Below are 466394 nucleotides of genomic sequence, written 5' to 3'. Positions count from 1 at the left end.
TCATGCACTTGTATAGATGGCTCTGGAGCATCAAGAAAGTCTTTAGGGTGAGGCCTTAGCATCTTAAGTTCTGTGCTGCACTAGAATACTTGTGCATTGGTGCTTTGCTGCATTTGGGTAGGGCGGTTCTTCCTAGTGGCTTTGACCTGGCTGCTGCGACATTGCAGAATCTCTGTGCTGGTTCCGAGGGCTGTGGCGAGGTCTGAGGCGAGGTCTGAGTCCAGTCCAAGGTCGAGGGTGCGGTATGGAAGCGTCCATCAAAGCTGAAGCTGGGTCCAAGGCAGGGAGTCGGGTGAGGTCAGGAACTCTGGCAGAAGAGCAGGACAGGGTGCTGGCAGGAACAGGCTACCAACAATGTTGCTCCCGCAACCTGGGACTGGGGCTGGCTGGCTTTTATCTGCCCCGAGGCATAGGGCAGCCCCGGTCCATAGGTGACTCGCCTCTCCTGGCCTGGAGGCGAGCATTCCTCCTGCGGGAACTTAGTTCCCTCCGCCTCTCTGCCCTGAGCCTCTGCAGCTCAGGAGAGGCTGGAGGGTTACCGGACCCAGAGGCAGCCTCATCTTCCCCTGACGGGGCTGAGAGTGGAGCACCTGCAGGCAATGGGTCCTCCATCACCTCAGGGGCCAGAGCAGACTCAGCTGGTGCCTGCACCTGAGGGTCCAGCACAGGTGAGAACCCTTCAGGCTCAAGCCCCAGCCCCGGCTCAGCTGGTTCTGGAGGCGGGGACTCCTGTGCAGGCTGTGATTCCTCAGGTTCAGCCTCCGAGTCCGAATCCCAGGCCATCACATCCTCACATCTGCTCATGGCACAAGTGCAGTAAAATGGAGAATGCAGGACCAATTGCATAGCACACTAGACTTGGGATCGAATTGTCAAGACCGTACCAAGGAAGATTAGTGGAAGACATCTGGATTTTTGTTGCTCTGACTGCATCCTAATAGGGAGCGTATTAAACGCTCATGAGCAAAGTTCTAGATAGAAAGGGGATCTTCACTTTCGGTTAGCTGCTATTTATAATGATTATAATAATTAAACGTCCAGTTCCTTGACAGACCACATTTTCTAGCTCATACAATTTATGACATGTAATTGTTTCCTATTATTTTAGTTGTATCTCATTCTGGTTTCCATCTCTCTCCTCCCCGCTGCCCCCGCTAAGTGCTACACATTTTTGTTTTGTCATCAGCCTGCATAAGTGGGAATGTAAAAGGAGGTGAATTTATAGCCCGTCTGTTCCTGGTTACATCATTTGACTTTAAGATACGTTGGAATGTATTCAGATGCAGCGATGCACACATATCCCTCTGCAGATGAACTGTCACTGACCCAGCCATTGCTATGCTTTATGTAAATTCCACTGTGTTAACATAAGGCCGATTTTTAGAGATCCAGAAATGCCAAAAAAATGGAGATGGTGTTGCACTAATTTATTTAATTGTGCACAGGATGTCTTCGCTACAATGTGAAGTTGTCTAGAAGAATAGTCATTGTTGACTCTTATTCCGTAAGGAACATCTTGAAATATTCATACAATGTTCATTCGGTCAAAGATATTCGTAGAACTTTTCTCTCTCCTTTAAAAACCAAAATAAAGTCCTGCTTTTTTTTGTTTCACATCCTTAGTTGGGGTTACTGGTGATTATTGCATTTGTTTATTAAATACTTTCTCTCCACCACCACCCTCCCCGTGTCAAATGCCTTGAAAGATCATTCCAACCTGGAGCCAAAGTTTTCTAGAGACAAAGATGGCCTTTGGGGAATGGCTATAGCTCAGTGCTGTTGCCCAGGCATCAGCAAGGTCCCAATCCAATCCTCATATTCTGGAAGAGACCTCTGCTTGAAACCCTGGATAGCTGCTCCCAGCCAGTGTAGGCAATACTGAACTAGATGGTCCAACAGTCTGACTCATATATATATAAGGCAGCATTTTGTGTTCCTTTGCTTCCCAGCCTGCATCACCTTGTTAGACTGGTTGGAGCATTCTTTTACTTTCAACCCACTCTAATTGTCGAAGCAAATGACCACTGAGAAAACTATATACAGTGGTACCTCGGGTTAAGTAACTTAATTCATTCTGGAGGTCCATACTTAGCCTGAAAGTGTTCTTAACCTGAAGCACCACTTTAGCTAATGGGGCCTCCTGCTGCTGCCGTGCCGCCGGAGCAAGATTTATGTTCTCATCCTGAAGCAAAGTTCTTAACCTGAATCACTATTTTTGGGTTAGTGAGTCTGTAACCTGAAGCGTATGTAACCTGAAGCGTATGTAACCCGAGGTACCACTGTATATAAAACTGTATTCTAAAAGATTTGTGTATACCATTTTGCATCACACGTGACCCCCTGAAATATACTTGAGTGTGGGTTTCATTCTCTTTATTCAGCTCATATTAGTGAGGAATGGATGTTCCCCCAAAATATCTGCTTTATATACATTATTTACACAGTGGGCCGCACGTGATTGGCTAATTCTGGGATTCTCCCGTGGGCCAATCAGGTTGCGGATTCACTTCCTCCTGGAGCTGGATTGGGTGGCTCCTGCGGACCAATCATACTGCTGCATTCTGAATCCTATTGTTCTAGGACCAATCAAACTGCTGCCTTTTGGATCCTATTCAACTCAGTACATAACACCCCGCAGAACAGTTTCCATGCAACAAGCAAATCAATAATAATAGTAAAAACACTTTATAAGTTAAGAGCATAAAAAGAGCATGCTGGATCAGGCCAATGGCCCATCTAGTCCAGCATCCTGCTCTCACAGTGGCCAACCAGATACCTGTGAGAAACCAGCAAGCAGGATTCAAGCACAAGAGTACATTTTGCTTCTGTGGTTTCTAGCAACTGTTATTCAGGAGCCTTGCTGCCTCTAACAGAAGGCAGAGCATAGCCATCATGGCTAGTAGCCATTGCTAGTCCTCTGTTCCTTGAATGTGTCTAATGGGTTGCCATACGTCCGGATTTCCCAAGACATAGAATCATAGAATCATAGAGTTGGAAGAGACCACAAGGGCCATCGAGTCCAACCCCCTGCCAAACAGGAAACACAATCAAAGCACTCCTGACATATGGTTGTCAAGCCTCTGCTTAAAGACCTCCAAAGAAGGAGACTCCACCACACTCCTTGGCAGCAAATTCCACTGTCGAACAGCTCTTACATACGTGGAATACTGAAGTTGGCAGCAGTGTCCAGGCAGAAATCAGGAAAATGGAAAAAATACAGATGTATGGCAGCCCATGTCGGCAATGCCGTTTTTGCTGTTTTCCCATAAAAAAGCATTTTTTTGTGATTTCCCCAAGAAGCTCAACAACTTTGGGCTGGGCAAAACTACAAAAACTTCAGCCAAATAAAGCTCAACAACTTCTCTGTCCAGATTTTCACTGTTTCAAATATGGCAACCCAAGTAATCCTCTTTTAAAGCTATCCAAGTTACAATTAAAATGTTAGTATCAACGATAAAAGCAAACAATGGAAATAGAGACTAGTGGCTAACTGAACTGAACTTTCAAAAGCACGAGAAAACAAAAATGTATTCACCATATGACAGGATCCCATAAATATTGTCACTATCTTAGAAGGCAGAGCCCCAAAGCTACAAAGAAGGCCCTTTTCCATGTCCTCATCAGATGAGCTACGCTCATGGATGGGACTCCAAGCAGCCCCCTGCCAGCTTTATGGTTCAGGCTGGTATAAGTGGAATGGCTTCTTCAAATATCGAAGTTCCAAGTCATCCAGGGTTTGGGAATAAGTTACAGTGGGATTTACTTCTGAATAGACATGTATAGGTTTGCACTATACAAAACGTATCTCTCATGCTGAATTCCATAGAGGTTTTATTCTCTTGGATCACAGAGGACAGAATCATAGAATCATAGAGTTGGAAGAGACCACAAGGGCCATCGAGTCCAACCCCCTGCCAAGCAGGAAACACCATCAGAGCACTCCTGACATATGGTTGTCAAGCCTCTGCTGAAAGACCTCCAAAGAAGAAGACTCCACCACACTCCTTGGCAGCAAATTCCACTGTCGAACAGCTCTTACTGTCGGGAAGTTCTTCCTAATGTTTAGATGGAATCTTCTTTCTTGTAGTTTGGATCCATTGCTCCATGTCCGCTTCTCTGGAGCAGCAGAAAACAACCTTTCTCCCTCCTCTATGTGACATCCTTTTATATATTTGAACATGGCTATCATATCACCCCTTAACCTCCTCTTCTCCAGGCTAAACATGCCCAGCTCCCTTAGCCGTTCCTCATAAGGCATCGTTTCCAGGCCTTTGACCATTTTGGTTGCCCTCCTCTGGACACATTCCAGTTTGTCAGTGTCCTTCTTGAACTGTGGTGCCCAGAACTGGACACAGTACTCCAGGTGAGGTCTGACCAGAGCAGAATACAGTGGCACTATTACTTCCCTTGATCTAGATGCTATACTCCTATTGATGCAGCCCAGGATTTAAATGTGTGTGCAATTAAATATTTTGGCTCATATCCGACGTAACTTTTGCACAGAGTAAATCCACTGAAAGTCATGGACTTGAATTAGTAGTGGTTCATTCATTTCAATGGGTAGAACTGATATTGGCTCAACCCCCTCATCCCATACTATTCTGTTTGAAGAAACACAATAAGCCTAAGAGGTTCTGCAAAGTGGCTACAATTGGCAGTGTCATTTCAGTTGCTTCTCAAAGAAAGAACATCGCGTCCCACAAGACTGGTAAGTTTCCACATAAGGAATGGCTCTGTTAATGTTCTTTAAATGGCTGACTTCTGCTAAGTCATATGATCCAGCTAAACTTTGGACAGAATTTCACATTAGATAATAGTTTAAAATAACAGCCTGAACCAACCTTCAGAGACCTTTCTGTTTTATGCACCATTATATAGTTTTTTTATAGGCATGAGGGAAAACCTTCCCAACAGAAAGAATTAATATTACAGTTCAAACACTTAAGGGGCTAATCTAGCCTTGATATGTGCACTTTTAACTCTCCATAATACTAACAGCAATTACGTGCCAGTTTTACAAAAGGAAGGGAAGGAAAAATCTGTCGGATAAAACTGTTTGTGTCAGGAAGCTATACCCGAATAATATGAAATTGAATCTAGCAGATAAAACTGCCAGATTCTAGATGGACCTGGAGATTTCTAGTGCTTGGATATGGCGGTATCTTTTCCACAAGGAAGGCAGATTAATGCAATTAATTCTTCTTTATACTCCTGGGTAGGTTAGCAGAGCCACCAGAAGTGCAAGCCCATGAACTATGCTCCACGCCATGTAACCTCATGGATCAATAACTGGTTATTAAAACAAAGAGCAGAGTGTAGGAATAAATGGATAGTTTTCACACTGGATGTAAGTAAGCAGGAATCCTTCTCAAGGGACTGGTGCTAGGTTTTTCAAAAATGGCATGGAGTTAGCCAGAGTTGTGGCGAGCACCAAATTATTCATAATGTCTGGAATGACATCTCCAAACTAGGTGGAAAGGAAAGGAAATGGGAAATGAAATTCTATATAATTGCTGTATAATAATAAAAAACATATTGTTAGGTGTGAACTGGCAAGGATCATCCAGGGAAAGGATCTTGGGCTCATGGCGAGAAGGTCACTGAAAATTCACTGCGTCGTCCTATAAATGTCTAATTAGCAACTTGAATGGTATGGAGATAAGTAGGTCTCATAATACTCAAACGACAGTCTTCCAGTTAAATAGGTTTTCAGGAGTTTCCGAATGGACAAAAGGAAAGAGTGTTTCACAAAACACGCAGTTAACTCTCATAACTGTCATCCTGTGGCGGTAATTCACCATCCAAGGATGTGAAAATGACCACTGACTTAGATTGCTTTTAAGAAGAGGTTAGACAAATTCATAGAGGGCAGATCTGTCAACAGCTAATGGCCATGATAGCAAAGTGGAACTTGGGGGGTGGAAAGCAGGTTTTCTTTATAGCTTACCGGAGATCTCTGACCTGTGGTGGTGAAAACTTGATGCTGGATTAGATGGGCTGATAGAACAGGGCTGATAGAACAGGGCTGGATTAGATGGGCTGATAGAACAGGGTTCTTTTTATGCTCTTGCAGGGACTGCTACTGCAAGCAACTTCTAAGTCTAGAACTGTCCAGTCCCGTGAGTGCTGAAGACTCAAGGTGGAAGCAGACAGTGACAAGTCAGGTCTAAGCAGAAGGCAGATAAAAACAAGACCTTGGACAGCTCCAAAGCGGCCTTACTGGCACACTGGAACCTTATGCAGCTGATAAGACTTGGAGTATGCTAAAGCCTGGGACGCGGGTGGCACTGTGGGTTAAACCACAGAGCCTAGTACTTGCCGATCAGAAGGTCAGCGGTTCGAATCCCCACAACGGGGTAAGCTCCCGTTGCTCGGTCCCTGCTCCTGCCAACCTAGCAGTTCGAAAGCACCTCAAAGTGCAAGTAGATAAATTGGTACCGCTCCGGCGGGAAGGTACATACAGCACAACCAGGAGGGCCCTGAATAATGTACCAATGGCTCCCCACCACAGGAAGCTGCCTATACACCATCAGAGTCCCCTGCCGTACACTGCCTGGTACTTGAGTCATAGGTTACGGGTCATCTGTTGTGCTGGTGCATTGGCAGAAATCCTTTGTTTGGCACAGTCATAAGCAGAGTGAAGGTTTAGGAATCAAGGGGCTAAGAGGAATGCTTAAAATGACAACAAGGCTGAGTTCCTCAGAAGGAGAAGAGGACAAACTATGGGTTTCAAAGAGATGAGAGGGATTCAAGGGTGGCTGAAGAAGGAAGGTAGGCCAGGAAGTCATCTCAAGTCTGAAAGGGGGTCTGTTCCCTTAGGAGTTGTGTATCACAGAATGGCATATCAGACACAGCTTGCAACCACATCACTGTGGATGAAAGTGGCTAGTTCTGTCAGGAATTAGCAACCACAACACTGTGGGGTGAAGGTGCTTTTTCTAGCTAGGCACAAAGCAGCCACCTCACAGGTCTGAACTGTGAAACTAAGCAAAGTGCCATACAGAACAATGGCACTATAAAATAAACAGATATATAACCACCTATCTGCACACTGAGCAACCTGTTTTTGCCAGGTTAGAAAAGTATTCCTCTTGCTTTTATTTAGTGAGTTTTAGCACCAGATTTTTATTCTTATTTTTTTTGCTCCTCACGGTACGCGCCGGGAGAACAGCCGATTTATAAGCAAACACGCCTGTTGTTTGCTTACCCTTTAAATTAAGCAACCCTCAAAGTAATCTACTGTAGTGGCAAAATCAATGTAAAATACATTAATCTAAGTCCCAGTGTAGTAAAAGTAGAGCTCTTTGAAACAACACTTGCATTCCAGATGACGACGTTCTGCTTCCAGACCTCTGCAAGGCACTGAGTTGACTAGGATTTACTCCCAGGTAAGTGTGCCTAGGGTTATTAGGGGAAAGTTGGAAATTTATACTGTCAGTATCATAATGCAAGTTACAGGTACATAGCCACGTTGGTCTGCCGTAGTCAAAACAAAATAAAAAAGTTCCTTACAGCAGCACCTTAAAGACCAGCTAAGTTTGTTATTGGTATGAGCTTTTGTGTGCATGCACACTTCTTTCAGATACCTTAAAATATCATCATGCAGTTGTAGAAAAGGATGGTTCAGCAGCATTTGAAATAGCGTGTAGTTTCGGCCACTCCATCCGCCAGAAAAGGATATCATACAAGGAGAATAGGCAGAGTGGAGAGAGCTGTAGCCAATGCGGTGCAAACGGAGTTCTGATAACACAATGAGAATTCTCCTTCCACTCCCAAAAGCTGCTCCAGAGGGACCCCCAGCCCTATGGAACAGATTTTAGGGATGCACAGGAGGAAGGTGAAGACCTATTGCACAAACTGTTGTGTGAGTGAAGCACTTGATAAAACCCACATTAACTAAGTTTACCAGGATGTTTGAGCACCTTCCATGATGAAAGGCTGGAGGATAGTTCTCATTCTTTGAAAACAGTCCCTCGATCAGTGCTTTTTTTTCTAGAAAAAAGGTGCTGGTGCTCATCATGATCCTTTTCTCTCCCTTTTCTCTCTCTCACGCACTCTCTCTCCTGTCTCCTTTCAATTAATTGTGGGTTTTTTAAAATTCTCTTTTATTTTATTTTACAGATCTAAATTTATAACAAAACCAAATACATATCCATAGAGAGAGATTACTCTGAATCTCGAGACTTCCCCTCATCCACTCCATGGGTCCTATTGTCAACGTTTTCAACTGCATATTATTTCATAATCTATCCATATTGTCCATAGTATTTGTTAAATCAATTCCTGCTAATTAAAATCCCGCTAATGGTTTCATCTACAGTGGTACCTCGGGTTACAGACACTTCAGGTTACAGATGCTTCAGGTTACAGAAATAGTACCTCAGGTTAAGAACTTTGCTTCAGAATGAGAACAGAAATCGCACAGCAGTGGCACGGTGGCAGCGGGAGACCCCATTAGCTAAAGTGGTGCTTCAGGTTAAGAACAGTTTCAGGTTAAGAACAGACCTCCAGAATGGATTAAGTTCTTAACCCGAGGTACCACTGTACTTACAGTGGTCTCCATTCTTTCTTGAAGTTATTGTCTTCTTGGTCCCTGAGCTTTCCGGTCAGTTTTGCCATTTCAGCATAGTCTAACACAGGCTTCCTCAACCTCGGCCCTCCAGATGTTTTTGGCCTACAACTCCCATGATCCCTAGCTAGCAGTACCAGCAGTCAGGGATGATGGGAATCATAGTCCCAAAACATCTGGAGGGCTGAGGTTGAGGAAGTGGAAGCCTGGTCTAACAGCTTGGTTAGACCCTTTCAATTAATTAAAGTCCCACTATGTGTGCCCCCCTTCTTCAACCTCCTCCCCCCACCTTGCCCTGTCTGTTATTTGCGACCAGCCATCATCCTGCCAAACCCTTTCTCCCTCTCCTCCCTTCCTCCAGCCCCCAGCTGCATGATTGCCTCTACTGCTTGCCCCACGGAAGGGAGGGCGGCAGTGCTAGCAGCAGAGGCACTTGCCTCCTCCGTCTCCGCTGCCCCACAGACAAGGAAAAGATGAGCAGAGTTAAAAGGGAACCAGTCTTCACGTTTGACAGGCTGCTCATGGTGCAGTGAGTCAGTGGCATAGGAGCACGTCCGGGGGGGGGGGGAGCCACGCATTGAGGGGCAGTCGAGGGGGGAAGAGTGCAACCTGTTGACTGAGAGCGGGAGTTACAGCCTCTAATTTTCCTCGCCGCCAACGCCTCAGTCTCCTGACTTTTGCAACTCCCCTTTTAGCCAAGGTTGCTTGCTTGCCCACTCTCCATTTCCCCTAACACAAGATTTGAAGGGGGGGAGGTGCCAGTATGGTGTACCATCGCCTTTGACTGGACTTAACCATCCAGGGGTCCTTACCATCGAGTAGCACCAGGAAAAAAGCACTGCCCCTGGAGATCAAAAAGCATTAGCAAACCCATTTAGAACATTTGGGCCAACTTAAAGATTTCAAAGGGACGTGGGTGGCGCTGTGGGTTAAACCACAGAGCCTAGGACTTGCCGATCAGAAGGTTGGCAGTTCAAATCCCCACGACGGGGTGAGCTCCCGGTGCTTGGTCCCTGCCAACCTACCAGTTCAACCTACCAGTTCAAAAGCACGTCAAAGTGCAAGTAGATAAATAGGTACCACTCCGGCGGGAAGGTAAGCGGCATTTCTGTGCGCTGCTCTGGTTTGCCAGAAGCGGCTTAGTCATGCTGGCCACATGACCAGGAAGCTGTACGCTGGCTCCCTCAGCCAGTAAAGCGAGATGAGCGCTGCAACCCCAGAGTCGGTCACGACTGGACCTAATGGTCAGGGGTCCCTTTACCCTTTACCTTTAAAGGTTTCAAAAGGATATTTTAAATGGATCACTTGTCCCCATAAGCTCTTTTTGATTGCTCAAAACCTCTAGGCTTTAATATGCCTCTAGGTTTTTTAAATAAAAAAACCCAGATCTTGTATTTTTGAGGAGTGATTAAGGTGCACCGTGTCCTGCTAAACTGACAGGTCTGTGCAAACAACTGCTGTTGGATGAGCTGCTAATCCTGCTCTCTGTGTTTAAAGGCTGCTTTTAAAAAATATGACCATTCAGATATAAAATAGCTCCCTCCCACCTCTGGACTGCAGCTCTTCCATGTCCCATTCCTAGACATCATGTTTGCCTTAATTCTGTATCCTCTAGTTCCGAGCTTTGTAGCTGGTTATTTCCATTGCGTCTTTACGAGTCAACAAAGGAAGGGTTGGGTTTACTATTGACAGACTCTCCAGTAAGGAATGAGCTGGTGTTTTTTAAGCTCTCTAGAAAGCCTCGCCCAGCAGGCAGTTGTCAGCACAACTGTTTGCTTCAAAGCAATGCTGCTGCTGCTGCTAAACACTCTTTGACTTTTTTAGTAGCACACCAGGCATGCCAAAACTCCTCCAAAGCCATTATCCAGCTTCAAATCAGAAACCAAAACAGCGGGATACAATAGCACAGGGCAGGTTTCCTTTTAGCGATGTTATGGCAAGGCAAGTGCTTTTTGTGATTCTGTTGATCAAATTTTTATTTTGCATAGCAATTCATGTCTATAATATTCAAGACTTACTTTACAGTTATATTGAGACATAGATCAAGGCTATGTCATTATCTAGCATTAAAATGCAACAAACCAAAATTCAGAGGAGGAGAAAATTATCAGGCACCCAGAATTTTTTTAAAAATGGCAGTCAACTAAAGAATTACGGTAAGCTGAAAGCTACAATTTTTACAAAGGCATATTTTGCTTCTTTTAGCTGATTCCGTTTCTACAGTAGATACAGAACCAGCAGCTGAGGAGAAAACAGCTGTATTATAAGAGGAAAATTCAGCTGCAAAGTGATCTGGGCTTTCCCCGATCTTAACAATTTGAATGATGGACATACATATCAATGACTCTAACTGGTTTGACTTTTGGTTTTTCCCCTCCTTCAAGTTTCAGAAGGCTAATCACTGTAGAATTTGTTAAAAAGTGTCACATATATGCTCTCCTCATTATTTGCCTCAATAGTTTTCTTCAGAGACCTTCTTGGTGGCATCATTGATACCAGCCAATCTGTCCAGAACTGGTTTCTATGGCAAATTTGCAGAACTGGATTTCCCAGTGCTTGGCTAATGCAGAGTAAGGGTGTTGCGTGGCAAGTTCCCGCCTCCCCCAGTGGAAATAACGACACATGACACAATTATTTAGGTTAATGGGCTAAAATGGCCACAACTTTATTGGTTACAGGTAATAAGCGGTATTGGCTTAGGCATTGGTCCTAACCAACTATCCAGCTTCAGCCTGTCTGCTTGAAGTCCGGGAAGGGTTAACCACCAGTAGGGGGAGTCCTGCTGATGCACATCAACTAGGAACTCCCCTGGGGTCACTGCTCGGGGGCGTGCCTTAGGCCCTCACCTCCATAAGCTTCGGACAGGGCCACGCCCCCTGGAATCCTTCATCAGACTACCCTTCAATATGTGGGGGAGGTGATGGCGCATCCCCCCTCCATCTACATAACAATACCCATACTAATGCCTAACCGCCAATGCCGAGGAAGTTGTGATGATTTGCTATGAGGTAGACGAAAAACCAAGTGGCTGGTGCCAATTTGCCAAGTAGAAAAAATTCCTACCAGGCCCCTTAACGGCGACCAACTGAGATCCATAGCAAGGTCAAAAGGAAAACCTTAAAGGGCAGGAGGGTGGGAAACCAGAGCAGCTGAGGCAGTCAAAAGAAGGAGATCCTCAGCTGCGCCAGCACTAAATAGCGCAGGCCACACCCCCCAGGCCAGCCAATTGGCTGGCCAGGGGATGACATGGCTGGGAATTCCCTCAATCGCGCGGAGGCTGAGAGGGCTGAGAAGCCCGCAACCCCACTTCCTCTCAAGCTCGGAAGTGGCTTTTTCGGACTGAGGTCGTTGAACTTACAAATTTGCTCCCATACTCTACAATGTTGATCTTCACCGTGAATTCAGCTGGCACCTGGGGCAGGGGAAATTGATGGAGACACAAAGGGGGTAAATTGCATGCCTAGAGGGAGGTGAGCTTCATCCCATATTTTAGATTTATGAAAGAAAAATGGCAGTGTATTTCACAATAAAACTCCATCCTAAAAAAATAATTAAAAAATTCTCTGAAGCCTTAGTCATTTTGGTGTATTCTCATTAAGAAGCAACATTCTGAGAAAATATAGTCCCCCAGTAACGTTGCTAAGTTCATTTTACAGAATGCATGTCATGTATGTTGTTGAATGTCACGTATTTGGCTCGAGAGGAGAGAATCCGCTAGAAAGGCAGTATTTTATTTTTTAACAAACTCTGACTTTTCAAAGCAGGAAAAGTTAGGTCTGGCTACACATGTTTGCAAGTAAATAATGGTCTTCTAATGAGCTAACTTATTACTTTCATCTACAGTTAAGATGGAGTACTTAGATTACAGCCAGTTATAGTAACAATTGAATTTTGGACAACTAAAGGTCATGTTTTTGAACAGCAGGTCTACAGATCAGCCTGACTGTCAATATTTCATTATAATTAGATTTTTTTAAAGCATAGCATACGGTCCAACATTTGATGGAGGAAAACAAGTGCACTTGCTTTTTTGTGCTTTTTTAAAAAAGAGTTAACACGGAATTATTTTTATTACACCAAGCAAGCCGGAAAATGGATTAATTCATTCATGGTAATCTCCAAGAAAGTGCTGGGCTGATGGACCCTTATTGAAATTGTATGTTGCTGCCATTTATATTGAACTGTACATTGGTGCTATTATATGAACCTGGAGTGTAGCGGCTATGAAAAAAGGGGGTAGGGAATTCATGTAAGGGATCATTAGGAATGGGATTGAAAGTTAAATTGCCAGTGTCAGGATGCTGTTATACAAATCTATGGTGCAACTACACTTGGCATCTACAAAAGGCAGCATCCCCTGTATGCTAGGAATTTCCCTGCCCACTTCTGATATGGTGGTGGAGGAGACAAAAACTATTGCCATTGGGGTAGCGACAAAATTTCAAAGTTTTCTTGGTAGGAAATGCTAACTTCAAAATGCTTCTGACCCAGGGATGAAGAACCGACAGCCCTCTAGGTCAGGCATCCCCACCTGCGGCCCTCCCAATGTTTTGGCCTACAACTCCCATGATCCCTAGCTAATAGGACCAGTGGTCAGGGATGATGAGAATTGTAGTCCAAAACATCTAGAGGGCCGAAGAAGAAGAGTTTGGATTTGATATCCCACTTTATCACTATCCTGAGGAGTCTCAAAGCGGCTAACAATCTCCTTTCCCTTCATCCCCCACAACAAACACTCTGTGAGGTGAGTGGGGCTGAGAGACTTCACAGAAGTGTGACTGGCCCAAGGTCACCCACTCAGCTGCATGTGGAGGAGCGGGGACGTGAACCCGGTTCACCAGATTACGAATCTACCACTCTTAACCACCTGCTCTAGGTGTTGCTGAGCCAGAGTTCCCATCAGCCTTTGCTCTTGGGAGTTAGTGGGGCTTTGGGAGATTAGGAGAGGAATGTGACAAGACCCTCCCTATGTACAGTGAGGGAAGTGTAGATTGAAGAAGAGATTCTAATACGTGCATATTCTAGTGTGTGAAGGTATTCAACAAATCATGATTTTGATAATGATTCTCCATGGTCAACAAAAGTCTGTTTCCTGTATGCATATGCATGTGTATGTGTGTGTGTGCGTGTCTGTAAAAAAATTGTGTGCAACAGGATATTTCAGCTCTGTAAACTCTAATGGTTCAAGTGACCAACAGCAAAGGCTAATCTGATCCCTTGACACGGAATGCAAAGATGACAGATGTGCTGTCAAAATGCAACACTGTCAACTACATCATACAAAGCTATCTACTGATGCTTTCCAGGAGATTAGAGGGGAAACAAGCATATTAACTCACAGAGTAACCTTGTAAACAGGAACTTTTAACAAGAGGCTGAGGTTAATAATTTATAATTTGCAAGAGCACTGCACAAGCAGACTATTGTCTGGAGATTCCCCCTCCCTCCATATTACAGTTAAACAGTTTCCAACTCCCGACACATTAAAAACAGCTTCTGACAAACCAAAAAATATTAAAATCATTCAGGTGTGCAACAACACACCTGAAAATCACAACAGCAGCAGACAGCAATGATGTCATGTGACTAAAATAGCAGATGGTAGAAATATCATATTAACGGTGCTATCCTATGCATGACTACTCAGAAGTAGGAATGTATAGGATTGCAGTCGAAAAGGCCAACGACAGAAAAATACCAACAGAAATATCAATACTAAGTGGTTGGGGGGTTGGTGGGTTGGGAAAGAAGTCTTCAAGAGCCATTTAAAGGTCATCAATGTAAAGAAAAAAGGAGCGTAAGACCATTAAATTTGGAGTCTAAAATTACCTAGCAGAGCAATTCTAATTACATGAAGCTGGCATGACTTATCCTTATTCCAAAATATCTTCAGGAGCCTCTGGGAGGGGCTACTGTCAGCTGAGCTGGGCCTGAGTTTTGAGGATTGGGCCCTAGGTCACATGGCCAACCTGAAAAGGTTTTGGAATATGTCTAAATCTCTTCTTCTCCCATTCCATGCCACCCTGCCCTTCCACACACCCTTTGCTTTCCTTACACTGGCTTATGTTATGCCAGCAGACCTGGGCTCAGCTGTGGTGAGCGATTTAGGCCAGCATGGCCCTAGAATGTCTAAGATCTGTCAAATCCAAACTCTCGCATCCCAGCATCTTAGGTTTGTTTTGCAATGTAACTGGCAACTTGACCAAGTGTTGCCCCATGCACCCAAATTAACAGGGAAGCCTTTTTCCATTGTGTTCTTTATACCAGCCTAAGACTCCAAATTAGAGCTACTGGACTGGGGTAGCTGACTTTGTTTAAAAAGAACAATACAAAAGTGAATAGAACACTTGCTGTTGCTTTAAAGCTGCAATTACAGCAGAGAAGCTCAGACTATCTTATAAATGGTTGTTGTTATGCATTTGTAACCCATTCTTTATTGAGTATTTCAATCCCGGAATGAGGAATAAAACAGCACTAAAAAGATACAGAAAAAGGATAAAAAAAATAATTGCAGAAATTACAGAATCCATAAAAACCAAGTTAAACAAAACTAAACAGCAGTGAGGACAAAAGCTGGCATTTCCAATTTAAATTAAATACTATCCAACTGGATAGAACAAGCAAATGGTCTTAGCAACGGTTCCCATTCCACTTATCACCTGGGGCAGCCCAATCCCTTCCTCCAAGTATCACACCTGAGGACCACACTCTCACCTCCATGGAGATATTACATGTTCTTTCCTCATGTGGAGACTCTAAAGCAGCCAAGGGTCAGCAGAACATTACCATTAAAATTTGAGAAGCATTGGATCCCTCACAACTTTCAATGATGGTATAAGAACTGATGAAGAATTTCCAGGAAATACGCGCTGTCCCATAATTTCCCATTTCAGAAATAGACTGCTTTGATCATTGTACCTTTATTAAGAGTTCAGATAAAAGCTCTGCTTTTTTTTTTTTAAAAAGCAAACCCCTAGATATCCAACTGGCTTGGTCCTGACTTCAAGTGCTTTGCTTTTATCATTCATTCCCCCCCACTTCCCCTATACCTCTACAAACTCCTAAGCCGGGGCATGAATAGCCTCGCTGCTTTTCCCAATGACTGTCAAATGCGGCAGAATCCACTTAATTCAACTGATCAAGGAAGTGAAGATCTAGGGAACGAGAAGCCTTTGAACACAGCTCTGGAGTATTGCTGAGCAATTGTGAAAAATATGTTAGAATCTGCTTTTGCCAATCAATGTGGTTCATTAGCCGAATTTATGTGAAGAATGCACACAATAGACAGCCATTCATGACAGAGGCAGATGTTGAATAATGATGTTGAATAATAAATCAGCTACAGCTCAACAGTATTTCTGCATCTGGTTGCATTTCCAGTGCCAGTGCAGCCCGTTTATTCTAAACAACAACAGCAATATAGGGAGCAATCCTATATCACACAAGAAGCTGTCGCAAAGCATGCTGGTGTAAGACCAGTTTAAAGTTGCACCAGATCCAAACCCCATTCAGCAGAGGGTCTGTTGCTCTGCCTAAGCCTTGCCAAGGGAAAACAAGCCTTTAAAATCCAGTTCTTTGCTGGTTTGCCAGGTCACATGAATGAGATGAATGGGCTTAGGATCCAGCCTAAGTCCCCCCTCTCCAGACCCAACCCTCCTCACCCCTAGAACACCGCTTTGGGGGACTTTCAGCTGAGCAAGTGATGCTGGTGTATCTCCAGCTGAGTGATGGCAATGGCAATTTAACACTGGATGAGCCATGAATCAGCTGGCTGAGCTGGAGATCCATTGCATCCTAAGCTGTTCATCCTAGCAGATCTCGGCATAGGATTGTCCTCAGAAGTACGCAAAATAATAATACAGTGGTACCTCGGGTTACAAACACCTCGGGTTACAAACACTTCAGGTTACAGACTCTGCTAACCCGGAAGTTGTCACGGCTAAAATGGCCGCTGTTTCTTTAATGCTTAAAAAAGCTGGGTCAGCATGAGTCAGCGGCCTGCACCGGGTTGTGTATATAGAGTGAAAGATGTTAGTTTGTTGTTGGTTGGGTTGGTTGGTTGGTTAGTTGGTTAGTGAAAGCTGGTAGTGTTGATGTGTATAGTTGGTCAGTCGCTTTTGCACAGACTTTTAAGAATAAAAGCAGAAAACACTCTGCAAGGATATTCTTGTGGACTCTTTTATGCCGACAAGGGTCTGAGGACCAGGCTGAGGAGACAAAGGGAGGTCAAAACCCTTTCCTTTTTTTTTTTTTTTTTTTACAAACACTGACAGAAGTAGTACCTCAGGTTAAGAACTTTACCTCAGGATGAGAACAGAAATTGCATGGCGATAGCGGGAGGCCCTATTAGCTAAAGTGGTACCTCAGGTTAAGAACGATTTCAGGTTATGAACGGATCTCCGGAATGAATTAAGTTGTAACCAGAGGTACCACTGCAATTCAAAAACCCCATCAACTCTACCACCACAAAGGTAAGTCATGTTCCGACTGCAAGTAAATCGTCAAAATGATGTCCCCATGCCTTCACTTTGGGTTGCAGTTCATTAGGGTTGCCATATGTCTGGGAATTCCCGAACATGTCCTCTTTTGGGGGTTGTATATGTCCATCTGGGGGGAATTCTACACTTTAAAGCAAATGCCCTGGATTTGGGGTTTTTTTGGCGTGGGCGGCTTGGGCTCGGCGATTGCCCTAAGAAAGCTCAACCACTTTTCTGGATTTTTACCTCTTGAAATATGCCAGCCCCACAGTTCGTTGAAGGCAGGACAATTGCTTCATACTGGATCAGGGCCAGGCCGTTCCTGGAATTATAAAAGCTATAGACATCACCAGGTGCTTTCCTTCCAATGTTTCCCCCTCCTTGGCAACCCAAGATCAAAATTCTAGTGGATGGCTCTGCAAATCTTAACTAGTTCTCAAGCATCAGTAAGCGTCTTTATGTCTATTAGTGACATGAGGATTTAATCACCGATATGAGATTGTGTCACAGGGTCATGGTTGCAGGGGCCATTTCTGTTGGAAATAATTACCCTGAGCTGCAATATATTGTGTTAATAAAATTGCTTTAACCAGGCAAGCCACCCTATTAACATTTGCCACTGCTCTACATATATCTAGCTGTTTCATTACCAACTTAGTTATCATTGTTCTGAGGCAGTTCAGAGCTACAGGCAGACTTGGCACATGCCATTTGGCTCCAACCCGGACATTGATCTCCAGCCTTTAGATTTATCCAATGGAAAAGATGAGGGACGCAAAGCATTGCCTGATTCAGAGATAATGCTCTATAACCAGTTTAGCTGCAGCCTAAGCATATGGTCATTTAGACCCCTTTTCAGTTTTGGGAAATACTTACAAATGAGAGTGAGCACACAGGTTGCAGTTACCACTCCAGCGACTAGAAGGTATGTTACGGCTATGTGCAATCGCATGCCCTGCAAGTGTCCTGGAAAAACTGGGACATCATGTTTCTTCTTGTGAGAGAAAGGTGGCCATTTTGGATGCCACAATATTTTGCACCAAGATTTTTCTTGAATGAAATCTTTTTTCAGAGCCACAATCTCGTTTTTTGTGTGAATTTGTCAGCAAATTTCTAAAATGAAAACTTTGGGCTCTACGTCTGTCTGAATATCACACTGACTGACTCCACATCCTCCCCCAAATCTGGAAGATCGTCACCATAATCTCAGACATGAGAAGATTATGATTACTCCTTGGTGTGATGCACACTGCACATGAGCAGAGATTATTACAGTTGTATCTTGGTTCTCAAACGCCTTGGTACTCAAATGTTTTGGCTCCTGAACGCTGCAATCTCAGAAGTGAGTGTTCTGGTTTGCAAATGTTTTTTGGAAGCCGAATGTCCGACGTGGCTTCCGATTGAGTGCAGGAAGCTCCTGCAGCCAACTGGAAGCTGCACCTTGGTTTTCAAACAGTTTCGGGAGTCAAACGGATTCCCAGAACGGATTAAGTTCGACAACCGAGGTGTGACTGTGCTTCATATTTTCAGGACAGAGCCATGCATTGCGAATTTGTTTTGCTGTGCTCTGCTGTGCCATGGTTCAAACGAAAGAAGCATTCTTTTGGCTTGTTGATTAGAATACTTTGTTCTTTTAATTTAGAGAAAGAAGTGTTTTAGATCATGAAAAGTTACAGTGACTTTCCACATGAAACCACATGTTCCTCATACTGTGTGAGTTTGGTTTTCTGAGAATATATGAATTCTAAAACTTAAGTCATGTGGAATGGCGTAATTTCTAAATAAGAGGTGCAGAGTTTATCTGAGGCGTGCATAAAAATGCATTGCATCGATGAAAACAACTTATGAAGATACATTATATTGAGGAAATTTCCTCACAAAAGTGTATATAATAGTTAAATTACAGATTACAGAGGAATTACAGAGGAAGTATCTATTGTAAGAGATTCATACTCAAATGCTGATGGATGTTCATGAGGACTTTAAGAAAGAAAAGAATTTGCAAACAGATGTGGAAATGAGGAGAACTGAACTCAGAAGTGGGAAACTTGAAGCTGTGAAAAATGGAAATTGACAGCTTTGCGCATCTCTACATGAGAGTAGTACATATATTATGGAAGCAAGACTGAGCAGAAACCGCTGTGGGTGGCAGCCGTACAGTCTGCTGAGCCACGAAGTGGGCCTGCATGAAGCACTTGTAGCTGAGTTGTTATTTTCTCCACCAGCCGCTTCAGAAGCCTATTCTGCAACGAGAGCTATCACCCCCCTTGAAAAGCATGAATCTCATTTAATTAAATATGAAGCAATTATACAAAGCATTATAGCTATAATTTGATATTCCCGCAGTACTTTGGTTTTATAATTAGCTTGTTGGCATGAAAATCATTAGCCGATAACATCGAGGAATATTGAGAATTTTTTTTTTTTGTCAACGCTGACTACCCAGAGCCATGGCCGCTGTGGTTTTCCATTACCGCAAACAGCTTACTTAGTCCTATCAACAGTGCAAATTAGAGTAAACTTCACAGGCAATTGAGATCGGCTCCTTTCATTGTTCCACATTTAATTCCAGAGGTTTTTATTTATACAGTCATAAATGCCAGAGCCGGGTCTGGCACGATGTGGGCCTCTGACTGCAAAAAGAGCCGCAATGATAGCGCACCGGCCTTAGCGGGCGCACCTCATAAGCTTTAACGGAAACATTCTGCGCACCTGTGTGATAGGTGATGGATTGTGCTTGAATTAAAAACGACACGCTCTGAAGGTTGCCACCGCGTTTTCTTTGCCCCCAACATTAGGGCAATAGGAACAGCAAATATCTGAGCTGAAACGACGACAAAAACATCGGTTGCTGCTGAGTGGCAATGATTACGTTTCGTCTGAGATCGCCAGTCCCTAGGTTTACGAGATTATAGGGAAGAGGCCTGACCCTGGTGCTCTTGCCGTGAGAATGTTTAAATTAAAATTGCCGGCTCTCTGAGAAAGGGAGCTGTCACGGCTTAATTAAAAGCCCCTTTCCTCTCTCCTCTGCCTTGACTTCTAATTCCAACGTGATGTGGGGGATGCAGCGCTTTGTCTTCCCAGCTTGTAATTAGACTTGGTAATGTGGCCGTCCTGTTTACAGTGCAAATCCCACTAATGATGAATGGAGTAGGCTTATGAAGCGCCCCCGACAGCACTTCAGGCGAGCCAAGTGGATGGGCTTCACAAACATAGCTGCGGTGCGGCAGGTAAATCATTACCTATTAATGACTCCATGGCAGCCGGGGAAGGTCACAGCCTGCACTCCCAACAGGAAGCGGGAACCACGCTACATCAGGATTTCAGGATACCGCTTTTAAATACATGTCATCTGCTGCTGCTGCTTTTAAATGGCTGTCTGCGGCCGGTTTTGATTTCTCTTCATTACCGTTGTTTTACAGTGCAGAAGCTGCCGCGGCAACGTGTTTGGAAAGGCAGGGGGGTAGAAACGCAGGGAATAAACAAATAAAAATGGCAGGCAGGCAGGTCTAAAATGTCATGGTGAATATCTTAAAGAGCTGGTCAGCAACAGGGCGGCAAAGTCGAGAGGCACAAAGGCAAGGAATCAAATGGAGCTGAAAGCAAAACACCAAAAGGAAGATGGGGGGAGAGATAGCTTTGGTGAGCTGTGGCATTAATGGTTTCCCCAAGCCTCTCCTCCTTGATCCAGTTGCCCCACTTTCTTTGAGGAAGGAGGGAGGGTGATGGACAAAGCCTGCCAGCCCCATTTTTGTTGTCTACTAAAGTGGACTGCAAGCAGTTCTCAACAGTTCCTTCCACATCTGTCAATTGATATGGCACCGGCCACTCAGAAGCCTCATAGTGTGTTAGTGGGGTCTGCAGTCTTAAATATGGAATTATCAAGCATTCAGAAGAACCAGCCTTGCTGTAGCAGAACCAGCCTTGCTTCTGCAAGGATAAGGCCTGTCTCCATAACCTTTAGGAGTACTTTGGGAATGTCAAAAAGCACACACATAGATATAGGGGATGCAGTTGACAGAGGACGTAAGAGGAAGAAAGAAAGCCTTTCAAGAAAATCCCTCACCCAAGACTCCTGAGTATGTTTATCATGGGATATGAGGTTATCCTATGATCCTCTTCTGGATCAGTGACTGGCTAAGGAACAGGGGGAAGAACAAGATGGTTCTCTTAATGAAGGGATGCAGAAAGTGTCTACCGTCAGTGTCGGAGACAGTATGCCCCTGTAAACCAGCTGCTCCCCCACAAATGGGGAGAGTGCTGTTGTACTTGGCTCCTTTTCTTAGGCATCTGATTGGCAAATATGATAACTGGCTGCTGCGGTAAATGGGCCATTGGTCCGATAGCAGCAGGGCTCCTGTGTTCTTATGTGATGAGAGCCACAACACATTGTTGTGTGCTTATTTTTGGATGCAATTTGGGAAACATCCTTCACAACATAGGGCCCTATCCAATGCTACAGCTCCACTGGCAAAACAGACTTCTGCGTGCACAAGAAATCTTCATCATCTTCTCCTGTCCCCTCCAGTCAGGCAGCTCTGGACTGTTGAGGGAACCCCCAGAGCAGATCATGGGGGGGGGGGCATGCAGGGGAAGGAGAGGAAATAGAAGTCCTGTTCTGGAACCCCATTGGTGCAGCACTGGATACACAGTTTCCTATTAATTGGCTTATCATTAACAGAATAAGAACATTTAAAACGAATATATAAAACAGCAACTTCTCCCCATAACAGCAACATGCGATACAATTGTCTTTTGTTGTTGTTAGTGGCAAATGTTGGAGGGCAAAGTAGAGACTGTGACTGTGTCAAGATCTATCAAGTCCTGGCTGATAATCCCACTTCAACCATGTTACATGCCCAGTTCTCACTGCCCTGGTAAACAAGGATCTGAAGGGCACCAGTTTCAGGCTGCACATCATCCAAAAATTCCCTCCAGGTAGAAACCCAAAGGAGTCTAGCCTAACCTTCTTCGGCTCAAGTCCAGAGATTCGTTGATTATTTGTACAGGAGTATCCCATCAAGCGACCTCCAGTCCAAAGCAGTGTTGCCCGGACACACACATGTATCATCTCAGAGGGCCCATCCACAATTCTGTTTGCCCCGCCACTTCTGCCCAGGAAAAACTGTGGTGTACCACTGAATCAGACCAAAAAGCAAGCAAGTTTTCTACAGGTGGCCATTTGTTCTGATTCAGCAGTAAATAGTGTGTTTTCCTGGGGAAAGCTGTGGGGCAAACGCAAAACTGCTCGGACCCGTGTCTAGAAAGCTTGGGACGAGCAGAAAACCTTTTGGACCTATTCTTTCTAGGCATGGCACAAACATGTGTGGAAGAGCCCAGAGAGAGAACAGACTCCGTTGCGAAAGGCATTATCTGACAGTGAATAACTCATGAGAACTTCAGTTACGGGGTAGTTGAAAAAAACACTGTTTGAGCTGGGATGAGGCAATAGGAAGGCTCTGCTTGTGGCGTTTGATCTGTGATGTATGTATGAGTCATTGCATATCAAGGGGATGGAACAACTCCCCTATGAGGAAAAGTTATAATATTTGGGGATTTTCAGTTCAGAGAAAAGGCGAGTGAGAGGAGAGACATGATAGAAGTGGATGAAAAAGTGGAAAGTTTTTCTCCCTCTCTCAGAACACCAGAAACGCAGGTCCGCCGAAGGAAGCTGAATGTTGGAAGATTCAGGGCAGGCAAAGAAATTATTCACACAGCACATAAACCATGGAATTTGTTCCCTCCGGATGCAGTGATGATCACCAGCTCAGGTGGCTTTTAAAAAGGATTTGACAAATGCATGGAGGAGATGGCTATTAGTGGCTGCTAATCTTGATGCTTATGTTCTACCTCCACTGTTCAAGGCAGCATTGGAAGCTGCAAGCAGGGAGACGGCTGTTGTGCCCAGGTCCTGTCTGTGGGCTTCCCAAAGGCTATTTGGCCACTGTGAGAACAGGATGGTGGACTAGGTGAGCTATTGGCCTGATCCAGCAGGCTCTTATGTTCTTACAAGATATCATGAAGGACACTGATACGTCAATTAAAAAAGCGCTCATCTCGCTTTATTGGCCGAGGGAGCCGGCGTACAGCTTCCGGGTCATGTGGCCAGCATGAGTAAGCCACTTCTAGCGAACCAGAGCAGCACACGGAAACGCCGTTTACCTTCCCGCCGGAGCAGTACCTATTTATCTACTTGCACTTTGAGGTGCTTTTGAACTGCTAGGTTGGCAGGACCGAGCAATGGGAGCTCCCCCCGTTGCAGGGATTCAAACCGCCGACCTTCTGATCGGCAAGTCCTAGGCTCTGTGGTTTAACCCACAGCGCCACCCACGTCCCTGATACGTCAACTAATCCTTCATTAAATCAATATTAAGCATCTCGTGAAATATTCTTGTACTGTACTAATGGGGCTCATACTTTTAGAGAGCTAAAGGGATGCATGATTCTTACAACCTTTCCACATATATAGACAATGATTTATCATAGTGTTTTAAGCAAAGGGATTGGTTGTAGCGATGGGTAAAGAGTCCCTCTGAAGGATGCTTCTTGACCTGGTTGCTTGAATGGTATGCAGCGTAAGACAGATTAACCGTGTCAAAGTGTCCCAACACAAAACAGATTTATGATCTCATTCACTTAACTCCTGATCTCATCATTATTCTCGATTTACCAACATTAGCCTTTGGATCAGCTGCAGGTCAAATGACCAAAGAATCGCAATGCTTGGATAACTCAACAACACCTCTGCACAAGACTTGGTACCTTCTACCTTACAGGCAGAAGCTGTTTCACAATGTGTTTATATAAGAATCGGTTTCCTGACTGCAATTTTACACACTGAAATGCTGAAAATAAACCTCCTTGCACACAGAAAATTATTATTTCCGGAGAATGGCTCCTGCTTAAGTTGATGGAACACATTACTTTTCTATGTGAAGAGTGATTTTGGGCAAGGGGAAATTAATTTTTTTCAAACACAAGTGGGGTCTGCAACAAACTGTTGCAGCACAGAGTGTTCCTGTTAAGTTTCTTCTATTTTCCTTTCCTCCAGGTTGTCTGTTTTCTGTCATTTCATGGCCACTAAGCATGCTCAGCTTTCATTGGACATTTTTGGTGTCTTTGGTCTGGGGAGCTAGCACAGCTATGCAAAGCCAAACTTTAACAACAAAAATCTAACATATAAAAATAATTATCAACCAATACCATGACTCAGGCCAGGTAGCACATCTGTGGAAGAGGCTGGATAACTGAACTTTTGTCCATTTGGCTCATTGCAGGGGCACAAAACAAAGGGAACTGGAGAAATAAAGTGGTACATGTGGATTTATGGAGTTGGTTACATGACAATGGGTTTCCCCCTCAAGGTCACCCTGCATAAAATGTATGCTTACAGTGACTCTATAGACGAGTATGCTATAAAAACAATAAAATGTGCAGCAGACAGAGGAGATGTCAGGTGGATTATTACTTTGACACTCTCCTGAGACTCCCAGTACAGGTGCAGCCTAACAGCAACAGATAAAATAAATGCTGACAGCCAGCCAATGCTCCCCAAGAGTAAGAATGGTAATACTCTGAGGAGACCCCTCCGTGAGCACACACCATCGGTGCACGCGTGGAAATTGCCAACGGCAACTTGGCTGTAGGAAAAGGTTTATAAGGTTGCAGGTGTAATAAAACAGAATACTGTTTAGAAACAGTTTTAATGGCCTCTTGCTCTCGCTCTCTCCCACCTTTTGTCAAACCTCTTTTCACAACCCATCCGCACTATACATTTAAAGCAGTATAATATCAGTTTAAACAGTCATGGCTCCCCCAATGAATCTTGGGGAAAGTTTTTTTGTTTAGGGTGCCTAGAGATGTTAGGGGGACCCCTTTTCCCCTCACAGAGCTACAGTTTGCAGAGTGGTTTAACAACCAATCCATCTTCCCAGAATTCTCTCCTGGAATTGCAGCTCTGTGAGTGAAATGGGGGGTGGTCAGTGCCTTTCACAAACTACAGTTCCCATGATTCTTTGGTGGAACTCATGACTGTCTAAAGTGGTACTGTACTGCTTTAAATGTGCAAAACCTATTTCTTTAGCTAGGCATTTCCTGGTCTATTTTACAAACATTTCCTGGCTCTTCCACTGCCGTTTGGCGTAGAAAAACAGGAAGCTCATAGTGAGTTAGGCCATGGATTCCTCTCGTTCCCTACTGTCTGCGCTGGCTAAAAGTGCCTCTCCAGGTTTTTGTACAGCAGTCTTTCCAATGCCTACACTGAGATGCCAGGAATTGGGGTTTCTCTCTCTCAAACATATTTATACTGATTTTAGATGTACAAAAAAACCCCATGCAAGGTAACATTAATTAACAAACAAAAGTCAGGTCCCCAATGTTCACATTTGGCAGTAGCATCAGTGGGGAGGGGGACTAGGCTGACCCAGCTGCTGACGTCTAACACAGGCCTCTCCGGAAGCTGGCAGGAAGCACATTGGAAAAAGAACCATATCTCTGTTCTTAATGTGGAACGGTTTGTTAGCGAGTATGCGAGTATGCTACAAAAGGCAAGAAGGGAGCCATTCTTCTTTCCAGAGATGTTCCTTGCAGAATTATGGCTACTGAAATACATCCTAAGTGCAGATTTATTTTTATTAAAGCTTCCTTCAGCCGCTCTGTTAACTATTTACTCATTATATGCCCTAGATTCTAATCAATGTACATTCATTCAGGCTACTTTGCAAAAAAAGAAAAACCACACAACAACAAAACACACTGAAACCTCTGGTGAAGACACTTTGCTAATTGGTGGAGATTTTAATTCTGTTATAAATCAGTCCACTGACTGATTTATAACGGAGCTAAAGTCTAAGATACCAGAGACTTGGGGGGGGGGGGCATGAGGTGTCTCTCTTTAGCATGCTATTTAAAAAGCTACAACTTGGTGGATGTATTTTTCTCCATCCACTGTAGGAAAAAGATTGCACTTTCCTTCTTGATGTTCAGCGTTCTCGTTTCCATATTGATCATCTTCTTGCTTCCTCTCTTCCCCCTGGCTAGAGCCAAATTTATAATGGTGCAATTGTGCCAGAGCTCATGCCTGAAACAGGGTCCAGATTCTGAGGTCTTGAGTTTTTTATTTCTGGCACAATTTCTGGAAAGCTGTCTGTGGACAAACGCCGGCTCCCTCGGCCTGAAAGCGAGTTGAGAGCCGCAACCCCATAGTCGTCTTTGACTGGACTTAACCACCCAGGGCTCCTTTACCTTTTTTTACCTTTTACATGCTACTCATTTTGCAGTTATAATAAATTGATCTTTTGTTGTTGCAGAGTCTACAGTTTGGAATTCCCTGCCTATTGACATCAGTCAGGCGCCTTCGCTGAACTCTTTTTGGCACCTTTTTAAGGACGCCTATCCAGACATCGGGACACGGGTGGCGCTGTGGGTTAAACCACAGAGCCTAGGACTTGCTGATCAGAAGGTCGGCGGTTCGAATTCCTGCGACGGGGTGAGCTCCTGTTGCTTGGTCCCTGCTCCTGCCAACCTAGCAGTTCAACAGCACCTCAAAGTGCAAGTAGATAAATAGGTACCGCTCCGGCGGGAAGGTAAACGGCATTTCCATGTGATGCTCTGGTTCGCCAGAAGTGGCTTAGTCATGCTGGCCACATGACCCGGAAGCTGTATGCCGGCTCCCTCAGCCAGTAAAGCGAGATGAGCACCGCAACCCCAGAGTCGGTCACGACAGGACCTTTACCCAGACATCAACATCTACATGTTAAGGAAGCCTATCCAGACATGTAGACGTTGATAGGCTTGCTTAAAAAAATGTTTGATGCATGGACTGTGGAGTAAGGTTAGAGCAAGACATAGCACCTGACAGATTTATGGTATATCTGTTCACAGGGCAAATGAATTAGTGTACAGGCAACTCTGATTTGCATGGGAGTTGCATCCTGGGTCATTGTGCATGTCGGTGGTGCACACATAAGCAGCAGCGGAGTAAGCCGATTGGGCACCTGGGGCAGTGCGCGTGCCCTGCTTCCAGGAGCGGGGCCAGCTGCCCACAGGGGTGGGGCCAGCTGCCAGAACCTGCGTTGGACCGAGCTACTCCTTCTCTGGTCGAGTCCTTCCAAATCGCCTCTGACGATGATTAACGACCTGAGCCTTTGATAAGGCTCCAAGCATGTTCCCATTACGCAGAGTATCAAAGCAGCAGAAGTGATGAGATTTGTGAGCTACAGCGCAAGGTTTTATTTTCTAGTTACAAAGACAGAAAAGAAATACATCCTCTCTCTGTGAAAGCAAAGAGCAATTGAAACAAAGGAACAGGAAACCAGTAAACATCACCTCCATCTCCCGTCTTCGGTGAGACTTCCAACAGTCTGGAATCCCTGGAATGTAAACAGAGTCCTGTGACTCCAAGCAGCTGCACAGTGGCAACACACACAAACCAACACCAGCTGGGGCAGGATGCTTCACAGGGCATCCAAGGAGTCTGCCTGCTTCCTCACACTCAGTTACCCTACAGCTGAGGGGGAGACAGCGGGCGGACCGTTTAGAGCAGCGTGGAGCCTGCGGGTGCCCAAGCCACCGTGTCACTCCCAGGAGAGACACGTGGCTCGGGCACACTGCAGACCCCATAGTGAATGTCGCCTGGCATTTTGCCACCCCCCTCAGTGGTGACACCCAGAGCAGACTGCCCCCACCACACTGCCGCTGTGCATAAGCTCACTCCATTCTATTACATCTCCTCCCCACTGTGATAGGAATTTTATGGTCTTAGATATATGGTAATGTTCATAAGTGTACCAACCAAGCACGTACATAGATCAGCACTGGAAGACCCACCTGGAACCATTTTGATTCCTAAACTGAGCAAATGTTTTCTCTGCAAGGTCAAAGTGGGAAACCTCCCATTGTCTCTTTCCTCACAAATCCTGTCTTAAGGGCACATTTAAGATATGAATAGGGTGTGAGCCTGTGACCTGGCCCAGGAACTAAGTATTTATCATTACAAAAGACTGGCCAGGCTCCCCAGGCAATCCAATCAAGTAACTTGCCAGACAGGAGATAAACAATGACAGGAGAAAAACAACATTCAAATTTCTGTTTTACACCGCCTTTTCTGTGATGTAGGAATGATGTATCTCAGGGGTGGTCTTGGGTTATACCCCTTCTGTGATGTATGCATGATATTTATGGGGGTGGTCTTGATCTACAGGGTGGCAATTTCAAAAGCCTTTATAAGGCCTTGTGTGCCATTATTCTGGGTTCCTCTCCCTCTCCTGCGAGTGAGGGGAGCACCCTGTTGCAACAGTTCAATAAAGATCAAGCTTACTAGCTGCTTTGCTTCTCAATATTCTCTGATTGGCCTCTGTTAGTTTCTCCTACCAATAGGGAACCTATGTAAGGACTCTATATGGGCTCTTGGATACCCTATAAGGGAAAAGGGCAATTTTTGTTTACAACACCACCCCATCCCACCCTGCTCTGCCCCCTTATCTGGCCATTTCCCTGTTACCGCAGTCACATGTCAATTAGACACTCATTGTCACCTGTAGTTTTGTAGAAAGCAAAAGAGGAGACTAGAGATAGTTGCTGAAATAGTCACCCTAGAAACTAGACATGTGAAGTAATCATTTTTTTTAAAAAAATATACGTTACAGATTATTATTTTCTAAAGGTAAATGGCTTTTGATTTAAAGTCTCAGTGCTATAACTCACCAGTCATTTTCCAGGCAGAAAAAAAGAAAACAAATTTAAGTTACTGGAAATAAACACAGAAGAGCCTGTTTCTTTTCTGAAATCAGAGAGATCATAAGAAAACAGGCAGCTGATAACCTCTCCTGGCTAAAAGCCTCTCTTGGAAAATCGATATGGGAATGATTCCCATAATTAAAAAGCTCAAAAGATACTTACCTGACCAAATCCTCAGAACTAGATGAAGCATCTGCTAATTAATATGCAACCTTGCCTACTTTCCAGAGGCCAGCAACTGCTGACATTACAGAGTTTTTGCAAACTAATTTACCTAATACTATCACATCAGAGCAAACTGTTTTCCTTGAACTACAAGTTGCACCTAGAGAGGTCCAAGACATCAGGCTAAAAACACAATAAAATTCCTGGCAGGGATGGACTCCCTGCTGAGTTTAATTCTTCTTTTTTCAAAAGTGTGATCTATTGGTTCAACCACTTCTTTTACTTTCTCTATTGAGCCATCAGGAATAATGCAGAGATCAAAGAGATTTGAAATGATAATGTACATCACAAGGCCAGGCTCTGCAAACACCCGTTCTTCATTTATCTGAAACTGAAATTTCTCCTCCCCCTATGCACCAACTAGCTGAGCAGTACAAAAATCAATTACATGCCTGGAATCTTGTCATTTAACACCCCTACTCAAAATGAAGGAACTGAATTCAATTTCATTCAAACAGGGTGACATCATCTTCACATATGATCTAATTCAAGTGACCAGGGCTGAATCCACAGCAGACATTTAAAGCACTGCAATACTGTAGCACCCTGCTTGTGGTTAACGCTTAGCTGGAATGAAATATTCAACGCAGCAATAGAGAAATTAAAATAATAATTTATTTGTCAGACAAATAAATGATTGGCACAGTGGTATATTTACCAAAAGCTCTGCACACCCCAGCCCTGGTGGCCAGCACTTATATTCCCTCAGCCCAGCCTCCTTACTCCTCCTTTGGCTGCCTCTGTCCAATCAGCCTGGTTGAAATTCCTATTGGCTGTTTGCTAGAACCAATCATAAAAGATACACCCATTTCCTATTACCTTTTATGGGAGACAAAGAGCTATATTTCCTTCTATCAATATCTTACATTTGCCTTGACAAGGCATCTTAAATATCAAATCACCCTTTGCTCTTTGCTCTTCTGCTCTTTGCTCTTCTGCCCTTGGCAACAGGGGCAAATGGCTAAAACAGATGGCTCATGGTTTCAAATTTTGTCATATAAACAGAGGTCTTGGATTCACCTTCTCACACACCATCAATGAAATAAGAATCTAACATAAGAATCTAACATTTCTTACTTTCTACATTCTTTTGTATAGTTACATTAAAGTCAGTACATATATATAGATTGATTTTTAGAAGGGAAGAACTTACTAAAAATCAAGTTTCTAAAGTGACCAAAAACAACCTCAGAGCAGTTTCTCTTCCTCACCAGGCAGCAGCTGTTGTTTTTAGCTCTTTGCCTTTTAACCTTCTCAGGATACCTTAAACCTTGAGAAGATGTTTGATGGGAGGCATTATTTACCAACTCTAATTAATGTTTTTGCAGCTTGGATTGTATTCTGTAAATTGTATGACCTTTGTTCCCAGCTTTTGCTCCTTTTTACAACTTTGAGGTACTGCAACAAATCAATGAGGGGCCCTTGTTCAGGAGAATAAACAAAAAGACTCTCAGCCAGCTGGTTTCTGCCTGGCCTGGAGCAAGCATTTGGAGCAAGCATCTACAAATATATTTTTAAGCTTATTTTAAAATACAGATCTTTGATCAGATGCCTCAATACCACTTCGACAGTCATGGCTTTCCCCCAAAAATCCTGGGGAATGTAGTTTGTTAAGGGTGCTGAGAGTTTTAGGAGACTCCTATTCTTCTTACAGAACTTCACTTCCCAGAGTTCCCTGGGAAGAAGGATTGATTGTTAAACCACTCTGAAGATTGTAGCTCTCTGAAGGGAAGCTAACAATTTAACAAGCACCCTTAGCAAACTACAGGTTCCAAGAAGTTTAGGAAACAAGTGAAGAAATATCAGTGAGAAACTTGATTTACATCAGTCTTTCTTCTTGTCAATTGAAATCGCTGGTTTAAATTGCCTTGCTCAGTCGACCCTGGTAGAAAGTAGGCCTGCTATGGCAGTGGAAAAGACGACAAGTAGGGTTGCTAGCCCTCAAGAGGTGATCAGAAGTCTCCAGGTTTGCCTGCCCCTCTCCAGCTGGCTGGGGGAGGAATTGAATTTCCAGGTGGGCTAGCTAGAGTGCCTTGTTTGTTTGTTTGTTTGTTTGTTTGTGTACGACTGCAACTTGCAAGCTTCAGCCCAGCAGAAACTGGCTGCAAATTGCTGCATAGACTCTCTAGGGGGAGTGATTTGCTTTCCTCCCCTCTCCCAATTAACCTCCATCTCCAGAGTTTAGTGGTGGAATGGACTGTAGAGGAAGGATCGCCAGAACCTGCCTTCGTGACATCCCTAGGTGACATCTCCTAGGTCTCAGGTTTGGGCATGAAATCTCATAGTCTGGGATGCTCCTGACCTGCCAACCCCCATGACAAGCAAAACCACTCATGGCTGTCAACATACAGAGGGGTCGGGAGGCCAGCTGGCAAGCCCAACTTGGACGTCTTCTTCCATTGGCCTGTGCTCCAAAATAAAGCAGCGACCTGGACTTTAGAAGCCAGGGCATGCAATTAGCAGAGTGTACTGCGCACACAGAAGTAGGCGTGAGGCATATGAAGTCATGCTACAGCTACAGATTTATTAAACATAAATCAGAACAAAGAAACATGTCGTCTCTCTCTCTCATGTCGTCTCGGAGAGAACAGCAAAAGCTATACACAAACGGAAGTTCCCAGCATACTGTGCTGGAGTGTAAACAGACATATGACATGCAACAATCTCATGCCTGTTCCTTAAGGTGGAGTGGAAATGTCAACAATGGCAGCATGCAGCTTAATTGACACACTTGGTATCTGTGGTTCTTTCCACTCCTCATTTGGGCTCTATGAAGGATGGATAATGCCGCTAATCCATAATCTACCTGCTCCCTCTGCATCTATAGGAGTGTCACTGAAACCTCCTAATAGCAGTTATGAGCAAGCATACATTATATGTACTAGGAAAATGCACATAGTTAACATTTTCAAGGCCTGACAGCCATCTCTCCCCCTTGCTGTTCCTTAACAACAAATAATGATGCTGCAGCAACTGGCTTTCTTTTCTCAGAAGAAAGATGCGAGGTGTCTGTGCCTGTAGGATCAGGGTGTTTTCCTTTTCTAGGTTAGAACAGGGACTTTCCCACCCACGTGTCCCATAAAAGTGAAATACAGGCGGCAAAATTTTGTTTCCCACCTGAGCACGATAAAACAGGAGCCGGGGAGCGTGTGGGGCTGCAAGCTGCTTCCCTCGCTAGTCATGACAAATAGAAGCCTCTGAGAAAACGCTGGGGTTTGTCAAAAAGGAAAGGAAAGAAAAACACCGCCCCGAGTCATTTCCTGTGCATGCGTAATTGCTAAGAGGCAGGGTTTAGAGACAGAGAGAATTAGGTTGCTTCCTAATTTGATGGCATGAACTTCAAAAAGCGAATCCCCTCCCCCCATCTTGAATCCTCTGAAAGAACTAATTAGCTAGAAATGTAGCAGCCAGGAATAAATCCTGGATAAAGCTGTTTCAAAAACATATCCTTTCAGAAGGGCCTGAGTCACATTCGGCTCCATTTGGCAAGCATTGGATAAAGAGGCTTCTCGCTCCAGTCTGGAGCTCCACATAGGCTGAAAGGTGGACGTGGAGCACCTATGAGAGTGGGCTGGCCTGTTATGGAGAGAGACTTATCTCCATGTTGCTTCCAACATGACATGCCCTGTGCTGGATAGTGTTTCCTCGACAATAAAATGATTATTTGCTAACATACCTTGCTTTTCCATCCTGGAGAAGCTACAGGCGACTACCGTGAAGCTATAAAACAACAAAAACAGTAATAACCTTCATTCCCTGAATAGCAAGACTAAATTCACACCAGGTAAATCTGCTTGCTATTTGCTGCTGGTTTAATTGCTCTTGCTCTGTTTAATTGCTTTGTGCTGATATTTTCTGTCATTGTACAAGCTTTTATTGAACCATGGGTGTTCCAAATTAATTTTATTTACTTGTTGAATGTATATACCAGCTTTCCTCATAAGATCTCAGGGCAGTTACTGCTTTATGTTACAGTGGTACCTTGGGTTACAGATTCTTCAGGTTACAGACACTTCAGCTTACAGACTCCACTAACCCAGAAATAGTTGTTGTTGTTGTTGTTTAGTTGTTTAGTCGTGTCTGACTCTTCGTGACCCCATGGACCAGAGCACGCCAGGCACGCCTGTCTTCTACTGCCTCCCGCAGTTTGGTCAGGCTCATGTTTGTAACTTCGAGAACACTGTCCAACCATCTCATCCTCTGTTGTCCCCTTCTCCTTGTGCCCTCCATCTTTCCCAACATCAGGGTCTTTTCCAGGGAGTCTTCTCTTCTCACGAGGTGGCCAAAGTATTGGAGCCTCAACTTCATGATCTGTCCTTCCAGTGAGCACTCAGGGCTGATTTCCTTAAGAATGGATACGTTTGATCTACTTGCAGTCCATGGGACTCTCAAGAGTCTCCTCCAGCACCATAATTCAAAAGCATCAATTCTTCGGCGATCAGCCTTCTTGATGGTCCAGCTCTCACTTCCATACATCACTACTGGGAAAACCATGGCTTTAACTATACGGACCTTTGTTGGCAAGGTGATGTCTCTGCTTTTTAAGATGCTGTCTAGGCTTGCCATCGCCTTTCTGTCAAGTAGCAGGCGTCTTTTAATTTCGTGACTGCTGTCACCATCTGCAGTTATCATGGACCCCAAAAAAGTAAAATCTCTCACTGCCTCCATTTCTTCCCCTTCTATTTGCCAGGAAGTGATGGGACCAGTGGCCATGATCTTCGTTTTTTTGATGTTGAGCTTCAGACCATATTTTGCGCTCTCTTCTTTCACCCTCATTAAAAGGTTCTTTAATTCCTCCTCACTTTCTGCCATCAAGGTTGTGTCATCTGCATATCTGAGGTTGTTGATATTTCTTCCGGCGATCTTAATTCCGGCTTGGGATTCATCCAGCCCAGCCTTTCGCATGATGAATTCTGCATATAAGTTAAATAAGCAGGGAGACAATATACAGCCTTGCCGTACTCCTTTCCCAATTTTGAACCAATCAGTTGTTCCATATCCAGTTCTAACTGTAGCTTCTTGTCCCACATAGAGATTTCTCAGGAGACAGATGAGGTGATCAGGCACTCCCATTTCTTTAAGAACTTGCCATAGTTTGCTGTGGTCGACACAGTCAAAGGCTTTTGCATAGTCAATGAAGCAGAAGTAGATGTCTTTCTGGAACTCTCTAGCTTTCTCCATAATCCAGCGCATGTTTGCAATTTGGTCTCTGGTTCCTCTCCCCCTTCGAAATCCAGCTTGCACTTCTGGGAGTTCTCGGTCCACATACTGCTTAAGCCTGCCTTGTAGAATTTTAAGCATAACCTTGCTAGCGTGTGAAATAAGTGCAATTGTGCGGTAGCTGGAGCATTCTTTGGCACTGCCCTTCTTAGGGATTGGGATGTAGACTGATCTTCTCCAATCCTCTGGCCACTGCTGCGTTTTCCAAATTTGCTGGCATATTGAGTGTAGCACCTTGACAGCTTCATCGTTTAAAATTTTAAATAGTTCAGCTGGAATATTATCACTTCCACTGGCCTTGTTATTAGCAGTGCTTTCTAAGGCCCATTTGACTTCATTCTCCAGGATGTCTGGCTCAAGGTCAGCAACCACACTACCTGGGGTGTACGAGACATCTATTTCTTTCTGGTATAACTCCTCTGTGTATTCTTGCCACCTCTTCTTGATGTCTTCTGCTTCTGTTAGGTCCTTTCCACTTTTGTCTTTTATTATGGTAATCTTTGTACGCAATGTTCCTTTCATATCTCCAATTTTCTTGAACAGATCTCTGGCTTTTCCCATTCTATTGTTTTCCTCTATTTCTTTGCATTGCTCGTTTAAGAAGGCCTTCTTGTCTCTCCTTGCTATTTTTTGGAAATCTGAATTCAATTTCCTGTATCTTTCACTATCTCCCTCACATTTTGCTTGCCTTCTATCCCCCACTATTTGTAAGGCCTCGTTGGACAGCCACTTTGCTTTCTTGCATATCCTTTTCATTGGGATGGTTTTAGTTGCTGCCTCCTGTATAATGTTACGAGCCTCCATCCATAGTTCTTCAGGCACTCTGTTCACCAAATCTAAATCCTTAAACCGGTTCCTCACTTCCACTGTGTATTCATAAGGGATTGTATCTTACTGGCCCAGTGGTTTTTCCTACTTTCTCCAGTTTAAGCTTGAATTTGGCTATAAGAAGCTGATGATCTGAGCCACAGTCAGCTCCAGGTCTTGTTTTTGCTGACTGTATAGAGCTTCTCCATCTTTGGCTGCAGAGAATATAATCAATCTGATTTCGATGCTGCCCATCTGGTGATGTCCATGTGTAGAGTCGTCTCTTGTGTTGTTGGAAAAGAGTGTTTGTGATGACCAGCTTGTTCTCTTGGCAGAACTCTATTAGCCTTTGCCCTGCTTCGTTTTGAATTCCAAGGCCAAACTTGCCAGTTGTTCCTTTTATGTCTTGACTCCCTACTTTAGCATTCCAATCCCTTATAATGAGAAGAACATCCTTCTTTGGTGTCATTTCTATAAGGTGTTGTAAGTCTTCATAGAATTGGTCAATTTCAGTTTCTTCAGCACCAGTGGTTGGTGCATAAACTTGGATTACTGTGATGTTAAAAGGTCTGCCTTGGATTTGGATTGAGATCATTCTATCATTTTTGAGATTGCATCCCAGTACAGCTTTCGCCACTCTTTTGTTGACTATGAGGGCCACTCCATTTCTTTTACGGGATTCTTGCCCACAGTAGTAGATATGATGGTCATCCAAACTGAATTCGCCCATTCCCGTCCATTTTAGTTCACTGATACCCAGGATGTCAATATTTATTCTTGCCATCTCATTTTTGACCACATCCAACTTACCCAGGTTCATGATTCTTACATTCCAGGTTCCTATGCAATATTTTACTTTACAGCATTGGACCTTCCTTTCACTTCCAGGCATATCCGCAACTGAGCGTCCTTTCGGCTTTGGCCCAGCCGCTTCATCAGCTCTGGATCTACTTGTACTTGTCCTCCACTCTTCCTCAGTAGCATGTTGGACGCCTTCCGACCTGAGGGGCTCATCTTCCAGCGTCATAACTTTTATATGCCTGTTGCCTTTGTCCATGGAGTTTTCTTGGCAGGGATACTGGCGTGGCTTGCCGGTTCCTGCTCCAGGTGGATCACGTTTGGTCAAAACTCTCCACTATGTCCTGTCCATCTTGGGTGGCCCTGCATGGCATAGCTCATAGCTTCTCTGAGTTATTCAAGCCCCTTCGCCACAGCAAGGCAGTGATCCATGAAGGGTACCAGAAATAGTACCTCGGGTTAAGAACTTTGCTTCAGGATGAGAACAGAAATTGTGCTCTGGTGGCACGGCGGCAGTGGGAGCCCCATTAACTTAACTGGTACCTCAGGTTAAGAACAATTTCAGGTTAAGAAGAGACCTCCAGAACGAATTAAGTTCTTAACCCGAGGTACCATTGTACTGGCAAGTGCTCTGCAACATCAATGTTTTAAATGGACACCATAAGGCACACACAGAGGGAACAAAGGTGTTTCTGGATTTGTCCTGATTAGTTTGCAGAGATTAGACAACATTGGCTACTTCATGGGCATTTGTTCCAGTTTGTTTGTGGGGAGGTTAGACGATGGCGTGACAAAGCAAGTCTTATTCCACTCATTTCACTGAATTCTCCCATCACTTTCCTCATTGCAAAACCTTGATTATTTCCCATTTTCCACGCAATCTCCACTTCCACCCCCAATTTCTTATTCTCCAAAACAGCACTGGAATTCACATCAACATTTCTTCCCCTTTCCCCCGTATCTTGACAATTACACCATAATATTCCACAGCAGTTTTTAATCTCTTCATTTGCATCCCCAAAATCTATACCATTTAACTAAACAGTTCTGTACAGATCAACCCCCAATTTCCTGCATGTACTCTTTGCAACAATTTACACTTGCATATTCCCTTCCAGACCCCACGCTCAATGGGCACCAATTTTCTAACCTCCGCCTGCGTGGCTCTTAAGGGATTTCAGTAGAATAAAACTGGCAATTTTTCTTAAATTGGATCCATCATAATTAAGGAATTGCCCACAGAGAGGTAAATGTGGAGGTAATGCATGGAAAATGCAGAAGTCCTTCTGAGTCAAAGAGAAAATTAGCCAATTCTTGCCAGCGAACCTCGAGGTCAGTACGTCCAAATGTTCATCTAATTTGCCAAGGTGTTGGGATATTTCTGAGATTTTCCTTTGCAAACAGTCCCAAAGCAGCAGGAGAAGTGCAGGAAATGGCAAACTTGTAATTTGCAGTTTGAAGGACAGAGCGCTGCAATCACAATACAAATATAACAAATAATATCAGATACACAAGCTCTGATTCCCCACCCCCTGCTAATTAACCATGCCTATGCACACTTCCAATTCACTTTTTCCAAGGGGATAAGAATCCAGAAATATATAACCCTCCAGCAGAGCAAGCCGACTCAGTGCCTCCACTTCTAGGCTCCCCCCGTCCATGCTTCTGCATCAGGCATAGGAAAACTCGGCCCTCCAGATATTTTGAGACTACAATTCCCACCATCCCTGACCACTGGTCCTGTTAGCTGGGGATGATGGGAGTTGTGGTCCCAAAACATCTGGTGGGCCGAGTTTGCCTATGCCTGTTTTGCATCCTGCAGGCTTGAGGAGTCTCTGATCCTGGTGGGCTATGAATGGGATCCACGACTTTGAGAATATTCCATAGTTAAGATTCTGACCTTGAAATTCCTTGGCAACTGCTGGGCCAGTTTGCTTTCATGTCATAGATGCAGCTGCAGAAGTCAGGAGAAAGAAACTGTCTCTCTTTTATCCATTGATACAGATGGCTAGGGTTTCGACCGCCATTTTGATGGGAGTGCATTCTGCATTAAATATAACACCTGCTTCACTGTTTCCACTTAGCGAGAGGTGTTTGCTTTTGAGATCTGGGGATCTTTGTATTTCATGTTTTGAAAAGACCATGTATCTTTTCATAGAGAAATCTCTCAAGGCAAAACCACAGCAGCCAAACTTTATGGATCTGATATGAGGGCACTGGAGAAATGGCTTCCTCTCAAATATTTGTACAGCATATATTAGAAAGGGAGGTGTAGACACACACACAGAGGGGCTTGGCTATCTCACTGTCTGCCCTTGAAACAATGTTAGATAGTTTGTGAACGATGAGGATGTTAGCTTAAATGTACTGTTTCAGGAAAGACTGTGCTTGAATAGTAAAAGGTAAAGGTACCCCTGCCCATACGGGCCAGTCGTGTCCGACTCTAGGGTTGTGCGCCCATCTCACTTAAGAGGCCAGGGGCCAGCGCTGTCCGGAGACACTTCCGGGTCATGTGGCCAGCGTGACGAAGCTGCTCTGGCGAGCCAGCACTAGCGCAGCACACGGAAACGCTGTTTTACCTTCCCGCTATAAAGCGGTACCTATTTATCTACTTGCACTTAGGGGTGCTTTCGAACTGCTAGGTGGGCAGGAGCTGGGACCGAAGACGGAAGCTCACCCCGCCGCGGGGATTCGAACCGCCAACCTTGCGATCAGCAAGTCCTAGGCACTGAGGTTTTACCCACAGCGCCACCTGCGTCCCTTGAATAGAGCTAAAGGTAAAAGCAAAGGTAAAGGTAAAGGGACCCCTGACCATTAGGTCCAGTCATGGCCGACTCTGGGGTTGTGGCGCTCATCTCGCTTTACTAGCTGAGGGAGCCGGCGTACAGCTTCCGGGTCATGTGGCCAGCATGACTAAGCTGCTTCTGGCGAACCAGAGCAGTGCACGGAAACGCCGTTTACCTTCCCACTGGAGCGGTACCTATTTATCTACTTGCACTTTGACGTGCTTTTGAACTGCTAGGTGGGCAGGAGCTGGGACAGAACAGCCGGAGTTTACCCCGTCGCGGGGATTTGAACCACCGACCTTCTGATTGGCAAGTCCTAGGCTCTGTGGTTTAACCCACAGTGCCACCCGCGTCCCCTGAACAGGGCTAGTTTATGTTAAATTATGCTAAATATTATAGGAGCTCAAGAGCACTTCTACAGTTAAGGTGTGTAGCAAAAACAAGGTTCCCTCCTTATAAGCCCCAATATTCTTATAGTTTATAAAGCTGACATCTGTTGGACTAAGAACTTGAAACTTGGCATATACAATCTGATCTAGTGAAGTGGATCCAGCCAGCAGGCTCACTGCTGATATATCTGATGAGGGCTATGAAAATGTGAAATTTTGAAATGATCCAGTAAAAATTGCCGAAAACAGACACTTTGGCTGTGCATGAACCATATATTTAAAGCACGTTACTTCCCCCAAAGGATCCTGGGAAGTGTCGTTTGTTGCAGCTGCTGGGAACTGTAGCTCTGGGAGGTGTAAAATACAGTTCCCAGGATTCTTTGCAGTAAGCCATATGCTGAAAACATATGGTGCGTACACGACTTTCGATAGCTTAATCGGTAGAGCACGAGACTCTGAATCTCAGGGTTGTGAGTTTGAGCCCCTTGTTGGGCCAAAGGTTCCTGCCTCTTCAGGCGATCGGACCAGATAACCCTCATGGTCCCTTCCAGCTCTATGAATCTATGACTCATTTCTCCTTGATTTTTAAGAACACATACCGTATTTCTTCCCAATTTTGGTGGAAAACACTGACACACTTTATTGAGGCTCTTCCATCCCTGGGTCAGTCTTCCACATTTGAAGCATGAACAACTGCATATCCTATGCATGGGGCCAAGACCTCTGCACTGTTGGGACACTGTTGTCCCACTGTTGGGACAGTTGCATATAGCCCAGGCATAGGCAAACTCGACCCTCCAGATGTTTCAGGACTACAACTCCCATCATCCCTAGCTAACAGGACCAGTGGTCAGGGATGATGGGAGTTGTAGTCCCAAAACATCGGTGGGGCCGAGTTTGCCTATGCCTGATATAGTCCCTCATGGGAGCAGATGCTACCCTGTGGGTGTTCCTTTGCAGATGTCCATGCTCAACACGCAGATGTCAGAAGTCAGGAAATGCACCCCTGCCCTATTCATGCCTTGGCACACGCGGCGATTACTGTGTGGCTGGATCTCATGAATCTTTGTGGTGGCATTTCAATTCAAAATCGATGCATCAGAGAAAAGGAACGACTGTGCATCGTTTCCCATTCCCTTTGCCTCTTTACGATGACAAAGACTGAATTTAAATCGAGTCTTTCCGAAACCTTGTGGATTATAGCTAAGGTGGAAATTGGGCCTGGATGGCTTTCCTTGCTTATACATGTGCCACACCCACCAGCATTAGTTTGCATTTCATTTTTGCTTTTCTGCGGCTTTGATATGACATGTGCAATTTATTTAAAGAGGGAAGGGGTTCTTCCCATCATTTTGCTCTTGATTGATGCGATTTTTCTTTAAGAACAACTTTATAGGGTAATTTGGCATACATGCACGGCAAACCTAAATGGAATGCTTATCAAAATAGCCGGGTTATCGCTTATCATGAGCAATAAATGCCTAAATCTTTCTTTAAGGTGAATTTAGCTTGGAGATAGATAATAATTCCCCACCTCTCGTGAGTCTGAAGGTGGTCTGCAAGTGGAATTAGGGTGAGTGATGAGTATAGTGGTACCTCGGGTTAAGAACTTAATTCGTTCTGGAGGTCTGTTCTTAACCTGAAACTGTTCTTAACCTGAAGCACCACTTTAGCTAATGGGGCCTCCTCCTGCTGCCATGCCTCCGGAGCACAATTTCTGCTCTCATCCTGAAGCAAAGTTCTTAACCCAAGGTACTATTTCTGGGTTAGCAGAGTCTGTAACCTGAAGCGTCTGTAACCTGAAGCGTCTGTAACCCAAGGTACCACTGTACTAGTACAGCTGCCATTTTAAAAGGAGGAGGGTTGGAATTTCCCCATGCTTCTTGCAGACATTGTTCCTTCTGCAGCCTACCCAGTACCTTTTTTGAAACTTGAAGGTGCTTTTTCAGGCTACGGTCCCAGACAATCAGTGAATATCATATCTTTACCAAACAACTCAGATTAAGCTACGTGATGACATGGCAGAGGGCAGACAAAACCCTTGCGTTGCCCTCATTCTGAGTGCGTGCATGTCAGGACTTCAATCTAGCTTGAGGTTTGAGTAGCTGCTGCAAGATGTGAATGGGGATGCGCACTTGAATGCATGACCCGTTGAAATAAACACACTGTCTCAGCATTGGTATTCAAATGCATGCTCCTATCTGCATGCTACCCCTGATAAATGATACTCAAACAAATACATTCTACTGGATCAACACACAAAAAAGGACAAGCCCACTTGCTCTGGCAATGGGGACACATTCTTTCCCCCTCAACACATGTCCCCTTTAAACCATTCTGCAGGCTTTATCAAATACTGGCAAAAATGGGGCGAGGCATATTCTGTGCAGGAAGAGAATGTTCAGGAAATCCACACATACACCCCCATTTCAAGCTGTGCAAGCTCCAGGGGTGGGGGTGGGGCCTGTGGCTCTCCAGATTTGACTGAACTACAACTCCCATCATCACTGACCACTGATGCTGCTTGATGGGGCTGATGGGAGTTGGAGTCCCAGCAACGTCTGCAGAGCTGCGGGCTCCCCACACCTGGTGCATACTCACCCAGCTTTTGCCTCTGTGAAGCAGATTTTACAGGACGTTCTGAGTTTTCAACAACCTGTTTGAACCAGATGCAAGAGAAATACACACAGAGAGCTCAAGGAAGCCTTGGATCACCTTCTGTTTGCAACAATTTCTCTCCATTTGTATTTACTCTGAGAGCAAAATACAGTGGTACCTCAGATTACAGATGCTTCAGGTTACAGACGCTTCAGGTTACAGACACCGCTAACCCAGAAATAGTACCTCGGGTGAAGAACTTTGCTTCAGGATGAGAACAGAAATTGCACAGTGGTGGCACGGCGGCAGCGGGAGGCGCCATTAGCTAAAGTGGTTAAGAACAGTTTCAGGTTAAGAACGGACCTCAGGAATGAATTAAGTTCTTAACCCGAGGTACCACTGTATTGGCAAAACTGGGCTCCTCTCTCACCTCTGCCTTTTTATAGCCTAATTGAAAGGCCAGCTCAGGTGTCACATCCACAAAATCTAGTGTGATATTCCCCCTGATCTGATCCTGCAACCCTTTTCTTGCAGAAGTAGCCCTTCCCCATAGCTGCATAGATTTTGCCTACCTGGGCAGCAGAAGTTGTGTGTGCCAAAAATTGAGGCTCAAGTCCCAATGTGGCAAAGAAATGGAGTGAAATTTGTCTCCCCCCTCTTTTTTATAGCAAAACCTCAAGGGGAGCGTATTTCATACAATTCTCCACCTCAGATTATTTACTGGGAGAGCCCAGGACTCATTCATCATTAGTGCAGAAAAACAAAAACTACCTGCTATTGATTTGTGTATTTCAGACATGCAGATGGGAAATGGCACGGAAGAGGCTTGCATTGTGCTGACAGCTCTTTTGGCACAAAATGTGCGCTGCTCGCCATCCATTAACAATCCCCAGGTGTCGTAGGGGGACATTTTTCTTCCTTTCTTGCCCACGTCGAGAAGCCCTGCTTTTCCTTTCTCTTTTACGGTTGGCAAAGAGAAGGTGTAATTCTCTTCGCAATGAGCCAGCACAACAACAGCCTTAAGCAAGAAGATTTCACAAAATAGGGCAGAGCAAAATCGGTGGCTGTTTCCCCTGGGACGATGCAATCTCCTGCTCCTGGACTTTTTATTACTATTGCTGAGAAAGAAAAGAAAGCACCCTTATTATTAGAAAGACTGCAATAGCCCCGTGTAGTTTGCAGTTAGCATTGGCAACCATGTTCCCAATCTTGGGTGTGGGACAAAGCGTGCATTACAGGAATATTGGTTATACTAGCCCTTATTCTAATGGTGACTCATTAAGACACACCATCATCATATGCTATGTTCTACTAAATCCATCATGCTACAGTTTTGTATTCCCAGGCCAAGATCTAGCAAAGCAGTACACATGTGCATGCTTTGTTTTCCCCATCAAAAGGAAGAAGCAGTAACAGAAGGAACTGCCTTATGCTGAGAAAGACCATTGGTCCATTACATTCTGTACTGCCTGCCCCAGGGATGGGGAACCTGCTGAACTACCATTCCCATCACCCTTTGCAGACCATGGCCAGTGATCAGGCATGATAGGAGCAGTCCAGCAACATCTGGAAGGCCACAGGTTCCTTATCCATGGTCTACGCTAGGCAGTGGCATAGCGTGGGTTGTCAGCACCCGGGGCAAGGCAAGTAATTTGCGCGCCCCTCCCGCTGCACTGTCCCTCCCTCAGATAGTCCCTCGCTCTCTCTCCGCACCACACCGCATGCCTGGCCCCCTGCCCTCCACAGTGGGTGGCGACCTGGCGGCTCGGATCGGATTCGCACAGCCAGCACTGCAGTGAGAGAGAGAGAGTGAGCCAGGTAGGGGCAGAGAGCTGCGAGTGCGAGCGCCCCCCCCCCCAGATGTTGCGCCCGGTGCGGCCAGGCCCCCCTGCACCCCCCACGCTACGCCACTGACGCTAGGGTTTCCCAAACTTGAGTCTCCAGCTGTTTTTGGACTACAACTCTCTCTTTCTTTAAAAAAATCATTTTAATTAAATTTTGCACTTTAACAGTCCAATCAAATCACATTAAATATTCCAAATTATACATATACATATCAAATAATCTGAATATTCTGCCAAATTATAATTTTTTAAATAGGATTTCCCATGCTTCAAGTTTGGAGGGTTCTGATCATCTCCTACTGCTTTTCATAGTCACTTCCGATGGTTCCTCTGTTGTTTACCTTCCTTCTTTCACAGTCTCTGAGTTGTTCCCACAAGCGAGTTAAAACAAGCAATGATGTGTTTGCGTGTGGATTTTATGATTCCACTCTATAAGTTCGCAGCATCTCCTCACACTCTGGCGTTTCTGCTGAATCAATCCAAAGGTCTTTGGACTACAGCTCTCAGTATTCCTAGCTAGCAGGACCAGTGGCCAGGGATGAAGGGAATTGAAGTCCAAAAACGGCTGGAGAACCTAGTTTGGGAAATATTGGTCTACGCCAACTCTGCAGTTTCAGACAGGAGTCTTTTTGAGGGCCACCTGGAGATGGCAGGGATTGAACAAGAGACCTTATGGACACAAAACATGTGATGTACCATAGAGTTATGTTTCTTCCCTTAAAAAGAAGCATTCCTCCCACTTCAGCAAATCAACATTAGATAGTGCTACTTGCTGGAATATATATATATATATATATATATATATATATATATATATATTTGGGGGTGGGGTGGCTGCTAGTTGTTCTGTGAACCTGAGACCTCCAGGTATAGGGCGGTACATAAATAATAATAATAATAATAATAATAATAATAATAATAATAATAAGTGTAGGAATTCCTGGTGATGAAGAGAGAAAAGGTCCAGCTCACAAAGCGATTTCTCTCTTTGTCCATGCATTTTCCCGAAGTAAAAGCATTATCCCAAACTCTGCATGTCTCCTTGCTTCTTCACCTGTAAATGCAGATTGCTTCATTGGGTTCTGGCACTAATCTGTAAATTAATATGGCTTAGAACTGCCCGTTACTGCAGCCATGTAGAAGATGATTAAGAAATGCATCTTCCTTGTAGTGGCTACACACAGGGGCTTATCAAATGCTTACTAGATCCCACTGATTCATGTAGTATTTCACCATGCTTCTCCTTTCTTTAATACCTCGGTGTTAGGAGCACTGCTCTGGTGCCAAACATATTCTTTCTTGTTTTCATTATATTAGACTAACTCATCCTTACAGCTCCGGAATCCATTCACAGGGGCCTTTTTAGATAATTACATTGTTGGGAGAGGGGGGGAGGTCCTTGTTGGCTAAAGGTCCTCATTTCTCCAATTTAAAGCACAAGGTAATTCATTTTGTGTTTTGCAAATAAACAAGGCTCTGAAAAGGCCACATGCATTCTCCTTTGAATAATAAGACTGGGGAAACAGAAATAAGTCACTTAGCTTTTAAAGCTCTAGGGTCAGTCAAGTGATTCACTCCAAGGACAAAGACATGCATTCCAATTGCCAGTCTGGGCTGTATAATACATGCAAAGAAGAAGAAGACGCTGGTTTTCTTGCCGCTGAACATTGTGTTACATACGTAACATGACATGTTAACACAGTTTATGACTCCTTAGATGAGGCTGGAAAGAAATCCTGATTCACTGCCATTAGCAAAAGTGCTCAGACTCCTGGGAGTTCTTCTTGGAAGGCCTGCACAGCTTCTCCATCTGACCTAATTTAAACAATGTCATGAATTGGAATAGATTGCTATCAGCTCTGTCATGCTTGTCATAACGTGGCAGTTGAACAGAAGACTGCCCTTCCCGAGAGAAATCCCTGCTATGGAACTGTATTATTTAATGGAGTTTAAAGATTTTTCCCTTCAAAGTTTCAGTAGGCTGGCTAAGAACCCCCACTTCAGAAGAAAAAGTATGTTGAACTTTTTACATCTTCCAGCATAGTTAAACTATGAAATTCATTGCCATAAGGCAGCTGGGGGAAACCTTGGGAACTCCAGCGGCTGCCAAACTACAATTCCCATCAGCCCCCACAAGCATAGCTTAGCTAATGGCCAAGGATGATGGGAGTTGTAGTTCAGCAACAACTGAAGGGGCAAAGGTTCCCATACCTGCCATGGCTGGATTGAAAGCACAGATCCAACATTTGTTTGTGTTTAAAATGAGCTGTTTGCAGACAACAGGTGCACCTTTTCACCGATGTAATGTCTCTGTAGCATTGCAGAATGAGAGTTCTGTTTGAATGGGAAAACCGCATAATCAAAAGCAGTTTTGAAATATTTGATATCTTAATTGGCCCACCTAAGCCTACATGGTGGCTTCTAGACATTGTTGGACTCCCATCAGCCCCAACCAGCACGGCCAATGGATGATGGAGGTGGTACTTCATAACATCTAGGTGGCATTGTGCTGGCTTACAGTCACCAATAAGATATTTTTTTTAAAAAAAGTTCAGTTCACGCAGTGAATGACCTCAGTAGTTATATTTTGGAAGTGTCTCCAGCTTGTCATGAATTGAGATTTCAGTTTGCTAAATTATTTTACCAAAGTAAAATAAGAATGAGTTAGATGTTCTGGTTTTCTTATTTTTGGAATCTACATCTGTGTTTATGTCAAAGTCTACTTGGGGAGTTCTTCACACAAGCCATACTTTTGTGTCAGAGGCAAATGTGGGCTGATTGCTAACCTACGGTTGTAATTGCTCCAGAAACACCTCACGGCACATCAAGAGCTCTGCCTCTAGGAATAGAAGGCAGATGAATCATATGGCATTTATATGATAAACAGAAAATGAACATTACGTTTGTTGTACTGAGCGATTTCCAAAATCTGTGAGGGAAACACTAGATTAATGTCTCTTCTGTCAACTCGGATATTAACAACTGATCTTTTACATGTATTTCATATTCTTCTACACTTTATCGTTTTGTTCCATGGAATGCTTTTAATTGCATGTCAAGGCATAAAGCTGCCTTCTACCCAGTGGAAATGAATGTGCTTGCATCCAACTCATCACAAATATTGGTGATGGATTCTTGACACTCCTGGAAGGTTATCCCAAATGCATAAAATTCACAGTGAGGATACCCAACTATCTCAGGGAGGAGCCCAGTTTGGGGGCAGGGGTGGGAGACCCCTATAATCTCCACATTCAGTGAAGGAGTAGAATTTGAGCAAACTCATAAACTCATGAATTCAGCAAGAGCTGGAAATAAGTCTGGCTAGCTTCCTCATGAGGCCAGGCTTGCAAGGGTGGGGAGGACTCTATGGAGGTAGAACATAGCCATTGTGTCTAGTAGCTAGTAAGCTAGTACTGATTATTAACCTCCATTAATTTGTCTAACACCCCTCCCCACCTGAAGACATCCATCTTGGTAGCCATGCAGGAAAAAATGCTTCATTTTTTTCTGCTCCAAATCTTTCAACATCTGGCTTCACTGTATGTCTCCAGTTTCTAGTAGTATGCGATAAGGAAATAACCTTTTTCCTATCTCATACCCTCCAACATTTCTCCAATGAAAATAGGGAATTGCTATTTAATACTACTACCTCTACTGCTGCTGCTGCTACTACTACTACTACTACTACTACTACTACTACTAATACCCTGCCCACCTGACTGGGTTGCCCCAGCCACTCTGGATGGCTTTCAACATATATAAAAACATACAGGGCTGCCTTCAGATGTCTTTTCAAGGTTGTATAGTTACTTATCTCCTTGGCTCAGGGGTCACAGAACTCCATACCCTCCAACATTTCTCTGATGAAAATAGGGGTGTCCTAAGGAAAAGTAGAATATCCTGGGATCAAATCTGTAAATTTGGGACTGTCCCTGGAAAACAGGGACACTTGGAGGGTCTGTGGTTGGATCTACTAGACACATCAAAAAAGCAATTCAGTTAAACACATTGGAAACTTCATAAAGGGAAATCCCATTGCAAAAGACGGGACTCCACAGCGCCATCTGGTGTCACAATGTTATAACGCATCTAAAGTGTTTTCTCCTTACCAATGTAGCTGAATCCTGTTACCCATCTTCTTCATGCAGCACATAGTTTTGTATATGTCTAGCATGTCTTCCTTTTACACACCTCCTACAGCCCATTCCCTTATTGTAACCCAACGAAGTAAAGACAACAACAAAGCTAGATACGGCAGTAGGGTAAGGGACAGAAAAGGGCAAGCAAAATGGATTTGGACTAATGCACAAAATGTAACCAAGATATCTTGCAGGGCAGAGATTCATAGCCTGTGAGGCCATGTAGGCCAAAGAGGGTGACCATAGCATACAGCCGGGAAAGTATGATGACCTTGAGATGGGCAAAGAGAGCAAGTGAGATGAATGCTAATGCAAGCAGAGTCCGGATTTTGAAAGCCCTTTAGCTCAGGGGTGGCCAATGAGATACCCTGCAGATGCTGTTCGACTCAAACTTCCATCAGCCCCAGCTGGCATGGCCAGAGGTTAGGGTCAATGGGCTTGGCAGTTCAACAACCACAGAGAGGGCAACTCATTGGCTACCCCTTCTTTGCTTGATATCTGCTAAAGTGCTTTCACAACTCTGAGCAGAAGCAGGGGGAGAGGCACAACTCAGAGCTGGCAGAATATGGCCAGAGATCACATTCTGTGAGCTCAAGGAAAAACGAGATAGCTGACATTGTTTTTTATGTTCTTAGAAACAATGTTTTTCAGGCGGACAGCTGTCCTTCTCTTCCTTAGATTTTGCTTTGTGAAGATCTCGAGCACAAGTATTTGTGCCTCCCAAGGAAGTTACTGGAAAGACTGCCTGGGGCACCAAGGGAGACATTAAACTTTAGGAAATAACCAGGTGAACAAGTGCCAGGGGAAAATGTTATTTCTGGGCTATTTGTCAAGATATATGAAGCTTCGTTGGGAGGAGAAGTGCATTGGGAACAAATCGACCCAAGTTCTGGAAAAGTAGCCTCGTCAAAGCCAGTTCATACATGCAAATGTACCTCCCAGAAATATTCCCACCCCAGATTTGTACTAGTTCAGACTGCAAAGTGGGGGGGGGGGTAGTTAATCATTTCACTACATAAATAACTTCTGGCTGCACAGAAAAGAAGACGAGCATATAAAGGATAGGGATTCCAGCCTAGGTTTTGCCCTGGTTTCCTAGATTTTGTTTCCTTATTGCATTTTCAACCCAGCTTTTTCTTCAAGGAGCTCCTGTTCCTCAGTTAATCCGCCCCCCCAACAGTCCTGGGAGGTAGGCTAGGTTGAGAGGCAATGACTGGCCCAAGGTCACCCAGTGTGCTTCAAGGCTGAGTGGGGCTTTGAACCATGGTTGCCCAGGCCCTAGGCTCACACTCTAAACACTGCACAACACTGTTGTGGAGGAATTTTTTTTTTTTTAATTGTGACTCTTTCTCCTCACATACTTCCTATATGAAGCTTTACTGTCCCAGTTATTTTTTGATTATTTCAAGTGATCTGTACTTTTGAATGGTTCCCTAGTTGATAGCAACATTTTAAGAGCAATATTGGTCTGCAGTTACTTTGGCACTCTAGAGATGTGCCCATTTACCTGTTTGCTATACTTCTATGCCACCTACTAACCAAAGTTCCCTGGGCAGTTTACAATGTTACAGGGCCCGTTTCATTATGGCCCATGAACCGCATGTACATAATCCTGATTCATAAGATGCATGGAATAGATTGACAAGTAGGATGAACACTTATGCATTGACACCAGTTTGCGTAAATTGTATACCACCTGTATATGGCATTTGACATGCACAGAGGCAAGTGGAGAACTAACTGCTTCAATTTAAATAGAAACACAATGCATCTCGCCGTAGTGGGGGAGACACCATGTAACACGTAACCCAAATAGCCGTTTCCTCCAATTCTGCTTTAAAGAGCGTGTTTTTGCGGGGAAAGCTCCATAGCAAAGAATCAGATGCTCTGACTTTAAAGCATGGGCCTGTGCCTGGACAGAGTGAGACTACAGGCAGTGCTTTTTTCTGGGGGTATACCCCTAAATGTTTTGTGAATCTTTGCACTTTTGTCCATTTACTGAATTTATTTTCCCCAATTTGAACTAAAAAATGGTGGTTTTCTTGAGTCAAAATGAGAGTAAACATTTTTTTAAGGAAAAAAGCACTGACTACAGATAAGTGTGGAAAAGATCTCAGGCAGAGGCCACCTTCCAACAGAGAATGTCCCCTGACCAGAGGCGTAGCAAGGTCAGGTGGTACCCGGTGTGGAAAATTTATTGTCACCCTCCCCCACATTCAAATTATTAAAAGAAGGAAAAATAAGATACAGTTGCAGGTGTTAATTTCTGTTTTATTTACTGAACATTGTGAGCATAAGCAGCTTTGGCTTAGCAGCCCAGGAGGTTGTCTGTGGCACCTGTGAGTCCCAGAGCCCAACTGCTGTTGGCGGCCTCCGCAGGCCGCTGCTTCCTCAGCAGCAGCCCCCAAAAAACAACCACTGGGAAGTCAGCCTTGGCAGCACCAGCCCTTTCCTTGTCTTAGCCCCGCCCCCAGCCTGCAGCCGATTGGCCAGCTGGGTTGGGGGCGGGGCGAAGGTCTTAAGACAAGGAGGGTGGCATCCGGGACCCGGAAGCCCCAACCACCTCTCGGAGAGGAGCTTCAATAAGTTTATTTTTAAAAGACTTATTTTCCCCAGATTGTCACCCCCCTCAGCAGTGACACCCGGGCGGACTGCCCCTACCGCCCCACCTTCCTACGCCACTGCCCCTGACAGCCTTTTGAAACAGAGCACTGCCCTTCACATGGCGACTCTATTGACAAGGCCTTTTGAGGTGGCTGATTGCGATGACCACCTGATGTGCATTGTGAGCTACTGGATATAAAACCTTCCTCTGGTGAGAGAGCCTAAAAATGTCTTGGGGATGCCTACCCACTTTGAACTAAGTGTAAACCAAGGTCTCCTTCTCTGGATCTTGCTCACCTTTTTGCACCAGTTATTGATGTGAAGTCTGGGTAGAAGAAGAAGAAGAGGAAGAAGAAGAAGAGTTTGGATTTGATATCCCGCTTTATCACTACCTGAAGGAGTCTCAAAGCGGCTAACAATCTCCTTTCCCTTCCTCCCCCACAACAAACACTCTGTGAGGTGAGTGGGGCTGAGAGACTTCAGAGAAGTGTGACTGGCCCAAGGTCACCCAGCAGCTGCATATGGAGGAGCGGGGAATCGAACCCAGTTCACCAGATTTACGAGTCCACCACTCTGAACCACTATACCACACTGGCTATCCAATGCTAGCTACTAATCTTAATGACTCTGTGCTACCTCCATTGTCAGAAGCTGTATACTTCTGAATATCAGTTTCTGGAAACCACTGGAGGGGAGATTGCTGTTGAGCTGAGGTCCTGCTTTCAGGCTTCCCATAGGCATCTCTGGTTGGCTGCTGTGAAAACAAGATGCTGGCCCAGTCCAGCAGGCTGTTCTTCAGTTAAGCTAGTAAGTTCACGGTGGCATTTCTTCAATGTATTCTTCTCTATGATTCTGACAGGCAAAGGCTTCTTGTGCTTACACTGTGAAAGACTGATTCAGGAAGAAGTCAGAATGCCTTCCGCCTGCATATGCCTATTAAAAACTGTCTGCTTCCTTCTGCCCCAGTTCACCAGTCAGTTCCAATACAAAAATCTCAGCCTGCAGGCAAGTTGGAATAATCTGGTTTCTTATATACAGAGATCAGTCCGGATTTATTTGTAGATGAAACTCTCTTGATAGCATAAGGCAAAATATTAATCCACTCAGCCCAGGCCTCTCTAATAGCCAAGCCTGTTACTCTCACTGGATAACAAAAAGCATTTGGTTTGATTAAATCCAGGAACCGGGAGGGGGGAATTGTTATATTTCAGTCCTAGTTAATTTCGAAAGACTTTGATATTTCTATCTGAGGCTTAAAATTCCTGCAAGACGACCAGAAGTTTATACTTCAAATAATTAAATGTGGGCTCAGAGTGGTTTTACATCACTGCTCCATGAAGGTCAGCAATGCGGGTGTGTTGGGAGAATCAGCGTCTACTGCAGGGAGGGAAAATCTGTGCACTCCTAAGTGTCCTCAAACTCTAACTCCCATGATTCCTGACCATTTCCCATGCTGGCTGGGACTCGTGAGAACTGGAGTCCTGCCACAGCTGAAGGGCCACAGATTCTCCAACCCTGCTCTACTGATTCCATTTCACAAAATCCTCCCAGGATTGTGCTCAAGTTGGGATGGGATATTTGGCCATCACTCCCAATTGTGTGAAAATGTACTTTTGTAATAGACTGACCAGTGGGACGCGGGTGGCGCTGTGGGTAAAAGCCTCAGCGCCTAGGGCTTGCCGATCGAAAGGTCGGCGGTTCGAATCCCCGCGGCGGGGTGCGCTCCCGTTGCTCGGTCCCAGCGCCTGCCAACCTAGCAGTTCGAAAGCACTCTCGGGTGCAAGTAGATAAATAGGGACCGCTTACCGGCGGAAAGGTAAACGGCGTTTCCGTGTGCTGCGCTGGCTCGCCAGATGCAGCTTTGTCACGCTGGCCACGTGACCCGGAAATGTCTCCGGACAGCGCTGGCCCTCGGCCTCTTGAGTGAGATGGGCGCACAACCCTAGAGTCTGTCAAGACTGGCCCGTACGGGCAGGGGTACCTTTACCTTTAATAGACTGGCCAGCTCCAGGCTGTGCTGCCCTCCAACTCTCCTGCTAGGCTTGGTTCATGTAGGAACCAGCCAGCACATATTGATGTTATTCTTCCAGCATCTGCTGAACGACTGTTTGAACTGTCTCTGCCACTCTGTTCCTCGTCGCTGAGTTTAGATGATTGAAGTGAGACAGTATCAAATATATATCTCAAACCTTGAAGGACAGAATAGCTAGCCAGTGGTCAGCAGGGGAACACACACACCTGTTTTCAGACCTGTGATTTCCATGCTAGCAGGGGTGCCAATTCCATGGGGGGGGTGAGCTGTTTTGGGTCTCCTCGATGTCATTTGGGAGGAGGCTGGGCCTCCCCCAGTGTTGAGGGGGAAGAGCGCAGAGCCAAACACAGCCGGCTCCTTCTCCTCCTGAAAATTAAGGATGGAGAGGTGTGTCTGTGCACACAGGTAAGGCTCACACCTGTTGATCTGCTGACATTCCTCATTTTTGCTGCACTCAGGATGAACCCCCTATTTGACCTCTGCCTTAGATGTTGCTGCTGTTGCTATCCCAGCTGCTGCTTTTTGAAAATTCCATGGGGACCAATAGCACCCCCACCCCAGTGTCTGCTATCTAGAAACTAGGATCAGGTAGGGTCAAATGCTTTGGTCCTTGGGGAAGGGGCACCTCCACCCATGGGCAGCTGGAGAGACTTTAGATCCTGGCTTACCACTTCCTGATTGCAGGAGGACCCAATGAAGGAGTCGTGAGGAAGATGGTGGGAAATGTCCAGACGTGGGGAACCTTTTTCAGCTTGAGGGCCACATGGTCCTGTGGGAAATCTCCTGGGGGCCATGGGCAGGGCCTGAGGTCAATGCATGGCACTCTTACCTTCCCAGGTGCCATATGATGGATTCCATTTCTGATGCTAATGCATTGTGGAGCTGCCGTTTCTCTTTACACTAACAAGATCTTTTAAAGCCTTGTTGTATTCTGGTTTTATGAGCTTTCTGACACTGTTTGGATGTAATTCTCCTAATGTTATGTTATTTGCTTAAGTAACTAGTCCTACATATGACCCCTTTTCAAAAAAACAAAGTCTAACAATGAGCTGTTTTCCATGTTTGCACATATGTGATTGACCAAGACTCCCACATATATCATCATCAGCCAAATAAGCCCATTATATTTTTCCAGCTTCGCCTCTTTGGGACTGATCACAGTGCTTAATAGAGACGTTTTCAGGTCTCTTCTGCTCTTTTTTCAAACCAGATTTGACCCTGTTCTATTTCTCCCCTCCCCGCTTTCCTTTGCTGTTTTTCATTTCTATATGAAAACATTGGTGCAATGTGGGAGAGTTTATCTCTATGCTTTAAAACTCATTCCAATCATTCTAAATTCTGTTTCAACTCTTTTCCGTTTAATTAGTTCTTCTTGACATGATCCTATATTGCATTTTCCTCCCACGGGGCTTTCACTTCCTGTTCTCAAATCTATCAATTTCTTTGCACAGCTAGGTACGCCTGCAGGTGACAACAGTGGAATAAGCAAGCACTGGAACAGCCTTGAAACAGCCACGCAATGTGTCTAGTGAACTGTGCACAAAGGGGGAGGGGGAGTCTCAGAATGGGAGGGGGAGATTCACCATCACATCACCAGGTCAGAAATGTCGCAGCTTTCTGCGCAATCCGTGCACATTTATTCAGAATTAAGTCTCAGTATGTTTAGTGGGGCTGACTCCTAAGAAAGTTCACGGCGGAGCCACAGATCATTTTCGACGGATAGAAATGCTGCAGTAAAATGTCACTCTCCCCAAAGTATGTGGCTTCTAGTTACCTGAGTTATGCTGGCATAAATATTCACACAAATGCTCAGTTGAATGCTATACATTCAAGAATTTCTCAAAGGAAACAAACAATTGAATCTGGCTTGCAAATCTGAAATGTTTCAGCTGCAGGAAGTACCCAAAGGCACTGCCAGGCCCCAAAATATTAAGTAAATGTCACCAAAGAAATAATGGTATTTTAAACCAATTTTTTAAAAATATTATAGGGGTTGCTATTAGCAACCTAGCACCTTGCAGTCAGGACTGCATCCATATACGTTACATCCCCAGTGCATCCAATATCATATTTACAGGAAGATATGGGGCCATAAAGATGGCCACACATGGTTACATTATTGCTTTTGTTTGTCATTGTTACCTTTCGGTACTGCTATCACTATTGTGTCAATGACAATTACACCCCCCGATGGTTGAAAGCACTGCCCATGTTACAGTAATAACCCATCTGCATCATCTCATTTACTTGCTTGCAAATTAAACCTCAATATGAAAGCACCCAGAGAGTAGAAATGCTGGTAGGCTCACAGCTTATGGATGTATTGAATTTTGTATTCAGGTGGGAAGGTAACTGGCAATAATCAACCAACCATTTTTTCCTCCCTTGGAACAACCACTTAGATTAATAAAATCCTATTCACCTGCATCAGACGGCTGTTGCAGTTGCTTGAGAGTAACCAGGCAGGACTCCAAACTTGTGTTTTACTGGTTTTTATTTTGGTGCAAACTATTTACAGTGAAGAGCCCCAAAGCTCATGTCTGGCTCAAACGCTAGCAGAATCCGGGAGTGGTCTTTTCTTGGACCTCCCCCAATATAAGAGTTTTGTTACCCCCAACCTTCTCCTTCCCTCTTTGCGCCTTAGGCTACTGCGCAGGATGGGCGATGGCAAGGGCGTGTTTCCCTCCTGTCCGCCTTGCCCTTGTGTTAAGGCTCCCACCAGCATCCTCTGGTCCTTGCACCTCTTTCCCACTAGAGGTGGGACTTTCCTCCTCCCCGGAAGAGGAACTGCTTCACAAGATTTTCGGAGGCTCCCTGTAACACAACCGCCCTTCTATTCCTCGCCTCTGAGCCGATGGCGGTTCCCTGACAACCTGTGTCATTCATTCAGCCTTTATTGGCATAATTTAGAGAATAAAAATCATAACAGAACAGAGGGGGAAAAAATCATCCATAAAACATTGCTAATTCAGACAAATTAAACACACAAAACATACAAAATAATCAGTATGTCAGGGGCAGAACTAAAGATGAATGGTGCCCCCCCCGAACCTTTCTGAGAACAAGAGGACAATATAAATTAAGAACAGTGGTTTGCAGAAGGTCATAGTTGAGAGGCTGCAGAGGAGAGAAGCTGGGAAATATTGGAAGAGGAACAGCAGGAAGAAGAAACTCCAGGGGAGAGACAGCTGCCAGACTTAGTGTCTTTGGAAAGCATTCCTGACCCCCCCCCCCCGTTCCTCCCAGGACCCGGAGTGCTTTGAGAGTAGTAGAACAGAAAGCTTAGAGACAGAAAGGACAGATAAGCCGGCACAGTGATGACGTAGAATAGGAGAGACGGAGGGAGTGGGACTTTACTCAGAGCAATGGCATTATCTCGGGAAGACTGCATTCCTTCGTCTCTCGCTGTGAATATTGAATGAATTAATGGGTAAGAACTTTTATTGTCTATCTGCTTCTTGGCTGCCACCGTGGGAGGGATAGGAGTCCCCGAAGCCTGACCCAGTAGCTACATTAAATAAATCTAAGTAGCTTTGGATTTGACTTTAAAAATCTCAGTTAAATATATTCACCTGTTCTACCCTCTCACCCTCGCATGATTGCTGTCACATGAGGGGCAGGAGTGGCTCTGCCCACTCCTGTATGACCTGCCTGAATGTCTGCAGCAGGGAGTTCCTTCTCCTTGAATAGATTCCCCAAACAATTTTATAACAGTGGACTTCCCAGAGTTATTAATCCTGCAGAGAACATGCTGCCCACTGTAGCCATTTATCCCCCAGGAACTCCGATGGGGATGTGCCGGAGGGGTCTGGGCTGGCTGGGCCAACCTTATTCTCCCCGTCTCATGCGTTGGAAACGGGAAAATGAGCAAATAGGGCTTTATTTTTGTGTGGAGCATGAAGTCCAAGAAAGAATATTTATATGCTTGGGAGAAAGGAGCAAGTACGACTCCTTTAGCCCACCATCTTTCATTATTCAAGCTAATGGGACTGTTGATGTTGCTGCCATTGCCAAGGAAGAGACATTTTAAAGAATAGGGGCCCAGCATATCAAAGGCATCTGAGAATCGTACTTCACCATCATGCTTTATTGAAATGCAGTATATAACTCAGAAACATACTAGGTGCCTCTGCTCTTCGTCCAACTAGCTCAAATATATAATAAATTTCTGGCGAGGGTGTAATGAAAAAGATGCATTAACTTGTGTTTTGTGACTGCCATAAATTATGCCAGGGGAGCGCGGTGGGGGGAAGAGGAGAGGGAATTGATGGAAATGATATAACTTACTGTACGGGCTGTTAGAACTATGCATGCAGAACCTGCTCCTGAGAGATATGAATCTTTAATACACTCTCCCTCTGAGTGCTGGATGCACATTAATGACAAGGAGGTGGGAAAGGAGAGATGAAGCAACTGGGGCAAACCCGCACCATTGAAATACGACTGCGTAGGCTAAATGCCCTGTCTCCGCTCAGAAGCACGTTACGCACCTAGGAGTTTGAGGACTGGTTCTTAGGTTGCCCCTTAAATGGTGGAATGTGTGCAATAGGCAATCCAGCAATCATGGCCTCCAACATCTAGGGTTGCCAAGTGCCCTGCTTCACAGAGGATAGTACCCTTGGCTGGATAGCTCAGCTGCTTAGCTGATGATGCCAAGGCTGCAGATTCAATCCCTGTATGGGGTAGCTGCAAATTCCTGCATTGCAGGGGGTTGGACTAAATCAGGGATAAGCAAACTTTTTCAGCAGGGGGCCGGTCCCTCAGACCTTGTGGGGGGCCATACTATATATATTTTTTTTGGGGGGGGGGGGAATGATGCAAGAGCACCACAAGCCCCGGTGGCTGCTTACCTGTGTTTTGCGAGTAGCAGGGACTGGGTGGCAGTGGAGGGATGATGGGCGGCGCACGAAAGGACTCCGGAGAGGGGCTGCTTAAAATGGCGGTCATTCGAGTGCTGCTGCTGCTGCTGGTACCAAGAAATCCCAGCCCCCTTCCTCCTCTAGGTAAGGTGGCAATTCCAGGACTGTCCACGGGCCGGATCCAGAAGGCAATTGGGCCTGATCCAGCCCGCGGACCTTAGTTTGCCTTGCCATGGACAAGATGATCTTCAGGGTCCCTTCCAACTCTACAATTCTATGATTCTTTAGGGGTAGCCAATGTAGTGGATTTCATAATCCTGGGGCTGTCCTTGGAAAATCGAGACACTTGGAGGGTTGGGCATAGACAATATCGAGTTAGATGGATCTTGGGCTTACTCGTCATAAGGCAGCTTCCTAAGATTCCTCCATAGGCAGGGATTGTACCTCTAGATTGAATCTTTGCTGTGCCCCCTTGCCAAGATGCATATGTTTAAATGGAGAGGACTAATTCCAAAGGGGGGTGGGTATTGAAACTAATATCCCTGACAACTGACAACTTCAGGGAAGCCATGGTAACATTGCAGAAGGGTGCAAAAAAATGGGGAGGAGGCAGAGAGAAAGTTAAAATATGGTTTGTCCTGATATATTCACCTGTATTTCAATTATATGGATTGGAGGGAGTATTCACCCCCCCCCCTTTTTGCAGTCATCAGTCTCTTTAAAAAGTAGAACAAAAGAAATGAAATTGTTTGCCGCATATTGGAAGGGTAAGATGTACGATTAAGCAAGTGTGGGATGCAGGGATCCTTGGGAAAGGCTTTATAAAGGTAAGCGGCAATCTTATTTCACTTAGGAAAGACTCCTGCTGTGTTTATTAGGTATTAGATAGAACTCTTTGCGCCTTCGGTGAGACCTGTGAATGGGAGGCCTGTGACCCAACATAACCACAGCCATTTGGGAAGGTATATTCTTTAAAGTGAAGATCAGTGACATGCCATGCTCTAGTTATGGAACATTACTGTTACTAGTCTATGGGTGTCTTCTGTTGCCTGTGCTCCAATGCTGGAGAATCTGCAGTATTGAATCTCTGGCAGCCTTCACAGTCAGCTGTAGGCCACAGACACGTTGCAAAGAAGATGATAAAAGGAGGCACAGATTTGCATATGCTACTTTTTACATAGAGACACAAATTCAGAAACGGTTGCTAGCATTATTTCATGGAACAACCTTGGAGCAGCAGGGATGCCCTGGAAGCACCCTCACAACATTGAGCAGTTTTCATCTTTCTGCATCAGTGGAATGAGGTTCACTAGCGCAATGGGACTTCTTTCCCTCCCCCCCCCCCCGTGCGTGGACCACTCCCCTCCTCAACCTACTTTGGAGGATTGGGGGAACTCCCATAAAAGGTTTAGGGGGTGCACAAGGGGAGGAGAAGGGTAGAAAAGTCCTCTTGATTTAGCAGATGCCATTCCACATCTGCATACTTAGCGCTGTGTTGAATGCAACCCATTTGCTTCAAAATTTCCTATCTGTTTTCAAGGACTGCGTTCTGTAAACAGTTTACAGAATAAAATTTGCAGTGAACTTTGGTTAATAAAAGAAGTCTTGCAAGTGTCAAGCAGAAGGATCTCACTGGAAGTCTTCAAGCAGAGGCTTGATCATAATCTTTAGGCGGGAGATGGACCAGATGGGCTGCAATCTCCTCCCACTCTCTGGATGGAATCCATCTTAGTCGTTGCACAGGCAGAAAGGTCTTTGCTTATGCAATTGAACTTCCTTTCCCTCTTCTCTCTCTGTGCTTGCCCTCCACATCATCCTCAAATCTGCTCCAGGTGGTTGGGAGAACCTCCAGAGCAGATTTTGTTTAAGGCGGGGGACAGGGAGGGAGGGGAGGGCAGGAAAGTTCCATTTCATGAGCACAGAATGTTGTGCTTGTGCAATGACTTAGTTGGATACATCCCTCTGATTCTAAGCTGACGCACTGCCCTTCATGATGTCAACACAAAGCCTGCTCTCTGAAAACAGTATTTCTCTTTTTACAAGTTTGTCTTTTTATTTATAAAGTGAAGCATGAATGAATGTAACACTTTGAAAAATTAAAGCATGTGGATGAGGATCAAGAATGGTTGAGCCAGGTTTCATTTTGCTGGTATCCATACCTGCAATTTCAGTTGCAATGCAATGTGAAGATTATACCACAGCTGAAAGATTTGTTGTGAATCCTTCATCTTTAGGGGGAAGGTCTAGAAACGGTTGCCAACTCACTTAGGGGCATGCTAGTGTCAATCAGAAGAAGTTAGAGAAGAAATGGAAATACACTGGATTAATTCAGGTGGATTCAATGCCCAAGCTAGGAAGATGGACCAAAGGACCACTTGAGGCCGTTTAATCTTTCAGGTTGCCCATCAATAGGGATGAAGGTTATCTTACTTTGAGTAGAATAGCTTTGGGCAAAAATCCTGTCTCTGGCAGAAGGCTGGACTTGATAATCTATGAAGTCCATTGCCTCTCATAGAATCATGTTCCTATTATTATATAAAATCACCACTCCACATGGTATATTACTTGCAGGTCCCAGAAGACACAGGAGATTTTTCTCCCGGTGACGTACTAGGCTTTTCAATAGTTAATTTGCTCATTTCAGTGTATAATGTATCTATGAACTTTCTAAATTTCACACAGAAAATATGAAAAGTGGGCTACATTATCCAGTGGAGGAGCTGTAATAGAAAAACACTTTTGTATCATCAATTTTGTATTAGCTGAATGCAAAATGATATTAATATATGAATCAATGAAAGCAGCAATATACTAAGGTCCTCTTGGGAACCTGGGTTGATATTGATTAAAGATGCATATTGCCATTTATGAAAAGTACTTTGTCTTGTTCCTGTATCATTTGATGCACAACTCTACTCTTCTCGGAGTGTGATTATTTTGTTCTAAATACACAAACAAATCCCACTGTTTCCTGCTTATCATTAGTATTAATAGTAGTAGTATTCATCATTTCTACAGCATTACAATACACAAGGTACTTTGCAATCTGGATTTCATTTACGTAGCAGTCTGAGATAACTTAGGGTTCAACCCTGCTATCAGGCTTTAATTAGATTTATGCATGAATAACTGCATGCAGGACTGTGGCATTAATGAATATTTAAAGTATTAACAATACAAAGTTCATCTGGGTTCTAGACAAAGTGTATTGTTGCCATAAAAATGCAGAATATTCAAAACAACAAGAACAACATTTTATCTCACTGCCAAACAGTTAAGGCCACTATAGGTTAATTTCAACACCCTACTCCAGCAGTTCTTAAACTTTTCTACAGTATTTTCAGACTATTAGTTTTCTTTGGGGTAGTCCCCCCCCCCCCCTGTAGACCACACATTTTCTTATGCTATAGGTTTCTGAATGAAATGTCAGTGCCTTCTACACTGCAGTGCAGCTGTACTGAATCTGTAGGGTGAGGGAAATGGGAATTTAGGTAGCAGATTAAAGGAATGGGTGGGGTGGAAAATAGAGAAATGACAAGTAGTGAGAAGGTGAGCCCCCCCCCCATCTTCTTCCACCTCCCACAACAATCCTTCACATAAGACAGATGATTCTGTATTGGCATTGTGTGTGTGTTTAGGTGTGTGGTTGGTAGTGAGGAAATCTGGGGAAAATACACAAGGTCTGAGCACCACATGTTGCTAAGACTGAGTGTGAAAATTACATAATTCCAGAATCTCAGGCAAAATGTAAACACAGCTTTGCACAGAGGAACAGATACTTACAAAACTGCAAATGGAGAGCAAGGCTTGTTTGTTTATAGCTGCATCCAGAATTAATCATAGCTGCATCCAGAATTATAGCTGTATCCTGTGAGATGAGTGTGGGTGCTGCAAAGAAAAGTTGTGAGTCTCACCTAATATACCTAATTATACCTAGGTACAACAGGTGAAGAAATACCAAGAGATATTAAAAGACTCTTTATGTATGTGATAACTGCCGCAAGAATGCTACTTGCCCAGAAGTGGAAAGAACAGAAAGTACCAACAAAGGAAGACTGGATTTTTTTAAAAAATGATGGACTATGCCAAAATGGATGCTGAAGTAGATGGGGCATGGGCCTGATCCTGTGCACCTAGTAAGTAGGATGGCCATTTACACATCATTAGAAGAGGGCATGCATCACCAGCCAGAGAGAAAACAAGGGAAGACACTGATTTGCATAAAAATTGCTTATGCAAATCGCTTATGCAAATTTATAGGTAGCTATGCAAGTTTTCAAATTCAATGTCATTTAAAGTGAAATACTACACATCTTGGCATAGCGGAGAACGTAAGAATGGCCTGCTGGATTAGGCTACCCATTGATGGGCAACTCCAAGGGACCTTTTGTTTTTTTAAAAACATTTTAGCCAGACTTTTAGCCTTCAAATAGAGAACACTTCTAAACTGAGGAACTGCCATCTCTGAGATCTCTTCAAACAGACGCCTGCCTTCAAAACAGGAAGATGGTCAGCTTGTAATTGTGCTCCATGAGCCAAGGGTTAGCTGAGGCCTGACAATGTTACTCCTAGTGCTGGAGGTGGCGGCAGCTCTCTGTTCAGTGACAAAATCATTTTTAAAAGCTAAGGAAATAGAGTTCAAATCATGGGGCAGTTTGTCTGGAGAGAAATGAGTAACCCCAGGCTGTTTCTTTCCTTTTTAAAAGACAAGTTTACATGTTTTCATCGTTTACCTTATTAAAACTGTTTTAAAAGAGATGAAAATCTGTTTCAGGAATTGTGGGAAGAGTTTGTTGCCTGGCTGCACTGGCAAGGTTAGGGCTGGCATATTCCAAAGAAGGAGAAGAAGAAGAAGAAGGAGAAGGAGAAGGAGAAGGAGAAGGAGAAGAGTTTGGATTTGATATTCCACTTTATCACCACCCGAAGGTGTCTCAAAGTGGCTAGCATTCTTCTTTCCCTTCCTTCCCCACAACAAACACTCTGTGAGGTGAGTGAGCCTGAGAGACTTCAGAGAAGTGTGACTAGCCCAAGGTAACCCAGCAGCTGCATGTGGAGCAGTGGGGAATCGAACCCGGTTCACCAGATTACGAGTCCACTGCAAACCTGGGGGAAGCATCACCAGGAGCCGCCACAATGCCTCCTGGCTCAGGCTTTCTGGCCGTGGGTTGGCTAGGGTTGCCATATGTCTGGGGTTTTCCTGGATATTTGAGCCATTTCTGGAAATTCCACCTGGACGCTATGTAGTATAAACACTGACAACAGAGAAACACTAGCCTGTGAGCGTTCCAATTGGAGAACAGCCTTTACCAAAGGTGTCAGGAGTTTTGAAGATGCTCGAACTCAGGACCAAAGGGAGAAATGTGCTAGGAGGAAGGCATGCTTGGCAAATACACAGTGTAATCAACTCCTGCCCAGAAACCTATGTCCCCACTATGGAAGGACGTGTGGATCCAGAATTGGACCCACTGTTAAAACCGTGTTTATGGAAGACAGCTGGAAGACAATCTTGTTATTGTTGTTTAGTCATTTAGTCATGTCCGACTCTTTGTGACCCCATGGACTAGAGCATGCCAGGCACTCCTGTCTTCCACTGCCTCCCGCAGTTTGGTCAAACTCATGTTGGTAGCTTCGAGAACACTGTCCAACCATCTCATCCTCTGTCATCCCCTTCTCCTTGTGCCCTCCATCTTTCCCAAAATCAGGGTCTTTTCCAGGGAGTCTTCTCTTCTCATGAGGTGGCCAAAGTATTGGAGCCTCAGCTTCAGGATCTGTCCTTCCAGTGAGCACTCAGGGCTGATTTCCTTCAGAATGGAGAGGTTTGATGTTCTTGCAGTCCAGGGGACTCTCAACAGTCTCCTCCAGCACCATAATTCAAAAGCATCAATTCTTTGGCGATCAGCCTTCTTTATGGTCCAGCTTTCACTTCCATACATCACTACTGGGAAAACCATGGCTTTAACTATACGGACCTTTGTCGGCAAGGTTATGTCTCTGCTTGGTTGCCTACAATCTTACTTGGCTACAAATGTTTGCCGAAGAGAAGAGAAGAAAGAGACTGTATCTGGCAGCATCTTCCTAGGGCTTCAGGCAGGAGATTTCCACAGTGCTACCTGGGGATCTATCACCTGGAAACTTTGGTATATCAACCCCACTGATGCATTTGTTACTGATGATATTGAACTCTCTTAACTAACATTGCATAATAAAGCATATAAACTGCAGACAGAGACTGCCAGTTATTGCCAACCCTGGTTCAGTGCATTGACAAGCCATGTGGCACAAGGGTAAGAAAAAAGTTAAATGAAACTTTTAAAAAGTTTGAGTTGAATACTTACTTATCCTTGAATCAAATCAGAGTTTAATGGTATTTGTAGACTTAACAGTGGGGAAGGATGATATTCCAGGCAAATGCCTACGTGTCAAGAGGGCCGATTTGCTCTGTTCTTGGTGATTTTATGCACCCCATAGCAGAGCCCAGCATGCAGCAATTGATTGGCTGGGAAGAACAATAGACACAATTAACAAACCACAACTCAAATTTGCCTTCTTGCTGTGATCAGGCCTAATAGGGCCTGAACGGATGCTGTGTCTGGGGAGCGGTAATAATACACCCGCAACAGAAGGGCAGCCTTGAGAGCAAACACCTGGACTGTTCAAAAGAAAGCAGTCAGACTTACAACTCTTAGGAACCTGTGATTTGTGTTTTGTAAAGATCAACCTACAACAGGATCTTTACTGATTCATCCATACTCTGTGGACAGCCTTATTTGTGGCTTTCTTCTCTCTTTTTTAAAACATCCATTTCACACTTTTAAATGTCAGCACCATAAGTTCAAGAATAAACTAGCCTAAGCAACATTTGCTAATGACAGCGCCTTTCTTTAAAAATGCGAAGTTCCAGCACTGTAAAAGTGCAGTCACATTGCCGTGAATGTTAATGACAACTTCAGATACCTTGCAATCTATCACCATTTACGTGTGATAAATGTAAACTCATAGACAGGACACCTTTGCCTATTTTCAAAATTAGCAAATACCTCCTCTCTCTCTTTTTATTTAATTTTTTTAAGTCGTCATTTATGCAAAACGTTTCCTATTTTTCCTTTTTAAAAGTTACTTTTATATTTTTTTTTATCCTCCTGCCACATGGCTTGTCAAAACACCAAATTATTAAACCAGGGTTGGCTAAAATCAGCAACCTCTGTGAAATATACTCAAGAGTTGAGTGCTGATTTCATGCTCTTTGTTTCAGCTCATGGTAAACAGTGAGTGAGTGCTTTCCCCCAAACCCTCTGACTATATATACACATTATTTACACAATGGGTCTCATGTGATTGGCTGATTCAATTCCCCTCCTAGAGCCTGATTCGACTGTTCCTGCAGACCAATCGGGTTGCTGATTCACTTCCTCCTGAAGCTGGATTGGGCGGCTTCTGCAGACCAATCAGGTTGCTGCCTTCTAGGATCCTAATTGTCTATTGTTCTAGGATCCAAACTCAGTACATAACACTCTGTTTGCAGTTTATACGCTTTACTTGAAAGATCACCTTGCCCTGTGTGCCCGTTTGACTGCTTAGATCTGTAGAACTGCCACGTTTACAAGCGCCACATAAAGTTTGTTCTGCACTTTCAAGAAATTGCTTCTGTGTTGTGGCAGCACCTAAACTTCGGAACTCCCTAGACAACATGTTTTAACGTTATTGCTTTTATTCTGTATTTTAAATCTGTTTTTAATTGCTTGTTTTGTATTGCTGTTTTTTAAATGAATACTTTAGACTGTCTGCTGCAAATGGCATAAAGGTCTTTTGTTCCAGTAAGATGTTTATAAATTCTGTTGAAACAAGCAAACAGTTCCATCTGCCAGTTTCTTTCTGGGCTAGTAGACCTTCTGATTTTTCTAATAGACAGGGGACTCATTCAGAATCATTAGCTAACATACCACCACCCAACATTTCTCCAATGAAAACAGGGACATCCTAAGGAAAAGAGAAAATAGGGACACTGAGCTTAGCTTGCCTAATTAACATAGCAGACAATATTCATGTGATGCATCTTGTTTGCATTCACCATTTCCATTCATTCTCCTCCATTCTCCGTCCTAGAAGCTGCCTCTGAACCCCTTTCCTTCTCATTAAGCCCCCCCCCCCCGTTAAAAAAGATGTAGGGTGGATTTGAAAAAAGAGCTTTTCAAAATGCAGCTCAAGGGACATTTAAACATACAAAGATGCCTTTCATAGAGAAGAAGAGGAGGAGGAGGAGGAGGAGGAGGAGGAGGAGGAGGAGTTTGGATTTGATATCCCGCTTTATCACTACCCTAAGGAGTCTCAAAGCGGGTAACAATCTCCTTTTCCCTTCCTCCCCCACAACAAACCCCCTGTGAGGTGAGTGAGGCTGGGAGACTTCAGAAAAGTGTGACTGGCCCAAGGTCACCCAGCAGTTGCATGTGGAGGAGTGGGGAAGCGAACCCCGTTCACCAGATTATGAGACTACCACTCTTAACCACTACACCACAAAAAATTGTGTGTGTGTGGATTTGGGGCAGTACGACCAGATCTGCCGCACTGGGTGCCAAGCCTTGGGGGTGCCGCAGGCGTGCCACAACGATGACATAGTGAATTGAGCACAAAGGAAGGCAAAAGGTGGCAGGGGGAGAATTTTGGCCTTGCACAAGGTGCCACTGAAATATGAAAGACCAAATCCTGCCCCTGGACAGGCTCTGATGTTGTTATGAAATTCTGCATACAAAAGCATACGCTCTGCTCCTTCGTTATTTATTTTTTTTAAAATTATGCCACTTAATATAATTAAAAATCTCTAAACGGTTTATTATGGCCTTTGCCAGTAGGGAAAACAGTAAGCTTCCGATTGTGTTTCTCTTTTGAAAGGATTAAGAAGCAAGGCAGATAATATGGCTTGAGCCCCAGAACTCTTCCTTTTAGAAATTGCATGTCATTATTGGATAGATAAGGGGAGTGCACTGTGCCTGCATTTAGCTTGAGAACCCACTGTGTGTATTTTCTATATGTACCTGGATCTGTGCTGTAGGAAGTGAGCCCCAGGGCTGGTTATGTTAAGAAGATCCCTGGTCAATTATGTGTTTCCGGAAGTATGCAGCCTCTTTTGCTCTCTGTAGCAGGAATCGGTCCAAGGGGGTATGTTACTCCTCGCGCGCACTGTAGGGCACTGCATGACATTTCGAAGCAAGAAGGCTTTTCATTATTATTACGCTGTAATAGAGATCTTTACACAAGCTCATCACACTTAAAGCTTTGAAAAATGGAGCAGATAGGTTTTTGAATAGTCAAATGAGAAAAGACTAAGTGGGTCATTCTCGGCGAGGCTGATGCAAGCACAGAATAATTTGCCCGTGCTGCATTTTAATGTCGACATAGCAAGGATGCACAGAACGTTACATGCTTCTGGGCTTTAAGGGGGGGGCTGAATGGAGAAAGCATCCAATTTGCTTTCTGAGATAAGCTCATGAGCTTATAGCTTCATATAAATCTGTAGATGCTAATAATTGATGATGATAACAATAAGCAAGTGGATTAAATTATATTAGCTCTAATGCCATTTTGTGTTCTGTATTCAGATTAGCTGAATCATATTATTGCTCTGCTCGCTTTTGTAAAGTAAGCTCATACACACACACACACACACACACACACACACACACACACAGGTGGCCTGTTATGCATTGCAAAAGGCATGTCTGCGCATCGCCAGAAAAGGACAAAAGAAGGGACCAATTTGCATGAAATTTGTGTATGGTAATATCTATGTGCAAATGCAAATTTAAACAGAATTAATATAACTTAGATGGAAATACAACACACTTCATCACAGTGGGAAAGGCACCGGGTGACTTGTGTGCCTGCTTGCTCACTTCACTGACCAGGTGCTGCTGATGGGCAAATTCAGGGCTCCCCCACTTTTCCTAATCTTTAAACCAGACTTGGACTGGGTGGCCCTCAGACAGAGGTCACCTTCAAAGAGAAGACTGTTTCCTGGCAGCCTTTCAAACATAAAGTTGGCCCACATGGCTGCTCTGTCACGTGTGCACGGTCACCTACCCACCTGTGCTAGCTGGCCCTACTAAGTTGAGCATCTCCACCCCTATCGCTCAGTCTGGACACTGAGGTCCTCCTTTGAGGGCCTTCTGGCGGTTCCCTCACTGCAAGAAGTGAGGTTACAGGGAACTAGGCAGAGGGCCTTCTCGGTAGTGGTGCCCGCCCTGTGGAACGCCCTCCCTCCAGATGTCAAAGAAATAAACAACTATCTGACTTTTAGAAGACATCTGAAGGCAGCCCTGTTTAGGGAAGTTTTTAATGTTTGAAGTTTTATTCTGTTTAATACTCTTGTGATTGTTGTTGTTGTTGTTTTTGTAGTAGTAGTAGTAGTTGTAGTAGTATCTGAGTCTGCCGTACTGGATCCAGTAGCACCCCCAAACTATGGAACTACTCCTTCCAGGAGAGTACAAGCCTTCCCTCCTCCCCATGTCTAGAACAGGCTATCTCCTGCTTCCACTGCTATATCTCTCTTAAAGAATCTATGAGCTGGTTAAACAAAGAAGCAAATAAATAAATAACTGGGGGGATTCGGCCATGTTGTGTAGTGCCATGGGCCTGCACAGGCTGCTGAAAAGTGTTCTGTAATGAGGCTTCAGGAATCACAAAGTTATATTGAAAATGCTGGATTGTTGTAAAGGAAATCTCTTTCTCCTGGACCCCCTCTAATTGTGGCATCTATTCTTGTTTCCCAGCTCTTTAATGCATATGTAGGGAAGGCAAATTATACTGCTGAAAAACGATGCTTTCTTACCCATTCACACTATTGTATGAAAGGACTAGTCAAAGTAGCACAAAACCTGAATTATTTATAAAGAGCTGCAGCGGGACTGTAGTTAAGGGTCTGTCAGCATTTCCAGAACACCCAGATTTACAGGAAATTAGCACTTGGGCACTTTAACATTTTATCAAGTGCAAAATGTAGTACAAGAAATGACATAATTTCTCTCTTCTTCTTTTTTAAGAAAAAGAAAGGAAGGAAGTTGTATCCAATGTTAGTTATATACAGACCCACTCATTTCAATGGGTCTACACCGAGTAGAACTTTGTTGGCTACGGTCTGTGACTGCACACACCACTTGCCTCTTCCCCAAGAGCACAGACTCCCTGCCCCCCCCCAATGTTGTTTAGACTGACTGACCAAATATCCCAACAAGGATTGGCACCAATATTAATAGTCCTCGCCAGGTACAGTGCTCTAACCACAGTACGCAGTGCCGTATTTATGTACAAGCTAAATAAGCTATAGCTTAGGGCCCCACTCTCTTGCCCCCCCCAAATTTAAAGGAATAAAAAACTGGATGTACATTTCCAAAACATAAGATAAAAACACTATTAATATACTTCTTCTTAATTGTAATTCACTGTTAATATATTTATTCTTAATTATATTTCAGTTCAGCAATTACTTTGATAAAATACATATTTTGTTATGTGCAAATGGCTTTAGATACCTATTAGGTCTATAAATTACCATATAGCATATATTCAACACCTTCAGTAGCTTAGGACTTCATCAAACTTAACTCCGGCCCTGACTCTACGACACAGTCATGGCGTATCAGTAGGAAACATGGACCAAAGCCACAAAGCATAAATTTCAATTAACGGCACACAAATTCAGGCCACTTTTGCCAGTAATCAAACCACAGTAAGCCCTTTTATTTCAGTGTGAGATATCAGCCACGCTTAACTTTCATGCGGAAATTAATAGGATTTAGCAATTGGCTTGAACTACCCAATGAGACTCCTGCCAACCTAGTAGTTTAAAAGCACGTCAAAGTGCAAGTAGATAAATAGGTACCGCTCCGACTGGAAGGTAAACGGCATTTCCATGTGCTGCTCTGGTTAGCCAGAAGTGGCTTACTCATGCTGGCCACATGACCCGGAAGCTGTATGCCGGCTCCCTCGGCCAATAAAGCGAGATGAGCGCCGCAACCCCAGAGTCGGTCATGACTGGACCTAATGGTCAGGGGTCCCTTTACCTTTACCTTTACCCAGTCAGAGGAGAAATTTGATGAAGGAGAAAGTCTGGTGGTTGTGTTTTTTCAGTCTGAGGAATATACGCAAGCATCCCCCTCACTTCTTGGTTCTAGATGGTACACTAAAATTTTAGGCTCAAGTTCTCTTTTGAGAGAAGCCTTATCAAGAACACATGAATATAAGAAGAATCAAAGGTCCATCTATCTAGATGAGCGTTTTCTCTCTCACACAGTGGCCAATGAGTTCCTTCTGGGAAACGTACAAGCAGGGCATGCCACCATTAATAGTATGTCTCCAGCCACAGGTGTTCAGAAGTCCGTAATACAATCCTGATAGACCATTCAAGACTTCTCAGCTCCTATTGCCTCCCCTTACCCCAAACCAGTTTAAAAGTTACCCTGTGGCCTTTTTGATCTGAGGTGCAACCAGTCTGCTAGAGTGTGTTCCTCAAAAGCACATTCTGTTAGTCCATAAACCATACATTTTTATAAGATGACCACAGTCTAGCAAGGTTTGCTATGCCAGCAGCACCTCCTTTGAAATACAGTATACTCTGTATCTTGAAGGCTTGATCCTTGGCAGGTCAGCAGACCTCCTGCTTATCTCCCTGTACTTCTCATTCCCTTCTGGTATTATTCAGTTCTTTTGTACAATAGGGCCTTTTAATCCGCTATAGCCTGCCCAAGACATTCTCTGTTAAAATATACTACTCCTCAGTGTTGTTGTTTTTTTAAAATAACACCAGCTGAACATCAGACTCTTGCATAATCTGGTGATGCATACGAAGAAAAAGCTGACCATCAAAAGAAATCACGTTACCAATTTTATCAAGGTGTCATCTGGAAGCAGCTAGGAGACTAGATCACTTGCATGCTCAGAGGTGTTTACAATTGCTTGCCATCTCTTCCCACCCAAGGCTTGTGGCTTAATGGCTGCTGCTTAAGCATTGGAGCTGCCTGTTCCAGCATCTGAATCAGAGGTTGCAGCTTCCTATTGACCTGTTCGTTAGGAACTCGGTGTTGATTGCCATCGTATCTGACATGTTTGGGGATGTTTTGGATAAGCAGGGGTTGACAAACTGCTAGCTGCCTTACACCTGACAGTTTTGGATTCATACTGTTCACAACAGCTGTTGTTAATACCCCCCCTGCTCCCCAAGGCTTCAGGGAAAGTAAGTAAACTATCATATTCCGGGGAAGACTAGATCTTGCAGCTGTATGCTAATAGTAGCAGCTGGGATCACAGAACCATAGAATTGTAGAATTGGAAAGGACCCTGAGACTCAACTAGTGCACCCCCCTGCAATGCACGGTGGTGCAATACACATCATGCTGCTTCTGGGTAGTTTGTCCACCGTTGCACTCAGCTCTCACCTGCGGCTCCTAGAAGCTGTCACCATGTGACAGTGGTCACACATAGAATCATAGAATCATAGAGTTGGAAGAGACCACAAGGGCCATCGAGTCCAACCCCCTGCCAAGCATGAAACACCATCAGAGCACTCCTGACATATGGTTGTCAGGAGAATGATATTGCCTGGCTAGCAAAACCAGTAAGTTAGGGACTTGTCTATCCTCTGCATGTGAAGACAGGCTCCAGCAGATTGAGAGGACAAGAGCAATAGTGGGCTCAATGGTCAAGAAGGCAGTTTCTGCACGTGCCGTTGAGGGAAATGAGGGGCAGAGGGGGCTCATCAACCTGGGAAAGTAGCCCATCTAGAAGGAGAACTCAGATCCTTGTGGAATATCTTTGGGAGAAGGAATGGCTACGGAGTAAACCCTACACAAATCCAGGGTCCCAAATATGGTTGGATGGCATCTTGTAGAAAATCAAGACTAGCACCCATCATTCATTGGATTTTGGCACCAGGTCCCAATGGCTCTGACACCAAACTACTCTGATGAATTAAAATAGGAGGAATTTCAGAGAATTCTCTCCCTCCCTTTCCCCCCACTTCTCTCTCATAGGTCTTGTGTTGATATAAAAAACCCTGAACACCTTGGATCCAGGATACTTTAGGGACCACCTGAACCTGATCACTGAGATCATCTGGAGGAGCACTACTATTTGTCCCCCAAGTTGCAGAGGCCTAACTGGCCTCAACCAGCAGTCAAGTATTTGGTGTTAGTGGTCCCATGCTGTGGAACACGCTTCCAACAGAGATGCAGCAGGCACCCTCGCTTTTGACTTCCAGGTTTCTCGTGAAGACTTGATTCATGCCACCAGGAAGTCCTATGAAGGATATTTTGTGTGTGCGTAGCCAGTCATTTTAATGATTGTACATCACCCTGATATTTTGAGAGGGGAGTATATAAGCACACACACACACACACACCTGAAAGAAAGGCAGGATCTAAATATTTAAAATAAATAAAGAAGTGTGCAGTGTTGTCCCAGCATGAGTGCAGAACTCATTCCATGATTACAAATATGTTTCCACCCACGCTCTCTAAATTATAAATATCTGTATGCAGCAGTGAGAAAGGCGCCAGTATAAAAATTACACCACCATCCAGATTGGCTTCTATGTCACTTTCCATAGTCCAGCTGTGCAAACCCCATACTTGGGAGTCAAGAGCTTCTCCTTGCAGAGCCAAGAAGCTAATCTCGCAAAGTACTTTGGAACCCAAACTCACTCTCTCTCTTACTGCGAGATTGAAGAATGGAATAAAACTGCTAGTGGGACTAAAATGGGTTTTCAGCGTTAGCAAATATATTTGGCGTTTGCTTAGATGACTGGCTGTTTCTCGGATAAAGAAAGCAAATACTTTCCCCTGCTAATTATGATGTATATGAAATCGCAATGTTCTGCTCTGTTTTGGCATGGCCAGGGTGAGGGATCATATTTACAATTTTAATAATTGGAGTTGGGTTTCATGCCCTACTTGAAAACCAACTGGAAGAACAGACGTGGATACAGTGGACTGATGGACCGATGTTCCATACCACTCCACTGCCTTCTCCAGCTTTCCCCAACCTGGTGCTCTCCAGATGTTTTGGACTACAATTCCCATCAGCCCCAGCAGGCATAGCCAATGTTCAGGCATGATGGGAGCTGTAGTTCAAAACAAGTGCAGGGTATCAGGTTGGGAAAAGCAGCGCCCGTCCCCTTACCTCTTTGACTTGCCTGCCAACCAGTCCATCTTTATATGTTCTTTGACCAGAACAAATACTAATTCATAGTAGATAGTTGACCAGGGTAGCTCATCCTCAAAACACAGGCTGTTTTGAATGTTAAACTAGGATCAAAATTACCATTTGTTTGTAGAAGATTCTGTCTTGGAATCTCGGTGCTGGGAAGGACAGGTAGGAGATACCTGACAGCCTCACTGAGAGAAATGGTGAGTGTCTCAGGCCCTTTCTTCACAGAGGGCATATATCTGGATCTGTCTTTCCCAACATGGATGGCTCCTCCATCCAGTCATGCGAATTTGGTCAATGATATCTCAAGAGGCGTCTGAGCAGAGGGAGAACATATGGAGAGACAGACGACTTTCCAAAATATATAGTAGATGTGCATCCTTGCAAACATTACTTGGCTAACAAATTGCACTGAAAAATCCAGAGTTGTTTATATTTTGAAGGACGGCTGTACAGTGGTACCTCGGGTTACATATGCTTCAGGTTACATACGCTTCAGGTTACAGACTCCGCTAACCCAGAAATATTACCTTGGGTTAATAACTTTGCTTCAGGATGAGAACAGAAATCGTGCTCTGGCGGCGTGGTGGCAGCAGGAGGTCTCATTAGCTAAAGTGGTGCTTCAGGTTAAGAACAGTTTCAGGTTAAGAACTGACCTCTGGAATGAATTAAGTACTTAACCTGAGATACCACTGCATTTAAGTTTGTGTCTTGTTTCAGAGAATGTGCATTAGACACATTTGCCTTTAAATGCAAATTAATTTGAATATCTCCCTCACCCCTAGGCAGCGATAGTAGGGTTCACTCATAGAGCAGGGGTGTCTTGTGCAGATGAGCCAAGTTTTGTCTGGCTGAGTCTAGCCAAGCAAGGGAAACAAAAGCCCAGTTCTCATTCCACTTCATTTTCAAGCGATTCCACAATTTTTAAAACCAGCTTTGGACATTTTCTTTAGCTGTCATAGGAGCCATAGCTTTTTCTTCCTTTCTTCCTTTTCTTAAAAAATCCAGGCAACACCTATTGGGTTTAATTAAATATGGCAGCATACCCTCCTCACATGAGAAAGAGGTTTCTAATTCCTGTTCTCTAATAAGGTCATTTTAAGTACACACTGACAGTGTTTGGGCACTGGGAGCAATTTTCTCCTTCCCCTCAAGAAGCACCTCTTTTAGATCCATGTTTCCATTTATGATGAAGGAAGAAAGCAATGAAGTAATGAAACAATTAATTGACATAGACATTTTCTGCTAGAGCAACAAAGATGGTAGGTGATGAAATTGAGCAAATCCAGGTTTGTGTGTGTGTGTTTGTGGGGTTTTTTTTTTTTGAGGCGGAGGAAAACACACACACTCATACCCCTCCTTTCTCTTATTATTCCTCCTGCCACATTTGCAGTTTTAAAATGCTGATCGTGCTGGCAGGGTTCTCAGTGTAATGGAGAGGGTTGATATTGTAATTTTCTTTTTCACCCCCAACAGGTTCTCCTCGTTCAAACACATATAAGAGATGCAGAGGTAAAAAGTGCAATGGAAATAGTACAAAGTAGGGGCTGAGACTTTTGGATGGCTCTCTGCTCATTAACGAGACATCCGGGAATGAACAAAAAAAGAACTACAGCCAAGACTGACTCACGGGAGATCAGATGGCGGGAACCGTGCGTATTATTATAGTGGATCACTATTTATGATTTGCGGGAGGCGGCAGTGGAAAATGTACGAGTTCTTCTTTAAAAAGGAAGTACTCTTTAAACTACCAGGGCAGTTCGATGTGGGAGCTTTGATGCCAGCAGGCTGAATGGAAGCTTATTATGAAGCAGCACCGAAGCCGGGAGGTGACTATGTAATGCAAAGGCAAGGGCCTGAGGGCCACCTTCCATTCTGTGCCACCTTCTGGAGGCCAGAAATGGGTTGGGCCAGAGTTTAAAGTGAATGTGAGTCTTACAATGGTGCAGTAGTAGGCAAGTCTTTACAGAGATTAGCTCAGTTAGCAGAGCATGAGACTCTTAATCTCAGGGTTGTGGGTTTGAGCCCAATGCTGGATGCTTGAGGTCCTTTCCAACTCTACAGTTCTGTGATTTGATATCCTCTATCCATGCAAGCGTGGGACGCGGGTGGCACTGGGTTAAAGCACATAGCCTAGGGCTTGCCGATCAGGAGGTGGGCGGTTCGAATCCCCGTGACGGGGTGAGCTCCCATTGCTTGGTCCCAGCTCCTGCCAACCTAGCAGTTCGAAGGCACATCAAAGTGTAAGTAGATAAATAAGTATCACTCCAGCGGGAAGGTAAACAGCGTTTCCATGTCCTGCTCTGGTTCACCAGAAATGGCTTAGTCATGCTGGCCACATGACCTGAAGCTGTACGCCGGCTCCCTCGGCCAGTAAAGCAAGAGGAGCGCTGCAACCCCAGAGTCGTCCGCTACTGGACCTAATGGTCAGGGGTCCCTTTACCTTTACCATACACTCGAGAAGGGTATGAAGCAAGGCCAACAAGGGGTGTAACTGGGCAACAGGGAGGATGTGTGACCTGGGCCAGTTAGAGCACCTTGGAGGGCCACATTTGGCCCTTGGGCCTGAGGTTCCCCACCCTTGCTATAATATTTTAGGATAGCTTTCCCTCAGCTTGATGCCTTCTTGGTGCCCTTTGGACTGCAACTCCCACCAAGGTGGCTGCGGCTGATAGTTCTAACCATGCCAAAGATCTGGCGAGCTCCAGGTTCAGGAAGGCTGTTTCAGGGTGTGTCAAGGCCAACTTTGCGACTTCAGAAAGTCCCTGTCTATTACAAACTGATGTGGAAACATAAGAAGATTCCTGCTGGATGAGACTAATTGGTTCTAGCATTCTGTGGAAGAGTACTGACATGCTCTCTTTTAGCTGAAAAACAGAGTTGTTTTTCTATGCTTGTTGAAACAGCTGGGGGGGGGCAAAGTATTGTGAGCAGGTTGTACAGCTGTGCATTTCCTCATAAACTTCCCCCACAAGCTTTGTCCTATCCAATCTCTCAGTACAATGAAATATTAAATGCTTATGATCTCTGGGAGCTCTTTTCTCATCCTCCAGTGATGGTCTCTCCAAAATATATTGGAACTTATTGGTAGGTCTTGGGAGAGCCAGCGTTCCCACTATTGCTTCAAGGTCTGATGTCTTTCAAACCACAAAGCTCAGTAAATAAGTGTAAGGAAAAAGGGAATCCGACAAGGCAATCTGTCTACATAAGCTTTATTAAAGTAAGCACGGCCATAGATCTTTGTTATTGCCGATACCTCGAGACTAAAGGATGAGATAAACTTCAGGGTTTTTTTTGTGTGTGGTCTTTTTTCCGCTCTTTACAAAAAAAAACCAAAAACCTTGCCCTTTCAAATGAGTCCATCTTTCTGTTTGAGCATCTTCCCAATATATCTGAGTTGGTGTGGTTTTAGTTGATAAGAGCTGAGATCAGATGGTTCAAAATCTTAGCTCAAAAGCGATCTGGGCATCCATGTGCAAGTGCCATAAATAAAAGTACTGGTCACAGCCAAAAAAACAGAAAGCAGAGAACAAGCATCTGTGCTTGATGAAATGGATCCAGCCTGAGGTTCCCCAGAGCAAAACCCATGATGTTTGTTTTCATTATACTTTTGCAACATCTTTAGCTTATTCCAGCTTAATGAAGGAGACAAGTTTGCAAACGTCTCTATGGGTGACGGCGTGAGGAACTATTGCAAATCCCCTGGCATTAGTTCCCAATCGAAAGGGCTCTAGTCCTCATGAATATTAGAAATGTTTTGGGGAAGGAAAATGTCTGATTGTCTGAATGTTTCATGCACAAAAATAGAACCTGTCTTCCAAACTCTGAAATATAACTTTGCGATACATAGATGATTTATAGCAGCTTGTATTACAGGTGAAAAAAGTAAGATCTGCAATTGCTGTACCAAACCTCAGCAAGTAGCCCTTCTGTTTCACTGTGTTGAATACCTACAGTACTTGGAAGTCCTATTAAACTCACTGAAAATCGCAGGGAAATGCATGTTCCTCATTTCCCAGCATTTTGCAGAAAAATGTTAGTGAACCCTGGATTCCCCACAGCCTATGAAGTAGCAAAGGGAGCACATTACAATATATTATATTTATCCATCTCTTCTTGACCATATATTTTCTTGTCATCCTACTCTTAGTTCTCCTCTCATTATCACCTTTCAACTGCCTTGGTGCTGTCATGTGTCCTCAGCCCAAGGACACATAATTAATCTTTCTCATTACCACTGCTTTCATCTTAAACCATCCTTCTCCATCTTGATGTCCTCCAGATGTTTTGGACATCTGAGTGAACCTGCTGGGGAATGCTGGCAAAGTGTGGACCAAGATGTAAGGGTTCTCATCGAGGACAGTGAAGAGATGCTTCCAAATTTGAAGAGGCCTTCAGAAAGGGTCTTCATAAGAAGAGCCTGTTGGAGCAGGCCCATCTAGTCCAGCATCCTGTTCTCACAGTGGCCAACCAGATGTCTGTGGGAAACCAGGAAGCAGAATTTGAGCACAAGAGCATTCTCCCCTCCTGCGGTTCTCAGCAACTGGTATTCAGAAGTATTGCTGCCTCCAGCTGTGGAGAGAGAGCCTAGACATCACGGCCACCTTCAGAAAAGGTGGTCTCCTTTTACATCATCACCAGGTGTATATGGTGCATTCATCATCAGCTGGAATTAGCACCATGACCAGCGCTGGACAGCTGGAAGCTGCCCACCCTTAAAATTTATCTCACTGCCCTGACATGGTATCATTCTGGGGCATTGTCATGGTGTGAAATTAAAATAGGAGGTGCTCCTAGACCAAGCAGCTTGGCACAGGATTAGGCCCTTCCTGGCAAGTTGGGGCCTCAGCACCTGCCTGAGGATGCTGGGTGCAGACGCTGGCTCTGAAAGAAAAGTTTGAGACCACACACACAAATAGATGGTGGCTTGTCACAGCTGAAACACCCCTGCACCTTGATGTCAGATGCTTTGCATTTTTCTACTTGGGCATCATCTGAGAAGCTCAGGTGACTATCTCGGTTTCTCTTCCACTAGTCCAGTGACTTTTAAGTGGGTTGGATTTCCTCCGGCATCTATCCCCACATAAAATTTGACCTTGGCAATCTGATGGCATTGTCACACTTGACCTGCTTGACCTGTGTCTTTCCTAGTGGTTGGTAGATTTAATTTACGATGCATTTCCATTTACAGAATAAAAAATATTGCTACTTTATAAGTCCATGGAGCCTCAGCAGTTTCAGATCACCAGATGTTTCCTCCCTGTTTAAATAGTCCATTGAGCATGGCAAAGTACAATAATTTTAAAATGCAAAGAGGTTGGGGACATATAGTGAAGACGGGACATTGCTGATAATAGATAGAGCAGGGGCAGCTCATGCAAACAGCAGGTGAGGTGGCAAATGTGTGTCCGCTGTAGGTTGATTGGAGACATTTGTGTAGTTTGCCTTTTAATGTGAGCCTGTCCTGTTCACACTTCCTGAACCAATGTGGGAACCAAAGCACAGCCATTCTTCAAAATACACACTTTTCCTATTTTGCAATGCAGCTTTCTAACTTCCTGCAACAAACAAGCAAACACAACTGCTTACAAAAATACATTTATCGGGGGAAAGAGCAGGGCGAAGTGCATTTATGAATGAAAATATTTGAATGAAGTGCATATCTGAATGAAAATAACAAATAACCTTGGGTAGTTTGTTAAGAACGCTGGGAATTGTAGTTCAGGTCCCAGGAGTCTTTGGGAATGGCTATATGCTTTATATGTATGTTTTGTGTGCAGCCTCCATCTGCAGCTCTGCACACAAAGCCTTGGCTTGTGGACTGGGTTTTTCAGAATTAGGACATACTACATTTAGTTCTGTTTGACTGAGGCATGTGTCTTTCCACTAAGATTTAGCTTTCTAATTTTATTACGAGCAATTTGGGTGGAGTATTTTTTATTTTATTTTAAAGAAGGGGGCATTTTCTTCTTTATAAGCAACCTTTTCTATCCAAATTCTAAATTCTGGGAAATGGTGACATTTAATGAAGACTTGGCCCCATCTTCCTGGCATTTGAAAGATCCCTCTACAATATGCACACTGCTAAATGTTTCCTTATCATGCTATAAAGTGTGAATTAAATTATAATATGATGGGGGGGGGGGAGAGAAGTTGCAGTTTGTAGTAATTCCAAACGTGGCAATTCTTCAGCAGTGCATAAAATTATTCAGTGAACTGTGGAAAACATCAGAGCAATTCAAGCCTTCAAGCCTTTCCTCCAACAACCCAAAAAGTGCCAAAAACAAGCAGGCATAGCTAAGCATTTCATCTTGGAAGCAGCTTATTGAATTAATAAGACAAGTCAATTAATGTAATGCTCTGTTGCTTCAGGATAAAACATGAAAAGGAGAAGAAGAAAAAAATATATGGAGCTGTTTACTGTAGTGAGATCAAGCAACCATGAAACTCAGAAAACGAAAGTTGCTTGCTTCTCTAAATCTTAAAGAAAGGATCAGCTTGTATATGTACATATTTTATAGGGGTGGTATTTCTTCTTGGAGCTCCACCATCTCACCAAAAGAATAGAGCCAGAGTCCACACTCCATCTCTGACCCGCCCCCCAATATATTGTTGTCAATTAGATCATTCATTTGGTCTCTCTGAAATCCATAGTCTCTGTCTCCAACGGCCAATGCAAGCCACCACAAGCATGCATTCAATGAGCAATTGCTGTGTTTTGCTAGGTCCCATCCTTGTCTCATTCCTCCTCAAGCCATCCCTTCCCTCAGAAAGAAAGTCCCTGTGAATTTAGTCTGATATGCAAAAAAGGAAAAGAAGGAAAAAAAAGGGGGGGTAGTAAGCTGATAAGTCCTATGCACTGGCGTAAATCCCCATGATCACAGTGGAACTTACGTCCAAAGGCACCTGCAGAAGCTCAGGCTGCAAGCTTCCCTCACACCACTGATGTAGTCATGCAATGAAGAGCTTCACTGTTTAATTTCAGGCTGCTGTTAAAGGTGCAGGAGTGGGAGCTGTAGAAAAAGTGGTGGGGATGTGGCTATGTTCCACTTGCTGTTTGCTACACGGTCCTCCACCTGACCAGGTCCAATGGCAACATCCACCACTATAGACTCATGTCCTTAAGGCTTGTCCTTTGCTTCCTGCTTCCTGCCCTCTCCTTTTGACCTAGCAGGAACGTGTGAGTGGGTGATGGGGGAAGGAGAAGGAGCAGCGGTCCGACTAATCCAATCTACTTCTTCCTACAGTGGCCAACTAGAAGCTTTTGAGAAGCCCACAAACAAGGCACAATGGCGATTGCCCTCTCCTGCTGTGCTGATGCTTCTTTAAAACTGATATTCTGACACATGGAGGTCTCATATAATCCTTACAACCACAGACTAGGAGTGATCGTCCATTAAGTGGAGAGGAAACAGCAGCATAAGAAAGGCTACTGCTTCCACTCATTGACAACAGTGTATGTGTGTGGGGGGGGGAGAGAATGCAAGTCCACTTATGCACACTCTCCAGATTCCACCTAGCTTTACTGAAAGAGACAATGCATGCTCATTTATCTGAAAGCATTGGACAATGCCCTAAGACATCTGGATGCTTTATTTACACAGATTATATTGACATGGTTGACCCTGAAGTGCTGGGAGTTTTGGATAAGCAAGGCTAATGTTTACTTTCCCAAATTCTCTTCAGCATTTAGAAGGCTGTCTTGTCTTACTTTGAAGAGCTCAAGTGCCAGAAAAGTTCTTGTAAATCATAAGCTTGCCTCTTTCCCATCACCCCAACAAGGACATCATTTTTGCCCATCTAAAATTGCACTCAGAATTTATGTTCATTCTCTTGATGGAGTGGATTTATGGAGTTGAGATCATAACAAAGTTGTTCATTCCATTGGGCACAGGACTTTCTTTTTCTTAAGAAAGTGATTGTCCTTATCTAAGGCTTACGCTTGACAACTGTCATGGTCACTTGGTTGTGTGAGACTTCTATCCCTGATCAGTTACCAAGGACATACCTTTTGTTGTTATGTGGATGTGGTTCATTCCATTTCAGAATGCGCATTTGCTGTAAAGAGAGCTCCATGCATTCACACCCAGGTTCTAAGGAAGATAGCCAAGTAGAAGACACTTCTGGGAACAGGCACATGCACAGAGTGTGGTGGGCTTGATGGATTTGGACTTCCATCTTGCCATGTCGACCCTCCAGTTCCACTCTAGAGGGTCACTCAGTCTTCAAAGGCAGGGCCAAGTCCACAGGTTGCATTATTCACCCTTGAAACTTTGCAGGGCAGGCTCACACTCACAGACGATGCAATCTTACACCATTATGTCTGTTCAGGAGAGCTGTGCCCCGATGCAACCAAAGCCCAAATGAAATCTGGCTGATTCAAGCAGTTCTAGGCTTCAGTTGAATTGGGTTGAGATGGTCCTGGATTGCTCTAAGGTTGGGTCAGTCTACATGGAGTGACCCATGGCCAGTCCAAAGGCAGGGTGGCTGAGTGGCAAGATGGTCAGGCAGTGGGCAAGGAGGGATGGAGCAGCATACATGCATTCTTAAAAGCAAGCCCCCTTTATCTCACTCAGACTTCATTTCAGGTGAACATGCGCAGTAGTGGCGGACAGGCTAGATGGCATTGCTTCCCTGGCTTCCCAATGCCACACATTGCTGCCAGTAACCAAAAGGGAGACAGGAGTCTTGCTTACATGGCTTCCCAATGCTGTGTGTCACCAGTTACAGAGAGGGGAAAAGGTGGCGGAGTAGGGATCTCAGTAGGGTGCAGGCACAGTGGTAGGAACGGTGGACTGGCACACATTTGCAAGTAATTTGACATTTAAAGAGGGCTCAAAAAGGATTATGAGCTTGAAAGGGACCTGGGTGGGGCAGAGATGAGAGCATAGAAGCCTGAAGATAGTACTATATACTATTAATAACAAAGAAACACTGACAAAGCCTTAACCTTATACAATACTAATGAAATCCCCTAGGGTTTCTCGGGCCCCCCATTAATATCTTCATTGAACTTTACAATACTGTCTGTTTGATCTTAATTATGAGAGCCTTGAACTGCTCTGAAACCTTGGGGTGGGAATGGGGAAAAAATGCCGCAGTGTATCCCAAACTGAAAGAAAATATTACAAATAATTTCTTGCTGTGGTGCATTTTTAAAAAGTATGGGGTATCATGTTATATATATATAGGCCTGATCCATATGACACTGTCCAGTAAGCACTGGTTTCCACTTACAGAAGTGTTGTTGATGGGGAGGCAGATTGCCAGCAGAAAACCCCCCTGCATGGAGCAGCAGGTGAGGGAAAGGGTGGAGAGGGATCTTTTCTTCCTTCAGTCTTGGGGGAAGGACCATCGTGAAATGGCAGGACACCTGTTTTGCAGCCAAAAGGCTCCAGGTTCAATCTCTAGCATCTCCAGTTCCACATAGAGAGGCCACAATCTGAGACTGGTAAGCCATGGTCAGTCAGCATAAACAATCCAGATCTAGATGAGCCAATGTTTTGGGCTCAGTAGAAGGCACCTTCCCATGTTCCTTGCTAAAGGAGGGGTCAGCCTCACACCAGATCTCCTATCTCACCCTGCTGACAGCCATGAAGAGCATACCCTCCAATATTCCTCAGATGAAAACAGGGACCTTTTCATCTGAGGAATGTTTGGGGGGGGTATACTGACCCTTTGGCGTGTGTGTTTCTGCTGCCACTGGCCTTCCCCTAGGAGAGTTTTCCAAAACTCTTGTTGATATAGAGTTCAACTATATCAAAAGGGCCACACGTTCCCCATCTTTGAGGTAAAGCAAATGGAGGTTACTACTTCTTTAACCTCACTGCATTCAGAGACACCAACTGAACAGGCAACATCAGCTGGGAAGAGCAGGGGCAGGGACCCAGATGTTAGCACTGGGCCCTCTGCTGTGGAGTGGGTCCTGGCAGGGGCCCAAGGATGCCAATCCTGTGTCAAGGTAGGATAATTGGAGTCAACTGATTGGGAAACATTTTGGTTGAGTGGAAAAAGCTTGCATTCCTTGCTTCTGGGGAACAAGGTGAGGAAGAAAAGGGGATGGAAAGGAAAGGGGTAGATTAAGCAGGTAGCACAAACTTTTCACACAGTCAGTCCATGATGGCGGCAGAGGAGAAACAGGAAGGGTGAACATAGCAAGCTTCCCAATCAGGAGAGCCCATGAGAGTCCGAATTTTAATGGAGAACCTTTGGTGATTTCATGAAAACAAAGGAGGGTAGGATAGCACCGTGAGAAAAAGAAAGAGGGTACACATGCCCAAATTTGGAACACATGCAGAAAGATAATTGAAGTTAATACTGGGAACAGGAAGCAAAACAATGCAAGAGAAGTGGGGACAAAAATTTATTCAAGGATTCATAAAATCCATAAAATCGTCTTGGTTTTTTAAAGACAGTTAATGATATCTACTTTGCTGAATTAATGAACAAATGAATTAAGTTACTTTTTTAACAATGAGGGGAAGGAAGATTTGGAAATAATAAAGGGTAAGTGAAAAGCAGAGGCTGGTCATGTGCATGTTTACTAAGAAACAGAATCAAAGAATCATAGAATTGTAGAGTTGGAAGCGACCCCATGGGTCATCTAGTCCAACCCCCTGAAATGCAGAAATCTCAGGTAAAGCATCCACGGCAGATGGCCATCCAACCTCTGCTTCAAAACCTCCAAAGGAGGAGAGTCCATCACAATTAGAGGAAGTCCGTTCCACTGTCAAACAGCTCTTCCTGCCAGAAAGTTCTTCCTGATGTTTAGTTGGAATCTCCTTTCTGAAATGGCTTTCATTAGGCAACTCTTTGAGTAAGTGCTGCTTTCATGTCCCACAAAATGGTTCAAAGCAATGTTTAGCAAGACTGCTGATTGTGACAAAACATTAGCATATGCTCCAAAAATCGAAAAAGCTGGTTGGATTTAATTATAGTAAAACAAAGCTATGGGATGTCGCAAAGGCATGTAGGACAAAACAAGCACGCCACACCAGTTTTTCGTGGATCTAAACTCAGACAAACCTATGCTGTGTTTGGAATATTTTGTACTGTTCCGGCATTCTGTATTCTCAGAGGGGCTGTCAAAAGAGCTGGGTAAGGTGTGAAAAATGGGCAAGGAACGTGGCCAGGAGATGGCACTCATCCAGGCAATCTGTGCAGGTAAGCATTTTTCCACAGGACTTCCAAGCCATTGCTAGATCCAGACAAGTGGTTCTTAGTTCTGACTCAAGACACTTCGTTGCCCGAAGCAGAGTCCAAATGGTACCCTCCACCCTGCGGGGGCCTGCACTTCAAAAACTCTTGCCAATTGCTGCCTTCCTCTATTAAGCAGAGGTGGGATGGCCATCTGTCATGGAGGCTTTAGTTGTGATTCCTGCATTGCAAGGGGTTAGACAGGATGACCCTCAGGGTCCCTTCTGTGATTCTATGTCACCAATTATTGCTTGAAGTGGGTCACTTCCCTCTGCTGAATGTTGGGTTTTATCCTATTCTTGGTATACATTAGCCCTATTCAGGAATTCAAGCTGCATGACCATAAAAGGTGGAGACATCATGGGTCCATAGGAAGATGCCTTATACTGAGTCAGGCCATTGGTCCACATAGTTCAGTATTGCTTACACTGACTGGCAGTGGCTGTCCAGGGTTTCAGGCAAGGGTCATGCCAGGGATTGAACCTGGGACCTTCTGGGTGCAGAGCAGATGCTCTCTGCCACTGAGCTACAGCCCTCCCAGTTTAGGAAACCCTCATTGTTCAGTGTTCTTGATGGCCAGGAGGGATCTAAGTGCATTTAGCTGATTGTGTGAAGAATCCCACTCCAGACGTCCCCAGTCAATGCAGGAAAACCAAGCACGGAGCTGGTGAGGGACAGGGATTTCCCATTGACCAAACCCACCATGTTTTATGCCCCAAATAGACTCCATTCTTTCTAAGAACCTCCAAAAATATATTTAAAAACTCTGTCACACTATTGCCCACTTCCCACCCCACCCCCCCAAGCCTAGTCCTCCAAACTTTCCCTTGTATTTTGCTACTTTCATCCAAATCCCCATTAAATTTATCACCTGCCTTTCACCAGCAGGTCCCAAGGTGGGTTACAATTTAAATTTAAAAGCAGGCATACGATCCTTGGGTTAATATGAAACACATGAGAGAAGAGTGCTTATAATACTACAATGGCCTGTACTTTCCTTGCTTCTGCGCCGAGCTTGCTTTGTACAAGCTTGGAACCGCACTAATTCTCCATGGTTACATCTGCCGTTTGTAATGTTTAATGAAAATAATGGGGGGGGGGGAATCTTATTTATTTATTTAAAAAGCATATAAAATTTCAAAATTGAGAATAGTTAAAACAGATTATGACAAAAAGGAATAGGATTGCCCTGAAAACACACAACTTGGGTCAAAGACCAGGGTAAATAGTTCTTCCTGTTTTGTGTTCTGGGTCAGGGCAAGAAAGAAAGGAAAAGGATGAAGGTTCTCAGGTTCTGTTTCTAAAAATAAGACAGCGCCAGCATTTCTCCCCCTTCCTCTGTTTCCTTTCTCTTGCCACATCTTAAAACTCTTCCTCAGTTCAATTGAGGGAAGTGGATACAGGTCTTGTCATGAGGCAGGTGGGTGACAATAGCATCCAGCCTCTGTATGGTTCCCACCTAGGCTGAGTTCAATGCCATCCTCTGAAGCCTTCAAGCCTTGCAAGTCAGGAATAAATAAATAACAGAGCGCAACATAAAAGAGAGTCTCCCAAAGGCTGTTCAAGGCACACATTTTGGGCCGCAGCACTTTTCTTCAGCTCCACCAGCAGCAGCTACTTAGTTTTCACACGTCTCCGAGCGCCTGGAGGCCGAGCCGTATAAAGTATTAAATGAAAAGGAAGCCGCATGAATGAGAAGCTGAAAAGCACCACAGCTCGAACGCTCATCTTAAATGCCTTTGAAGATCTCTCCCTCCAAACCTTGCCTGGGAAAAAATAAAAAAAAGCAGAGAGGTGGGGGGGGGAGGGGGAGGGAAAGAAACTATAAAAACTTCGCCCACTACCACCATCTCCATACCTCCAGCCCTGTGGGAGCGTTTCACGGAAACCCACTCAAGTAGCGAAACCAAGTAATTAGTACATCTCACTCAATACGTACCTTTAGAACGAGGGGCAGAATCTACTAAATGCTGTGAAATTTCAATCATTTGCACCATGTCTGAATTAATTAGGCCTGTATCTTGGAGAGGTAAACACACAGCACCATCTTTTTCTGGAGCTTGAGAAAGCTCGCCCTGTTGAAATGGATGCAGGTTGCCGGACCAGATGGACCCTTGTTCTGATGCAGCAAACTCCTCCATCGATGCTCTAACTTACCAATGGAGAAGGGAGAGAAATTCAGTTCAGTTTGCAAGGAAGGGCGAACCTCCTGGATGAACGCTTTCTGAAATGATACACAAACTGAAACAAAGCCACTAGCCAAGTTTCATGCACCTTTGAATTTTGCAAAGTACTTCTCCAGCCATGTAATACATGCAAAAATGTACATGCTAGGAGCAAATTGTCCATAAAAATGCATATATTGGTGGCAGTAACCTGGAAGAATGCATTATATCGTGGGATTTTTTTAAAAAAAATATTTTTTGCAAAAATGTGTGCATTAGGAGAAATTTGCACTGATATGTTGATGAATTTTCACCAATTGAAAACTGATATGGGCATGTGCAGAGCTGAGCTTAAGACTGGGAAAATGAGGAAATGAACAGAAATGATGTCCACCCCTACTCAAAGATTGTTGACAGACTTTTTTGCCACTTCCAAGATGAACCAACCAGATCTTCATGAGCTGGACTAAAGTGAACATCGGAATATAGTGTACTATTGAATTTGATGCTTTTCTGAATATTGTGGCACAGTTTCTGGTGGGAAAATATCAAAATGTGTTAAGAAAGAAATATTTCTGAGAGAAAGTCCATGTTAAAGATATGTAAAGGTAAAGGTAAAGGTAAAGGTACCCCTGCCCGTACGGGCCAGTTGTGTCCGACTCTAGGGTTGCGTGCTCATCTCGCTCTAGAGGCCGTGAGCCGGCACTGTCCGAGGACACTTCCGGGTCATGTGGCCAGTGTGATGAAGCTGCAGCTGGCAAGCCAGCACCAGTGCACCACACGGAAACACCGTTTACCTTCCCGCTGTAAAGCGGTACCTATTTATCTACTTGCACTTAAGAGTGCTTTCGAACTGCTAGGTGGGCAGGAGCTGGGACAGAACGACGGCAGCTCACCCCGCCGCGGGGATTCGAACCAAAACGCTCTATACATTTTCCTAAGATTTGAATGCAAGGGTTCAAATCTAGATCTAGCTCATGGGCTCTAAGATCACTACAAGTTGTGGTCGTATAGATGCTTTTAGACTTTGACTCCCATCATTCCTGACCATTGGGAGGGCATCCGTTTCCCCACCTGTGATCTAGATGCTACTTTAGATGATGCTCAGTGGAGCCAAATCCATTTACCTTATTTCTTTATTACATTTACTGATTTTTTTTCGTATATAACATGCCCCCATGTATAAGACGCTCCCTATCTTTGGGGACCCCAAATTGAGAAAATGGGGGGGAGATTGTATTTGTGTATAAGACGACCCACAATTTTGAATGTAATTTTTTAATAAAAAAACCTAGTCTTATACACGGAATAGTACGGTATATACTACCCTTCATCTGAGGATTGCAGTTTACAATATAAACACACGGACACACACACAAATATAGTAACGAAACAATGTTGTTGCCCCTCAGTTGGAAGAGCCATAGATGGTTTAATTAGCCAAAGGCCTAGGAGGAAGAGGAATGATTTTGCCTGGTGCCTAAAGATTTGTAACATAGACACTAGGTGAATCTCCCTGGGGAGAACATTCCACCAATGGGGAGCCACCACAGAAGTGGCCAGTTGCTGCCCTCTGGACCTCTCTTGTGGTGGAGGCACACGAAGAAGGGCCTCAGATGGTGATTGCAGGCTCTGGGTTGGTTCATATAGGAAGAGGCAGTCCTTGATGTGTTATGGTCCTGAGCTGTTTAAGGCTTTGTAGGTCAAAATCAGGACTTTGTATCGGCCTGGAAACTAATTGGCGGTCAATGCAATCAAGCCAGGATCAGTATTATAGGCCTAAACCATCTCACCCAGAGGGCAAGCGGTCACCCTGACTGATCCAAGCACCTTGTCCACGTCCTTGAGCCTTACCAGCTGAAACTTATCTAGCACAAAACAACTAGACAGTGCTCTGGACACTGCTTGAGATTCATCTGCTATAAGAACGGAGTCAGTGTCCCAGCAGATGCCAGCAATTTTATCCTTAAAATGCTTTGCAAATAAGTCACAGTGGAATACTTTGAATTCTTCAAATGAAGCACTACTACCCAACCTGATTTAAAGCTGAGTTTGTGCTTGGTGATGTTTTCTGCACATTCATAACAAAGCCTTCAGTCATAGCTTAATTTCTTTTTGCTTTGCTGGTATTTCAAAGCAGAGTGAATCTGGTTAACAATGTGGTGGGGAGGGCTAATTGTTAGGGCTCTTTGCACATATTTTTAGGTGGGGGCCTAGGGTTCTCTCTCTTTTTTTTTTTTTTGCAACCAAAATGATAATATGCATAGCTCAGTTGGTTAGAGCATGATGCTGATAACGCCAAGCTTGCAGGTTTGATCCCTCTAAAGGACAGCTGCATATTCCTGTTTTGTAGGAGGTTGAAATAGATGATCCTCAGTGTCCCTTCCAACTCTGTGATTCTATGAGATATCTATGAAATGTGAGACACAGGTGCTGCAAACATGGGCAACATGATGCATCTATCAGAAAGCCCAAATTACCGTATTTTTCTCTCTATAAGACGTACTTTTTCCCTCCTAAAAAGTAAGGGGGAATGTGTGTGCGTCTTAGGGAAGTGAATGCAGGCTGCACAGCTATCCCAGAAGCCAGAACAGCGAGAGGGATCACTGTGCACTAGGTGTGTCTTATGGTCGGGTGCATCTTATAGAGTGAAAAATATGGTAGCTGTGGCTCCCGGTTGACTGAACAGTTGGTGGTAACTCCAAGTGTAGGTGTTTGCTGCACAATGTGAACGGAGTAAGTCATTCTTTGCTGGGGTATTCTGACTTACAGACTTACCACTGCGGTTTGACACAAACTTACCTGGGTGTGAATGCCACTGAACACATGAGATTTATTTCTGAATAAGCAGGCATAGGATGGCACCAAAAATGTGTGCCTGCTGGATGAAGAGGGTGAGATTCTGAAGAAGATGGGTCGGCCCCACCATTAGGCAGCGTGAGGCAGTTGCCTCAGGTGCCGAATGATGGAAGGTGGGAAGTGGTGGTAAGATATTGGAGGACAAAACTGTGTGTGCTTGACACTGCTTTCCCCATAACCCCTAAGTGAAGCTGCTGGCTGCCTGGTGGAGAATGGTGATCTGTTGAACTGTCAATCTGGCTGGCTTCTGTACAAGCAGTTCTATTTTCCTAGAAAAAGATGTGCCAGAACTGAGTTCCAGTGAGTTCCAGCTGAAAAAAGGCCTGACTTTACCCAGTTTTATTGTGCTGAGGACATCCTACTTCTCTTTTGTTCTGAAACTGGCTGGTGGGGATGGAAACTTAGCAGTGTATATATACAGTAATACCTGAGGTGTATGTAGGAGAAAGTAAACATTTCAAAACCCTCAATATCTCCAGGTGGTGTTGAGAACCTCCCATGCTTGAAACCTTGGAGAAACAATATGCTTATACATATGCTACGTATATCCTATACACATCTGCACAGATGTAAGAACCACTGAGCGTAATGGACTTACTCTGAAGTTGGGACCTGTGAGACTATCATTTTTCCCTGTTGGAGAAACTGGGAGGGAACGCTATTTCGTTCTTTGCCTCAGGCAGCAAAATGCCTTGGGCTGGCCCTGTTGGGGAAGATCTAATAACAGAGAAGAGGTTACAAACGGTGGGTGACGAAGAACTAAGATACATCATCATCTAGTAAACCAAATGGGCGCTGCCAGCTTGAAGAGTACCAATAACATTTGGGAGATGGGGAGAATGGTTCTTTTCCATTCCCTTTCTGTGAGAGCAGACAAGTTGGCAACAACTGTGTAGAGATTTCCAACCCCCCATACAATCCTGGCCCATCAATCTTAGAGTGACTGAACTGGACTGAAAACAACAACAGCCAATGCTAGTTGCTATTCATTGAACTGATTTATGGTTCTGGACATGGGACAAATGAGCAGACATCAGCCGCGTCTGCTTTTGTTTCCATTTCTGTTGGAATTCTCTGACATTCTTAGTAGTAGAGCACATGCTTTGCCTGCAAGGGGTCCCAGATTCAATTCCTGGCATTTCCAGGAAGGGCTGGGAAAGACTCCTTTGTCCGAAACATTGGAGATTGCCGCCAATCATTGTAGACAAAACTGAGCTAGATGTAGCAACAAAATGATATGGTACAATGATCTAACTTTGGGGAAGACTGTCGCTTGGTTGTAGAGGACATGCTTTGCGTTCAGAAGGTCCAAGAAACCCCTCTGCTGAGGGCCATCGAGTCCAACCCCCTGCCAAGCAGGAAACACCATCAGAGCACTCCTGACATATGGTTGTCAAGCCTCTGCTTAAAGACCTCTAAAGACCTCTAAAGAAGGAGACTCCACCACAAGAAGAGCTGCTGCTAGACTGTGTAGCTAGTTGGACAAATGACCTGGCTCAAGATAAGGTATCTTCCAATGTCCCTTCCCTAGTCTAAGGCAGTTAGACGCGGGTGGCACCATGGGTTAAACCACTGAGCCACTTGGGCTTGCCGATCAGAAGGTCGTGGTTCGAATTCCCGCGACGGGGTGAGCTCCCATTGCTTGGTCCCTGCTCCTGCAAACCTAGCAGTTCGAAAGCGTGTCAGAGTGCAAGTAGATAAATAGGTACCACACCGGTGGGAAGGTAAACGGCGTTTCCATGCGCTGCTCTGGTTTGCCAGAAGCGGCTTAGTTATGCTGGCCACGTGACCCGGAAGCTGTACGCTAGCTCCCTTGGCCAATAAATAGAGATGAGCGCCACAACCCCAGAGTCGTCCGTGACTGGACCTAATAGTCAGGGCTCCCTTTACCTTTACCTTTAATGTCCCTTCCCCAGTCTAAGGCAGTTTTCTCTGTTCCTAAAGGGACTTCCAGGTACAGCTCACACTGCCGGCTTATTGATTACAAGTTGATTTGTCAGTGCCTGGGGACCAAATGCCATGTGTTAAGTCCTTCTCGGCTGAAGCCAGGACGTCGAACAGCATGCCATGTTTTAAACGTCCCGACAAATAAAAGATGCCAGAAAGGAGATGTTGCTTCATAAGGATGCCCGATCTGAGAGATAGATCATTTTGCGCATTTTCAGTCTGAAGGGAGAGAATTAGATTTGCTCGGTATGCTGCAAAATATTAATCCTAAAATATCAAATTGACTTGGTGAATGGCCTCAGGTGTTTGGGTGTTTGAAATAATGGAATTTTCTCTGCATTTGTGCAGTTATTATATCAGCGGTGAGATTCCCACCTCCTCCAAAACTGGCTGCAAAAGCTAATATGTCAATTGTCTGTCCCTTGTTCATATTTCTGGTACAGAAATGGATAATACGGTCTCATACGTTGCCTATATGTGAAGATCTAACTATTCCCCTTCTTTCTTGCTGGGATCTAGACTTGCCACTCTGCAAAGATAAAGAGGAAGGTGGAAATAACCAGCATTCCCCTAAAACTCCCTGCAACATCTCCCTTGCTTTCCTGCAGGGTCCTTAAGTCTACACACCCTAGATCAGCTTTTCAGGGGTCATAGAAGGTTGCGGGGGGAGCGGGAGTGGGGGGAATCAGTGAAAAGGCCTCCTTGCAGCCTTCCCCAAGTGGCCACTCATTACAAGTCTTGGTCCAGCCTATGGACTCTATAGGAAGATCTGTCTGACATTAGTTCCTTTAGTTGACAAGCAGCCAGCACATCATTTTGTTATGGTTAGCAACCCAGAGGCCACAGCAGTTCCATATACCCATGGGGAGTGTCGCTCCTTGTGCTTTTGAGTGGCAACATTCATATCTCATGGGACGCTTTCCCTACACTTCAGGGATGATTCTCTGAAGAAGAAGAAGAGTTTGGATTTGATATCCCGCTTTATCACTACCCTAAGGAGTCTCAAAGCAGCTAACATTCTCCTTTCCCTTCCTCCCCCACAACAAACACTCTGTGAGGTGAGTGGGGCTGAGAGACTTCAGAGAAGTGTGACTAGCCCAAGGTCACCCAGCAGCTGCATGTGGAGGAGCGGAGATGCGAACCCGGTTCACCAGATTACGAGTCTACTGCTGTTAACCACTACACCACACTGGAAAGGCCCCCCTGTGATTTGGATTTTGGAGCCCAGTGTGCACCACTATTCATAAACTCACATCTTAGAGCTGATTTACATTTGTGGGTACCACAGTGATGGGAAATCTCAGGTCTGGGGGCCTAATGTTGCCTTCAAGGTATCTCTGTTTGGCCTTTCAGACTGTTTCCTAGCCCTGCCTCTGTCCTGCCTCCTACCACCCCTCTCCAGGCTCTCCTCAACTTTTTTGGCCTGGCTGGAATGTGTCCTTGAGACATGACCAGGCCTCTTGCTTGCCAGGATAAAGGGTGAGGGATGGAGGTGTGTGTGTGTGTAGAACATGAAACATCTGACTTTTGAGTGGTTAGCATGTATACTTTCCATACAGGGGAAAGATTTCTATCCATTTTTGCATCCACCTTTTGCCTCTGGCCAAACCTACACTGGCACGCAGCTCCTGGAAGGTTGCCTAAGAAAGAGTGTGTCCTTGAGGCTTAAGAAGGTTCCCTAACCATGAAGTACTGCCCTTGATATGTCCTCCCTTGATGGGCTTGTAGCTGAAAAGTCTCCATGGAAAAAGATGTGTTTGAAAAGATGTCAGGTGATATGAAGTCTTTGATGTTTGATTTGTGATGATGGTTTCAGACATGAGAAGACAACATAAAGTGCGAACTTCATTCCCACAAGAAGTTTTGGTTGTGTTTGGTGAAATGTAGGATTAGTCTTGTAGTTATTTAGACATTCCTTTATGCAGGGACATACATTGAAAATACATCCAAAATTGTCTCATTAGATAGGATGCTGCTTTTGTGGGCCTCAGCAATCTGTTGCAGCTAATCAACCTGACAGTCACCTTTGCATGCAGAAATGTCAATGGTAGTTCAACCTGTTTCCAGACTTACCTCTTATTGTCTTCTGGACGTTTACAGGAGTTATCAGTAGAAGGTTCAGAAAGCAATTTCTCTCCTGTTGCTGTTGAAAGTGGTGGCTGGTTTCCCCTTTGCATTCTGAACTTCTTCTGAGATTGTCCACTGAGCCTCTTGTGTAGTTGCACTTAAAGGCGACAATATTGCCAACATGAAGCAATCATGTTGCTGAACAGCCAGAAACACATAAAGTGCAAGCATATTTTTTAACGCTCTTCTCTCCAACTCCCCAATCCAACATGAGAGAAAAAAAGCATACAGTACATACATGAGCATAACTTTAAGGGATAACACAATATATATTCAGACACAAATTATATATCTCTATCTATCATCTATCTATTTATCTATCATCTATCTATCTATCTATCTATCATCTATCTATCTATCTATATCTATCTATCTATCATCTATCTATCTATCTATCTATCATCTATCTATCTATCTATCTATCATCTATCTATCTATCTATCATCTATATCTATCTATCTATCTATCTATCTATCTATCTATCTATCTATCATCTATCTATCTATCATCTATCTATCTATCTCTATCTATCATCTATCTATCTATCTATCTATCTATCTATCTATCTATCATCATCTATCTATCTCTATCTATCTATCATCTATCTATCTATCTATCTATCTATCTATCATCTATCTATCATCTATCTATCTATCTATCTATCTATCTATCTATCATCTATCTATCATCTATCTATCTATCTATCTATCATCTATCTATCTATCTATCATCTATCTATCATCTATCTATCTATCATCTATCTATATCTATCTATCTATCATCTATCTATCTATCTATCTATATCTATCTATCTATCTAATCTATCTATCTATCATCTATCTATCTATCTATCTATCTATCTATCTATCTATCTATCATCTATCTATCTATCTATCTATCTATCATCTATGTATCTATCTATCATCTATCATCTATCTATCTATCTATCTATCTATCTATCTATCTATCTATCTATCATCTATCTATCATCTATCTATAATTATCAGAAATTCTCAAGGTTATTAACTTGATTCCCCTGCCTTCTGTTTATACAATGGGACTTCCCCTTCCTTGTCTTCTCTCACATGCCACCCTGCTCTGCTCCAGGGGGTCCCCCAACCCTCTGGAGAATTTGAAGGTGCATGGGAGTCTGAATGGGGAGGAGAGGAAAGATCTGTTGTGCAAGCATCAGATACACCACTTTATTTCCATCTTTTTGGAAACTCCCCAAATTATATCCATTCATTTCATTTCATTTTTATCCTGCCTTCCTTCCGACACTGAATGCAAAGTGGCTTGAGTTATTTCCGAGTGAATTTGACATCAGCTTGGCAGGGCTCACCCATCCGTACTCAAGAATTTTCATGTTCAGGGAAGCCATATTCTGATTTGTAGGCTGTCACTAAAGACCTGCACAGTATTTGTGGAAATCCTCACAACCATTCTGAGGTGGAAAGGCAACTGCAAGGGGACTGCAGTTTTCAAGGGATAAAGCAGCCTTCTGAAAGTTTGCCCCTATCTGGTAATGCCATTTGACAACTATTTACAGGGTTATGATAACTTAGGCCACAATCCAGCACAGATTCAGGCATTTCAAAGTCCACTAAATCATTTTTGGGGATATACCATGAAACAGAATGCTTTGTATCCAACAGCACATCCTTAAAGTTTATTTAACTTTAAAGATTAGCACTTCCGGTGTTGGCTGTGGAAGTCCCTGACGAATGTAACACAACACCTAGTGCTGCTGGTTTAATATACAGTGTCATGAGAATGAGAACTTTTTTATATATTCCTCTACATATCATGGTGCGGAAGCTGTTGTCTTGGAGATGGACAACAGCTGAGGATGGGACAGAATGTTCTGCCCTTCCTCTGTACAGGATAAATCTGATTAGTATAGTTGATGTGTGGGTGTATTGAGAGGTGACAGCAAGCTGAAAACAGTATAACAGAGTACAGAATATAAAGATTTCCCATTGTCCTGCCCTCTCTAAAATCCCACTAAGGATCACATGTGGGAGCAGAGGTTAGGAGATGACCCAGGGAAGTCTTCAGGCAGATCAAGGACAACCTCCATGCCAAGTTCTAAAGGGTCTAAGTTCTCAAGCATATTGCAGTGGCTTCCATGGTAACATCAAAAGCGCTCATAGGATTTTGGGTCACTGGGGGAGGACACACATTTGAAAATTTCTGATATTTCATTTTCAGAGGCTGGTGCCACAGAACCACGCAGAATAGTTTGGTGTTTCGACATGAGAATTGTTTTAAAAAGAGAGGAATACAATGGTACCTTGGGTTACAGACGCTTCAGGTTACAGACTGCTAACCCAGAAATAGTACCTCGGCTTAAGAACTTTACTTCAGGATGAGAACAGAAATTGTGCGATGGCGGCAGTGGGAGGCCCCATTAGCTAAAGTGGTACCTCAGGTTAAGAACAGTTTCAGGTTAAGAACGGACCTCCAGAACGAATTAAGTTCTTAACCCGAGGTACTACTGTAATCCCAACAGAGGAAAAACAATACATGCACTCTGGTTGCATTTTCCCTTTAAAAAGTCCACGTGTCAAATGTTCAAAGACCTCCTCCACGTGTCAAATGTTCAAAGACCTTTAAGTTTAAAGAGCTGTTGTTGTGTGGGAAAATTCTGCAGAGCCTCTTTCCATGTGTGGGTCAATATGCTATTATGACTTAGGCCCCAAATATCTGAAAGGCTGCCTGGTTCCCCACAGACTCTCTCAAGTGTCTCTTGCTAATTCTGCTGCCCTTGGAAACACAGGAGTAGTGGCCTAAGAGAGAGAGTTTTCTCTGTGGTACCTCCCCAAAATGTGGAACTCCCTCTACATAGAAGTGCATCAAGTATCCTCATTATATGATTCACATCATTTGCTGAAGACACGCCTGTTTACCCTGGTCTTCGCAAGCTAAGATTTATGTGTTTTTTGTAAGGCCACTTCTATGGTTTGATGTATGTGCTTTGCTTTGTTTTCAATTGTTTTATTGGATTTTAATTTTGCACATTCACATGGATGTATCCCCACCCCAGGAATTTATGGTAAATTTATGGCGGATAAGAAATCTCATAAATAAAGAAACCTTTGCGCACAAATTCAGCTCCAGCTCAGTTTTCTCTAGAGCTGGTTGGAATGCTGTATCCAGGAAGAGTCACATGCATGTTGAACGGGTCCATTCTGCCAGCCTGACAAGGGTGTTTTTCTTACTATTCCTTGGTCAGTAAGATGTTGAAGTCTCAAGTCCGACCAAACTGCCCCCATGAACATTGGGGCCCAGACATTGCTGCTCAAGTAAATGGATATAGTCTATACTCATGAATTTGAGCAGTTGACATCAGGGTGTTGTTTAGCTACATGGGTGGGGGCAATCCCACTTATATTTCAGTTACATGATTGCTGTAAGTTTAAAGTGACAACCATTGAAAGTTCTTATAGTGCATTGCTTTTTGGTAATGCAATCTTGAAAAGGAAAACCTTATGAACCTTCTGATTCATGGACCCATCCAATGCCCAAACCACTTTGCCCCTCTTTCAGAGATGTGTGATGTATTACACCATCTTGGTTCCATTCCAACATGGCCCTACACCCTAGATTTGGGGTTTATTCATTTTTTTTTATTACTATTGACAGCACCGTGGCTGAAACAGAGAAGGAAAACCCTGAACCAGTACAAATTCCAGGGTCTTTCCTCACTTACCATTCATGGTGGTATAACTGCTGTTTGTTCCAACATTTTTAAGCCTGATTAACTGCACCTTTGGTCACATGTTGCTGTTATTAGAGAGGGAGTGTGGGGTTTTCCTTGTCATACTAAGGGCAGGTTGTGCCCGAATAGATAAAAGTTCTGTGGCTGTGGTCACACCCCTTGCATAACCTTGTGTCCCTCATGCCAGTAATTGTCAGCATTATAAACATGTTCATGAGGACAGCCCTTTCACAGCTTAAAAAAAAATATTATTAGCATTCCAAAATTCTAATCTTGTTGGAGTATAGGAGATTAGAAGAGAAACTATTGGTCTGTCTGGTCTACGATGAACCTGGTTGCTGTCACAGGCAATACTTTGGCTCAGCACCATCATCCCCATTTGCCATAGTTCTCCTCTGAACTGAGCTTACAAACAGACAGTGGGAACCAGTCAGAGGGAAGTGGCATGGAAGAGAAGCCTCACCAACCATGTCCACCAACCCTCACCCCCTCCACAAGCTGGAAACCCAACAACTATATCACTATAAACACTAAGTGTGGAAAGGACTCTCCTTGCTTGGAGGTTTTTATGCAGCAGTTGGGTGGCCATCTGTCATGGATGCTTCAGTTGAAATCCCTGCATTGCAAGAGAATGGAGTAGATGAACCTCTGAGTAGATAAGCTTCTATCCTAATCAAATACAATGAAACAGCCCTCATGCGTGGTGGAGCAAACAACACAAGCCGTTGAAATTAGCAACCAACTTTTCTTTTCTTTTTTTACTAGGATTGTCTATACCAGCTATACAAAGTCTGTAGACAATGATCTGTACAGTGCTTCTTTAATAAGGTAGCCCGCAGTCTACCCAAAGTCTGCCAAATAAACCTCTGAATGTAGACTGTGTGTTTCCCCCCCAAGTGTCAAGAGTCATCTTTCTCTTCGCTGTGGGACAACTGATGCCCACCCACAAAAGACGTCCTTGGAAGAAAGTAGAACTGGTATTACATATCAATTAAGTATAAAGTATGGTTAATGTAAGCAAAGCCAGCATGCTATTGTTGCACGAGGAGGAAAAGAAAAGAAAAGGACTCCAGAACACAGGAAAATGGAACGGTGGAATTTCCTTGAATGTCCGGTTGAAATAATAGGAACCATAATAAAAAAGAAGAAGCAACATTCCAGTTCTTTTGTCAGAAGTCATCTTGCTTTATGTTCTTTTCCCGTTGTCTTCTTGATCTCCAAAACGTCTGTGCATTTTTTTTAAAAAAGGTTACAAAGCAGTTGCAGCAAAGTGTGGCTTCTGCTCATTTTTTTTTAAGAGTCAGGCTTTATTTCAAAATATCTTATATATTTATATATTTTTAATGATACAAAGAAAAATTGTAGATCCACACTTCTAGGTCTGTTTTTCATATTCGAACATCAGGGAACTTGCTTCTCAGTAACTGCTTTTTTATTTCCTTATTTCCTTTCACCCTCTTTTCCATTCACTGTTGTCAAATCTGGTGCGCTGCTTTTCTAGGGCATTTGACTCCACACAAGTAAACCACTGTAGTTTCCTCTGGTACAGAGTTAAAGTGCAAATAAATAAATAAAAATCCCATTTGGCTTGTAAAAGCTGGAGATGGTTTAAAGATTTTGTCCTCTTATCTGTCAGGGGTTTCCTTCACTGGCTGCTGTCGGAAGATGTTTTGTTAGGTTCTCGGATGAATCTGTAACAACAAAATTCACAAGAAGAAATTATACTCAGTTCCTTGAAAAAGATCTTGATCCTCCAATTGTTTGGTGGAAGTTCCTCCTCCTCTATTGCAGCATAGCAAGGAGGAGACTAGGGAAGAGTATGGATTGGAAAGTAAGCAAGAATTGCTGCCCTGAGATATAATAACCATTTGAAAGCTTTAGTACTGGTGCCCCCAATTCTTATTCACATGCAACATCATAACAATAATATCTTAAGCAACGTACTTTCCCCACCTGATGGAAATTTATTGGAACCATTCAAGAATGGTGCTATGTACACTTAGCAGATGCCACAGCCTCATCAAACCATCAGTGCCCCATGGTCTATAACAGGAGTAGTCAATGTTGTGCTCTTCATCGTGTGTTGGATGGCAAGTCATGGCAGCCCCTGCCAGCATGGCCAATGATCAGGAAATTATGTGGGTTGTTGTTCAAGCAACATTGGGAAGTCCCCACGTTGGCTGTCTCTGCTCCATAAAGACCATTATAAAAATGTTGCAAATAATCAAGTAGATGTCATTTCTTAAGGCAAGGCACATGAAGAGCATCTCCTCTTCTATCCAGCTATCCTGCACTGAACGCAGAGAAGAGATAGCCGTGGATATTTTTGCAGTTTCAAGGAGGAGGCTTCTGTGGGTGAACCACCTGCTCTTCTCATAGATCTCCCTCTCTCCACCCATGGATCTCTTTCTCCACCCGCAGAATCCTCCCTGAGACCGTAGGATTGCACCCTTAACTACTGAAAAACTGTGCTAAGATTTAAGATGGTAGAATGATGGCATGAAATGTAGTTCTGTGCATGTCTACTCCAAGGTAAACTTCACTGAGTTCAGAAGGTTTAACTCCCAAGGAAGTGTGATCAGGATTGCAGTGATGGCAGAACTCATGAAAAGGAACTCTGAAGAATCTAGAGGTGAAAACAGACAGATATTCTAAGCCTGGTGGGAGTGATAAACAAGCTGGAATGTGTGCAGAGGATGGCAACCAAGCTGATTAAGGGTTTGGAAACCAAGCCTTAAGAGCAATGGTTGAAGGAGCTGGGTATGGTTAGTCTGGAAAAGAGGAGACAGAGGAGATATGACAGCCACCTTCAAATATCTGAAGGGCTGTCACATGGGAGATGAAACAAACATGTTTTCTCCTACTCTGGAGGGCAGGACTCAAACCAATGGTGTCAAGTGACAAGAAAGGAGATTCTGACCAGGAAGAACTTTCTGACCTTATGGTCAGACAGTGGAACGGTATCCCTTGGGAGCTTGTAGACTCTCCTTCCTCAGAGGGTTTAAGTAGAGGTTGGATAGTCATCTGTCATGGATGTTTTAGTTGAAATTCCTGCATTGCAGAGGGTTGGATTAGATGACCCCCTAGGGGAACCTTCCAACTCTATAATTCTATGATGTGCACATATATTAACAGCCCACAAATAGCCCAGAATTAGATGTGAGCTGATATCTTGCATTAAAATGGCTGGATTACTATTCCCGTCATTTTTTTACTACTGGCCATATTGGCTGTGGTTGATGGGAGTTGTTGTCCAACTGGAGGGCCACAAGTCCCCTACCACTGGCCTATTCCACTGTTATTTCATTTAAGAGGATTTCTAAGGCGTGAAGATAAAATCAGATAAGCAGAATATGGTGATCATCCCATTGTGGAATGCACTGAATGTGTGAATTCAAGCCACTACCACCACACTTCAGAATGTCCACTTAGGAGTCTCTGTTTCCTAAGATTATCTGGGCATAGAATCACCACCTTGGCTCTGGTCCAAGAGTCCCCCGCTTCTGACAGATGGCATGCGGTGCAGGTGAACAGGGTAGAACAGGCTCAGAGAGTTTGTTGAGCGGGTGGATGGAGAAAGCACACATGAATGGGAGGCAAAGAAAGAGGTCTTTCATTTCGGCTCCCTCCTTCTAAGCATTAAAGCCTGAACTTTGACACTGGACTCTTGTAGAACATCTTGTTCCCATGAAAGACTTGAACTTGGCGAAGCAATGCTTTTTTTTATTATCGATTCGGCCTTTGATGGGAAGTGTGAGCTCCAAATAGCTCTTCTTTTGTCCGGAGAAATAAAATAGGTCAACAAGCAACTCAAGAGTTGGTGTTCTGGATGGGACCTTGAAGTGTGAGGCCCCGGTTATTTTTCCATTTTTCCATTTCCTTGGGATGCTTGCCATTTTGCATAATGAGGGTGAGGCCTAGCTGTGGGACTGGAGGAGGGGCAACCTTCCCTGGCCACAGAATGTGCAGCGGATCAAATGGGTATTGAATATCACCCACCATGGTAACGGTTACTTAAAGTGCATTTTTATTTGAGCTTATTCAGAAGTGAGGCCCACTATATTCAATAGGCACAATCTCAAGGTAGTGTGCATAGGATTGCACTCTTTTTTTTTATTTTCAGTATGATATAATTAAGTGTGCTTTCCTGGTGTCAGGAGAAAAGCTGGATATGAAATTCTTGTTTAGGGGCTTGGTTGGGGTACAGAGTAGTATCAATGCCGCCTATAATGGAGCCCAGTAGAACCCACTGAATATTGCAGTAGGGTGAAGAGAAAACCAGAAGATATCAGTTTCCTAACAGCAGCAACCAGTATATCCTCTCCTAGTGTAGCTTTGAGTAGTGAGAATATCAGCAACATCTGTCTTGCTAAAGATCCACATTCAGTGGCGATGCTGCATGCTCCGGCACTGGGGGCGGAGAGCAGGCGGGGTAGTGGTGCATGTCCCGGGAGGTGTGACGTGCATCCTGGGGGCGTGGTGCATAGCCTGTGGGGGCGTGGCACCAGGCGCGGTGGGGGTGTGCACGACACATGTCCAGGGGGTGGCAGCGATGTTACCTCCTCCTTGATGGTGCCGGGGCACTGCACTCTCCCGCCCCCCCCTTTCCTCCGCCACTGTTCACAACTCCTTTATTGGCCCATGGTGGGGTGTGTCCAGGAAAGGTCAGCTATGACACTGCCATTTAGTGCTCTAGAAGAAGTCCTCTCCCAAATGAAGACAAAGGAAACCATTGGGTAGCTGTCTCTTAGGTGTAAAGACAAAATACGCAGCTGTGCAGATGGATATGGACTTGCTTTTGATTAGACAATGTCAGCCATCTGCCTGCGGCGCCCCCCCCCCCATGTTCCTGGGAGCAATTCCACGTCAAGATGTTGTGTCGTTCCTAAGTTTTTAATAAATAAATAAAGAAGCAAGTGCTCCTAATGCATGAACAACCTGGCTTTTTGATGCTTTCCCTTCTAATGAAATAAAGCCAGATTTCAAACCTCAGTTGTGTGCTGTGGTGACTCTGGCCCACCCACCCACCACATATTTTAAAAGTTGCAAAAAGTAAATAATTTGCAGACCAAACTCTCTGCCTTCTTTCTGTGCAGACATCTATGATGATTTACAGGATAGTTGCTACGCTTACCCCATCAATTTACCTTCTCCAGTTGTAATATTTTCCACAATGTTTTCAAGGAACAAAGCAAAATGTTCCTGGGATTTACACTAGAAGGTGCCCCAGCTAGCTAATTAAAATAGTTCCTGTAGGGAAATGATAGGGGGAAATACAGGATAGAATGGGAGGGGATTTATTTCATTTTTGAACATTCAGGTCCACGGGCATCTAATTGATATGAAATATAATAATCCATACAGAGTAGGTGGAGCCGTATATCTGAATATGAATGAAGTTTTTAAGTGCCTAACAACAATTTCTGGACGCTGAATATTAACTCACAGCTGGTATGTCAGATACCGTGAGAAGCAGAGAAGATGCAAAACAGAACCTTACATGTGTATTTCTGAGTGCAAAACACAACGCATCACAGTAAGGAAATACTCAGAGAGTGGATGAGAGGAACAGACTGCCTTATGGCTGTGTTCCTGCCCAAAGATACAGAGGATGGAGATCCTTGCTTGCAGGAGAATGCTTACCTGGTTGCTGCTACCTGTATAGACACCTGCCTTGCACAGGTAATTTATTTTGTGGGGAAATGGCTGCACCCAGCAGACCCACAATGATCCTTGCAACAGGTCTGCCCTAATACCAGGAAGCAGCAGACATCAGGAAAAGGGAAGGGCCATAGCTCAGTGGTAGAACATGGCATCTCCATGGAGGGTTGGGAGACACTCCGGCCTGAAATCCTGAAGAGCAGCTGCCAGTCAGTGTAGAGAATATGGAGATAGATGGACCGGTTTAAGGCAGCTTCCCATGTTTCTAACTTCAATAGCTGTATTTATTTGTGAACAGCAGATCAACAACTCAGCACAGCAGATAGGACTTGCTGCACATCCAAGACTAAGACTTGGCCATTAGGCTATCAGCAAGTTCAGGCCTAAGTGAATTTAAGGTTAGAAATGAGAGAAACTCGAGAGAAGCTGAAAGTGTCAGATTCATCCATCTCTAGCTACATATATTCGTAACTTTATCTCCCCCAAAGTGGTATGGTTGAGGCTACTTTGGATCATGCCCAAATCATGGGCTTAGGCTGAATCCATGGCATTTGGCTCCACAAATCATTACCAATCCTATCCCTGACTGTGCAAAGGGCATCTGGGGGAACGCACAACAGGCAATGTTTACATTTAATGGTGTTTGTGAATACATGGTAGGAACTCCAATTTCCTACCTAATATTACCGAGGCCGGTTGAAAACATTTCACCATCTGAAATGGCAATGGTTTAACCAACAGCTTTTACATCCAACGGTAAGAAATACAGTAAGTGTAATCTTTAACAGTCACAACTGGTCCTGCTGACAGGTTGCTATTTTATTCCTTGGGGGGCAAATTACTTTGAAGAAAGTGACATGGTGATTCAGTGCAACTCAGCTGCCTGGTAGAGTTCAGCTGAGGACTCACCTCTGACTCACCCAGTCAGTAGGTAAGGAAGGACATGCATCACTGAGCAAGGAAACGGCTTCTTAGCTTTTGCCAGAGACTCGAGGGTGGAAAAACCTAGGAGGTGGCTGGGTGGGGGGAATGAAGGAGGTGAAAAGGGGAAAGAGGAAAACAAACTTACTCTGGTGGTCTTGACTTTATTGCCGGTTGCACACATCCACCCTGAGTTGTCAGGTAACGTCTTGCATTCCTCGCCCTCTAGGCATGGCTCCATCTCACACCACCATTTCCCAATGACTATTGATGCTAAGAGACACAAAACAAGCAAAATATTTGTGAACTGGTTTTTTGTTTGTTTTGTTTCAATTCACTTCGCTCAATCTGAATGCAAAAGCTTCCTCCGGATCTCAACAGATTTTTTAATTAAAAAATTACATTAATCCAGCTGGTGTCATACAGCCAAACCTCGGAACTCAGACATAATCTATTCCAGAAAACTGTTCGACTTCTGAAATGTTCAAGTTCCGAGGCGCAGCTTCCGATTGGTTGCAAGAGCTTCTTGCACTTCTGCATTGGACATCTGAGTTCCAAGGAACGTTCAAAAACCGGAACACTTACTTCCAGGTTTTCGGCGTTCGGGAACTGAAATGTTTGGCAACAGAGCTGTTCGAGTTCCGAGGTTTGACTGTATTTGATATGATAGGCCCATCCAACTCTCATCCAACTACGCCAGTGTGGTGTAGTGGTTAAGAGCGGTAGTCTTGTAAGTCTGGGGAACCGGGTTTGCGTCTCCGCTCCTCCACATGCAGCTGCTGGGTGACCTTGGGCCAGTCACACTTCTTTGAAGTCTCTCAGCCTCACTCACCTCACAAAGTGTTTGTTGTGGGGGAGGAAGGGAAAGGAGAATGTTAGCCGCTTTGAGACTCCTTAAAGGGAGTGAAAGGCAGGATATCAAATCCAAACTCTTCTTCTTCATCATCATCATGAGGCTGCCATCTACTCCCAGTATAATAAAACTGGGGCAGTGATCTACCAGAGTTGTTGAGCTTTTTTTAGGGGGACTGCCCAGAGTTCTTCATTTCAAATGATTCCACGATTGACCTGAAACACCCCCGCGATTGAGGGGTGGACATGCCTGTTATGTAGCAGGAATGAGAATCCTTATTTCAGCCCTATGTCTGCACCCTTTTGTGGGAGACCTTCTAATGGCTACATGTATTATTATTATTATTATTATTATTATTATTATTATTATTATTATTCTGCCCTACACCCGGGGGTCTCAGGGCGGTTCACAGAATAAAATCAAGATATAAAACCACAAAATACACAAAAAAATAAAAACAACAACCCAATAGCTATACTAGAAGCTAGTGAGAGGCTGCTCTGCACATGGGGCATACACTCCTCTCTTGATGCTCCATCCAGACAAACAAAAGGCATACAGTAATTATCATAGTTCATGTTCACATTCCTGCAAGGCAAAAACACTTGAGGAGGGTGTGCATCATGATGTGTAACAGGTGTGACCTCGGGAGGGAGCGTGCCCAGGCAGAGCCCCAAATGCCAAACAGAGAAGGGTGCGTTTGGCTCCTGGGACTGAGAGCGACAGAAGAAGCATAGAGCAGAAAGGCACCAAGATGTAGCTCAACTGAAAAGGCAGAGCTGTCACTGTTCCATCCCTGACTAACAAATTCAGAAGTGCCACAAAAACAGGGAGCAGATGCACTGCTCCCATCGACAGCTGTTGACCTTGCACATCTTGCCTGCAGGGAGCAGGTTCACTAACTGAAATGTGATGGTGTGTATGTGCTCTGATCCAAAGTCCCATTTCTACTGTTATGTGCCAACTCAGTCTCCAAGTGGTGAGAGTCTCCAGGGGTTGCAAGCGCTTACCAATGGCTCAGTTCCCTTAGATTGATGGAAGAAAGAGCCATTAGCCCCCCAAAAGACCCCCAGAAGAGAGCGAGACAGGTTTCAGCATCCAAATTTTCTCTGGCACACTCTACCTGCTGCCCCAGATAGGTTTCAAGAATACATATTATTGTTCTTTTATGAATTTATTGCAGTGCTGTTTTGCCTCAGGCAGCAAAATGTCTTGGGCTGGCCTTGGCCACTTCCCATGCTGAGTCACTTTACCACCATTGTAATCTGGACCAGTCACTGCTCCTAGGTGAAAATTCAGTCCATTTTCCTTTTTTAAAAAGGGCTGCAATAGTTTTTGTTCCACCAACCCCCACCACATTTGACATTTGATTTCCAGGAATGTTATATTATTGTTTATCTGGTTTTAATTACGCAAGCTAGCTCAGGACTTGGAAGTGTAAGATTAAATAAATAAACAAATTCCACCCCCCAAAGTGGCTTGCATGGGTGATGGTTTGGTGCCTTGTACCAATGTTCATTTCACTCCCATGCATTGAAACCCATCTGTAAGAAAAACATAGAGTTACCCATTTGTAATGATGGTGCATTCTGCTTCCAGGGCCATACAATACTGTATTGCCACCCATATTCTAAATCACCCGGAATTGAAATTCTCTGATGTTGACTCCACAAGGGAGACTGCTCCCCTCTGAATACCATTCCAATTTTACTGCTTAATTTTGTCTCCAGTTTTCCATTGTGGTACATTAAAAAATGGACGACTGCCAAGGAAGTTTGCCTGCAGTAACTCTGCATTCTCTTGATTGTGACCAAACTAATTCCCTTTTCTTATGAATGCTCCTTTCCGTCTCTGGTCCAACTTGCTCTGCTAGAGATATAAATATATACTTTCACAGGCTTCACAAGGTAAGCAGGACACAAAATTGGAGGAAGGGCCTTTTGTGTATCCAAAATGAGGTCAGGGAGTTCTTCCTAAGAAATTCAAGTTTGTTTCTGCAGCAAAGATTCCAATGCCTACTGAAACAGCACCAATGAACATTGTTCATGGATGGTAGACCTAACCACATAGGACCCAGGAAGAGTGGACCTCATCAATTCCAGTCCAGCATTCAGTCTATTTCTGGGCAGCTAACAACCAAACAAGGGAATCATTGGGAAAGCTGGTGGTAGAGCATATGCTTTGAATGCAGAAGGTCCTAGGTTCAAGCCCTGGCATTTCCAAAGGAAAGACCCCTGCCAGAAACATTGGAGAGCTGCTACCAATCAGTGCAGACAACACTGGGCTAGATGGGTCAATGGACCGGCTTAATATTTATTATTTTTTAAACAAATTATAAACCACTTCACAGCATGAAGCCATCAAAGTGGCATGCAGAATTAAAATAGAATAAAACACAAGTTCTAAAAACGATAAAATCATTTCAATGAACTCTTTAAAAGAATAGAACCATCTCTCCAAATTCTACCCCCACCACATACAACCATTTCTGCAGATGTGCAATTAAGATTCACCTTCTTAAGTGAAAATGTCTTCAATATAAGGAAAATCCCTACGTATGAATATTATCACTTACTGTTCTGCATAGCTGTCAACTTACAGATTTGAAAATAAGGGACCAGCAGCCTCGAAACTAAGGGATCAGCAGCCAAAAGAAGGGATTTTAGTCAACCAGCTCCTTTCCTTTTCCCCATAACAGTCAATTGAAGGAGCCTCCAAAACAAATCCAAAAGCCCCCCCTCCCACGATATCTCCGCCCGCCATTGTACTCAACCAGCTCCTTTCCTTTCCCCCCACCATGTGCCCCCACTCCAGACAGATCTTTTCCCCGGCAAGGGTGAGTGGGCCGTCAATGATGTATCCATCCGATTCCGAGCACAGGTATGTTCAACTTCTGAGCCCCTCCAAGCCAAAGGCAGAAAGCCCAGCCAGCAGCCAAATGAAGCCTCAAGCAGTGGTTCCCACAGCGCAGCAACCCGGCAAAGGGGATGCAGCAAGGAAAACCACCGTCACCTCTCCGCTGGGAAGCGCTGAGCAAAGGCAAGTCCCCAGGCAACACGGCTGATTTGATCAGCACAAGGCATGCAAGCTCCACCCCCCAGTCGTTCTTAGACTCCTTATTGGGTGAGCAACGCAGCCAAGCAACACAGTTGGAGCCTCCCTCCTCCCTGGCCGGCAGGGAGGAAGGGAGAGGAGCTGCTTCCTTTGAAACCCAGGAAATTTAAGGGACATCATCAATAAGGGATAGCAGTGGGAAACGGCACTGGGATAAGGGAGTTTCCTGCCAAGTAAGGGACGGTTGACAGCTATGACTGTTCTGGCTACAGTGCCAGGTAAACAGAAGTGGGCCACTGTTGTATATGGTGAACGGTCATCGACACACCTGTCTGGCTACCTTTTACTATGGGTGAAATCATCTGCTAAGTTTCTCCATGACTCCGTTCTTTCGTTTAGTATTTGTTGTGAGATTTGCTTTAATTCTCCTTCAAGAACCATCCCATAATGGTCTTCACCAGTCCTTTGTCAAACAGAGTATGTGAGAAGAAATGATCACAGCCAAGACAGCAGTGCTTATTTAATCAACAGAAGAAGTCAGCCCTAATGCAGAACTCAGAGGCTTGAACCGCCTTGCCAGGGCAAAATGCTATTAATGGCGGCAGGGGAACTAGGAAGTTATCTTTGCATTCTCCCTCAGGTAGCAAGAAGTTCTAGGGTCAGTGCTACTAGACTTAGCTTTGTTTGGATGAGGGAGCATGGGAGGCTTAAGGTGTCTTTGCAATATTTGCTTTATTGACGTGGAAGCCGCCTTTGGTCCATCTACCTCAGTGTTGACTACAATGATGGGCAGTAGCTATCCAGGGGTTCAGGCAGCTGTCTTTCCCAGCCCTACCTGGAGATGCTGGGGATTGAACCTAGGATCTTCTGCATGCAAAGCAGCAGATGTTTTAACATTCAGCCACAGCCATTCTCTTCAACTACACACGTAGAGCAGAACTGAAAGGAAGCAGACACTCATAGAAGGGACAAAAACTAAGAAATTTGCACAGAGACCTGGTAGCCAATTGGTAGAGAATGAGACTCTTAATCTCGGGGTTGTGGGTTTGAAAGATTCCTGTATTGCAGGGTGTTGGAAAAGATCAGCAGTTCTCAACCTGTGGGTCCCTGGATGTTGTTGGACTACAACTCCTATCATCCCTGAACTCTGGCCTTGCTAGCTAGGTGTGATGGGAATTGTAGTTCAACAACATGTGGGGACCCACAGGTTGAGAAAGGCTGGGCTAGATGATCCTTGTGGTTCCTTCCAACTCTACAATTCTATAATATTATGATATTATGATTCTATGATATTTGGAACAGAAAAGCAGGAGATCTACTATGAAGGGCTAGACCTCAGAAAGATCCTTGGGGAATATCTCATGACTTCAGACGCAGGGAACACAACTCTCTACAGTGCTTTCTTCATATTTATGGTAGCTGTCCCTGGATGTAACCAAATCCTGTTATTGCTGACCTTGATTGAAAGAGCAAATAAATGCTCAATCACCTCATCAAACGCCCATCTGGCAAGTAACCTTTTAGCATAAACATTCACTTGTGGTAGACAAAGGATGCCTTTGCAAATGCAAGCACACTGCCACAGAGGATGTCTTTAATGGAAAGCTCAGCAATGCCACAGATTACTTCGACAAACGAGCCCGGGCTGGTAAATGTCAATGGTATCAGCAGGGATAAAACCGAAATAAGCCTTTAGGATACAGTACAGTCTGGGTCTGTCTCTGTTTCAGCAACCAAATCCTAAGCCTCAGGACTCTGTCAATGGGGTGCAAGGGGTTCGTTGTATGGAGTCACACATGGGTGCCATGTTTGTGGCCAGTGGTGGCTGGTGCCACTGGGGGTGGCAGGGCAGAAGGCAGGGAGGTCAACAGTAGGTGGAGCCAGAGCCAACAAAGTCTAGTTTTGTCGCTTTGCTGAGGTCTACAAGGGCTGTGCTGAGACTGAGGAGCAGGAAGCTGACAAGAAGTGCCTGGGCTGGTTGTAAGTAGGAATGTTGGCAGCTGGGCATCAGCTGAGGTAAAAGGTAAAAAAAGTAAAGGACCCCTGGACTGTTAAGTCCAGTCAAAGGCAACTATGGGGTGCAGCGCTCATCTCACTTTCAGGTTGAGGGAGCTGACATTTGTCCACAGACAGCTTTCCAGGTCATGTGGCCTGCATGACTAAACAGCTTCTGGCACAATGGGACACCGTGACAAGTGCCAGAGTGCACGGAAATGCTGTTTATCTTCTCACCACAGTGGTACCTAGTTATCTACTCACCCTGGTGTGCTTTTGAACTGCTAGTTCGGCACAAGCTGGGACAGAGCAGTGGGAGCTCACCCCATAGCACGGATTCAAATCACTGACCTTCTGATCGGCAAGCCCAAGAGGCTCAGTGGTTTAGACCACAGCGCCACCTGCATCCCCTATAGCTGAGGACAGAGTGAGGTTGGTGGGGCATCCTAATGGACCAGCCACCTCTGCAGATGCAATGGCTCTGGACACATTCACACCAGTCCCTTCAAAGCACAGTGATGCTGCTTTGAACAGTTATGGCTTCCCCCCAAGAAATCTGGGCGGTGCCCTTTGTGAAGAAGACTGAGAGTTGTTCTGAGGCCCCTATTTTCCTCACAGAGAGACAGTTCTGAGAGTTCCTTGGAGGTGGATGCTGGGAGTGGTGAGGTGAGGTGTTGGAGGCCAGAGCTGTGGGTGCTGTGTCCTATGTCCTCTAAGCAGGATTGCAGCCCTCAGGTGTGGTAGAAGATGTTGTTCCATCAGCAGCGTTGAAGAAGGCTCAGTTGGCAGCCCAACCAGCTTCTGAACATAGAATGAGTGGGGTCACCATCTTGTCCTTTGCCTCAGGCAGCAAAAAGTATTGGTTTGGCTCTGTGAACTGTCATGGCTTTCCTCCAAGGAACCTTGGGAGTTGGAGTTTTTTAATGCTTCCCGGACTCTTTAAGAAATCAAACTACAATTCCCAGCAGGGCTTGCTTTTCTAGTGTGTTAAACTGTGTAAGCCTTTCTAAATCGTTTTCTGAATTTCCAGTCATAAAGAGGCCTGAGGGATATTGTTCTCTTGACTTGCAGATTGTCTGCTGTCTCATGCCATGTAACGGCATGCAAAAATATTTGAATCTGACCCATTTTGATTTCTTTCTGCAGCTATTAAGAAGCTGTAACAAATGCTAGCAGAGAGTTGCATGGCAAAAACCCGCGCGGCGTTCTCAGCAGTAATGGAAAAACAGTTGTACCATTTAGCGCGAGGCATTTCATTTTAATCTAGTTCCCTCTAGAGAAGATTGAAATAAATAAAATTTAAATAGAGAACACACTTTAGATGCTGACAGTGAAAAGGACTTTGTCAGCCTAATGAAAAGCTATCAATTTTCTCCTCTTCATTCAATAAATTGCGAGTCATATTCTAAATGGATTAGATTAAAGGAAAATCCAAACTCCCCGTGAGACATTCTCACAAATAATGGGAGACTTTATACAGGGAGCAAAGTCTTTTGCAAAGCAGGTTCAGATCTATACAAAACTGATATGAAGTAGTAGAGGAATGTCTGTAACCCAGGGCTCACCTATTCCTTAAAAAACAAGGTTTGAGAGAATTGAATGAGACATTCTGCTTCTCTCTCTTTTTTTATTACAAATGCCATGGGGGGCAGTGTGTGAATTGCCATCTTGGGAACGTGGAAATTTTAGAAGGAAGGAGCAAAGACTAGAATGAAAGAATACAGCAGCCCAAGTGTTTTGCATTTCACAAACAGACATGAGGATTCATTTGCTTTGGGAGCTATAAAGCAGGTGCATGGTAACATAAAAGAATACGAAGTAGAAAACAAAGGGTTCAGGGGTTGAGAAAAAGCTGCTTTAAAGAACCAGGAGATCTTAACCAACAGGGGAGTCGGCCAACTTCTCTCATTTAATTGAACCCAATTCCACCTGAGAAGCATCAATTCAGGGCTAGCGCAGCACAGCGCTTCACAAAATGGGATAACGGGCACTGAGGACAATGGCAAGAGAATGGCTACCCACCCATGGTATCTAATATATACCCATATAGCCTATAGCAGGAGTCAGCAAACTTTTTCAGCAGGGGGTCGGTCCACTGTCCCTCAGACCTTGTGGGGGGCCGGACTATATTTTGAAGGAAAAAAAATGAACGAATTTCTATGCCCCACAAATAACCCAGAGATGCATTTTAAATAAAAGCACACATTCTGCTCATGTAAAAACATGCAGGCTGGATTTAGAAGGCAATTGGGCCGGATCCGGCCCCCGGGCCTTAGTTTGCCTACCCATGTCCTATAGGATCTGTGGCATTCTTTGCCCCACAGCATGCCTGCAAATCGGGGAGAAAATCATTGCAGCCCAGTAGCTGGTGTGATTTGAACCCTTTAATTGCCCTCCCAGCAGAAACAATGTGAGGTCACTCTTGTGGGATGAGGAAGCCTGGGAAAGAGTGGAAGACTTCTCCCAACTTCTTGTCCGCTGGCAAAAGCCCAGTAGGGCATACGGCTGGGGTGGGAAATGTCATCCCAGGGAACCAACTGCAACCCTCCAAGCCTTTCTGCAAGCCACCCCCACTCACTGGCCCTGCTTCTCATCCTCCCTGAGTGTTTTTGCCATGCTGGAATGCACCCTTGTACTCTGACAATGCCTTTTGCTTTACTGGATGGAGGCTGGAGAGGAACAGGTGAGCACACGTAGAAACTAGCCTACTGTACAATGGTAGATTTGCATTTGTAGCTCCACCCACTTTTGCCTCTGCCCCTGCCCACCACCAGCAGGTAGCCTCTGAAGGTTGGCCAGAAGCGAATGCAGGTGTCTGGCTGAAACAGGATCCTCACCCTTCAAGGAGGCAGGCAGATCACCTTCAGTTCCCCTGCCTGAAGCCTTAGGATTGCAACCTGGATTGCTTTTACGTGCAAATGTGCGCTGGGTTAAGTGATTTTGAGGACATGGCTAGGACTCTCCTAGCCCAAAAATGGAACGACAACAAGATACCAACGAAAGAAGAATGGCAAGCCAAACTTATGGAATATGCAGAAATGGCGAAACTTACGGGAAGAATCAGAGTCAATGACAATGAAGATTTTAAAAAAGACTGGAGACCCTTCAAGTTCTACCTACAGAAATACTGTAAAGAAATGGACTCACTAGCAGGGTTTAATTAAACATTTACAACTAAGAAAACAAGTTCAAAGGTTAAGAAACAATAACATGAAACGTAACTGAGTGTAGGGGTAACTATGAAAGAAAATTTGGTATAAAATTGATAAGAAAATAAGAGCATTTAGATGTAAGATCATAAAAATACGACAACAATTAAGCAGAAGTAGTAAAAAATTTAAGAACCAGAAGGGGAAGTTGAGGGAAGTCAGGGGTGCGTGTGTGTTATACGATAAGTGTTATATTGTGCCATGTGGTTGAATATTAGATTGTAAAATTCAATAAAAACTTTTTAAAAAGTGATTTTGTGGACACTGCTATATGTCGCTCCTGTTTCCAAAGACTTGCTATGTCTTTTTTTTTTTTTGGCTCAGGAACTTAAGCTGCCAATTTAGAGGGTAATAAATGGAATTGCCATTATTTTTCCAGCCACATCCAGTGACCCTTATATTGATCAAGATAACATGACGGGTAGGTGCAGGATAAATGGTGCCTTCTCTAGTGATGCTAAATGCATTTCCTCTTGGTGGCTATCAACTTTAAGGCAATATTCCCACAGAATAAGTGTTCTGGAGCAGCAATGACAAGTGCATGTTGGGTGTCATTGAAAACAAATGGGAGGTGAACAAAATAAAAGGGTGGGGGTGGAAAATGAATGTGTGTGTTTTTTAAAGCTAGCTATATTCAAGACACAGTCCCAGAAAACCCTACTTTAAATTGCAGCCACTCAGCTGAATTAAATGGAGCCAGCTAGCTGGCATGTAGGCTTTCCTGATTGAGGTGTGTGTGTTTGTGTGTGTGTGTGTGTGTGTGTGGAGGGGGGAAACAACCAATATCGAAACAAAAGACCCCTTTGAAATTGTAACATGAAGCAAGCTTTAAAATTAGATCAAGACCAAGCTCCAATCTCAAAAACAATTTCATCTCCGGTTTTAGAAATTGCTGCTTTTATCAAACGCATTCTCCAAGTGATACAGGAGACTTTAAAGTCCAGGCTGTGGGTTGCTGGCTTCATATGAATCCTGCTGCCACTGTAGAGCCAACTCACGTCTCATACCTTGAGGAATAAAAGTGGTACTGAATCAAATGGAGACAAATAAAACTGAATTTGAAAGTCTGGAGCGAGCTTACATTTAAAATGGAATTTCCTTTGAATTGTGCCTCAAAAGCCAAGCTTAAAAACTGGATTTCTGGAGAAAGGAGGATTTGAAGAGAAGGGGATAACAACTACTGCAAATGGATTGAGTGTTCCGTTTTTTTTTTTTTAAAAAATATAATATTTTATTAGGTTTTACAATCAATAGACAACAAAAGAAACACAATACAAATAAACAAACCATACAGAACAAACAATACAACAACAAGTATACACAATACAACAAAAGATATTAAAAGAAAAAGAAATAAAAAAAATTTAAAACAATCCTTAGGGATTGTTTTGAGTGTTCTGGTTTTTGAGCCGCAGACTGTACAATTAAAAGCTGATTTAGCATTGAGTTCCCAAAGTTCTGAACAAGTGCTATACAGCACTTGTTCTATACCTTGGGTTCCAAACACTTCGGGTTACAGACTCTGCTAACCCAGAAGTAGTACCTCGGGTTAAGAACTTTACCTCAGGATGAGAACAGAAATTGCATGACAATGGTGCGGTGGCGGCGGGAGGCCCCATTAGCTAAAGTGGTGCCTCAGGTTAAGAACAGTTTCAGGTTAAGAACAGACCTCCAGAACGAATTCAGTTCTTAACCCGAGGTACCACTGTATTGGAAGCCGTGTTTCAGGTTCGGTTTCTGAAAAATTAAAACTAATGTGGGTTTGAAATAAAAAGCAAGACAAGTTGGTTTTTTTTTTTATTACAAACCTAGTGCTGTTGTTGGCTTTTAAAAAATCATAAAATAAAGATTCATTTGCTTTCCTTTTCTTTTAGTGGCCATTTTTGTAGGGTTGCAAATCAATGGTCTCCCTCATAAGTTTTGTTGTTATGGAGCATGAAGATGAAATTATTGTCAGCCCCTTGAACCCCATTTTTTCTGTCCCATGTATTTTTACAAACCTGACTTTTCTTTGTTTATTTGTAATAAAGTGCAGTTGCATCACCAGTCTAGTCAAGGAAAGTATTGCAGTACTGAGGCTTTTAAGGGTTATTTAGATACTTCCTATTTACAAGTTCGGGACGCGGGTGGCGCTGTGGGTAAAAGCCTCAGTGCCTAGGGCTTGCCGATCGAAAGGTCGGCGGTTTGAATCCCTGCGGCGGGGTGTGCTCCCGTTGTTTGGTCCCAGCGCCTAAAACCTAGCAGTTCGAAAGCACTCCCAGGTGCAAGTAGATAAATAGGGACCGCTTACTAGCGGGAAGGTAAACGGTGTTTCCGTGTGCTGCGCTGGCTCGCCAGATGCAGCTTGTCAGCCTGGCCACGTGACCCGGAAGTGTCTGTGGACAGCGCTGGCCCTTGGCCTCTTTGAGTGAGATGGGCGCACAACCCTAGAGTCTGTCAAGACTGGCCCGTACGGGCAGGGGTACTTTTACCTTTACCTTTATTTACAAGTTCACCCTGCTTTACTGCTTCCTGGTAACTGCAGCAAGGAGATTAGAGATGAATTGCCCCTCTTAATTGCCCCACATGTCAGGGAAGGGCATATTCCTGCAGAAAAGGGAGGCTTGAATGCCTTACTTTCTCTCTTCCTTTTTCTTTCCATCTTTGAAAGTAAAGTAGCATCACAGCCACATTGTACAGTCGTACCTTGGTTTTCGAACAGCTTAGTTCTCGAACGTTTTGGCTCCCGAAAGCCGCAAAACCCAGAAGTGACTGTTCCGGTTTGCGAACTATTTTTGGAAGCCAAACGTCCGACGGGGCTTCTGCTGCTTCCAATTGGCTGCAGGAGCTTCCTGCAGCCAATCAGAAGCTGTGCTTTGGTTTCCGAACATTTTGGAAGTCGAATGGACTTCCCGAATGGATTCCGTTTGACTTCCAAGGTATGGCTATATGGCCTAGCCTTGTGATGCCTCACTCCCTAGAGAATTATGAACAGGTAAACTCTTGTTCTCACCATACCAAGTCCCTAAATTTTAAAGGCTGCCACTCCAACTTTGGGCATGCTTTTCAATGCCAACTCTTCCGGCCTGCAGAATTCAGGCGCATATTGTGCTTGAGCAAAGTAAAATAAAATAAGTGCAGGCCCATATTGTCAGTGTTGCCCCACTTCCTTACCTGTTCAGGTGTCAAAGCAGCTTCATCAGACTCATTGGGGGTTTTTTTGCATCACTTTGCATTGTGCGAAGGAGCTAGACCGGCTCTTTTTCAAACTAATCATTGCCCTTTTGGGGAAGCTAAAGTCACAGGGCTGTTCATTTCATCCCTCACACTAAATTCCTGATCTACTGTTATTTCCCAGAAATACATTAGCGGTTGCATCATCTTTTTTTTAAAAAAAAAAGCAAGAGGAAAATAAGAACACCATTCATATTTAGAAGTAGCATTTTACAAGGTTTGGTCCTTTGTATTCTGATTTACTGTATTAAAGTTGCCCTTGCAATAATCCCACTGAAGTCCCAGGGGAGCAACTGCAGGAGATTAGGAGGCGGGTTTCACTTATTCACAGACAGCATTACCCATAAAAAGACAGTTTTAACAAGCTAGTTTATAGTTGGCCAAGTTTTACCCTTCGATTTAAACAAAGCTCTCACAGGCAGGAGTCACTGGCTGGGTGATGCAGTCAGACCACTTGGTAAACAAGTGGCTGCAAGTTTACTTCCAAAAAATATAAATTATTCTAAGTGGTCTTGGCTCAGAAGCCCTCTGGCCAACAGAGTTCAATGGAAAAGAAGGGCATACCCTCCAAATTACAGAAGCCATCCTGGTTTCTGATTTGATTCCAGAATGTCTCGGTTTTCCTTTTTCCTCCCCTCCACGTCTAGGAGAACAATTAAAAGAGGTGGGTGCACAAGGGTGCAAAAATGGAGTCCTCTTTATACTGAAAATAAAATTCCTGTACCAAATGAAGGAAATGGCGAGCTGGCCTACAAAGCCCTTCCTATAATTTTGAAGGAAAATGTCACCAATCCACTTTACATTATTTAATTGCATTGCTTTGGCAGCCATCCATTTATAAAGAAATGTGTGGAGTGTTTATTCATTTATTGTAAATGGAGCCTTACACTAGGAGGTAAGTCTCACTGTATTCAATAGAGATTTGTTGTTGTTGTTGTTTAGTTGTTTAGTAGTGTCCGACTCTTCATCACCCCATGGACCAGAGCACGCCAGGCACTTCTGTCTTCCACTGCCTCCCGCAATTTGGCCAAACTCATGCTGGTAGCTTCGAGAACACTATCCAACTATCCAATAGAGATTACTCCCAGGTAACAACTGTGCAGCCTTACACTGCAATCCTAAGCATTTTTACTCAGAAGTAAGTCCCACTAAATTCAATAGGATTTACTCTCTGGTATGTTCCTGATGCTTGCTGAGTAGTTAATAATCCTTATCCTCTTCACTCAAAAGCGGGCTTATCGGCACTGAATTGAGAAGAATAGTTGCCCTTGGCAGAACACATTCTGATGCTGAGTTAGACCATTGTGAGAGAGACTCAGGTAAGTAGCCGTGTTGGTCTGATGCAGTTGAAATATCTATCATCTATCTATCTATCTATCTATCTATCTATCTATCTATCTATCTATCTATCTCTCCAGTAGCACCTTAGAGACCAACTAAGTTTATTCTTGGTATAAGCTTTCGTGTGCATGCACACTTCAGATACACTGAAACAGAAGTCACCAGACCCTTATATATAGTGGGAGGGTAGGGTGGGGTTTTTCTAAGGAGGGTAGTAGGAGATGGGTGATTGACTCAATGGGTATGTTAAACCTGTTGACGACTGTTAACAACTGCAATTAGTCCTACAGGAAAAAGCAAGGGATAGTATGCTGATGATTAGCATATGTAATGAGACAGGAATCCAATAGCTCTATTAAGACCAGGTCTCATTGTGAGAGAGGTTAGTTTTACCCAACTGATGATGTTTCTTTGCCTTCCTTTCCTTGGTGTGTTTTTTAAACCCTGAAGAACTGTATGGACACACATGGGTCGCTCATTGTCCACATGCTTTCCTCCACCAGCAGTTGCTGTTGCTGTGAAGGGTCACTGTGCTTATTTCACATACGTTCAAGCTCTCACTTTGCTCAGCAATGCTAAGACGTTTGTGTCACCACCAATTACTACTACTTCATCACACAACAAAAACTGTACAACCAAGACACCAAACACACCTCTGTGGGTTGTGTTCAGTTGAATGTTTCAGTGGTGCTTCTGAGTCCATGGTTGACACTTTTCTCAATTTATCAATTCCTGAAGTAACTGTGACAGAAGCACGCGTGTGAGAAAACATGAAAGCGCTAGAAACTTGTACAAAGCCATCTTGGCACTTTGTACTGAAGAGGGTGCATTGGAAAATAGAAAATAATAATAATAATTCAGTAAAAAAACTATTAACAATTCAATACTAATGATTTATTTATTAATAGTGATCTAATAATGAAACAATAATTATTTATATTTTGTATTATTAACAATAATAATTAGTAAATATTAAAAAATGAGAACAGAGCCATACAGCTACAAAAGGAGCCCCCATTTCAAGTACAGCCAGTTAGCATTTGCCACAACAAGAACAAGATATTGCTTCTCGAATTTACTCAGGTCTGCTTTTGATGGACCACCGGAGATAAGGGGCTCCACAGATGCAGTTTCTAGGAAGACATCACTTTGATGGGTTTTTTGTTTTGTTTTTGTACTTCTTACAGCACAGCTAAGAGACTGCTCTCTGCTGACCACAAAGACTTCAACAGGACATAAGGAAGGAGATGGTTTCTAATGCAATGTTATTGGAAGGATAGATTCAGAGATGCCACAGAGCAATGTCACAATAAAAATAAACCCTATGAGAGAGATGATTACTGTGCAGAATACTATCCACATCTTTTCAGGACAGGGGATACCTTAATTAATATGTCTAGAGAAGGCAAAATAAAATATGTATGACACACTGCAAAGCTATACATACATACATACATACATACATATTCTAATGACCAGTGTTCCTTTGAGATAGTTCCCCATTTTACAGTACTCTTTATTTTTATCAGAAAGAGCTTCAAGCTCTTCTAATGGACACTCAGCTTTATTGTTTCATTGCCAGGGGTATTTCTGATTGACACTTCCCTGCTGCCAGTTAAAACTGATCTGCAGAGACTGAACACGTCTAGCTGCTTTACGCTGAGTCAGATCATGCTGGTGAGTGAACCTGGAACATTCTGCATGCAGAACATGGGCCGTCCCACTGAGCTATGACTCCTCACGTGATAGCTTCAACCAAGACTAAGCAGATTCCAGCCTCATCAGTTTGTGAATGGAGGGAGAAGTGCTATGTTGGCCACAGAAGTGATTAATAAATGTAGGCCTGGATAGTCGTAATAAAAGACATATTCTCCTAAAATGGCTGGTTTGGACCAGAGGTGAGGAACGTTCTCCAGCCCAAGGGTCACAATCCCTTTGAGGCAACGTTCTGCTGGCCACTGGTCAGCTGCAGGCAGAGCCCAAGGCAAAACGGGGATGAGAAATGTTGATTTCTTCACACACCTTCCAGGAGGAACATAATAAAAGAAGCATGGTTGAAGTTAAAGGACACATTCCAGCCGGGCAACAGCATTCAAGAAGGGTGGAAATCAGGGCTGGTGAGTGACATGGCCTGGAGAGAAGGGGTGTGGCTCTGAGGGCCAGAGAGGCCTTGAGGGCCGCATTCAGCTCTGGGCCTGAACTCACCCATCCCTGGTTTAGATTCAACTTGCATGGGAAGCACACCCACAGTCCTTTGTGTTTTGTTTGTTGATCTCTCCTTCAACACCCAACCCTTTCCTTTGCTGTTTTGTAGCCAAAAAAACCCACAAAACTTTATTGAGATTTTACTGTCCTAAACCTCTTTGAGCCCCTTCTTAGCAATAACAGGTGGCATTCATTTTTGCATTTAATCGGCGCTAGATAATAGCCACTCTTGCCTCCTGCTAGATGGCTGTGCTGCAAGAATAACAGGTGGAGGATCCCCCTGTTGAATTGGGTGGTGCAGACCACAGCAATGCCACACACTGTCATTTCAGTGGAAATATTTCTACAGAGCTTCCCAAATATCCATGTGTCAGAGCTGGCTCCGGGTCCCAGCTCACCAAGGACCAACGCTAGCCGGTAGTACAGTATCAAAGTCTTTATTGAAGAATAGTCTCCATTTACAAGTCTCAGCGTCCCAGCTCTACGTCTGAGCTTTAGACCGGCGAAGCTCTATCTGGATCTCCGCCCCCTGTGCACCAGCTTAAAACTCTAATCTTACTCCACCTCCTCCTTCTCTCTCTCTTCCTCTGGGTCTTACTACCCCCCGGGGTCTCTTCCCTCCTGGACTCTTCTGACGCAGAGCTGGACCCCTCTGACTCCTCCCCCTCTCTTCGGCGTGCTTTAGGACCTGGCTCCCTACCCGGGCTGCCCACCTTGCCGCCCTCCTGTACATTTGAACTTGGCGCGCGCGCGCGTTTAACTTTCCTGATGACCGTTTCCTCGCTCCCTGACGAGGGTGTGGCCACTCCTGCCTCACGCTCTCCCTCTGCCTGCGCGCTCCCTGATCCCGATGCCTTGGACTCCTCCCCCCTACTGCACTCTGGGGGGGAAGCTGGTCCGGATTTCCAGCTGTTACTCTCTGAGTCCCCTCTGGCCCCTTCTTCCCGAGGTGTCCCCCTTGCCCTGACCATGGGGGCCCCTTTCTGTGAATCCTCCGAGTCACTGGAGAGACTCAGAGACCTCGGACTACTGTCGTCGCTGACATTTCCTTCCGACTCCTCCCCCTCGCTCTCCGTTTCCTGCCTCTCCTGTGACTCTTCTCCTGACCCCCTGACATCCATCCCCCCCTCGAAGCCCCCCCTTCCCCCCTCCCCTTCCTCCGGCGGGGGTGCCGGGTGCTCCATCGTTGTGGGGGTAAATGGTGGATACAGTTCGTCCCCCGTGGCGTGCATCCAGTTAGATAAATCCGGCTCGTCCTCCGTGTCTTCGCCGACCTCGTTCTCCTCTGCTTCCATCTCTGTGCCGCCATGCTCGAACCCCACGTCCTCCCCCATCACGTCCATGTCCCCCTCACCCTCGTTCCCCTCTGGGTCCGTTGCCCGCCAAGGGCCCCTCAGCCACCTCTCCTCTCCTCGATTGTCCCACCAAAACGAGCGGTCTGAGGCAAACCCCGAGGGCGAGCCCTCCGGTGAACGTGTTTCTAATGCTGGTTCTTCGTCCGATGTGAATCCCTGGAACGTGCTGGTAGAAAGCGTGGGTGTGAAAAGCCAGTCGTCGAAATACTCGGCTGGCATGGGCCTGTGTGGGAACAAGGCATGAAACTCCTCTTTGAGGAGAGGCTCGTCCAGGGCATAGTCCGGCACCCAACTGTTGGCGCTGGCCGGGGTACCTTCCCGTGCGAGAAAATATTCTACTCCCTCTTCCCCCCATCTCGAGTCCAAAATCTCTGTGACCTGGTTGATGGGTTCTCTTCTTGGCGACTCCCTCCTTGGGGGGGCCTCCCTATACGGGTCTGGTGCCGTGCCCTGCGCCTGAAATCGGTGAGGTGCTTTGTAGGGCGTGAGCACCGACCTATGGAATACTGGGTGCATTCTGGATCCTTCCGGAAGTGTCAACCGGAAGGCCACCGGATTGATCTGTGCTTCAACTCGGTAAGGTCCTAGCTGCTTATGTCCGAGTTTCTTCTTAGCTAAGGATCTGGTCGGCACTGCGTGGGCCGCTAACCACACCCAGTCTCCCACCTGTATGTCTTCACCCACCCTCCTGTGCTTGTCAGCCTGCAGTTTGTATGCGTGCTTTGCAAGCTCTAATTGCCTCCTAAGCTGCTCTTGAACTTCCTGCAATTCCGCCGCCAAGACTTCCGCTGCCTGTGGCTCCCCCTCCCCCAGTTTCTCTAATCCCGGGAAGGTTCTGGGATGCCTCCCGTTGTTGGCGAAGAACGGCGTCACCCCTGTGGACACGTGCTTCGTGTTGTTGTAAGCGAACTCAGCGAGCGGCAGGTAGTCCACCCATGTCGTCGGCTGTTGATTTGCATAGCATCTCAGGTACTGCTGCATGATGGCGTTGACGCGCTCCGCTTGTCCGTTGGTCTGCGGGTGTCTCGCCGACGCTAGGTTGATCTTGACGTTCAGGAAACCCATCAGCTTCTGCCAGAAGCTCGAAATGAACTGGCGCCCCCTGTCGGACAAGATAGACCGTGGCAGTCCGTGCACCCTGAAGACGTGGTCTATGAACAGTTTGGCGGTCTGTTCTGCCGTGGCCACCTTCGCGCACGGAATGAAGTGGGCCATTTTAGTGAACATGTCCACCACCACTAGCACTGCCGTTTTACCCCTCGAGCTGGGTAAATCCGTGACAAAGTCCAGTGCCACCCTCTCCCACGGTTCGCTCGGGGTCTGCAGCGGTTCGAGCAGTCCTGCCGGAGGTTTGTGCACTGACTTGGCCCTTTGGCAAGTGTCGCACCTCGAGACGTACTCCGCGACTTCTCCCCTCATCTTGGGCCACCAGAAATCTCTGGCAACGAGTTCCGCCGTCTTCTCCTTGCCGAAGTGCCCGGCGGTTGGCGCGTCGTGCAACTGCTGCAGTACTTTCGCGCGGAGCTCATCTCCCGGTACATAGAGTGCTCCTCTGCGGATGAGCAATCCGTCCCGTATTTGGAACTCGTCGTTTCTCACCGTGCCCTTGCGCACCTCCTCCATCTTGGCTAGAGCGAAGGAGTCCTCCTGCAGTGCTCGACGGACCGCCTCCAGGTCCACGGTTGCGGAAGCGCACGCCCACGCTTTCTGGGCGAAAATGTGCTTGGCCGCTGCTGGCGCCGCTTCTTCGAGGTATTGCGGCTTTCTGGACAGTGCATCTGCCATGATGTTGTTGTCGCCTGGGATGTATTCTATGCTGAAGTCGAAATCCGCAAAGAACTCCGCCCATCTGATGTGCCGCTGGTTCAGGAACCTTGCCGTGCGCCAGTACTCCAAGTTCTTATGATCCGTGCGAACCTGCACTGTGTGTTTGGCCCCGATGAGGAAGTGCCGCCACGCCTTGAATGCTGCATGAATGGCCAGCAACTCCCTGTCCCAGATGGTGTAGTTCTGCTCTGACTTGCTGAGCTTCCTAGAGTAGAAGGCACACGGTCTCCAGTCCCCATGCGGGTCCTCCTGCAACAGTACGGCGCCCACGGCTCTGTCTGAGGCGTCCGTCTCAACCCTCAGCGGTTTGCTGGGATTCACATGCAGTAGCTGCCCTTCGGACGAGAAGAGACGCTTGAGGTTCTGGAAGGACTGCTCCGCTTGCTCCGTCCAGATGAACTTCTTCTTCTTGGAGCTGAGCGTGTCGGTAATGGCCGCTGTCTGCATCGCGAACCCCTTGATGAACTTGCGGTAAAAGTTGGCGAACCCCACAAACCGCTGGACCTCCTTCCGATTGCGCGGGCTCTTCCAATCCAACACCGCGCGAACCTTGGCGCTGTCCATGGCGAGCCCCTTGTCCGACAGCTTGTAGCCCAGGAAATCCACCTCCTTCCTGTCGAACTGGCACTTCTCCAGCTTTGCGTATAGCCGATGCTCCTGCAGTCGCTGCAGAACCTCCTTGACGTCCCCCTCGTGGGTCTCCTCAGATTCTGAGAATATCAGGATGTCGTCTAAGAAGCAGACGCATTTCTTGTAGAGAAGACCCGCCAGGACGTGATGCATGAACGCTTGAAAACAGTGGGCGCCATTTTGTAAACCGAAGGGCATAACTCTATATTCATATGTGCCCAGGGGCGTGAACATGGCTGTCTTCCACTCGTCCCCCTCCCGAATGCGGATCAGGTTGTACGCCCCTCTCAGATCCAACTTTGTAAAAACGCGTCCTTTCCGCACCGTTGCCAGAAGGTCATCTATTTTGGGCATTGGAAAGGCTGTGGGCTTGGTCTTTGAATTTAAGAGCCTAAAATCCACTACAAGTCTTTTTTGGGGCGTGTCCTTTTTCTTCACAAAGAATACAGGACTGCCCCCCGCTGCTTTCGACTCCCGGATGAAACCGCGCTTTAAGTTGAGGTCTATGAACTCCTTGAGCTCCTGCAGCTCGTCTTCAGACATGGAATACAGTTTCCCGGCTGGCAGCGTTGCCCCTGGCAGGAGGTCAATCTGGCAGTCATAGGGCCTGTGGGGAGGCAGCTTGTCCGCTTCCTTCTCGCAGAAAACCTCCAAAAACGCTGCGTACTTGCGTGGCACTGCTTGCAGCGTGCTCAATTGTAGCTGCGTGTCTTCCCCTCCTTCTTCTTGGCTACGAAGAATGCAATGTTCCGCGCAATAGGAGGAACCGAAGGTCAATTGGCGTTGGTACCACGCCAATGCTGGACTGTGCCTGTGCAGCCAACTCATGCCCAAGACTACCGGCGTGCCTGACAGTTTGGTGACGTTGAAGCTGATGACCTCTTGGTGATTTCCAATCCGCATCACCATTGGTTGCGTTTGTTGCACCACCTGCCCCCCTAGCAAGTCCCTGCCATCCACTGTGACAACCTTCAGGGGCAGTGTGGCTGGCAGCAGTGGTATATTGTGCTGCTGAATAAAATCCAGTCCTATAAAGTCGGCGTTGCTGCCGGAGTCAATGGTGATCGGCACTTCCAGAGTGCTTCCGTTGGGCAGTTGGAGAGACGCTGTAAGCTGCACCACTGGTTTGGGTGGGAGGGGGTCTGTGGGCTGCAAAATCTCTGGGGATTGTTTCATTGATTTGTCTGGCTGGACCCCAGTACCTCTTCCTCCAGCCAGACTCTGTCGTTTCCCTGCTGCGGTGCTTCTGTCACTGTTGCCGATGCTGCAGTGTGCTTGTGGAGCCTCTGGGGACACTCTTTCGCCATGTGTTGAGCACTGTCGCAGATGTAGCACTTCCTGTTCCCTCTAGGAGGCTTCGTCTTGACTGCTCCCGGCGTCAGGGCTCTGGTAGCTGACTGAGCCCTGGCACCTCCGAGCTCCATCGGTTCCTCTCCCCCTCCCTGCGAGGGCGTGGACTGCGCACGCGCTGCTTCTTTGGGATAGAAGGGAGGTGCTCTGGCTGGTGCCCTTCCCCAACGTCCTTCTTCTCTGTTGCAAGGACGTTCCTCCAGATGCACCCCGATCTCCAGAGCCCTCTGGACCACTTCCTGGGTGCTCCTTGGCCTCTCCCCCCTTCCAATCTCGGCTTTTACTTCTGTATTCAAGCCCTCCCAAAAGAGATCTCTCACTGGCGCAGACGCTTTGTCCCATCCCAGTGCATGAACCAGTCCGAAGAAACGCGTATGGTACTGACGCACGCTGGCTTTGCCTTGCTTAAGTCCATGTATGTCTCTCCTGGCAATATCAACGTCTATCTTTGATAAAAAACACGAGTCCATAGCTTTAATGAAAGCCTTCGCGTCTTGGAGCGCCGGATCATTGTCCCTCCATAAATTTCTCAGCCACGTCTTGGCTTCACCATGCAAATGGGATAGGATAAACCCCACTTTCTCTCTTTCATCTCTAAAGTCTTTGTCAAGCAGATCCAGCGCAAACAACAGGTCTGCTCTAAAGTTGGGGTACTGCTGTAAACTCCCGTCAAAATGGGATACAAGGCTGCCTCCCCTCTTTCCCAATCCAATGCCCTCTGCTTTGGATCCAGGTGGCCCCTGTTTGGAAATCACGTCCAATCTTACTTGGAGATCCCGGTAGGCGCTACTCATTTCCTCCTCTCTTTTTCTGGATGCAATTACCTCCGTGCTGAGTCGTGTCACAGCTTCTTGCAGGGCTGATATCTGCTCTTCCGTCGTCATCTTGCCTGAGTTTTGTGAGCTCTGGGAGCACCCCTCCTCTGCCCTCGCTGCGTCAACTCACGTGGCGAGGTTCTTGGTGCCAAAACTTTAAAAAAGGAGATAGAGCTTACTGTCAGAGCTGGCTCCGGGTCCCAGCTCACCAAGGACCAACGCTAGCCGGTAGTACAGTATCAAAGTCTTTATTGAAGAATAGTCTCCATTTACAAGTCTCAGCGTCCCAGCTCTACGTCTGAGCTTTAGACCGGCGAAGCTCTATCTGGATCTCCGCCCCCTGTGCACCAGCTTAAAACTCTAATCTTACTCCACCTCCTCCTTCTCTCTCTCTTCCTCTGGGTCTTACTACCCCCCGGGGTCTCTTCCCTCCTGGACTCTTCTGACGCAGAGCTGGACCCCTCTGACTCCTCCCCCTCTCTTCGGCGTGCTTTAGGACCTGGCTCCCTACCCGGGCTGCCCACCTTGCCGCCCTCCTGTACATTTGAACTTGGCGCGCGCGCGCGTTTAACTTTCCTGATGACCGTTTCCTCGCTCCCTGACGAGGGTGTGGCCACTCCTGCCTCACGCTCTCCCTCTGCCTGCGCGCTCCCTGATCCCGATGCCTTGGACTCCTCCCCCCTACTGCACTCTGGGGGGGAAGCTGGTCCGGATTTCCAGCTGTTACTCTCTGAGTCCCCTCTGGCCCCTTCTTCCCGAGGTGTCCCCCTTGCCCTGACCATGGGGGCCCCTTTCTGTGAATCCTCCGAGTCACTGGAGAGACTCAGAGACCTCGGACTACTGTCGTCGCTGACATTTCCTTCCGACTCCTCCCCCTCGCTCTCCGTTTCCTGCCTCTCCTGTGACTCTTCTCCTGACCCCCTGACACCATGCATGCATGCAAATCGATGGAGGCGATGGTACAGCCTTGGGAATTACTCAGCTAATGAAGATTTCAACACTGGATGCAACTACAGTTACTAATGGCATGGAAGTAAGAATCGATTAGGTTCCTCTTAAAAAGGCGCAGATCAATAATAGCAGTGTTTTCATTTCTGAACAGTATACAATTAATTCAAAGATGCCCTGGTTGCCAGGGTCTTCCTGGAGCCTTGAATTATACACATCATCAGAACTGGATGGAAGACTTCAAACTCAAGAATTCTTGAACTGCAAGCGAGTCTCCTTGCCTGAAGCACAGCAAACAACTGGGACTTATTAATGGAGGACAAGCTATCAGAGGCCACCAGCCAGGATGTTTATATCAGAGGCAGTATCAGAGAGGGCTTCTGCATTCATGTCTTGCCTGCTGGTTTCACATAGACATCTGGTTAGCTGCTATCGGAACAGGTTGATGGACAAGATAGGCAGGGCTCTTATATACTTTAGTTCCTGACTGAACCTTGCTAAAAGAAACAAATGCAATTCAAATACAACCGGCACCTTCTGCTTTCCAGAGATTGATGGCTATGTCTCACAGCATAAATAAAGCCCCACACATTTGACTTACTGAAACGTTCTCTGCCATTTTGTGAGCCTGAATTATAACCGCAGCATTGATTGATATAAGAAAGAAGAGCCTTCCTAGAGCCAATGACCTATTTCTGTATCTTTTCCAGCTCTACGGTGTACTTTTTTGAGATGCGGGGACCTGTACACAGTATCCCAGGTATGGTCACCCAATAGATATGTATAACTCCCCCCCCCCCATGGTACTTCACCCAACCAGTTAATGATGAATATCAGTATTCTGCCTTGCTAAGACTCTTCTGTCCTGTAAGCTGCTTGGTAATTTGACTCCATAATTATTGCTGCAGCATCAGACAAAAGCAGCAGCCAAAGCAAGTGAAGTTGGATCTGAAACCTGAACCGAAAACAGAATACAGTGGTACCTCAGGTTACATACGCTTCAGGTTACATATGCTTCAGGTTACACACTCCGCTAACCCAGAAATAGTGCTTCAGGTTAAGAACTTTGCTTCAGGATAAGAACAGAAATTGTGCTCTGGCGGCGTGGCGGCAGCAGGAGGCCCCATTAGCTAAAGTGGTGCTTCAGGTTAAGAACAGTTTCAGGTTAAGAACAAACCTCCGGAACGAATTAAGTACTTAACCCGAGGTACCACTGTAATCCTCTTGCTCCCCTTCTTTTAAACTTATTCACCTCAGTCTTGCACATGGAAATGATGCATATACAGAGGCACATCTTAATATTCACCGGAAGCACCCTGAACTTAATGAATGTGTATGACGCTGATTGGGGAAGGTCATTCTCATCCACAGTCACTAGTCACATGCACCAAAGAATGACTAGAACAGGCCTGGAAATATTATATGCCTTTGAGTTTTGAGGCATGGTCTATACCTGACTTCCTTAACAGGGTGCCTTTCAGGCCTGTTTGGACCACAGCTCCTCTCATGCCTGACCATTGGCCATGCTGACTGACCATTGGCTATGCTGACTGGGGATGATGACAGTTACAATCTAAAATACCCGGAGGGCACCAGGTTGAGGAAAGTTTACTTATGGTACCTAAAACAGACAGACAGATGAAGTGATTTTGAGGTGAGCAGAGGGATGTCTTAAACATATGTAGTGGTGGCTCCAGACCTCTAGTCAGCCTACAAATTCAGGGTGGGGGCACAAAAACATGGGGGGGGGGAGTTTATGTGTTCTGCAGGCCTTTTAAAGGCAAAATTGTGAACTATTTTTTATTTGACCCCTTTTTTGCAGTGTACTGCAACTTACATCCATTTTTTTAAAAAAATAAATCACTAAGCAACTACTACGGTTGTTACATTTCTTGTCATCAATTAACAAAAAAGTTTTGAAAAACCCCATTAATAACAACTCACTGGTGGAACACCAAGAATAAGCTACAAAGGAGTATTATTTTCATCTATAACAAAAGTTTTATTGTCTTCAGTGCTGTAAAATGTAGTACAAGTTCATCGAAATCCAAGGGTGGTATTAAGTGCTAGTGCTGCTCATTGAAGTTAACTAGACTTTAGTGGGTTTATTCTAAGACTTAGTTGAATACAAACCCAGTGATGTCCTTATTATAACTTAAAAGAACAAGATCAGCACTGACAATCCCTGTGGACCTAAAACTGATGTTAAAAGAGAAAAAGAGGCTTTTGACGGTTGCTGTACTACTACGAATTGTCAATGCAGCCTCAACCAAAAGACTGATTCTAGGAAATACAGGACCATATTTTGTGAGCTCATCTGCATGTTGCACCAATGATGGTCTTTCTTTCATAAGGGATTTTGCCAGCTCAAGCTCTGATTTTAAGTTGTCTAGCTTTTACGCGGGTGGCACTATGGGTTAAACCACAGAGCCTAGGACTTGCCGATCAGAAGGTTGGCAGTTCGAATCCCTGTGATGGGGTGAGCTCCTGTTGCTCGGTCCCAGCGCCTGCCAACCTAGCAGTTCGAAAGCACGTCAAAGTGCAAGTAGATAAATAGGTACTGCTCCAGCAGGAAGGTAAATGGTGTTTCTGTGCGCTGCTCTGGTTCGCCAGAAGTGGCTTAGTCATGCTGGCCACATGACCCGGAAGCTGTACGCCGGCTCCCTCGGCCAGTAAAGCGAGATGAGCGCCGCAACCCCAGAGTCGCTCACGACTGGACCTAATTACCTTAGCTTTTAACAACTGAGTTGTGGATCAGTATTTCACATAGTGGATTCAAGTTGTCCTCAGCCCATGCTGGAACAAATGCTTGCATGCTGCTAGCATCACAGTATTGCCTCTCCCCTTGGATCTGTTTTCCAATTCATGAGTTAATAACACTGGTACAAAGGCCTCCTGAACTCTGGTCCACTTTCACTCCTTCAAAATTAACACCATTACCATGTGTTATACTATCAGAAAACTTTACTAAGATGCTCTGATGGTGCTATGTGGGAAGCAGATTCACATTTTTCTCAGCTGCTTCAAAAGTGTTGTTTAAAAAAAAATCCTTTCACATTTTTTGCAACAGCCTCCCAACACAATACGTAAGTTGCAATGCTGCCTTGATATACAGATCCTTCTTCTGCGGCAGTGATGCTACAGGTTTAAGATATCACAGTACTTTTAGCTTAATTTTAGTAAGTAAGGAAAAAGAAAAACTACTGATTTGATGGAACAAATGTTTTTGTAAGGGAAAGATACACTGATTAATCTGAGTGTGGAAAGAATGAATTCTTTTTCAGAATGTATAACCATAACTGAATCTAAGTGTTCAGTCCATTATTTAAACCAACAAGAATTTTAAAGAACTGCCGTTATAAATGTGAGCAACACATCCCATCTAAAAAAAAAATTACAACCATTCACATATGTCAAAATATTCCTTCATCTTAGTTAGATGTACTATTACCAAATGGGTTGGTGAGTAAAGCAATGAAGAAACAAAATTCTTCAGTCAAGTTAATAATAATAATAATAATAATAATAATAATAATAATAATAATTTCTTATTTACACCCCACCCATCTGGTTGGGTTTCCCAGTTCTTAAATCGGAGCTTGAACATCACCAGATGTGCTGTTCATGACAGTTGTTGCATAATATGATTGAGCAACTAGTTTGCCAAGACTTAACTGTAAGCAAACCAGTGTTGAAACTTTCAGCTATTATAATTGGAGCACTTTGTGAATGAAACTCTAAAATAGGAACACATCTTTTATTTGGCCTCATACTTGCAATGTATCAGAGAGCAATTTCTGCAACTTCAATGTCTTATTTGCCCCTAGTCTCATCAGCCAACAATGCAACACAAAGACTTTCATCAATATGCTCCATAAATTTTTTTACAACTGTCTAGCCATGATGTGGATTATTTTGTTGTGGATTTCAGGGCTAGAGTATTTAGAATAGTTTCTTTTCTTAATTCTTGTTTTGTTGCTCCAAACTATTATTCTTTGGCTTAATGATAGCACCAGCCCAGCGTAGCCCACCCTGGCTATGAGCCTGTGCGCCTTGACGTATAGAATGAGCTGTATTTGATCCAGAAATGCAGAAGACCCCAAATCTGTATGACATCAATTTTGTTTCATGTTATGCAATATAAATTGTGGTAAGTAAGTACACACTTATAAATGTCTATACAGATGCTACTCATCCATATTTAGTTGAAAGCAAAGATCAGCTACCATGGAACATTTGAGGCAGGCAGTTTTTCCACTTGCATAATGTGCCATCATTCATATCAATGACTTTCTCAATCTTTCCTTGCCACCTCCTACACTCACAAGGATTCTCTGAACAAGACTGGCTAGACTGCCATTCTTGTTGTAGGTATGGAGCCCTGCTCATCCTCGCTCATTTCAAGTGTTGCTTTCTTCATTGTGTCTGTGGATTGCCAACAGTAATGTCTACCATTTCTTTGAGGTCTGCAACCTCATTTGTAGAGCTATGTCTCAAAAGAATAAGCAGCTCCAGGATCACAGTTACTTCTCCTAAAGCAGAGTCAAAACCAGAAATTTGGGACCAGGGGATCTAAGAGGCTGCCAAAAATATAAATACAGCTGGCTTGGTATGCTTAAAAGTACTTAATTGCATTATTTGTGAGCAATTGAGTAGAATACTGCATGCAAAAGGAAGGAAGGAAGGAAGGAAGGAAGGAAGGATGGATTCAGGGTAGGGTCTGGAATATTTCATAGTGGGCCAGGTTCTCACAGTTTCCCCAATGGCTGCAGCCATATTTATTTGAGAGACACAGGCAGAGCTGTGGTCTAAACCACTGAACCTAGGGCTTGCCAATCGGAAGGTTGGTGGTTCGAATCCCCGCGACGGGGTGAGCTCCCGTTGTTTGGTCCCAGCTCCTACCAACCTAGCAGTTCGAAAGTACATCAAAGTGCAAGTAGATAAATAGGTACCGCTCCGACGGGAAGGTAAATGGTTGTTTCTGTGCGCTGCTCTGGTTTCTCCAGAAGCGGCTTAGTCATGCTGGCCACATGACCTGGAAAAACTGTCTGTGGACAAATGCTGGCTCCCTCAGCCAGTAAAGCGAGATGAGCGTCACAACCCCAGAGTCATTCACAACTGGACTTAACTGTCAGGGGTCCTTTACCTTTACCTTTACCTTTTTACAGCCATATTTTAAACTTAATTTGAACCAGCAGCTAAAAAGCATTTCAGCAGCTTGCATTCACAAGTATTAGGCCTGATTCTAAACCAATATAGTCCTGTTCTAAAACTAAGAGCATGATAAACTTGGGAACTAGGATCATGAGGAGGAGGAGAAAGCTGGTTGGATGTGTAAATGGGACACAAACAAAGGTGCCCCATTAAAAATAATGGATAACATGCTGCAACAGTTATCCAGTCATAGATGGGGAAGGGGATTCAAAAGAAATTTCAAAGTGAAATTATGAATTTTTGAATGTGATTTTTTGTCCAGTTTCTAAGATCAAAGCAACTCTAGTGCCTGCATAGGCCCTTCCCCAAGCCCACATGGCATAATGTGGAGATTTGATGAAAGCCAGTAGTTGCCCTGCTCCCCTCAAATCTTCCACTGAAAGCTAATCTTTAAAGCTTGCCATTTCCCTTTCAAATAAAACAAAAAGGTAGGATGTGCTAATTTATGATGCCTTTTGCATGCACTTCTCAATTATTTATATTATAATTTAAATGATTAATGCCACACTTTTAATAAACAGTTTATATTCACAAAAAGAATATAATTTGCAAAGGAGCTTGAAGAGGTGCTTGATGCTGCAGACAGAACACATGAATAAAAGATAAGTTGCGATGGCCAAAGTTTATATGACCTTCTACCAAGTTGTCAGCAGTTGTTTTCATGGGAATAAAAGTAGCTGAGGCGCTTTGGTGTTTTTTTTTAAATGTAGTGCACAGGCTGTGTCAGAATGGAACAGTCTTCTGCAAACAAGGAGATATTCTATGTGACCTCAGGGAACAACATTGGCTCCATTTCTGTCATCAGCAAGCACAGGATTGAAAAGGTGTTTTGATACTTGATCTACCAATGGAGCCAACAAGAGTTCTTCTCAGCTATGTGAAATTGAATATTTCACCGGAATATCATGATGTGCTCTCCTGTTTTCGAACAACTGCCAGAAAGGTTCTGGAAACATGGGAAAGTTCATTCGGAATCAAACCACACAGAAAAAGAATGGTTAGTGCAAGAATTGATAAAGAGGACTGCTATAAAGCTGATTTTTTTTTTAAAGTCTTGTCACAGGGATGAAAGGAACTATCATTTTTTGTTCTCTCAGTCTCTCATTTTTCAGTTCTTCATATTTTGCAGCAATTTGTGAGGGGTTTTTTAAATAAGAAAATCCTCATGAAAATTCACCAGCATTTTAATGTGAATTTCCCTCAATTTTCCCTAATATAATATTTTTTGGTATGGTATTTTTACTAATATATTCCTTTTTATGCCTATGTCTCCTTAATATATGCATTTTTGCAATCTTTTATTGGAGAACTGTATCACAACTTGTGGCAAACCAACTCTATCCAACCTCTAGCCCAGGAGATTTGGATTTAAGCTAACTACCAACATTCCCGTTTTTATATATGTTTCCATTTGGAAATAGCCATAGTCTGAAACCACAAGCAGTCATCTAATGCTGGCACATTTACTCTTCGATTTTACTTTTTTTTTTTTAAAAAAAGTAATTGTTTTTGTCCTCTTCCCCTGCTAAGATTTTAAATTCATCTCCTTTATTTTTGGTTTTTCTTTAAATTGAAAATGCTATAGCATTACATGCAAAGAGGAATCAATCTCTGAGGGGGGAAGAAGAGGAACCAAATATAGATTAAAAAGCTGCCTCTCTGAAGATTTTTGAAATATGAGGAGCCTGGCTCTGCATATAAGATTAATGACAGGTATGTGCACAGTGCCTGGTTCAGGTTAAATCAGAGGGGAAGACGGGTGTTGTTCTTTTTTACCAGATGCATGTGTTGTTTCCAGTGCAGAGAAAGTCTTGTCACCTAGAGCTACAATAAAGATACATATTGCTTTCTTATTCTCAGAAAGGAAAGAACATGAGAAAGAGAAGCGGTAAATACAAGCTGAATCTCTATTTTCAAAAATAAATAATAAAAAAGTCGTCTCCTGAAATCTTTGGACATTATATTTTGGTTAGTGGCATAATGTGAGCGTAGAATGCAGAGAGAGAAGCAAGAGAAGAAGTCATATGTAACAATGCAGTCTACTACTTCATCTCAGTACAGTGGTACCTCGGGTTACAGATGGTTCAGGTTACAGAAGCTTCAGGTTACAGACGCTTCAGGTTACAGACTCTGCTAATCCAGAAATATTACCTTAGGTTAAGAACTTTGCTTCAGGATGAGAACAGAAGTCGCATGATGGCGGCGTGGCGGCAGCAGGAGGCCCCATTAGCTAAAGTGGTACCTCAGGTTAAGAACAGTTTCAGGTTAAGAACGGACCTCCAGAACGAATTAAGTTCTTAACCCGAGGTACCACTGTACTGAGTGTTCTGTTCAAATCAGATATTCTTGATGCTGCATTTTTACTTCTATTGGGTTGGGACTTGCTTGGAGTAGACCCATGGAGACTAAAGAAAAAAATTCCATTCCAAACTGAAGTCCCTTTGATTATGATGGGTCTCCTCCAGGAGTCACTAAGTCGCAACACACCCCATTGTGGTTTTAGGAAGCTTTGCATCTCATATTCTTGCCTCAATTGCAATTTGCCGTAAGGGATCTTACAGAAGGCCAAATGGTGAGCTATAAATGGGGAGAAGGGGAATGAATAAAAACAACCATAATGGTCCCAGTCCAGTAATTGTGGGTCCTGGTCCTGGACATGGATGCCTACCCACATTATCACCCAAAGAGGCATGGGGCTCAAGCCAGAATCATGATGGAAATGTGTGTGGGCTTCCAGATGCACATTTTTTAAAGCAGGGGTTGGGAGGCCACCTGTCATGGATGCTTTAGTTGAGATGCCTGCATTGCAGGGGGTTGGACTAAGTGACCCACTGTGTCCCTTCCAACTCTACAACTCTATGGTTTTATGGTTCTATGCATCTGAATTGGCACAGGAATGGTACAACCACCAAGTTGGAAAGGAACTCAAAGGTCATCCAGTTCAATCCCATGCTGGAAACCTATGCAGGAAATCTTCTGCTACATTGCCCCTAATCTCACGGGATCGGGAGAAAGCTGTCTATTATGTAACAACTAGCTTCATTATGGGTCACGTCATACAACAGTTTCCCTTCATGACGAGAATTAAGCTGCATGAATGAAAGACTGTGTCTTGCTTTTGTCTCATTCGGACTGAATTTTCACATTTGGACTGAATTCTTACGCTTTGGGAGGTTTCATGGGCAATGATTCATAAATGATATAAATAAACAAATAAGGCAGAGACCCTAAGAACAATTAATTGCAAGTAGTAGGAATGAATTACCACTGAGAAAAATCGCTCACCTTATCTATTTGCCATCACCACCACCCCACAATTATTTTATTTAGTTTTTATTTAAGCAAGAACCTCCATATCCAAAGGCTGGCAGCAATTTTAATCAGTAGCAAACTATTCCATTGATTCTTGTGGTTTGGGTAGCTGATGGTCTTGATGTGGGAGATGGCAGAGCGATAGTTAAGGGCCTCGTCTTTGCTCCTTATACCGGTCAGAGAGATGCCGAAGAGTTACTCCCTCCCAGTTCACCTATTTAAGTATCAGTTTGCTAGGGCTTGCCTGCAGCACAAATAAAGTATTGTCAAAGAGCATAATTCACCTTGAAATCTCCTTTATATGACAGCTATGCTCATGGGCAACTCCCATTTTATTTTAATAGGGCTTTCGTAAGAGACGTTTCCCAGTATCTATTATTGGGTCCATTATGTATTGTTTGTTAAATGAATCGCCATCCTGATAACTTGGAGCAACTGCAAATTGATCTGGACCTGGAACATTCCCTCATTAGAAAACAGAACTTAAGTTTCAGGATAAATGAACAGGAGGATATGGAAATCACACACACGCACACACACCACTTTAACACCTAATTATATTACTTCCATCTAAAGTATACCTAAATGTTGCAAATTAATAGTAATTTCAGGTTTTGTTTAGCCTTGTAAATACTGACTTACAAAAAAAAAAGTGTGCTAATCATGGCTCCAGCTGAGAGCTCCACAAACCACCCACTCCATACGTGGAACTCCCATGAGCGAAAGCAGCCCCATTCCCCTCAAATGGAAGGTATACAGATGATGCTGACTAGACGTAAAGTGTCTTTTACTATTCTAGGCAGTGCAGGCAATAGGGGTGCAAGATATTTTACTTGTAGTTTTAAAGTTTCTGTATGTCGTAACCCACCCAGAGATCAACTAATGATGGAAGGCAAGGTATAAATCTCATATAAAAATAAAGCGAACAAAATCAGACCAGTCAATTTAACTGAAGTATATCTTATTGTCCCGAAAATAATTGTTCATAGCAGAATGGTCAGGCTAGAGTGTGCTGCACTTAGCTTTGTATCTCTGCTGATTATTAAGTGTATCACAACTGGTGGTTCAGACCTTGTAGAAATGGTCTCCTTAGTGACAGAGCTATTTACACACGGTCCCAGTGGATGTTTTATAAAACTGGTCTTCTCTCCACCCCACAATGGTTTAGATTATGGATTGAATGAATGAATGAAACTTTATTTGCGTCAGCCGTCGGCCATAGCAACAAAAAACACTGCAATATACACAGAACAAAATAAAAAGTCGATTATATAAAACACAGTTTAGGATCTTGAATCAGCAGTCAAATAGTGGACCTTATTCTGATTGCCCAAGCTAGAAACCTTACAACCTTTGCAGTCATCTGCTCCTCTTGATCTGCCAGGAGGAAAGACACTGTGGCAGTGGTTGGACGATCCGGAATGGTCAATAAAAGAGGCGCGATAATATCGTTCCTCAGGTCTTTGTAAAGAGTGCACGCGAGGAGGGCATGCGCCACTGATTCGGTGCTGCCATCTCCTCAGGGACATAAGCATTTTTTGTATTGAATCTGTTGGAATTGTGCCTCAAGTACAGCCAAGAGCAGTACATTCAGTCTGTGGATTGAATCAATATTTTGCACCTCACTTATTCAGATTTGTTGCAGAGGTTTTGCTCCTACATTTTCTTACCAGGTTTTCCCCACAGGAATTGAGCAGAGAGTTTGCTCCAATGCATCTCCTCAAGCTTGGCTTCAGGAAGCTCATACAGAGGTGTGTGTGTGTGTGCTAGGTACATGTGTGGTATATGGTGTGTAAAGGGTTAAAAGGAGAACAACTCAGTGGCTGGGATTTGTGTTGTGTGTGCGTGCCAGTTTGGCATGAGCTGGTGTCAGAACTAGTCTGGTTTACCATGTGTTGAGCTGTTGGAATCTGCTGTGGTTACATGGCTAACAGGAAGGTGTACAACCATGTGGGTGAATGCATGAGGGACTCGCTTAAGAATATTACAACAAGCGCATCCCTTTGCTTGAACCAGGAAGCCATTCATTGCAGTCATCTGAGGCAAACCCCAAAATGGTGCTCTCCCAGCCAGGGAAGAGGAGGAGATAAGCAGCACTTCCTAATCATCAAGATGCTGCTGTAGAGGTGGAATGAGGGTGGGGCTGAGGAGGAGGAGGAGGCAGATACAGCCTCCGAGGAGTGCACCACAACCACTGCTGCCACTGTGAGGCGTTCCTTGAAGGTGGCTCTGCAGCTCCTGTGAGCTAGTGTGGTGTAGTGGTTAAGAGCGGTAGACTCGTAATCTGGTGAACCGGGTTCGATTCCCCTCTCCTCCACATGCAGCTGCTGGGTGACCTTGGGCTAGTCACACTTCTCTGAAGTCTCTCAGCCCCACTCACCTCACAGAGTGTTTGTTGTGGGGGAGGAAGGGAAAGGAGAATGTCAGCCGCTTTGAGACTCCTAAGGGTAGTGATAAAGCGGAATATCAAATCCAAACTCCTCCTCCTCCTCCTCTTCTTCTTTGGATCCTGCCACCCAAACGGTCACCTCATCTTGCCTCATGTGTGGGCCAAACCTGCACCATTCCCTCTCCTACTGTACCTAAATACCCTGGAACAACAATACACCTAGACAGGGCTTTTTTCCAGCCAGAACTCATCAGACCTCAGTTCTGGCACGTCTCAGGTGGGCATCTTTCATCATCACCATCATCATCATCTGATTTGTATGCCGCCTTTCCACAGTTAAAGCAAGGCTCAAGGCGGCTTTCAATATGAAAAGACTTACTTAGTTACAAACATAGCAAAGTAGTCATAAAAATAAATAAAAACACATCAAAAACTACATAACCAAACTGAACAATTTCCACATAAAAATAAAGATACAAAAAAAACCCCAATATCGATAACAGCAAAAAACTCCTGATAGAACTTTCCCCCAAATACCCTTGTCCTTGCAGCAGCAGTTCTTATGAAGCCTGTCAGGCCCCACCCTGGGCCAGGTGGAAAGAGGCAGGAACTCCCAGCAGGTCAGACCTTTGCCATTATAAGAGAACAAGGGAGTTCTGGTGAGTTTTGGCCCCTCTTTTTCTAGAAAAATAGCACCGCACGCAGGGCATGCTGGGAAAAGGAAATAGAGGCCACAGGCCAGAATTCACCATAGAAGTGAAACCTTAGCAACTTCAAGAAAGGGACTGATGCCAGTCCCAAATGATAAGTCCTAGAGAATTTGGCACTTTCTCCTGAAAAACAAACAAACAAATCAACAAAACAGCCCCATATTCACTACTTCTGAATAGGGCAGTCTCACTTCTGGACTACTTGGACCTCTGTGAAATGATTGACAATCCAATCTTCTGTTTTCAGTCATATAAGCAGACAGATAAGGAACAAGCCAGAGGAAGAGATAAGGGAAACAAGAGGTTGTGAAGGGGAGAATGGAGAAGAGTACAATTTTGCGTCTCAGCTGCGCAAAAGTTAGATAAGAGTATAACACAATGTCCTTTGTCTTATAAACAAAACAGGGCCCTTCACCATTCCATATTTTAAGCTGCCTTATCCTCTTGAAATATTTTGCTGATATGGTCTATTCCCAATCGTGAATGACAAGTCCCATTTATTCATAATGACTTTCGGTTTTTGTTGCTGTCTTCCTTCTTTGAAGCTTATCAAATTAGTAAAGCTTCTCTATATATATAAAAAAGATGTCCCATGTTCACCTGAGCCACTTTTCAACAGAGTTTTCATTTCCCACTTGGAAGCAATTTCAGTTTCTGCCACAATTAACGTATTAATCCCCAGCCCTCTTTTTTTGTGCTAGGAAATAGCAGAGCCTTGGCTGTTAATAAACAGTGGCTTAAACAGTGTTAAACAATACATTCCAGGTACCTTTGAAATGTGGGCTTGAGTTGAAACCAGCATGTGTAAACACAAAAATAAAAGGAGCTAGGAACAGAATGCCTTGGTACAAAAGCGTAAAGAAAATTCATGGTTTTACTAGCTTAGCCTGCCACTGAATTATCTCTATTCAGGGCTCCTGATAAATACAAAGGTTGTTGGAATCACAGAAACATAGAATTGTGAAGCTGGAAGAGACCACAAGCATCATCTAGTCCAATCCCCTCCAGTGCAGGAAGCATCTGAAGGCACCAGCCAAGATAGCTCCTCCAAATTCCAAGTTACAAACTATTAGCATCATAAACACAAGCCCATGTCACTCATAGGCCTATACCAGTGGCAGGGAACCTTTCTCAGTCTGAAGACTGCATTCCCTCATGGGCCATCTATTGTGGGCTTCATGCCAGTGGTGGATGAGGCGAGAGGCAAAAGTGGGCATGGGCATGACAGGAGCCTCTTAGTTTTCTGACACTGGTTCTAGTCCAGCCTTGCAAAAGTCAGAACTTTCTGCAGCTCCCACATCCCTCCATCCAGGTCAGCAAGAGGCATTTTCACACCTTAAGTATGCATTACAGGTGGGCAAAAGCACTCAAAGAGGATGCACAACAGAACTGGTGAGAATTACGCCTGGAGAGAATATACGGCTGCATTTGGTCCCCAGGTCTGAGATGGGAATGAATGACTCCTGCAAAATTTACATTGGCTGTTCCAATGCTAAAGAAGGCTAGGGTGTCACTTTAAGTTTGAGTGCAGCTGCAATATTCAGTGAGAGCCTAACATGATTCCTCATGATGGAGAAGAAGAAGAAGAAGAAGAAGAAGAAGAAGAAGAAGAAGAAGAAGAAGAAGAAGAAATTATTTATACTCCACCCATCTGGCTGGGTTTCTCCAGCCACTCTAGGCAACTCCCAACCGAATATTTAAAACACCATACAGTGGTAAACGGGTTAAGAACTTAATTCGTTCCGGAGGTCCGTTCTTAACCTGAAACTTTTCTTAACCTGAGGTACCACTTTAGCTAATGGGGCTTCCCACTGCCGCCGTGTGATTTCTGTTCTCACCCTGAAGCAAAGTTCTTAACCCGAGGCACTATTTCTGGGTTGGCGGAGTCTGTAACCTGAAGCGTCTCTAACCTGAGGTACCACTGTACAGAATTAAACATTAAAAACTTCCCTAAACAGGGCTGCCTTCAGCTGTCTTCTAAAAGTAAGATAGTTGCTTATTTCCATGACATCTGATGGGAGGGCGTTCCACAGGGTGGGCTCCACTACCAAGAAGGCCCTCTGCCTGGTTCCATGTAACCTCACTTCTTGCAGTGAGGGACCGCCAGAAGGCCCTCGGCGCTGGACCAATGGGAAAGATGCTGCATCACAATGCAATAACTATGGGGGTATTTTTGATAAAAAGGAAAAAGAAAGATGGTACCCCCTACTGCCACCAAAGTAAGTTAAATAAGATCACATAAGTAAAATAGTATCTTGCTTTTACTTGACATCAAGAACAACCAAAAGCGAGACAGATAGAAAACTATCCTGACTAATCCATGCAGGAATCAAAGCGAGTCTTCTGACAAAATGCTTAAGTGGTCACACTTGAGCTGCAAATTATCTGCATGAACTAGATGATAAAACTGTCCCCTCCATTAAGCTGCATGAAGCAGAGGCCTCCTAAAGAACTCCTTTAACTTTCCTCAGGCACCTATTGATTATAGCCAATAGCAATTAAAAGTAGAAGACAATTAAGTTTAAAATTTAATGGCGTTCTGCTCCTGTTAATTTACTGTGCATCCTAATCAATTCATTGCCCTAGACAACAATCTATTACAGTAAATTTTTAGTTCCTCCAATGTTCCTTCTGCTGGAAATATAATGGTAATAATAATAATTAGAGCCAGGGAAATAAATAAGAAAATGGGGACATACCATAATTAAAAATTGGATTGCCCACTGCGATGACAAATGCAGTGGTTTAAAGCAACGCATATCTTTTTGCCTGGTACCATGGTAAGACTCAGCTTTGAATAATCTGAGATAACTTTTTCGCCCTATGCACACACAATCAGAGCGCATAATGAGCATTGATACCCTGGTAGACTCTGATGTCTTAAGTGATGGATTTTGCTAGTTATTCAGTGCCCAGCCCTAGTGGGCAACTAATTTGTATTGGGGTTCATATGTTGACTAAGCCAACACCTGCAGTGCATCACCAGGAACACAGGTTCACCCCCTCCTCAAAAGAAAACCAAAGGCCTTTTAATTGTGACCTGGCAGCTTCCATTAGCTACCTCCAGTCTTGCTGGCTTTGGGAGCACAACCATGCACTCCTTTCCAGTGCCAATGTTTTTTATCGGTGTAAGGGGATTAGAGATGTGTTGCCCAGGGAGTGGGAACCAAGACGTAGGAACCTGTGGGCCTCGAGGTGTTGTTCAACTCCCATCCATCCTGGCAGCAGAGCTCCCTGAGCTCCATGCACCTCACTTTCTCCCCAGTTACTCTCAGTAAGGGTCAGCAGCGCTCAGCATTGGGGAACCAGGCACACAACCGTGTCCTGCCTACATTACCCTGCTGACTGCTGCTCAGCCCCATCCAGTATTCCCAATGGTGAGGGATGATGAAAGCTGTAGTCTGGCAATATCTGGAGGGCCAGAAGTTTCCAATTGCAGGCATACACCTTGGTCTCTCCCATTTTGAAGGTTTTTTGGAGTGGGAGCAGTTTATTGCTTTTTGAAAAGCCACAATCCCATCTCCACATCTAGGTAAAGGTAAAGGTACCCCTGCCCGTACGGGCCAGTTGTGACCGACTCTAGGGTTGCGCGCTCATCTCGCTCAAGAGGCTGGGAGCCGGCACCATCCGAAGACACTTCCGGGTCACGTGGCCAGCATGACGAAGCTGCAACTGGCGAGCCAACACCAGCGCCGCACACGGAAACGCCGTTTACCTTCCCGCTATAAAGTGGTCCCTATCTATTTACTTGCACTTAGGGGTGCTTTCGAACTGCTAGCTGGGCAGGAGCTGGGACTGAACGGCGGGAGCTCACCCCGCCGCGGGGATTCAAACCGCCAACCTTACGATCAGCAAGTCCTAGGCACTGAGGTTTTACCCACAGCGCCACCTGCTTCCCAGTTTATTGCTTTTTGAAAAGCCACAATCCCATCTCCACATCTAGGTAGCAACCCACTAAGCACCAGACTTATTTATTTAATTAGTATGTATTCCTCTGAAGATCACGGGATGGTTCACAACATCAAAGTACAAAATGAGAAGAGAAAATACACAATTAAAATAAGAACAAAAATGAACCAATAAACCCTCCCTCCCAAAACACATATAAAAGGGCATCGGATGTCACTCAAAGGCCTGGTTGCAGAGGAACATATTTGCTTGGCACCTAAAGGTTTATAACGAAGGCTTTGAATTGGGCCCAGAAACTAATTGTCAGCCAGCGCAGTCAGGCCAGGATCAGTGTAATATGTTCAAACAGTCTTGTCCCAGTGAGCAGCTTGGCCACCAAATTCTGCAACAGCTGAATTTCTGAACAGATTTTAGAGGCAGCCCTATATTTAACACACTGCAGTAATCTAGCTTAGAGGTCACAACAGAAATTAGCCTATCTCTATCCAGATAGGAGTGCAGCTAGGTCACCAGCCAAAGCTGATGGAAGGCACTCCACACCACCGAGGTCACCTGAGCCTCAAGCAACAGCGAAGGATCCAGAAGTATCCCAAGCTGTGCACCTGCTCCTTCAGAGGGAGTGTAACCTCATCAAGAGCAGGCAACCTCCCATCTATCCAGTCTAGGGAATCGCCCACTAACACTGTCTCAGTCTTATCTGGACTGAGCTTCAGTTTCTTGGCTCTCATCCAGTCCATAATTGAGGAAACGGTTCAGCATCTCCACTGCTACACCTGCAAATGTAAAGAAGAAGTAAAGCGGTGTGTCATCAGCCTATTGCTGACAGTGTACTTCCAAACTCCAGATAATCCCACTCAGAGGTTTCATGTAGATGCCAAACAGTACAGGGGATAACATTTAACCCTGAGGAACCCCACACTGAAGGCGCCACAGGGACGAAAAGCACTCCCCTAGCATTGCATTCTGGTAGGACCAGAACTGCTGCAAAGCAGTGCCACCCACCCTTAACTCCTAACAGGCACTCCAGAAGGATACCATGGTTGGTGGTATTGAAAGCCACTGAGAGATTAAGGAGAATTAACAGCAGCACATTTCCCCTATCTCTCTCCCAACAGAGAGGCTGTCATACAGGGCGACCAAAGCAGTTTCTATGCCCAAACCAGGCCTAGACCCTGATTGAAATAGATCTAGAAAATCAATTTTCCCCATATGAGTGCCTGGATCTGTTCCATTATCACCTTGCTCAAGAAAGGGAGATGGGCAACAGCCCAGTAGTTACTTAGATTTTCTGAATCCACAGAGGGTTTCCTGAGTTGTTGTCTTACCACTACCTCCTTCAAGTAGACAGGGACCACCCACTCTCACAAGGTGGCATTAAGCACCTTCCTGGCCCAGCCAGATGTCCCCTCTCTGTCATTGATCAAACTGCACTGTCATTTGTACTGTCTTAAACTTTCCAGAAGTCAGACAAACAAGACTGGAAGACATATAAAATTCCCTGAAGTACAGAGCACTCCCTATCTTTTATAATTCATGTGCTGAAAATTGCTTCTATCTCCACCAATTTAAAATCTGTGCAATAGTGGGTTGGTGTTTTTGCTTAGTCTGTGGCTTAAACCAAATCCCTTGAGATTGATTTGTTTCCCAAATGTAAAGATAACTACAGTGGCTACGCATGTAAATTACTTGGGGGAAAGTTGAGTGGCTTACAAATTCTCAACAGCTTGGGTGGAATTCTAGTTCCAATTATAGATCTAGCAGGGCTAACCTCTGAAAAGAGAGAGACCTTAAACTGTCCAGGCATCCTACCATCTGACCTGCAAATCCTTCCTTATCTTTAAATGTATGGGGACACGAGGTGGTTGTTCAACGGTGAAGCGAAGGCCCATTGTACTTTCTTGTTATTTCCTCAGCCTCCAAAAAGCATCAACCTGGATGTCTTTAAAAGATGATCAGACAAAATCATGGTGAAAGCTTTCAGTGGCAACAAACCAGGTTCTGTTGTTATTGCTGGAGGCAATATGATTCTGAATACAAGTGGCCAGGAAATGTAGACAGTGTGCTGCTGTGCTTAGGTAGGGTTGCCATATTTTGAAGAGCAAAAAGAGGACATATCTGCAGTTATTCTTCCTGCGGGGTGAGTGGGGAGGAAAGTAACCCTCAGAACTCGAGGGCGATTGACTCGCTGACACCAAGTGGCAGAAAGAGTTAAGGCAAGGCAAATCTTTATCTTTCATTTGCTTGTTTCCTCGACTTCCTCGCACCTCCCTTTTTTGTATTCTAATTCAAATTAACTGGTTCAGCAAATCCTTTCCCTCTTTCTCAATTTTTTGATCTATAATTTATCTTAACACAGTCTTACTTTAAACTTTCCACTTTAGCCCATTAACAATCAGTTTTTGCATAATCCTTAATCACATTTCTGCTAAAACCATATAACTTCATCCCAGTATTCTTCTAACATTCATTAATTTTACAATATTTCTGTAAATATAATTTGAATTTTTTCCAATCTTCTTCCATCGACTCTTCTCCCTGGTCTCGGATTCTGAAATTTGGATGTGTTTTTAAATGTTTTTGTTTTTTCTTGTTGTTTTGTTGTATTGTTTCTTTTTTATTTTTGATGTATTGTGTGTTGAATTTTTGTATTGTTTTTTTACCTTTCTTCTTTTTGTAACTATAAAACATTTAATAAATATTTCTTTAAAAAAAAAGAGCTAATTCAAGGCAGAGAGAACGAGAGAGGGAGGGAAAAAGAGGGAGAGAAGACTTTCACCTTTGGCTAGCTGAGAGGCAAGGAGTAGATGAGGTAGGAGCTCCAGTTTGGGAAGCTACTGGTAGCAGCGGTCATTGTTGTTGATGTTGTTGTTGCTGCTGCTGCTGTTGGTATAATTTCCCCAAGTTTCTGTAGAGGTGAGAGCTTTTGCGCCTCCTCCCATTCAGCTGCTTTCATTTTTTTCCATGCTGGGAATGATACTGAAAAGCAAGAGCAGGGAATCCCAGGTGACCACCCGGGGGTTGCTTTTCTTCTTTCCCGTCAGCTTTCTCTCTCTCCGCTCAGCCCATGCCACCCGTTCTCTCGCTCTTGGGCACTTCTTGAAGAAAAATGCACTTCCAAGTCCCCTCCCACGCTTCCTATGGAAAAACTCGGCTCCCTTTCATGTTTTTCTGTCTCCTGGAGTGAGCGAGGGTCCCTGGATCTCTTCTCCGAGCCAGTCAGGGCGGGGCTGCCTTCCCTCACCCCCTTTCTGTGCCTTTTCTTCCTGAGGTAGCAGCACCAGCAGCAGAGGCCATGGGGTGAATTCACTTGCTTGCTCCTTTTGCAGAGTGTGCCTGTACTGGTACCCTTCTCACACCTGTAGAGCGGGGTTGGCCGCCAGTCCTGGCTCAGCCTCACTTGCATTACTTCTGGTGTTGCTGTTCTTCTGTTCACTCCCTGCAGCTGTGCCTCCTCCTGGACCTGGAGAAACAGCAGCAACAACCAGCGCCACTGCCACTTCCTCCTCTGCAGCCACTCAGGCTACGGCTTTAACATCATTTCCTTCCAACATGGCAAGCACTCAAGGAGGCTGCTGCCACCACCACTGCTATTGGTGCTAGTTCTGCTACCACTGCAGTCAATAATGATAAACTATGATACTATGGTACCAAACAAATAAACCCAGACATTTTGACAAATTTTAAAAATCTGCCCAGATACAAATTTTAACGCTGAAGAAGAGGACGTGTCCAGGAAAAACCGGACATATGGCAACCCTAGTTAGGTCCTGCTTGCAAGCTTCCCATAGACATGTGGTAGGCCACTGCGAGAACAGGATGCTAGATTAGATGGGCCATTGGCCTGATTCTTCAGCCTCTTTTTATGTTCTTAAGACCTTGCACCCAGAGCAGATTGAAGGCTGAGTTCTGGTGAGCCTCCCGGGTCAAATTAAGCTGGAAACCGAGAAATCTTCCAATGGCAAAAATTGGTGCTATGAAATCACGAAGTTGGTAGGAGTCATCTTATCTAATTCCCATAGCTTAAAATCTAGTCTATCCCTTTATTAAAACCTTCCATGGTTGGCAATGCCAGAATTGTTGCTGTATTAAATAATAATTTCCTGTAGATGTCTGGAAGCTCTTGGGGAAATTTGATTGTTATTTTCAGAATGCTTGGGCCCAACATGAAACTATGAAATCCTGTGTATGGTCTTCCATTTTTACCTGTTTTGTTTCACGTAACGTATCAGTAAGCGTAAAAGTATTTACTTGAGGTTACACACCAGGGCTGTGTTTCCTGACACCTCAAGAGCTTGCTGTAATGAGGAGGACAGCAAGGGATGTTCAAAGGGTCTTGGAGCAAAAATACTGCAAGAAATAAGATTAGTGGAAGTTAGGCTTGATTTAGCAAGGGCAGGGACACTGATTCTAAGGGATAACAGATGTTATAGAACAAGATAGTGGGGAGAGCAAGAGGATACAAAGAGCATTGCACATTGCAACAGCATAAACATAAATAGGGCTGCATCAAACTAAATCATTGCATGTGTGAAATGACTTCTGCATGCACAACTGATGTTGCGTGTCGAGGTCCCACATCCCTCTGTCTGCACACCCCACCATCTGCTCTGGGGGTTCCCAGAGTTCTGTTGCTCTCACAGAAGCCATTTTGTGAGTGCAATGATTTAGTTGGGTACACTCCACAGAAAACTATCAGAATGTGTCCCTCAAAATCGATAAAAGCAGTGTTGATTTCAGGAGGGTTGCCAGGAAATTTGGAAGAAACGTTATTCGTACCAAAACTCCAGCAACACCCCTAGTTTCCTAGATATCTGTGCAGCTTCATCTTAAAACTTCATTTCGTATTAGAATATCCCTCTTCTTCTTAACCAACTTTCACAGAGCCTTGATGCTTGCCAGCAATTAGCAGACGACAACTTTCCCTGGTCAATACCAAACCATTTCCTTCACTTCATAATGTGATGCTTTTTTGTCAATATTTGAGGAAAGAGACAGCAATCTTTTTAGGGGAAACAACTGAAGCTGCTTTGTCCTCAGAAAAGCTCCTTCTGACTTGGGACGTGTCTACACTACAACTAATTGTTTCTGTGTTTTTGGGCCTTCACCCATACATGAGGAAATTCAATTGTATGCCTCCAAAATCTACCTCCATGTTTTCTCTCCACACTAGGGGGCAATGCTTCATGGGATACATTCATGCTGTGTGCTGTTGTCGTCCCCTCCTCAAAATCTCACTACAACCAACCAAAGACAACCAGCCACACCCTGGGTCACCCCCAACCTCTCGCCACTAAGGAAATACAATAAGCTAATAGTAAGAGAACCTATACAAGTGACGCTGACACAAAACCCCACACATACACTAAGTAGCAGAATAGAAGCATAACCACCCCACCCCACATGGTGATTCCTCCCTCCTCCTCTTTCCCCATCCTTTTTTCCTAACCTAATGCTGCATGCAACACTAATGTCTCACAACAAATGAAACTGATCTATAGAAAACACAACTTGAAAAAGCGACAATGCACGTATTTTTGTAAACTAAGAAATCTTTCATTAAAATATATTTTATTTCATTTTTTAAAAAATAGTATTTGCCCAATCATTAGAAACCTGAGGTCAGCATTTGTGCAGTATTTGTTTATCTGGGCAGAAACACACACACACTCTCTCTCTCCCTCTCTCTCTCTCACACACACACTCTCTGATACAGCAGATTTGCACAAAACAGCAGTAAAACATTAATTTTAAAAATATGTGTGTGTTGGTCCACGCTGTAGTCAATTAAGTTGTACTCAGAGTAGATCCATTGAAATGAATGACCATGATTAACTTTAAGTATAATGGTTTATAATAGGTCTACTCTGAGTAAACAATAGTTGACTACAACCCCTGAGGTCTTTGGGCATGCATATTTGTTTACCTGCTCAGGCACACACCTTTTATCCCCACCCCCAGCATTTCAGATTTGCCCAAAACTGCAGTATGCTAAGGTTAATGTGTGCTGCTCCAAGACCCACAAGGATTTGGAATCACTCAGATCCCCCCCGACTTTTAATTCCCTACCTCCTGTACCTGCAAAGGCAAGGTTTACTTTAATTTTGAATGCAGCTGTTTTGTATGATATCTCTTCTGATAGAAGAGGCTGATGGAAACAAAATGGAAGTAGGGATATGTGGTGACAAATTGCACTGCCGAAACATCACGAGAACCTGTCCACATAATGAGCTCCAGTGTATCCATGCTCAGGTAACAAGCAATTTTATATTGGATTTACTTCCCCTTTTCCGATTTTCCCTGTATCAGGACAATCCGAGTTTACTGTTGGAAAAATTGCATATTGTCAGTTGGATGAGGAAGGTGTCATGTGGGCAACACCCTCCGAAATCAAGTCACATGCCTCTTCAAATCCACATTAAGCTCCCATGTGGATGAGCTGTTGGACTATAGCTAACATCACCAAATGTAATTATTTATTAAGCTTTCTTTCCTGCCTTTCCCAGGGGTTCCATTTGGATTCGGATATACCCTTGCCTTATTTTATCCTCCTAGGAACAACTCTGTTAGGTGTGCTAGCTTAATAGATAAGTTGCTGAGTTGCCCATGGCCAACTGGGGAGTCATACAACTCAGCATCTAATTTAAATGGAGTCTCCAGCAGCCAGACTAGCTACCCTGATCCCACAATTTCCCAGCCCCAGCCCAAAATACGCACCAGCAACCATTGTATAATATAAGAAAAACCATTCTGCTTCACTGTTGAGAAATTCCTGAATTTAGATTCTCAGTCTTATTACTTCTGGTTCCCTTCATGCTGTCAATGGTTCCTGATCTCCTCCATTCAGCTGCATAAATATATTTTTTAACCAGCTGCAAAATAATCCATGCCGTTTCTCAAAATAAAGTTTGCTTCCAGCCGGGGAATTGTGTATCTTGTGGGATTTGAATAAATTGTGTCACTGTGCCGGGTGATTAAAGAATGAGTAATTTTAAGGAAGTTGGCATCAGTCCTGGTGGGCACCCTGGCATTGGTCCAATTATGCTGGGTGCTGGCACTGGATTGGACAACAGTGAAGCTTAAATGGCAATGTGGAAGTGGTGGCCGAGGATGGAAGCACAGCGCCAAAATGCCCAGAGAAGTGAGTGTTCTCCTACGGAACACTGTGAATTGCCCAGACCCACAGCCATAGTAGTGATGTATGGAAGTGAGAGCTGGACCATAAAGAAGGCTGATCACTGAAGAATTGATGCTTTTGAATTATGGTGCTGGAGGAGACTCTTGAGAGTCCCATGGACTTCAAGAAAATCAAACCTCTCCATTCTTAAGGAAATCAGCCCTGAGTGCTCACTAGAAGGACAGATCGTGAAGCTGAGGCTCCAATACTTTGGCCACCTCATGAGAAGAGAAGACTCCCTGGAAAAGACCCTGATGTTGGGAAAGATGGAGGGAACAAGGAGAAGGGGACGACAGAGGACGAGATGGTTGGACAGTGTTCTCGAAGCTACCAGCATGAGTTTGACCAAACTGCGGGAGGCAGCGGAAGACAGGAGTGCCTGGTGCGCTCTGGTCCATAGGGTCACGAAGAGTCGGACACGACTAAACAACATGCTGAAAGCTTGGGAACAGAGATAGCTTTCATGTATTAGCCAAGTGAAGGGCAGATGAATAAAGAGCAGCAGGCATACATCCAGGACCTGCATGCACACCCTCCAACATTTCTCCAATGAAAATAGGGACGTCCTAGTCAACAACACCAACAATAATAATAATATTATTATTTATTGCCCACTGCTCTGACTGGGTTTCCCTCAGTCACTCTGGGTGGCTTACAACATACATAAAAATATAATAAAACATTAAACTTTTTTTTTTTAAAAAAAACCTTCCCTATATAGGGCTGCCTTCAGATGTCTTCAAGAGGTTGTATAGTTACTTATCGCCTTGGCTCGGGGGTTGCATATGCATTGGACAAATGCCTGACTATAGTGGTAGAGGCTTTTGCGTATGGATCAGAACCAGGGCAACAGATCACATCAAGGATACATGAGAAAAGTCCACAGTTCCATTTTTGGATCTTCACCCAATGCATGGAAGTTGTGGATCAACACCAACTTGGATGCCTTCAAAAGGGGATTAGATGAATTCATGTTTTTGAAATATGTCCTGCACCAAAAATATTAGGGTGGTGAATAATAAACGTAACAAAAAAGTAAAAGGTAACACAAACATAAAATGCTGTACAATACAATTGCAAAACAACATTAGAAGGTATCAACAATATAGATGGAAACGGGCCGTCTTAAAAAGCCTGGGCAAACAGATTTTTGGTTTAGCATTGCAAGGTTGGTGCCAGCAACCCCTCTATGTGTTGCATGTTTCACAAATGTCATACTAGAAAAGGCTATATGATATAATGTACTTTCCATATTTTAATTTTTTAAAAATAAACACATCTAATCGAAAGCAAGGAAACACTAATGACAAAAATGTCAACCATACACCCCACTCCACCTGGATTTACATTCTTGACTTCTGCCAGATGCCCAGAAGGATGAAATTCAGGCCACTTCACTATATTTCTGGCAGAATGGTACCCAAAGTGCTCAGATATTTTCACCTCTCTCCCTACTGTTCTGTTCTCCTCCTTTCATCCAGTCTTCTGAAAAATCGACCCTCATAGCCAGAACAGAACATGTAAATTTTATTATTTTACAAATTTAATCTGAGCCCTAAATATGTGTTTGTGTGTGTACACAGCAAGGCTAGCCCCAGCCAGAGCTAAGGAGCCAGAGCATATATTTATAGCAGATAAGATCTGTTGCTATTATGTACTCCCTTCTGAGATGACTAGCAGTGAATAGGCTTAACAAAGTTAAATCCATTCATTGACATGCTGCGGTTGTTGTACTAGCTTCAGACTTGTGTTACACCTAAATCCCTGTGAGGCCTGGCATGGTTTTGTTCTGCAGAGCTATTAACTAGCCCTTTGGCTCCGATGTGCACTTCCCAAACCCAATCCTTCAACCTTTCCTTCATTACCTTCGATTTCTCTTTGAAAAACTTCCCTGCCACTTGGAATTTCTCCCTGCCAGCCCTTCAGATAGAAAATTTCCAATGGGAAGAACTTCAATGCGCGTTGCAGACAATTTGGTTCATCAGTCACTTATACGACATGTTGCTAGAAGCCTTGTTTTGTGTGGGTTTAAAGCTAGGCTGAAACTGCATGCTCATAGAACAGAGACAGAAATAGGATTCTTTTATATACAGGGAACAGTTCTATCACAGTCCTTGTTATCTCTCCTACAAAGAACAGCACAACTTGTTCCAGTGGGCAAAGAGCTGGGCAACCCAGGGGAAGGCCTGAGGTTAGGGACCGTGACTAAAAGCAACAGGGGGCCGGAACAAGCTTTCGTTGTCCCATGTCTCTTTTTCATGGATCCAAAAGTCACCTGTCTCCAGACATCACTCAAACTTATTCATGCTGACATCTGTACCTACTGACCTTTGAAAGGCATCCAAACTTGCAAACGCCACACACCACATGGACACACATCCTTGTCCCCTGGGGAAACAGTGTGAGGAGCTGCGTGTCTCACTTTCCCTTGGGGGCATCTGCTGCCATGGTCCATGGTTTCAATGATACAGTTTGGAAAATCAGATCTGAAAAGCACATTTTCAAATTCAGCTTCTGCAAGGGCTCGGGGACTTCCAGGCATACCAGATTCCTTTGCCCAGGTGCTTCTCTCCATGTGGCTGCTGGGATGGTGCTAGAGCTGAGCCCCAGGGCTTGTAGGCAACAGCAAGGAAATGGGACGGGCCACTAGGCAAGCGGGGAAGCCAGCCCTACAACTTCTCCCCACTTCCTAGCATCCTTCAAAACCAACCATAAGACACGGGGGTTGGTCCTTTCAGCTCCAGCAACTGCTCTGCACTGTTCCGTGATGGGGTTGTTGTTTTTTTAATTGACAGTTGCCCACCTGGTGGCCATGGGGACCAAGGAAGGTGTTCACTCACACCGTGGTACCCATAGGACTAGGTGGATGATCCCTGACACATTGAAGTCAGCCATCTTTTTGTCCATACAATGTCCTTGAAAAGCTACTGGGGACATTGTATAGGGGAATACGATGGCTGCCGTCATAGGTACATCATAAGACAGAGATCTTTTTCTCCATTCAACTCCCCAGGAAGAAATTCTTATGTATTGTTATGCTTTGTAAGAGCATTTTAAAACACTTGTTAAAAAAAACTGTGCTACCCTGTGATAGGTTTAAACTGCTGAGACCTGTGTCCTACCATTCAGAAAAGCGTTAAATTTTCATTCTCGCTGAGGTATTTTGTTTGAGATTTTATACAGATCAAATTCCTTAAGCACCCCTACCTTAAATGAAATCACAGTAGAATATCTTAATATAGTAGCACTTAGCCCAGAGTTTCACAGATCAGTTAATCCAAATTTGTGAAAACCTTACCAGTTCTAAGGATTTCAGTTGTTTTGAACTGTAAATCTTTTGGGAACATCCCTCCCAACTGTTTAAATTGTGGATGTGTTTGTTGATCTTAGCTCCTAAAACAAACAAAGAAACAAACAAATGGTACTGGACTAAGTTGGAGGTCTCTTAAATGAGGGGAATGCCCCTCCCCCCCCAAAAAAAAACCACACTGGGGAGGTATGTCTTGGCAGATATATATCGTATCAGATATTTCTGAACAAATTGAAATCTCCAGATTGTATCTGTAGGCAGAAAAACTCACTTTTTTCTTCTGTACTGTAGAGCATCGTCTGGTGCGTCTCTCTGTCTGAGTGTGCTAAATGGACCTCAGTGGGGAATGTTGCTCTTGTCTCCGCCTTCCTGCCCCCCTCTTTACAAATGAAGCCATCTGAATTCACAAAATCGAAAAAAATATGAACCTCCTGCTCAGTTTCCATTGGCGCTGCAGAAGGACAGGGCTATAGATTTTCCCAGGAGTGAAAAACAATTCACCCAGTCCGCTCGTTATTCATACAGACAGTGCATTAATAATATGGGACCCTGAGATCTCTCCTTATCTAGGCCGGAGCACAGCTAGAGGGATGAGGAGCTGACTCTTTGGATTTAAAATAACATTTTTTCCCCTCTTTCTGTGGAAATAAGAATTGATTGAAAGTACTTTTAAGGAGTTTAGAGAGAGAGGGGAAAAAAAAACCCGTTCTTTGATACCATCTAAAGTACATATTAGATAAATAGAAAACTATTGGCTTTTTGACTGTGAACAATTTTCACTTGATTCAAGTGCTGATATAGAAGAGCTTCTGAGCGCAATACAAAGTATTTACTAAGGACCTCCTCAAAGCCCACTGGAGCCGATGCGCACATTCCCATTAACTTCAACGGGCTTTGAATCAGCTGCCTAAGTATAAAAATTCCTCACCATCCAAAGCTTGTCAGGAAAAATTAGGCCCAGTTGTTTCATCTGCGTGTGGGGGAAAAATAATAATCTTTCTCATATGTGAGTTAGAAAGCAAACAAATTAAAAGCAACAACAAAATACTGTCTCCTTAAGGAGCAGGTATACATTGCCAGAAACGGCATTAGCCATTTTATCACCTGAGGAGAAAGGGCAAAATCACACCCCTAGCCTGTCATTCAAATCTGCTTCATCCATTCACCATCTTCTAGTATAGTGGGGCCAGCCCTACCATTAGGGAGAATGAGGTGGCTGCCTCAGTCAGGCAGCTGACCTTGGGTGCCATGTATTATTGCTGTTGTTTGTTTGTTTATCCAGGTTGGGGAAGAATACTTGTGGGGATTTTCTGTATCAGATGCCAAAATAACTTGTTTGGCCTTGGGTACTATGCACCTTGTCAGGACCAATAAAGCGAGATGAGCGCCGCAACCCCAGAGTCGGTCATGACTGGACCTAATGGTCAGGGGTCCCTTTACTTTTGCCTTACTACGCACCTTCTCTGTGGGAGGGCACTGTTTGTTGCTCTGCCTCAGGTAGCAACGTGTCTTGAGCTATGTCTACCCAGCAACCATCGCATCACAATTCCTTCATGGAGCTTTTTACATGCCTCACAGTGGACCACCTGGATATAGGTAAGTTTCAGGTGTCTAATTCCTGAAAATTGAGTAATGGTATACTCACATAGGGGACGCGGGTGGCGCTGTGGGTAAAAGCCTCAGCACCTAGGGCTTGCCGATCGAAAGGTCGGCGGTTCGAATCCCCGCGGCGGGGTGCGCTCCCGTTGCTCGGTCCCAGCGCCTGCCAACCTTGGAGTTCGAAAGCACTCCCGGGGGCAAGTAGATAAATAGGGACCGCTTACTAGCGGGAAGGTAAACGGCGTTCCGTGTGCGGCTCTGGCTCGCCAGAGCAGCGATGTCACGCTGGCTACGTGACCCGGAAGTGTCTTCGGACAGCGCTGGCCCACGGCCTCTTGAGTGAGATGGGCGCACAACCCTAGAGTCTGTCAAGACTGGCCCGTACGGGCAGGGGTACCTTTTTATACTCACATAGAAGGGGCTGGAAATCCCAGTTTTCTCTGCCTGCTATCTGATGTAGTGCTTAAACCATCAGTCAATCCAGTCTTGACTCTTACTCCAACTGAGAGTCACTTTGGAGAGTTAAGGGACAAAAACTGGTACAGTCATACCTTGGTTTTCAAACACCTTAGTTCTTGAACATTTTGAATCTCCAAACGCCTCAAACCCGGAAGTGAGTGTTCCAGTTTGTGAATTATTTTTGGAAGCCGAATGTCCTGCAGCCAATCAGAAGCCGCGCTTTGGTTTCCGAACGTTTTGGAAGCCGAATAGACTTCCGGAATGGATTCCGTTTGACTTCCAAGGTATGACTGTATTTCAGATAACTACATCACACCATTTGGGAATCTTTACCCAATGCCTATCACATTTTAAAAAGAGAGACACGGTGTAAAATACCAGCATGATCAAGCGAGGGGAAAGTAGGCACCGTGGAGCAGATTTCAATCTTACTATAATTTGTAAGATATTTATGCTTGTATCCAATCATATCCATGTGCAAATGGAGTGGATTTCTGTTCATACAATGGGTTTCCCTTTCTCTTGCCCCCCGAAGCCTGCCCGTGCCCCAGATCTGAAGGGATACAATGGGTGCATGAGGGAGGAGAGGGTGGAGAACTCCTAGTGTGCAAAGTTGGATTTCACCCTTAGAGCCACAAAGGAAGCAAATTCTCCCTTCAATGAAATACGTATCCAACTCACTGTTGCAGTATCTGAAGGGCTCACCAAAGGAGCCTGATGATCACATGTATATGCTTCTTTATAAATTACTTTTTATACACATTTTTTTAAAAAAAATGAAAAAGAGGCTGGATTCTGGAAAAATGAGAAAGTCAGAAAAAAAAATTGGTAAGCATTGCATGAGTTTCCTAACATATGGTTGCCAGGTGTCCTCTTTTTCCAGGACACGCCCTCTTTTTCTGTCGGGGGATTTTTTTTTAAATTGCCAAAATGTCTCTGGCTATACTTTCTCTGGATATACTTTCTGGATGAGACATAGCCATAGCTGGTGGTTGAAGACTTTATTTCCTCTTTTCCTGGCCCCCTCAAGAATCTATCACTGCTTCTATAGGCTACATATAGTAGGGGTACAGTGGTACCTCAGGTTAAGTACTTAATTTGTTCCGGAGGCCCATTCTTAACCTGAAAATGTTCTTAACCTGAAGCACCACTTTAGCTAATGGGGCCTCCTACTGCCGCTGCGCCGCCGGAGCACGATTTCTGTTCTCATCCTGAAGCAAAGTTCTTAACCCGAGGTAATATTTCTGGGTTAGCAGAGTCTGTAACCTGAAGCGTATGTAACGTGAAGCGTATGTAACCCGAGGTACCACTGTATTTAAAATGAGAGTCGTCATAGCGTCCTCTTTTTTGCTCTTCAAAATATGGCAACCCTACCTAACAAAACCACCCCTGCCCTTGTGTTAGCCAAGTATTCACACTATGTTCATTTCAAAGTCAGGCTGCTGAACTGGTTTGCTGCTGACTTTCAAAAAACATTAATTAAATCTCGTCCACTGTAGCCACTTGAATTATTAATGCATCAACACAAATGAGACAAGAGGTGGCACAATGGGATAATTCTGAAATTTAAAATGTAATCCTGCATTGCCTGTGCACACATTACTCAACCCTTTGGCAGCTCCTCTGGAAATTTAGCTGCTGTGCTTACTTCTGAATAGTTACAAGCCATTCTTTTACCAGTGACTAGGGGAACAACTCCCAAGAGAGAATGCATTTCTATGCAACAGACTTCTAGCTTATCATGGAACATAAGGTAAATTTCCTAGCGGAGAAATAATTCACCCCCCGAGAAAACACCAATGAAAATACATCCATTGGAAAATACATCCACAGTTGTGTGGGGCTTCAGTGTGCATTCAGGAGCTTCCTTGATCACTCATCTAAATCAAGGAATACGCTATACACAGCATGGGGAATTTCTGTGATATGTGGATCTTTCCTTGACTCACAGAAGAGAACATCTATGCACTTACTGAAGTCTCCAAATGATGGGTGTATGCATGAGTCCCCAGGGTCATTACACATTCATTCACATAAGAAAAGCTTAATAATGGAACCACAGAGGGAATAAAAATGTGATACTTTCAGCACAGATGTTATAGATCCATACTGGTAAGTGAAGTACAGTGGTACCTTGATTTACGAACTTAATCCGTTCCGGAAGTCCGTTCTTAAACCAAAGCATTCTTAAACTAAGGTGTTCTTTCCCATAGCAGCGGGGGACTCAATTTACACTCAGCAGAAAGCGGAAAATGTTCTGCTTCCCAGGCAAAGTTCACAAACCAAAACACCTACTTCTGGGTTTGCAGCGTTCTTAATCCAAGTTGTTCATAAACTAAGCTGTTCTTAAACCAAGGTACCACTGTATATTAAGAGAGAGAAATGTTTATTTTTCAAACAAACAAACCACACAGATGTTACACAAAAACAGAACCCAAACCAAGACGGAATCTACCAGTCCGACTGATCTTGGCAATTCACTATTTGAGGTTGAAATCCTAATTCTAGGATCAATAGGATTTACTTCTGAGTAGATATGGTTAGGGTTGTGTGGTCTTTCATCAATCAATTATTAAAACTTTGAGTGATCATGGCTGATGATGATGTTGTAAACCATATGGCCACCTTAAGGCAACAATCTTATATTGTTCATTGACTATAAGGACAGGTCCACGAATCCAGTGCACACAGTCCTATACTTCATACTGTAGTGGTATACTTGTAAGTTGTATACTCACACAGAACGTATGTGTGTGCTTCTGTTGAGTAGGAGTCTGTGTAATCAGCACTGAGTGGTAGCAATAACTATGCCAAGTTAAAGTGGGTTGCAAATGGCCACAATTTTTTCACTGGCTACAGCTTCTAGAGTTTGATATTGCATAGGGCTAGAATTGAGTCACTAGACAGCCTGGCTGCTGGCGAATACTGCTGTCCAAGCCCAAATGCTAGGATAACATTGCTGGGAATGTCAGCGATCTTGGGCCCACCATGGCACAAACTGCTACTGCACAACCATCCTGAAACATGAGTGCAAGTGCCCCCAAAATGACAGCCCAAGATCCCTCCTAGGGATCCCTCCAGTGAGGAGCAGGATCCATTTACCTATGGATCCAGTCCAATCCCTCTGGTGCTGGCAATGAGAAGTTCTGAAGGGAATATAGAGTGATGCACTTAAACAACCATAAAACCATGTTGCTTTGAGAAAGCCAGAAACGTTGAATCACTGAACCTAATGGTGAATGTGTATAAAATTCTGTCCTGGCCTGATAGGCTATGGAAGGGTGGGAATTCTGACAACCACAGTGTCAAAGCCAAGCCTCCTATTTATGTTCTAGGCATGGACCAGTAGGAGAACAGTCCACCTCAGGTCCATTCCAAAGCCACCCTCCCAGAAGATACCCTGCACAGTGCAGGTGGCAGGAAGCTGTCCCAGTAAGCTGCTGAAAGCAAACCAATATAGATTCCACTCATTCTTTTGCCCCCTCCCACCATTGCTTCGTTAGCATTCATTTTTGGAGGATCCTGAAGTAAAAATTGCTTCTGCGATGTGCTTTTAAGAAATAAAAATCAGCAACGGAAGAGGGCACAGTTTGTAAGTTCAGCAAATTGAGAATAACTGAGCCATCAAAACTTCGTTTTTGTAGATGCTCACGGTAGCTGCAGAGGTCAGCGAAGTCAGGAAGGATGACCAGGTCTGATGTTGTCATGTGTTAGCAGTGAGGCCAGCTCAGGATCCAACATGTCCTGGACCACCTCAACTCCTTCCCACTCACAGAACACCCCATTTCAGGGATTTGCCTTGGCTTCTATCAGTAGTGATCCCCTCCACACCACAGCGGGAAGGATTTTAATCGCTCTGTTAGTGTAATTTCATAAAATTTGGAACTCAAACAGCCATCTAGCCCAACCCCCTCCAATGCAGGAATATTGCTACTTGCCACATTTGTTATCAATACGGAATATTATTACGATCCTTTCAGCTTGCTTTTTAAACAAAATTCTTCCAACTATAGGCCATGCTGGTGACTGTATGCAACGGCAGCTCTATGTTAAGACTTCTGACTTTCCAAATATTTTACACATCTCCTTGGGTAAGCAAGGTTGCATCGTAAAAGTTTGCACGTATTCATAATGCCATACGCTACTTGCCATCAACACACGACGGTCTGTTCCGCGTCGTCCCGGCCACTTTCCCAGGTAGACAGGAGCATTTTACTGTTTGTGATCTCTCTTCAATCCGATTCTTATTACAACATCTGTGTGCTGCTATAACTTCACACGTCCCTCCTTCTGGCAAGAAAGAGAGAAGATGGACACCATGGTTAGGATGGAATGCTCTGGATAGGTAAAACGAAAAGAAAAGAAAACCCAAACACCTGAGCGTGATACTCTCTGTCAGTCTTCACCCATCTGGTTCCCTCCAGATGTTTTGGCCCACAATTCCCTTCAGCTCCAGCCAGAAACATCTGGAGGACACCTGGTTGATGAAGGATGTCTTGGTAGGGAATAAAAGCCAGAATTTAAAAATGTTATCTGGCTCTACCTCAACGCAAGCATCTCATGACACATATTTCTCCAGAGCTCTAGATCCAAGAAGAGATGCAGAGCAGGTGAGAAAGGACACTGCCACCTCCAAGTTCTTACTGCTGCCCATTGCAGTGTCATAATGCATATAATAGTGACTTGTGCCATTGCTAGTGAACTATGAGCTGAGCAGCCAACTTCCCAGCAAGCTCACACTTCTCGCTTAAGGTTAGATCAGGCCTCCTGACCCTACTGGTTTCAAACACCAATAGCACAATGTGTTGATATGCAAGGCTTATTTTGCAAACTTAGGAAGTTTTTGATCTCACACTTGTATGTGAAATAGAGGGAAGTTAGGCAGGGCACAGGGTTCATGCACCATCCATAAATTCTGCGTGACCCAAGTTCAAAATGCATTAAGCGCATAATTGCTGGGTGATTAGAAGTCCAAATATGCTCAGTTGCAAGTATCTGTTTGCATCGTTGGTTTGCAGCACTTGAAAAAAAGACAAATCTGCAACACGTACAAAATGACCTATGTACAAAATGACCACTTAAATTGCAAACAAAATGAATTTGTCATTTAAGTTCTGAAAAAGAAATTGGATTCATTTACACACTGCTTTTTTTCTGGGGGTACGCATACCCCTAAACATATTTTTTTATATAGAAAAAAAGGACTGCCTTTATGTAATTAATTAAAATGTAGTATCTTCCCAGGGCACCTTAAAAAATAAAGCTGCATCAAATAAAAAGCAATATATATAATCACAACAGCTACAGTACAATTGTCTTTTGAGGCTGCAAGGGAGGAATCACTCTGTCGCTCAGGTCCTATTTGCAGGCTTCCCATAGGCATCTGACTGGCCACTGTGAGAACAGTGTGTTGGACAAAGTGGGTCACTGGCCTGATCCAGAAGGACTCATGTTCTTATGCCAAATTCTGCCATTTCATTTCAATATACCGACCGCAAATGGTTGTTGCAATTTAAGAATACAGTGGTACCTCTGGTTACGAACTTAATTCGTTCCGGAGGTCCGTTCTTAAGCTGAAACCGTTCTTATCCTGAGGCGTGCTTTTGCTAATGCTGGGGCAAAGTTCACAACCAGGAGCAGCTACTTCCAGGTTAGCAGAGCGTTCATAACCAGAAGTGTTTGTAACCAGAGGTACCACTGTAAAGAAAAGAAGCCACCACCTTCTCACTAAAAGAAATCTTCAGCAAAAATGTTTTCAGAGCCTGCCTAAATGATATCAGTGACTTTTGTTTTTGTGTATTTATAAGTAGCTTTTTATTTATTTTTTGGTCTTTCTCCCTCTGTGTGTTTATATTTCAAAATTAAAAAGTTTTGAGGCCGGTCTTAGGATTTTTTTTTGGAGGGTGGAGGCTTAGAAATGTATTCTAAGCTCAAGTTAGGGAACGTTCAGCTGGGAAATAAGAAGAAGAAGAGTTTGGATTTGATATCCCGCTTTATCACTACCCGAAGGAATCTGAAAATGGCTAACATTCTCCTTTCCCTTCCTCCCCCACAACAAACACTCTGTGAGGTGAGTGAGGCTGAGAGACTTCAGAGAAGTGTGACTAGCCCAAGGTCACCCAGCAGCTGCATGTGGAGGAGCGGAGACACGAACCCGGTTCCCCAGATTACAAGTCTATCGCTCTTAACCACTACACCACACTGGCTCTCACTAACCTTCTCAGAATCAAGAAGCTGACAACTACTCTTCCCAGACTCTAGGGGCACTAGAACTCCTCATTTCTCACATCTTTTAGAGCTAGAGCCTCTGTCATCGCACATCGTTCTGAATGCAAATCTAGAAGCATTTTCTAGATAAAAACTGATTATTAATATTTCTCTCAGTCCTGTACTGCAGTAAATACGCCGCAATGTGTTTGGAAGCTTTGTTTTGGTGGGGAAAGTGCTGTTGGTGCTCAGGTCTTGCGTTTAGGCTTCCATTGGACATCTGGTTGGTCAGTGTGAGATGCTGGAGTAGAAGGGCCAGTGGTCTGATGCAGCCTGCTCCTCTTGTATTCTTAAGATGACTGTGCCCTCAATTAAAAGCATCTCAGTCCAAATTCCAAGAGTCACGGATCTCTTCCTGTTCCCTTCTTGCTATGAGAGACCTGAACGGAATAACAGGGCATAACAGTGATGGCCTTTTGTCTAGCTCACTGCATTTTTGCCTCAGAAAAGAGCTGCGTCAGGGCCGAGTAAATATGTTTCTGCACCATACAGGAAACGGCTCCTCTTGATGAGAGGAATTAAATATTAACAATGGGGTCCATTGTGCCTTCTTCAGCTTGCAAGCTCATCAATACTGAGCCCCAAGAGTACATGACCTAAGGTCTTTTACCTTAACAGACATTAACCAGCTTTGATTGACTCATCCCTGAAAGCCGAAGGTTTGAATATTTAAAATTGCATAAAGCTTTCCCACACATTAAGGGGTCATTCTTAGCTGGGAGTCTCCGTGTGTGACATTTAAAATGGCTGGATTGGCTTCAGGTACTTTTTCAAAGACTACTTTGTCAACAGAATATTGCATCAAAACGAGGTGTGCAGGGGACCAGTTTGATTATTGCGACATGAATGGCTTTGGGGAGATACTCCCTAACAGATACTCTTTGCCTGATTGATTGAAATGTATGCTTTGCAGCCTTCTCTCTGCCACTGCCTTGAACTAGGATAGCCTCTAGAATCCTCTCTGGTGCAAGTCCAGTTTAGAAATGAAGAACCGCCCCAGAAATTACCCACCACTCACAAAGCAGATGGAGAAGACACACAAGTCTCCTCATGGTCTTCTCCCCTATGGTGAGATGGATAATATTTCTATGCAAATTATAGTAATTTAAATTTCAAATTTTGCATCTGCACATATAAATCAGCACCTGAATTTTTTTTTTTAAAAAAACTCTGTCCCTGCTTTGTCTTCTTTTCCACATTTCTGGCTAACCCCAAATTGGCCACAGTGAGTGTTTTTTATTATTATTGCACCTTTCATTCAAAGAAGGAAACTGCATCACCAGACTCTAATCTGGCTCTGCTGTCCATCACACCTCCAAGGAGCTCAAGGTAGTGTGCATAATTCTCCTCCCCCCCCCCATTTTACCCCCATGACAACCCTGTGAAGTAGTTTAGGCTGAGAGTGAGTGACTGGCCCAAGGTCACCCAGGGAGCTTCATGGCTGAATGGGGATTTGAACTCTGGTCTCCCAGGTCCTGGTCTGACACTCTAACCACTACACCACACAAGCTCATTTGACATTTAGATACTTCTCAGAGGGTCTGGTTCATTGTGAAATGTAAAGGGACCCCTGACCTAGGTGCAGTCGTGGCCGACTCTGGGGTTGCAGCGCTCATCTCGCTTATTGGCCGAGGGAGCCGGTGTACAGCTTCCGCGTCATGTGGCCAGCATGTCTAAGCTGCTTCTGGCAAACCAGAGCAGCGCACGGAAATGCCATTTACCCTCCCGCCAGAGTGGTACCTATTTATCTACTTGCACTTTGATGTGCTTTCAAACTGCTAGGTTGGCAGGAGCAGGGACCGCGCAACGGGAGCTCACCCCATCACAGGGATTTGAACCGCCGACCTTCTGATCAGCAAGTCCTAGGCTCTATGGTTTAACCCACAGCGCCACCCTCGTCCCTAGTTCATTGAGTGGCATATAAATGCTATGTGTGCTATCATGTGCACGTTTATAGCTGTGATCACTTTGGAAATGAGATGCCAACCCAGTATGGGGTCTAAAGAAGAAAAAAGTTGTTGGAATCATGCTGAATGCCTGTGTTGAGGTATGGGGTTGCTTAGCTATGTACCTATGTTGCTTAGGTATGTTTAAATATTCTTTCATTTCATTTTTAATGCCTCCGGTCCCATAAGCATTTGTTTGCAACAGTGACGGAATGCAAAGCCTCTTGTAAAAGAATAGCGGCACTGACACAGATGAAGGGGCAAAATAAAGATTTTATAAATGTACATTCATGTTTATAGACTTTTAAAAAATGGATTATTGACTCGACTCTGTAGCACTTTCCAAAGAGTCATTATAGTATCTGTCATAAATGCATATTTAGGGACTTGTAGAAAAATGTGCATTTATTGACCTCATAGGTTGTAACCACACTAAAAGTTTAAATCATTGTCGCGAATGACAGGGAAGGCGCCTCTGAGCATTTTATGGTCTACTGAGCCATTTCAGCTTCTGGCTGTGTTTTGTAAGTAAGTTGGAGACAGTCTATTGACTTTGGTCGCTTGGGTGGCAGGGGGCAAGGGGGGGGCACAGTTTGGCCCTTACAGAAGATTCATCAGAAACATGTTGAAAAGTATAATGACTTTTCATAGAAACTTGGCTATTCATTACATTGTACCCCTGGGGACTGGGGATCTTCCCTCTATCTCACACACTGCACAGAAACTAACAAAATGGTGTGTGTGATTGGAAAGGGGACATTAGAACTGACACACCAGGTCAGGCTGAAAGACCATCTAGTCTGGCATTCTGGGTAGAATCCAATTGGTGCCTGTTAGAATTTCTGCTCCATGATTGGAGTCATGGGATTGTTGTCATTCACATGACGGTATATGTTTTGACTCCACAGAGTGGGAAGTGACGGAGACAGGATGTTTGTGTTACTGTGTTGCATGAAGTGGGACTATTGTCATTTGTTCTTTCTTTGCTGTCTGATGCTACAGAGAGAGAGAAAGCCATGTTGCAGTGCTCCATGTGTGTTTATATGTAAAGTAGATTAGCCAAAATGCTGAGTTCTGTTACGCATGATGCGCAAACTCTGCGGATCCCTAAGTGTGCGGGTGTCGGTTGACATCGGTCGCTGTGATGTTCAGGCAGAAGAAAGCTTTTGAAGCTCCTGAACAAACGACCAGGAGGGAGAGAACATGCCAGTCGAGCATGTGTCTCTGCCAGGGTCCTACTCGAGTGTAGGCTGAGCCCCTGACAGTGCCCCGGTACTCATGGAAGAGCTTTTGGTCCAGTGGGCATCTCTGTCAATGGGAGAGGAAGGGAGGGGGTGTTTGCTAGATCTTTTGCTCGTATTCATGCACCTGCCCCCTCCATTTACACACACACACACACCTGTTCTGGAAGGACATTAGCAAAAACATAACATTCTGCTCTTTTTCCATTTGCAGAGGCATCTGCTAGATCGAAAGCCCTACCCTGGGTGCAAGGATGCCAACTGGATTCCGCCTTCTGTTTCCAATGATATGCCCTTACAAAGCTTATGAGAAAGGGATGAAGGTAGTACCTATTCCCTATTCTTTGACACCAGCTACATTTGCTGGCATATGTGGGTATGTGTACCTAATTGCATACATGCAAGCAGGTGTAATTTGTTGAGAGAGAAAGGAAATCTCTGTGGCTATGTGCAGAAATGTGCAAGTGTGTTTGTCTTGGATCATTCCGGTGGTCAATTTCAATCTAGCGATGTTGTCTGTGTGAAAATTCACCAACACCGCCCCCTCTCCCAGTCATCTTGCCTCCTATATATTTATATCAGGGGTGACTGTTCCTCTGTTTTGGGGAGGTACTCATCCATTCCCCTCTTCATGGAATTTTTCTGGCCTACAAAAGACCCCCACTGTGTGTGTGTGTGTGTGTGTGAGAGAGAGAGAGAGAGAGAGAGAGAGAGTTTGACTTAGGGCCCACCACCATTCCTCCACTGTCTCCTGAGACAGATAGATGGCAACAAGGTGGAAAAGGTCGAAATAATTTAAAGTAGGCACAAAATGGGTGTGGACAGAACCAAACCTTCAGATAAGGATGTAAGCCACCTCCTCCCCAGTCTTTGGAGTGATCATTTTACGAGCAGAGAAAGGATAATAATTCACTGCTCAGCTGACCTACATAGTGGGGCAGGAGAGTGTGCACAGACATGTGTGCTTCAAAGTGTGGGGCTGTCACACCCATATTTGGTGATGCCCACAGTTGGAAAGTGTCCCTCAGAGAGCTGGCTGAGGTGAATGTGGTCCTTGAGTTAAAAAACCTCATTATGCATGCATACCCTCCAACATTTCTCCGATGAAAATAGGGACGTCCCATTCCATAATGAAAATTTTACTATTTATACCCCACACATCTTACTGGGTTGCCCCAGCCACTCTGGGCAGCTTCCAACACACACACACACACATACACACAAAACATAAAGGTTAAAAAGCTTCCCTATACAGGATTGCCTTCCATCTGAATAGCTCGGATAGCTCCATACCCTCCAATATTTCTCCAATGGAAATAGGGACATCCTAAGGAAAAGTGGGATATTCTGGGATCAAATCAGAAACCAGGACGGCTTCTCTAAATCAAGGACGTCCCTGGAAAATAGGGACACTTGGAGGGTCTGTGCATGCCTGGTCTAGATGCAATCATATTCCACTTCTGCCTCCTTTCTGTCAGTTCATGCAGGCTTATCCAACAATTTCATCCAACAAAAACATTTCCCCCTTCCTAATTCGGCCACTTGAGTTTCTATCTTCTGGAGTAATTTCAACACATATATTTTTCCTTCTTCATACTGTGTTTGTTCAAATATTGAAACAGAAGAATGAGGGTTATACACCCACAAGTCCATCACTAAAGGAAGGACCATTTCCTGAGAATGATTTTGCTTTAATTGGAGGCGAAGACTGAACACCTGAAAATGGCAATTATGCCTCTGTTACAAAGCCCCGCCACACAGTGAAATATTTTACCCCTAAATGAGAACCTTCTGTGTGCAGCTGTGATATAAAATATCTCATCAACAGAAGGTTTAGAGCACATGCCTAGCTGAAGCCAAGAGTCATTTCCTCATCATATGCATTTTTTACATCTCCCGCTTTGGTTCAGAGGTAGTAACAGAAGCATATTTTGTATTTCAGAATTATAACATGCCCAATCTAGTAGCGGAGCCAAGCCTGAACGGTAAGCAAACTTTCCTCCTTTATTTATTATTTTTTTAAAAGTCCTGATTTGGGTGATACACTGTGGAAGTCATTAACTATGACTCAGGTAGAAAAAACATAGAAATTCCTCCTTTTTCTCCCTTTTTTTTTTTGACAGTGATGGCAATTTAATAGCATTTGACTCCACTGAGTTACATGGCTCTTCCTGCGGCAATGAGAGAGGTTGTTTATCAAAATGATAAACAAGTTTTCATTTTCCTTCCTTGGCTGCATGAATATGATCAGAAGTCTAAGGCCATCAAGAATTCACTTATTCTGGCCACCAGGCAGACATTAAGCTATTCAGGACCATCTGTGCTTGAAAAGAGTTCTACTTAATGGACCTTCCTAGGGCAGGTCGGTCGTAATGAAGGCATGCGGGTGAGAGAGAGTGCACAAGTTGAAGCAGCAGCTAGTTGAAGCTCCTTGAATTTATAAGTAGAGGCCGGTGGATTCAAGAGGCAAAACATGTTTTCCATTTGAATACTCATAAAGTATTATGATAACCCTTGATTCCATTTGTTTCAGTTGTGACTTGGATGCTTCACATTAGCAGCAATGCAATAGCACGAGTGGATTTTATCTTAATCAGTTGTACTTATAATACTGGAGGGAGGGAGAAAATTTAGAAGAATAGCCTAGCTCAGGGTTAGGTAGATGCAGAGCCAGTCCTACCATTAGGCAGGTTGAGGCAGGTGCCTCAGGTGGTGGATGCAGAGGGCGGGGTTCAGGATTGAAGTGGTGGATGGTGCAATGTAACCCAGTTTGGGTCCCTTATAGCTTGCTGCCTTCAGAAGGAGGAAGTCCCATTTGCGCATGTCTAATAGTAAGTCATGGGAAGTGGGTGACGCTGTGGGTTAAACCACTGAACCTAGGACTTGTCAATCAGAAGGTTGGTGGTTCGAATCCCCACGACAGGGTGAGCTCTCGTTGCTCTGTCCCTGCTCCTGCCAACCTAGCAGTTCAAAAGCATGTCAAAGTGCAAGTAGATAAATAGGTACCGCTCCGGCAGGAAGGTAAACGGCATTTCTGTGCGCTGCTCTGGTTCGCCAGAAGTGGCTTAGTCATGCTGGCTACATGACCCAGAAGCTGTACGCCAGCTCCCTCGGCTAATAAAGCAAGATGAATGCCGCAACCCCAGAATCGGTCATGACTGGACCTAATGGTCAGGGGTCCCTTTACCTTTACCTAATAGGAAGTCTGTTCTGGCCTGTTTCAAATTGCATGTGTAGATTAAAATTAAAAAGTCTGGAGAATTCCTTAAGGGGGAAAAGCCCAAGTTACTTACAAGTTCATAAGATGGTCCAAGAGCTGCCATTAATTTCTCCATCCACCCCCTGCCACTCTCCCATTGTAGCTCCCCTCGCCTTACCCCCGCAAAGGGCTCCCCACAATCCGCTTCATAGGCATGTAAACTTGCTAAGATATATAAGGTTCTGGAGACTTTTACTAGGGAAAGTGGTGAGCAGAGGAAAGGCTAAGGCAAGCAAGAGACCCCTCCCTCCAACTTTCCCATGGATTAAAACATACGTGTTTGTTTCTTGGAAAATTAGATGGAAACTCACTAGGTAAAGGTAAAGGGACCCCTGACCATTAGGTCCAGTCATGGCCGACTCTGGGGTTGTGGCACTCATCTCACTTTATTGGCCGAGGGAGCCGGCGTACAGCTTCTGGGTCATGTGGCCAGCATGACTAAGCCGCTTCTGGCAAACCAAAGCAGCACATGGAAACGCCGTTTACCTTCCCGCCGCAGCGGTACCTATTTATTTACTTGCACTTTGACTTGCTTTCGAACTGCTAGGTTGGCAGGAGCAGGGACCAAGCAACGGGAGCTCACCCCGTCACAGGGATTCGAACCGCCGACCTTCTGATCGGCAAGTTCTAGGCTCTGTGGTTTAACTCACTAGGTACTTGCAAAATGGGATTCATCCTTCTGCAACAATAGTCCTCAGCAGCCTTAATTCCACAAATATTAGCCTACATGGCTGGTAGACCAAGCTGCATAGTGTGCTAATTGCACACTAAATTGTACACTAAATTAGAGTCAAATTGAACCCAATATTGATTTATGCAATATGTTAATAATTGCTTTGCGGTCTCTATCACCCAAACCTTTGTGCTATGAGAAACCTTGAATTCTACCATTTTCTTACTCCTTTAAGCCTGTTAAAATAATCAGGCTTCAGCTATGTCACCGTCATCTACCTCATTAGGAGGGAAGATGCTATTTTGACTAGTACGAAAGCTTGTGATTTATTTTGAGTTCGCAAGACATCAGTTGACGCCTCCACAAAATATTAGCGTCTTTAGACTTCAAGTCTATGTTCAAGCAACACGACAGTGACATAGACAGAGATTTTTTCCTGTTCATATCATGTTCAGCATGTGCTCTCAGGAAGCAATATGCAATAATGAAATTTTACAGACAGCTGCTGATCTCATGTCCTTTCATGAACACAGTGGAACAAGGCAAGGAAATGCTGAGAAAGACGTTTTGACAATGCACAAAACAATTGTGCACCAGAGTGGCTATGTTAGCAGGGTAACCCAGCTTTTCCTCCATTTGTACATGCGTGCAATTGCTGACACGGATTTGGGCATGTGGGTTAGTTGTGGGCACATAGCTGTCGACTTACAGATTTGAAAATAAGGAACCAGCAGACTCGAAAATAAGGGATCAGCAGCCAAAATAAGGGATCAACAATTACTTTGATAAAATACATATTTTGTTGCGTGCAAATGGCTTTAGGTACTTATTAGGTCCATAAATTCCCATATAGCATATATTCAAGCACAAAAAAACAGCAACAATTTGTTGCTGACAAAGGACAGCTGGACATAGAAAGGGCCCCATTACCTTCAGTAGCTTATTTAAGGGACATCATCAATAAGGGACAGCAGCGGGACATGGCGCTGGGATAAGGGACTGTCCCGCCAAATAAGGGACGCTTGACAGCTGTGTGTGGGCATCTTCTGAAAAATCCAGGATACATAGCAAATGATGGCACTCTTCCCATGAGCGTTTGGCAAGCGTACTACAACTGATATTAACATGTACTGTAAATAACACTGCCAAGACATTGGCAACAAAATACATATAGTACAGAATTCAATTCTGTATCGAATACAGAAGCAGTTCTGAAAATATCCAAAGTAACCTCGGCGTGAGACAGACGAGGCATGATTGATGGAAGAGGATGAGGCTGCCAATGTAGTAACGATTTCAGCAAGCGTGAGCAGTCTAACTAGGCCCTTTGCTTTTTGTTTCTGTTTTAAAATATAGAGCAAGTTGCCTTAGTAATTTTTGATTAGTATACGGGATATAAATATTAGGGACATGCACCAACTACAAGATTCTCTTTGGATCCTGATTCAGCACTTTGAAAAGCAATCTGCCTTGCTCAGAGGTGCTTCAAAGCCTTTGTGAAGTAGACACACATTGGAGAGCTGATAACTTGTGTATATAGAATCAAAGAATTGTTGGATGGGACCATGAGGGCCATCTAGTCCAATTGCCTGAAATGCAGGAATCTTTTGCCCATTGTGGGGCTTGAACCCACAACCCTGAGATTAAAAATCTCATGCTCTACCAGCTGAGCTCCCAAAATCTGCTTGATTCCACCACCCCTCCTTTCACTATTTGGAAATATATTTAAAAAATGGCTATAATATATATATTGGCTTGACAAAAGTGAGTGAAACTTGCAGACATACCATCTCTTCCAAAACAAACATGAGTCTGACCAAACTGTGGGAGCCAGTGGAAGACAGGAGTGCCTGGCGTGCTCTGGTCCATGGGGTCAGGAAGAGTCAGACACGACTAAACGACAACAAGGTTCAGGGGCTTTTGTGATGGACATATTTGATTATTATTTTTTAGTAGAAGGAGACATCTATGACTTTTTTAAAAAATTGGGGGCAAAATTGGGTAAAATTTGCAGGCAAGATTGTCCATTTGAGAGGCTGAATCCTGCCATTTTTTTAAAGAAAGGTTGGCTACAACAGTCTCTTTGAAGTTTTAGGGTGGGTTAAAAAGGAGTAAGTTTATATTCTCTAAAGTTGTGTCAGCAACTGGTGTGAAAACTGTAGACATGAGAGAATTGACCCCGCATATTATTGCCAAATTGCCGACAAATTGGTCCAGGAGCTTTCATGCTAGGCATCTTTAAAACTGATTTTGAGGTGGGAAGAGCTAAGAGATTTGCTTTCCAGGTGAAATAATTCTCTCTCGTTACTGTCAATCTCAAGAGTTTTCTCTGTGTCTTCCACACTCTGTTGTTTGCACCTTCCCCCATCTATTACCCCTAGTGTTATAGTAAGCTTGGAGACATTACTTCGTCTTTAATCAGGTACTTGACTGCAGCCTGTTTTAAATGTTTGAACTGAGACATCACAAAATGCTTTACAGTAGCTCAGGTTGCCTCATAGAGATCCATTTATAGCTAACAAGCCCCAGATCATAGAATCACAGAAGGAATCAAGTTGAATGTCCTGCAATGCTAAATCACAGCTAAATCCCTCCAAGTCATCCCACTTCACACCAGGATTTGAGATTTATGTACTTTATGCCATGATCATGAAATTCTCTGAGCGTTGTTTCTTACATGGCCAAGATGGAATGATCAATGCATTAAAAAAAGGTATCGGTTGGCTGCAAAAGTTTGCAGAAATACAAAAGTATCATTAGCAAAGAAAATAGGGTAGGAGACTCCAAAATTAGCCTCTGAGAACTGAGCGCTCTCACTGTCTGCAATTGTGATAAAGGTTGCACACCACCATCAATCTCTGCTGAATGGAAGAAAGATTCTAGGCAGTTCCAGACGCTCACCTGGGAATGTTTCTGTTGGGAAATTGAGGCATGGTGGCAGCTAGTATGTTTAAGAAATATAGTTAATTTAACACATATTTACACCCTTTGGTAGAGGTGGTGTAGAAATTTACACCCCAAGAGTGTCTCTCATTGCCCCTCTCATAGCTTCAGCAAGCTTGGGTCCAAAGTAGCAGTCAGTCATGGCTCCTGGTTTCTCAGTGCAACCTCCTCCAGCCAGCGCCTCTTCCTGCTTCCTCCTTCTTGTTCCCAGAACACCATTAGATTTCAAAAAAAGGGCACCTTTTTCTGTGACATCACACACACCGCATCACCTTGGCAGCCTCCCAAATTTCCTGTCTTTGTCTACTCCTCAGTTCAAGGATGGAGGGGGGAAGACAAAAACTATTTGCTTTGTCAATGGCCCCTAAGGGCCAGTACCTGGCTCCGGTGGCGCTGTGGGTTAAACCACAGAGCCTAGGACTTGCCGATCAGAAGGTCGGCGGTTCGAATCCCCGCGACGGGGTGAGCTCCTGTTGCTCGGTCCCTGCTCCTGCCAACCTAGCAGTTTGAAAGCACGTCAAAGTGCAAGTAGATAAATAGGTACCGCTCCGGCGGGAAGGTAAACGGCGTTTCCGTGTGCTGCTCTGGTTCGCCAGAAGCGGCTTAGTCATGCTGGCCACATGACCCGGAAGCTGTACGCCGGCTCCCTCGGCCAATAAAGTGAGATGAGCGCCGCAACTCCAGAGTCGATCACGACTGGATCTAATGGTTATGGGTCCCTTTCCCTTTCCCTTTCCCTGGCTCCCTGCTGTTTCTCAATGGCTCTGCACTTAGCCAAGCTGGTACATAAGCTGGTGTATAAGCTAAGCCATGAATTTCTTGTCTGGCACAGTTCTGCAGCTTAAATTTTCCCTTCATATCCCAAATATTATCTAAATACTTTTGTTTATTAATTTCTCCCGTTCAATTAGCAGTCTCTGGTTCCCTAGATCTATGACAATATGTTCGTTTTTGGTGTGTGTCTCTCTGTGTGTGTATGTGTAAAAACAAAAGAGTGGGGGAAGATGGCATGGAATGTTCCGGAAAAGGGCACAGTTGGCCTGAATCCTGGAGCGTTCTGCACTGCAACATCTTGTTGTAGGTCACACCTGCGGTGCACACAAATAAACGGGAGCGTCTATGTTCATGCAGCAGCTCATAAGATTACGCAGCGATACAACATCACCTCATCCAAACACTCATCCCTAGTCATAAAACTTAATCCAGTTTATATATAATATTCTACCATGATGACAGCAGAGATAAAGCTGCATCTGAGGATTTGTAGTGCATAAAGGCCTATTGTCAATTCACCCTGTTCTTTAAGGAAAATGATTCACTCCACATACTGCAATCCTTTTTTCTTTTTTTGGTGTGTGGTCATTTGCTAAAACACACATTCATTCATTTAATTATTAGCACAATTTTATGAGTGGTCCATATCGCGAGGGGAAAAAACGAGGTGCCTCATCCATTGAGAAATTCTCCACAATGCTGCTGTTTAAATGTCTCTTTGCTATGGGTCATTAAGCTTGGCAATGGAAAATATATATATATTCTCAGTGGAATGACTAGACTCTCTAGATAGGTAGTCTTTCTTACCATGCTAAAGCTATTTGATGACAAAAAGGGCTTAAAAAAAATAATCCAAAGAGTACAACTTTTTTTTTTTTTTTGCGGGGCGAGGTGAGGATGGATAGGAAGACGCAGTAAGCCTAAGCAAAAACAAGCAGATGAAAGGCATGTGCACATAAATCTCCTATTTGCTCACAGCATAAAAAATAACAACTCGCTCCTGGCAGGATATAGAGAGGGCTATAAATGATGGCTATAAAAACAACCTAATTAACACCTGAATTGGTTCTCCTGGGTTGCATTTGCAGCCAGAGTATGGTTCTCCTGATTTTGCTTGTCTTGATGTTTTGCTGCTTCGGGTTATTATAGGAATAATATGGCATTGGCGAGCACCCTGTCAGATTGCTTCTGAGAGCATAGGCGAGGCAGGCCCAGCCTCCTACAAACAGGCCGAGCCCATTTTTATCCCGCATGCTGCCTCAAAGCCTCTGACACGTCAAGACGAAAAACTTGTTTTCTGGTGCGTGATCGCATCCCCAAAAGACGTGCTCATGAGAGCATGGCACCCCAAAATGCACATTTTGGGGAGCAAGGTGAGCTCACGGCCCCGACTCAAAACATTTGGGGGAGGGAGGGCAGGGGAGGGCAGATCACTGAGTGAGACTGCAGTGCCCCAAATGGGTGCTGTGCTCTCTCAAAAAAATGGGATGTCCCAGTATTATCAGGACAGTTGAGGGATACTGTATGCTCCCTCCCTCCCCATCAACAGCATAAGAGAGGCTCACATGGCGCCATCATTACATGTCCTCACACACGAGGCAAAAACATTCATCTTTACCCAGACCTATGGCTATTGGATTTGATAGAAGAGCTTGGATTTGATATCCCGCTTTATCACTACCCTAGGGAGTCTCAAAGCGGCTAACATTCTCCTTTCCCTTCCTCCCCCACAACAAACACTCTGTGAGATGAGTGAGGCTGAGAGACTTCAGAGAAGTGTGACTAGCCCAAGGTCACCCAGCAGCTGCATGTGGAGGAGCAGGGAATCGAACCCGGTTCACCAGATTACAAGTCTATCGTTCTTAACCACTACACCACACTGGCTCTATTAAATAATCTGTGCTCTGTTAAAGTGTGGGGGAGAGGACTGTTATCATTATGATTATTTTACTATTAGGCTTTCTGTCAGTATGCTTTTTACTGATGTTTTTATTATGTTTTTATCACTGATGTTTTCTAATGTGTTTATAATGTTGTACACCACCCTGAGATCTTTTGATAGAGGGCAGTATATAAATTGCAACAACAACAACAACAACAACAACAACAAGCACCACTTTGGGCAGAGATCGGCTGGTTTACAGATCTCCCAATCTGAAGTGCCAATCAACTGATCAGCCCTTTAGGCAGGTATTGAGAGAGCAGTTTATAGCTCCCTATTGTGTGTTGTTGTTTTTTGCAGCCACGCTTTTAACTACCCTACACCTGATGTCATATAGGATATCCAGTGTGGGGCAGGTGAGAGTGGCTTGGGGGAAACAGCCCCGTGGGGCAAACTGTGACCTGAGTCTGACCTATTATGGTCCTGGCACCAGAGGTCCCCCAGCCCTCTCTTCCGTATCATTGCAAATTCTGGAACACAATCCCTATAATCTTTTGGTTTATGAACACACTGCCGTCATTAAATCATTGAGGGATCAAAGCCTCACAGCTGTAATTCGTCAAGCATTAAAAACAAACAAGAAATGGCAACTGAAAATGGGAGTTTGCTAATATCCAGACTGAAGAAGCAAGGGAGGAAGAGATCTTTGATTTCGGTGTTTATAATGATAACTCGAAAGTGAAATAATCCTAAGGGTAGTGTCTCCTTTTGTGGAGAGGAAGAGAAGCATAATATTATTATATGCAGATTATGCTTTGATGAGATCGCCAAGAGATAAACACGTCCTGTGATAAGATTGTTCTGTAAAGCAATTAGCCTATGAAAAAGTCTTTGAGCTGCTTATGGAGGAGACTAACAAGGTTTAGGGGAATATTTCTGCTCACAGCTTTACACTTGCACAAACTTGGTGGTGTGCGAGAGTGTGTTTTAATAAAGCAGTCAGATAAGGCCTGTAAAAATAACAAAGTCCATAAAGAATGCACAGTGACAAGGAGCCTGTGATTTTAGAGATACTGATGACAGACTGATATACGAAGTTGCTAGCGGTGCACAAGTTAGCATTAATCTTCCAAAGAATGTTAATAAATAAACTAACAAAAGGGGCTCAGAACTGAAAGTCCTTGGTCAATACATCAAAGAGAGGCGAGAGGACTGAATCGATGGGCTCCCTTGTTAAACGTGGCAGGAAGAGTTGGCTGTCTTGCTTTGTGGCTTAATCATATCGCAGGATTGGTGAAGTGATTGTAAATCAAGGCATTTGCAAAACAAAAATACAGAATATAAGTAACTAAGAAGACAAGAATCAAGGATGGAGGTAAGCACAGCAAAATCTGGAGCGTGTCAGAGACAGATTTCTTGGCAATATCTATGCGAGTTGTATCAAACAAAGTCAACCCGTTCCCACAACAGCTACTGTTTGTGCATCTGAACTTCCTCTCCCTCTCCTCTCCCTGTGTAAGGATGAGGGAGAAATTCGATTCAAGCTGGATTTTTCAAGTTTGCACTGAAACAATACAAGAATCGAAGCAGAGCCATCCTCTGAATTCTGCTATGCGTTTCTCCAATCAAGCAAGGTGAAAGAAAATGCACATATTTGGGGAAAGTGTGCACAATGTTTTGTTGTCAGAAAAGAATGAGAGCTATCCAGAACTATTCCTTGTGTGCTTGCTGGGTTCTGCAGACACAGCAGCTATCCTAGCAAAACTAGCTAAGGATGCATTACATCAAAATAAGATCTTTAGGATGCAGCTTCCCTATCAGTCTCTAGGAGAAGGTTTTCAATAAAAGCCGACCTGACTAGTGTCTACAGGGTAACAGCACCCAGATACACTTGACAATGGAGACTCAAAACATTCCATTAAAAAGCAAGGCTTGGACGTGCACTGTCAATTGGTGTGAAGGTTTTGGGTGGTTAGGAAATTGAAGAGAGAGTGGCAACTTTTCAAAGCCATCCCACGAGTTTGCATGCATACAGTGAAATGCAGGGGTGTCTGTCGGCCAGCAAAAAGGACACTTTTGGTGGAATGGGTTGCTCCTGCTTCATAGGGTTGAAGGAACCCACTGAGCGGATTTGGGTGAACAGGGTGGGGTCTGAAGGGAGAGGACAGGAAAGGGATTTCTGTTGCATCGGCAGAAATCCATTTGCACATTGATGGATGCTACTCATAAAAAGTCACATGAATACTGGCTTCCAGTGCACTATTCCAGACACAGTTTTTTATCCAGCATTAAAGGAGGAAAGCTTGTACAGGTCTGTAGGGGTGCAATCCTAATGTATTCATATCTGGGTGTGCCCCACTGAAATCAGGGACTTAATTCCAAGTAAACAGGCATAGAATTGCATGGCAAATAACCTTTCAGGTTTGCCAAAATACAATTTCTCCTCCATATCCAAAATGTTTTAAGGAGAACGTCTGTCTGAGCCTCATATCCAACAATAAGTACACTACAAGAGTTGTTTACAGGGCTTTTCCACCGCCACCACCCTCCATGGTAGATGCTACATCTTACCTACATATGGGATGCTGATCAAGATAGAAGCTAACATTACAGGCAAGATAGACACCCCTCTATTGGGCACAGATAATGTAAGTACATGAATATCTTTGTTAAAAAATGTGTTCTGAATGTTCGACAATTTTCTTATCGATCTGGTTAATGCCTTGCAAAAGTGAGCAGGATAGTTCTTGTGACAAAGTCCAGTCATCTGTGAACAGCTAATGCTACTCACAATCTCCTCCGTTTCTCTTGTATACTTGCTGTCCATAAAAGCTTGCTTTGTTGGTACTGAATGATTTGAAATGCTCATATCGCCAGAGCCAGAACAGGATGATTAAAATAAATGCACCCAGGAGCCCAAGACTGAAAATAACAGCCATTGAAGGGCTATTGAATCAATTCAATTCAACTCAATCCAATGATTGATTCAATTCAATGCAACACTCACTCCAGGTAGCCATTGGTTTTGATATTTAGTGGGAATGGTGCCAGATTTTCTTAATTGGGAGAATTTGGAAATGAACTTCCCTAATTTGGAAAAAAAACACTTGGCAATGATGAGATAGGCCAACATAGAATTATAGAATAATAGAATCTTAGAGTTGGAAGGGACCCAATGGTCATCTAGTCCAACCCCCTGCAATGCTGGGGGTCTTACTGGGGAACATCCCCCTAGTGTTTGGCTTAGCTTGTAAATAGGTTACTTTGGCACCAATGGTCCCCTTTCTGTTCTGCCACTGGACTGACTCCATCTTCCTTATCCTCTTGCATAGGCTCACCTGTAAAGACACAGGTGAGACAGATGTAGTGTGCCAAAATATACCTAGCAAGGGAAGGAGGAGATAAACCAGTTGCAGGACCTTCTTGAAATTTCCTATGTTCCCAGTGACAACATGTATTTATAATCATCCATCTGTTTTTTCTAGAAAAATAAATAAATCTCCAAGTGGTTTACAGCATTCAAGCATAAATCAATACCATTTCTGTATACATAAATATCAAAAATACCAGCCTGTAGGATCCAGTATTAATGACTGGGAGCAGCCCAAGCAAAGAAGGGTGTTCTCCGTAAATCTCAGAAGCACACCACTGTCAATCTCTCTAGTATAACAGGGAAGGAAAGTATTCTAAAGGATAAGAGCCAGCATGGAGAAGTCCATTTCCATGTTACTGAACAGGTGGAAGTCTGCAGGTTGTGGCAACAGCCAACAAGACATCATGCTAGGAACTTAATGATCTAATGAGTCTATATGGGGAAGGCTTTCCTCCACTTCCCCTGTGCTTGCTATGGGCATGTGGGGCAAGGGGAAACAGGAGGGGGCAGGGAAGGATGCTCTCATGTGATGATGCATGGAGCACTGGCCTTAGTCACATTTAAGGACATCCCCTCAGAGAACTATAATTCCTAGAATGGTTTAACAACCAATCCCTCTTCATAGGGAAATCTTTAGTTAGTTCCCCTTCACGCCCCTGGAATAGGGGTGAGAGAATTATGAAAGCAATGCCAAGAGAAAGTTTTTAAGAAGACAAATGACTATAAGGAATCAAAGATGTCTTACCAGTTTTTACATGTTATAAACATGTTTTTATTTTATTCTTAATGGCATTGCCTTATCATTTCCATGTTTGCCATCATGGGCTCCACTGAGAGGAGAAACAGGAATTTTAAAAAATTGCATGAGTCAACAGAGCAAGGGAACAGGTGATTTGTCAGCCTCAGTTTCTCCCTCTCTCCCTACTCACCAAAAGTGCTAAGAACTGCTAAGTGAAACATGATTCAAAATGCATCTGTTTCTTTCCTACCTATTTCCTTCTGTCAAAGTTGTAGATTTCCTATCCTGAAGGGTGTGAAAAGTTTTCACAAAGGACAGAACACTGAACTCAATTATTTCCAACCAGGTTTGATAACAGGAGCAGGGGTAGGCAGGCGGGCAGGCGGGCAGGCGGGGGGACGGAGACAGTGGAAAATGACAATGAACAACAAGATTTCAAAGGCTTATTGTGGAGGTCGCCAGAGAGATAAACTCGCCATTCCATCTTGCCAGATTCCATTCACTCCGAAAACTTCAGACAACTGTCTGGCACTTCTGGATCGACATTTGCATACACGTTTGTTTGCTTTTCAATATAATTAGCTTTTAAAGTCTTACTGGGGAACTGAACAAATGCATTGTATAGTCCCCCAAAACAATGCAACATGGATTGTTTGCATTTGAATTAATTTGCTGCCCGGTACTGAGGCCGTATCTGCCGAGCGAACGCTTAATGTTGAACATTAATTATACAAACAAAAGAAATGGTGCAAAGCCTGTTGTCTTAGTTTGTTCTCCCCAGATTAAGATTGTTTGTGTTGGAGGTTTTCCACCCTAAGTAAATTACTAAATGTGACTGCTTGGGAAAGTTGATTCTTAAGATGACGTAAAATGTGCCCTGATCAATGCCTTGTGCAAACAAGCTCCCAACTGATGCTCTTCGCAGTCCAGCTGCTGTTAATATTCCTCTAATTGTGGCTCTGAGTTATTTCAGATGTTTTAGGTGTTACCCTGATGGAGTGATAATCACAGCTCCCTGGTCTCTAGTTACCCAGCTCAGCAATGCCATCTTTCCCATTCAGTGCAACATCACTCATCTTCCTTTACTGCAGGGCTGACTAGCAAATGAATCGGTCTCACAGCTCAACAGGGTTCTCAGAACCTATTCCAAAGTTGCATTCCTTGTTGAATGGCATGTAAGAAAACTGATGCAGAATGGTCCCAAATGGCACATCTTTGTAACTTCTGACAGGTCTGGAGAAGGTCCTGTGAAGTTTGAAACTACACCAGTTGCAGTTCTACAGTTGACTGATAGAACCAGCTGGAAACAATACTTTGAAATTTTCTCTGTTTGCTTAGGAATACGTCATTCATTGCTTTCCTCCATGTGACTTCTACAGTCAACATGAAGTCACCTTCCAAAACAGGCATCCCCAAACTCTGCCCTCCAGAAGTTTTGGGACTACAATTCCCATCATCCCTGACCACTGGCCCTGTTAGCTAGGGATGATGGGAGTTGTAGTCCCAAAACATCTGGAGGGCCAAGTTTGGGGATGCCTGTTCCAGAATATGGCTGTGCCAACTGGGGAAGTAGGACTCCCATCTCCTCTCCTCCTTCCTTGGGGAGAGGAGCATAGCAACAGACTCTGGGTAAGGCATTAGCCCACCAAGAGGGTGGAAGGAACCGAACTCAGGGGGGGGTACAGATTGGTCACCCAGGACCTGGTGGCATTCCCATTATTGGGAACAGATACAGGGTCCCTGATGTAGTGAGCATCCGCAGTCTTGCATGCCACAATTGTGTCCTGAGTGAGAACACCTTGCCCCATCTTTAAAAGGTGGGAGGGTGGGTGTGCCAACTTGTTGGGACAACCCAATCACTTCCATGGAGCTCTGAACTCATGCCTGATCTTGAACTCTTTAAACATGGACTGTTGCGCGTAGCCTGGCTAGCCTTTACTGTTCTGAGCAGTGACTTTCTGAGACTCATCTGCTTTATTCAATATCTCTTCCTTACTCTCAAGTAAGAGTCTCTGTCACTTTGGTTTGGGCAGGAGCCAAGACAGATGCTCTTATCAGCCACATGGTATTTCTGTTTCATAGGGCAGCCCTAAGCAAGTTTATTTAGATATATAAGCTCTATTAAGCTCAGTTTCGCATACTCCAAAGTGTTTAGGATTGCACAGTAAGGTGTTCTTCAAAAAACCTCCAATATTATACACCAAACACATATAGGGTTCCTAACTACTCTGCTTGTGTTACTGTTAAGGAACTTTCAGCATGCATTCTAGTTTTGTTTTGATTTTTTATATATAAAAAAATCATATATATTATTACTGCTACCACTCAGAAGATTCGCAAATGTAATCTTCAGCATAGCAATCGTTCAGGAATGCTTGCAATTCAAGGCCATTGTCAGAGGGCTGTGTATTATATCTGAAGTGGCAGAGTGTGAATACTTGACATGGGGCTTTTTGTGGAAGAAGCTTTATTCATGCCAAGCCTCTTCTGCTGAATGCCATCTATGCCTACGAGGTATTGTGTGTCAGGAAGGGATATGTCAATGCCTTTCCACAATGCTGCTTGATTCCTGATGCCAATCATCAAAAGGAAAACAGAAAATAAGTAAAACGCTATGGCCCTTGTAGATTTCCCCACAGAGATAGGAGATGTCAATTCTTCTCCCATACACCATTGCAGGGCAAATATCTATGTATCACATCTATCTATTTATTTGTGAACACTCACAAGCTACTACCTGTCCACTTTTTTCACCCCAAGTCCAGCTTTTTAAATCGAACAACAACAAACCAGCTAAGTTTGCGTGGTCAGCAAAGTGAAAAAAAAGTCCATTGCATGCAGGGCTGGTTTAACCATCACATTAAATAACCCACAGACAATAAGAAGAAGAAGAGTTTGGATTTGATATCCCGCTTTATCACTACCCTAAGTAGTCTCAAAGCGGCTAACAATCTCCTTTCCCTTCCTCTCCCACAACAAACACTCTGTGAGGTGAGTGGGGCTGAGAGACTTCAGAGAAGTGTGACTAGCCCAAGGTCACCCAGCAGCTGCATGTGGAGGAGCGGGGACGCAAACCCGGTTCACCAGATTACAAGTCTACTGCTTTTAACCACTACACCACACTGGCTACACACAAACTATGCTGCAGCTAGCGGGGGATTTGTAATATAGAGAAGACTGCTTTCCTGTTCTGTACTTTCAACTACTCTGCACCTCAGGCTAACACAAGAGTCTGTTATTTATAAGGCAGAGGGCAGCAGTCAGGAGAGGAGTCAGGAGAGGAAGGAGTGCCTCCATGCATCTGATCTGTTTTGGAGTCTCTCAGCTTTTCAGTGAACACATGGAGGAGGGGATGAGCAGGATCGTGTTGTTTCACTCCAGTGATGGAACTGGAGGTGGTGTGGGGACCACCCCCTCTGCCTTATCCTAAATTTCTACAGCATGAAAAAAAAATTTTTTGAATGAAAACTGGCATACAGTGGGTTGAAGAGAAGCTATATGAAGTTCCATATTCAATGTAGTAGTTTAGAACAGGCATTTTATGAACAAGAGAGCAAACATATATCTATAACACTCATCAGCTGAGTTTGCCTTTCTGTAAGTGGAAGCCTTGCTCTTAAGATTCTATTCACCTCAAAGATCTAGTAAGGTATTATCACCCCAGATATCTGTCCCAGCCCTGCACCTTCAGCTATCCTCGCATTCTCCCTGTGAAAACCCCTAGCACTAAGATAACACTGAACCCTTGTGGAATCATGGTGTTTTTTAGGATTCCTAAGCATTTCTCTTAAATAGCTCTGTTAGGGAACTCCATACCTGCCAGGTTTAGAGCATCCCTGTTTTTCACAAGTACAGTATGACACACCAATGCCTCTGAACTTCACTTCAGACTTTATCAGCTGCGACCAGCTGATGTTTCCTTCAACTCCCAGATAGCAGTGTTTTGGAAATGTGTCTCTTCTGGCTTAGAATTATTATTATTATTATTATTATTATTATTATTATTATTATTATGTCACTTTATCTTGCCCAAAGCAACCCAAAGTGATTTACAGACAACAAATATGGATCTCAAGGGGCTGCTCACCTTTCCACAAGGCAAACATGGTGACTTTCCATGCTAATTTCTAGCTCTGATTAAGTGAGTTTCCATTGTGAACAGCACAAACAGTCTGGTATAACATGTAAAAAAAAATTTAATGCATGCACCTGTGGTACACATATTTTAATGTGGTATATTTCATATCATATTTTCTCTTTTATGTATCTCTGATGACCTAGTTTGAAGGGGCCAAGGTGTGGTCATGCAATGTGAGGGACTGGTCTGAAGAGGAGAGTTGGGAATTGTCCCCTCCTTCCTCTCTGCTTCTTTCAGAGTAGGAGGGGGTGTGGGAAGAATTGCCTCCCCCCTCTCCTGTAGCTGCAAGAGGAGACGGACACAGGGATGAATTACGACAAGACACAGAGCTGCCAAGTCATGAGGTATTGGGGGAAGGAGGGGAAGTTGGAGAACAGATAGCAGATACTTCCTTAGAGAGCCTGGGAACTCCACACACACACACACACACACAAACACACACACAGACAGACAGTCTCCAAGGATGCGTGGGTCACTTAGAATTCACGAACAAAGAGCACAATGATGTTTGACTCCTGAGACTTCCCGTAGGGACACAGGGTGTTGTTGGGGAAGAAAAAGGAGGGGATCAGATTGAGCAACAGCATGCTGATGTCCAGGACTAGATTCTTGTCTTGCTCCACATTTGCTGAATAAAACCATAAATATGAACTTTCTTGTTTCTTCTTTTTTTCCCGTAAATAATTTTTCATTCATTTTCCAATTAAAAACATTCATATTAATAACAAATCAAATCAAATCTTGCCACATTAAACAAACAAACAAACAAACAAACAATACAGCCAATTATAAAGTTTGAATTAAATAATTTCAAGGGGTACTTCCCATGTTCTGATTTTCAAGAGCTAATGTCCTTCATTTATTTCCTGCTTTCTTGTTTCCCAATTTTTCTGATCTTGATATTAACCATCCTCCTCTCTTGGTCAACCAGTCTCTGGTATGTGACTCTCCATCTTGTTTTGTTTGACGGTTCCATATTTCTATAACCTTGTTTCTTCTTTGATCCTGGAGGCTGCCAGGGAAGGAGGGAATCCCTCGAGCCCAACATGCAAGCAGGGGTTGGTACCTGAGTACAGACCAAGAGAATGGCTTTTGGATGGTTGATATTGGGATCCTACCATACAAGCCATACAAACTATACGTACAAGGTCCGTATAGTTAAAGCCATGGTTTTCCAGTAGTGATGTACGGAAGTGAGAGCTGGACCATAAAGAAGGCTGATCGCCGAAGAATTGATGCTTTTGAATTATGGTGCTGGAGGAGACTCTTGAGAGTCCCATGGACTGCAAGAAGATCAAACGCATCCATTCTGAAGGAAATCAGCCCTGAGTGCTCACTGGAAGGACAGATCCTGAAGCTGAGGCTCCAATACTTTGGCCACCTCATGAGAAGAGAAGACTCCCTGGAAAACACCCTGATGTTGGGAAAGATTGAGGGCACAAGGAGAAGGGGACGACAGAGGACGAGATGGTTGGACAGTGTTCTCGAAGCTATCAGCATGAGTTTGACCAAACTGCGGGAGGCAGTGGAAGACAGGAGTGCCTGGCGTGCTCTGGTCCATGGGGTCACGAAGAGTCGGACACGACTGAACGACTAAACAACAACAACCTTACAAGCCTTTGCATCCCAGTGTCAATATGGCAACTGGAGTGGTGACATTTTTAAAAATGGTGGGGCTCATGTACTTTGAATTGGCATATAGAAGAAGAAAGGTATAGGAGCTCTGTCCTTTTTTTCACCTGGCTGCCGTAACAACAACTCATAGTATCACACTGTTAGTCATTTGGCAGTTTTCCTACATTAGTGTCAATCTGTCTAGCTAAAGTAATTTTAAATAACAGATTTTTACTTCTTATTGGCAAAATGATAAAATGGATGCTATTATATGCAACGAAGGGGGGGGGCAAAGAAAGGGTGAATTGCAGTATGCTATTATTTCTCATGGACTTTGCATCTCTTTGATTTAAAAGCATTAGAGGTTACTGTTCAAAGCTTTACAAATAGTAACTATGGTTTAAAAAATTGCTGTTTTCATTAGAAGATAATAAAACTTTTTTTCTACTTCTCTTGTGTTTTGTTGTCAACATGGTAATGTACAGCACAATGATTTCCCATTCAGCATAAAATGCTAGGATTTCCATATAAATCAGGTTCTTTTTAACGTCGTCGTGTCTTAGCATGATGCCAAGCTGTGAATTTAAGTAGTGGCATGTGTCATATTTGTTTGTATAGACTGTATTTCAAGTGACTAACGACAACAATATTAGCAATATAAATTTGACAAATTTCAGCCTACCGAGTGAGCTGTTTTGATAAATATTGTATTAAGTGACAACCCTGCTGAGTAGCTAATGAGGTGGTGGTGCCCTTTTCCTTCTATCTGTGGACCCCCCTTTTGACTATCGGTTTTTATTGGGTGACAGCTGAAGTTGGGATCTTGTTATTGACGGAAGCCGCGCGTTAGCGGTGACAGTGCGGCTGCTGGGGTAGGACTAATGGCTGAGATGTGTCACTTATTACGGCAAGAACAAAGCAACAAAGCAGAAGCCAACTTCTGAAGCTGAGACTGCATCTTCTACCGTTTGAATGGCATTCTCCAAAATATCATTTTTAAAAGGGCATTTTCAAGAGCACTTAACACACACAAGCATCTCAACCTGATTTTGTAAATGAAAGGTATATTTCAAAGTTGACAATGCCAGCTCCCTACTCTATTAAGCGTGGAGGTGCAGAACATGCTGGCATAACTTCTGGCTTATGCAAGATCTCAGGATTTGGGCTAGTTGAATTATTATTATTATTATTATTATTATTATCAGTTGCATTTAAGAATGACTTCCTATGAAGTGCCTGGATGCAACTTTACAATACTTTAAATACATATGTGACACAACTGCACATATAAAAGGAATGAAAAACCATTACAGTGGTACCTCAGGTTAAGTACTTAATTTGTTCCGGAGGTCCGTTCTTAACCTGAAACTGTTCTTAACCTGAAGCACCACTTTAGCTAATGGGGCCTCCTGCTGCTGCCGTGCCGCCGGAGCACGATTTCTGTTCTTATCCTGAAGCAAAGTTCTTAACCCGAAGCACTATTTCTGGGTTAGCGGAGTCTGTAACCTGAAGCGTATGTAACCTGAAGTGTATGTAACCCGAGGTACCACTGTATGTATATGAAAACCCTTCCAAATCCAATATAAATATCAACAGAGAGAGAGAGATAGATCCACTTAGGCTTGTATAAATTCTTCATTTGAAATGGTAATAAAGACATCACCAGATTGATATATAATGGGAGGATGTTACAAAGGACCTGAGTCAAGCATCATCTGAAACATGGCCACTGATAATATGGTCTCTGCAAAATATCCCCTTTAGTGAAGAGTGCAGTAATTGGTTGGGAACATAAAGGATGAGAAATTATCTTTTAGGTATTCTGGTTCCAATTCTACAGGGCTTTGTACAACCATACCAGCACCTTAAACTTGGTAGCTACTTAGAAAGCGAGTCTGCTTTCTAATTCATTAGAAAACAAAAGCAAAAACCATTTTTTAATAGTTCTCTGTCAATGGCCTAGAACATGGGTAGGCAAACCATGGCTCGGGGGCTGAATCCGGCTCAATTTCCTTCCCAATCCAGTTTACGGACTGTCCGGGAATCAGCATGATTTTATATGCGTAGAATGTGCGCTTTTATTTAAAATGCATCTCTGGGTTATTTGTGGGGCATAGGAATTTGTTCATTATTTTTTTCAAAATATAGTCCGGCCCCCCAGTGAAAAAGTTTACTGACCCCTGGCCTAGAACAAGGAGGGAGTATGTTGCAAACGGAACATAAGCTGGTCCATTTTCTTTAGATGAGATGTGGGGCCCTCCAGATGTTGCTGAACTATAATTGGCCACACTTGCTGGAACTGAGGGGTGTAATCAGCCCCCTCTGGAGGGCCAAAAGTTCCCCATGCTTGATATAGGCAGTTCAGTCAACACTGTCTCTTTTGGTTTTCAGATGGGGGGCGTCTTCCAAACCCTGCCAAACCTGAGACCTTTCTGCCTACGAAAGATGAGATCTGTTGTTGAGCTATGGCCATTCCCCAAATGACGGAGACTTAGAAAGCGACCTTATTAGATCAGACTTTAATAGAGTGGTACCTCGGGTTAAGTACTTAATTCATTCCGGAGGTCCGTTCTTAACGTGAAACTGTTCTTAACCTGAAGCACCACTTTAGCTAATGGGGCCTCCTGCTGCCGCCGCGCCGCCGGAGCATGATTTCTGTTCTTATCCTGCAGCAAAGTTCTTAACCCAAGGTACTATTTCTGGGTTAGCGGAGTCTGTAACCTGAAGTGTATGTAACCTGAAGCGTATGTAACCTGAGGTACCACTGTATTTAACTTGTGTGGCATCTGCTCTCCAATGTTTCAGACGGGGCTCATTCCTAGTCCTACTTGAAGAAGTCAGAGATTGAACAATGAACCTACTGCGTACAAAGATGATATTCTGTTACTGAACTACAGCCTTACATCCACACATATTTTGGGGGGACAGCTCCCCCCAAACCACAATAAAACAACTGAGATTAAAAAAAACCAAACCGCAGCAGCAAGTACTTGAGCAGAATTTTTTAACATTCGTTTTAAAGGAGGAGTTAAAAGTGACACATGTTATATAACCCTAGGGTAATATGAAAAGGGACTTTGCAAGGTATTGACAGAAGAGGAGGCAGCAGGTGAGCTTCCAAGCAGTGGAGAGTGTTAAGTTGTGGGTGAACATATCAGACGACACAGCAATTCTTCAGACAGCTCTTGTTTATTCACAGGCCAGGACAGAACTGAACTGAAGGGTTCAGTCAGCCTGCTTATATAAAGCTCCAGTACAATGTTACTGTAACAACTTTCTACCACTATCCAATCACTGAACGTCACTTTTGATCCCTTATTTGCATAACTATCTACAGTATCACCCTGCTGGCCCAGGGTGAGAACTTCAGTACATAACAGAGACAATCCAAGGAAGTTTGCTGTAGGTGAACGTGGTGTGAGCGCAAGTTGGGATGATGAAATGGAAACGTTTCAGGTTCGTATAACATTTTTGAATCATCCCCTATGTTAAAAACACACTAACAGGAAACTAGCAAAGGAAATTGAAATCAAAGCAACCTTCCTGACATATTTGGGGGGGGGGGTAGTTTGGATAGCATTTACAAAATGGTACCCATGCCTATAACTGGGAGTGGCTCCATCCATCCTACACCCCTCAGCATTCTGTGATTTTGCTCCTACCTTATTCAGCTGTATGTGTCGTCCCAGCTGATAAGAGAACCCTAAAAGCATTGCATTTACAAATCAGACATTTTTACCAGGACTTTTGGCTCCCCCCCCATCCCTGACACCCCCCCCCGAACTCTTCCACTTCAGGCCCACTTCATTCCCAACTGCTAGCCTCCCACAGTTTTTAGAGGTCATCTGATTTCTCTTCTGAGCTACTAAAAAGCAATAAGTCATCTTGCTGAATGGTGCTGGCTAAGGACTGGGCTGCTCTCCACAGTGTTACAGCTCCCAGCATCCATCTCTGCTGCCTTTGCCTTCAGTAAATTTCCTCTAAATAAGCCATTGTTTGTCTGGCTGAAGACAGTTTTCTGCATGGATGGCTTAACAGGGCAGCAGAGCATTGATTTATGGTGTAGAAGGGAGGCTCTTTCCACAAGGAGAGGGCTGGGGACTGTACTTTTTTCCCTTCTCTGTCTGTTGTCTGAATTAAAGAAAAGACAGATCCTAAATCTGGACTCTTCTTGAATCCTCCACGCCTTCCTTCATCTTTCGCCCAATTGTGTCTGGGAACCACAAAGCTAGGTTTCCAGTTTGGATAAATTAAGGTTGATTGCATAAATTGAGATAAATGGGTCTATGCATCTTTCCCCAAAGCTGATATAACATGCTTGGAAGACTCAGGCATCTGGGAATGTTCACCCACCCATAGTGAGGTTCATGAGCTAGTTTTGTATGTATAATATACGGCAGAGAAAGCAAGCCCAACTGCAGGCAGCTGCATTTGTCCTTCCCCAGTTAACCTTGCGTTTGCCTCCTCCTCTGCCAAAATTTAAACTTCTTATTCCTCCTCCTCATTGTTGTTGTTGTTATTTGTAAACTGCCCTGTAGCCACAGGTCTCAGTGTGGTTACAACATAAAACCACAATAAAAGGTAAAGGGACCCCTAATCATTAGGTCCAGTCGTGACCGACTCTGGGGTTGCAGCGCTCATCTCGCTTTATTGGCCGAGGGAGCCGGCGTACACCTTCCGGGTCATGTGGCCAGCATGACTAAGCCGCTTCTGGCGAACCAGAGAAGCGCACGGAAATGCTGTTTACCTTCCCGCCGGAGCGGTACCTATTTACCTACTTGCACTTTGACCTGCTTTCGAATTGCTAGGTTGGCAGGAGCTGGGACCGAGCAACGGGAGCTCACCCCGTCACGGGATTCGAACCGCCGACCTTCTGATCGGCAAGTTCCACAAAATATATAATATAAATAAAAATGAAAGCAACCCAATAAACACTCCCTCCCTGCCTTTTCCCCAATACAGGGACTCAAAGAAGCTAAAAATAAACAAATAAAGCAAACATTGATAAAGCACAGAAAACGAATACAGCCGTACCTTGGTTGATGAACACCTTGCGACTTGAACCTTTTGGCTCCCAAACACTGCAATCCCAGAAGTAAGTGTTCCGGTTTGCAAATGTTCTTTGGAACCTGAACATCTGACATGGCTTCAAGTTTAGTGCAGGAAGCTCCTGCAGCCAATTGGAAGCTGCACCTTGGTTTTCAAATGTTTTCGGAAGTCGAATGAACTTCCGGAACGGATTCCATTCGTCAACCAAGATACGACTGTAACTTATAAAAGATAATAGTTTGACAGTAATTAAACCATAATACAGTTAAAATAGAGTTAAAATGATATAAAATAATAGAGTTAAAATAGAGTTAAAATAGAGTTAAAATGATATAAAAGCAAATCTATAAAATATAGTCAAATCGGAGGGGGGGGGGCTACCCAGCCCTATTAAAAGCCCTTCCCTTAAACAGTCAGTTCCCAAAAACTTGCCAGAATAAAACACTCTTCACCAGTTTAGCTAGTTTAGCCTCTCTAGAGAGGGGGTTCCAGTGTCTGGGAGCAGCCATGAGAAGGCCCTGAGATGTACCTTTTTGCCTATACTACTTTGTAAAGTGCTACTGCAACATACAATTTTAAAAAACAAACACCATGCAGACTAAGGCATTAGAACTAGTTAAGTCAGCAAAACAAATGATTCTTTCTAAGCAAGTAGTGCTAAGTATGGGAAGCCAGCATAAATTATGCCACTTAAAGGTAAAGGTAAAGGGACCCCTGACCATTAGGTCCAGTCGTGGCCGACTCTGGGGTTGCAGCACTCATCTCGCTTTATTGGCCAAGGGAGGTCATGTGGCCAGCATGACTAAGCCGCTTCTGGCGAACCAGAGCAGCACACGGAAACGCCGTTTACCTTCCCGCCAGAGCGGTACCTATTTATCTACTTGCATTTTGACGTGCTTTCGAACTTCTAGGTTGGCAGGAGCAGGGACCAAGCAACAGGAGCTCACCCCGTCGCAGGGATTCGAACAGCCGACCTTCTGATCGGCAAGCCCTAGGCTCTGTGGTTTAACCCAAAGCGCCACCCGCGTCCCACAGTATGGGAAGCCAGCATAAATTATGCCACTTACGTCGGTGTAAAGTACAGTACACCAGATCCAAACTCAGTTCAGGAGTGAAAGCTTTTTGGAAGTCCAACTGCAGTTATTGTGCAATTATGTCAGACTCTTTCCATCAATGATGTCACTGTTCTAAACCTTTTGGAATCTTTTTAAAGCTGATCATAATATTGTCCCCACAAACAGAATTCTCCTGGAGCTGTTAAGAGTGGGGAAAGCTGCCCCAAATAAATCAAAATCAAACAAACAGCATGCCCACAGCAGAAATTCCAGTCCCATTAAAGCATGGAAGAGAACCATTTAAAAAATCACTACACATGAATTGTAATTATAGCTTTTGTGCCACAATAGTCTACATTATGTTTGCTCCGCAGAAGAGGAAATAAGGAATATTAACTCCCTTTGTATGTTGAGAGAGAGCAAGAGAGAGATGATGATGTGGTGCTTACAGCACAAGGGGCATACAGTCTGCCAGATAAACCTACCGAGTTTCTGACCCTACACTGAGAGCTAGGGCAGTGTGCTGGGTAGGATTTCCTAGGCCCCATGCATTGTATGTGGATTCAGCCCTCCATTCCACCCACCAGAGGAATCAAATTTGCATAAAAGCTAGCTATGCTTATGTATGTGTTCAGCCGCATATTTAGAAATAATTGCTATAATTTGAGTAGCAATACATTATGTCTTACAAAAGTAGACAAGACTGTGACCAGGTCAGGGGCCTCTTACCCTTGTTCCGACCAGTGCTTTTTTCAGGGGGAACTCAAGGGTACATAGTACCAGCGCCTCTTTTGTTGTTGTTAAAAAGTGTGGCAGTTACTGTAACCACTTCATGGCGAGTACCAGCACCTAATTTCCTAGGGGGTGGGAAGCACTGTTTTCAACCTCTGATAAATAAGGCAGGGGTGTGAAACCTTTTTTTTTTCATCTAAAGGTGCATGGAGGCACAGTGAGGGTGGAGTCACGGAATCAATCAGAGGTCTGTACATAAGCAATAAGATGTCTGACAGTGGGTAAAACTTTTCCATAATCGTATTTCCATTCTAGAAAATGGCTTATCCAGGCAGTAGAGAACCTCCAATCCACATACCTAATTAGCTTCAGTAGGCCTCTGAATTTGGTCCATGAAGCCATTTGGGGGAAAATCATGCCCATCTGACATCAAGCAGGAAGATTTGTTATCTCTAATACAATAACTCTCCTGCCAACCTAGCAGTTTGAAAGCACACCAGTGCAGGTAGATAAATAGGTACCGCTCCGGCGGGAAGGTAAACGGTGTTTCCATGCGCTGCTCTGGTTCGCCAGAAGTGGCTTAGTCATGCTGGCCGCATGACCCGGAAGCTGTACGCCGGCTCCCTCGGCCAGTAAAGCGAGATGAGCACCGCAAGCCCAGAGTCGGTCACGACTGGACCTAACGGTCAGGGGTCCCTTTACCTTTACTAATACAATAACTAAGTGGTTGGATGAGAGGAAAGGGGTGCTGCTGTTATTATTATCATCTATTAATTAAATTTCTACACATCCTTCATCCAAAGATCGCAGGGTGCTTTACAATATAAAACCACAAAACCTTATCTCTGATCTTAGCGCTAAGCACCACAGCACTAAGACAGGATATAAGTTATCACCACTCTTCACACTGTGGTGCTTAGCACCTGCTCATTCTTTAAAAGGCACCAGGCAAAGCTTTCTCTCCAGTCTCAGCGCTGTGGGACCTGTGAACCTCCAGAACTTCATTAGCCTCAACCATTGGCCATCCTGGCTGGGGCTGATAGGAGCTGGAGTCCAAGAACATCTAGAAGGCCACAGCTTAGCCACCTCTAGTTTATATAGTTGTCAAAAGGTACTTGTACTGCTGACTAAACTAAGCAGCTTTGGCCTTTGTAATTTGCTTTGGGGCAGGCAACAGTCTATGGTAGACTTCCTCAACCCAGTGCCTGACAGATGTTCTGGATTACAACTCCCATCAACCTCAACCAGTGTCAAGGATTGGACTCAAGAGAGCAAGATGGAGGAGGAGGAATGGTGGAGAAGAGGGAGGCAGCTGCAGGAGAAGAGAGAGGCAGCCTTGATTTACAACAGGGATTTGAGGGGTTTGAGGAAAGTCATAACTCAGAGATAGACAGAGAAGTTGGGCAGTGATAGGAGAAGGGGGGGGGGGGACTGCGGCAGGGCAGCCAGATGACACATTGTCACTGGAAAGTATTTCTGATTCCCCTTCTCCCAGGACTCAACGTTTGTTAAGAGTGCGGGAACAACAGAATCAGAGATATTTGACCATGGGGGGGGGGGGACCATAAGGGAAGATGCTGTTGCTAGGGAGGAGGGAGGAGGAGCCCAGTTTGGAGCAACGCCTTGTTGTGTTATTTTGCCTCTCGCCATTAGGATTGAATAAAACTCATTAAAAAGGACCCTGCCTTGTTCTCTCTGCTCTTGCTGCAACCAGGGGAGGAATAGCTTTCCCAAAGCCTTGACAGAGCCTTGACATCCAGTATGGCCAATCATAGAGTCATAGAATTGCAGTGTTGGAAGGGACCCTGAAGATAACCTAGGTCCCATATGGGGTTTGAACTGGAGACCTTGGCGTTATGATGAGGAATGATGGGCATTGTAGTCCTTCAAATTCTGCAGACTACCAGGCTGCCGAAGGCTGGTCTAGGAGCTTTCCCAGCAGCTCAACAGCAATGTACTTTGGGGCAGGGGAGGGGCAGGGGTCTAAAGTATCAAAATATTGGGAGGTAGTGTTGTGCAGTGGTTAGAGTAACAGACTAGGACCTGGGAGGCCAGAGTTCAAATCCCCTCTCAGCCATGAAGTTCACTGCGTGGCCTTGGGCCAGACACAGTCTCTCAACCTAACCTAAGTCACAGAGGTGTTATGAGGATAAAATGGGGAGAGTGAGCACCTAGAGTACCTTGGAGGAAAGGGGGGATAGAAATTAAACAATAAATAATCAAACGTCAAGCCACTGTAACATTAGTATTAGTATTCAGCTCCGACTTTCAGTGCGACTTTCAAATCACAGGCAAACTCGTTTTCAGCATTCTTGTGATATACTTTAACTTTTCAGAATAGCTCTCTCTTTTTGTCTTACAGACTCAGACAATGTGAGATATCATTATTGGTTTCTAAAAATCTCAGCAGATTACAAGGCATCCCCAGCACTCAGTGTAAAGTGCAGATTGGACCTTTGTGGGGTTTAAATCGGTGAACACAAGGGAAGTGGATTTTGCAGCTTGAAGGATATTTGCCTACAGCATAATTCCAATAATGGAAGTAATATCAGATCATATAAAGTTGAAGCTTTCACTCTACAGAACGGAGAAATGATGGGAGAGGTATACTGGGAATTTCCCTTTCAGATTAAATATTTGAGACGTGAATGTCTGAGACAATCATAATCCTCTGGAAATTACCTTGCTATCTCAAGAAGAGGAAGAATAAGAGACACTTTTCTGTATTACAATTAAGACACAGAAATCTTATTTTCAGCAAGATTTTAAAGAGAAGCGGAAAGCATTTGGGGGTTTAAATTTCAGTTATGTTAGGCTTAGGCTCAATTCAGAGATTGTGCCATGTGATCTTCAAAGCAATGTTTTGCAGGTGAGAGATGTGCCATGGGTTCACGCACACATACCCTCTTCGCCACTTCAAATGTATGGAATCTCCTAGTTTGTCCTCACTTTGTTTGGTCTGGCATCTCAGTCAGGTAAACTATCTCTGCTGAAATGCCCCCACCATTGTCAGGTGCTGCGCTGGTGCCTCCCCAGTTCCTGCCATTGGCCATGAAGTGCCCGTGATGTCACAAAAGGACATGGTCGCTAAGGAAACAGAGGCAGCTGTTAGTGGGAGTTCCCAGAGTTCCACAGGACTGTTAAGCCGCTCTGGGAATTCTAGCTTTGTGTGAGGAACAGGGGTCTCCTCACAACTCTCAACTCCCTTAAACTACACTTCCCAGAATTCTTTAGGAGGAAGCCATGACTAATGGCACCTCAAGTCTTCATATTCCACACCATGATACTTGCTATCACCCTGCCCTGCTAGTTAATTCTCCCCTTCTTAATTATTAGGTTCAAATGCGATCCTTATAGCACAAACCTAACATTGTCTACTCAGAAGAAAGTCCAGTTAAATTCAATGGAGCTTACTCCCAGGTAAGTGGGCTTGGGATTGCAGCCTTAGATATCTTTGAAGAGTTACAGGACAAGACAATATATACATAGCCAGGAAATTTCCCTTATTTATATTTATTGCTACACAACACAGAGTACTAACCACTATACGATCACGGCCATTTATTGCTTTGCACAATTCAATAGAATTTCTGTTTTAGGAATTAAAAGAGAAACTTATTTGACTAACGGGCTTATTTAGTTTATTGAATCCTTAACCAATTCTGGAAATTGTGTGCAAGAGAAAGAATGCCTCTTCCTGTGAAACACACTCCCAAAATAAAGATATATAGCAAATGAAAATCTGCAACTAATGGATTATGGCTGCATAGGAGTGTGTGGCAGTGAGGATGGTGTCTGCCTTCTGTGCTAGCATGACTTGTGTTCTGCAAGACTTTTATCAGGTTTTTAGAAAAAGAAGCCTATCTCCTTTTTCAGAGGAGGCAAGAAATTGAATTTATTTGTAGCCTAGGGATGCAGAAAACTACCACATCTAATCTGTGGCAGCTTCAGAGTTGAAACGCAGGAGATTCCCGAGACATCACCATTCAGCTGGGCATGGGAGATCATGGATGCAGTTGTCATTTTGCCACTTTTAGTTAGCCACTAGGATGGGAGATCTTCCCTACCCCACATCCCTCTCATGACACTTATTTCTGTCTTAATAGCAAAAGACGGCAAAGTGTCTCATTGGCTTTCAAAACGTTGAACGCATGTAGAGTTCTAAATGATTTATTTCTGGCTCTTCCTGCTCTAGCACTTTCCCCCACCCCCTTTCCAAATATTAAGATATATGTAATCGACTCTGGCAGTTCACTTTGCAAATGTAATAGAAATAATTATAAGGAGGTCCAAAGGTTGCCAGCAAAGGAAATGTAACAAGATTTTTATTTTTTTTTAAGGACTATTGACTTTCGTGAAAAATATATGTGGAACCTAAGGATACTGCAGATCAACTGAAAAAGAAATTAATGTTTTATGCTGCATCCCCCCCCCCCCCCGCTTTTTGAACCCAAAGAGATTTTACAAAGGCAAATAGGGCAATGCAAGCCTATTAGTTTTAGAAATATTTGCAGGAGCAGGGCAGAAAAGAATGCTTAGGATACATATATAGGATTAGGAGACATCAATTGGTCACCATACAGATTAACTGATGTCCACAACTCAATGAGCCACAAACAGAGAACAGTTTCAATTGAACCATGTAGCTCAGTGGTAGAACAAATGTTGTTGCTTGAGGCTCAGATGGCCTTGGTGGCATGCAGGGCCTTCCATCAGCTTCAGTTGGTGGCCAAGCTGTGCCTCTCTCTGGACAGGGATAGCCTAACTACTGTTTTCTATGCTCTGGTGAGGCAAAATGGTTTGAACAAAGCAACCTTAGCTGGCTGCCAATTAGCTTCTAGGCCCAATTCAGAGTGCTGGTTTTGACCCATAAAGCCTTAAATGGCTCAGGACCGTGATACCTCTGGTTTCCTCTAGAAGCTTTGTACTTCGTATGATCCCTGACTGGTGACCATGCTGGCTGGGGCTGATGGGAGTTGTAGTCCAAAACAGGGCACCAGGTTGTGAAGGTTGTTGTAGGTATTCATCTGATTTTCTGAGGCAACTTATACTACGTAGCTACCATGACAACATTAGGTCTATGCAAAGCAGTGACTTCAAATGACTCAGGCTGCCAAGCCAAGCCAAGGCAAGTCATGTAGGAAATCAAGTTTGACCAAGAAGACAGTTATATGGCCAAGGTGGTCAGCAATTCAGCAAGCGGGTACAGTGGTCCCTCTGGTTAAGAACTTAATTCGTTCTGGAGGTCCATTCTTAACCTGAAACTGTTCTCAACCTGAGGTACCACTTTAGCTAATGGGGCCTCCCGCTGCTGCCGCACCACCACCGCAGGATTTCTGTTCTCACCCTGAAGCAAAGTTCTTAACCCGAGGTATTATTTCTGGGTTAGTGGAGTCTGTAACCTGAAGCGTCTGTAACCTGAAGCGTCTGTAACCTGAGGTACCACTGTATATGCAACAATGGAGACCAGCAGACATCAGCAAAGGATGGGGTGAAACAAAGATGAGACAAGTTTAATAGAAATAGCAAGATGGCAGAAGTGGTGGCACTTCCAGCAAAAGCAGGCGTACAACCAAGATGTGAGCCGGAGCAGCATTTTTTTTGTAAGCTGATGTTTGCTGCCCTACAGTTATATGAGGGGAAAGTGCCACTCAGCCAGTGTAGGCCAGTCTGTGTTGTTAATGTTCCTCAGCTGGCCTTGGTGGGACTCGGAAGGAGGGCAACAGCTTGAAATCACTTGCATTTGTATGCAGCAGAGAAGATGGTTCCTAATGCTTCCTGGCAACCTAGCAATGGCTCAAGGGTTGCTGCTGTCCAGCATCCTTCCATGCACATCCGAGACAAGTAACCAGTATAGATCTTTAGCCAAGGAAAAGCAGAACATCCCTTCAATGCGTCTCTAGAAACCGGCTAATGGATCCCTTAGCCGTACTTGTACATATGAAGGAGCATGCACTTGGCTAACTGTGCTTAAATAGAGGAACACGGGTCTGTAATGGGCAGAATATTGATCAGCTGGGAGGAGAGATTTTGGGCAGTTAAAACAGTTGAGAAAAACGGTGGGAGCGCTAAGTATATCCCAAGCAAAAGGAAACTGAAATCTAATAGGGCTCGAGTAAAGGCTAATCTAGTTTGACAGAAAAATTCTAAGCGATTAGAAAACTAACCAAGTGGTCATTTAGGCCTAATGATGTTCAGAATGGGCCTAGAGGGCAGGCAGAGACTTTCGTGTAGTGCTTCTCTCCTGTTTTCCGGCACAGGGCTCTTAAAGAAATGGAAAGGGATATGCTTGATTTACACAAAATCTCAGGGTGACAGTAAATAAATCAGAACTAGGCAATGAGAAGGAGGAACATGAACCAGGTGTTCGTAAAATAGGATTACAGAAAGCTCCTTGTGCTGAGTCACATCACATAAGGTGTGCAGAAATCTACACATCCATACTGACACCAGTAGCTGCAGCCTTGAGGTAGGCAGATTAGACAAACAAAGCTACGAGCATCTACTAGTCCTGATGGTTGTGTTTTGCCTTTTCCCCATTTTAATTTTTCCAAAGTTTCACAATCAAATCAATTAATTAAATTATTTCATATATTGACTTCTCACCCCTCCCCACAGCGTTTTTGTTCAAACCCCTTTCTACTGCATTATATATCAAACTCTTAGCTATTACAAAAATCCCTCTAATAAAATGACTTTATCCTTTTTCTTCCGCTGCTCCTGTCCCGAATCCTGCCCGCAATTTCATTTGATTATGGTACTTTTTCAAATAGTCCAATGGAGAAGCCTCCATTCTTCTATAGAAAGTTCATTGTTTTGATCTCTTAATATTGTGGTCAGCTTTGACGTTCCTGCATAGTCCATTACTTTTAAAAGCCGTTCCTCCTTCATCGGAACCTTCACTTCTTTCCATTTCTGTACATATAACATGGTGCGTTCTGCCTTCACTGTCTGAGGCAATATGCCTCTGAATAAAAGGTAAAGGACCCCTGGACGGTTAAGTCCAGTGAAAGGGGTTGTGGCACTCATCTCGCTTCAGGCTGAGGGAACCGGCGTTTGTCCACAGACAGCTTTCCGGGTCATGTGGCCAGCATGACTAAACTGCTTCTGGTGCAACAGAACACCATGGCGGAAGCCAGACAGCACGGAAACACCGTTTACCTTCCTGCCACAGTGGTACCTATTTATCTACTTGCACTGGCATGCTTTCAAACTGCTAGGTTGGCAGGAGCTGGGATAGAGCAGCAGGAGCTCACTCTGTTGCAGGGATTCAAACCGCCGACCTTCTGATCGGCAAGCCCAAGAGGCTCAGTGGTTTAGGCCACAGTGCCACCCGCCTCTGAATACCAGCTTCTGGGTATCATGAGTGTGGGAAAGGGATTCACACTTGGAGTCTGCTTGTGGGCTTCCCAAGGGTGTCTGGTCAGCCATCACGAGAACTGAATGCTAGACTAGAAGGGCCTTTGGCGTGACATAGGAGGGCTCTTATATTTTAAGTGAACAGGTGGGGGAGAAGGAGATGTTTGGAAGGTGGTAGATGGGAAGCAGGCTCAGAAATGGATGCTAGAGTTGTGGGAGGAGATTGAGAGGCGCCAGAGAAGGTGCTGGGGAGCTGCAGAAGATGCAACAGATCAACACAGATTGGCTCAGAAGCAGCTGAGTGTTTTCTCAGTTTTGGGGGTAGGAAGATGGATTAGCTCATCTTATTCTGAGGCAATGTGCCCATCCCTAATTCAGACTCATTTTTACAACTCACTCTTCTGTTTAGTCCTGGTGCTCACTGAGAAAACTTCACATTGAATATGGTGAGCCAATTATTCAAATTCCCAGCTAGTGTGGTAACTTCTAGACAGACACCAGAGCGGGTGTGGAAGATACATTTCAGTGCTTTGTCTACAAATATTCAGCAGTTATACCAAAAGAGAACACTACAGTTCTCCGTAACCATGGTAACCTGCAGTCACTGCATTTGAAAGAAAAGTACCAAGCACCATTTGACTGAAATGTATGACTTTTTATTTATTATTGAATTAAAGGACACATTTCCACTTATATTCTTTTTTATGATGGGCAAGATGCTGTATCTGTTATTGCCTTGCTAAGTTTTTTTTTATTGTTTGCAAGCTTTTTATTTATAGAAATATTTTACATTTTTGCTTATATGTCTGCTATGCCCTAACCTGATGGGAGTTACATGCTAATGAAAGAGGGAAAGCATCTCTGCAAACATAGCTGTTTTTCAAAACTCTAACTCTTTAGCTGCCTCCTATTTTATTAGGATACCGCCGGATGGACTGCATCTGTTTTAAATGTACCAAATAAGCTGGGTTGCAGATTCTCTTCATAGCTAAGAATAGAATAAGAATCATATATTTGGAAGGGATCCCAAGGGCCATCTCATTCAACCCTCTGCACTGCAGTAATCTCAGCTAAAGCATCCATGACTATTATTATTATTATTATTATTATTATTATTATTCCCCACCCATCTGACTGGGTTTCGCCAGCCACTCTGGGCAGCTTACAACGTATCTGAAAACATCAATCCTTAAAGACTTCCCTAAACAAAGCTGCCTTCAGATGTCTTCTAAAAGTCAGATAGGTCCACAGGGAGGGCGCCACTACCAAGAAGGCCCTCTGCCTGGTTCCCTGTAACTTCACTTCTCACAGTGAGGGAACCAGCAGAAGACCCTCGGAGGAGGACCTCAGTGTCCAGGCTGAGCAATGGGGGTGGAGGCGCTCCTTCAGGTATACTGGGCTGAACCCATTTAGGGCTTTAAAGGTCAGCAGCACTAACACTTTGAATTCTGCTCAGAAACACACTGGGAGCCAATGAAGATCCTTTAGGACTGGTGTTATATGGTCCAGGTGGCCACTCCTGGTCAACAGTCTAGCTGCTGAATTCTGGATTAGTTGTAGTTTCCAAGTCACCTTCATAGGTAGCCCCACACAGAGTACATTGTAGTAGTCCAAGCAGGAGATAACCAGAGCATGCACCACTCTGGCGAGACAGTGTGCAGGTAGGGAGGGTCTCAGCTGCCATACCAGATGGAGCTGGTAGACAGTTGCCCTGGATGCAGAATTGACCTGTGCCTCCATGGACAGCTATGAGTCCAGAATGACTCCCAGGCTGTCCACCTGGTCCTTCAGGGGCACAGTTACTCCATTCAGGACCAGGGAGTCCTCCACACCTGCTGGCCCCTGTCTCCCCAAAACAGTACTTCTATCTTGCCAGAATTCAACCTCAATCTGTTAGCCACTATCCATCCTCCAACCGCCTCCAGACACTCACACAGGACCTTCACTGGTTCTGATTTAAAAGAGAGGTAGAGCTGGTGAACATACCGATGAACACCCAGGCCAAACCCCCTGATGATCCCTCCCAGTGGCTTCATATAGATGTTGAAAAGCAGCGGGGAGAGGATGGAGCCCTGAGGCACCCCACAAGTGAGAGCCCAGGGGTATGAACATTCATCCCCCAACATCACTTTCTGGACATGGCCCAGGAGAAAGGAGCGGAACTACTGTATAACAGTGCCCCCAGCTCCCCACAAATGGCCATCCAACCTCTGGTTAAAAACCTCCACAGAACGAGAGCCCTACCACCTTCTAAGGGAGTTCATTCCGCTGTTGAACAGCTCTTATCATCAGAACTTCTTCTGGATGTTTAGTCGAAATCTCCTTTCTCATAACTCGAAGCCATTGGTTCGGGTTCTACCCTCTGGAGTAGGAGAAAACAAGCTTGCTCCATCTTCCATGGTTTCCCTCTGATATTGTGAACTATAATTCACTTCATCCTTGCCCCATTGGCCAGACTGGCCGGGGGTTGGTTGCAGTTGTAGTCCACTATGTTAAAAGGTAAAGGTACCCCTGCCCGTTCAGGCCAGTCTTGCCAAACTCTAGGGTTGTGCGCTCATCTCACTCTATAGGCCGGGAGCCAGCGCTGTCTGCAGACACTTCCGGGTCACGTGGCCAGCGTGACAAGCTGCATCTGGTGAGCCAGCGCAGCACACGGAAAAGCGTTTACCTTCCCGCTGGTAAGCGGTCCCTATTTATCTACTTGCACCCGGAGGTGCTTTCGAACTGCTAGGTTGGCAGGCACTGGGACCGAACGACGGGAGCTCACCCCGCCACGGGGATTCGAACTGCCAACCATGCGATCGGCAAGTCCTAGGCGCTGAGGTTTTACCCACAGCGCCACCCGAGTCCCTCTATGTGGACATAGTCCACTATGTTGTCTACTCCTAAACCAAACATTCATTTAACAAGACACAAAGAGTGGTTTCTTTTATTACCACAGAATATTTTTAATGAGTTTGCAGTAAATACCGGAGCCAAGAGCGAGGACGGCGGAGGGCGGAGACATTCTTTCACCTTCTTTTTGAATCACGAGATCTAAACGCATCCCGCGATCAACTGCGATAGACCGTGTTCTTCAGGGGATTGACCCGTCGATCGCGGTCGACCGGTTGGACATCCCTGCTCTAGTGGATGGGTTTTAATGTGCAACTGGGGAATCCAACACAACAGTTGCACTAGTGGAAACCTGTTGTGCCACAGACTGTGCAAGAAAGTTACAAGCAAAATGTGGAACATGCCTTTGTGCTACATTGGATACAACCCTCTCTGTATGTTTCCTTCCTTCCTTCCTTCCTTCCTTCCTTTCTTTCTTTCTTTCTTTCTTTCTTTCTTTCTTTCTTTCTTGATATTTATAATATGCTATGAAATATTGAAACAGAAAATTCAGCCTAGTGTTCATTGACTGCATTCACCACAGTTCTCAACTGCAGAATGGGGGAAAATGTATTCAAGTGTAGATTACATATATTACTCCAGCATGAAAAGGAAAAATTCGGGGCATAAAGCACAGCATGAGCTATTAATATCTCCCCTGTTGTACACATGTGCATCTCTTCCCAATACTATCAAGTCTTTAAAGTCAATAGCTGTATTTCCAAGTGAACCAGAGGGAATAGTAAACAATTACCACACAACACTTTGCATCTATATTCTCTAAAGGAATGGAAAAGTTGGGGGTTCTTTATTTACTTGGGCGAGGGGATCTTTGCAATTGTCAGTGATGATAATGAAAACTTACTGTTTCTGTCAAGTATGTTAACCCTGCTAAATACAAGGAGCCTTATAAAAGCAGGTTACTATAGTTACCACAGTATTCTGGGTTTTTTATTATTATTTCCAACTCTAAATGCAGTATTTTTTGGTGTGCGTAAACAGCTGAACTGCATTTTCCAACTTGAATCTAAGGCGCCACAGGAACTGCTTTGATTTTAAATCTGCTGATCAAGCCCAGCACATTAAAGGTAAAAGACACAAGGAGGAAAGGAGGACTATTCTCCAAGATAAAAATGAAAAGTGACAAGAGGATCTACTCTCTTCTGAGAGCTTGAAAAATATGAACAGCTCCTTCCATGATTTTCTACTGAAAATTAGTAAGTAACTCATGATGCAGGAAATGCTCCAGATTAGCCAGATGCAAAAAAGGAGAGAGGATAATATAAGGGGCATTTACACATTATGTTCAGTGGTTGGCATTCACCCAAGTGTTACTCAGAGTAGATCTATGGAAATGAATGGACCTAATGTAGACATGGAAGGGACGCGGGTGGCGCTGTGGGTTACCTGAGCTACTGTAAAGCATTTTGTGATGTCTCAATTCACAGGCTGCAGTCAAGTACCTGATTAAAGGCGAAGTAATGTCTAAGGGACGCGGGTGGCGCTGTGGGTTAAAGCCTCAGTGCTTAGGGCTTGCCGATCGAAAGGTCGGCAGTTCGAATCCCCGCGGCGGGGTGCGCTCCTGTTGCTCGGTCCCAGCGCCTGCCAACCTAGCAGTTCGAAAGCACTCTCGGGTGCAAGTAGATAAATAGGGACCGCTTACAAGCAGGAAGGTAAACGGCGTTTCCGTGTGCAGCTCTGGCTCGCCAGAGCAGCTTAGTCACGCTGGCCACGTGACCCGGAAGTGTCTCCGGACAGCGCTGGCCCCCGGCCTCTGAGTGAGATGGGCGCACAACCCTAGAGTCTGTCAAGACTGGCCCGTACGGGCAGGGGTACCTTTACCTTAATGTAGACATGCTTATTCATTGAATGGGTTTACTCTGAGTAAGACCTGGCATAATGCCACCCAATCAGTGTACAATCTGTGTTCTCATGTGAATAATTGAGCCGTATACTTGTACATTTGCTTCAATGGGACATTCAACAAGAGTACACAGTATTTGAGCAGCACAAATCAGCTAGTTTACAGGGCAGTGCTTAACTGCCATGTCCCATCAGTGCAAGGAGTTTGACTTGTGCAACATGACTTCTCCTCTCTCTTCTCTCCCTGCTCCACTCACCCCTCCCCAAATCTGTTCCAGAAAATGGGAGGATGTTCTGTTGTGCAAGCAGAGATTTTTCCGCTGACTGTAAGTTCACATAGCACTATGTTGGATACAAGCAACACTCTTTCACAACCACTCTTGCACATATGTAGAAGTACACAGAATAGATCTACAAGCTAACATGTGAACAAGCCTATTAACAGAATCATTCAAAATTACCCAAGTGGTAAAGGCTCTCTAATTTGACATCTCTTTTGTGGCTCTTCCACAAAATAAGAGAAGACCACTCACCCATTAGCATTTGCCTGAACATGACTCATTCCTCCTGATGTGGTCCTCCTTTGCCTCTCTTACAAAGCAGTTAAGAGCCATTCCTTCCAGTCAAAGGACACCATGAACAAGGCCTAATTTATCATTTAGGAATTGCTCAGGATCACCATTCCTTCTTTCATGTGGAAGCATATGTTTTGGGGCCACAATCTGTGTCACACGCATGGATGGTTTAGCTGGGATTCGGAGCCTCAGAAATCTCATGGTCCTCAAAGCTAACTTCTTATAAGTGGCTATTAGAGTTCAGAGGTTATTATTAGAGTTAAGAGCTTCTGATATGCACTTTGGCAGATGGGAAATCGCTTCCGCTATCTGTGAAATAATGGTATTATTTTGATCACTGGCTACTTTTGACTCATTTACAGTCATTCTTTCTGTCAAAGTGTTGCTCAGCACCAGGGTTTACCCACTTCAGAGGATGGTAAAAGCTCTGCTAAGGGTTAGGTCCCCGACGAAGTAGTCGATTCAGCTCCAAGGCTCAGGCCAAAAAGTCCTTGGTGTGAGGAAAATGGATAGCAAGATTTCACTCTCTCTGTCTGTCTCTCTGAATACTAGAACTTGGGATTCAATGAAACCAAATGCTGGAAAATGCAGGACAGACAACAGAAAGTACTTCTTCAAATAGCAAACTGTGGAATCTGCTCCCAGAAGAGGCTTAGATTAATTTATGGAGGATAAAGCTATAAATGGCTGCCAGCCATTATAGCTATGAACTACTCCCACATAATCTCCAACGTTTCTCTGATGAAAATAGGGATGCCCTATTGCTGCACTATTATTATTATTATTATTATTATTATTATTATTATTATTATTATTCTATTTATTCTATTTATACCCCACCCATCTGACTTGATTGCCCCAGCCACTCTGGGCAACTTCCAACATATATAAAAACAATAAAAAATTCTGTATACAGGGCTGCCTTCAGATGGCTCAGCGGTCAAATAATTCCATACCCTCCAACATTTCTCCAATAAAAATAGGGATGTCCTAAGGAGAAGCAGGACATTCCAGGATCAAATCAGAAACCAGGGCTGCTTCTGTAAATCCTGGGATGTCCCTGGAGAACAGGGACACTTGGAGGGTCTGCTCCCACTGTCAAATTAGTATGCCTCTGAAGATCGGTTTCTGGAAATCACAAGTGGGGAAAGTGCTGTTGCACTCAGACTCTGCTTGCAGACTTCCCAAAGGCCCCTGTTTGGCTACTGTGCTGGATTAGAAAGTCCACTGGCCTGATCAAGCAAGATTCTTAACACATCACAGCAATCTGACTGTCATGAATGAGTCAGCTCCCAGGGAAGGGTTGCAGCCAACTGAAGAAAGTAGCCAGGAACAGAGAGGGTTAACTGCCATGCAGGATGAGCATCGGCTAGCGCCAACTCCCCTGCCCCTTGGAATGCCGGTTGATAAGGGAATGGCTGAGAGCCGGCCAGAAGCACAAACAGGCGGGAAAGAGTTAAGAGACAGCTTCTCAGAGAATGGGGAAGAGGCAGGAGCTAACCCACTCAGCCCGAGGTCTCAGTGAATGGGAGGGTAGCAAGATAGAAAACAAAACAAAAGATGTAAGAAGCGAAAGTTCAGTTGCTTCTGGTCACTGTCTTCAGAAGGGTCATAATGACTGATGATGGCAGAGACTGTGTTAAGCCATCCAGAGCTATCTGTTTGTTTTGACAATAAAGCATCCTTTTTAATTAACTACACTCACTGTGTTATCAAGCCGGAGACTGGACTCCTGACACTCACCTAGAGGTTACCAGAGCATAGACAACAGTAGTTAGGCTATCCCTGTCCAGACAGAGGCATAGTTGGGCCACAAGCTGAAGCTGATGGAAGGCACTCTGCACCACTGAGTCCACCTGAGCCTCAAGTGATGGCAAAGGATCCAGTAGTACCCCCAAACTATGTACCCATTCCTTCAGAGGGAGTGTAACCCCATCAACATCAGGCAACCTTCCATCCACTCAGTCTAGGGAACTGCTCACTAACAGTGCCTCCGTCTTATCTGGATTGAGCTTCAATTTGCTGGCTCTCATCCAGTCCATTACCAAGGCAAGACACTGGTCCAGCACTTCCACTGAAGATGTAAAGGAGAAGTAAAGTTGTATGCCATCAGCATATTGCTGACAGCATACTCCAAACCTCTGGATAACCCCACTCAGTGGTTTCATGTAGATGTTAAACAACATAGGTGATAAAATTGAACCCTGAGGAACCTTGCATTATCCTGGCTGTGGGCTGCCCTGACAGCTTTTCTGAAAAGCAGCCTCAAAATCCTAGAAATCAATAAAAATGAATTTTTTAAAAGCAAGAGTAGGCACTGCTACTGCAACCAGTCTTTGTATAATAATGGCAGTTGCTGGTCCTACTCAGGTGGTTGAGCAATGCCCTGTGGTTGTGGTAATCTACCAAGTGGCTCCAATACTTTGTCCAACTCATGAGATGAGAAGACTCCCTGGAAAAGACCCTGATGTTGGGAAAGATTGAGGGCACAAGGAGAAAGGGACAACAGAGGAGGAGATGGCTGGACAGTGTTCTCGAAGCTACCAGCATGAGTTTGACCAAACTGCTGGAGGCAGTGGAAGACAGGAGTGCCTGGTGTGCTCTGGTCCATGGGGTCAAGTAGAGTCAGACATGACTAAATGACTAAACAACAACCAAATGGCTGAATGAGGCAGCCCCTGCCCTTTCTATCTGTGTGGCAGAGCAGAGCAGAACTTCATTTCTACAGGTCACAGACAGCATATTGCCAAATGCCGCTGGAAACGTAGAGCCGTCCCTGTTCTGATAGCACCCAAAGATCAGATTAACATACTGTTGCTACTCCTTTCTTGATCTGTGATCAAATAAGTGAAAATGGAATCTGTCATGAGCAAGAATCCAAATCTTGCTTTGTAGTTCTCTTTCATCCAAATCATTAACATTCATCTGCCTTTTGTCAGAGGGATACGTGTATTTGGTTAAAGTCTGCATCCCTAAACTATCAATTTCACGACGCTGTTGCTCTCCTCTGATGATTGGCTAAACCAGATAAGCAATCTGCCCTTGCACTGAGCAGAAATAATGAACATGGCAATAACAACCCAGAACACTGCAAAAAACTTGGTTTCTGAAGACAATCCATATCCAATCCTGATCAGGCATATGGAGAATGCTGCGGGCATGACAAACAGGCTGGAACAAAGGGAGAAGAAAGACTGGAGGCAGGCAGGCAGGCAGGGTCAGTTCTGGACCAGGCAGCCGGTTCTGGACAAAGGCAGGCTTTTTACAGACCGCAGACACAGCTTAGGAAGCTGATGACTTGTTTTATGTTCCTTGGGCCTATTACTCCATGCTAATGGATAGCCTTCAAGCCTGGAGTCCAGCACACCTGCCTCACTGTGATTTTGTATTAAATTTGTCTTTATTTCCTAGCAGGCTCAATAAGACCCTCAATGGGGGGGGGGTGTGAGGAGGCTGACCTCTCAATGGAAGCAGCCTCAAGGATTTCATTCATTTTTTGGTGCCTGCTGAAAACCTTTCTAGTCCTACCTACTGTACCTACTTACCCACCTACCTACAGGCATTTGCAGGCAATTAAGAACACATCTTTCCATAATAGCTAGTTGATGGTTTCTGATTTTGCATCTTATGTTGTTTTTATTATTCTTGTAAACATTTGCATATATCCATGTAAACTAGTGCTGATAGGCAAAGGAGTGGGATAATATTTTAGCCCAGAATCATTACCTTCATAAAGATATAGCTGATTACTGTGCAGCATTTGATAGCAGGATAAATGAGGGAAGTTTTGCTATACAATATTCACATATGAGCCCGAAAGCTCGGGTTCCATAAAAAGTAGTCCTACATTACTAGAATTAAACTGTGCAGTAATGCATCTCATCAAGATGCAGTTCCAGTGTATCTGCATTTGAACTCAAGCGCTCAGCAGCATTTCCTGCTCCTTACAACAATCTTGTGAGGTAGGCTAGAGTGAAAGAGAATGACAGGCTTAAATTTCAAGACTGACTGAACCTATGTGTCCGTAGTTCTGGTTCATCTTCCTGTTGCGAACATCTTTGCAAGACTCTTTCCACCTTACAAAGACACGCTTTTGTCTCCACAGAGGCAATGGAGATGAAGAATGACCTGCAGTGAGTTTCCACATTCTTTATTTCTGAAACCAATTATGGTTGCTAATAGTCAACCAGGTTGCCCAATGAAAAATCATTTGTCATCGCCCAAGCACTTAAAAGCAAGGAATGAATAATTAAGGACATCATGCATCTTTCACCAAATCAATGAAATTAAACAATAACAACAGATTAGTTACTGTTAAACAAAGAAACATTGTCTTAATCACAGGCTGTAATGGCTCCCTTTGTCCTTCAAGGGTATTTTATTAGAATTAGAAAGAATTTACATGAATGTTTGCCAATGAAGAAACAGAACGAGACATTTCTCACTGAAATGCCCTAAAAGAAATTAGAATCATAATGCTTGTTCATAATCTATATTATATTTAAATAGAACCTGTTTTAATGCCACTTTGAAGATTGTAATGAAAAACACACCTGGGTAAGGGCAAGCTTTAGCTTAGCTCCCTACCTCTGCTAGACATTCAAAACAATTGAGTTACAGTGGTACCTCGGGTTAAGTCTGTTTTTAACCTGAAACTGTTCTTAACCTGAAGCACCACTTTAGCTAATGGGGCCTCCTGCTGCCGCCGCACCGCTAGAGCACAATTTCTGTTCTCATCCTGAAGCAAAGTTCTTAACCCGAGGTAATATTTCTGGGTTAGTTGAGTCTGTAACCTTAGCGTATGTAACCTGAAGCGTATGTAACCCGAGGTACCACTGTATTGGCATCCTTATTCTGCACAAGAATACAGCAACATATATCTTATACTGAGTTGGACCATTCATTCATCCAGCTGGGTATTTACACTGTCTAGCAATAGCTTTCTAGGGTTTCGGATAGGGGAGCAATCCCAGCAGCACCCAGAGATGCTGGAGATTGAACATGAGACACCTTCTGCATGCAAGGCAGATGCTCTACCACTGACCTACAGCCCTTCCCTAAATGCTGTGATCAAGCTGAGTTTTCAAAGATCTACATGCTCTGGGCAAGTTAATCCAGACGCCAAATGCTCCTGTAACGTGTTACGTTGGAGTATGCAACCAGCGGCGGAGGAAGCCGCTCAGGTGCCTGGGCGGCACGAGCTGTCCATAGGGGCAAGGCAAGTGGCCCATGGGGCAGGGCCTCCAGAGTCTTCCTGCCTCCTCCCACTCAGCTGCCCTACAGGTGAGGGGGAGGCGGTGGGTGGACCATTTGGGCAACGCAGATCTTGCGCGTGCCCAAGCCACCGCGTCTCTCCCAGGAAAGACACATGGCTCAGGCACGCTGCAGGTCCAGCGGTGAGTGCCACCCGGCATTTTGTCACCCCCCTCAGTGGTAACACCCGGGGTGGACCTCACCCACCACACCCCCTTCCACCACACCTGCATGCAACAGCCATGGCTCCTCCATGTCAGACATTCTTGCACAGCCAATCCTATGACGTCCACAATGGTAAAACACACCACCCATCCTATTAACTGAGGTGGTGGACAAATGTATCCCACCCACAAAGAGCTCTCCTTCATCCTATGACATTTGCCTCTGTTGCTAGCCTTGGAGGACAGGACCAGTGTCTAAAGACATGCGTTCATTTATAACTTGCACTACAACAGCCATAGACAGGGGTAGGATCAGCATACCTTAAGCAGCAGACTGCCTAAACTAGCTATAAATCAGCTCATGTCTTTAGCCACTGGTGCTGTCCTCCAAGGCTGGCAACAGAGGCAAACAGAATAGGATGAAGGCATCAATTTGCTAGTGTCCATGTACACACTCCTTTCATTTGTTTTGGTGTTGTTCCTCTGGTCAGACTTGTTTGCAGATTGCTGAAGAACTAGAAAGCATTGCAAATGGCTACAATAGGAGCAGGATAGCAGTGATGTCCCTGTTGTCACCTTCAGCTATCTGGAAAAACACACACCAGTGTTGTAGCCCTGGATGCTTAGAAGGACTTGCATGTTGCTTGGTAAGACAAACACAAGACTCACTTCCACCTCTGCATATGTGCAAACAAGGCCACCTTTGGGCACCTGAGGCAGACACCAAAATGGCACCAGGGGAGAATGGATAAAGGAAAATCTGTATCAGGAACAAGGGGGAAAGAAAGGCCAACAGGGATCTGCTGCCCTGGTGGATTCTGTCACCAGAGGCAGTCAGCCCACCTTGCCTCATGAGTGGGCTGGCCCTGAATAAAATTGATGATGTTATCTGCTGTTATCCTGTGGATCCTGATGCCTGAGGCAATTGCTTGCTTCATGGATAGGCCAGCCCTATGTGCAAATAACGCAATGTATGAAATAAAACCAGACAAGCTTCCTTTGTTGCCTGATAGATATAATCTATAATTCATTTTAGTACATATTTGAATACAATGAAGTTTTGTAAATCTAATTTGCACATTAGGTGTGTGCGTGTGTGTGTGTGTATGACTCCACATTCACTTTAACTAGTAAAACTAAGTGCAAATTCCTGAAGACAGGCCAGGATTAAGGTGAATGTAACGAATCAGGGCTCAGCATTCACAATATCATTGTACTTCCCATGTCATGTCGCTGACTACTGCTGAAACAATGATGTTTGGTCGGATGCAGCCAGAGATGAGGGAGAAATTCAATTCAAATGCACTTCCAGAAAAACACGCAAAACTGAAGTGTGGTCAACCTTCAAAATTCACACTTCTCTAAATTTTCAAAAGTCAACCGAGGAATGTGTATAAAAATGGGGGAAGTGTTCATACAAATGCATTCATTACTGAAAATACCAGGGAAAAGTACTTGCAAAAATGTGTACATTGTTCAAAATGGCATATAAGAGTGTTTTATATAAGGATTACCGGTAATTTGCATTAAGGTGCTGATGAAATTTCATAAGGGCTTAAAAATAATAAATTCGCAAACTGACAGGGAAATGTGGAGAACTGAAGTTAAAGTTGGGAAAACGAGAAACCGAGAGAAACCAAAACAGACCAGTCCAACCATCTCTCCAAGCTGAGAGGCTGTAATTATCCTTTAGCGTTTGCCTGCCACTCAAGGAAATCTATACTTTTATGTTGCAGCCACTGTGATGCACAGTGCTAATGAATGCCAGAAACTCGTTCTATTTATTCAGCAGTTCTAGCTCCTCTTGTTGTCATGCACTTTCATCCCTGCCAACTCCACATTTGCGGAAAGGTACTGCTTATTTTAAATAGCTCATTTTAAAATATGCACATTGGCCCTGTTTTAGAAATGAAACCCATCTTTCCTCTGCCACAATTATGATAGCTCTCATTTAATGACGATGGGAATGGTTGGAAACTTTTATCAGGCACTCATTTGCAGGGAATTATCAGAGTCTAAAATATAATTAATCATCTGTTGTCATGCCTCTATTATACAGCCCCACTCTCTGGAGCCAATCTCTTTTATTTCATCTGCATTCATATGCCTATGACCTTCCTTTTCTTTCCAATACCACAGACCTCAGGTAAATTTCAGCTGACTGCTCTAAAATGACTGGATATTGTTAAACCCATTTGTCAACCATATTATCAGCTCACAAACACGAGATCTCTCTGCAAATGTTTAGCATTTTCCACGTATATCGCAAGCGCAAGCATTACCCATGGGTGGCATCTGTCAATGTTGACAAAAAATGAAAATTTTGGAACTACTGTAAATAATAAAACAGTCCTAGAAAGATTATTTCTCTGGAGCATAAGCTATCAACAAACATGATTTGCATTTTGCGCTTACAGCTGTTTCAACATGAGCTGTTTGCTGTGGTTCATTAAAATGATTTGATTTGTCAGATTCCAGGAGTGTTGCAAGTTCTTGTATGTAACGATCACAGATACCAAAGCAGCGGTCGATCGGATTTACAGAATTGGATGAAATCAGAAGGTCCAAAAATACACAATTAGCTATACATCTAAGTTTGTGTGTGTGCATGCAGCATATATACTTTGAAAGACTTGATTGCAATAAGCATAATAGATTAGCAAGGACATGTTTTTCATAAAAACCATCTGGAATTTTTAAATTTATTTTTAAAAAACAAGATTGACTTCTTTTCCCCAGCAGGTTGTTTTCAATTGACCCCCACCCCACCCCCGGTGATGCAAATCCAGCAGAGGCTTCGATCAGCAGAATGGGGAGGGAAGGTGCCTTTTCCATAATCACTTTTCCCCTGCAGCTCACAATCACACCCCCGCCCTCAAATATGCTCCAGAGGATTGGAGAACACTTCAGAACAGTATGAGAGTTCCAGGGGGAGGATGACTCAGCAAAAATAGCCTCTTCCACTGTTGGGAACCTCCACTGGATCAAAGTGGATCATATGGGTGGGGTATAAACAACAACAACAACAACAACCATCATCATCATCATCATCCTCAGAGGGTCAGCACTGGTTACAACTCAGGGTATGGTTAAGCCAAATAAGGGCTGCACCAGATAGCCCCTAATTCCAAAATTTCACCCTGAAAGTAGAAAATAGCTGAACAAAGGGAAAAAGAACAAGACAGGAACAGAAAACGTAATCTACAGCTCATTTATGTATTTGCTGAAATATTTATTATCCTGATCCAAGGGCTTCTACAAGGCAGTTTTACTGCTATTAAAACCCACAATAAACTCCTCCATCTTATGATGGATTTTAATTGTTGCAAACCTGCCTTGGCTGGAAAAGCTCTAAGGCAGCATTTATATGGTCAAATCAACCCATCTCGTTAGATACAAGGAAGGTAGGGAAGGATTGCTCAAATTATTTGTGCGGGTGTGGGTGTAAGCCGGAATCAGTTCATAATATCTTAGAGCAGGCATTTTTCAACAAAATGTAGGTTGTGAAATTCTGTTACCATAACAGGAATTGTTTAAGACCGACAAGTTTATTCATTCTCTTTCTTGAGCTGTTAAAGCTGTTGTGTTTGGATTTTATTTGATATTGTCGTTATATAATGGATTTTAAGATATAAATGGCGTATCCACCAATATAATGGTTAGTAGTCTGACATATGGTTTAAGAATTGTTTTAGGGATGGGCTGAGCAGCTAATTATGACCTATTTTGGTATTGCTGGCACTCAATCCCATGTCTACCCTCTCCTGTTCTGTCCCATTGTGGGCATTTTATCCACATTTTTATACACTTCTTATGTACAAACACACTTTTAACATAAAAATATACTTTTAAATGCTTTTGCATGTAAAATGGATTCTTTGCATATTTCTAAACGCAAAATACATATTCCTGGGCCAACGTTTGTGTGCACCAAAGATGCTTTGCAAAATCAGGGGGAGTGAGCAATCTGACTGGAAGTTGCATTCTGATCCACAGGTGAGTTCAAGAGTATCAGACTGAGTTGGATGGTTCGATAGCGTTCTCGAAGCTACCAGCATGAGTTTGACCAAACTGCGGGAGGCAGTGGAAGACAGGAGTGCCTGGCGTGCTCTGGTCCATGGGGTCACGAAGAGTCGGACACAACTAAACAACAACAACACCTCTTCACAGGGAACTCTGGAAATGGTAGCACTGTGAGGGGAATAGGTGTCACTGAACAACCTGGAGCACCCTTAGCAAGCTAGAATTCTTTGGGAGGAAGCCATGTCTGTTTAAAACGGTTTCATAGTGCTTTAAATAAATGGTGTGAATGTGGCCCGAGTCTGACAAACGGGACTAGAAAACCTCCTTTGAGTCTGCCTACCAGTAGCATGCATGTGTGTCACATTTACGTCTGAATGTTCAGCTTATTTCCCCCATCCTGCCCTGGTGGCTTCCTTAAAAGCCTTTAAAAATAAGTTTGAAATCCCCTCTGAAACCCTACACACTTGTAAGCATTCCTTGATTTCAATGTGAAGTGAAACCATGTGGGCATTTGGATTTTTAACTGGCTCCTTGAGTGCAGAATGATTTTACAAAAATAAAAATAAAAATGAAAAGTCACTTCTCCGGAACAAAGCTGTTTTTCTACCTCTGGTGATGCCACAAAGGAACTAGAGCAAAAACAATCACTGATGCATTGTTTCTTTTTGCAGAGAGAGCGACGACCAAGTGTCTCCTATTGGCCAACCACTTCCCGTGACTGCTTTTGTCAACAGGGAGCCTATTCCCCATCAACATCATCTGTCAAATGTGAGTTGCCAGAAAATATAACTGCCAATTTGGCCTTCCCCTGGAACTCTTCTGAGCATGGCCGGGATCCCCAGAAATTCAATTTGACAGTCATCTTCAAAGCACCTCCACTTGCTGAAAAACGCTGCTGATAGATGAGGCAAATAATATCATAAGGGGTTTTGCAGAATCTCGATGCCCTAGAACCACTGGTGCATATTACTGTAAATTGAAAACCCTTGTCATATGTGGATATGTTTTACACGCTCAGGTATGCTCTAGCATAGCTAAGCTACAGTCCTAGCTCCTGTCCCTCTTTTTTTTTTTTAAAAAAAGAGAGACTTGCATGGGGTTCTGCTAGTTTTCTCTGCATCATTGGGGCCACGTACCATAGGATGCTCCTGTCCATGCCGCAATGGGGGGCAGGACAAGGCACTGAAACAGGATCACCAGCGATTGATGCTCTGTCAAGTATGGGGATATATGTGGGATCTGGTACTGGTGCAATGGCAATTCCTTGCCTTTTGGGCTGCCGGTGATGATCCCGCTTGCACCCAAGCGTTCACACTCATTAGAAGAAGAAGAAGAAGAAGAAGAAGAAGAAGAAGAAGAAGAGTTTGGATTTGATATCCCGCCTTTCACTCCCTTTAAGGAGTCTCAAAGCGGCTAACAATCTCCTTTCCCTTCCTCCCCCACAACAAACACTCTGTGAGGTGAGTGGGGCTGAGAGACTTCAAAGAAGTGTGACTGGCCCAAGGTCACCCAGCAGCTGCATGTGGAGGAGCGGAGACGCGAACCCGGTTCCCCAGATTATGAGACTACTGCTCTTAACCACTACACCACACTGCCTTCATGCTTCATGCCCTCTCATGTTTCAGTCTCATATCCCCCCCCCCCACAGTAAACCCCCTTTTTCCCCAGAGGGCCTGATTGCATGGAGTGAGCCCTTCATGTAGACAGTCCCTGCATATAGGCTTTGTCCGTGCTATACGAGATTGAAAGTGGCACCATACCGCTTTCATCCCAGCCAAAGCTTGCCCCCCAACAAGAATCCTGGGCGGGTCAGCCTCAAGTGTGCATGAACCAGTCTGCGAGAAGAAACCAATACAGAGCTATGCTGAATGTTCCATCTCTAACAAAACAACAACAAACAAACCACAGCTACTACTATGCCATAAGATCCACTGTCTTGTAATATCACTTATGGTATGTACAGTTATTTATTGTTTAGTATTATTTTTGCTGTAAAATGTGTGAGATCATGAAATTGTATTTATTTGCATTACTTAGTGCTTTAACTACTGATGAAGCCCAGGATGGCGAAAGAAGACCAATATTCCAAAAATCCTTGTCTAGACCCTGTGAAAGGATTCTGTGGAACTGTAACAACCTTTCATATGGATTGTTTGGACTTTATGAACAGACAGGTGTAATAGACACCATTACACGGATGGACCTTATGCATGAACTGACTAGAGAATGATCTGATCCACTGGGTCTTCTGCTTTGTTTGTTTGTTGAACTTTATGAATTACTTCTGTTGAAATTTACAATTTGATACAATGAATAGTATACCTTATTAAGAACACAGCCGGTTACGTCTCGTGTGTTTATTGAGAATGTTCCATCTTTGCAGGTTTACCAGCTTGGTATATGGAACAATCCCCTTCCCCACCCCCTCACCCCACTGATCTGGGGTTCTTCTGCCCCTCTCAGAGCAAATTTCAAGGGGCATGGGGGAGGAGAGGGGAGGACAAACCCATTGCTGATGGGATTTGCTAGGTGAATCCTACCCTGTAAGACCCTTACACCCTGCAACACACTCATCACTCGATGGCTGCAGTTCAGCTGCGGACTTGCCTGTGTGACTGCCACAGCGTATAAGAACCATTCAAAAAACACTCACATCACTTTGAGCATATTGGAGACCCTTCCCATCTTCTGCAGAAAGCCATCCATTGTGAAGAAATTGCACTGATATGACCCAACCCGAATGTAAGCAAGGTCACCTGACGCCTACGTTTCATTCATTTTTTTAAAAAAAGAGCCCTCGTAAGGTTTATCTCTAAAACTTAAGCAACAACCACCACCAGGAAATAAACCACACAAGAGGCTTTTCTAGGGGCCAATTGCCAAAATTTACAGAAACAAGCCAACACCATCCATAAAGAAGAGCAGCAAAAATAAGGAACAGATATGCCTCTCTTCACCCACCCACAAGACAGGGAAATAAAGGACCTTGACAGAACAGTGGATATTAGTGTTAGTGAACGGCTGCAACATGTCTTAATATAATCTCAAACTCCCATCACAAATCAGCTTAGAAGCAGCATATGAGCTGGCCTGCAATGACTTGCACACCCTTGCCGGCTCTTATCTGCTAAATTGCTTTGCGGCAACCTCCCTCCATGCCCTTGACCACATCTGAAAAGTATTTGTCTCCGGCTTCCAAACAATATGACAAGTCTACTTTGTGGCTTCCAAATATCTTAGGGTATAATTTTCTTTTAATAGCCACCTTCTTTCCTTGATGCATTTTTCTCTGCTGCTGATGGATGACCGAGGACCTAAAATGACTTGGAGACTCCAGCAATATTCATTTATCAAATGAATCCTTCCGCCAAGAATTTAACTAGATAATGGGGGCAAAAATATATTTTGTAAAACAACAACACATTGCTCGGTGAATAAAATAGAAAGGCTGAGCGGGGAGGAAAACGACAAATGGAAATTTTGCTACATAGGTTGTATCTAGGAATGGGCGAATCTGTTAATTTCGGTTTCTCTCAGTTTTTCAGTTTTCCAGTCTTCACTTCAATTCTCTCCCATTTCTGCATGAGTTTATGATTACAGTTTTTAAAAAGAGCCTCGTGAGAATAATCAACATTTTAGTGCAAACATCTCCTGATATACTCATTTTTGTATATTTTGTATATCTGAAGGAGCATCTCCATCCCCATTGTTCTACCCGGACACTGAGGTCCAGCACTGAGGGCCTTCTGGCGGTTCCCTCAATGTGAGAGGCCAAGTTACAGGGAACAAGGCAGAGGGCCTTCTCGGTAGTGGCACCCACCCTGTGGAAGGCCCTCCCATCGGATGTCAAAGAGAAAAACAACTACCAGACTTTTAGAAGACATCTGAAGGCAGCCCCGTTTAGGGAAGCTTTTAATGTTTGATGTATTACAGTATTTTAATATTTTTCTGGAAGCCGCCCAGAGTGGCTGGGGAAGCCCCGCCAGATGGGCGGGGTATAAATAATAAATTATTATTATTATTATTTGTAAGCATTTTTGACTGATACATATTTTGCAAGCAATTTCCCCTTATATAATAATTTCTCTGTGTTATTCACCAATATATGCATCAAATGTACACTTTCCCCTAAAACACACGTTCTGTGCAAACGGGATATGTTTGGAGAACTGCATCGCAATATTTGGAGAAGGGCAAATTTCAAAGTATTGTTGTGTTTGGGTTGGCATATTGTTTTGGAAAGTGAGAATTTTGGTAGGTTTACGTTAAAATTCTAACCAAAACAGATTCATATTTGGAAAAGGCTCGTGACAAATTTAAGTTGATTGATTTCAGTGGGTCTACTCTGAGTATGGCATAGTTGGGTACAACCAACTGCAGCTGGAGTTCTTTCTGGGGCAGTATAAGTCAGGAAATAAGGAACAGCAATTAACTTCAAAGTGAAGATGTATCATCAAGGCATATCAACATCCCAAAGTTCTCCGGTAGTATGGTAAATTCTTAATCCCTTCTGCTCAAGTGGAAGGCTGAAATATTAAACAGCAGATCATTCTTTGCCTCACAGAGAAGCATGAGCTGGCGATATCTTGTTCTCTCTTTAAAGGGATCGATTATTCCCCAGAAACTCAGTCAATGGGGAGCGTTATTCAGTATCCTGCCATCCATTTCCAGCCACACTTTAGTGCCTAAGGGTATTAATTTAAGGATAATATGTATGAGTCAAGCTTCTACACAATGAAGCAGTACGTGTGACTGCCAGAAAATCTCCCTCCAAGGAACACACTGAATGGCACCAACCTTCCGCTTGCGTTCAGCATTGCCAAATGGAGCCATAAAGTTTCTGTACGTTATAATGAGGCTGGTAACATTTTGAGTGGAGGGAGTTCGGTTGGTGAGCTTCCTCAGCTTGAAAAGGCGCAATCCACTGTGAGTCAACTCCAGACCCCTTTCTGGCATCCATCAGGCTAAAGCAAAGAGAAGGGGGGACTCCAGGGCCTCCTTAAACAGCTCTGCTGAAATACCACCTCCATCGGGGTCCTGCATAAACAGTCATATACAGCAGCCCTTCCATCCGTCCAAAGGAGAGGGAGAAAGATGGGGCTGCAGGGCCTCTCTTTCAGCTCTGTCAAAAGGCCAGCAATCTTTGGTTGCTCCTCTTCTTGAGACCTTCCCATTCTAGCTAGTCAAGAACTCTGAAGCCATGAAATAGGTTTCAGGGTTTTCATTTTTCCTTCTCTCTCCCAATCCCTTCCCCTTTTGTATTGTGCCTTTTAGATTGTAAGCCTGAGGGCGGGAACTGCCTTATTCTTGAAGTTTGTAAGTTACTCCAGGAGCCCTTTTGGGAAAGGTGGGGAGGCGATTGGGTTGAAGATTAGGACAACAATTCTTTAAATAAATACCTAAATCGAATTCAGCAGAGGAAACAAACTGGCCTATGAAGCTGGCACAAAATGCTGCGCCTGAGGATGCTCAGCAATCTCATTTTCAGTGTAGAGTCAGACAGGTGTTTGTCTGTAAGCCCTCCTTATTCCAAAGAAAAAGGTTGTGTCTCTGTGTGTATTTGCTGGTGAGTAGAGAGAGAGAAAGATATGGCTGTGCAAAAAAAAATCTGGTTTTTGAGTCCTCAAGGATTTTCAAGCATCCCAAGGTAATATCAAAAACCCTGAATGGTTTTAGAAGTGACATGGGTGGGGTGGTGGGGAGAAAAACCACACATCAATAGTTATTTAGACAATGGCTCACAGCTGGCCATTTCCACCATTCAGCCATTGATTTCATATTATTTGTCTATTTCTCTTTGGTGGTATTATCAGGCATTAGGAGGGAGCAGCCTGTTCCATCCATCCTAACTGGCGTGCTTTATTAAGATAAGGAAGAATGAGGTTTGGTGTGATCTGACTTTGAGCTAAGCTGTCAAGTCTGGGTGCTTCGAAAAGTAGGGACCATATTCATTGCAGCAGTCTTCATTGGGGACAATCATGGGAAAGTGTGTGTGTGTGTGTGTGTGTGTGTGTAAAACTGTATAAGTCTTACAATGTCAGCAGTGAGAGTTTGCTTGAGTTAAAGGCAAATTTCCAGCATTCATTCTATGAGTTCTGGTGTGTGTATTCATATTTATATTTTGTTAAGGTGATTCCAGTTAAAAGAAATAAAGTGATACATAAAAAAGTAGGAAAAGTGAGAGGGAGAAAACAATAACGATACATATAAAAGTGAAACTATGAAAAAAGGAGCAATATACATATTCCCATACATTCTTGTATAAATTGGTATAGTGTTATTGTCCTAGTGCGTAGGTAAATGCTGATAACCTACTACATTTTGTATAAACTCATTCCAAATGTTATCGTATTTATCCATACAGAGTCTGCACCTGAAAGCAGTCCGTTCATAAATTGCTAGTGATGTCATTTTGTCAGTCCATTGATTGAAGGGTGCCATATCTTTATTTTTACAGTTCCTCAATATCAATCTCTTGGCCACCATTAGGGCATGGAAAATCGATTTCCATTGTCCCGTTGATAATTTCCATACTGCAGGTCCATAGTTCTATAAAATATTATTTGCTGAAAGATTCAACTTTTTCTGCCCAGTCATAGTTACAGAGTCTATCACTTTCTTTCAAAACTTGTTAAGTAAAGAACACTGTACAAACATGTGTTTCAGAGAGTCATTGTCCTTGCCACATCTCCAACACTGAGCTATCTTAGCTACCCCCTTTTTATAAAACCGTAAAGAAGTCCAAGAAACTCTAAATATTATTTTTTTGTGGTATGAGTTTAAATCTAATGACACCTTAGGTAGTGAAGCTAATACATTTCCCCACTGCCTGGGTAATAATGAAAGTTCCAATTCTTTATTCCAATCATCTCTTACAATCTGCATATTGAACTTGTGTATTGTTAATAGATACCTATAAAAAGTAATTGCTGGCTTTTTATTTTTGAATGAGTTGTCCAGTTGCTCCAATATCTCAGGTATCTCGGAAGCTGAAAGGGCTAACGGCCCAAACACAGGAGATGTTGTAATTGAAGATATTGCCATTGGGCTACATCTGATAGATGATATTTTTTTCTTAAAATAGCAAAAGTATAAAATTAATCTTCCCCATCTATCAGTTGGCCCAATGTCAATATACCTGCTTCCATCCAATTTTTCCATACCACCATCTTTTTTGCAATTCTTAGTGTGGGGTTTCCCCACAGAGTAAGTTTAGCATGTGACAATAGATCAAATCTGTTTTTATTAGCCAATATATTCCATATTCTTCTAAGTGATTTAATTGTTTCAAGAGTCACCTGAGATTTCAAATATTTCAATCCTAGTATTGTCCAACCAACCAAAGGTGCTATGTACATACAGGTAAAAGGTAAAAAGGTACATATATTCTAGGGTTGCCCACGTCAGAAAATTAGGGCCAACAGTGGGATTCCAATATTTAGTACATGTCAATAGATACAATTCCAAATTTGGGATTCTTTAATTTGTAGTTACATTCTCTGCAAGGATATTCTTGGTGTTGCTGAGCCCCAAAGGCATTTCCTAAACAATGAGTTTATCTTGTTAAAATATGATCCAGATATAAAAACTAGAAGTCCTTTCAGGATATAAATGAATCTGGGAATAGTATTCATTTTGAGAGCATTCTCCCTTCCCCAAAGGGTACGATTCAGTGACTCCCACCTATCAATATCTGAAGAAACCTTTTTTATTAATTTATTCATATTAACTGTAACTAACTGTGTTATATCTCTTGATATTAGCATACCTAGATATTTAATAAATTTGGAACAAATCCAAAATTATATTCCTTGAATGAGTGTGTAAACAAATTTTGATCTCTTGGCATCAATTCTGATTTGGACCAATTAACAGAATAACATGATATTTTACCAAAGGCGTCTATCATTTGCATCAAGATGGGTATACTAGACTGAAGTTCCGAAATAAACAAAAGTATATCGTCTGCAAATAAAACTAACTTGTGGTCAACTGAATTATGAACTGCTCCGTGAATCTTGTGATGTTGTCTAATAGTGCTAACCAGGGGCTCTAAACAAATATTAAAAAGCAAAGGTGAGAGTGGACATCCTTGTTTGGTTCATCGAGCCAACAGAAAGGTGGCAGACATAATACCATTCACTTTGACTCTAGATGTGGGTGCCTTGTACATTACTTTGATCCATTTTATAAACTCCAAGGGAATTCCAAATTTAATTAAAGCTAACTCCACATACTGTTTCTAAATTTTATCAAAGGCCTTTTCGGCATCTAATGATATGTTTACAAACTGATCTTAATTTTTATTTAAGTCAACCAAATCTACCATAATCTAATGTTATCTGCAGCCTGTCTTGTTTTTATAGAGCCGGTCTGATCTCTCTCGATTACAGCCGCAATTACCTGTTGGATTCTATTTGCTAGTGTTGATGTTAGAATTCTTGTATCCACATTAATCAAGGATATAGGGCGATAATTCACATATTTTCTGTGATCCTTATCTGGTTTGGAAATAACTTTGATATAAGCTTAGTTAAATGTTGTTTATATGATACCTTTATCAAGTATGTCATACAATTGACGAAATTTTGGTACAATAAATCTATATATGTTTTATGCCATTCAGTAGTTCCACTATCTGTAAACACATGCCTCATGTGGACTATATAGAATCCACAACCATTCAGTTCTGTTGTTAGGCAAATATTTCCTCTGCACATCTGTTGCCCTACAAAAGTTGTTGGACTCCAGTATCTATTATCAATAGTAACTGGACACACTAATGGGAGTTGAAGTCTAAAAACATACATGGGGTACCATATTGGCTATCTCCAATCTAGAAGCTTCCAGGTTTACCTCCCTTCCAAGTATACAATGAGTTTCAAGTACACACCTATATCTGCACGGTGAAATGTTAATAAAACAACATGAAGGACTGGTTTGGGGGTATGTCTGAGAGCAGTCTTACTGTTGTAATGCAAGACATTTATTTTAACTTTCATTGTTATTCACACCGTATCTCATATTTTTACTATTCTTTTCTACAAGCCTGAAGTTAAATTTTATTTATGTTGATGCCAGATAATGAGAATAAAAGCTAGAATGCCGATGCTCATATTGTTAGGTTAGTAATTTGATAGTTAAGCACATTTTAAAAACCGATGCTCATATTGTTAGGTTAGTAATTTGATAGTTAAGCACATTTTAAAAACGATAGACGAGTGAGCTGAAAGAAATGAAGAAGACATGCCAAGATTGCTGGAAATCAGAAATTCAAGCAAAACACTCCATTAATTACAAAAGGGACTGTAGCTGTTCGTTTTGCATTTTTATAGGGGCTACTTTCTCTTTGGAAATGCACAAGGGCCATGAGAGTAATATGATGTGAAATACTGTTTCATAGGAAGCATCAGATCACAGTCTTTGGGAGGTTTCTACACGTCTCAACCTTCTTTTGATGGTTCACCTGCCATACACGAGGGACTCCCTCCAAATTCTGACAGCCTTGATCTACCAGAAGGAATGAGTAATGCCAGCCAATCAGTACTAAGGGGCATGATCAAAAGCATCAAGTCATTTAGATTTCTGCCTTTAAAGCATGGGAGTTGGACAGCCCCGGGTTAAGCCTGCAGAGATCCAAATTCAGTATTAGTAGGCGTGCACAATATGTCTGAAGAATGATTCTTTTCCCCTGCTCCTCCCTAACACACAGGTATTAAGAGCCAAATCACTGCAGTGAGAACGGCTGGCACGCTGTTTGTTTCTTCACCTGTTAAACAAATTGGGAAGATGATACATAAAGGGTGATTTCCCCCAAACTATGTGTTGCCCACATTCATTGACATGAGTGAATACCATATAGTCTCATTGTAGGAAAAGATCAAACGGGAATCCTAACAGGTGTGAGAGGTATGCCATACGGAAGTGAGAATGTGATGTCGCATAAGAATGGGTGTGGGATATTGGTCCTGTAATGTGAAAATTCATTGGAAATCCTGGGCTCTGTCAGTGGGTACATGACTGTCAGGGACCGGGCAGAGGAGGAATGGTGGAGACTGCGTCCCCATCCTGACCCTTCCAGGGAGGAGGAAGGCAGTATAGATTTACAACAGGGGTCCGAGGGAGGTCGCAGCTCAGAGGCAGATGAGGAGGGAAGTTGGGAAATCATGGGAGAGCCAGAGCAACAACACCTGGCTGACACGTCGTCATTAGAAAGCATTCCAGACCCTCCATCTCCCAGAACCCGGCAGGCCTTAAAAGTAGGAGAACAAAGAGCTCAAAGACAGAGGGCACTTTTTGGCACCCATAGAGGAGACGATGAGAATGAAGAAGGAGACAGTGTGAGAGATGGTGTGTGTGTGTGTGTGTGTGTGTGTGTGGCGATTCAGTAGGGACAACACCATTATCCAAGAAGCTGGATTCTATAGCCTCTCTCTGTAAAGACTGAAATAAAACAGGACGGTAAGAAACTTTCCCTTGTTTTTATACTTCCCTGGGCAACCAGCCGGGAGCTGCTAACAGCATCCTGACAATGACATTACCTCATCCTTCTCCCTTACATTTACTGGAATAACAAACAGCTGGTGATAACTACATACCCAAATGCATGCTCTCTGCTCTTGTCACCTAAACAATTGTAATGCTGAGTGGCTGATTTCGGAGAAAGTCCTTTATAGCTTTGGACTAAGATGCCTAAAAGATCATGTCACTACTTACAGTATATACCAGTTTGCTGTGTTTGTGCTTTAATTATGCTGGAAGCTGCTCAGAGCAGCTGGAGCAACCTAGTCAGTTGCTTGGCGTATAAGTAAATAATAATAACAACAACAACAACCCAACCAATCACTGCACTCTGCAGTCTGTTATGCATCATGTAGCAATTGCACCTATAGGGTGGTGAAACCTTCCCTTTGAAACTTGCTTCCATTACATATCTGACGGAGTATCTCTATTATCTTATGGGTGCCTGTTGAAGACCATTTCTACAATCCTTCTAAGAGGAGATTTTTATCCCAATCTGCATCTGCATTGGATTTGGAATCGTTTTTAATATATGAAATTGTTTTAATTATTTTTGTGTATGAATTTGTGTGTGTGTGTGTGTGTGCATGTGTGGTTGCAACTCCTGCTTGCATTACTTGCAAAGCCCACCAACACTCACCAAACCACCTCCCTTTACACCTGGCCAACTGACTCCCTCTCCCTTTCACCTCACACAAGCCCGCTTCCCATTACAACTACTTGAGCCCCTATCCCCTCACATCCCACCACCCATAATTCTATCAGCAGTAAAGCTCATTGATTTGGGGTGGCACATACTTTTTATGAAAAGGGGTAGGGAAGGGTTTTCTCTCTCTCTTTTGCTTCTGTAATGTATTATTCCTTAGATCATGTGACACTCCACTTCAAAGTGCTTTGAAGGCAACTCCATTTTGCTCTCTACCAAAATATCAAAGCTCAGACTGAAGTCATTCGGAAACCTTGTTTCGTCCTATTTGTAAGCCTAAGAATTATCTCTCATTTCATTTCTCCACTACAGAAATGCATATCTTTGTTAACCAAGCAGTGTGCATCACACATTTTTGCCTTAGGCTAGGAAGTGTAATGTCTACTTGTAGTAGCTAATGGGATCTAGAGATGGTTAAACAAAGAACTTTGTTTTTTTTAAAAAGAAGCTTCTCCTTTAAAATCTGCCTATAATTTGTGCAGAGTGACTGTTTAAACACAGAGACACATTAAAAGCTATAAAACTCAGCCAAAGCACTTCATTGCTTCGTTCTTCCTTTAGCAGCTTTAGCAAAGTATTTGCTTAAACAAAACTTTGAGGATTAAATTATATTTAAACTTGGATTGGCCAACTTCTGTATTCTCAGGGCCTATTCCATTTTTCAGATAGCTGTACGTAGGCTGAACGCATATTTCTGCCACATGACTTTTTCACAGATAGACTCGCTAATCACGTGACACCATCTAGCAGTAAGGACTTCACAGTTATAAAGCGTATGTGTTCAGGTACACACCATCCCCAGAGACACAATGGCATTGGACTCCATTTTATTTATTTATTCCATACAATTAATAAAACCACTTGATTGTTTAAACACACACAACCCTCAACGCAGTTTACAGAAAAAGGGTAATTGATTCTATCCATCTCTTACTCTCTCTGTGTGACTGTGAATCTGTGCTCTGCAGGTCAGATGTGGCCTCCCAGGCCCATCCATTTGCCTTGCAAGACTCCACCCAAGCTCCCTACCAGCCTTGTTCTCTGTCTACCTCAACTGCTTTTGTCTGGTTGGCATGTGTCTCTGAACTGTGCTCTTGCGTATTGCTTCAGAGTTGACCGTGCAGATAGACAAAACAAGCTGAGCTGGAGTGCAACAGATTCCTGTGTTTCCTATACAAATCCCAACTTGTTTTTTCTTTTCCTTGTATCTGTCCCTTTTGCTGGAAGTTATGTACAGTTCCCTTGACATAAGTTACCCTGTGATTACTGCACTCGGCAACCAGACAACGTAATGGGTTGTATTCCATGCAGCTCCTCCACTGATAGAAGGCTCTATGACCCACTAGAGGTGCCTGCCTGTGGAACAGAGTTGCTTTGACTGATTTGTCCTCCCTCTGTAGCTTCCCACAATATTCCGGAGGGTTCCACACCACTCTGGAGCAAGAGCAGGTTGGGTGGTGGTAGTGAGTGAGGACCATCAGGTGATGGTGGTGGAAGAGGAATGCCTCCTTCTTGTATCAAAGAGACTTCTGTCCTAGAAGGGGCATGGTTGGCTTTTATTTAAGCACATGCACATTTTTAAGCATTCTGTTTTGATAAGAGATGAATGGCAGTTAAGAAAGCGAAACTATATTGCAATTTATGCATGTTACAGGAAACTGCAAAATAGGGCTTGTTATCTTGTGTCCAGTTCTGCATGAGCTAGGAGCATCTGAACACTCACAAAAGTAATACAGTGGTACCTTGGTTCTGAAACTTAATCCGTTCCGGGAGTCCATTCAACTCCTGAAACCATTCGAAAACAAAGGCACAGCTTGTGATTGGCTACACAAGCTTCCTGCACTCAAGCGGAAGCTGCGTCGGACATTCAGCTTCCGAAAAATGTTCGCAAACTGGAACACTTACTGCGGCGTTTGAGAGCTGATTTGTTCGACAACTAAGCCGTTCGGGAACCAAGGTACCACTGTATAAGTCTGCTAGGCACAATAATGGAAATGGGAAGCAACCACAGCTCCAATGGATTTCTTCCCCCAAATTCAGAATGCAATCCCATTTGTTGTGCTGCAAAGAAATTGAGACATTATTCATCAACACAATGCAACAGACCTCACTAAACTATTAAGACTCCCGAGAAATATGCAATATGGGATGTAATTACAAAAATTACAGACTACAAAAAATGCAGTTACCAAAGAGATCAGAAACATGTTGGAAGGCAGCACTGATCATGCAGTTTCTTTTGACGGAGACTTCTAGGAAAGAGCGGGGCATGCTGGGAGATGGCTGTGCCTCGTATTAAAAAGCACCAGATGACTGCAAAAGGCACAGATCTTTTCTGAATGAACACTACATACAATTCCCAGATGGATTGGTGAACTGTAGGACGTTCTTCTGAGAACCGCAGTTCATGGCTTGGTGGGAGAATCAGTCGTGTGTATTATTCATTTAGACACCAGAGTCGCATGCAGACATAGAAGTGAACAACTGGAACTGTATCATTAAAAAGTAATGTGAGGGCTTCAACATCCTGAAATTAAGAATAGGAGTCATTTTTTAAAAAAATAAAAAATGGTGCTGTCTCTCAAGTGAGGAAGTCTGGTAACTGAAGGTCTGGTAAGATTTCACCAGCTAAAGTAAGGGCATATTATTGAAGGAACATCCAATATCTTAATAAAGGGAACTTCTTACCCAGGAGATTAAATATATAGTTTAGTAGCAAATCTATGATAAAGTTGTGTCGGATTTTGTGTGCTTCAAAAGAAATTTTTCAAGTCCAACATATTTTTAGGGGCTCAGTGGTTTAATCCAGGTACTGGATTCTTGGGCATCTCTGGGGAAGGCTGGGAAAGACACCCACCTGAAACGCGGAAGAGCCACTACTAGTCATTGTAGAGCAGCCTTTCTCAACCTGATGCCCTCCAGATGTTGTTGGATGACAACTTCCCTCATCCCTGAGAATTGGTCATGCTTGCTGGAGATGATGGGCACTGTAGTCCAAAACAGCTGGAGGGAACCAAGAGCAGGATGATGAAGGTGATGCTTGTGGGTTTGTGGCTATTGTTTTTATTATGCATTTTGTGTTTATATCCTTTGTTTATATCCTATTTGTGTTTATATTTTTATGTTGTGAAGCGCCCTGAGAACTACAGATGAAAGGTGGTAAACAAAGTTAATAAATAATAATAATTTAGAAGAAGAAGAGTTTGGATTTGATATCCCACTTTATCACTATCCTAAGGAGTCTCAAAGCGGCTAACATTCTCCTTTCCCTTCCTCCCCCACAACAAACACTCTGTGAGGTGAGTGGGGCTGAGAGACTTCAGAGAAGTGTGACTGGCCCAAGGTCACCCAGCAGCTGCATGTGGAGGAGTGGGGAATCGAACCCGGTTCACCAGATTCTGAGTCCACTGCTCTTAACCACTACACCACACTGGCTGAATACAGTGGTACCTAGGTTCCCAAATGGCTTAGTTGTTGAACAAATCGGCTCCCGAACGCCGCAAACCCGTAAGTAATTGTTCTGGTTTGCAAATGCTCTTTGGAAGCCGAACGTCCGACGCGGCTTCCACGGCTTCCACGGCTTCCACAGCTTCCACGGCTTCTGACTGAGTGCAGGAAGCTCCTGCAGGCAATCGGAAGCCACACCTTGGTTTTTGAACAGTTTTGGGAGTCGAACAGACTCCCAGAACAGATTACGTTTGAGAGCCAAGGTTATGCTGTAAGGCAGGGGTGTCAAACTCAAATTCATCGGGGGCCACATCAGCAGTTTGGTCACCCTCAAAGGGCCGATTGTATCTATAGGACTATGTGTCCACTCTTTATTATCATAAATTATTGTCACTGCATTCAATTATTACTGTTTTTTGTAATAATGTAAGGAGGATAAAAAGAGGATAAAAAGAGGGAGGATAAAAAGAGGGAAATAAACAACTCAATCAACCAAGATCACATTTCTTCTTTTTTAATTTTTAATTTTTTTCATTCAAGGGGAGGGAGAACAAGAGCCATTTAAAGGGGAAGAAGAAAAACAAAACCACAACAAAAGGGTTATTGCACTTAGACCTTTGAAGAAGCGTGCAATTTACTTGGTGGGGAGAAAAGAGACGGGAGTGAAAGCAACACATTCTTTTCATCTCGGGAGTTCCTGGTGGCTTTCAAGAAAAAAGGATTCCTTCTCTTCCTCCCCCCGCCCCCCGCCTCCTCTCTCTCTCATCTGCCTCGTCGTGAAGGGCCAACAACTAAGATCAATAAAAGTTTTCAAACGGAAGAGGCGTCTGTGAGAGGCATCTGCTGCAGGGAGGATCGCGCTTGGTATGAGCGGAGTTTTCCTCTCCTTCTGCTTCGCTCGCCACCAAGGGGGACAGGCAGAGGCGGAGGCGGGTCAGCCGCAGTGAAGGCAGAGCAGCGTCGACCCTCGGACCGCCGGAGAGCGACGAAGAGGGAGCAGCCGAGCCAGCGCTGCTGGTGGGCCGCGTATAAGCAGCCTTCCTCCCGCCCGCCGCCGGGACATCGCAAGCGGGACTTGCTGGCAGCACTGAGGCGCCTGGACCTTCGGACTGCGCGTAGGGCCCTGGGCGTGGGAGCGGCGGGCAGTGGCCGCAGCCTCGCCAGCGCGGCTGGTCGTTGCACGGTTTCCTGTGTAGAACGGCTGGCGCTGCTAGAGGGCAGACGTTTTCTGGCTTGTAGGCTGCCGCGCATGCGCTGAAGAGGCGGCTTTCTTGTGTCAAAAAGAAAAGAAAAGCGAGAATAAAAGGTGAAGGCCGGCGGCGGCTACACGGGCCACATGACGAGGTCTGGCGGGCCGGATTCGGCCCGCGGGCCTTGTGTTTGACACCCGTGCTGTAAGGTATATGCCTTAGAACGACTGACCACTGAAACCATTTTACACATTTTGATAGCTGGAAATAAATCAATGGGGAAATATATATAACCCATTTCCCTTTCTTTTATTCTTATTATTGGGGGGGAGCAGCAATAAATATATCAATTAACAAGCAAATTAGTTATACCTTTTGACGTATGTGTGAAGGAGAGCCTTGCTACTGTACTAAAGCATTTCTTACGACGGGGTTGTCTAGTAATTAGAGAACTGTCAAAGCTCGTTACGTTATCTCATAGCAGTTGGCGCACACCCTCCTCCTTGCCACCAGTGAGCCAAGAGGGCTGCTATTAATATGCAGCCATAGTCTACAAGAAGTTCAAAGGGTAGAATTTAATTATGAGACAAAATTTATAATTTTCAATTATTACGGCACTAGGGAGCAGCCCTTGAGAAAGGGCAGATGAAAAACAGTTTTGCACTCTCCATCAATATGTGAATAAGTAGCAGAGAGGAAATATTTATGGACTTCGTTAGTTAAACTGCGCACATCCACACCCATTCCCCCCCCCTCCAAGCAGCGTTCATCTCCTCCCATGCTCACGCCTGCAGGAAAGAACTTCACTTACATAACATTTGGATTGCCTGTTTGCCTCACCTCCCTGCTGAGATGCAAAGCACAGGTTTCCCTGTATTCTCTTACATTGATATTCCGTTCCAAGTAAGGTGGGCAGGCATCCAACCGAAATAGGATCCCACATGCAGCTTAGAAGCCAACCTTGGGGCTGGACTGTGAGTTATACTGAGAAATGGACAATGCAACATAGTTGTGATTCGAGGACCCGATCCCCCCAAAGTGGAATGAATACACCAGGACACGTGATATAAGGTTAATGGGCAAGAAAAGGCCACAACTTTATTGATTACAGCAAGTGAAAAGGTATTGGCTTAGGCATTGGATTACGTCAGCTGACTCCACCCCCTCAGAGAGGGGTGAGTCTGAAACAAGGGGGGTTTGTTCACCAGTAGGTGGAGCCTGTTGATGCTAATCCAACTATAGGCTCTCCCCTGATGTCACCGAGGGTCGTGCCATGGCCTCCCGCCAAGCAGGCATCGGACAGAATACACGACCGCCAGATTCCTTTAACGGAATACCCCAAAATTGAAGGCATAGGCGGTGGCCACACCTAGCCCTTCGACACCACAACACATTATTCCAATGCCTAACCTACCCACCAATACCACAAAAGTTGTGACGATTGCTACGAGGTAGGCAAAAAAAACCAAAAAGCCTAATGCCAAATGGAAAAATTCCTACCAGGCCCCCCGGACAACCAGGGCGACCAACCTAAGGTCCATAGCAAGGCCAAGGAAAACTAAGACCCTGAGCTCAAAGGGAGTGGAGGGTGGGTGACTCGCGACGGGACGACGAAGAGTGAGACCGAGAAGGGGCTGGCGCCGCAGCATTTAGGCTGCTGTACACGCCCCCTTGGAGGCACCTGGTTGGGTGCCTGCCAATGGGCGTGGGTGCCAGCCAGGTGAGTGGGAGGCAGGGGGCCAACGCCCCCTGCTAGAGGTGGAGCTCGGGCTCCCGCCCACAACCACTCCCCTCTCTTCCAGGAGGAGAGTCTTTCTTACATATATACAGTCATACCTCTTCTTGCGAATGCTTCATGTTGCATTTTTTCGGGTTAAGAACGTGGCAAACCCAGAAGTGTTTTGCTGCGCATGCATGCGCAGAAGCGCTCTATTGCGCTTCACACATGCGCAGAAGCACCACTCTGGTTACGGACTTTTGAGGGTGTGAACAGCACCCCAGAATGGATCATGTCCGCAACCAGAGGTACCACTGTGTATATAGTCATACCTCGGGTTACAGACGCTTCAGGTTGCGCATTTTCAGGTTGCACACCACACCAAACCCAGAAGTACTGGAACGGGTTACTTCTGGGTTTCGGCCCTTGCACATGTGCAGAAGCACTAAATCGTGAACCGCACATGCTCAGGCGGGTTGTGAATGCTGCGGGTTGTGAACGTGCCTCCCGCACAGATCATATTCGCAACCCGAGTGTCATGAATGACACAACCATGAATGACAATACAGATGAGAACTAATCCATACTTTGGGGGCCTCTAGATAGGATTACTGTAATATGCTCTATAAAGGGGCCACCCCTGGAAACTCCATTTAGTTTCACAATGAGGCTGCCAAGGGTTGTGAGTGTTTCAGCTAGCCAAGATCATGCACATTTCCTTCCAAGCCCAATTCCAGATATTAGTGATGACGTCTGACTGCTGCAGTTTAAGAAGGATATTGACAAGCTGGAATGTGTGCAGAGGAGGGCAACCAAGATGATCAAGGCAGGGCAGGACTTGAAGCAATGGCTTCAGTTACAAGAAAGGAGATTCCAACTGACACCAGTAAGAAACTTTCCAACAGTAAGAGCTGTTTGACAGTGGAATGGACTCCCTTGGAAGGTTGTAGATTCTCATTCCTTGGAGATTCCTTAGCTGAGATCCCAGTATTTCAGGGGGCTGGACTGGATGCCCCTTCTAGCTCAACAATTCTATGATTCTATTAAGGGAGCTGGGCATGTTTAGCCTGGAGAAGAGGAGGTTAAGGGGTGATATGATAGCCATGTTCAAATATATAAAAGGATGTCATATAGAGGAGGGAGAAAGGTTGTTTTCTGCTGCTCCAGAGAAGCGGACACGGAGCAATGGATCCAAACTACAAGAAAGAAGATTCCACCTAAACATTAGGAAGAACTTCCTGACAGTAAGAGCTGTTCGACAGTGGAATTTGCTGCCAAGGAGTGTGGTGGAGTCTCCTTCTTTGGAGGTCTTTAAGCAGAGGCTTGACAACCATATGTCAGGAGTGCTCTGATGGTGTTTCCTGCTTGGCAGGGGGTTGGACTCGATGGCCCTTGTGGTCTCTTCCAACTCTATGATTCTATGATTCTATGATTCTATTAAGGCCTAAATGACTTGGGACCTAAGAACATCAAGGAATGCCTCTTTCTGTACCTGCCTTAACATGTTCAGTGGAGGTCCTGATCCCATTACCAAGAATGATATATCCAGCATTGACACAGCCAGGGGCCTCCCCCTTTTGGAAAGGGATACCCTTCCCCCTGAAATACAGTTGGCACTGACTTTTTAGAACCTGAAAACATAACTCTTTCCTTGGGACTCTGAAGTGACAGAACCACCTGGAATAGCTGTAAGACAGTTTATAGTCATATAGGCTGGTTTTAATGGTCGTATCTTATCTGTATTTATTGTTTATCTATCTGTGATCACATTGTTTGATCTTTCAATGCTGCCACCTTCCCCCTGGGATTGTTAACTGATGATTGGCGGGGTAGAAATCCAAATAAATAAACAGTTCAGCACTCTCTATCATACAGGAGATCTTTTATGGTGGAGGTGGGGAATTGGATCTGGAGTGTTATCTCCTCTTTTGACCAGGTGCTAAATCTGACAGGTGGGTGGGGCTTCCCATCTGTCAGTCACCTGATGTCCCAATAACATCAACTGGCCAATCAGCTGATTGTTAGGACTTGCAGGGCACTGAACAGAGACCTCCGGCCATGCCTAGTCTGAGTTCTATTCTGATGCTTGCCACACTCTTGCTATTGATGGAACGCATTCATTATTGGGTCACGTTCTCACCTGTTTGGTCCCATTCACCTTTCTTATATTCCTGTCCAACATGTCTTAAACTGCAGCATTGTTCTTTTATATCTATACTTGGAGTAAATGTGTCATTTCCTTCCCCCCACATAAAATAAAATAAAATCATGCATTTTAATCTTAAGTGTCTGAGAATAGTTCCTAGCCCAGGGCCTAGCTGCATATAACCAGGCAGTGATTTATTTATTTATTTCATTGCCAAAGGCACTCAGCATATACGATGCGGCTGTAATTTTAGCAAGGTGGTGCGTCGGCAGTCAATCCACAAGAGTCTGCCATTCAAAATAAGACCTATCTCTACAAGTACTATTTTTACAAAGCTTAAACTTATAAGATCATTGATTGTGAATGAACAACCTGAGCATCCTCAAGCGTCAAAATTTATATGGTTTATTGTCTGAAAATTGCTGCCTGGAATAAAATACCCTCTGAAAATGGCATGCTACATCTGTTGACAGAATCACAATTACATTTAGTGAATCATAGAGTCGGATATTTCCATTACATATCGCTACTCTTCTCTTCCTTCCTCATATGTTAAAGAAAACATTGGCAGCTGTCACTGTTCTGCCAGTGCTGCCAGTCTTCATTGCCTGCATAGAAAGTTTTTGGTGACCAGCTTATGGAAGGAAGTCTGCTTTGAGCTGTTGGGAGATGCTAAAGCAGGAGCTATGGTTTTTCCAGTAGTGATGTATGGACCATAAAGAAGGCTGATCGCCAAATAATTGATGCTTTTGAATTATGGTGCTGGAGGAGACTCTTGAGAGTCCCATGGACTGCAAGAAGATCTAACCGATCCATTCTTAAGGAAATCAGTCCTGAGTGCTCACTGGAAGGACAGATCCTGAAGCTGAGGCTCCAATACTTTGGCCACCTCATGAGAAGAGAAGACTCCCTGGAAAAGACCCTGATGTTGGGAAAGATGGAGGGCACAAGGAGAAGGGGACGACAGAGGACGAGATGGTTGGACAGTGTTCTCATAGCTACCAGCATGAGTTTGACCAAACTGCGGGAGGCAATGGAAGACAGGAGTATCTGGCGTGCTCTGGTCCATGGGGTCATGAAGAGTCGGACACGACTAAACAACAACAACAAAGCAGAAGTTGCAACTTAGTGTCATCCAGGTGCTGGATCAGCCTCTGCCAGCAGGGCCAATGGTCAAGAAAGATAGGAGTTGCATCCAGCAACATTTGGAGGGCGTAATGTTGGCTATCCCTGTGTTGACAGCCTTTGCCTTTGAACTTGGCTATCAACTGAGTGGAGATGGTTTCAAAACAGAGAAAAAGAAAGGAGAGCACAGAGCATAATGGAAGCTTGTTAGAATGGAAAGAACTAGGGGTGCATAGTTATCTCTGAATCTCCTCTGTTCTGCAAGTCCCCGTGTACATTGACATCGATATCTAAATTAAAAAGGAACAGCAACAGCTGAATGAATAAAAATTGTAAAATGACAAGCCTGTTTCGAGATGGGAATATTTGAAGGGCGATACTTGTCATTAGTCATCTGTCTGTCTATTGGAGAAACCAGCTGTTGTTGATTCTGTGTTGTTATTAGCCTGAGTCAACAGCTCTTATTTACCCTTGTAGGGAAATACAAGTGTGCTTTAGCCAATTCTCTTTTCTCAACATGTTGGGTCAATTTTCTTTGCTTTATTTTTATTTTATTTTTCTTGGTGCTCTGAATTCTAAAGCTGAAAGTCTGATAAAAATGTTATTTTTGGAAAGAAAGATAAGGAAGAATGGAAGCTTTTGAACAGGATTTCTGGCTTTGACTTTGATTAACATTTTGACATATTATACAAATTGAAGATTGTTTATTAGAATTTTTGGATTTTCACTATTTCAGAGCCATTTAAAAGCCAAATGCATAAAATCACCGCGGAGTGATGAACAGCCCAAGAGAACCCCACTTCCTACAAAAATAAGACAACCCCAGCTGAAATTCATCCCTCCCATCTCACAGCACCATAGCTGCAAAAAGGCAATGGAAACAAAGGACTTCCAAAATTATATTCCATTTTGTTGATGAGGCAGAAAACACCATAATGTCTGCCTTTAGCACCATCATCTGGACTTGGTGTGCAGCTGGAAAAGAGAATGATGTTCTTGCTGAATCTGGAGATAGTGAAGTCAAGCACAACACTACCGAATTCCTTAGGAGCTATTCAAGGCTCAAACTCTTTTAGGGGCTTATATGGTAAGTCAATGCAAGGGTCATTTTTAGGGGCTTACGAGTCAAGGCTCCTTTCTCACTCAGTTCAGTTTAGAGTACAGTGGTTAAGAACTTAATTCATTCTGGAGGTCCATTCTTAACCTGAAACTGTTCTTAGCTTGAAGCACCACTCTAGCTAATGGGGCCTCCTGCTGCCGCCATGCCGCTGGAGCATAATTTCTGTTCTCATCCTGAAGGAAAGTTCTTCACCCGAGGTACTATTTCTGGGTTAGTGGAGTCTGTAACGTGAAGCATATGTAACCTGAAGCGTATGTAACCCGAGGTACCACTGTATCAAGTTTATGGCTCAAGACAAGCATAAACACACTAGCTACATGAACTTCAAGAGACGCTGATACATCATGAAATGATTGATTGTAATACAGTTCTTAGACGTAAACCTTGCAAAGATACAGGTATACAGAAGGATTCGCTAGCATTTTACCATGCTTCCTTGCATTAGGCAAAACCTCTTTCCACTGAATATCTTACACTCCTGCCAAGGCTGCTGAATGCAGCCTGGGCTTTGTACCCACCTCTGCACATACACACATTCCTTTGAGAAACGGGTGTGTGTAGATGAGTCCTGCTCCAGGCAATTAACCCTGGCCTGTTTCTAAGCCACCCAGTGCAGCTGGCATGCTAACTCTAAACAGAATCCAGACATGGCAGATGGGCTGCTCAGGACAAGGACCTGGTACAATTTCACAAAGTTCCCCAAATTCGCTAATATCCCACCTTGTGCTCCTAGGAGGAAAGGTGAGATATAAATGTAATAATAAATAAATGCAATAGTAATAGGAGAGAACCCCCCCCCAAACCAAAGGTGTCTTTTACAAAAGCCAAATAAACAGCTGTCTCTCTGTGGAGCTGGAGGAAAAGGGGATAAATAGCCCTAATGGAGCACTTTCCTAGTGTGAGGCTGTATGCTCTGAAAGTGAGCTATTAAGGCATATTTTTGGGTATATTTTTTTAAGCATTTAAAATGTATATAAAAACAGCGGGGGGCACCTTTAAAGTTATTTAGCATGAAAGTCCAATAAAAGCCTCCTTAGGTTTTGAGCAGCGTGAGGCGATCTCTTTCGCAGTGTGTACAGTTAGCCAATTCTTAGAGTCAGGAGGGTTGGGAACAAAGGCGCAGCACTTAATGATCTGTGTCGAATCAAAGGACAGATTGGGGGAGGGGGGGGAGGGAGGAGTCCCTTTGCCGCCGACTGCGACCTGCGTGTAGCGCAAGTTGAGCCCCCCGAACGCGGCTTTGCTAGCTGAGGCTGCCTAAGTGGGAGCACAAAGGAAAGAGAAGAAAGGTCACAAGGCGAGCCCACATGCTTTTCCACACAAAGCTCCTTGATTAGGCATTCATTGTTACTGGATGATGGCTGCAATACTCTCTGGAGTATGGGCTTCCCGTCGCTGAGGCACAATGGGAGCAGTCAGGTTTCGCCAGCCCTCCTATCCCCATCCAAAGCCCATTCAGGAGAAGTCACTCCCATTGAAATCAAGGGAATCGGCTGCACACAATGGCACTGAGATTGGAGGGTGAGAGTTTTTCTTCTCCCCCCCACCCAGAAGTCTACAAGAAGGCTGGCACACCGATGAATGCTATCCACAGGCAGGAAAGGAGGCATTCACTTTTGCCTTCCGTTAAGGACTACTTCAAATGGTATGTTTTTCCTGCACTTATTGTGTAGGCAGAAATAACAAAATCTGTGTACATTTGTTTATCCCAGTTATATCCTACCCTTCTTTCAAGGAGAATAGAAGAAGAGCCTTCTCAGTCAGGCCACTGCTTCATCTAGTCCAGCGTCCTGTTCTCACAATGGGCAAACAGATGCCTTTGGGAAACCACAAGCAGGAATCGAGCGCAAGAGCATTATCCTACCCTGTGGCCTCCAGCAACTGGGATTCAGAAACATTGCTGCCTCCAACCATCATGGCTAGTAGCCCTCAATCACCCTCTCCTCCATATCTAATTCTTTTCTAAAGCCATCCAAGCTGCCTCCTGTGAACTCTGGAGTGGTGTGCATTTTGTGTGTGTTTGCATGTGCATTGATCAAGTTGACCCTCATAAGAGCCTTGTGAAGGTTCTTTATACTCTTACATTTTATTGGTGTACAGCAGGGATGTCCAACTCCCAAGAGACTGCAATCTACTCATGGGGGGACTAGCAGTGATCTACCCATTTTTTTGCGGTGGTGGTGGAGGACAGACCAAAGTTGTAGAGCTCACCAACAGCACAACCGCTAACAGACAAATGCAGCGCTACAGCAGACAACAAAGGAACGCACACTAAATGCGACACAGGGAATGACCGACGAGGGAGGGGGGTGGAGACATGATTCTAAACAGCACAAGCAATAAGGATCCTGCGATCGACCACGATCATCCAGGGACACCCCTTATGTACAGTAATCCCTCATCTTACATGCATTTGATTTGCACAGTTTCAACCATACACAGCTGAAGGTGGCCTGGTTGAAATTGTGCAAGTTAAGTCTGAAACAAGGTGGAGATCTTTTCATACCTGGTCTCAAAAAGAGCTTTTATGTTCTGTGCCGTGTTTGCTGGGCAAGGCCCACTCAGCAGCTAGTTCCAGAAGGCTCTGGGATGTTCTCTCTCTTCCCCTTCACATACCTGACATGGGGTATCTCCAAGGGCTTGACTACATGTGATTTTTGCAGATATGCATAACCCTTAGGTTCGAACCTCTGCATAAAATGAACATCTATACAGTGGTACCTCTAGATGCGAATGGGATCCATTCTGGAGCCCTGTTCACATCTAGAAGCAAATGTAACCCGCATCTGCACGTGCGCGGCTCACGTTCCAGCGCTTCTGTGCATGCGCATGACGTCAATTTGAGCGTCTATGCATGCGCAAGCGGCAAAACCCGGAAGTAACGCGCTCCATTACTTCCGGGTTGCCGCAGAGCGCAACTCAAACGCGCTCATTCCGAAGCACATTCAACCTGAGGTATGACTGTATTACATTATATATATATATATATATATTTGCTTTCGTAGATTTTCACGGGTACAGGAATGCAGGTTTTGGTGTCCTCGGGTGTCTTCCCGTGTAAAAGTTGGGGTGTCTAGGCGACGTTTCGACGAGGTCTCACTCGTCATCTTCAGGCTGGTGCTTTCGGCTTCTTGTTACTGGAACAGAGCAGGATCTCAGTGTTTGAGTTCCTATAAATACTGTTGAGGAGGTGTGGTGTATAGCCTCCAATGTTCTGGGCAGAGAGGAGGTTCCCAGGCTAGTGTGCCTTTTCTTCTTTTGTTCCTTAATTACTTGAGGGATATCTTGAGTGATTTCTTGAGTGATTTCCTGAATCCCACTTAGGTGGGTCATTAGGTGTGGATTAGTTGCTAAAGCCTTCGTGTCTTGAACTCTTGAACTTTGTGAAGAGTTTTTCTGAGAAGATGGCTGTACTGCACTTGGTTGTGCTCTGGCTTGGCTTCGTGTATAGGGGCGAGCTGTGGTTTTGTGGCCTGTGCCAGCCAGATCTGTGTAGGGATTGCAGGGGGGTGTAGGGATTGCAGGGGGGTGTATTGGATAGCCAATATCCTCAGAAACCCCAAGGATAAAATTCAGTTAGAAAACCAAGGGGTCTATGAAATACCCTGCAAAGTCTGCCCAGCCACGTACATTGGACAAACAAACAGACGAATAAATGCACGTATCGCAGAACACAAGAATGCCGTCAAAAAAGAAGAAAAAACTTCCTCTCTTTTCCAACACATGAAAGAAACAGGACACGAAATTAATTTTGCAGATTCCAAATTGCTCTTTAACATGGAACATCACCACAAGAGAATAATCATGGAAGCCATCGAGATAGAGAAACACCCTCACAACATGAACAAGCGTGACGACACATCCCGCTTGCCAGACATCTGGAAATTAGCCCTCCCCACAAAATCTGACACCAGATCCAGAGGCACACAGAACGCCATCACCAATCAACCACACCAGACCCAAACCCAGACCCTCTCCACAGATAAATTACAGACACCATCCAGTAGCCAAACCAGGGTGGCACCTCCGGATGCTGCACCCCCCTGCAATCCCTACACAGATCTGGCTGGCACAGGCCACAAAACCACAGCTCGCCCCTATACACGAAGCCAAGCCAGAGCACAACCAAGTGCAGTACAGCCATCTTCTCAGAAAAACTCTTCACAAAGTTCAAGAGTTCAAGACACGAAGGCTTTAGCAACTAATCCACACCTAATGACCCACCTAAGTGGGATTCAGGAAATCACTCAAGAAATCACTCAAGATATCCCTCAAGTAATTAAGGAACAAAAGAAGAAAAGGCACACTAGCCTGGGAACCTCCTCTCTGCCCAGAACATTGGAGGCTATACACCACACCTCCTCAACAGTATTTATAGGAACTCAAACACTGAGATCCTGCTCTGTTCCAGTAACAAGAAGCCGAAAGCACCAGCCTGAAGATGACGAGTGAGACCTCGTCGAAACGTCGCCTAGACACCCCAACTTTTACACGGGAAGACACCCGAGGACACCAAAACCTGCATATATATATATATATATATATATATATATACACACACACACACACACACACACACACACACACACACATACATACATATAATAAAAGCACCTTAGAGACTGACTAAATTTGTTCTTGGTATGCACACTTCTTCAGATACATTTTAGATATCACTTTTCCTCTTTCATGGACATCAAGACAGCCGGAATAAGGTTCCCAGGAGGTATCCCATCTGATCAGTCCCAGGTCTGTTTAAGTTCTGCAATTTTGATTCAATGGGAGCTGAGGAGTACCTAGTTCAGTATGAATTGTCTCTAGAGATACGGATGTAAACGTTCCAGATCAGCCAAATGGGTAACGGTAAAGGACATGTATGGCAGAATGGGATAGCCAGTCAAAGATGCTGAAGGGTCATAGGGAGAAAGATACATGCCAGAGACCTCTGGAAAGGGGGACAATGTGTAAGTGTTTAAATGCTAATAGTAGAAGCCTCTAAGCCAACTGGAATGCTTGAGTGTAAATGAGAACATAAGTATGGTGGGCACAACAGAAGGCTAGTAGAATGGAATAACTCAGTGGGATATGGTTGTCCTTGGATACAAATTCTATTTGGATACAAATACAAATTAAAAGGGATCAGAGAGACATGTAAGAACATAAGGAGAGCCTGCTGGATCAAGCAGGTGGCCTATCTAGTGCAGCATCCCATTCTCACACTGGCTAACCAGGTGCCTATGAGAAGCCCACAAGCAGGAGCTGATCACTCTGCCCTTCTGCATTTTCCAGCTACTTTTATTCAGATGCAGACTGCTTCCACTTGTGGAGGCAGAGCATAACCATCAAGGCTGGTAGCCACTCGTCTTCTTTACCTCCATGGATTTGTCTAACCCTATTTTAAAGCCACCTAAGCTGGTACCCTTTGAGAGATGCTGTGCCACTGTATGTCAAAGAGGTCATCAAGTCCAATAAATTAGGAAGCCTGCAAGAAAAGGACCCTGACTCAAAGAAGATACTGCAGAATTGGAAAAGGCGCAGCAATAAAACAGCCCAAACAATCAAGTGGCTGGAACATATTTCCTACAAGGAAAGGCTTGGGGCTTTGTAGTTGGGACCCCCCCACCCCAGGAAATATGTGTACAAAATTATGTGCATTGTGGAAAATGTGTGCAGAGAGTTTTTTCTCCTCTATCATGTTTACAGAATTTGCAAACAAGAGTCCAGTTCTGTGCTTTGTAGCATTTCCTGCTCCAGTAGGACCCACCAGTAAATTATGACTTTCATGGGTGTGGACCACTTGACCAGAGAAGGGCAGAAAGAGTCTGGATTACAGAAAAAGAACTGAGATGTGTAACCTCCAAAACCAGTAGCATTCCTTTTATGGTAGCATCCTTTCCCCGGCTGCTTCCCCCCACCCCCCAACAAATAACCACAATATTTGGGAAACTCCGATCTAGTCTATAAATTAGTGAGGTACATTGTCCTTGGCTGAAAGCTTCCTGCCCATGCAGAACTCCTCCTGATTTATCAGTGGTAACTCTTATTGTGTGATTCTCAGCAAGAGTTGTTTCTCCAATCAATATTATAAAAAGAGTGGGCTTTAGCAAAGTGCAGTAGTGATCATCCTAAAGAGTGAAAGACAATTACAGCTGCCAGCAGCTTGGTGTACCAGCATTGCAAAGGTCACTGAGGATATATATCTGTGCATCTAACTAGCTGATGGAAGTTTTTTCTTCTTCTTCAATCAAATGATCTGTTTCTATTAAAGTAATATTTTCTGCCTCTCCCCGACTAAGCGCCATCATTTAGACAAGGGAAGCCGTGCTCTGGAAGTTTAGCTTTAAATTTCTATTGGACAGTTGCAGTGAATGTGGCTCCTACTGTAAATGTTTTGACCTACCAACAAAAACTGGGCTGAGATTCACTACAGGGGTAGAACATACAGAAACATCTGCTGATTTTCTGCATTGTTAGCCCACCCTTTTCACAAACCTGTTTTGCTCATGGCATGCAGTGCCAGAGATTTCACAACTCCAACCACATCTAAAGCAGGGATGAGAAACTTTTTGTTTTTTTGTTTCTGTTGAGAACTGCCTACATTCAGAGATAACCTGTCATGGATGAGGCCAGTGGTGGGTGGCACAAAGTCAAAAATAGGAGTGGTCATCTCCCTGCCTGCCTCCCTACAGGGTATTGTTAATGGCTTCAGAAAAAGCCAGGATACTGATTGAACTTCAAACCATGGTTCCATATCCTGCCTTGTTCTGAAGCTACTAACCATAGTTTCCCAGTTCAGAGGAAATGGGGCACTGTAGTTAACTGAGGAGTTCCTGGTTTGTTCACTCCCACTGCAAAGGGAAGAGTGGAGAGCTGTCTGCACACCCACAAGGCTTGTTCATATGATCATCCAAACCAGCCCAGTCTGTACCCAATTAAAAATGAGGTGTATCAGATCTATCTATATCTATCTATATCTATCTATCATCTATCTATCTATCTATCTATCTATCTATCTATCTATCTATCATCTATATCTATCGTCTATCTATCATCTATCTATCTATCTATCTATCTATCTATCATCTATCATCTATCATCTATCATCTATCTATCTATCTATCAATCTATCTATCTATCTGTCTATCTCATCTATCTATCATCTATCTATCTATCTATCTATCTATATCTATCTATCTATCTATCTATCTATCTATCTATCTAGAAACGATGGACATATTGGCTGTTCAATGCTTGTAGCTGCAGATAAATGAATTCATGCCATACTTCATGTATGAGAGTTTTCTATCTGGGGATTACATCCATGCAGAGAAAATGCCATGCAATCCTCAAACAAAAATCTCACACCATCCAACAAATTTCATCAAAGCAGACAAAGCTAAATTTACCCTTGAGTGAATTTCTAACAGTGATTTGAAACATGGAGTAGGACTGTAGCCTGTCAACACATTGCCTAAATCAGAATAATGCAAAGTTTATGACAGGGAAGTGGGAACTCTGATATAGCAGCACCTAAATATCAGTTTACTAATCCACATTAACTTCTTGACCTTTAGAAGCCCTTTTCTTTTGTTTGATTTGACAAAGGTCAGTCTGGCAGCCATCAGAAGATTCTGTATTAAAAGTGCAACTAGATGAGACAGCAGAAGATCTGTGATCAAAACTCCTACATTTTAAAAAATAAATAAAAACAGCTGCATGTAGCCCAAATTGTACACATATGTTTTCTATCACAGGTGCTTTATATTAGGGAAACAACAAATGGAAAGAGGAGGATTAACCTTAGGTGAACCAAGGACTGTGAACCTTTTGTAAACCAACATTTCCACACCTCTCATGAAATACCCTTCCCATTTTACCATATAACATTTACAACCTACAGTTTCTGCTTTTAGTAAAAGATAATAGTCTTCGAAAAACACTTTATCTCCCCTTCAGGATTTATGTAATATATTTCAAATTTAGTTAGATTTCTAATAATGGTGCGTGGCTGTGTTTATGTGTGTTGTTTGGAACAGAAAGGTTCTTATTTGGGAAAAGTGATAGAAATAGCAACTAAGCAGCACTTTTTATTTTACCTAAACTGTGTCCAGAGTCAAGGAGGAATACATAAATGCAGTAAATATTCAAGACAGTTTGAAACAAGCATGTAGGTTTATGAAAGTATCCCAGAGACAACCGAAACTCTAAAATGAGGATGGCTGCTGAGTCTTTGCTGGAAGAGTACTCCACAGCATGTGATCGGTGACACAAAATGGGTTTCTGTGACATGAAGCAGCTTTCCTCCAGATGATCCTAGACCTCCTAGGCTCCTTTCAGAATACTAGAGCACCTAAGAGGAGCAATGTAGTATGGCATATTTCTAAAAAGATGTCAGAGAACAACAGTACCCTGGACAGAGCCTTTCAGTACCCTGGACAGAGCACTGGGAGCAACTTCCTCCAACAACCAGGCTCTGGTCTCTTCTTAAACAGAGGAGAACCTTCAGCAGGCAATCATATGGCCTGGAAATCTCCTCTGTCGTCCACTGGGCACATTGTCTGCAGCGACAAGGTCTTGAGGGTAAAGATGTAGCATGATGGGGAGAAATAGGGGGTGAAGAAACATGTCCCCTGAGACTTGCAGTCTCTGGAAATGTTGGCTGAGGATTTCTGGTTCAGGGGTCTTTAGCTTTGAGATACTCGATTGTTAGACCCAGGCACTGAGCATGAGGCCAGATGCACAACTAGCTCTCCTGGCTCACTTGACCTTTTAATCCTCTGTGTTGGGATCCAGGCTACTAGAGTAGGAATCATGGCACAAGGCCCTTGGTTCTCCACTATTAAATACCAAATGCTGGACCAGGTGGACATTTGGCCCCATCCAACAGGACTATTATGTCAAGGCTTAAAATTAACCGCTGTTCCATTAATACAAAAGGAACTGAGTCAGCATGAGTCAGCAGGCTACAATGAATCGGCAAAGCCTGCATGACTCATGCAATCTTTCACCTACATATGCCTGTATATAGAGAGTGGCCATTGATTGTGTGTGGTGGGTTGGTCGGATGGTAGAAAGCTGGTTGCGTTTGATATGTATAAAAGCTGTCGGTCGTAATTGGAGAAGAAGATTATTTTTAGAATAAAAGCAGCATTCTGCAAGGCACTCTTTCTCAAGGACTCTTTGTGCCGACTAGGGTCCGAGGACCAGGCCAAGGAGGCAAAGAAGGTCAGAACTTTTGCCTTCTTTTCTTCTTCAGCCAAAAAGAAGCACTGATGATACCAAAGTTAATTCCTTTAGTTAGTTAAGGAAACGGATGACGTCTACCCCACTGAGAATGCTGTTCAACTAACTCTTCACATGAATAGAATGCCTTCCACTTGCGCAATGGGACTTCTCTTCTTGCACATATCCCATGCTGTCCCCAGATTTCTCCTGGGGGTTGGAAGAACCCCCAGAACAAATTTAGAAAGTCTGAGGGAAGGAGGGGGGAGTCTCACTGCCACAAATGGAAGCCATGCTACTCCCCCAATGACTTACTTAACGCAAAGCTGCATACAACCCTGAAACTCTATGCCTTTAATCCAAAAAGAGTTAATTGTGTCTTTTATTTATAATGAATAAAATGCCATGCAAGACAGATTTTTTTTTGTACTAACGTGTGCAGTACAATCGGTGTGTGTGTGTGTGTGTGTGTATGTTTGTGTGTGTATGTATTCAAAAATAAAGCCAACAATATAACATCACAGAGTGAATGAACAGGAGGTGCGTGAGGCTCCCTCATTTAAAAGCAGGCATACAGTGAACAGGCATATTTGTACATTGGAGGGGAAAGGATTTTAAACATTGCGTGGGAGCTCTGCAAGACAAATCTTATTAGCAAGCCGGTGGGATGCAAACAGAAAGTCTCTACCCTCTTGAAATAAAATAGCGCATTTAGCATCATCATTTTATTTGCATTGTTTTTTTATTTGCAGCGCCAATCAGAAACTTTTAAAATGAAAGCCGGGGGGGGGGGGGGCACCAAGGCAGGCATTGCCATTCTGACCTCCTAAAGCCGAATGCGAATGTTCCTGTTGTCGTCTTGCCAACGCCTCATACGCCTCTCAACAATATATTAGTGAAGTCAGTTCTATGGCATTCAGATTTTAATTGCATGGATACAACAATCTGGAGCACGTCTTAAAAGGCAAAAGATTTGCACAATTACATTCGGATGCAAAATACTGTTTTGCCTTATTATGAGAAAATGAAATAATTGGCGAGAGGAAAAGATTGAGGCGCTGCGATGGGTGGGTGAGATGAAAATGTGCTTCATTGGGGGGGGGAAGAAACCAGGTTTATCTCATTTAAGCAATTCCCAATTTGACAGAGACTCGGGAAACCCGCAAAATACATGGAGGCGGTGGGGGAGGCCGGCAGAAGAGAAAGATCGTGTGGCTGACTGATGTGCTAGGTATTTGGTCCTTTAAGGTAGCGCTCGAAAGCCAGCCCCTCCCATTAAAAAAAATATTGCTTTCCGAAGCAATCAAGAATAACTCCTGGAAGAGCCAAACCAGACTCTATCTTGTCCTTGAGGATATTAGCTGAGAAACGATTTTTTGCAAGCCATGCTGTAAGGCGAACATTGATCCTTCCAGCAGCAGCTTCCAAATCTTTGGGTGGGGGTGGACCTTGGCTCACCTACCACAAGCATGACAGTCTTTGCAACACTTTACATTCAGGCTTTTTATGTGCATGTACACACACACACACATACACACACAACCCTCACATGATAGGGGAACATAGGGCATGTCTCCTTTATGTGGGTTTCCAGTTTAATATTGAGCACATTGTTCTCAGTCTTGTCACTGCCACATTCTAATTGGAGCTAAATCAAGCCAGCATTTTTGGCAAGTGTGTCACATGTCAAGTCCAAAGTATTAGATATACAATGCCCAATGCATGCTATAAAACACATATTTATTTACGTGCATGGCTTTATATCCCACACATTCCTCCAGCCTAAGTTGAAATCCCCAGGTTAGCCAACAAAGTAGTAAGATACAACAAAGGCATACTATAAATTGAAAGTAATACAAAAAGGCATGCAAACGAACAGAACCAGCTACAAGAGCAACTGTCAAATCGGATAGACATTTCTTCTTTAAAGGGGGGTGGTTCTTATTCTTCAATTAAACATTCTTCAGTTTTGTTAACCATAAGTGGCTGGTGCTTAAATTATAGTAACAAGGGCATTCTGAAGGAAAAGAGCCACCACTAAAAAGGACCTGCCCCTCACTTTCTGCTGTGGCCACTGGGGAGAAAAAACTTCTGATGGATTGATAAAGCACTTCTACATCCTTTCAAGATGGTAACTGCCCCTACAGATGGTTGGGCACTAAGATATAACCAGGAGTTCAGAAACAAATATAAGAAAAGGCATATACTTTCTTCCATAGGATCCTCTTCATTTCAGGTAGAAAGCCATGCCGACTTTACAACTGTGTTAGTCAAGCAATGATCAGGGACACCATTAGTCCCCCCTTGCTTCAGGTCACATGTGATTATTCCTTGACATTTGTGGTTATTAGGATGTAAAAACAAATATAAAAAGTAATAACCAATGCTCTTAAATGCAATTCTTTACTGCAATTTGAAATCGATACCACCAACCCTGAGACTCAAAATGGTGCTCCTAGCAAGCATCTCCCTTATCATACATGTCTGCTCAGTACCATCAACTTCAATGGAATGGGGTATATGCAAGAACAGTGTGGTCCATATAGGCTCTTGCACACTGAGTTCTCATGTGAATCATCCTGTGCACTGTCCCTTTAAGTTTATAGCCTTTTATAGCCTTTTTATCCTCACAACAACCAAGCAATTTTAGCTCAATCTGAGTGAGGGTGGAAAGCATCACCCTCACTCTTAATTGACTTGTGCCATTGTCATTTAAACAAATCTCATTGGTATAGTGTATCACCACACTGTCTGCACAAACCATGACTGGTTAGGATTTCAATTCTCAAAAGAAGACCCTGTTTTATTTTTATACGAAATGGCACCAGACTAACAGCTGAGACTGACCTAACAGCAGCAAACAGTCACTATAAAATTTCCCCAATAAACACTGGGAATGGATATTTTAGATCCCACGAACATTTCCCTTCACACCGAAAGGACAGCTGTGCTGTCTATGCTCTGTGTGATGATACAAGACACAGATAAGAAAGGAAAAGAAATATGATTTTAATTGGACAAGGAATTTCAAGGTCCTTTTACTGTCTGCTCAAAAGAAGAGCTATTTTTGCAAATCCTCATGTGACTTCCATAAAGTTTATAGCCTGCAAGGGGACACATTTACAAGATACGGACATGTTATGCCTCTGTCAGTTTCGGGCTCAGGATTTATGCTGGATAAATCAATCTTGATGTTGTGGATACATTTGACGGCGATACCAGTTCTGACAAACTGTGCTGTCTATCCAGCAAGCAATTCAGACCCAATTCCAGAAGCTCTAGGCCATAAACGAGTGTTAAGGGAGCTGATAGCTCAGTTGGTTTTTGAGTATGGGGCTAATAACACCAAGGTCGTAAGTTGGATCCCCATGTGGGACAGTTGCATATTCCTGCATTGCAGGGGGTTGGACTAGATGGTCCTCAGGGCCCCTTCCAACTCTACAGTTCTGTGATTCTATGGGGGAAACATCCAGACAGCTCTAACTGTGGGAATGGCACGTAACTACCTTGACCCAATCCCTCTGAAGAATGCTTGAACCTGGGCCAGACCAGTTGACTAATAGGCTAGACGGCAATTGTACTAGGGGGCAACTGAAAAGGTGGTAATTTCTAAACACACTTCCCCATTTTGCTATTCTTTTATATGCACAGAAAGGGGGCAATAATGATAAGATGGGATGTTGCAGGAATGCACATTGCTTCCATGCATTCTATTGCAGTCACATGTGCATATAGAGAAAGAGCCAGTGTGGTATAGTGGTTAAAATGCTGGACTAGGACCTGGAAGACCAGGGTTCAAATCCCTATATGGCCATGAGGTCCACTGGCTGACCTTGGGCCAGTCACTGCTTCTCGGCCTAACCTACCTCACAGGGTTGTTGTGGGGGTTAAATGAGGAGGGGGGGGGATCATGTATGCTGCCTTGAGCTCCTTGGATAAAAAGGAGGGATACAAAGAAGGGATCTGAGATTATCCCTCACTTTGCAGGAACCCATTTTCACATGTTTCAGAGAAGGCATGTGCACCACATGCTGTCTCAAGCTGCCTGAATGCTAAGTCAACTGTTCTGAATTCTAGCTAGGCTAGGCCCAGGGAATTCAACATGATCTAGCAGGTTTGCGCATGGTCCTAGAAATCTGTTTGCTCTATTAAACTTCTGTGCTAAAGGCTGGAAGGGATGGTTGGAAAACAAGATTAATGTCCTAAATTGAGCAAGAAGTAATATTGCCGTGTTGGATCTGATTATTGTACTTGGTCTATTGAACTCTATTATCAATGTTAATATTGCACTGGGATTGGATGAGGTGGGAGGGAGAGGATCTTAGTTCCACTGAAAACCTTCCTGGGGCCACTAGGGGCGCATCAGAAGATGGCTGACAATAACATCTCTCCGACCCACGCGAGGTAATTTGGAGGCTGTGATGGGAGTAATAGCCTCCCTACCCCCCAGGATTGTGAGGGGGGGCTGCCCTTGCCTGCTGTGCCCTATACCACCCCCGAATTTGAGGGGATGGGGGCACTAGGCAGAATGCCCTTCTGTGGATATCAGCGCTCCTGGACGCTGCCTCTGATCCGTGCCTCTAGCTGCAAGAACTTCAAAAGAAAAGATTAGGATGAAGTGAATGCACATATTTCAAGGAAGGAGGGGGAGTAAAGACTGCTAACAGAAGAGATCTCTGATAAACGAGGCGAGTCGGAAGAACAAGAATTAACCAGATGAAGACACACCAAGACTCGGTATGGCAAAAGGACTGGATGGAGGAGGGGGAAAAACTTTCCTTTCTTTCCTCTATGTGATTAAACAAGAATCCCCCCCCCCAAGTCAGAAATGTCGTTTGAAGTACTTAAGCTGTTGATTTATGTCTGTGTGGAGATAAACTTTCTAACCAAAGCATGCTTTAAGAAGAGCGTGGAATGTATAAGGGCTTTGGAATGACGCAGTTAAAAATACCATCGCCATATTGGGACGTTCTGTCGGAGGACTTAAGTCTGGGAGGAGAAATAGAGAAATAGAGCTGTTTTTATATTGTGGGTGAAACTTCTCAGAGGGACTTAAGAACGACAGTTCTGTGATTAATGATGGAAAGAGCGATGTTATCTATGAATGCGATGATATATGGAAACCATCTCGATTTGAGGATTGGATGAACGGAAAATTCACACAGGATTATTATTGGTGTTTATCGGCTTAAGGAGACTATCAGAAGAGATCATAAAGAAAAAAGAGAAAATATACGAACAAGATGAGATGCGGAAACAGCAAGATAAGACTGGATAGAATTATGAACTTTGTTTGGACTGATTCAGACATTAACGCAGTAGCAAGAAGATGATCAGAATCCCCCTTTGGATCTTGAAATATGGGTCCCCTCAACAAAATTTAAAATTCGGCTTTGTAATTTGGAATTTATGTGATGTGATGTGATGTGATTTGATTGGTCGGTTAATAAAAAATATTTTTTTTTAAAAAAAGAAAACCTTCCTGATAAAACTGTGCAAAACACACTCAGCTCCAAACACCCTTGAAGCCCTTCCTGGAGACTTCAGAGGGTGTCCGAACTCAACAACTAATTATTGGTTGTGAAAGTTTGTGATAAAGCTGCCCGCCCCATCTTAATACGGATCCAGTTTTGAAATGGGATGGGACTAGCTGCTCCTTTAAACCATGCAACAACCTTGTGAGGTAGGTTAGGCTGAGAGGCACTGCAAGGTCAGCCAGTGAGCTTCATGGCCGAGTGGGGATTTGAACCCTGGTCTCCCAGGTCATAGTCCGGCACTCTAACCACTGTACTACACTGGCTCCTGGGGTGCATTCATCAGCCCACAAGGAAAGAAGTAGAATTTGCTCTGCTTTTCTTGGCTGTGTAAGTTGGCTTTAGCAGATGCACCATATTTTTCGCTCTATAAGACGCACCAGACCATAAGACGCACCTAGTTTTTGGAAGAGGAAAACAAGAAAAAAATATTCTGAATCTCAGAAGCCAGAACAGCAAGAGGGATCACTGCGCAGCGAAAGCAACGATCCCTCTTGCTGTTCTGGTTTCTGGGATAGCTACTCAGCCTGCATTCGCTCCATAAGACGCACACACATTTCCCCTTACTTTTTAGGAGGGGAAAAGTGAGTCTTATAGAGCAAAAAATACGGTATATAAGATTGCTCAACATTGCAATGGAGAGGAGCCTTGCTTGAAGAGAAGGTGGGGAGCTTCTCAACACCTTTTCCATCAGATCATTAGCCTGGTCGACACATGCGTTAGAATGTGATACAGTCCTAAGGTGGTATATTGATTGTACCATCTCAAGAAGCAAATGAAATATAATATTTTGTGATGCTTCTTCATCTGCAGGCAGAAACTTAGCATAACACAGTTTGGCCCCTTTCCCAATGATGCGCTAGCTCTTTGCCTGCAGGGTGTTCTCACAGAAGGGACCATATAAAAATGCACTCTCCCCTGTAGGCTGAAGCACTATAGGCTTCTCTTTTAGTGTTTTAACAGCTCAATCTGTTGCACGGGTGTAGAAAGGATTTTAATCCATGGTACAGAGGGTACGTTTTAATAGCAAGGCGGTGGCTCCGCAGACTCCCTCTTTAGATCTTGTTAGATATCATGACAAAGTGCACCAAGCGGCTTGAGTGGAAAAAGAGAATGTCTTAAGCACAAGAACCCTTAGAACACCTCTTGCATCTGTCAACGTTGCGCTGCAATCAATAATGCTGCTATGACTGCTGATGCCAGTTCCTAAAGAGAAGCAGCAGACATCTCCTAAGCTCATATCAGCTAGATATAATGGGATATCGAAATTAACGTTAGCTCAGTCAAGCATGACAGCTCAGTGTAATGAGTAAGTGTCAGCTACTTTGAAAGTTTACATCTTTTTTAATTACCATCATTACCCAATTGACTGCGTTTCTTCTACTAATATGCCTATGGGTGTCTACTGAGGAGCAGTAAAATGAAACAAGCAGCTGTGTCAGCAAACCTTGGTATCACCTACATTTAGCTGTATGTTAACAGAACCACTTTCATGATTATTTGTACTGAACTGCTAGGATCCCCAGTCATCTGAATCTCTCGGTTTTATCTATGTATGGAGTTTCAAATATGCTGCCAATCCAATGTCAGTAAACTTACACTTAGCAGTGAAAATTCAAACTGTGAGGATAGAAGCTTTTGCCAGCGCTTTTCGAAATTTGCTAGTCTTCTAGGCTCACCTTTCCTGGATTCAAATAATGTCTACCACTGGATCTCTTGCATGTTACATAGGTAGAGATGAAAGGGTTAACCTAGGTCTGTTCTGTGTTAGTTTTTCATGCACTTAATCACAAGTTTGTCCCACCCTGTTCCCAGTGGATTTTGTGAAACATGCAGGAAATGTTCGCATTTAAATTGAAGTATTTCACCCTAAAAATGCATTTTGTGTGCATTTTTCTCTAAGCCATGAATTTTGAATGCATTTTCACTGTAAAATATACACTTCTGCACACTTTTCTTTGACTGAAACTGTGTCAGAATTTCACAGAAGTGCACAATCAGTTGTGTTCAAATACATGTAAACATTTGGGAAACACAAATTAGTCTGTTCATGTTAAAAGGTGGAGCCAACAAAATTGCCCTCCATTCCTAGTTATAAGGGTGCACAGTTGGTTCATGTGGGGCACCCGTGATGTTCTCAGAATATGCCCTAGAACATGACTGACATTTTTTCTGGATCCCAGTGTTTGCAGGTGGATAAAATGCTTTTCAAGGAATATTGTCTGCCATTGCTGAGATTTTCATTGTTGAATTGCTGACAGGCTTGCAAGTGTTCCTGGAACAGTTTGAAAATCACTAGGATACGCAGGTGAAAGAATTTGTTGATATGCTTACAATGTGACCACCATATATTTTACATTTCTGATATGACACACATTTTGTGACCATTTGTGGTGCTCTAATGGAGGAGCGATTCATGTTGTCTGACTACTGGAGTGAGGCTGGGAAGGAATTCTCCAACACCACTATCAAGAACAGCTGATGATCTGGATGACTGTTTTCGCCTTTGAACCATTTGATTTAGTCAGCGCTTTTTTTCTGAAAAAAAATGTTTAGGGGTACTCTCATTTTGACTCAAGAAAATCACCATTTTATAGTTCAGATCAGGGAAAATAAATGGACAAAAGTACACAGATTCACAAAATGTTTAGGGGTATGCGTACCCCTGCATCCCCCAATAAAAAAAGCACTGGATTTAGTCATCTAGGGCTACTGAACTGAAGGCATCTTTCAGCAATGTGCCATACTATAATCAGAATTGCATGGCAGAGTGAAGGGGATTGGTGGGGGTGGGGGAACGGTGTCTCCCTCCTTTGTAGTTATATTAACTATTATTGAGAAATATGAGCAAGCATTTCCCCACAAAAATTGCACAGCCCGTTAAGGTCAACACAGTGACTAAACCCTGGTTCAGACCTAGTGGGCTAGTGCTCTTTCCTCCTCTTCTCTACCCTGCATGAGGAGAGGAGATCAAAAGCTTCTGCATTTGGCCTAACCACCGTTTCCTGTGATGTCTGAACTTGGGGAACTGTGGTTTGTTCTAAACGTATTTGGCTAAAAAAAATCAATATCAAAACATGATCACAAACTGGTTGCTGATTGTGACACACCCAAAGGCTACTATGGCTGGAGAAGCCCATTCCAATTTGCCGCTGTGCTCCTGGCAAATTGAGACATGCTTCCTTTTTTCATTTTACAAGCCGAATGTGACACCAGCAAAAACTTTCTCCTCTGTAAAAGCAAAGATACTAGCAAATGGCTGGAACTGACCCTTCCGTGGATATCTATAGCTGCTATCTGCAACAAACAGCTGCTCCAGAAGTCACCAAATGTTGGAACTCATTTAGCGGCCGCTGTTTGAATGAGTCTTGAGTGTATTGAATATCTGAGGGCAGCCTTTCTATCACTGCTTAATATCTGGGCACTAGGAAAGGTCTGAAACTGCAATAGCTCTTCCTTGCTCTGTAGGAAGGCTTTCTAGCATTTAATAAATGTATTCTTACACACATGGGGAAAGGCAGGGTAGGGGTTATTTTAATAAAGTACCAACTGTTACTAGAAGCAAGAGCTATTTTATTTTCACCTAAAAAAAGGAGAAAATAGCATAATTTAATATTTCTTGAATGTCTAAAGCCACTACCCCAAACTATCAGACCATCCTCTTAAGTCCTAGAAGGAGGCAAGTCTACTCAAGTTCTTTCAGTCTTCCATTCAAGCTTTCATGCAGCTTCACATTGATGTGGGCTTATACCTCTTATCATGGTTCTTTGCAACATTTATATGAGCAAACCTGCGATTCTTGAGCTTCTTGGGTTTCCCTGCTAACCCCCTTTTTTAGGTTCTGATATTTTACACAAATGGTCCCCATACGTTCAACTTATATACCGGGATTTGTTTCAAGAGCATCCATTGTTTTCTTTTATTTAAACACAAACACACACACACACACACTTGTGATGTGTACCCCAAACATAACATGTTAGCGATGTACTTTTCCAGATAGTAAAACTCTTGAATTTTCTACAGATGTGTCAGCAACTCTACTGTACATATCTATTCTTCCATTGAGAGCCATATAAACTTACCTGGAATTTCTCAGCTAAGAGGAAGACTGAAATGGAGTCGATAATAAAGGAAGAGGGAAGCACAGATTCTTCCAAATTAGCGCTTGTAACATTTTATTATGTTGCCTTTTCCTCATCCCTGAAGGACATTTATCAGCTGTTCTTCACTAAACTCCATTCCACCTCCACGACTATGCATATTGTCATAAGCTATGCCAATGGTTCTCATAACCACACTTTCATGATACCAAATTAACATCAAGCTAGACACTATGCAGAAGCTCCCTGTTTGGGTGTCTCCGACACCATTTTCTTTCTCAGAAAACAGTCCTGGGTGGCTCCAATATGGATTGGGACTGCAGTGTTACAGAGGCTGTGTCACTTTGCCCTTGCACTATATCCCTGATTCAAGTCCACTGTCAAAGCTTCTATTAGCTGTGAAGGCAATAACTTACGGCCTTACACTCTCATGTCAGGCTTACCTTGAATTTACATATTGATGCATCGCCCTCCCCATTTATTGACTCCACTCCTTGACAAGTTTTACCAGGCCTTGTAAGCCTCTAGTAGTGCTCAGAAGTTTACACGTTACATTTTTTCATGTGATTTATCTGTAATCACCTTGCGTGCGTGAAAACGTTAGCGCGACTCGTTTTCTTTTATAATGTCAGCCTACCATTTGACTTGATTATATCCATGCCAGGGCTCCCCCACCCATGAGGCAAGGTGAGGCAACTGCCTCAGGCGGCAGGAACCAAAGGGGCAGCAGATCCAGCCACCAAGCAATGCAGTGGCAGTGGCAGCTGTTGCACATTCTTGGAGGCTGGATCTGCCCTCTCCTTGGAAGAACCCCCACTGTTGCCTCTACAGGGGCATCTTGGTGAACAGGAGGCACTGCTGGCCTCCTGCCACCCCTAGGGAGGAAATGGAAGGGGCTGCCCTATGGGGTCTCCTGGGGCCTACCCAGCATAATTCAGAGCAGAGCCCTTTCCCCTCCTTTGATTTCCACTTCAACCATCAGGTGAGGTTGATTTGATCCTCCCCTTTGTAAATATTTGTTCCCAGTTTGTTCCTGGTGTACATCTTCACTCATTCTTCATGGTGGGGCGGTGCCATTCTGTGGTTCACCCCAGGCATCAAAATGTCTGAGGCCGGCCCTGATCCATCACAGCTGGGATCCTATGGGGAGTCTGTATGGATTTGGCTTTATTGAAGTTGAACATATGACCTCAATGTTCTGTAAAGCATCATGTGTCCTGATGGTGCTATGTAAATAAATATAGCAGCAAGTCGGAAAACTGCCTTGTGTGAGTTGGACCTAGGTCCCATTCTGACCTCAGTTTTATTTTATTTTCAGGGTAATGTTCAGCCTTCGGCAAATGAGTACTTTAAACACTGTTTTCTGAGGAAGAAAGAGCAGTAGCTGTGAAACAGACGTTGCCATTGATCATTATTTACTAATGTAATTTCATTTCAAATCCACCGTCTCCTCTGCTCTCAACAGAACATAATGCTCTCTGCATTCTTTTCTTGCACGCATGTTTCTCCACATAACATGCCCAGTTACCATAAAGATGCCTCCTCATAATGAATGCAATTATTTCTGTGCTTTAGTAGATTAGAATACGCAACTTTGGCTGAGCATCTTCGCTTCAGAGCCACTGTCACAGCTTTAGCATAATCATGAACTATGTTGGTAGCTCTTGATCACTGAGGTCATCGGGAAGAGTGGTGTTAGCTGTCTCCCCCCCCCCCCCCGTCTCAGTTGCCTGACTGGCCTCAACTAGAAACCAGGCATTTAGGGTCAGTGGTCTCATGCTGTGGAAGACCCTTCCAGCAGAGATTCAGCAACCATCCTCGCTGTTAACCTTCAGATGAATATTGGGGAAGGAGATGCATCAATATGTAAATTGATTACATTCTAACACTTGGGGGTCTGATACACTGCTCAAATACACACATGGGTCTAGCTATCACCTCACACCAGAGACTAACTTCTGACACCCCAAGTCTTAATTAAATTCTAACACTAACTTGATCCAGATTTTAGGGTGTCTTGTGCCCACAGATTCATAACACTATTTATACATCAGGCATTTAGTGTTGCCCATCCCTTGCTGGCACCTTTATGGAGAAGGGGGAATCCTCAGGAGAGCTCTTCCTTGCCCAACTGGAACACAACAGCCCTGCAGAGCTGCCAGTTGAGTCTTACTCTCACCAGTAGTTGCTGCAACCCCCTTTTTTGGTCATCCCAAAGAAGGCGGTGAGACCGGGAATGTGCAATTAATTGTTACATCCTAGGATCCTGAACAGGGACGCGGGTGGCACTGTGGGTAAAAGCCTCAGCGCCTAGGGCTTGCTGATCGAAAGGTCAGTGGTTCGAATCCCCGTGACGGGGTGCGCTCCCGTTGTTCGGTCCCAGCGCCTGCCAACCTAGCAGTTCGAAAGCACTCCCGGGTGCAAGGAGATAAATAGGGACCGCTTACTAGCGGGAAGGTAAACGTCGTTTTCGTGTGCGGCTCTGGCTCGCCAGAGGAGCGATGTCACGCTGGCCATGTGACCCAGAAGTGTCTCCGGACAGCGCTGGCCCCTGGCCTCTTAAGTGAGATGGGCGCACAACCCCAGAGTCTGTCAAGACTGGCCCGTACGGGCAGGGGTACCTTTACCTTTACCTTTAGGATCCTGAACCAGCACGCTTTGTGCCTCCGGTCAATTCCTTGCAATTAGCACAGAGCGTAAAGCCAGCCCTCTGTTCTTCCCCAAGAATAAAGAAAACTCTTGGCTTTACCAGCTCTGGTCTTAGACTTCCAGTAGTGTGAAATCCAAAGTGATCTAGGCATGTGAAGATTCCCAAATCCCGAGGGTGGCAATCTCATAATGACTCCACTTATTCCAGCTTTGAAACTTTATTAAGGAATAGGGCAATAAGATCCAAAAGATAAACTGAAAGCAACAAACAAAAAGCCCAACGACTTCAAAACCTAACTACTCCTGTCCAAATTACACAATTATCTCAGCTTACTTATGAGTAGGCAGCATGAATGGCCACTTTTCCTGGTGGTTTAGTGAGAGAGGTAAGACTGCAGGGCTCTTCTCCCCACCTCACCCCACATTGTTTGAGGGAAGAATAAGCTCTGATTTTTTCTGTCCAATGGGGTGTCAGAACCAGCTAGTCAAGTAGCTCATGTCTCCCAGGTGAGCATCTTAAATACACTTTTTGCATTTGAAGACAATAGAGGGAAGACACATGCCAGCTTGCCTTAGAGGAAGGTGGGGCTTTTGATTTTCAGGTGTCTTTTGAAGATCTTCTCATGTAGACAGTCCTAGGCCTGTTTACATTTTTTGATCAGCCAGTGATTTCCATCATTTTGTGGGGGGTTGGGGGTTGGGAGGTATTTTTTGCAGGGTTTTCAGTTTTATTGTATCTGCAACTGTACTCTGCAATGTATGAGTTGATGATGAGACGCTGGTGTGGGGAGGAGAGGTTCAGATTTGTTAGGCACCGGGGAACATTTTGGGAGAAGATGGGCCTGCCCTTGAACCAGGATGGAGCCAGACTGTTGGCACTTAAAACCAAAAAGGCGGGAGAACAGCTTTTGATTTCACTGTGGATAGAAAGTTGACAGGAGCTGAGGCAGGCCTGGGGTGAAGATGAAGGTAAAATATATGATAATGTAATTGAGAGAGGAGTAGATTTTGGTATTGTGATTGCACAAGCACAGAATAGCAATTCACAGAGGCCAAAGTCTTTGACTTGCCCAATAGTAATAGAAAGTATCTTCACTTAAGTCTATCAAGAACGTTATTACATCAAATCACATCGATTTGGCTGTTCTTTACAGCATTACAGTTCATTGCAGCAGAATGCTGCCTGCTGGATATTTTTGTTAGTATGTCTTTAAATGTTTTAGGCAAAAAAGAGAGAGAAAATTCTCAAGACAAGCCTTTTAATACTGTAACATTCTTATGATACGCCCAGCCCAATGTTCGCCTCGTGAACCAACAGTATAGGTTAGGAGGGAATTGAGAGAACCACTTCTGAAGTCTGTCAGCCTAGCTAAACTTAATAGATCTTTCTCTGATCTTCTGGGAACTTGAGAAAGGCAACTCATCCTTTTTAGCTGCCCGCCCCAGAAGAATGAATAAACTCCCAGTCATCCCAATGTGTCAATTAACAGGGCTTACAAAGTACGGGGAAAAGAGCGAGAGATTGGCAGTGTGGGAGTAAAGAGGCGAGAGCGGAAGCAATCCTCTGGACACTTATAAAGGCTCCATTCCCATTATTGCTTGAGTCCGAGTTAACAACAACTCAAGCAAGGTGTGATACATTTGGAGAGTCCAAATGGCTGAGCTGTTAATTAGAACTGGCAAAAGTTGCAAATCAGGCAGAAACCTGATTAAGGGCTTTCCTGAATTTTTGACCAAACTCAGCACAAAGGGTCCCATTGCACTGGACCTTCCATGAGTCCTGTTGTGGAGCTGTAGCATTTTCGCCTGTGCTTTATGTCCAAACCGGGATTCATCCTGATCTGTAAACCAGGAGTCGTCGCACCTTTTGCAAAGCAGGGGAACTGTCATGGGCAGCAGAATCAGGCACATACCCCAACCACTTATGTTGACTACAACAGAATGCTTCTTTCAGGCCTAATTTCAGCAGGATGTGATGGGGGGAGATGGGGGGGGGAGAATTTTGGGCACCAGGAAAGGCCTCTATGGGTGTATGTGAAAATTGGGGTGCTACACTGCTACACTACGGTTGCCATATTTCAAACAGTGAAAGTCTGGACACAAAAGTTGCTGTTGACCTTTTTTTTTAGTTTTGCTCAAATTTGTTGAGGGCTTTAAAAAAAAAAATCGCCAAAAAAATTATTAATTTTGGAGCAGAAACCACATTGCCAACATGGTTTCCATACATTCAGCTTTTCCTGATTTCCTTCTGGACACTGCTTCCAGCTGCAGTATTCTGGGTATGTCCAGGAAATTCCAGATGTATGGCAACCCTAACTCAGACCCTCCAAGTGTCCCTATTTACCAGGGACAGAAAGCTGTCCCAGTTTCTGATTTGATCCTGAAATGTCCTGCTTTTCCTTAGGACATCGCTATTTTCATCAGAGAAATATTGAAGAGTATGGAGTTATGTGACCCCCCCTGAGCCAAGGAGATAAGTAACTATACAACTTATAGAAGACATCTGAAGGCAGCCATGTATAGGGAAGTTTTCCAAAGTTTAATGTTTTATTGTGTTTTTATATATGATGGAAACTGCCCGAGTGGCTGTGGCAACTCAGTCAGATGGGCGGGAGTATAAAATTATTGCGCTTTTGAATTATGGTCTGGAGGAGACTCTTGAGAGTCCCATGGACTGCAAGAAGATCAAACGCATCCATTCTTAAGGAAATCAGCCCTGAGTGCTCACTGGAAGGACAGATCCTGAAGTTGAGGCTCCAATACTTTGGCCACCTCATGAGAAGAGAAGACTCCCTGGAAAAGACCCTGATGTTGGGAAAGATGGAGGGCACAAGGAGAAGGGGACGACAGAGGACGAGATGGTTGAATAGTGTTCTCGAAGCTACAAACATGAACCTGACCAAACTGCGGGTGGCAGTGGAAGACAGGAGTGCCTGGCGTGCTCTGGTCCATGGGGTCACAAAGAGTCGGACACGACTGAACGACTAAACAACAACAACAATAAAATTATTATGATTATGATTATGGAATAGTCATCAGAGAAATGCTGGAGGGCATGCACACTGTCAGTTTTTCCTAAAAATTATCATTTGATAATAAAATTGTTTCAGGCACTTTTTAGGTACACATTAATAACGAAGCATGCAAGACAATGCAGGAGGCAACATTGAACATGTGGAGCCTCTTGTTTGGCTTCCATTATTCTGTTTCCATCTCTGTGGTTAGCAAAAATACTGACAAACCATATCTCTTTTTCCTTCATGCCTTAAAGGCACTAGATCATCCTTGGGATCTGCACTTAACAATTATAGGCACACAGTAAACAGATAAGACCATTGGTCCATCTAGACCAATCCTGTCTACACTGACTGGCAGCAGCTATCCATGGTCTCAGACAGGAATCTTTCTCAGGGTCTGTGAGAGGAACCTTGAGATGCCACCATTTACACCTGGGACCTTCGTCATCTGCAATAATACAGAGCCAAAGCCTTTCCCCTGGGAGTTGAAAAGGAAGAGAGGGAAGTTGCAATAGGAATGAGAGGGCCTGGAGGGACAAATCGGAGCTGCAATGACAAACATAAAAATGCAGATTACTTTTTTCACACCATGGCCTAGTTCACTCATAATGAGAAACCATGGTTAATAAATCATAGTCAAAAGCTGAGACTTCTGGCAGACAATCACTTAAACCTTGCTTTATTACATCCCAGAATAGTTAAACGTGTCAGTGAAAGCAGCGAAACCTTGAGAGTGGTTTGAATTTTCGGCCCTTCTTCTTTTACAGCTTCAAAATAATAATAAAAATAATAAAATAATAATAATTTATTATTTATACCCTGCCCTGGGTTTTCCCAGCCACTCTGGGCATCTCCCAATAGAAAGTTTAAAACATGATAAAACATCAAACATTTAAAAATTCCCTAAACAGGTTTGGGGTGTTGGTTTTTGGTGATGATAGCTCCTTAAACATAGTTAAAGGTTAGGGTTAGCACGTAACACTAAGCTATGATTAAAGGTTAGCTATAGTTTATAAACTGACTCCAAACCTTGATTAATGAGCAACCTTCAATTCATAGTCACAAAACCATATCAAGCAGCTGAGCTGGCTTAGCATTATGGGCAAACCAGGCCTATCTCTTGGGCAAGGGCAAGCTGTTCTACATTAACTTTTGGGATGAACTTTGATTTCAGATCTGGGGACAACTCCTACACCTGTGAGGGCCTGAAACAGCTCCAAATATAAGTCACGGGGTGGGGGGAGCTAAAACAATTTAGCCTGAGGTATACATCAGAAGTGAGAGCTGGACCATAAAGAAGGCTGATCACCAAAGAATTGATGCTTTTGAATTATGGTGCTGGAGGAGACTCTTGAGAGTCCCATGGACTGCAAGAAGATCAAACCTATCCATTCTGAAGGAAATCAGCCCTGAGTGCTCACTGGAAGGACAGATCCTGAAGCTGAGGCTCCAATACTTTGGCCACCTCATGAGAAGAGAAGACTTCCTGGAAAAGACCCTGATGTTGGGAAAGATTGAGGGCACAAGGAGAAGAGGACGACAGAGGACGAGATGGTTGGATAGTGTTCTCGAAGCTACCAGCATGAGTTTGACCAAACTGCGGGAGGCAGTGGAAGGCAGGAGTGCCTGGCGTGCTCTGGTCCATGGGGTCACGAAGAGTCGGACACGACTAAACGACTAAACAACAACATATATCAGTAAATAAACCAAGTCAATTTGTATCAGAAACCCCTGGTTAGAAAATGGTTTGATTTTTCCCAGTGAAACTGTACTACCAGGTAGTGGAGCCCACATTTCAGCATGTTAATTTGAAGCAGGGAACAGACAGCTCTGCGGAGGAATCAAGGGTCTCTCTCTCTCTCTCCCCGTCTCTTCCTCCCTCCCTCCCTCCTTCCCTCCCTCTTTCTTGCTTCCTCATTTTTTCCTAAGTACCTTCTGTTTAATGCAACCTAATCCATCCTAAAGGCAAAAATTGTTCTCACTGGAGCATTTTTTGAGCTCCAGGGAGAAGCAATCTTTGATAGAGATGATTTAGCAGTATCCAGAAAGGGCCAAACTCCACCAGTGGCATGGAAATCCTATCAGGCTCCCTTCCAATTTGCAGGAGGACCTTGATCAAAGGCCTCTTGGGGGAGACCCGCACAAAATAGTGATGCTCTAAATTGGAATAAATTGTGGGCACTTAGAATTTCCAGAACCGGGTGAGAAAAGCTTTATGAGCACACGGTTCTAGTCATGCATTCTCTATTAATATAATATGGTATTACACAGAGAGAAAACGAGACAGAGATCTGCAAATACAACAGCTAATAGGTGAATGGCATGTCCCCTGGCTCTACCCCTCCCCAGGAGTACAATTCCATTTTGTCTCACCAAAGCCCCCAACGTCCTCTGAAATAACTAAAAACATCAATATGCTCAGTGCTGTTAGAAAACCTTAATGAGCTAAATGCAGTGCCGGAAAGAGAAAGTTAGATAACAGGCTCCCAAATATTTAATGTTTGCTTCACCGTGATTTTTCTCTTACTGAAGCCGAAAAACAAAACCTCAAATGATTTTCTCCCTTCCTCAATTTTCTAGAACTTCTAGCTTGTCCTTGGTACTCATATAGCAGCGAGATTGTCCTTTTATAATTTCGCCATCATTCACCAGTGACCCGGTCCTCAGAGCTGTTTCAAAAAAGCCCCTTTCTTAGCAAGAATTCTTCAGGCTGAGGTTAATTGAACAGTTACACTCAAGGATATAGATACTACAAATTACAGTGAATCAACCACTAAGGTACATTTTAGACTTTTACCAATTCCACCTGATCCAGCAGAATCAGTGATCTTAAGGGCTTGGGAAGAGCAAGCTGCCGACGGAGCTGAAAGAGGATTTCCTTTAATTATGTCAAGTCTGAGTTTATTTCAAGGCTTTGGTCTCTCTGCTCGCTTCATGCAGGGCCTTTAAAGATGGTGCCCTACGGAATAAGGGCCTATCGTCTCATTACAGCCAATGGGAAGTTGACTTTGATGAGACTGAGATAGATCCGACAGATCAGAGATTGTGCTGTAAAGTGTGCCCAGCCATGGCTCAGGGATTTAGAAACTTGCACTCCCACATTGCCATTACCCAGCATGACACACGGATGCCTAGATTTCCAAGGGGGGCAAGTGTGTCAGCAAAAACAACAGCCAACCAGAAAGCTTCCTGGTGGCCTGTAAGTAGGATGCGATGGCCACAACCTTCCCTTTCTATTTCTTCACAGTGTAGGTCATCTGAGGCATAGTGCCTCCGAATCAGGATAGATTCTGAAGGAGCGTCTCCACTCCCATCGTTCTACCCAGACATTGAGGTCCAGCACCGAGGGCCTTCTGGTGGTTCCCTCACTGTGAGAAGCCAAGTTACAGGGAACCAGGTAGAGGGCCTTCTCAGCAGTGGCACCCGCCCTGTGGAACGCCCTCCCACCAGATGTCAAAAGGAAAAATAACTACCAAACTTTTAGAAGACATCTAAAGGCAGCCCTGTTTAGGGAAGCTTTTAATGTTTAATAGGTTATTGTATTTTAGTGTTTTGTTGGAAGCTGCCCAGAGTGGCTGGAGAAACCCAGCCAGATGGGTGGGGTATAAATAAATTATTATTATTATTAGTTGTGCTATCAAAGGTGAAGGCATCCTTTTCCACCTGAAGGCCACATTCTCTTCTGCACAACCTTCCAGGGGATACATACCAGTGGTGAACAGAGCCAGAGGCAAATGTGGGCAAAGGAACTAATGAAAATGTTTGCTGTTGGACAATTTCTATCCACATCTCTTATCATCTACCCACCCAGCCAAGCAAGAGGGTTTGTGGAGTTCAGGGTTACATTCCAGCCAGGCAGAAGAACACTTGAGGAGAGGGCAAAGTAGGGCTGGAGGTGTGGCCTGGGGGCCCAGGATATGGTCTGAGGAATGTGGAACGTGTGCATAGGAGGGCAACTAAGAGGATCAAGGGTTTGGAAACCAAGCCTTATGAGGAATGGTTGAGGGAGCTGGGTATGTTTAGCCTGGAAAAGAGGAGACTGAGAGGAGATATGACAGCCATCTTCAAATAACTCAATATGTCACATGAAAGAGGGAGCACGCTTGCTTTCTCCTGCTCTTGAAGGTAGGACTCAAACCAATGGCTTCAACTTACAAGAAAGGAGCTTTCGACTAAACATCAGGAAAAACTTTCTGACAGTAAGAGCTGTTTGACAGTGGAACGGTCTCCCTCGGGAGGTTGTGGACTCTCCTACCTTGGAGGATTCAAAGCAGAGGTTGGTTGGCCACCTGTCATGGTCCCTTTAAATAAGATTTGTGCATTGCAGGGGCTGGACTAGATGACTCTCGGGGGTCCCTTCCAACTCTAGGATTCTGTGAGGGGCTGCATTCACCCACGGGGCCTGGATTTCCTCACCCCTGTTCCCACAGATGACAAATCTCCATGGGTTTTCTCTAAGGACAATTGAAACAGGCTTCCTTTGCTGCACCATTAATGAACACTCCCTCCTTGGATCTTTGACACTTGCTTACAGCAATATTGCAGAGTCTTAACTAGAAGGATTTTCCTTTCGGATGCTATTTAGATATGCAAAACAGTCTTTAGGCTACCGAGGATGCTTTGCGTAGGATTTTCATGAATCATATTAAAGATAAAAGGGTCGACTGAAACCGGCTTGTGTTCATTCCGGTAGGTCCCTTTTTAAAGACGGGAGGATGAGAACAGAAAGAGCTATGCTGAATCGGACCAAGGGCCCGTGTAATCCAAAATCCAGTTTCAAATAGGGCCAGGGGCCGAATTAGGACTGTGCAAGTGAGGTGCATGCACTGGGCGCTGAGCTGAGGGAGCACTGAGCTTTGGTAAGGAGGTTCAAGGCTCTGACAGGGTCTTAGAGTCAGGAAATTCTAGAACTATGAAAATTGTAGAAATCACTCAGTTCACAGCCCCTTCCCCTCTCCACTGCTATGGCAAGAAGACATACAGTGGTACCTCGGGTTAAGAACTTAATTTGTTCTGGAGGTCTGTTCTTAACCTGAAACTGTTCTTAACATGATGTACTACTTTAGCTAATGGGGCCTCCTGCTGCCGCTGCACCGCCACTGCAGGATTTCTGTTCTCATCCTGAAGCAAAGTTCTTAACCCAAGGTACTATTTCTGGGTTAGCGGAGTCTGTAACCTGAAGTGTCTGTAACCTGAGGTACCACTGTACCCCCTTTAGCAAGGTTAGCTTGCTCTTCTAGCTCCAACAGGACACTTCTGTTCCTCAGCACACTTCTGCTTGGCTTTAAGGACAGGTATACTTTCTCTCCTCTGCCCCTACTTCTAGAGTGGGTTTATGGCAAAATTGCCATGCCCATGTTTCTGTAAGCCTTATTCTTTAAGAAGCTGGGTATGTTTAGCCTGGAGAAGAAGAGACTGAGAGGAGGTATGATACCCATTTTCAAATATCTGAAGAGCTGTCACATGGAAGATGGAGCAAGCTTGTTTTCTCCTGCTCTGGAAGAGCAGGGCTAGAACCCATGGCTTCAAGTTACAAGAAAGGAAATTCCGAACTAAACATGAGGAAGAACTTTCTGACAGTAAGAGCTGTTTGACAGGAGTCTCCCTGGGTGGTGGAGGACTCTCCTTCCTTGGAGGTTTTAAAACAGAGGTTGGTTGGCCATCTGTTTAAGCTGAGATTCCTGCATTACAGGGGGTTTGGACTAGATGACCCCCGGGGTCCCTTCAACTCTACAGTTCTATGCTTCTATGATACTATGATTCTATGAATCAAGATGTGATTGTAGAATTTGCTACCTGCTTAGACTGTAACTTTTTTTTTGTCCAAAGCAGCATTTATATATATGCCTTCACTCCTATTTAATGTAATGAACCAAGCTTTCGTTATTCCTCTGTGTGAGAGTTTCTTGTGGGTATGACGTCAAGGGTTAACGCACCCATAAGAAGCATATGTCATAACTCCAACAAAAGATCTCTCAGCAGTCTGTATATGAGCATACATGAGTGCTGGCTGCGTACATGTGAGTCCAGGTAAACACTTGTAACATGCTTGACTTCCCCCAAGGAATTCTGGGAATGGTAGTTTTCCCCTCACATGCCTAAACTTCCCAGAACCCTTAATAAGCAACAGTTCCCAATATTTCAAGCATTGGTTGAGTTTTAAACGTGTGGTTTGGATCTGCTCCTAGTCTTGCACCTGTAGTATATTTGCAATTTAGTGGAAACAAGCCTGGCCATCATGCCTTATTAGTAAAATGTACTTCTAAACGTTTCGGAAATGACACCATCCTTATGCCATTAAACTTAAGAGAACTATGCTGAACTCCATATGCACCTTGAACAAGCTGCTTAATTAGACCCAATGGCTCAAGAAAATGTTTGCTTCTATTATGATGACTAATTGCACTATTGTGTATGACAAATCGCCATTCAAATGAAGCAAAGTACAGCCTTTGAATAGAATGGCAGCAGGCCATTAAGGTCCTGAAGCATGAAAAAGTCCGCTAGCAGTGCCCTGAGTGTTTGACACCATTGTTTTCTGTTCCTGTGACAGGCCCAGATTTTGCTCTTTACCTCAATCCATCAAGACCAGGCTTCCTCAACCTCGGCCCTCCAGATGTTTTGAAACTACAATTCCCATCATCCCTGACCATTGGTCCTGCTAGCTAGGGATCATGGGAGTTGTAGGCCAAAAACATCTGGGGGGCCGAGTTTGAGGAAGCCTGATCAAGACCATACAAATATAGACCTTCTCTCAGAACTAGAACACACCTTCTCTTTAATGCTGAGCTAAGTGTTGGGTACGCACGTGGCACTGTGGGTTAAACCACAGAGCCTAGGACTTGCCGATCAGAAGGTCGGCGGTTTGAATCCCTGCAACGGGGTGAGCTTCCATTGCTCGGTCCCTGCTCCTGCCAATCTAGCAGTTTGAAAGCATGTCAAACTGCAAGCAGATAAATAGGTACCGCTCCATTGGGAAGGTAAACGGTGTTTCCGTGCACTGCTCTGGTTCACCAGAAGCGGCTTAGTCATGCTGGCCACATGACCCAGAAGCTGTACGCCAGCCCCCTCGGCCAATAAAGCGAGATGAGCACCGCAACCCCAGAGTCGGTCACGACTGGACCTAATGGTCAGGGGTCCCTTTACCTTTACCTAAGTGTGTTGTGTACATGGAACTGTCTCCAAACTGGATGTGGAAGCCTACAAACAAGTGAAGCATGCCAGTGCCTTGCAGGACCAAGCGTCAGGTTCCCATATCCCAACCCATGCAAATTAGAGCCCAATGAGGCTGGTTTGTTGGGGTAAAACAGGCCACAACTTTATTGAATACAGATGAAAGAGGTTTGACTTGGGCACGGGGCAATCAAAATACTTCCGGCCCGCACGCCGGTAGTGGCGTGTGGTCAATCCAGACGGGGGTTCCTAAGACTTACATCCAATAGGGTGACTCCTGCAGGGCCACCATTTGGGGGAGTGCCTTTGGCCCTGCCACCCTCTGGGCATACGGACATGGGCACTACCACCCTGGATCCCTTCAATGGCATACCCCAGAGTTTGGAGGGGCAGGTGGAGACTACAACCTCCCCTCCATCCAAAACAAAAGATTGTCCCAATGCCCAACCTCAGTTGAGAAAATTGCTATGAGGTAGGCAAAACCACCGAGTCGGTGCCAATTAGCCCGGCGGGCAAGTTCCTAAAGTAAAGGTAAAGGTACCCCTGCCCGTACGGGCCAGTCTTGACAGACTCTAGGGTTGTGCGCCCATCTCACTCAAAGAGGCCGAGGGTCAGCACTGTCCGAAGACACTTCCGGGTCACGTGGCCAGCGTGACATCACTGCTCTGGCGAGCCAGAGCTGCACACGGAAACGCCGTTTACCTTCCCGCTAGTAAGCGGTCCCTATTTATCTACTTGCACCCAAGAGTGCTTTCGAACTGCTAGGTTGACAGGCGCTGGGACCGAACAGCAGGAGCGCACCCCGCCGCGGGGATTCGAACCGCCAACCTTTCGATCAGCAAGCCCTAGGCGCTGAGGCTTTAACCCACAGCGCCACCCACGTCCCTGGGCAAGTTCCTACCTGGCCCCTTAAAGAACAGTGACCATCATAGCCACAGCAAAGTATCAGCTTAAACCGAGGGTTGGTGGGCAGGGGGAAAATCCAGAGAAGGAACATACAGGTAGTGCCCCAAGTGCTGGCTACTTAAATGGGCAAGGGGTGGATCCAAGGGAAGCCTGCCTGCTCCGTCAGCTCTGCCCCCTGGCATAGCCCAAGTCCCCAGCTTGCATCCCCATTAGCCAAAGCCGGGTGCAGGCTATGATACAGTTCCTGATAGGCAAAGGGGGCTTAAGCCTATCAGGGAGGCTACCACTGTCCCAGTTCCCTCGTCAGGGCCCCGGTGAAGTCTCTGCCGTCCTGCAACACTGCAGCACCAAGAGGGGTGAGTGGACTTCTGGATTGGGTACACTGAGGTGGAAACAGGATCATACATGAATACCAGTGAGCCAGTGTGGTGTAGTGGTTAAGAGCAGTGGACTCGTAATCTGGTGAACTGGGTTCACTTCCCTGCTCCTCCACTTGCAGCTGCTGGGTGACCTTGGGCCAGTCACACTTCTTTGAAGTCTCTCAGCCTCACTCACCTCACAGAGTGTTTGTTGTAGGGGAGGAAGGGAAAGGAGATTGTTAGCCACTTTGGGACTCCTTAGGGTAATGATAAAGCAGGATATCAAATCCAAACTCTTCCTCTTCCTTACCTAGTAACGACAACAACAACAACAACAACAACAACAACAACAACAACAACAACAACAGCCTCTCTGCACATATGCAGTTAGTACCAATGGGACTAGAGTCATGTAATTGCATAATGACACGACTCTGGTCCCCATAGAACCAGCCGCATATGTGCCATGTAATTGCATAATGCAATCCCATAGGCAGGGTCGATTCCACAGATCCCCCGAGATGTCAACTGTATGGGAAAGTCTTTCCCTCATGACGTCATGAAGGATTGAACCTGCATGTGCTCAGTCCTGAAGCTGTGTCTTCTCGCTATGCATTTCAGGTACTCTTATTGTCAGAGAATGATGGACATTGTGCTGTGGAGGAATCGCAGCTGCTGCTGTTACACTGCGAGTGAGATTTTATTATTATACACTGTTTGTTTTAAGATTTACTAAGATTTAACGATAATCCCAAATATGGAACGGAAGTGCGACAAAAATTAATTAAAAAGCTATGGTGAAATTTCTGTTCTGTTATTGTGTTATTTTAAAGTTTTCCCAGCAATGGGTTTTGGAGCAGTGCCAAACATTGCTTTTTATTGGCATGGAAGTGGGGGGGGGGATCGAGTTCTGTATCTCTGACAGAAATTCAACAGGTTAAGCCTTTTCTCATATGGAAATACAATTATGGGGAAAGCTTCACATTCTGCCACTGGTTTGTTTTTGATTTGAATATCATTGTAGCTGTAGCTGCTACATGGCTTCTATTTCTTCTAATATAGACTTTGGGCAATTAATGTATAGCATTCTTATGTACTGTCATTCCATAGGTAATCAAACTCCAAGGGGTACTTTACAAGGCCAGCTTCCTTGGTGACTGTTTGTTTAAATAAAATAAATAAAATAAAGAGAGTTCTCCCCCCCTTTTTTTATAAAGCAGATGTCTACTGCACGAAATTTAATTGGGTATATTTTCCTTCCCCCTTTTAAACTGCATGTCTGCCTCCCCTTTCAGTGCCTTTGATTTTAATCTACAAGGCTGAGAGGTTGTAAGGTTGCTTAAAGATAAATGAATATTCTTCATTGGCACTGCTCACATTTCTCTGATATAGCGTTTCCCTTTTGGCAAAGCTGCAAAGACTTGCCCAGAGTTTTTATCTCCTGTTGTAAAACCAAATTTGTTTTGAGTGACAAGCAATTCATTACAGGATTCATCTTTCTTTTTTTAAAGGGGACAAAAAACCCCTCCCCTGCCTAGGCTAACTGGAATCGGGGCATTGTTCTGCCCAGAGTATCACATCTACTTTTTCTATTTATTACACCATGCAGTTTTGGGTTTAACTTTGGCAAGCTTCCAGTTGAATTAATTTGACATTCACAGATCAATCAAACTGTCTCATTACTACCTTCTGCCTGCCTTGTCATCATGGTCCAGCGTTGACAGGTGTAAGGAATGAACATTCTGCAAGGTCACCTTCAAAAAACCTCACTCCTTAATTGTGGGAGGCCTGCTGCTAAGCTCTGGAGTTATCTACAGTTTCCCTACATTCCGCCTTTTCTCTTACATGGGTTGTGAATTATATTACACAGGCTCATGCCGTTCACAGATGGGAAAACTCTGGCAGAGTTATTTTAGAGGACTTCATAATTACACTATGTTAGTATAAATAAATAAAAATACTGAAGAAGAGCCTGAAGAAGAAACTAGGGAAGAATCTCAGTTTAAACCCGCTTTCTCCAAGCATTCCAAGATGATGATGATTTTGCATTATATAGTCAATTATTATTTATCATCATCACCACCAGGGAATCATGTGTGAAGAATCAATTGGTTGTAACATGCCATAGAAACTGAGGATTCTGGTAGTCATTTTGTGTCCCACAGAACATGGCAGTCTGGACAAAGTAGTGTACGAAATGCGAGAGGCAAATTTTGGAGTTGCTCAGGACTTAATTCTCAGACAAAATGCTGCAGGGATCAAGTTGCAATCTTTAACTGGTAGGTTAATCAGCGGGTTCTCTCTCTGAACAGGCAACAGGAGCTATGCAACCCCTGAACCAAGGAGATAAGTAACTATATAACCTTCAGAAGATATTTGAAGGCAGCCCTGTATAGGGAAGGTTTTTTGTTTTAAATATGTTTTGTTATGTTTTTATATATGTTGGATGCCACCTAGAGTGACTGGAGCATCTGGGTCAGATGGGTGGGGTATGATGATGATGATGATGATGAATATGATGGAATAGGACATCCCTATTTTCATTTGAGAAATGTTGGAGTGTATGGACAGAGTGATCATGTGGTGATTGTACATGGGTGGGAAGAGACCATAGTGGAGGAGTAACCAGTTCTTAAGCCCTGCTTGGCTCACACTGGATAGGATAGGAGATGGGAGCATGGGTGTCATTCTTTTCAACCCTTCCCACCCCCACCCCCACTTTTAAACTTCTTTTCCTTTTAAACTTTTTCCTCACTTCCCACCTTTCCTCTCACTATTAAATAAAATAGTCCCCCTGATTGGCTTTAATAGGTGGTTTATTCTCTTACGCTTCTCCAAAATTTCTTGTTGCTCTTTCTCTCATAGCATGGAGCCTTCACATTCTTGGACTGAAGGATCAAACTCCTGCTTAGCCTCTTTCTTTAGCTCTCGCGTCATTAGGTAAAGGTAAGGTAAAAGGTAAAGGACCCCTGGACAGTTAAGCCCAGTCAAAGGCGACTATGGGGTTGCAGCGCTCATCTCGCTTTCAGGCCGAGGGAGCCGGCGTTTGTCAACAGACAGCTTCCTGGGTCATGTGGCCAGCATGACTAATCCATTTCTGGTGCAACGGAATACTGAGATGGAAACCAGAGCACACAGAAATGCCGTTTACCTTCCCACCACAGCGGTACCTATTTGTCTACTTGCACTGGCATGCTTTCAAACTGCATTCTGGCAGGAGCTGGGACAGAGCAACGGGAGCTCACCCCATTGCAGGGATTCGAACCACCGACCTTCTGATCAGCAAGCCCAAGAGGTTCAGTGGTTTAGACCACAGTGCCACCCGCGTCCCTACCGTGTCATTACCGTAATGGAAAACAGAGGAAAAGAAATACAGGGGTACCTCTGGTTAAGTACTTAATTCATTCCAGAGGTCCGTTCTTAACCTGAAACTGTTCTTAACCTGAAGCACCACTTTAGCTAATGGGGCCTCCTGCTGCTACCGCGCTGCCAGAGCACGATTTCTGTTCTCATCTTGAAGCAAAGTCCTTAACCCGACGTAATATTTCTGGGTTAGCGGAATCTGTAACCTGAAGCGTATGTAACCCAAGGTACCACTGTAAAAGTAAACTTCTCTTCCAATGGGCATGGTAACTTTTATTAAATGGCACATTCTTATTAAACTTTATGTTATCTCACACTGCTCCAGTACTGACAAAAGAGCATTTATAATGAGGTTCTGGATCTATGTAAATTGGTTTGAAATAGCTAGATTGTTAGATCAATTTAAAAGCAAATGATGGATCCATTAATCTGGCATATTTGATGGACTCCATCTGTATCTGAAGCAACTATGCCCCTTAGGATAAGAGCTCTGTCTTGTATGAATTTGTGCTACACAGAAATATAGAACTGTATGAGTTGGAAGGGACAACGAGGGTCATCTAGTCCAACCCCTTGCAATGCAGGAATCTTGTGCCTAACATGGGGCTCGAACCCATGACCTTGAGATTAAGAATCTCATGCTCTAGCAATTGAGCTATATCTAAATATTTCTGAAGCCAACATTTAATTCAATGAATTTTCATTTTATTTCTGTATCAAATTCATATCCCATCTCTCATGAAAGCACATAGTGCTATGTAAATTAAGCAAATATACAATAATAATAAAAACCAAATAACTCAAAGCTAAAAAATGATAACATTAAAAATAATCAACAACGGATAGACAGTGAATATATTAACACAGGAAAGCCATAAGATCACGGTAGAATCAAAATTAACATCATTATGAACAAACAATAGCAAGCAAATAGGCTTGCATGGCCCAGTTAAATAGCTCTGCAGGTTTCTCTAGAGAACAAAAAAAGTGAGGGAGTAACAAAATCTCAACAGAACAGAGATGTGTAATTATGAAACATACTCCTGAAGAATATTGGAAATTTTCCATTACTGGGAGGGTTTTTATAGTGAGTTTACACTCTCCCAAAGTTATGCTGCAGTTTAGTTAGCTGTCTGGGCATAATACAGATGTTACTGGGAGAATCTCTGTAACTCAAGTTATTCAGAAGGTCAGAGAAACTAATCATCAGTTCCTTCTGGCTTTAAAATCTATTTTTCTGCAAAAAAAGGGGAGGGGGAGAGACCAATGACAATTCATTGACTTATTTGTTCACAATACAACCTCTGAACCTGCCTTTGCCGCTACCCCCCTCCACTCACTCTCTCACGCTCATGCACATCACTGCCATCCAACCCATTCATTCTGTCTTCTCGCAGTCTGTCATGACTCAAAATTGACAAGGTCAATTCACCTGGTGGGCACTTGCAAAGATTATTTTTGGGACTGGGATCCCATGGGCACAGTTGTGCCACCAGAAATATATGGGGGCGCAGAAGAGGGAACGTACATTACTGGTGAGTGGGGGAATCATGTGAATAGTGTCTTAGGTCCTCATGAAGATCTCAAAAATTATACAGTGGTACCTCAGGTTAAGTACTTAATTCATTCCGGAGGTCTGTTCTTAACCTGAAACTGTTCTTAACCTGAAGCACCACTTTAGCTAATGGAGCCTCCTGCTGCCGCCACGCCGCCGGAGCCCAATTTCTGTTCTTATCCTGAAGCAAAGTTATTAACCTGAAGCACTATTTCTGGGTTAGCGGAGTGTGTAACCTGAAGCGTATGTAACCCGAGGTACCACTGTATGGCCAAAAGCATCCTCTGGACTTCAAAACTCCAGAGAAGCATTAAAAAAAAAAAAAAAGCTTAAAATCCCAGAGCTGCAACTTTTAAAACTCTGGGAATGCCAACCTACAGATACCAACAGTATAGCTGGCTAGCAGAATAAACACAAGCTATGGCAACAACAAGTTACACACAATTAGATGCAACTTCACACCAATGTTCATTTAGAAACTGGAAACTGTTCTTCCAGAGGGGAAGTTGTTGAAGGCTTAACATTGCCGCATTTCATAATGGAGGACATCAGAAACAAACACACAGGGTTCAGAAAGTAAACAAAGTGTTTTTTTTTAAATCATAAGATCATCAAAACCTGGGCTAGTAGCATCCAGAGATGGAAAGAAGAAAGAGACCCTACCAGAGAGGATGCCAAAATGGCAAAACTGGCCGGAAAGCTCAGGAACCAAGAAGACAAAAACTTCAGAAAAGAATGGGGGGGAAATTATAATTTACTTAGGAGACCACTGTAAGCAGATGAAAACATTAGCAGGATTCTGATATCACTTGTAATGTAACAAACACCATGGACAATATGGACAGATACAAAATATAGGTAGATTATGAAACAATATGCAGTTGAAAATGTTGACAGTAGGATCCATGGAGGGGATGGTGGGAAGTCCCGAGATTCAGAGAAATCTCTATATATGGATATGTATTTGGTATTGTTATAACTTTACTTTTGTAAAACAAAAATTATTATTATTATTATTATTATTATTATTATTATTATTATTATTATTTAAAAAGATCCTCAAAACCTTTCTTCCACTCAGCAGTAAAAGACAGCAGCAGTGTTGGGACAACCATTCTACGGACCATAATTAAATCTTGCCAACAGACTCTTCCCAGTGCAAAGATCCCTGGGAATTATTGTTTGTCAGGACTTCTGGCCCTTAGTAACTCCTTTAGCAATGAAAACCTAGGAACAGCCTACTGTTCATGCATACATACAACCTATTCAGATATCTAATGTGGGCAACACATGTCACTACTGGAAAAACTTTGGTGGAAAGCAAGCAGGAGAGTGATAAAGGGTTGCTAGGAAGTCCTCCATCAGCAGGAAAAGAAACAGCATACAGCTGCAAATAAAACGTTTTGAATGTGTTGCAAAGTGCAATATACAAGATGACAACTGTGAGCTATAGCAAATTCAATGCATTTTTCAAAATGATTATTACAAAAAGCATTTTCACAACGTTTTTAACATGTGTGTAGATTCCACCAGAGTGAGGAGTCTGCCTAGAGCCAAAAACAAATGCAGCCTTGTTGGCCCATTAGAAAAAAATATCCCAAAACCATATTTGGACAAAACATTAAGCCAATCAAATTTTGCAAACTCCAGAAGTGTTCATTAAGATGGATAGTAAAAGCTGAAGGGGGGTGGAGAGAGAGAGGGGGGGGGGGAGGTTGCACCAAAACCTTCAGGGAAGGCAAAAAACATAATGGCACTGTGACAGGATTTTTCAGGATCTGATGAGGACTTATTTCTGAATAGACATACACAGTATGTTTGTGCTGTTAGTTACTAAAAGTTCTGGGACTGCATACACATTTTCTCAGTCAGCAGAAAGTCAAAATGGAGACACATAAGGATACATAAAACATTCACAAATCCTTGGGAAAGCCATATTTCACACACTGAAGTCCTGGAGGCTATTTGCAGCAGTGCAAGAAATGAAGCCCCACCACATGGCACAGAAATATTCTGGCGTTTCCAATCCCTTGGAAACAATCAAATTATGCATTGCTTTTCCTGCTATTGTGGGGTTCCATTTGTGTTTTATATATATATACCATAGGGAAATTTGTAACTCTTACAATGTCTTCCGTTTTGGTGCAACGGATATTCTGGCTGCTGCCAGCAAGTGTTTGATGAGTTATTTGGAATGTCCTTGTTGGGTCTGATCGTCCCATAGATTTAAAAGGGAAAGAGCTGCATTAGCTCTACTCGATGTTAGTCATACTTGATTCCAATGGGTCTGCTCTGAATATGAATAACAATGCAATCCAAACCATGAAGTAAGAAGTAAGCCCTACTGAATTCAATGGGGCTTACTCTTGTCTATGTGAGGTTAGGATTGCAGCCTTAGCTATCGCCTTTCAATGCAGCCCTGCATGAAAGGGAATTGGCAACACATGCAGTAGTCTTCAGCATTCATGGATGCACATCAACATCCATGTTATCTGAATTTCCAGTTTTCTGATGAATGTAAATGCCCACTTCCCCGATATTTGGAACAGTTAACTCTACAGTATTCCTGAAGCCTATAGATGTGTCTAAGGTCAGCTGATCTCACATTTACACTCATTATTAAAATGGGAATCCAACTGTAGAGGTGGAAACCCAGGGAGATCAAACTATGACACCATACAAGCCATTACGGAATCTGTGAAGCTCATGTGACCTACCCACTCTGGAAGGGTACAATAAATAGCTTGAACATTTATGAGGTAACTACAATTGCTGTTTCCCTGAACTTGTGAGGCTCACCCTATAAAGCTCTAATGTGCCCGACATGAGCTTAAACTGCAGCATATAAGAAACAAAACAAAAGAGGCACCTCCAGAGGCAACAATACATAGTGATTTCATGGATTTCGTAATAGTTGTCCATAAAAATCATGCCCACAACTGTCGGCTGCATTATGGTGTGTTGAGTGGTAAGCTCAGTTTGGGATGAAACAATATCGCAAGGGAACGTCAACATGTGATGATATCTGCACAGTCCCATTCAACCCGCATTCTCATTATGCTAATTTCATAGTATGGATTAGTCCTTAATCTGCCACAAATGAGGTTTTTAAAAAACAAAACAAAAAAGAGTAGGGAAGAAAGAGGCAAGGAAAGACCCAGCGGGATCATTAAGATGTCTATGCCAGTTGTGCTGAAAGAGACTGCTGATAATTCTGATTTTCACTCAAGCATGGCTGTTTGCTAAGAGCTTTGGAATGAGTTGTAAGCAAACACATTGAACTCCTTTGTTTCAATGAAATGTAGTCAATAAACATCTGAAGAGAACAGAGTGCGTCTGTCGAAGGCTTATGGGGACAAAAAGTGACAGGCGTCATTTTGGGGGTAAAGACCCAAGACTGCCTGAGGAGAACTCCATATGTTTTGGTGTTTCATGTTCTGCTTGTCCTGCACCTGTAAACAATCTGGCCACAAAATTCTGCACCAGCTGCAGTTTCTGAAGCGTCTTCAAAGGCAGCCCCATGTACACTATAGTAATTCAACCTAGAGGTTACCAGAGCATAGAGTTATGCCGTCCCTGGTTAGATAGGGGCACAGCTGGGCCCCGGAAGGTTGCTCAAAAGGGAATGCAAATTTTGGGCTCAAAAGATTCTCCACCCCTATCTTAGACACTGTGCACATGACATAAAGGCTTAGCATTATTTGCATCCACAGAACTGCTCATTTCCAATCTCACACTCTTGCCCCCTGAACACCACAGCAAATCCTTCATTTGTGCACCATACTGTCCCCTGAGGTCAGAAGCCATATGTGCATCTCTTTCACTGAAGACTTGTTAGGGACATATAGCAGAAGTGTAGCTATGGCTATATATCACTTATTAGTCAATAGGAAACAGCAGACACATGGTATTCTAATTAAACCGAGGACAACAGAGGAAAGGGCTGGGGCTGCTGAGTTACGACGATGGGTAAACCCTTTCCAAAATACTGTCATTGTCTGAGCTGATTCATAGATCGCCTTTCAGTTCCAACCTGCTTTGTAATTTCAACCTTCCCAAGTGACATTTATGGTGGTTCGGGGGTGGGGGTGGGGAATCATAGAAGCCATATGTTTACACCACTCAGACGTTTGCGTCACCACTTAACACAGATTACTTTTGCCTCTACAATTTTCAAAGATGCCTCTGCTTATAAAATCAATGTGGGTTAAGCGTGGGAAAGGATTCCTTATCTTCTTCTTAATTTTTTTAACATATTGAGTAGTCAGAGTAATGCATGGAGCAATCCTGACCATGTTTACCTTAATCATTTTAGGGAAGTTGTTGGTCTTGGAGAAAGCAATCGCTGGGCCACATTGCAATTAATTGACCATTCAGAAACCATCCTTTATTATTCATTTCTTCAACTCATTCATGCATTTGTAAAACAAACAAAATCTGTGTACTATGATTTCATAATATAATCAAAATCTCCAGCTCACTCTTATGGAACATGCTTTTCTTAATTGTCTGCATAAGCCTAGAGGCAAAGAAAAGTCCTTCCATATCTACTGCGCATTCACCTTCTTAGCTCCAGCCTTCAGTTCTTATCTCTCCCTGGAAAGATACCCTGGCTACCATTTCTTGCTCCCCAGTGATGCCTGGTCTTCAGCCCTAAGCTGCAACCAGCGTTCCCCAAACTTCATCCATGCTAAATCTCGCTTAGGTTCTGCCCCTGCTTCTGACACTGATGTGTTCCCATTTAACTTCCAAGATCCCAACGTTATGCTGTTCATCCATATATTCCTGACAACTTCAAACTTTACCTAGACCCTGCCAGAGCCCCCACTCCTCCAAGCCAACTACTAAGACTGAAGCTGAAGTGTGCTGGTTAATGTCCTGTTCATCAGATATGGCCTCAGAGAAGACCCTTCACCTTAGAGGAGGGTCCCTCAAATATTATAGTGCAAGCAGTATGGTATGAGAAGAGGTGGTCCTTCCGGTATCCTGGACTTAAGTCATAGAAAGCATAAGAAGAGCCTGCTGGATCAGGCCAATGGCCCATCTAGTCCAGCATCTTGTTCTCTCAGTGGCCTGCCAGATTTCGGTGGGACCTGAGCACAAGAGCATTCGCTCCTCCCGCAGTTTTCAGCAATTGGTATTCAGAAGCATTACTGCCGCTAACAATGGAGGCAGAACATAGCCATCATGGCTAGTAGCCACTGATAGACTTATCCTCCATGAATTCGTCTAATAGTCTTTTAAAGTAATTCAAGTTGGTGGGCATCATTGTCTCCTGAGTTCCAGAACTTAACTATGAACTGTGTAAATAATGCCTCACATCAAATGTAAAAAAAGGACTATACGACTTGAAAAAAAGACAATGCACATTTTGGGGGAACCAATAAAATCACACACACAAATACCCCCACACACATTCACTGGATGTCCAGAACTGTACACAGTGTCTAAACTGCAGTCACGCTGTAGAGTTGTATAACACCATTATGATATTGGCAATTTGATTTTCTATTTCTTCCCAAATGATCCCCAGCATGGAATTTGCCTTTTTCACACTGGGTTGACATCTTCACTGAGCTATCCATTATGACACCTAGGTCTCACTCCGGGTCACAGTCACTGTCAGTTCAGACTCCATGAGTATATACAGTATGTGAAATTAAGATTTTTTTTGCCCCGGCAGGCATCACGTTACACTTGTCTGCATTGAATTTCATCTGCCATTTTACCACCCACCCGCTCAGCTTGGAGAAGTCCTTTTGGAGCTCTTCACAATCTCTTTTTTTGTTTTAAAAGTAATCTTTAAAATCATTTGGGGCTTTAAAGAACTTCAACACCAACACTTTTGAAATGTTCCCCATTTTAGGTTTATTATGTGAATTGAGGACTCTCTGTGGGAACCGTGATCTCCAAATCCCAAGAAAATAGCCGAGACAGAGACAAAATAGCAGAAGCAGAGACAAACTATGATCGTGAGTCCATCATGCTTCAGAATATCTTGGCTCATTTCGCAACGTCCTAGTCAGTTCTAATACTGGTTTTGATATTGCCACTTCTGGGTGAACATCACCACAGACCTACCCGGTGGCAGCGTTTCATACCCAACCAGTCACGTTTAAACGTTGCTTAGCCATATGGTGCCTTATCAACTTATTCATGCTGTGATTGATACGATTTATTCATCTGGCAAATGTACGGACCAAACAAAAGGAGCATTTAAAGTTTAAACACAAGTTTAAGTGTGTCTTACTTTGTTCATTACCTAATTTAAACTTTACCATTACCAGTTTTATGTGGTGTGCCATCAAGAGAAATCTTAATTATCTCTAAGGCTTCTTCCATGCTAATTATGATGCTTGTGAACAAACCATGACAGCATAAAACCTCTGTTAATGCCATGTGAGCAGGGATGGAGGGTTTGCAGGTGATAGGCAACAACCAGCGTTCATGGGGTGAATGAAACGTTTGTCCATTTGGATTTTCAGGCTAAAACGGAGCTTTCAAGGTTGAAATATCCGTCCCTCCAGATCCCAGGACTGGGTACGGTGATGCAATACCGCCACTCTCCCAACAGTGGCATTGATGATATTTACTAGGACAGTGTGGGGTGAGGCAAGGGCTGTTTGGGCAATGCTGCTGTCAGGAGGGCCACAGTGCAGCACCACAAAGGCCACTCCTGTCAAATCCCTAATAACACACTCTCTTTTTGATGTAATTGATGCCTACTACTTTTGCTGCCTCCTTCTGCTTCAGTGACATCTGCACCCCATTCCATCTTCTTCGTTGTTAATTTTGTGGATGATCCTAACCAATTGTGGATCGCATAGGGAACAGAATGGCATCACAGCCCTACATAGGCACCAGAATTGGCAATGTGGTGACAACACTGATGTTCCATTGCTTTAGCTCAACCAGTTGAATCAATCCCTTATTGCCCTTATGGTTGGTTCAAGGAATATATATACATATATGAATGAATTCCTGAATGCCAATTTTCAATTAACAAAAATATGCAGCAAAGTAAAGCATGGAAATATAGACTGACAAACCTTTAAAACAGGCATAGGCAAACTCCGGCCTCCAGATGTTTTGGAACTACAATTCCCATCATCCCTAGCTAACAGGACCACTGGTCAGGGATGATGGGAATTGTAGTCTCAAAATATCTGGAGGGCCGGAGTTTGCCTATGCCTGCTTTATAATAAGCCCTTGTGAGTTTCAAAACTCATCTTCCTTTAACACAGGAAAATACCACCCATGCTGAATGTGCAAACACTTTTACTCACTTTTTATGGAAACTATCCTCCCAAATACACTTTCTCTTCTGTGAACTAGTCCCATTTGTCTCCCAGATAAGATGGGGTCAATTAAAAACTTGTAATAAATGAGTATGAGTTCAATGGCAGCTAAATTTAAAAAAATAAATAAATCACAGAAATTGGACAGAAAAGACTACAGGGGGAATGCTGTGTTTGGAACCATCAGAGGTGAGCTTTTCCATCTTTCATGCCCTACTGGTCTACCTAGGACTCTTATAATAGGCCATGAGGTAGCAACCATATTGTGGAAAGCTTAGATCTACCTTTTCTTTGGACACATTTCTCGGGTGGGGGGGGAGAGAGTTTTTTGCTTTCGCTTTCAGGCAGAGGAAAGGCTGTGTTGTGTTTAGGTTTCCTGTTTTAACAATGTTCAGATATGATAGTCCCCCATTTCTGTAAATTGTACAGTGGTACCCCGCAAGACGAATGCCTCGGAAGACAAAAAACCCGCTAGACGAAAGGGTTTTTCGTTTTCTGAGGTGCTTCGCAAGACGGATTTTTCTAAGGGCTTGCTTCACTAGACGAAACAGCCCTGCCTCTTCTGTCATGGCGACGGTCACTGCACGCACGCATGCTCGCTTCCCCGCTCCTCCGGCTCCCTCCCACCTTCCGGCTGCCGACTCCTCCGGCTCCCTCCCACCTTCCGGCCGACCTTCCGGCTGCCTCGCGCCGCTGCCCACCGCCCTCGCGCGCTCCCCTCAGGAGTCGTTGCCGCCAGCAGCCAGCGTTGCAGCCGGAGTCGCGCTCCTGAGCCCCGCCGCCCTCCAGCAGCCGCGTCGCGTGGTGTCCACAAGGCACGGGTGAGTCCAAGGACTGGCTGCGGCAGCTGCCCTGCTTCTCCCCACCCCTCCCCGCAGTGGTGCTTCGCAAGACGAAAAAACTCGCTCTACGAAAAAACTCGCAGAACGAATTAATTTCGTCTTGCGAGGCACCACTGTATTTTACCATTTCAGTTTGCGGGGTATGAAAGTCTTTGGGAGGGGGGTATGAAAGGCAGGATATGAAGAATCTAAAACCGACTAACAATGGGCGACACACAGAAATGGTTTGGACACAGACTGATTCACCCATCCCTAGGTGGATTAAGAGAGTCCCAATGACAAACAGGAGCTGCCCAGATTCCTTGAAAGTCCTTGCCACTTCTGCAACTCAATTTAATTTTATCAAGATTTTTGGAGGAAGAAAGAAATGCTTCTTTGCTCAGTGTGATTTAAAAAAAGAATGTCTGAAAATCCCAGGGACTGCTTCCATATAAGATTCCTCAGAAGGTATTTAACAAACATGGTGAGAGAGCTGGTGGTGGCACCTTATAGAAAAAAGAGAATTATTTCATATTCCCTTTAGGCCCATATCTCATTATCTAGGCTCTCCAGCAAGCTCCTTCAGTGCCAATTGCCTTTTGAGTGTCTCATATGCTATCTCTCATCATTATCGTTATTCCGGGGCACTCTCTTGGCAACATTATAATATGCGGTATTCCTAGACTATGTGCACCAAATTGACATATAAACTCTGCCTCTCAGGACAATGCAATTAAACCCAAACAGCAATCTTCAACTATGACATGTCTTGCTTAAATCCAGGGGGTATTTTTGAGGATTTAAAATATGATGATAGCAGGGTACAGCCGTTGCAAAGGTTTCAATAACTTAAAGAGTCAGTTCATATTAGAGAAATAGTCTGGTTTAAACACAACAAATATAATGCAAACTACAGCAGGCCAGGTATTGGATGTGACAATAGGCAGAGAAGCAGAGAAAGCAAAACTGACTTGTGCATCTTATGCCTTCCATGTCTCGCCTGAAATTGATTTTGTGGACCTCTCACTTCAGGGGACATGCATCGGATTTTGGAGGTGACAGAGAAGATAATGGCACAGGAAGTAAACGTTAAGTGTGCATCCTGGTCCCTCTTTTTGCCACACCAAAGATGTCTTTAAGTAGTGAACATTGCATTTTGTCTCACATGAGACAACTCAGTCCCACAGATCATCATGAGCCACTGCAGTGTCAGAGGGAACTTGCACCACTGCTGCTTCAGAATGATCCAGCACAGGCTTCCTCAATCTCAGCCCTCCAGATGTTTTGAGACTACAGTTCCCAGCATCCCTGACCACTGGTCCTGCTAGCTAAGGATCATGGGAGTTGTAGGCCAAAAACATCTGGAAGGCCGAGGTTGAGGAAGCCTGATCCAGCACCTGGGAAGCAGGGTGGAAGCCTCATCTGGCTCACTTGCAAGTGATCTATTATTCCAGTTACTTCCTGGGATGAAGAGGAAACAGATCCTGATCCATCAACTAAGGTGGTCAGACCGTGGTGAACCTTCTTGATTTCAATGGCTACCAACTACCCAAACCTGTAATAGTCAGGTTACTGGGAGGTCCTTGTCCAACTATTTCCAAAGCTTTAAGCCAAACTTCATTTATGTAATTAAGCCCTGAGGGTGTATGTGCCCCCACATACCACATAATGACCCCACTATGTCTAAAAAGAGGGGATAGGTATGTAAATAACTGAAAACGTATGCTGAGTCTGTCATAATAGGCTATCCAGCAGCAGGAACAGCTCCATCAGACAGCACCTCACAAATGTTTTGGCTCCACAAAAGCAAAGTCCTTAATATTCTCCAGACAGTCACCCTTGACGCTTTTGATTTTTATGATAATATCATTGTGACAGTCTAGGCAATGCAGCCTTCTCTCCTTTTCCCATCTGCTTTTCCAAACAGCATATAAAGCTTTTGTAATCATCCCAAGAAAGTTTTGGTTTCTGGTTTGTTTGTTTTTAATTGAACGGTGCCCAAAGAGTTGTACCACCTCATTTGGCAGGGACACCTTGAGCTGTATGAGGAATAATAGAACGAGGGCATTTGTGATGAACAAAATTTACATCACAAGTGTGGTGGAGTGACGTTTCTTCAGCTCCGGAAATACACTGTAGTTATTCAGTTAATGTCATCATTTTCTCTCTTGATAGCAGCTGAAGGCTTGGCCCAGATCATAAGCTCTAGTGTAGCTTTCCTACATGGACAAATCCCTCTTTTCCTCAGATGATTATTACAGTGCCAAGGGCAGGGAACAATAAATTGTAAAGACATCAGTCCTGCTAGGAATGGAAGCAAAGGCATGCCAATCTATTAAAATAAAGGACAAAACACCCTGGGAATCTTAACATGGCCCTGCAGATATCTAGTGGGTGATGCTGGCTTCTTCCACACAAGTCTCTTTGAAGACATCTGAAGGCAACCCTATACAGGGAGGTTTTTATTGCTTGAGTTTTTTTGTATTTTAATATTTTGTTGGGAACCGCCCAGAGTGGCCAGGACAACCCAGTCAGATGGGTGGCATATTATTATTATTATTATTATTATTATTATTATTATTATTATTATTGCCTTAAGAAGCCTGTGACTGATTGGTGCCACAACCATAAAAACAAAATTAAAAAATGAAGAAACAGCTACTGATAACTACAAGGGTTACCTCTAGTAAATCGTAGGGTATGCCTCCCTGTTCGTATCTAATCTGTAAACACAAAAAACAAATCTGCCGTAAGAACTTCTCACCAACTTGCACAGCAGGAAGAAGGCCTTGAATTCTAGGCCCTGGTTTCCATGGTATCATTGTGTGTCCCTTCCAACTCTATGATTCTATGATAATGGGCAGAGCTGACTTGAGACTGCCCTTTGTGGTCCTGAACTTCCTTCTCTATTGGTAGACCCAGGTGGGCTTACCTGGCAGTGGGCAGCAGTATTCCAAGCAGCACTAAGCCTCTGGAGTGATAGCTAAATTCCCACAATGGATCTGATGTAATGCTGCTGCAGGAATTGTGGGAAAATAGAATGGCAGCCAGGCCCTGCTGTCCAACACTGACTAGAGCACCAGGGAAAATTGACCATTGGGGGACCAGGATGGCATTGGTGGTGGGACTTGCCACACAGCAAGGGCCCTGGCAGCTGCCAAAGCATAAAAGGTGCCCCAGGGGAAACTGAGGTAGACAGTGGCAGTGTTTCCTAGGGCTTTTTGAAAGTGTTGCGATTAGAACTGGAACACCTGGCTTGGTGCCCCGGGCCTTGCTCACCTAAGCATGGATTTTCTCAAACTCATTAATTTACAGTTTTGCAAGAATGCAATCATGTTTTTGAAAGGAGCCAAGAGAGGTATTTGTCAGCACCAGGGAACTCTGCAATTTTGTTTCCTACAGTTAAAGCGTCAATAAAATTAGTATCCCTTTATTTTCTCTCTTATTTACAGGATTAAGTGGCAAGACAGATGGCTAGGTTTTCTGGAATATGAAAAAAACTGTGCTTTTAATTGGCAATTTTGTTAAAAGGATTAAGTGTTTTCAACTAGGCCTGCTTTTCTCCCATATATTTGGTCTGCGGTGGAGATTTAGGGTGGCTCATGAGAACAAAACATGTTTCAGGCTATGAATGCATGGCTGGTTTGCAGTGGCTAGGCAACTGTAGCATTTTATTATTTTAAACAATTGCTTAGGGTTTACTGTTTTTGCACACTGTGCCGACTTTCTTGCTAATCCTTCTATCATAGCCTATTTCAACAATTTCAGGTGCTTTTTTATTATTAAAAAGAAGCATCCCTATGAGATGCAGTCCAACATGGCCTGAAGTTTCATCACATTCTGAGCTATCTGAAAGCAATGAGTACATTGGTCTTTTTATTATACCTATTACAATCATTATTGTACTAGTTAATGCTGAAGCAGTAGTATTTAGGAAACAGGGGCAAAGAGTCGTGGCTTAGTGGTAGAGCACATGATGCAGAAAGTTCCATTTCTAATAGCATCTCCAGCTGAAAGGACCAGGTAGCAGCTTATAAGATAGTCCTCTGCCTAAGACCATGGAAAGCCATTTCTAGAAAGAGTTGCCAATAGATGGCACCCTCAACTCCAAGGTTACGATACGATACGATATGATACGATAATCTTTATTGTCATTGTCCCATACAGAACAACGAAATTTAAAAAATCTACATCAGACATTCAAAAACCAACAAGCCTGCTATCCCAGCCTGGTTAACCCCCTAAGAACTCTGATACCCCATAATTAAATACAATATACTGCCCCAGAGACTACCTTACACTGCGTCCAAAATCGTATTTGGATAGAAACTCTTTCTCAGGTGGCTAGTCTTAGTCTTTATAACCCTGTACCTTTTTCCAGAAGGCAGAACCTGAAAGAGATCATTTCCGGGGTGCGTACTATCCTGCGCTATCTCTGCAGCTTTCTTATGACACCTGGAAGCATAGATTTGATCCAAGGTGGGAAGAGTGCACCCAATTATTCTCAAGGTTACAATACAACTCTTCCCCACACCTGCCAGTGGGGATTTATGGAGTGGCAGAGCCAAAGGCCTGCTGTCATCAATGTCCAGGGTGGTAACATTGCCATGCCAGCCAGCCTGCAGCGATTCAGCCTGGTTTGGGCCTGATGCTGTCTGTGATTTCAGGCTTGCTCAGCTGCCTGCCCCGACCCATTTTTCTGTGGTGGGTGGGTCTTCTTCTGGCTGCTGTTGATTTGCATCCTGCCAGCAGCACTCCTACCATCATTTGCATGGCACAGGCTAGTGGGAGGGAGTTGGGTGAAAGGGCACTTCATCTCAATCTGGTCCCACCCCCGGCCCAGCACAATGCTGTTGTTTTCGGATTGTTCCGTTAGGCAGCTTTCTTGTTTTCAGAAAGCTTTATGTATCCGAGTAGATGGCAAGCAACAAAAGTCTGAAATAAAACAAAACAAGTCAGTATAACCCCTTCCTGTGGTGGATGCAATAAAGGTCACGCCAGTCCATCACCAATATGGGAGATTAAGTCTCTGACTTGTTTTCCTCTATCCAGGCATGAAACGCACCCCCCCCCCCAGCAAGTCCCAGAGCACTAGCTTCCTAGAAGCATTCAGCCCAACAGCTCAACACGTCTTTGCATTCCTGGGGGAGGGTGGCTTCATTCCAAAATGATTCAATGAAGTGATGCATCCAATTTGTCCTTGCCCTTTAACACCTGCAGGTGATGCGTCCTTCATTCTGCCACTGCTATATTTTATGCACTGGAGATATCGTAAGTCCGGGTCCAAACCCCCCAGCTTCCACTTTTGTGCAATGGCTAACCATGCTCCAGCACTTATAAAATAGTAACAGGTCTTTGGATTTAATGCATACATTTTTACCTTCAGATATATTCAAAATGAGCATTTGAGGAGTGCCGCCCACCTGCCCATTTGTATTTGTTAATATTGCCACCAGAGACCAGTTTTTGGATTACTGTTAGGCAACTTCGCGGGCTCATTTTTCTATCTTATCACATTCACCCAGCACCTCTTCTTTAATCTAAAACAGCAATGCAGGATCCCATTTGAATTATTTTTCTCCATCTTCATACCTATTCATAGGGGAACTATGAGTTCACCTTTCCTGCCAATGATGACCCACTGCAAAGAAATACAACTGAGCTGCAGTTTGTCCGGCGGAAAGAGGAAAATTGCACTCTCCTGAAATCACTTTTGTTGCACTCATTCAGGCCCCCCAAATTTCTTGCATGACAAAGAGGATGGGGAGGGAGGGGAAGCATGTTAGCTCTGTTCCCTTTCAGTCACCATCCTACCTGGAGGGATAAACTCTGAAGCAGGGAGCTTGCTCTAGTCCTCTAAATCCCCACAGGATTTAGAACCACTGAAAACCAGAAGAAAAGGCTCCCTGTTGTGGAGGTGATCATTTCAACTCAGGGAAGGCAGGTAGATGAACTTACATACTTGTTCCAACTCTCCATCATTGCCAGAGGGTTTTAGAACACCTGAACAGGGCTTCCTAGAGGTCCAGGATCCCGTGTCTTCCTCTGCCCAGGGTAACTCCCTCTCTTAAAGCTAAACACCAAAAGATAACAGTGGTGGTAGAACTCCACCAAATGGCTCCCAAATCACTAGCTGAAGATCAGTGCTGTGAGAAAGATTGCTTTACAGTCCGCACTGTAGAATAGAATAGTGTTCTACAAAAAGAAACAGCAGTTGCACTGCTTCAAGCAACCAGATTCACTGTTGACTTACAGATGTCAGTATGATTTTTCAGTGCTGCAACTTGTTTCTATTTCAGGATGTCATTAAGACATTCACAGTTCCAACCTCTTGGGTCAACCACTCATGAGATCCTGAGGCCCCCAGGCCTCATAACACAGCAGCTGACAACACAGCTGTAACCTTGTTGTGAGCAGAACATAGCGGCAGAATCGTTTGTGTGAAAGAGAGGACTCTGCCGGAAATAAAGCAACTTCCCTGAAAACATTCAGCAAATCTATGGCTGATGTCTGTCTCATCTGGGTTTACTTTACTAGGTTGCTTCATTTTTAGGTCTTATGTGAGGTATCAGGTTAATGGGTCTGACCTGGCTGTCACTTAGCTGCACGGCTGCTCAGTCACTGCATTTTAAACAATGGAAGAGCCACATTTGAAAGAGAAGCCCAAGCTGGTGCAAGCAGAACACACACTTTCCCACTGGGCATGTTTCTCACCACCACGACAATGTCCCAGCTGTCTGCCGACAGCATTGACATCATTTTGGCCAATCATGGGCTACAAACACACACACACACACAATTTAAACTTATGGCAAAGGGACTTGTTGTATACATGCATACAACAGAATCCAAATAGCTATTCTATTATAGCAAAACAGCTTCAGGAAGGGAGAAGCAGAAAGACAGTAGGCGAATGGAGGATCAAAGATCTACTGAAGTACCATACCCTCCAAGTGTCTGCATTTTCCAGGGACAGTCCCAGATTTACAGAAGCCATCCCGGTTTCTGATTTGATCCCAGAATATCCTGTTTTTCCTTAGGACATCTCTATTTTCATCAGAGAAATATTGGAGGGTACTTAGTACCCATTCAGTCTTTCTGCTCCAGGCAAATACAGGCGAGAGGAACTGGATCCAGCAGGTGGGCCAGATCCCCACTTCTCCCCCTGCCCATGGTTCAACTCTGACAGGTAGGTGAGTGGGGCTGCCCACTTGGAGGTTTGCTCCACCCAATCCTCACATTCAGTGTGGATTTACAATGAAACCCAAGAGCCACCGCTCTATAATATGACATGACAAAATCCTGTTACGTGGAGGGTTTTTCCCCTCTCTCCCTCTTTTACACCACGACTGTTTTACTTTCTACAGTATTCTATGATCACATTGGGCCTCTGCAAACTCCGAGGCAGCTTCCATTTCTGGAAACTCCAGTAGAACCTTTCTATGTTAAAATATTAATTCTTCTTCTTAATCCAGCTGCAAAAATGGTAACGTGACGCTGCCTTCTGGAACAAGAAAATAGTGGAGCCAATTAATCCTGGTGTTATTGCTGCAAGCAGGTAGCTTGGAATCCACCAGCTTGGGTGGTTTTCCATTATCCCAGCTATAAGCTTTATAGAAGCAGTCAGTGCTTGCAAAATCTCAAATAAAACAAGCTCAGATGCCAAAAAAACCACACCATTTGTTGTGTTGGTAAACTGTGACTTTCCTGTATATCTCATCCAAAGTGCTAAAGGTATTATTATTATTATTATTATTATTATTATTATTATTATCCACTTAAAAACCCTTAAGCACAAATTACTTAGCCAAAGGTCTTCACCAGTCACACAACAGGGCAATAAAGAATCTGGAGTACCACTCAAAACATAATTAAAACAAACAGCAATCAAGTTAAGAGACCCAACAGGCGGAGGCCATTCCTGGAGAATAAAAAGAACAACTGTTAGATCATGTCCTCTGAACATTAACAGAAGAGATGGAGAAAATATGCTTATGTTAATATGCTTTTCAGCTGCCTTATGACTGTAAGGGGCATGAAAGCCTATGAGAGAGATCACTCTTTTCAGTTGGCCCGCAAGGAGCCAGCATTAGTAAGTGGCATAAAATCATTCAATTTTGAGCAGTAACCTGACCTCCTGTTTTTAATTGTGTCAGATCTGAAAGCTCAAAGGGACAATGGGAAAAGATGGCTCTCTGGAGACCAATAGATCACACATCAGTCAAGCAGGCTTTCTTGCTTCAGTGAGTTGAGCATGCTTTGAATTAGAATCTCTATAATACATTTGTCTACAGTAATTTATTTATTTTTTTTGGTACTGGATTTGAAAAAAAGTTTGTTTGCTTTTTTAAAAAAAAACCGCAGCAAGAAGATTTAAGAATAACCTCCCTGAGAAATTTCACTCATCTCCTCACATTTTTTAAGGTTGCAATACTGTACAGCTTACCTCAGAGTAAGTCACACTGGATTCATAATAGGATTGTGCCACAGATAGCTTTAAGCAGGCCAGGCTTTTGTAGCCGCATAAATGGCACAAGAGTCTCTCCTCCTTTGTTTATGTGTGGGTGGGCTGGTGGTGGTGGTTACTGAGGTGTTGTTTTTATTTTGAATATGTATTTTGTAGTTTTACATTTTGATTTTATTCTGTGAACCTCCCTGAGACCTCTGGGTATAGGGTGGTATATAAATTCGATTGATCAATCAATGATAATAGAAAAGTCAGCAGAGAAAAAGTTAACTTAAGCAAACTATCAACTGGAATAAGTCTCTATTCTGTTTATTTTGGTCTAGCTCAATGTGTTTGTATTAAATTCCACCGAATGGTATTTGCAAGTCCGTGTGGTTCCCACGGACCAGGTGTGAGGCTTCCTTTTAAAGTCAAGAATCTAAATAGGATGCCAGTGACAAATTCACTTGGCAGCAGGCATCAAGGCATATTTAAGGGAGGGAAAAGAAACTTCAGGCCCTCCAATTTAAGGTTTGGTACAGATGGACTTATGTAAGTGAGGTGCCTGCCAAATTATTTGGAAGATTGAAGGGTTTGCTCTCATGTCATGGGCTTGTGTATGTCTCCATTGCCCTTCTCATATCTATTTCCTATCTCATGTGCAAATCCCACAGCTGTTGGTGCTTGCATCCTTTCATTTTAGGAGCATCAGCCATCTGGAGGAGCCTTACTGTGTACTTCCACTTAAATAGCTCTTCATCTATTTTCAAATCTCGTCGGCGAGCATCTTCCCTCTCTCGCCTCCAACACTTAATTTCTCTACCCATCTGCATTTGTGCTCTCTCTCTCTCCCGCCCCCCCCCCCATGTGAAAGTGGCAATTATTAAACTAGAACACAGGCCTGAAACTAGATCAAGCGCACTTCTGTAGCTGCGGTCTTTAACTTGTGATAGAAACTCTGAAATTAATGGTGTAACTAAGGCCACATTTGTGCCATACATTTCAAGAACCCTGAGACCACTTTAAGCAATCATGGCTTTCCCCACTGACAGGGCTTTTCCCCACTGACAGGGCCAGCCCACCCATGGGGCAACGTGAGATGACTGCCTCAGGTGGCAGGATCCACAGGGGCAGCAGATCCAGACTCCAAGGAATGAAGCACATGCACCTGCTGCTGCTTGGAAGCCAGATTTGCCACATTCTCAGCAGCTCTCTCCCCAGTGCTGCCTCTTACAATGGCCTCTTGATTGGCTAGCCCCAGGGCCGGCCCACCCAGGAGGCAAGGTGAGGCGACTGCCTTGAGTGGCAAGATCCACAAGGGCACCAGATCTGCCCTCAAGGGAAGGAATTAGCTGCTACTGCACGTTCCTTGGAGGCTAGATCTGTCACATCTCCAGCAAACCCTACCCTATGGCCACTCTACAGTGGCCTTTTGGAAAATAAGAGGTGTTGCTGGTCTCCTGCCACCCCTAGGGAGGAAATGGCAGGGGCTGCCCTCTGGGGTCTCCTGGGCAATGCACCCACCAGCTTCGTTCAGAATCGGCCTCTGTCCACCTACAACAGCCTCTGGTTCCCACTCCAACCATTGGGTATGGCTGATTTAATAACCCTGTCCCTTGTTCCCAGTGTACATCATCTTCACTTACCCCCTTCTTCCTTGGTCAGGGGTGATGGGTGGGGAGGCACCATTTTGTGGTTTGTGACAGGTGTCAAAATGTCTTGGACTTGCCATCCCCACAGCATTCTGGGCTGCAGTTTATTAAGGATGCTGAATTGTTAGGAGACCCCAGTTCCTCTCACAGAGTTACAGTTGTCCAAGTTCCCTGTGAAAAGGGCTTGTGGAACCACTCTGGGAATTGAAGCTCTGTGAGGAGAACAGCGGCTGTTGCTAATAGCAACCGGGAGCATTCCTCACAAACAGGTGAAATATACAAGGTGATCGCACCATGCTCACTCTTATTCCACATAAATTGTTTAGAAAGTGCTTGCACATTTCCCCCCATAACGTCTGATCTAGGGGAGGTGTAGAGACTTATTTTTTTCTAAACTCAGAGTCTCAGGCACCTTCCCAGGGGTGCCAGGTTGGAAATCCTTGGTTTACACATTTAGCCAGCAATTACTCCTCCCCTCTATGTTGAAGAATAAATGGGGTAGAATTTTGCAGAAGGAAGGTTTGGGAATCTGCATTAGCATCAGCAGAACAAAACTCTCAGAATCAAATCAGATGAATTACAACAGCATTTCTACATGTAATATTATATCACACCCCCTCACCCCCGGAAGGTAGTATTTATCTGAGATCTCAGGAAGTTTCCTGCAATGGTTGCTGCATTAAATGTTTTTAGGCTATGCCTTTGTACCAAAAGGTAGAAATGTGGTTGTGCTATTTTAACACATTAATAAACAGGATGTAGTTTATTTCCTCCTAACATTGCTGTTTGGGGGGGGGGGGAGGGGGAGTAGGAAGGGTGGGGGAACCCGGAGGGGCAAGAAGGCTTACTTCCAAATTAAAATATATAATTAAAGTTGTAGGCATTCTGGAAACTTGGCACTAAATAGAATGGCACTGACTTATGTATCTGGGAGTACTGCGCCTAAAAGATTTACTTCTCATTAGCTGCATTTCAGACTTTAAGAAGTGGATTAAAGTTAATTTAAATAAATATATTCTATAATGTGAAATTAAAGCACAGTCAAGCAAGCATAATCTCAGCCATTTCCCCCTCCACCAACTTTTTCATCCCGCCCCCCCCCCCCAGAAGATATTTGTTCCGCTTAATGAAATGATTCTTAAAGTGTGGGGTGGGTCCTCTTGGGAGAAGGGGAACAGCTGGATGTGTGAGTGTGTGTTCCACAAAGTTCCTGGCAAGGATAGGATTTCGAGGCTGCTGGAGTCCCGTCCCCCCCCCCCCAACCAGTCAAGGATGGATTGAACACTCTCTGTCAGAGGATCTCCACAGATTTGTGGATGTGTTTGTCTACGCTGGGAAAGCCAACTGCTTCTCCACTTGTCCTGTCATCCCAATCTCATTTGGGAAAAGCTACTGCTTTATTCTTAGGTGGTTGCCTGTTTGCAGATAGGTCCCAGCTGTCCTGTTGCATTGGCCTTCCTCATGCCGCTATGGGGTCTGTAAGGATCTGTGCACTCTCTAGAAAATGTGGTTGGTGTTGGTTTAAGGGGAGGAGAAGATAGAAGAAGAGAAGGAGAAGAAGAGTTTGGATTTGATATCCCGCTTTATCACTACCCAAGGGAGTCTCAAAGCAGCTAACATTCTCCTTTCCCTTCCTCCCCCACAACAAACACTCTGTGAGGTAAGTGAGGCTGAGAGACTTCAGAGAAGTGTGACTGGCCCAAGGTCACCCAGCAGCTGCATGTGGCGGAGCGGGGAAGTGAACCCGGTTCCCCAGATTACGAGTCTACCGCTCTTAACCACTGCAACACACTGGAATAAATTTAGAAAGGTGGAGGGTTAGGACTAAAAAAACAAATAAATTGTGGAACACTGCCCTAGAGTAGCCAAAATTTATTTCAGCATTCCGTCCCCCACATGAGGTAGGAAACTATAGCTAGAAAAATAAACCTGGTGTCCTGTCCAGTTACAATATAGTTGGAGACAAAATAAACAAGACAAATTTGAAATGTGAATATGACCTAGAAGGCCCCAAAGGGATAATATAAGGAGTATATATGTGACAGCCCCCTCACATGTTTGCCCAATGTGTAAGGGTGTCCAGGGGGTCACATCAGTTAGGCCTGCAGTTCAACTAACACATTTGTGGGCCACACACTCCTCCCTGCTGGCTGTGGCTGAATACGCACTACACATTTAAAACACCTCCTCTCAAGTAATCCTGGGAACTGTAGTTCACCTAACACAGAGCTAAAGCACCCTTAACAAACAACAGCTCTCAGGATTCTTGGGTGGGTGTGCGCTTGAAATGTATGGTATGTACACATCCTGTGTGTTTGGCTGCACATAAGACATGCGCAGACCCTCCAAGTATCCCTGTTTTCCAGGGCCATCCTTGATTTAGAGAAGCTGTCCTGGTTTCTGATTTGATCCCAGAATGTCCCATTTTTCTTGGGTTGCCACTATTTTCACTGGAGAAATGTTGGGGGGGATATGGAGTTGCCCAACCCTCAAGCCATATGAAGGCAATCCTATATAGGGAAGTTGTTGTTTTTAAAATGCCTAATGATAATAATAATAATAATTTATAATAATAATTTATTATTTGTACCCCGCCCATCTGGCTGGGTTTCCCCAGCCACTCTGGGCGGCTTCCAGCAAAGATGAAAAATACACTAAAATGTCACATATTAAAAACTTCCCTGAACAGGGCTGCCTTCAGATGTCTTCTGAATGTCAGGTAGTTGTTTATCACTTTGACATCTGATGGGAGGGCGTTCCACAGGGCGGGCGCCACTACCGAGAAGGCCCTCTGCCTGGTTCTCTGTAACTTGGCCTCTCGCAGTGAGGGAACCGCCAGAAGGCCCTCGGTGCTGGACCTCAGTGTCCGGGCAGAACGATGGGGGTGGAGACGCTCCTTCAGATGTACTGGACCGAGGCCATTTAGGGCTTTAAAGGTCAGCACCAAGACTTTGAATTGTGCTCGGAAACGTACTGGCTGCACATTTGATTTGATGTGATATATATATATATATATATATATATATATATATGTTGGAAGCTACCCAGAGTGGCTGGGGCGACTCAGTAAGATGTGTGGAGTATAAATAGTAAAATTATCATTATGGAATGGGACGTCCTTATTTTCATCAGAGAAATGTTGGAGGGTGTGTATTTAGGACCAGTTTGTAGGATTTAGTCCTAGAGATGAGAAGGGACAGAGAAAAACTGAGGGAAAATGAGCTGGGCAAAATGGGGAAAACAGTTTCCCCCTGTTCCTTTCCCCTCAGCCCTTCACTTTTCAAGTCCCAACACCTCATGTTGATGTCTGCCCCTGTTGTGAAATGTAAAAACCCAAATGATCCTGTAGTGTTTCCTCAAGCACAAAATTCAATTGAAAAGAAGTACGGTATCCCTTTCGTCTAGAAAACAGCTATAAGCTTGCAGACGAATACTATGTGAGATACAGCCAAGCAGATATTAACAAAGCTTAGAAAGGCCAAACTTCCCGGTTGTTTACTTCGTCCAAACCCCCCCCCCTATCTGAACATAATCTAAAAATACCTGTGTTCAAATATCATTTCTGTCACCACTGTTGGCACCTTATGCTCTCCATCTGGTCTAGTGGTATGATAAAATTGTCCTTTGTCGAACTCTTATCTAAGCATTCATTCTTTGCAAATGAAAGGTCTGCTTTGGACATGAGCTGAAAGGAGCGTCGTTCTGTTAGCTGGAATTCTGCAGTTGCTGCCAGCTCTCAGGAAATTGGAGGAAGCATTTTTTGGTGAACTTAGCTTCAGGCATGCAATGCCTTTCCCAAGTTGTTTGTAAAATACAGAAAATAGTACATTCCGTATCGGTCTTTAAAATTAATGATGCTGGTGAGAAAGGTGGGATGTAAATTCTCTTAATCGTTACATTAATATATAATAAGTGCAGGTGACAAACCCTTCAGTGATCTTCCATGTCTGAACTATGGGAATCATAGCTAAACTATAGGCTTCTGGTCCCCAAAATGACAGTCTGGAGGAGTCATCTCCCGGTTGGGAGGAGGGCTTGTTATCAAGTCCACCAGTATTTAGTTGCTGCTGAGATGTTGCACAGCTGTGGAGAGGCTCTCCTTAAGCTGCAAGGAGCTACGTCTATTTGCAGCTGCAGATAACTATCTTCCATCTTTTTGAAAGGATTTTGCAAGCAAAGCCCAGATAATTCGGGGGGGGGGGCGGCAAACAAAGCCCTTTCCACCCATCCCCATCTCTCTTTGTTTCTTTTCTCTCCTGCCCACCTTTGAGTTCTAAACAAATTGTCTCTAGCTAGATAGGCTAACTAAGGGTCGAATCTCCATTTGGTACCAGTGATTCACTTCTGATAATGTAAAAAGAAAAAGGTAAAACCTTCATTGAAAAGTATTGCACTGATGGCTGCTACATGCTAGTCCTGGTGGCTGTTTCAGTCATCCAGACTGATGTTTTGATCATCCAAATCATGGGAGAGCCAATGAATGATCTTGTTTTTTAAAGCCTAAAATAGTCTGCAAGAAACCTGTACTCCAGGTTTCCTTTACGGATCTTTATTTTTTATTGAACTATATGATAATTGCATTCAGTATAGGCTAAATGATTAGTGTCATCTGTGGCAGTATAGACACTCTGCCTTCAAAGCACATCCAAAGCACATCCTTTCTCTAAAACAGGCATGTCCAAAGCCCATCTCGGGGGCCTAATGTGGCCCGCTGGTTGGTTTAATCCGGCCCCTGTGGCAGTTTTTTTCCTGGGGTAAAATCCTAAAAAAACCCCTCAACAACTTCAATCCTAAAAAACAACTTTGGTCGGCCCTTTGGTCGGCCCCCATGGCCCTTCACTTCATCAAACCTGGCCCTCTTTGAAAAAAGTTTGGACACCACTGGCCTAAAAGAAGAAGAAGAAGAAGAAGAAGAAGAAGAAGAAGAAGAAGAAGAAGAAGAAGAAGAAGAAGAAGAATTTATTATTTGTACCCCACCCATCTGGCTGGGTTTCCCCAGCCACTCTGGGCGGCTTCCATAGAAACCAAAAAACACTAAAATATCACACATTAAAAACTTCCCTGAACAGGGCTGCCTTAAGATGTCTTCTGAATGTGCTGAATGTTTATCGCTTTGACATCTGATGGGAGGGCGTTCCACAGGGCGGGCGCCACTACCGAGAAGGCCCTCTGCCTGGTTCCCTGTAGCTTTGCTTCTCGCAATGAGGGAACCGCCAGAAGGCCCTCGGCACTGGACCTCAGCGTCCGGGCAGAATGATGGGGGTGGAGACGCTCCTTCAGGTATACTGGGCCGAGGCCATTTAGGGCTTTAAAGGTCAACACCAGCACTTTGAATTGTGCTCGGAAATGTACTGGGAGCCAATGTAGGTCTTTCAAGACCGGTGTTATGTGGTCTCGGCGGCTGCCCCCAGTCACCAGTCTAGCTGCCGCATTCTGGATTAGTTGCAGTATCCGAGTCACCTTCAAAGGTAGCCCCACGTAGAGCGCATTGCAGTAGTCAAGCGGGAGATAACTAGAGCATGCACCACTCTGGCGAGACAGTCCGTGGGCAGATAGGGTCTCAGCCTGCGTACCAGGTGGAGTTGGTAGCCAGCTGCCCTGGATACAGAATTGACCTACGCCTCCATGGACAGCTGTGATTGGTGGTTCATTCCCTTCTCTATCTTAAAACATGTAAAATTTCTTGAAAAGAAAGGAGATCACGCAACAGAAAAGCTGAATAATGCTCCAAAAGAGATTTGCCATGACCCAAAATTTGTTCCTTACACACCTACATACACTTCCCTCATTTTTCTTTTCTCTTTTTATTACTCTTCCCCACTTAAACCAGAGGCAACTAACGTACATCGAAAAATAAAATTTTGAAACACAATTTTTATTAAACGGTTCAGCATTTTATTTTTATTTTTTAAAAATACATCAGGGCACCATAATCTTTTCATAATCTTAATTCCATTGATTCCAATTGGTTTGCTTGCTGCATGAGTTAGGGCTTATCCACACTTACCGCTGCTCTTTCCAGGCATGGTCTGCAATTTAAAGCTCTGTGTCCAAGCACCCCTCTTTTTTGCCCTGAGCTTTCCCTGCAAAAACTTGCTCTTTAAAGCTCAATCAGAGCAAACATCAATCCATAGAAAATCTGAATTGATGTTTGCTGGAGCTCAGCTTTAAAGAGCAAGTTTCTGCGGGGAAAGCTCGGGGCAAAAAGAGAAAAAAAGAAACCCTAACAAAGTTCAAACATGGAGAATTAAAGTGTGGACTTGTGCCTGGAAAGAGCAAGGAAAATGGTAGGTGAGACAGCAACTTCCATGTCCATAGCAAGTAACTGGATCAGGGCAGTGGAAGATGGTATGTGTCTTTAATGCCCACACCACCCAGAAAACCAGAATCTGTCAAAATTACTTGCAATAAGTATCTTGCGGCAAAGTTCTAGTATAAATCAGTTCAGAGTCACTTCTGAACTGGAAGTGAAAAACCAAATAGCAGGGGGTTGGTGAGGATAACTGTTAACTGTAGATATGAATCACAGAGACAAACGCTGTTTAATTAAGCAAACACCACCTCAATAAAATTATTCTCACACACGAGACATTGATGTTGCTATTGTCAGGTCATGTCCTGAGTGTGCCTCAACTCACAGTTCTTCTTTAAAATCAATAATCACTTTCCACCTGCAAAGTGTTTAACACTGCAGTCCTTATTTCATGCACTGTTACAACAGCAGTGAAAGATGAGAAATTGATATTTCCACTTTATTATAGACATGCCCAAAGGAGCAGTAGGGACATTGCCCCACAGTCCAGGTCTTCACCCAGTGGTGAAAAGTCATAAGGTTGGCGTTGCATGTTCCAAAATTGGGTGTTTGTGTGCAACTTATAGGAGCATAAACGTCAGCTATGGGAGCTGTGAGCGTCATGTTGAAGGTAAGTTTCAGAAATAAACCATTTCTGATGTGAGTGTAACTCTGGCACTTCAGACTCCTGACTTAGCCCCCAGTAGTTCCCAGATCTCTACTACACACAGGAGATGACTCCATAGATCGCGGAAGGAGTCCTCTTTAGATCTGCTCAAGAGTTATTCAGGCGATATGCAGGACCCCTTACTGGCCATCTGAGGGGAAGCAGTTACTACCAGAGGTAAGATGTGTTGTTATCCCCTTCGTGGGTAATCTGCAGCAGGAAAAGGAGGATAAGCTTCTGAGTCAAGCTACACGGTATGGTGGGTTGTTCCCAGTGGCTGTGGATGTTCTTGGAACAGACTTAGCAAGTTTTGGAGTTCTGAAAATTATCTCCATCCCAAGATACCTATATTGACCACCATTAGAAAACTGGAATGGCTTTCTCTGGTCTTCCAGCAGCTAATACAGGCTACAGGGCTTGGGAGTGAATACATCTCCTGCTTGGCAGGGGGTTGGACTCGATGGCCCTTGTGGTCTCTTCCAACTCTATGATTCTATGATTCTATGTGCCCCAATTGAAACAGTCATGTGTATCAGTCCATTTGGCAGTAGGTGTCTTCATTTGCTCCACCTATTCCTCTTACGTGTTCTTTTTCAAGACCTTCTGCATACATGGTTTTGCTGCTAGGAAATGGCAAAGGCCAGAAGCATCCCAAGAACCAACGCTACCTGTAACTGAGAACAGAGATGCCTCTGTTGCATGAACCGTTCCCCTTTATAGGACTGCAAGTTAGATCTCGTGTGTCCAGGCTGGTTGAGACTTGGCTAGCATACAATCCAGGTCAATTGCTGCAAACAGTTAAGCAATGAAGCAATGAAAACATCGCAAATGATGATGCTAATCAAGGCAAATAATGATCCCTTTGGAGAACAGTGAAGCTGGGTGCAGTGATTAAGGTGAATTCTTCACATCTGAAATGACGATGCATGAAAAAGATGGAGAATGACAGCTACTTAAAATATATTTCAAGAGGTAAGGTTGTATCTTCTTGAAAAACTGTGGTCAGGCTATCAGATGTGCACAAAGGGCAATTGAGGGAAGAACAAGATCAAGGATAGGGGGAGCTTAATTATAAAGCAAAATAAAAGTATTGTTTGGATTGTCCCTTAGACTAGTGGAGATCATCAAGTGAGATTTAGTGGTCTCTTCAGCAATGCAACCATTTTCTTCCCAATACAAAAGACCCCCAAACAGAAAGATTGACTGCTCCAAAGCAAAAGAAGTCGATGAATAAATGTCTAAATGAAAAATGTGTTGAAAAGGTTTCGTTGTGCCCTTTTGTGACTACAGACTTTGTGACAATGAGAACTACAGGAAACATTCTGCAGAAAGTTGTTAAATGAAACATATTCAAGTCTAGTTGATTGTGCGATCTAGTACAAAACAGCCCAATCTCTTCCGTCCACAGGTATTTATCCTTGGGCCACACTTTGTTTTGTTCCAGCTCATATATGAAATTAAAACACTTCACTAAAATGTTTTCTGTCTTCCAGGAATGATATTTGAGAGGGAATATAAATGTGCTGCTTGCTTGGTTGACAGGCTATGCTTAAGATTTATTTTTTTTAAGATATAATAGCCGAAGCCATATTTCCCTAGTGATAAAAAATCCCTTTCGTAATCCCTATGAAATCCTACAGGGCTAAAAAGCAATGAAGAGGATTTCTAATGGTAAGTTATAAATCCTTTTAGAGAACATGTTGCTTTAAAATAATTCAAGGAGGAGAGGGAAAGAAACGCAGTACTGAAGAATGAAGTGGTATTATTTAGAAATCCTTCGGCAAGAGCAAAAGGACTCCTTGAGATCAGCCAATTCAAAGTTGAGAAACTGAAACTGAAATACACTTTTGCAACTGTTTTGAAGCAGAAGAAGGATGGCGAGAGAGAAGGAAAGGCAGAACTTTGAAAAGCTATCGGATAAGATTTACTTGTACACATCATACATTTGAAACACACTTGAAGTACATGACTTCCTGGAAAGAATCCTGAGAAGTGTAGTTTAATAAGTCCGCTGGGGTAAACTACAGTTCCCAAGATCCTTTGGGGGGGGTGTCATGTGCTTTAAATGTATGGTGGCAGCCCAGTACTGCTACTTCTTCTTACGCTACTACTGTTGACATTAGGGATGAATGAATCATTCTATTTCCAGTCTATATCACTTTTGAATGTGTTCACCCATGCCAACATTCTCTCCCATTTCTGCTTTAATCTGCTATCTAAAGGGGGGGGGGGATTTCCACATGAGGATCCACATTGAACTACACATGTAAAATATTCTCTTCCAAAATGCCACTTATAAACATACGGTTGTAGTCAGTTCTGCTGTTTTACGCACAAAGCTGTCTTCTGCTCACAAGACGGAACTTCCTCCCAGCCCTCCCAGGCACCCTCAGAGTCTGTTCCAGAGAACTGGGGAGGGGGTTCTTTGGAGTAGATTCTGGGGGGTACACAGGGAGAGGAGAGGAGAGGAAGGGAAGTTTTCCACGCTGAGAGAAGTAAGGCACAACATTAAGCATACACATGCAATTATCTTTTCAAATCATGCTCTTCATCAATGGTTGAGTGCTTGGATCAGGAAATGATCTTTGAGCTCTTTGAGAAATTCTGTGTGACACTCAAAACATGTCTTTGCACGGTGGAATGCATTTTGCAGTCACATGAGCTCAACACCACAGTGCGATGGTACACAGGGAAGAAAGAACAGAGGGGACTCATAGAATCATAGAATTGGAAGAGACCACAAGACTCACTATGAAGGACTCTTAAAAACATGCATGCAAAACATTCCAAGTTCAACTTTTTGGAGACCACTCATGTTAGTTGCTGTCCATAACATTTCATCACAGAAAAAGTGAGGAAATATCTACTTTGATGACTCCACATCAGTTCTTCACTTCCATTCTCCTAGCTCATAAGACATTAGTTTGGAAAGTGGTATCATTGTGGAAGGAAGCCTCACTCAACCAGGTAGCTTCCATATGTTGTGGACTACAACTCCCTTCCTCCCTGGTCATTAGCCATCCTGGCTGATGGTAGCTGTAGTTCACGACATTAGGAGGGCACCAAGTTTAGGCGAGGCTGCTGGAAAACATTGCAAGACTCCGCAAGGAGTAGGCAGTGGCTCGCTGTGTCATTCGGCAGCTTTGTGGGGATATCAGCTGCAGTTACCATGAGGCAGCCAGAAAACTGCAAAGTGGGAAGTTCCACTTAAGCTGGGAAGTGCAGCATCCACAAAGAGCCAATCATAATTCACCTCCTGCTGCATTACTACAAGAGCTGCTGCTGTTCTGCAGAGCAGTGTTTAGTACGGATGGGCCATTTGCTTTGTGTCTCTGTCTCTCCACCTGCCCAGTCTCCTGCTGGTCTTTTCTTCAGTCTGTCATATCTCACTCATTGTCCAATAATGAAATTGACCTTGTTTTATTGACTTTGGATTTACTGTCAATGATACCTGGATCACCCAGACCTTTTCTCTATTAGCATGATCTAATCTGGCAAAATACGAGCAGTGATCTGCCTGACAGGATGCTTTCGAGGGATACTGTTGACCAAGAACACCTCTGAGCCAATGTGTTTAATCAATGAAATATTTTACTCACTTTACAGTTTGTCTTAGTGCAGCACCTGCATTTCAAATGAGCCACACTTCCCTTTCCTCCCCCTTTAGAATATTGGCTTTATTCATCAGTTGATTGCAATGTGCCGCGTAGGATTTTTATTAGCTGCACTGAATGGCTTAGTAGTTAATGCAGTAATTGTATAGTGCATATTAACAGCATTTCAGAAATGAATGGGTTTTTGGTGTGCATAATATTTTATCATATCAGTAATAAGCTATTTCCAGAGCCTGAACAAGTTTAATGTGACATGGCAGTGAAGTGCTATTAATACAACCGTGCCATTACATTCCTACATTGAATTAGTGAAGGTATGACTGAAAGCGATTTCTAAAATAACATTATGCCATATGGTGCAATGTGAGAAATGCGATCAGGAAAAGTTGATAAAGTTAGTATCATGATAGATGCATCTTATTTTTAGTTAGATATCGTATATATATAATATATTAAGTTCTTCCATCTGTGATTCAAATGCAAAAAGAGACAGAGAAATCTAAGGAGTTATAAATGTTAGCCAGGTGGCTTTGATACTGGGAAGAAGTTAATGTTAAGTAACGTTAACTAATGATAACATCACACCATTGGCCTGGGCATATAACCTCTTACTAGCTGGAACACAGGAAAGAAACCAATGAGTCATGAAATGAACCTTGTGTTTTGAGCAAATATGTAGTAGCGTCAACAACCCCTTAAGTTGCTGAACACAAAAGACCCAGGGGGCCACAAATATAACTCCACATTCCAGTATTTACAAATCTTGATTACCATAAGGAGATTGATTAAGCATGTTCTCACTAACAGAGAGCACGTGTTGCGGTAGGGGCTTACAGGCCACTCCCACTGTTGCTGGGCGGATGTTTGAAGAGACCCAGGCAGGAATTGGTTAAAGTGGGTCTCTGGGGAGATTTGTGTGTTGTCAATTTGCAGGAGGGGACAGAGGTTTTAAATACTGGACGCCCAGCATAGGGCGTCCTCTTGGCTGCTTGTATCGGATCACCCGCCCACCCTCCCTGAATTGGGGGGGTTGTTCACTTGACCTTGCTATGCCTGTCATGGGGTCATCTGCTTTTGAAGCAGGGGCCTGGTAGGAATTTTGTTCATTTGGCTGATTGGCTGGTGCCATTTGTTTTTTGCCTACTGCGTAGCAAATCGTCACAACTTGTAAGGTTGGCAGTTAGGCATTGGTTAAATTGGTTGGTGGAGGGGTAAGTGCCTACCCCTCCAATGGTGGTGCGGAGAGGGAATTCCGTTAAAGGAATCCAGGGGCTTGCCATTCTTTTCGCCCTTGTCCCTGGCATCGGACTTGAGCCGTGCAAGCCTCCCGGAGCATGTGGGTGAGAAGTGAGGGACTGATGCCCAGCTTCATTTCTCCCCAACATTGTTTCCCTGACTGACTTCCACTGGAATCCGGAAGTCAGTTCTGTCCCTGGGCAAGGACAGATAGTCGTAACCAATGCCTAAGCAACCACTCACATGGTGTGTATTTAAATAAAGTTGTGGCCAAAATCATGCCAAAAACCTTAAACAAAAATTATGTGTGATGTGTGAGTTATTGGGGGGTGGCTTGGGGACCTTGACACACAACTATCAGCAGATTATCTCAGAGATGTTTCACACATGCATATTCACCAATTGATGATGACTGCAACATTCCACCAGTGACATGGTTGTATGGATAGACCATCACAGGCTGGACTTCCATATTGTTTCCCACCACCTGTGATGGAATGCTTTTCAGTAGAGTGGGGCGTATCCACACTTAACTTTTGCCCCTCTTTCCAGGCATAGGCCCATGCTCCAAACTCTTGTGTTTGAGCATCATTGGTTTTTCGCCCTGGAGCTTTTATATATATTCATAATGATATATTCAAAAAACTGTAGAACAACTAACTCTTCCTAGGAAACCTTCCGATTAATATGTGTTAGACACCGAAAAAGAAAATAATATTGTTCTTGGTTGATTCGCTTGTGAGATGAAGCAAGTATTTATTGAATGTTAACTGAAGGAGAACAATATTGCTGAAACTCTACACATCTTGGAGTGAAGGAGGCCCTCATTTAAATTATAATTATCTTCCCGAAAACTGTTTTACCTTTTGTTACGACTTGCTCCATCTACTTTGAGTCATGGAAATCTCAAAGCTTTAACTGCAGTAATGTTTCATTACGGGACTTGTTAAAACTGCCTTAATAGGGCAATTTCAGACTCTCTCTACTGTATCCTTAGCAAATGTCTTTTTATTTGATAAACAACCTGTTTTTGAGCATAAAGATATTTTCCAGTGGGGGAAAAGTATTTATAGCATTACAGAGTTTACGCTAGCGTTACAAAGTTGAGGTCGCATCAACTATGGGAAATTACAAACTCCTGTAAGTTTACAGGTACAAGTATCCTTCTTTGCGTAGCTACTGGAGATGTAGATTTTGTGTAGGCCTGCAGTAGAAGTTACCACCACTGTTTCTAGGTGGCTCTCAGCTCTGTCAGACTGCCAATGGGAGGGCATGAGATGGTCAGCAGCTTTATACCTTTAAGTAAGAAACCATCAAAGTAGCCCTTGGACATCTGTGTAAGTAGAATCTACTGCCTACATAAATTGTGACAGCTGGGACGCATTTGGAAACAGCATAGAACAGACTTGGACCAATCTGCCCATTCCTAAAGAGAGGTCCATGAGATAAAAAGTGTTTACAGTGGTACCTCGGGTTACATACGCTTTAGGTTACATACGCTTCAGGTTACAGACTCCGCTAACCCAGAAATATTACCTCGGGTTAAGAACTTTGCTTCAGGGTGAGAACAGAAATTGTGCTCCGGTGGAGCGGCAGCAGCAGGAGGCCCCATTAGCTAAAGTGGTGCTTCAGGTTAAGAACAGTTTCAGGTTTAGAATGGACCTCCGGAACGAATTAAGTACTTAACCCGAGGTACCACTATATTTCAAAGAGTTATTTGAGCCGCATTTGATACCTGATCTTTCCTAGGATCTTGTTTCACACCTTTGTTCTTCTCCTCTCGTTTTAAGCCAGGCACCCCCAAATTCAGCCCTCCAGATGTTTTGGACTACAATTCCCATCATCCCTGACCACTGGTCCTGTTAGCTACGGATGATGGGAGTTGTAGTCCCAAAACATCTGGAGGGCCAAGTTTAGGGATGCCTGTTCTAAGCAAAGCAAGTATCGTGATCAGAGTATAATGCAGTATCTGGGAGACAATGCATTTGCCTTTTTCTTGAATGAGAATGCCAAAACAGCTTTACAGTTGTCATAAAAGGTTCTGCCCCTTGTCTAGACTGCTCAGCCTGTTCACATATTTATTTGCTTGTGGTCTCTTCATTTCTTTTCAATCTTTGCAACTATTTTATATCAGCGCTATAGATGTCCCAACAAACCAAAATGGGAACAGAAATTGCTGCAATCGGCATGTTCACCTAAGGTCAGGAACAGAAACTATACTGCTCCTAATGTTTCCTTTTCACTGGAATACATTGAAATTAATTACATCATTAGCTACACTTGTTTTGGCCATTGCAGATAGCGAGACAAATAATGTAGGCTTTAGCTGAAGCTGAACGACAGTGGAGCAGAAACAGTGCAGATTGTGAGAAACTCAGGACAGGGCAACAATCTCTGCCTCCTTACATCTCTAACGGCCACAACCAGAAGCTGTCACCGATTTCCTCCATCACTGCCTTGCCTTGCTGAATTTCTGCTAGGCCCACTGCCTTCGCCTGTGATATATTCACAATGACATCAAAATGAGGTACTTTAAAATGATTTAATGGCCCCATCATGCTTCATGGACTTGCACTTCAATAACTCCTTTGGTGTGGGGGGGAAACCAATGAGATGGTCTTTGCTCACCTGAGCGAGCACTATATTTGGAGTCAAAAAGGACTTCTCAGCATTTGGGCTGGTGACCCAGGAGGGTTTGGGGCAGCATCCTCTGGCGCGTGTGTCTGAATCACTGTCCAGAAGTTCCTTGGTTTTGTTCTTTTGCTTTCCTGGCATATTGTTGCGGCTCAGTGCAATCTGAATTACATGAGGATGATCTCTGCCAAGCGCAACTTGGTACATCATCTTGGCCAGTTGAACTGGATCCTCCTAGCTCCCTGGTAAACCCTTTTCCTGTATACGGCCTGTGCAGAGAAATAGGATGCAGCAACAAAACAAACAAACAAACAAACCAGTTTTACTGTATGGGTGGAAAATTACTCATGGGTGTAAAATACACCCACTGAATGGGTGGAAAATTACCTGCAACATTTTTGGTGGGTTCACAGCCCTCTAATATAATCTGTTGTAATAATACACTTGTTTCCAAGTATGCTAACATCTTGAGTGAGAATAGTGTTATGTGTATTAACACTGGAAATGTTGGGAATAGAGGGAACTGATTTCTACCAAATCAGACCATTGGTCTATCAAATGCAGTATTGACTGGCAGCAGCTCTCCAGGGCTTAATGGTTTTAAGTCCAGCCGTACCTAGAAGTGACAGTGATTGAACCTGGTACCTTATTGGTATCAAATTCTCTCACTTCTGCATGCAAACCAAGTGGTATACCACTGAGCTATGACAGTTTTTCTATTCATTCTGAGGCAGTTTGGGAATGGGGACGCGGATGGCGCTGTGGTCTAAACCACAGAGCCTAGGGCTTGCCAATCAAAGGTCGGCGGTTCAAATCCCCGTGATGGGGTGAGCTCCCGTTGCTCGGTCCCTGCTCCTGCCAACCTAACAGTTCGAAAGCACGTCAAAGTGCAAGTAGATAAATAGGTACCACTCTGGCGGGAAGGTAAACGGCATTTCCGTGCACTGCTCTGGTTCGCCAGAAGCGGCTTAGACATGCTGGCCACATGACCCGGAAGCTGTACGCCGGCTCCCTCGGCCAATAAAGTGAGATAAGCGCTGCAACCCCAGAGTAGTTCGTGACTGGACCTAACGGTCAGGGGTCCCTTTACCTTTACCTTTACTTGTGCAATTATTATATCAGTGGTCTACAGACTCAAACCCAGCTTCTGGGGGAAAGGGGAGGGGAGGCAGGGGTAAGAACTATGTCACAAAGGAAATCTGTAAATAATTTAATCATGATTGCCGCACATGTCTAGGATCCGATCTCAGCTCTACATAACTTCAGACCTAAAATCTTGGCATAAAAGACAACGGCTATGAATTCCCTCTGCTATGGTGTAATCTTACATTCTTCAGAGAGATAGCATGAATGAGCCACAATTCTTGGATTAGTCATTGTTTGCAATTGCTTGAACATGAATCCGAGTAGTTAAACAATCTGCTGTTAATGTTCATTCATTGCTCTCTCAGGAATACAGTACAGTTAGCATGTGCTTCTGTGTTCATGGGGGGGAAACCCACACACTTACATAATACTTATGGGTGGAATTCAAAGTTGCATGGACATCACTCCATTAGTGCAAGTATTTCTAATCTCCCCCCCCCCCTGGTCTGTTTTTGGGTTCTCCTGGCACCCCCACACTATTTGGGGTGTGTGTGCAGGGGGAGGAGAATGAGGAAAGCCCCACTGCATTACTGGGACTCTTGCTAACACAACTATTTAGTTGAATCTGACACTCTCTTCTTTTGTGTCCAGATCTGATCTTATTAGCACACAGGCTCATCAACTCTAGGAGGCTGAAGGCACCGTGGCTCCCTCAATATTTGTTTTAAGGGGGCTGGGCCTCCTCAATCGTGAGGCGGCCCTGCATGCGTCACAAATCGTTGTGACATCACGTGACATCACATCGTGACATCACGTTCATCCAGTGGCTGGCTCCTCCAGAGTGCCTCTTCCAAGGCAACCTGGCACCTCTGTTAGCAGCAGCAGTAGTTGTTGTAAATGTGAAATGAAATACCTTATATGATCTACTATGTTTCTCACGTTGCTTAATGCCTGCTACTGCTTGCTTCGTTGATAAAAATGTTGTCTCCTGCTCTCTGCTAGTACATTTCTGTAGGAGATAATTTTGAGCAGTCCTTGTCAAATAAAGTTAGATTTAATGCATCCTTGCTGCTAGCCATTAAAGGCAAAACACTGATATTTCCTTCTTTATAATTAGATGTTGCCATTGATATCTCCAGCGAAGGCCCTTTTGCAGTGAGAAGTGATTGTTGCCTGGAAAGGGCATTGCATTTCCTGAAATTTGTCTTGCCCCTGTGGGTACGGAGAATACACCAGAGAGTCCTGTACTACTGATTGAACTGTCATAAATCTATCAGCTAAAGACGTGATAGAACATTTATATATATCCCCCGCTGCCTCTGCTTGCATGTATCACATTTCACAATTGGAAAAGCAACTGTAATGTGATGCTCCGGAAAGGTGTTTTAGAGAGAATCATATTACAAGAAATGAGGTTCTGACTAATCATTAGGAAGAACTTTCTGGCAGTAAGAGACATTCAGCAGTGGAACAGACTACCTCATAAGGTGGTGTGCTCTCCTTCGTTGCAGGTTTTTGAGCAGAGGTTGTCAGGGATACTTCAGTTTTGATTCCTGATTGCAGGGGGTTGGTCTAGATGACCCATGGGGTCTCTTCCAGCTCTATGATTCTATTACTCAACTGGCTGGGATCACTCATGTGACTGAATAGAAAACATGGCCCCCATACCTTTCTTGGATCTCAGTGACATGGTCACTGCACTATGGTGTCATAGCCGACTGTGATTATCCATATGATTAGGAAAGTAAAGAAAAAGGTATGATTATTTGAGGGGGGGGGGAATGCTCTGAAGCAGGCATAGGCAAACTCCAGCCCTCCAGATGTTCGGGACTACAATTCCCATAATCCCTGACCACTGGTCCGGTTAGCTAGGAATGATGGGAATTGTAGTCCCAAAACCTGGAGGGCCAGAGTTTGCCTGTGCCTGCTCTGAAGCATTTCAAGAGAACAATGGCAGTGAACAACTTCTTTAAAAGGTGAAGATAAAGAGGGTTTTTTAAAAAAATTAATTCCTCCCCCCCACCCCACAAACCAGGTGAACATTCAGTGTAGCCGTAATTTATAATTTTTTTGACATGTTTACCTGAACATTTCATGTCGGTTGTTCCCCTTCTTTAAAAGGCTACATTTTCGCGACCATTCTGCATTTGGATTTCTACATGCGTTCATGTCAGCTTATCCCAATTTGAACCAAATAGTGATGCCAGGTTGGGGGGTGTATGTGTGTGGAATGCCAGTAATTGCCCTCAGGACTCAAGACTTCATTTTGATACCAGAAGGCCTCCTTGCAATAACACTTCCATTGTGGTGTTGTACACATACAAAGGAGCCGAGCCCATGACTTGAAGCCTATTTTATGAATCACATTGTTAATCATTCCAGCAGGGCTCCCTGTATGGCGCTAATTTAAGAGAAGTGACAATACAAGAGAGGCACTTACTGCAATTACAGGCAATTACGGGCTGCAGTTTAGCTGGCCAGTTTCACAGGAGCTGGTGTTGCATACATTGCGGCTGTAATTGAATAGAAGTTCTAATTGCCTTTCACACTCTGTGGGGGAATGGCCTTGCTCGGGAGGAGTTTAGAACAGAAAAGGGGGAGCAGAACAAGCAGATATGATCAGTGCAAATCTTCCCAGAGCCACATTTTCCCAAAGAGGCATCATCTAAGTGTGTGCCATTCGCCCTCTTTTCAGGTAGATCCTATTTCTTCCGACTCCGTGCTGGAGTAAAGGAAGGCCAGCACATGTGGTTTCTCAAATGACATTCTACTGGCAGGCAAATACATTTTAGACAGGCCTTTGGCCCCCCCAAACCCGAGTTGCAAATATGTGACAAATACAGCTGTTACTGCTTCTTTCCCTCCTCCTGACTTGTATTGATGGTTTACCTGCTTTGTGTTCAGGTATTTACACTGGGTGTGATTGCTGTTTGCTGCTCTTTGTTGTGCTTACATTGTGGGCCATTTTCAGTGCTATTCAGCGGGAAAGTGGCGGGGGGGGGGTATACATTTAACCAATAAATACCCAAAGGACAAAAAAGGGGCTAAGGCACTGCATGAGCTTTGCCCTGTTACCACAGCACTTCACGTTTTGTTGGATTGACTTTGTTGTTATATATTTGATGGCTTTGTGACCTCCCCACAAAAAATAAACAAAGAATGAAAGCATGGGGTTCCCCAATCTGGATCAGGCAGGAGCACACAGAGCAGGGAAGTTTGAGTCAACTGTGTTGAAGTAAAGATTAAACCCTCCCTCCCCACACACCGCAGTTCTGATCCAGATCGGGGGACTCCATGCTTACTGGGAGGGCACAGAAACATCTAATCTCTAGCAATAAAGCAAATGCAATTCCATGTGGTAACCTTGGCTCTAAGCTTACTCTGAGCTTACTCTTGAGAAATATGTAACAGCAGGTTACATGCAGTGTGTAGTTTGGTACTTTGATATGGAAATGTTCCTCCAGAGCTGATTGCCCCCGTTGGCTTGCCAGGAAAGATGGAAGACAAGAAGGCTACATCCCTGCCAGCTGTTCCTCTCGGCAAACATTGCATTGGAACGGGCTCCTGGATCAGCATCATTCCACCAGGAATCACTCTTTATCTTGATACATTGCACACTTTCTCCTTTGGGAAGAGCCAGTCCCCCTGCTGCGCTCGAGGGAAATGGTTCCCAAGGGGAGGCTGCCATAGCTTTTCAGAAGTGAAAGGCAACGACAATAACTTTTGCAAGCTTTCTTGCACACCACAACAGAGATCAGTGCCCAAATCGCAATGGCTAGCAAAATGCAGGAGGGAAGTTGCGGCGAGACATTCTTACATCTGGAGTTACTTGTGCATACTTAATTAGAAACGTCTTTTCACAATCCTGAACAGTTTTGGCAGATCCATGCGTGTGGCTGTTGCTATGACCATTAGCACCCATGCACTGGTAGACTGGATGGCTGCGCTGCATTCTAGAAAGCCCTTTAGGTTAGTCCAGAAGCTGCAGTTAGTATGAAATGCAACTGCTTGACTGCTCACTGGGGCAGAATATTGCCACTGCATTATGCTGCTGCCGGAGGGGGGGAGGGGAATGCACTGGCTGTCAATTGGCTACCAGGTTATGTTCAAGATACAGGTGTTGGTGTAGAAAGCTTCATTCAGCTTGGGACTGGGATACCTAGATACCCACCTATCACTGCATTCTGCAAGAGAGGGCATCTTGTAGGTACCATCCTATCAGGAAATTAGTTCCACACAATGTCAGAATGGGCCTTTTATTGTGGCAGCACCTACTCTTTCAAACGGACTCCTGCTGTCTATCAGACAGGTGCCTCATCTGTTGTGTTGCTAGTGCCTGTTGAAGATGTTCATCTTCCGGCAGACCTTCTAAGCAGAAATGTTTAGCTGAGTTGATATCTGCATTGGTTTGGAATCGATTTAAATGTGTAAGTAACCCATCAAATGTCCCCTAACATTTGTGACAGAAACAACTGAACCTGAAGATGGAATTTCAATTCATGCGTTATTATCAGTTTCAAATCCCACAAATCCAGTCTGATTACGGCAGCTAAATAATCAACCTGCTAAACTGCTGATGGTAACAATTAATCCAAAGACCAAATTTCAATTTGTGCATCATTGTAATGGCTTGCCATGTGGATGCTCAACCCACAAGCCATTTGTGTGAGCAGCTTCCCACACCACATGATCTCAAACTGCAAGCAAAGAAGCTTTGTAATGGCATGGAAGAAGCAGCCAGAACCTCATGGGAAGCCAGTTTATATGAACAGATTGCCATGGGGAGCAGCCTCCACATAGCTGTATTTTTAAGTGGCCGCCATGCTGCTCATGGCATGTGTGAATCACACAGAGTGGTGGACTTGCAAAGCTATTTATGTGCATGTGTTATGTTAAATTGCTATAAATCACAGAAAATAATTTGACACACCTGACACCTGAAAATAGATGATTCTGTCCAGCAGGTTATGTTTCCTTGGCCCTTTTGCAGACACAAAATATGAGCCATGTATATCAAATACACCCTCCCCCAAAGACCACAAGACGACCCGGATTGTTGCCAGATTTTGTGCACAGATCTGTAGGCGCAGACTATAACCCGATTCAATCTAGTTTGTTAAGAAAATTCCCAAACCCGGATCCACGGGCGACTTTGGGTCATTTCTCTAAGGTAGTCTATTTTAAAGTTTTTATGTCTTTATATGCCTATCACACGTTTAAACTTAAAATCCATTGTTGTATATTGTTTTAAATGTTTGTTTTGCTATTGGGATTGTAGTTCCATTTGTGTTTCTCAAGCTGGTCTCTGACCGTAATAAATTTCATGTTCATGTTCACCTCCCCCATGCTTATTATTTGGCGAAACGATTCTCTTCTGCAACTGAGAGGCCTGGTGTGGATGCATAACATTGGAGCCTGACTTTATTATTTTGTCCATGCATTCATTTCTCCACCTTTCTTCCAAGGAGCTCATCCATGGTTTATCACCACTACTCTGCATCTTCACAATAACCCTGTGAGGCAGATTAGCTTAAAATACAGTGACTAGGCTAAGATAAATGAGTAAACCTCATGCTTGAGTAGAGCATTAAATCTGGGCCTGCCCAGGCCTGTTTGCTACTCTAACCATAGATCACACTAAAGGTAAGGTAAAGGTACCCCTGCCCGTACTGGCCAGTCTTGACAGACTCTAGGGTTGTGTGCCCATCTCACTCAAGAGGCCGGGGGCCAGCGCTGTCCGGAGACACTTCCGGGTCACGTGGCCAGCGTGACGAAGCTGCTCTGGCGAGCCAGAGCCGCACACGGAAACGCCGTTTACCTTCCCGCTAGTAAGCGGTCCCTATTTATCTACTCGCACCCAGGAGTGCTTTCGAACTGCTAGGTTGGCAGGCTCTGGGACCGAACAACGGGAGCGCACCCCGACGCGGGGATTTGAACCGCCGACCTTTCGATCGGCAAGCCCTAGGCGCTGAGGCTTTTACCCACAGCACCACCCGCGTCCCTATAGATCACACTATGGATCCACAAATGAGTTCATGCACGGTGTCCCCCAGTCCCCTCCTCTGTTGCTTGCACAAGTTCTCCTCCTCCTCTGCACTAGTTTGATAGGCATTACCCTACTGGGGCATGCAGAAGACAGGGACAGCACCCACAATTCAGCTCCCTCCTCCTTTCTGTGTTGATCTGGACATCTGAATCGGCTATACAGTGGTACCTCGGATCAAGTACTTAATTCATTTCGGAGGTGCGTACTTAACCTGAAACTGTTCTTAACCTGAAGTACTAATGGGGCCTCCTGCTGCTGCTGCGCCGCCACACAATTTCTGTTATCCTGAAGCAAAGTTCTTAACCTGAAGCACTATTTCTGGGTTAGCGGAGTCTGTAACCTGAAACATATGTAACCTGAGGTACCACTATAGCAGAGTTTTTCAACCTTTTGGGTGTCTACAGCTCCATGACCAACTACATTCTTTCTTCAGCACCCTTATGGAGCTCACAGTTATGTCACCCCTTGCCTGCAGAGCCGGCAGCCCCTTGCTCCTTTTCGAACACCCTCCCTTGCTCTTGTTACAGAACAGTCCTGAGTGGGCTACAGAAAAAATCTGAAAACATCGGCAGAACATCAGCTTCTACTTACTGCTCACATCCTTGAAAGGGCAGCTGTCCAATATGTCTCTTAAAATGCTGCCCTGAACTACAGTTGGGATGAGCTGTTTCTGTTTATTAACTTTTGGTTGCAATTACACTGAAGTGTAATTGAGATGTAATATTCCAGTTGCGCACTTCACATTATGAAACTGCAAGCTTGCCTCGTTTTTTTTTAAATCTCTTTCATGCACAGCTTCAAATGACTTTTTTTGCCGTATCACTTCCTGTTATTGTCTTCAGAACTGCTTCTCTGCAGTTGAACAAAAACTTGGAAATAGCAACACAGAATTATGTTTCCACACGGAATAGGTTTTATTACCAAAATGCTCTGCAATTTGCCTATTAAACAAAAAAAGTATGCAAATATTGAAATATGAACATTGAAAGATTATTTCAGCTTGTCAGTGTTTATAGTGAAACATAGCCAACCAATGTTACCAGAGAGGCTTCTGTATGACTAAATATAAATCAAATTTGTGCTCTAACAAGAACATATGGGTAGCCTGCCCAGATCAGGTGAAAGTCACCCCCAGTCCAACACCCTGATCTTTTGCAAGTCTAGAATAAGCTTTTTGAAGTGGGACAGCCAGAACTCTGCCTGGTATTTCAAGTATGATTGCACCATAGATTTGTATAACAGCATTATTATAGTGGCAGTTTTATTTTCAACACCTTTCTTAATGATCCCTAACATGGAATCCACCTTTTTTCACAGCTGCTGTACACTGAGCTGACACCTTCATCAAACTATCTGCTGCGACCTCAAGGTCTCTTTCTTGGTCAGTCACCTCCAGTTCACACATGTATGTGAAATTAGAGGGTGTGTGTGTGTGTAAGGTAAAGGACTCCTAGATGGTAAAGTCCAGTCAAAGGCGACTATGAGGTTGTGGCACTCATCTCTCCCTTCAGGCTGAGGGAGCCAGCAGACAGCTTTCTGGGTCCTGTGGCCAACATGACTAAACCACTTCTGGTGCCACAGAACTCCGTGATGGAAACCAGAGCACACGAAAATGCTGTTTACCTTCCCGCCACAGCAGTACCTATTTATCTACTTGCAATGGCATGCTTTCAAACTGCCAGGTTGGTAGAAGCTGAGACAGAGCAATGGGAGCTCACCCCATCTTGGGGATTCGAACAGCTGACCTTCTGATCGGCAAGCCTAACAGGCTCAGTGCTCATCCCATCGCACATATTCAAACTGCAAACCTTATGATCAGCAAGCGCATGGTTTAGACCACAGTGCCACCTGTGTCCCTGTGTATATGTTTGTGTGTGTATGTACTGCACTGTGCATCACTTTACACTTGCATCCTCAAACTACATTTGCTGTTTTAATAAAGTATTTTACATTTCCTTTCATTTTTCCCTCTCACCTCCATATTCCTTCTTTTGAAATCAATAGATAGGCAAACAAACAAACAGGGCTGAAACATATTCATGTCCCTGAACACAAAAAATGGAATCAATTTAGAATTTTATTTGTATAAAAAACATTAGAGCCGAAGTGAATGGGAGGCATTTGCTCTCTTGCTTAAATACTATGATGAATATCAAAAAAGTAGATCATAAAACTGAAAATTCCAGTTAAGTAGTGAAATCACCAAGACTGCCTCCCTGTTGTGGGGCGGGACCATTTGGATAGCCACATCACCCCATTGGTTGCCCCTCGGTTGCTGGGGCAGAAATTTGGTCGGTTGGGTTGTCTATTGGCTACTGAGGGGCTATTTAAGCTGCTGCACGTTGCTGGGAACTTTCTCTTTCTTGTGACGTGCATCAGATCACCCGCCCTCCCACCCTCTATTTAGGGCTGTTCTTTGGCCTTGCTATGCCTGTCTAGGGGTCGTCTGTTTTGGAGTAGGAGCCCAGTAGGAATTTTGCCATCTGGCTGATTGGCTGTTACCATTTGGTTTTTGCCTACCGTGTAGCAAATCATCACAACTTTGTAAGGTTGGCAGTTAGGCATTGGTTCAATGTTTTGCGGAGAGGAAGTGGTTGGCTGTGCCTGCCCCTCCATTGCTGCTGCTAGGGAATTCTGTTAACGGAATCCAGGGACTCGCCTTGCTTTTGTCCGATCCCCTTTCAGGGTTAGGGCCATGCCAGAGTCCCTGGGAGCATCTGGGGTGAACTGGAACCTGCACTCAATTCCGTGCTCCCCAAGTATGTTTTCCCTTACTGAGCTCTGGTGGAGTCCAGTTGTCAGTCCTGTCCTGCCATGGTGCAGGGCCGGGTAGTCGGGAACCAATGCCTAAACACCCACTCACATGCTATAATTCAATAAAGTTGTGGCCAAATTATTGCCAAAAACCTTAAACTAAAATTCTGTGTCTATTGTGTATTTATTTTGGGGGTGGTTTGGGGGGGGGTGTATTCACACGTAAGTAAGTGATGGACAGCCAACCACAATAGACAATGCTGCTCTAAATGGATTCCGTAAGTGGGTAGTTGCTCAAACAGTAGTGCTGACAAATTATTAGCTTGCAATGGGAAAAAGGTCCTTAAAAAAAAAAAGATTACAATCCAGTCTCTCTCCCTAGATCCATTCCCTGGTGAGCACATTACTGTACAGGTAGCAAGATTAACAAAGAAACATTGCCTTACACTGAATCAGATCAAGTGGTCCATCTACCTCAGCACTGTCAAAGTGGCAGAGGCTGTGTTTCAGGCAGGGGTCTCTCCCAGTTGTACCTGGAGATGCCAAGGACTGAACCTGGGACCTTGTGCATTAAGGTCCAGCCACACTTCCATTTGTCCAATGATTTCTTCTCTTTGTCCCATGATTTCTGGCCACAGATCTGAGAGGGTGTTGTTGTTGTTGTTGTTGTCATAAACCCGTGTTTATGGCTGAATCGGAACAGACATCTATCTGCAGAAAACCTGATGGGCGTTTGTTCTGATTCGGCAGTCAACTGTGGGTTCTCCTGGGGAAAGTGGTGGGACCCCAAAAATAAAACCCTGCCTCTCAGACTCCTGACTAGAAATCAAGGAACAAATGGAATTGTGGATGGGCCCTAAGACCAGAAAAGAATTGTGAGATATTTGGTGTTTGGTCTTTTTTCGTAAGCTTTGCCTAAATGCTGTAACACTTCACTGCCTACCTCTTTGCTTCCAGGCCAAATTCAAAGTGCTGGTGCTCACCTCTAAAGTCATAAACAAGTACTTGAGGAGAGGGGGTTACATCTCCTTCCACGCAAACCTGCCTGTGCATAAAGATCACAGGCTCTGCTCCAGCTGCAACCACTATCTGAGATGAGTCTTGTTTTCACAAAGAGAAGAATTTGGAAACAGTGCCCCCTCAGTTGTGGAATATCCTCCATACAGAAGCTCACCTGCCACCAATTCAGTTTTATTTTACTTGCCATGCAAAAAACCCCCACCCCTGTTTCTTATTCAACTAGAGAGTCTCAACTATTTCCAACTCTGATTTATAGTTGTTTTCTTTAACCCACCACTTTTTAAAATGATGGCATTGTTGTTTTGCTGTGTTTACATTTGTTTTCTGGTGGAACGCAACTCGCATGCATTAAATTAAATGATAGACTATTTTAACTAATGGCGAAACAGATTGGGGAGGCAATTCTCAAGCTGTGCACACACACACCCCTCCCCGGCTGAGTTCATCCTTGTGCCAGAATGTCTTGCAAGCCATTGTCTGAATCTACCTAAGTGGTAAACTATGAAAGGACACGTCTTTCCTTAGGAGACAATCCGATCGCTCACAAACCATTTATCAGGCATTTAAAGAACGTGTTTAAGATACTTTTAAAAGCTGCATCCCAAGTCTGTTCTGTTAATATGTGGCACACTTTATACCTCACTGGAGACAACACAGAGAACCATAACAAGTCATGAAGTGCGCCCGTGCATGAGAATGCATGACTTCTAGTTCATTACCGCCTGATGTTATGACTTTGCTGTTCAATACTCGGGCATAATTAGAGGACTCAAGGTGCTGCATTATCTCTTAATGAAGCCCAATTAAGAATCATTAGCCTTTGACCTACTTTGCATCACTGATGGACAGTGAACAGTCCTGGGGAAAGCATATTTTTAAAAGGTGAACTTGAACGAGCCAAGCGAGCAGATGCCGTTTTGAAGGAGTTAAAGACATCTCTGACAATAGTTTCAATTCAATCCTGTGCAACAGGGTATCTTGACATATTGATTGATAAACGAGAACAATATACAAGCTGTCAGGCAGGCTGAGCATTTATAGTGATTTATGCTGAAACATTTGTTTTTCTGCATGTGCAGCTATTGTTTTATGTTATCAATACAGCATATTGATGTAAAACATTACATTCTTCATAAAATATGCATTAGCCATGCATTACATTGGCCTTACTTGCAGTTTGGTCATAGATGCACATAGGCCTGCAAGCACATTCCACCAAGGGGAAGGGGGGGGGGGAGATAATAAAATACACGAAATAAACTGTAGACGTAATAAGAATCCGGACAGATTGATGTCTATTCACCTTCCCAAGCCGAAGATCTAGATCTAGGTTCTTTCTAGCAAATTGTAAACTCTGAGAGTATCCAAAGGACAGAATACTCATTGTGCCTATGGTGTTATGAGATGTTCATAGTGTGTTGGGGGGGAGGACACTTTTTGTTCTGTGGTCAAGTTCACACAGAGAGAGTTCTGAATGAATCCCAATCATATTTTCAACCAGTTTTGAAAGATCCAAATCTGTCCCCTTGACTATTTCCACACAGCACAGATGGACTTGCAGGATGGACAACTGTTCAGCCATCCAGGGCAGCATTCCAAGGCTCCAATGTCCCTTCCGTCTTTACCGCATCCTTGCTTTCTTAGCAGGAGAGAGAGCTTCCTCAGCTCCAAAGCACACAGGACAACAACAGGAAGGACTGGCAGTCGCAAGGAACTATATAGTCTGCGAACTGGTTATTAATGTAGTGGAAAAATTGGGACATCATCTTCAGAGTAGCTCAGTTGATCTAGGAGGCTCTGACAAATAGCCCATTTGTTTCTGATGCATGGCACATTGTGTTTCACATGTTCTCAGTGCTTTCTTTTCTGGGGGGATGCAGAGGGATGCATACCCCCTAAACATTCTGTGAATCTAACGGGAGAAGAAACAAAAATAATAATTGTCAGTCCCATTGCCACCCCCGATGGTGGCCTCATTTCCTGTCCTGTTCCTGAGAACCAGTGTGGTGTAGTGGTTAAGAGCGGTAGTCTCGTAATCTGGTGAACCGGGTTCGCGTCTCCGCTCCTCCACATGCAGCTGCTGGGTGACCTTGGGCCAGTCACACTTTGAAGTCTCTCAGCCCCACTCACCTCACAGAGTGTTTGTTGTGGGGGAGGAAGGGAAAGGAGAATGTTAGCCGCTTTGAGACTCCTTAAAGGGAGTGAAAGGCGGGATATCAAATCCAAACTCTTCTTCCCTGAGTCTCAAGACAGAAGTGAGTGTTTAATGTGCGAAGCAGTGTGGAATGCGGATGGGTGGTGTTTTACTGAAGAAAGTTTGACCTCGTTGAGGGGCAGTATTTCAAAATGAGTAGGAAAATTACTAACTATTTTTCATCAGAGGAATTGGGAGGATGTTAGCGCACACAACTTCATGCCCATGTGGAAGTTACTGTGAGCTGTCAGCTGTGTAATATGAGGTAATGCATGTTCTTTGTACTATTGTCCGTTTACTGTATTTATTTCTCCTGATTTGAACTATAAAATGGTGATTTTCTTGAGTCAAAATGAGAGTATCCCTAAATATTTTTCTTAGGAAAAAAGGACTGCATGGTCTTGACCGATAATTCCATTCATGCTCCTGTAGTAATCTGATTATTATTATATATGTATCGTCTCTCTGCACATTTACATGTACATTTTGATACTACCAAAGATTGAGTTGCAACATTAGGAGAATCTAATGTATAACTAATGTCCTGTCCTGGTCTTGCAGAGGAACCCCCCGGGCAAGGAAGTAACTTGTTCCAGCAATGTCTAGAGGTAGACTGAGGTCATCCAGGCCTGAGTCGACTTCTCCTTAGCTCTTTCCCTTTTGAGAGAATTACAGTCCTTAAGGGTCAACCCCTTTATCCTGCTGATGAGCACTTCTTCTGTACTTCCTGTACTTGACTGGCAGAGGTAAGCTGAGACGCACTCAGTTCCTCAGGCTTAGGTGAAGGTACCTGTGACTCTATGGGCCTTGACTCTGTGGGATCTGATCCAAGGGGCTCTTGCCTGCCCACTTCAGCTGGTGATGTTAGTCACCGGCATCACAATCAGAGTCAGAAACGTGTTCTATCTCCTTAGCTAGTGACTCTGCAGCCTCTGACCTGGTATCTTGAGAGAGCCGGCCTGGCCATGAGGCTGAGTAAAGTGCCTGCCTCAGGCGGCGGAAGTGCAGGAGGTGCCACTCCACCCACCCCACTGCTTCCACCACCACTCATCTTCCCCATCCCCTGGCAGAGAAATTGAGCGGCAATGCTTTGAGAAGCGAGAGCAGGGGCGCAGTGTCAGTGGGCAGCAGGGGAGGCAGGAATCTGTCATTCCTGTTTTGCCTCAGGTGGCGAAATGGCACGGGCCATCCCTGGGTTCTGATCTGCAGAATATTTCATATCATATCATTTCATAATTTGCAAAGGTCATGTTCTTCCACTTCCACTTAAAATACCTACTTCAGGTATTGATCTACTCAAGAGTGTCATTTGATGTGTGCTTTCCGGTGAAATCAACGCAAAAATGCCCTTTTCTCTAAAACTTTTCATGGATTCTCTACACCAGGGGGAAAGTGCCAGGAATGAGCGAGGTGACAGAGTAATATTAGAATATATAGAGGATCTAAGAAAGTGTTGCAGTCTCAGCCCCCACCAATTAAAATTTGCTCACCCACCTAACTCTGATTAATCAGCTAAAGTTCATTAATCAGTGGGAGGCAAATTTTAATTAATGGGACTGGGACCAAAAAGCATGCTTGTTTATATTTGCCACTGTAGCAAGGAATGAAAGAGAGAACATTAAACGACGGACCTTCCCTACTAGGAACAAATGGTACCTTTTATTAAAGTTATCTCACACTTCATTACCTGCCCCGACACACACCCATAATGAAGATTGTGTCCATTACTCTCTCAGGCACCTTTCCCAGAAAGGGGAGACTGAGCAGAAATCATCATATGCCAAGTCAGGGGTGGGGTTTTTTTGGAGGGGTTACTCTCTCAGTAGTGTCTGAACCATCACCTTCTTAAGGGTGGAGAGCACCACCAACACATGCAATGACTCATTTACCACACCTCGAGCCCACCCAGTCCATTCCTGTGGCTGGTATTAAACCACCAATAGGAAGAAGGTTCAAAATGACAAGTTGTTGGACACATGCAGCAAGCACCAGGCTACAATAGCTGGAACTGGGGTCCCATGCATGGAAAGAACATATGAGGTGGGTTTGAGGGCCACATGGAAAACATGTGAAGACTGCATCCTCCCCCACCTCCCTCATACACAGAGGAAACACCATCCATGTGTTTCACAAGCACGAGGAAGACTGGTGTGGGTGGGTGTGGGTGTGGGTGTGGGTGTGGGTGTGGGTGAAGTCTTTCCATGCAAGGAGGATCTCTAGTCAGGGTCCTTCCTCAGTGTGGGAAGCTATATGAGTGTCCATCAATATATCCAGGGCTTATTTTTTTCAGCCAGAACTCAACAGAACTCAGTTCCACAACCGGTTGGGCGCCATTGCCAATCTAGGAGAATGAGGGAGATGTTAATGGTGAGTTCCAGCACCTTTTTTTCTAGAAAAACAGCACTGATGCATCCATAGATATTTTTTTCCTCATGTTAGCTGAATATGGCAGATGACCATTTCTGCCACACATGGCTGCAGCAGGGGCATGGCCGTGTGGCAGTGCACAGCATCAGCATAGGAGCATAGGAAATTGCATCATATGAAGGCAGGCCAACTGGTCCGCCTCAGTTTGTCTACTCACTGACTCTCCAGCTCTCCAGGATTTCAGGAAGGGCTCCCTTCCAGTCCGACTTGGAGATGTCAGGGATTGAACTCATGCCCTCCAACATTTCTCCAGTGAAAATAGGGACGTCCCATTCCAGAATGATTTTACTATTTATACCCTACACATCTTACTCGGATGCCCCAGTTATTCTGGGCAGCTTCCAACATGAATAATAATAATAATAATAATAATAATAATAATAATAAAACATTAAGCATTTTAAAAACAACCACCCTCCCTATACAGGATTGCTTTCAGACAGCTCAGGAGTCTGATAACTTCATACCCTCCAACATTTCTCCAATGAAAATAGGGACATCCTAAGGAAAAATGGGACATTCCGGGATCAAATCAGAAACTGGGACAAGTTCTCTAAATCAGGGACATCTCTGGAAAACAGGGACATTTGGAGGGTCTGTGAACTTGGAACCTTCTGCATGCAAACCATCAGCAGGAGGGGAGGTATCCCATACATCCCCAGGACCACCTCATACATTGATCGGTGTAGGGGTCATGTGAGCCTGCCCTAAAATTTTGTTCACTAAACATGTTCACTTGGAACATGCATTTGTAAAATCACAAAAGGTTAACCACATGTTGCTAAACTTGCACATGTGCTTAACTCACTCATCCGCTTAGCTATCTACCTTGACGCTTTGTCACTGGGGCTGAGTCAGGTGGGTCCTCAATCAACTGATCATTCAGTTAAAACACCAAGGAAAAATCGACTGGAGCTGGTGTAAAATCTTGTTGTTTAGTCGTTCAGTCGTGTCCGACTCTTCGTGACCCCATGGACCAGAGCACGCCAGGCATTCCTGTCTTCCACTGCCACCCGCAGTTTGGTCAGATTCATGTTTGTAGCTTCGAGAACACTGTCTAACCATCTCGTCCTCTGTCGTCCCCTTCTCCTTGTGCCCTCCATCTTTCCCAACATCAGGGTCTTTTCCAGTGAGTCTTCTCTTCTCATGAGGTGGCCAAAGTATTGGAGCCAGCCCTGGCATTTTCTTTATTACATTTCTCCAGGGAGATCAGATTGTGTAGAGTGTGTGTGTGTGTGTTGGCTTTAATTCATCACAACCCAGGCAGGCTATGAATTTAGGCTTCCAACTCTTTTGGAAGGGCAGCTGGCAAATGCTGGACATTTCATAAATCCAGCAGCTCTCAGTACCAGTAGATTTCAGTTATCTCTTGTGAACGCTCAGTAAGAGCTACTTTGGTGTGTATAAATTGGATGGCTCACTCATGGTCCAATACTAATCATTTCTTCAAGCCAGGGAAATAATGTGGATTCAAGGAGTATGAAAACCAATACAGAAGCAGGGCTTTTGCATAATTATTCTGAAACTTCAGACTCTCAACATACTGAACAAAAAGCTTTGGATTTAATGCAGCTTGTCAGTCAGATGCATATTACCTAGTAGAGTCAGGTATTTGGAAAATTCAATTGGACTATCTGAACAGGGAATAATTAGGGAGACTAAGGCACTTACAGACACAATGAACCTAAAGTGGGATAAATTAAGACTGTAGCTTTAAGACTACAGCCTATGCAGAAATGAGAGAATGAGCTACTTAGCCACACTCTCAAACTTGGGTCAGGGAAGGGGAGATAACCTTTGGCAGAGGTAGCCAAAGTGGTGTCCTGACCCATGTTGAATGGTGCTGATGGGAACTGTAGTCTACAATATCTGGAGGACACCATTTTGGCTAGCCCCAGGGCCGACCCACCCAGGAGGCAAGGTCCTGGGCTCTGTCCTCCACTGTCGGATAATGTTGATTTGATCTTGCCCACCCTGTTCACAATGTAGATGTTCACTCCCACATCATGATGTAGAACTTTATTCGCCACTTGTTCCTGAAGTTGATCTTCACTCGCTTCTTATTCCCTGGTGGCAGGGGTGTGTACCATTTTGTGGTTGGTATATTTCATCACTTGGCAGTTCACGTCAGGGGACAAAATGTATTGGGCCATCCCTGGCTTTGCCCAATGATTTGCTGATGGGTTTTGGTATAGAAGGCTACAGGTTCAGACTCCAGTTGAAAGGTACAGTAGGGCTATGTTTACAAAATGTTTACCAGCAGGATTAGACAGGCCTGGGCGAGGTGCATCAATGGTTTGCTCTACACTTTCATCGCAAGGCAGCTGCTTATGTCCTGGAGTCTCAACCTGAGGATCATATTAGCTAACAGGCTCAAGTCAATTGGTGTGTGGCTGCTTCTAAGGATTACAACTCCTCTCTATAAACGTCAGTCCCAAGCATTCTATCACACTCCAGTGTGACCAAAAGACCGGAGCTCTGCAGACAAAAGAGTGGGGCTGGGCAAAGAAGAGTAGCCTTAACCGTATCAACAAGGGCTTTTCTCCCAGCCCAGTGAGGGCAAGCTCAGGCCTGGATTTGGGCAGAGTCTCCAAGATCAGGCTTACCTGCCAGCAGAAACAAGCAGCAGCAGCTGTGCAATGTGTATCTACCAGAGGGCAGAAGAGAGATGAAATCAGCAAGTGCATCATTGCTACTCCTTCCTGCATTGATTAAATGCGTAAGGGATTCATATGAACAGACCAGAGTCTCATACCGACAGAAATCAAGTCGATGTTCTAGTGCTCTCCCAGTCCCTCACTCCATAGTTAATTTATTACTCACTTGTTGCAGCTATATTCTGCCTTCCCATTAAAAAAAAAAAAAATTGCACAAGACAGCTAACAACAATAAAACTGACGACGGAAAGTAATCAGTCCACACAATAAGCAAAACTGCATAAAAATCAGATAAAAGCAGATAGAAAAGTTCTTTAAAAATATATTTTTTGCTGTACTCCACCTAACTTTGGTTAGAAAGTGGTAGTAGAAGCAATGCAATTCCACCCCCCTTTATTCCTCTCTGCATGGATATAAATCCTCAGTGTTCTCTATTCCTTTTGAAGTAAATATTGAAATTGTGTTAGGGGATAATATAATGCCACTTACTGAGTTGCAGCGTAATAGAGTCCTGGAATTCAGTTCACACTAAGTTCCATCGGCAGATACCCACTTTGATAGACCTGCACAGCTACTCCCTACAACCTGTCAATGCAGCACACCATAAATCTCTTTGATACACTGTTCTCTTTCTTTGGTGAATATGAACAAATCAAAGTTAAGGCCAAACAAAAGTGCTAAACATTTCCCATGCATTTTTTTTTTAAAGTCACATTTGCTCACTATATGAAAGCTAATATCCACACCAAGGCTGCTCCAAACAAAATCTGCAGTGGAGGGGGGGGGGGGTGTAAAAAAAAAGCCTTTTCAGAAATAATAGTTTGCAAGCAAAGCATAGCCTCCCCCAACCTCAGAAAAGTTCGGTTCAGAGGCATAGATTGTTTGAAAATCTGAAGTAATCAATATTCCAGCACTGCAGAGTTCCCGCTGAAGGAGTTCTAAGATGAGAGTGCCATTGGCTATGTTACAGTGGTCACAAATAATTGGCTGGGGGGAAAAATCATTCTCCATAAAACATTTCCAAAAACAGACCCATTAAAGTGAGTGATGGGAAAAAGAGGGTGTTATATGGATCAGCAGAGTTAGGTGAGGTTAGCAGAGTTCTATTTTCAGTTGTAATTGCTGATATATTGCCTTCTCAATCCGCCCCCCATTCCAAAAATATGGGCCATGCAGTGGTAATAATTTCCTTCACTTTCTCTTTCATATATTTGAGGATTATGTGTATCCTTGAACGGCCATATTTCCAATTCAGATGTGCCTTGTGTCTTGTTCACTGATACTAGTGTGTATGGATCTCAGTTGGTTCAACTTGAGACTCTTGGGTCTCAGCTACATTAGTAAAGAAAACGTGTTTTATATGTGTTCAAACACTGTGACACCAGATGGCGCTGTGGAGTCCCATCTTTCACCAACTTGATTTCCCACTATGAGGTTTACAATGTGTTTTCCTGAAACGCTTTTTTTAATGTGTCTAGATCCAGCCTCTATCTAAGGTTTGTGGGTTCAAGCCCCACAATGGGCAAAAGAATTCTGCATTCCAAGGGGTTGGACTGGATGGCTCTTGTGGTCCCTTCCAACTCTAAATATTTGACTTTAAGCCAGGGGTCGGCAAGGTTTACCGGTTCACTCCAGCGGAGATTCCTCCATGGGCAGGATTGTGCACGGCCACAATTTCCGGAGTCTGTGCAGACGCGATTTCTGGCGCCGCGAAAGCGAGTCCCCATGCTGCTCGTGGGTTGGTTAAACGACCCTTGTGGGCTGCTTGTGGCCCATGGGCCTTAGGTTGCTGACCCCTGCTCTAAGCCTTAAAAAGTGACAGCTGTTGGTAGCCCACCCAAGGCACATGTGACTAGGGATGCCACATGGTTTTGAACAAATTGACCCAGTTCAAATGCTTGTAGCTGGAATCAATGTGAGCAGGACAAAGAGGGCTCTCCTCACCTAGATGCAGAAAGTGCCAGCAACCACAACACCACCTCCTCTTTTTCCAGGGCCCAGTTACTAGGGCTGTGTACTGGCTCCTGACAAATCCCAAATCTGGAACCAAGTTGGGCTGATTCGGGTTAATCTAGGTTTGCCTGGAGCTAGTGAAAGTTATTTGATATACGATATACGATATCTTTATTGTCATTGTCCCATGCAGAACAATTGAAAAACTACATAAAACATTCAAAAACCCCTAAAAACTCTGAAACCCCATTTTAAAATACACTATACTATAGAGACCCCTTATGCTGTATTTAGAACCAGAATTGCATTTGCGTAGAAACTGTTTCTCAGGCAGCTAGTCCTGGCCTTTATAACCCTATACCTTCTTCCAGAAGGCAGAAGCTGAAAGAGATCATTTCCATATTATCCTGCGCTATCTCTGCCGCTTTCTTATGGCACTTGGCAGCATAGATTTGATCTAAGGTGGGAAGAGGGCACCCAATTATTCTCTCTGCGGTCTTTACAACCCTGGATAGCATTGTTTTTTCCCTGGCCGTGCAGCTCCCAAACCACACACACCACACCACAAACCAAAGAAACAAAGTTGTCCTGGATCTCTCCATGCCAAGTCCATCCAGAGATATCCAGAGCTGTCTGAGGAGGTCAGGGTCAGTGGTAGAGCATCTGTTTTGCATGCAGAAAATTCAAAGTTCAATCCCGAGCATACTCAGGTGGGGCTGAGTGTATCCCCTGCAGACCCACCGTCAGTTACAGGGTGAAATTCTGAGTTAGATGGGCAGATGTCAGACTTATTCGGTTTCTGACAGAAACTGGACTTCATCCCACATGCCTTATTTCTGTGGGGACCTGCTAAGTCAAGTATGGGATGTACTAAAGACCAGTTGAAGCAGGGAATGAAGCCTGAGTTGGCCAAGGCCTGTATCAGCCTTTCAAGAAAATCACAAAAATCGAAAAGTGTTTCTTTCGTTTACGTTAATTTACCTCACAGTGTGTGACTTTCGGATCACCCAGGACATCTATAATTTATAACACGGCAGAAGCATAAATAAGCAGATAAAGACAGAAAATGTAGCCAGGAGGATTTGATGAGAGGAGCTGCGTTTTGGCAAAAGTTTTGTTTTTTTGGATTGAAAGGGGCACCAGCCTTCTAAAGGTTGACTACAGAGAATTAGGATTAAAAGGAAGAGGCTGCTCAGTGCCTTGCAAAAAATCATAATGGTATTCTTTAAAATCCATGCTGTTCTGTTTCATTTATTTTATCCATCACAGAAGATGTCAATCAATTCTCCAAGTGTGCATTAAATCCTTAGCTATGCCTCTTTCCAAAAGCAATAATACAAATGAGAAACTTCATTTTTCCCTTTTTAATGGACCCCTTAGGAGCTCTTGTAACTTAGATTCTGTGTTTCCTTCTTTTTTTCATTCCTCTGTTTAATGAATCTTTATAAGTTAAGAAAGAAGCAAGTAATTGAAAATGCCAGGGAAGACACACAGAGAGTTCGAGTGCTGCACAATGGCTCGCTTCAGATGCTTGGGGGCCAATTCATGAAAACCTTGATAAATTTGACTTTTGGTATACCCTGTCTCCTGCGTCAACATTTGCCTAAGCATCCTTCTATAACAATTGTCAGTGTGCTGCTTTCAGGACAGTTATCCCCTTTAAGGAATCTCAGGATTTATACCACAATAATATTCCCCTCCTGCCATGGAGAAGGGGATAATTGGCTTGTAAAAAGGTAAAGGTACCCCTGCCTGTATGGGCCAGTCTTGCCAGACTCTAGGGTTGTGCGCTCATCTCACTCTAAAGGCTGGGAGCCAGCGTTGTCCGGAGACACTTCCGGGTCACGTGGCCAGCGTGACAAGCTGCATCTGGCGAGCCAGCGCAGCACACAGAACACTGTTTACCTTCCCGCTGGTAAGCGGTCCCTATTTATCTACTTGCCCCCGGGGGTGCTTTCGAACTGCTAGGTTGGCAGGCGCTGGGACCGAACGACGGGAGCGCACCCCGCCGCGGGGATTCGAACCGTCGACCTGACGATCGGCAAGTCCTAGGTGCTGAGGCTTTAACCCACAGCGCCACCAGCATCCAACCAATTGGCTTGTAAAGGGGCCCAAATGTTTTCTCGGACAGGTTACAGCTTGGAAATCACTTCCTTGGAGTGTTGGTGGAAGAGCTGCCAACATTAGTATAGCACCATTGCCTGTGCTGTTGAGCATTGTAGGACTCTGAGACCGCAATAGAACTTTTATCACACTTGCAAAGCTAAGCAGGGTCCAGTATGGTTTCAAAATGGATGGCGGAACATGTGTTGAGATTCCTGCATTGCTTGGCCCTGGACTAGATGGCTCGCGGGGTCCCTTCCAACTCTACAATTCTATGATACTCTGAAATAGTTATTACAATACTCTAGAAAATGCTGGAATGACATATATTCATCATAATGTGTCATCACTGTCCATATACAGTCGTACCTTGGAATTCAAACAGAATCCATTCCAGAAGTCTGTTTGGCTTCCAAAATGTTTAGAAACCAAGGCATGGCTTCCGATTGGCTGCAGGTAGCTCACTTCCGGGTTTGCGGCATTCAGGAGCCAAAATGTTTGACACGCAAGGAGTTTGACTTCCAAGGTATGACTGTAGCCCCCATGACATCTGTCCAAAACCCAAAGAGCTTTAACCCTTTCTAAGCTGGCAAGCATCCCATCTTGCAACAGTAACTTCCAAGCTAGCCCAAGCACATATGCTCTGGCCTTGCAGTGGCTGGAGCTAAACCTGGCCTAATAAGTAAAGGATGACACCCATGCTCCCCACTTCAGTTTCACTCTTTGTCACACATTGCTCAGACTGGTGCAATGGGATTCACTCCTGCTCCCAGACCCATGTATGCAAACTCCAGATTGGGCCCTTATGAGCCATGTCTTAGTCTCCAAGCACAGAAAAGGCCAAAGACTCCACCACTGTGTTACATGGCAATATGTCAACAATTTGTGGACTAGGGCATTTTAGAGCTGATTAGCCAATTTTATAGAGGTGGAATCAACCATCAGAAAAACTTCTCTCTGACTAATTGGCCAAAATATATGCACTGCTCAGGAGTACACTGTGTCCTACTTTGATCAAATGCGCTACCATTCAATCCTAATTAGAAACACTCATTTGCTTTTCTGATTGCATACCTTTGCATATTTACAGTAATTAATATGTTGCAGAAGTGGAACATTCTAATCCAGGCTTTTCTGATGGCTAGGCTTATTAAAGCATCACATGCACATTAGCTTGTCATTCATTACGAGAGCATGAAACACCTGACACCACAGCTCAGCTAGCGTGCTCTGCGAACGATTCAGCCAATGACCCAATTGGTGCATGCTCCCCATATCTGGCTGCAAATTGATCTGTGAAAACACATGCCGGAGTTCGGAGCACACCTAAAGCCAGTGCAGGTGTGTCACAAAATAGGTCAAGTGTGGTCACATAGGCAGGTAGGTGCGGGGATGCAGAATGGGTAGGGGTGAAGCCAGGTGAGCATCCATAGGGATTATTTTTACTTATTGCATTGTTAGCCCAACTTTCCCAGCAGAGAGTTCAGGGTGGTGGCATACATCATTCTCCTCCACCCCATCTCATTTAATCCCCACAACCACCCTCTGAGGCAGGTTAGGATTAGAGGCAATGACTGGCCCAGGGAATGTTGTGGGAATTAAAGGGGGGGGGGAGAGAAATGTGTTCTTGAGATTCTTGGAGTGAAAGGGGGGATATAAATGTGATAAATGTGAGAGAGGCTTATGCAAACACGTATGCACAGACCTATATCCAGTCAGATTACATTCGAGCCAGAAAAAATCAACCTCAAGGAAGGTGTAGAGCAGGGTTGGCAAGGAGTGTGGCCTGTGGAGGGGTGTGGCCTCCGGGTAGTACTGAAGGTCACACAGTGAAGTCCAGAGGGCTGCCTGAGGTTCTCCACCCCTGTTCTACAAATCCGAGTACAGTGGTACCTCGGTTTAAGTACTTAATTCGTTCTGGAGTTCCGTTCTTAACCTGAAACTGTTCTTAACCTGAAGCACCACTTTAGTTAATGGGGCCTCCCGCTGCTGCCATGCTGCCGCCGCACCATTTCTGTTCTCATCCTGAAGCAAAATTCTTAACCCGAGGTACTATTTCTGGGTTAGCGGAGTCTGTAACCTGAAGCTTATGTAACCTGAAGCATATGTAACCCAAGGTACCACTGTATTTGAAGACTGAAATGAGCTTGCCACTTTCTTTTAAACCCTGATAGTTCTTGAAGTGTAGGTGGATTCCCATAAGGGAAGACACATTAATAACAGCAAAAACCTTTATTGAACTAACAGAACTGGACAACAGGGGCAAAGCAACTGGGTCACTTCCACTCCAAGCGTGATTGGCTGTCTCAACTTCCAAGCTGCGAATCATGACTGAGTTTAAGGACCAATGGCAGAGGCCCAAATCCTGAAATGTTCTGTGATTGGATACCATGGATTGAATCAGAACACAGGGGCTCAGAATCCTTAGTCCAGGCTCAAGCTCAGGCAAACACAGAGCACTGAATACATAACAGTTCTTCTTGTTGAAGACTTTTAAAGACTGAACTTGAAAGACACTAAATTTCATTAAGCAGCTTGCGCAAAGCCACTGAGGGAGTCAGTAGCTTCTCAGGACTCTGAAACTACATTGCCTGGGCCAGGCCTCAGCCCAGCTTGAGCTCACTTGGTTAAACCTCACACAGAAACATAGTATCCTCTAATTCCCTGATTCCTAGCACTGAGATTAAAATTTAAAAAATCATTAGAAAGCTGTAAACCCTTCTGAGACGTGTGGCAAAGATTTGAGCCATGCAATGGCACCAGAAGTTGCTCTCAAACTGGCATGTTTAGCAGATTAAAGTATTAGACGGATTATGGCAGTAATTTTATTGCAATAACATGTTCCCATCGAATTTGGCAAGAGCTCTGATCCCAAAACCCGAGAAAACGAATTTAAGCTAAGCAGGTGCCCTAGCAGGCAATGATTTCTCCTCTACAAACTATGTGCACAGAATAACCATAATAACATTCTTTTGATGGCCTACACCACATTCAAGAATTTTGGTGGAGCAGGGTAATGTAGGAGCAGACCTGTGTGCATTGAGTTGGTTGCTTGAAAAGATTTTGAAACTTTCAGAGCTGGTCCTACCATTAAGCAGAGCGAGGCAACAGTGGTGAGGTACTGCACGACACAGTTTGCTGTGCCATGTGGCCTGTTCTGTGCCCCCTAAGTCAGCCTGCTGCCCTCTGGTGTGGTGGACCATAGTTTCCCATAGCGGGTGTATATCAAATTACCTCATGCACCACAATATCTGGGGTCAACCCTTAATACTGTGTGTATGCTAAAGGGGAAACCAATTATTTGTAAATGCATGGGGCTTACAGAAACGACAATCCACATGTGCATGTTTGTATGAGTACCTTTCCCTGCATACAAAACACAGTGGAAGAACACTGACGATGCCTCTTGCTTCCTTGGATGGCGTGTGTTTAGAAAAGACTAGTGCATAAAGGTTAAGCTATTTATTTATTGCTGTGCCCGTTTTTGTGTCTGGCCTCACCTATCACTCTTGATGCAGAGAGTTCCAAGGGCATCTGCTTTGATGTTGTGAGACCCTTGTGCTCACACATCAATGCCTTCTTTTTCTGGAAAGAGGTGTTTATTTGTTTCACCCTTTGCCAGATTTCCTGCCTTCCCTCTTGTGGCGTAAGGAATGACGACAAGTGCTCCTAGATCCGTTTGTGAGTCTTTGAAGCAAAGCTGGCTTGTCTACAAAAATAAAGTGGTTGGAGCTTTCTTAGAACAACTTCAAGACACCAGTGGAGAAAATCAGCAGCTCAGTGTGTGTGTGTGTGTTTGTGTTTAAATAAAAGAAGTTGAGAGTGTGGTTTTTGAGCTCTCAAGCAGAGAAGCTGAGTGGTAGCCCAAATGTGTTTATGAGTCCAGAGGGCTTATCTAACTTTAGAAGTGCTAAGCAGTCCTCCGTTTCAGTCCTCTGCAGGAGACAGCAGTGGGAGGAAGCATAATCTATGGCTGGGGTCCAAAAACAGGCCAAGTGTCCTCTGAAATTCAAAGGCAGCCACTCTCTTCTGTAGACGTGAAAAGAGATTATCTAGAGATTATGTCAGTAATTAACTCGGGAAATGGAAAGTTGCTCTAAACCCTGTGGATCTTTCTCAAAGTGACATTGTTCTTCTCATTCCACAAATAAAAAGTAGCAGGAAGGCAGGCACAATTCTGAGGAGTGCTACGTAAGCATGGCTCAAACAATGAGCACCTCCACAGCTCCTCACACAGCCTGTGAAATTGCATTGGAGAAAATATGTGTACACTAGAAGAAAAAGGTAACGGTAAAGGACCCCTGGATGGTTAAGTCCAGTCAAAGGTGACTGTGTGGTGCGGCGCTCATCTCACTTCAGGCCAAGGGAGCTGGCGTTTGTCCACAGACAGCTTTCTGGGTCATGTGTCCAGCATGACTAAACCACTTCTGGTGCAACGGGACACCATGACGAGTGCCTGAGCGCACGGATACACTGTTTACCTTCCCTCCACAGCGGTATCTATTTATCTACTTGCACTGGTGTGCTTTTGAACTGCTAGGTTGGCAGGAGATGGGACAGAGCAATGGGAGCTCACTCCATCACAAGGATTTGAGCCCCTGACCTTCCAGTCGGCAAGTCCAAGAGGCTCAGTGGTTTAGACCACAGTGCCACACTCCCATTCGTCTGAGCTCCCGTTACTCTGCATGATTTTAGTGATATGCTGAAGCTCCGGGATGCCAAGAAAGAGCTATTTGTTTGTGTTGCACAGCTACAACTTAGTGAAAGAGAATTAACGGCTATACCACCTTAATTCAGAAGATATATATTGTACTGTGATTCATGCAGGCCAATGTTTCTCAAACTGTGGGCCAGGATATGCCATGTAGCCTTGGGCCACTTTTTAGGTGTGCCACAGTGCCACAGCCTGCCCACCACCTCCTGGGTTGCCTGCCCCGCCTCTTAACCATGCCATAACCTTTGGGTTGCAGCAATGCCAGCACCAGTAACTCCTTGAGTGCCAAGTAAAGGTGTTCAGGAGACAGAGATGTTCACCACAAGGTGGAGGGAGCAAAGTGTCCCTCCTCCAGCAAGGAATGGGCCAAAGAAGGTGCTGAAAGAAATCAGCAAGTCAGATAAATTAATTGTTTTAAGGCCATTTCCCGTCCCCGGGGAGATGCCGTTGCAGGCTGGGAGCAAGCCCTCCCCACGCGCATGGGGCGGGATAGACCCTGCACCATTGGTTGGTCCTTGGCCACGTCAACCCAAGGCTGTCCAATCCGGATGGTCTGGGGGCATGGCGCAGGCTATTTAAACTGCCGTCGGCCAGGGACATGTTCCTTTTCTCCCTGCTTGGACAGTTCTCCCCCGCCCTCTTAGGTTAGGCTCTTTATCTCCTGACCTTGTTATGAACTTCGGTTGGTCGTCTGTTTTTTAACAGGGGCCTGCTAGGAATTTTTTCCACATGGCAAATTGGCATCGGCCATTTGGTTTTTTGCCTACCTTGTAGCAATTCGTCACAACTTTGTAAGGATTGGCAGTTAGGCATTGGAGCATTAGTTTGAAGGTGAGGGGAGGTAGTGGCCCTCACCTACCCCTCCTATTTTAAGGGTATTCCATTAAAGGAATCCGAGGGGCGTGGCCCCTGTCTGAAGCCCCAGACGGGGGGCTAGGGCCATGGCACGACCCCTAGCGGTGACCCTGGGGGAGTTCCTAGTTGATGTGCATCAGCAGGGCTCCCCCTACTGGTGGTTAACCCTTCCAAGACTCCTGCAGATGGGTAGCAGTCAGATAATAGTTGTGTGGTTTCCATGCCCAAACCAATACCACTCACATTCTGTAACCAATGAAGTTGTGGCCTTTTTCGCCCATTAACCAAAAATGCTGTTTCATGTGTCTTTATTCCACTTCCTGGGAGGGTCTGGGACCTTGCCACGCAATCAAGTCTTGAGGTTAAGAACAAGAGAACATAAGGAGAGCCTGCCGAATCAGCCATTGACGGATCTAGTCCACCATCCTCGTCTCACAGTGACTAGCCAGATGCATCAATTGGAAACCTGCAAGTAGGACCTCAGCACAAAAACACTCTCCCTTCCTCTGGTTTCCAGCAACTGGCATTCAGAAGTATTACTGCCTCCAACTGTGAAAGTGGAGCATAGTCATCATGATTAGTAGCCATTGATAGACTCATCCTTCATGAACTGGTATATTCCTCTTTTAAAGCCATACAGGTTGCTGGCCATCACTGTTTCCTGTGGGGATGAGTTCCATAGTTTTATGTTTACCTAGGAGAAAGCTCATTGGGCTCACTGGGACTTACTTCTGAGTAGACCCATATGGAATTGTGCCATGAATGCATGGTTAATAGCAATAATGACAGCAAGAGTACTAATATGCACAGCAAAGAAGAATACACAAAATATATTTTCCCCCCTAATCTCCTCAGCTCAACCTGACTTGCCATGGCTCTGTTAGAGTTGGGAGGAAAAATAGCCTATCTGGCACTTTTCAAAACAATCCACAAAGCAAAACAGAGCCATTCTTCCAAATTAACACTTCTTCAAATTTTTGCAGCTCAGTTCTCCAGCCAAGGAATGTGCAGAAAACTGCAAATACTAAGGTAAAGTGTGCATTAACTACTGAAAATATTACACATGAAAATTGCTACAGTAGTGCAATGTGTACACTAGAAGAAATTTACACTAAAACACATGAATTCTGCAAATGATTTAAAAATAAATAAATCACAAACTGATGTAGAAATATAGAGAGCTGAATTTATGACTGGGAAAATGAGGAATGGGGAAAAGACAAAATCACAGATTCAAACCCCCAGCCCCAGCCTCTACGACTGTAAATTTAGGCTGTAACCCAAATCATGTCGCTCCACTGAAGTCAACAGAGCCGACTCCTAGGTAGCCGAGATTAGCCCTGCAGCCTTAGCTGGCTACAATGGGGTCCCTTAAAAGGAGGCAAGCTGTGTCCTCTCTCTACCTTGCTCTCCATCCCAGTTTCAGCTCTCGTTTTCGCCATCCTTTCAGGATTTTATTGCTTACCGCACAGTGTTAATTTTTAATGCCAGAAGCTGGACCTTGCCTCAGCTCCTTCTCATCGCGAGCTCTCGGCCAATTGCAAGGCAACTGCTCTGCCACCACAGCAGTTTCCACAAGGAGCCTTTAGAGCTTTGAGCATCCTCGAGGGCTAAAGATGTCAAGCAGGATAAATACCAATAAAACCAAGAGTCACACCGTTCGGCTGTATTAGGTGGATCGGAAAAGCAAGAGCACACAACTCCACTTGTTATGAATGTTGGTCCGCTCTATATTTGAACGGCTCGGCTCTCCTCACATTTCAGACAACGGTTAAAAGCTTCTAGGACAGCAGATTGTACACCAAGGTTATAGGAATGTCACTTACCTGGGATGCTTTTGCAATGCTTACCAGTTAGAGGAAGCACATTGGTGCTGGCTCTGAGTCTGCCTAGTCCATAAGAGGGACCAGGAGCTGGAGCCAGCCTAAGGGATGCTTCTTGCCAGCTAACACACAACTTTTAGCAAATGTAAGAGAAGGCACTTTCAGTCTCACAAACTGAAACCGTTGAAACCAAGTTAAGTGCTGATGAAGTATCTTGTGTCCATCTCCTTGTGGATGCTGGTGGAACATAATGGATTAGAAGCATGGACCATATATGATCCGTGTGACCAATGAAACTCGAGGCTGAGGTAGTTAAGCCGCCCCTCACAAGGAAGCAACATCGAATTGTGGTACAAGGGGCAGTCTTTTTTGAGCACAGACAACAGGAACACTGATAGATGGAAACTGGAGCCAGGGACTGGATGATAGAATGAGGGACTTGAGCATGTATATAAGTTTGATTGGGTATATCTGACTGACTGACTCATTCATGGGGCTATGAACATTATTTGGGCATTGTGAGGGGGCTATGAACATTATTTGGGCATTGTGAGGTGAGAGCATATTGGCCCTGTCAATTGGTAACATTTCTGTGGGGCATTGCAATGTGTTATTTTGTGCCTTTCATTCATAACCTCTGTGCATGTTTAGAGGCTGTCAGTGTACAGCATTGTGGTTGATACTTGATGGTGGTGGTGTCGCAACATTATTATTTTTTTCTTTTTACTGTCATCCCTAACAGTGTTGGCTTTGGTGGTTGGGGAGCACAGGACCTTGACTATATTACACTTGACCCCTATCCCTGCAGTCTCAGAATAATATCATTGGCTTCCATCACCAGCATTGCCATTGGTGGGGATGGGAGAAGGCTTAGATTCAGTTCACATTTAAAAGTGAACCTGCCTCATTCAAACTTTCCAAAACAATACATGAACAGAAACACAGCCATCCTTTGGTATTCATTTTCTTTCTTTCTTTCTTTCTTTCTTTCTTTCTTTCTTTCTTTCTTTCTTTCTTTCTTTCTTTCTTTTTTTTGCAATGCAGTTCTGCAGTCAGGCAACATGTGCAAAAATGCATATACTAGGGCAAAGTGTGCATATGTTAGTAAACCTCCCACCCTGGGGGGAAATGCATTGTAACAGGGGGAATGGTTTTACAGTCAACTTCCACAAGTTGGGGAGAAAAGGGGACTTAAATTGGGGTGACAAGAAGAAGCAATGTGGGTAAAGATAGGATGTCTGTCATGACTGCCCACCTCTGTCACATGTTTACTCTTTATTGCAACACCTTATCTCTCTCTGTGTGTGATCTATGCAGGGTTGTTGCGGAGATAAAATGCAGTGAGCATCACCATGAGATACTTGGAGGTGCGAGATATTAATGCGAGGAAAAAATGATTGAAAAGCAAATCTTTAAAATGTTATTTTTTAAAGCATTTTCCTGTCTAAATTTGGAGGACAGGCAGAGTAGAATGCGAGACGGAGATCAACCAGCAGAAAGGAGAAAACAGAATGGAGAAAATCTGTCCATCTGCTAAACCATTGTTTCATAATTTAAGCAAGCAAAGGGTCGCTTTTATTTCTGACACAGCATTTTCTCCACTTTTGTTAGCTATTAAATTGGAAGCTCTAGTGATTTAAGAGGTAGGCTGTGACAGCAGGGTAATATACTAGATATTACAGCTTCAGACAGAGTTGCTTAACAGCAATGGGAAGCAGTATTGATTTTTTTAAACAAGGAGGTTATGCCCTTCACCTCTGCATCAGATCAGTTAGTGAGGGCTTAAGGCACTTGGGAAGTCTTTTGGTATGTAAACATCAACTTGTGGTTTGTTGTAACGCAATATACTCTCAAACACTCTGGTAGTGAAGGCTGCAGTAAATAAAATCTAACGAAACTCGTGTGTTGAGCCATGTGTGTTTGTGTTTGTGTGTGTGGTGGGTAAAAAAGAAGCCACTTCCAGCAGGATAAAAGAAAATAATGAGAAAATCATAAAAGAATGGAATACTGGGAAGAGCCCAAGGCTGTTTCTCGCAGATTGTTTAATTTTTACTGTGAATATCTTAGCAATGCATTGCACTGTTATCTGTGACACACACCAACTGTTTTATGAGCTTAATGTGTGCCACAAAACTCTGACGCACGCAGGGATTGGGTGAAGACTGGCGTATTTAAGTTGCCCCTCCAGCTCAGCATTCACCCCAGCATGCATGCCAAGCTTCAAGGGCACCCCAGTGACTCAACACAAGGCAGCGTAAGATGATCAACCGAACACTGCCTCAGGTTCTCGCCCTACCATCTTGATTTGTCTTTCCTGCCCAGACTAACAACCAATCAAATTCAACACCACTCCAAACGTAGTACCCCTAGCAGTTCGCAGTAGGTGAAAAAGAGAAGCTCCTAAGCCATTTAGGGGCTTCCCCTCCCCCCAAACAATTCCTACTCAGCTCCCAAGCGGGCAGCTAACAAAAAACCCATAGCACTGAAGGAGCAAGAGAGGGAGTGCACTCCCAAGAGAAGACTGGAACATTTGGGGAGAAGCAAGACTTAAGAGGCCTGTTCCTCTCAGATTGCCCCATCTGGAAGTGAGAAATTAAAAACAAAAAACAAAATAAAGGGAGAGACCTGTCAGGAATCTGGGTGCGGCAAATTTGCTCCCACTCAAGTGTGAGAGAGGCATTGTTATAATTATCAAAGATTGGCATACATTGCTTCTCCCAATGTGATTAGTTTGAATCAGTGACAGAGGAAGTCTGTCCGGCACCCAGTGTGGAGTGCCGAAGGGTGGGGCGAACCGTCACAAACAGCCCGGCTGTGTCCATGTGGCACCCGTACCGACGGTGCAGTGCATGCGCTGACAGTGCCCATAACGATGGCGCGTGCGTGCCCTCAGCTGCCCTACAACGGGGGGAAGGCAGCGGGCAGACACCACGGAGCCTGTGGGCACCTGAGATGCATGTCTCAGGGGCACTGCAGGACCCCCAGTGAGTGCGGCCCGCCATTGTGTCACCCCCCCTCAGGGTGGCACCCAGGGCAGACCACTCCCTGCCCCCCTTCGTACACACCTTGTTTGAATGGGTATAATTCTTATTATTTGGGAGGTAAAAAGGGGGATATTTCTCCCACAAAGAGTGTCCCATATCAGAGTTTATAGGGGGCTAACCAGGCTGGGATAGCTGGCATGTTGTTTTTGAATGTCTTATGTAGATTTTTTTCAATTTCGTTGTTCTGTATGGGACAATGACAATAAAGATTACCGTATTGTATCGTATTGTATTTTGCCACATGTCATGTCTACAGATTCCACACACACACACCCCGCCAACCAGGAAATGTACCTTTCAAGAAAGGAAAAATCTCATTGGGCTGGGAGACACACACACACAAGGAAACCTATCTAATTGTGAAGGCAATTTACTAATCTGTGTAATAATAGGTTTGTCCTTATTTCAGAATGTTTTGCAAAGCTATCATTGATATGTACAGCAGGAAGCCTCCTCTGGATTATCAGTAGCTTGTATTGAACTCTTCTGAAGCTTGTAAAAAATAATCTGTGTCACCGAAGAATACGCAAGTGAAGCTGATCGATGAAAATTAACAATTAACTCAGAGAAGTAAGGGCTTTCGATGCACAGAATTAGGAGAACATGCCAAATGCACATGTACAGGTGGTAAGATTTTAAAGTAAAGCTCATTGGTTGAATGGTGTGCATGCAATGTGATATCACCTTTGTGCTGTCATTAAACCTTGCTGTGCAGGGATATTAAATAGTAAAGAACCCTCTAGCGTTGCAAGATTTTACCTGTCCAAAGGAAAAGGATGCATCCACGGCACACAGTACTTTATACCCTAGAAAGAGTGGCAGATGGAGCAGCCCAGGTGTATTGCTGAACTGTCTGCCAATGCCATCCATTGCTTCCACTTACTAAGAGGGAGAGGGGCAAGGCAGTAGAATCTCAATGTAATGTGGGCTCAGCATGGCCGCACTGGTAGGAGTCTCAGATTGGCTCTGCTGTTGGGCCTACATGGCACCAAGCTTTTGTTCCCTTGCCCCTTGCCCTGTTGGTAAGTATGATCAATGGTGCCTATTGTTATGTATTCAGTGCTCTGTGTTTGCCTGAGCTTGAGTCTGGACGAAGGATTCTGAGCCCCTGTGTTCTGATTCGATCCACGATATCCAGTCACAGAACATTTCAGGATTTGGGCCTCTGCCATTGGCCCTTAAGCTCTGAGTCATGATTCGCAGCTTGGAAGTTTAGACAGCCAATCACCTTGGGACTGGGAGTGGCCCAGGCCTTCAGAAATGTATATAAGTGGTTGCTTTGCCCCTGTTGTCCAGTTCTGTTAGTTCAATAAAGGTTCTTGCTGTTATTACTGTGTCTTTCCTCGTGGGAACCCACCTACACTTCAAGAACTATCAGGGTTTAAGAGAAAGTGGCAAGCTCATTTCAGTCTTCAAATACTCGGCTTTGTAGAACAGGGGTGGAGAACCTCAAGCAACCCTCTGGACTTCACTATGTGACCTTCAGTACTACCTGGAGGCCACACCCCTCCACAGGCCACACCCCTTGCCAACCCTGCTCTACACCTTCCTTGAGGTTGATTTTTGTTCTGGCCTCGAATGTAATCTGACTGGATATAGGTCTGTGCATACGTGTTTGCATAGGCCTCTCTCACGTTTATGATTTATCACATTTATATCTCACCTTTTCACTTTGCCCCTGTTACCGACTTCTATTAGTTCAATAAAGGTTCTTGCTGTTATCACTATGCCTCGCCTCATGGGAAGCCACCTACACTTTACCTATTGAGCATTTCCTGGAAGGCTACTCGCTTTCTTATACTTTCACTCCACTAAATTGAATTTCAGACTGGGCCCAAGGTAGACCGAGCCCCTTAATTCTGCCACGCAACAGTGATATGACCACAGAACACATTAAGGGCTTGCCTCAGCCTCCCCCAGTATTCTTCCTGCACTGTCAGCTTTACTTAAGCAAGTAGGAGTTGACAGTGGGCAGACCATAGCACACTCTGTAGAAGATCTACCTATGTGGGAGAGCCTTGTTGTGCTCAGGATCCGCTTGTAGGCTTCCCAGAGGCATCCAGGATTCTGGACTAGACAGGCCATAGACCTGATCCAGCAGGCTCTTATTACATTATTAACTGGGCACCCAAGGATGCTGGGTCTATTGCAAAATGTTTACTTCCCATATTGTTAGCCTCTGCTAATGGCTTTAAAAAATTGGCCCCCGGAAAAATGGAGGGTAAAATCTTATGCAAAGGTTATTCCAACCAAAGCTCTACAAATATTTGCAGATCCACGAAATGCATTATTACCAAATGATTTACTATAATAACTTCAAAATTACTCAACAAACAAACAATATCATGCTCCTTTAGCAGTGTAATATAATCCTCACTCCCCTCCCTTATTACTCTTTCTCTCTCTCCCACCCCCTTTTCCTGCCACCTTGATTTTCCCTTCAAAAGTACCAGCATTTTAAGTGAACAAGATGGATCATTTCAAAGTGTCCCCTTAAAATTGCAGTCATTTTTCTTCATTAGTTATTCTTTAATATCCTAGAGCACTATTAAACTGAGCGGAAGCCAAATCACTATTTTTGAAGGCAAAGTCTGAAACGATTCTCAGAGTACAAACTGCAGAGAAAGGAGCTGGACCTTCCATTCATATGCCGCCTCTAGGCATTCAATATCTAGGTGTTTACTTTATAAGAAGACACGATGTCAAATCTTATGGTACTGAATGGTGGCTGCCAGTTCACACATCAGCACATCAGTACTTGCTTAAGGCTGAGATGGGAGCCCCCTCACAAATTTCAGAGAGGAAACTGTACACTATGGTAGCTGCCCGTGAGAAAATGGGAACAAGAGATTGAACCATTTGGCATCCCACCAGGGCTTTTTCAGGGGGGACTCACAGGAACTCAGTTCCAGCACCTCTCGCATGGGCGCCATTGCCATTCTAAGAGAATGAGGGAGGCATTCATGGTGAGTTCTGACACCTCTTTTTTCTAGAAAATCAGCACTGCTTCCCACACACACTCTCTGCTTGTCCACTAACAGGGCTTGGGGCTTGTTTTACCATCTAGCTGAACACCAGTGAGATGGTCCAAGATGGAGACGTCAGTAGCCTCAGCATAAAAGCAGAGCTGCTGCTCAGCATCTGGGACCAAATCCTAAAGTTTGAAACACCAAAGGGAAGCCTCACTTTGGCATCAACACTTCAGGGGTGGAATGACAATGAAGGCACCGCCATTCCCCACTCGACACCAGGAATATTCCTAGTATTATCTTGTGATTCCTGGATTCCGGGATTGAGATTTATGTGGGTTGACCATATGCAGCATGGGTACCCAATGTGAGAAACTGCTGGGACCTTTTGAAGGTGAGATGCATATCTACAAAACCCCATGTAAGAGATGGGGAGGGATGCCTGTGAAAGGAACTGATATTATGTTGGATGGTGATGATGTCTCCTTTAAGTTTGAACAGGCTCTAGTGGACCTGTCTAAGCACGTGGTTGATACAGAGTGGGGTCCGCTAACATCCATAGCAAGTGCTGCCTCCACTCCTTTGAGCACTATGGGTGGAATTCAACATCGCACAATGGCAAATGGTCCATCTGTGCAAATGTTTTCAGCTTGCCAAATAGAACCATCAGCCTTCTCCTCTCCCCCATGGGCTATTCTGGGGGTTGTCCTGACCCACCAAGGCAATTTGGGGGTGGAGTGTGTGTGTGTGTGTGTGTGTGTGTGTAGAGAGAGACAGGGCATAAAGCCCTGTGGTGCAAGCAGACGTTTTTGAACAGGGATTCCACTGGTGCTCATTAGGCGAATCCTGCCCCCATATGTTTGCCAAAGGTTTGAATGGGGAGCCATCCGTACTTCTGTCAATTTGCGCAGGGTCCCAAATGGCATGGAGGAATTTGTGCCAAGTATAGATCTTTGCCTAATGAGCAGAACGAAGAGGTGTTGGGCGAGTGTGGGAACATCAAGGCAAGACAGGTGAAACATGTGCCATCACAGTCGGGCCAGGAGACATAGCTCCCTTCATTGGTCAGTCCTCCCCGTAGGGGGCCAATGCCTAACTTGGGCTAGTCTCCTCAAACAGAGAAATGCACAGCTGATCCTATTTTATTTTATTTGTTGGTATATACCACAACTATGGTAGACACATTTGTGCTTGATTAATCTGTAAGGAACAGCCAGACATTCAAAATGGTAGAAGCCAAGTGAAGAGACAAGCCCAGCAGCAATAAACAGTGACTTCCACAGCTCCGCATCCACCGTAATTTCTATTTGAAGGAATTCCAGCAGCTGCATTGCAAACTATGATGGGACTTAGGAGATAACAAGGACAGCTGTTTCTTTTAATCAGAGCAATCAAAACAGACGTGACCAGAATAAGAGGGATATACTTAATTTAAAGGGGGGGGCAAAGAAGGCGGCGTGTGCTTCTTAGATGAATCCTGTTCAGGCATTTTCTTTTGGATGGTTAACAATGAGCAGGGCTCATTGTTCTGCCCATACCATCCCTTGCTGGTTACACATCAGTGGGTGACAGGCTCCTCTCTATAAATGTCCCTCCAATGCATGGCGGTCAGGAGGGAACACAAGGGCAGAGGAGGGGGCCAGCCACAGCAAAAGCTTTGCTCTCCCCTTCACATGAATAGGACTTTTGAAGTGGCAAATCTGAACCACAGACTACCACTTTGAAAGAGAATTCGACAAATTCACAGAGCATCAGTGACTACTAGTCACAATGGCAATCTATGTTCTGCCTCCGCTATTGGTGGCACCATAACTCCAAATGCCAATGGCTGAGAATCGCCAATGTTCCCCTTAGCTCCTGCTTTCAGGCAGAGATGGACCTTGGTAATATGCCACCCATTTAATGCCCTCCTCACCCCCCCCCCGAAGCCTCTTTGAGACTCCTTAGGCTAGTGATAAAGCAGGATATCAAATCAAAACTCTTCTTCTTAATGGCACCGGCTTAAGCCAGGCTTTGGAAAGGAGGCATGAGGTTCTGGCAGGGTTCTAGAGCCCTCCTTCCTGAAGCTGGGCCAGCGCTTACCAGGTTTAGAGAAGGCGTCCTCCTCAGCTCAACTCACACTGCCCTAAATCTGCCCCTAAATTGGCCACTGTGGAGACAGGATGTTAGACTGCCTCCATTATGGTATTATGTCTTTCTAAACAAAAGCCACACCCTCTAGCCTCAGAATCCAGCTTTCTCAGCTCATGTTAGAGCTTGATCACTTAGAGATAAAGGAGATCTACACATGCTCAGAGGCACTCTCTCTTAGTATTCATGGGTTTCAGGCGCAGGCTTTGCCAGGATGCTGATGTACGTGCTAACTGAAGAGCAAAATTTGTCACTCCTTAAGCACAGCAAAGTGGAAGACAGGAAATCTGATGAAGCTCAACTCATTTCTTTGGAAGTGGTTTTCTAATGATTCATCTCAGCCATCATAACATTCCCTAAGTTCTTTACACAGCAAAGCAATTATTTAAATTAATGATTTATCAGGCATCTACAGGAATTTCAGACGAGAGCAGTTAGGTTTCTGGAATCTGCAGGGAATTATTTCCTCTCTTTCCTTCCTTTCTTGCTAGCCGCCATCACCCAGACAGACGCACACGATTTTTGATTAAACGCTAACACTTGTGAGAATCGTCAATATAAAGAATGAGGAATTCAAGCCAGCTTTGCAGAAATTCATTAAGCGCTGTACCGGAGATGATTGCAGGTGCACGTTAATGAATTACATGACTATCGAAATGCAATTAAATGCAGCTGCATATGTTTACAAAACTACAGAACCAAATTACAGGTATCACTGGCACCCATAATTCATCCATAATTGACAATTTTCATATTACTGGAATAAGGAATCAAGTCATGCAGATGATTACTGTATTTGCCTTTGAGCACTGGAGACTCGGAGATTCATTTCTTATGCAGCACCATAAATGAAACAAATTGCAGGCTTCCAGGTTAGGATAGATGTGGAAGTAAATGCACCACAGATAGACAGATCCTCGCTCCCCCCCCCCCACTCCACTGCTGCTCAGAAGCACCCATATCATTCAGCTTCCTGCGTAACAGCCAACACTAGCATGTAAATGGGCTGACTTGAATATGTCTGCTCACACGCAATCATCTAGTCCAGGAGAGGGGAGGGGAAGTTGGCATAGCGCAGGTGCAGCTGTAACACCTTGTGCTAGGTGCTGTATTATTATGGCTTCTTTCATTTCATACATCTGTATCTTATTACAAGCTGAATTCTAACATATAAGAAATAGAAGATGCCATAGAAACACAATTAAAAACCAAGCTGAAAACTGAATGTTGAGACCCTGCAGATCACCTGAATGAAGCCTGTTTATCACTGCTGGTCCATGGGCCACATTCTGGGAACCTCTGAGGTAGTGTATAGGAACATGAAGGGAAATAAAACACATGTAGAGATGCCAATGAAGCTTGCAGGTTTCAGGCCCTGATAGGGAATAATTTTCCAGCTCGCGTTCAAAAAGGACAAAGGGGGCAATGATAGAAAGATAAAAGAAAGGAGACGGGGGAGGAGCTTCTTCAATTGACTGTTGCTTCTACTGAACTAGCAATGGCAGCTGACGTTGCCACGGCAACCAGGTAAGGGGTTTGGAGAATGTTCCAGGCCCTGCCAGGTTTCCAATGATGCCATAAACTCGTGACCAGGTCAGAAAGTTTTACTGTTTCACAAAACCAGAGAACTATGAAAACTCTCTCCTTGCAAGAGTGGCTTAATAAAATATGAAATATAACACCTAGAGATGAAACTATGATGACTGTACATTATTGAATGGAGAATATAAATTCTATTACTAAGTAAAAAAATGATCAAGAAATCCGTTCCCAGGCGCTGTTCTGCTAGTTTGTAGACCCCCTGTGCTCATATCCTTGCACACTGCTCAAATGTCTATACTGAACAGAGTGCCAATAATTAAACATTAAAATACTGTTCAAGAAAAGATAAATAATCATCTATTATAATAAAATCCAGTGGTGCCAGTTAGAGCCCTGTATTTAAATTTATAGCTTAATTTGCTATTAAATTAATGTACCTTCCAAGAAGAGCATCCATTCCACAGCTCTTCTAAACTTCTGTTTATAAACAGACACACACACAACCACTTGTCAGGTGATTTGGCAGAAAATCTGTATGGAAAAACTTATACAATAATGAGAAATCCCACAAACAGGTGATCGAAAAGTAAAATAGTGTACATTTGCTTTGTGGCAACTGAGTTCTAATACGTTCACACACAAGATAAATGCACGTGAGAAATAACTGATAAGCAGAGATCATTTAGGTAATTCCCTTTTCTTGAGTTGATAATTTTGTGATGCACTGAAATCTTTCCTAAAACGGAGCCCCCTCTCTTTAAGCAGCACCTATCTGAAAGCAGAGAAAGATCTGGCATGGTTTCCACCCAGTGTCAAAGCTACATATTGGGTTCAGAGGCAGCCAATGTGATCCAGATGTAATTGGACTCAACCCTTGCCAGCACTGTCAATGTTTCGGCTGATAGAAGCTTTACACAGCAGAAAGCACCATCATTTTGGTTTCACACGTTTACTGGTAGAAAGTGACCCAAGCCCTTAAAGTATAAAGGAGCCCTAACTTTCATACTTCTGAAAGCACAATATAATAGTTTGTCAGAAACCAGGCATGTGAATAGGATGTCTACTTTCTCAGCATATCCTGTGGGGCTTTGTGACCTTGGTTGGGAATGGCCTTAGTTCCAGATCATTGCCCATTTTCATAGGGATTTGCATGAAACCACCAAACATCTTCCATACATCACTGTATGTAGTAGTGATGTATGGAAGTAAGAGCTGGACATATAGAACGCTGATCGCCGAAGGATTGATGCTTTTGAATTATGGTCTGAAGGAGACTCTTGAGAGTCCCATGGACTGCAAGAAGAACAAACCTATCCATTCTGAAGGAAATCAGCCCTGAGTGCTCACTGGAAGGACAGATCCTGAAGCTGAGACCCCAATACTTTGGCCACCTCATGAGAAGAGAAGACTCCCTGGAAAAGACCCTGATGTTGGGAAAGATGGAGGGCAGAAGGAGAAGGGGACGACAGAGGATGAGATGGTTGGACAGTGTTCTCGAAGCTACCAGCATGAGTTTGACCAAACTGCGGGAGGCAGTGGAAGACAGGAGTGCCTGGCATGCTCTAGTCCATGGGGTGATGAAGAGTTGGACACAACTAAATGACTAAACAACAACAACAACCAGACATCTTTGCCCATACTGTTTATTCAAGTCCATTTTATGAGAACCTCCCTTTCGGGAGCCCTTTTCAGACAAACAATTCACCCTGCATCTGTCTAGAGTGCCCACACAAGGTTGACCAGCTTGAGGCCTCTGCTCAACTCCCAAAGAAACTACCGATCTGGGCTTCTGTCATCCACACCTGCTCCTCTTACTTCCTACCCCAGCTTCACCTGCCCCTTTTAGGGTTTTGCTCAATTTTCCGCCCTCTCTGCTTCCACCATCTACTACCCAGGATGAAACAACCATTTCCAGGTTCAGTTGATCCCAGTTGATCCCATGGGCTGCTGCCAAGCCATTCAACATTATTGCCATTGTGGAAGATGTCTGGTGGTGCAAGCCCACAAGCTGCTAGTATATTGGGGAAATTCCAGTCCCATGAATTCCAGTCCTAGGGCAGTCAATGGCTATTAGTTCTGGTGGGTATGCTCTGCTTCTGCCGTCACAGTAATGCTTCTGAATGCTGGGAATCATAGAGGGAAATAGTGAACTTGTGCTCATGTTCTCTTTGTGGGTTTTCCACAGGCATCTAGGTGGCCACTGTGAGAATGAATGCTATGTCTCAACTTCCTTGCCATTTAAGTTTGCTAATAATCTGGCAAATATTCCACTCTCCACCCCCTTGCAGGATTACACTTTTTCCAACTTGACCACAACATCAGTTTAAAAAATAAAAAATAAAGTTCAGCTTCATCATTATTTCTATCCCGTGGATTCTCTCCTATTTAGTTTCATCTGGGACGGAACAATAACACAAGCTTGTGTTTGGCAATTTAGTTGGCTAATGATTGAAAATAGCCCTTCCCTACCCACAACTACCAGAAAGGGGTGTGTGGAGGAAATGGGGAAGGGGAGAGAGAGAGAGACATCCTGGCTCTTGACTAAATCTTCTTCTTCATCCTGAAGGTGGGAAGCTTTACTTTGCTGAGTCTCTGAACGACAGAACACAAATCTGTCACTGCAGATGGTTTGTAGTTGATGGCAGCCATGTTCCTTACCACTGTGCATAGAGGGGAGGGGGAACCCTGCAGTCATATTTCACCACCGACAGGCCCAGTGTCCTGGTTTAAAAAAGGAAACACTCACGTATCCTAATATTCCTTCCTCGGCAAATAATAGCGAATAATAAAACCAATCTTTACATTTGCGTGGAGATCATCAATATTCTCCCTCCATACTTACAAAGATAACTTGCATTCTCTCTCTCTCTCCCCTCTCCCACTTCCATTATCCTCCTTAATAGCAGGACAATCAACGTGCTTGTAAGTGGCTTCCATTTGCTATAAGGTTTCAGGGGCACCTTTGTCTCTATTACATCAGAGAAAAGGCAGGATGTACTCTCTCAGCACTGGTGGTGTATGCTTCACCCTTGGCAGGAGCGTAGCCACTGCGTTCTGTGTCAGCTGTAGCTTCTGGACCAGCTTGAAGGGCAGCCCCACACAAAGCTTGACACAGTCATCTCACATTGAGGGGACGACAGAAGACGAGATGGTTGGACAGTGTTCTCAAAGCTACCAGCATGATTTTGACTAAGGCAGTGGAAGACAGGAGTGCCTGGCGTGCTCTGGTCCATGGGGTCACGAAGAGTCGGACACGACTAAATGACTAAACAACAACAACAACAACAAAAGGTCTGATGCTACAAGTAGAATTTCTCGGAAAATCTAAGTGATCTTATAGGCGGGCAGAATTTGGTAATCTTTTGTAATATGGTGCCCTGTGTGAGCCCAAAATTTGGCACCCCCAAGTGGATTTTATCAATGATGGATCTTCTCAGTTTTGCGCCCCATTGGCTCATGAGCCTTGGTGCAAGGGAACTATCCACATCATTCTAAATCTGACACTTTTACAGGTCTATGCAGGGGTAGTCGATCTTTCAGGTAACATGGTTCCAATTTGTTTGGGCCTTATCTTTATTTCAGAATTGCTATATCACACTTTCAGCTACGTCCTCCGGATGCATCTACAAACCACCTGGTTGTAAAAGCAGGCATCTAAATAACATGTAAAGTAGACACCGGGAAATTGCATAATGAATAATAAAGTTCATCCTTTTTTAAAAAAAAAAAAAAACCACCTCAAATTAGACTTTCAAAGCTCAATTTTAGCTCTTTGAAAAATAAACACCCCCCTTTTCACTATCGAAAATTATAGCCTGCATTAACAAACATCACATAACATATGTAGATAACAGACTCAGCCATTACATAGCGATGGGGATTAAACAAACATGCCTTGAGAAAAGAAACTTGGAAGCTAATCTGTTCATATATTTCACATTGCCAAAAAATGAAATCTGACAGCAGCATGTGTTAAGCATATCATATTTAATACTTATTTTCAAGTTTAAGGAATATTGACAGCCCTAAGCTTTACTCATAACTTTTCCCCTTCAAATTTTAATGTTGGTTTCCAGATAAATTTTTGTTTGTTTTTTTAAAAAAACCATCCAATACCCAACAATAATTAAACTGTTACCTCCTAGGATAGAGTTCAGAAAAGATCAGAAAAGTAGTTTGTGGCACTATCACTTCAGAAAGTGATTCTCAAATTTCGCTGCAGCAAATTCCCCCTGGTCAAAAGGAAATGGAATGAAAATCATGTTTATGGACTATTTCTATATGATACGTACACAAGCTAGCTAAAATGAAACTCCTGCAAACCATAAGAACATGAGACTTCTATGGAAATCTAGGATGCACCAACAAAGAACACTCTGTGGCTAGGAGTATTTCCAGCTGTAGATGGTTTACCATCTGTGGCCAATGTTGGACAGAGATGCCTTGGCCACAGTACTCCACACTCTGGTAAAAAGGTAAGGGTAAGGGATGCAGGTGGCACTGTGGTCTAAACCACTGAGCCTCTTGGGCTTGCCGATCAGAAGGTCAGCTGCTCGAATCCCCAAAACGGGGTGAGCTCCCATTGCTCTGTCTCAGCTCCTGCCAACCTAGCAGTTTGAAAGCACAACAGTGCAAGTAGATAAATAGGTACTGCTGTGGTGGGAAGGTAAACAACGTTTCTGTGCGCTCTGGTTTCTGTCATGGTGTTCCATTGTGCCAGAAGTGGTTTAGTCATGTTGGCCACATGACCCAGAAGGCTGTCTGTGGACAAACGCCAGCTCCCTCGGCCTAAAGCGAGATGAGCACCACAACCCTATAGTCACCTTTGACAGGGTTTAACCATCCAGGGGTTCTTTACATTTTTTCTTTTCTTTTTTACACTCTGGTAACTTTGAGGCTGGATTATTGCAATGCACTCCCATGTGGAGCTCAGAAACTTTAACTGGTCCAAAATGAACAACCAGATTACTAGCTGAGATCTTAAAACAACTTCACAGGTTACCAATTCATTTCCAAGCCCGAATTAAGGTGCTCATGTTAACGTTTAAGGCCCAACTAAACAACTTAGGCCCCAAATATCTGAAAGGCCATCTCCTTCCCTACAGACCCTCTCAAGTGTTAAAGGAATGGGCTCCTAAGAGAAAACCATTTGTTTGCTGTATATTTTCCTGGACTGATAATTGCAGTTTAAAAGAATTGGTTGGCCTGTTTGGACAATCACTTATCTGCGCTGTCTGGTTCTGGTACTGAATGCTTGTTCTACTTAGTGTCCACATTTTTCAGTTCCCCTTTCTGCCATTCATTTGCTGAGTGGAACATTGTCTGGATTTGTAATTATTGCTTTGGGTTAAACATCTATAAAAGGGTGGGCTGTTTTGCTTCACGATCCCATTTTAGAAGTGATCTTGACATTCATTAGTGGGAATGGCTTAACATGTCATCGCTAATAATTTTAATAATTCCTTTTATTGCTCTAATTGGCAATTAGCTCCTTTTAATTTATTTAGTAAGAACAGCTAATCTGATGCTAAGCAAGGTGCAGAGGACAAAAGGATCTAATTTTAAATAATTACTTTTTTTGCTACCACCACTACCCTGCCCCAACTCGTAGAACGTATTGCAAAAACAGGGTTTGTCTGCATTCAGAGATCCAAGCACACAGAGATTTCCTGTGCTCCTGGACTACCTCATTCATGTCAATGGAAAGCCCCAATCCACCTGTTTTTATGATGTGGATTCCTCCCTTCAGAAATCCACCAGAACGGTACCTATTTATCTACTTGCATTTTTTGTGTGCTTTCAAACTGCTAGGTTGGCAGGAGCTGGGACCGAGCAACAGGAGCTCACCCCGTCATGGGGATTTGAACCACTGACCTTTTGATTGGCAGCCCAAGGCTTATTGGTTTTAGACCACAGCACCACCCACATTCCAAGGCAGGTGGCAACTTTTACCCACCCAGCGTTTAACACCCTCCATCTATCATGCTGGCCACATGACCCAAAAGCTGTACGCCGGCTCCCTCGGCCAATAAAGCGAGATGAGCGCCGCAACCCCAGAGTCGGTCATGACTGGACCTAATGGTTAGGGATCCCTTTACCTTTTATCTCTCATGACCACAGCCTTGAGAAGAGAGAAGTCCACAAGAATAGCAGGTGACCACTGCTGGTGTATAAACAGGAGGGTTGAAAGTAAGAATTCTCAGCTCCATATGGCACCGCAGTGATTTGCGAAGTATTAAGAGTAGCCAGGAAGCAGATGTGGCAGAAACCCCCTGGAATTTGTTGCTCATGTATTTTGGGGGTAGTTGGCGGAGGATGTAACTGAGAGCCCTTTCAGTCAAACTATTTCATTTGTTTCCCAGCGTGTGCTGCCTGCAAAATTCGGTGCACATTAGGAGATAAACTTCTTCATCTGAATCTGCCTCTTGATACATGGAAAAACAAATCTGGCATGCCTGCGCTCTTGAATCGCAGATGCTATAATTTCCCCAACTCTTCCATTTTTAACAAATAATGTTTTCCTTCAGGTGAACATAATCATGGTCAGGGATGGTTAAGGCGCATTTCTCATCTTGCCTCTTCTGTGCAATGAGGAAGCAGATGAAACACTCTTTTGCCAAACATTCTGCTTCTTTGGGAGACATGTCACTCATTATTTGGACCACCTCCTGCACGAAGATAAAACCCCACACGCAGGTGGTATGCTGTTGATTACCACAATCCACACAAACACACTTGGTTACTATTCAATGAAATGGTCACAGGAGGAAAGCCCTAAATCATTTCACTTAACGTTACAAGGAAATTATTGTTTCTCTGCTAATCCTACCATTCATAAAGATTAGTGAACATTTACTTTTTCAATCTACGCATTGTTTTGTTCTACACGAAGAAGGACAATGTTGTGGGGGGGAATAACACTGGATTATCTGACCATTCACCATTACCTTAATGCAGGACCAGAGCTACTAATGTACATCATCTAAATATTTTGGCCTTCATCTTGTGGGGAGTGACCTGGGAGTGGGTGGCATCTTGAGTTAGGCTGAATTGTCACAATACCAAAACAATTACCATGTTCTTTTCTTTTTTTAAAGGAGACATGTGGAACTGGATGGGTAGAAAGAAACAGAAAAAGATGAATTAAGGAGGAAAAGAAGGGGGAAAGAAAGAAACTAACAACACAATTCTGGAAACTGTAGTCTGTTAAGAGTGCTGAGTAGTTTAACTATTAATCCTTCTTTCCAGGGAATTCTGGGAAATGTCACAACTGCAAAAGTGGCATCATAGTGCTCTCAATATATGGTGCAGGTGTGGTCTTATAAGAGAAGTCAAGGAGGTCAAGTCAGTCAACAAACTCCCTGTCCTCAGCGCTCCATAGAACAATCTCTGGTGCTGCATGGCTCCAAAGTATTTTCTGACTTCTCTTTACCATTCACACTCTTTGTGCAAAATGACCTTTCCCTTCCAACAGAAGATGTTTGTGCTTTTAGCTGGGCAATGGTAGCATACAACACAGGAAGCTGCTTTATAAACCCGTCTGACTCTTTGTCTTTCTAGCTCATCTAGTGTAGGAGCTCTCCAGGGTACCTAGCAAAAATCGCCCACTACCTGGTCCTTTGAGAAGCAGATGCCAGAGATGGAATCTGAGAGCCTGTGCATACAAAGCGTGAGCTGCGCCACTGAGCGATAGTTTCTCATTCACGTACAGGGCACATTGTCCTTAATGTCACCCACCACACCTGATGGCATGATACCAATTGGACGAAACACACATTGTATTGTTTTAGCTAGCATGTAAAATGCTAGCATTTAAAATGCCCAAACCTAAACAACTACCCGCAATTGGCTTTAAACGGTAAGCCAGAATTCACATTTATGTAACTAATCTTGACTTCTGGTATGCAGAGCGGAGGGTTAGAAATTCCTTTGTTTCCATTACTTCCCTGCTATGGTTTTATTGGCATCTCCTTCTTCACTCCACGGTAATTAATTAATTTTATTTATTTTTAAGCGATAGCTCAGGGCATGTATTTTTTTAAAAAAATCCTTGGTGGGCTAGGTAATGAATGATTTTTCCCCAGAAGAATTTTCCTTCTTCCCTAGGGACCCAGCAAAGCAGGCTGAACCTTCAGGTTAAACCCTGAACCCCAGTGCCCCTAACCGACAGTACGAATCTCATTTTGATATTTGTTTTTGTCTTTGCTATCTCTGGTTGCATGTGGCTTTCAATATCTTCCTTTGTTGTTTGTCTTCTTGTTCTGAGGATTTTAGCAAATGATCTGATGCTTCTCTTTGATTCTTTGATTGTCAGCTTCTTTTGGTGTTGGGGACTAGGGTATAAATATATGCAAACAAAGGGACGCAGGTGGCGCTGTGGGTTAAACCACAGAGCCTAGGACTTGCCGATCAGAAGGTCGGCGGTTCGAATCCCTGTGACGGGGTGAGCTCCCGTTGATCGGTCCCTGCTCCTGCCAACCTAGCAGTTCAAAAGCACGTCAAAGTGGAAGTAGATAAATAGGTACCACTCTGGCGAGAAGGTTAACGGCATTTCCGTGCGCTGCTCTGGTTCGTCAGAAGCGGCTTAGTCATGCTGGCCACATGACCCGGAAGCTGTACGCCGGCTCCCTCAGCCAGTAAAGCGAGATGAGCGCCGCAACCCCAGAGTCATCCGCAACTGGACCTAATGGTCAGGGATCCCTTTACCTTTATATGCAAACAAACAAACAAACAAACAAAGGAATGCCTGTGACTCTTCTGCTGTTCCACACCCTACCCCACAGCCCAATGTGTTGGAGAGATGAACAAGCGAGCTGAGCTGTATTAGGGATTGGTGAGAAATTCAATTTTATTTGTACCTAATTTGCACATTCTTGAACCAACATGTGAACTGAATATTCAAAACTTGTACTTCCCTGAATTTTGCAATGCATTTCTCTAACCAAATGCACAAAGGGGCATCTATTTGGGAGGGGGGTGTACATAAAAATGCACATATTTTTGAAAGTAACATACCAAAAAAATGTTATAGTGAGGAAATTCCTTGGGGGGGGAATGTGCATATACAAAAATGTGTTCAGTAGGAGAAATTTGCACTAAAATGGTAGTGACTTTTCAGAGGTATTTTTTAAAAAGAAAAAATGCAAATTGATGTGGAAATATGGAAAACTGAATGCAGAACTGGAAAAATGAAAAACTCAGAGAATCAAAATGGACAGATTTGTCCACCATCCCTAGTTGTACCACATTTATCTTTAAAGAAAGTACTTTTGAAGTAGATGGCCCTCAAGGAGCCTTCCAACTCTACAGTTCTATTAATCTATTATACTAAATAAAGTACTTCTTCATGCAGCATATAGTTAAACTATGGAACTCACTCTCACAGGAGGCAGTGATGGTCACCAGAGAGCCAGTGTGGTGTAGTGGTTAAGAGTGGTAGACTCGTAATCTAGGGAACCGGGTTCGCTTCCTCGCTCCTCCACATGCAGCTGCTGGGTGACCTTGGGCTAGTCACACTTCTCTGAAGTCTTTCAGCCTCACTCACCTCACAGAGTGTTTGTTGTGGGGGAGGAAGGGAAAGGAGAATGTTAGCCGCTTTGAGACTCCTTCGGGTAGCGATAAAGCGAGATATCAAATCCAAACTCTTCTTCTTCTTCACCAGCCTAGATGGCTTTGAAAGAGGATTAGGCAAACTTATGGAGGAGAGGACTATCAAAGACTACTAGGCATGATGGCTGTGCTCTGCCTCCACAGCTGGAAGCAGCAATGCTACCAGTTTCCAGAAACCACAAGTACTTTTGTGTTTGAGTGCTGCTTGTGGGCTTCCCACAGGCATCTGGTTGGCTGCTGTGAGAACAGGATGCTACACTCAATGGGCCCTTAGCCTGATGCAGCAGGCTCTTCTTATGCTCTTGTCTTAATGTGGGTCCTGATCCTGTGCACTGGGAATGCATTTCAGTCTGAGGAAATCTTTAAACACAGTACAGGTGACAAACCACAGAGGCGAATTTTGCCTGAGACTCATGCCGCGTTACACTTTTTGCTTGGACTGGGACCTGAGTTTCCTCAGTCCCTTGTTGCCATCTCAGCAACTGCAGTCTTCCAATGCCAACTCCATGCATGCTTACAAAAGCACCATCAAAAAGCTGCCTGCTTTACGACTTCTGTGAGAGCAGCATTTTATCTAAGCATTCTAAGGCACACGTACTCAGTACAGGTAGAGGAACGCAGGTAGCGCTGTGGTCTAAACCACTGAGCCTCTTGGGCTTGCCGATCAGAAGGTCAGCAGTTCGAACCCGCACGGCGGGGTGAGCTCCCATTGCTCTGTCCCAGCTCTTGCCAACCTAGCAGTTTGAAAGCATACCAACATGAGTAGATAAATGGGTACCACTGCAGCGGGAAGGTAAATGATGTTTCTGTGCTCTCTGGCACTACTCACAGTGCCCTGTTGCACCAGAAGAGGTTTAGTCATGCTGGCCAAAAGCTTTCTGCAGACAAACACTGGCTTCCTCGGCCTGAAAGCGGAGATGAGCCTTGCACCCCATAATCGAATTCAACAGGACTTAACTGTCCAGGGGCCCTTTACCTTACTCCGTATAGGTGAACTCCATGCATTGTGATAAATTTCATTGGGAACCATTGTTTTGACAGTCCTTGTTGATTTGGTCTGGGTACCGAGTTTGTCCTTGATCTGGACCTGGCTGTGCTGCCAGAGTTGAATAGACAGCGCCATTGCAACCACAAGAGCAAAAGCTACTTAATAAGGTAGATGGGTGATGTGAACAACAACAACAACAATTTTCCAGCAACAGCAACTGACCCCCATCCCAAACCCAATTGAAGCTTTTAAATTAAACACCAGTTTCTACCTAATACTGCGGCTGAGAGCCAGCACAATTACAAAATTTAATTAATTAAGCTGAAGGCAACTTATTTAAAAAGCCTTCCCACGACTAGATCTGTAAAGAAGCTCAGTGAAGCAGTAAATGTAACCACAATTCCAGCACCGAAGCACTCTGTGTAGCAATTCCCGACTCGGCCCAAATACTTATTAAATGAGATAACAGTTACTGAGGTAGCAAGAAGCTCACATGCATGGACAAATACTATTGATGATAATCATGTTCACATCAAAGCGGATTTGCATACTCCCTTTCTGTTGTGTTGAATGGATTCAAGCACATGACAAAATAAATATGTGAAATCCTAATACGAGAGTCTGACTGGAATGCCCAGAACTTCCAAAACAGCTGAAGCTTTCGGCGGTCGACCAGCATCGAGTTGGTCTACAAGTGTGTGCATTTAATTAATGTAGATTTACAAAACAAACAAACAAACACCCAACTTTAATCTGCATGTGACACAAAATGGAAGGGATAGTCATGCCTTAAGACATTCAAGATGGATCATGGCAAACCAAAACTTTAAAAATGAGTTTGGAAAAGTCTGGTTTGGAAGGTGGTAAACTCTCTTTCATCAGAGGCCTTAAAGCCAACTATTAAGGGTGCTGTTGTAGCGGGCCTCCTACACTGGAGTAGATATCCTTTGAGATCCCTTCATGCTCTATAGTTCTTTGAAAATAAGAACACAAGAAGAGCCTGTTTGATCAGGCCAATGACCCATTTGGTCTAGCATCCAGTCAGCGGTGGAGGCAAGCCGATTGGGCGCCTGGGGCGGCACATCTGCCCTGTGCCTAGGGGTGAGGCCAGGACGAGCCAGGGCAGGATGCTCTGCGGGACCTCCGAGGAGTCTGCCTGCCTCCTCCCACTGAGCCACCCTACAGCTGAGGAGGAGGTGACGGGCAGACCGTTTGGGGCAGCACGGAGCCTGTGGGCGCCCAAGCCACCGCGTTACTCTCAGGAGAGACGCATGGCTCGGGCATGCTGCAGGCCCCACAGTGAGTGCCACCCACCATTTTCTCACCCCCCTCAGTGGGGACACCTGGGGCGAACCGCATCTACCGCACTCCTCTTCCTCTGCCCATGCATCCTGTTTTCATAGTGGGCAACCAGATGATGTTCATAATGATAATGATAATGGTAATTTGTTTCTTTTACCCCACCCATCTGATTGGGCTGCTCCAGCCACTCAGGGCAGCTTCCAACACAGTATAAAGAAACATATGAAACACCAAACGTTAAAAAATTCCCTATACAGGGCTGCCTTCAGATGTCTTCTAAAAGTCAAATAGTTGTTTAGTTTCTTGATATCTGATGGAAGGGTGCAGCTACCGAGAAAGCCCTCTACCTGGTTCCCTGCAACTTCCCTTCTCGCAATGAGAGAGCAGCCAGAAGGCCCTTGGAACTGGACTTCAGTGTCCAGGCCAAATGATGGGGATGGAGATGCTCCTTCAGGTATACAGGGGTGAAGCCATTTAGGGCTTTAAAGGTCAGCACAAACTCTTTGAATTGTGCTCGGAAACGTACTGGGAGCCAGTAAAGATCCTTTCTGACCAGCCCTAGTTGTCGAAGGAAAAAACAACTACCAGACTTGTAGAAGACATATGAAGGCCGCCCCATTTAGGGAAGCTTTTAATATCTGAAGGACTATTATATTTTAATATTTTGTTGGAAGCCACCCAGAGTGGCTGGGGTATAAATAAATTATTATTATTATTATTATTATTATTATTATTATTATTATTGCGTTATATGTCCTGGCGGCCACTCCCAGTCACCATTCTAGCAGCTGCAATCTGGATTAATTGTAGTTTCTGTGTCACCTTCAAAGACTAGACACCATGAATAGCCTTATCCTCCACGAATCTATCCAGTCCTCTTTTTCTGCTCACCCAGGGGTGGCCGTGAAACTGCCTTATGCTGGGTCAGGTTATTGGGTTATCTACTGAAGGGGTTTTCATTCCGGCTGTGCCTATTCAAGTCTTGAGGAAAATTCTCACCCAGCCCTGTGATCATTTTTAGCTGGAGACTGAACCTGAAACCTTATGCATGCAAATCAAGCACTCTACCGCGAGCCGAAGGCCATTTCCCCAGATGAGCAGCAGGCTGTATCTCTTAAATTAACTTGTGTATGCAGGTGTGGGAATAGCTCCCAGGTTGGCATAAATGCAACATTCAAGCCGACTCTTAATTAACACCTCTGCCACCACACTTTTAATGCACTGTGGGTACTATATCTGTAGCATCAAAGCAAATGTTTCTAATCAGAATAGAACAAATGACAGTCAGCATTCCAAAGAATGGTTGGATGCACTTCTACTGCCAAAGCCAAGAAGGATCGGCCCCAGTGGAAGCCGCCTGTTAACGATAGAAGTAAACTCTCCCAAGGTCTTTGGAAGAAGAGCAGAATACGGCAGAAAGCATGCATGGAGCCAAGGAAGTTCAATTACACTGTGCCACTCCAATGAAATGCATGTGCCTCAGTTGAATATCAATCTGATACAGTGGTGCCCTGCAAGGCGAATGCCTCGCAAGACGGAAAACCCGCTAGACGAAAGGGTTTTCCGTTTTGGAGGTGCTTCACAAAACGAATTTCCTATGGGCTTGTTTCCAAGATGAAAATGTCTTGCGAGTTCCTGCGATTTTTTTCCGCTCCCCACCCCCTTTTTCTAAGGCACTAAGCTGCTAATAGCCTTTTAGCAGCTAATCCGCTAATCCCTTAAGCCTTTAATAGCCGCTAATAGCTGCTAAACCGCTAATAGCGCTAATCCGCTAATAGGGTTGCTTCGCAAGACGAAAAAACCGCTAGACGAAGAGACTCGCGGAATGGATTCTTTTCATCTTGCGAGGCACCACTGTATTCAATATCAATTCCAGAGCCGCTTGCACTCAGGCAATGTGTTGAACCACAGGTGAGACTGTTCCGGAAGGCCTGTGTACGCCATCTTGGTGGTCTAGATAACCCCAAAACTAGTTGGTAGTTGTTGCAAGGATGAGCTCACCTATGCTTATAGATGCACTTGCTTTGATACATGCTAATTGGCTTACTTTGCTGCTATGCTGATCTGAGGGCCCTGGGGTGCTGGGCTGCGGGCCCCAAGAGGGAAGCTATCTGTAAGCCTTGGAGAGTTGCCACCTGTGCCCTCATGGGTCAGGAGGATAGACGGGAGGTTCTGGCCAAGCCAATACATGCTGTCTTTTGTATAAGTTATGTAAACACATCTGCCTGCATGCAGACAAGTCATGACTATTGCTTGCTTCTGCAGTGTTTGCCCCTGAGAGCTGTGGGCGCTGTGATGTTAGTTTACACTTTTCTTTAATAAAGCACTAGAACTGGCCATTCTGGCATTTTTGACATCTCTCTTTGGTATCCCTGTACCAAACCACTCGTACAACCAGTGGCAGAGCAAGCTGATCGTGCGCCTGTGGCAGCAGGCATGCTCTGCACTCAAGGGTGGGGCCAGACGCCCGTGGGGCAGGGCCAGCCACCTGCGGGGTGGGGTGAGCCAGAGCAGGACGCTCCACGGGGCCTCCGAGGAGTCTGCTGGCCTCCTCCCACTCAGCCACCCTACAGCTGAGGGGGAGGCGGCGGGCGGACTGCTTGGAGCATCAGGGAGGCAGTGGGTGCCCAAGCCACCGCATAACTCCCAGGAGAGATTCGTGGCTCGGGCGTGCTGCAGGTCCCGCGGTGAGTGCCGCCTGGAATCTTGTCACCCCCCTCAGTGTGACACCCGGGACAGCCCCCAGCCACCGCACCCCCCCCTTCATCCACCCCTGTGTACAACACCACCTTTGGACCTGCAGTTCAGAACAGGCAATGACCCCATTTTCCACAGCCAGCCTCATTCTCTGGTCAGTTCGAGACCTCCATAGCTGAAACTGCACTATGTGTTCCAAGAGCATTATTTGAGACCAACACTGGACCCAGAAAGCCTAACTCCATTTCTGGAAACTGAACAGCGTTCATCCTGTTCTTCCTTCACATGTAGTGTTCTATGTTTGCTTAGTACCTTGCCAGCGTGTTGCAGTGGTTCATGTGTTATACTATGACCTCGGAGGCCAGGGCTCAAATACCCACTCAGTCATGAAAAGCATTTTGTGACTCTGGGCCAGTTACTGCCTCTAAGCTACCTCACAGAGTTGATGTGAAATACAGTGGTACTCAGGTTAAGAACTTAATTCATTCTGGAGGTCCATTCTTAACCTGAAACTGTTCTTAACCTGAGGTACCACTTTAGCTAATGGGGCCTCCCGCTGCTGCCGCGCGATTTCTGTTCTCATCCTGAAGCAAAGTTCTTAACCCGAGGTATTATTTCTGGGTTAGCGGAGTCTGTAACCTGAAGCGTCTGTAACCCGAGGTACCACTGTAATCTAAGGGAGCATGTACTCCACCTTGAGCAACTTGAGGAAAAATGAAGGATAGAAGTGAAATGAAATGAAATAAACGGCAAGGCAAAAATAGAGTTTTGTTTTCTTGCAGCCAGTTGAACTTAGGACAAAATTAGAAGGGGGAGTCTCATGCTTTTTCATGATTCCAAGAGCTGGAGATTTACGAAAGTCAAAATAATTCTGCCAAGTGTGGCCCCCGTCCCTCATTGAGCCAGAGAGAAAACTTGACATTGATGTTTTGTTAATTGGCTGATTCTGTTCCCCAACAGTAAAGAAAGGCATATCAAACCACAATTCTAACTGTCAATGATATAGGGCAGTAAGCATAAATTACTGGGCAGAGGGGGAAAGGGGAAGGGAGAAAAGGAAGCATATATAGTAAAGGTCTCTTGGTGTATCAAAAGCAATGAAAATCCATTAAATCATTCCGAATTGCAAAAATAAAATAAAATAAATAAAAATGTAGTTTGTTAAACCTTTGCTATTTGCAGAGATAATCAGCCTGTTTGCAAACGCCCATTTAGTCTGCACCCAGTACTCTCCCACTGCTTTTTTATTAGGAATTACAGACACCGATATTCCAAAGGACCAGAAAAGACTTTTTATGTATGAAACAACAGCCGCTCGGATGCTACTAGCCCAGAGATGGAAAGAAGACTCCCTTCTCCCTACCAGAGAAGAATTGCAAACCAAGCTGATGGAGTATGCCAAAATGGCAAAGTTGACTGGAAAACCCAGGAACCAAGAGAACAAAATATGTATAAAAGAATGGGGGAGGGGAAATATAAATTATTTAAAGGACCACTGTAAACAGATAGAAACATTGGCAGGATTTTGATTTCGCTTGTAGTTTAACAATTACCATGGAAAATATGGATTGAGATAATAAATAGAGTACGGAAGAAGATGCATTTTAATGTTTAAAATGGGACTCCTGGGAGGGGGAGGGGGGAAGTCCTTAGATTTGGAGCAATCTCTGTATATGTATTTGAATTATTATTTTTTTCAATTTTGTATTGTAAAATCAAATAAAAATGATATAGATATATGCAAACAGTGTACACATAACATTAGCCACAATCCATATCTATCCTGTATCTATCCTGCTGTTTCTTATGAAACACTGCATTTTGACAAGCTTTCTCCCAAACTAGCTTCAATCCAAATTGAGGGAAACCTATCTTTTGTTTCAAGTTGGGAATGTGTACACAGCCTAAATGTGAAATATTTTAACATAAAGCAAAACAAAAACACCCAACACTCCTAAAACAGTAGAGTAGAATTAAAATTGCAACAAGAAAAGGATGGTAAAGAAAAGTCAAGAGGATAATGTGTTCCTGGCACCTAAATAGACACCTGCAATTCAAGACAACAGCAGTGAATAGAAGGATTAACTGGGGAACAAGGGAATACATTATTTAATGATTAATTTGGAAAACCACTTAATCAGTATTAAAATATACTGAGTTAGGATGCATCCCCAACGCCTAAGAGTTTGGTGTTTTTTTTAATCAAGAGGCAAACAAGCATTGATTTCGATCAACTTCCAAGTATCCTTCTTTTTAATGAGCATTTACAAATATATTTTCAATGTGCAAAATCGTTTGCAGCCCTAATATCAATCAAGCACACTTAGATTTAGGGATGGTAGTTTGCAAGGCCATGAGGGAAGGAAGTGAGCAGTTCTAGAATACTCTTAACAGGCCTCGCTCTATGTCTGACAATAGCTGTAGCAGTGAATATATTTCCCCAGTACTACCATTTAATTGCTTCCAGTCCCTTCGTGGCTTTTTGGGTGATGTAAGCCATTGCTCTCAGAAAGAAAAGGCTTGGGGTTTGTTTTTTGGTGTTTTTTTTCTTTTTCATTGAAAGAACCCCAGTCCTTTTAAGTAGTGGCTTCTATCTTGTCTTATCTAGGAATGCTTCGCGGCTGCAATATGGAAGGATTTGAAATGCTTTTTACTGTTCCTAGGGTTTTTTATTTATTTCATGAGATTTATATACTGCTTCACCTCAGTAAAACCTCCAAGTGGTTTACAAAAATAATTAATATTTTTTTCCAGTAAAACACTGTTAAAACATGCATTTAAAACACTCCATCAATTAATTAAAATTAACAATAAGCTAAAACCAGATTAAAACACACGACAGGTTCTATGTGTCAGGATTGAAGGCACATAGTAAAGGTAAAGGGACCCCTGACCATTAGGTCCAGTCGTGGCTGACTCTGGGGTTGCGGCACTCATCTCGCTTTATTGGCCGAGGGAGCCGGCGTACAGCTTCCGGGTCATGTGGCCAGCATGACTAAGCCACTTCTGGCAAACCAGAGCAGCGCACGGAAACGCCATTTACCTTCCCACCGGAGCGGTACCTATTTATCTACTTGCACTTAGACGTGCTTTCTAATTGCTAGGTGGGCAGGAACAGCTACAGGTTTGAAGCCTGCACCCCAGACCACTGAGGATCATCCAGGCTGAAGGCACCTACCTGATGTCAATAGGCAGGGAGTTCGAAAGTGCCCCTACTCTGAAAGATTAATTTCTTAGAACTGTGGAACAAATATTAGGTTGCACCTGTAACAGAGCAGGAGCAGTCAAGTGGACATACAAGGGGAAAAGGCGATCTCACAAGTGATGATGATACTGCATTGTATTTAAGCCAGAATGCGGCAGCTAGACTGGTGACTGGGAGCGGCCGCCGAGACCATATAAAAACCAGTCCCGAAAGACCTACATTGACTCCCAGTACGTTTCCGAGCACAATTCAAAGTGTTGGTGCTGACCTTTAAAGCCCTAAACGGCCTCAGCCCAGTATACCTGAAGGAGCGTCTCCACCCCCATTGTTCAGCCCAGACACTGAGGTCCAGCACCGAGGGCCTTCTGGCAGTTCCCTCACTGTGAGAAGCAAAGCTACAGGGAACCAGGCAGAGGGCCTTCTTGGTGGTGGCGCCCAATCTGTGGAACATCAGGTTTCAAGGAAATAAACAACTTTTAGAAGACATCTGAAGGCAACCCTGTTTAGGGAAGTTTTTAACATTTGACGTTTTATCATGCTTTTAATATTCTTTTGGGAGCCACCCAGAGTGGCTGAGGAATTCCAACCAGATGGGCGGGGTAATAATAATAATAATAATAATAATACGATACGATACGATATCTTTATTGTCATTATAATAACTATTATTACTATTATTACTATAATAATAACAACTATTATTATTACTATTATTAATTGTAATAATAAGTATTATAATTATTAATTGTAAACAAATTTGGGACTGTTTTATTTTGAACGACAGCTAATATAGTGCTTAAATGAAAAACAAATAAACATAGTCAATACAGTACAATCTTGTTTCTGTTAGAATCATACGGCACTGCTTTATATTGTTTGATTCTAACCATTGAGCCATTAGCTCAGTATAGTCTCCAATGACTGGCAACAGATTGGCTTTCAGAGTAGGCTTTCTCCCAGCTCTCCCGGCAAATGCCGGGGGTTGAATCTAGAACCCTTTTCATGCAAAGCAAATGCTCTACGGCTGAGCTATGGACAACTGCATACTTTGAAACTGGCTTTCATATTCCTCGCCGCTTCCCAGTGCTGCTTTGCTGTCTTGAAGTCAAATCCAAGTGAGGTTAGGAGCAGGAGCTAATTCTTCCTGCTCTCACTCCAGCATCTTCTGAACAGGAAGCATTCAGGGAATGATACCAGGTTAAACCAGGTTGAACAGCGGGTGGTAGCTGTGAAGGCAAGTGGGAGCATGCTATTTTAGAATCTCACTTCAATTCCAGCTTTGAGCTGAACACATGCTTAGAATTGCTCTAAGCTCGGTTCTAAAATGCAGGTAGGAGCCTCTTAGTGTGATCAGGAACCCTTATTTTCCAGAGTTCCTGTTCAAACAGAGGGTACCGTTCACATATAGACGCTCTATGCATCTGAATGTGTGGAGGACCAGAGTGAGGGCAGGGGAGCCACTCTGTATGTCAAAGAGGGTCTAGTATCAAACAAATTAGAGCTCTCCTTCACAAAATTGCTGAAGGTGACAATACCAGTTCTTCAGAGCATGTTAGTTCTGGGGACTAAACCTCAACCTTGACCCTCCAGATGTTTTTGGCCTACAACTCCCATGACCCCTAGCTAGCAGGACCAGTGGTCAGGGATGATGGGAATTGTAGTCTTAAAACATCTGGAGGGCCGAGGTTGAAGAAGCCTGGACTAAACAGTACAGAATTGTTTCATAAGCCAAAGGGTGGTGTCCACTAAGAAGCAGTAACTCTGGAATGGCTTTTGGGGAAAGGGAGTTGGACCTATATAAAAATATTGTGGCCTCTTCCAGTTTCCCTTTATGGTATCATAAACATGTTGCCCCAATGTTGTGAATGGAGCTTACTAGCAAAATATCTATTTAATTTAGAGAGATGATACAAAGAAAATGGGAGCGTGGTAGCTAGTAATTTCTTTAATAATATGACATATTACCAGCCTAACAATTTGAAAGAGGTAAACAAATGCAGGAAAATCCCAAATGGAATAACTTTACCATTTATTTCAGCTTGTTTTCCTTATTTTAACACAATGCATTACTGGAAGCTGTCAGAAGAAAGAAAATCAGTGCTTAATAAGTACTTAAGAGAATGAGGATCTTAATTAGAGCAGCTGAACTGTCCAAACACCACCTTAAATCAATGAAAATATATGAACAAATTGAAGAAGACACTGAAGGATGTGCTTCGAAATTCTTTGTTCCTTTCTAATTTGTGCTTTCAAATCTTGCTTGGTTAATTAATGGTATCACAAAAACCCTTATCATGGCCTTGGATTGCTGCCAAGTGTGGGTTTCTTTTTTAAAAAAATCTTTTTGCCAAATTAAACAGCCAAGATAAAGTTTCTTGCAGGGGAGGGAGCCAACCATTAATCATCAGAACTGCTCAAAAAAGCTCAGGCCTTCTTTCAATTTGGATGCCATTTGAAAGTACGGAGTGATTTGTGGAGACAGCTAGGAACATGGGGTGCCCTACCTCAACCCCTCAGTTGTTCATTCTTTGGATGATATCCCAGACTATCAAGAAACACTACCAGTTCAAAGGACAGGCTTCCGACTTAAGCATCATGTGCAGTTTCAAAACAAATATTCTCATTCTTTCTCATATCAGTGACAGGATTGTTTTGTTACCATGAGCATAGAAGTGGGGACCTGGAACAAAATGTTGCAGTGTGAAGTGCTCCGGTGCAGTATTCCAGTCACTCAAGCCCAACTGCATGATACTCCATTCCATTGCCCCCTCTCACAACACTCGGTCGGCATTTCGTAGCAACTGAGCACCCTCAGCTCACCCTCAATATTGCGGGGTGCAGGTTCCCTTTTTAGGTCTCCCCCAACTGTGTTTGTAGTTCTGCAAACCTTAGGGTCCCCTAAAGCCTGCCAAAACCCCCCTCTTGTGCGTAGATGGTGAATTCCTGATTACATAAAGATCCACAGTCCCTTTTGTGTATATTTGGCTGCCCTCAGGACCGAGGCAGACATGGAACAATTAGTAAATCGCATGAATTCTCCTTTTTTTTCAAAAGCAAGTCGCAGGTGCAGGAAGCATTATCAGGATCAGGACCCCCCTGTTTGCATTGGAAGAATATCACCCGTTTGTGCCAGTGGATCCTTCCACATATGGGAATATGGATTAGGTTAAAGACCAACCTCATCTCCTAACAACATAGGTAAAGGGACCCCTGACCATTCGGTCCAGTCGTGGCCGACTCTGGGGTTGCGGCGCTCATCTCGCTTTATTGGCCGAGGGAGCCGGCGTACAGCTTCCGCGTCATGCAGCCAGCATGACTAAGCCGCTTCTGGCAAACCAGAGCAGCGCACGGAAACGCCGTTTACCTTCCCGCCTGAGTGGTACCTATTTATCTACTTGCACTTTGACGTGCTTTTGAACTGCTAGGTTGGCAGGAGCAGGGACTGAGCAACGGGAGCTCACCCATTGCAGGGATTCGAACTGCCGACCTTCTGATCGGCAAGTCCTAGGCTCTGTGTTTTAACCCACAGCGCCACCTGACAACATACAGTTGGTTAAAGACTGAGCTTATCTCCTGACAATGATCTTCACTCAAATCAGTCCCCCCAACACCTGCTAGTCATTTAAAAATAACATTCATTCAATTGCTATTAAAATAATATTCATCCAATGCATGGCATCATGCATAGAATCATAGAATCATAGAGTTGGAAGAGACCACAAGGGCCATCGAGTCCAACCCTCTGCCAAGCAGGAAACATCATCAGAGCACTCCTGACATATGGTTGTCAAGCCTCTGCTTAAAGACCTCCAAAGAAGGAGACTCCACCACACTCCTTGGCAGCAAATTCCACTGTCAAACAGCTCTTACTGTCATAGTTTGATCCCCATGCGCAAAGCAAAGGCAAGATGACCTAGCCACCCTTTGTGAGTGGAGCATGAGGAGTCCACATCCCATCAGGTCACTGGTGGATGAAGAACCTCTCTTCCCCAGACCCATTTCATTTGGGGCCAGATTCTACGCCAAGCCTAGGGAGCAGACTGGAAGGAGCAGAACGATGCTCAGGAAGTTTTCCAAGAAATCAATAGGTGAGCTGCAGTTTGAAAGCCTCTATGACTTGGTAGTGGTGAGCTCTCTTTTGAAGGGTTTGAAATCTCAGTAGCACACACAAGCTATGAACTGGGACCCAGGACACCAGCATTCAAATCCCCCATTCAGTCATGTAGCTCATGGAGTGATCTTGGGCCAGTCACTCACTCCCAGCCTAACTTACCTCACAGGGGTTTTGTGGGAATTAAGTGGGTGACAACTTGGGGAAGGTGAGCCATCAGTGCAATATGGAAAGAAGGAGAAAGTTGGAGAACTATGGAAACAGGTAGGAGGACATGCAGCTGGGACGCTTTGACTTATGTGCCCTGGGAATTCCATCTGCTATCTATTCTCCTGGCTGGGCTTGGGGCAATGAGAAGGCGAGGGAGGGAGCTGGAACACTGCACCACGGCACACGCATTTTGGGATGCAGTCTCAGTTTGCTTAGGAAGTCGCTTGGTCACATTTTCCAGAAGTATCATGCTACGGATGATCATACCATGCTGTGTACAGTGGTACCTCAGGTTACATACGCTTCAGGTTACATTCGCTTCAGGTTACAGACTCTGCTAACCCAGAAATAGTGCTTCAGGTTAAGACCTTTGCTTCAGGATGAGAACAGAAATTGTGCTCCGGCGGCATGGCGGCAGCAGGAGGCCCCATTAGCTAAAGTGGTGCTTCAGGTTAAGAACAGTTTCAGGTTAAGTACGGACCTCCGGAACAAATTAAGTACTTAACCTGAGGTACCACTGTACTGAGTTTTATGGATAGATTCTGATAGAGTTTTAGGGTTTTAATAGTGCTGTGCTGAAATATGTCCTCCAGCTTCTGAAAGGCTTTCTTCCTCTGTGAAAGAGGTCTCCATTTTTCTCCCTCATTCTTAGAACACTTGAACATTTCTTTTGAATTTCATTGGGTGGGTGATTTTGAGCATATCTTATCGTTGTGAAGTGATGAAGGACAGGTGGTTTTTCTTTCTTACGAGTAAATTCTTTCTTTCTAGCAAATGTTTCTCCAGCACTATGGAGCCTCCCTGGGTGGCTGCACTTTCTGATCTGAAAAAGCCCCCTGGAAGGAGTTGCCTCATGCTGTCTTCTCCTGAGCTTTGGTTGGGCACCTGGGAAGGCTACTGAGATTATCTGGAGCCACCTCAAAAATAAGATAAGCACATGAAAATCCCTGCACGCCATGCGAATGTCAACAAAGCTTTCTTTCCCCTTTGACTTTGTTTTAATTATTCGAAAAACAAACATCATGCTAAAAGTAATAATCAAAGCAGTAATAGAAACAGGAAGAATAAAAGTACAAGACAAAAATATAAAAACCATAGAGAGCTCAGATAAGAATGAGTGGCATAAATTATATTCCACAGTGGAATGCAAAGCTCATCTTTGTACCAAGCATACCAAATACTCATAAATGTTGCCAACCTAGTCAGATGAGTGGGGTACAAATAATAATAAGATGATGATGATTATTATTATTATTATGAAGAATGTGTCATCCATGAGACTGTTTGGTCATATAAATCACAAACATTCCCCAAGCATAAGCAAAGTCAAAGAGGGTCTGCCTAACCCCTGGAGGCACATACTTTATGAGTCAGTTTTTTTGGAAATGGCAATGAGCATGACTTTTTTAAACCATAGATCCGTAGAATAACAAAATGCGTCCTTCCACCCTTGAGATATCACTAGATGAGCAGCAACCAACAGATACAGAATTGATTGTTGGGAAGTAAGGTCAGCCTTGGCACTGTCAAAAATGGAGAAGAGACATAGCTTAGCATCCAAGGTGACCTATTTGCCAGGAAGAATACGAATCTCCATTACAACCTGCTTCCAGAATGTGTTACATTGTCACATCCCCACCATATCTGCCTTGATGATGATGATGATGATGATTAATTTCCAATATATAACAACAATTACGAAAACAAGAGAAAAAAATACAAGAAAAAAATCACAAATTGGACTTGGAGAAATTTAACTAGATTGATCTGTCCTGGATGGAGGAGGAGGGGTAAATTGGGATTTTGTGTATGCTTTTGATAATTTTTGAATGCAACTTCTTTTCTCAGTAACTGATCTTCTTCCATGTTTGCTTAACCTTTGCCCTTCGTGGATTTTATGATCAGTGAGGACAGAACTGGGTGCCTGGACCTTGGAGATAGTTAATGCCTCCTTGAGAGAAGGCATGGTGCCTCAAGGAGGTAGTAATATAAACATCCCGTTAGAAAGCCAAATGGACTTCAAAGATGGTTTGGAAACTGCAACTGGTCCAATGTGAGCTGGGCAGTCAGCAACAGTAACATTTTCCCTATATCAGCTGCAGTTTTGGTCCCAAATTAAAGTGCTGGTTTTGACCTTGAAAATCCTAAATGGTTTGGGTCCAAGCCTATTTATTAGATCACCTGTATCTTCATGACTGCACTTTAAAATCTGTTTCAGGGGCTCTCCTTATTTGCCCACCACCTACCTCAGTTTAACTAGCTATGAGGGAAAGGTGACCCCACAGCTATGTAATCCCCTTCCATTAGGCTTGCTTCACATTACTACATTTCAAGAAAATCTGGAAGGCCATGAGTACCCATATTTTCCAACTGGCTTTCCAAGTGTGATGTTTATTACCTGAGTGATGGTTAAATTATTATTATTTTCCAACTCCTCTTCTATGTACTATGTTTAATAACTGGGCAATGGTTTGGTGGGAATGAAGTTTTTTGTTTGTTTGTTTCTGGATTATTGTTTTTTAAACGAGAAACCTTACAAAGTTGCGGTTTTATATTTCAAATTTCAAATTTTTGTTGCTCTCTTCTTGTGTTGATTTTGACTGTGAGACTCTGGTGATGGGCATTTCCCTAGAAAAGTGGCCTTTTTGGATACATGAGGGTGGGAATCAAATAGCTGCAGAATGTGTGTGTGTGTGAGTGAGTGAGTGAGAGAGAGAGAGAGAGAGAGAGACAGAGAGAGAGATTATTTTCAGGCAAAATGGTTTGTAGGTTCCCAATCATATTGGTCCAGACCAAAAATTCTGGAATATTATTACCAGGAAGTAAATACTCTTCATGTCTTAGTTTAGGAACATGAGAGGAGCCTTCTGGATCAAGCCAAGGGCCCATCTAGCCAAGCATCCTGTTCTCTCAGTGGCCAACCCAGAGCCAGTGGGAAGCCTACAAGCTAGACATGAGTAAAGCAGCTCAAGGAACTATCGCCATATGAGATATGATATGGTATGTTACTTGAATAACAGGTGAGCCAACTTGCCTCCTGTTGAGAATCTGAGCTTCCAATGACCAAACATAGAATCATAGAACTGTAGAGTTGGAAGGGACCGTGAGGGCCATTGGGTCCAACCCCTGCAATGCAGGGATCTTTTGCCCAAACTTTTTTAAATACACACTGTGAGTGGCATTAATGTATTAACAAGGAGGGATCTTGTACAGTGGTACCTCTGGTTGCGAACGGGATCCGTTCCGGAGGCCCGTTCACAACATAAAAAGCCCGCAACCTGAAGCGCCGTATCTGCACAGGTGCGTGGCACGATTTGGCACTTGTGCGCATGCGCGAGCAGTGAAACCCGGAAGTAACCCTTTCTGGTACTTCCAGGTCGCCACGGAACGCAACCTGAAAAAGCGTATCCTGAAGCAAACGTAACATGAGGTATGACTGTAATATGGTGTACTAATAGAACTACAGTGCATTGTATTTTTACCATTCTGTGATTCTATTTTTACAAAATTGAAGCAGTATATATTCTCTCACATATATTTTCTCTTTCTGACTGCACAATAAGTCTTCTTGTTTACTATTATTACTATTATTATTATTATTTATTATTGTACTGCATTGCATTGTAGATTACTGTAACAATTCAACATAATTCCTCATTCAAGGCACACACAAAAATAATTAAATGTGTCAAGGTATGCACCACTGGAAACCAAATAATAATGTTCTGCTAACCCACAGGAGTTCTCCTTTTTCTAATGCTCCATAGCAGTGACATAATAGAAATATGAGCAGACTTTATCAAAAATTATTTGAGCTGCAAGGCAAAGGTTTGACAATTTTGAACCAGAAAGCCATATCAATATGTGAAACCACATAGCGTTATTTTTTTATATATATACCCATCTGTAAAAGTGCACTTTGCACACAGAACTGCAACTTGCTACAACCGCCAGGAAGAGGGTGCATCTAAATTGCTGCTTTTAAATCTGCTAAGCGCCATGCAATTGTTTAGCATGGGGGGAGGAATCAATTGGGGCTGGGGGAATTCATTCTGGTTCCTCAAAGAACTAATAATCAACCTCCAGGCATTCAGCAAACCTCTAATAGCCTTGCAACCAAATGAAAAGATCCACTTGAACTTTTCCATGAATGCAGGCCCCTTTGGTGTGGAAAGTGAGTACTTCAGAACAGGGTTTTCCCACTTTCCAAATAATGAAAAGAAAGAACAATGGACAGCTGACCCAGTGTAAGTAAGAAGCTAAGGCTGCTAGTGGGAGATGTAAAATTATTCTGAGCTGAAACACCTCTTGAGGAAATGCATCTAGATGGCAAATCTGTGATCCTCCAGGATTTGTTGCACTACAGTTACCATCAATGGTGCATCTCGCCCAGCCCTAATTCCTAGACTTCTCCCTCTTCTCCTAGGCTAATATAAAGAGGAAGATATTAAGCTTTGCCTATCCTAAGGCTAAGGACGTGGGTGGCGCTGTGGGTTAAACCACAGAGCCCAGGACTTGCTGATCAGAAGGTTGGCGGTTCGAATCCCCGCGACGGGGTGAGCTCCCATTGCTTGGTCCCTGCTCCTGCCAACCTAGCAGTTCAAAAGCACGTCAAAGTGCAAGTAGATAAATAGGTACCACTCCGGTGGGAAGGTAAACGGCGTTTCCATGCACTGCTCTGGTTCGCCAGAAGTGGCTTAGTCATGCTGGCCACATGTACCGGAAGCTGTACGCCGGCTCCCTCGGCCAATAAAGCGAGATGAGCGCCGCAACCCCAGAGTCGGTCACGACTGGACCTAATGGTCAGGGGTCCCTTTACCTTTACCTATCCTAAGGCTGCAATCCTATATGCAGACCTGGCGGCAAGTCCCATTCAACCCAGTGGGAGTAAGAACATAAGAAGAGCCTGGTGGATCAGGCCAAAGGCTTCCTGGTCAGCTTCCTGTTCTCATGGTGGCCAACCAGATGTTTGCGGGATACCCAGAAGTAGGACCCAAACACAAGAGCACTCTCCCCTCCTGCGGTTTCCATCAGCCAGCATTCAGAGTAGGCCTGTATTGCCCAATAAAATCAACTCATGTCCAATTTTTTAAAAAGGTCCTTTCAGGGATATTTTTTTTTAAAATCAGAACTTGAGTTTTATTTTATATGTCAAGATCTAGGCTGAGAGGATGGAGCGCCACTCTTTTCGATTCTATGCGAAGCGCATTGGCTCTGCTGCCCTGCAGTTCGGTGTTTCTCTAATTAGGAGGAAAGTCTGTGCTAATTTCCAAATACATGATCCTGCCCGGTTGTGAGATTAAGACTTCAGAGTCATAATAGATGCCTTCCCATCAGGACTGCTTTAATGTGGAAGAAGAAGACTAATTATATATCCTGGGCTGCCTTGTTAGAAAACCCAGAGGCTGATATTTCTTCCTCCTGGCCCCCACAATAAACTGTAATACGCACAAAAAACCACTAGACTGAAAGGCTTTGAAAATGAAAAGCTTTCCTAAACATCCCTCTGAGTCAGGCATAGGCAAACTTGGCCCTCCAGATGTTTTGGGACTACAACTCCCATCATCCCTAGCTAATGGGACCTGTGGTCAGGGATGATGGGAGTTGTAGTCCCTAAATATCTAGAGGGCCGAGTTTGCCTATGCCTGCTCTGTCTTTGGGGGATAGTGACCCACACCTGGGGTAGGAGGTGGAAGGAATGCAATTATTAAGAGATGCAAGGTGCACCAGAAGCTGGTCAGATTATTTGTGCTTCTGGTCCACTGTTGACTGGCAGCATCTTCCCGGCATCTATTTCAGAGAGGAGCCTTTCCCATCAGTTGGTACCCTGTTGTTTTAACTGGAGCTGCCAAGGGCCGAAGCTGGGACCATTTGCATGCAAGGCATGTTGCTCTACTGCTGACCTATGGGCAGAACCAGAGCTGCTTGGATGCTATTAATCCATCATTATATACAGTATGTGCACTCAGGCTTTATAACCGTCTTCTGGCACAGCAAGAGAAAGGGACACACAATGTCAGCTGCTTTGAGTGACAGGTAGTGTGGATCAGTCTGGTCAGGTACCAGACACTTTGGTTTCTACACTTGCCTGGATAAACAAGGCAGATCCTTCACCCGGTTGGAGGAGAGGGAAAATTAGGAAGCAGGACTCATCTCTTCCTGAGCTGTTCCCATCCAGCTTGTAATTGTAAGAAATGATGCCTGAATTTGCTTGTTTCTCTTCCCTCCTTAACCCATCCCCCTTGGGGAGTCATGTCTTTTAAAAAGGTAAAGGGACCCCTGATCATTAGGTCCAGTTGTGGCCGACTCTGGGGTTGCGGCGCTCATCTTGCTTAATTGGCCGAGGGAGCCGGCGTTTGTCCTCAGACAGCTTCTGGGTCATGTGGCCAGCATGACTAAGCCACTTCTGGCAAACCAGAGCATCGCCCGGAAACACCGTTTACCTTCCCACCAGAGCGGTACCTATTTATCTACTTGCACTTTGATGTGCTTTCGAACTGCTAGGTTGGCAGGAGCAGGGACTGAGCAACGGGAGCTCACCCCGTCACGGGGATTCGAACCGCCAACCTTCTGATCGGCAAGTCCTAGGCTCTGTGGTTTAACCCACAGCGCCACCCGTGTCCCTAGACATCCGCGTCTTTTAGACAGTGCTTTTTTCTGGGGGGGATGCAGGGGTATGTGTACCCTTAAACATTTTGTGAATTTAATGGCACGGTGAATCGTCAGTTCCTTTGCTATCCCCGATGGCGGCCTCATTTCCTTTCCTGGTGTTTCCTGAGTCTCAGACGGAAGTGAGCGTTTAATGTGTGGAACAGTGTGGAATGTGGATGTGTGCTGTTTTATTGATAAAAGTCTGGCCTCATTGAGGGGCAGCATTTCAATACAGACCCCAACAGCAAGCAGAGGAATCAGGAAGATGTTAGTTCATGCCACCTCGTGCCAATGTGGAAGTTACTGTGAGCTGTCGGCTGTGTAATATAAGGTAATGCATGATCTTTGTACTTTTGTCCATTTGGTGTATTTATTTTTCCCGATCTGAACTATAAAATGGTGATTTTCTTGAGTCAAAATGAGAGTACCCCTAAACTTTTTTTCTTAGAAAAAAAGCGCACTGCTTTTAGAAGGTGAGTCTAATGGCAGAAACTTTTGGTTTTTTGCCTTTTAATTGATCGAATGCAAGCTCAGGAAGCCACATTTTGGCCGGAAATCAGGGTAAAAATGCTTTAAATAAAATGCATAATCTTCCTGCTAGCTGTACTGCAGCTTCTGCCTGTAAGGATGTTGGGACAGAGAAGAGACACGCTTGCAGCCTGCTTGGTGGCAACCGCTAGTCAGTGCTAATTGCTCACTGAATCTAGCTGTGGAATGAAAATCTAATTGCTTACTAACAGATTTACTGCAGTAGCCTAATTATTTGCAGCCTCCGAGACTGGAACATTACGATGCACACTCCAGCTTGTGATATTAAAAAAAATAAAAAGCTGTTGAAAGCTTATCAAAAGCTTCTACAATGACCTAATTATTTATTCGGGCTCCCTCCGCCCTGGAACTTCCTTTCCACACTATTAAGGGGACAGACACAAAAAACGTTTTCCCTTAGGAAAAGCTACAGTGCGAAAGGGCTGATATGGTGTAATGCATTCAGCATGCAATATACAAACAAAGTCATAAGGAATCTACTAGCAAATCTTTTTTAAAAATGTAGTATAAACACCGACAACTGGGAAACACTGGCCTGCGAGTGCTCCAACTGGAGAACATCCTTTACCAAAGGTGTCATGGGTTTTGAAGATGCTCAAACTCAGGACGAAAGGGAGAAATGTGCTAAGAGGAAGGCACACTTGGCAAACCCTCACCATGATCAACTCCCACCCGGAAACCAACGTCCCCACTGCGGGAGGATGTGTGTATCCAGAATTGGCCTCCACAGCCACTTACAGACTCACTGTTAAAACCATGTTCATGGATCTTACTCTTGATTGCCAAAGCTATGATGGCTAAGTTCTACCTCCGGTGTCAGAGACAGCATGGAAATTGCAGAATGCACAAAAAGTGCATTTCCTTCACTTTCCCTACAAAACCCTATAAAAGAGACACAAAACTTTGATTCCTGAGTACTCTAAAGCTGGGAGTCAGTCATGGAGAAAGTGCTGTTGTGCTTTTGGACTCCCCATAGGCATCTCATTGGCCACTGTGAGATCAGGATGCTGGACTAGAGGGGCCAATGGCCTGATCCTGCAGGCTCATCTTATGTTTTCATATAGCACCTCTGTCCCCACGTGTGACTAGAGATGAACCAACTCTCCCTACGGCGTCCATGATATTGGCTTAGAAAGATTTCAGGCGACATCCCCTCCACGCCTACCTAAATAGCCAAGCTGAATTCCCTATAGAAATCAAAGGAGACATTGATGTCTCCCTTGATTTCAATAGAGAGCTTTACAGAGCCAACTAGGGGACGGCGGGAGACGCAATAACACTTTTCTAAGGAATGACAGTTAAATGGCCTCACAGGCCACACGGGGATTAGGCCCAAAGACTGGATGTTCCCCACCATTGTCTCTCTAGGGCTAAGTTAAAAGATGTAGAGGCCGCCATACATTAAACTTTGCTGCCACCTGATCCTTAAAACATGTTTTCTTGTTAGCAGGAATTCCCTGTAAAGTTTACGTAGGGGAAGCAAAACACCATCTCATTCAAAACCCGCTGCAAAGCTGGTCGTTCACCTGTTCATCACAGGTAAGAAAAAATAATAATGATCATATAATAATAATAATAATAATTTATATGACACTTGGGGAGGACAGGTGGGCTGCAAATGTGTCCACCGGACTGTAACTCATCTTAGAAATGGTGAGTGACTGTAACTCACCAACAGCTGTGATGATGGAGATGGATTCACTGCTCTTAGGCTATTATTATTCTCATTTATTAAATTTGCATACTGGCCATACCTGCAGGTCTCGGGGCAGTTACAGCATAAAATCACAATATAAAAACACAAAAACAACCCAATAAACCCTCCCTCCCCAACACATTTTAAAAGGGTGTTTACAAGAGGGACGTTTTTGCCTAGTGCCCAAAGATGTATAAGAATAGCCTAAGGTGCCAGCCAAACCTCCTTGGGGAAAGTATTCCACAAACGGGGAGCCGCTGCTGAAAAAAGGAAGATGCTGTTAGATTACCACTCTCATGAAGTCCAGACAGAATGGCCAATGTTAAAAGGTGATGGGAATAGTAGGCTGGCAACATCTGGAGGGCCACAGGTTCCCCACCTCTGTAACAGAACACCTAGCAAACTCGCCAGGCTTTATCCAACCAAGTTAGTTGCATCTAGCTAAGATGGACACACACACACACACACACACACACACACCTCTCCAGAGCAGAATTGGAATGAAGTGGGGAAGATGGGGGGACACACTTTCATTTAGCAATCATATGTCATCCTGCTTGTGCAATGACTCAGTTGGATTCAACCATTTTTTAAAAAAGTTGTTTACCTTTTTTCAGGGACCGGATTCAAGTTGCTCATCAGTTCTGACGCTTTCCCTGTGCCAGAGAGGATGCACAGAGCAGGGAGGAAAGGCGCAGCAAATGCCAGCAAATATTTAAATAAATACATTTATACACCAGGACTCCGTTGCAGCAATAAAACACATTGGGCCGTCTGTTCCTTTGTGCAGCAGTCAATTCACATTTGGAAAATGGTCCAGCATTTGATATAACTCATCCCTTTCCCTCTCTGCTGCACAAGAAACTGATTTTGTGCCTGTAGTCAAAAGATGTGACTTACAATACAGGAGGCATGAATGTGCTGACTAGGAAAGCGATACCTTCGCGCACCAGTGTTGGAGACATGAACCTTCGTTTGTGAATCTAGAATCAGCTTTCCCTCTCTTCCCCTCCTAATGAATATCTCCAGAGACCACCAGTTGCAAACTGTGTCTGCTGCTTTTCATAGAATCATAGAATCATAGAATCATAGAATCATAGAGTTGGAAGAGACCACAAGGGCCATCGAGTCCAACCCCCTGCCAAGCAGGAAACACCATCAGAGCACTCCTGACATATGGTTGTCAAGCCTCTGCTTAAAGACCTCCAAAGAAGGAGACTCCACCACACTCCTTGGCAGCAAATTCCACTGTCGAACAGCTCTAACTGTCAGGAAGTTCTTCCTAATGTTTAGGTGGAATCTTCTTTCTTGTAGTTTGGATCCATTGCTCCGTTTCCGCTTCTCTGGAGCAGCAGAAAACAACCTTTCTCCCTCCTCTATGTGACATCCTTTTTTTGCAGGGCAGCGCTGCAAATTATGGTTGCTGTGGGGAGAATAGCTGGGGTTTTCCGCAGCAAACAGGAAATGTGTGGAAATAAAAAATGTGCACATATGCATGTCTTTTTAAAAAGAGCATGCACAAATCTGGGGAAATGGCATGCTACTGTAATCTGGTGCCTCTATAGATGTGTTTAGAGTGACAGAAGTGGAAGTGGAATTGCTGCACCAGCTTCCCAGCACTGTGGTTCAAGGGGTAGGAGAGAGGAGACAGTGGGATGGTCATTGGGGTACAAATGCACTAGCACAGACAATCTGGTGCTCCTGCCAGTGTGTTTGCACCACGCTGACCTTCCCAACACTTTGGTTCTCCCTGTCCCAGTAAGCAACAGAGACCCACCTGCCAGGAAGCTACCTTAGTGGCACCACTGCATTCTGCTTCTGCAGAATGAATGCATGTGAGCTTAATGTGGCGACCAGATAGACGCATGCACACAAATGCCACCCCTAATCTGTTCAATAGCCATGGGATACTGAGTTACTGTTGAGTTAAAAACGGGGGAGGGAAAACAGGGGCAGGAGGAATGGAGAGCTGTGGCTGTTGTCATGAGCAGAAAGCGCACCACACTGCAACACTTTCTTGCAGTCCCCACTTTTGTTTTTGTTTTTAAAAGCAAGCAAACTAATGGGCATGCATACTTCATATTCAATCCACTGCCGTCACATATAGTGAGGTTAATCTGATGTTTGTTTGAAAGTTTCCAAGGTGTTTAGTTTTGACAAGAGATATTTCAAAGAGAAGACGTGTTTTATTAAGCTGCACCCACCCTTTAAGCAATGAAATCGCAGCAACTTAAAAGACACATCATTTCCATTTACAAGCACATTGAGCTGTAAATTGCATTTAACTCTTTGACAATTTATATTGCAAAATGGGGGAACGCTAAAGACGTGCTACTTATCAGCTTTCAGTATTTCTCTGTTGTGTTCTTTACTCTCCTTATTAAAACCTTGTGAACATGTGCTCTGTGTGTGCTCCATTGATCCTTCCATTTTCCAAGGGTGCCAATCAGCCAATCATATAGATAGATAGATAGATAGATAGATATAGATAGATAGATGATAGATAGACAATATATACAATATATATATATATATATATATATATATAGTATATATACTCTCTCTCTCTCTCTCTCTCTCTCTCTGTGTGTGTGTGTGTGTGTGTATACAGTATATATATGTGTGTGTGTATACAGTATATATATGTGTGTGTGTATATATATATAATTTTAACACAAACCTTGCAGATTAAAAAAACACACCCAGTGGTATCACCTTTGTTTTTAAGTTACCACTGAAATTTCACAATTCCTCATTCAGGTACAACTTACTTTGTTATCACACATGTGTTTATAAGGTTTTAAGCAGCCAAGTAAGAGATAGCAAATTTTAGCTTCACTGATAATATTGATGGAGCAATAACTGGCAAAGAGTTGATAGGAAAGGGATCTTGGGTAAAGGTAAAGGTACCCCTGACCATTAGGTCCAGTTGTGGATGACCCTGGGGTTGCGTGCTCATCTCACTCTATAGGCCAAGGGAGCAGGTATTTGTCCGCAGACAGCTTCTGGGTCATGTGGCCAGTATGACTAAGCTGCTTCTGGCAAACCAGAGCAGTGCACGGAAATGCTGTTTACCTTCCCACCAGAGCAGTATCTATTTATCTGCTTGCACTTTGACGTGCTTTCGAACTGCTAGGTGGACAAGAGCTGGGACCGAACAACGGGAGCTCACCCCATCGCGGGGATTCGAACCACTGACCTTCTGACTGGCAAGCTCTAGGCTCTGTGGTTTAGACCACAGTGCCACCTGCGTCCCTGTTCTGGTTACCACATCTCAAAAAGGATATTGTTGAGCAGGAAAAGGTGCTGAAAAACAGCAACCAGAATGATCAGGGAGCTGGAGCTATTTCCCTACAATGGAAGGCTAAAACATTGGGAGCTTTTTAGTTTAGGTGATGCGGGGGGGGGGGTATGATAGACTTGTATGGGGACTCAGCTACATTAGTCCCAAAACAGTGTTTTGAATGCATTTAAACATGCAACACCAGATGGTGCTGGAGAGCAAAAGAAATAAAAATACTATGTGATTTCCCCCCTTTTGTTATAATGATTTAATGTATTTATAGTGGGGGGTTTTCCTGTGTGTAGATCTGCCCTATGATTCTGCACAGTATGGAGAATGTGGAAGTACAGAGGAAGAGGAAGTTTGTGCTCTCATAATACTATAAGCATCTGTGGTCATCTAGTGAAGCTTCATGATGGGAGATACAGGATAGGCAAAAGGGGACACTTCTTCACACAGCACATGACTGGAGTGGTCCCTGACTGCAAATAATTAAACTATGGAATTCCCTTCCACAAAATGTGTTACGGCCACCAACTAAGATGGTTTTAAAAGGGGATTAGACAAATTAATGAAGGGTAAGGTTATCCATGGTTTCTAGCTATGGTGTCTATATGAAGGTACAAAGGTAAAGGACCCCTGGACGGTTAAGTCCAGTCAAAGGCGACTATGGGGTTGCGGTGCTCATCTCACTTCAGGCTGAGGGAGCCGGCATTTGCCCACAGACAGCCTTCCGGGTCATGTGGCCAGCATGACTAAACCGCTTCTCATGCAATGGAACACCGTGATGGAAACCAGAGAGCACAAAAACACCGTTTAACTTCCCACCGCAGTGATACCTATTTATCTACTTGCACTGGCGTGCTTTCAAACTGCTAGGTTGACAGGAGCTGAGACAGAATAACGGGAGCTCACTCTGTCGCAAGGATTCAAACCGCCAACCTTCTGATTGGCAAGCCCAAGAGGCTCAGTGGTTTAGACCACAGCCTTTACCTTACATTTACCTTTACTGTAAAATTTTCTATATACTACCTCTTGGATCAGAGGTAGCATGGATACGTGTGTTTTGGGAATTCTGGATGGAAATACATGTACATGTGATATATTATCATGTGATAGGTAAAATGCATGTGTACTTCATCTTTTATTCTTAAAAAAGATAAAGCATTAGCAACAACTGCACAGGTCAGGCCTATGCATGTGCTGATGTATGTGCAAACCCTCTGCACCAAATCCACTCAGTGGAAAGTGCAGCTGTACCCCTTTTACACAGGGCTCCAGGGTGATATGTATGTGAACTGCCCTCCAGATCAAGGGAAGTAAGAGCACTACTCTATTCTGCCTTGGTCAAACCCCACCTTGCATACCGTGTCCAGTTTGGGGCACCACAGTTAAAGAAAGTTATTCTCAAGCTGCAACGTGTGCAGAGTAAGGTAACCATGTTGATAAAGGGTCTGGAAACCAAGTCTTATGAGGAACGGTTGAGGGAGTTGGGCAATTTTAGCCTGGAAAGGAGGAACCTGAGAAGAGATATGATAGCCATCTTCAAATATCTCAAGGGTTGCCACATAGAAGATAGAGCAAACTTGTCTTCTGCTGCTCCAGAAGGTAGGACCCGAACCAATGGATTCAATTGACATTAAAAGAGATTCCGGCTAAACATGAGGAAGAGCTCTTCCAACAGTGGAATGGAATACTGCAAAAGGGAGTAAACTTTCCTTCATTTGAGGTTTTTAAGCAGATATTGGGTGGCTTTCTGTCAGGGATTCTTCACCTGTGATTCCCCAAATTGCTGGGGGTTGAACTAGGTAACCCTTTGGGTCCCTTCTAACTCTAAATTCTGTGATTCTCCCCTCCCATGAAATAACAACTCCCTGCATCCTGATACAGTGGTACCTCAGGTTAAGTACTTAATTCGTTCCGGAGGTCCATACTTAACCTGAAACTGTTCTTAACCTGAAGCACCACTTTAGCTAATGGGGCCTCCTGCTGCTGCCGCGCCGCCGGAGCACAATTTCTGTTTTCATCCTGAAGCAAAGTTCTTAACCTGAAGCACTATTTCTGGGTTAGCGGAGTCTGTAACCTGAAGCATATGTAACCTGAACCGTATGTAACCCGAGGTACCACTGTACTGTGCCACATATTCCAGTACATGGGGCAAGTGTGACTTCAGTCCAGAACTACAACCAAACTGCAACAGCCATTGAGTCAATTTCTTAATACACACAATAACTTGCAGAAATGCACACTAATGGCCTTTACTTTTCACGCTCCAAAATAATGACTTTGAACGGGGGTTCTGAAAGAGCAGACGTGACACTCTGTACATTTCAAGCACCCAAGGAACAACAATAACCACAGTTTAACAAGCAGGGGGAAGCTTTTTATGCAACTCTTGAGTTAGTATGCTAAACATTAAAACCTGACATTATCGCCCATTTATCATTATTAAGGGTCTCTTCACCCTTGGATGAGCAAACCAACTTCCTGTTAATAATACTGATGCTTCTACCCAACCATAAGGGAAGAATGGGCCTATTTGATCTTACAGAATTCCAGAAGAGCACACAGAAACAAAAGCACTGCAGGAATGCCACTGAGTAACATTCAGATGGATTTCTACACCAATGCTCCACTGAAAATACAAAACAGAAAGCAAACACCACAGTGAGAAAAGCTATTATTTTAGCACTGAAGGTGAAATCGTTTGGGCTGTTTATTTAAGGCTAGGCTGCATTCGACTGCCCAGACTCTAGGCAAGAGGAATTGCTAAGTTCCCCATTAATCATCATCATCATAATCATCATTCATATAGGGCTTTGCAATATTCAAAGGGCATCACATTTGTGACAACACTGTGGCAATATTAATTTACTATTATGAAAATGGGGGAGATTTCACTCCTTTGCCTTTGGGAAATGGCAGCAGTTTAGGTGAAGGGCTGTAGCTCAGTGGTGGACAAGAATGGAGATTTCTCACAGTGTGTATTTAAAGGCAATTTCACCTAATTAACACTTCCCGAGACCAAAACACAGCCATCCTTTGAAATTTGCACTTTACTGAATTTTGCCACGCAGTTCTCCAGAAAAAACAACAGGTTAAGAAAATGCATAGACCAGGGTAACATGTGCATAGCAATGGATATATTAGTAAAAGCAGCATATAAAAATTCATCATGTTACGGAAATGTGCTTGCGAGAAAATATGTATGTTAGGCGAAATTGCATTGCAGAAATGGTTGTGTTGGGGGGGGGGAGTGCCGATGAATTTTCATGAGGATTTAAATAAATAAATCTGTAAACTTGTGAAAATCTGGTGCAAACTGAACTTCAGTAGATGGCTATGCAATGAAGAGCTGTTGAGAAAAGTTTTAAATAAAATAATTTAGAAAATCAATAAAATCAACAATGAAGCCCCTGGGGTCCTCCAGCTATTGCTGGACTCAAAACTTCAGAAGCCCCACCCAGCATAGCAAATGCTCAGAGATGATGGAAGTTTTTTATTTATTTTATATATTTAGCAGAAATTGTATACTTTGCAATGGTAAGCAAAACCTGGATTCCAAGCCCATCTAGATCCTCGGTTTGGAGATCCTTCAACTATCAGTGGAAAGCACTGATGATGTCACTTACTAAAGACATTTGGAATCTCTGGAGATTCTCTGAGTTTGCCATACAGAAAAAGAAGAAGAAGAAGATTGAACGTGCAAGATTCTCATACTCATTAAGTTTCCGGAAGGAGGCACTCTGGGGAAATGAAATTCTAGGCGTAATACAGAGCTTCCTAATGCAGAACTGGCATCATCCAACAGCACTATTGCAACATCAATGCTACAATGGTTAGTGTTATGTACTGAGTTGAATAGGATCCAAAGGGCAGCAATCTGATTGGTCCTAGAATAATAGGGTCCAGAATGCAGCAGTCTGATTGGTCCTAGAACAATGCAGCAGGATGATTGGTCCGCAGGAGCCACCCAATCCAGCTCCAGGTGGAAGTGAATCCGCAACCTGATTGGCCTACAGGAGAATCCCAGAAATAGCCAATTGTGTAAATAATGTATATAAAGCAGATACTGTGGAGGAACTTCTATTCCTCCTCACCACTATGAGCTGAATAAAGAGCATGAAATCCACACTCGACTCAGAGTATATTTCAGTTGGAAAGGGTCACAGAAGGATCTTCTACTCTATGTTTGCTGCCGTGCCCCTTTATAAGTCCATCTCACGTTGTATGAAATATGACTCTGCACTATTTGACCTATACCTCCATCTCTAACTCACCATAACAGGGCCACCAAGGAGTCATAATCATTGAGGACCTGCACATACAATATTCTAAGGTGCCATACAGAAAGTCAGAACTTCTGGGATTTGGGGGTAAAGGGTGAGTAAAAAATGAGAATAAAATAACAACAGCAGACCTGAATGTTCTGTGTGATGTTTGGCTGCCAGTAAACACTAAGCCTCTGAGGTCCCAATATGAGGCTACAATATGGAATCTGAAAATGACATAGCCATAAAAACATGGGCTATAGTTCTATATTCCCTTCTTTTGGAGTAAATCTCACTGGATTGTATCTAGTGCTAGTCCTACTCATAATAGATTTATTGAAGTTAATGGGCATGACTAACTTAGGTTCATCAGTTTCAAAGGGTCTTCTCTGAGCAGCGCATAAGTGGGTGCGACTCATTGAAAGCAGCAGGACTTACTTCTGAGTAGACATGTACTCAGGGTGGTTCAGTGGCATGTATCCACCATGGACCACAGCAGCTGTTAAACAACCATCACTGTGAGAAGTGAAGTTACAGGGAACCAGGCAGAGGGCCATTTCAGTAGTGGTGTCCACGCTGTGAAACGCCCTCCCATCAGAGGTTAAGGAAATAAACAACTATCAGACTTTTAGAAGACCTCTGAAGGCAGCCCTTTATAGGGAAATTTTAAATGTTGGGTGTTTCACTGTGCTTAATTTGTTTACCCTAATTTGTTGGAAGCCGCACAAAGTGGCTGGGGCAACCCAGTCAGATGGGTGGCATATAATAAAATAAAATAAAATTTGTTGTTGTTGTTGTTGTTAGTCAAAGAGATGGATTAAGTGAGATGAGAACCTGTTGTTTTTGTTGGGATCCATCTTTAGGATTACCATACCCCAGATTACACACACAGACCCAATTTCCCACCCCCTTCTTTGTGTAACATTTTGTCTGATGAAGAATTCCAGAGAATCTGAAAGCTTGCCACAATTGTGTGAGATTTCAGTTGGTCCCGATAATGGTATTGCTCAACTGTTGATACTATAGGTGGTCATCAACCTGGATTTGATTTTTGGTTCCCAGCACTGGCAGAATGAAATCACAGAATTGTAGAGTTGGAAGGGACCGTAAGAGTCATCTAGTCCAATGCAGGAATCTTTTGCCCAACGTGGGGCTTCAAACCCATGACCCCGAGATTAAGACTTGCCTCCGACTGTTGGACACGGCTCTTGAAGATGTGCAGAAAGAGATGGTGCATTCTGCAAAACAGACTCAGCGTAATTCTATATTCAAGCCTTGTACCACAGTAGGTATCCAATAGTAACTAAGCAATGCCATTTGAACAACACATAAATATTTCATGCTGTTCTAAAAGCCACAAATGCCAGACTCTAAAGTGTGTGAAAACATCCAAGGCTTCCATCTCCTAGAAATGTAATTGCAGCTTTGGGATTTGTGGGGGGATCTTGTTGAAAAGAGCCCTTTCATTCAGGATGTTAGTGATAACAGTCTCGTCAACTTTACAAGCAGGACAGCGCTCAAATCTTTTGAATTTCGGCCTCCCTATTGCTGATTAGAAAGGATGGATATTGTTTCTATCCTGCATGCTCATTTCTTATGAAAACAATATGTCAAGGATCACAGTGTCTGTCCTCTGTCTCATGCTAGCTGAGCAAATACTGTGACAGCTTCGGTTGATTTTTTTTTTTTTTTTAATGCTATGGAATAAATCACAGGCTGATCTTTGCTAGCAGATGAATTCTGTAACTCTGTGCACTCCCTTTACTTGCATAAATGGTTTGATCAAAGGTATCCCTCTCACAAATTTGTTCTCCCACAAGTCAGCATTTTGTCACATATACACTATTTCCACTGCTGCTGCGCCACATGAAAATCTACAGTAAATCTACAAGAGCAATATTTTATGGGGGAGGGGAAAGGGGAATAATGGTATTTCCAGCCCCAATGGCTACTAGGAGGGCAGAGTGCTCTTGTGCTTGAATCTTGCTTGTGGGTTTCCCACAGGCATCTGCTTGGCTACGGTGGGAACAGGAGCCAATTGTGGTGTAGTGGTTAAGAGCAGTAGTCTCGTAATCTGGTGAACCAGGTTCGATTCCCCGCTCCTCCACATTCAGCTGCTGGGTGACCTTGGGCTAGTCACACTTCTCTGAAGTCTCCAAGCCCCACTCACCTCACAGAGTGTTTGTTGTGGGGGAGGAAGGGAAAGGAGAATGTTAGCCGCTTTGAGACTCCTTTGGGTAGTGATAAAACGGGATATCAAATTCAAATCCAGGATGCTGGACTAGATGGGCCATTGGCCTGATCCAGCCTGCTCTTTTAAGGGTTCTTATGATATGCATGAACTGAAGGAAGAAGAAGACTTGGATCGCATGCCCTTCCATACTTGGATAGCAGTTTCCTTTCTTCATATCTAGGCAACATCTTTTCACTTGTGGAACTCAAGCGAAAGTCACTTTCACTCAAGTGAAACACAAGTGAAAGTCACACCAACTTTCAGAACAAAAGGGGTTGTGGATGCCGTAAACCCACACAGAGGGCCTCTCCTTTGTGATTTAAGGAGGTGAATCACCACCGTCCGCCTGCAACGGAAGGCACACTGACACACATTTCTTGCTGTTGAGAAGGATGGCAGACTGAAGAGTCCAGTGCTTCCTTTGAAACATTAAGAGAATTACTCCCTGCCGCAAGTATTTAATAACTAGGTTTTTACATTGATCTGGGTAAATGACATTGTATTACCTACTCCAGCTCCCTTTGTACTCTGCTAGAAAATAAGTAGGTCATGCTACAAGGCGAACTGAGATCCAAGATATATTTTCTTTGGGAGTATATTTTCTATGGGAATGAACATGAACATCCTAAAACAATGCCCACCCATTATGCATCCTCTGATTTTGTTACAAAAGACAACTAAGATCAATTTGTCTATGCTAAACTTTGTGGCTTTGTGTTCATAGCTTACAAAGTCGACTTATACTTAGTTAGATCATTGATCTAGTCAGTGCTATTTTTTCTAGAAAAAGAGGTACCTAAATTCACCATGAGCATCTCCATTGTTCTCTTAGAATGGCAATGGCACCCATCAGAGAGATGCCAGAACTGAGTTCCAACGAGTTCCAGCTGAAAAATAAGCCCTGAATCTAGTATCATTAGTCACAAGGATGGGAAACATGCTGGACTGTAACTCCCATCATGCCAGATGCTTGGTCCTGCTGGCTGAGGCAGATGGGAGCTGAAGACCAACAACACCCAGAGTGCCACAGGCCCCTCACACCTGGCCAATACTCTTTCCCACCCTTTGGTATCTCAGTTCAGGCTCTATTTGGCTTCCAGGGCCTGAGCCTGGGATGTAGCCCATGCAAAGCATTTCCTTTTCTCAATAAGAGAAATCCTTCCCATTTTTCGGAAGAAGAAAAACCACACTTTACTTTTCCATTGTTTTGAACAAGCAAACATAGAATCATAGAATCATAGAGTTGGAAGAGACCACAAGGGCTATCGAGTCCAACCCCCTGCCAAGCAGGAAACACCATCAGAGCACTCCTGACATATGGTTGTCAAGCCTCTGCTTAAAAACCTCCAAAGAGGTCTTTTGATGAGTCCTGCTGTAACTCTTAGAAACTAACTTCAGATTACCTGTTTACTGAGCGTTCATCCTGATTTGCTCACACAAAGCTCACACCGAGGTCAGATTTTATCTGGTCTTTATTCAGCATTTGTTCTGATTCGTCAGCAGGAAAGCCATACAAAAATGAACAAATTATTCCTGGTTTGTGTCTTCCCACGAATCACTGGTTCATTCCACACCTTTCAATGCATTCCTCATCACTTTCCTCTCTGTGAAAGTTACATCCCTTTTCTAAAAGCAGGTTTGCTGCACTTGGATGACAGTGTATGAATGAGTGAATTGCATTTATATCCCAGCTATTTTGAGTTCAAGGTGGCGTAACTTGGTTCTCCCCCTACTCATTTAATCTCTACAACAACCCTGTGAGGTAGGTTAGGCGAAGAGGCAGTGACTGGCCCAACATCACCCAGTGAGCCTCATGGCCAAGTGGTTACTTGAACCTGGGTCTCCCAGGTCCTAGTCCAACACTCTAACCACTACACCACATTGGCTCCCATATTTAATTTTGCAAACCTACATTTCCCAGTTGGGACGCGGGTGGTGCTGTGGATTAAACCACAGAGCCTAGGGCTTGCCGATCAGAAGGTTGGTGGTTCGAATCCCCGCGATGGGGTGAGCTCCTGTTGCTCGGTCCCTGCTCCTGCCAACCTAGCAGTTCGAAAGCACATCAAAGTGCAAGTAGATAAATAGGTACCACTCAAGCGGGAGGGTAAACGGTGTTTCGGTGCGCTGCTCTGGTTCGCCAGAAGCGGCTTAGTCATGCTGGCCACATGACCCGGAAGCTGTACGCCGGCTCCTTCGGCCAATAAAGTGAGATGAGCTCCATAACCCCAGAGTTGGCCACAAATGGACCTAATGGCCAGGGGTCCCTTTACCTTTCCCAGTATCTGCTTGAATTCCTCCCACACAACACCAGAAGTTTCCAGAGGCGCTCCAATTTCGTTTCTCCTGATAACCAACCTCCAGCAGAGCTAAGTCTGCAAAATAAAAGTTTTGGCGAACGCTTGCATTTCTGCCGCTTGACACCAGTTTGTGCCCTTCCTGGTTTAAGTGGCCACTTGACAACTGTCTATGATGACAGGAAACAACTAAGAGGTTAACAGAAAATGCATTTATCCAGAGTGGGCCGGGCTGCGGGAGGGGGGGTGTTATCGAAGCATTAGAGCTTTTTGCATCTCAGAAGTCCAGGCACATCTCCGATTTGCTTGACAGTTACTGACAGATGTCTGCTGGACAGATTTCTTATCTGGAAGTAGGAAATGAACAATGCCCTCAATAACTGGAGGTGTCTCTCCTTCCCTGGCGCCCCCCCAAAAAACCTGGTGGGTGACACTGACAATTTAACTGTTTTGTTGTGGGAAACCCTAGCAGCATTTAATTACATTCAGACAGCGAAATTGCAAGTGTATGCCTTTGTTCAGGTCAGTGATCCAGTGTTTCTCAGGTGTCATGGTTAATGACTTCCTATTTATTTACAAATAGGGTTTTTCCCCTTATACCAGTTGGGAGACTTAAAGCCTAGCTCTTAAGAAAGAAGCATGGGCAAGCTTGACAAGAAGTCCCGTGTAAAAAAAAGAGGTCAGAACAAAATGTATCAATGCTAGCTGGGGCTGATGGAATTTGTAGTCTAAAACTATTGGAGGGCATCAGGGCTGGTGAAAGCTGATTTAAAGAAAAGGGGGGGTGATTTTTACCAAAGAATATTTTTCTACACTCATTTTAGTTTTTAAAAAACAACCCAAACCCTGGAGCAACTGTTTCTTTCCCGCTGTAATGCTGATTTTAAATTTAGCACAAGGGGTTCTGCTGGCTAGGTGAACCCTACCCTATAAATTTACATAGACACATTTAAATTAGCATATGCAAGTTTTATGCGAATCTGTAGCCTCTTTTGTCTTCTTTTTTTGCTGGCATATTTCTTCTTTTTTGACAATTCTTAAGTGGTCACCTGCAACAGAGCACCTGCCCCAAACATATGAGAGGGCAAGGAACGAATGATAATTACCTCCTTCCTAGCCTAGCAAACTATATCAGACCAACCAAATGTTTGCTTGTTCTAGTCAGACCTCATCTGGAGTACTGTGTCCAGTTCTGGGCACCACAGTTCAAGAAGGACACTGACAAACTGGAACGTGTCCAGAGGAGGGCAACCAAAATGGTCAAAGGCCTGGAAACGATGCCTTATGAGGAACGGCTAAGGGAGCTGGGCATGTTTAGCCTGGAGAAGAGGAGGTTAAGGGGTGATATGATAGCCATGTTCAAATATATAAAAGGATGTCACATAGAGGAGGGAGAAAGGTTGTTTTCTGCTGCTCCAGAGAAGCGGACACGGAGCAATGGATCCAAACTACAAGAAAGAAGATTCCACCTAAACATTAGGAAGAACTTCCTGACAGTAAGAGCTGTTCGACAGTGGAATTTGCTGCCAGGGAGTGTGGTGGAGTCTCCTTCTTTGGAGGTCTTTAAGCAGAGGCTTGACAACCATATGTCAGGAGTGCTCTGATGGTGTTTCGATGGCCCTTGTGGTCTCTTCCAACTCTATGATTCTATGATACTATGATTCTAGTCATAGGTTGTTATGATGAATCAGTAAGAAATAGAGCTACAGGTGAATAAGACCCAGCATAAAGAACTCTGCGTGATAGATCTAAACTACTGAAGTGTGTTCTTATTGGCACCATTAATAGACCAATATGACTCATATCTCTGGGGAGGGGGCGGTGTTTGTGTGTGTGAACACATACAGTCCACATATCATCACATTTTAGATTTTGGAAAGCAATTAATTTCCTTCCTTTAAAGGACATTGCACTTGCTCAACAGTTGTCCTGGAATAAGACAAATGATTTGATTTGACTTATTTCATTATTTTTGGACATTTCCATAGGAAGGGGGGAAATCCATATTCTCCTCTAATTGAAGCTTCCAAGTCATCCTTAAGGGCAGCCCCAAGTTTAGTTCAAATGGAAACCTAACTAGAACATGGGTCACCAAGGCCAAATTATACCCGTACAGAAAATCAGTAAATCCGATGAAGCTGGGGAAAGTCACTTGATGTCACTTAGGCCACCTGAGCTGTTAGGAACATAGTTGAAATGGCAAGCACCCCCCAAATTGCAAACCTGATCACTGAGAGGAAGTGTGACCCTATCCAAAACAGGATGACTGCTAATTCCTCAGTTTCTCCATCTTGTCAGGATTTTCAGGGTGGTTGTTTTTTGTTTTGGGGTTTTTTGTGCTCTCATCTGGCTCATTACTGCACCCAGGCACTCCCTTCACAGTTGCATCTGACCTGAATGGCATGGAGAAATATAGCAGAGCACTGTTCACATACTAATAGCACCTTAGCAAAGTCCCCAAATGACCTCACCCACTGGCTTCACATAGATCAGGCATCCCCAAACTCGGCCCTCCAGCTGTTTTGGGACTACAACTCCCATCATCCCTAGCTAACAAGACCAGTGGTCAGGGATGGTGGGAATTGTAGTCCTAAAACAGCTGGAGGGACGAATTTGGGGATGCCTGAATACTTAAAAAGTAGAGACATCACTGTGGACGTGCCATTGGGTTGAGAAGAAACCTGCCCCAGAAAATCCCTCCCTCCATTATCAGGACTTCAGGTCGGAGAAGAGAACTTCAGGCAGTTCAAGTCAGGTTATTAACAACATAGATCTTTCTAATCCTGGGAATCAGGAGACCTTTCACTTAATTATTGTGCCTCATCTATCTATTCAATCCCCTCACTTCCTGCTTTGGGTAACAAGCACATTGCCTGAGTCCATACTCAATGGAAAGTAACATATTTCCCTTTTTGCTCAGCTGCTGTGGCTGCCTTTTGTGCCTTATCAATCATAGTATTGTGAACTTCTCTTATCATGGTTGCACGGTCTACCTCAAGTGATTATTTCATTGTTAATTATCTACAGGTGACGGTGCAACAGATGGGTCTTTAAGTGCATTTGAAGAACTTCAGTTATTTCTGAATTCCTGTTTTTACATGTTCCTGTTTTAAAATCTGTTTTTCTAACGCTGCTTTATCATTTTTATGATACTGCTTTATTGCTTATGTTATTTTTGTGTAACTCACTTAAGAGATGTTAAAACACTGAGCTGCTTAGGAACACTTTAAACCAGATAAGGGGGCCAAAACAGGCTCAACACAGATAAGAAGAAGGGTCAAAATGCAAAGAGCAATCCATGTTTGTTACTGACGGCAACCGCGCCACTTCCTACTGTTCAGAGGATGGTGAGCCATTACTCTGAATGATGCCCATGAATCCAGATTCTAATTACCTTAAGAGATCACTTCATGACATTTATTAATTTATTATTAAAGAGACCTGCAAGGGAGAAAGCGGGGGAGTGGAGAGAAAAGCCATTCCAAACTGCCTGCAGTCTTTCTGCCCATTAGCGTCTATTTTTTTATTATTATTATATAATTGGAAATACTTTTAATGACTAAAAAAAAGTACATAATGTCCCCAATCATAACGAAACACTTTCCAGATGTAAAAATATAAGGCAGTAGAAGTGTTGTCTGCTGCGTGAACAGGAATCCTCGGACAAGCTACGTTGCAATGAAATATTAATGCTTGATCATTTGTCATGCGTTAATTAGCAGAATAAGCTGTAGGAAGTCTAGATTGCCATGCAAATGTTAATTAGGTCATAATTTATGTTAAGCATTTCCAAAGCATAGGAGTCTAACATCTCATTTAGCAGCAGCTGAACTTTGGAAATAATTTCCATTTGTTACAGCTTTCTTCTTCTTCTCCTGTTTGAAACTGACAGTTGCTACAGGTTAATAAATACCAGGAACCGCATTAACAATACTTATCTTTGGGATTAAACACCCACACAATTCATACACTAATGCTTGAATCTGGCCTTCGATTCATTATTCCTATAGCGTAGGTATTGATGGCGAGTGTTTGACATATGCTTTTGGACTGTGGGTCTTCTGGAGATGCCAACTTGTTCCCATGTTGCCTCATCCATTGTGCCTTTCGTCAGATGTACATGATGCTGCCAGCACCATTTCCTGCTGGTGGCTGGCCTCAATTGGGCCCAATGAGCATGACTGCAAAATATGCAGTAACTCCCCCTCCCCCACCATGGGTTTTGAGCATTTGAAAGGAACACCCAAACATCTAGCCCTGAGTGTATTGCCTCTCTCATGCAATGAAAGCTAGAAGGGGCAAGGAGTGGTGGTGCAGAATTGGATGGCAGAAGAAGAAGAAGAGTTTGGATTTGATATTCCGCTTTATCACTACCCGAAGGAGTCTCAAAGCAGCTAACAATCTCCTTTCCCTTCCTCCCCCACAACAAACACTCTGTGAGGTGAGTGAGGCTGAGAGAGAAGGGTGACTAGCCCAAGGTCACCCAGCAGCTGCATGTGGAGGAGCGGAGACGCGAACGTGGTTCACCAGATTACAAGTCCACCGCTCTTAACCACTACACCACACTGGCAGAAGTTTGTGTGACCTGCTCTGCACCCTGGTTGCAATCTGGGCTTGAAGGTGTCCATTCCTGCCCTAGATCACACTCAGCACAGGGCTCCCAGGGCAGATTCAGCTCCAATTTAAACAGCTAGGAATACCACTTGGTGATTACTATATTACAGTAACCAGCTCAACATCCATCCTCAAATAACAACAACAACAACAACAACAACAACAACAACAACAACAATTTTATTATTTTTACCCTGCCCATCTGGCTGGGTTTCCCCAGCCACTCTGGGAGGTTTACAGCACATATAAAAACATACAGGGCTGCCTTCAGATGTTTTCTAAAAGCCAGACAGCTGATCATTTCCTTAACATTTGATGGGAGGGCATTCCATAAGGAGGGTGCCACTGCCAGAGGGGGGCAAACTGAAAGTTGTGGAGCACCTGTAACAATGATGCAACGGGAAAAACTGCTTTTGTTTGATGCTACGGAGTAACAGAGTGGCAAACGGGGGCGGGGACTTTTGCTCCATTGCTTTTCACTGCCGCCGATCGAGAGGGACCAGTATGCAGTAGGTAAACATTTGGAGCACCTCAGAATTTGGCGCCCGGGTGCACAGCACCTCTTGCACCTCCGGATAAAGACGGCCCTGAGAGGAGGAGCTCAGTGTATGGGTTGAACGATGTGGGTGGAGATGCTGCTTTAGGTATACTGGGCTGAGGCCACTTAGGGCTTTAAAGATGAGCACCAACACTTTGAATTGTGCTCAGAAACATACTGGGAGCCAGTTTGCACAATACACTTTTGGGTGATTGTGGTGGGCTGTTCTCGCCTGCCTGTATCCACTCTGTTTCAGAGTGAACTGTGCTCTCTCCTTCCTGTTCACAGCTTTAGTTGCAGTGGCACAAACTAGGGCTTGCACTAAGAAAGCTGAAGCCCACCTGTGGGGTTGTGTATTTGATTATGAGTAATCAAACACAAACAATGTGAGAGTTTCAGGTCCATCGGAGTGATAAAAGGAGCAAACTGAAATTTGTTTTCTGTAGACACGATGTGAGATATCAGTTTTCAGCAGTCAAAAAAGAGAAGACGAGTGTGCTATTTTGCAGCATTTAATTTTAAAAAAATTAAAAATTCAGGACTTCTCCTTCACAAAGTGAACAATACATGGGAGTCTGAGAAATTATAATTGGTATTAATTTGACTGATTATAGGTTCAGATAAGTTGTACACAAATGACTTCAGTTTCTCTAGGGAATTATTTTTTAATGAACTACCCCATCAGCTGCATGCACCAGTTACTTTTAAATAAAAAAAGAAAAGAGTAAAGGACCTTCAGATAAGTAATTAATTAATTAGCAGAATCTACAAAGAAAAGGGATGCTGGGGGAAAGGGATCCAGAAACTAAGCAGAGAAACTTTAACCAATTGTTTCATATTGGTGGTGTGTAGTAGCAGGAAGAGGCCAGTCTGTATTTTTACAGGTATTTTAAGGGGTGGGCGGGCTCTGAAAGCAATTATCATTATTGCTGGAGGCAGAATGTGACGAGAACCAGTTGCCCCAGGACCCAGTATACCCCCGTCTCAGCAGAGTAGTGGAACTTAAGCTGGTGCATGGATTCCAAAAACACACAGACAGCATGAAATGTCTTTAGTAGAGATTTACAAAGGTATGAAGCATACAGTTCGTAGCTAGCTCCCTAGCAAGGCAAAACTTAGCTCATTAAGAGCAAATCTAGTTTCCAGCAGTAAAAATTACACTGCATGAATCTAATGCAAAAATGAAAGCAAGAACAGTCCAGTAAGATAGAACAGTAGAAGGAGAAAGAATACGCGAGCTTCCTGATAGACAGTTGATGTGGTCTGTCTCCAGAGTGAATGTCCTTGAAGTTTACAGTAGGAAAACAGCAGCTGTGCTCTCTCTGCCTTCAAGAAGACTTGAGAACCTTTTAAAACACTAGAATGTACTAGAATGCTTCTGGTGGCTTCTGTACTTCACAAGACTTACTCCCTGACAGAATACCTCTGAACACCTGTTCCAGGAAATTGCAAGTGGGAAGAGTGTTGTTGCCTCAGGTTCTTCTTGTGAACTTCCCACAGGCACCTGGCTGGTCAAGATGAGAACATAGTGATGTACTAGATGGGACTTTGGACTGATTCTGCAGGGCTCTTCTTATGTGCTGCCCAGTCCTTTTGTGCTGCCCAATAACAAAGGTTCTCTTAGTGGCATACAGCACAACCCTCCATCTTGTCACAAGCTCCTTTCGAAAGCCCTCTTGTTTCAAAAGCAGTTTGCTATGCAGCATGGAGCATTACTGTCAGGGAACTGCCATCAGTGTCTGAGGGAAAGAGCAAGCTCCAAAGGGTTCCCAGAGAGCGTCCCGGGAGTGGGAGAGGCAGCCCGTCTTCTGGGGAAGAGAATCAATGCAGCTCCAGTGGAGAAGGGGGGCAGATGGGGGAATCAGCGAGGCAGTCCCATGATTCCTTGCCGGGGACCAGTGGGGAGAGGAAGGGTCCTCCGCTGCCTACGCTCTCCTTGCACAGAAGGCTCCCGCGCAGGGAGAGTAGGCGGAGACTTGGTGTCAAAGAGCTTCTTTGCTGGAAGAAGTTTAAGAAACGTCCACTGACAGAGTCTGCCAGCGATTGAGACAGTCATGGGCGAGTGGCTGCCCGGACAGGAAAGGTTCACTAAGGTAACCCAGCCAGAGGGTGGGACAAGCTTACGCACGAGCAACCCCTAGAACCATTACAATTACTATCCAAGAAACAAAAGCCCAACCCCCTTAGGTAGTCAATCAGTTCTTTGGATCATGTGAACATCAAAGGAGCTCTGCAGGATCAGATCAAAAGCTTAATCCATCGCCCTGTTTCCTACAGCATCCAATGAGCTCCCTCTGGGAAGACCACAAATAGGGCATGACAGTGACAAATGAAATATGTTTTCTGAGCACAATTCAAAGTGTTGGTGCTGACCTTTAAAGCCCTAAAAAGCCTCGGCCCAATATACCTGAAGGAGCGTCTCCATCTCCATCATTCACCCTAGACACTGAGGTCCACTTCTGAGGGTCTTCTGGTGGTTCCATCATTGAAAGAAGTAAAGTTACAGGGAACCAGACAGAGGGCCTTCTCGGCAGTGGTGCCCTCCCTGTGGAACACCCTCCCATCAGATAAAAAATTACACAACTCTTAGAAAATATCTGAAGTTCTTAATGTCTGACATTTTATTTTTATTTTTCTGGAAGCCGCCTAGAGTGGCTGGGGAAACCGGTGAAATTGTTATTATTATTACGAAGATTTATAGCTCAGTGGTAGAGCATCTGCTTTGTGTGCAGAAGATTCTTTGACTTAGTTGAGAATGTCCCCCATTTGAAACCCTGGGCAGGCACTGCTAGTCAGTTTAGGCAATTCTGAATTTGACAGAGCAATGGTCTCACCCAGTATAAGGCAACTTCCTATGCGAGTGTGGAGTTTGTATACAGCCATCATAACTAGAAACTATTGATCCTAGTGTGGAAAACAAATTGTCCTAAAAGTCAGTTCTATAGCAGCCAACCATTGACTGCAAATACACAAAATAAGTCAAGTTAATGATCCAATAATTGAACTCCCCAATTTAGCTACCAAATACCTGTAAAAATAAATGAGCCATATACTTTCCCCCAAGAAATCCAGCCACACTTCAGAGGAAAACCAAAATGAAGAACATCAAAGGATCTTATGGTCACATTTGGGGAACAATGTTGCTGTGGAATATCTCATACTGACATCGCTCTGGGCCAGAAGGTGCCCAGAAGGTGTTGTCGGACTACAATTCCTATCATCCCCAGCTAGCATGCTGAATGGACAGCAATGATCCATTAGTCCAACAGTATCTGGAGGGCACCATGTTGGCTACCCTTGCTCTGCATCCATAGCAATCATTTAAGTCTAGATATACCATCTGAACTCCCAACATTGAGCTATGCTAGTAGAGCAAAAATACTTTATAAAACACCAACGCAAGTAGTAATATGCAGCAAGGGAAACCTACACTGACTCAGATTTATGTATTGTGTTTGTTCTTTTAAAAATCTGATGCTGCCTTTCTGCCTTCCAGTGATATTTAATGTACCGTAGTTTACAAAAAGATCATCCTACAAATAGATAGAACCCAGAGCAAGACTTCCCTACTGACTCTCTATTCTGTCTGAAAAAACGGTTCTGTATGACCCCAAAGTTGGCCTCCTCCAATACTTCCAGAAGTCTGTTTTTAAAAAAGAGAAAACTCAGATTGTTTTATCCATCTTACATTACTGGAATCGGTATAGAAGAACCAAATATAATGAACAACATAGCTGGACCTTTGGGGATAGTAATGTGCAACTATGGTTCATCACAACCTTTCAGATGTTCTTGAACTACAAGTCCCATCAGCCCCAGCCCACTTGCTCAATGGTCAGGGATGGTGGGAAATGTAGTCCAAAGCATTTGGGGCACCAGGTTACAGAAGACTGGCTCAGCATATTACGAATGGGCCTGCAAGGTGCTTGGTCTCTCCCCTCTCTCCTGCTGGCATGGCAGTGATAAGACCAGAAATTTTTGCTCCTTTGTTTAAATTAGTCATGGTTCCCTGCTGTGTCTGAACTCAAGGCAGCTGAGGTGTAAACTATGGCTAGTTCAAACAAAAGACCCTGGTTCTCGTGTGAACAGAACACATGCAAACAGATGCAGACACAGGTGCTTATTGACATCACCCTACCTGTTTCAAGAACTTTCCCACCACAACAAGTTACCATACACTTTTTGCTTTCATATCAAACCACTTTGAATGCTAGCAAATAAAATGTAATTGATATATTTGTGACGTGAAATGAAACCAAACCAGGGAAATAAAAGTCATAATCTTTCCCCAACCGTACCAATTTAATAATGCAGATAAGTGAGACAACAAACAGAAAAGCACATCAAAAGAACAAATGTCAGACATGTTACATCTCTTTTACAAATGTAGCTAATATTTGACATATTCAGGATATAGACCATTATCTCTTGACGAAGATAGCAGAACTCATTTATTGAAGTCCAAAGCGTCTGATGAAATGAAATGTTGTAGAAAGAATAAGGAGATGTGGATTCTCGTCATAAACATATCCTGATTCGCTGGTGAAATCAGCAACCTGAATACATCTTCTCTTGAAAGTAAGGCATGCGCCTTCCCACCTTGTGATACACCCCCATCATACATGAGAGCACAATGGAAAGAGGCCGTGTGGATCCCCTGCAGAAGCCACCATCCTAGAACCCAAGCAAGCTATGACCTCAGAATGAGAGGTGGGGTTAGTAGCATCCTTTATCTCCCCATTCCCCTAGCCTCTGGTCACCAAGACATCTGAAAATTATGGCTGCCCCTGTTACAATGCCTCCTCTGGCTTAACTGCAATTACCAAACTCCTTGTGGCAATCCCACTTTTTAGACCAGACCAACTGTGGCCATTGTGCCCGTGGATATACCTTTATCCAGTGGAGCCACCCACCCTATTTCTTAAGAGGGGTGTTGTTTTCACCATGTTCACATGCAGTCCACCCCCCTGACAATCTACATCTTGTTCTGGATGGCCCCAACACCTTAAAGCTGGTGTTTGAGTGGGCAATGGCATTGTATGAGGAGAACAGGAATCAGTAAATATCAGCTGCCCTCACCGTCTGTTAACTCAAGTCTTACTTGCGTGGTGCCCTCCAAATATTGTTAGACCACAGTTCCTATCACCCCTGATAATTGGCCATGCTGGTTACAGCTGATAGGATTTGGAGTCCACCAACATCTAATGGGCACCACATGGACTATCCCTGCCTTACAATAGCACTTCTATGGGTACAAGCGCACCAGTTAGATTCCATCCAAGAAAGAGCGAGAGAGATAAACAAAGTTCTCCATAGCTGACAAGAACAACCACATAGTAACTTTGCTACCTTGCTTCCTTGTATTCTTGATTCCTCTGTGATGAATGGGGAATGCTTCTGGCTACAATCACAAAATTTTGGAAATGTCCATGACCACCAATATTTCTTAATGTTCAATTTTTTTCAGTGGGAAACTTTTTGGATCTTTCACAATATAAAGGAATTTGCAGTATATATATTATCGCAGACCTATTGGCAAAATTTCTGATAAAGAGTTGGTTAAAGGTAAAGGTAAAGGGACCCCTGACCATTAGGTCCAGTCGTGAACGACTGTGGGGTTGCGGCGCTCATCTCGCTTTATTGGCTGAGGGAGCCGGCGTACAGCTTCCGGGTCATGTGGCCAGCATAACTAAGCCGCTTCTGGTGAACCAGAGCAGCACATGGAAACGCTGTTTACCTTCCCAGTACCTATTTATCTACTTGCACTTTGACGTGCTTTCAAACTGCTAGGTGGGCAGGAGCTGGGACCGAGCAACGGGAGCTCACCCCGTCACGGGGATTCAAACCGCTGACCTTCTGATTGGCAAGTCCTAGGCTCTGTGGTTTAACCCACAGCGCCACCCATGTCCCTAAAAAGTGTTGGTTATGAACATTAAAAACAAAAGAAAAATCCTTGCTATTAAAATTCAGCTGCGAACAACTGTAAATCTCCAAACTGATCGCAACCACGTTGGAGAAGTGGCTGTGACTAACATCTGTGTAGATATATAGTTAGGATTTCAGCATTGGTCTTTGTTATCTGTTAGAATTCAAAATCCCCACACATTGTTAATCCGCATGCAGTGTCTGATCTATTAAGATTTACAAATAGCAATAGAAATTTTCAAAATCAAAACATTCAGAAAGTTAGTAGGTTTTCTTGCGCTCCAGAAATATGGCACATTTTCAGCAGATGTTTAAAATTGGAATCTTACAGCCGAGGAAACTATAGTGTAGCATCATTTTTGCACCCCGCTCCTCCCCTTTATTTAATAGGATTGCAGAGACTGTAAATTAACAAAGAATTTGGCCTTTAATGAATATGCATACAACAGATATGGCTCCCAATAAATCCAGTCTGCTGGCTAAGCATCATTTTTGTTTACAGCAGGAGTTTCACATCCATTGGAATTAACTATTTTCACCATAAAGTAGCACGATGAAGCTGTATAATATTTTTGGAATGGGTCTTATTTTCTCTACTTTGCTTTGATAAATTGCTTCGATTCTAGTTCAGCACTCGCAGTTAAAATATAGGATCAAATCATTCAATTAGGAGAATGTTTATAAAATGGAAGCAGCAAACAGAATGCTACCTATAATCCTGCCATCTTTCATATGCTTAAACACAATTTCTTGTGATTATAAGTACCTTACTAAAAAGTGGAGGACTATTCGCTTAATCTTTATTTGTGTTCGGCAATGCAAATGCATGGTAAAACGAGGAATTTACAATCAGAACCCTCATCTGCAGGGCAAATCAAACGACAAGTTTTTGTGTCTTTTTTTCTCTCTTTACCATCTCTGATGTCTGGAAGCATAGAGCATTTCTACATAATGCAAGAAACTCGTGTATTTCACTTAGGGATGGAGGCAGACTTGGGTAACAGCTGAGCTTTGCATTTCCAGAGATGGGGAATCAACCATCGTATGTTTCTCCTTCCCAGAAGACACTGGGGCAACCCGATTCTCCATTTGTGTGACCTGCTATGTCCTCCCATGTTCCTTCCTGAGACTCCTACAAGGTGCAAACACACAGCTTTACCATCTGACAATGTTTCCTTCCTTCCTTCCTTCCTTCCTTCCTTCCCTCCTTCCCTCCTTCCCTCCTTCCCTCCTTCCCTCCTTCCCTCCTTCCTTCTGCCACCACCTGCTTTGTTTACCATCTAGCCCAAGAGTGGGAAACTGGTCCCAATTCTTTATCTCCCACACACTCCACTGTGTGGAGTTTGACAAGTTGGCAGGGCCACCCAACTGCCAATGACCTGGCATCACAATAATATCAGGTGACCCATTTTAGCTTGATCAGCTGATTATCGGGACTTGCAAAGCATTGCACACCTGACAACAGGTGTGAGGCTGGTGGGCACAGCTTAGCCAAGATGGTCTTGCAGGCCAAAAGAGGAGACCAGGACAACTGGCCAGATTAGGCCAGAGGTCCCCCACCCCTGATCTAGGCTGATGAAGAGTTCTACCGAGCCTGAAAGCTTGCACACTGTTTTGTGGCATTTCAGTTGCACTAATAAAGGTGGATTGGGGCATTTTTCTTATGGGCTAATGTGGCCGCTTTTACTTTTTGTGCAATGATCTTACCGTTTCAGGTGCTACCACCTTATTTCCAGGGTGGTTCCCTTCCTGTCCTAGCACATCCACATGGCAGACAATAAGTGCAAATCCAGGATGATACCAGGCAGCATTTTCATCTTTGTTGACGCTGAAACCTACCAGCTGGAAAGATGCATTGGGTGTATCGGTTTTGGCTGACACTGTGCAGGCGAGGAGGGAGGAGGGCAGTCAGAATGTGACGCTCATTAAATGTCCACTTGACAGATAGGGATTATCACATCTTTGAGGGAAAACAAACAGCTAATGTTCATTTGCACATTTTTAGAACTGGGTTAGATGCAACACCATTGAATCCAGGTCATTGCAAAGCAGCTCCTTATCTTACATAAGTGATAGCCTTTGTGTCAGATTCACGGACACCCCTCCAACATTGCTAAGGGAAGATGGATGGTCCTCTTTAGAAATGTACAATATTCTTCATGGTTATCTTCATGTATTACAGCCCTGGGAATATGATTGAAGGGTGGCATTAAAAGAAACCTTACAATAAGTAATAAGTAAAGAATACAGCTCCAACACTGATTTTTCATGTGGTGACATTGCAGATATCAGGTGTCAAGAGTACATAAAGGTGTGACAGCATGCTCACTTTGTGGGATTCCATTTGTTCCCAGTGTTCCTTCTGTTGATCATAGTGTGATCCACACCATATTGTGGCTCTATCCACGGTTTCCCAAACTTGGGTCTTCAGCTCTTTTTGGACTAGAGTTCCCATCATCCCTGACAACTGGTCCTGCTAGCTAGGGATGATGGGAGTTGTAGTCTAAAAAGAGCTGGAGACCCAAGTTTGGGAAACCCTGCTCTAGGCCAACGGCACAAGATACCTTCACCAGAAGAAGAAGAAGAAGAAGAAGAAGAAGAAGAAGAAGAAGAAGAAGAAGAAGAGGAGTTTGGATTTGCTATCCCGCTTTATCACTACCCGAAGGAGTCTCAAAGCGGCTAACAATCTCCTTTCCCTCCCTTCCCCCCCCCCCACAACAAACACTCTGCTAGGTGAGTGAGACAGAGACTTCAAAGAAGTATGACTAGCCCAAGCAAGGTCACCCATCAGCTGCATGTGGAGGAGCAGAGATGCGAACCCAGTTCACCAAATTACGAGTCTACCGCTCTTAACAACTACACCACGCTGGAGCTCAAGAAGGAGTATGTGTTTCTCACCTTCTCTACTTTATCCCCACAACAACCCTCTGAAGTAGGTCAGGCTGAGAGACAGTGACTGGCCCAAAGTCACTGAGTGAACTTTGTGATTGAGTGGGGATTCAACCCCTGGTCACCCAAATCAACCACTACACCACACTGGCTCTCTGAGCAATCTCTAAAACAGTAGCACCAATATTGGGTCTTGCACTATGTCATTTCTTGGTTCAAGAGAAGCCAGAAGAGGTGGTTTTAGGATAGCAGCAGAGGCAGGTTTAATGGCCAGTGCTCAGAGATTATGGGAGTTATAGGCCAACAACATCTGGAGAACCACAGGTTTTCCACCTTTGTCCTACAGGCTAGCAATGAGATGGAATGGAATTCATTAGTGACTGGCAACTGAGCTCGTTCTCAGGAGTGGCTGGCCGGCCAGGGTGCTGCCACAGAGCCAGACTTCCAGCAGCAGCCTTGCTGCCATTCATCAGGATGGAGTAGAGGTGGTGCAGGGTGGCAGTGAGGTTGTGGTAGTGCAACCACCTGCTTCACTCCAACCTTGCCAATACCCTGTCCCCTAATGCCATACTGGTAAGTCGCAACAATGCTGCCACTGGAAGCCAGCTTTGTGATGGAGTTCCCAACCAAGGCAACGACTCCTGCAGATTCTAGGTCACAAAATCAGGCTAAGCAGGGAGCCAAGCGTGGTGTAGTGGTTAAGAGCGGTAGTCTTGTAATCTGGGGAACCGGGTTCGCGTCCGCCGTCCTCCACATGCAGCTGCTGGGTGACCTTGGGCTAGTCACACTTCTCTGAAGTCTCTCAGCCCCACTCACCTCACAGAGTGTTTGTTGTGGGGTAGGAAGGGAAAGGAGAATGTTAGCCGCTTTGAGACTCCTGAAGGGGAGTGAAAGGCGGGATATCAAATCCAAACTCCTCCTCCTCCTCTTCTTCTTCTTCTTCTTCTTCTTCTTCTTCTTCTTCTTCTAAGCATGCCTTAAACTGGAGGGAGGAGTCATAACAATGGCATGTTTTCTGAAAATAAGGGTAGCCTCAAGATTCCGCCTCCTTGAGACAAGCTAAATGCAACAAGAAACTCTGTACTTTGAGAAGAGCTTGTATTGGTTTTCTGACACTAGGAACTGCCTTCCTTTGAAGAGTGAAATTGCCTCACTAAATTAGAGAAGACGTGAAGATGATAGGGAAAGTAGCTAAATACCACAACTTCCATCCCCATAGAAATCAAACCTCCATTGAATGGTGCCTCGATTTCTATGTATTTTTAATGGATATATTATTATTATTTTTTGCACATTGCCAAAAAGGAATATAAATGCTGTCAGAATGAACAGGTACAAAAGGACACCTGGGGGGGGGGGGAGAGACCAAAATTTGGAGAAGAGAGAGATAGGAAATGTTGAATGCTGTTAATGAAATTCACACTTGAACTACTAAAGCTGACACGCACCCTTCTTTCTCCTTTTAAATTCACAGAGGGGAAAAATGTCACAGAAAAAGAAAGAAAAAAATGCAACTTTCAAGAAAGACCAGAAATGAATTGATAGAAAATGCAATGCATAATATACACTGTTTTATATTTTTTCATACAATGGTTCAGCTGTTTCTTCTGAAGCAAAAAGAGGAAACATAAAAAGACATTTCCCCCGAAAGGATAAAACTCTTTCCCAACATTACACACATAATATCTGGTGTTGTGTTGTTGTTTTTTACAGTGCTGTACAGACCCTTTTAGGGGAGGGGGGTGGCGCTGTGGGACTTGCCGATCAGAAGGTTGGCGGTTCGAATCCCTGTGACAGGGTTAGCTCCCGTTGCTCGGTCCCTGCTCCTGCCAACCTAGCAGTTTGAAAGCACATCAAAGTGCAAGTAGATAAATAGGTACCGCTCCGGCGGGAAGGTAAACGGTGTTTCCGTGCGCTGCTCTGGTTTGCCAGAAGCAGCTTAGTCATGCCGGCCACATGACGCAGAAGCTGTACGCCGGCTCCCTTGGCCAATAAAGCGAGATGAGCGCCGCAACCCCAGAGTCGGCCACGACTGGACCTAATGGTCAGGGGTCCCTTTACCTTTACCTTTACAGACCCTTTTAAATTCTTGTTTGTTCTAACCCTTTTAAGGCTTATGATTCTAAGACTTCAGCTCCATTAATTGTTGTTCTTGTTGTTTATGTGCCCATTAATATCGTCACCCAAGTCCCTCCCTTCTACCAAGAAAATATTGTGAGCTCCTTGACAGCTCCTGGGTGGCCTAGGGCAGCCCAGGGTCCCCAGGTGTCATTGGACTACATGCAGGGATGTCCAACCAGTAGACTGCGATCAATGGGTAGATCACTCCCAGTTTTTGTTTTTTATATACTGGGAGTAGATCACAGTCTCTTGAGAGTTGGACATGCCTGGACTACAGCTTCCATCATCCCTGACCATTGTCCAGGCTGGCTGGGGTGTGATGGCAGTAGTAGACCAACAACTTCTGGGTAGGGTGGAGGGCAAGGCTGAATAAAACTGGCCAAGAGGATCTTGATGGCCCAGCAGATAAGCCACTTGCAGATCACGAGACAAAGAGGTACATCACAGTACAGCAACTGTTCACAGAATAGGGAAGAATGGCTCAGCCTATATAGGTCAGTTTTGCATGCATTCAATCCGAAATCCATTGTATCCAGTTTTAAAAAACACACACACAAACTGCATTGTAATTGTACAAATGTCTATGCACTTTCCCCGAAAACATGCCATTTGTACACTAAATGCTTTTCTTGTCATTTACAAACTTTATGTTTGATTGTTTGCATTTGTATATGTGTGGCATGTTTTGTGGTGGGTGTCTCAGGGTGTCTGGGGATTGATTGTTATATGTATTGTTAGACACTGAAGAAGAAAGTTAAGAAGGAAATGCAAAATGAAAAGGTGGTTTTATAAAATAATAAAATAAATAAATCCCAGACCATTGGCTGTGTTGGCTGGGGCTCGTGAGAGATGACAACTATGGGAAGGTATGAGTTTTTAAGCCTTTAACTTGGAGTGTTTTAGCTAGTGTATGCTCCTTTAGCAGGTGAAAGCGTTAGACTGCTTTTTCTGAATGTTTTCGGTCTGTTTTAGTTGTTTTTTTAAAAACTGGTTTTATTTTTTGTATTCTGTTATAAGTCACTTTGAGTGTAGTTATTCATTAAAAAGGGACTAATAAGGGCAGGTAATAATGATAATAATACACAATACAGCAGCAGCAACAACAACAATTATTGTTGCTTTTGTTGTTACACAATAATAATAATTATTAATAATAATACACCATTGTGGCAGACGGGACTGGAAAAACAAGTACAAGCTCCTTCTAATGGCTCAGCAACACCGCACCTCCCTGTCCTAATTGAAAGTGCAATGGGAGTAGGTCAGTCATCCAGTGGAGTATTTTAATGGAAGAGAAGAAATCATATTGTTTGATTCCTCCCCACCCTCTTTAATTTATAAAGGTCACAATTTCGAACACATGATTATAAGTGGCTGAAACTGGCCTCAAAGCACATCTGAGATAATAGGATCCTGTTAACAAGATCTGCGAGTCAGACACATTATTAAATTGCACTCTGAGGTATGGAGGGGAGGGGAGGGAACCACCACAACGTTGTCCATCAAAGCACATGTGGATTAGGAATCCAGGCAGATCACGAAGCATTCAGAGTGGGAGCAGACGCTTATAAAGAAAGGGCCTTATCCTAAGGAAGAAGCGAGTTGTGTTTTTGCCTCTAGAAGAAAGCAATTAGGCAGATAAAGGCTGCTTTGGTAAGCCCGATGACCCTTGAATAGGCCCTCACATAATGAGATTGATTTAAATTCTTCATGCTGCCTCACTATAAGTTACTATGCAATCCGATCATGCATACATGAAAAAGCACAAGTTGGAACTGTCCGTGAAAAATGGCAGCAGAGGTAGCGATAAGAAGGCCCAGAAGCACAAAATCTCTACATATCCATTACAGATTACAGGAAGATCCTTTGCCCCCCTGACCACATATTTGTTGCTCTGCCTTTCCCCTGGAGGATGGCTGGGCACACACACATCGCACAGCTCATGACCTCGAGCTCAGCATCACAGCGGAGAAGTTGGCTGAGCCTGGGGATGCTGTATCACTAAACAGGTACTCAGACCAGGTGCTGGTGCTGCTGTTTCATAGACCAGAGCACAAGGATGGTGGTTTGGAACTCATGGAACCTAAGGCTGGTCGTCCATATCCTGTAGAGTCTGAGCCAGGACCCTCACCAATGTTGTCATCTGAGCCTCAATCATCAGAGGAACCAGCTGCTTCCTTTACCACTACACCTGCCTAACAGCACAGAAGGCTGCAGAAAGGCAAGGAAATGCTTGTCTGAAGGTCAGGGAGGTGGCTTCTCAGGTCAAGGGGGTGTAGCTTAAGACTTATAAGGCCTCAGTTCACCTCCCACCATCATCAGAACAAGTTATTCTTTAGAGCTATCCATGGTGCTGAAACCACCAACTTTTCTTATCTCTCTGTGGGTACCTGATACACAGAGGTCAGTACAAGCAGGATCACTCTTTAGTGCCTCTGCCTTATGATTAGGATCACAGGAAGCTGTCTTATAGAAAACTAAATCAAAATCATTTGGGCCATTGGAGTATTAATACCATCTGTACTAATTTCCTCTGCAACTTTGTTGGAAATGAGGTATGAGCATTGGGCCCTCTACCCAACTCAAATGGAAAGACCTACAGATTAAAATGAAGGGGGGGGTGCCTCTTTGAAAATTAAAACGGCAAGTGGCTATGGTCTCACCAGCACTGACCTTTGGAGCATACTCAATTGCCCTGTAAACCTTTGAAAAAAGAAAAATGATGAGGGAGAACAGGAGATCTAGGACCTGTGGGACAGATCTTGAGTTCCATTGGTTATCCTCTAAAAACACCCCTGGTGTAAAGAATGTGTTCTGCCATGGAGAGATAGTCTTTGAGTTTGGAGGACGGCCTGGGGCATGTCTGAATAATACACTATAAAATTTCTTTTTATCTTTTGCAGAGCCAGTCAAGATGGTGCCCTCCAAACATTATTGGACTGAATCACTCTGACCATTGGTCATACTGACTGGAGTCCAATAACTTCCAGAGTTGCCCCTCCCCAGTCTTCTAAGTTAAAGGGACCCCTGACCATTAGGTCCAGTTGTGGACGACTCTGGGGTTGTGGCACTCATCTCACTCTATAGGCGGAGGGAGCCAGTGTACAGCTTCTGGGTCATGTGGCCAGCATGACTAAGCCGCTTCTGGCGAGCCAGAGCAGCACATGGAAATGCTGTTTATCTTCCCACCAGAGCGGTGCCTATTTATCTACTTGCACTTTGACGTGCTTTTGAACTGCTAGGTTGGCAGGAGCTGGGAATGTTATGAGAGTTAGCACAGCCTGTGATTCATCAAGCCAGACACAGTCATGCAGCAGGGCCTGCTCAGGATTTGACCCCTTCCTTTTGTTTTCCCAAGTCAAAGTGCAGAAGATTAATCAGGCCAAAGATTTTGTAGGGCTGCAGCAATCCACTGTCTAGAGAGTTTGGTAAGTTTAAAAATATATACTAAAGAGAACTTGGCTTCTTAATCCACCTCATTGCATTTAACCCTGGGGAAAAGGTGAAGCCCCGAATTGCCCCTGTGCAAAACAATCCTCATTCTGTGGTTAGTAATACTGTTGCACTTACACCATTATAGTCTCCCAGCAGGATCAAAGCCAAGGGAAAGCTGAAAGGTAAAACACATCAGCAAAGCATTCTTATTCAAGCACAACGAGATAATTGCAAAGGTTAATCCAATAATGACGGAAGGATAATTGCTTTTGTGTATAGTAAAAATTCTCAAATGGGGTTCAAATTCCATTTATCCAAAGATGGTGCCACTCAATTGCAACATTTAGATAGACCCTACACAATGGGAAAGTGCTCTGTAATAGGAATTTTGAGGGGAGAGGAGTAGGTGGCAGCTGAGCCCTTTTGAAATACTCAGCACTGAGGAAGGATGCCAGTTACCAGTACTGGACAAAATTCTCTCTCTCAGACACACACATAAGCACATACCGTTTCACCAAACTGAAGGGTGATCGTTGGTGCTTGCAGAGGTGTTGCAAGCCCTGACAATCAGCTGATCACCAGCACTTGAAAAAGCAATGAGCTGTAGGGAGCGAACAAGTCTGTAAGGTGCCTGCAAACCCCACTTTCAGTAGGGAGATGCACCTCTACCTGCCTCACACCTGCACATGCCATCAGTCATGAGGTGGGTGTAGCTTGGCTAAAAGAGCCCCACAGGCCACATGGGGAGGCCTTGTGAGCCTAATTACACCCAGAATCCCGAGGTCCCCCAATGCTACACTCTATGGTTCTGGAGGAAAACAGTGAAAAGCAACAGGCAGCTTCCTTCATCCGCCGCACTTCCTAGAAAGCCCTTTTGAGATTACTTTGCTAAGTGGGCCTTCTAGGAAGCAGAGGGACAGAGAAACTGGCTTGCAGCTGCTGTGTACAAAGCAAATGCCAGTGCTTAAAAGGCAAAAAGACACCACTTAGCCACCTCACAGGAGTTAAAGCAATTTCCTCCCCACACTCCCACCTGAACATTTCTTCAAAGTTCTCATACTGAGCTCATTTTTTCACATTCAATTGCTTTTTACCTGCCCACCGCAAAACATTGGGGGCTGGGGGAATGACGACAACACTAACAGCACAAACATTTCTGCCAAAATATAAGAAGGTAGCCATGTGTTTGCAGGCCAGACCCTTCAGTTTAAACTTTGGACACTGAATTCAAAGGCAATGGTAACCCATTTCCTCCCCCCTTAGAATGTAACAAATGAAACTTGTTGAGATGGAGCAATTAATAGGGAACCGGATCGCTTCTCTGTGGCTTTTCTTATGCTTCCGCCTGGTTATGGTTTGTGAGACTATACATGATATGCTGGGCCATTAATCTAAGCTCAGTATGTTTGTGTCCTTTTAGAATACAGTGGTACCTTGGGTTACATACGCTTCAGGTTACAGACTCCGCTAACCCAGAAATAGACCACGGGTTAAGAACTTTGCTTCAGGATGAGAACAGAAATCATGCTCCGGTGGCACGGCGGCAGCAGGAGGCCCCATTAGCTAAAGTGGTGCTTCAGGTTAAGAAGAGTTTCAGGTTAAGAACAGACCTCTGGAATGAATTAAGTACTTAACCCAAGGTACCACTGTATATGTAGCTTTGGCTCTTAAAAATCTCCCCCAAAACACAGCTGCTTGTGGCCTTCCATTCCTAGAAAAGCTTCTGAATGGCAGCATGAGACTCACCTGGTAAGATAGTATATTAAGTAGCTCTTTCATTGTTCCAGAGAACCTGCTAATAGGGGTCTAATAAGCAAGGTGGCTACAGTCACTAAGTCTCAAGCCCTGGTGCAGGGAACACAAATAGAGCTGAGAACAAGCCCACTGTTTTTTATTAATGTGTAAGGTGGGGAGGGGGAGACACCTAGGGAATTATTCTACATTCCCTAATGGCCACCACTTAAGGGGGTGTCTGATGGTGACACAAACACAATTTCCCTCTAAGCAGAGGTCATTCTTCATTATGATACAGCTTGCAAGGGTCTTTTCTCTTTTCTTAAAATAAAGGAGCCCTTTATACTAAATACAGGGTTTTCGTAGTGCCAAAAAATAATAATCAAATTGTTGGGAAGAAATCTCTCCCACCCACCCCCGCAAGACATGCTGAAGTTCATTAATTTGTTTTTGTTAATTTCAAAATTAGCATCCAGCGCCTTACATAACTTTTGTCTCCTGCTGTCATCAAGGCATTCACATGCCTTAATCCATGACAAATGGCTTCATTTGATCCATAACTGATTTCTCTGCCTGCTAACTAGAAAGAGAAAGCAGAGGAGGGCAGGCAGAGATGGGGTTGGGTGAGGAGAGAGGGTGAGGGAACCATGAAATAAAAAGGGGGGGAATAAGTTGAAAATGGTATTTGTTTCGGCAGCTTCTTGGAGAACGTGATGGCTTTTAACCCAAGAGAGGGCGATTTCCAACACACCACGAAGACAAACCACATCCCTCTACCCACCTCCAAAAGCTCATGCAAAACCACTGTAGAAACTTGAAGTGGTTTGATGAAAATGATTCCAAAGTCTGACTTGGGCTAATACTGAAATTAAAACCTAGGGATTTTCCTTGAAAATAGAGGTGCTTTCTGCAGATTCCTTAACACACTCTCCAAGTCAGAAACATTAGTTATCAATATGCTTGCAGGTACATTTTAAAGTGCTGCTTATTAGCTACCAAGTCCCAAATGGCTTAGCTCCAGGGTACCTAAACTACTGCATCCTCCCTTATGATCCAGCCTATACCCAATGATATGATGAAGAGGCCCTTCTTGTATCCCAGTGTCAATGGATCTTTCTGTGGCCACAGCTCACATGATAAAATAATTACTGTTTTATTTTTCTTTGAACGTTGTTAACCATCTTAAGTGCTGTTCTGGTAAGACAAAACATGAGCTATAAAATATCCTAATATATGCATAATAATATGTCACATCTAAAAAGATTATGAACCAGCCACAATAGTCAGTCTGGACTCTGATCTGGGGCTTCAGACAACACCTTCCTCAAACTGAAACACATTCTAGGCTTTATCCCCTTCCATTTACTATTGGATTTTTAAAAATGGAAACAACTGTTTTTTGCAGGCATACCAGTCTCCCTCCAGAATGGATAAAGCTTGCCAAATTGCAGGCAGTTGCAGGAGCATTGAAAAGTTTGTTTTGTTAAAAAATAGAAACGCCAATAAAAATTTAATTTTGGTGTGTGATTTGATGAAATTTGCAGGCAACCCCACTCTTTCTGAAGGTAAGACTCATGCCAAATTTCAGAAGGGTTCACTACAGTGATTTTCCCCCAAGGGTGGATTTAAAAAGGAGTCACTTAATCTCCCCATATGTTTTATAGGACATTGGTCTGAAAATTGATTATATGAGATCGATACTACTGCCAAAGAAATCTGCCAAAATGCAGGCAAAAAAGTCCAGGGGTTTTTGTGCTAGGCACCTTAAGAATTGATTTTTAGTGGAAATAACTAAAAGGGATTTGCTTTCTGGGTAAAATCATGCCTTCTGATTCTAACCTTGACCTATGAGTCAGGATAGAGCTGTCTCTCAGCCAAATTCCTACTTTGGTCTTCTTCCTTCCTTCCTCCATCATCCTACCTTGACCTTGTGGCAGATACTTTTTTTGAAGTATTATTTTATATCTAGGTTGCAAAGACACCACAAAGTGTTTCATGGGTATCCACTTCAACTTGTGTCACTTTGCACAGCTCTTGCTCCGTGTCTGACAAGCCAAAAGTCCCTCCATGGGACCCCTGTTACACCTTGGGAGCTGGGATTCATCCAAATCTGATCGACCCCCCTAATGTTTGATTAATCTGCAAATTTTGGAATCTCCGTCAGATATCAGAACAAGAGCTTTTTATTTTCTAAAAAAGGAACAAAGTTCCAATGGGTATAGAGCCAAAGAGCTCTGGTAGCAAAGATCACAATTTCCAGTCCTTTCAAATCACAATCAATTTTTGATTGATTGTTGTAGCTAAGGTTATATACTGCTTAATCTATACATAAAATAGATTAAAACATAAAATGTAGGAACACAGGAAAGTATAGGAAAACTGTAGGAACAACAGGAACTGTTTGCCAGACTTTTTGGGAGCGATCCAACTCAAATCCCACCAGGCTGAGTAGGGTTTGGAATAAGTGCATAAGGTCTATCCTGGCAGAACTTCTCCGTCCCAGACATGTCCCAAAAAAGGGCATTCTGGGGGAATGGTCGAGCTAGGACAGGGCAGTGGGAGACTGTATACCGAACTTCATTCTGCTCAGTCACATGACCTAGCAATGCAGTGGAAGTTACATTGGTGTAAAGGCAAGTATAAGAACAGCCTGCTGGCCCATCTAGCCCAGCCTCCGGTTCTCCCAGTGACCAACCAGATGCCTGTGGGAAGCCTGTAAGCAGGACCTGAGCACAAGAGCAATCTCCCTTCCTGCAGTTTCCAGCAACTGGTATTCAGAAGCATTGCTGCGGAAACAGAGCATCACCATTGACACTGTTTTAAATGCCAGTTTTCCCTCTGCCAGGCTCAGGCCAGCAATAGCCACAATCCTAACTGGAGTTTAGAATATGGGTAAAGGACGCGGGTGGCACTGTGGGTTAAACCACAGAGCCTAGGACTTGCCGATCAGAAGGTCGGCTGTTCGAATCCCCGCGACGGGGTGAGCTCCCATTGCTCGGTCCCTGTTCCTGCCAACCTAGCAGTTCGAAAGCACGTCAAAGTGCAAGTAGATAAATAGGTACCGCTCCGGCGGGAAGGTAAACGGTGTTTCCGTGCGCTGCTCTGGTTCGCCAGAAGCGGCTTAGTTATGCTGGCCACAAGACCCAGAAGCTGTACGCCGGCTCCCTCGGCCAATAAAGCAAGATGAGTGCTGCAACCCCAGAGTCGGTCACGACTGGACTTAATGGTCAGGGGTCCCTTCACCTTTACCTAAGTTACACCAGAATAATTTAATTACAGTGACTTCCTTCAGTTTGGGTTGCTCTGCCCATCTATCTAACTCAGTATCAACAACTCTGGATGGCCATGCTGTAACAACAACAACAACAACATATTTCCTACACCCTACCCATTTGACTGGCTGCTCCAGCCACTCTGGGAAGCTTCCAACAGAAATACAGGAAAACAACAACATCAAACATTAAAAGCTTCCCAAAACAGGGCTGTCTTCAGATGTCTAGAAAAAAAATCAGGCAGAGGTCTTTCCCATTCCACCTGCTCCGTGGAAATGGAGTGAGCTGAACCTGGCAGCTTCTTCATGCAAACTGTTGCTCTAGCACTGTGCGCTGGTTCCTCCTAGAAATTCCGGACACACAGGGTGTTGGGTTCAGTATCTGTGACAGGTTACTGCCCCAGGCAGGTTGCAATCTCGATTTTGACAGTCAGGGAGACAACTAAGGCAGGGCGAGGCATTAGGGCAAAACCTCCGTGTTGATTTTGTTTTTACAATTTTCAAAGAGTCAAGGGATCCTAAAGGAGAGGCGAGGCTAAAAATAAATCAGACGGAATGCACAGTGGACTATGTGACAGCATATCCCAAGCAAGTTTGCTCCCAATCTCTACAGAAGCTGCAAGCATTTTTCATATACAAACACTGCAACCATCCAGACTGCTTTGCCCTGCCTGATTGTCTTCTGGAAAGGATATGCCTGCTGGCATGTCTATGTATGCATTGATGCACAAGATGTCTCACTCAGAAGGGATATATCTGCCATCACTGCTTCTGCACTATTCCCTGGCACAGTAAATGAACAGGAAATCTCCCCTCTTTTTCTTGAGGTGTAGCATTCCACCCTTTCCATTTCCTAGCCATATGTACAGGAAGAAAGACAGGCAGATTAAGGAGAAGTTGGGTTTGCAGGGTTCAACCCCAATCCAAGATCTGCTGGAGTGAGCATGTGAGGATCCAGAAGATCTCTAGCTCAGACAACTGATTCCTGGCACAACGTAGGCTACACTGTCATAACCTCATCTCAGCTCAACTAGTGCTAAGCTGCCTAAGCTGGGGCCAGAAGATCTTATGCCTGCATAAACCCTGAAAAATGGGCAGTCCAGGGGATTGGTGGGAGCAGGAGAGGTAAGGGAAGGGGGCTTAGGCTGGATCCTAAGTCAGTTCAGCTTAATTACATGATCTGGCAACCCAGCAGAACATACACTGGCAGAAAGGGTAATGGTTATAGTGACCTGAGAAACCAGGCTTTGAATCCCCACTCAACCATGGCGACCTTGGGCCAGTCACTTTCACTTTCACTCAGCCTAACCTACCTCATAGGGTTGGTGTGAGAGTAAAACGGGGAGGGGGGAACCATTTATACCACATTGAGCTCCTTGAAGGAGGAGGTGGTGTATAGACAAGACATAAGTAAATAAGTCAAACTTAGCAGTGGGGATAGGGAGGAGGTCAGGATTATATCCTAAATGGGTAGTAGGGCAGAGGGGTTTAGTGTTTTAGGACGGTGATCCATACAACCTAGCAACTCAGATCTAGAGTTCCTCACATTTGAATGTTTTGTGACCCCAGTCTCTTCAGGCAAATAATGTTGCTGCTATTTAAGACGTGATAATAGGATTCTCTCCCCTGCCCCCTGTAGCCATAGATATAATCCTTGGCTAAAATCTGCCAGAGTCATTCCATGGTCAATCAATGTAGTTACACATAAATAAGATTACTTGGCTTTCTCGCTTTTATTCAACAGTATGCTTCCTTTCTGCAAATATAACAGGATGTCAGAAATATTTTAGAGACTGCAGGGGAAAGATGCTGATCTCATTTAATCCGCAGTAACTTCAAAAGAGGGTCTAAAGATCTTTTCCCTTGCTCAAATTTAGACTCAAGATACATGAGACAAACACTGAATCCAAAGAAGTCATTGAAGTCAGAAATGGGAAGACTTTTGCACATGTTTTGAAAGAGCTGCCACCATCTAGATAGATCAAGATGCTCGGGCCTCACTCACAGTCAGCTGCATCAAAACTGCGAGGATAGTTTAATACATATTAATTGTGTGTTGTAATAGCAAACTCAAAAGCTGAATTATGGTGGCTTTGCAGCCAAATCAGGTTGAGTGAGAAATAAGAGCAAGATGGGTTTCTCCATGCTGGGGGTGGGGGGTAACCAAAGACGTAATGGTGGCGAAAGGGGGAATGGATAAGAAAAAAGGCAGTGTGGCATAGTGGTTGGATTGTTGCTCTAGGACAGAGCTTTCCAAACTTTTCAGGTTGGTGACACACTTTTTAGACATGCATCATTTCGCAACACAGTAATTCAGCTATACAGTGGTACCTCGAGTTACAAACACCTCAGGTTACAAACGCTTCAAGTTACAAACTCCACTAACCTGGAAGAGTTACCTCAAGTTGAGAACTTTTGCCCCAGGATGAGAATGGAAATCGTGTGCCAGTGGCGCAGTGGCAGCAGGAGGCCTCATTAGCGAAAGCACGCTTCTAAGAACAGTTTCAGGTTAAAAATGGACCTCCAGAACGAATTAAGTTCGTAACCAGAGGTACCACTGTACTAGCAAGCTGGAAGTTCAACTAACCTCTTTCCAGCCCTAGGAGGAGCATGGGGAGTGTTCGCACAACAAACCTACATACTGCAGCTGACACAGTAATGTTTGGAAAGCTGTACTCTAGGATCCGGGAGGCCAAGGTTCAAATTCCTGCTCAGGCATGAAACTCCCTGGGTGACCTTGAGCCAATCAGAGTCTCTCTGCCTAGCCTACCTCATAGCATTGTTCTCAGGATCAAATTGGCAGGGAGAGAACTACCCTAGGGCTGCCATACGCCCAGGTTTTCCAAGACACGTCTGGGAATTGGACTGTGAAAATAGTATCTGGGCGGATTTGGCCAAATCTGCAAAACGCCCAGAAAAACCCAGGCATATGGTAACTAGCGCAATTTTCTAAGAAAATGCTGTAAAAATCCCCCCCCCCCCAAAGACCAAAGACTTTTTTTGTAGGGGGAGACCTTGAGCTCCTTGGAGAAAAGGTAGAATATAATTGTGATAAATGATAGGTAGGTAGGTAGGTAGGTAAGTAGGTAGGTAGGTAGATGATGATAGAAGATATCTAGATAGCTAGATAGCTAGATAGATGATAGATAGATGATAGAGATAGATAGATGATAGATGATGATAGATGATAGATAGATAGATAGATAGATGATAGATGATAGATAGATGATAGACAGATAGATAGATATAGATAGATGATAGATGATAGATAGATAGATAGATAGATAGATAGATGATAGATAGATGATAGATAGATAGATAGATGATAGATAGATGATAGATAGATAGATAGATAGATAGATAGATAGATAGATAGATGATAGATAGATGATATATAGATGATATATAGATAGATGATAGATAGATAGATGACAGATGATTGATAGATGACAGATGATAGATGATAGATGATAGATAGATAGAGATACATAGATAGATAGACTTAAGGTGCAAACCCCTCCTTAAATCAACAGCAACAACAAAATTCAGTGAGGAGACTTTATTTACATCTTTAAGCATGAACAGTGTGCAGAAGGAATACAATGATCTATTTATCTATTATTTTAGGTATTCTTACTATTGTGGGATATTTGTGGGTGCAGCATACCCTTTTTGGAGGGGTACTGAAGAAATGGTAAATTCTACATTGTTTTACAACGAGTAACAAACTGCTTTTAAAAATGTTAGCATCTCCATGCATTTACTTCTGCGAATTCTGATAAAGTACATCACCCTTTGATGTCTCTGTAAATTTCTGGAAGCTATTTCTTGACTTCATCGGTAGTCAAGGCCACCAAGGAGATATTGAGAGCCACAAGGTTCAGAATCTCGCCGTCTCATTGACTTGATCTGTCCCTCATACTGAGTAGCAGAGTGACCTGTAAGGCCAGAGTTTAGCCGGGTTACAACAAGAGGTATCATGAAAGTCTGAGTTCAGATACCAGAATCCTGATCCTGGACCTGCATCTGATTTGCAGGGAGCTCTCAAACCATAGTTTCCCAGAAGATGGCACAGGAAACTAGGAAATAGTTACTGAAACTGGATGTGTGAGGGGAATGAAGGAAGGAAGGAAGGAAGGAAGGAAGGAAGGAAGGAAGGAAGGAAGGAACTGCACTGATGTGCGGCTCATTCCTGGTCTAATAAAACATCAGATTGGGATAATTACATCTGAATTTAAGTCTTTAGTATAGGAATTCAGTATAAGAAAGCATGCCTGACTGGTTAGAGCATGGTGCTGATGACTCCAAGGTTGCCTGTTTGACTGCTGTCCATTGGACCTAACCCTAAGTTAACTATAGTCTAACATTGTTGAGAAATATGGAGAAACCCCCACATTTGACTAGTTTAGGAGCCCAGCTGCACATCCAGATGAGATGTCCTTCTCTACTCAGTGATTCTGCAGAAAGGAGAATGGAGGGGGAGTTCCCTGCAGCTGTGGAGCCATTGTCCGGCAAATGGCAGGGGGAGAGAAGCAAGATGGAATGCAGGCAGCCTTCACCAGCCTGGTGTTCTCCAGATGTTGCTGCACTACAGTCTCCATCAGTGTGCATGCTGGCTAGGGATGAGGGGAGCTGCCGTCCAACATCTGGTGCCCACTAAGCTGGCAAAGGCTGAGCTGGTGAAACATTGGGAAGAGAATCTGGGGCAATGGCTGGTTTTCTACACACCCAATGTTCTCCTGTACGGAATGAAGAGCCCATTTCCTTATGCAGAAGATAGCTAGCCCATTAGGACACCATGGATGGTATTCAACTGAATTCTTGCTTGAGTACAAGGATTAGTGCTAGTGCAATGGGATTTCTCTCCTCTTCTCCCCACCACAACATCCCCCAAACTGCTCTAGAGGGTTGGAGAGAACCCAGAACAGATACCAGGTATGCACAGGTAGAGGAGAGTGGGAGAATGTTCCATTCTTGCACTGATGGGATGTTCACTTTCATGCTACGTTGAAGACAACTCTTTATTTCAGTCTTGGAAAGGATATTCCAGAGCTGTGTCCCAATAACCCTTTTCATTTCCCCCTCAGTTTATAGGCCACAAAAATGTACTCCATGCTCTGCTGCCACTTTGTTTACTATTTTACTCGCATTCCTCCCCAAGGTCCCTCTGGACAAAACTCAAAAAAAGTAGATCCGATGTACACTGCAGCCCAAGTGTGTGGCAGCTCTCTGCCCAAAGCACATTAAGGAGTCTCCGGCACTGTTTTAATGCTAAACTAAGTTTGGCTCCAGAGAATGACTCTGTTTATAGCATTTGAAGTTAGGGGAAGATGTGAAATCCCAGAAGAAGGCAGAAACCTTGCTCTTAGCGAATCTCGGTTTCATGACAGGCTGGAAAGGGAAACATTAAAAATGGGAGAGGGGGGGCAACAAAAACCATAACACTAAAACTGAAGGAGGAGAAAAGATCAAACCATCCTGGTAACTAAAAGGAAGAAGTTATACGTGTCTTGAGAGGAAATACACCCAGTGATCCCTTTTAGTGCACGGTATAGGATGCAGGTGGCGCTGTGGGCTAAACCACAGAGCCTAGGACTTGCCGATCAGAAGGTCAGCGGTTCGAATCCCCGCGGTGGGGTGAGCTCCCGTTGTTCGGTCCCTGCTCCTGCCAACCTAGCAGTTCGAAAGCACGTCAAAGTGCAAGTAGATAAATAGGTACCACTCCGGCGGGAAGGTAAACGGCGTTTCCGTGCGCTGCTCTGGTTTGCCAAAAGTGGCTTAGTCATGCTGGCTACATGACCCGGAAACTGTACACCGGCTCCCTCAACCAGTAAAGCAAGATGAGCGCCGCAACCCCAGAGTTGGTCACGACTGGGCCTAATGGTCAGGGGTCCCTTTATCTTTTACCTTTATTAAACCATGGTTTATTAAGCTTATTAAACTATGGCTTTGTGTTATGCTGTCACATAAGCCCGTGACCAGGAAAATGGGGAGGAAGAGCCCAAGAGGCATCAGCACCTATAGGGTGTTGATGGACCCTGATAAGCCACTTCAAGCACAGCAGCTGGCCAAGATTGCTGGTGTCACCAGATTCAGCCTTCGATTCAATTTTGGCCTGCTCAATTTTGTTTTGGCTCCAGACTTAGCTGGAACAGATCAAAGATCCATCTAGACCATTACATTGCGTCCAACAGGAGCCAACCAGATGTCTGAAGGATGCTCAAAGGGACATCTTGTCTGCTCTCCCAGCAGCTAGCATTCAGAGGTATGCTGGTTCCAAAGCTGAAAGTCGCCTCCAGCCAATGTGATAACTATTTGTTGAATATTCCAATCTCCTTTTTTTCAAGCCATCTAAGGAAGTGGCCTTTACCACACACTGAGTGAATTCGATGATATGTCATGTAAACTAGAGACATACAAATCCATCAGTTTTGGTTACTTTTGCTTTCTCACTTTGCCATCATAATCCCCCCCCCCCAATTTCTGCAAGAGTTTGTGATTTTGTGTGTGTGTGTGTTTTTTAAGTCGGCATGGAAACTTGTACACGCTTTGAGGGGAATTTCTCCTAATCTGCAATTTTTTGTGCATGATTTTACCAATACATGCAGTGTAGAAAGTTGTTTCCCCTGATATAATGCGTTTTTGAATGTCATTTTCCCCATAAGACATGCTTCTTTGTACACAAAATTCAGAGAAATGTGGATTTCAAAGGATAGCCGCATACTGGTTTATGTAGCAGTTCGGGAAACATGAATTAGGTAGGTCTGCATTAAGATTTTATGATGCAAACTTAATGTATTGCTGCCCCATCCACAATACACACAATCTCGCTCCCCCCACCACAAAATAACTGTTAAGGGTCTGCCTCTGATTTAGTTCTGCTCCTGGTACCCACTGCCAGGACACCAGTATTTTTGACATCCCAGGTGAACAATTTGGAGCTATAGTCAGGTTTAAAGGTAAATTTGGATTCTGAGATGTGATCCTTGTGATACTTCAAAACTGTTTGTGAAACGTCTTGTTACTCTATTTGGGACTGAAGTGAAGAAATTAAAGTCATTTGTCCTAGTTTATTCATTTTTAGTGAGTAGCAGGCTCACATTCCCCTTCATGTTCCTTGCCCTTTTATTTCTAACATCCCTTGGTAGTTGTCACTCCTTGAAGATTTGCCTTTCTACTTGAAGCTTTACATGCTTGCTGTGTAGCATTGCACATGTCTTCAGCAGAATCATTCTCGTTTTCCACACACACCTTTTCCCCCTGTATTAGAAAGCCTTTGTATGGCCATGATGATTTCACACTTTAAAAATACAATGACTCTGGGTCTGTTGCAGTTTTGCAACTTTGTGTTCTCAAGGATCCAACCCACTCACTTCTAGGGCTCTGGAGGAGTTGGTTGAAACCTGCAGAGCCTCTCTAGCAGTTCAGATGAACTATTTGTGAAATGAATCTATGAGGAACCCAAGACAGACATGGAGAAATGATTTACCAGGCATCAGAATATCCAGATCGGTTCTGGTAAATAGAGGCCACTGGAAGGGATTGGGTTGAAACCTGAATTGCAAATACTCCGATGTGTGACTAAAATGCAATACATAAACAATACAAAAATGTAAATATGTTGCACTTAATTGTAAGAGCTAATTCACACAGTCCAAATCAGTTCCACAAACCATCTTCAGCCTCTTATTTGGCCAGGAGAACATTCTGTATGTGAAGTGGAGAATTCCCACAATTGCACCAGGAGGTTTCACCTTGTGCGTTGGGATTTTAGAGTATGCTCTATTCATGTTGCTTGTTATTATTTATTAAATTTCTTTGCCAACCTTCATCCAAGGATCACAGGGTGGTTTACAATATAAAAACACAAAAATACATAATGTAGTAGCAACCAAAGAAATAACCCCCCCCCCCATCACCACACCAAGTTTATCACTCTACAGCCTACAGGTGACTCAGCCTATTTCCAGCCTATCTTACTTTCGAATGGGTTCACTCCTAAATCCATTTCTTCTCATTTCTGCATAAATACGCCATTTTCACTTGACAACTCACATTTCATTATAGAGTTAAATGTGTGGTTTCTCTCAAAACGTATTTTCTCTTGAGAACCTACATTTCTGGATACATTATAGTGTGTGTGTGTGTGTGTGTGTGTCGGTGTGTAACTGATAAGTGCACCACAACATTCAAAGTGCAAAACCTGATTGAGATCTACATTCTAATCCTCGCATCAGTTTGGGAGGTTTGGATCGGGGCACTTCATTTCAGAAATGACAAAGACTCAATTCATCAAACACACCTATTTTATAGTAAGATTGATGCCTATGCTGGATGTCTCATGGTTCTTGTTAGGATTGTTTACATCAAGCTTGTAAAGACTCACTTTCTAACCCTTCCTGGGCTCTTAAATGATGCGACAACAACTGCTTGAACATCACAATGCATCAAACATCACAAGGCACCACCTTCCAAATTGACCTTTACGATGTGTTCCATCTCCATGCCATGCTGAAGTGGCACAGGTGTGCAGGAGAGGAAAAGAAAGAGGAAAATGCTATAGACACCTGGACAAAGAATGCCCAAGAAAACTCAGTTCACGTGATTTTTATTCATATTTGTTTGGGGCCCTTTTCAGATCACTAGTAACATTCTAATCTGGGAACTTCTACAGCAGGCACATCCAACTCTCTAGAGACTGCTATCTACTCTGAGTATAATAAAACTGGCAGTGATCTACCCATTGTCATTGTTGTTGAGCTTTCATTAGGGGGTGAGACCAGAGATGCTGAGGGTTTTTTGGGGGGGGAGGCCAGAGTTCTTGAGCTTTTTGGGGAATCAATGGCCAGCATTGTTGAGCTTTCTTTTAGGAAGGGTTGGCACCAGTTGTTGAGCTTCTTTTAGGGGGGTGACAAGAGTTATTAAGCTTTTTGGGGTGAAGATTGCATAAAATCACTAGCACAAAATTCTGCTGCCCTCTATCCTTCCCACACTCTGACGCCGATGCAGGGAATTCAACCTTTCTAAGCAGTGATGGTGCCAGCGATGGAGCACAGCACCAGGGGCACAGTGCAGCATGCTTGCTCATAGGAAACCAGCCGATCCCTTTTTTATCTTCTGCGATCAACCAGGAGCACCCCGACAATCTACCTGTCGATCGTGGCCGACCGGTTGGACATTGCTGTTCTAGAGCATATGATTCATGTCAGAAATGCCTTACAGTGGTGCAGTCCTGGGGCAGTTAACACCTGTGCTGCCATACTCTCTCCCCGCACCACCCCAAAAAAGTTTTGAGTTGCATCCAACAAAGTGTCCCATTGGTGCAAGGACTTCAGCTTATGCAAAAGAACTTCCCGTCCCTCCTCATCTCCCCATGCAACCCCCAGATCTCCTCCCAAGTGTTGGGGGGAGTTACCTGAACATATGCATGTGGTGGCAGGAGAGGGAAGTTCTGCTGGAGAGGGAAGTGGCTGGATGGGACAACATGGTTGGATACAACCCATAATCATTTGCTTTTATAGCTTCAAGGCAGGGGCAGCAATCAAGGTGAAGAAACTAATGCAAGCACAAAACAAGGCAATAGTTAAGGAAATCAAATCACACTCCACATGACAGTCATGGCTGTAGAGAAATATGTGTGACACCATAACAGCATTGGGAGGGCATCAGTCAGTGGCATCCTGGGATTCCCCGGATAAGGGCCAGATGTCTTTGTACTTTTAAACCTAGCAAAAAAACATTTAAACTCACCATATTTCCCCTGTTCTTAGTTTTAAAATCACCAACCTAGCCATCCACATGCAGAAATGGTTTCTCTATGCAGCTCTATTTAAAGCCAAATTCAAGAGCAATAGATTAAGTCCACTAAATCATGTGATATTTAAAATGCTGCACACTGTGGTCTTTAAAGGAGATCTTCCATTTATCAAGTCAAGGAGGTGGAAGACATAGTGAGACTTGTCTTCCTTAATTTCCCCGCGCTCTTGTCAAGCTTTTAAAAATTATTTGGAAGGCCTCTTACAAATTAAAGACCCCCACCAAGAATTATGGACTGAGCCGCCATAAAGTGCTGGGAGATTGTGATAGTTGGGGTGGAGGTATGCTAGACAATTAATTACAGTTGTGTGTGTTTTCACCTTATTAAAAATAGAAAAGGCCTTCTAGTACAACAGTATGAAATTAGAAAATTATGCATCGATTCATCTTCTCCAGTTTTTATTCACTCTTCCCCCCCCCTTCTTGATGCAGTGTTTTAATCTTCCTTAAACAGTGGCTAACTCAAAGTGGCTAACTCAAAGTAAATGATGCATTCCTAATAATATAAATATGAAAAATAGCAATCGCTTGAGGACTGCAGCTGAATATATTAAAAACTCTGCTCATTTTCATCATTAACACATTTCCATTTCCTTTTTCTTCATGTTGTGCAACACTCCCCAACCACCACCACCACTTGCATTCTCAAATAAGATGACAAATTCACAGATTAGATAGATAGATATAGATAGATAGATAGAATTTCTGTATTGTGACAAAAGAAATCTCGTAAGAACCTCTAACTCTGTCTTCCTAAAGGACTCTCAGTGTATCTTCTCCTATCCAGACATGGAACAACCTGAATCAATGGTGAGCATTTCCATCAAATTCCACTCATCTGTCAACGTAGTGGCTTATTTCTTGAGAGACTGAAATTGGCTGCCTGGGCTCAGAAGACCATCAATCTTACTCATGTAGGGTGCAGGCTGCCTGCCTCAGAAAGTCTCGCAAGAGGGAAAGCTCTGCTGTTCCTAAGCAGGTGATGAGGCAGCTGTAAAGCCTTCACTCTGTATCACAGCCCCTGCGAAAGATATGTCATATTTCCCATTTCCCCCAATACTTTGTATGCACCCCATGCCGTGCTCTTCTAGCTTCATAAAGGAGGTGATTTTTCAAGCTTAGGCAAATGCTGCCAGCCACCGGAAGGTCTATCCCTCTTTCCTTTCTTTTTCTCTCATCATGTCACTTGTTTCAACTGATTGTGCAAAAATGAGATTGCATTTTCCCTTTGACTATTTATACATACAGTGGCTTGTTTGTCCATTGTGCTGCCATTGGTAGCAGATAGCTGCCACCTTTCAGTGGGTGCTTTGTTTCCTTCTCTTGATGGCTCTGAGAGAAAGACATGCATACCGGTTGTCCTACCTGCCTCCGATCAATTACAACGACAGTTAGTGAAGCAATTGATTGCGCACCCTAGAGCAAAATGTATAGGAGCTCCACAACACACAGAATGGCATGGGGTATATAAGACATAAGAGTAGAACTGTGCTCCTGTGCAACTCTGATTCAAGGGCTGTATCTAGAGGAAGCTATCAATGAGCAATTTCACCGCAATCCTTTTGGGCAAACCTTCCCTTTCGATTCTAAGATTCTTAAGCTATTACTTCCAGGTCTGAAGGACGCTTTTCCTCACCCACATCAGATTGAATAAAGACGTTGACATCTATTGGAGCCAAAAGTGATATTCTCAAAATCTGCAGAGCATGATTACCCATCATCACTACACACATTTCACTTTTGAAACTCTAAGAGAGAGAAAAGGGGGGTGGGAAGCTCACCACATCCTATGAGCAGTGGCCAGTTCATCAGCTTTCTCATATTGCATGGTATGCACATGGGTCATTTCCTGGACAGTAAGCCCATGAAGCAAGTTCCAAATGAATGGTCAGCTTTGAAATATTACATTGTTGATTTCCATCTGAGGAATGTCAATGCAACCCAATGCCTTAGATGCAATCTTACCTTAATCAATTTCTATTACCGACACCAAAATCCTCTTTTTTTGCACCTTTCAGCCATGGAGCATCCTTGGAAACATGACATGCTTTACCACCAGAAATACCGTTCTCCTTATCATACGTTCACCACGATCGCAAATAGCAGCGTTCGACAAAAATGCAGGCCATGTCGCAGCATCGTTGACACTTGGCATAACCATCCCAGGAACAATAAGTGGTTACATAAGGCTTGAATGAAGGGGCTTCCTGGAGGCATGGCTTAGGTTGCAATCCTAAGCACGTTTACCAGGGCATAAGCATCGCCGAATACAGGGGGACATACTTCTGAGTAAAAGGGCTGAGATTGTGCTGCGACATTGCCAAGCAGGTCTCCCCACATTCTAGAATTCACCCTGCATGTGGCAGTAAAGGATAATGCATAGTTATTGGTAGGTGGGTGTTTTGAGTTTTTTGTCTCCATCCACAAATGTAAGAGAAAATAAGTTACTAAAATAGGCATGTGATTATCTGTCCTTTTTCTCATCTGAATGCAAACATTGGGCCCCCTGTCTTTTCTTTTTCTTGCAGGGAGGGGAGACTTGTGCCTCAATTCGCAAATGTACAGGAAATAAAAGTGCTCAAAGTTATATAACTGCATGATTTCTCCACAGGAGAAAGAAATCTTATTCTCTTACCACACAGTGTAAAAAGAATCTACAGTATAATCCAAAGAGCTTTCCCATGCCAATTTGAGGAAACTGACAGAAACACACACCCCTCCCCCCCAAAAAAATAGGTTGTGATTTTCCACGGCAGGAGAGCAAATATTTGGTTGATTTCATTGTCATGCAAGGAAGCAGCTCGTAGAATGTCAGGGGTGGAACAGGTTAATCCCCATTGCATCAATATACAGTATAGGCTCATACATGAGGCTGCACAGAGGAGCATCTTTGTAACTGGTCCTACCTGGTCTGTGCAGAGGATGCTGCTGGAAGGTGTGGTGAAGTGAGCCCTGACAGAGCAGCATGGCACAGGCACTTATCCACAAATACAGGACCCAGGACATTGCAGAGACCATGGCCGTTCTCTAAAGGAAATAGTAGACAACAATTAGCACCCACTGCAAGTGAATCCACATTCTGCTTCCATTCGGATGCTATGTGCATCTGGACCATGTTGGAAGGAAGGTAGAGGGGGGGGATGTTTCCCCACCTCAATTCCCCCCCCCTTCCTCCAGACTGCCAGTTGTCATGTGACAAAGGAGTGCGTCCAAAGGAATGCAAGGAAGCTGCCTGCTTCGAGATTAACTTTTAATAATTCAGGGGCATAAATGAAAGCAGTGCTAAAAGAAGCCCAAGGTTAACAGGAAACCAAGGTGCAGCTGATGGAGGAGGTCTAAGCCTACCAAAGCTCGTGTCACGACGGACGTGTCACTTCCATGGGACAGTCTTAAGGCAGGAGCTAAGAAATCCACGCTCCATTTCATACTTTAATTGCACTTTCAAGGTGTGATCAGAAACACTCTAGGCAAGTATATCTCCAATGAGTAACTCTGTTTCGTGATATGGGCGCGCAAAGCATGCAAGCAAATCGCTTGGGCATACAAGATTTTCGAGAGTGAATTCATCCTGCAAAATAGCAACAACGTGGGACGTAGTGGGTGCCATCGCAGGGTGCCATTCACGCCTCCCTAGTCAATGGAAATGGACCAGGAAAACTGGGCGTTGTAGCTGGAACATGCTACTGCCAAATCTCACAGCATTAAGGTGCCTGTGCAATCACAGAGAGATTAATATAGATGAGCCCTCTCAGAACTTCATAAAGCACGTTGTAAATAGTAACTTGACATCCAGTGCCAAGACACATTTCAAGCAAGCTCTGCCTTGACAATCTGGCAAGTCTAATCTCTCTCCGGCAGGGGCTGCATCGTTTTTAACTTCTAAGGCCATTAATTTTTAATTGCAGTGTTGTCTGCTAAGCAAAGTAATTGTTTCTCAGAACTCTGTTCTATCCGTCCATACACACACGGCTTCCTTTTCTTTTGTGTCTCGTCAAAAGAAAACTTGTAGGACTAGACTGAATTTCCTGAGTAATGGAGGAAGGGCGGAGGACTGATCTATTCAGAAATCAATTTGTATCGAAAATAGAAAGGAATCCTCATTACCAAAGCAAGAGATCTCTCTCTGCTAGGGCGACATACGCCATCACTTGATACCTCTCTGGCACTGGGCATTTCCACACACACACAGAAAGACACCTTGTAAACTTTACAAGTTTAACAGCCTCTCCTCTAAGCCTTCAAGGATCGCCAGATTTCCAAGGCTTGGCTATGCTGCGCTCCATCCAGTTCTTTTAACAACACCTTCTGCTGCATTCCACATTGCCAAATTAATCAAACTTCAGGCATGCTCCTTAGTCAGCCAATGACAAGATGGCATTTTCTATCTAATAATCCAATCAGATGAACATCTCTCCCCCCCCCCCCAGAGGAAGGGAGAAAAGACATTCAAGCTCAAATAAACCTCTTTTATCTCTCATGCAGAACAACTCATACACACACACACACACACACACACGTTTGAAGGTTGGGCTTACAAGTATTAAAAAAACAACCCAGAAGTGATCTATCCTCACGGTTGGTTAACAATTGAAATCACTGCCAGTGGCAGATCAGTCACGGAGTACAAGTGTCAAGTGCGAGACATGGACATCATTGTTCTTTTTTTTTTTTTTTTTTTTTTTGAATTTTTAGGCATGTTCTTTGTAAGAGGCTCTTTTTGAGGGGGGAAATGGGGAGGGAGGAAGCTGAATGGATCAAACACAAGTTTCCAGCTCCAAAGGAGAAGCATAATTAACAACCAAATTGCAAAACATAATTTTCACCAGCGGGATGCCCTTTTACTCTCTGCTCTGTGTTTCTGATGTACTCACCCAGCACATATATATAATTAGTTGTTTCCTTCTCCCTGCTGTTTACTTTTGGCTTACCTACCCCCCCCTTTTTATTTCCTTAAACCTCAGCAACAAAAGCACCACACACAGCCAGCCCATCCCTTCCAAGCCCCTCACAAATGCACTTCTGGGTGGGTTTCAAAGAGATGGATGCCCCTCCCTCTTTTCGCTTGGGATATATATATATATATATATATATATATATATATATATATATATATGAATGGTGTGTGTGTGTATCTGATGCAATCAGCAAATACATTTAAAGGGGAAAAGAGGCTTCCCTCTCCACTGGAGCTGATCTTCCAAGCAGAGTAGTCTTTTAAACAGCGGGGAAAAGACAGGGAAAAAAACTTCTCCTGCTGATCTCTTCGCATTCTCTCTCTTTTCAGGCAGCATTTCTAGAGTGAGGACTTTTCACCCCCCCCCCCCAGCGTTCACCATCCATCTTCAAACAACATTATTGCTATGAACTTTTCTCCAGAGCCAACATTTCCCTTTGCTAACCTTTCTTCCCTGGGTTTGATGATCTGACCCTCTCTCTCTCTCTCTCTCTCTCTCTCTCTCTCATCCGAATAACAATAACAACAATTTTTATTATTATTATTACTGATACATATAGGTATATTTATTTGACACTCGTTCGGCGGGAGGATCCCGAGAACTCCTCCGAGCAGCTCCGTCCTTACCTGAGGATTCCAACCCAAAGCACAGTGCCCGGTTCGCGTTCATTGGAAAGACTGGACACTCTCCCCCAAAAAATCCATCTGCACCACAACACGGGATCGTGCAGTTTCGCCCGGCAATCTTCGACAGCAGCCTTTCTTGAGGACGCACGAAAACGAAACCGGGGGTTGGTTTGTGTCTCTGTGTCCTCGTTGGCAATCCTATTCCAAGAGTAAGGAAGACATCTAGGCTCTCTCGCTCTCTCCCTGTCTCTCTCTCTCTCTCTCTATCTCCCAGGCTGTCAGAAAAGTAGCCAAGCTTTGAGAGGTGGAAAGCCTGTCATTTTCACCTTTAAATCATCTCGGAGCGACACCTTCTGCTCGATGAGACCTTTCAAGTGATCTTGAGATAATTCGCAGGCTTCCAGGGCACTTAGAGAAGAGGATCGGTGGATGTTTAATGACACACCAGCCCACCCCCTCTCTCTCCTTTTTTTACCCCCACCCTCTCTCCCCTTTCCTATATATATGTATCTCTCTCTCTCTCCAATGCACTCAGAGCGGAGTAAGAGCAGATGTACGTAGGAAAAGCGCAGATCGCCTATACAGCGCGGTGTAAGTACCGAAGAGTCTATTTCAATGCATCCCCGGCTGGGGGGAAAGTATCACATGTCTTTAAAGGGACACGGCCCCTCTTCTGGCAGACGGGAGCCTCCGGCTGACTCACCTGCCAGCCCAGCCCAGCCCTCCTCCTGGAACGCCTGCGGAAGGAAGGTGTTTGGAAACACCGGGAGGGTCCCTAAGTCTGGCTGCCACCCTAATCTCTGCAAGTCTCTCCTCTTCCTCCTCCTCCTCCTGCTCCTGCTCCACCGCCACCAAAGAGAAGGGAGGAGTTTTGAATCCGCTCGAGATTGGGCAGGGAAGCACCTATGTGGGAAGACAACTTTTCTTCTTCTTCTTTAAGCAAAGGCGGGTACCCAAAATAGTCATCAGATGCGGGGGTGTCATTCATATAGATACGGAGCCTTTGTCGGTATTGCAGGAAAGGCTCAGAATTTTCGCTTAGCAATGCTGACCGTCTTCTGGAAAACTGCACGAACAAACCTTTTTCTTTTTTGGCGGATCTTAAAAGATATACGGGTTTTGCTGTGGCATAAAAGCATATTTTTGAGAGTGCTGGAACCTGCCTGTGGTGGATAGATTGTACCAGCATCGGATGAAGATGAAGGAGACTCTAGTCTAGTCCATGAGGGCTAGAAACCTGTTAAGGCTTTTATAAAGGAGGCAAGGCTCTTATTTCCTGCGACAGACTAACAAGGTTACAACCTCTGCAAGGAAAAGGCAGTGGTAGCTCACAGGGCCAGGATGAATCCCCAGCATCTCCACATAGGAGAGGCACCGGTAGGCAAAGCTGAGCTAGGTAGAGTGAGGGTCTGACTCAGCTTAAGGAAACTTTCTACCTACCTAAGTTGTCATGAATGCCCCAAAACTCTGACTTCTGCTAAAAGACTGGTATCAATTTGCTGGAGAGATAATGCCATGACCCCCTTCCATCAATCGATAGAAGACATGGCAATTCTAGCAAAATAGGAACAGACTGCTTTTAGATGTAAATTGTAAATTTGGAATACATTCATAAAAAGTATAATGTCTTGTTAACAATTTTACATTTTTTGGAATAACTGGATTACTTATATAGCCATATATTCTATTTACCACATCCCCCCCTCTTTCTTCATCTTTCTTTCCTTTCACATTATTCCCCCACTGAAAACTTTTAATTAAAAAAGTGAATGTCCAAAAAACTGTCAGCATTCATATGAGCTTACACCAGTTGATGCTGATTGTCAAAGTTAGTCACAACAGGGCAATGCCTTCATTAGGGTCAACTTAAGGTGCCACAAAATGGTGGCAAGCTTTTGGATTCTCCAGAGCAAATCAGGGAGTGGGGGGGGGGTGAGGACAGCCTCTGCTGTGTGTAGCATCTTTCCTGACGCAGAGTTCTGAAATACTCAAAAACTTGCTACAGTTTCTTTGCTGTTTTGGTTGGTTTCAACAAAGGTATTCCCCAGCTGTGAATTTTGGTGTTGATTTGTTATGGACTTGCATGTCTCTTGAGTTTTGGGATATTTGCAAAAGTTGTCTAGGAGTGCTAACATTTGCATGTGAATGTCAAATTGACTCGAACAGTTTCAAAACAAAAACAAAGTAACCCCAAATTATTTGATGCTGGTTAAGCATGTAAGATTTGGTAGGCAAGGAAGCAAAGATAACTGGGAAACTGGGAGAATGAACGAGTCTGGTCCCATGAATGAATGTGCTTTCAAAATGATTCTCCTTTGCCATACGTGTTTTTTTTAAAAAAACCAAGAGTGAAAGACAGCCAAAAGCAGGGGTCAGCAAACTGTTTAAGCAGGGGGCCGGTCCCTCAGACCTTGTGGGGGGCCAGACTATATTTTGAAGGAAAAAATGAATGAATTCCTATGCCCCACAAATAACCCAGAGATGCATTTTAAATAAAAGGGCACATTCTACTCATGTATAAACACACTGATTCCCAGACCGTCCACGGGCCGGATTTAGAAAGTGATTGGGCAGGATCTGGCCCCCGGGCCTTAGTTTGCCTACCCATGGCCAAAAGGAACCACTTTTATTTCCAATTTATTTCAATAGGATGTAAAAGGTAAAGGTACCCCTGCCCGTACGGGCCAGTCTTGCCAGACTCTAGGGTTGTGTGCTCATCTCACTCTATAGGCCGGGAGCCAGCGCTGTCCGCAGACACTTCCAGGTCACGTGGCCAGCGTGACAAGCTGCATCTGGCGAGCCAGTGCAGCACACGGAACGCCGTTTACCTTCCCGCTGGTAAGCGGTCCCTATTTATCTACTTGCACCCGGGGGTGCTTTCAAACTGCTAGGTTGGCAGGCGCTGGGACCGAACGACGGGAGCGCACCCCGCCGCGGGGATTTGAACTGCCGACCATGCGATCGGCAAGTCCTAGGCGCTGAGCTTTTACCCACAGCGCCACCCACGTCCCTAAATAGGATGTGTGGGTATGAATTCAAATTCTTCCTTGTTGAGGGAGTGCTTAATTTTGCCCGATCATATATACAGGATTTTCTAATTCTGAAATAGTGCAGGATGTGCTGGGAAAGAATAAAGTCCCTTCCCCTTCCTCAGCCTCCTACCCTAACATGAGGCCTTGACATGAAGAACAATTTATTGCAGTCATTTATTTGCTGCCAACAACTTAAGTGGTCATTTACAGGAATGAACTCATTTCCCTCCCCTTCTTCTCATATATTATCCTGACAATAACGACATTGAAGAGGCAATCCTATGGCACGCTTACCTGAGAGCAAGCCCCACTGGTCTCAGTGAAAGCATGCTTCCAAGTAAACACACGAGAGGGGGCGGGCAATTGGGTCCTGAATGGGCTTCCTTGCGAAAGTCACTTCCTTAAAAGTAATGGTGTTTGCTTTGCACTAAAACCTGGGAAGAAGGATCAAGATGCATCATCTCCTATAAATCCAAGCTCTTCGCATAAAAGCACAGCTACAGTGGCCAACACTGCAGGCAACACAATAAAATACAAGTTCAAGTTCGCAGTAACACTCACGCTGGCCTCGAGCCACAAACAATTTCATCCACAGTATTCTTGCTCCAAACCCTGCGCTGGAACTACTCTAGAGCAGGCACTTTATGAATGGCCTTCTGCTGTTGTTTCTTTTTCAAATGCTTAAAATTATTGTGCTGAAAAAAACAGACAAACCAACCTGTAGTAATTACACTCACACCAATAAGCTTCTTTGCTAAAATTCAGAGATGTCAGCTAGCATGGACAGTAGTATTAAGAGAATGCAGTGCAGTCTCTCCCATGGCTGTTAATGCCTCCTTTGGCACTATTATATTTTATCGTGTAATATATATAAAAAGACTGAGATGGTTCTTCCCTCCCATTGCCCAAGACTCAGTGGCGTAGCGTGGGTTGTCAGAACCCAGGGCAAGGCAAGTAATTTGCACCCCCTAACCCGGGGCAAGGCAAGTAATTTGCGCCCCCCCTGGCTGCACTGTCCCTCCCCCAGATAGTCCCTCACTCTCTCTCCGCACTGCACCACATGCCTGGCACCCTCCCCTCCACAGTGGGCGGCGACCCGGCGGCTCGGATCAGATTCGCACAGCCAGCACTGCAGTGAGAGAGAGTGAGTGAGCCAGGTAGGGGCAGAGAGCTTCGAGTGCGAGCGCCCCCCCCCCCAGATGTTGCGCCCGGTGCGGCCGGGCCCCCCCTGCACCCCCCATGCTACGCCACTGCCGAGACTGACTTTGGTCTTTGAGGCAGTGAAGTTCAATAGGACAGCTCCAGATTCAACAAATGTATCTGCTGAATCCGGTCCAGCAACTGCTGTGTGGAAGCCAAGGCTCCAATGCATCTCAAACCCTCATCATTTTCTTTAATATCAAGGTGCGGGCCATGGATATATACAGTGGTACCTTGGGTTACAGATGCTTCAGGTTGCAGATACTTCAGGTTACAGATTCCGCTATCCCAGAAATAGTACCTCGGGTTAAGAACTTTGCTTCAGGATGAGAACAGAAATCGGGCCGCGGCAGCGGAAGGCCCCATTAGCTAAAGTGGTACTTCCGGTTAAGAACAGTTTCAGGTTAAGAACAGACCTCCAGAACGAATTAAGTTCTTAACCTGAGGTACCACTGCATATATCTCCCCACCACTCATGGGTGTAGCCAGGAGTTTTGCTGGGGGTGAGGGACAAAAAGTTGTTCAGCTTTTTTTTGAAAGATCGCCCAAAAAGTTGTTCAGTTTTGGGGGGAGATCACGGGTAAAAATCCCCCCAAAAGAGGACATTACATGGGGGCGGGCTTTTGTGGGGGGGGGCAGGTTTCTGCTGGGGGGGGCAGAACCTCATGTAATTAAGTATTTTTAATGGTTTTCAATACTTTTTGAGGATTAAGGGGAGGCAGCAGCTCCCCTGCTTCCCCTTATCTGTGCCCATGCCATGTTTGTTTTTCTAAGAAACCTCAAAGCTTGAAACAGCTTACAAAAGTACTGAAAGCTCGTTTTCGATACATAGCCTTGTAGGAAGGGGCTATTGTGGAAATAATGCATGAGAATGGGGAGAGTGCCTTTGAGCTTGCTTTGCTCCTGTCCATCCCCATTGCTTCCCACGAGTTGAAGAGTAGCTAGCTGAGGTTCGGATGCTATTTCTACTTCTGTAGGTTCCCCTGTGATCTTGAACCCTGGAAAATCAGGGCGGGTTCAATTAAATTAGTTGCACTAGTAGGAGCCAGCACAGGTCCCTGCTAGTGCAACAGGGCTTTCTTCCTTCCCTGCTCCACATGCATCCCTGTGCCCCCAATCAGTTCTGGAAATTTCAGGAGAACCCACAGAACATAATGCAGGGGGGAGAGATGCTTGTGTTAGTGGAGCAATTGGATTAGCATGATGCTGAATTCCACCTTCCAGGTTCTAGATTAATGCATGGGGGACTTCAGGGGCTACAAGTGGTGATGGGCAAATCTCTCAGTTTCACTTCCCAGATTTTCTCACTTTTCCAATCTTAAATTCAGCTCTCCAAAACCACACAAGAATTTTGTGTGCAGTTTTTTGTTTTTTTTAAAGGCCTCATGCAAATTTGTCAGCATTTTAATGCGATTTTAATGCTATTTTCTCCTAATAAACCTATTTTTGTATGCAGGTATGACAATTTGACAAGAAATATGTACCAAGAAAGAGGCCTGTTTGCACAAAAATGCACTGCCTTGTTGCAAGCAATTTCCCTAAAGGCAGTGCATTTTTGTGCAAACTTTAATATATGCCTCTTTTGTGGTACATATTAATTGGCAGGAGAACTGCATTGCAAAATTCAGAGAAGTGTTAATTTCGAAGAATGGCCATGTTCTGATTTGCATATTGTCTGGAAAAGAAAAAGTTTGGCAGATTCGCCTTTAAATGAGAACAGCATCAAATTTCTCCCTCACCCCCCCAAAAATACTACAAGCAAGCTCCCCACTTCAGAAAGGCACCCTTCAGTTCCTAGATGGTGAAATGGAAGAGCAGAGGAAGAATATGCATAATGCCCAGGTAGGTGGAAGCTTAAACACTGTGTTTCAAATGTTGCAAACCGATGAAGGCAGCACTCTTCCGATTCAAGTTTCCAAAGAGGCTGAGGATAGCGCCAGAGTTAAGCTAAATGTCCCAGCATATAGAAAGACGCAAGACTTACAACATTCAAGGGTACCTTGGGGAGCAACCTTGCCACAGAGGAAGGCCAGATGAAGGCTGTGGAGATGTTTTTGATAGATGGAGGGGATGTGGCAGTGGGTGCCAGGGGAAGGAAAGCAAATCAGGAAGGCCAAGAAAAAGATCAGGCTATGGGTGGTTTAATACTTTGGTGATGGAGGCACTGCCAGCTTTTGCAAGCCACAGATTTCTGTAAGGTACAATCTTGCTGTTGCTCAGCCAAATCCTGCTCCCTCGATGTGCAGTGCAAGTCACGCCACTCTATGACCCCAGACAGATGCTGCTACTGTGCAGGGCTGTTGCTTAGGAAGCATGGGGCATGTTGCTTTGAGTAATGGGGAGGGAATATTCAACAGACAGGGTTGCTTCCTTAATCTCTTCCCTGCCCTGGTTCTTGACCTCATTGAGAGGAACAAAAGAGTCCTTGGCGGATATACTCTTGTGCGTCTTCAACCCGCACCTGCCTCAATATTGCTTCTGCCAATTTTAAGAACTACGATGCAGAGGAAAAAGCTCATCTCCCCAGGATCCCACTAGACAGACACAGGACTGTTACCTGCAGCTGCAAATGAGCTCAGAGCAGCACCTCGGTGGGCTCCCTCGGCCCACTCGGTTTATAAGTCAGCAGTTTCTGCCAGCAGTAAAGGCAAGCTTGTCTACGGCAGATTGAGCCCCTGTGCCAAATTCAGGGCGATGAAAACCAGAATGAGTTTGAATAAGAAAGGCTTCGTGTGTGTGTGTGTGTGTGTGTGTGTGTGTGTGTGTGTTGCATGAGGAGTAAAGAAGGAAGAGAGAGACTCTGGAAGCCGTACAAAATTTAGAAAGAGAGAAATCCTTCCTCACAAAATGGAGAGTCTGGGAAATAATTGTCTGATTTGCAAAATGCAGCAAAAGCTTTCTCAGAGACAAACCAGGAACCACGCCAGAAGTTTAAGTCAGGTCAATGAGGGTGAGATGGCAGGGCAGAGGCTCTGAAAGGAATAGGGGAGACTCTGCACTCCACTGTCTCCTTGCTGCCTGCTGCGTATTTCTGTGTCTGCATGGGAGTGTCAAAGGTATCTAAGTGCAGCTGGCTCCATTGCTCTCTGGGGATATCCCCAGGCTGACTTCATGCTGGCAGGCTTGTCAGGGCAGGTTTCTCTCTGGTTCCAGATCTATGCCACAGGCTCAGGGCAGTGGGGAGAGGGAAGGAGGCAGAAAACAGTGGGTTACACAGTGCAGGCAGCATGAAGGAGAAGGCAATTGATGGCTATGAGACATTGTGAATGCCCCTCAAGTGTCCCAGAAAAATGGGGGCTTCCTGTTTTTCCCTGTGAGAGGATGGCGGCCATTTTGCTTTTAGTCCTGTCAGCTGGAGAAATGGAGAAGTCAGTTGAGGGACCTCTAGAGCTTCACAAGGAGAGAGGAAGAGAAATCCTGTTGTGCAAGTAGATACAACTCCAGAACTCCATCAATCCTAATAACAACTTTTGAAGTGCAACTCTTCTTCCTAGCTGTTCCACGGGTTCAATCTGAGACAGCACCACTTACCCCCCACATTCATCCAAAACACAACCTTTGTGATCACCTTTCTCCAGGGTGTGTGTGCAGAGATTAAGAGACTAGTGCGGTGGGCATGATCCTGAAAACCCTTTGTGTTTCAATGGATGGGATAAGAGTACATGTTCAATTCTCTCATACTGAAACCAATGAATGTTTAAAGACCTGGATGTTTAAAAACCAATGAATGTTTAAAGAGCAGCTTGTTTTCTCCTGCTTTGGAGGGTAGGACTTGATCCAATGGATTCAAATTGCAAGAAAGAAGATTCCAACTAAACACCAAGAAGAACTTTCTGACAGTAAGAGCTGTTCAACAGTGAAACGAATACCCTTAGAAGATTGTGGACTCTCCTTCATTGGAGGCTTTTAAGCAGAGGTTAGATGGCCATCCTCCATGGATACTGTAGTTGAGATGTCCATGGGGGTCTCTTCCAACTCTACAATTCTATAGCTCCCTCCCCAACTCTATGACCTGGTCTGTAGGATGCTATAGTCCTTTTCATCTCCTTGACACCTTCTGCATAATCCTCGAACATCTGCTGATACGTAACTAGAATGGGTAGGAGATGGGGAAGAGTAGGGGAAGCTAAACTTTTTGTCCTCGACCTAGCATAAACTTTGTTTTAAAAACCGAGATCAAGTCATGACTCACGAAATCCAGATACAAAAATATTCTTCCCCTTTTTTTAGGACGGGAGGAGAGGGGGGAAAAGGAAGTGTATAAAGAAGTCAGTCTTGATTTATTTGTCAAGGAAGTTTATACCTAAAGTTTATTTTTAAACAATAAATAGAGTACACAGCAGAAGCCATCAATAACTTGCATACAGCTGGCAATGATGTACAGCCACATCCTGGCGAAAGCTACAAAGAACGACTAACAAAGGTGACCAGTCTCTGGGTCTTGGGGAAAGTGGTACCTAGGGAGGTGGCTCAGAGTCTCTCGGTCCCTTGGATGGATCAGTGCACAAGGCACAGAAAGTTGAATGTTGGACAAGGAGTTTCGAAACTGATGCCCAAAGAACTAGAACTCCGGGAACACTCAATGAAGCTGAATGTCAGAAGATTCAGGACAAATAAAATAAATTACTTATTCACACAGTGCATAGTTAATTTCCTCTGCACCTAACCAGCATGATTCAGAGTGGGCCACTTCCCCCTGTCGCCCACGGCCTTTGATTCCCACTCCAACTGTTGGGTATGGTTGATTTGATTTCCTGCTTTTCCCTGATGTAGATCTTCACTCACCTCCTTGTTTCCAATGTAGATTTTTATTCCCTACTTGTTCCCCATGTAGATCTTCACTCATTCCTTCTTCTCCGACAGGTGAGGCCTGCCATTTTGTGGTTTGCCTCAAAATGACTTGGGCAGACCCTGGCTGCAGGTCTTGGACACACTGTTCCAGCACTTTCAGGGTCTACTGGCCCTGTGGTGATTGTATACAACCTGATCTGAATTCCTCCTGACCGTTGGCCAAAACACAGAAAAGGTGAAGTATACAGACTGCCCGGTTCCCAGGCAACTGATGCTGATTCTCTGCTGCTGACTCTGGGACCTGGACAAGGTGTGAGCACCTTTACGGTAGACTCAGACCCTTCAAGTGTCCCTATTTTCCAGGGACAGTCCTGGATTTCCCTGTTACTGATTTGATCCTGGAAATTCCTGCTTTTCCTTAGGACATTCCCATTTTCGTCAGAGAAATGTTGGAGGGTATGGAGTTATGCGATCCCCGAACCAAGGAGATAAGTAACTATCCAACCTTTAGAAGACACCTGAAGGCAGCCCTGTATGGGGAAGTTTTTTAAATGTTTAATGCTTTATTATGTTTTTATATATGTTGGAAGCAGCCCAGAGTGGCTGGGGCAACCCAGTCAGATGGGTGGGGTATAAATGATGATGATGATGATAATGATGATGGAATAGGACATCCCTATTTTCATCAGAGAAATGCTGGAGGATATGTAGACCGACATATTTAACCATTTATTTGCATTTTGTAGTTGTAATTTTATATCTATTAAATAACAACACCAATTTGACCAATTTTTGAATGGCAAGTCATAAAGTCTCTGGTTTCCTGTGGACAGATTTAATATCACAAAACTTAGTCAGATAGGCTTGCTGAAAGTGAGATTTTCCTGTGCAGAAATTCTTCCAAACGAAAGCAAAATGAAACCAACTGCACCTCTTAGAAATGCCAGTGCTGAATGCCAAGTACTGAAATAGAATCAGCAGCAGGTTCAGCTGCCAGTTTAAGCAAAAAAGCTGAATGGGTTAAGAATATTGCATCTCTTCTCCAATTGGATATGGGATCTGCAAACTTTGTGCACCAGCATGGGCCTGGTAGATGTTTTGCACAAACTTTTGGCCGCCTTTTTGCTTCTAATTTAAATCTCATTCATTTACCAGACATAAGGCCCATTGAGCCCTTCAAAGCTCAATAATCTGATGCGGTGTCGCCTGCTCCTGTGTGTGTGTGTGTGTGTGTGTGTGTGTGGCTTCGTGCCTCTTTCCATCTCTCCCTAAAACAACGCAGCAGCCTGTTCTTGCCGAGGGCCATACTGGAAACATACCATAATGAACTGGATTTCGACAGCCAATCTGCATTTCATTAACACATAATTTATATAATCAACATAAAAGTTGCATGAGGACGGTGGATGCCAGCCACCGTTGATGGATATATTGCCATGTGTGCAATTTCCATTACGAAAAGTGGCCATTCAGAGGATGCTTTCAGTACGGCAGAGCATCAATTGAGACTTTGAGTCGCACTCGTGATGGTTCAGCAAAGAAAATGTTTGCTCATAAATGGAAGTGCTACCAGGGTAAAGTGAGAGATGCTGACAGTGTCTGTGACTAATGGGTGGACAACACATGTTGTCACTGCTTGGAATACTTTTTTCTTTTTTTTTAGTATTAGTAGTTAAGACACCCTTGCCATCAAACCTGAGGCCTGTTCTTAATGCATAATGAGAGGCATTTTGAGCTAATGTCCCACTTTTTGCACTGCACAATGTTTCTCAAACCACACTAGAAGTAGCTGTTCTTGGTGCATGCTCCAAACCTGAGTACCAAGCTACTTACTTGCTCTCGATGGTTATAACCAGCCTTCTTTCCTGATAGCCCAGTGTTAGTATCCCCACTGCTGGGTTGTCATGTTAGCTTGCTAGTCCCAGTCCCTGTCTTTAAATTGCCACGTCCTGCTGCCTGCTTCCACAATGGACCCTTCTGCTGTGAACTTCTCATAGTAGGATAAAGCTATCAATGGCTACTAGCAACAGTGGCTGTGTTCTGCTTCTCGTGTTGGGAACAGGTCGTTGTGCTTGGGTTCCACTTGCATGTTTCTCATGAGCATTTCATTGGTCACCGTGAGAACAGAGTACTTGATGAGATGGGCCTTTTGACCAATCCAGCAGGGGTTTTCTTAGGTTCTTATGATTAACCCATGCTGTCATTTACCAGCATCAGGCTCCACATCTATGTATGGAGGAAAACTGTGGGGAAAGTGGAAGGTGGGTAACGCCTGCTCTAAGGGAGCATCAATCTTCCATTTGAAGGTTGCACTGGAGCTGGTGCTATCTCAACCTTTAACTAAAAATAGACATAAGATGTTATATCTATGTTTTGTAGGGGGGACAGAAGCCTTTCTCTTTCAGAATATGGTTCCCTACCCACCCAAGGGGTTCCTAGCTTATGAATCACGGCAAGGTCTGGTGTCATAACCTGGGAACCCATTGGGTGGGCTAGAGATAGTTGATTTTATTCTATTTCTTCAGCTCTGAAAAAGAAGAATGACATGAAAACCAATTAAGAGCTAGCAAGTAGATAAATAGGTACCACTCTGGCGGGAAGGTAAATGGTGTTTCTGTGCGCTGCTCTGGTTCGCCAGAAGCCGAATGATCCGGAAGCTGTACACCGGCTCCCTTGGCTAGTAAAGCGAGATGAGCGCCACAACCCCAGAGTCGGTCACGACTGGACCTAATGTTCAGGGGTGCCTTTACCTTTACCTATACTGATGACTTTCAGTGAAAACAAAAGCTCAAAGTAAATTTGGAGGTTATTGTTGGGGCCAAACAGCTGAATATATATATTTTTTTGCAGGGGAGAGATGAAACATTTTCCGTAAGTCATGCAATTTTGAGGCAGGTGGAGTTGCACTGCACACCCGGTTTCACAACGCTTCCTGCCAAGAACTTAGAAGTGTCTAGAGCAGCATCTTGAGGTTGGTCACGCCCCCCCCCCCAACAAAAAACAGATCCGGAAGCTGAAAAACATGCCCACTTCTGTAACACTTCAGCATCCTCCTTCGGGTGGCTGTGTGTGTGATGAGCAGATGGCAGCCCAGAAAGATGGCATGTGCTGAGGAGAACGGAAATTGAAAAGCAAACATTCTGACACCTATGCAAATGCTCAAAGGAGCATTGTCTGTCGGAAACGGCTTGGAAATGTGCAATGGTTCCAAGTATTCCCAACATGAAGAGGCTCAACATATGCCGCTAGGGATAAGTTCCATGTTCATGTTTACACAACTGCATTAGACAAGGGTGGTTGGTTCTCCAGATGTTGTTGGAATACAACGGCCATCATCCCTCTCCCTTCTCCAGGTTGGCTGGGGGTGATGGGCATAGATGTCAACATTTCCCCCTTTTTAAGGGAAATTCCCTTATTCAAAATAGGATTCCTCGCAAGAAAAGGGAAAAGTTGACAGCTATGGTGATGGGACTTGAAGTTCCTCAGCACCTGGAGGGCTATTGGTTCCCCAGCCTTGGCGCAAAAGAACAAACCACAATGCAATTTATTAATCCGGTCTCTTTTAAAAAGATTTCTATCCCACTCTAGCCTTAAGAAACTAACTATTATCAGGACCATGCTGGATTCATGTTAAAATGCTTTTATAATCTGTCCAGTGCTGTAGGCTACTAATATTTCCTCATATGGTTTCTCCGTGCATGAGAACTAAAATGTGAGTTGCTTAAGAGCAGCTTCACACAACAGAGACTAGAAAGCACATTTTGTGCACAACAATTATATATGCAGCAGGTAGATGTGCTGTTTGGTTGGTACATTGCAATGGCCTCTGTAAGTAGGCCACTTTAAAATCCCATGCTTCTTGCATAGATTAATGTCTTCGAGACATTTGCATTTTTCAACTTCTGTCCAGAGCAATTTAAAAGTGTGGCGTGTTTTCAGGACCACACAATACCTCCTACCATTTGCCTCAAGGAAGATGAAGTATGTTAAACTGAAGTCTTTACAATTAAATTCACAAAACACTTTAATTCTGTGACAGTTAGACACCGCGGAACAGCAAAATAATTTCTTCTCATAATGTTTTGGGCCCCGAGGCAAATGTAAACGGTCTGTGGTGATCAAGCGAGGATTTATTGCCAGTGCTTAACAGAGTGTGGGCTGATTTGTTTGGAATTTGGCTGGATTTTTCTACGAGATTTATGAAATTGTTTACGGAATTTCAGTCACAAAAGTTAATAGCAACTTTGAACGAACGGGCTTATTTGTGCCAAAACATGCCTTATATATCAAGCACCCGAGTGCTGTTAGGGTAATGTGAAGCCAAGTAAAATTAATAAACTGGATTGTAAACATGAGCTATTACTACTTAACACATTCCGTTCAACCAAAGACCTCCGAAAGCTCTCACAGAGAAAAATGTCAAGTTGAAGAAGGAAAAGTGGAAAACAAACTTTGCTGCTCTCAATGCCCGTAGACAAATGTGGTGCAAATAACTCTTTTTTGAGGATACCTGACAATGTTCACTATTGTTGCAGTAGCTATTTCTAGGGAATAAGCATGTGAGAGCCCTGCTGGATTCGGCCAATGGCCCCTCTAGTCCAGCATTATGTTCTCACAGTGGCCAACCAGATGCCCACAAGCACAACAGCATTCACCACGGTTCCAGCTATCATCAGGGTTAAATATACTGTATCTCTTACTGTCTCAGAAAATGACCAGCCAGGCATATCTGATGGAGGGCTGGCAGTGCTAGTGGGTGGCAAAAGTGTGTTTGCTGTGAACCCCACAATCCGGTGACCTCTCCAAACCTCAGACAAAATTTTCTGCTGCAAACCCTTAGAATGATGTCCCCTGACATATCCAGAAGTGATTATTAGTTGACCCCAAAATCCAGCACAAATGACACAGCTTGGCCTTGAAGGGTGCTACAATGCCTAGACCACTGGACCACTGTTACAGCAGCAACGGTGCTCATAAGATTTCCATGAAGATTTTAAGTGCAACTATCAGGGGCTGGGCAGAGGAGGAGTGGTGGAGACCGCCTCCCCATCCTGACCCTTCCAGGGAGGAGGAAGACGAAGACAGTATAGATTTACAACAAGGATTTGCAGGAGGTCACAGCTCAGAGGCAGATCAGAGGGGAAAGTTGGGAAATAATGGGAGAGGAGGAGGAGGCAGAGCCGGAGCAGCTGGCTGACATGTTATCACTGGAAAGCATTCCAGACCCTCCATCTCCCAGAACCTGGTGAGCCTTAAAAGTAGGAGAGCAAAGAGCTCAAAGACAGAGGGCACTTAGTGGCACCTGTAGAGGAGATGATGATGATGAATGAGGAAGTGGGAGAGATTGGGGGGGGTGGAGATTCACTCAGCACAACACCATTATCCAAGAGGCTGGTTTCTATAGCCTCTCTCTGTAAAGTTTGAAATAAAAAAGGACAGTAAGAAACTTTTCCTTCTCTTTATACTTCCCTGGGCAACCAGCTAGCAGCTGCTGACAGCACCCTGACAGCAACTGAATGACAACCCAGGTGAGGGCCCTTCCTTTTTTAGGGTTCCTTGAGCATGATTTTTTAAAAACTACATGAACCCACAGAGCTAAAATTGTGTAACACGACCAAGTGCTACAATGCCAAAGGGCAGCATGCCTGATATTTTAGACCGGGCATCCCCAAACTGCGGTCCTCCAGATGTTTTGGCCTACAACTCCCATGATCCCTAGCTAACAGGACCAGTGGTCAGGGATGATGGGAACTGTAGTCCAAAACATCTGGAGAGCCAAAGGTTGGGGATGCCTGTTTTAGACGATGCTTTCACAAGTGATCTAAAATGACTTAGTTTTGTGAGTTTGGTTAATGCAATGTAGAAGAATGAGAAATTGCTGTTTTGAATTTGAAGGCTTGCGGATCAGTGCTAGAGCACATTCTTTTCATGCAAACAGTCCCAGGTTCAGCCCCTGGTGTCTGCATGTAGGACTAGCAAAGATGCTCGTCTAAAATCCCAGAGAGATGCTGCCAGCCAGTCTAGACAATGTTGAGCAAGATGGAACAGTGCTTTAACTTCAAGCAGGTTCCTGTGCCCTAAAACATGACTATTATTTTTTTTTGCATAATTTGACAGATGTTCATACGAAGTCTTAAAGGTGTGCATCTTTGGTTTTTGCCAGTAAGTCACATAGCACAGTGAACCAGTTACTGAGAGAGAGGGCGAAAGAGAGAGAGAGAGAGAGAGAGAGAGAGAGAGAGAGAGAGAGAGATTGTATTATATATACCTTATGATTATGACTGGCACACAAATATTACCTTCTGGATTTTTTAAAATATCAGAATGGTGACAATCGCTGATCAAAATTTACAGCTACATTTTTGACAGAGCTGGCTCCCTCAATCCCACAGACCACATATTCTGGCCCTGGGATGAGTCTCTTCCCAGGGGTGTAGGAAAGGGGGGCGGGGGGGGCGGTCTACCCCAGGTGCCATCATGGAGGGGGGGTGACAAATTATCAAGGAACAACTACTGCCCTACTAGGGCAATTCATAAAAAAACTTTTTTTTGAAAATGCCTGCTCCAAAGGTCTTATCTGACCCTCCTCCACGAAAATAGCTGTTTACTTGGCCATTTTCCTATGTCATGAAGGCTGAAATTTCAATTCAGTGGAGCAGGGTCAAGTTATTAACTGGCATGCATGAAATTTCAGATATAGCTATATAATCCCTAGTTTAGTAAGGTAAGACCTTTGGAGCAGGCATTTTCAAAAAAAAAGTTTTTTTATGAACCGCCCTAGTAGGGCAGTAGTTGTTCTTTGACAATTTGTCACCACCCTCCATGATGGCACCCTACTGCCTTACCCTCCACTGGGCTTCCCGGGTCCTGGAAAGTTGGCCTATGTGAAGAAAATGAGACTAGGCTGAGTAGATTAGGCCTTGCCTTGCCTCCGCCCCACACCCTGCACGCAGCTGATTTTTCTTGATTTTACTGCTGTGGTGGGTTTTTTGTTTGTTTGTTTGTTTGTTTTGGTAAACCACTTTACAGGTTTTTTAAAATAAATTTTATTAAATATATATACAATAAATATAAATAAAACAACACAAGCCAAAACACAATCGATCCTGTAGATTTAAGTATCTGTCCATAGTCGCCTACTTGTTATCAGAGGCCCAGAATCCACATTCCTTTGTAAGAAAATATGAAATACAGTGGTACCTCTGGTTACAAACTTAATGCGTTCTGGAGGTCCGTTCTTAACCTGAAACTGTTCTTAACATGAAGCACCACTTTAGCTAATGGGGCCTCCTGCTGCTGGCATGCCTCTGGAACACGATTTCTGTTCTCATCCTGAAGCAAAGTTCTTAACCCGAGGTACTATTTCTGGGTTAGGGGAGTCTGTAACCTGAAGTGTCTGTAACCTGAGGTACCACTGTAACGTAAAACCATTTTTGCAGGCAAAAAATAATAATCAATGGGGGGGGGGGTTGACAAGAAATTTTCCGCACCACCTGACCTTCCTACGCCTCTGTCTCTTCCTAGGTGTTAGTTTGAAAAAGCTTTTGGGAGGGGGAAGGTTCTGAAAGATATACGAATAAGAAAGAGGAGGGTTGGACAAGGCTTGCCACATCTGGACCGAAGCTTTCGGAAGTACAGACTGACCCATGTCCTGTTTTGGCTGCGGCTGAGCCCTTTATCCCTGCAACATTGAGGCAGGGTGGATGTGTTAATGTGCTGGCTCCCTTTCAGGTTTTCTGCTCATGTAAGGCTATTGGTTTGATAGCAAACTGGAAAAGGCTTCTGGCATGGCAGCTGGCTGGGCAAGCGGCAGGAACATGTTGTGAACTGAACCTCACGATTTAATACTGCTAGCAAAGCACACTCCTCTTTCCAGCAAAGTTGCGTTTTATAGCTTTTCCAATTCTAATAGAGACATTTTACAAGTTCATGTTGTTCCCCGTAACTATCGCACAGGAGTCTGCTTCCCATCCTTCTGGGCCCAATATCTCCACAGCATCTTTGATGTCAAATAGTTTCAGGGCAGTGGAGGGAGAGGGCATTCCAGACTGTGTCAAAAAGCAGAAAAACGAAAAGAGTAACTGGAAATTTTGCAGTTTTTGTCACAACCTTTCCCAGCTAACATACCATGTTATCAGTTCTATAGTTAGAGAGCTACATATCTCCATCTATAGACACAATGGGTTTGGGCTAAACCGTTTTTCTTCTTCCCTGAGCTCATTTATGAAACACAGCCTCTAAAGCAGGAATCTGTTTTATAGGATTTTATATGTTTTTACACTGTAATAATAATAATAATATCCCACAGGTAAAACACTGAAAACATGTAGGTTGTATTTCTGTGTTAACGTTAATTATTTTTATATTGTACATGCTGTACACAGAAAAGAGATTTATTTATTTATTTGAAATAGTAAGCAGTTTAAAAATGCTTAAAATAAAATAAATAAGCAGACAAGTAGTCACTAAGGGGAAAGGGGAGCATGGGATTTAGTGGGTCTCCCGAAAAGAACACTAGCCTAATTCTCAAAACCGAAAAGTCCATCAAAATTGCCCCCGCTGCCCCAAAAGAGAGAACATCTCAAAATTAAGTTAATAAAAAGTATTACAATACTGATTTATTCCACATACACCCATTTCTAATACTGAAGATGCAGCATACTAAACAGACCTTGTTGATGTCAAACAAATCTACTCGTAAGAGCTACAATTTTGCAGCATTATCCTTTCACAAACCAGTCCATGTAATAGCTGAAGGCATTTCGACCGCTTGATTTTCATCAGCAGCTTGCACACATCAAGTTGCTTTCTGTATACAGAGCACACTTGAAATCCTACTTGACACAAATGAGCAGCCAATTTGTTTCAAAGTCTCCAGGAAAAGTCCTCCTGCAGTGACTACATCCTTGTCCGGCTTCCACGGGCTAAATGTGACCATGTTAATCCCATATGTTATTGGGGGGCGGGGCGGACCAAGCCCTTCACCTAAAGCGATTGTTTTGCAAGTCAGCAGGAAGCCCAGTTGTGGGAGAAGCTACACTAGCCTTCTCAAACCAGGTGCCTTACAAATGCTGAGAGAGCCAGTGTGGTGTAGTGGTTAAGAGCGGTAGTCTTGTAATATGGGGAACCGGGTTCGCCTCTCCTCTCCTCCACATGCAGCTGCTGGGTGACCTTGGGCCAGTCACACTTCTCTGAAGTCTCTCAGCCCCACTCACCTCACAGAGTGTTTGTTGTGGGGGAGGAAGGGAAAGGAGAATGTTAGCCGCTTTGAGACTCCTGAAGGGGAGTGAAAGGCGGGATATCAAATCCAAACTCTTCTTCTTCTGCTGCTGCTGTTGGGTTGCAACTTCCATCATCCATGACTATTGGCTGTGACAGCTAGGCCTGCTGGGAGTTGTAGTCCATGTTGGGGACTGAGTTAAGCTACATCAGGCATAGGCAAACTTGGCCCTCCAGATGTTTTGGGACTACAACTCCCATCATCCCTGACCACTGGTCCTGTTAGTTAGGGATGATGGGAGTTGTAGTCCCAAAAACATCCGGGGGGCCAAGTTTGCCTATCCCTGAATACGCTACTATTTAATAATTAGTTTACCATAAACTAATAAGAAAGTGGCAAACAGCTTAGTCATCTGTGAACTTTTTGTCAAAAACAAACTGTTGTTTCATTTTTTTATTTTTTTCTAAACATTTTTTCTTTTTTTTTTCTCATTTTCCCAGTCTTGAGTTTAGTTCCCACCATTTCAACACCATAAAAAAAAGAGTTCATATGGAAATTCATATGCATTTTTCAACACAATTTCATCTGACACAGATATTTTTGCAAGCCGGTTTGTCTGTGTTCATGAAAATAAATATCTTTGTGTGTACTTTCCCCTGATATGCATAAGTTTTGATGCATTTTTCTTGACTGTGTTTCAATTCACATTCAATTTCAATTCAGGAAGTGTGAATTTGTTGTGCTAACCAAATGATTTTCTCCCCTATCCCTATTATAAATACATTCAAAATATAGAAGTTTGAAATCTGCAGCAAATCTCAAGCATGTCTTCCTTCTCCGTCTCCTTTAAACAAGTACTTACAGATCATTTTCTGTATTCACTTGGTTATTGATGGAATGTCTCCAAGTGCTTATCGCAGTTATTGTTAACATCATGAATCTGTCATTACAATCAACTTTTGCTGCATCAACTCACAAGCCGGCTATTGTAAGGCTGTTCTTCTTTCCAGTGCATGTCAGTTTAGCCACAGATACTTAATTATGAACCATATATCATCCGCCACTTACAATACTTTCCTTCATCTGGCCTGTCATTATACACACCCTGGAAAAAGATGCAGACTCCGGATACAGCAGCCATTCAACAGCTGTCTCAAGAAACTGGAAGGTGTTTACTTCTTTGTATTTACATGTATAATTTAATCCTTTCCTGTACATTGGAGGCTTACAAGCTTGTCAAGTGTGCCTTCCTAGTCAATAATAAATTAATTTGAGCCTCCCCACATATAAATAAGAAAACACAAGCCCTTTGAAATAATTAAATTTAAGGAAGTCCTTTCGTAAACAGTCACTGAATACAACCATGTGTTTCAGGTAAGGACATAAGAAGATTTCTGCTGGACCAGGCCAAATACCCATCATAGTCCAGTACAGTGGTGCCCCGCAAGACGAATGCCTCGCAAGACGGAAAACCCGCTAGACGAAAGGGTTTTCCGTTTTGGAGGTGCTTCGCAAAACGAATTTGCTATGGGCTTGCTTCGCAAGACGAAAATGTCTTGTGATTCCTGGGGTTTTTTTCCCCTCCCCCCCTTTTTCCCAAGCCCCTAAGCCGCTTAACAGCTGTTCGCTAAGCCGCTTAACAGCTTATCGCTAAGCCGCTTAACAGCTGATCTAAGCCGCTTATCAGCTGATCTAAACCGCTAATAGCCTTTTATCAGCTAATCCGCTAATCCCTTAAGCCTTTAATAGCCGCTAATAGCCTTTTAGCAGCTAATCCGCTAATCCCTTAAGCCTTTAATAGCCGCTAAACCGCTAATAGCGCTAATCCGCTAATGGGCTTGCTTCGCAAGACGAAAAAAACCGCAAGACGAAGAGACTCGCGGAACGGATTCTTTTCGTCTTGTGAGGCACCACTGTATTCTGGTCTCTCGGTGGTCACAACCAGATGCCTATGAGAAGCTCACCAGTAGGGCCTAAGTACCACAGCACTCTCCTGACTTGTGAGTCCAAGCAACTGGTATTCAGAGGGACACCGCCTCCGACAGTGGAGCAAGAACACAGCCAACGTGTCTAGTAGCCAATGAAATCCTCATCTTCCATGAATGTGTCCAATCCTCTTTTAAAGCCATCCAAGTTGGTGGCCATCACTGCCTCTTGTGTGAAGAGATGTTTTGTTTTGATTGCATCATTCTACCTCTCCAAGGCTTCACGGCCATCCACTTTCTAGCGTTTATGCTAATGATATACATATTTAAGTGAGCATTGTAAGATGAAGTGAGGAACCAAAAATAAATGCTCTCCAGACTTCTGCACATACTCACTGGGGCATCGTTGCAGCTGCTCCTGCCAACCTAGCAGTTTGAAAGCACCTCAAAGTGCAAGTAGATAAATAAGTACCGCTCTGGCGGGAAGGTAAATGGTGTTTCCTCGTGCTGCTCTGGTTCACCAGAAGCGGCTTAGTCATGCTGGCCACATGACCCAGAAGCTGTACGCCGGCTCCCTCAGCCAATTAAGCGAGATGAGTGCCGTAACCCCAGAATCAGCCACGACTGGACCTAATGGTCAGGTGTCCCTTTACCTTTACTTACCAGGCCTTAAGGTCAGCATCTGAGGTCAGCCTGCAAGGCTGCCATTAAGATACACCAGACTACTAGGCTACCAGGCTTTTCTCACTCCCCAAAGAAGGATGTGTGGCTTCGTTTTTGTTAAGCTTCTAAATGGATCTTAAACATTTATTCATTTCAAACTGCATTCTGTTAAAGTGCAACGAGCTGAGCTTTCAATGGCTTTAAACTGGGGATATCTTTCATTGGTTTTGTAAATTATTTGTTTAATATGCACTTCAAAAACCATTTTATGGTTTAAATTACCTTTTGTAAGCTGCCTTGGTGGTGCTGGTGGTGGGGCCTTGTCCTGAAATGCAACACAGAAATTTATTAATTAAACTTAATTAGTTCCAAGGAGTTATTGGGAATTGTGGCAGCTCCACATTTTGAGAAAGGTTCTTTGTGGCATTTGCATTTGAGTTTGTGACCATCACCATCCATGTTAGCGAAATGTCCTATGCTAACTGTGTACTACCTTAAAAGTACTGAGGGGGACAGATTGGGAATGGCTTTTGCCAGCCAGTGTAATTGGACAGTCCTTAAGGAGGTCAGTCAGAGATGAGCTTCAGCAGTCAGTGAGGTGAAGGATGAGGGAAGAGAGGTAATTAAGGGGGATGTGGAGTGGTTCGTTCGCTCTAAGGACTATGATAGATGAATGCAGAAAAGAGAAAGAGTCCAGCGCAGAGAGCAAAAACGGGAAAGGAGGCAGAGAAAGATGATTTTAACAGAGGCACTCTGAACTGATTGAAGAGGATAGAGAGAAGAGGAGGGAAGGCTGATGTGGAGGAGGTCAGAATACTCGAAGGCCAAAGCCCGGGGAAAGGTTTTAGTCACAGACGCAGAAGAAAATTATTAGGTGGGAGAAGCAGCCGTCTGAAAAGTCAGAAGCAAAGAAGCAGAGGCGTAATGCAAATAATAGAGCCAACCAGATGCTTAAGTCGCTGGGAGGAAATCAGTGTAGCGCTAAGGAGATGGAGCAACCTCCCCTCTCAGCTTGCCGTATGGAACAATCGACTCTCTTCTCTACCTGCGTGCTGTTCTGGGGCTTTCTCTGACTCCCACCCCAACCCTAAGTCAATAGGCTTGCCATACGTCAGGAAAATTCCTGACATGCCCTGGTTTTCATCAGGGGGCAAAACGTCAGGGAAAACATTTCCCCAAGAAAGCTCAAAAAAATGGGTTTCTTCCCCCCAAAAGCTCAACATCTTTGCGGTTGTCAGAAATTTTACTTTTTGAAATATGGCAGCCCTACCACTGCACTAGCGGAAGTCCTTGAATTGGCTTCTGCTAGCAGGGCTCATTAGTTGAATCTAGCCTACAGAAAGGTTCAGCCCTCATTAAACAGTATGAGAAAGGCCTTGATCAGGAAGTTGTGTGTAATGAATAGGATAGTGATTCTATCTATAGGATGGTATTCTGGGCAGGGGTGGAAAGATGGGGATGATGGGTTTAATGAAATTCTCATTCCCCACCTTCTGACTACCCAAGGCTCACCAAATCTATGACCCCTTATAGTAAAAACAGTAGCTAAAGAAAAAAATAAGGGGGGTGTTCTGTTCTGGCTCCCCTGTAATATGAGTCCTGTTGTGGGGTCAGTCAACAGACCAGTTGTTGTTGTTTAGTCATTTAGTCGTGTCCAACTCTTCGTGACCCCATGGACCAGAACACGCCAGGCACTCCTGCCTTCCACTGCCTCCCACAGTTTGGTCAAACTTTGAGAACACTGTCCAGCCATCTCGTCCTCTGTCGTCCCCTTCTCCTTGTGCCCTCAATCTTTCCCAGCATCAGGGTCTTTTCCAGGGAGTCTTCTCTTCTCATGAGGTGGCCAAAGTATTGGAGCCTCAGCTTCAGGATCTGTCCTTCCAGTGAGCACTCAGGGCTGATTTCCTTAAGAATGGATAGGTTAACAGACCAGTTAAATATTGTCAATTGACCACTGTGATTGACTGTGCTCAAATAATCCCTATAACCAGCACACCGCTTTTAAGTAATTTGACCTTTTAATCACATCATGGGATATTGCAATAGCTTTGCAGCACCCCTGAGCAGGAACAGGTCAGCAGGTGTGTGCAGAAGAAAACATGTCTTCTTTAGCAGCATCCACAATAGTCCCAACAATAACAGATTGGCATAACAAGCTACAAGGATTTGCTGAAATGGCGCAGTTGACAAGTAGCCTGAGAGGCAATTCAAAACAAAAATTTATGGAAAAGTGGGATAGATATAAGATATATGTTCAAAAATACAGTAAAGGTTCACTATCTATGCTAGCATTCGATTGACATTGGAGAGAGACTGAGTTGAGGAATAAGACCAAGGGTACATATTGATATAGGAATGTATTAGATAAAATGTAAAGAAATATACAATCATAAGAGTACATTCATTTGTAAAAAAAAGGAATATACAACAGGATAGACAGGAAGTCCAAAGTGTTGGTATATATATGATTTTGGAATAGTTTTTTGTCCTTGTCCTTGTGTGTGTTTTTCCCCTTTAAGTATATAAACTTTGTATACATGCTGAAAATTACAGTATAATAAGCCTTGTGATGTAATATGATAATGTTTACCGATGTAATATAAGAACTTTAATAAATAAATAAAACTGCAAATAAATAAATAAATAAATAAATATTGTCAATTGACCACTGTGGTTGACTGTGCTCAAATAATCCGTATAACCAGCACCACGCTTGTAAGTAATTCGACCTTTAAATCACATCATGGGGCATTGCAATAACTTTGCAGCACCCCTGAACAGGAACAGGTCAACAGGTGTGTGCAGAAGAAAACATGTCTTCTTTAGCGGCATCCACAAGTGCTCATGATTTGGACTGCCATTGTGTGTGCTCTGTGGAGGAAGCGCCACCATGTGATCTGGCATGTTGCTCTCTACAACATAAAACTTCAAGGAGGGACTGGACACAGGAGTCTTCCAGAATGCATCTGGGTGGCCGCTGTGAGAAAAAGATGCTGAATTGCATGGATCTTATGTTCCTAATAGAGGTGTTTTACTTGTGTGTGTGTGTTGTGTGTGCGTAGCACAATTCCTAGGCAGCAATAATAATGTTATTTTTTTAAAAAAATGCAGCTTCATTGTTGCTTCAAACGCAGACTCTCCTTTCTGTTCTTTTTGAAAATAAAGTAACTCAGATGAGACATTGGGCTAGAAGTAGCAGTGAAGAAGAGTTTGGATTTGATATCCCGCCTTTCACTCCCTTTAAGGAGTCTCAAAGCAGCTAACAATCTCCTTTCCCTTCCTCCCCCACAACAAACACTCTGTGAGGTGAGTGGGGCTGAGAGACTTCAAAGAAGTGTGACTAGCCCAAGGTCACCCAGCAGCTGCATGTGGAGGAACGGAGACACGAACCCGGTTCCCCAGATTATGAGACTACCGCTCTTAACCACTACACCACACTGGCTCTTTGTGAAGGAAAGTGAGCCTTTGTGAAGGAAACTCAGATGAGACATTGGGCTAGAAGTAGCAGTGAGCCTTTGTGAAGGAAACTATTTCCAAAACTGAAGAGAACTTTATAAGGTGGGAAACCCCTAAATAACTTTAGAAGAAACAACCCCCGCGCTCTTTCTACATTTATGTTCCACTTCTACAATGTAAAGATAAATCTCTTGCCAAAATCACCAGTCAGGAGCACTTTGGGAGAAATGTGATATAGTGAGGCAACGGAATGAAGCTAATTAATGAAAATTCAGGTTTTTGCTGCAGTGATTTAAGGTTTTGCTGAATTTGAGGTTTTCTGCCAATGCTCTACGGGTCAGAGATTTAGATAAATTAAGGGCATAAATCAGCTGGAAGCTGGTTTATAAATACAATCTTTTTATCCCTCTTTATTTTATGGCTCGGCTATCATTATGTTAAGACAATTCCTTCCCTGGGATTTCTGTCTGCCTACCTCATCTCTTTCCAGGATTCTCAGCTCCTCAGCATAGCAGATCATGACTAGGGGGAAACCCATATTACTTGCATCCTAAGTATTGGTAGCAGCTGGTGCTGTCTGCATGTGGGCTTCATGTAAGCATCTAGCTGGTCCTGAAATAACAGAATGCTGGACTAGATGGGCCTTTGGTCTCATCCAGCTGGGCTCTTCTTGCATTCTGAGCATCAACCATTCTGATATCACTGCAATGGCTCCCAACAGAGTTGCCACAAGCAGCCTGTTCCTACCACCAGACATCATAAGAACGTATGAAAATATTGATGGATCAGACCAGTGGCCTGTCTAGTCCAGCAGCCTGCTCTGACAGTGGCCAATGAGGTGCCCATGGGAAGCCCACAAAAGCAGGACCCGAGTACAAGAGGACTCTCTCCTCCTGTGGCTTCCAGGAACTGGTCTTCAGAAGCAGTACTGCCTCCAACCATGGATAGTCATGGATAGACTGATACCCTCGTCCCATACAAATACGTCCAATTCTCTTTTAAAGCCATCTAGGTTAGTGGCCGTTACTGCCTCCTGTGGAACGAGGTCCATAGTTTAATAATGATAATAATAATAATAATAATAATAATAATAATAATAATAATAATTTATTATTTACACTCCACCCATCTGGCTGGGTTTCTCCAGTCACTCTGGGCGGCTCCCAACATCATCATCATCATCATAATACAGTGGTACCTCGGGTTAAGTACTTAATTTGTTCCGGAGGTCCGTACTTAACCTGAAACTGTTCTTAACCTGAAGCACCACTTTAGCTAATGGGGCCTCCTGCTGCTCCTGCACCGCCGAAGCACAATTTGTGTTCTCATCCTGAAGCAAAGTTCTTAACCTGAAGCACTATTTCTGGGTTAGCGGAGTCTGTAACCTGAAGCGTATGTAACCTGAAGCGTATGTAACCTGAGGTACCACTGTAATAATAATAATGTGGCAAAACATCAAACATTAAAAATTTCCCTTAACAGGGATAGTTGTTTATTTCTTTGACATCTGGTGGGAGGGCGTTCCACAGGGCAGGCGCCACTACCAAGAAGGCCCTCTGCCTGGTTCCCTGTAACCTCACTTCTGACAGTGAGGGAACCGCCAGAAGGCCCTCAGCGCTGGACCTCAGTGTCCGAGCTGAACGATGGGGGTGGAGATGCTCCTTCGGGTATACTGGACTGAGGCCGTTTAGGGCTTTAAAGGTCAGTACCAACACTTTGAATTGTGCTCGGAAAGGTAGTGGGAGCCAATGTAGGTCTTTCAGGACAGGTGTTATATGGTCTCAGCAGCCATTCCCAGTCGCATTCTGGATTAGTTGTAGTTTCCAGGTCACTGCGTGCAGAAGTCCTTTCTTTTATCCACCCTGAACCTTCCAACACTTAACTTTGTTGAACATCCAGCATTATGAGAGAGGGAGAAAAAACCTCTTCTCTGCCCACTTCCTCCACCACCTTCGAGCAATCATTTCTTCAGTCTGACTGCAGCTGCTGGAGGCTGCCAGAGAAATATTGGGTGCAGAGCAGTGCTGCAGTGAAGTGCACCGACGTCATGTCGTGCTCAACTGCCGAAACACCTAAACGTATAAATCTCAGGATAAAGTGCCTTGATTGATAAGGTTTTCAGGAAACATCTGCGAGAAGATGAGTAAGTTTACTCAGGGCTCCCCAGGGAGGCGATAAGCTGCTCCTCACAATGAGCTGACGTACAGCGCCAGCCTTGCCACAGCAGCGTTACGGTTGGCACAGTGGCCTTGTAAATGCACCGTGCCACTGGGGGGCCTGTTGCACACTGGCCATTATCGCTGACTGTCTGGTTGAAAGGAGACATAAAATTAAATACTGCACGAATGCAGATGTGACTAACAGCCTTCTTAAAACATTTAACCAGCTACGAGGCTCGCTGATGAAAGCCCGCTGTCAACAACCCATCTGCTTCCTCATTGTTGGTTTGTTAAATAGGGAGAGCAATGTTGACGGCAGTTGCACAGACCGAATGGTTGCATGTTTGAATAAAAATATAGTTCTGAGCAGCAGTAACCCAGCAATCAATGCAGAAGAACATCTGTATGACTTTCTTATTTTGCCTACAGAGAGCTCTGATTAGGGCAGTGGGGTTGCAGTGTGTGTGTTTTTTTAATCTTTGGGGAGCCTTTTCCACATTGATTTTCCCACCAGCAAACCTCTGTGGCTTGTGCGTGATTGGATGTACACACAGTTTATGCAAAATGCTAAACAGTCATCCTGGGCCTCAGCCTGGTCTCCTACAAATGGAGAGTGAACTGCCAAGGCATGCAGAACTCCCTGGGAAAGATTCTTAGTGATAGAGAAGCTGCCTTATCTAAAAACATGGTCACTCATTGAGGAATTGCTGCTTGGCTTCACTGAGGGGGCACTATGTTTTTGGGCCAATGAAGAAATCGGTTGGTCACAGTGAATGAGAGCCAAAGTTGACTGCCAACCCAAAGTAACCCTGCCACCAGTCCACTGCCAAATTGCCACCCAGGGGACCAGTGGGGATGAAGTCGAGTCATGCTGCTTGCAGCAGCAGATAAAAGGTTGCACTGCACAGCCACTTTGTGACATGTGAGAGTTGTGGTTGTGCTTTACCACCCAGACTTATCACTTGCTAAATTGGTTGTCTGTATTCAGCCATATGTGTGATGGCATCTAAAGCTCCATTTGCAGCTGGAGGCCCTCTGAATACTGATTTGCACAGCTGCTGCAAACCTCACCTCCTTCCAGCTGCATCTCTCTGCCCCAGTAGCAGTAGGGTAGTGGCCAGCATCCTTTCAAGATAGTCACAACCACATCCCTCACAGATTATAATCCCTCACAGATTATACAAACATCTAAAATCATACAATAATTTTATACAATGATATCAGGCATACATTGCAACAACCAGTACAGATCTCCATGTGTTGGCTTTCAGCTAAATCCATTTTCTGTGCATGTACACAGAGCAAATTATTTGGAGTCCTCCAATATCTTATTCAGGAGTGACTTACATTTTGTTTTCCTTGAACTTCCACTGTACAACAACGGAACCTGCATACCATTCTCTTGACAGCAAAGATCCCCTGTGTTGCGAAAAATCCCCTACTTTGGAAAATTCTCTGAAGTCGCATTAGTCGGTGTCACCGTGTATATATTGTATACCGCTTGACTTTGAATGAAGATACAATTTAGTAGCTATATAAAGTGTTGTAATCAAATTATTAGCCTGTCATGTTGCTTTTAGGTTACCATTCTCTTGAAGCTGTAGGACCCTGTACTTTCAGTGTTCCTAAATGCTTAGCACACAGGAAGAGAAGGCTTCTTCTCAGTTGCTAAAAAGCTCCCCTTTCATGCTGATTGGCTGCCCCTAGGATGCTGGAGACAGGATGTCTGCTGCAGAAATAGTAACGGGTTTTTGACACGTGCCATGCAACTCAAGCCTACTGCATCTCTGCCCAGTGGTGTGATGCAAATGGGCCGAAAGCAACCTTTGCACCCGGGCCAAGCATTGGACATTGCCAACTTGACTTGTGACCCTTGAAAATCCTCTTTTGTTGATCTGACAGTTGAGTGCTGGACCACAGAATCTGGAAACATGAGGGTTAATACAAACTTTATTTGTGTTTTCTATTGTAGAAAACCAAACGAAAATCCTGGATTCCAAATTTAGCTGTGAAGCCTGCCTCTCAAACATGTTTGGTGATTAATTTTTAATCCTCAGCCGATAAAAGTCATGCGCACACAATAATGTTAACATTAAGATCCTCCTCGTTTTAAGCCATTAATCTGAAGCTCCTTGTTTTTACTAATGGGGCTTATTGTGTTTCTGAAAGGAGCAGTGAACAATAGCCAAAAAAAGTCCGCCCAAACAAGGCAGCTATGAAAAGGGACAATACTCAAATGAAAAGATGATTGTTTTCTTTAAAAATAAAAATAAATGTGAAAGGGAAAAATGCATGCTAGCTTTTTTGTTAGGTAATAATAAAGGCACTTTGGTATTAGCCTCCAATCTAAAAGAAGCATATTCACTCTAACCAGAAAAAAGCATTAGTTCTGTTGCATAAAAGCAAAACATTTCCTTTCCACTTTGCGTATATTAAGGTTTTGGGGTTGTTGTTTTTTAAAGACATTGCTTTTCATGGTTTTGGATCAGCTGAGAAAGTGATAAAATAGAAGGCAATTTTATTAATAATTTACAATATGGGGTTATTTATAGCTTGCCCAGTGAGCAAGCAAATTGAAGGCGCACGACAATAAACAAATCATTAGGAGCCATGGGATGGAGAGGGCTTTCAATTTGCAATTAATTGTGTGCAAATAATATGTAAGCCATTAAAGAAGCTTAAAAAAGAAAAGAAAAAAGCTGCAGATTTCCTGCTAAATTGAACCCTGATCTGGGTGTATGTATGTGCACCTCATCATATGGGCCACTATAGGTGGAAGTTCTGTGCACATCTGTTGTATGCAATCTTTGAAGGGCCCAGAGTCCAAGATCTGAAAGTTTAATAAAGTTGTGGCCAATTTTAATCCCATAACACGTTGTCATGCGTCATTATTCCACCCGGGTGTCACCTGGGTTCGGGGGGGGGGGGGTCTCTGCCTGGCCACACAAATTTCCCTGGTGACTTTTTCTGTCTTTGTAATATCTTTGCTTTATTTTGTTCGTTTTGTGGAGCAACAAAAGGGGATTTTTAGCATCTACGCCGAAAATGTAACAAAGCCAAACAACTCTGGAGTCAAGTGGCTGAGATAATAAGAGAAAGTTTAAAGGCTGAACTTCTAGTAAAGCCCATAGTGTGCTTACTAAATTTTGAGAGAGGTAGGTCTCTGGCAAGATATAAGAGCCTCCATATGTTAACCATTGCAAGGCTGCTTGATGCTAGAGACTGCGAACATTCTCGTAATGTAAACCGACTAAACAAGACATAATTAGGAAAATCTGGGAACAGTTCAATCTGATTAAATTAACACTGATGCTAAAGAACAGAGAAAATTACCAAGTGGAATTAGACAAATAGGTTTTGTTAATGGGCTATCTAAAAAAAAAGAAAATTAGGAGTACCAGGTGCTGAAGTAGATTGTTCATTGTTGTAAAGTGTTATCAAAATGTAGGGTAGCACCACTGGCATAAGTAATCAGTTAATACAGCCTAACACCGAGAAGAATTAAGACATCAATATATTTTCGATTAAAAAAAACCCACACACCCTTGTTCTTATAAAATATCATGGATGAAAATTGACACTGATTGTGTTGTCCGTCCCTTTGGAATCACCATATATATCTATACCCAGTGCTTTTTTTCTGGGGGGATGCAGGGGTACGCATAACGCTAAGCATTTTGTGAATCTAATGGGAGAAGAAACTATATATATATATATATATATATATATATAGTTTCTTCTCTAGCACGGTGAATCATCAGTTCAGCTGCTACCCCTGATGGCGGCCTCATTTCCTGTCACTGTGTTCCCTGAATCTCAAGATGGAAGCGAGTGTTTAATGTGTGAAGCGGTGTGGAATGTGGATGTGTGGTGTTTTCCTCATGAAGGTTTGGCCTCATTGAGGGGCACTATTTCAATATGAGTAGGAAAATTACTATTTTTCATAAGAGGAATCGGGAAGGTGTTAGTGCACACAACTTCATGGCCATGTGGAAGTCACTGTGAGCTGTCAGCTGTGTAATATGAGATAATGCATGTTCTTTGTACTTTTGTCCATTTACTTTTACTATTTTGTCCATTTACTTTTACTATTTATTTTCCCCGATTTGAACTATAAAATGGTGGTTTTCTTGAGTCAAAATGAGAGTTCCCCAAAACATTTTTAGAAAGAAAAGCACTGTCTCTATATCATCTATATCTATATCTATATCTATATCTATATCTATATCTATATCTATATCATCTATATCACTCTGTGGGGGATATGGCTATCAAATTGGCTACCACAATTGAAGGCAGTAATGCCAGGAGTGCCGGTTCCCAGCTTGAGAACACAGTAAGCGTAGCTAATTAAAAATGAGGATTTATTGCAAAAACAAACAGATCGCTCCAGACAGCTCTAACAAAGCCTCCGGTATCATTACTCAAGGTGACCCTTCTGAAGGCTCTTTCCAGCGTCTCCAGCAGATATTGAATTTACAACCCCTACATCTCTTGTTTTGCTTCCTGTCTAACAACCCTCCCATTCGCTGACTCCTTGGACTTATTGGATCAGTTCCAACTTCTTCTGGTTCTGAGAGGCTGTCTCTGAGTTTATTCACACCTGATTGTGCTTCCGGCAATCTCTGGCTGTGTCCTAGCCTGCTCTCAGCTACTGCCTTATCAGCCTCTCCATCAATTTCAGGAAGAGCCGAAGTCTGCAGCTGCCGACTCTCCCCTGTTTGACTAACATCAAAGCTTCTCTGTTCCTGGATGCTTTCTGCAGTTGACTGCAAACCTTCGTTTGGAGCTGGCTCATTCCTGACAAGTAATGCTTTTGCATGCCCATTGCTGGGAATGGGAGGTGAGCAAGGGTGCTGTTGTATTCAGGTCCCACTTGCAGCCTTCCCATAGGCATCTGGTTGGCTATTTTGAGTACAGGATGTGGGACTGGATGGGCCATTGGCCTGATCCAGCAGGACTTAGGCTGGAAGTGCTCTTGAGATTTGTCATCGGCTGAAGTCCCTGGAACTCACTTTGGGCTTTCTTTATGTGTGTAAATAAACACATTGGAAATGAGCACAAGAATGAATAGAGTGATGAGTGCTCTAGCTTCGCTTTGCCATCCCAATTTGCAGAGGGTGGCTTTGTGAAGCAGGGAGCATGCTTATGGAGGATTCCCCATACATTGTGGAACCCCAGAAAATCAGGGCTCTCAACTATGTGGAGCATAGCTGTCAATGTTTCCCTTTTTAAAAGGGAAATTCCCTTATTCTGAATAGGATTCCTTGCAAGAAAAGGGAAAAGTTGACAGCTATGGTGTGGAGTCTCCATGAGAACAGGAGGTTCCATGAGGATACCCTCAGTGTGCCGTAGGGTGACCACAACAGCAAGATGTGCAGAGCTAACGTGATCGTGCTCCATGCATGTAGAACATCTGAAAAGAGGCTTAGGATGTGGCAGAATCCTGATCACACCTATATTTGGGGTGTTAAGAACAAAGACCACCCATGTGAATAGCTGCAAAGAAAAAAAGTCACATCCAAACTGAATGCGAGAAGTAAGCAGCAGAGTCTGAAACCCCTATGCGCCAGTGATGAGAATTGTGGGTTTGTACTTGATTCAAAACCCCATCAAGTACTTTTTATCATTACAGTATAAGATTTACTGCTTCACCACTTAAAAACTAAGAATTAGGATGTAAGTCATAATCTAGGGTAATTAAGAATTCCAAAAACCTGAGCTGGAAGCCAATGTATCATTAAATGAATTTTCCATCTGCACATTCTTGTTCTCCTTCTCTTCTTCCCCTGCCCTACATGTGTGCTCTAAATCCGCAAAAGGAAATCCTCGTGTTGACATGATGTGGTAGTTGAACGCCACCCATGATGGCATGCCACAATTGAAATACTTGGGATTGTTGGTAAAAATAATAGCAACATCACCAACAATGCACTTCCCTTTGGATAGAATAATAATTTGTGTGGACTACCTTAATGGATCCAAAGTCCAGAAAGCCACCACATCATTCTGTTTCCTTCTCCCCCACATGAGTATTCCAACTCTTGGAGTCATTTTGGGGAATAACTCAATTTACCACCCTATAGTTCAGGAAGCCAATTTCCCGGAATAAAGCACATAGTATATTTCTCAAAATTACATTATCAGAAAAGCAACTGGCAGCATAACAGGATTTCTGCTCATTTATAAAGAGCAAAACTGGATGGAAGTATGAAACACTGGCTTTATGTAGGCACAGAATCTGTTATTTAGGCTGGTTAATGGTGATATCCTGTTGAGTCATAGAGAGGTACAGTGAGCATGGACATAATTATAGTAATCCCATAATTATATTAATCCTTACTTTCTACTCCTTTTTTATAGAGGCTCTGGGTAATAGAGGCAGAAGTATGCATCAGAGGTATGTGCTTTAGGGGTGTACAGACAAACACTAATATCTATGCTACCCATAAAGCTCACAGCCTTTATTAAGCATGTAAAACCCATTGCTTTTTATTGCACCCCTATTGTCCATAACACAGCCATGTAAATGGGGATGTGCTGCTGGGCATCTTACACTGTAACACTGCATGGACATATAGATGTAAGCATGTATATACTTTGCACATATGTATATTTATGCACGCATTAAGTTTATATGAGGATGTTTATCTACTTATTAATCTTGGGAATAAAGTAATAGCAAGTGGATCAGGCATTTGAAAATGAATTGCGGAGCACTGAGAATAGCTCCCTGGAAATAAGATTCAATAAACATGTTGGGTTGTAAATCTAAACCCTTTTCCTGGCAGAATATCTTAAAGAGAGCCTCTACAGAATTATAAAGAGCATTCTGAAACAGCCATTTAAACACGGAAATATAACTCTGAGCTCTGCCGCTGAAGAAAAGCCATCAAGCCCACAAATCAGGAACAACATCTTTTCTTTAGATTTTTACATTTTAATTCCTCGAACATGTTACATTAGCTAAATGGCTACTCCTAGCAGCAGATAGCAATTTTCTCATAAATTGCATGGTGTTTTATTGCGAGTACAATGAAAACCGGAGAGTAGTGGTTGTGTTAGCATTAGAACCTTTGTTTAACAAAATGTTTGAGATGACTTAAAGGAGGCGCCGTCAAGGAGAAAAAGGTATTGTGTGCTTATATTATGGGGTGCATTATTTCCAGGAGATAAGGCTGGCTATAGATGCCACTAATGTAGTCTTCCATCAATGCCTACTCCGCTAAAAACAGTGAATGAAAATGACGGATCTACAATTTGCATCCGCCTTTCAGTCCATCAACAGAACATTATTAAAACCAGCGAGCCAAAAGCCCATTAGAACAGCTCTCACGTATGAAACAATGCATAGGTCGGCTTGTTCCCCATTTTTATGCACAGCTATAGGACTATAAATATTCATCGTAATGTAACTGAAAATTATTGAAGTGAGAAAAAGAGAAACAGGGAAGCCATTTGCTTCAATTCATAAACAGCATCTGTTGGGAAGTTATTCATAGATTGCTTCAGGGCCTGCTGAGCAGTAAGCCCATGCAAAAGGATGCCATTGCAAGCAAATTGGCCCAAACTGCAATGGAGATGCCATTAAACATGATTCACCGACAGCCAGGGAGAACGATCAGGCAGGGGGTTGTTTTATGTCTTCTTTTATCACTGGGACACAGGAGTAGCCTCCAGCCAAAGTCTCGCACAGTTCAAATTAGAAGAGCAACCTTCTAAGTATATTAACGCCTAACTAGCGGTTAGAGAAAGTTGCACGGGGTGATATTACCGACGACTGTGGTTGTTTATTTGTCCCTACCTGAGGCACATGCAAAAATGTATCCCATGAAGCAGATCTGACCTTTCCCTGCTGTGTATTTTTCCCCCGTTAGAAGATGCTAAAATGGCTTGCTTGGAAGAAGGCAGGCATCAAAGTCTAGAATAGGAGGAAAGGCAATTAATAAGACGCTAAAGAGTACCGACAGTGACACACACACATACAAAATGCTTAAGGTTGGCGCCATATAGAGTGAAAAATGCCTGGGCCAATTTGACAGTGACTTCACCAGGGGAGCTAAGTTCTGTTCCCTACTCAGTACCACCTACTCTGCCCCAGATATATCATCTCCTCTGTCCCACTTTTCATTTTCTAGCCTACACCCAAATTCATCCAATGTTGACATTGTTTGATATGAAATATATAGCCAGTTGTTCAGGTTGAATTATTTTTAAAGAACACTTCCTGAAACAAATCCAAGAAACATAGAACGTGGTCATGTAAGATGTCTTGGAACTTGAAGAGAGCAAATTTGAAGAGAGGGAAGTAAAAGTACTGCTCTATTCTGCCTTGGTCAGACCACACCTGGAATACTGTGTCCAATTCTGGGCACCACAATTTAAGAAGGATGTTGACAAGCTAGAACATGTGCAGAGGAGGGCAACCAAGATGATCAAGGGTCTGGAAACCAAGCCTTATGAGGAACGGTTGAAGGAGCTGGGTATGTTTAGCCTGGAAAAGAGGAGAGGAGATACAATAGCCATCTTCAAATATCTCAAAGGATGTCACATGGAAGAGGCAACAGGCTTGTTTTCTCCTGCTCCGGAGAGTCGGACCTGAACCACAAGAAAAGAGATTCTGACTTAACATCAGGAAGAACTTTCTGATAGGAAGAGCTGTCTGCAGTGGAAGAGACATCCCTGAGATGCTTCCTTGGAGCTTGGATTTTGGATGCTTCTCACTGTTCTTAGCTTGTCAGTTTCTTTCTGCAGACTTTAGGAATGCAAGAAATTGCCTTATTCTGAATATTTCACAAATTTATAAACCGCTTCACAGCCTGAGGCCATCAAAGCGGTGTACAAAATAAAAAAAGGAATAAAATATTTGTCGTTGAGACCAGTCAGGCCTCCATAGCACTTGGGTCAACAAACAGCATTCCTTCAGATGATCTCATTGATGGAGCTAGGATATTTATAGTGGCTTAGGCTGGGACATAAGTATCCTGGACCTGTGTTGTTCAGGGCATTCCCTTCTGTGTCATGCACTTTCTGCAGTCACTAGTCCATATGAAAGCCTATCCATTTGTTTTGTTCTTTTGACAATGTATTGATTCCCCTCCCACCAATAAAATTCCAAAATTCGATATTTGTTGTAATGGGGTTTTGTTTTTGTTTTTGTTTACTTTGGAGCCTTGGGTGATGCAGCTGACAATTTAAAACAGCACTGAATTAAAGTAACAGTATCCATCAGCCTTACCTACCTCACAGGGCTGCTGTGAAGATAAAATGGGGAGGGAGAGAATTGTGTATGCCGCCTTGAGCTCCATGAAGGAAAGGTGGGACACAAATATAATAACAGTCAGAAAGATGATGATGATGGTGATATGTCAAGAATGCATTCTAAATAAAGAAGCACATGAGTAACAGGAAAGAGGTAAAGGGAGATAACGGAGGCAGAAAGATCCCTAATTGAAATAACATAGTTAACTGGGAAAGGAATAGAAAAGATCTGTCCCTTGCTTTCCACACTTGCCATATCACAAAAAAATGGAAGAAAACAGACTTCAACATGCAAACAAACAATAGTCCCTGGTTGAATGCTCCTCTCACTTATTCAGAAGTCATTTTACACTTTTAATTAGCTGAGGCACAGAATCAATTCCAAGTACAACTGAAGCTGTAATCAAGTTAGCAAATTTCTGGAGGGCTGTGTGGTACGGCGACCAAAATGTGTGCCAAGCCACCTGCTTGCATTGTATTATAGATAGGATGCAATTGTGTCCCTGGCTTCTTAAAGACAGCCAGAAATACTTCAGCTCTTCTCTGTACTGCTGCTGCTGTCAAAATGCACAAAAAGCAATAAACTCTGGAGATCTATCGCAACAAAGGCATTTCTCCTTCCCACCCAAGTACCCAGTTCCCATTTTACTGGCCGCAATTCTCTCCACAGCTGCCTTTGTTTTGCTTGCCTTTGTGTTTGTTAGTAGGCATCCAGCTGGCCACTGTGAGAAGAGGCTGCTGGACTAGACAGGCCTTTGACTTGACCCAGCAGGCTCTTCTCATGTTCTTATGATGTAAGAAGACTTCATTTCCTATTCCACCCTGGATTCGTTGCATGCAGCACCGCTTCCATTCTGCTGCAGGCTGCTTTCTGCCAAAAGTTGTGCTATCTGTCTCACTGTCTGCTGTGGTGACATTATGAAACTTGCAAATTTACAGAACTAATCACATAAATTGTGTTGTCGTTGTGTTTTTCCACCCTGTTGCACAGGAAATGTAGTGCATGGGGGGAGGAGTATAATAAATGATGCATCATTTGCAGACAGAAAGCAACAATTGTATTCACTGGACTGATTTCTATTCCAGACAAGGGATGAATAGGCCAGCACTGGAAATTTCCCCTCCCACTTCCCTTTTCCCTGGAATCCTTTGGCACCCCCATTTATTAGTACAGTAGTACCTCGGGTTACATACGCTTCAGGTTACATACGCTTCACGTTACAGACTCCGCTAACCCAGAAATATTACCTCAGGTTAAGAACTTTGCTTCAGGATGAGAACAGAAATCGTGCTCTGGCGGTGCGGCGGCATCAGGAGGCCCCATTAGCGAAAGTGGTGCTTCAGGTTAAGAACAGTTTCAGGTTAAGAACGGACCTCCGGAACGAATTAAGTACTTAACCCGAGGTACCACAGTAGGTGCATTTATTTATATACTCCTTTTATTCATTTTGCAAATATATTGTTCTCCCCACCTCCACAATTGCCATATCTAATCCATCACACTGCAAGACACCTTTACCTCTTCACCTTACATCGTTTTTAGTTAACTAGCTAGTTATTCCAGCTATTGAGGAGGTGAGGGCGGCACAACACAGTGTTGCAGCTCCTATTTTGCATGCAGGAGGTCCCAGGTTCAATCTTCAGCACCTCCAGGTAGGGCGAGGAAAGATTCCTGCCTGAAACCCTGGTGCAAACAATACTGATGAACCAGTAGTTCACCAATAAGGCACCTTCCTGTGTAAAAGTTTCCCAGGTACCATCTGAATAGGCTATGAATCTCAATAGGCATGGCACAACAGGAAAAAGGAATGAGGAGGGCGGAGAAGCAAATGCATGTGCAGTACTAATTCTTCATAAGGTTATACATATGTTTAAGGATCTGGTGGAATAACCACTGAGCAGGAAGTCACATGGCTGTTGGGTTTAGCAATGCTGAAGGAACCCATTCTCTTGAACTGAAGATGCATTCACCAAACAATATCTGTGGCCTGTTAAGCCAAAGAATATAAGACGTGCTGAAGCTGATTCCTTCCTTCCTTCCTTCCTTCCTTCCTTCCTTCCTTCCTTGTAGAACATAAAATCTGATAGCAGAGATTTGCCATGTAGCACTCTCAGAGGTCAAGGCTAATACACTCAGGTAAGTCAGGGTTAAGATTCCAGTGGCTGAAATTAAAAAGAAAGAAAGAGTTGCTTGGACCCAAAAGGACAGTTTGGACCAAAGGATCCTGGCTTAATACAGCATGGTTTGTTCAGGTGCAAATGAGTGATGTGCCTACACACGCCTCTTGCTCCTCTGCTCCTTTCGCATGCTTCTTTGGGGGTCGTATTGCAGTTTTGGTGCTTGTCTCTGTTGGGCACATGGGTGGTGAGAGATGTGGCCACAGCAGTGAGAGGTCAGCAATGGGAGGCAGGTCTGGTCCACACAGTCCCATGAGCCTGTGTTTCACCATGCTGGTGCATCTATGTTCTACTGCAGCAGAGCAAGTAGAAAGCGTGGGACTGACTTCTAATCATAGAATCATAGAGTTGGAAGAGACCACAAGGGCCATCGAGTCCAACCCCCTGCCAAGCAGGAAACACCATCAGAGCACTCCTGACATATGGTTGTCAAGCCTCTGCTTAAAGACCTCCAAAGAAGGAGACTCCACCATACCCCTTGGCAGCAAATTCCACTGTCGAACAGCTCTTACTGACAGGAAGTTCTTCCTAATGTTTAGGTGGAATCTTCTTTCTTGTAGTTTGGATCCATTGCTCCATGTCCGCTTCTCTGGAGCAGCAGAAAACAACCTTTCTCCCTCCTCTATGTGACATCCTTTTATATATTTGAACATGGCTATCATATCACCCCTTAACCTCCTCTTCTCCAGGCTAATGAGGTAGAAATTGTGCAAAAGGACAATGTCATATACATAAGAGTGCAGCCTGACCATAAAACTGGTATGAACCAGTTTCGGAGGAACCTGCTTGACTGCTAGGGTGAAAAGCAGCGGCACATAAGACACAAGGAGGGCTCTGCTTCAACAGTAAAAAAAAAAAAATAATGGGTTGAGTAAGTATGTTCAAGGACTGTTTGGATGAAGAGATGGTGAGGTGTTGGGGCAGCAGAAGGTGGCTGGCTAGCGAATGAACAGCCAAGATGGCGTATGTTTAGCCTATATACACAGGCTGTGTGCTAATGGAATCCTTTTTGACTCTGGTAATGCTTTACTAAATAAAATCTGATTAGGAATCTGATTTGAAACTCCAAAGGAAATTTTCTCCCACACTAAACACGATAACTCTCATAGTGTTACTAGCGATTTTGGTGAGAGAGGCACTTCCTGAAGTCTTTTAGGGTGGATGGTGTCAGGACTTGCAGGTCTCGGATAGCACTGTGGCAATCCTCGGCTTCAGTGGAAAGAAGGAGGCTGTGGCTCCACTGTCAGAATCTATTTAGTGCTGCCTGATGCCAAAGATGCAGTTGGTAGCGTCGGTGGGCGGGGGCAGGGTGCCTGACTGAGATTTGTGTTCACAATAACTTTTAATATTTGCTGGCAGGGTTCTTTGTAAGAAGCATGTATCAAAACTGAATGGTAAATTCTTAAGCGGGCCACAGATGGAATTAATACCATCTGGCTTATCACATCAGTCTCAAATAAGCAACAGATCACACATTGACAGTTTGCAACCAATCAAGAAACTGCCGCAAAAATAACAAAAAAGAACCCAGGATTAACTCAATACATTCAATCAACATTTCCGTGAGCGAAAACCCAGCCACTGGAAATGTTACAAGATGGAAAGATGTTGCGTTCATAAATGTATTATGCGCAAAGCGAAATAATATTAGCTCAGCGTTCACCACCTGCCCACTGGCCTGCATCAGACAGAGCTTCGACCAATGTAACCAGTCATCCCATGGAACCACCAAACCAACCAGCTGAATTCCTAATTATACAAGGTCTTTGTAATAAATTTATGAATGTAATGCATACTTATAGATTTCCTGCCCCTGCATTCTAAGAGCAAACAAAGCCATTTTTCCCACAGAGGTATCCCTGCTCAATACTGTGGCATGTAAAACTGCAGTCAAGTACAGTGGTACCTCGGGTTAAGTACTTAATTCGTTACGGAGGTCCGTTCTTAACCTGAAACTGTTCTTAACCTGAAGCACCACTTTAGCTAACGGGGCCTCCTGCTGCCGCCGTGCCGCCGGAGCACGATTTCTGTTCTCATCCTGAAGCAAAGTTCTTAACCTGAAGCACTATTTCTGGGTTAGGGGAGTCTGTAACGTGAAGCGTATGTAACCTGAAGTG

At 44.0% G+C, this 466394-nt stretch overlaps 1 protein-coding gene and 1 long non-coding RNA gene across 2 annotated transcripts; one reads left to right on the top strand and one right to left on the bottom strand.

Annotated features, from left to right (window-relative positions):
* Positions 1-97021: 97021 nt before the first annotated feature.
* On the bottom strand, positions 97022-427290 carry TAFA1 (TAFA chemokine like family member 1). Its single transcript, XM_083426872.1, has 5 exons — positions 426393-427290; positions 423718-423838; positions 157893-158033; positions 103021-103145; positions 97022-97981 (listed from the first exon to the last, which is right to left on the bottom strand). The coding sequence occupies exons 2-5, from the start codon at positions 423827-423829 to the stop codon at positions 97964-97966; spliced, it is 396 nt and encodes a 131-aa protein (XP_083282998.1). The 5' UTR covers positions 423830-423838; positions 426393-427290; the 3' UTR covers positions 97022-97963.
* On the top strand, positions 192561-213861 carry LOC310671144. The gene is made up of 4 exons (XR_014507826.1): positions 192561-192848; positions 200694-200878; positions 212211-212307; positions 213577-213861. It is a non-coding gene; the product is annotated as an uncharacterized lncRNA (long non-coding RNA).
* Positions 427291-466394: the final 39104 nt, after the last annotated feature.

This window comes from Podarcis tiliguerta, assembly GCF_965153285.1.
Source record: "Podarcis tiliguerta genome assembly, chromosome: 2".
Taxonomy (NCBI): domain Eukaryota; kingdom Metazoa; phylum Chordata; class Lepidosauria; order Squamata; family Lacertidae; genus Podarcis; species Podarcis tiliguerta.
Note: the sequence above shows the minus strand (reverse complement) of the source record. Positions and strands in the feature narration are given on the sequence as shown.

What these genes read in the sequence shown, in the direction of transcription:
- TAFA1 (XM_083426872.1), bottom strand. Translation starts at nt 423,829, where the DNA reads ATGGTCTCTGCAATGTCCTGGGTCCTGTATTTGTGGATAAGTGCCTGT. An exon ending in GCATCCTCTGCACAGACCAG is followed by an intron (nt 158,034 to 423,717) that starts GTAGGACCAGTT and finishes CTTTCTTGCCAG; the next exon opens with AAGGAGGGACGTGTGAAGTT. An exon ending in CAGACCGTCGTGTGTTGATG is followed by an intron (nt 103,146 to 157,892) that starts GCAAGTAGCGTA and finishes TGTGTCTCTTAG; the next exon opens with CATCAATAGTCATTGGGAAA.